General features: G+C 34.5%; 1 protein-coding gene and 1 pseudogene across 2 annotated transcripts; both read left to right on the forward strand.

Annotated features, from left to right (window-relative positions):
- The first annotated feature begins 103,554 nt into the window (after window positions 1-103,554).
- On the forward strand, window positions 103,555-463,822 carry Nell2 (neural EGFL like 2). Of its 2 annotated transcripts, none has more exons than XM_078014849.1 (21): window positions 103,555-103,777; window positions 104,484-104,569; window positions 105,001-105,129; window positions 166,765-166,915; window positions 213,920-214,093; window positions 214,182-214,278; window positions 216,843-216,915; window positions 217,091-217,173; window positions 218,058-218,186; window positions 219,730-219,832; window positions 267,514-267,605; window positions 271,989-272,091; window positions 280,375-280,503; window positions 314,841-314,966; window positions 365,632-365,754; window positions 367,729-367,824; window positions 441,665-441,805; window positions 449,997-450,190; window positions 451,235-451,411; window positions 452,966-453,190; window positions 463,110-463,822. In XM_078014849.1, exons 2-21 carry the CDS (start codon window positions 104,515-104,517, stop codon window positions 463,158-463,160), a joined length of 2,451 nt encoding a protein of 816 aa, XP_077870975.1. In that variant the 5' UTR covers window positions 103,555-103,777; window positions 104,484-104,514; the 3' UTR covers window positions 463,161-463,822. The 2 variants fall into 2 exon arrangements, with proteins under 2 accessions (XP_077870975.1, XP_077870976.1); XM_078014850.1 differs by lacking the exon at window positions 103,555-103,777 and adding an exon at window positions 103,964-104,090.
- Window positions 463,823-474,312: 10,490 nt separating this feature from the next.
- LOC101957614 (T-complex protein 1 subunit gamma pseudogene) lies at window positions 474,313-475,942 on the forward strand (annotated as a pseudogene).
- The last annotated feature ends 78,673 nt before the right edge of the window (window positions 475,943-554,615 follow it).

Here is a 554,615-nt window from a genome sequence, read left to right on the forward strand (position 1 = left end):
ATTGACTTGGGATATCCTATGGCTTATAGAGGAAGACTAAATTTAACAGTCAGAGAGTCAGTAGGGAGAGCATATCAGTGAAAGCAAATTCAAAAATAACTTTCCCAGGAGGGGAAGCAGGCTGCGCAGGGAAAAGGTCTGTGGGGCTACCTGCACAAGCTCTTCCTACTAGAGAAGGCCGCCACCCATTGTAATAGCCTTACCAGGGACAGTGACTGCTTTCCACAGTGGCTCTGAAGCACACAGTTGTGTAGCCCCCACTACCCCTCCACATTCTCACTGCCTACAAAAGCCCCCACTCCCTACCCCAGTGCTCCTGCAGCCTGGAGACCAGAGATTGGGAACACCTGCAGCTAACCAAAAACTTCCAGGCACATGAACCAGAGATTGAAATAGGGGCAAAGAAAAGTTTGCCTGGACCATTCAGGCTCTGGATCCTGAGAGAGAAGACTCCCACTGTTGCTGGTGATTCAGCAGAAATAAAGGAGCACCTACACTCCAGGGCAGATACCCTGTGTACCATATATTTTCTAGTGGTGATGGTGAAACCTATGGAGGCTTGGTCCCTATGTCCTAAAATTTTGCCAGAACCCCAGAGTTCCAGACATCTTGCAGAGACAGGTATCCTCCCTCCAAAAGGGAGTGTTGAGCAATTTCAAACACACACCCACGAGTTCAAAAGTTGAATCTAGACTAAACCACAATTGCTGGAATCTTCAATTTAGAACTCCGTAACACCCCTACTTACAGAACACACAGTTTGTGTTAATACCCAATTATGCTACCTCACTGTATACTGGGAGACTGGAAGATGAGATCTACTACAACCAGTGATGCCTCCTACTCACGTAGGCTGGAAGCTAAGAGAGGAACACAAAGGTGTACAAAGGTGTTGAGCTTAATATTTCCCAATTCTTTACCCTGGCTTACAAAGCCAAAAATAAATACCAAGAATGAACTCCATCTTTGCCAATAGTTTTGATCACCTCATCAGAAATAAGTCCTTTATTTTTAATTTCTTATTCTTTACTTTTTTCTTTCTCATTTCTTTTTCTGTTCTTTATACCTACATTTTTGGTCTATTTAAAATTTTATTCTTTTAAAAATTTTAGCTATTTTAAATTTTTTCAAATATCATTGCTTCATATTGTGTTACTTTTTACTTTTTTCCCAATATGTATACTTTTGTGTGTGGGAGGGGGAGTATGTGTGCCTGTGTATATACTCACCACATGGATGGATTTTTGAAAACATACTTACATTATTTTACTTTGACATTAATTGCTTTCTTCTGCACCTATTTATTATTTAACTTATTTTGCCTCAAGTGGGGTTCAATTATACGTGGATTTGACCTGTTTGGATCTTACAGTTGATGGTTTGTCCATATCTGCCCTGGTCCCTCTTGTCTTCCCTTTATCACTCTCTTCCCCCACTAAAAACCAAATTTTTCTGTTCCCACATTCTCTCTTTCTTTATTTTATTACTTCCTATAAATCTTGTATTTCTTCTTTTCACAGCCAACATCTGCCTCTCCTTTGATCACTTTTTTGTAAATATTGCAAATTTTTACATTTCCACCCTACTTTCTAAGTGCTTAAGAAATTGTAATCCCACTGAATAATAGAATTACAGAGTTTATATAATTCATACCCCATTCATATTATTGTGTTTATTAATACAGTGAATGAAATAGTAGACAGCTGATGTAGAATCCTGATCTAGTCCACAGTTTTATATTGCTGTTGCTAATTTTAAATGTTGACCACACCTTTTCTATATAGGTGATGCTTAGTATTATAGATGTCAAAATAGACACTGGAAATTTATGTCAAAACTATATATCTGTGGCTGATATTAGTGCAAGTCCTGGCTGCCCCTGGTTGGAAAGAGATTGGCATAGTTCAAGACGACAGAGTAGAGATCCTGCTGCCAAGAAATGCTCACAACTCAGCCAAATAACAGTGAATCTCACCCCACACAAGATCTAGACCCACATGAGTCCAAATAGTACTTCAACTCAGAACTGGGGAGAGAAATACCCAAGGAGGAACAGCCAGAGGGAAACTTCAGGTCCCACCCTGCTGAGGGCCATTGCCAAGTAGGAATGAAGCATCGGAATTTCCTTGCCAGCGTACCCCATGTTGCTTAGAGGAAGGACTCGTGAAAATGGACTTGCCTTGGACATTCGCTGTGACATTGCATGTATGTTTGAGAAAGGTGACCCTGCTCAAGGACCAGGGTGGATCCAGGTTTAGGGTGTATCCTGAAGGTTTTAGGAAGTATCCTGGTTTAGGACAATCTGGGTTTAGGGCGGTTCCAGGTTTAAGGTTATTCCTGCTAGGAATAGGGTGTATCCTGCTGCCTGAGTTCCTATTGAGTTCTCGTGGAATTCAGAAAGTATTTGGAATTAAAAGCCTGGTGGAGTACGTGAATTTTTCGGGCAGAACTTGGATTTCCCCAGAAGGTGTTTGTAGAGGGCCGGTGTGAGTTCGGGAATAAAGAATTGCTGTTTGAATCTACAAAGTGTGAGTGGCTCGTGATCTTGTGCCCAGTCAGACTGCAGCACCACCCTTCAACATCTACTCACATATCAAAACCAGAAATAAATCTTAGAATAAAAAAGAATGACCCATGTAAGGATGCACATATGAAAGAGGAAGTAGAATCCATCTCAAATGATGCTCTGAAAACATGAACAAACAGGGAAATACATCTTTCCCCACATTTCAAAATCCCCCAATAAAGGATTGTACAGATATGAAAAAGGATGAAATCCCAAATAAAAATCATAAAAAGCTGATGAATAAATGTTCAATGAACTAAAAGGAGATCTAAGGAATGCATTACAAGACCAAATACAGGAGATGAAAGACCATTTCCATGAAGAAATAGAAATATTAAAAAGAAACCAATGAGAACTCCAGAAAATGAAAGACAAAATAAATCAAATAAAAAATTCACTCAAAAATATCACTGACAGATTTGATTTTGTAGAAAATAAAACTTCAGTGCTTGAAGACTGAACTTCAGGCCTTGAAGACACATTCAATGAATTTGTGTACACAGAGTGCAATAAAGGAAAAAAAAATAGAACATGAGCAGAATATACAAAAACTTGGGGGAAACATCAAGAGACCAAACCTGAAAGTCATTCAGATAGAAAAGAACATGGAGATACAAGCTAAAGACATTAAGAACATTTTCAATTATATAGTCACAAAAAATTTCCCCGATATCAGAAAAGAGATAGACATTCACATACAGGATGGAAGTGGCACTCATTATAGACCTAAGCAGAAAAGAAGTTCTCCAAGACACATCATAATCAAACAAGGAAAGAATATTAAAAGCTGCTACAAAGAAATAATAGGTTACATTTAGAGGCAAACCAATAAGACTCATTTCTGATTTCTAAACTCAAACACTAAAAGCAAGTAGGGCCTGGAATGAGATATTCCAAGTTCTAAAACAAAACAATTGCCAAGCAAGATTGCTATACCCAGCAAAGCTTTTCTCCATATTTCATAAGGATATAAAATTTCCTGTGACAGAGATACACTAAAAGAATTTATGACAACCAATCTAGCAATACAACAGATTCTCAAAGATACACTGTACACAAAGGAACTAAAAAATAAACCCCAAATTTCTCAAATAGATGAAGTTCAACAGAAGACTAATCTTTTAAATGAGAATCAAGACAGAATTAAACATAACAAAAAATCAAAATCCAGTAAATCACATATTCATATCCATAATAACACCATTTAAAAGACATAGGTTAGCAGAATGGATCAAGAACAAAAGTTAACTACATGATATCTGCAAGAGACTATCACAGGCAAAGACATTCACAGGCCAAAGTGAAAGGATGGAAAAAAATACTCCTCACAGAGTTTGTAAGCAAGCCAAATAGCTATTCTCATATCTGACAAACTTGATTTCAAGCAAAAATTAATCAAAAGAGACAAAGAAGTCCATTACATCCTGGTAAAGGGAACAATCCAAGAAGCTATAATAATAGTAAATATAGATGCCCCTAATGCCAGTGCATCAGAGTCCAGTTTAAAAATTACTCCTTTACATTAAATCCCAGATAGATCCTAGTACAATAATACTGAGTAACTTCAATACACCTGTTTCATGAATAGACAAGGCATCAAAGCATAAAACCAATAAAGATATATCTAACCTAGATAATACTACAAATAAAATAGACCTAATAGATATCCACAAAATATTTCACCCCCAAACAGCTGAATTTACCTTCTCAGCAGCTCATGGAACATTTTCTAAAATAGACCGTATTCTAGGTCACAATGTAAGTCTTAGCAAATACAAATAGAGATGTAATTCCACACATCCTATCAGATCATAATGGAATGAAACTAGAAATAAATAGCAATAAAAATAATAGAAACCACACAAACACATGAAGATTAAACCACACACTTTTAAAGGAAGACTAGATCAAAAAAAATCAAGAAATTCTTAGAAAACAATGATACAACGTACCAAATCTTTGGGACAGTTTGAAAGCAATACTAACAGGAAAATTTATTGCATTGATTGCCTACATCAAAATAATTAAAAGATTCCAAATAAATAAGCTTATACTTCACCTGAAAATCTTAGAAAAAAGAACAAACTAATACTACAAATCAGTAGAAGACAGGAAATAATAAAAAAATTAGGGCTAAAATTAATTATTTTGAGAAAAAATACACAGGATCGATGCAACAGAGATAAATAATATTGACAAACCCCTAGTCAAACTATCCAAAAAAAAAAAAAGAAGAAGAAGAGAGAAGACCCAAATAAACAAAATTAGAGATGAAAAATGAAAAATCATCACAAACACTTCTGAAATGAGTAGGATCACTGGAAATTATTTTGAAAATTTATACTCCAATGAACTAAAAAATCTAAAAGACCTTGAAAAATTCCTACACACATATTGCCCAAATTGAATCAGAAAGGTATAGAAAACCTAAACAGACTAACATCAAGTAATAAAATTGAAACAGCAATTAAAAGCTTACCAAAAAGAGAATCCCAGGACAAGATGGATTCTCAGTTTTCTACCAGAAAGAAAAACTATCACCAGTCTTTCTCAAATTATTCCATGAAATTGAAAGGGAAGAAGCACTCCCAAATATATTCTACGAAGCCAGTATAATCTTATACCAAAACCAGACAAAAACATACCTAGAAAATAAAACTACAGACCAATTTCCCTGATGAACATAGATGCAAAAGTCCTTATTAAAATATTAGCAATTCATATTCAAAAATATTAAGAAGATAATACACCATGATCAGGTGGGCTTCATCCCAAGGATGCATGGTGCGGCATACAAAAATCAATAATCTGTATATTGTTTGCTACAAAAAATACATTTATTGTAATTCTACATAATTAGAATTATGTAATTCTACATAAATAGAATTAATAACAAAAGCCATAGAATCATCTCAATTGACACAGAAAAGGCCTCTGTTAAAATATAGCAAACATTCATAGTAAAAACTCTGGATAAGCTAAGATAGAAGGAACTTTCCTCAACATTATAAGGCTATATATAAGACCAAAGCCAATATCATACTGAATGGAGAAAAACGTTTTTTTCTTTAAAATCAGGACCATGACAAGGAAGTCTACTCTTACAACTTCTGTTCAATATCGTTCTTAAAACTCTAGACAGAAAAATCAGGAAAGAGAAGGAAATTAAAGGGATACAAACAGGAAAAGAAGAAGTCAAACATTAACTGTTTTCTGATAACATGATCCTACAACTAGAAGACCCAAAAAAGTCCACTCGAAGATTCCTAGAACAGATAAATAAATTTAGCAAAGTAGCAGGATGCAAGATAAACACTCATAAATCAATAGATTTTCTATATTGAGAAAGAAATAAGGAAAACCATCCCCTTCACAATATTAAAAACACACACACACAAAAAACAACAATAACAACAAAAACCCTGGCAATTAATCTAATGAAAGCAGTGAAAGATCTCTACAATTAAAACTATAGAATACTAAAGAAAGAAATTGAACAAGACCTCAGAAGATGGAAATATCTCCAATGTTCTTAGATAGGCAGAATTAATGTTGTCAAAATGGCCATGTTACAAAAAACAATATACAGATTCAATGGAATCCTCATCAAAATAACAATGGCATTCTTCATTGAACTAGAAAAAAAAAAGAATACTTACATTCATTTGAAAGAATAAGAGAACCAGAATAGCTAAAGAAATTCTGAATAAGAATTTTGATGCAGCAGGTATCATAATACCCAATCTCAAATTCTACTACAAAGTTATAGTAACAAAAACAGCATGGAACTGGCATCAAAATACACATGAAGTCCAATGGAATAGAATGGAAAAACTAGAGACAAAGCCACGTACTTAAAGTCATGTGATACTGGACAAAGGAGTCAAAAATATATGTTGGAGAAAAGACAGCCTTTTAAATAAATGATTCTGTGAAAACTGGATATCTATATGGAGAAGAATGAATTAGATCTCTATTTTTCACTCTGCACAAAAGTCACATCAAAATGGATCAAAGACATAGAATTAGATCAGAATTCTTCCACCTGCTAGAAGAAAACATAGAGTCAAAACTCCATTATATAGGTGCAGGAACTGACATCCTCAACAAGACCCTTAATGCTCGATAAATAAAAACAAGAATCAACAAATGGGTTGTCATCAATATAAAAACTTTTCTACAGCAAAGAAAATGATTCAGGGAGTGAAGAGGGAGCATATGGAATGGGAGAAAATCTTTGCCAGCTACTCCTCTGACTTGTGGTTATAACTAGAATATATAAAGAATTCAAAAAACTTCATTCCAAAAAATAAAAAATATATATAACCCAATCAAAAAAATTGGTCCAAAACTAAACAGAAGTTTATCAAAAGAAGAAACACAAATAGCTAACAAGTATATGAAAGAAATATTCAATATCTCTAGAAATCAGGGAAAGGCACATCAAAACTAAATTAAGATTTCATCTCATTCCAGTCAGGATGGCAATTATCAAGAATACAAATAATAATAAATGTAGGAAGGATGTGGAGAAAAATGTACACTCATACATTGTTGGTGGAACAGCAAATTAGTACAACCACTTTGGAAAGCAGTGTGGAGATACCTCAAAAGACTAGTAATGGAATCATATGAAGTCCAGCTGTTCTATTCCTCAATAATTATCCAAAAGAACTAAAATCAGCATACTATAGTAATACAGCCATTATAATATTTATAACAGCACAATTCACAATAGCCAAATTATGAAATCAAACCAGATGTCTGTCAATAGATGAATGGATCAAGAAAATGTGTTATATATACACAATGGAGTTTTACTCAGCCATAAAGAGGAATGGGATAATGACATTTGCTGGTAAATGGACAGAAGTGGAGAAAATCTTGCTAAGTGAAATAAGCCAGGATCAGAAAACCAAGGATTGAATGCTGTCTCTCATATGTGAAAGAGAGAAAGCAAAATAGGGGAAAGAAGGCAGTGGGAGGGGAATATCACAAAGATATAGGGAAGATCAGTGGAGTAAAGTAGGAGAACAAGAGGGAAGGAGGAAAAAAGGAAGAGAGTGAGAAAGAAATGTGGAATGAATCTAACAGAATCATGTGACATACATAAATAAATTTACCAAAGGGGATATCTTCTTTATGTATATGTAGAAAGTATAAATAAAAATAAATAAAGGAGAGAAAGTGAGAGGGAGAAGAAGGAGAAGGAGGATTGAAATAATATTCCCTGTATGTATAATCATGTCAAAAGGAACCCAAATACCATGCATAAATATAATGCTCTAATAAAAAAAATTAAAAACAGTTTCTTTATTTATGTCCCCTTTATCCCTTGGACTCATTTCTAACCAGTTGCTGTTCTGTTTTCCTTTAATTTTCATTTCTACTAGTTTTCTTTATTTTTTTAATTGAAATAAAATTGCATGTGTTTGTGGTGTACAACATGATGTTTTGAACAATGTATACATTGTGAATGGCTAAATCAAGCTAATTAACATGTATTACCTTACATGTTGTGTTTGTGTGTGTGTGTGTGTGTGTGTGTGTGTGTGTGTGTGTGTGTCTGGTGTGGTGAGAGCACTTAAACTCTCTCTTAAGTATGCAATATATTATATACTGTGGGAGACCATCCTTGCATGTGACTGAGTTTCCTCCCCAGATGGGTGTGAGGTGCTCAGTCACATTTAATGTGGCAGAGCTTTCCTCACCCTTCTTGGGTTCGAGAGCTTGTCCGTGTGGAGCCATGTCTCACCACTGCCCCAAAGATCCAATCATTGCACCTGACCTTGCCATACTGCCCCCCTTGACCTTCATTGGATGGGATTTTTCCCAGAATTTTTTGTTCCCCAATAAAAGCCCTCTTTCTAGCCCGTGTGACCCAACCGTCCACAACCTCTGCGCTGGCTGAGGACTAAACAAAATATATTCTCTTAATATACAATATATTATATTCTTAATATATATAGTATGTTGATGTATAATACATATACTATATTGTTCTAAAATCTACAATATATCGTTACTACTTATAATCACTATGATGTACAGTAGGTCTCTTGAATTTATTCCTTTTATCTAAACTGAAATTTTGTGTCCTTTGACAAACATTTCCCCAATTCACTAACTCTTTAGCCTCTGGTAACTATCATTCTACATTCAGCTTCTATGAATTCAACTTTTTAAAATTCCATATTAAAAAAGATCATGAGGTATTTTACTTTCTTTTGTGCTTGACTCATTTGAACATAGGTCTTCTGGGTTATTGTTGTTGCAAATGACAAATTTTATTTCTTTTTTAAGGCTGAGTAGTACTCCATTGTGTATATATACCACATTTTTTAATTCATCCATCTGTTGATGAGCACTTAGGTTGACGCAATATTTACTATTATGAGCAAGGCTGAAATGAACATGGAAATGCAAATATCTCTTACACAAACCAGTTTAATTTTCTTTGAATGTATACTAGTGGGGTGGCTTGATAATATGATAGTTTTTATTTAATTGCTTGAGGAACCTCCATAATGGCTGTTTTCCATAATGGCTATACTAACTACATTCCTTTTTGTTGCCTTTTCTCCACATCCTTGCCAGCACTTTTTATCTTACATATTTTTGCTAGGCATTCTAACAAGAGTGAAGTGATATGTTATTGTTTTAATTTGCATTTCCTTGATTATTACTAATGTTGTTAAAATTTTTATTAAGTTATTTATTTATTATAATTTTTTATATATGATTCCAGAATGCATTTCATATTACACATATAGAGTAAAATTTTTCAAGTCTCTGGTTGTACACAAAGTATTTTCACACCATTTGTGTCATCACACATGTACTTAGGGTAATGATATCTAACTCATTCTTCCCTCTTTCCTACCCCCAGCACCCCTCCCTTCCCTCCCTCCCTTTTACCCTATCCAAAGTTCCTCCATTCCTCCCATGCTCCCCTGCCCATTGCCATTATGAATCATCATCCTCCTATCAAAGAAAATATTAGGCCTTTGGAATTTTGGGATTGGCTAACTTCACTTAACATTATCTTCTCCATCACCATCCATTTACCTGCAAATATCATGATTTTATTCTCTTTTAATGCTGAGTAATATTCCATTGTGTATGTATACCAAAGTTTTTCTATCCATTCATGTACTGAAGGGCATCTATGTTGCTTCCATAGTTTTGCTATTGTGAATTGTGCAGATATAAACATTGATGTGACTGCATAAGTGCAATATGCTGTTTTTAAGTCCTTTGGGTATAAACCAAGGAGAGGAATAGCTGGGTCAAATTGTGGTTCCATTCCCAGTTTTCCAAGGAATCTCCATACTGCTTTCCAGATTGGCTGCACCAATTTGCAGTCCCACCAGCAATGTAGGAGTGTGCCTTTTCCCCCACATCCTCGCTAACACTTATTGTTGTTTGTATTCTTGATAGCTGCCATTCTGACTGGAGAGAGATGAAATCTTAGAGTAGTTTTAATTTACATTTCTCTAATTGCTTGAGATGTTGAATATTTTTTAATATATTTGTTGATTGATTATATATCCTCTTCTTAGAATTGTCTGTTCAGTTCCTTGGCCCACTTATTGATTGGGTTATTTGATTTTTTTGGTATTAAGGTTTTTGAGTTCTTTATAGATCCCAGAGATCAATGCTCTGTCTGATGTGCTTGTGGTAGATTTGCTCTCATTCTGTAGGCTCTCTATTCATCTCACTAATTGTTTCTTTTGCTGAGAAGAACATTTTTAGTTTGAATCCATCCCATTTATTGATTCTTGGTTTTAATTCTTGTGCTATAGGCGTCTTATTAAGGAAGTTGGGGCCTAATTCCATGTGATGGAGATTGGGGCCTACTCTTTCTTCCATTAGGCTCAAGGTCTCTGGTTTAATTCCTAGATCCTTGATCCATTTTGAGTTGAGTTTTGTGCATGGTGAGAGAGAGGTTTAATTTCATTTTGTTACATGTGGATTTCCAGTTTTCCCAGCACCATTTGTTGAAGAGGCTGTCTTCTCTCTTATATATGTTTTTGGCGGCTTTGTCTAATATGAGATAACTATAATTATGTGGGTTAGTCCCTGTGTCCTCTATTCTGTACCATTGGTCTACAAGTCTATTTTGGTAACAATACCATGCTGTTTTTTGCCGCAGTCTGGCTGGGCACAAAACAACCGAGCTGCCACGAGGCACCCGTAGGTTCAAACAGGAACTCCTTTATTGCCAGAACTCCCATGAACACCACCCACACGCGGCCCTTCCAGCAACACCACCCACCAACCGGAACTCCCTTCCCCAGAACTTTCTCCACCCTCCACTGGCTCCGTGAGAACTCAAGGGGAACTCAAAGGCTGCCCCGAGGCAGCAGGAGCCACCCCATTGCCAGACAGCAGGGGTCCATATACAACTGAATACACAGCCTGTTTCAATCCGGCATCATCCAGTCACAGCAATTATACACAGCTTAACTTAATTATCATCATCTTAATGGCTCTTATGGCGTCATCTCTCAACCACTTCTGGTAAAATGCCAGGTGCCATTCCGACTCATCTGTGGCTCTCAACAGTTTTTGTTACTGTCGCTCTGTAGTATAGTGATGCCACCTGCTTCACTCTTCTTGCTAAGGATTGCTTTAGCTATTCTGGTTCTCTTATTTTTCCAGATGAATTTCACCGTTGCCTTTTCTATTTCTATGAGGAATGTCATTTTGATTGTAATTGCATTAAATCTATATAGTGCTTTTGGTAGTATGGTCATTTTCATTAATTCTGCCTATCCAAGAGCAAGGTAGATCTTTCCATCTTCAAAGGTCTTCTTTAATTTCTTTCTTTAATGTTCTGGAATTTTCATTATAGAGATCTTTCACCATTTTCATTGATTCCCAAGTTTGTTTGTTTGTTTGTTTGAGGCTATTGTAAATGGGGTGGTTTTCCTAGTTTTTCTTTCAGAGGATTTGTCACTGATATGCAGAAATGCTTTTGACTTATGGGTGTTGATTTTATATACAACTACTTTGCTGAATTCATTTATTAGTTCTTGAAGTTTTCTCATGGAATTTTTGGGATTTTCTAGGTATAGAATCATGTCACTGGCAAATAGTGATAATTTGAGTTTTTTTCCTATTCAAATCCCTTTAATTTCTTTAGTCTGTCTAATTGCTCTGGATAGAATTTCAAGAACTGGGTTAAGTAGAAGTGCTTAAAATTGATCTGTTTAAATTCTGTATATCATCCTGATTAAGTCTGGGCAAATCATATGACTCTAGAAATTTTTTGATGCCTTCAATATTTCTATTTTATTGGAATACAAATTTTCAAAATAATTTCTAATTATCTTCTGTATTTCTGTAGTGTCTGTTGTGATATTTCCTTTTTCATCATATATATTAGTAATTTGAGTTTTCTCTCTCCTTCTATTTGTTAGTATGGCTAATAGTTTGTCAATGTTATTTATTTTTTCAAAGAACCAACTTTTTGTTTTGTCAATTTCTTCAATTGTTTCTTTTGTTTCAATTTCATTAATTTCAGATCTGATTTTAATTATTTCCTGTTTTTCACTGCTTTTGGTGTATATTTATTCTTTTTCTAGGGCTTTGAGATGTAGTTTTAAGTCATTTATTTGTTGACTTTTTCTCCTTTTAAGGGGTGAACTTCATGCAATGAACTTTCCTCTTAGCACTGCCTTCTTAGTGTCTCAGAGATTTCAATACCTCTTATCATTGTTCTCATTTACCTCTAAGAATTTTTAATCTCTTCCTTAATGTCTCTTGCAACCCATTGTTTATTTAGTAGCATATTATTTAGTCTATAAGTGTTGAAGTAGCTTTTATTTTTTTTTAAATTTTATCATTGATTTCTAATTTCATTTCATTATGATCTGAAATAATGCAGGGTAATATCTCTACTTTTTGGATTTGCTTAAAGTTCCTTTATGGCATAATATATGGTCTATTTTAGAGAAATATCCATGTGCTATTTAGAAAAAAGTATATTCACTCATTGAAGGATGGAATAATATATATATATGTCAGATAAGTCTGGGTTATTGATGTATTATTGAGTTCTGTAGTTTCCTTGTTCAGCTTTTGTTTGAAAGATCTATCCAGTGGTGAAAGAGGTGCTTTAAAGTCACCAAGAATTATTGTGTTGTGGTCTATTTGACTCTTGAACTTGAGAAGAATTTGTTTGATGAGCATAGATGTTCCATTGTCTAGGGCATATGTATTTATAATTGTTATGTCTTTTTGGTGCATGGTTCCCTTGAGCAGTACGAAATGTCCTTCTTTGTCCCTTTTGATTAACTTTAGCTTAAATTCTACTTTATTTGATATGAGGATAAAAACCCCTGCTTGTTTCCATAATTCATTAGTGGTATGTTTTCTTTCCCAACCTTTCACCTTCATTCTGTGCATGTTTTTTTTTCCTGAGATGAGTCTCTTGGAGGCAGCATATTGTTGGGTCTTTTTTTTTAAATCCAATCCGCCAGTCTATGTCTTTTGATTGGTGAGTTTAGGTTATTAACATTCAGGGTTATTATTGAGACATGATTTGAATTCTTGGTCATATTTGTTTATTTTTGGTATTTGACTTGACTTGGTTTCTCCTTTGATTTGTATTTCCTTTAGTTTAATACCTCCATTTGCTGATTTTCATTGTTGTTTTTCATTTCCTCCTCATGGAATATTTTGCCAAGGATGTTCTATAGTGCAGGCTTTCGAGTTGTATTCTTTTAACTTTTGTTTATCATTTAATTTGTTTTCAAATCTAAAGTTAAATTTTTCTGGATATAAGATTCTTGGTTGGCATCCATTTTCTTTCAGAGCTTGGTATATGTTTTTCCAGGATGGTCTAGCTTTCAGAGTCTGGGTTGAAAAATCTGCCATTATCCTAAATTTCCATACCCACCCATATGTAATGTGATTTCTTTCTCTTATGGCTTTTGAAATTTTCTCCTTATTCTGTATTCCTTATAATGTGACTGGGTATAGATCTATTGTGAATTTGTACATTTGGTATCCTGTAAGTCTCTTGTATTTGGTTTTTTAATTCATTCTTTATGTTTGGGAAGTTTTCTGATATTATTTCATTGAATAGATTGTTCATTTCTTTGGTTTGGAATTATACCCCTTCCTCTATCCCAATAACTCTTAAATTTGGTCTTTTTATGTTATCCCATAATTCTTGAATGTTCAGTTCATGGTTTCTTACCATCTTCCCTGGGTAGTCAACGTTCTTTTCAAGATTATATATTTTGTCTTCATTGTCTGAGGTCCTATCTTCCAAGTGATTGAATCTGTTGGCGGTGCTTTCTATTGAACTTTTAATTTGGTTTATTATTTATTTCATTTCAAGAATTTCTGTGTTTTTTCCCCCCAGAACCTCTATCTCTTTTTTGAAGTGACATTTTGCTTCCTGTATTTGCTTATATAACTTTTTATCAAAATGATCTTTTGCTATCTGTATTTGCTCTCTTATATCATCTTTTAATCCACAGAAAATTTTAATTATGTACATCTTGAACTCTTTCTCTGACATTTCTTCTGTTGTGCCAGCCATTATTCTAATAATGTAATATCTTGATTTGTTGGGGGCACTTTCTTCCCTTGTTTTTTTCATGTTGTTCATGTGTCTTCCTTTCTAACACTGCACATCCAAAGCATTTCAGTTTTTACCCTATAGCCTTATAGTGTCCCTGCAGGTTTCCAATACCTCTCCTTTAAGGGGGAGAACAATGTGAACAGATCCCAAAATGAACAATATACAACCTTAAGCCAAATAGCTATTATTAAGATGTCTACGGTTTTATTACTATATGCAGAAATGGTGAGTTCAACTATTATCTACAATATAAACAGTAGGTTTGCAAAAGAGTCTACTGTTTCTGATGGTGGACAAAGAATGTAGTGAGGTGTAGGATGAGATGTTGTGGGGGTAGGAGGTGAGGATGTAGAGTTATTAGATCTTAAAAAGCATAAAAGAGGAATCTAAAGAAGTTGGTTAGTAGCAAGAGAAGAGAGAGAAAGTGATTTGGGGGAGACAAGTAAGTGGGAAGACAGTAGAGTAAAATCAACAAAATAAATATTAAGAAAAATGAAAAAATAGGAGATAAAAGAATATACAACACCACTGTAATATACTATTCAGCCATCCCAGTCATCAGTAACCTAATTCATGAAAAGTACTTGGTTTCATAAATATTGGGGATGTGAGGGTGGGAGAAAAGAGAGAGAGAAGAAATAGAAAAAGAATCTTGAAGGAAGATACAGGATTGTTTTTGTTGGAGTTCAGTATATTTCTTGCTTCCCTTCTCATCTAAATGGTGGGGTTGTCTGTTGTTTGCTAATAATTCTCACCTTCAGGATGGTGAGGGTTATTAGGGTGGGAGTGTTGGTCTTGGGGTGTGGTTCCTGGAAGTGGAGTATAGTAAGTGCTTGTCAGCCCCTGCTGGAAGACTGAGCCCCAAGAATCTCCACTGGGGCCCACTTGTGTGCTGTGGCACCTGATCTTATCTCTTTATATTGCCTGTAGACCTTGCAATTCCTGGCCTCTAATTTGTCTCTAAACTGTATCTCGCTCACCTCCTTCCAGTCTACTTCCCAATCAGGAACCTTTCTGTCCAGAGGTCTTGTGGGCTGCACTCTGAGGGCTGAGCATCTGTCATGGAGAGCTGTTTTGTATTTGGCAGTTCAAGATCAGGTTTTGCAACCCAGTTTTGCAAGCTATGGACTGGCCACGTAGCTGCAAGCACTGTGCCTGGTTAGCAGCTGCTGGGGGTGGGGGATGTTGGGGACTTTTGGTACCTTGATATTGTTTCTAAGTCTCAGCCAGTGTTCCAAGCAAGGAGTTGCCCCAACTAAAGACGGTGACGAAGGTGACCCAAGATGGAAGCGGCTGCTTTCAGTGATGGGGTGTCAGGTTGGGGTGGGGCCGGACAGTAGCGTTGAGCAGCATGTTCAGAGACACAGGTCTGTGGCATGCAGTATTGTGGCTGGAAGGCTGTCACCAGACCCAGTGCCATGTCCTCAGGCTACCACATGTAGGGGACTGGTCAGTGGTTGCAGTGCCACAAGATGAAGGCATTGGGAGGAGCCCCACTTTTACATGGAAGTGGTGGCTGAAGTTCCTGTAAAGGCTGCAGCCAGGTGTCCTTGTTGGAGCTGTGACTGGGATTCCTGCCCAGGTAGGTGTCTAGTGGTCCTACTTGGGCACCAGAGGACCTGTGTGGATGAGTGGACGAGAGTCCGGTGCTGACACTAAGGCCTGGGGACCTGCAAAGCATGGCAGCTGTGATTCCTGCACATGAGTAGCTCTTGGGAATCCTCTAATCACTTGCAGAGAAACAGTATTCCCACTACTTAAATCCTGGGTCCAGAGCAACCCAGAAGGCAGCTTCCCTTTAGCCCATCATCTTGGACCCCACCCCCATGTTGTTAATTTTTAAAAGTATACCTGCCAGCTATTTGTATGTTTTATTTCGAGAAATGTGTATTGGGTCTGCTTCTCATTTTGAAATCATACTTTCTTTTTTTATTATTGTTGAATTGAAAAACATTGCTCTACTTTTCTTTAATATACATTTCCACGAATTTTCACTTCCAAGGATTTTGTACAAATGGAATAAAACATTATGAACTATTTAATCTGTGTTATTTTCCCAGCAATAAAATAAATAATAATTTATTTTGGGATTCATCAATATTGTAACAAATCAGTAGTTCATTTCCTTATATTTTAAGTAGTAGTCCATTGTAAGAATAGACCACAGTTTGTTCATTCATTCACCTGTTCATAAACATTTGCATTAGTTTTCAGTTGTGACAAATACAGTGCTATAAGCATTTATTTGTGTACAAATGTTCATATAGATAATTAATGGTGATGGCTAATTGTATACATCAGCTTGACTGGGTAAAAGGATGCCCAGATAGCTGGTAAAATATTTTTTCTGGGTATTTCTGGAAGAGATTAGCATTTGAATCAGTAAATTAAATACAGTAAATTAATCTTCCCTCCCCAGTGTGGGCAGGTATCATCTCATCCATTGGTGGAACTGCGTTTTCTCTGTCCTGGAGCTGCAATATATATATATATATATATATATATATATATTGATCATAAGGTAGGTGCATGCCTAACTTTTTAAAAAACTTCCAATGTGTTTTAACTATATCATGTTCTTACCAAAAGTATGTGGGAGTTCCAAGTTGCTTTATGTTCTTAATGACACTTGGTGTGGTCGGTAATTTAAATTTTAGGTATTCTAATAATTGTATAGTGGTATCTTTTTGGTTTTTTTTCTGTAATGACCCATGATGTTGAGCATCTTTTGAAAAGTTTATTTCTCATTTATGCATCTTCTTTGGTAAAAACATCTGTTTAAACCTTTGCCATTTAAAATAAATCCACCTATTTGGGTTTTGTTGATTAATTTTTAGCAATTATTTATATATTCTGGATACAAGTTTTTTTTATGAGATATGTGCTTTATTTCCTTATGAGATATGTACAATATTTCCTTCCAGTCTGTGATTTTCTTTTAATTCTTAAGCAGTATCCTGCAGAGAAGATTTTTGTTTTAGTGGTGTTCAATTTATCTACTTACTCTTTCATATATTATTATTTTAGTATCATATCAGAAAATTTTGGTTAACTCAAGATCAGAAAGATTTCATATTTTGTTTTTTATATTTTTAGTTAGATGTTTAGGTCTGTTAAATGTAGAAAAGTAAAACGTTGAATATGATGAGAGGTTTGGATGCCAGTTCATTTTAGAAAATATGAATATCCAATTCTTTCAGTGCTATTTTTTAAAAAGACTATGCTTTTTTCTTCCCCCACCCCTCTCCCTCTTTCTTTCTATGTTCTGGGGATGGCACTGGGGAACAAATCTGGTCCAGGGCCTTGCACAATGCTAGACAAATGTTCTAACATTAAGCTGCATTCCCAGCCTTTTACAAAATTTTATTTTGAGATAGGTCTTGACCGATTGCCCAGGCTGGCCTTGTACTTGGAAGCCTGATTCAGCCTCCTGAGTATCTGGGATTACAGGTGTGCACTGTGGTACCCTGTTGGAAAAGACTATTTTTTTCTATGCTGCATTGCTTTTGGAATTTCATAAAAAAATCAGTGATCTATATGTGTGTGAATATACTTCTAGACTATCCTTTCCTTTTTTAATCCTCTATTTGTCTATACCAATAGCATGCTGATTTTGTTATAGTAGCTTCATAATAATCCTTAAAAACCAAATAGTGTTATCTTTCAAACTTCTTTTTCTATTTCAGAACTAGTTTGGCCATTCTGGATCCTTGGCATTTCTATATAAACTTTAGAATCAGCTTGTTAATTTTGACACAAAATATCTACTGAAGTTGCTTATCTTCCTCATTATGTTCCTGTTTTCTGCTTTCATTGTTTGACTACTAATTTTTGTTTGAACTACTTAACATTGTGAATTTTACCTCATTGAATGATTTTTTGTTCCTGTAAATTATCTTGATCTTTATTTTGAGGAACAATTAAAAAACGGTGTGGTTAAAGGATATTTTAAATAAAAGATTATTTTAGCAGTTTTTTAATTGGTCATATTCAATCTTGCTAAATTTATATTTTAAATTTGAAGTGCTTATCCTTTTAATTCTTGTTTTTACAGGTTAAAGAAATTTAGGATACACTAAACCATTAAAAGCTTTCATCCTTTTTCATTACTATGTTGATAGAACTTCCTACTTATGGTAAGCACTTAATAGTTTTTTAAACCATGTTAAAAAGATAATTGGCAGCTGAAAATTAGAAATTATACTTAAAACTAGTGGTTTATGGTAATAGCCAGGTATGAGACCTTTGTGCAATAGGAGTGATCTATACAGATGGTAAAAAGCAAGCCAGTCAGAGAACCTCTTTGCAAGTGTTTTAATGAGAGGGACACGGGAATAAAAATGGTACAGTAATCCAGAAGCAAAATGATAGTCCAGGAGAAAGAAGAAAGAAGCAGCAGTGAAAAAGCAGAAGATGTGTAAGCAGAAACGAGTCACAAATAAGGAATAATATACTCAGCATTAAAGAACTTAAAGCACAGATAGAGGATGAGGCAGATGAATAGTCATGAACTTGACCAAAAGCTAGAGTTGCTATCTGTTCTTAAAGGCTGCATTTTGCATACCGGACATATTGAATAGGAAGGAATCATGTTTTATAAACCCTGGTTTGCGGCTGTGGCCAGCTCTTTTCAAATTTCCCGTGTTTTCTTAAAATTGCCTCATATTAGCGGAGATACTCTGACTGTATGTCTATTTCCTATGAGTATAAAACAACTTGATACAACTTGGAAATTGGTCGCAAAGTAGAATTAGCCAGAGTCAAATTGACATGAGGACAATAGATGAGCACATCCTCCATGGAGCCAGGTTTCTGAAACTTTAAGAAGATTAAGGAATATGAGTGGGAAATCACCTCCTCAAAACTTTAAGCATGCAGACAGAATATCAGTAAGGATTTAAAAGATCTTAAACAATCTTATCAGCCAGCTTAAATTATTTGACATTTATAGAACATTATCTACAGCAACACATTCTTTACAAATACCCATGGAACATTACCCAGATAGACCACACTCTATACTGTAAAACAGTTCTCAAAAACTGAAAAAGATTCAAGCCCTATAGAGTAGTTCTCTGACCATACTTGAATTAAATTAGGAAAAAAAAAAAACCCACAACAGCAAAGATCTCTGGAAAATCCACAACTATTTGAACTATTTAGAAATACATAATATATGTTTTAATAGCCCATTAGTGAAACAAAAATGCAAAGGAAAATTATATTTTAAATTGAATGAAATGAAAATGTAGCATATCTAAATTTATCACATGCTGTAAAATCAACACTGGAAAGGAAATCGATTCATCTATTGCCTATATTAAAAAAGAAAGGTCTCAAGTCAATGAACTCAGCTTCCACCTTAAAGAAACTAGAAAAAGATAAATAAAATAAACGCAATGTATATAGAACAGAACAAATGGTAAAAACTCAAACCAAAGTTTTAAAAATGAAATATAAAATAAAAACTAGAAAAAAATTAAAAACCTTTCTTAGGAAGATCAATACAATTGATATATTTCTAATCACATCAATCAAAATAAAAGAGAGAAGACACAAATGACCAATCTTAGGAATAAAAGTGGTGACACTAGTGCAGATTATATGGACAATAAAGAAATACGAGCAATATTATCCTAATAAATTTAAAAATTAGATTAAATAGATATATTTATCTAATGACACAAAGTATTCAGGTATACCCACAAACACACACACACACACACACACACACACACACAAAAAAAAAACCCTCTGGATAACCCTATATTTATTACGGCATTTGAATTGATAGCTTAAAAACTTTTCCACTAAGATAATTGGGGAGAATTACAAATAGATTCACTGCTGAATTCTATCAAATATTTAGAGAATTAATAACTTTCTACACAAACTTTAAACAATGGAAGGGTGAGTAATTTTTGCTACATTATTGCAGGAAGCAGTGACAAATACCTTACAAGAAAACAACAGACCAATATTTCTCATGAACAAAGATCAACGAATTAAAAAAATCATAACTAATTAAATTCATCAATATATAAAAAAGATGTATCATGACCAAATAGGATTTAATCCCTGTAATGTAAATTAGGTTTAATATTATTTGAAAATCAAATCAATTGATGTAACTCACAGTATTAAAAACTCAAAAAAAGATTATGTCAACAAATGCATAGACAGCATTGCCAGAAACAAATATCCATTGCTAATTCCAAGGTCTCAGCAAAATAAGAATAGAAAGAGATTGCCTCAAGCTAATGAAGAGCATCTATGAAAAAAATATAGCTAACATCACATTTAATGGAGCAAGACTAAATGCTTTCTTCATAAGATTAGGACCGAGCAAAAGATGTTCCCCCACAGCACTTCTATTCAACATTGATTGTACTTAAGATTTTACCTTGTGTAACATAGCAAGGAAAAAAAAAAAGCAGACACTGGAAAGGAAGAAGTAAAACTGCCTTTATGTGCAGAAGACATGATCATCTATGTGCACAATTTAGTGAATCTATAAAAACCTATTAGAACTAATTAGTTATATAATTTTTGGCATACAAAATCAATACACCAAAAATGGATCATACTTAAATATACTATCATCAGAAATTAAAGTTAAAATACTGTTTTTAATAATTTCCATAAATACTAAATATTTAGGAAAAATCTGGTAAGATACATACCTGTCTACTGAAGATTGTAAAACATTATTGAGATTAATGAAATAACTCCTCAATTAATGTAAAAATAAATCCCACTCATGGTCAAAAGCTGTAAATTCAAGCCAAATTGATTTTTAGATTCAATGCAATTTCAATTAAAATACCAGTATGTGTTTTAGAAATTGGCAAACTGACTCTATAACTCATCGAAAACCAAAGGACCTAGAATGGAAAAATAGTTCTGAAATATAAAGTTAAAAGACAAATTCTAAATATTTTCAAGACTTATAAAACTAGAGCAATCAAGAGAATGTGTAATGAATAGAAAAGTAGACAATGGAAAATAATGAAATTCAGAAATAGATACACATACATACACAATTTAATTTTTACAAGGCTGCAAAAACAATCAAATGGAGAAAGGATAGTATTTTCAATAAATTGTATTCAAAGAATTAGAAATCAATATACAAGAAAATAAAATAGAAGACAAATTAAATTCCATCAAAACAAAAATTTTTTGCTACTCAAAAGACATTGTTAAAAGAATGAAAAAACAAGGCAAAAATTGGGAGAAAATAATTGGAATGCACATATCTTGTGCTTATCCATGCATGTACCCTGAAGGTTTAGACTGGACTGTGAGTCTAAATCCCTTGATAGAAACAGTGTATTCCACTGCTTAGTTTTGTTCCTCATGTCTACAATTCCTCCAGTGACTTGATGGGCAGAGGTGGTTGATTAAGGGTAGTATTTATGTGTCTGGAACTAATTCTATGACCGTCAACTTCTCCCAAAGTAAAAATCTATTGATAACCTATTTTGATGCAACTTACAGTAGCAAGTCAGTTTATGGAAATCTCACATACCTAAATATTATTTAGAATATTACTTCTGTCAGAAGTGCTTTCCTCAACATTGGTATATACACCTGTCATCTATTAGCTTCCTTTGCAACACAAGGTAAGATATTCTAGATTAGAATAACTTCAAAATTTTTATGAAATGAGAACAAAAGGCCATTTGCCTCTCATGATTGAGGGGCTTAAGGTCTCCTCTCCTCATCTCATAAATTAGGTGTGTGGATAGTTAAAATTCAAGGGATATGCAAACAAAGATACATATATCTCCTGAAATCCAAATATGTATATGTATGTGCACCTTACATATGCTTGTACATACATATTTGCAAATAAGTTTCTATATAAACTTACTATATAAGCACACAGAACTATGATCATACTATATAATATTTTTGTAAAAATAAGAATCCTAAGTTTGAGATACAGTCATTAATAGTGTGGCTCTTTCTGGACTTTAGTTTCTTTTATATAATATTTGCATCGTGGATTACATGCTCTTGGAGATCAATTCCAATTCCAGGTCTAAAGTTTTGCAATTCTATGATACTATAGTAACTATAAAATCTTTGTAATTCTATATGTGGTTATCTCCACCTTCATTTGTGTTCAGACTTCTTGATTCCATTCCCTTGCAATGATATTCAAATAGACTCAGGAGTGTACAAAGTAAATGGGATATGGTCCTTTCCTAAAGATGTTTTCAATGAAATAAGGGAGCCAGCAAGGTATGAATAGCTTACATTTTCATCGTGTAAACTGATTCTTAATTTCTTCATAATATGATCAGTTGAAATTAAAGATTTTCAGTTCTACAGTTCTTTAAAACTGTCCTTCATTCTTTCAAATATCATTTCCTCCATAATTTTTTTTCATGTACCACATGATTGGACTAATGTTTTCATCAATACACTTTCAGGTTTTATGAGTATCTTTTTCACACATGTACAATATTTTCCCCCATGTTCCCTTTTTTATTGGTTCCTTTTAGTTACACATGACAGTAGAATCCATTTTGATATAATTATACAAGCATGCAATATGTCTTATTCTAATTAGGACCCCCCTGATCTTGTGGACTTACATGGTAAGATTCATTGTGGTATATTCACACACAGTAACATGAAAGCTATGTCAGATTCACTGCACTATCTTTCATTTTCCTATCCTTCTCCCTTCCCTCAATTCTCCCTTTTTATATCCACTGAAATTGTGTTCTTTCCCTCCCTGTTTATTGTAGACTGGAAGATAGGACATTAATTTTCAGGAACTCAAAAAACTTAACACCCAAAACCCAAATAATCCCCATGTTTCTCTTACACATGAAGTGGTAAGCTCTTTGAGGGTATAGACTATGTGCTATTTTTCTTTGTGTTATTCCCATCAGGTAGGATATTCTCTGGCACATATGAAGTCCTTAATATGTGCTTATTGATTTGAACAATAATTGAAATTTTATAAAATTATATTATTTTCATGAAAGAAATTCATAATCTTTATTTTATTTAACTTTCACAACAATTATAAAATCTATATCTATTATTATTTCTACTTTATGAACAGAGAAAGAGACTCATAGACTAAACAAGGACAGTGTCTAATCATAGGATAGTTCTTGGGTGCATATATATGTTATCAAGAGCACTTTGGAAACTGTAAAGGGCATGTAAACATACCATGTTCATGCCTTAAATTTTCTTTCTGCATCTATTTGCTTGGATATTTTGTCACCCTCTGTCTTGGCCATTGGTAGAATTAATTTTTGCACTTCAACAACTATTAAGAATTGGAGGACTCCTCTCTCTGGTGGGGGAGGACTCCCTACTAAGTGAGGGACAATGGATTTTCAAGTCAATGAAATAAAATTTCAATTATACATAGATGTTGATTAATTATCCTTTAAAGGAAGTTTCAGATAATAGCAGTGAACTGAATCCAATGTGACTGGCTGGCTTATCTCTATATAGGCCTTTTCTCAGGAAAACAGCTTTTTGACAAACAGTGGCTGCAACCAACTATCTATCTATCTATCTATCTATCTATCTATATATATATATATATATATATATATATATATATGCTTTTCTTTGTTGCATGTGATCTTAACCATTTGGTGATAAATCCAAGGATCAATGCCTGACCTATAGTCAAACAGCTAGGCTAATCATAGTACATAGAGCACTTATATATTAATTAATTGGTCAGTGGATGTCCAATCAGATCTTTATTCTTAGGGAAGTCAATGAAAGTATGCAACATTGTATCTCAGCCTATCACTTGTGTTCTGTCACTTCTATCTTGAAGTTTCTCCTTCTCCACTGGATGCAGAAACAAAGATTTAAGAAAAAGGTCATTGAATTTGAGACTAAAGTTTCCAAGACTTGCACAAAGAACCATTTTTTTCCTACATGGAAAGATTAGGTCTAGAAAGATGAAGAATGGAAGAGGAAGTGTAAGGTGATGACTGGGAGAAAAGAAGAATGCATGACACAGTGAATTTCTCCAATCAGAAGGCAAAGAAAGCTTGCTCCAGGAATGGACAGGAAAGTGGAGGAGACTCGAGTCATGCTGCCCTTAAATAAAGGCCACTCAATGTTTGAGAATCTTGCGCACTTGTTAGCCTTGCAGAACTTGGGGACCCATACTTCTTGCATATGCTGGGGCACTCTACAATGGAACTGAAAGAAGTAGTTGGGAACTTCCCTAAGATCTGGGGCAATGGTGGACCATTGTCATGTTACAGAATTCTTTTAAGGTGATGTTGAAGGGATGGTAGAGAGAGATGGAGCATAAATAAGTTTGTATAATTGTAGAGCATTCAAACATATTTCACTGGCCAAGGCATGTCATAAGATCACATGTAAGTCCAAACAGATCCAGAGGGCATCCTGTTAGGGTCTTTGGAGTTGAACCAGAGGTATTTTGTGGGCAGCATCAATGATGACTGCAGAATGAAATGGCTTGTATGCTTTTGATTCAAGGGGATACTTAGTCACAAACATGGACCATCTATGCTGTAGTTTGGAGATTTTTTTGTCAGTCATTATTTTTCTTGAACTAGTACTTGTATTAAGATGATATTTTTAAGAAAATCTATGACTAAACCTTATCAAATGACACATCATTCCAAGGGGATCAAGGAACCTTTGCAGAAAAACTGTGACCATGTGGTCAAGGTCTATTTTCCTAGTATAGAGACGTATATGATAGATTTTAAGTTAGTACTTGATGACCTTTAGGTTTTGAAACCTCAGCACAGTTAGCTCCAACCATGAGATGTGGTCAGAAAGAAACACAAATTCAATGGGGATATGGTTAAACTTTTCTTCCTAACCAATCTAACATTCACACAGCACATTATAAATTACATCTTTACAGATGGTTAGATCACTCTAGATTGAAGCAGATAATTAATAGAATTATCACATATTTAAACATTTTGGAAAAATGTTTCTATAAAGTGAGGATCTATAGAAATTATTATAAATTCATATATATATATATATATATATATATATATATATATATATATGAAGAAAACCACCTTTCAGGCTATTATGAAGTCACACACTAAACTAGGAGTTCAATGATGATTACAAGAATTACAGTGGGGATCAAAAATAAAGGGTTTTTTTTGTCCTTTCCATTGCTTGAAGCACTTAATGATAAAGATCTGAAATTACATGTCCCTATCTCTAAAAGAAATGCATCATTAAGAGAAATTATGATTTAAGTATCAAAGATTCACGCTTTTACATCTTACATCTTTAGCAGACCTTCTGTATTTTCAGTTCTCTTTACTGAGTGTGCCAGATTTTGTCTAGATGTGTAAGCCACACTGGCATCATAATGTTTTATAGTAAAAAATTCTTGGCACAACCTCAGTCCTTTCTTGAGCAGGAGAGCTGTAGGGAGAAAATAACAGAAGTAAATTTCTACAGTATATAATTCTTCAAGATTTTCTGCTTAATGATTTTTATACAAATTTTCCCCTCCCACCTCATTCTTACAAAGATTACTTTAAAAAAAGTCATTTTAAAAATAACTTTAATCCTTGTAACAGGCCACAAGAATATTATGGTTAAACATTTCAAAGCTCTTCCATTAGTGCAGGAAACTATTAGTGTTCTTTGAACATTTGCTGCTTAGTTTCCTAATTATTTCAGCTTGAAATTTTAACTGAGATTTACTTCTGCTTTGAAAGTTCACACAAATGTTAAAGAACATGAGTTGCCTCAAGATTTATAAAAGCCAGTGATGGTGCTGGATATTTTTATATGGTTTTCAAGAACTTTCCAAGTTGATGATAATTTAGCAAATAGATATTTCTGTTAATGTGTAAATCCACTTACACTCTGAAAGTTTTTCCATACAGGTTTGAAAGGACTCTTTACTTGTCTAAGATGATGATAATTTAACTTTTCATTTTTGCTAAGAGCCACAGCCAAGTAATATGATGCATGGCATTTTTGGTTGAAAGGTGACACCAGCTAGCCATTGAGATGATATGATTATGTTAAGATTTACATTCATATGGATATTGGACTCCTGCTGTTCACCTCGGCCTGCTATGGAGAGTTCCCATTGGTTGGGGAAGTGTGGTAGGAGAGATTTCCAGAGGAGGAACTTCCTCTGGGGTTCCGGGAGAACCTGCGTGTGTGGATCGGCAATCTTCCCGGGCGCATAGGAGGCATTGGCGGCGATTTCAAAAATAAAGTTTGTTCCTGCTTGAGTGGCTTGTGATTTTGTGCCCAGCCAGACTGCGGCACATTTTTAAAAATTTCAAAGTTGAGAATGAACACCTGTATAACATGACTTAGGTGCATTGCTAGTTATTTTACTGTCTCTAACATGCCAGATATATTTCATATACAATGCTGCCACTTTCCTGGACATTTCAGCATCTCTCAAGAACCAGGACATTGTCTTCATTGTTTTCAATGCCATATTATACCTACAGTATGTTGATAGTTAATATTATCTAATGTATAGTCAGTATCCTAATTCCCTCAATTATCTCAATATACTTACAGCATTTCTTTTTATAATCCAGGATCCAATCAAGGGTCACATATTTAGTTGTTTTATAAATGATAATTCTCCTTGTGAATCTTATCTAGTATAAAGTAGTTCTTAGGTCATTATCTTCCTTTTATAGTACTACACTAATGACTTCTTTGCCCCCAGTACTGGGAGCAAAAAATCAGACCCAGTGGCTCTTTACTACTGAATCACTCCCAGTCTTTAATTTTTGAGACAGGGCCTCACTGAATTGTTGAGACTGGCCTTAAACTTGCAGTGCTCCTGCTTCAGCTTCCTCAGCAGCTGGGATTATGGGTGTGCGCCACTGTTCCTGGCTAATATTGACATTTTAGAAGAATTAAGGTTAGTCATCTTGGAGAATGGTCCTCAATCTGACAGGGCAGTGATCTGATCAAACTAAACAATGCCAATTGTTTAGATATTTCTTCTGAAAATTTTAAGCCTTTACAAAGACATTAGGACCACTTGAACAATGCTGATGATATAGGTCATGCACAACAGAATTGGGTGAATTATTTTCTGGAGCATTTTGAGAACCTGGATTGATGCATGAAGGTAAATGTCACTGGGAAGGATTCTCAGTATGTCCTCTTTGACTCCTTCCAAAGCCAGTCAATCCAATAGGAAACTGTTGGACGGCTTTCTACAATCACACTTTTTGTCCACTTTTTCCTCTGCCTAAGAACATGGTGAGTATATGATAGTGGTTAAGTACTCTGGAGCCACACTGCTCTAGGGGTGAATCCCAACCCTGTCTGGTATTAACCACTGCAAATACTAACCTTGATAGGAACTTTGAGCACCTTTCTTAACCTCTTTAATCTTATTTTTTTAATCTGTAAACATCATAGGATTATTATGATACTTTAATGAAATGATGCATGTAAAGGGACATAGTAAACAATAAAACATTATAAATTATAAGATATTAATAAATGATAAATCACCATGCAGGCTTATTATCATCACTAGTCTGAAATGCCTACTCTTCAGCCTGATCTTTGGTGAGCTCCACATAGCTGCTTGGCCTCTGCCCACTGCATGACTCCCACTATTTCCATCTAAACTATCTTTTTTGTTTGTTTGTTTGTTTTGTTTTTTCTTCACTATACCTGACACATGGCAAGAACTCTGTAAACATTGAATTAGTGAGTGAATGCATTAATTCTCACCATAATTTCTTTGCTCTCGTTGCCCAAAATAGTCTTTTGTCTTTTTGTCATCTAAGAAATCATTAACAGATCCCAAGTGGTTAATAAATGTCTAGTAGCCATATACAGGACTATACTATATACTTAAGGGAATAACAAGCTTCATCAGATACAAATTCTTCCCTCTCTACTCCAAATGAGATCACAGTCTGATGATAGGTTATGTTCCCCAAATAATAATAATAATAATAATGCAACAGCAAAAGTGATGTCCTGTGAGACAGATACAGAGAAAGTTCTAAGAAAATGAAGGGGAAGAAAAGAGTATTTTGTGCTGTTAGTTGTCTTTGAGATATTATGCTTTGGAACTAGTTCAAACACTCCATATGCTATCCATAAGAACCATCAGGAAGAATAAAAGAACAGAGGGGGAGCACACGTGGCTTAATTCACCTGGAACAAAGTTTATGAATTGGGCCGATGAACAGGCAAATGAAAAGGCTGACTGGGGGCCTCTCCTGCTTGGCTCCACCTAGTGGCTTTAGCCTGAACTGTTGAGAAAGGGAAGAAGGGAGGAAAGGAGAATGAGGAGGGAGAAGAGAGGAAGCAAGGGAGGAACAAGGGCAGGAGAGAGGGAGGCAGGACTAATTAGTTGTTGAATTGGACTACGTGAGGAACTTTCCCTTTTATTTAAAAACAAATCTGTGTAGTTTACATTTGCTTCTGTTATCCCACTTACTATGCTGAACTAGCTCTTTAAAGCAATTTATGTGCTTAGTGTGAAAAAATGTAAACAAGAATCTCACAAACCAATGACTTAAATTATTTTCTGCTTGCATTCCTCATAAAATAGTTGGTTATAAACACAGATGTGCAGGCAATATACAATTGGGGAGGGGTGGCTGGGGGGTTCTTTTAGAAAATACAACTTGCCCCTCTGGTATCTGTTTTTATCAGAAGGTAGATAAAAGGGCCTGAAGGACAGAACACTAACTATTCATAAATTTAATAGTTACTGTTTTCAAAGAGTCCAACTCTGCTGTGGGAAATGATTCACTTAAAATACTATATGGATACAGTAGCCTTGAGGTATAACATATAAAATGTGTTGAAGGAATATGCAAAAAAAAAAATCACTATGGGTTAAGTAGAAAAAATTGCATACATAGGCTAATTCTTACCCAAATCAAGTAATGTCCAGTCTGTCACAGTAATACTGTGGCAATATTAGGTAGCTACTTTTTTTTTTTTTTTGAGATGGGAGTTTCACTGTGTTCCTAGGCATCTGTTGAAAGCATATATCCAAAATATGACACTGACGTTAAAGATCTTGCCTTAGTCTCCCTAGTAGTTGGGACTGTAAGTGTGCACAACACCCAGATGTATGTCTACTTTCTAGGTCAGCTTTTCATTTCTGTGACACATATCTGAGAAAAATGATTTAGAGGAAGAAATATTTATTTTGATTAATGGTTTCAGAGGTTTCAGTCCAGAGTCAGTTGGCTCCATTGCTCTGAGCCTGAGGTGAGGTGGAGCGTCACTGGTAGAAGGGTGTGACAGGGGAAAGCTGCTCTGTGTTAATGGGTGGGGATGATGGAGTGGGGGCAGGAAACAGCCGGGGACAAGAAATGTCCTTCGAGGGTCCTCCTCTAGTGACCTACATCCTCCAATCATGCCCCACTGCCTACAGTTTCCACCAACTCCCAGTAGTTCATTCAGTTATCAATGGATTAATCTACGGATTCAGAGTCTTCATGATCCAATCATTTCCCAAAAGCTTCACCTTTGAACATTGCTGTATTGGGGACCAAGCCTTCAAAACACGAGCCTTTGGGGGAGCATCCAGATCCAAACCAGAAAATGTTATCAATTACCAAGTGCCTATGTTGTGCTAGGAATTAAAAATCTGTTTTTATTTTTTACAATGACCCTTTCATATCTCCATTTTCCAGACAAGTAAACAGAAGTGGATAAGAATAACTTACCATGGTCATATGAGTAGAAAATAAATAAGCAAGGATTTCAAGTTGGCTCTGCCAAGTTTGCATTTATTCTGGCACCTTGCTCTATACTTTTGGGGATCTTTCATCCCCCTAGAGCTTCCCACCCTGAGGCATCTTGTATTCCAAGCTGGAAGTTTCCGAGTATTCTCAATTGCAAAGGTCTCAGCATAATACATGCCAGGCACATTCTGATTTCTGTTCTTTGTTCCTTTGCTAGAGTTGTCAATCTTAGTCCCAAATGGTTTTATTTCTGTTTTTATTTCCTTGTTTCAGAGGTTTTATGATCTGTTTGGTGACCTGCTGAGGTAATCCAAATAGCATTTTATTTGCATAGAGGCTGAGAAACTTTTTGGAACTGTCTGGATCAATGTGCCTACTTGCAAGGTTTGAAATACACAAGAGAGATAATGCCAATTCTCCTGTGAGAAAAGAATTCCCAAAGGGGAAGACAATAGTAATGTCTTACATCTCTGAAGAGAACAGATATTCAGAAAATAGCCCAGGGACTGTTCCTTGAATCACTGTTGGTATGAATCACGGGTTACTTTTATTGCTTATTGATATTACTTATTGACTCAGTCTCTGGACCTGTGTCTGGATCTCTGCACTCAGCCCTCTCACAGCCAATCTGCTTTTCTCCTTTGCCAAAATTGTGAACACTTGGAAGTATGGAAAATCAAGTTCAAGGAAACTCACTCTTAGTTTTTGTCTTATTGAATAATAAACTGCTATGAAACCAATAAACAAAGCATTATGAATAACTGTGTACTTAATGCCTTGTATTATTTTTATTTTAAAAAATTGGCATCATGTTTTATTACAGATGGGAATTTCATGCAAAGAATTCTTAGGAAATATTTTTTCAATATTTTAAAAAACAACCTACTTTTTTCCTTTCATTTTGTTTTCAAATAAAAACAGAATACATATTTGTGATGAAATCATTTGACATACATAAAAGCACAAGAGAGAAAATAAAAATGACATAACCTTATTAGACAAACATAACTAATTGCTTTAGTCAGCTTTTGTGTTGCTGTGACCAAAATACCCATAAGAACAACTTAGAGGAGGGAAAGTTTATTTGGGGTGCATGGTTTCAGAGCTCTCAGTCTGTTAGATGGTCAACTCCATTGCTGTGGATCCAAGATGAGGCAGCACATCATGGAGGAAAGCTGCCCAGCATATGGTGGGGTCAGGAAGTAGGGAGACAGTTGGGAGAGGAGGAAGAGCAACAGAGAAGATACCCTCCTTTCCCAGTGACCAACATCCTCCAGCCACCTGCCAACATTTATCACCCAGTCAGTCTATTCAAACTAGGATGAACTGATAAGTTTATAGCTCTCACAATCAAATTATTTCACCTCAGAACATTGCTACATTAATGGAAGCTTTTAGGAAACACCTTATATCCAAACTATAACACTGATGTTGATTTCTTGGTGTATTTTTATAATATAATCCTCTTTTTTTTTAAAGAGAGAGTGAGAGAGGAGAGAGAGAGAGAGAGAGAGAGAGAGAGAGAGAGAGAGAGAGAGAGATAGAGAGAGAGAGAATTTTTTTTAATATTTATTTTTAGTTCTCGGCGGACACAACATCTTTGTTGGTATGTGGTGCTGAGGATCGAACCCAGGCCACACGCATACCAGGCGAGTGTGCTACCGCTTGAGCCACATCCCCAGCCCCTATAATATAATCCTCTTCAGTACTTCTTTTATATGTATCATATGTATACATATAATATACTTGTACATTTCATATATATTTATGTATATGTCATTTCATATACATTTACATATATGTATATATGTATACTATATATATATGTGTATATATGTATATATATACATATATATGTAAATGTATATGAAAGACAGTTTTCATACAGTTTTGTACTTTTTTTTTTGGTACAAAGGATTTTACCCAGGGGCATTTTACCACTGAGCCACAACCCCAGCTCTTTCATTTTTACTTTGACATGAGGTCTTGTTAAGTTGCTAAGGGTCTCCCTAAGATGCTAAGGATGGTCTGGAACTTAGGATTCTCCTGCCTCAACCTACCAAGTTGTTGGAATTACAAGTTGCATCAACATTCTCAGCTTGTACACATATTTTTATAGTTGTTATAAGGATAAATAGAAATGAAAAATAAGAGGTGTAATCCTTCCTGTTGGAAACAATAGAAGAGACTTCTCCCCACTCCATTTTTTTAAAGAGAATTTTCTATATAAAAGTTGTAAGTACTTTCTCTTCTCTTTGAAAGGTATATAAACCCTTTTGAAAACTAGGTTTTGTCAATTTTGTGACCCACGATTGTCTCTCTCAAAGACCTTGGAGCCATCTCTTTGACTGCAGACACCCTGGGAGATCATACTCTACCCTCCCTTGTGGGAGGAGAAGAGCTTAACTTGAGTGGAAGTGTTGTTCTAAGTTGTAAAAGTTCTGACCTCTTGTCAGAAAGACATGAGAGATTTCTTTTTCCTCAGAACAAAGGCAATTAGCTAACACACATGGTCACCTCAATCACCAGGTAAATTCAAAGTGAATTGTGTGTGACAGACGATACTGTCAAATCCTCTATTGCTTTTCCTAAGAAAATGCATGTAATGGGATATGTCTGTTTGGATATGTAATATGGTAAGATTTTTGTTCTGTCTTTATAATATCTTAGCAGATTGCCTCTGATGCACATAACACTAGAGTTTAATGCTTATTCGGTAATAAAAGTGTTTTCTTTCTCTACTACATTGGTGGAGAAAAGTTCTGAGTTGGGAGAAGTTTCAAGTTTTAGTTATATTTCCCTAAGATTATACATGTATATATCCATGGTATATTTACATCAAACATAATAAATATAATACTCTTATTATATTATAAGAACAGGGGTTTGGCAAGATATATATCTTATAGTTCACATTAATCGCCACAGTCTGGCTGGGCACAGAATCACGAGCCACTCAAGCAGGAACAAACTTTATTTCCAAAACTCCTGCCAATGCCACTCCACACACGCTCCCCGGGAATTCTCCCGAGAACCACACACGTGTGTTCTCTTGGGACACACTACACCAACAGGAAATCCCTCCTCTGGAAATCCCTCCTACCGCACTTCCCCAACCAACGGGAACTCTCCCGGAGACCCATGAGAGCTCCAAAGTAGCAGGCCCAGAGCTCCAAAGTAGCAAGCGGACACCAGGGGTCTAAGATCCAATTGAATACAAATCTTAACATAATCATTATCATCTCAATGGCTTGCTGGCATCACCTTTCAACCAAAAATGCCATGCGTCATTCCTACTTGGCTGTGGCTCTCAGCAATTAATATTTTCTAATTAACAAATACTTAGATTATTCAGTTTTTAAGATACCTAACATAATTATTTGCATTCCTTGACATCAAAAATAAAATGTTATTTCACACATTTCCTATTTTGTAAAAGGACTATCTCTTAATTTACCTGACACTGTTTCTTAGAAGCAGAAGATAGTTCAAACCAGCTTAAATACCAATTCATTTTTCCATACAAAATGAAAAAAAAATAGATTTGTTTCATGAGATTAAAAAAGCTAGTTCTAACATTTTTGTGTATGTGCATGTGTATGCATGCACATTTGCATATTGTATTAATATAACAAGCACTTAAATTACTTTTGGCAAAAACAAATATTTAAAAGGTTGTTAGCCAGGTGGACACCTGTAATCCTTGTAACTTGAGAGACTGAGGCAGAAGCACTGCAAGTTCAAGTCCAGCCTGAGAAAATTAGCAAGACACTGTCTCAAAATAAAAAATAGAAAGAACTGAGAATGTGATTCAGTGGTAAAGCTCTGTGTCCAATCCTTGATACAAAAAAAAAAAAGTTGCCTATGAAATAACAATGTCACAAAAATGTCTAATTGAATGTAAATGTCATTTACATATAACATTTTTTACTTTTGCAAAATATTGCATTCAAGGTCATTGTCATGCTTGTTGATGTTTTAGATTCAATGTTATTTAATATAGCATTGTCACATTTTTCTGATTTTTTAACAAGCTTAGAAAAGGACCAATGTCAGTGACTTTTTTTTTTAAAAAACAGGGCTGATAATTTCCATTTTGCTAATAGCCCTTATAGGGTCTTTCTCTGGAAGTCATACTGTGGAGTTAACTGATACCTATCATAATTTCACTTAAGTTTGGTGAACTCTAATTCTTTGGAGCAGATGACTTCAAGTTACCTACATAGGTCACTATTATCTGATGGTCCAGGAAGTTGGTAATTGGGAAATTGTCTTGCTTCTTTCTTGAATCTGAAGCTAAATTTTCAATGTTGCCCTTTCATCTTATTTCTGCATTTTTATTATTATTTTGGTGAAGAAAGAGTATTTCACAGGCTGCTACTGCAGTCATCACTAAAAAGCCAGAAGTCTGGTACTTTTTCACTTAACCATAAAAATGCCAAATGCACATTTTAGCAAATTTGGACAATATTACAAAGAGAAAGTAGAACATAAAAAAAGAGTCATCTGTTATCTAGATAAACACTAATACTACATATGTTTTCTTTGAAGTTTTCCCCCCCACTTCCATAAGTAATGCTGAACTCTGCATTACTTAAGGCATTTAGAACAACTTAGTTTTAGATCCTCTGAAAGTTCATATTTGGAAATTTGAAATCATGTATTTTCTAAAGTAACTTATACAGGTATTGGTATTTCAGGCCCCACAACAAATAAAAGTAGATGCTGAATATTACCCTTGGAGTTTAGTTATTGTTACTTCATTGAACTGGCAATAATAATGTTGCCTGGATTTGAGAAAAAAGCTAAAAATTTGAGTTGAATAAAAAGATCAAGATAGACTACAATGTGGACTATTAGTTCCTAAACTTTTTTCTCCTTTTCAATCTCCTTCTTGTCTTTTTTTCTCTTCTTTTTTTCCCCCTATTTCCCTCTGTTTGTCTGTTGGTAGAGAAGATACTTGGTATCTAAAAACATCAGCTCCTACCAGTATAATGTCACACTCTATCTATCTTGCTCCAAGGAGGACGGTGCTGTCGTCATTGAGTCTTTAAAAGAAATTTTCTTTTTTTCCTGAGATGGAGAGTATTTTAGGAATAGCAGTCATGAAATCCAACACTTGGATTTCTTAAATAGACTTTTCTTAGTAGTTTGGAATCTTACTTATGCAGGTGGATAGATGGTGAGGTAAGCCTAAACTGATCTGGAGATAAACCCAGAGATTCAGCCTCTGCTGCATACAGCAATACCCCTGTACTGCACCCCTATGTAGACTACCCGTATCCTGGAGAAGACACATTGGCCTTGAACTCAGTATAACCTAAATTCTGCTTAATCTTTGATAGGTATTTAGACCATTCCATATTTTTAAAATGAGGGGAAGCACCCACACTTATTCAGGAGGCCTTTGCATGAAAGTGTTTTTCGATTGACGCTGCAGGTTACTCCTTCACTGCTCAGTCTGCCGCATACTCTCCATGGCACAGCTCCTAATGCCACACTCTCCAAAGCCTAAGAAATCCATCTTTATGTCCAATTACCCAGTGATTTACTTATTCTTTCATTGATCTGGTTGATATATGATAGGAGGCTAAAAGGTGATACCTGAGCTCTGGAATTCTCAATTCACAAAGAAGCACTATATTACCTAATTATGTCTCTTTCTATGTGATGTGGCATGATTAATGTCTGCCTGATCTTTCTAAGCAGCAGCCCAACCCAGGAGTTTGTCTTTGTCATGAGCATCATGATGTCTATATTTTATTGCCCTTTGTCTTATAGTTTGTCAATGGAAGAATACCAAGAATGAGGCACATGGATTTGATTCTCTATCCAAAAATATCAACTCCTACCAGGCAGTTGCTGACATGCAAAGGTCATCATTGAAATATTTTTATTAGGCATTGGAATCCTAGCAACACCATTTACTAGTTTGGGAAATTGGGCAAGCCATTGTAACTAAATTAGATTCAGTTTCCCTCTAAGCTCGGGGTGTGAAGAGTTAAATACATCCCCAGTTCTTCCTTTGTACATTCCCCATTCTACTAAGGGAAAATTCTCTGTTAAAATGCTAATACTCTTGATTTGCCAGTTCCAATATTCTAACTAGGCATTAAATTTTAGGGCCAATGAATTTATCAGAGCCATTTATTGGGAGGCAATGTTACATAGTGGTTAAGAGCATCAGGCTTTATCTCTTTAATTGTTACCTGTTTAATTATTTCTTTCCATTCCATGACCACTCTTGTGCTTACTACTGCCATAATCTCCAACATCTCTTTTCACCTTTTCCTGAGTCTTTCCAATATATATTCTTCATAGGAACCAGAAAAGTTTAAAAAGTTAAAAAAAAATTTTAAAAATTTAAAAAGACCTATCTGGTAATTTTAATGTCCATTTATTTTTCTGATAGTTCAATGTTTTTGACACCCCCAATTTCCCTCGAATATTTATTCTTTTATCTTCATTCTAATTCACGCAGATGATTGTTTATTATTCTCTGGCTCAGAGAAGGGAGGTAGCAGGAAGGAAAGAAAAATATTCTTACAAGTTTGATTTTTAAAAGTCCATTATTATAAAGAAAATTTTTCTAGTGCTTCAAACAACAAGAAAGAGAATAAAGAAGCATAAAGCAGAGAAGGGCTTTCTCTCTCTTTTAGAAACAATTATCTGGGGTAGGGAAGGAATAGACCAGGAAGACCTATTAAGATCAGAGATCCTATCTCTCATTTTACATGGCATAACCCAGGGAACTTATGAATAGAATGGTATAGTTAATGTGTTCCAAGTAAGGGTGTTCTTTTTGTTAATATAAAGGCTAATCCATGTGGTTAACCTGTAGAAATATTTCAAACATTCCAGCCAATTCTTGTCTCAGGGGGGTGATGGAAATAGGGAGGCACAGCAGACTTGAGTAAAGCTGTAGATTCAAGGGACAACCAATAGCCTTAACACTTTTCCAATACCTGTTTAACACAGATTTTGACCACTATCCTTGGCACTTTTATGCCAAAGATGGATTTTGATCAATGTCCCTACTTAGAAATCACATAAGCCCATAAACTATTACATCTAAGTGGTAACCTGTTATCAGGTCCCCTCTTGGCTACTGAGAGCTCTGCTTCTTTTTTTTAACATTTATTTTTTTAGTTGTAGATAGACACAATACTTTTATTTTATTTTTATTTGGTGCTGAGGATCAAGCCCAGTGCCTCACATGTGCTAGGTCAACGCTGTATCACTGAATCACAATCCCAGTCCCTCTACTTCTTTTCATCACGTAAAATAATCTTATTCTTTTCATGCTTGCCCTCTGTTGTTGTCTGTGGATTTGCGAGACAAGAACCCAGAGAGAAATTGGCAGTGAGCTGCTAGGGTCTGCCATTATGAGCTGCAATCTGCCACCCAACAGTAGTAGAGAAGAATTTGGCTTTGCTGGCTGCGACCCTTGGAGCTGATGCTAGCGGGCATCTCCTGCTGTGATTATCTGCTAACACTAAAAAGAGCTATCTCAGCTGGCTATCTCAGCTGATGATGCCTGCAGTTTATTTCCACTCTGCCCACCAGCAGAAGCAGAGAAACTAGTTTCATCTCAAACTCTGATTTCACTTACACCTCAAAGAAACAAGGTGTCCACCAATCTAGGTAGCTATTCTTGTGTCCTAGCCTAGTACATAAGTGGGCAAAAGTTGCTATTTCCTTATGAATGGCATAAAATTAGCAGTGTCTGTACACTGGTTGGTCCCATGTAGACAGGAATAAGGGAGAATGATGTGGCAGTAATTTCCCTAAAGGATAATCCTGGAAAAGGGAAAATGAAGAAGGTGATGACTGAACAGTCAAGATTCATTGAAATTAATTTCTCATATCCAAGGAAAAGAATTGAGTTTTTTTTCTTCTTTTTTTAAATAATGACTCCTCCATAATTTTTATTTGAATTAGAAACAAGAGTAATGAGAGTTACCATGTGTATGCATTGTAACAAGGACTTTAAGTACATTCTTTCATTTAATTCTCACAACAACCCTAAAAGGGAGCAATTACCATCATCTTCACCCTGTATACAAGAAGACTAATCGGGGGATCCAAGATGGTGGGCCAGAAGGAGGCAGCATTCTGTGTTGCTCCGTGACCCAGGTCTCAACTAGTGGGAATACTACATCTCTGAGACTGATAGAGGACCCATCCACAGCTGCTCCTGTGTAGGAATCATGGCTGCCGTGCTATGCAGGGCCTTGGGCTTCAGTGTTAGAAAAGGACTCCCGACTCCTGACCACTTACCCATGCAGGTCTCACAGGTATCTCAGTGGGACCACCTGCCTCAGCACTGGTGCAGAATTCCCAGATGCTGCTTCCACTCAGGACTCTCAGCCGCCACTCCCACACTTAGGAACTCTGGCCGCCACTCCCGTGTGGACCCCCATCTACCAATGCTGGGCTCCTCTGGTGGCTCCCATCTTAGGACTCATCAGCTACTGCTATATTCTCCTACACGTGGTAGCCTGCCTGCACCCCTGGGGATATCACATGGGCTCTGAAAACAGCTGACAGCTGAAATACTGCACGCCAGAGAGCCCATTTCTGAACACATCACCCAGCTTCCCCCACCTGATCTGACACCCTATCACTGAAAGCAGCCTCCTCCACCTTGGGTCATCTCCATAACCATCTTTAGTGGGGGCAACTACCAGTTTGGAACACTGGATAGCCAGGTACCATAGTTTCTAATTCCCCCAATCCCCAGTGGTCGCTAACTCTTGGCATAGTGACTGCCCAAAAGAAAACAACCTTCCATGGCAGGTGTGCAGCCATTGGAGTGCAACACCCAAGACTGCTGGAGAGAAAGGTTCCTGATTAGGAAGTATAAAGGGGGTGGTGGAGGGAGATACACTGTAGAGACTAAATTAGAGGCCATGACTGTTAGAGGCCATGACTGTGAGGTCTATAGACCAGATTAGGATATACGACCCAGAGCCCACATCACAGGCACAGGCCCCAACGGAGATCCTTGAGGTGCAGTCTCCCATCATGACAAGCATGTACCATATCCCACTTCCAGGTGCCCTGCACCCAAGACTGATCCTCACATCTTGGTAACCCCCATCATCCTGAGGGCTGAATTACCAGCTAAGAACAGAAAATCCCACCTATTGGATGAGAAGAGAGGAAGGAAAGATATTGATCTCCATCCAAAACAATCCTTGTTTTTTCCTTTGAGTTTTTTTTTTTGTTCCTCCTGCCTCCCTATTCTCCCACACCACTCACATCTCCAATATATGTGAAACCAAGTACTTTGCATGAATTAGTATACTGAGGAATGGTATATCTCAATAGTATATTATAGTTGTATTGTATATTCTTTTTTACTTTTTCTCCTACTTTTACTTATTTACATTTTTTTATTTTTCTTAATATTTATTTGTGTTTGTTTTACATACTCTACTGTCTCCCCACTTACTTGTCTACCCCAAATTACGTCCTCTCTCTTCTCCTGCTACTAACCATCTTCTTCAGATTTCTCTTTCATACTTTCTAAGATATAATAACTCTATATCCTCACATCCTACCTCCTCAGCATATCATCCTACACCTCACTCCTGGTTCTTTGTCCACCATCAGAAATGTGAGCCCATTTGCAAACCTACTGTTTATATTGTAGATAATAATTGAATTCACAATTTCTGTATATTGTGACCAAGCTGTAAACGTTTTAATAGCCATTATTAGATTTAAGGTTGTATACTGTATGTATCAGGATCTGTTAAAATTGTCCTTCCTCTCAAAGGAGAGGTATTGGAACCCTGCAGGGACACTATAAGTCTAAAGGGTAAAACAATAATGCCTCAGGTTCACAGTGCAAGAAGGGAAGACACATGATCAACATGAAAAGACAAGGGAAGAAAGTGCCCCAAACAAATTAAGATACTACATTATTTGAATCCATGGCCAGCACATCAGATGAAATTACACAGAAGGAGTTCAGGATGTACACAATTAAAATGTTCTGTGAATGAAAGGATGATATAAGAGAGCAAATACAGCAGCGAAAGATCATCTCGATAAAGAGCTACATAAGCAAATACAGGAAGCAAAAGATTACTTCAATAGGGAGATAGGGGTTCTAAAACAAACAAACAAACAAACAGAAATCCTTGAAGTGAAAGAAACAATAAACCAAATTAAAAGTTCAATTCAAAGCATCAAACAGGCTAGACCACTTGGAAGATAGGACCTCAGACAATGAAGACGAAATATACACTCTTGAAAAGAATATAGACCACACAGTGAAGATGGTAAGAAAAGATGAACAAAACATTCAAGAAATATGGGTAGCATAAAAAGACAAAATTTAAAATGCCTTCCTCTATTTAGATAGAGGAAGGCATACAGTTCAAACCAAAGGAATGAACAACCTATTCAATGAAATAATATCAGAACACTTCCCAAACATAAAGAATGAATTAGAAAACCAAATACAATAGGCTTACAGGATGTCAAATGTGCAAAATCATACAGATCCACACCAAGCCACATTATAATGAAAATGCCTAGCATACAGAATAAGGAGAGAATTTTAAAAGCCACGAGAGAAAGGAATCAGATTATATACAAGGGGAGACCAATTAGCTTATGTGTAGAGTTTTCAACCCAGACCCTGAAAGCTAGAATATCCTTGAACAACATATATCAAGCTCTAAAAGAAAATGGATGCCAACCAAGAATCTTATATTCAGCAAAATTAAGCTTTAGATTTGATGATGAAATACAAACCTTCCATGATAAACAAAAATTAAAAGAATTTACAACTAGAAAGCCTGCACTACAGAAGGTTCTCAGCAAAATATTCCATGAAGAGAAAATGAAAAACAACAATGAAAATCAGCAGAGGAAGGTATTACACTAAAGGAAAAACTAATCAAAGGAGAAACCAGGTTAAGTTGAATACCAAAAATAAACAAAAATGAAGGGAAAATTCAAATCATGTCTCAATAATAACCCTGAATGTTAATGGCCTAAACTCAAAACTCACCAATCAGAAGACATAGACTAGCAGATAGGATTAAAAAAAGATCCAACAATATGCTCCCGTCAAGAGACTCATCTAATAGGAAAAGACATCTACAGACTGAAGGTGAAAGTTTGGGGAAAATAATACCACTCACGTGGACTGCAGAAGCAAGTAGGGGTTTCCATCCTCATATCAAATGAAGTAGATTTCAAGCTAAAGTTAATCAAACGGGATAAAGAAGGTCATTTCATACTGCTCAAGGGGATCATACACCAAAAAGACATAACAATTACAAATATATATGCCCTAAACAATGGAACATCTATATTTATCAAACAAACTCTTCTCAAGTTCATGGGTCAAATAGACCACAACACAATAATTCTGGGTGATTTTAACAATCCTCTTTCACCCCTGGATAGATCTTCCAAACAAAAGCTGAACAAAGAAACTATAGAACTCAATAATACAATCTATAACTTAGACTTAATTGACATATATAGAATATTTTATCCTTCAATGAGTGAATATACTTTCTTCTCAGCAGTACCTGGATCCTTCTCTAAAATAGACCAAATATTATGCCACAAAGCAACTCTTCACAAATACAAAAAGTAGAGACACTACCCTACATTCTATCAGGTCATAATGGAATGAAATAAGAAATCAGTGATAAAATAAGAAATAAAAGCTACTCCAACACCTAGAGACTAAATAATATGCTACTGAATGAACAATGGGTTGCCAAAGACATCAAAGATGAGATTAAAAATTCTTATAAGTAAATGAGAACACTGATACAACATATCAAAATCTCTGGGACACTATGAAGGCAGTGCTAAGAGGAAAGTTCATTGCATGAAGTTCATTCTGTAAGAGAAGAAAAAATCAACAAATAAATAACCTAAAACTACATCTCAAAGCCCTAGAAAAAGAAGAACAAATCTACACCAAAAGCAGTGAAAGACAGGAAATAATTAAAATCAGAGATGAAATCAATGAAATTGAAACAAAAGAAACAATTGAATAAATTGACAAAACAAAAAGTTGGTTCTTTGAAAAAGTAAATAACATTGACAAACCCTTAGCCTTGCTAACAAAGAGAAGGAAAGAGAAAACTCAAAGTATCAATATCCATAACGGAAAAATGAAACATCACAATAGACACTACAGAAATACAGAAGATAATTAGAAATTACTTTGAAAACTTGTAATCCAATAAAATAGAAAATATTGAAGTCATTGACAAATTTCTAGAGTCATGTAATTTGCCCAAATTGAATCAGGATGACATACACAAGTTAAACAGATCAATTTCAAGCAATGAAATAGAAGATGCCATCAGAAGCCTACCAACCAAGAAAAGCCCAGGACTGGATGAATACACAGCTGTGTTCTACAAGACATTTAAAAAAGAACTAATACCAGGGCTGGGGATGTGGCTCAAGTGGTTGCGCGCTCGCCTGGCATGCATGTGGCCCGGGTTCGATCCTCAGCACCACATACCAACAAAGATGTTGTGTCTGCCAAGACCTAAAAAATAAATATTAAAAATTCTCTCTCTCTCCTCTCTCACTCTCTCTTAAAAAAAAAACTAATACCAATTTATTTCAGGAAATAAAAAAAGAGAGAGCACTTCCAAGCTCATTCTATGAGGCCAATATTACCCTGATTCCAAAACCAGGCAAAGACCCATCAAAGGAAAAAAAAAAACCTTCAGATAAATATCTCTAATGAGCATAGAGATAAAATTCTGGCAAATTAAATACAAAAACATATCAAAAAGATAGTGCACCACAATCAAGTGGGGCTTTTTCCCCAGGGAAGCAAGGTTGGTTCAACATACACAAATCAATAAATGTAATTCATCACATCAATAGACTTAAAGATAAGAATCATATGATCATATGAATAGATATAAAAAGAGCATTCAACAAAGTACAGTGCCTCTTCATGTTCAAAACAACACTAGAAAAACTGGTGATAACAAGAACATATCTCAACATTGTAAAAGCTATCTATGCTAAGCCCCTGGCCAACATCATTTTAAATGATGAAAAAGTGAAAGCATTCTCTCTAAAAACTAGGACAAGACAGGGATGCCCTCTTTCATCACTCCTATTTAACACAGTTCTTGAAACAATGGCCAGAGCAATTAGACAGGTGAAAGGGATATGGATAGGAAGAGAAGAACTCAAATTAGCACTATTTGCTGATGATATGATTCTACACCTTGAAGACCCAAAAAATTTCACCAGAAGACTTCTAGGATTAGTAAATGAATTCAGCAAAGTAGCAGGATATAAAATCAACATGCATAAATCAAAGGCATTTCTGTATATCAGTGACAAAGCCTCGGAAAGGGAAATGAGGAAAACTACCCCATTTACAATAGCCTCAAAAAAATAAATAAAATAAAATACTTGGGAATCAACTTAACAAAAGAGATGAAAAACCTCTACAATGAAAACTACAAAACACTAAAGAAAGAAATCAAAGAGACCTTAGAATATGGAAAGTTCTACCTTGCTCTTGGATAGGCAGAATTAAAATTGTCAAAATGACTATACTACCAAAAGCACTCTACAGATTTAATGCAATTCCAACCAAAATTGCAATGCCATTCATCATAGAAATGGGAAAAAGCAGTCATGAAAATCATCTGGAAAAATAAGAGACCCAGAATAGCTAAAGCAATACTTAGCAAGAAGAATGAAGCAGGTGCCATCACTATACCAGACCTTAAACTATACTACAAAGCAATAGTAACAAAAACAGAATGGTATTGGCACCAAAATAGACCTGTAGGAAAATGGTACAGAATAGAGAACACAGAGACAACTCCACATAATTATAATTATCTTATGTTAGACAAAGGTGCCAAAAACATACATTGGAGAAAAGATAGCTTCTTCAACAAGTGGTGCTGGAAAAACTGGAAGTCCACATGTAACAAAATGAAATTAAACCTCTCTCTCTCACCATGCACAAAACTCAACTCAAAGTAGATCAAGTACCTAGGAATTAAACCAGAGACCTTGAGCCTAATGGAAGAAAATGTAGGCCCAAATCTCCATCATTTCAGATTAGGCCCCGACTTCCTTAATAAGACTCCTATAGTGCAAGAATTAAAACCGAGAATCAATAAATGAGATGGATTCAAATTAAAAAGCTTCTTACTAGCCAAGAAATAACCTGTGAGGTGAATAGAGAGTCTATAGAATGGGAGCAAATCTTTACCACAAGCACATCAGCTAAAGCACTAATCTCTAGGATCTATAAAGAATTCAAAAATCTAAACTCCAAAAAAAACAAATAATCCAATCAATAAGTGGGCCAAGGAACTGAAAAGACACTTCTCAGAAGAAGATATACAATCAATCAACAAATGTATGAAAAAATGTTCAACATCTCTAGCAGTTAGAGATGCAAATCAAAACTACTCTAAGATTTTGTCTCACTCCAGTTAGAATGGCAGCTATCAAGAATACAAACAAGAATAAGTGTTGGCAAGGATGTGGGGGAAAAGGCACACTCCTACATTGCTGGTGGGACTGCAAGTTGTTGCAGCCAATATGGAGAGCAGTGTGGAGATTCCTTGGAAAACTTAGAATGAAACCATCTTTTGACCCAGCTATCCCTCTCCTTGGTCTATACCCAAACGACTTAAAAACAGCATACCACAGGGACACAGCTACATCAATGTTTATAGCAGCACAGTTCACAATAGCTAAACTGTGGAAGCAACCTAGATGAATGGATAAAGAAAATGCAGATACACACACACACACACACACACACACACACACACTCGCGCGCACACAATGGAATATTACTCAGCATTAAAAGAGAATGAAATCATGGCATTTTCAGGTAAATGGATGGTGTTGGAGAAGATAATGCTAAGTGAAGTTAGCCAATCCCCCCAAATAAAATGCCAAAGGTTTTCTCTGATATAAGGATCTTGATTCATGATAGGATTGGGGATGGGAGCACTGGAGCATTAGACGAACACTAGGTAGGTCAAAGGGGTGAGAGGGGAAGAGATGGGGGTTGGGAGTAGGAAAGACAGTGGAATGAGATGGACATCATTACCCTAAGTACATGTATGAAGGCATCAATGGTGTAACTCTACTTTGTATACAACCAAATATTTAAAAAATTTTGCTTTATATGTGTAACATCAATTGTAATGCATTCTGCTGTCATATATAACAAATTACAATAAATAAAATTTTTTTAAAAAGACTGATGTCTGGGAATTTTTGGACACTTTGGTCTTCTCATGAGATCATAAGATTTCCAGAGCAGGGATCAGAATAAAAGTTTCTATCCTTCCTTGTATATAAGAACATTCAATGAATTATGACAAGGAGATTTTTTTTTTTTTAAGAATCATGCAAACCCACTAAATTGTTGGTAGGAAAAGGCAGCAATGTTTAAAGATCATTGATCTTTTGATCCAGTTTCTGAGTCTGGGACAAAAGTAGGGATGGGGGTAAAAAGCTGTGTGTGTGGGCAGGGAACCCATATATGTTGAGCTGAAAAAAAATGGCTGAAGGAAGTTTGTTTAGGTCCAAGATCTTTATCCACAAAGCAGTGCTAGGCACTCCAGTGATCTCTGTGAGGTCATAGATGCCATCAGTCAGCAAAGAAAGCTGTGTGTGTTAAATCCAGGTCTGAATGATGACTGGCAGCCCCAGGAACTTGGTAAGTGTCTCTGGTAAGAAAGCTCAGGCTCAAAGAGACTAGACCTGTCACACTGCTGGGAGTGACAGACCAGCTCAGCATACCTGTTTTCTGAAACGTGCTTCCAGTCTCCTTCCCTCTTACTATGATCCCTTTCTTGGCTGACAGCTAAGGAGGGTGGCCTAAACAGGTGATGCCAGGTTCCTGAAGTGGCTCAGCTTACTCCATTCTCTCTTACTCAGTGGGGCTGCTCTATCCCAGTCAGGCAGAGTGCTAATCCTGAGCAGTCATAGTTCTCAGTTATTAATGGCAGTTTAAAAAATTTGGCATATCTTGAGTTTGGAGGAAACTTGAGCCTGTTCCCTCTATATGAACGTTGACATCTAGCTGTGAGAGGTTTTTTTGTTAAATTTTTTTCATCCCCAAACCCCCTTATTGTAGGTTAACTTCCACATATCAGAGAAAACATTCAAACTTTGGGTTTTTTGAGGAGTGGCTTATTACACTTTTCATGATATTCTCCAGATCCATCCATTTATCAGCAAATGTCATAAAGTCAGTCTTCTTAATGGCTGAGTAAAACTCCATTGTGTATGTATACTACATTTTCTTAATCCATTTTTCTATTGATGGGCATCTGGGTTGATTCCATAATTTGGCTATTGTAAATTGTGCTGCTATAAACATTGATGTGGCTCTGTCACTGTTATATGCTGATTTTAAATCCTTTGCATACATACTGAAGAATGGAATGGCTGGGTGAAATGGTGGATCCCTAGTTTTTGAGGAATCTCCATCTGCTTTCCAGAGTGTTTGCACCAATTTGTGGTTGCACCAACAATGTATGAGTGTACCCTTTTCCAACTGTTTCCTTGCCACCTGGAGACTGCATAATACATATCTGAGTAACGAATGTATAGGAGAAGAAATCAGGGGAGAAATAAAACAAAAATACTTAGAGGTAAATGAGAAAAGTGATACAACATATCAAAATCTCTGGGACACATAAAGGTGGTTCTAAGAGGAAAGTTCACAGCATTGAGGTCATATATTAAAAGAACAGAAAGATACCAAACAAATAATCTAACATTACATCTCAAGGCCCTAGAAAAAGAAGAACAAACCAACATCAAAACACAACAACAGAAGTTGTGTTTCTACTTTAGTAATACAAGCAAATCATAGAAGGAACAGGGTTAAAAGACTTATTATTTTAAAAAAGTTCTTTATTTTCTCTTTTCTTTTAATACCAATCCTCAATCCAGAGATGCCCACTAAAACCCTCTCTTTTAACTATTTTCTTCTTTATCTCCTCCTTTGTAAAATTTAAAAATAAATTTAAGAGTACAATTTGATGAGCATTGATAAATATATACACCAGGGGAACACCAGCATAATTATGACACAGTAATATCCTTTCCTCCCAGATAGTCCCTTATCCCCCTTCCCAATGAACTCCCACTTCTCACTCCCGACCTCAAGCAACCACTTGTCTGCTTTACATTTATGTAGAGTTTCATATAGCTTCATGCAGTATTTTGGATCTGATTTCCTTTGCGCAGCTGTATGAAATTTCAGGATTCACTCATATTGTTGAATATATTAGGAATTTCCTTTTATTGCTTTGCCACAATTTGTGTATCTGTTCCTCTGTTAGTGACACCCAGATAGTTTCTAGCTTGGGCTATTTAAGAATGAAGTTGCTATGAACATCTATGTACAAAATTTTGCCTAGACAAATGTTTCAATGCTTCTTTAATAAATTCCTTAGGTATGGGCTTATTGAGTCATATGAGAAGTATACATTTAAATTATTTTCCAAATGTACCATTTTACAGTCCCACGAGGAAGATATAAGAATCTTAGTTGCTCCATTTGCACCACTGGGACTTTGAACAAGTTTGAATCCTGTAAGTATTCATTTAGTCTTCTGTAAAATGGGGATAACCACAACAGCCCTATCAGGCATATATGCATTTGCATATATTAATATAAGTAATAATATGTTGAATTAAAAAGTTGAGACAATAGGATAAAACTGATTTTGCATACTGAAATGAGGGGCCACATCAAAATGCAGATTTTGAAACAAAAACCAGTGTTTCCTCTCTTTTATCCAGAGAAAGGGTTAACAATTGTTGCACCTTGCCTGGGATTGAGGGATTTGCTGGGATGTAAGAGTTTCGGTGCTAAAACTGGGACAGTCTGGGCAAACTGGGAAGGTTCATCACCCTATTACCAATAAAAAAAGTGAAAACAGAGAGTGTTTCTTAAAAGGATTCCTAGGAGGGAAATTCTATCTGGTTGTTATTTCACTACTTCCCTTTTAAAGAGGCTAGATAGGGGTTGTAGTACCTTTATCTCAAACCAATGGAGGGAGGCTTAGGAGGACTACTGCAAGTGCTTGAGCTGTCTTCTGGACTTTGGGAGTCCCAGGAACTGGATTGCCACCCAAGAGATCCTGAGTGCAGCAGAGACTACTGTGAGCTACTTTGTGGGAAAGTGAGCACTGGTTGCTATGCCTTGGAGGAATGTGCACTCCTCTCCAGCTGTGGATTAAGGTGTGTTGATGTTTCTGTAGGCTAGATATGGTCCACATAGTGGAGAACCATTGGAATGTCTAGAGTCATTTAAAGTCCTAGAACATTTCTGGAAAGAGACGGAGCATATCAAAGCCAGGGACTGCAAAGAAAGGGGTCAGGGGAAAGAGAGGCATTGCCCCCTTCACTGAAGCTATAACCTGAGGGGCACAGCTAAGGACACTCTGATTAACCTTCAATAGCATCCATAAGTAGCAGAGTCATTTATAAATATTTGTCTCATCCAGAAAAATGAAGCCATCTTGTGACAGTGTCTGTTCAAAAATCGAGATTTCTATCTTTTATTCCCTGTGGGTGGGAAAGTATAGGACTGAAGTGAGCTGGAGGCAGGTAGGCCTATGAAGGGACCAGCATGAGAGGAACCAGGACCATGATGGAGAGTATTGGGAGGTAGGAAAATAAAACCAGGACTCACACATGGGAGGAAGGTATTGCCAGGGAAGGCACAAAGATAGTCAAATAAACTTGGCCTACTCATTTTTTATCCTGTTAATTAATTAATTAATTATTCAATACTTATTGGACCTTCTCACAGTGACATGAACTATGTTATGTGCTGAGAACCTAGAGAGTTCACAATTCAATTTATTACATATAAAATTAGAATATAGTCTATTGCATTCACAGACCAGAAAGACTATTTCACTTACTTCATTTGTGTATGAGGGGAATCAAGGATTTATCTTTATAAGATGAACCAATCATCCCCCAAAACATGAATCTGGGATGGTTTTAGGGCTGAGGCTGAAATGGATTGTCCCATTCTGTGTCTCCAATAGTGAAAGTCCAATCTGATTTATCTCCTAGACCTAGATGGAGAAGCCATACAGTTATTTTAGTTTTGACATGAAATGTTTCCCAAAGGCTCAGATATTGAAGGCTTGATCCACAATGCAATAATTTCTAGGTTTGGGACTTTGGGGAAGTGATTGGATCATGAGTTTGCTAACCTTATTAATGGGTTAATCCATTGATGGATTCATAATTTGAATGGAATATTGGTAGGTGATAGAAACCATAGGAAGTGGTGTCTAGTTGGAGAAATGCCCCCCAAAGGTGTAAGGTATATCTTGTTATCTGCCCTTTCCTCCCACTCTCTCTCTGTTTCTTGGATGCCAAGAGCTGAGCATTTTTCTTCTCTTATACTCTTCTGTCACAATGTTCTACCTTGCCTCAGGCCCAAAGCAAAGAAGGCAGCCAACCATGGACTGAAACCTCTGATACTGTGAGCCAAAATAATTTTTTCCTTCTCTAAGTTGTTTTTCTCGGGTATTTTGTCACAGTGACTCAAAGCTGACTAACACAGAATTATTGATCTAGTCTATATATTTAAGGCTAAGGTAAGGTATTTGATAAATCAACCCCATTTCAATTCATAATGAGCTCCTATTTAAGGTCCTATATATTTATCTTTTTGGATAAAGTCTATTATAACATTTTTTTTCTGGACAGTTAATATCTATATATATGCCACCAAACAAGGAATAGATATAGATTTGATGCTTTGGTAACAACATAAAAGAAGTGATAATCTACTTTAAATGTGTGACAGGAAAGGTGGGTGGTTGAACCTGCAGCAAGAAAGCTGATTAAATAGATGGAAGGGAGAAGGACCCAGAAGGTGAAGCCAAGCTAAAGGTAGGGCAGAGAGCTTATTTCTCAAAAACTGTAGTTTTAAAATCATTCAAGAGGGGAGGCCTATTCGTTTCTCATTGCTGCAGTAACAATTTTCACAAACTTGGTGCCTTAAAACAAGAAAAAGACATTATCTTACAGTTCTGATAAGAGTCTCTCTGGGCTAAAAACCAGGTGTTAGTGTGCCTGAGCTCTTTTCTGGAGTCTGTTGTGGAGAAACCATTGCCTTGCCTATTCCAGCTTCCTGGGGTAATCTATATTCCTTGGCTTGTGGTTCTCTTCCTCTATCTTCAAAACTGGCAAAGACAGGCCAATTTTTTTACATTGCCATCTCATTGGTTTTCTGATAACAATTAGGGTCTCCTTTTTTTTTTTTTAAGACCCATGTGATTAGATTGGAGCTCCAGGATAACCCAGGATAATCTCCCCATTTCAAGGTCCTAAGCCTTAGTGATATCTGCAAATTCTCCTTTACTACGTAAAATAGCATAATCACAGTTTGTGGAGACTGGTGGAAACTAGAATCTGGTCATTGTTGGTGTCTAGTTGGAGAAATGCTCTTGCTGGATTCTAAATATTGATCTCACCTCCATAATTCAGATGTTAAAATCCCAAGGTGGGGCATCTGAGAGGTGCTTGTCATGAGAGCTCCACCTCATGAGGGAGATTGGTACCCTTTAGAAGTGACTTGTCTTTTCCTCATGTTGTATACATGGAGGTACCATCTAGGAGGTGCAGGCTCTTACAGACACAAAATTTGTTGGTGCATTGATCTTGGACTTCTCAGCCTTCAGAACTATGAGCAGTAAATGCATGCTGCTTATAAATTACCCATTTTCTAAGGTATTTGTTATAGCAGCCCCAATGGATGGAGACAGTCATCTTTGGGAGGTCATTGTTCTGTGTACTACAGGATGACAGCATTTGTGGTTCAAGGTGTTTGTTAAAATTAAATGAGAAGAACTTATGAAAGCTGTGACCTTAGATAGACTGTAAGAAAATTTGGCCAGAGTGGAAAATCCTGAGTTAAAAGGAAGGACAGACTACCCATCCTTTGGGAAAGTGATGACATCTCCACCTATCTTTCATATCTGAAATGTAATATTGCTAATATTAATAATAGCTAACAATTATTAAATGCTTGCTATGGGCTCAGCCTGCTCCAAGTGGATTGTCTGATTTAACATCCATAATGATTTTTAAAGTATGCACAATTGTTTCATTTCACACTTGATAAAACAGGCTTAGAGAGCTTAAGTAACTGGCTCGTGGTCACATAACTAGCAAAGGGTGAGCAGAGACTCCAACCCAAAGACTCAAAGATGTCTGCTTTAAATCCTGAATTCTTAACTTTGGGAAACTTTTCTTTTATATTTGGAACTGACATTAAAAACATAGCCTTTTTAAAAGGTGACTTTTTTTCAACGTCCTTTGAAATCAAGGACTATTGATTTAAGTCACTATTAATAGAACCTGTCCCTTGGGATCATCATTTGGCCATATTCTCAAACTAGCTATTGAAAAACAGGGTTTGTACACTAATTAGAATGTAATAAGTCCATTTCCTCCATCTAGAAACCTAAATGTTTAAAAGATGACTCTACTGTATTTTCAGGAAAAAAAATTGCCTACTGAGTGTGCACTGGATGTATGCCACCAATTCTTCAAGAAGTGGAAAGACAATAGGAAATGTGCAAAACAGTCTAACTTGTTACGGTATGACTATGCATAATTAAAGTAAAATTTTACTAATTCTTTCTGTGCTGAAATAAAAACCCAATACATTTATTTTTGCAAAAAGTTGTTAAAACGAAGAACATTAAGACAGAAAAACTGAGACATTAAGTTATTAGACACTTGACCTTTCATAAAAGGAAATATGCAAATACACAATTTAATTTTGTTATGAATAATTTCCAAGTCCCTCACTGGTTCACCCTTAATAAGTGCTCTTGGTATCTGACCTCTCTTCTCACCATCCTGTCAGTGTCACTCTGATCCAAACTGCCTTCATCTCTCCTTGCATTGCTAAAATAACTCCTGGCTTGTTTCCAACTTCTACCTCTATCCCACTCAGTCTGTTCTGCTCACAGCAACCAGGTCACCCATTTAAAATTAAGTCAGATCATGGCACTTCCCTTCTTAAAGCCCTGAAACGTTCTTCCTAAGCTCATGTCTCATCTTTCTCAAGTGTGAATTGTAGGCTGTCTCTCTGAGCTCATCATTTTTTCTCTTCCCTCCACACTCACGGAGTTCCAGCACCCATCCTTCCCCAGACCATGCCAAGCCCACTTTTAGAACAGAGCTGTTAGTGCATTTGATTTCCTGCTGTGCCTAGTGCCTATAACGGTGCCTGAAACATGGTAGGTGCTCAAAAAAAATTTGGTTTCATAATGTTATTTCTTCTGCAGAAAAAATTAATGTTTGATGTAAAGTATGAAAAAATACAGAAAGATACAAAGAACATGCATCCCCAAAGAGATAGCTACTATTAGCGTTTTAGATTCTTCCAGGTTATTCTAAGACTATATGTTTTCTTTTTGTGAAACCAATATTATTCTTTACATAAAGTTTATATGCAGTTTAAAAATGTAATACTATATTGGGAGCATTTCACATAATGCATGCCTTTTGGTTTGATGTTTTCCATGTTAATTTATAAAATTTGGGGGGTCAAAAGTTTAGCTCAGTGACAGAGTGCTTGCCTAGCATGCATTAGGCCTTGAGTTTTATCCCCAGTACCACAGAAGCAAACACCAAAAATACTTATAAAATCTTTGGTTCTGTTAAATTTTTTCCAGTCATCCGTATCTTAAGTTGATCATATGAAGAAGTGTTATCATTTCACATAACTTGGTAATAATTGTATATACTCATTTATGTCTAAAGAGTATGTATGATCAACATCATTTTAAGAAATTTAGCACTAAAATAGAAATTCCATTCATAGAGTGTTAAATACTAGAAGTATTAAAAAAAAAAGTCTGCGGTGGCTGACATAACTTCCTGAAGAAATAATTTTCAAAACTGAGCTTACTGTGCTGACATGTCAATATTTCAGGTGCTAGGACTATTGAGTTTGTTCTAGGACACTTGAAAATTACTGTATATTCAGTCCAGAGGTTATTGAAATAGCAACATGCTTTGGGTTACCTAGAAAAATGTATGTCATTAAAATATTCTTTATATTCAACCCTGGGAACAAATCCCATGCATAATGTATTCATAAAAAGTTCATTTTATTTACAGCTTGTCACATAATATGGCATAAGGAAGCGCAGTTCTGATACACTTCAATTGAATTATGCTTTTCTTTTTGACAGAGTGAGGAAATATATTTGTAAAAATGAATAAACACACCTTGAACTGCCTAATTTTTTGAGAAGGAGTCAGAGACAAACACATTAACATTATTCTGTTATTAAAACATCTATGGCAATAGACATTTTGGACATTTAATAGCTGTTTGTTTTCTAAATTGGGTTCCCTGAAATACTTTATCTCAAAACTTCATGACAGTGACTTTAGAAAGCAGCAAACTCCTAGAAAAAAATATTTTTAAGAGTTACAGTTTTGTAATGTGGGTATGGAAAAAAATTGTTGTTGCCTTTTCCAGCAGAGTCTTTTGATGTTTAATTCAAAGTAATATGGGAATTAATTTTCATAATTGACCAGTGTGGCACATTTTCTGTTATTGTAGATTGGAAAGAGACATTGCTTGTTTTGTGGGACAGAAGGTATCAGTACTAAATTTGTACATTTTTTTTTTCATAGGAATATTAGATAAAAATCTAGTCAAGTAAGTTACTTTTTCTTCTTAACTAATTTGATAATTCATAAATCAATAAGAATAGATAAGTTAGAATGCTGCAACTGGGGAGAAAATGAGAAGTACTCTATAATTCTTCAAGGTGAGTACAATATCTAGGCTGTCATGACACACTTTGGGTAAGGTCTAAATTCTAGTGTACTGCCTGAATGAACCATTTACTATTCTTTGCAATCTGGGCACCACAAATTTATTCCTGAATCACTCCCTCTCATGCTGCAATCTGAAAATCTGTGCCCTTGGTCATAACAGGTTTTGGAGGAGAAAACGAATGAATAAGTGGAAATCTATTATTGTTACAGAAGGGCAAATAGCAAAATTGAAACCAAACTGAGCAAAACAATCACAAAAACACCAAATCAAACGCACATCTTCAAGTACATGCTATGCCACAAAGAGACAAAAGGCATACTACTGGTTAAAAATTGCACATGAACTAATTTCTAAAAAAATGAGAAACTTTTTAATAGTCATTTTGTATGTTTTTACTGAGAACATTAATTATAAAAATAGCCAATGGAATTAATTGATTCTATTTCTATAGCCATTTCTCTATTAAGAATCTGAATGATCGTGCAATATCTCCAGACAATAATTCTAAATCTTATCCTTTTAATAAAAAAAAACAGCAAAAACTATCTGGTCTTTTGAGAGCTTTCAAGATTTGGAGGTGGGATATTTGTCAGCAAGGGTTGGGGAAAATTACCTCTAATGAGACCTAAAATTTAAAACCTAAGCTGAGGGTGTAACAGTTTTATTATGGATAAAAGTCAGTATTCACAGGACCAATGCAAAGACAGTGGGAAAGGAGAAACTTCTGGATGGCAGCGTCAAGTGGGATTAAAATCTTTACACAGCGGGCTGGATGTGACTGACAGGATGCTGAACAGGTGGAGCCTAAGGAGTGTTGACCAGGGAAAGGAACTGGAAAGGGGTTAGTTGGTGGGTTAGTCCTTGCAACAACCTCTGCTCCCTACTCTACTGATTCTGACAGCCTCAATCCAGGAAAAAGCTTTTGGCATCTTGGAGACACAAAGGAGCCAGATATGTAAATGAAGTTCCATTTAGAGTATTGGCTATACTTGGTAGGGGATTAGATAGGAAGATTACAGACTAATGTTCATCAGAACAATTAAAAATCTATGCCCACAATACCAAATAAAGCAGGTTTGGGAGCAGTAGACTTTTCTGGGGCATCTTGTGTTTTACTCCATCTAACTCTTGGTCTAGAGTGTGGGTTAATCATGACAGAGATCCCAGATTTTATTAAAGGTAGCTGGAGATAGAATGGAATGATACGCTTAAAGACTCAGTTATTGAAAATGTATTCCATTGGATAAAAATAACAAAACTAAGCATATAACTTCCTTTTATGAAATACATTCTAATTTTGAAGCACCTCCTGATCCTAAGTACTTTGTAGCTTCCAGATAAGAAAATTGAAGCTTAGAGGGATTAAATAGAGTTGGTTGTCTGTATCTGCAAGTTTCACATTCATGGATTCAACCAATCCCGGATTGAAAATATTTGAAAAAAAAAAAAAGTATCTATATTGAGTATATAGACATTCTTTCTTGTTGTTATTCCCTAACAGGATTATACGACAACTCTTAGATGGCATTTTACATAGTATTAGGTAATATAACTAACCTAGAGATGATTTAGAATATATAGGAAAATGTACATAGTATGCATATATTATTTATCAAGGATATAAACATTTGCCATAGGGGTCCTGGAACTAACCCCCAAAGGTAACATCATCTCATGATAATAAATGACAACGTTGGGATGTGAATATTAGTCTATTTGGTCTTAAGTCTGTATATTTTCCATTATTTTCTTGTTCTGACGTACAGCTTTTCACCATATTTCTTTGGCTATGTGTGAAATGCATGTAGAAAGTGGCCTACTATCAAGCACACTATGTGTTAGTGACCTAGATGGCCTCGCCATTTAGCTCCAAATACCTGAGATTCATTCCCTACGTTCAAAAGGTACCTCTTTTAGCATCAGTGCTAAAGGGCTTTCCGCAAGAACGTTTCATCACATCATCAGAGCCATTTCCTTCTACAGACCCCAGAGGGCAGCCTGCAGCGATTCCCTTGAGCCCTCTAGTGGTCGCTTGGGAGGCTCCACCCTTTGCTAGCGGATCTTTGTTCCCAGGAACATTCTCCAAGTCCCGCCATGTTGCCCCGGGAAGCAAGGCGGTGTGACACCACCTAGAGTCACCCTCATGGCTTCCCTTTAGATGCTTCTGGAGTATGTCCACTAGCACAGTCCCAACTCAAGATGACTTCTCCAGCCTTCCAAGTGTACACTTTTGGATGCTACGGGGTAGATTCTGTCACTAAATTTCAGCAAGAGTCAAATACAGGTATCTAGAGGATGTGGCAGCAAGTTCAAAATTTATTTTTGTTTGGTCCTCAGAATGCACAGGGTGGCTTATATAAATTGACTCCCAGAAGCAGCTTTGGATATCTTATATTTCCCCAAGGTAAATATTTAAAGAACTCTAGTCCCAGTCCTAGCTTACATGGGGTAGTATGTTTATGGTTTTCTGAGATGTAGTTGATTATATTTATAAGATATATTTAAATAGCACTGGAATACCTTAAATAGTCTAATACAGGAATACTATTAGATGATTTTAATATAATCACGATGACATTTTACAGTAATCATTTCCTTGTTATTAATTTAACAATTATATTCTTCTTATTATTTTTGTACCAGGAATTGAATCCAGGGGTGCTTAGCCACTGAGCCATATCCCCAGCTCTTTTCTAAATTTTGAGAAAGGGTTTTACCTAGTCTTACAGGGTCTCCTAAATTGTGGAGGCTGTCCTCTGACTTGTGATCCTCTTGCCTCAGCCTCACAATACCCACCTTATTCTTACTATTTTTTAAATATGAGCAAGTCTGTATTTAAATATGTATATATTTTAACATGTATATTTTGGTTATTAAGCATACATACCAAGTATGTATTTATTTCATTGCCTACTGGAGTTGCCTGATATTATTTATTATTGTACTTATTAGTATAGACCAATATATTTTGAAACATAGCTGTTGCTTTTAAATAATTGCAATGGAAAAGACTTTACCAGTATATCTTCATAGAAAATGATAGGTTTTAATAAAATAGTAAATAACATTTTCATTTGGCATATCTGTTAGAAGAAACTATTATCCATTTAATTATTATAAACAAATTGAAGCAAATTTGATTTGTTGAGAAAATATTTACCGGGTAATGCAGTACAGTGTTAAGTACTGTATAAGATGTAAATGGAACTATGATAAGATTCTTATTCTCGAAGTTTAGGAGAGAAGTAAAGGGAAAGATCTAAGTAAAATTTACAAAGGTCATAACAGTGAAATCCCATCATCTCAGCAAAGCAAAGGGAAACTAACATCTCAGTATAAAAGACAAAAAAGTCACAATTCAAATATCATTGACAACACTGTCCATCATTCCTTTCAATATTTGCCTGGAGTGAGCATGACAGGAAAGACATGAATCTGTCATTACCTGGGTTTGTCGCCCTTCTGGGGACCTCTCAAATGCAAGCATATCACTGTGCTGAGTGTGATTCTAATTTTAAAGATATGCATATATGCATTTTTCATATAAAATGGACCCTAAAAGCAAGCCAACTACTTCATCTGGTGCTCAACCAAAGAAACAGGAATCTGTTCCAATGCTGGAGGAAAAACTGGCTGTGCTGAACCACCTCATGGTCTCCAGTGGAGTGCCTGTCCAAGGACATTTCCAAGGTAATTTTGATTATTTGTGACTTTCTCATTTTTGATTTTAGAATCTAAGAAGTTTGATTCTGTTGCAATAAGTATCAACAGAGAAATACAATCATCCTGAAAGGATTTGGATGCCAGGTTAGGTAGTTTGACTTAATTTTGCTATCCAATAAGAAAAGGTTAAAGTTCCTGAATAAAGGATTCCATAAAACTGGACTTTGGAAGATTAATTTGGCAACAGTATTCTGAAAGGACTGAATGGTGGAAAAATTGGAGGCAACTAAGAAATCACTGATTGCAGAAATGAATAAAAGGCAATAATTTTCAAATATAGGGTTGAGGTAGAAAAAGTTAACCTTTCTCAATGACTAGATGGATTAAAAATAGAGTTTTAAGTTTGGATGACCATGAAATCCGTGATATCTTTAGCCAGAATTAGGGAAAGTAAGAGAACAACTGGTTTTGGGGGTAGGAACATGAATGTGATTTTTGACTGAATATAAAGTTAATGTAGGGCACAGGTAGAGATGTTCAGCAATGGGTTTTCAAGAAAGAATTCTATCAATATTTGGCTTTAGGGTACATTTTATTTAGGAATGCCCTTGGGGTCATTAGACTAAACAACATGGTTAATAGAGATCAACCTTGTAGAAAGAAGATGGAGGAGTTCCAGTGTAAATTCTTGAGGACTGACCTTTCGTACCTTAGTAACTTTTCTTCCTCCAGACTTCAAAGAAACATATGTTAGAAAGAGTCAGTAGAAAACTTTCTCAGGGAAAGTATGTAGCATCAGCAAAAGAACTATTTCCAGAATCAGGAAGACAATAAGTCATAAAGATACTTTAGAAGTATTTAAAGAATCATAGAAAACATCTTGTTGTAACTCTTGGATGAACTCTTTACTCAGATTATGCACTAAATGTATTTCTGTTATTTCCACTTTTCACATGGCACAAAAGCTAAATGTTAATTTCCATTTAAAAAAAAAACTGGACATATATAAAATTTTGGAGCATATTAAATGACTTTAAATTAAGCATACACAGAAGAATAAGGCACAAAAGATTATCTGTAAAATAATCTAGAAGTTTCTCAAAAATGACTATCCAAACAGTCATTCATCTTAAGAGTATGGGACACAATCTGATTGTAAGACAAAGAGTAGCCTGATGGTCTGGGCAACTTCTAGATTATTTTACAGATAATCTTTTGTGCCTTTTTCTTTGTGTATGTTAATTTAAAGTCATTTAATATGCTCAAAATTTTATATATGTCCAGTTTTTTTTTTAAATGGAAATTAACATTTAGCTTTTGCTGCCATGTGAAAGTGGAAATACACAGAAACTACATTTAGTGCATAATCTGAGTAAAGAGTTCATCCAAGAGTTCAACCAAGATGTTTTCTATGATTCTTTAAATACTTCTAAAGTATCTTTATGACTTCTCCTGTCTATGAAATACTATTCTCCAAACTCTAGGGCCTGAATTCTTGGAAATAATTGAATGGGAGATGAGATATTTCTGTGGAAGAGATCTTTCTCACTTTTGCATGATGCTACAATACTTTCCCTGAGAAAGGTTTTCTACTGGACTCTTTCAGACACAATGTTTCTTGAAAATAAAGAATTAGCAATAGCTTTTAGATCAAATTACCTATAAGATGATCATTACTTATAAGGAATCAAAGTAGCTCAAAATGAGAGGAAAACTATCTTAGAAATATTTGCCTCAAATTAATCAGCATTTTATTTTGAGATGAGAAATTACAAAAATAGTAATTATACATACCACATGATAAGTTTTAGAATTTAAACATCAAATACCCTTATCACACAGGACCTGGAAATGATCAGGCATCATCTTTTTGTAACCTCATCCAGAAAATATCTCATTTATCCTCCTTTCTCAAAAATCTCTTCCTTGGGCTGGGGATGTGGCTCAAGTGGTAGCGTGCTCGCCTGGCATGCATGCGGCCCGGGTTCGATCCTCATCACCACATACAAAGATGTTGTGTCCACCGAAAACTAAAAAATAAATATTAAAAAAATTATCTCTCTCTCTTAAAAAAGAAATCCCTTCCTTGTTCATGGAGGCCTCAGATGTGGCACACCAGGAAAGTTCTTGGTGAACTGGGCAGAGTTGGAACCCCTGTTTGGAGCATGGCCACCTGACTATACTCATTCTTCTATCCTGCAATAATTCATCCTTGCCAATTTTTTATTAGGCAAAGATTTTAACATCAGGCATATTTCTTTCTTTCTACAGCTGCCCCTGGTACAGGTGTATAATCAGCCTATGCCTTATTTTCAATTCCTTGGCCTTTTTAGATTCAGTCTTTTTTTTTTTTATACCCTGTCCTGACCTTAGCTGCCAATTCTCATAGTCAAACCAGACTTTGCTATTATGAAAAGGTATACCACTCTCAAAATATCAATTTCTGATATCCTGTCACCAGGATATCAACACTGTTCTTTTCAGCTGTCACCACCTTTTTCAACCACTCTGGGACTTTCCATCCATTGACTACCACCATTTTTAGTGCCCATTACTCTCAGTTTCTGTTTTCAGTTCCCTGCAGCTTAGATTCCATTGTCCAATTCTTTGCAAATAACTCTGGCTCACTAGCTTGACTATTATATTCAAATGGCTGAACACCAACATTGGTTAATCTCAATGACTTATAGAAATGTAATACAGGTTAGTGATTAAGGGTTTAGACTCTGGGCCCACAATCTTTAAACATAAAATGAGTCCAACATTTACTAGCTGAATGAAAAGACCTGGGTAAAGGTAGGTTTCTTAACAGCTCTGTGCTTCAGTTTTCATAAGTATGTATCTCATGGGGTTATTTTGGGCTCAAAAAATATTGATAAAAATGAAATCTTCAGAACAGTGCTTGACACATAATAATGTTTCCAAAGCTTTCAGCTGATGGTTGGAGAAAAACATCTAATTAAATTGACTGATCTCTCTCTCTTTTTTTTTTTAATATTTATGATTGTCTTTCTCAACTGGACCTTTAATGCCTCTCTGAAATTCAGCTGACTACAGTTCCCATTTTCTTATTGATTTATTTTTTTTCCCTTACAGAGATTTCTGTGTCACATCTTTTTCTGTCTTCTCAGATTTCCAACTCCTGCTCCCTGTTCCTCATTCTAAGTTGATGACTTTGCTTTATATCTTTGCTGAGAAAACAGGAGCAGTGCTGTTTGATGGGAGATAATGCCATTTTTCCCACCCACCAACTTCTCACAGTTCTATCCTTCTACAATGGGGGTGTCTGTGTCCCAAATTTAATTCCTTTACTTGTGCACTGGGTTCAACTTCTTTTTACTTTATCAATAACTTTGATGAGATAATTATCTTTTCCTATCTTGTACCATCATTACATCTTTCTTTTTCTCTCTGGTACAATGTACTAAATATTAATCTGGGCAGAAGAGAGAATTCCCTTGCTGCTATGCCTCCTATAGTATCACTTTATTTACCACCTTTTGTCACAAACCTCAGTTTCCACAGTCAACTCCCATTCTCAAGACAAATCCAGTCAGACTTTTATCTTGATTGGATTCTTCTCTGGACCTTTAAATAATATTTACTCGTGTGTGTGTGTGTGTGTGTGTGTGTGTGTGTGTGTGTGTGTTTGTGTGTGTGTGTGTGTGTGTGTTTGTGTGTGTGTGTGTGTGTGTGTTTTGCTGAAAACTGAACCCAGGTCTTTTACATGCTAGGTCAGTGCTCTATCACTGAGTCACATCGTCAGCCCTAAATATTGACTTTTAAATAATAAGATTCTCCAGAGCTCAGGCTTGGCATTCTTGGCTTGCTGAAGTGATTGAAGTGACTGAACCCAGAAGAAATTTATTTCATAAGTTTCAAAAGAGACAATTAGAACTGTGTTGCAAGGGGATTAAGCATAGTTTGTAGAAATGAGAAAAATAATTTATGATAATGTATACTGAATTTTACTTAATGTTTAATAATTTAGTGGAAACAATTTTACTTGTGATAAATTGAGTTCCATGAATGTTTTCTGTGCACTGGCTCTGAAAAGAGGAGGAGTAACCCAAAAATGAAGCCAATGACATCATGGTGACATGGTCTTGAAATTAGTCAAGTTATTATCTTAATTTAATTAGTGGAAGATCAAGAACAAAATCAGTTCTGGAAATAGAACCGAAATTCTTGGTGGTTCCAGGTTTCAAATTAAGTTATTTGTTCTCCAGATTGAAATACATTAAAGAAAAATGAAGGGAAGGGATGGGGGATAGGAATAGGAAAGATAGTGAAATGAATCTGACACAACTTTCCTACATATAAGGATACACCACCATGAATCTCCACATCGTGTACAAACTCAAGACTGGGATCCCAATTAGAGTAAGACATACTCCCTGTTTACATAAATATGTCAAAATATGCTCTATTAACATGTATATCTAAAAAGAACACATAAAAAGGTATTTAAGTACAAAGTTGCTGGAAAGAGTGATAAAATAACAACCACAAAAATACAGCTTTCCTTAATATTTTCACCTTAACTATGTTAATGCTGCTAAAGAATCTCTTCTTGCCTTTTCAACAAGATCTCAGATTTTTTCCACCCATCCATTACTAGAAATTTTATATTGGTAAAAATTTTTGGAAAGTGATTTATGATCAAGAATGGGCTAGAATATATTTGGGCAATTATGATTTATTATCAAAAACAAAACTGACAATTTCTGCAAACTCATGATTTAAAAATATCATCATAGCTAGGGCTGTAGATCAGTGGTAGGTGCTTGCCTAGCATGGGTGAGGGTGAGGCACTGGGTTTGGTCCTCAATGTCATATAAAAATTAATTAATTAATTAATTAAAGTTAAAAAACCATCATAATAAAACTGCTTACCTGTCCTAGCAGTTTTCTACCATGTAACACTAACAAGAACTAAACACAGTTTGTCTATTTAGATTTGAGTTTTGATTTGAGTATTGTAAAAGAAGACTAGATATGGAGTTTATATCAAATAATTCTAAAGTAAATAATAGTGCTAATAATGATAGCTACTTTTTATTAATAACTACTTATGATCAGTTAATTATAGCTTTTTTATATTTTATTTTTTATAATGACTTTTGAAATGGTGTTATTATCCTTCACAGGAAGAAACTGGGATTCAGAAAAGTTTGACAATGTTTTTTCACAGAAATTAAAAAAAAAAAGCTTAAATCCTCTTACTTTCAAAGGGAGAGGTGAAGGAAATAATGAAATACTGAATACTATGCCTGAAACCTTTTGTATGATCATATTGTTTAATCAAAAGCAAGAGTTAAGAAATAGAGTGCAATATAAACTTCATGCTTAGTACTTGGCATCACATGAGTATAAGTCTGAATGGCATTTTAAATTAGAGAGTTTTGCAATGTGTTGTAATGACTTCCTTATTTCAGCAGTGCATTTTATATGTGATGCTTAAATTCTTGACCTTACCTAGAGCTAAAATAATTATTTCACATCCAGCTTTTTCCTCTTATTTAATGACTGTTGAGGCATTTCTTCTTTGCAAATCAGTTTAAAAAACTGTTGCTCTTCAACTAAAAAAAAAAAATTAGAGTTACTGGGAATTAGGTCCTTAATCTGTACACATATGACAAAATCATATCGATAACCTCTTCCCTATTTCAAGCATTCAAATAAACAGCAACTGTGGGATATTTTGAATTTTTTGTTTAGCAGTGGTTCTTTAGAAATCTATGTGTCCATTTGTTGGTTAAGAGTTGGCGAATGATGTTTCTTTCTTTCTGCAGTCAAGCATATTTATGTAAATATATCAAGATGAGTGCCTGCGTGTGGCCTCAAAAATCCACCCAAAACAAAACACAAAAGGAAAAAATAGTCAAATAAAATGGAAATTGGATTTCAAATGATTTATAACAGGATTTCCTTCTGTGGATGTGAAATCTTTTGTAATCAGCTATTAGTATTTTAGATAAAAAGCTAACATCCAGCCAGAAGGGTGAGTGAGAACTAAGAGTTGTGAGAAGACAAAGGTAAAGAGGAGGGAGTTGAGAGCAAAGGTACTACCCTGGAAGATTTGGTAATTATTTCTTCTTTTTGTTTGTATTTTTTAGTTCTCTGTCATGTAAGCAAGCCGCTTCTGTTTTTAAAGAAAGAAATTTTTAGGAAAAAAAAATCACTCCAAATCCCCATCCCCAGATAAAAACATAGATATAAGATAGATACAACTTTTCTTTTATTCACTGCCCTTGTTTGGTCCGAAGATGGAGTTATATTGGTAGTTTCAGGACTAGAGGCATCAAAACCAGAGGTTGATAAATGACAGCTTTGGAAATAATTGGTAGCACTTGGGTTCCATGCTGGGCTGGGCACACTGAGGAAGGCCCTATGTCAGGAACTTATTACTTTCGCCAAACACAAATAATACTGTAAAGTGTAATTAATTCAATTCAACATATGTATTGAGTGCTGTATTTGCCTGTTATTAGTGCTGTAAACCTATGAAAGAATAAGATGGTCTCAATTTTCAGAGATCCTTTAGGAGAAGCAGGTATGTAAATAATTATTAATAATGATACATAGGGAAGTTAATTCCTTATAAGATTATGAACAAAATTCTATTGGAGCACAGTTGAAGAAGAGGATTTTTAATTTTACAAAATGGTCATTATACACTCCAATTTTTATTTCAAATTTTATGGGATACACATAGTAGTATGGAAAATACTTCAAAAAGTATCTTAGAGTGTAGGGTTCACACAAGATTTCACCATTTGATTCCATGCACAGATTTGGGAGAATGAGAGAAAAATATTCTTTCTATTCTCTTATTCCTCAAGGGTATATCCTGCAGATACCATGAACTTGCAGACTGATCTAGGGCATCCCGGAGAATTTCTTCCTATTCAGCATTTCTTTGTGTACTTCATGTTTTTTTAAGTGTCTTTGGGGTTATATAATCTATCTATCTATCTATCTATCTATCTATCTATCTATCTATCTATCTATCTATCTATCTATCTACCTACCTACCTACCTACCTATCTATCTATCTATCTATCTATCTAATCTTTTTATTATTAGGGCTACCAAGTACTTGGCACATTATAGCCTCTCAGTAAATTCCAGTTAGTTGAACTGAGAAGTTCCACACCTTCTAAATGTTCTGCTGATCCCACCTACTCAACCTTGTTTCTCCCCACACTTCCTTTACCTGTTTTCATCTTTCTGATTGTGGACATTAAAGGATGTGCTTCCTTAATAAGCTTTTCAGGAATACTGCTTTGGCCATGTGAAGGCTTTCCTAATTTTAAAAGAATTAGGAAGAGCCAAGACCTTCATCTTTATTACTCTCCTATCCCTCACCCTTGTATAGATTCTTTCTTTGGTTCTAAGACAATTTCAAATAAAGATACTATCCTTGTATTTTTCTTTATACATAACAGACATAAGTCACCTAACTTCTTGTATTATATACTGTATTATGTTACTTCTATAGGGTAATAGTTTCATTCACTGTTTTGATAGTTGTTGTTCCAGACTAAAATGCTGAAAAGTAATAGATCACTAAATGCAGCAAGAGTCGATGGCCAAGAAATCCAATCACATTTTCTTTTCTAATGCAATCAAAACATTTCACTAATTAGATCATTTATTCCACAAGATGGCGCTATAGTTCTTCTGATTATTTGGAATCTAGCAGCCCAGGGTTATATTTTACTTTTAAAAGTATCTCCTTATTTCCCTTTCTTTACATACAAAAGTGACATATAAGAAATAATGTAAGAACTGTCTCTTCAAGATAGGCCACATTTACTACATAATTTTAGAGAGATCCATAATAGGCATAGAATTGTCTATAACAAGAATTAGCACACAACAAAACGTAACCAGAAATGAGAGATCCTAGGGCTTATTTTTGCATTACTTTTTATTTGAATAATTGTTTATTAAGAAAAATAAACATTTCAAACATGGCCTAAGTTAAAGATGATTTAGGAATTACTTGTGAATACAGTTTTAATGCTCTTTAGTACTGTTCAAAATTAGCAAATCACTGATTGGTTTTAGAAGTCTAAAATAATATTATAATAATGATAATTGTAGTAGTTTCTATAGCTTTAACATAAGTCACAGTTCATTTTTTTTTCAAAATGGGTTCTCACTGGCTCCTCAGGATGGCCTTGAACTCAACACCTTCCTGCCTCAGTTTTCCAAGAACCTGAGACTACAAGTGTATGACCTGGTGCCAGCCTCTCAGTTCATTTCTTATGATGACCCAGCAAAGCCAGTGTTACTTACGTCCATCTGATCTCACAACAAAGTCTTCAGAATGTTTAATGGTAAAAAAGTAACAAGAATTCATTTATATGTAGAACAATATACTTGATGTAAGATTGACTTTTAAAACTAAATATTTAATGTTTCATTGTATCCTCACTTTGGTTTTAAATATTTTTAGTTTCATCTTTTGAAGTCAATACTTCCTGAAGTTTCCAAATAAATGTATGATTAAATCAGTTTTTAGTAATGATTTTGAACCTTTTTGTGTAAAAAGAAGTTTCAATTGGATCTATCCAAGACGATAACATTTCATTGTTACTTTCTTATGATCTACTAAATCTAAAAAATAATTTAAAAACACATTGCTTAAATATATCCAGAAGACTTGTTTTTCAAATTTAATAAGTGAAATATTATTTTTTCCATTTTTATTGATGCACAATAGTTGTACATATTGATGGATTTTGTTGTTATATATCCATACATGCATACAATAAAACAATATAATTTGAACAATATCACTCCTTAGCACTTACCCTTCCCTCCCTGTCTTCCATCCCTTGGACCTTGGAGTGGATTATTTTTGAGATTTACTTTGACTATAGTGGGTCCATTTAACAAAAATTATATATTGACCCAAAATATTAAAGATTTTATTTATTGTTCTAATATAGTTCCCCTTATTAGAGTTAGACATTTAGTAAATAAGGAAGTCCAAGCAACAAGAGAAAATGAATAAATTAGTGTGTGCAATTCTTAATTATATCTAATTACATTGAGTTTGTAATACATTTACATTTATAAAATCACTTAAGTTATCAATGTCTGAGACAACAGTTTGTGTTTATGAATTGCACATTTGTAAGGAGTGAATTAGTTAATGTGCTAATTAAAAAAACTCTTGCAAAGGAGCAGACAGGTTGTGGTTCACTTTTATTTCTTTCTATTTGTATCTTATGGTGGTGAGTGGGTGGAAAAGTCATGGTTTAGTTTAAAATATTTGAATGCACATTAGCAGATATGTTCGCACTTTTAGTTGGTGCTTGAAATGTTTAATCCATTTACACTCTTAGTACCACTACTATTAATTACATTTTGAAGGCCTACTGTGTGCCAGGTACATCAAACATTTATTTAATTCATACAATAATGTTATGAAGCTGTTACCATTATTCTGTTTACACAAATGACGACACTGAAGGGCTGGGGATATAGCTCAGTTGGTAGAGTGCCTGCTTTGCATGTGCAAGGACCTGGGTTCAATCCCCAGCACCACAAAAAACAAACAAATGAAGACATTGAAGCTTAAGGAAGTGAGATAATTTACTAAAGGTCAGGCAGCTGGTGAATGGAAGCTGGATCTGAAGGCCAATTCCTGTGACTCCAGAACCTTTTCTTTCAACCTTGAACTTATATTCTGTATATTACTGCCATGTTGGTAACTTTGAGTGGAGTCTATCGATTTATTATGGAATTGTGTGTTTTTAATGTGTTAGGAGTAGCTTAGGCTTTTGAATTGTGATGTCTATATAAGGCACAGTGAGGATGTTTGCAAAGGGGATTTGTCAAGTTATCATGATTTAGGCAGCAAACCAGAGCATTTCAAGGGTTTATCAGACTTTTCATGGGAACAAACAGGGAGTATAGTGGTTGAGAAGATCTAAGTTCTTGTTTTATTTCCTTCTTTTCCTTCTTCTCACCTTTTAATTTCCCTATTTTAGTTTTTCAGTGCAAAGCATATAAGCTAACTTAGTCTCTGCTGGGTGAACTCTTTTAAGTATTTTAAAAATACTTGAAATCCACCAAATTTAATACTTCCCAGCAGACTTAGCCAAAAAATGAAATGTTTATTCCAAAATGCTGTTAAATTCTTAAAATAAAAGAATGAGTGTTTTTTTTTTTTAATACTGAAGGGCTTTGTGTGTTCTTTATTAGGGAAGATTTCTGCATAGTCCTCATTTAAGCACCTAAAAATTATTAAAAGAATCACAAGTGTGAATGTCTCCCAAAAGTGGGTAGTTAATCCTGGTGAGGTAGGTTTGGGTCAAGTAAGCTTATCATAAAGTAATCAAATTCTTAAGGCTTATTCTAACCCCAAATGAACCCCAGTTCCAAGGGTTTTTTGACTTTCAGGAGTATGCCAGAAAGATACACTGGGCTGTGTTTAAAATTACACCAAGCATAGTTTGAGGTAGAAAACAGAACAGCAGCAGAACCTGGCAATAGAAGTTTTTGTGAATTGGATGAATTAACTGGTTCACTGTTTCCTTCAATCATTCATTCATCCATTTTTCCAACTGCCCTTTGATGGTTATTTGGTACTTGTAGCATTCTCGATTCAGTACCTTTTGATCCCTTTGTTACAGGCACTTTGTACTGCCAAATCTTAACTTATTCACAAAATTTCATTAAAATAAAAATATCTTTCTATGTTCATAAGTTAAAATAATCAATTCAAGTGTTTGCCTTCATATGTGATTATATATTTTCTGATACTGCTGTTTCAACCATTTTGGGATTCAGTCGCAGTTTTTTTTATTGTCAGCTTTTTTTGAGCAAGTGATAATCTGTCAATTGATAAAGAATTAGTGGAATTTAGGTTGAGTGACTGAGTTGATCTAATTGCTTGGTGATTAAAGGATTTGATGCAGGCTTAGACATAGTTACATATTTAGTAAATGAAGTGCTTTGGCACATCCACACAGTCATCTAGTAGAGTAGTCATAGTAATCATTCTAATAATTTTTATAATACTAATTCTAATAAAGTTAGTAAATTTTACTGATTGGTGGAAAGCAAATGTCCTGTTAGTGCTTTAAATATTCAACTGAGGTTCTAATTGAGTAACGCCATTTTAGAAATAAAAACGTGTTATCTAGGAAACTCACTATTATCTCTGTTCCTTAGTTCCCTTCTGTGTAAAACAAAGAAGCTGCAATTGAAGGCCTCTAAGTTCATGATTGACACCAGAGTTCTATAATTTTAGGATTGAGTTTCCCCCATCTTAGGAATTTGAAGAATTAATCATGTAGTAATTATTCATCAAGTATCAACTATGTGCTGGACACTAATCTGCATTCTTGTAGGCCTAGTTATAAATTGGATTAAGGTCCTTCATCATGTAGTGTTCAACCTAATGAGGAAAGATGGATACTACACTTGTAAAATCACTAGATTTTTAGATAGTAACAAGTGACCTACAGGATAGTAGGAAGGTATGTACAGTATGTACAGGGATACTCTGGGAAAAGCTAAAGCAAAGCTCTCGCTTTGGATATAAGTTGTCATTTTCAAGGGACACAGTGACAGTGAGTGAGGAAGTGGTCTGATATGAAGATGGAATTGGATGCTTTTGAGTTGGTGTTGGGTAAAACCTTAGTAAGGAGTGTGGATTTTATTCTGTTTGCGACAGAAATCTAAGAGGATCTTAAGTATGTTCCTAATTATCCTGTTATATAAATGTGTAACTGTGGATTGTGGATTCTGAGGCCTACTTAGCCAAAAAAGGGTGATATGCTATTACTTTATTCTTGAAACTCATTTCTAAATTACTTCATTAAAATAAAAATATCTTTCTATGTTCACAAGTTAAAAATTGCAATTTTTCCAAAGTTCCCTTTGAGAATTGAGACAAAAACTCTAAGAAGAGATGAAAAATGTATTTGTATTCTATTTAGAAAATTCTGCACTTACAAACCCTTTTTATTCAGTGAAATTTCTGGAAGAGTGGGAACCACATCTCTATTTTGTGATAAGGAGTTATGGGCTTATGATTTTCCCTTGCTATATTGATATCATGAGTTAAGCAAGAGCACAGACTCATCAGAGAAATGAAGATTTTATATTACTCTGGGGTAACGGAATATTCTAAATATGACCTCATATAGTGATAAAAGGAAGGAAAGCTTGGAACTGAAATGCACTGATATTCTTTTATAAGATCTTTACTATCTATTAAGGTATGCCAGTAACCTTTGAAAGATAATTGGGAAGTTGATTCGTTTCTATTAAAGTGAAGCTAATGTGTAGCAGGGTAAAATTTGTGTAAGGTGATAGACAATGTCTAGCTTCACAGAGCTTTCCCTCAAAAATATGAAAAGATTTTATTATATATAAATGTTGGCACATTGGTTTGAATTGAAGTAAGACTAAGTCATATAATTTATTTAATGTATTTGTCCTTCTGTTTCCTTGCCTATGAAAAGAAATTTGAATCAAGTGAATTCTGAAGACCCTTGTTTCAAATTTTCTCTAAATCTATGTGATTGATACTGATAAGTTGGTTTATAAATAATAAGAAAAACAGAGAAGAGAGAGTATGCTATAACTGATGATCAGTTGTTGAATTGGGGATAATGCTTCCATTATCAGAATAAATAAATTTTAAGAAGCAAGACTATTCAAAGATTGGTTGGTTAGAAATAAGCTTTTGTTGTGCCATAATAAAGAAGCATCTTAAAATTTGCATTCTTCCTCTGTATTAAGTGAGTATTGGATTCCATAAACATTCTCTAATATTGGCTATTTCAAAATCAGTTTCTGGAAAGAAAACTCTGTATGTGTTATTGCCTCCTGCACGTGTTTTTACACTCCTGTGATCTGAAGTCAGTCCTGTGAATTAGTCATGGCATTAAATCATTGCTGTTTCTTGCCTCTCTTTCAGTTTCAGTAATCCAAAAGCAAATCAGAAAATGAAAGGGAAATTCAAAATAAATAAGATAATGAGAATTCAATCTTGTGACAGTAACTTTTTTGGGTTTGTATGTAGATATTTACATAGTAACCTTGAATATTACACAGCAAATTGGTTTCTTATATGGGGATTATTTAAAACTTACTTGGAGTTGAAAAATGTACAGTGATTTAATTACTCTAAGTTTATCATTGATAGATACATCTAAAGCATTACTTTAAATTTTGTAATCCCCATTAAGTTAAATTCAAAAAATTCAGAAGATTCAGTGTTTTTCAGTGTGTGTTTAATTAGAAAACAACGACTAGGCAATGGATGGATTAAAGTCAGGAAAATAAAATTTTAAAAAACTGTTTAGATTACAGTGAAATAAGGCTATGCCCAAGTATTTTAGTTCCTCAAGACACTGTCCAAGACTTTTTTCTCTCCTCCCTAAATATTTTCCTCACTGTCAGGGGTTTCAGTTATTATCTGTGGGTCTATGGTTCTTCGAATCCGTGTTTCTAAACAGGAGTCTCTACCAAGACTCAGACTGTTTATTCAGCCCTGCAGGTGGTGTCTCACTGAAACCTTAACTAAACATGGTTAAAACTAAACTGTAACCCACCCCCCACTATCAGATCTCTTCCAATTTCTCATCTTTCAGAAAAAAGATCACCCAACGGCATGAAGCAGTAGCCTTGTCCTTATCTTCAGTCTTCCACTGTAATCCACCATAATCACAATCTTCTGTTCTTTTTCTTTTTTTAAAAAAAATTTATTTGTTTTAATTAGTTATACATGATAATAGAATACATTTATGCATTTTGATATATCATACATAGATGGAGTATGATTTCTCATTTTTCTGATTGTACATGTTTTATAATCACATTGGTCATGCAGTCATATATGTATATAAGGCAATAAAATCTGTTTCGTTCTATTGTCCTTCCCATACCCTTTCCCCTCTCTTCACTCCCCTCTATCTAAAGTAAGTCTATTCTTCCCTAGCCATCCCCCCTTATTGTGAATTAGTACCTGCATATCAGAGAAAACATTTGACCTTTGGTGGTTTGGGTTTGGCTTATTTTGCTTAGCATGATAGTGTCTAGCTCCATCCATTTATTAGCAAATGCCATAATTTCATTCTTTTTTAAGGCTGAGTTATATTCCATTGTGTTTGTATGTGTATGTGTGTGTGTGTGTGTGTGTGTGTGTGTGTGTGTGTGTAGCTCACATTTTTGAAATACATTTATCTGTTGAAGGGCACCTAGGTTGGTTCCATAATTTAGCTATTGTGAGTTGAGCTGCTATAAATGTTGATGTGGCTGCATCACTGTAATATGCTGATTTTAAGTCTTTTGCATATAAACTGAGGAGTGAGATGCTGGGTCAAAGATGATTTCCACTTCAAGTTTTCTGAGGAATCTTCATAATGCTTTCCATAATGGTTGTTCCAATTTGCATCTCCATCAGCAATGTATGAGTGTACCTTTTTCCTCACATCCTCACCAACATTTATTGTTGTTTGTATTCTTGATTATTGCTCTTCTAACTGGAGTGAGATAAAATCTTAAAGTAGGTTTGATTTGCATTTCTCTAATTGCTAGAGATGTTGAACATTTTTTTCATGTATGTGTTGATCAATTGTACTTCTTCTTCTGTGAAGTATCTGTTCAATTCCTTAGCCCATTTATTGGTTGAGTTATTTGGGTTTTTTAGTGTTAAGTTTTTTGAGTTCTTTATATGTCCTGAAGATTGATGTTCTATCTGAGGATTTTCTCCTACTCTGTAGGCTCTCTCTTCACATTATTGTTTGCTTTGCTGAGAAGAAGCTTTTTAGTTTGAATTCATCCCATTTATTGATTCTTGATTTTACTTCTTGTTAAGTCAGATCTTAAACCAACATGTTGAAGGCCTTGAGTCTGTCCATTTCTTCAGAGCTAGTTCCCTTCTCTGAGCTACCCTCACCTCTCATCTGGACTGCTGTCATAACCACTAATTTATTCCTCCATATTCACTCTTGCCTGTTTCCAATATTTAGTCAGGAGCCAGAAATAACTTAGTAAGAGGCAAATATGATCATTCCCTCTCCTTTTGAAAACTCTGCAAAGGTTTCTCATAATCTACTAGAATATGGTGGAAAAAATTAACTTGGTCCCAAGCTCAGTAGGATCTGGGGATTCTCTCCCAGAGTCACCCTGATGCAATCTCCCCATTCACTCGTTGGAAACTAGTCACTTGACCTATAGTTTTCTTAAATATGCCTTTCATTCCTATATAGGACCTTTATATTACTTTTTTCCCCTTAAAATATTCTTACATGTCTACTCTACTCTTTCTAGCCCCGAGTGATCTGTTAACTCCTATTCATTACTCTGCTGAAGCATCATTCTCCATTTTGCTCTTTTAGTAAAGGTCACATCTCCTTAATCAGTGCTGTCTCATCACCCTGTACCTTTTCTTTTTTCTTTCATTCATTGAACAGATACCATTTAGAAGTCTGCATGCCATGCATTCTTCTAAAAGCTGGGAATGGAATGAGAAGAGGTTAACCACATAATTGATTAGAACAAACAGAATAACTTCAGATGGTAATAAATATTATAAAAAATAAACTATTGTGTTAGAGAATGATCTGAGTTACTTGGGTTAGGATGTTTGTAATTACAAGTAAATGAATTTGGTTTCTTTGTAAAAATATAAACTCCTAAGAACAGGGACTTTGTTGTGCTTGCTCACAAATAACCCTGAAAGTTGTGTATCTAGCACATAACCAACTCACTATAAATGAATGTATGAGTTGGGCTAGCCACTGTATTAGTTTCCTAGAACTGTTGTAACAAAGTACAACCAGGTGCCTAACCTTATATACAAACAGAGATATGATAAATTGTGCTATAAAGGTGTATTAAGAATTGTAATGCAAAAAAATAAGAGAGCTCATGTATAATGGCATAAAAAACAATAGAAATTTATTCTATCTTGGTTTTGGAGGGTAGAAATCTGAACTAAAGGTGTCAGCAGTGCCATTCTTCCTATGAAGTCTCTGGGAAGACTCCTTTCTGGGCTTCTACTTTTTGGTGTTTGCGGTAATGCTTGACTTTCCTTGGTTTACAACCATGAGACTCCTTCCTTGTCACTTGGCCTTCTTCTCTGTGTGTTGATCTCCTCTCTGTGTGTCTAAATAGGCCTTTAAACGAAATAATAAGGATATCAGTCATGTGATCAGAGCCCACCCTAATCTAGTATGACCCCATCTTAATGTGGTTACATCTGCAAAGAACCTGTTTCCAAATAAGGTCGTGTTCACAGGTTTCAAGTAGGGGTGTGTGTTATGGTTTGGATCTTAAATGTCCCCCAAAAGCTCATGTGTTGAAAGCTTGGTCCCAAGCTGATGACGCTATTGGGAGGTTATAAAAACTAGGAGGTGGACCCTAGTTGGAGGAAGTAGGTCCCTGGGTATATGCCCTTGATGGCTGTATTTTGTCACCAGCCCTTGGATTTTTCTCTCTGCTTTCTGGCTGCTACAAAGTGAGCAGCTTTGCTGTGTCACTCCTGGCCATGATGTTCTGCCTCATGACGGGTCCAGGATAAACAGCCAAGTAACCAAAAATTGAAACTTCTGAAATCCTGAGCCAAAAAAAAAAAAAAAGTTCCTTCTTTAAGTTAATTTTCTCTGTTTTTTTTTTTTTTTTTTGTCACAGTGATGAAAATCTGACTAACACAGGATGTTTGGTTAGGACTTCATCAAATTTTTGGGAGACACATTTAAAAACTCAACCCACAACACATATTTTTCTCAATAAAAAGAAATCTAAAAAATTAATATTAAAAATATATGTGGTGGGGGAGGGAATGTATATAATATGCTTTTTAAAAGATTTATTTTTAGGTAAACTATATATAAAGTTGGGTACATATGATGCATTGTTTTGGACTATTTGGTTGATCTTTGTATGATCAATATCCATCCTATCCTAAAATATATAATATGAACCATATTTATCTCATATTTTTATTCTCCTAGAATATGAGAGCTTGCTTCTTCATATATTAAAAATAAATGAATGTGGAAGGATATTCATGACACTTGTATCATAAAAATTCACCCTGACATTTTTGCAAAGACTGTGTGTGGGATGTTGACATATTTTTGTTATAAAATGACAGTTTTAGTGCAAGTTGTTCTCATTTGTGACCAAGGAGAATGAGCAAACAAAAGGGGAAGAATAAGTTACAATACTATCCACATGTGAAGTGAACCTGTCAAACAACAGAATAGCAGAAGTACTCTCTGAAAAGGTAGAGAAGTCCTTTGTGTATGATAGATGAGTGGGGTGGGAGGTTACTAATATTTTATGCTTTGTGCTCTTTATCTGAGAAAAGTCATTCTTGATTTTTTCCATCAAATGCCATTTTGTATCCCTTGAACTCCATTAGCATTTTTTCTCATTTTCATAAATGATCCTTATGTTATATTCATTGCTTGTATGTTCCAAGTGCTTTGCATGTACTAACTCAGTCTTCATAATACCTGATTCCTATTGCATAGTCGAAGGGCTGAGTCACAGAGATGTTATATAACTTACAAGTTGGAGTCACAATTCAATCCCACTAGTCTAATTGTGAGTTCATGCACTTCCCATCATGCTGTGCTGCCAGAGTAAGTGAGTTTTAAACTTGTTTCCTACCTCTGCCAATCTGTAAGCTTTTGATAAATTGGCCAATGTGTCCTTATATTTGTATATCCCATAAAACCTAACTCATTATCATTGCATAGTAACTAACCAATAAATGTTTATAAATGAATGAACATTAGATCATGGTTTCACATTCCTGTTCAGTGTTTAGTTCTCTGACTTCTATGTCATGATTTGAATGAAAAGATATTTATGAGAAAAAAATAGAATCCTGAATAGACATAAATAACAGAGGGAAACTGACAAATGTCATTTGGTTACTTGCAGCCTCCCTCCCCAAATCCTCACCTGCTAGTTATAATTTGCCCTTAGGTTGGGATCTCAAAAATGTTGTCACTGAGAGTAACTTAATGTGTTAACCCCTTCAGCAACATTTGTCTTTTCACAGGAATTAATTTACCATTTCAGCTATTAGTCAATAACAAGGGAAATATTTATTTGAACGGCGAGCTATATCTGACCTGAAGAATTATATTCATTTTTATGTAAAATATGTCATTTGATAGGTCTGTTGGTAACTTTTCCACTTGTTTGCACTCTCTCTATGAGTAAATATAAGATTTATTAAAAGCAAATAACTTTAATCTTCAATTTAAAATCTGGCAATCCTGAAATAGAGTTGGCATGTTAGTATTCATTTGCTTGTAGGAAATTCTGCTACATAAGAATTTAAATTTAATTTTGCCTTTTTATTATGTGATATGTGCATCACAAGCCTGTGGGCAATAGAAGAGCTTTAATAAAGCTAAAAATAAATAAAATGGGAATGTTAATAAACCTTGTAGCTCATTAAACATTTGGATTCACTGAGTATATACCTATTAATTTTAGATGAGACTACGTTAGGAAACCTTTGTTACATGAAGGTTGTAATTAAGTGGAATAATATATTCAAATTCAATACAAAACATCTTCTACATCTTTTTACTGACAATTCTTTATTGAGAAATTTCAAGGAACTAAGAAGACCTAAAAAGTAATGATTAAATATGCAAATATAACAATTTACAGTACTTTCTAAAGAATTAAATTTGAAAAGATATGTCCAAATGGATTTTTTTCTCACATCTTATTATCTTCTTAATCTACTTTAACATTTGTGATTTTATCATTCTATTAAGATAGTGCACTTGTCTCTTAACCTTCTTCATTATTCTGCTTCATTTATATATTTGAAAATTCTGTTAGATTTTTTGTTTCCTTATTCCATTAAAATATATTGCATGACTTTGAAATTTTTATTTTTTCTTCATGTGTGAATTTTCCTCTTTCTTTTGAAATGCTCTCTAGTTTCTAATCTTAAAATTCATGTATAATGACATTATTTCTTTATTTTGATAATCAAGTTTCTTGTGCTGCCATTAAGTATCCATGAAAATAAATATCAGCTTATAAAAATGTATGACTATGGAAAAAGTGAGCACTCATTTTCTGAGTTTTCTAGGTCTACTATGGCAAGGGACCACACACTGGGTGTCTTAAAACACAGAATTTTTTCATCCCATAATTTGGAGTCTAAAAATCTGAGATCAAGGTGTTGGTAAAGTTGGTCTTTAAAGGGCTGTGAAGAAGAATCTGTTCCAGACCTTTCCCATGGCTTCTGGAAGTTTGCAGGCAATCTTTGGTGTTGGTCAGTAAATGCTTCGCCTGATTTCTGGCTTCATGTTCACATTGCATTCTCCCTGAGCTCATGTTTCTGAGTCCATGTTTCCCCCTTTTGAAAGGATGCATTCATATTAAGTTAGGTCTCACCCTAGTGACCATCTAGTTCATCTGAAGACTGGGTTTTCATATAAGGTTATGGTTACAGGTAATTGGGATTAGGACTTTAACATCTTTTGAGGGACACTGTTCAACCCATAGCAATGCAGGTGCATTCGACATATAGTTATTTGGTATCTATAAGTTTTTTATTGCATTAGTATTATTTTATGATAATATTAAAAATAATAGTTTATCATTATTGTATATTATTTGCTAGGCACTTTTACATTCATTATAACACTGAATTTCCACAACATTCTTGAGATACTATTATTTCTACCTTTTGTTGGCCACAGAAAGGAACGATGCTCTATCATTTGCAGCAAAATGAGTGGAACTGGTAGTACCATGTCAAGTGAAATAAGTCAGATGCAGAAAGACAAATACAATGTATTCTCTCTTGTATGTGGATGCTTAGCCAATCTGAATGTACAATAGTGATTGCTAGAGTCTTGGAAGGGCAGGGGGAGGAGAGATTTAGGGAGAATAGATAATGGGTACCTGTTTAGTCTTAATAGTCTTTACACATTGGAAATCAGGGACTACATGCAGGGCGAAAAGCAACAATGAATGACAGTATCTGTCTAAGGAGGGTATGGGTAATCTCTTCTACTACTACTTTACGAATGATAATAGAAAGGCTTCCTCTGGAAGTTAAATATAGAAAATGCATGTAGTCTGACAAAATCATTAGAGAGCAAGGGTGGAAGAGAGAGGCTTTATGATGTCTTTGGATTTGAATTGGTTAATGTACTTTGCCTATGCAAACATGGAAAGAGAAATACTAAAGTTCTAAGGTTTTTCAGATTGGTAAGAGAATCTATGCACATTCATGCATGAGCATATAAATATGCCAAGTTTATATAAGGCTAGCAAGGACATTTTTTGCAGCTCAAATTTTAATACAAACTATAATTGATTAATATATACTTCAGTAGAAATACTTATGATTTTGTGAAACTTTTCAAACTATATTTTGCAAGCTTTGAAGTTAATACAAGCTTCAGCTTGGATGGGCTACATTCTAGATGGATAAAGAGAACCTCATTAGCAAAACAATTTGATGATAATGGAGTCCTGTTCTCTCTTTTCTAAATGCCAAGGCTACACAATAAAAGGGACCTGTACCTTAGTATAAAAACTGGATATAGCAAAATTAATGGTAAATATCATGTTTTTCATTACATTTCTACCACTATCACCACCCCAGAGGTAGCATCCTTTGATGCTTTCTGCCTGAATACATTTATATATATATATATATATATATATATATATATATATATATGTTATATATATATAATTTTGCTTATTAGTTATACGTGATAGTAGAATGCATTTTGACATATGATACATATATGGAGTATAACTTCTCATTCTTTTACATGGTATAGAATTAAATTGGTCATGTAATCATATATACACATAGGATAGTAATATCCGATTAATTCTATTATCTTTCCTACTCCCATTCTTCCTCCCTTACCTTTATTCCCCTTTGTATAATCCAAAGAACACATTTTATTGTGATGATGGCATACACTATTGTAAGCCATACCTTGAAATAAATTTGGCATAATTGGAGGTGTTTTGTGACCAGGCAAGTACTTTCAAAATTGTTTGCATGAGGACTTAAAACATTCAAACAAAAAATAGGTGATGTTTAAGAGCATTAGTTTTAGTCTGTTTTGTTTTGTAGTACCAGAAGTGAAAGCAGGAGCTCTATCACTGAGCTACATTATTGCCCATGTCCTGAGTGGGTGATGGAGTCAGAGTCCCTCCGCATGAATTGGGCTGGCAACGGAAATACACACAAACACAGAAATACCATTTTTGGGGGTCAGGGATGGCTCTGAGACCTCAGGTGTTAGCTCACATGCTGGAGGGCAATGGGAGCAAGGGAGGCAAGAGGCAGGAAGCGAAAGAGCAAGGGCACCCTGAACCTCTGTTTTTATTTAGGGGAAAGACATTCTATAGAAAATTTCACCCAAATAAGGCAAGGGATTATGATACAGCTGATAGGGAGGTATAGCCCAGTCCCATTGGGTGATGCCCAATCCCAGAGTGCACTTCCTTGCTGATTGAAGGTGAGGCCCATTTGCCTCACACAGTGGGCGATGCCAGTTCCACACCCCCATTACTCAAGGCTAAGGGGGTATGCTCAGCTCTTGTTTAGGGTGGTCCTGGACACTTCATCTCCAGTGCCCCCTTTTCTTAAAAAAATTGAGACAGAGTCTCCCCAAGTTGCCCATAGTGGCCTCTAACTTGTCTTTCTATCTCAGACTCCTGAGTTGCTGGGATTACAGGTTTGTGCAGCAGCATTAGTTTTCCACTGCTGCAAACCAAATAACCTCAAATTTAGTGACTTAAAGTAATTTACATTATGTCTTTGTGGCTCAGGAGTCTGGATACAGCTTAACTGGGATATTATGCCCAGGGTCTCACAGGTTGTATTTGCAGTGCCATTTAAAGGTTTGCAGAAAGGATCTGCTTGCAAATCATTCAGGATATTGGCTCATTTTATTTCTTTTAGGCCATATGGCTGAGAGATTTTGTTTTTCCTGACTGTTGGCCAGAAGCTGCCTGCAGGTCCTTGAAGCCACCTGTAGTTCCCATAGGCTATCCATGGTCAATTGCCAGAGGACTTCTATACTATGACCCCATATTCCTTAAGCCCACTGGAGAGTCTCTCCTGCTGGGAGTCTTGGGCTTCCCTGAGGGCCCAGTTGGTCTTTTAAGATGTTCGCCTGATTAAGTCAGGACCCCTCAGGATAAAATTACTTATGCTTACTATTTTGAAATCAACTGAATTGGATCTTAATTGATTTTGCAAAGTCCCTTCATTTTTAATCATATTCTATTGGTTAGAAGCAAGTCACTGGCCCCACATAATGGAAGCTTCTTGTCTCAAGGGGAGGGGATTATATTGGATATGAACGTCAAGAGGTGGGAATCGTGGGGCCACTGCAGAGTGTGCCCAGCACATTTACCTTCTGAAGGCTTGGGAGGACATGATATCACTTGCTGGCCAGTTGGAATGTTGTTGCCTTTTACTTTCTATTGGTTATTTTTAACCTCTTTTTATAATTGTGGAAACTAAAACTCAGGACAGATTGATACCTTGGTTGAGGTTCCTCACTTAGGAAGTAGATGGACCAAGTCATTCTGAATTCAAATCTTGTACTCTTTCTGTATTATAAAGTTGCCTATTCCACTGTATAATTATCAAGGAGTCAAATGGAAATTAGTAGGTAAAAGTTGTTTAGGGAGATGGTTCTTCTGATATTTTCAAGCAGTGACTATACCATGGTTTGTATTGAACTCAGTGTCATGTTTCTTAATCCTGGTGCATATTAGAATCACAAGGGGAGCTTGAAACATACACTGCTTCTCACTGATGTACCAATCGGATAACAAAGTGGTCTCTGTGGGGTAGGCCTAATCATGCTGGTGTTCTTGTTTTCTTGTCAGTAACTATCTTGGGTGGATTGTTACATTTGAGTAGCAATAAGAATTGAATAAATAATGGGTTAGAGGGATGTTTGAAGCTGAAATGGGACATTTTGGAGAATGATGGATTCTCTCCAATCAACGTGTTTTAGTAAAAATAATCTAGCTGCTTGAAGGAATTGTTATAGAGGAACTTTGAGAATGAATACTTGACTGGACTAGAGGACTTTGGCATCTCTTCTGGCCATTAGTCTGTGATGCTATGATACTGATATTCAATAAATGTTAAATGTGACTTATAATGATTTGACTTCAAGTTTTACAAATTTTTTATTTTTTCAACTTTTATGTACTCTATCAATCTCTTCCAGGAAAAATCATTATGATAAGGTAAGGAAGGTGGAAATTGTGGTTACAATGCTGGGTTCAATGAGTACTGCAAGGGAGGTGTGACAGAGTAAAGAAGATTCTAGATATTTTAAAGGAGACTAAGAAAAATGCACACTGATGACCTACTTAATATTAGTTTCTACCATATACCAGAAATTCTCTTGTTTCCTCTACTACTACCTTAGTTGTGATAGTTTTCATTTTAAAAGTACAAGCACAATGTGAGTGATTAATACCAATTTATTTTTAGTTTGATCAGATCCTAACCCAGTTCATTTGCCTGACTTTCTACTTCTACTTACGCAGTATTTATACTGATTTTATGTTTTTCAACTTTCTTGCCTTTATACTTTTTCTATTTGATTTCCCTTGTCTGTTTCCTTTACAAAAATTTTAAATTCATTCTCAACTTCTTCATAACTTTAAACCTGCAGTTACTTGCAGTTTTCATACAGCCTTTGGCCTGTTGATTGCCTATCATCTGCTGAGTCAGCACTCTCTAATACATGTCACTTGTTAAATTATGTAGACTTCTCCAATATTTTAGTTTTGATTTAAACATGCAGATTTTTGGAAATTTAAATATAGTAGGTTGCAAAATATTACATTTTGGAAAGTGATGGCTGTGAATATGTATTAAAGGTGTTTGAAGAAGCTTTCAGATTACTCTGAAGCTGGGTATTGTCCAGCTCAGCTGTGTTTTGATCATGATGAAATAACTTGTAGAGATTGATTAGCAATGTCATTTGAGAAGTACAATGGGCCACAACTTGATACATACAATTAACACAATTACTAAGCAGTGGTGGTGGTTATTTTATAACACTTTCCCCATTTTTCACATCTGTTCCTACAAAATGCAGACAGCAGAGCCTTTGAAAGGACTGTTCTGCATCCTAATGGCTGATTCTTAGTAAAGTGTTGTCTGACCTTGGGCTCTGCATTTATTATTTTTTTTGAAGACGCTTCAGAATAAGTTTTAAATTATTGGAGAGAGAATTGTAATCTCCATTTACTTCCAAGCATATTACTTTCAATTCCCACAAGTCCTGCCAGTCACCAGTACAATGAAATGGTCACAGAAGATGAAGAATAGAGATGGGAACTCTTTAGGAAAAAACATTTTGCTTATGTTTCAGTTCCTTATTAGTGTTCCGTAGTGGTTGTTCAGATCAGATGGTGAACAGAAGGATGGGATGAGAAGGCTTTCATATCCTTCATTTACTGAGAAGAGAAAATAACCTTGAATGTGAAGCAAAGCAAAATGCAATTAGAAGTAAATAAAAAATTATTGATTCAGACTTCTGAAATTAGTTGCATATTCTGTTCTTTTAATACCTTCATTTTTGTAATTTTGCTAATTTAAAGTTTATTAAAAAGTGCATTATTTTTATCAATATGCTTTTTCATCAAAATGCTTTTTTTTTTGTACTGGGGGACTGAACTCAGGGGAACGTGACTGCTGAGCCACATCCTCAGCCCCATTTTGTATTTTATTTAAAGACAGGGTCTCACTGAATTGCTTAGTGCCTCATTTTTGCTGAGGCTGGTTTTGAACTTAATATCCTCCTGCCTCAGCCTCCTGAGCTGCTGGGATTACAGGTGTGCACCACTGTGCCTGGCAAAATGTGATTATTTTTATTGTTATGCTTTTCCAAAAAGTATTGTGAGACTAAGTTCTGAACATTTCAATTTTACTGAATCTGGTCCCTTTAATTTTAAGGCCATCTTCTTTGGTGACTGATAAAATTATATCTCCCACCCAGGACTCTTTCCAAACATTAGGAATGTATAACCAATAGTATACCCAATATTTTCATTTTTATTTAATATCCATGAAGTATTTATTGAGTAAATACTGTGTACTAAGCACTGTTATGGGCTCTGGGAATACATCCAGCAATAAAAGAGAAAAATTCTGTCTTCATGAAGATTTCATTCTACTGAGGAAGTAGGATGGGATAAATAAGAAACATATCTGGAATATTAGATAATGTTAAATGCTATGTAGAAAAAATTCTGAGAAGGATGGTAGAAAATATGTGAATGGGATAGTTTGAAATTTTGAAAGAGAGGTGTCAGGAGAAATATTGACATGGTAACATTTGAGCAAAGTACTGATGAATTAAGGGAGTGAGCCATGTGGACACCTGCAGAAACGACTGCTCTACCTAGAGCATTCTTGGAGAAAGAAGAGCAAGTGCAAAGACTTGAGTGCTTATTATAGAAACAGTAAGGAGGCCACAGAAACCCTAATGGAAGCAGGGAAGAAGAGTGAGATCAGAAGGGCAACACGGACCAGATCATGGGAGACTTGGCAAGGACTTCAGCTTTTACTTCAATTGAGATGGAGAATTGCTGAGGATTTAGAGCGGAGGAATGACAGGACCTGAATTACATTTTAAAGGGATCATTCATTTGGATGCTATTTTAAGCATAGACTGAAGGAAAGGAGGATGGTAGCAAATAGACCAATTAGGATGGTGGCTTGGCCTAATGTGGTTGTGGGTAGAGGTGTTAAGTGGCCAGATTCTAGATGCATATTGAGGAGTAGCAGACAGGACGTTCTCAGTGATTGAATGTGGGATGTGAGAGAAATGACTGCAAGCTTTTTGGCATAAGTAATCAGAAGGATCCATCTAGCATTTACTGAAATGAAGAATATGCTTTTATTCAATCTGGAAGAGGAAAAACCTTTTAGACTTCATTATTATAAACTGGCTATAAGAAAATTTCTCACTTTTAATCCTCAAAATATGAGTTCTTAAATTCTGTTTTACCATTCTAATTTTAAGATAACCCTGAACACCACTTAAAACAATTCTGTAACGAAGTTACAGTAACTTTAATTTTCAAACAGCTGTGATTTCAATGTGAATTATATTTTTTTGTTTAAACTATTAATCTTCATAAATTTGTAGTATATTAAGATGTTTGAAATTTCTTTGGCAAAGTCAACAATTTCTAATTTGAAACAATGCTGAGTACTATCTTGACCCCCAAATTATTTCTGATTATTATTTTTGGACTGGAAAGCAAAGTTAATGTACTGTGTTTACTTTTTTTTATAACCCTCATTTGAAATCTGCATTTTAAAGTAACATTCTTTTTCTTAAATACAAAGCTAAGACTTATATGCAATGGATTAAATGTTTGTTCCTTTCAAAACCTGTATTGAGATTTAATTGCCATTGTAATAGTATTAAGATGTAAGCCTTAAGGGGAGGTGTTTCAGATCCTGAGAGCTCTACTCTCTTGAATGGATTAATGAATGCAATTATCATGAGATTGGGTTAGTAACTACAGGAGAGATAAATTTCACTCTTCTGTATGTGCTCTCTGGCACAAGTGATGCCCTCTGCCATGTTATGCAGCAAGGAGGTCCTCACTAGATGTGGTCCCTCGATCTTGGACTTCTCAGCATTTACATTGTAAAATGAAATCTCTGTTCCATATAATTCACCTAGTCATTGGTATTCTGTTATAAAAGCAGAAAATTAACTAAGACCGAACATTGGTACCAAGAGTGGTATTGTTTCTGTAACAAAATTCTTGAAAATGTGGAAGTAACTTTGGAATAGGGAAATGGGTAGCAGCTGGAAGAATTTGGGAGAACAGCCTATGAAAGGCCTAGATTTCAATGAATGTAGTGTTAAGGGTGCTTCTGGAGAGAACTCAGAAGAAAATACTATGGAAAATCTGGAATATTTTAGAGATTACTTAAATGGTTATGATCAGAATTCTTTTAGAAATATAGATAAAAAAGATCATTCTAGTCAGATCTCAGATGAAAATGAAGAACAAGGTACTGGAAACTGGAGTAAAGGTCATCTTTATAATACAGTTACCAGTAATTTGACCATATTTTTTTTTTAAATAAAATGCTGAAGGTCTCAGTAAGTTGCCAAGTCTGGCCTTAAACTTGTGATTTTCCTGCCTCAGCCTCCTAACTTACTAGGACTATAGGCCGGTGCCACCATACCCAGCAAAAAAAATGTAATTTAATACTGACAAATTAGAATATCTGGTAGAAGAAATATCTGAGCAGCAAAGCATCCAGGCTGTGGTGTGGCTCCTTTTACTGCTTATAGTGAAATGAGAGAGCAAAGATATGACTTAAAGATGGAATTCATAATTAAAAGAGAAGCAGAGAAGAAAGATTTAGAAAACTCTTTGGCCATGTAAGGGGTCTAATAGCATATTTGGGAGAGAATACTAAGGGTGTGGCCAAATAACTGTTAGCTGAAGAGATTTGCATGGGTAGAAGGAAGCCAGGTTCTATTACTGAAGATAATGGCAGAAAGACCCCCAAAGGATTTCAGTAATATTTGAGGGCTGCCTCTCCTATCATAGATCCAGAGCTCTAGGAGGGCAGAATGGTTTCAGGGTACTGGCCTAGGGTACACTAGCTCATTTGCCATTCTATCATGTTATGACACAGCAAGGAGGCCCTCACCACATTCTGGTCTCTTGTCTTTGCAGCCTCCATAATTGTCAAAAATACATTTCCTTAAAAATTACCCAGTCTAATTTATTCTGTCTTAACAACAGAAAGTGGATAGAGATAGTACTCACTGTGGAAAATTTGAAAACTCAAAAAGTATAAAGCAGAAACTAGAAACCAACTTTATTTCTTCCTCCTGCTGTTATGTTTTCATATCCTAAAATTTTCAATCAAGTGTATGGAGAAAATAATGAGAGTTAGGAGACCGTGTCTCACTACCTAGGGTAAAGATGGATGTTGCAGTAAAGTACCCTACTTAAGGAAAGATCCCGATAATGCTATCTCATTTTCACCAATACTAATTTATTGCAAAACTTTCCTAGAGTGTATAATAAACTACTTTGGAAAAGAAAAGAAAAACATTATAGATATAATGATTAGTGAGTGATCCTGGACCTTTCCTTTAAATCATTCTCTGTAACTTTAAAGTGTACTGAAAATTTGATTATATTTATGGCATAATGTTTTGGTGAAGCCATTCAGGGAATCTAACCTCTTTCTATAATGTGGGTTTGTTGTGTTTTATTTTTTAATCTTCATGGGCCCCAGAGTATTTATTTAGATATTTTTGCATTTATTCTTTAATTTGCTATCCTTATAAATTAGTGATCCAAACAGAGTCCTAGACATTTGATAGACTTGTTTTGAGTGAGCCTGTCCATACAAATTCATTTGCCTAGATTTTGAAGATGCTGTTGGTAACAGAAAAAAATACTTTCTTTTCTACATCTCATTTTGTGTGAACTCTCATTAGTTTTCTGTGGTTTCTGAGAATGTTATGATCAGATTTTGTGCTGTGTTCAGTGATCTGGCAACTCTGACAGGTATTCTACCAACCCGGGATGGTTATTATTACTCTGGGTCATCTTGTTAAATCTGAGAGGCATCAGAGCTTTTTTTTTTTTTAACATTCTGACTTCATCAGCATTGTGTAGATGGGTCTTTTAAAGAAAACATGTCAATAATATAGTTTTTTTCTAAAAAAGAGTAAAGTTCATTTTAAAGTTCCTTTTTGATTGAGTCATTCCTCTGCTCAAAAACCTTCAATGGTTTCCTATTGTTTTCAAAATAAAGACCAGAATCTCTGTAACTTTCGAAGTATGGAGTCTCACTTGCCTGTCCATGCTTAATCACTATTTTCTTCTCCTTATGTATCTAAACTAGACTTTCATTTGTTTCACAGGGAGTAAACTTTTGCCTCTAGTGTGCCATCCATCTTAAATATTCCTCATTTGCCCTTTAAAAATTATTTATTTTAAAACCTCCTATTTTTATCCTCCAAAAACTCCTCTGGTCTTTACTAATCTATTTGTTGTCTGTGTTTTTCTATTACATTGAGAAATATTTCTCTTATAGAATCAATTGCATATTGCTTTGCTCAGTAGATATCTGAGGCATACATATATCACTCCTTGACTATCTTGTACTTTCTTAGAAGCATATGCCCTTAGAAATACAAACCATCCTAGCTTACATCACTCTTGGACATACCTTTACCATAGGATTGCTTTAAAAACTGTAGATTTTGACTGAAAATTTTAAATCATGTTCATTTCCATCAATTATTAACAAAAGATCACTTAACTAAGAGTTGGAAATGTTCAAAATTTCCTCTCAGTTTATTTAAGGAAACCTATAAAGCTAACCTCAGCTGGATATTTTGAACTAAAAAATGCATTTTCTTCTTTTTGAAAACTTTGTTGTATATTTCATATTAGCTTACACTAGCATATATATTTAGTAACCATTAAGAATTGCTTAGTTGGATGATTTTTGTGAAATGGTAAAACTTTTAGTCTTTAATAAATGACATCTCCTTGCTTTCTAATTTATTGAACCAAAGACCTGTACTGATAGCCCCTCTTTGTATCTCACTGAATGGTCACTATTTTAACTGGTTTGAATGGAAATCTCAAGTTTTTTCACATTTATTTTTTTCCTTCCTACGACACTAAATGCTTTATTTTTTCCTTGCCTAAATAATCAGGCTATGAAACTAAACATAGTGAAAACCTTTTTGAATTTATAATGCATATAATCATGGCTTATTAATTGTCAAATTGAGTGTTTATCAGTGTAGACATGCTAGGTAATAATTTAGCTGGTTTTTTGCTCTATAAATATTTTTGTTGATAATATAATACCACTAAAGAAAAATCAAAGGATTTATTTTAACTATGGATCTTAAGGTGGAAGAATGTGCCTGTGGTGGTGGTGGTATCAAATGAAATGGGGAGGCATGATATATGATTTCATAATTTAAATAACAGAAAATAAATATCAAGAAAGAAATCTTATTGCTTTATAGGTATACAAATCACAATCTCCTTAGGTATATGTTTATTAACAGAACAGAGTTCTGAAGTATGGTTTCAGGAAGTATGGTTACAATTGAGTTCCATGGGATAGTCACAATTTCATGACAGTGATTTGTGTTTATAATGCAGACTTAGATCAAAGTGATTTTTTTCATTTATCTGAAAAATTTATTTTATATTTAATCATCAGTATAAATTCTAGTCTATTATATAAATAGATGCAGAAAATAAGAAAAACTGATTTTAAGTAAGACTAAGATAAATATAATCTTAGTTGCAAATTTGGATTTTCTTTTGCATATCAACAGTTTCCCTTTGTTGCTTTTAACTGAACTAATGGGTCTTTATTAAATTGCTGTAATCTCATCATAGCACCCTTTGACCCCAGTTGTCATTCACTCACCCTGATAAATGCTCTTCCACTACCACAGCAAGAAATTAAGCAGTTTATGTTCTCTAAACTCATGGGAAATCTGCAGGAGGAGACTTGCTTTCTCCATAAGGTTGCTTTCTGCATTCTCTATTTCCTGTTTTTTCTCTACTGGTCAGCTCCAGCCAATCAAATAGAAGAACAAAATGTGAGCATAAATATCACCTTTTTCTATTACCTCCCTTGTGATTCAGACCTTTGATCCATATGTTCACTGCTCATTATATTTTTTAGTTTCCTTCTATTATTTAATCAGGATTTTGTATCTGCCTTCATAGCTTCTACCTAGCTAGAATTTCTTCCATAAAGAGATTCAAACTTCACTTCTTACTCCCTCTCTTCATAATGTCTTTGAGTTATAAAAACAACAAAGAGTAACAGTAACTTAAAATTCAGTAGGCAATATAGTCAGTTTCCGATTTTCTATCATGTTACAATACTATTTTAGAAAGTAGAATGTAATTGAGCACAAATTTTTTAAAAATCTAAGCTTTTTTTTTGTATAAAGATGAGCTTAAACATTTATTTTACCCCAAAGCACTAAATGGTTTTAAGTGAATAGGGTTTATAAATGATGAGATATTAATTTTTCATCACATTAGCAATTTTAAAGATTGCACACACAGTTGAGGACTTCACATGTCATATTTGAAGTTGTATAGAAATGGCAGTAATGCAAATATTGATGGTAATAAATCTGGTCAAAATAAATATATTCTCTTAGAATGGAACAGTAAATGTGCAGGGCCTGGTGGTTTAGATGCCCCTCTTTCCTGTTTCTATTCTGTATGTCTTTATTCTTGCTTTGATCGTGCTATATTCTACTTTCTTATTAGCTCATGTTATATAGTTAAGATAAATTGCCAGCAATGTGTAATTAACAAATTCAGAAATCAGTATCTTTTTTTATTACATTAGATGGGATAAAATTTATCTCTTTGCTGCAGAAAATTGGGGATAAAAATAGTCTATAAAATGTGAAAAATTATTTACCTATTTAGTGAGATTTAGAAGATGTCTTAAAGTAGAAAAATCCGATCTAGTTTTTTTTCTTGCAGTTATTTATACTGATTAAAGGCAGAACTCTAAATTTGAACACTGAGAAATATGAAAAGACATGCCAAGTCAGAGTGTTTTATCATCTCAAGGCACAGCATTTGGGAACTCGTATCAGGAAAAGAGTGACAAATTATGAGTCCACTCTTTGATTGCAGAGCCAAAAGAATGAATCAGTAAATATGCAGGGCCTGGTGATTTAGATGCCCCTCTTTCCTGCCTGTTTCTATTCTATATGTCTTTATTCTTGCTCTGATTGTACTATATCCTATTTTCTCATTAGCTTATTTCTCTATCATGCTCCCAGAACAAGGCACAACATTCTTCCTTAATGTAGCTTCTCACTAAGAGATTGTTGAAAAATACATGAATAAGAACAAAGATACTCAACTGGGAAGAATAACACCCCCCCCCCAAAAAAGAGATTTTAAGTGTTTTGTTAAAGAACTAAAAATAATTTTTTTTGTATCTCTTTTTTTCTTACCTATTTTTTCACCCATATCTCTGTCTTCTACTTCCTTCACCCTTAAAGAGTTTCTTTTTACTGCCATCTGGTCTAATTTCAAACCCTTACATCATACAGGATCCTTTCTTTTTGCTCTTTTCTACTCCTGGCAACTCTTCGCCCTTCTGACTCCTTGTGGCTGTGAAAATAGACATAAACCATGGCCAGCTAGTGTATTAGCAAGTGTGCATTGAAATTACACTTGAGGCTATTGTCTGAATGTGTCTCTCTCCAAGTTAATATTCTGAAATTAATCCTAACTATGATAATATTAAGAGGAGGAGTCTTTAGAAACTGATAGATCCGGATGGCAGAGCCCTTAGGAATGAGGTTAGTTCCCTTATGTAAGAAACTCAAGGAAGCTCTTTTATCATGAAAGAACCTAGATAGAAGTGCCATTTATAAACAGAGAGTGAACCCTTATTAGACATCATATCTTGAAGCCCATTGATTCTCCAGAACTGTGAACAATCTGATTCTGTTTATAAGTTACTCAGTCTTTTGTTGCTTTAGCAACCTGAACAGACTAAGATACTGAATTAAACACTAAGCCAGTTTCTCATTCCTCAAAGGTGAAAAAAAATCTCACTTAAGGAAGATACAGTCTAGGTAGAGAAAAGAGAGACAAATAAACAACTTTGTAACAATGGTCTGATGTGTGCTACAACATAGGTGGATACAGAATGCTGTAGATTTGAAAAATACAGTAGAGGGAGCATCCAGCTCATGCTCTGTGTATATATGTGCCCACATGTGTTTGTATGTTAATGTGTATAAGGGATGAAACAACCATGTGACTCTTTTTTTAAAATATTTTTTTAGTTGACAATGGACCTTTATCTTATTTATTTACATGTGGTGCTGAGACTAAAACCCAGTGCCTCACACATGCTAGGTAAGCGTTCTAGCAGTGAGTCACAATCCCAGCCCCACCATGTGAATCTTGAGGGTGAATGGCAGTTCATCAAGTGGGGACTGGGGTGAGAGTGGAAGGCTACTCTAGGTGGAATAAGTGGCACAATATAGAACATTTAGCTGCTTTTGTACTGCTGATCTGACTGGGCTTTCTTCTTCATTTGTTTCTACCCTCCTCCCATTCTATCTCACTCCACCTTTCCTGTATTCCTATTCTTTTTCTGTCTTTAAAACTCCTCGGATCTGAACAGTTTTTAAAAGGAGACCAGTATTATCAAAGAGAAGGGTTATTTTCAATTTTTCTACCCAATGAGTCTTAAATATTATTTTACATTTTTTCACTAAAAATGTGAGACTTTTTTGTGGCTGATACTGAAAGGGTCAGTTCAGTGAATACTGAACAACTTCCTGGCATTGGAATTTTGATGATAAACCAAAGTAGACAAGGGCTCTGTCATTATTATGGTTATATTCTAGAAGAGAATACAGATAACTAAGCAAACAGTTATAAGAAGGACAAGTTCTAATAGGAAAAGTATAGGGCACAACGAGGGAGGGAGCATGATGTATTTATATGTGACCAGAGTATAAGAGGAGGGAGGAAATAGCATGTGATGAGACTAGACAGCTGGGTAGGGGGTGGATTCCATAGAATCTTGCAGACCAAGGTTATTTACTCAAAGTGTGATTCCAGTTTACAAAATATGTATAATGAGTCCATATGAAAGAAATAAGAGCAAGTATTTAGAAATCCTTAGAACATTTTGATATTACCATAATTTTAAGCATGTGATCATTGTCAGCAACTGTGGTTTGCAGCTTGACTCTCATAGGAGTATCTGCTAATGGTGCAACTACAATTAGAGGAAACATTGTGGAATAATACTCAGAGAAAGAAGCTTGGGTCAGAGTGTTATTTAAATAAACTACTCCTTTCACTGAGAAAGTCCTGTTCTGAGAAAAATTGTCAGCTGAACTAATAGTATGCTTAGTGACAGTAAATATCATGAGTTATGTAAAGGCTAATGTGTTAATTTCTACAGTATTCTCTTATTATGTCATGGATAATATAAAAGCTGATCATAAGTAAGTTTATGCATACTGAATTTATGATGGTTATAGACAAAATGTTCTACTGACAGTGTTTGAACCACAAAACAAGCTATGTTCGTCTATATTTCATTGTTATAACAAAGTACCTGAGACTAGATAATACATAAAGAAGAAAGGTTTATTTAGCTCACAGTTTTGGGTGGCTAAAAGTCTAAGATTGGGTGGTTTCACTTGTAAATCTTTGAGAGGGCCTCATGGTGAATGGCATCATGGAGGGAGCACATGTGAGAGGGATCACATGGCAAGACAAAAAGTCAAAGAGAGTTTCAGGGTTTATGCTCACTCTTTCATAACAACTCACTCTCATGTGAACTAAATGGGTCCCAGGGGAACTATCTTAATTCTTCCAAGTGCAGTTCCCCCAGTGACCTAATTACTGTGCACTAAGCTACACCTCTTAAAGGCCCACTGCCTCTCAATACTGCCACCTTGAGGGTTTTGTTTCTAACATATGAACTCTTGGCGCTCAAACCATAATGAAAATTCTCAGTTTTTATACAAAAGATGAAATCAATTTTATATCATTTTAAAGCTGTTAATTGGATAAAATAGGTTTATTTATAAATTTGATATCTTTGATGCTTTCAGTGATCTTAATATTTTGATAGAAGGAAGGGATGCACAATATTTTTCAATAATAGGTAAAGCTTAAGGATAATATTGAGAGAAGATTGGATGAACAATTTCTGAAGAGTGTAATGATATGTCCCATAATTTAACAGAATTTATTGATGATATAATTGATGATCTTGACATTGCATATCTGTAAGGCATATCCAAAATATTTGGAATTTTACTTTCCATCCAAAAAGATGCATACATGAAAAATATAGTGGATCCAGCATCCCTTTCAATTCTTGAAAAATTATATATAGAATAAGTTATTGTAACTATTTACTGATAAAGGATTAAAGAAAGACTTTGAAAATACACTATCACATATCCCACTTTAAATAGAAATAAAAAACAAATCTGAGTTTACTGTTATTTTCCATTACTGTCAATTTACTTTTATGAGACTGATTTTTATATTATGAATGTTAATAAAACAGGACATGGATGTATTTTATTCCCTGAAAGTAGCATTGTCATCATTCCAACCTGGATAACTTCAAAAGCAGAAAACAAGCTCAATAGTTTATATACATGATGTTCATTCAAATTGTGTGTAAAGCAGTTTAATATTAGGAACTGCTATTTCCTTTATAACTTTCCATTTTTATGATAGTAAATGACAAAAGAAAGTTATGAGAATAATCAGCAGTTCTCCATTTTGTTCTCCTAAATGCACACCTTTGATAAATAATGTGTATTATTTGTGTAATTTTTCTACTGTTTGTTCTGATTAGATTTATTGAATGTAATTTTAGGTCTGTTGAATTTTTATGTCTTTTTTCATTGAAATTCATTTCCTTATACTTTACAAACATAAATTTAAAATTTTCTAATCTATTGATTTATAATGGATTAGAGATTAAGAAAGAATTAGTTTGTTACCACAGATAGTTTGAGAAGCACCTCTGTAGGCCAGGTTTCAGATTTTGGACAGCATCCAAAGGACAGGAAAAAGCCTTTCCAATGATATCTGTTACTATCATTTAGGATGCTGTGTGGTCATTCACAATTAGGAGGCTTCATGGACTCCAGCTGTCATGCTTGTTCCTGAGAGCAGTTAACCTCAAATCCTTTAGCCAGCCTATTTTAAGACCGTATGGTTGGCTGCTCTGCTGTTACCTCTGATGTGCAGTATGAAAACCATGAAATTTTTCTATATCATCTCTGAGCAGTGAAGAGGTATCAGTCAGATGCCCAAAGTACTTGATTTAACTGCAATAATGTTAATAATTGTTGTTTAAGTGAGAGCTGATCATTAATGCTTAATTTTTATCGGGACTATATGATTTTATATTATTATTAAATATGTGAAAGGTTAATTTGGCTATGTTTTACTTAGAGTAATAGAATTTTGGAGCTGAAAAGATTTGATATTTTTAACTTAATCTCTGATGGAGAAAATTGATGAGAAAATTGAGGTTCAGAGGGGTTTGATAGAAAAAAAAACTGATTTAGAGTTTTTGCCTTGGAGTCAGACATTGTAGTATGTTACCACAGACCAAGTTAACACCTGGGGTTACCAGAAGCAGAAAGAGTCAAGCAAGAATCTTCCTCTAGAAGCTTCAGAAGGAGCATGGCCATGCCAACACCTTGATTTCAGAGTTCTAACTTCTTGTACTATAAGAAAATAATTTCTGTATGGCAGCCCTAGAAAAATAATACATATAACATATTGTGAATAACAGTTTCTTTGGTGTGTGAATTTCCAGATGAGTTTAAATAACATCCTTTCTGGATGCTGATGCTTTAAAAGTAGTTTGGGTCTTGAATCAGATTGTTACAATACATGCAAAGATCAATTGGGCATCTTATTACTGTTGGTGTTGATTTTGGTTTCATCAGTAGTAGTTTGAAAATAATAGTACTTATCTTACAGGGCTATTTGTAATGATCAATTAAATGAAATAATCCATGAAGCCTCTTAAACATAGTCCTGAAAACTGATAGGTGCTTTTTATGTGTTAGATATTATTATGGTTGTAGTGATGGAGAAGATTCTTTGACCTGCCCAATTGGAGAATGGAATAATTATAAATAGAATAGATACTGTCAGTCTGATGATGTTTTTACCTCTATTCTAGTCATCCCAGTAAACTGTTACACATGTACCTTCATAGATTCATCTGCATACCATGATTTCTTTTTCAAATACTCAAATCTTTAAAAAGATGTAAGGAATTCTTCCTCCTGACCCTGCCTTTATTTTCTCAACTGTGGGGCAGCCTCACACCTTTTCTAGATGTCTCACCTAGTGATGAACAATTTCTGAGGAAACCCAGGCATTGTGAATATATTTAGAATAGGCTTGTTCCATTACTGAGTTGTATTTGAAAACAAATTTTCAGTCTTGAAATTATAGTGTACTTTATTGATGTATTTGATAAATGTATCTACCTAATTAGTAAAATATATTCTTCTGAGATCCTCTCAAGGCAGGATATGGAACCGCATTCTATGCATTGGAAAGAGAGAGTAAATTGCATTTCAGTGTGATTAAAGAAATATGTATCCATTAAGCTCTGACTGTCTGCATATCATTATGTTTGGCCTTAATCTTATGAATAGGAAAGACACAAGCCTTGTTGTTAGAGAATTTTCAGTCCAGTAGGAAAGGTGGGAAACAATCTTTGTCTATATAGAATCATAACCCAAAGGAAGGAAAAGACCAATCATAGAAATAAAAAGAAAACATTTAAAGAGAAGAACATGTGACCTCTTTAAAAATTAAGAGTGAACAAAAAAATCAACAATAAAACAAGAAGAACAAGAATAGTATGAATGACCTTGGCTCTTAAGGGATATAGTTCCCATGAACCTAAACTCCAGTAGAGGCAGTGACTCGGGCAAGAGCAAAACACCATTTGTGGTACTTCCTGCAGGAGAACTGCAAGCACAACGCCTTTCTGGAGAAGTGGAAGGCATATTGCATATGGATCTTCCAGGTATGAGGGCATGACGGTTTTAGCAAGACCTCCTTCCATGGATTCAGTTTCCATCTCTGTTCCAGTCCAAGCCTCTCTTCTTGGTGCCAGTCTATTTGACATTGTTATGTGGATATTTGGCAGGTCCATCAAATTCAGAAAACTGTGACCATAATGGCAGGGCATAGGAAATAAGTTTGGTGTCCTCTGTGTGAGGAACATCTCAGAAGAAGCAAATGACCAAAATATAAGGGAAAAGTTAGACACCCATAGCATATTCTAATTTGGAGAGTTAAAGATGGGAATGATGTCTTCTCCACTTCTGCCTTGATGAAATATATGCATGCTTGGATATGGGGTTGGGGGAGAAATCTGAACTTAGTTTAAACTGAAAGTCAGCTGGGAAAACAGAGAAGTGATTGAATAAGCCTGGAATTCACTAGATTAAAATTTCTAACAACTTTTTAAAAAAAACAGCTATAGTGGAGTGGTATTGAGAATCAACTCTGTAGTCACAACACTTGTGTTTGAATTCCAGCTGTATCCCTATCAGCTTAAGACCCTGGTGAATATATTTAACCTCTCTTACCTCACTCTCCTCATCTGTAATGAATGTGTATATGGTGAGATGATCATGAGAATTAAAGAGTTAATGCTCTTTGACAAATGTCTGACACATAGTAAATGCTCCATGAACCATAAAGAACAAAGTCATATTTTTACATACTGGAGTTTTGTCAATTAAAATAGCATATGCTCTACAGAGGGAAACTAGAAGATTGTAGTCAAATCAAAGGAAAAAAATAATTTGATGTGTGAAAAAAAGGAGTAGAAAAGCAAAAAGTTGAAAAATGCACCTGTAATATTGGCGAAATAGTCGTCAGTCACATTGATATAATTTGCTGTGGGAAACAGAGGAAATCAAAGGAAATGAAAAGAATGTGTTTTATCCTAAGTTGGAGGTATTTTGAGGCACATTTTTGTGTACAATCAATAAGAACCTGAAATACTGAGATAAATAACAAGTGAAAATAAGTTGTCAGTTTCTTTTCGTTGCTAAAAAAATATTACAAACTGCTGCAAATATTACACAGGAGGTTTTGCTCAGAAACTTAGATCTCCATCAAAAATCATTTGTTGAACCCATTTAGAATGTAGAGTAGTGATTTAGAGATGAAAGAAGCAAGCTTTTTCCATATCTTAGGAACTAGATAGAATGTTCTGTAGAAGTTAAAACAGAGATTTTGTGTGCTCTGGAGGATGTCCTCTTGATCAATAGCATATGTACTTTCACTGTAGTAAATTCTAAGTAATAATAACTACCACATTTGAATGCCTTTTGAATGCCGTACACTATCTAGGTGTATTTATATATGTTATTCTTATATTCAGCCAATGTGTATAATGTTGATGTATTATATATAAATTAGTGAAAAAAATCAGTGAAAATGGAGTTTATTTAATAGAATGGGGAGATATAGACTAAAATACAGATATTTTACTTATTTTTATATATACCTATATAAATATATTTATATATTATATATTCACATCAGATATAAGAATATATATTTAAATATATATGTATGTATGTATGTATGTATCTATCTATCTATCTATATATATATATATGTAAAATTAAGTGAGGAAAGCAGATGGGAAGTACAGAGTATGTATATAACTCTACTTGCAATTTTAATTGGAGTCATTTGAGAAGTCCTTACTGAAAAAGTAACATTTGAAAAAAGTGAAGGAACAAGCTATTTGACTGTGAGGGAGAACATCAGACAGAAAATCAAATGTGCAAAGTTCCTGAGGCAAAAGTATGATGTTCAAGGAACAACAGAGTGAGTAGGAGAGATAGTGAAATCTTTGGTCAGAAGAGGTGTTCATGGGGCCTAACTAATCCTTCAAGTAGATTGTCAGAGAAATCTGTCAGGGTGGTACATCATCATTTCTTTGGAACATCTAGAGACAGTAATTATGTTTTTGAATTAATCCATGACCCTTTAGAAGGGTTCTTTGATCTAAGTGTTGCCAGACCCTAGTTTGAGATTCTGTCATTTGAAACATGGAGTACCATACTCACCACATAATTGAACCTCCTCAAATATCTGTTGAATAAGTGAATAAATTAGGAGAACAGGTATGAATATCGAACTCTGAATTAATTAGTCATACTATGATTTTTGAACAGACTGCTTGAATTGTGGGAGACTTGTTTGCAAACTGAGAATTTTTTATGTTTCTATTATATGATTATAAAAAATGACCATTCTTTCCACAAATCTGTCCCTTCACATTGTGAATACCAAGAATCAGCTTGCATAGGAGAAGGATAAGGATGACCTGGACATCCCTGTGCTACTCCCTGACTTGTTTACCTGCTTATTCAGCAGCTCTGCCTACCTTTCACATTCTTAGTTTTAGGCTTTGGCCAAGACAGTTAAGCTGGAGATAGAGGTGGCTCTGGCATGGTGACAAACTCCTGGGGCACTTCTTCCTGTCAGAGGATTGGATGATATGTGTGAACAGACACTTTGGCAGAGATAATGCTGAATCTGGGTCTCTTCCAGCCTTTTAAGGTACTAACATAGACTTATCTTGTTCCCAAGCCATGCATTTGGAAACCTGGCTTGGGCTTTTCATCTAGCAACTGCATATTCATCAAAATGAAGATTCTAATGACAGCAGTTAAGCATTAGGAAGAAATATATGATGAGTCAGGAAGGATTTTGAATTTTTATATCTTTAAGTCTGAACTTAACATATTTTCTTTAAGGTGAGGGCTACATATAGCCTTAGAAAGGAAATTCTTTTGGGTGATAGCAGAGACAGAATCAAATAAAAATCTTTCTTTGAAAATTGAATTATTAATGACTTTTCTGGTTACCATTTCTGGAGCATTTTATAGAATGAAGGTAAAAATCCGACATAAGCAGAACTGATTTCTGGATATCACTAAGAATATTCTGGTATTTATCCCTTCAGAGGAGGGTTCCTTTTCTCCTAATGCTAGGCAAAGCCTTATCTTTTAATAGAAAACCTAAAACAAGGCCAGAATCCAGCAGACCAGCTGGGTCCATGTGGATGCTTCATTCTATTCAGATGAACATTAAGTACTGAAATGTACTGGCAAAAGCAGCCAGTGCTCACTATGTTTGACTGTTGGCAGTTAAAAATAAGGGCTGCATGGTGGGATAAGCTTTTGAACTGATGACTCATGGCTCTTGGTGACTGATATATTTGATAAGCCAGTTAATCCTGGGCTCACAATGCTATATATGTATTTTCAACCAGCAATGCATTAGCTAATTGTGCTGTTTAGTTAACCTTATTCACATTTCCAGTTCTCTTTTCTGTGCCTATACCTGTGGACCAACTTTACCATGATTTTGCATTGTGATAATGGAATCATTATCACAAAAGGGGAGTAATAGAAATAGGTTAGTACTGATGTGGCATAGTTGGATGTGACGACAGCAGAAAGAACAAGCGTTCATGTACTGCAGGGCAAAACAGACAACCCCCAGCAGTCCCTGAGTTCTTAACCAAGTTCCAAGATCTTTTTTTGGTCATGTTGTCTCTAGAGCTATTTGAAGAAATACTTCATATATATATTTTAGAGATGTTCAGTTGAATAGTTTGAAGTGTGTAGTGAATTCAGAGAATATTGGCTGAAACCTAACCTCCTCCCATATTCTCCAGCTAGGCATCCCTTTTACTTTCTATTGTCAACAAATGAGAATGTGCTTCGGGAGGAAATCCACCTTTGTTGCACAAATTATCTTCTCCTACTTACCATTTTTGGTCTGTTATACTTAATTATTCTGCTTCTGTTATCTTTTTTCTCTTATAGTTTTTCTTGTTGCTATTTTATTTCTTTAATCTCCTTTTATATATTTGTGCATTCTTAATGACTCAATGATATTTTCAAAAGCTGTAAGTTTAAGCCAGGTGTACTGCTACACTGCTTCAAATCACTCTAAGTAGACTATTCTCACACTGCACTGTATTGATAAGAGCTGTTTTGTAGTATGATCCTGAAGTCAGTGCAAATTCTCCATTTTTTTTCAAAAACACTTTTGGATTTTCTGTTTGCTTTTATTTTACATATAGATTTTATAACCAGCTTGTTAATTGCCTGCTAGAATTTTGATTGGGATTGTCTTGAATCCTTAGGACAATATGAAGATAATCAATGCCTTAATAATATTAAGTCTTATCTGTGAGCATTGTAGATCTTTTCATTGGTTTATGTCTTTAAATTCCAACTTAGCAATATTCTATAGTTTTCAGTGTGAAATCTTGCTATTTTATTAGATTTCCCCACTAAGTGTTTTATTTTATTTTTAAAGTACTGGAGATTTAACCTGGGGTCTTGCCCATACTAGGAAAGTGCTCTACCCATAACCCTTTTTATTTTATTTTGAGATAGTGACTCAATAAGTTGCCAAGGCTGTCCTTAAACTTGCAATCCTCCTGCCTCAGGCTCCCTAGTTCTTGAGATTACAGGCATTTGCCACAGCATTATTTTATGTTTTTAATGCTGTTGTGAATGATATTTAATTTTTTAAAAAATTTCAGTTATTCACTGCTTGTATATAAAAGATGATTGATTTCTTTAAATTGACATTGTATTCTGCAGCCTTTTAAATTCATCTACTAGGTCTGACAGCATTTTCATAGATTCTTTGGGAATTTTTTAAATGAGATAACCATATCATCTAGGGGAAATTTTATTTATTTCTTTCTAATGTGAATGAATTTTATTTCTTTTACTTGCCTCACTTTCTTGATTGGAATTTCCAATACAATGTTGCTTTGTTAAACTAGATGCAGGACCTTTTTAGTTGTGCTTATTAAATAGAAGAAGTTCTCTTCTATTTTTACTCTGTAACAAGCTATTTTTTATCATAACTACTTGTTGATTTTATTAAATGCTTTTCTTGCATCATTTGATACGATCACTGTTTTCCATAGGTTATAAACATGGTAAGTTGTGTTGATTAATTTTAAATTGTTTAATCAACTTTGGATTTCTGGAACGTACTCTACTTGGTTGTGGTTTATTATTCCTTTTACATATTGCCAGATATGATTTACCGATATTTTGATGAGGAATGTGTCTCTGTGTTCCCAGAAATATGTTTGTTGTTGTTGGTTTTATTTTGTATTGTTTTATGTCTAGTTTTGTATTGTTTTATGTCTAGTTGGTTTTATTTTGTATTGTTTTATGTCTTAAGAGTTTGGAAGTATTCTCTTTTATTTTCTGGAAGAATTGTATATAAATGATGTTATTTCTTCTTTGAATATTTGGTGGAATTTGGCCTAGAAACTACATGGAAGTAGAGATTTATATTGATTATGAGACAGAAATGGGAGTTTCAAAATATAATTGTGAATTTATCTTTTTATTAATTTAGTTTTCTTACTATTTCTCTAGGCAAATGTTTCATGTATTTTGATACTTTGCTCTTAGGTGCATTCATATTTAGGTTTGTTATGTCTTTGTGAATCTATTCTTTTATTGTTATATAATATACCCCTTTAGGCCTGATAATTTTCTTTGTTCTAAAGATTACTTTTTCTGATAACTATATAGCTACTCCAATTTTCTTTTGATTTATATTTGCCTCTACCTAGGGTAATGATGTAATCTCATTTCACCATCTTTCCTGCCTTCATGTCCCCTCCTTCCCACCCCTGTCCCCTGCCCCATCAAAGTTACTCCATTTTTTTCCATGCACTCCCCCATTATGAATCAGAATCCACTTATCAGAGAGAACATTCAGACTTTGTTTTTGGGGGATTGACTTACTTTGCTTACCATGATATTCTCCAACTCCATCCATTTACCTGCAAATGCCACAATTTCATTCTCTTTTAATACTGAGTAATATTCCATTGTTTATATATACTACAGTTTCTTTATCTGTTTATCTCTTGAAGGGCATCTAGGTTTGTTCCACAGTTTGGCTATTGTGAATTGTGCTGCTATGAACATTGATGTGGCTGTGTTCCTGTAGTATGTTGTTTTTAAGTCCTTTGGTATAGACTGAGGAGTGGGATAGCACTGTCAAATGATAGTCCCATTCTAAGTTTTCTGAGGAATCTCCATACTGCTTTCCAGATTGGTTGCATCAATTTGCAGTGCCACCAGCAACTTAGGAGTGTGCCTTTCCCCCCACATCTTCGTCAACATTTATTATTGCTTGTATTCTTGATAACTACCATTCTGACTGGAGTGAGATAAAATCTTAGAGTAGTTTTGATTTGCATTTCTCTAATTGCTTAGAGCTGTTGAACATTTTTCATATATTTGTTCATTGATTGTATATCTTCTTCTGAGAAGTGTCTGTAAAGTTCCTTAGCCCATTTATTGATTTGGTTATTTGTTTTTTTAGTGTTAAGTTTTTTGAGTTCTTTATATATCCTGGAGATTAGTGCTCTATCTGATGTGCATGTGGTAAAAAGCTGCTCCCATTCTGTAGGCTCTCTATTCACTTCATTGATTGTTTCTTTAAGCAAAAAATTTTAACATTGTCTAAAATGAATATTAGTGTATATTGTTATAATAAGAAGACAACCACAGCATAAAGAGATGAGGATACACTATATAGTGGTAATGTTTCTATGTTCCAGTTGAAGTGGTAACATATGGACTCTATGTAGAAGGTGAAAAGTTAAGTCAGCATATTGTATTCCCTAGGATACCAATTTTAAAAGCTGCAAAAGAAGATATAGTAAAAAGACATACAGATACTGGGCTGGGGTTGTAGTTCAACAACTTGTACTAGCATGGGTGAGGCTCTGGGTTTGAGTCTCAGCACCACATAAAAATAAATTAAATAAAGGTTAAATTTAAAGAAAAAAGACATCCAGAAAATACAGACATCATGAAAATTTTGGCATTTAGTGGGTAGAGATCAGGAATACTACCAATCATTCTAAAAGGCACAAAGCAGACCAAACCCAAAATGTTGGTAACTCTAAGGTTGAGAATCCCTGCCCTAAATAATACTTTTATTGTAGTTTTTCAAACTTTATCCTTTGGTTTTATTGAAACAACTTTCTGCCCCCATCTGTACTCCTATATTTATAATTTCCATGATTTCTAATTAGGTCAAATAGAAGTAAAGTAGCAGGTTCAGCTGGAATAATTTGGGGTACCAAATATAGTTCTTCTGGAGGGAGCACAAGTGTATGTGTGGTTCTGGATACAAGCCATCAGCTTTTAGCATGTCTTAAGTAAGAGTCAGAGAAACTGGAGAATATCCCTAATTTTATGATTTGGTTGAGTACAACTATGTTAGGGAAATTCTGCATGTAATTATGTGTATATACATATATTTATATTCTTTCATTTTCTCTTCCAATATCATTTTAAGTAATGACATTACCTAAAATCTATGTAACTCTTACAGGTATTTATTACACTCATATTTTGAATGTATTTCCATAGAAAGGTTTTTAATTCTTTGAGGAATATTCTTTGAATTAATTAATACAATGAAATTAACTTTATTTGGTGTAGTTTTAAATATTTAGGTAGTTTTATAAAAACAAATTTCATCACATATAAGTATTGGAATATTTCTCAAAGTTTACAAAATTACAATTAAGTGGATTTTTTCATAAACAGAGTATTAACAATTAAATTGGAAAAAACTTTCAAATTCGGATTTGTTTTCTCTAAAAACTTTCAAGATCAGAGCTTAAAATGCCCCTCTTCCACTATAATACTGTATTTATGTGTCTACATACATACATGTATATACACATATACATATAGAATGTATACTAAGCATATTATAAACATTCATCATTATATCCTGCCCTATAGGAACCTCAGATTACCCAGTTAGCATTTTAGTAGCAAGCTGTGTCAGATCCAGTTGGAGAACTCAAAATTTACTTGTTTGGATGGAAGGTTAAGAAACACAATTGGCCCTTGCTCTGATCAATATTCTAATCCTTCTGGAACCGTTAACTTTTCCGAAATGGAAATTGAATGCTTTTCCTAAAAATGTACCTCAAAGTTTGAGGGCTTTGTTGAAAAGCATTATGTGCCTTTGACCCTGAATGTACTTTTTGCCTGCTGAGAAATAGAGCACAATGACCTTACTTTTATGGTCCTGAATATGTATGGTGAAGATTGAGTAGCCTGTATGAGTGTAGTCAACCATGGGGTGTCTCTTCTTTCTCACTGGGACTCATTCTTTCTTCCTTCCCTCCTTCCTTCCCTTCCTCCCTCCCTCCTTCCCTTCTTTCTTTCCTTCCTTCCTTCCTTCCTTCCTACCGTCTTGACTTCTGCTACTGTGTGGCTGTAGTGGAGAACCCGAGCCTAGGTCCTCCACGTTGGCTTTGGCAGGGGGCGCGCGAGGTCCCGGAGCTGTCCAGCAGCTCCTAAGTTATTTACGCAGTCTGCAAGCCAGGGAAGCTCTCCAGCGCCCCGCCCCGGGCTGGGAAAATCTCCCATAGGGCTCCCAGGATGTCCCAGGCTCGCCACCCATCTACAGCAATTTCTCTTCTTCCTCCGAGTCCCGTGAGCTTTGGTGGCCTTCTCCTTGCGCCCGGTGCTGCTCCCGAGCCCTGTGCACGAGTGTACTTGGTCTTCACCCCTTTGCCTTAAGAGTGGCGTCTCGTTCTACCTTCCCCTCCAGCAGCTGGGTGGTCTTTTCTGTCTCTCGGTCTGTCTTTAGAGACACGCGCCCGAAACCGAGGGGTAAGAGCAAAGACCACCCATCAACTTAGCACCTTGAATTTAAATCTTTCAATCCGGAAAGGAGATTGGCATTGCCGGTCAGTAAGAGAAGGAGGGAGGAGGGCGGAGGCTGCAGTGGCTCGGGGGCTCGCCAGACCCAGCCAGGAACCCGGGAGCCCGTGCAGGAGAGGGACAGTGAGCGCCAGCCTCGCCCTGGCAGCCCCTCCTTCCAATTCCTCTCTCCGCCTCCGGGCCCGCCCCTCCCTCCAGGAGGAGCCGTCTCTCCTCCGCGCGTCTCCCGACGCTCTCTCCATTGTCTCTGCCTTTACAACAGGTTCGGGCGGCGGGGAAGAGGGCGGGTGCGGGGCTGCCCCAGCCCAGGCTTTCTGGGGGCCGCCTTCCTTCCTCAGGCTGTGCGCATCTTGGGCTGCATTTATTCGGCTCGGGAGCTAATTCCCCAGCATAGCAGGTCCCGGGCGAGCCCGACCCCTCCCTCCCAATCTCCTCTCATCCCGCTCCGCCGCCTGGGCTCTCCGTGTGGGAATGATGAGCGCATTGGAGGCTCTAAGTTCTTCACGCGTCTCCGGGGGCCTCCCTTTTCTTTCTTAGGCAACCAAATCGTGTTAATCCTACTAATCAGTAAACCCGAGGCAGCTGGAGGAGAGGCACACGCTATTTTCTCGCTCGATTCCAAGAACCTCTTCGATTTTTATTTTTATTTTTAAAGAGGGAGACGATGGACTGAGCAGATCCACACCATGGAGTCTCGGGTCTTACTGAGAACCTTCTGTTTGATCTTCGGTCTCGGGGCAGGTGAGTGGTCCTAAAGCCAGGGCGGGGGAAAAGGGATGGCTCCCGCCTGGGGGCTGGCGGGGAACGCCTCGCTTTTCCTGGACCCGAAGTAGGTCTGGAGTAGGGGGCGGGTTTGGATTTAGAAATTTTTTTTGTGTGTGTGCTTGCCTTGGAGACAGGCGGGTCACACCGCTGATCAGGTTTGAGGGCTGAGGGGGAACTTCCTACAGAGAGGGGCTTAAAGTAGGTCATGGAAATAGGACTGGGTGCCCCGCTATTTAAAGCTTGGCTGCTGATCTCAGGTAAGGCTCTCCGCGGTGGAGGAGGGAGTCGCCTCTCGTCATCACTTCTCAATATTGTCGCGAAGACGCGGTTCTTTGCTGCCTTGGAGTAAGAGGATTGCGTTTTAATGGAGCTTTTTCTTTCTTTTCTCCTCCTCCCCACTCCACCAGTGTGGGGACTTGGGATAGACCCCTCCCTGCAGATCGACGTCTTAACAGAGTTAGAACTTGGAGAGTCCACTGCCGGAGTGCGCCAGGTCCCGGGGCTGCATAATGGGACGAAAGCCTTTCTCTTTCAAGGTATGATCCAGTGCAGTAAGTCCTCAGTGCGGTTTTAGTTGCCATAGCCTTGGGAAGAGTTGGCCCGGCCTCTCCTCCTAACTTTGCCTTGCTTCATGGATGACAGAATCTGAGCTGAGGGTTGACTGTAAGACACGTTGTCGGATCTCTTTTTAAGTGTCTTGGTTTTTCCCCAGTCCCTCACCTTACTCCTCATTTTGTACTCTTGCCAGTCTAATGAAGAGTCCCTTAATTACCAGAAACCCCGATGGCAGATGGTTGATTTTGTAGTCTGGGGAACAATAAATTGTAACACAAACGCCTCATTTGGGTGAAATTGATTTAGGTAGGAAACAAGATAGCTTAATCTTAGTTAAGACATTGATCTCTGAAAGTTTCAGGTGCAGTGGTGCCTTACTGGGAGACCTTTCTTTGTGGGGGTAGTGTTTCTGGAAAAATGTATACCTTTTAGTATTTTTTAATCTACTGTATATCACAAGTACACTATATGTAAGGCAGAATTCATCACGGAAAGATCATCGTTCTTCCTTCTCCACCAAATGACAAGAGGAATATTTTGAATCTTTGAATATTTTAAAATATTTTGAAAATATTTTAAGTAAAAAATCTTAATGTCTTCTATATCCATTTATTATACTCTTATGGTTTTAAAACTTTTTTTGAGTCAGTGGACAGGGATATGCGCAAATGACTACTTTTCAAATTATATTTAAATGTGTTGTACAGTCACAAGAAATTTCAGTGCAATAAACTTTAATTTTGATTTAGTAAAGCTTTTGAAAATTACTTGGTTTGTGGAAAGATATTGTAATATGAGCTTCTGAAAGGTAGCTAAACACAGAAACACTAGATTTAGATATGGTGAAAGATAGATGAAGGGAAAAAAGAAATGGAGTATGGTTCAACATATCTGATGGAATAAGGTGTCTTTCCCCAAGTCAGCTAGATTTTTCTTTGGCTATATTGGGGCCATGTCTTCCTAAGAAGTGCAACTCATAATTAATAAAGGGTTGAATGTGCAAAATACATCCACTCCAGCAGATCTGCCACCAAGAAATTGGAATCACATAAACTTGAGTGTTTCTCTAGTGGTGTCATTGCCTGTTATAGCCAGTATGTGTCACCATGGACAGTAACACCAAAGCTCACAGTTGGGAAAGGAGGAAATTGACATGTGTTGCATTTATTTAAAACAAGTTTGCTTTTACCAGAAACTAAAATGAAATTTTCTTTTCTAAAAACTGTCCTTTTAATTTTATCGTTAATTTGGTGTTTTTATTTTGACAGATATTTAAGATAGTATCTTATTTACTTAAAGACCTTGTTTTGGAGGGTGGGGCTTAAATACTATATCTTTTAAAAACAATGTCCCAATATAATGAAGGAAATAAAGGCTCAGCTGTCAGCAAAATTCAGAGTTTAATAAGCATGTTATCGGGCTAAGCCTTTGCCTTTGTTTTTTTGTTGTGTATTACTTTATCTCTGATTTTCAGTTTCTGTGAAATGGAAAACAAGTTATTTCATTACTGCTAATTCAAGTAACTTGAAAACTTTAAAGAATCTAAAGCTTCTAATAAAAAATGGTATTGAAGTGCTCTTCATATTTCCAAAGATCCTTTAAATTCTATTGGTGTTCTTCCTGGCTTTATATGAAGAATGCCTGAACTGTCACAAATAGGAACCCTCAGGAATGTACATTTTATGTGAGACAATTGGAAAACTAGATATCAGACAGTTTCTTGAAAATAGTCTTAAGGAACCAATATTTTTTTCCTGGTTAATTTTTTTAAAAAAATGTTTAGCATTTATTTTTATTTAATTTTCAGCTTCTTTAAGATAGACATTATGTTCCAAATACTAAGACACATGAAATATGTTTTCTTTGAATCATTTTCAGTAACTAGATATTAAAGTACATTGATGATTTGGTTGTTTTGTTTCATGATTGATACCAAGCCCAATATTGAGACAGAGTAAATGCTTACATACTTTTGAAGATGTGATTTCATTTCCTGCCAAATTATGAACTTTATTTCATGTAGCCAATTATTCAGTAAGTATTTACTGCCTGCTGTGTTCTCAGTAGGCATGTATTACTGATGTATTGATTATGCTCTAGTGATTTCTCTTTTTATAACATTTGGATTCCAAAATTGAAAACAAGTGGACCTTTGACACTGAGTGGTAGTTCTGCATTACTTTGTAAAGGTATTTTCTCTGCTTTTAGGATATGGAAGGTTTTGTTAAGAAGTCAGTTCTGAGTCTTGCTGCTTCATTGTATCTCATGGGCTTAGAGAAACAAAAGCATTGGAACTCTGGAGATTTTATAGACCCATTTATAGTGAATCGAGGGTACTGCAGATATTTTATATGATGTGTAAAATGTCACAGCAGGAATAGTAACAAATTACAAAAATCTGCGAGATGCTCTCAGATTTCTTATGAACCTATCATATAGGTTTCTTTGTGCTATCAGATGTGTTCTAAATAGATAGAAGAGATTTTGAACTGTCAGATTTCTATTGCAATAACAAAACTCTTTTTTCTCTCTCTTAGCTTTAAAATAAAGAAACTTCTCTTTCTCTCTCTCTCTCTATGTATATATATATTTTACATATATATATATATCTGCCCAGATTTTTACTTATTTAATATTAATTCTTCCTTTTGCCTACTTCATTTTTCTCTTTAGTGATTTTTGAGATGCATACAATTCACTACTTTTTGAAACTATGAATAATCTTTGTAAATTAGTATGAAATATGAATATATTATTAATATATTATTATATGTTTATAGTCACAACAAATGGAAATATATTTCAAAGTCATATTTTTTATTGTAATAGCAACCATAGTATCACTAAAATGGTTTCATTGTTGCTAAAATTTATTTTATAGCTGCTTTAGAAATTTAAGTTTTAAGATGTTAAATTAGATCATCACTTAATAAATGTGGCTTTCAATCTGTCCCTATTACATTAGTTTTCTTAAGAAAAAAAGTGTCCAGGCAATATATATGGCCTTACATTAGGATATTCTAGTGTTTTCTAGCTGTATTCTTACTCATAGCTACAAATATACACTTATTATTATTTAAAGAAATGGAGGAGTGAATTTTGACAGTGAGAAAGACCTATAAATAGTAGCAAAGAGTCCTAAAATCTTAAGGACTAGTGCAGTTACTTTGTTTTAAAGTCTAGGAAATGTTTTCCAAGATAACAATCACAATAATGTTTTTTTCTCTGTGTATATAAAAGATCAGGAATGAGAGTGCACAGAAGCAAAGTTTTAGGACTTTCTTGCAAAGTAAGCATGAATTTTAGATCTTTGATTTTTTAACAATTTATCTGTCCAGGTTCCCAAAATATATAGTTTCATCTGTTGGCTTAAGAAAATTTCTTCTAAAGTGTTCATATATTTTATAATCTTACTAATCCCCACAGAAGTAGATAAAATAAAAGTGTATTTTTTCCCGAGTTGATAATTTAAAAATAAATTTAGTAATTATTTTTAAAGAACATTAAAATATAAAAAGAAAAAAATGTTCACAAATCTACTCTCATGCCAGTTTGAAAATGGAATGAAAGAAGGACATTGATTTAGTAGGCCAAGGTAACTGAATTAAGTAAAGCAAGGTGTCAATAAGTACTTGTATGATAGTTAATGAGCATATCTAAACTTAGGGATGATGGTCATTGATGCCCCAGTAGAGTAAAATAACACAGTGATTAAGAGTTGTACTTAGAAACCAAAGAAACTAGTTATGTTACTATGGTGAATGCCCTTTATTTCGGTAAGCATCAGTATCCTTGATTATAAAATGAATAATGTTATGAATATTAAGCAAGTTATATTCATTCATCCAAATGAATTATTCCTATGCGTTATTAGGTATATGATAAAGAAGTAGAACTTACCTATATCTTCATAGTGCCTTAAAAACAGCTATTAAGTAACTACACAGATAACTTAATCACCATTAAGATAAATTATATGAAAAACTGTGGGTGTAATGGGAACTGTATTCTAGTTTGGGGAATCAAAGGGTCAGGGAAATTGTCTGAGGAAGAGTCATTTATGCTGATAACTGAGGGATACATAAGGGGAGTCTGTAAAGAAAGACTGAGGGAATTCAGGGAGGAAGAATAACACAGGCAAGGGGAATGGTATGAGCAAAGATCCTGAGAATAGAATGAGCATGGTGCATTTGAGAAAATAGAAGAAGTCTAGAGGAATGGAGACACATATGAAATGAAGCTAATGAGTATAGCAGGGACCATGTTACATGGTAGATCACATTAATAGAGCAGAATTGAAAAGCTTTCATTATATAGATATGTATTGTGGTAGGTAGAATAATAGTCCCTCGAAGATGTTCTTGTTCTAGTTCTTGGAACCTGAGAATTTTATGTATATTATATGACAAGGTTGCTGATTTGCTGATCAGAAGATAAAGAAGCTGCAAAGGACTATCTGCATGGGCCCTCTGTAATCACAAGTCCTTTAAATATGTAAGAGACAGGTAGAAGGGTCAGTATCAGAGTTCTTTGATCAGAGTCAGTATTCGAGTTTTGTGATGTGAAAAAAACTAGACCAGCCATTGCTGGCTTTCAAGATGGAAGAGGGCCTAGAATCAAGGATTGTTAAGAAGTCTTTAGAAGCTGGAAAAGTCAAGAAAATATTTTTCCTTAGAGTCTTCAGAAAGAACACAGCACTGCTGACACCTAGATTTTTGTCCAGTTAGGCTAATTTTGGATTTCTGACCTCCAGAATTGTGATGCAATAAATTTATGTTGACTGATGTCATTAAGTTTGTTGTGATTGGTTTTAGAAGCCTTTGGAAACTAATATGTTTTGGTATATGGAAGTGGGGTACTTCTGTAAGAAATAACTAAAAGTTTGGAAGTGGTTTTGGAGTTGGTCAATAGGCAGATAGAATTTTGAAAACATCCTAAAAAAGTTCTTGATTTCCCTGAATAGGATTTTAATTGAAATATGGATGTTGGTGATTATATTAGGGAGGATTCAGAAGAAAGTGAAGAGCATGGTAGAGAATCTAAATCTCCTTAAACATTATCTAAGTCATCATGAACAGACTGTTGATAAAAATATAGATGTTAAAGACACTGTCAGAGAGGACTCAGATGGAAATGAAGAACTTGTTATTATGAACTAGAGGAAAGAATATCCTTGTTTGTGTAGTGGTAGGAAACTTAATTGAATTGTGTCCTTCCATCATGTAGAAAGCAGCACTCAGCACTTTAATTTTTTTTTTTTTTAGTTTTAGATGGACACAATATCTCTACTTATTTATTTTTATGTGGTGCTGAGGATAGAATCTAGTGCCTCATGCACGTGAAGCAAATGCTGTACAACTGAGCTATAATACCAGCCCTAAAGCAACACTTTAAAAAAATTATTTAAAAAGTTTTAAATTTGTTCTAATTAGTTGTACATGACAGTAGAATACATTTTGACATATTGTACACAAATGGAGCACGACTTCTCATTCTTCTGGATGTGCATGGTCCAGAGTCACACTAGTAGTATATTCAGGCATGTATTTAGGGAAATAATGGCTGAGTCATTCCATTGTTATTTCAATCCCAACACCCGCTCCCCTCCCCTCTGCACAATCCAAAGTTTCTTCATTCTTCCTTGTACCTTATACCCCCAATTATGGATCAGCATTCACTTATGAGAGAAAACATTTGGCCTTTAGTTTTTTGTGTGTGGCTTATTTTTCTTAGCATGATATTCTTCAGTTCCATCCATTCACTGCAAATGCCATAATTGCATTTTTCTTTAAGGCTGAATAATATTCCATTGTGTATATGTACCACATTTTCTTTATCCATTCATCTATTGAAGGACATCTAGGTTGGTTCCATAGTTTAGCTATTGTGATTTGAGCTGCTATAAATATTGATGTGACTGTGAAACTGTAGTATGCTGATTTTAACTCCTTTGGGTATAAACCGAGGAATGGGATATGTGGGTCAAAGGTAGTTCCATTCCAGGTTTTCTGAGGAATTTCTATACTGTGAAAAGCAGCACTTTTAAACAATTAACTTGTATAGTAAGCTGAAGTGATTTGTAAGATAAATGTTGAAGGTATACTTTGCCTTTTCTTGCACCTTATAGTAAAATATGAGATGAAAGAGAGAATTTGGTGAAGAATTGTTTAGCAAAAAGGATCCAGGACATGATATTTGAGAAATCCTCTGTCCATTTATATTACACACACACACAAAAAAATGTTAAATATGAGATTCACCATCCAGGAATGGCTGTTCTGGAGAGAAAACCAATAGTATGGCTGGAATATATTTTGCTAGTGTCTCAAAAGTACAGAAGGTCAGATTGCAGTTAGGGATCTTTGAAGGACATGTTATTCATGGATCCCCTCAATTATTTCAGCAGAGGTCACGAATTTTTTTTTTAAAAAACTTCATTTTTATTTTCCCTCTTGTTTTTTCAGTACTAGGATTGAACCCAGGAGTGCCCTACCACTGAGCTACATACCAAGTCTTTTTTTTAATTTTTTATTGTTTTTGAGATAGTGTCTTGCTAAATTGCCCAGATTGATCTCAAACTTGTGATACTCCTCCCTTGACCTCCTGAGTTGCTGGGATCACAGGTGTGAGCAGTGCACCTAGCTAGAGGCCAGGTATAGAGATAGAATTATTCAGGAAATATCTGTGGAGTTATCTTTTATCCGAGGAATATCTGTTTCCCCCAACTATGAGTGAATCTCCATGATACACAAACCTATAAGGTTCTGAAGAATACTATACCAGGAAAAATGCTACTGCTGGCTCTGCCTGAGTCAGAGGATAAAATGGGAAAATTTCTAAAAGCAAGAAAAAGACTTCTTTGTTGTAAACATGAGTCATCTTTCATAAAAAAGAAAAATTTTTATTTGTTTTAATTAGTTACACATGACAGTACAATGATCTTGATATATCATACATTTCAATCAGATGGGATATAATTTCTCAAAAAAAGAAATTTAATTAAAGGGAAGCAATGAGATGCTAGTAGGTAAAGTTAAGAATCATAGAGGATTATTCTCAAAACTTGACAACATGTGGTTTTCCTGTCTGGATTTCAAAATTGCTTATGTATGGTGACCAGCCTTTTTTTACTTCTATTATTGTGTCTAAGAATGAATTATGCCTGGAGCCTCACTTATACCTCATTTATATAAGACTTGAAACTTTTATTATTCTTAATATAGTTTTTAAATGACAAATGTAAGTTGTAACATTTTTCAGGTACAATATGTTTTTAACTGCATACATTGTGGAATATCCAAATAAAGCTGATCAGCAGGTTCATTTTAACACATATTTGCAAATTTTTTGATGAGGACACTTAAAATTTAGTGTCCTAGAGGTATTTGAAAGTACAATGCCTTGTTTTTAAAATATTTTTATTGGAGCATTATAATTGTATATAATGGTAATATTTGTTATTATACATACATACATACAATATAACAATATGATTTGGACAATATTGTTCAGTATTCTCTCTTTCCCTCCCCTTCTTCTTCTTCCTGGTCTCTTTCCTCTACTCTACTGATATCCTTTTGATTTTCATGAGCTCTACCCCTACCTTTTGTTTCCTTTTTTCCTCTCTAGAATCACAGTTACCATATGGGCTGGGATTGTGGCTCAGCAGTAGAGCGTTTGCCTATCATGGATCGGACTTGGGTTTGATCCTCAGCACACAAAAATAAAAATAAAATATATAACTAAATAATAAATAAAAAAATAAAAATAAAAAATAAACAATAAAATAAAAAATAAATAAAATAAAAAAATTAAAAAGCATAAAAATAAAGACATTGTGTTGTGTCTATCTACACCTAAAAAATAAATATTAAAAAAGAGTTTTTTAAAAAAAGAATTACAGTTACCATATAATACAGCAGAACTTCTGAACTTATTTCTCCATTTAACTGAAATTTTTATCCTTTTACCAACATCTCCCTGATGATTTTTCTCCTACACTCAGCTCCTGGTAACTACTGTTCTACTCTCTACTTGTAGGAGTTATTTTTCAGATTCCACATATAGGTGAGATCATGTGGTATTTGTCTTTCTGTGCCTGGATTATTTAACTTACTTTAATGGCTTCCAGGTCCATCTATGTCATCAACAGTGACAGAATTTTCTTCTTTAATGTGGAACAATATTCAATTGTGTATATATACACCACATTTTCTTTATTTATTCATCTGAGGATGGGCACTTGGGTTGATTCTCTATTTTGGCCATTGGGCATAATTCTGCAATGAAAGTAGGAGTCCATTTATCTCTTTGACATAATAAGTTAATTTCCTTTGAATTTACACCCAGAAGTGAGAATGCTGGATCATATGGTAGTTCTGTTTTAAACTTTTTGGTGGTACTTCCCACACTGATTTCCATAATTTAAAGGATGTGCCAATTTATATTCTCATCAGTGAGAATATAATATGCACAGGTTCCCTTTTCTGCACATCTATGGTAATGTTTGTTATTTTTACTTCTTTTTGGTAAAAATTATTCTATTCTAACATGTTTAGGTGCTATCTCATTGTGGTTTTATTAATTAGTGATGGTAAACATTTTTTCATACTTCTGCTAGCCCTTTGTGAATATTCTTTTGAGAAATGTGTATTCAGCTCTGTGTCTTAAAAATTGTTTTACTTGTTTAATTGCTATTAAGTTGTTCAGTTTCTTACATATATTGGATATTAACCCATTGTCAGATATGGTTTGCAAATATTTTCTTTCAGTCTGTAGGTTAGTTTTTCACTTGTTGCTTCCTTTACCGTGCAGAAGCATTTTAGTTTAAGGTAATCCTTATCTATTTTTACTTTTGTTGAATTTGGTATGATATTCAAACTATTATTGTCTAGACCAATGCCCTTGAGGGTTTCTCACTTTTTCTTTTAGTAGTTCTATGGTTTGGGGTCTTACGTTGAAGTCTATAATCCATTTTGAGATTTTTTTTTGTATGTGGTTTGAGGTAAGGCTCTAACCGCTCTGACTTGAACTTACAATTCTATTTCAATTAAGATTTAAACTGTAGCAATACCATGGTTGTTGGAAAAGATATTTGATTTTAGTCTTTTAAAATCTGTTGACTCATTTTTTTGGCCTAACAAATGATCTGTTCTGGAGAGAGTTCCATGAGTGCTTGAGAATTTGTATTTTTCTGTTATTGGATAGAAAGTTCTATGCATATCTATTAGGTCCATTTAATTTTAAGTATAGTTTAAGTCCAATGTTTCCTTATTGATTTTCTGTCTGGATGATATGTGCATTGCTGAAAGTGGGTTATTGAAGTCCCATATCATTATTGGTTTAATATATTTCTCCTTTCACATCTATTAATATTTGCTTTATGTATTTAGTTATTCTGGTTTGGGTCCATTTTTCTCTACAGTTAATTATTAGATACCCTTGATGAATTGACCCCAGAGCTTATATGACCTATGAACTTTTTTTATTTACAATTTTTGTATTGAAGTCTATTATTTTATCTTGAGTTAAGTATAGCTACCCCTACCTTTTTTGTTTTGTTTTGTTTTTCATTTGCATAGAAATCTTTTCCCATCCCTTCACTTTCATCCTCCAAGTGTCTTAAGGTGAAGTGACTCTCTTTTAGGCATCATATAGTTGATTCTTTTTTCTTTTTAGGAACCTCATTTAGGAACACTTGTCTTCTGATTGGAAAATTTAATATATTCAGAGTTAAAGTAATTATTGCTAAGTAAGGACTTACTGCTGTTATTTTGTTAATTGCTTTTTGGTTGTCTTGTATACTCTTTAGTTCCTTTTTCTTTTGAAGTTTTCCTTTGTTATTAAGTGATTTTGTCTGGTGATGATTTGCTTACTTTTTATCCTTTCTATATCAGTTAAAGATTTTTCCTTTGTGGTTACAATGAGACTTACACAAAACATCTTGTATAATAATGTGCAGTTTTAAACTGCCAACAAGTTAAATTTGATCATTCAAAAAATAAAATCCTTGCACTTTACCTTCCCCACAGACATTTTGTATTAACAGTGTCAATGTTTACATATTTTATATGTGTATTTGTTAACAAATAATTGTAACTTTTATCATTTAATATTTTGGTCTTTTATCTTTCACACTTAAGTTACGAATGATTTATACAACACTGTTACAGTCTGAATATTCCAAATTTGATTTTGTACTTACTTTTACCAGTGAGTTTTATACTTTTACATTTTCATGTTATTCCTCATTGTCCTTGTCATTTAGCTTGACAAAGTCCTTTTACCCTTTCTTATAAGACATGTCTAGAGTTGATTAACTTTCTCTGCTTTCATTTGCCTAGGAAGGGCTTTCTTATACTTCATTTTGTAGGACATCTTTGCCAATTACAGTGTTCTTGGTTGGTAGGGTTTTGCTCTAGCACTTTGAACATGTTACTCCACTTTTGGATGACCTTTAAGTTTCTTCTGAGAAATTTTTTGTTAGCCTTTTTGGAAATTCTTTACAAGTGATTTGGTTCTTTTTTTTTCTGCTTTTAGGATTCTCTTTTGTCTTTGAATTTTGATAGCTTGATGATATGTGTTATGCCAGTATTGTTAGCGTTGAATATGTTTGGAGAACTTTGACCTTTCTGTACCTGTATATTTATATATTTTTTCAACATTTGTAAAGTTTTCTGCTATTATTTCATCAAGATTTCAACCCTCTTTTCTTTTTTCCTTAAACTGTCATAACTCTATAATAAAGTTTTCTGTTTTGATGTCAGTTGTTCTATAAATCCCACAAAGTATCATTATTCCTTTTCATTTGTTTTTCCTTTTTCTCCTCTGCTTGTGTATTGTCACATAACTTATCTTCAAGTTCACCTAGTCTTTCTCTGCTTGATCAGTTCTACTGATGTTGCTCTTTATCATATTTTTCATATCTTTCACTGTATTTTTCAGCTCTCTAATTCCTATTTGATTTTAAAGAATAATTTCAATTACCCTATTAAATTTATCATATTGGTTTAGTTTTCCCCTGATTTTGTTGAATTATTTCCCAGTATCTTCTTAAACTTTGCTGACTTCTTCATGACATTATTTTTTAATTATTTGACATGCAATTCATTTATTTTCATTTCTTTAGGTCCAACTACTGGAAGATTATTGTGTTCTTTTGATAGTGTTATGACTCTGTTTTTTCATGTTTCCTGTTGCCTTATATTAATGACTCTGCATTTGAAAAAGTAGGAACCTTTCCTAGTCCTTGTAGGCTGGCTTTGATTGGGAAAGCCCTTCATTGGTCAGTGTGTCCAGAGATTCTCGGCAGGGCTATATGTTGTGTTCTGTCAGTGGGCTTGTTGCTGAAGTTCTTGGGCAGGCTGTGTTGGTGCTTTCTTAGCAGGTGATTAGGACTATTGCCTGGATGCAGTGGTGTGGACCTATTGATTGAATCTGTGCAGCAGTTCTGGAGCCTATATTCATGGGGGACTGATCTGCATCCTGAGTCCACAGGGACTGTCCTGGTGCTGGTGTAGGCCCGTAACCTCTATTTGCTGGGGTGAGCCTAATGAGTAAGATTGTGTGGGACAGCTGTTGAAGCCTGGAACTGCAGGGTTCAGCCTGGAACTGGGAATGGCGTAGAGCTTGGCTTGTCTGAGGGGTGGCCTGCAGCCTGAGTCAGTTAGGGTCAGCTTCATGTACGGACTACTCCGGTACTTAGGGTAGCTGGGGTTTTCCTGGAAGTGGGTGGTTTTAAAGACAGAGTCTTCCCAATAGGCCCAAGCTGCAGTCTGCATGATTCTTATCTGGCACTACAGTGGTCTTTAAGGCTCTGTCTGTGGGTATTGCTTTGGAACCTTGGGCCATGGCTGCCTGTCTAGTGCTGTATTTCACTGCAGAAAGTCTGATACAAAGAGGTCTGATATAAAGCTTGATGTTCACTTCCCTTTACTTCTCCCAAGTGGCGAGTATGTCTCCATAAGCTTTGCTCCCTGAGGTTTGGGAGGGATGACATGGATAATATAAAACTGTCTTTTATTCCCCTATTTAGTCTGTCTTTTCTTACTTCTGTACTACATCCAGGTTCTGTAATCTCACATCTGGTTTCCTTAGCTCTTGTGATGATATTTTTATGTGTGGATAGTTGTTCAAATTGGTGTATTTTCACAAAGGATGATCCCCTAAAAGTCCTCTTCTGCCAAGATATTGCTGATGTCTTGTTTCTAAGGCTTTTGATTTCGTTAAGATTTAGATGAGATTTTGTGGGTATTTTGGGTTGGCATGAATGTTTTTGTATGTCAGATAGATATGAAACTTTGGTGGTCACAGAACAGACTGTGGTAGGCTGAATAATAATCTTCCAAAAGTCTATATATGAATCCCCAGAACCTATGAATGTGTTATGTTACATGGCAAGGGGGAATTCATTAGAGATGTAATTAAGATTATTCAACTAATCAGCTATCTTTACAATAAGGAGATTACCTTCGATTATCTGTTGGGCCCCATGTAATCATAGGGTTTTTAAAATGTGGTACAGAAAGATAGTTGAGTCAGTGTCAGATTGATGCAGTGTGAGATTCAATTGGCCATTGCTGGCTTTCAGGCTAGAAGACAGACATGAGCCAAGGAATGTGGGAAATCTTTAGAAGCTATAAAAAGGAAAAAAAGTAAGTATACCTTTAGAGCCTGAAAAAGGAACACAACCCTGTTACACCTTGATTTTACTTTAGTGCAAGCCATTTTGAACTTCCATCCTCTAAATCTCTTAGATAACATGTGTTAATGTAGCAATTAAGTATGTGATGATTTGTTGTAACAGCAAGAGGAAACTAACATATCTCTTGAGCATTATTAGCATTCATTTATTTGTAACTCAATTAACTTTCTTTTAAGCCCTCACCCAACTCTCAACTATGCTTAAAAGTGTGTTGTGTTTATGAGGTGATTGGAAACTTGATCTTGACAGTTAAAAATATCTTAGTCATTTGGTGTTTAACCTAGTATTTTATAGTAAATGCTGTCTTGAAGAGATTCTCCCCATCATTTATGAGCTAATTCTCAGAACAAATAGAGTAAAATCTGGTGTCAGGTTTTCGTTTATATTCTGTTTTTTTTTTAAATATTTGTTTTTTCAGTTATAAGTGGACACAATACCTTTATTTTATTTTTATGTGGTACTGAGGATCAAACCCAGTTCCTCACACATGCTAGACAAGTGCTCTACCTCTGAGCCACAACCCCGGCCCTTCAGTTATATTCTTTAAAAAACAAAACAAACCATCCAGAGGTAGAGAGGGTAAAATTATAAAGCATGAATCTTTTGGCAATAGAATGGACTGAATGTAGTATGTTTTTTGACACTCACTGAATATGGTAGCTACAATTATTGACAAGGGCAAGCATAACCAGTCTCCTGTGAAAAAGTGCCGGGGATATCTGAGGGTTTTGAAGTTAAGTTTGATTTGGGAAGTACATTCATCTTGAAAGACTCTGGCTAGTAGATGACTTTGAATATCATGGTTGAGTGATACCACAAGAAACCAGAAGTAAGGACTGTTTTTCTTTGGCTTTTTCTGAATATTCTTTCCATGCTGGTTTCAGGACCCATTTTTTTACAGGCACCAAGTCATTCTCCCATTTAAGTAAAAAAGGATTAGAGATGGTGCTGTTGGGAAAGAAATGAGTGGAACACAGCTCCCATCTCTTTCATTTGGCCTTATGCCGGAAACTGAGCACTGGAACATGTATTTTCTGAGCTGTTCTTGATGGCACCTCCACTGACCACCTTCATTCAGGGGGAGGAATGAGGAACCAAGACAGGTATCTGTTCCTACAAAGGAAAGATGCAGATTGACAACAAATTGCTACTTCAGAAGGTCACATTCAACTGGTTTAGACAAAGGAAAGAAGTGATTGAGGTAATTATGTGTTCATACTGATGTGTATTAGTATTTGGGAGCATGGTCTCATGAGGTAGCTAGTTTGTGCTCTAGTCTTGGCTCCTTCATTAACTACTTACGTGGACTTGATCATGGCATTTATCTCTGCTTCTTAGGGTTGAGATGTAAGTTATAGGAATACAACTGTGTGTGACATTAAGCATTCAATAAATGTTAACTGTTATTTTTATTTTTGGATTTGACTCAGCAGCCAGTCTTACTTTGGTAGATTTTGGCGGGGGGCTCATAGGTGTAAGTGCTAGGTTTTGTGGAGGACTAAGGAAAGAAGACTTTTCATATGATAAAGGAGAGAGCAGATGAAGGTAATCTGGGATGGGGTAAAACTGGCCCTGAAGTTTTTTCTGTGTTCTTTTTGCTGGTTTTGGCCTTATTGGAGAAAAGAAAATATGTGGGTTTGGGTAGAGGGGGATGAGGTGAGTGTATTCTGCTGTTGAATCACTGGGAACACAGAGATAACCAACAGAAGAAGGTTCAGGGTGTAGTTCTTTTCTATAATTACTCAACATACAATACTTTTCAAGCATAATCCAAGTTTAGCTTAGGTTTTCTTTTATTTCCCTATTGAAAACATAAGTTCCATTGAGAAAGAATTATTCCCTGTATTTCAATTTGCCATTAACAACTCTGTGCCAAAATTCATCTTTGGATTATTCTTTCTAGTTTTGATTCCTGTTGAACTTTTAGGACTCAGGTAAATTGTCACTTTGGCTACAAATCATTCTTTTTGTTGATTTTTAATTCCTTTTTCTGTTCTCTTTTAACATCCTTTGTTAAAATAAGCACCACATTGTATCATAGCTCGTTTTTTTTTAAATGTAAAAAATATAACTACTTCCCTTTTACTTTCTTACATTCCTGTTCCAAGCTGCCCCTCTTTCTCATCTAGATTACTATGATAGCTACATAAGTGGTCTCCCTGCTTACATTTTTAGTCCCCTGCAGTCTATTCTCAACATAGTTGTTAGAGTGATCCTTTTAAAACATTAGAAATTTTCTGCCCTTATGGAGCTTACTTTCTAAACCAGAAAGACAGAAAGTACATATACGTAGTACCTATCTTTTCACTGCTTTGCCCCATACCCTTAATGCTTTCCCTTTTCATTCAGAATAAAAGACACAGTTTTTAGACTTACAGAGTTCTAAATGAACACTCTCAACTCCGTCTCATTGCTTTTCTGATTGGTTGCTTGTCTCTTCACTTGTTGCTTTGCTTCAGCTCCACAGGTCAGGTAATCTTCTGCCTTAGAACCTTTTCACTGGCTGTTCACTCTGCCTGGAATGTTCTTCCTCCAGATATCTGTATGATTTCCCCTGGCCTCCTTAATGTTTTTTTTTAACTACCAATTTTGCAGTGAGATTTTTCTGATTACTATTATGGTTTGGATTTGAGATATCCCTCTGTTATAGTTTGGATATGAAGTACCCCCCAGAAGATCATGTATTAAAGCAGGAATGTTCAGAGGAAAGATTGACTTGTGAAAGCTATAACCTAATCAGTCCATGCTAGATTGAATGGATTGACTGATAACTGAAGGCAGGTGGAGCATAGATAGAGAAATTGGGTTACTGTGAGGGTAGTCCCTGAAAAGATGCATCTTCCCTGCAGTCCCTTCTCCCCCTTCCGCCCACTTTCTGACCTCACCATGAGCTGTGCAGTTTTTCCTGTGCTGAGCCCTTCTCCCATGTTGTGCTGCCTCATCTTGGTTCCAGAGCAATGAAGTTCACTCTGTATGGACTGAGACTTCTGAAACTACGAGTCTCAAATAAACTTTCTTTTCTATAAGTGTTCTCATCAGGTGTTTTATTCACAGTGATAGAAAAGCTAACTAAAACAGAAATTGGTTCTAGGGCTGGGAGCATTGCTGTGACTAACCTGAGAATGTGGTTCAGAAGCTTTTGGAGCTGGTTTGCAGGAGGAATTTTGAAAAGTTTAGAGATACAAGCAGGAAAAGCTTTAGAATCTTGGAAGGGGAGCTTAATGGGCTATTCTGGTGGGAGCTCCGAAGACCATAAAGGCAATAAAAATGTGGACTGTGCTCATGAGGTTTCAGAGAGAAATGAGGACTCTACTGGGAACTGGACTAGATGATTTCTCTCATGTTCTATTCTGGCAAAGAACTTAGCAACGTTTTGCCCATGGCCTGAGATTTTGTATGAGGCTGAATTTAAAAGTGATGGACTAATTAATCTGTTGGAGGAAATGTCCAGGCATTACAGCATTCAGTCAGTGGCATGGATATTGCTGGCAGCTTTTAGCCAAGTTTACTGTAAGGAATGGGAGCAGAAAGTAAAAGCTTAAATGTTAGTTAATGCAGGAATGTTCTGAGGTGAAATGCTTAGATTCTGAGACTTGTAACCTAATCAATGGATTAATCCATGTGATAAATTAGTAATTTAATTTGAATGGATTACTGCTGGTAAACTGTAGGCAGATGGAGCATGCTTGGAGGAATTAGTTACTGGGTGTCTCCTTGGTGGGTTATGTTTGGCCCCTGCCTCCTGGCTGTTTTTCCTGCACTTACTGAATGCCATGAGCAGACAACTTCCCTCCACCTTGCCTTTCTTCCATGATGTTCTGCTTCACCTCAGGCCTGGAGCAATGGAATCAGTCAACCATGGACAGAACCTTTAAAACCCTGAGCCCAAAATAAATTTTTCTTCCTCTATGTTGGTCTTGTCAGTCACTTTGGTCCTAGTGAAGAAAAGCTAACTAACATAATCACCAATTGAAATTACAACTTGTTGTCTTCTCCACAAATATTCTTGATACCGTTTACTCTGATCTCTTTAGTTTTTCTAACATTTATCATCTAACATACTGTATAATCCTCTTATTTATCATTGGAATTGTTTATTGTCTCTCTCTCCTTCTAGAAAGCAAGGTCCAAAAGGGCACCGTGATTTATGAGTATTTTATTCAATGATATGTATCCCAGGTATCTTGTATTTACTATAAATTCCATACATATCTGTTAGATGAATATTCTGACTAAATTGTAATCTTCTTGTTCTTTGTTGTGGTGTCCTGCTCTACCATGTGGCACTCTTGATGTTATCAATAAGCTTCCAGTGAATAAATACTGGAGGCATCAACTTTACTCATGGGAAATCTTGTATCTTTCTTCTAGCAACATTATGTTTTATATATATGTAACTAAAGAAAAGGTTGATAAGACCTTCTTTTAAGTCAAAATACTATCTTTTCTAGTCACAGAAAAGGTAAGAGGGTTGAGAAACATGTAAAAAGCTACTTTTGCTTTTTATTACTGAATTACTGTAAGAATTACTCTTTTCTAGCCCATAATGATCTATACAGCATGTTGAAAAACCTAGATATGGTAGGTGAATTGTGCGGGAGACGGCAGAACGGGATTGCCCCTGGACCTGTGTGGAGGCGGTGTGAGAGCTGGAATAAAGAATTGCTGTTTGAACCTAAAAAAAAAAAAAAAGAAAAACCTAGATATACTGAATGCTTCTTAATAATGACAGTTTAAAACTTTAGTTTGAAAAAATTATTAATTCAAAGTTTAGACACTCATTCATATGAAAGGACTGAGAAACATTTCAAAGGCAGATAAGGATTAATTTGTATTATTTATGCTGTGGTACTTCTCCATTATTGCAAATAAGCCAAACATACTGGAGTACATCCAGAGAACAGCAACTGGGGAGCTGAAAGGTTTGGAAACCATGCCAAATGAGGAATGGCTAAAAGAGCTTGGAATTTTAGCCTGGAGAATAAAAGACAGTGATGTGGCATTTTTTTTTTTTTTTTAGTTTTTGGAAGGTCAGTCATATATAAGAGGACTGAGATTGATTTTGTGTTGTTTTAAGAGTAGTGATTCCCAAATGTCAGTTTGATGTGGTTTATTGACTGCCATATTAAAAAGACTCCCTTGCCTTCCTAAACTTACTGAATCTGAACTTTGGATGAATCCCAAGAATCTATATTTTGAAAATGTTTCCTGTGATTCTGTTTGGCCACATTGTGAACTACTGTCACAAACTGAGCTGGTCCTATGGTGGCCACTAACCATAGCATGTGGCTATTGAGTAGTTGAGACATGCCTAGAACAAATTGAGATGCAATGTAAGTGTAAAAGTACATAGTAGATTCTGAAGACTTTAGTATAAAAATGTAAAATATCATTAATATTTGTATGTTGATTATATGTTGAAATACTCTTTTTGATATAATGAGTCAAATAAACATGTTATTAAAATATAAATGTTTCTTTTTACTTTTTAGTGTAGCTTCTAGAAATTTAAAATAAGTATTTTAAATTTACATGACTTACTTATATGATTCACTTTTATGGTTCTCACTTTTAGCAACACTGGTGTAAAGGACAAAACTAGGATTTATAAAATCAGGAAGAGTCAGATTTTTAATCAGTTCCAGAAAAAAGCTTCTCACGATGTCCCCTGAAATCAGATGTCTTTTCTTAAGGAATACCTATTCATCCATCCATCCATCGTATTTCCAATATACTCAAGAAGAGGTTAAGTGAACAGGGGGAAATATTTCAATGTATAAATATGGATAGGAGTTAGAATAAGTGATTTCTATGGTCACTTGACTTTCAAACAAAAGACTATTTTCTCTTCTTTTTAAATTAACTGTTCTTTTTATTGTCTTCTCTGATGCCCAGAACATCCTTTTTTCCCCCCATCTATCTTACAGTCCTTAACACTGTCAAAGCATTACTTTCTAAAAAGCATCTTGGATTGTTTTAGCACTCTCAAGTTTGCTATTTAGAGTTATCCTGTCCTTTACAAGTGGGCTATGTACTGCATATCTGTTTTGTAAATATTCATTTGTAATGGTAGTGATCTACTTTATTTCTTCCATGCACTGATGTTTTAGTGTCTGATCTATTTTACTTATCTATTTAAATTGAGAATCCCCTAGGCAAGCACTGTGTCTAATTCTGTGTTCATACAGTCTAACACATTGTACGATGGACCATTAAATGTTCCAGAAAAAGTGCCAAATAGATTAAGTATTTCAGAGTGGAACATAACCTATATTTTTAGAACTTATTTAAATTTCCAGCAGTAATTGGTAGCTGAATATCCTCACTATGAATTGTGTTTGTTGACATATACTTATAACTGAGCAGAGTTCTTTCTGGAGAGTGACAGATTGTTAAAAAGAAAACTAAAAAGGCATATAAAAATATTTGCTCTAGGCTACCAAGGAGATGTAGCACTCATAGTAACTAAATGCTGAACCTGGATGTTTCCTGAGATCCTGTTGATTTTGTTTGAAGGAGGCCATTTGCTGATGTATTCTTCCTACATTTCATCAAATTGTTAATTGTATTATAAATATATATTTATTTAAAGTATATGAGTACTTCAGAGAGGCAACTTATTTTATGATACTATCATTCATATGTTCGTTCCCCCTTCTGAGACTGATTTTCAAGGTTTTCCAGTGTAGTGTATTAGCAATATTGCTGTTGTAAATACTTTCTATTCCCTAATGATCAGAGTGAAATTATGTAGATTACTTAATAGGTAATTTAATTTAGGCAACTTAGAAAAGCATTGTGACTCTAGGTTTTATGTTTTTGCCTTTTAAGTTAAAACGGATCTTTTACTCTGGGAAAAGAAACATTATCCAAATAAAGGGGAGAAATGTTTTAAAATGTTTCAAAGGGGGAGGATGACTGAGTCCAAATTTGAATCCAAACTTTGGACTTCGGTTTGTTGGGAGTTTAATACTCTTAATGTCTGACTATAATTTTGAAGAAATACATAGAAGTGACTTTACTAAATTCCTTGAATTTAAAATTAAAGGATTAGAAATTAGAACTAATTTTACCTGTACTTTTAAAATTCCTAAATCAAATTTGAGTTGTCCTCAAACAGTTCTTCCAAAAGTTCATTAGTTTTATGATAAATTTTAACCCTGAAGATATAGTACACTATTTTAGCACATATTTTATAAGAACTATTAATGTTATGGGTTAAAATTAAGAGTGATTTGAAGTTGAAATGAAGTGGATATAAGAATTTGATTTGGGATATGTAGTTGGAGCATGGAAATTCACAAGAAATGAGGACTTTAAAGGGAAAAAAGAGAATAGAAAAGATATGTTTTTATTACCACTCACCTTGAAGACACTAAGACTCTGACATGGACGTCAATTTTTGAAGAGTTGCTACAAAAATTTTATTATCCTCATCATAGATGTCTCTCAAAGCATCTCACAGAGCCTTTTCATCCCGTTTCTGCCATGGTTTCAATTTTTAATAATTAGGTTGCATTTCCCATGACAATAGTGTAATTTAAATTATTCTTTGATACCGTACTTTCAAATTACAACATATTTCAAAGACTAATGGGAAAAAATGAGTGTTCACTCTGTGAATCATTGACCAGGCAGAAAACTGTTGAATGGGGAGAACTCACCTATTTAATGGAAGATTACTTTTTTGTTATTTTGATCAGTAAATTAGTAAAGTCCGAGGGTGATATTGGACAAGGCCAGTTAGGCTGTAGAAACTTGCAAGGCTTACTCTTATTTCTGAAATGTTCTGGGGCTGATGTTTACCACACAGATGTTAGATAAGCAAAACAAGGGTTTTAAAAAATACTTAGTTGCCTTAAGAAGAAACTAGAAGGAATATTTAAACTATACCCATCTGCATGAAATGAAACTTTTCTCACATAGGAAAATGATGAATAGAGGTACAAATGCATGCCACTTCATTTTAGGTTCTCTGGAAATTATAGCTGCACACCAAATCATGTTACTGGAAAATACTTGAGGAAAGTGTTCGTTTTTTTTCTTACACTATCTTAATAGAAGAAGTAGGTAAGGAAAATATAATTTAAAGTTTTTTTTTTTAAAAAACAGTATATGCTCAAATATGTATCAATAGAAAGAAATCTTCTAATTATTAAGTTGAGATATAGAATTCTGGCAAAAGACTCTGTTCTTAAAAAAAGAATAAATAAAATGTTCCATTGATATTGACAATGAGTACATTTATATATTATTGGGTTAAATGACAGGATTCATTTAAAATAGATTTTGGGAATTATGACTAAGGGCCATGGGAAGTGTGAAGTAGTTTTTAAGTTCTTTCTATAGGCACACTTGTTTGTAACTAGAGAAGATAAAATGAAATGTGCTTATAAACAAAAGATCCAATGTTTTTGAATGATAAAAATCTGTTCTTGTGGCATTTTAGGTATTGAGGGAAGGACAAGTTATGGCATAAGATTTCATATAACAGATTCAGTTGTCAGTATGTGATGCATGAATAGAGTTGCACACTGCTGGCTCTGGAACCAAGTCTCTGTATTACAGATTGCTGCCAACCTTGGAAACCGAGATAGGCCATTTTGTGCATGGTGCATCATCCCTCTATAGGAGGAATGGGGTTAATAAATGTTAGTCTAGCCACTCTTCCCTTTTCAGATAGACCTGGTAAGCATTTTTTTTTTTTTTGCAGTTTGATTTGAAGCACTCTTATTGGGAGCTATAGTTTAATTCTATCTTTAGCTATAGCTGCATATAAACAAATTACTGGCAAGAAGTGAAAATAACAACATGGCCTTGTGCAGGATGTGTCTATATCATTCTGTTTCACATTGCCATGTACTAATTGCATTTGATTCCCTCTCTATATTTTTACAGTGTTTGGGATTAAACCCAGGGCCTCCTGTATGCTAGGCAAACATTCTACAACTGAATTATGTCCTCAGCCCTCTATAGTTTACCATGTACATATCTCATTATTAACATGGAATCATAAATAAAGAATCCAAATTTAGGTTTGTCTGAAGTTTTAGTACATTATTGTTCAATATTAACCTGAAAGAAAATGCATAGAAGTGATTTTGTCAAAATTTTTACAAAATTCTGGGACTGGGGTTGTGGCTCAGCAGTAGAGTGCTTGCCTAGTTCATGCAAGGCACTGGGTTCGATCCTCAGCACCACATAAAAATAAACAAAAATTAAGGTATTATGTCCAACTACAACAAAAAAACTCTAAAAAAAATTTACAAAATTCTTACTAAGCTTTAAACATATAAGTATTTATTTATTTATTAAATAAATATTTATTAATATTTATTTACCCCTCTTAATTTTTGTTAAAGGGATGTGATTGTTGGGTGAGTCTGGAAGACTAATGCAACCAGATATTGTCTCCTAATTCTAGAACAGTAATGTGCTCACCTGATGGATTCCATTATAAGCAACAACTGTTGGTTTACTCTTGTTGCGTTTTTGAACAAAAAAGGAATGTTGTATTACTTTATTTTCATAGTTATATAAATATATATAATATATCAATATTTTAATTATAGTGTATGTAAGATATTCTCAGACTCCCATATTCTCCTGATTAGCCTCAAGAGCCAAATCACGTTTGCCTGTTTCTTCTAATTCATTTATCTGGACCCAGTACTCTCCTCCTAAATTACTTTTTTTCTTTCCCGATCTCTTTGGATATCCTCGTTAACACTGACATATGTGTTTTTATCACTGTTGCCAAAGATTTCTGAGTCCTGTGGAAACAGGCTCCATTTAATGGTATCTACAGAGCTTTAATGGCATTGCCTATCATTTCAAATTATTTTTTTAATTTTATTATTATTTTCCTTGTATTTCTACTTGGTAAATTTTTCAGTGACTCTGAGAAAGTCCAGTTTCATGAATTTACTTTATTTAATGAGCCCCACTCAATTGATTTAGTATATGCTTCTGATATTAACATTTTATAGAATAAAAAATTACTATTAAATTTGTATTGATCCCCTCTTTGGTATATGAAATTTCAACTTTAATTGAATATACTTTTCACAAATTAAATTGTAACAAATAATCTTTAAGTAACAATTTGCTAACAAAACCATTTTAGAACAAATCAAAATATTTTCCATATGCCTCTCATGATGCCTTTTTAAAAATAATTACCAACATGTATATGGAATAGACATCCTTGACACTTCCATGTCTAACACTATCCCATTTATAGGAATTTCCTTTCACTTAATTAATTTTTATATGATTGGATTATTTGTATGTTTGTATTTTTTTTAAAAAAATTAATTGTAGATGTACATATATGATATCTTCAATTAATTTATTTTTATGTGGCATTGAGGATTGAACCCAGTGCCTCACACGTGCTAGGCAAGCACTCTACCACTGAGCAACCACCACAGCCCTTGCATTACTTTTTATCATTATTAAAAATAACAAAAATTTTTTTTTCAAGACTACTAAATTAGTAGTTCTCTTAAAATTATCATTATTCCTATAAACTGCCTTTCTGCTTTTTATTTTTATCTATTTTAATTGAAGCCTAATTAATATGTAATTAAATGAACAAATCTTGAGTACTTATTTGGGTGAGTTTTGGTAATTATATATAATTAGGTCACCATCCCTGAAGTAAGATCTAGAGCATTAACATTACTTCCAGATAATTCCCTGTGCCTCTTTGCAGTAAGTTTTTCACCTCATTCCTCACAACTACTTTCTGATCTCTCACAGGATAAAATAGTTTTGTCCATATTTCGATTTTATGTAAGTAAAATCAAAAGTATGTAGACTTAACATAATATGTTACATGTATCATTAATACTTTTCTTTTTATTACAAATTATTATTTTATTCTATGACTATACTATAACTTAATAGTTCATTTTTCTACAGATAAACATTTGGGTTATTTCTAGTGTTTGGCTATTGTAAGTCTGCCATAAATATTCTGGATATATGCTCTATTCTCCTTGTATAAATGCCCAGGGAGGAACTTCTTGGGAGGTATTTATTTAACTTTGCAAGAAACTATCAAACAGTTCTCCAAAGTGCTTTACCATTTTGTATTAATACAGAAATGTTTGAGAGTTCCAAGTGCTCTGCATCCTCATGAACATTTGTTTTTTGAAGTCTTTTTGATTTTATCCAATTTAGTGGTTGTGAAGGGCTATTTCATTTTGGATTTAATTCACATTTCTCTGATATTTTATGATATACTCACTGACTGTTATGCAGTTTCTTTTTGTGAAATGTCTGTGCAATTGTTCTGAAAATGTGTTTTCATATTTTTATGTTGATGCATACTTTTTTTTTTTTTTAACATAGTCAGGTACAGATCATTTGTTGGATACTTGTTTTTGTGAATAATTTTTCCCAGTTAGGGCTTGTCCAATCATTTCCTTCCTCCCTCCTTCCCTCCCTCCCTCCCTTCCTCCCTTCCTTCCTTCCTTCCTTCCTTCCTTCCTTCCTTCCTTCCTTCCTTCCTTCCTTCCTTCCTTTCTTTCTTTCCAACTTGGGATTGAGGCACATCGATCGCATCTCCAGCCCTTTTTTGTATTTTTTTTTTTTTTTTTTTTAGAGACAAGGTCTCACTGAGTTGCTTAGGGCCTTGCTAAATTGCTGAGGCTGGCTTTGAACTTGTAATCCTCCTGCCTGAGCCTCCGGAGCTGCTGGGATTACAGGCGTGTGCCACGTACCCAGCTCCAATCATTTTCTTAATGGAATCTTTTCATAAGCAGGGATATTTAATTTTGATGAAGTGTCCACTTTATCATTTTTTTTCCATTTATGGTTTGTATCTTTTATGTCCTGTCCAAGAAATTTTGTATCCTTTTTTTCACTCAATCTCAGAATTTGAAAGTTCTTGTTTTCTAAACATGTTAATACAACAGAAAGAAACAGACCTAAATAATCTTAAATTTTTGAAATGGTCTGTTGCCACATTATTGCTTACATACTTTAGGCAATTAAAAAATGGGTTCACTGAACCTGAATGAGTTATAAGGAATACTAGATCAATGGGTAAGTGCAAAGTTCAGGCTCTACTTAGAACCATTTGAATTAAAATGTACTTGTGTGGAGATAGATGACACTATTGGGGTTTACTGGCTTGTGACCTCTGCCTTAAGAAATTGTTAGGCTGTGTTCTTAGGAAATGATATATGTCCAGCAACCATGGCTTAATGCATGAATTCTTTGTAGATGGGAGGTAATGGCCTGTTTATTGATAAAACAGAACAAAAATCCAGTTTGTTGGATAATCCTTCCATTCTCTTGCTTTTTTCTAAAATAAAGATGGATCACGAGGAGAAGGATATGACTTTGGTGACCTTATAGCTAAATACAAGTTTGGAGACTTTTGAGAGGAGTGTCTTATGGCTCTTACGTGGGTTGGGGGAGGTGAGGGTCAGTGTCTCATGTCTGTCTCCCTGCTGCTCTATGGGGGTGATGTCCCTGTGTACCTGTTATTATCCTTGTGTACCTGTTGATACTTGAGGCCCAAGTGTATGACTTCTGCCACTTGTACATTGACCTTTTGCTAGCTTGGTCAGAACCCAGTTGTATCTTCTGGATGACTGCCTTATCCTGGCTCCTGTTGTTGCTCTGGAATCTTTTGTCATCTGGCCCTAATCCTGCTTTGAGTCTGGCCTGACTGGCTAGCTCCTCTGTACCACTCTTTATTATGCCATCTCATTGCTTCTCTGGTGCCCTTTCTGTCAAGGTCCCCATCCAGACCTTGGGAAGGATAAATCTCAAAACATTCCTTCTCTTTAACCTGCTACACTTCTGAGTTTACCTTGATGTAGCCATGCCATAAGTTGATACATTGCAGCCCCCAAAGCCATCATTCACTTGAGTTCAAACAAGGAGTGGGCATGAGTCTTTCTCCGCCCATTGTTGAAAAGCCCCAAGAGAGGAAGACCTTTCCTCCTTGCTTTGCTTTATTTTCTTCACAACTCATCCAAGGAGTGGGATTTTTAAAAACTATTATTATTTTATCTTCTCACTTCTGTCTTGTGTCCTCTCATTAGTGAAAGGGTATATTTAATACCCACTGAGGAAATCTTTGAGCCACATTCAACATGCCTGACCCTTGATATATGCAAGGAAGAAATTGTGAAATTTATAAAACCTCTCTAGAGATTGTGGCAGGCTTGCAAGGCTATAGTCTTTCTGCAAAATCCTATTTTTGAATTATAGAAGTTGAATATTACCTAAGCTTTTTTTTTTCTTTGCATTCCTCTGTACTGAGCCAAAATCTTCCTCCCAGGCAGAAGGATGCTTAAGCTAGCTGAGGTGAATGCATTTAGAAAGGCACATTCATTATTTATAAAATATTATCCCTGTTACACATAAGAAAATAGAAATAAATCCACTGTGTTAAATCTACTGTACTAGTCTCCATAGAGTTAAACAGTAAATTGTAATAGCACATGTGATCATAATACTTAAGGAACCTATGCCTTAGTTTAGAGGATAGGATTAATAGATGTAAAACACACACATAAGTAATATGCTACACTTAATTTATAAAGAATGATTATTTAAATATTTAGTTTTTAACCTTCATTGCATCCATACTGCACTGATGCTCTTGGCACAGAGCAAGTTATTGGCCTGCCAATGGTAATAATGCTGATGGTGGTAACCATACAATCTGAGTACCCAGCTCATTTTTGTGGTCCTTTTTCTGTCCTGATCTCTTAGCCCTAGAACTATCAGAAGCATTGAATGTTATATAATAATCTAAGTTTTGGTATCAGGCATTGTATAGTATGGGAGAAACCTTTGCCTGGCAATAAGCAGCTGCTCTAGCGCTATTACAATATATTCTTGCACTAATAAGCTACTCTCAAAAGACCTGTGGCTGATAACTGAGTTCAGAACATTATTGATGAAATGTCAGATGCCATGATGTATAGATGAATGGTTTTTAATTCTGGATGATGGTATAATTTTTAAAAATTCCAAGTAATATTTGTATGTATCATTTATATGGAGCTTAAATGGAAATTGAAAGACTATTGGAACAACATAAAAAATTGTGAAATATAAATATATACTTGCATAATGAAACACAGATGCTGCTGGCCTTGGATAAACTAGAAACATATTTTAGGATTTATTGTGCATTGATTGTTTTATGAGTTTCATTGTTTACAATCAGCTATCATAAAGCTTTGGCATATTGGCTAAAAAGGGAATATATGCAAGAAAAAATAGAAGTTTTTTCACCTGGAACCTAGCTAGTCCACTGTTGCAGCAACTTAAGAATGCAGTAGCAATAATATTGACATGACAAATGATAATGGTTCCAGAGGAGCTGTACTGATCAATATTGCTAGTGATCCATAAACTGAAGACTCTCTTAGCAGATTTTGATATGATTGGACCACAGTGGCACTAAAGAAGCTGTTCCCATCTGCAGTGTCAAGAGTCTTCATAAAAACAGAAGGTCCATGTTGATGCTGACACCACAAACTACCTGGCAGTGCTGGAATTTTTCCTTAAAGTAAATGTATCATTAACTATGATGGCTTCAAAAGAACTTTTGTGGTCTTTGGGGGTCAATAATCTCTAAACATATACTTGCATAATGAACCACAGATGCTATAAGAACACTTTTACAGACATCTGGCCTTTAAGTTGTTCCTTAAATGGCCTTAAATTGTGTACATGGTCAAGTCAAGTAACTTCAAGGGATCTACTCCAATCATTAGTCCATATGGTTATTAGTGTTCGTGGTGTCAATGTTTCAAGTCCATTTTAATTATATTAGCATTTTTATAAGTCCAGAATAAACTCTGCTATAATATTAAGCTCAAGTCATTTTCTAATCTACGATCTTGAGTTTTAAAAGCTTTTAGGATTAAACCCTTGATATAGAAACTAACCTAGACAGATAGAGAAGTACATGTTGGCTCAAAGACTTTTCCCCAGAATTGGAAGCAAATTGAGTTATCCAGCTTTAACTCTCCTATGACCTGAAAGTAGGCAAGATGTTAAAATGGGTGGATCTTTAGTTTTTGCCTTAAGACTGTGGGGGGAGGGAGGAGGGCGGGAGGGATGGAAGGGGGGGAGAGAGAGAGAGAGAGAGAGAGAGAGAGAGAGAGAGAGAGAGAGAGAGAGAGAGAGAGAGAGAAAGAAAGAAACATGAAAAGGAGGAAGAGTAGAGAGAGGGAGGGAAGAGAGAGAGAGAGAGAGAGAGAGAGAGAGAGAGAGAGAGAGAGAGAGAGAGAGAGAGAGAGAGAGAGAGAGAACACCAGTGAGCAAGTGAGCTAGTGAGTACATGACCACACATACAAGTATTTATGAAAAATCTCTGGCTCACAAAGTTCTAAATTTTAATCTTTAGCTTTGGGTCATTTCCTTCACTTTAGAATACTGAGTTTCCATTAAATTTAAAATGTAGGGTTTCCTTTAGGAATTCTTTCTGCCCTCAGCTCTTTGTGTAAATCAGAGCTGTCCCATAGAATGTGGTGATGGATGTCCAATACAACAAAGTAACCATTAGCCACACATGGCTGTTAAGCATTTGAAATATAGCTGGTGTAAATATGGAGCTCAATTTAAAATTTTTATTTAATTTTAATGATTTAGCCTTATGTGTCCAGTGTACTGATCTAGCCACTGAATACTGCACTATCACACCGAACTGTACTGAGCAGCACAACTTTAAATGCTGTCTGCCATTCCTGTTCCTCCTCCATGTGCTTGGTGGACTTTTAGTTAGATATCAAAATACTTGATAAAGAAGGGCCTCAGTTAAAGGTCCCTATCTTTTTATACATATGCTCATTTGTGATGGGGAAAGTTTTCATTTTTCTTGTACAAAAATAAATTAGTAATGCTGGCATTTTAGAATTTGGAGCTTGTATTATTTCATCACAGTTTTCCTGAAGCTATGAGCTTGTCAAAGACTGAATTTTTGCAAAGGAAGATAGCTTACTCCAGATGAAGAAAACTTTACTGGAACTTTGAGTCTTTCATTATTTCCATTTTTTGAGTGGAAAATATCAGGGATTAAGAAGGTAAATATTCAGTAAGTGACAAGTTGATATTATCTAAGAGGTTATGGCTTGTCAGAATTGAGGTAATAGAATAGCTACTAATTATAATTGTAAAAAGTAGATTCTTTTAATGTCATTTGTACACAATGATAAACTCTTCTAGGATGTTATTCTTTACTAACAGAAAGGAAAAAAAGAGGTTTGCTGTGCTTTGATCTTCAGAAATGAATACTGCCTAATAAATTAGTGACATTTAAGATTTTGAACTGGATTTTAAAATTGAGTGGATTTATATGTATGTTTACATTTAAAAATATTTATCACATTCTAATGCATTTACAGTGAAATGCACAAACACTAAGTCCACAGCTCAAACCTATGTATGTTGTGTCTTCTCATTCTAGCATCTCCAGCATTTCTTGTGTACAATTTTCAAGCATTTTTATGACTTCTCTAGGCAATCCTTGCTAATACTCCTTCCCTGATCTCTATCTTTGAAGAAATTCTGTAACAATAGCTTAGTTTTATCTATTATGATGCTTTGTATAAATGGAATCCTATAGTGTATCATTATTTTGTGTCTAGATTTTTTTGTTCTCCATAATTTTTTTTGTAGTTTATCCATGTTGAAGTATATTTGAAGTTTGTCCTTTTTTATTGCTGAGTAATATGCTGTTGTATATACTTACCATGGTTTGTTTTTCCCTTCTTTTGTTGCTACATAACGGAGTGTTTCCAATTTGGGGTTATTATGGTTAAAGCTGCTATGAACATTCCTCTATGAGTTTTTTGGGAGACACATGCTTTCATTTTTCTTGGTGAATATCTAAGCATATGATTACTGGATCCTAGACTAGTTGTAGATTTAGCTTATTAAGAAGCTACCAAACTGTTTTCACTACCAAATGGTGATTATACCATTTTATATTCCCACCTGCAATGTCTGAGAGATCTAGTTGTTCCATGTTTCCCCTTATGTTTGGTGTGGTAAGGCCCTTTTTTTTAGGCTTTCCAATGAATGTTTTGTTGTATCTTCTCTGGCTTTAACTTGTATGCGTCTAATGACAAATAATGTACTTTTTTGTTGTGCTTATTTTCCATTCCTTTGTGAAGTTACTGCTCAATTCTTTGACCCACTTCTAATTAGTTTTTTTTTTTTTGCTATTATTGAGTTTTAAGAGTTCTTTAAATATGGTCCTTTCAAATTCCTGAAAATTTTTTTCTCACATTTATTGCTGTCCTATATTTATTTTCTTAATGAAGTTTTTTCTTTCTTTTTAATAAACAGACATTTTAGTTTCCTAGAACATAAAGTAGAAAATTACATACACTTAGTAGTGTAAAATAGCAGAAATTTATTCTCTCACAGTTCTGAAGTCCAGAAGTCTGAAATCAAGGTGTTGGCCAGGCTCTCACTGAAGAATTCTTTCTTGCATCTGTCTAGCTTCTGGTGATTCTTGGCAATCTTTGACTATTCCTGGCTCTTAACTGTATCATTCTAATTTCTGTCTCCATTCTTGTTTGATGAACAGAAGCTTTTCATTTTGATTAAAACTAAGTTATCAATTTTTATCTTGTAGCTGATGCTTTCTATACTTTGTCTGATAAATATTTACTTATTCCAAGTTCTCAAAGATAGTCTTCCATGCCTTCTTCTAGATAGTTTATAGATTTTTCTTTTATATTGAGGCCTATAATGTATTTTAAATTTATTTCTGTTTGTATAGTGAGAGACAGAATTCAAGGGTGATTTTTTAACATAGATATCCAGTTTTCCACCATGATTTATTGATGTCATCATTTCTTTCTCATTGAATTTCTTTGGTGCTATCATCAAAATCTATTGCATGTATAAATATGCCTTTGTTCTGAGACTCTCTGATATTCTAATACCTCACTGTCCTGATTCCTGTGGACTTATATAATAAATGTTGAAACCAGGTAGTGTGGGTCCTCCAACTAACCAGACTCCCATCTTTCCTCCCTCCTTTTCTTCCTTTCTAAGCTGGTTTTGATTATTGTAGGCCTTTTGTATTCTATTGGATTTTGTTACCATCTTTTAGAGTGCTGAGCTTTTTTTCTAACAGGCAGTTACCAGTTATTTTTATTGGAAGTTTATCATTATTCTGTTCAGGCTTAGGTTTAGAATTTGCTAAGTTGTCTGGAAGAGCTAAAGTAGCTTCATTCTCAACACATGGGCTTTCTGGGATAGAATGCTCTGGGTATTCAGAGAGGTTGCTTCATTTTGGATGATTGTAGTTCAGTGTCTCCCAGTGCTTCATGATTTCTGGAATCCTTATTCAGCTTTCACCCACTAGGAGCTATTCACCACCAGTTGATTAGAGTCTTACACATGCACATAACTGTCATTGGCGGAATTTATGAAATTCATGGAATATTTGGGGACTCTTTGTGGATTTCCAGAACTCTTCCTTTCTTTGATCTTTGTCCAGCAAAGACTGCTGCTGTCTCTTTGAGCCAGGCATTTTCCTATACCTCAGTTTGCAAAGTTCCCCTAGGCAGAAGGCCAGAATTCTTTTAAGGATCACAGTGTGCTGTCTATTGACCGATGCCTAAAAATAGTTACTTTCTATATTTTGCATAGTGTTATTATTTTATATAGTGGAAAGTCATCCTGATAGCATTACAGAATTTTGACTGGGACAGGAAGGAAGTCTGGACTTTCCTTTGAGGAAAAAAATGTAAATAGGATTATAGTCAATTAGATTCTTGATGGTGTCTGATGTTTAAGGATTTGATCTATAGAAAGTTGAGACAAAGTATATGATATAAAATAAGGAATGTGCACCACAGGATGCACTTAAAGAAGTTCAATTACTTCTGTTAATCAGGATATTGCAGCAATTTTGAAATGTCATCCTATATAGCTTGCCAATTTCTGTTCTCTTTCATCCATTGTGCTGTCAGCTGATAGATTTCTGAGGCATTGCCCAGTGCATGAGTGTGCATTGGTCTATTGAGTTTTAAACTATTGAATTTTAATAAATTATTATGGCTTCCCCACAGTTGTTCATTATACTATCAAAGTTTGGGGCACTTCTTGCCATACTGTTCTGGAAACTCATTTTTATATCTCCTAAATTTAGACACATAAACAACTGCCATAGAAAAAAAACTTTAGCATTTTAGGTTTTTTTTTTTTTTTTTTTTTTTTTTTTTTTTTTTTTTTTTTTTTTGGTGCTGGAGATTGAACCCAGGGCCTTGTGCATGCAAGGCAAGCACTCTACCAAATGAGCTATAACTCCAGCCATCATCTTTGGCATTTTAGAAGCTCTTTCTTATCCATGTATTTGACCTATTTCTATCTTAGAAAAACAGGAAAGAAGATGAATTGCTACATATCCTATAGCACTTTTGACTGATTCAGAGCACACTTTGTTTTAAGGTAGAGATCTATTAATACATGGTTGAAATTTCTGTTGGTCAGGGAATGAGTTTGATTCATTACTTACTTAGGATTTATTAAGAACCGTAACAGTATGTATTATGACATTTCAACACAAGAAAAGCACCATGCTTGGGAAAATTTGAGCCAACTTCAAAGCAGGAAATGTGCATGTTGTACCTACTCTGGCCAGTTTGGATTTTGACTTTTTAGTTATAGAGCAACATTTACTACTTTAAAATGGGTCATTGTATGAAATATCTGGGGTGGCATAGTTAATATTTCTAAACCAAGTGTATTGTATAAACTTTATTTAGTGAGAAAAATTTAATGTTGATACTCATTATGTACCTGAATTATTTGTATTATATTGTTCCTTAAATTTATATCACCACAGTATAGATTCCTTAGGATAATCAATAATTTTAAAATAAAAGCAAATTTATAATTTTAAGCAGAAGCTCTCAAACATATTAATGATATTAGCTTAATACTTTGGATAATGTTTTGCTGAAACACAAATTGCCACTTATAGCATAAATGATACTACTATACTGGCTCTTTTATACCCAATTTATTATGGCATGTATTACAACATACATGTTGGATGGCTCAGATTTACCATTACTTTGCTCTGAATTACTACAAAACTTTTCTTCTTAAAATATTCAGTGACGTGACTTGCCCATCTTTTGGCCTAATACAATCATTTATGTGTACTATTTACATGTATCTTTTCACATTTTTCTGTTACCATTAAAATAGTACTTCTGGGGTCAATGAAATGATAAAAAAAGAACATGGAGGCAGGTGGTGAATTTTAGGACAATTCTCCATTAGAAGGTGGTTTACCAAATGTCTGAGAATATATTAATACTGATTTTTTTAAAAAATTACTATTTTCATAAGTCATAGAATGATATAATTCTTATAGCTAACCTTCAGATTCTTGAGAGTGTATTCATGAATGTAAAATTTAATAAACAGTCTTGTAGAATGGAATCAAAGAGGCAAAGATTGGAGGCAGGGAGACCAGGAGAGTATTGTAATTGGCCAGAAGTGGGGTTGAGGGTTTGAAGTAGAGTATTCAAGTGGTGGGAATGGAAAAGAGATTCAATAGGTGGTGACTGATCACTAGCCCCAACATTCCAGAAAGATTTTATTCATCATTCACTAGTTTTTTCATTTATAACTGGGAGATGACCTTCTAGTGGTGACTAAAAATCTAATTTTTGTCATGTATCATATCCTTATGGAATTATTGAAAGAGTTAAAAAATATTATCTTCATTCCTAGTGAGTTCTTAGTAACCAGAGACTACTATTCATTCACTCACATTTATTGATTTTAAATTATTCCACCAAATGGACTAAGTTGGAGTAGACAAGTGTTGTCCTGAATACTGTCCTCAAGGAGCTCACAGTAGAGTGAGACTGAAGTAAAATCAAGTTAATTGCCCTGCAATGCAGTGCCCTAATTTTGTAGTAGAAGCTGGTCCCAGTGGGCTGTCACTAAGGAATGATCTTCAACTTGACCTACTCTAATGGGGTCTTTAGGGCTTTCTTCTCAATGAAGCACAGTACTTTATTGAGTTGGAACTTGGAAAACATTTAAATGCTAGTTTGACAGGCCATTGAAGTAAAGAAGAACATTTAAGACAGAGGCATAGCATTTGCAGAAGTGGGTTGTTCAACACCTTTTTAGCACATTTAAAGGCTTGTAAAGTGGTGTGGTGTGGATAGAATGCAGCAGGCATGTGAGACAGTGGTCCAGGATAAAGTTGAAAGGATGCAAGAATTAGACAACATTGAATTCTGAGACTCAGAATGGAAACCTGACCTTAGGCATTTGCCTTGCAAGTGTGTGCCATTGGCCATGGCAAGAACTGAGAAATGTCTGGGTGTCTGGGTTAAGCAACATAACCAATACCAACTGACAAATTGAATTACAAATTCAAAGCTATGTTTCCAGATAGCAGGGAAATAGTGTTTGGGTGTGAAGAGCAAAATTTTATGGTCTTTTTCATTTATGTCATTGTGAAAACTTTTCACAGTGATTTTAGCCTTGAAAGAAAAATTGGGGGAATCGTAGTGTACAAGTGAAGACACTGGGTAAGTTGTGCTAGAAATTTGAAAAACATTCTAATAGAAGAAAGAAGTTAGATTATTATACATATGTATTTCACATAAAACTCAAAACATCATCATGTACATCCACAAGAATGGGGTCCTAACTAGAATAAGATATGTTCCATGCTTGTATAATTATATCAAATGGATTCTCTGTCATATATAAGTAAAAGAACTAAATACTACTACTACTGCTACTACCACTACTACTACTACTACTAATACTCAAGGACCCTTTTTGGAAAGCATTTTTGTAATACTATTCTTTGGCTCTAACACAATGTTTTCTTGGTTTTACATATTAATGTTTATTTTAATATTAATAAAGAGAAATATTATAACTGCTTAAAACATTGATCTGGGTCATTGTTTCAAGTACTTTTTTCCATGAGTTTCATCGCATATAATTTGTATAATATAGATCATTTTTGATTCTTCTAATGTAGTTTGTTTTTCTTTACTGTCATTGTTTTAATTAGTATGGAAACACAAATATAGACGAATTTTTTTCAATAATGACTGTGATGTCTTAATTTTCTTAAAATTTTTGTTTTGGGTTACCAAGGTTACCAAGGAGATGTGTCAATGTTCAGCAGAAGAATAATTAGTACAATGGTAGAGAATAGTCCTTCACAGATGGTATAAAGGAATGAGGAAAATTTTTACAAAGAACATAATGAGAACAGGAAATCGTATAAAATAAATTCACTCGTGTGGCACAGATTGAAGCATGTGTGAGGAGGTGTGGGAGATGCACAAAATTAAAACCCCCTCATCACACTCTGTAAATTGCCATCTTGCAGTCATCAGGTCCTCCTCCTTCTCAGATGTTGAAGTTGTGTTCCCAGACCGGCAAAAGAAAATTTCATAGTTGAACATATTCCCACTTAGTTGGTGAAATCATTTATAATTGTAGCTATTAAAAACTGATGATGTGCATGTTGAAATGACTGTTCATATGTATTAGAGAAGTATTCTACTCTTCCAGTCATTTTTCTGTCACATATAACATATAATAAATACATAAATATGGTAGTTTTGTTTGAACAATAGAAATATCTGTTACCTGACATCAGTACTTGCCTATTTATTTATATTCACATTGCAATAACATATGGTTCAAATTGGGTGTGTTGATGTTCATGCAAATCCCAGTGACTCAAGGAGAGGGGAGGCAGAGGCAGGAGGCCAGCCTAGGCAACTTAAGGAGACCCTGTCTGAAAATAAAAAAGGGATAGGGATGCAGCTCAGTGGGAGAACACCCCTGAGTTCAAGCCTCAATGCCCCAAACAAAACAAAAACGCTAAAAACCCCAAGCTATTTATATACAGATTATCAAAATGTGTGTATACTTGCATAAGTACATGTGTATGATATATTAATTGAATATTTGTTAATGCTTTAGGCACTGTCCTAAGTGTTTTATTTACATTAGTCTTGAAAACGATCCAATGTACCTTCCTTAGTCTCATTTTGCAGATAGGAACAAAGGCATACAAGTAGTAGAGAGGTTAAATAACTTGCTTCAGATACAAAATGATAGAAATGGTATAGAAATTAAATATACACTCACTCTGTTGTATAATACTTATTAAAAAGTGCTTATTAACAGTAGAGTAAATATGTAATATGATAATGTAAACTAGAAGAAAGGAATTTGAACATCTTTCCATAAAGAAATGATCATATTTTGAGAAGATATGTCTTTATCTTGATTTGAACATTATAACATGCATATATATATATTGAAACATCACTATGGCACCCCATAAATATGTAAGATTTTTATGTAGCAGTTAAAAATAAAGATAAACGTGATTATTTGAAATGTAGATACTTTTATTGCAGTAAGGATTGATGCTTACAATATGTATACTATCTAATTCATATTGATGTAATTTATAAAAACCATTTTCATTATTATTACACATGGGTAGTAATTACTGATTTTCTCAGTATAGTCAAAACATACATGCCCTTACCAACCTTTTAAGGTATTTTCTGCTGCCATAATTTCAGGCATAGTTTTTGTGCTTTGGGGAATGGCATGATATCAAATTCTGGTACCATATATTTTAGTAGGGTTAATTACCTTTACTAAAGAATATTTTCACATTGTATTGTCTAAATACTGAAAGAAAGATTTGAATGGAATCCCTTGGACTTCAGTTTCTAGAGAAATTTTAAAGATGAGAGAAGGATTATATGAGGATTATAGTTTACTCATGTGCTTATAAAGACTTCAGGCTTCTCAGCGTTTATAATCAAGCAGCCCCTCATACAAGTTTTTCAAAGGTCATTTTACTCTTAGAACTTGTGTCTTGAGGAAGTTGTATTCCAGTGATTTTTGCTTCTTCTTTAGGATGATTTTATAATATTGTAATGCAATTGGCACAGTCTGAATTCTTAATGCTGCATGAAAATCAGAATTGATTTAATGTGAACAATTTAATCCATTTTTCAGTTTTGTAAGGAGCATTATTGCATTACCAGAAATGGGACAGAGAAGTCAGGGCCTTAGCAATCAGGAAATCAAAATGTAGTTCTGAGAACTATAAAAATATTTTGAAAAATTTTTGTCACACATGAACCAACTTGTTAAGGAAAAAAATATTCTTCAGCATGGGTCATAGTTAAGCCATTGCTAAATCCTGTTTTGCATCTGGCAGCTGGAGTGTAGAGGTGAAGAACATAGTGTCTGGAGTAGATGTCAGGACTTAAATCCTGTCGTGCTTATCAGCTGGAAAGCTTATGCATTAGTTCCCAACGATTGGCAATTTTGTCAACCAGGGAACATTTGGCAATATCCAGAGATATTTTAAATGTCACCTTTAGGGCTGGGTTCCTACTGAAGGCCAGGATACTGTTAAATATCACACAGTAGGAAGAGCAGCCTTCCCCCCAAAGTATTATCCGGTTCAAAATGTGAATAGTTCTAAGGTTGAGGAATCCTTACCTAGAAGAAGCAATCTGATCTCTCTATAAAATAAAGATAGTAATAGCATCTATTTAGCTAACACTAAGAGAGTATGTCAAAAGTGCCTCACGTGGTAAGCACTTATTAAATGGAAGCCCTTGTTACTCATTCAACAACTACTTGTAGAACTCTTACTGAGTGCCAGGTACTACCTTAGACATTAGATATTCAGAAGAAACAAAATAGGCCTGGCCACTATTCTTAAGGAGCTTAGTTTTTATGTCTTCAGATTTTCATGCAAAGCTAACCTCTGCTCTGTAGGAATAGCAGCATCTTTCACTGTTAGGCACCCTCATTTCTATATACCTCCCTCCTCTCTAAGTACAATGAATCTTCTTTTTATTTTTTATTTTAACCTTCCTTCTAAACCCAGAAGAATCCATCTATATTTCAAAAGACCAATGTTAGTGCCGACTTTACTAACATATTCATCCATACTTCAGTGTCACAAACTCCTCACCCTCACACATGTGCTGATACAGCTGGTATCCTTGAGAATACTTTGACTTCTGGGAGGTCTCTTACATGCTAATCGCTCTCCAATTAGAGAGCCATCTTTATCCCAGAACTTCTTGTCTTCCCCCACTGGCTGTAGATATCCTAATTTTTCCTCATCACTGCTGGGTTCTTGGGTTTCTTCTATACTGTCCTCCACTTATTCCTTCAAAGCTGCCAGGAGCATCTCAGGCTGCTGCTCTTGCTCCTATATCCTAATGTGGTGTAGAGAGGGAGAGTCTCTATTTCTTTTGCTGGTTCTTTAAAGGGAAGACTTTCTTGGGGTTCTATGTGGGAAGCTTTGTTGTGGTTTCCCCTGGAGACCAAGCTATAAATTGTGGACTGTCTCTGCAATTTTAGACTTAGGTAAGCAAGGCCCTGAATGCCAGCCATTCCCAGTTCCCAAGCTAGTTCTGATCAGGACAGGGAACACATTGGGACCTAAACCCACTGGTGAGGGGATAGAACTAATTGTAATTCACTGTGCTAATGACTGGTGTCTGGTGTTCCTAAGAAAAGCCCTGTATTTCTGCATGCTGACTGAGTCATTGCTCTTCCTTATGCTCCATTCTGTTTGCCCAGTTCATATGACTAGGCTTTTGTTTTGATTTCCTCTTAGCTCTGCATTTCTATGAGTAACACAGTATCTCTGAAAAGGATGATCCCAGAACTATGATCTATTCCTAACAACCTGTTTATACTCCTTCCACTACCCCACTCCCTCTTTCTCACAATCCCTTATGTTCTAGCAATGTGAAATACTGGTAGCTCTATGGGTATGTCATACTTTCCTCTGCCTGTTTTTCCCAATTTGATGTTGAGCTGCTGGCTTCCTTATTCAGTATTTAGCCTATAGCCTATAGATTTTTTAGCTACTCGATCTTGGCTTCCAGATTTCTCCACTGCACACCAAGGGGCCCACTGTTGCTGAGTTCAGCCTACTAGATTCATCCAACAGAATCTGTTGGATTGAAATCAGTCACAGAATGCTATAATCGATCAAATCTTCTGAGGATCTAACCATTATGTGAAATATTGCTTCTATATAAAAATGTAGACCAGGTTCTTAGAAATTTATCCATAAATGATATTTTGGAATACAGTTATATTTGTAATTATAGACTGATCACAGTAAAAATGTGTGTGTACGCATGCAAATATATACAGATATACACACATATATGTGTATAAAGTAGTTATATCTTTATACTTTATGAAACAAGAGAAGAATGACATAAATGCTAAAAATAAGGAACAGAAAAATATTTAGTGTATGTGTCTACTCTAGTGAGTGAATGTGAAGTTGTATGAATAAAGAGGGAAGGCATGGAAATAAAGGGATATGTAAATGAATCATTGGATATTAGTGTTTAAATAGTAAATATAGTGTTGATGTTTGGGTGTTATTTCCTAAATTAGAAATGGAGATAATTTCTTTCATATATTTGTATGTATTTCAGACATATCTAAATGTGGTATTGAGGTCAGATACCCATTTTATGTTCCAAAAAAACTGGAAAGAAAATAATTCTGTACAAGTGAAATATATGAAGAGGAAAAATTGTGACTTAGAGTAGGATTCAGATAGGAAATGCTGGGAAGGGGAAAAGCAGCTTGTTTTAGACCCCATTAAGATATTATAGTTTCAAAAGAATTTTCATTTCTAACAACTTTCCCAGCCTGGACTAAAGAGAGAAACCTGGTAATTAGTATAGGTTATACCTCCCAGGACCCTCCATAAACCTTTGCGCAGGATAAACTGTGTTTGTGTATTTGATTATAGGCACTCCTTACAGCTGTGTAGTGAGCCAGGGTGGTTCACCTTGCTTCAGTGGAGTATTTAGAGGGGTCGGGGTGACTTACCCTTATATAGCCAAGGTGGGCATGCCATTTTACCTTCTGACGCTTTGGAATAAAAATTTCCAAATTCAGTTCTATTCAACTGGGCTTTGCTTACTGATAGTTATTATGGTAAAAGAGAAGTATAATATACAGTTCATGCCCTCAAGGAGATTAAAATTGGTCTTTTGGAGGATGTAAGACTGTCCTGTAAAACAATTAGACAAGAACAGAAAGATATAAGGAAGAACAAAATACTAGATTGAAAAATAATGAAAATTTACAAGAAATCATCAGAGCTGTGGACTGTCCTGAAAGGAGAGAACTATCAGGAAAATAAAATGGAGATGTTAAATCCTGACTGCAATATAATTTCAGGATTATTTTGATGCCCAGTTCTCTGTTTGAAAGAGTATAAATATGGCAAAGAAATTATCTATGGATTACTTTGAAGAACACCCAGCTTTTAGCCTGAATTGTTTTAAAAAATTGAATCTGAAGTAGCAAAGATGGAAAAATCAGAAACATTTATTTATCAAGTATTCTCTGATTATTTTGGGTAGGTCAACCCACAACTACTCTAGCACTGATAGTGGACCTGAGATAAGACATGTCCAGTGCTTATAGTGGGCTCTGGAAGCTATTTCTGACCATTTAATTAGAAATTATTTTCTTTGATATTCTGAAAATTTATAATGTTTCTAAGAAAATACTCAAACTACATTATAGTCATTTTAGAGAGAGGTTTGAATTTGTTATTATTTTAGGCCCTCTTTTGTTCTTCTTTCTAGAAACATGCTCATCTTAGGACTAAATTCTGTTCATTAATATAGGATCCCCATGCAAACTTGCCAGTTAATATCTTCAAGGAAAAAGGACATTGTCTTTTGGTCTTAATCTGTACAAATATAAACATTATTATAAAATGTTACTTTTATGTGTTTATTTTATTGGGTTTATCATCTACCCTGTGTTTTAAATAATATTAACATAGGTGGCAGTGCCAAGAAATTTTGAGAGCAAAATAAATATATAATCTTTGCTTGGTTATTTAGACAAACTGCAAAATACTCTGTTATGAAAAGGCATATATGTAGGTGGCAAAGTCAGCAATGAACAAGACAATAATGCACCCATTGTTTTCTGCATGCAGATCATTGTGCAAAAAAGGAGAATAACATTTGATCTTTGTGCTTGAAAACTTATCATATGATGAGAAAAGATAGGATGTATTCTCAAATGTGCATATCAACATTAATGACAGAAATAAGTTAACAGTGTTTATTTTCTTCCATTTCTGCTTCTACAACATCTAGTAATTTCTCTAACTGAACTTATTATAACATGTTTTGATCTTCCTTCCTCAATAGTAAGCATAATGAACTAAATATGAAAAATAATTTCTCTTTAGGGATAATTTTTGTCTATATTTATTGCATCCAGTGGGCTGTAAACTGTGGCACCATGGGCCAAATTTGGGGCCCACTTATTTCAAAAAGAAAGAAAAGAATATGTAGAAGAGATGTATATAGCCTGTAAGGCCTAAAATATTTACTATTTGAACTTATACAGAAAAAGATAGCTGATCCTTGTTTTGAAGAATGACACCCCAGGGGAACATTTTAGGGAGTCACAGGAAACGTGGGGAGATGCATTTCTTAGGGAAAGGCTAAGCTCCTATGACAGAGACCCAAAATGCAGTGCTCAAATGAAAAAAAAGTTTTGTTTCTCTCTCACATAATAATCTGGAGGTAGGCAGTTAGTCCAAGGCCAATGGGGAGCTCTGCAACCTGAGATTACTCTAAAACCCAGGTTTTTGTCTATCTTCTACTCCACAATACTGTTATACTTGTTGAAGAAGTTGGCTTATTCCCACCATATTCCTAAGGGAAAGGAAGAATGGAAGGCAATCAGTTTTCTTTCTGATCAAGAATGCTTGATTGTAGTACCTATTAGTTTTGCTTATATCCTATTGGTCAGGAATTAAGACACCAGCCACTCAAACTATAAAGGAATCTGGGCAAAGAATACTAGTGGGCTGCCATGTGCTCACATAAAAGTAGAGAGTTTAATTGCAAAAATAGAAAGTTATTACCATAGGAGGACAACCAGCAGTCTTGACAGTGAGATTACTGAATTTTCAGTATGATTGTGATCACAGTGTAGTATATATTTGTTCAATTAAAGTTAACAGAAAATTAGAGATAATCCTTAGACTTGGATAATCCTTTGGTTTTAGACTACGATGACACTTAGGGAGAAATCTCTGTTTGAAATGGGACAGACACAAGATGCTGGGCTCAGATATGAGGCTCCTGGGAATGGAAAAATCAGCACTGGAGATTATGTAACTTCTAGCAACATGAAGTTGAGAGATTAGAGAGTAAATCTTCTGTGTGTTGTGCAGGGGCAGGCATGTTTTTTTGATGCTCTTTTAAAAAATTTACTTATTTGTTCTAATTAGTTGAACATGACAGCAGAATGCTCTTCAATTCATTGTACATAAATGGAGCACACTTTTTGGCTTCTCTGGTTGTATTCAAAGTAGGGTCACACCATTCATGCAATCATACATGCACATAGGGTAGTGATGTCCTTCTCATCCCACCATCTTTCCTACCCCTGTGCTCTCTTGCCCCCTCCCATTTGCCCTATCCAAAGTTCTTCCACTCATCTCCCCTCCCCCCCATGAATTAGCATCCACTTATCAGAGAAAACATTCAGCCTTTTGTTTTATGGGATTGGTTATCTTCATTTAGCGTGATATTCTCTATCTCTATTCATTTATCTGAAAATACCATAAATTTACTCTCTTTTAACTCTGAGTAATATTCCATTGTGTATATATACCACAGTTTCTTTATCCAGTCATCTCTTGAAGGGCATCTAGGTTGCTTCCACAGTTTGACTATTGTGAATTGTGCTGCTGTGAACATTGATGTGGCTGCATTGCTGTAGTATGTTGTTTTTAAGTCCTTTTGGTATAGCTCAAGGAGTGGAATAGCTGGGTCAAATGGTGTTTCCATTCCAAGTTTTCTAAGGAATCTCTATACTGCTCTCCAGATTGGTTGCACCAATTTGCAGTCCCATCAGCAATGTATGAGTGTGTCTTTCCCCCCACATCCTTACCAACACTTTTTAAAAAAAAAGTTTTAATTAGTTATACATGACAGTAGAATGTACTTATATACTTTGATATACATAGATGGGATATAATTTCTCATTTTTCTGAGTATACATATTGTAGAATCACATTGGTCATACAGTCACATACATACATAATGTAATAATGTCTGTTTCATTCTACTATCTTTCTTATCCCCACTCCTTACCAATACTTATTGTTGTTTGTAATTTGATAACTGCCATTATGACTGGTGTGAGATGAAATCTTAGAGTAGTTTTCATTTGCATTTCTTTTCTGAGAAGTATCTGTTCAGCTCCTTACCCAATTTATTGACTTGGTTGTTTGCTTTTTGGGTGTTAAGTTTTTTGAGTTCAAAATATCCTGGATATTTTTGCTCTGTCTGACCTGTGTATGGCAAAAATTTGCTCCCAAAGTATAGGCTCTCTGTTCACTTCATTGATTGTTTCTATTACTGAGAAGAAGCTTTTTAGTTTGAATCTATCCCATTTATTGATTCTTGATTTTACTTCTTGTTAAGGAAGTTGGGGCCTAATCTGACATGATGAAGATTTGGGCCTACTTTTTTTCTATTAGGCATAGGGTCACTGATCTAATTCCTAGATCCTTGATTCACTTTGTATTGGTTTTTGTGCATGGTAAGAGATAGTGGTTTAGTTTCATTTTGCTGCAAATGAATTTTCAGTTTTCCCAGCACCATTTTTCGAAGAGGCTATCTTTTCTCCAATGTGTGGTTTTGGGGCCTTTGTCTAGAATGAGAGAACTGCATTTATGTGGGTGTGTCTCTGTATCTTCTATTCTGTACTATTGGTCTACATGTCTATTTTGGTGCCAATACAATGCCATTTTTGTTACTATATCTTTGTAGTATAGTTTAAGGTCTGATATTGTGATGCCTCCAGCTTCATTCATTCTTATTGCTAAGGATTGCTTTGGTTGTTTTGGTTCTCTAATTTTTCTAAATGAATTTCATAGAAAAAGCAATCATGTATTTTCTAAATATAGAAAAAAAATCATTTAGGAATGATATTGGAATTTTAGTTGGAATTACATTGAATCTGTATACCTTATTGGGTAGTATGACCATTTTGACAATATTAATTCTGTCTATCCAGGACCATGGGAGATTTTTCCATCTTCTAAAATCTTCTTCTATTTCTTTCTTTAGTGTTCCTTAGTTTTCATTGTAGAGGTCTTCCACCTCTCTGGTTAGATTGATACCCAAGTATCTTTTTTTTTGAGGCTATTGTGAATGGGGTAGTTTTTCTAATTACTCTTTCAGAGGATTCATCACTGGTGTATAGAAATGCATTTGATTTATGAGTATTGATTTTATATCCTGCTACTTTGCTGAGTTCATATATTAATTCTAGCAGTTTTCTGGTAGAATTTTTTTTTGACCTTATAAGTATAGAATCATGTTATCAGCAAATAGTGATTGTTTGAGTTCTTCTTTTCCTATTCATATCTCTTTAATTTCTTTCATCTGTCTAATTTCTCTGGCTAGATTTTCAAGAACTGTATTGAATAGAAATAGTGAAAGAGGGCATCCCTGTCTCATTCCAGTTTTTAGTGGGAATGCTTCCAATTTTTCTACATTTAGCATGATGTTGGCCTTGGGTTTAGCATAGATGGCTTTTACAATGTTGAGGTATATTGCTACTGTCCCTAGTTTTTCTAGTGTTTTGAACATGAAAGGTTGCTATATTTTGTCAAATGCTTTCTCTGCATCAATTGATATAATCATATGAGTCTTATCTTTAAGCATATTGATGTGATGCATTATGTTTATTGATTTCTGTATGTTGAACCAATCTTGCATCCCTGGGATGAAACTCACTTGATCATGGTGCACAATTTTTTAAAATATATTTTTGTATGCCATTTGCCAGAATTTTATTGAGAATTTTTACATCTATGTTCATCAGAGATTTTGGTCTGAAATTTTCTTTCCTTGATGTTTCTTTCTGGTTTTGGTATCCGAATGATATTAGCCTCATAGAATGAGTTTTGCAGGGTTCCCTCCTTTTGTATTTCATGAAATAATTTAAGGCGTATTGGTATTAATTCTTCTTTGTAGGGTGGAGAATGTGTCTGGTCCTGGGCTTTTCCTGGCTTTTAATGGCATCTTCTACTTCCTTGCTTGAAGTTAATCTGTTTAAATTGTGAATGTTCTCCAGTTTCAGTTTGGGTAGATCATATGCCTCTAGAAAGTTGTCGGTGTCTTCGATGTTTTCTATTTTACTGGAGTAGAAATTTTCAAAATAGTTTTTAATTGTCTTATGTATTTCAGTAGTGTCTGTTGTGATATTTCCTTTTTCATCACAAAGTTTAGTAATTTGAGTTTTCTCTCTCCTTCTTTTCATTAAGATGGCTAAGGATTTGTCAATTTTATTTTTTTTCAAAAAACCAGCTTTATGGTTTTTCAATTTTTAAAATTGTTTCTTTTGTTTCAATTTCATTGATTATAGCCCTGATTTTAATTATTTCCTGTCTTCTCCTGCTTTTGGTGTTGGCTTGTTCTTCTTTTCCTAGAGCTTTGAGATGTAATGTCAAGTTGTTTTTTTTTGTTGACTATTTCTTCTTTTAATGAATGACTTAATGCAATGAACTTTCCTCTTAGTACTGCCTTCATAGTATCCCAGAAATTTTGATATATTGTATCAGAGTTCTCATTTACCTCTAGGATTTTTTTTATCTCCTTCCTGGTGTCTTCTATTATCCATGCATCATTAAGTAGCGTATTATTTAGTCTCAACGTGTTGGAATAGCTTTTATTTTTTATTTTATCATTGATTTCTAATTTATTCCATTATGGTCATATAGAATACAGGGTAATATCTCTATTTTTTTTTAATTTTCTAAGACTTGCTTTGTGGCATAACACATGGACTATTTTGGAGAAGGATCCATGCACTGCTTATAAAAAAGAGTATTCACTTGTTTGATGGATGGAATATTCTATATATGTCTGTTAAGTCTAAATTATTGATTGTTTTATTGAGTTCTATAGTTTCTTTTTGGAAGATCTAGCCAGTGGTGAGAGATGTGTGTTATTATCATCCAATATTATTGTGTTGTTGTCTATTTGATTCTTGAAGTTGAGAAAGGTTTGTTTGACATACATAGATGCCCCATTGTTTCGGACATAGATATTTATGATTGTTATGCCTATTGATATATGATTCCCTTGAGTAGTGTGAAATGTCCTTCTTTATCTTTGGATTGAAGTCCACTTTTACTAATATGAGGATGGAAACTCATGCTTGTTTATGAGATCCTTGTGAATGATACTTTTTCCCATCCTTTCACCTTCAGTCTGTGGATGGCTTTTCCTGTGAGATGAGTCTCTTGAAAGCAGAATATTTTTGTGTGCTTTTTAAAAATATAATCTACATGCCTATATCTTTTAATTGATGAGTTTAGGCCATTGATATTCAGGTTTATTATTGAAATATGTTTTGTATTCCCAGTCATTTTGCTTTATTTTTCATCTTTAACTTGATGTGTTTTTTTTTTTTTTGATTGGCCTTTCCTTTAGTGTAGTTCCTCCCTTTGCAGATTTTCATTGTTGTTTTTCATTTCCTCCTCATAGAATATTTTGCCAAGAATGTTCTGTAGTGCAAACTTTCTTGCTGTAAATTCTTTAAACTTTTGTTTATCATCATCAAATCTGAAGCTAAATTTTTCTGGATATAAAATTCTTGGTTGACATCCATTTTCTTTCAGAGCTTGGTATATATTGTTCCAGTATCTCCTGGCCTTGCAGGTCTGGGTTGAAAAATCTGCTGAGAGCCAAATAGGTCTCCCACTATATGTGATCTGATTTTTCTCTCTTGCTGTCTTTAAGAGTCTATCCTTATTTTGTATGCTAGTCATTTTCATTAAAATGTGCCTTGGTGTAGATCTGTTGTAATTTTGTACATTTGGTGTCCTGTAAGCCTCTTATATTTGAGTTTCCAATTCATTTTTCACGTTTGGGAAGTTTTCTGATATTATTTCACTGAAGAGATTGTGCATTCCTTTGGTTTGAAACTCTTTCCCTTCCTGTGTCCCAGTAAATCTTAGATTTGGTCTTTTGATGTTATCCCATAATTATTGGATGTTCTCTTCATGGTTTCTTACCATCTTCACTGTGTGGCCAACTTTATTTTCAAGATTGTATATTTTATTTTCATTGTCGGAGGTTCTGTCTTCCATGTGATCTAGTCTGTTGGTGATGCTTTCTATTGAGTTTTAAAATTTGGTTTATTGTTTCCTTCATTTCAAGAATTTCTGTTTTGTTTTGTTTTATTTATTTATTTATTTTTCAGAATCTCTCTTTCTTGAAGTAATCTTTTGCTACCTGTATTTGCTCTTTTATCTCTTTGAATGTGTGATTAATGGTTGTCTGCATTTGCTCTCTTTTCTCTTTATTGGAGCGAGCAGTTTTGCCTGTATTTGCTTACTTAGGTCATTCTTTAATTCATAGTTTATTTTAATTGTATACGTTCTGGACTCCTTCTCTGACATTTCATCTACTGTGTCAATGGATTCTATTATTGTAGTAACTTAGTTTGTTTGGGGCATTTTCCTCCCTTGTTTTTTCATGTTGTCAATGTGTCTTCCTCTCTTGCAGTACACATCTGAAGTATTACAATTTCTACCTTATAATCTTGTAGTGTGTCCCTGCAGGTTAGGAATACCTCATAAATCAATTAGCTTCTATTTACACACTTACAGTTTGTAGCTATAAACAGAAATGATGAGTATGGTTATATTCTACCATATAGCCACTAGGTTTGCATAAGAGCTTACAGTTTGAGTGGTGGACTGAAAGAGAAGGTGAGTAGGATATGATGTTTATGAAGTAAAATGTGAAAATATTGAATATTAGATTATAGGCTGAGCGAGGGGAGAATCAACAGAAATTGGCTGTTGGCAGCAGGGAAAAAAGGAGATAGAGGTGACCCCATGCAAGGCTCCCTGTTGCCTCTGCAACAGGATGGTGACTGTTGGCACACCTAGTAGGGATACCTCTCGTACAACAGGGCCTACAGGGACCTTGGTGATGGTCTTCTAGGTCTTGGTTGTTGTCCCTAGATGGAAACGGCCTCATCCCTAGTTGGTGGAGCACTAGTGTCAAGCCTCTAGGTACCTTACTGTTGGGCTTCCAAGCCTTAGTTGGTGTCCCAAGATGGAATCTGCCTCAAATAAGGTGGTGGAGGTGGAAGTAGAGGTAACCCAAGATGGTGGTGGAGGTGTCCCAAGATGGAGACAAATGCTTTCGGAGATGGGGCTGGAAGTATGAGCTTTGGGATGGTGTTGAGCGGCCTGTTTGTCGATGGCACACTGTGGTGTGTAGTGATGCAATGGGTAGCTCCTGATCTTGTCTGTTGTCCCACAGTGGAGATTATCATGTGGGAAGGGCTATTGCAGTGGCTACTGAGTCCCAATATGAAGGTGGTTTGGGTGCAGTCACACGTTGTGGATAAGGAACTGCACCACATGGTTTTACCCAGTGCTGGGCTTGGTGGATCCTGGTTTTGTACCAGGTGGCCTGTGGTGGGTTCTGGTCTGGGCTCTGGGCTCTGGGTGAGGCAGCACACCAGGGATAGAGATTTAAATAGTAAATTTCATTTAGGAAAACTCAGAATGATGGGAACAACATCAAGAAATTGGTATGATGGGGCTAGTAGTTAGCATGTGGGATGAGTGGGAGTTGGAGGTGGTGTCCAGTCTTGTGAATGGGTCCAACCCAGCAGTCTCCACAGCGCAGTCTGGCAAGCATGGTTTGAAAGATTTAGTATTCTGACATTTTTAAACAAGATTCATCTATTCCTAAAGGACAGCAGAGAAAGAGATTTGGCAAGATCCTGACAGAACATCAAATCTTTAACCAAGCAGATGGATTTGCAGGGCAGAGTGTAGAGTTTCACGCTGGAAAATTGAAGCAGAAGCTCAACTTTGTAGACTGGGCCAACATGGTGAGGCTGGGACATGATTTATTTTAGTTTCACAGATCTTCTTTATTGAATCTCTGAGCAGCAAACATTAATTCTAAACCCCACCCCTGATTTTCTGGCACCATGATCATAACTGGCTAGGAAACCAAAGGGAGGCAGATATAGGCTCTGGGGAAACAAAGAAACAGATGAGTCTGAAACTCTGCATTGAGAAGTTGATTACAATGTGCTCCTAGTCCTTTGGAACTTTATAATGTTCACAGAAAAATAATCATAGTAGAAAAATGAAACTCAATTTTGATAGGGTGATTCATCATGATAACTGATATTTTGGCATTTTGTTATTCTGAAATAATTTGATTATTATAATTAAAGAAGAATAAAAGAAGAACACACTCTTAAAATTGATGTCTCAGGCCAAATTGGCCTATTAGGAGGAAGATGAAATTGTGCGTTTCAGCATTTCACCTCTGCATAATTGATGAAGCACTAGATACTACCTCTTGACTATTCAGCAAAGATTCTGTTAGAACCTGCTTGTGTGATCTGTGGTTGCACAAGTCAAAACCTTCACATTTTATGGTTGTAAAACTATACAGATCTCTATTCATTATTCCTATATATTATTAGGTACCAATGAAATGTTAAATGCATATAGTAGAAATTCTGCTTTGATACTGTTATATTTTTTTCTTTTTATATTAGTCATTCTATGAGAACCACATCAAAATGTGGATAAAAAGATAACTAGCTTTTTGAGAGGACTTTTTTTTCCTTCTTAGAGACTGTATGAATATTTGATCAGATCTCTAAAAAAATAAATTGTAATTAAATTTTTACTTAGATAAATTAGTTTAAGTGTACTTCTTTTGTATTTGTAATTAGCTCTTTTAATAGATGAACACTTTACAAACAGTAATCATATGATTATTTCAGATATATCTAGATACATTATATATGGCCCTTTAAAAAATGATCTAATTAATGAATATTTAAACTTTAATATTAAGGTGAATAATTTGTTAATTAAAACTTTACCATCACACCAATAACTGTTGTCAATATATGAAGGTGCAGTTGAGCCTTTTCATTGCACTCTTAAGGGTAATACCCATGAAAACACAAGTGGTTTTTGTTGTTGTTGTTGTTATTTTAAGGAATTTAAATATTTCAATTATTTGAGGTTTCAATGGCTTTAGTAAAGGCACAACAATATTCTGGAAATTATGATAGCCATGAATTTAATTTTTCTTATGTTTTTAAACAAAATATGATTCGTGATATAAACTGACAAATTGTGGGCCTTAAGTTTGGGTTTAATTTAATAAAACCTTTTAGATTGGTTTCATTAAAAATCTAGCAAATTACTGAATCTTAAATCTGCTACATATGTTCAAATGTTGTTGTTGAGATTGTTGTTTCCAGGTAGAGGAAGGATGGACAGGGAAATACAAACAATGAATTAAAGCTGTGGATAGCATCATCATCATCATTATCAATCATCATGATCTATTATTTGCTTAATGTATAGGTATATTTGATCTTATTTTTGAGGAGTATTGTAGTTGGAAGAAGAGATGATAGAAGTAGGCTGTTTTGGCTGATTTACTCTCAATTTTGCTTATCAAAACAACTGGTATATCACTGATGAGATTTTGAGGAACTGCTTCACACTAGCCAAAAGGAATAATCTGATTATAAACTCAAGTGCCAATTTAATTTTAATCCACAATGAGAATTCTAACAGTGAACTAAGCCAAAATACTCATGGTGGTTTATCAGTATTCCTCTTTCTGAAGGAATAACATGTTAAGCACATTTTTATGAAAAGCTTGTTTGTTGGTAAGGAATCTAAAGAAATAAAATGGAATAACCTTAATAACATCTGTTACATATAAAATTTTAATACTTTAATTCTAAGTTGAAAATTATAAAGCTGTTTTATTGTTTGTAGCTCCTTTATATCCTAATTACATTTTGTTCTATTTGATTAATTAAAATTTCAATATGGGAGTCAAATGGTTTGATTATAGTCAACCAGATAGTCGCTAGATATAGGAGTAGAAAATGAAAATTGTTTTTGTTTGATTGGTTGGTTAATGCCCGTGCTTCTTATTTCTGATTGTATATTATTCTGTTTGTTCTTATGTGGCTGGATATTCACAACATTAAACTACTGTACATTTTTGTAAATTACTCATGAAGATACATGTTTATTTTACATCAAAACAAATCATAGTTAGTTTTATATTTTAAAGAAACTTTTGAGGTTGCTTTGGGATTTAATAGGATTAAGAAAGTAGAATAGGAATTTCCAGGTCAGCCTTCTTAAGGGTATGATGCCTTATACTTTCTTAGGCTAGTCATGGAAAGAGCATATCAATTTCTAATGGGTGAGGTTGTGCTATCATTAGATGTGAGTTGGTGTCATAAAAAAGTTGTAAATTGCTCATACATTGTTCCCAATAACTTTTTAAGCAGAATTATTTGAAAATGGCTTTAAAAAAAGCTTTTTGTTTTAAATTTGTGCTTTATATCTCAATAGATTAGAGTGTGCAGCTGAAAGATTATATGATAGAAATGATCTTGTAGATTTGAAAGCCTAATTAATCAAAAAAATCAAGAGAAATTTACTTTCATTATATGCTTATATGAAAATTAGTTTAAAAATTAATTTAGAATGATATTTATCTACTCTGTGGAATATGGATCATTGTAGTGCTGTAGAACCTGAAGCCATTTGTTTGGGTTAGGGTCTTGTCTCTGCCCCTTGGATTTGGTGCATTTATTAATATATACAGCCAGAATTGCTTTCGGTATTTCCCAATATAGGAGATTCATAGAAATGAGCTGTGATTTGAACCACTTATGGTGATGACAGCCAATTGCCTTGGCTTCTCTGTGTATCTCCTTCTAGTCTACAATTTCTTTTAATAAAAGTTGCTGTAAGATTGAAATGAGATTGTTCATGTTTAAAGACTTTGCAAACTGCGTATATAATGTTGATAAAATTTTAATGACTTTGAAAATTGTTACTATTAATTTGCCTTGAAAGTTTGCACTATAAATGCATGGGCATATTGAAGGGAAAGTAAGAGCAATGGACAGAAACTGTAGTAATAGTTCTAATTTCTTGTATTTCTAATCAGAATTTTTGAAGGTAATAACATTTCATTAAAGATTAAAAAAATATAGAACCGTAATTTGGTGAGTTTTGGAACAATCTAAGTCAAACATTCTATATCTGAGATTAGATAGCTTTTAGAATTGAATTTACATATGGTATTTTCATTAGTTCACTTATGTGGGGAAGAATCAATTCAAGTTTCTACACAGTTCAGTGCATGAAGATTCATTTGATTCCTAATGGCAATTGTAGTGATACTTCTTAATTGCAAAAGAAGAAAATAATACTATTTTTTTTTTGGTTATTGGAAGTTGGACAAACCCCTTCTCTTTACTTTTACTATTGACACACAAGAAATACTTAAATACTTCTGTATGTAACAATGAACTATCTTAAAGATAAATTAAAATAATAATCTGATTTACAATAGCTCCAAAAATAGTTAGGTACTAACTTAACAAAGGAAGTGAAAGACCTATACCCTGAAAACTAAGACAACATTGATGAAAGAAATTGAAAAAGACAGAAATAAATGTGAAGCCATCCTTTGTTCATATATTAGAAGAATTAATGTTGTTAAAATGTTCATACTATCCAAAGTGATATACAGATTCAGTGAAATCCCTATCAAAATTCCAATGACCTTTTCCACAGAAATTTTATAAGTCCTAAAAATTCATAAGAAACACAAAGGACTTCATATGAACAAACCATCTTGAGTAAAAGAAACAAGGCAGAGGTATCACACTACTTGATCTCAAAACAAAGCTATAATAATCAAACAACATAATATTTGCATAAAACAGACACATAGATCAATGGAACAGAATAGAAAGCCAAGAAATAAATCCACCCACTTTTAGGCAACTGCTCTTTGACAAAGGTGTCAGAACACATATCAGGCAAAGGATAGTCTCTTCAATAAATGGTGTTGTGAGAACACATGCAGAATAATAAAATCGCATCCTTACCATATATAAAAAAATCAATTCAAAATGATCAAAAACTTAAATGTAAGACTTGAAAGTGTACAACTACTAAAAGCAAACATGGTTAAAATATTTTTGACATTGGTGTGGACAACAATTTTTTGGATTTGACTCTGAAGGGACAGAGAACAAATATGAAAATAGAAGACAAATGGGATTACATCAAACAAATTTCTGCACAGAAAAGGAAACAATCAACAAAGTGAAAATACAGTTTATAGAACGGAAGAAAATATTTGTAAGCCATACATTTGATAAGAGGTTAACATATAAAATATGTAAGAATTCATGCAACTCAATAGTTAGAAAGCAAATAACCCAATTAATAAATGGGCAAAGGCCTTGGCAAGATTTCTTAAAAGAAGTGGTACAGGGGCTGGGGATGTGGCTCAAGCGGTAGTGTGCTCGCCTGGCATGCATGCAGTCCAGGTTGGATCCTACAATGATGTGTCCACTGATAACTAAATATTAAAAATATTAAAAATTCTCTCTCTCTCTCTCTCTCTCTCTCTCTCTCTCTCTAAAAAAGAAGTGGTATGAATATTTAAAAGAAGTGGTATGAATAGTCAACAAGTAAATGAAAATATACTAGCATCACTAAAAATCAAGGAAATGCAACTTAAAACCACACACAGTGAGACTTTACTTCATATCTATTAGAATGACTGTTATCAAAGAGACAAATGATAACAAGTATTGGTGAAGATACAGAGAAAAAGGAGCCCTTTACACTGTTGCTGAGAATGTAAATTGGTACCATCCTTACGGAACACTATGAAACTTTCTCATAAAATTAAAAGTAGATTTACTATAATAGTCCAGCAATCTCACTTCTGGGTATAAATCCGAAGGAGATGAAATCAGTATCTTGTAGTGAAATCTGTATCCCCACGTTCACTGCAGCATTATCCACAGTAACCAAACTATGACAAGAACCTAAATGTTTGCCAATGGATGAAAAAAAGAAAAAAAAAGTAATAAAAAATTTGTGGTACATACCAACAATGGAATGCTATTTAACCTTAAACAAAAAAGAGAATATCTTATCATTTGCAACAACATGGACAAATATAACATCATGCTAAGTGTAATAAGCTAGGCATAGAGAAACAAATACTGTATTATATCACTTATATGTGGAATCTATATATAGTATATATGTCCAGATAGTTGAACCCATAGAAGCAGACAGTAGTTGTCTGGTAGTTGTCATCAGCTAGAGAATGTAGGAAATGGGGAAATTCCGGTTTAAGGAATCAAGTTTTATTTATACAGGATTAATGAGTTCTGTACATCTAATATACATAATGATGAGTATAGTTATTAGGACTATAGTGCATATTTGAAATTTGGTTAAGAACAAATCTTAAGTGTTCGTGCCATGAATAAAAACATGGCAACCATATTAGGTGATGGTTATGTTACCTTGATTGTGATAATTCTTTCATAATATATGTGTATGTCACAGCATCATATTGCATACCATATATGTGTGTGTATACATACACACATATAGAATTTATATTTGTCAGTTATACCTGATTAAGAAGAGGTATCTGCAATAAAAAAGCAAAATAAAACATTGAAACAGCATAATAGTGAAAGAAAGAATAAACAACAAAAAACTCTAATCTCACTCTATATTTCAGTAAACACCTGTATTTGTTGTTGTATAGATAACTGCATTAAATTATAGTTTATTTTAGAAATAAGTCAGTGTCTGTCTCTCTCTCTCTCTCTTTCCCAATTCCCATGTATGAAGGGAATAAAATACCTAGAAATTCAAATCCCTAGAAATTGTTACTACATCAATATATAAACTCATCATTCCATCCTCATAATACTGACTAAAAATGAATATTTTGTTACTATTGCTTCTGAGCTCCTTCATTATTTTCTAATAATTACTTTGAAATTCTACTAGTAATTTTTTAGTGAGATTTTTAGGCTCTGCACACAATAAAAATAAAAAAATTGAATAAATTTTGTATTTAAACTCAATCAGTTCTCTAGTTTAAAAGATCCAAAGTAGCATGGGAATGTTGACAGGTTGTTTTCAGAGCCTAGTAGTAGCTTTTCAACACTCCTTTTCTTAATCTCTTTTTTCCTCAGTAGTCAATTCATGTGAAATTTGTCTGCCATGCTTTGAAAAGAATTTCACTTTACATTGATCTTTATCCAAAAAAGAATGAACATTCAAAGTCTTGTAGAACTAGGGTGATGGGCACGATTGTGCATAAAGCCAAGGGCCCATCAACAGATGGATGGATAAAGAAAATGTGCTATATCTACACAGTGAGATTTACTCAGCTATAAAGAAGAGTGAAATTATGGCCTCTGCTGGTAGATGGATTGAACTGGATAACATCATGCTGAATGAAATAAGCCAGCCTCAGAAATTCAAGGGTTGAATGTTTTCTCTCATATGTGACTGCTAGGGGAAAACCAGGATAAAAAGTGGAGGAGATCCCATGAAAATAGAAAAGAGATCAGTGGAGTAGAATAAGGGGGTTATGGGAAAGAAGCGGGGACAGGAAAAGGGAGGAAGTGTGTAATGAAATTAACCACATTATGTTGTGTATATATATGAATACACCACAGTGAATTTTACCTTTGTATATGCCCATAATGCACCAATTAAAAAAAAACAAGTAGAAGGAGGACCAGTAGAGGAAGGGAAATAGTGGAAGGAAGGAATGAAGGGAAAGAGGAAGTACTAGGGACCAAAAATAAAACAAGACAAAACAAAAAGACATCTTCCGGATGTCTCTACTCTCTCTGTTAGATTAGAGCACCTGCCTAGCGTGCAGTAGGCTGTGGGTTCAAATTCAGCATTACAAAAAAGAAATAAACCTAGAAACATCCCAAATGTTCTTCAATAAGTAAATGAATAAATAAACTTTGTTCTCAAGGAAAATGAAATATTATTAAACAATAAAAGGAATGAATTCTTGGTACATACAGACAAAAGGATAATTTGAGTTCTAATTTTTTTTTTGTCAGTTCTGAAAACTGATTTTTTTTGGTCTGAGTTTGGGATACTTACAATGAAAGTAAATTCAGAAAATCACCAGAAAGATGTTATTTGACTCTTGGTAGTTTGACAGTTTCCTTGCTTGTAAGTTTAAGGTGATAAGTATAAAATGCTAATACCAAACTCATGGTGTTTACTACATGCTTAAAACAGCTAATAAGGTTGGTAATTTTTGGAAACTTGTTCTTCTGGCTTCTAAATTTGTTTTTGGAACTGCTGTATTTTTCTGAAATATAAGTTATATTTTAACTTATAGAACTACTCTTCTCTGTGTTGGTACTCTTATTTGAATCTGTGACAGTTAAGCATCAATAAAGATGTCATGTTCAGGAGGCCCTACAGTTCAGTGGGAAGAATATTGGTCTAGGCGGGCATAGTGGCCATGCACATCTATAATCCCAGTGGTGGGGGAGGCTAAGGAACAGGAGGCCTTGTTGGAAAAAAAAATGAAGACATTTCTGAATTAAATTTTTAATCTGAAACTTTAAGACAACAAAATAAAGTAAAAATAATTCTAATATGTTGGTTTCTATACTTTGATTTTCTAATCAGCACCAGAATTGCATTTTGTAGTAATGATCACAGGAACTCAGATGTCTCTCTTAACATTATATAATCCATGAGATAAGAATAGAAGATGGGAATTCTAATTTTACAAATTGGGCAACAGAAATGCAAATGCTTAAAGTGACCTTTCTTAAAAATCACTACTAAGTTTCTTAAGGAACCCAAAACATTAACTTATATAACTACCTTTTTTTGTGTTGGTACTCTTATTTGAACCTGTGACAGTTAAGCATCAATAAAGATGCCATATTTAGGAGGCACTACAGTTTAATGGAAAGAATATTGGTCCAGCCAGGCACAGTGGCACACATCTATAATCCCAGCGGTTTGGGAGATTGAGACAGGAGGATTGTGAGTTCAAAGCCAGCCTCAGCAAAAGTGAGGTGCTAAGCAACTCAGTGACACTGTGTCTCTAAATAAAACACAAAACAGGGCTGGAGATGGGGCTCAGTGGTCGAGTGCTCCTGAGTTCAATCTCCTGTACAAAAAAAAAAAAAAAGAATATTGGTCCAGAAATTGTCATTCTGTTATAATTTGCTGAGTGTCTTTGGATGGACATGGATTGTTTCATGACTTTCAATTTACTGAAAAAGGAAGCAGTGATTGTTGCTGTCATGTTTCAAGAGCTTTGTGAGAACAAAATGGAATGTGGGTTCAAAGATGAAAAATACATTATTATGCAGTTTGCAGGATAAAAGTTATATATTAGCACATGTGCAGCACTATATATGTGCGTATCATATATGTATTTGTATATATACATATGTGTATACATAAATGTCTCTGTATGTGTGTGTGTGTGTATGTGTGTGCATGTGTAGCATAGATGTGCTATCCCTGCTGTACCACTGATCTAGTGTTTTTATGTCTATCTTTTCATTCTCCTCTTGCTTCCATGATTCCTATGAATTACTCAGGCACTCTTCTGACTTTAGATACTACATTTTAATAACATCTAAATTTATATTTTCAATTTCAACTTTTGGTAAGATAAAATTCTGAAGTGCCAGCTTTCTACTGGACACTTTCAGGTGCATGTCCCATAGCACTTGTCAATTATCATTTCTGAAATGGAGTGGGTACCATTATGCTCTTATTGCATTTACTTTCATTCAGTTCCTCACCCTAGAAACTTTGTATTTAATTTGGATTCACTTGTCTCCCTTTGTCTTACCTTTTGCATGTGGTTTATTAGTGACCAAATTCTTTAGGTCCTGCTTTCCAAATAGCTCCTGAATCTTACATCTCTGGTCTATTCTAATGCCTCTCACAGAGTGCTGAGACCCCTATCAAATACTTCTTCTATTGAGACATAATGAATTCTTGAAAACATGTTTGAAAGGGGAAAATAGACTTCAATATTTTTAGGGTAATGCAAGGGTTGGTGGCAGATGGTGTTTTATGGATGGAGAACTGATTCTTATTGCAAAATCATGACTTCACTTCCTGTTAAGTACTTTCTTTGTCACATCCAGGAAACTTAAAAATCTTCACTTGTGTATCCTGGGCCCCCCAGGCGGGGGAGCCCAATGAGGAGAGCATACCGAGGCATGGTGTGTCAGGTCGATTTTTTCTCTCTCGATTGGCTTTTCATCCTGCCTATTACTCCAACACAGTTGGAAGCTCATGTAAGCCTTAGTTTTTAAACACCTGAGCAACAAACTTGGCCAATTGGGATGGAAAAAGCAAATATTATCTTTCTTATCACTATAGTATGAAAACATGGCTTCTGGTTCACGCAGAAGTGTTCCTCCTTCCTGCAAGTCACCCTATTTCATAAACAGCAGCAAAAGAGGAAGAAAATGGTTTGGGTAAAGAAGTTGGAGTGGTTAAGTGATTCTATCTTAAGTTGTGACCTTGTATGAATTAATTAGTTTCAAATATAAGCTGGTTGCATGCCTCATAGGTCCTCACTGCCATCCTGATGGGGCATGATGGGTCTGCTCTGCACATTCCTTCAGCATTTTCCAAAGCATCTCAGTGCAAAGCATCTATGCTGTCAGTGCTCACTTGGCTCTTCTTTCATCTATGAGCTTGACAAGAAATTCAAGTACCAGTGGCTCCATGTCACTGTTAACCATCAAAGTAGAAAATATCAATTTGATTGGGGAAAGGTAGTTTATGAATGCCAAAGTAATATCTAAGATATGTGAAATAAAACATAAACATCAGTGATCACCCAAACTAGATAATTTCTGAAACTCAGTGGGTTACACTATGCCCTTACTGCAATTACTTTTATTCAGTCCTTCAAGCTATAAAATGTAGATTCAGTTGGATTTATTTGTCTCCCCACTCCCACCCCCTGCTTTTTTAAGAAGCCTTCCTTAAGTGCCTTATCTGTTTCCATTCCTTTTCTTTCTTCAAACGACCTTTAATGTGGCCACCAGGGAAGTTTTTCCAAAATGTAGATTGATCAGTATTTTAGTTTCGTTCATCAAGTTTTCAATCTTAGTGACTTAGTGACTTCAGCCTTCACTTGTATGTCCTGGGCCCACAATTCTGGGTCCACATATTCTTCTCTAAGAATCTTTTTTTTCCTTTAAAAATAAAAGTCATGTAGCTACCACATTTCTAATTTTTTTTTTCTATTTCTCACAGCTCAAGTGCTCAAGATCTTTGCTCCAAGTCCTTGGTTCACTCCATGGGTCTGATTATCACTTATGTATGCAGTGTGGTCCTTTCTCTACTTGTCTTATTTGCATCCCCATCTGTCATCCTGCTTGGCAAGAGAAAGAATGCCTCTCAAACTCCACCTTCCTGAAAAGAGGAGAAGCATAATAAATATTTATAATTTAATTTTAAATTGCTTTTATCTTTCAAATTAAACTGAAGTAATGAAAGGTTGTGAATGATTCACTTCTATACAAATTTGAGTGGAATAAAAATTAACATTAGGTGAGCTCATTCTCTCAGAATTATATCTTGAATGCTTCCTTGAGGAAGTAAAAAGTTTAGGAGCTAGGAGGAACTGTATGGAATCCTTTCTACAACTTTTCTTAATCCTGATGGAGACTGTGGAGAAACTATTGTGTTGACCATGAAAGAAATTGTAAATTATTGTTATGCTTTTGAGTTGTGAATATTGAGTGTTATTTTGGAAGTTTAAAAGAAAAAATTCTTTTTCCTAAAAGTATGTGGGTACTTTTTTTTCCCCAGTAGTAATTGAACCTAGGGGTGCTCTACCACTGAGCTACATAGTCAGTCCTTTTTATTTTATTTTGAGCCAGGATTTTGGTAAGTTGTCCAGGTTGGTCTTGAACTTATGATCCTCTTCTCAGCCACTTGAGTACTTCAGAATATAGGTGTGCACCACTGTATCTGGCATTTCCTAAAACTGTGAACAAAATCCCTGAGTCTAGCTTTATTGCCTGGATTAGGTATCTATTACTGGGCCAGTTTACTGTGGAAATGGATAGATATTGCTTAGATAGGATATGACTGAATCTAGCATAGAGAAGTCATGGATTCAGGGAAGGAGGAATTTTGTCTTAATGGCAAATCAAAGTTTTTTGTTTTCTAAGAAGGAAATTTGTTAATGGTGGTAGGATTGACACAGGTATCTATTACATTATTCTACAAACTCCTGCCTCATCCAGTCCAGCTTTCCTTTCTAACTCCATCAGCAATGGCTGTTCTTCATCCATTTCAGCTATGCCATGACTGTTCATACTTCTGTGCTTTTTCATAAGGTATTCTAATGACTGGAATGCCTTTCCTTCCTTTTTCTACCTGGTAGTCTTATGATCAAATGCCATCTATTTATTAGCCTTCCTTTATATGCTGTTGGCTAATTTTCCATCTAATTCAGTGGCCCTTTGGATTTACCTATATGAGAACATTTTTTATTATATTGGATTATTTACATAATTCATATATATATATAAGAGATATATCCTCTATTTTATGGGTATCTCATGGGCTTCTTCAGGCTTATGTATTCCTGATGATGGACACAGACCAGGTGATTGAATTTTTATTTATAAATCTGTGGACTTAAAAAACTAAGGAACTGTGAATTTATCCTATTGTTTCTTTTTCAGCAAGATTTCTTATGCACCAGGTATAATATAGCACATAAGAAACCTCAACCAGGTTTCTTATGCACTATATTAAGGGAATGTTGGAAATGTGTGGAATACCTTGAGGGGTCGAAATGACCTAGGGTGGGGTGCCACAGGCATTCTTTGGGCAGGAATGTTGAATGTTCTGTAATACATAAAAGAGTCCTACATAAGTAAATGTGTAGGACTCCAAATGCTACTTCTCCTACTAAGAACTACTTATCTAGGCTGAAGCATGGAAGAGAATGATTTTTTAACAACATATATTGAATTTCTGATTCTCATTGATTCTTCACACACACTGTAAATAGTAGAGCATTGTACTTAAAGTTAGTGGGGTTTTTTTTTTTGAATAGTAGAGTTTTTCCATCCACCAAATTAATTTCTGTCCCTAACTATTTCATCCATATTCTCTGGGTCCTGAGGTTGGAGTGCAAGACTAAGCGATGTGAAAGTGCAGAGTAAAAGTTTGTCCTTTTCCAGGCAAACCTTCCTTGGCTAGAATTTCTCTAAGCCTGAGGGAAAAAAAGGGGGATAAAAATTAAGTTCTACGTATTTCTTTCAACAAATATGGTGAGATAATTCGATCTTAATGTTTCATTCACTGCACAGAAGGCTGAGAGTGACTAATTTCACTGATCTTTTAACAAATATATTTATAGCAAGCCTTCTGACTAAAGACACCGACATGGAGAATGGCACATAGACTTAAATCCAGTTTTCTGTCAGGAGGTGTCAGAAAAGCAAAATGGCTCTAGCATGGTTTTTTAGGTCCTATTCTAGGAAGTTTATGTTTTTGCTCTTTGTTGCTACTGATGTGGCTCTGGGATCTAAGGTAAAGCAAGAGTAGAAGGAGAGAACTTGGAAGAACACTTCTTCAAATAAGACTCTTTGATTCTTTGCTTCAAAGGTGACATTTTTGAAGAAAGATTCCTAAAAAAATAAGTTCAAAATACAAACGGTTCTTGTCATTGTACTCTGCTCTGTTATGTATAGCATAAAGTCTTGTTGAAAGAATTTGTAGAGACTTTAAAATTTGGAATTTATCAGTTATTACTTGATAAATTTTTTTGAAAGATGTTGCATGTATAAGGTATTTTATAAAATCAAATTCTAGTCTATTTCTACTATATGTTTATCTATTTATTTTTAGATACTCCCAGAAGTATAAAAGCGTCCACCGCTACAGCTGAGCAATTTTTTCAGAAGCTGAGAAATAAGCATGAATTTACTGTTTTGGTGACCCTGAAACAGACCCACTTAAATTCAGGAGTCATTCTCTCAATTCACCACTTGGATCATAGGTAAGTGTGGGTGCTGGAGTTACCCATGTTTTTGTTTATGGTTAAATGTACATGTTAAAGAGAACTAAATGAAAGCCAGCTGTAATATATACTTGATGGATTTAAAACAGAGTGATTTTACTACATTATGCAGTATCACACAGGATTGAAATCTGCCTAAAAGCTGAGGGAATCATTGCTTTTCAAGGTGCTGAGAACACACAAAAGTTACCTTTCCTAAAACAAATTTGTTAATTCCTAAATTCCTCAAGATACTCCTCAATGTTGAAGTCAAACATTGTTCTAAATTCATTAATCACTACCTATAAAAACACTGTATTCTCTTTGGGATATTTAGTTGGGTTTAGAATTTAGTAGTCTTATATAACTTATTATTTTTTTTCCTCAAAGATTACAGCAGTTACAGTGGTTTTCCTGGATGTGTGGTGAATAAAAATATTGTCTAGTATCTTCCACTGGCTCTCATATTTAGAAGCATCATTAGGTAGATATACGGGAGGAAGAGGAAGGAGGAAGAAGTACTTCATTCATGACACTTGGCATATATATAAACACACACACACATACACACACACACACTCACACATATAGTAATACAAAATAGCTTAAGAAAGCACTTCTTTTTGAATGAATGACCACAGTTATGACAATGAAAATTTCTCTGTGTTTTTATTTTGAATACCTTCTTTACCTCTTACTATTAGTGGACCTTGGGAAAGTCACCATATCTCAAATTTTCTCTTCTCTTTCTAAACTGTATAATAATAATACCTATTTCATAGGTTGTTGTAAAGAATAAAGATTCTATATATGTAAAACACTACATATACAACAGCTTTAATAATCTTATGCAGATATCAGCAGAAATATTTATATTTGATTCCCTATCAGAAATGAGGCAACCTGGGACTTTGAAAATCTTTGTTAAATACTAGAAGGAGAACATAACTGTATGAGAAGAATAAAATATAGCAAGTCTAACTGTGATAGGAGAGTTTTTAAGTACTATCTCTGTGGCTTACTCTCAGGGTTTGAGGGCCCCATCTTTGTCTGCAAAGGATAATTTCCCAGGCCTTTCACTTGGCTTTCTTTTCTCTCAGCTTCTATTCTGTGTTTGAGGGAAGTATGTCATCCTAACTCTAATCTGGTAACTCGCTTGGAACCTTCATGGATGAGGGAGAAATGGAGAAGTTTCATCTCCAAGGGATGAATAAGTCTTCCCCCTTAGTGTGTTCCTGGTCCTACACCTCATCTTCCAGTGCTTGATACCAGGGAGATCTGTGCTTATAGTACTGTGTCTCTGCCCATGTCAATAGGGCTTTTAGGTAACATGAGTTATATATAATAAATGAAGACTGTTTGCAGAGCAGCCTGACTTATGGCTGAGTATCTCTACTGATTAGGAAGATTATCTTTTTATTTGGATACTATATTTTTCTTCCTTGTAGTTTTCTGTCACTGCCTTGTTTGTAGAGACATGGAACTCAACCAGTAGTTTTCCAGATGACATTATTTACACATAAGATGGCCACTACCACTTCCCATCTGACCCTTCTGTCTCTATACAAACCAATTCTACATACTCCATCTGCTCCAGTGGGTCTGTTGCCCCTATCTGAATGAGTCCCATATGGTTAATGTTTTCATTGGTCCCCAGAGTTGAACACATTAACCATATACATGTCTGACTGGCACAGGCCTCTTCTAATATGCAAAGTTTTCATCTAAAGATATGGGCAAGGGAAATTCCTAACACTCATCAGAAGATTTGCTGTCAAGGAGATACTTTCTTACTCTTCCTATGAAGTAGATTTGTTAGAATTATATGTCTTTATATTGACTTATTTTAATTGAAAATAATAGTTTTCCAAATTATTATAGCAACATAATGCCATTATGGAAAATTTATAGGATAATAATGGAAAGAACTAGAGAAACAAATCCATATTGTATTACAAAAAAGAGACTAATAATGAAATTATGTATAATCCAGTCCTTTTGTCTTTTCGTGTAGACATGCCATATTTTGTTTAATATCTTACTCATGAGTATTTAATTCATTTTCTTTTTAACTTTAGCAAATAATATAATAATATATATATATAAAATTATATATAATTTTTTGTGATTAGATCTTATATTTTCTAAGTATATTTTTAAAATTTAATCTTCTACGCTTTTTTGACTTTTTATCTGATCTTTGTATCATCTATAAATTTGATTAAATTTAGCTAAATACATCATATTTGAGATATACTACATCTTTCCATTATATAAAAAATAACTTAGTATTATGAGGTACTTTTCGTTTACTTTAAATAAAATTTTGTTGATGAATTACACTTATATATAATAGTGGAATCATTATTAAATATTCTGTATGTGAACTTATATACTTTGGTCAATTTTATTTCCTAGTATATTCCCTGTCCTTTTCCATCTCTCTCCCCCTGATCTCTACTCTCTACTATACTGGTTTCCTGTTTTCATGATATTACTCCCCACTCCCCCACCACACTTTTTTTTTAATCTCTGTAGCTTTCACATATAAGACAAAAATTGTGATTGTTGACTTTCTGAGGCTGCCTTATCTCTATTAACATGGTGCTCTCCAGTTTCATTCAATTTCCTGAAAATGACATAATCTCATTTTTCTTTATGGCTGAATAAAACTGCATTGTGTATATACACCACATTTTCATTAGTCATTCATCTCTTGAAAGACATATAGGTTGATTTCTTAACTTGTCTATTATGAATTGCACTATTGTATACATGGGCATGGGTATATCACTATAGTATGCTGACTTTAGTTCTTTTGGATAAATACAGAGGAGTGGTATGGTTGGGATTCTTCTATAGTGGTTTTACTAATTCACAATCATAGAAACAGTGTACGAGTGTTCTTTTTATCCTAGCATCCTTGCCAGCATTTATCATTATGTGTATTCTTGATTGCTGTTTTTATTGGAGTATGATGAAATCTCAGTGTAGTTTGATTTGCATTTCCCTGATGGCTACAGATGATGAACATTCTTTCAAAACAACAAAATGTTGGCCATTTATATTTATTCCTTTGAGAAATGTCCATTTAGTTCCCGTCCAATTGTTGATTAAGTTATTTGTTTTTTTGGTGGTGTTTTTTGAGTTATTTATGTATTCTGGAGTTTGATTCTCTGTCAGAAGAGTAGCTAGCAAAGATTTTCTCCCATTCTGCAGGCTCTCTTTATGCTCTTGTTTCCTCTCCTGTGTAGATGCTTTTTAATTTGTAACCATCCATTTATTATTTCATGGTTATTAATAAATGGTGTTCTGAACTTCAGGAATTGCATAAAGGAAACCCTTGCTTATATGTAGGATGTTGACCCTGTGTTTTCTTCTAGCAGTTGCAGTCTTTCTGGTGGGATTTCTAGGCATTAGATCCATTTTAAATTGACTTTTGTTCAGGGTGATAGAAATCTGGTTTCTTCTACACATGGATATCCAGTTTCCCAGCACTGTTTGTTAAAAAGACTGTCTTTTGCCCAACATATGTTCTTGGTAACTTTGTCAAGGATTAGATGACTGTTTCTGTGTGGGTTTATCTCTGTGTCTACTATTCTATTACACTAGTCTACATGTCTATTTTTATACCAGTACCATCTGTATTTGCTACCATAGCTCTGAAGTTGTTTTTTTTTTAATTGGTTATTGTGATGTTTATAGACTTGAATTTTTTTCAAAAATGTTTTGGCTATTGTGGTTGTTTTGTTCTTTTGTATGAATTTTAGGACTTTTTTTCTAGTTCAAGAAAAATATAGTATTTTCATATGGATTGCATTGAAACTGTGTAACACTTTTGGTAATTTGGCAATTTTAACAATAATAACATTGCTTATCCAATAACATAGAAGGTCTTTCCATATTCTAATTTTTTCCTTCAATTTTTTTCTTTAATCTTCTACAATTTTCATTATGGGGGTCTTTTGCCTCTTTGATTATATTTACTCATAGGTGATGTTTTTGTTGTTGTTGTTTGTTTATTTTTGGGGCAATTGTGAATGCAATTATTCTCATTTTTTCAGTAGATTTATTATTCATGTATAGAAAAGTTATTTTGATTTTTGTATGCCAATTTTGTATCCTACTACTTTGCTGAATTTGTTTATTAACTGTAGTAATATTCTGGTAGAGCTTTTTGTATCTTGAAACTATAGGATTATATCATCTGTGAACAATGATAATTTGACATCTGTTCCTGTTTATATCCCTTTACTTTCTTCTCTTGCTTAATTGCTCTGCTTAAAACTTGAATTACTATATTGAATAGAAGTGTTGAGAATGGACACCCTTAATTTGTTCCTGATTTCAAAGGGAATGCTTTCAGTTTTTCCTATTCAGTATGATGTTGGTTTTAGGTTTGTAGTATTTAGCCTTTATAATGGAGAGGTAAGTTCTGACTATCCCTACATTCTGCATTAGTTTTATCATGAATGGGTGCTGACTTTTGTCAAAGACTTTTACTATACCTATTGAGATAACCATGTGATTTTTGTCCTTATTTCTATTTATGTGGTGAATTTCATTTATTGATTTGCATATGTTGAACCATTCTTGAATTCTGGAATATAACTAATTTGATCATATGGTACATTTTCTTAATGTATTTCTGAATATGGTTTTCTAAAGTTTTATTGAGGAATTTTTCATATAAGTTCATCAAGGATACTGGGCTATGGTTTTCTTTCTTTTATGTTTCCTTGTCAGGTTTTGGTAGTATGGTGATACTGGCTTCATAGAAAGAATTCAAAGACATCTGCCCTTCTTTCTATTTAATGGAATAGATTAAGAAGCATTCACATTCATTCTTCTTCAAAGATCTGGTATAATTCAGTTTAATATACATCTGTTCATGAACTTTTCTTTGTTTTAAGTTTTTGTTTTGTTACTGCTTCAGTCTCATTGCTTGTTGTTCTTGATCTGTTTTTGTTTTTCTGTATCATCTTGGTTCAATTCTGGTAGGTCATATATGGCTGGAATTTTATGTTTTAGCTAAACATTCCAAGTTATTGGAATGTAAGTCTTCCAAACAGTCCCTAAGGATCCTGGGATATCAGTGATATCTGCAGGGATATCTCCATTTACTTCTCTACTTTTATTAACTCACGTCTTCTGTCTCTCTCTTGTGGTTAGTTTGATTAAGGATGTGTCATTCTTGCTTTATCTTTTCAAAGAACCAACTCTTTGTTACATTGTATCTTTGTATTTTTTATTCTCTATTTCATTAATTTTGGCCCCAATCTTATTTCCTTACTTCTATTAGCTTTGGAATTATTTTTTTAAGACCTCAAGGTGCATCCTTAGATATTAATTTGGAGACATTTTTTTCCATATAGACACTCATATCTATGAACTTTCCTCTTAGAATCACTTTCATAGTGTCCCAGAGATTGTATGTTTTATCTTTATTCTGATTTGATTCTAAGAATTTTTAAATTTCTCCACTCATTTCTTTTATTACTTCTTCAAAAGTGTATTGTTTAATTTCTGTGCTTTTATGTAGTTTTGATAGTTTTTCATGTTTTTTTGATTTCTAATTTAATTCCATTACGGTCTGCTATTATGCTTGGAATTATATTAATTTATTTTTGTATTGGCTGAGGATAACTTTGAGACCTAAAGTATGGTCAACTTGAGAAAGATTTTCATGAGCAGCTGAGAAGAAAATGAATTAATCTCTTGTTGGATTCATATGAAATATTCTATAGATGATTTTTAGATTCACTCAATTTATAGTATTTTTTAGAATCTTGTCTAAGTGACCTACTTACTTATGAGAGGTATGTTGAAATCTTATTTATTGAAATCACCCAGTCTTATTGTATTTGGTACTGTTTGAGCCTTTATGTTAAGTAGTGCTTGTTTATATTATGTGCACTGACATTGAAGCTAAACATTTACTGTTCTATGTTCTTGATGGATTGTTTTCTTTCCAGTATAAAATGACCTTCTTTGTCTACTCTGATTAATTTTGACATTTTTTTTCAGAATTGAGAGTAGCAACTCCTGTTTTCTTTTGAGTTCTATTTTTTTGGAATATTATTTTCCATCCTTCACTTTGATACTATGGATGTCTTTACCTGAGAGGTGTATCTCTTGTTGACCACATAGAGTTGGATCATGTTTTTCTTTCAGGACTTGAAACATATTGTTCTAAGCTTGCCTGGATTTAATGATTCCTTTAAAAATTAGATATTAGTCTTATTGATTTACCTCTAAATGTGGCCCAATATTATTCTCTTGTGATTTTTGAAATTTTATATTTATTCTTTATATTTAGCATTTTAATTATCATGTATCGTTGAGTGATTCTTTTTAAAATGTTTTTATTAGTACAGTATAGTTACTCACAATAGTGGGCTTCCCCTTGATATATTCAAATATGCATGAAATATAATCTATTCCATTTCTATCCTCAGCACTTCAACTCTTCCTCCCATCTTCCTTTCCTCCTCCTGCTCCCCTTTCTCTATTTATCTTCCTTTTTAAAATTTATCTATCTATTTATTTATTTTTTTATTAGTGCTTCATGAATGTTCATGAAGGTGGAATTAGCTGTGGTATGTTCATACATATGCATTGCATAATTTGGTGAATTTCATTCTAAAGAGAGGTTCTATTTGGGGTTCTGAACTTCTACTGTATGTTTATTTCATTCTCCAGGTTTGGAATTTTTTCTGCTTTTATTTCTCTAGAAAGGTTATCAATACTATTAACAAGTATTTCTATTCCTTTGACAACTAATTCTTAAATTTGATCTCAGTGTTATTTCAGGGTTCTTGTATATTCTGATTATGGTTTCTTCTTATTTTCTTTCTTTTTGGTTATGTGCCCAAGTTCATATACCTTGTTTTTAAGGCCTGAAACTGTCTTCCATGTGGTGTAATCTATAGATTAGACTTTCAGTTGAATTTTTTATTTTACGTATTCAGTCTTTCATTTCCAGGATTTTTATTTAATTCTCTCTCAGATTCTCTCTTTACTGAAATGCTTTTTCATATCCTGTATTTTTTTAGTTCATTCCTTAAATTTTTCATTCATTGATTATTATAGCAGTCAGCTCTTTGATTTCTTTGTCTGGGATTTCATCCATATCAATATTTGCGGATTCAAATTTGGAGTGCGCTGACATTGGGTTTCTTTGTTTCTAAGGTCTTATATTTGTGCATCTGTTGAGATGGGTTCCTTTTCCTCTTTTATGTGGGAGTCTTTTTGTGAGTAGCTATATTTTTATAATAAATATTTGATTGTCACATTTGATCAGCATAAAAGGTCAACCACCAGTACCACTTTAAGGGGAGAGAGTAAATGCTAGTAGCAATAGTAATATAAGAGCAAACCACATATCAATATTCTGTGGGGGCAGGGGTGATGGTGAGAAAAATATAGGTTAGGCTGAAAAGATTAAGCTTTAATGATAGTATACTAAATTGTATTTGAAGAATGGATAAAAAACTAGGAAAATAAAATAAGGGGAAAAAGGGTTTGGGAGGGAAGGAGATGATAAAGTGAGAAATAAGGATAATGGAGAAGAGAAGAAATGTAGATGAGATAGAAGAAAAGAGGTATCAAGAGAAATTACAATTAATTGACAAATTATATAAAGTTTGATAAAACTCTGAAAAACCACAAAATGTGTGGAGACATTGGGAATAAGTTTATATTAAGTATCTAAAGCAATAATAGTTATAAAGAGATTGGGTTTTTTTTTTTTTGGATGAGGTTTTTAGAACCAAGATCTTCCAGGGTTTTAATTTTAGAATTTCTGAGCTCTAAGGAAGTTTGTATGACATAATTAGAGTGCTGTTTATTCTCAACCGTGACCCAAACCAGCCAAACTTGTTAGGGAGTCTGTATACCAAGCTCAGTGCACACCTTCCAGAGAAGCCTCTGTTGGGGGAGCATTTTGTGATTCCGAGCTGACTTCACCCTCACAGTAGTTTTGTTATTGTGACCAGGAGTGCAAGTGTTTCTCTGGCAGGGCTGGTGGCCAGCCCTCTCACCTGCACTGACTGGGGGAACTGGATTATCCCTTCTTTCTGAGAGCTTCAGTCTGTGTACTGAAGTTGGGGGAGGTATGAGGGACATATCAGTCTATTCTGAAGACCTTCTGTGAGTGAAGAAAATAATGTAGGCTCAGATGAAGGGTAGGTCCAGGGGAGAGTGGTTGCAGGGTCACCACTTTCCACCCAACCCTGGTCCATTCTAGTTCCACCATCTGTCAGCCATGTTTTTTATCCCACATATCAGACAAACAATTCCTTACCTTCCCTCTCTGTCCCCTTTCCCTCTGCCCTTTTCCTCTCCCTTCCCTCCTCCCCCACTACCAGTCCACTCCCCTTCCCCTCTCTTCTCCTCCCCTTCCCTTCTTTTCTTTCTATCTTTCTTTCTTATGGGGATTGAACCCAGGGGTGCTTAACCATTGAGCCACATCCCTGGCTATTTTTATTTTTTATTTTTTTGAGACAAGGTCTTGCTAACTTGCTTAGGGCCTTGCTAAGTTGCTGAGGCTGGCCTCAAACTTGTGATCCTCCTGCCTCAGCTTCTGGAGTCACTGGGATTATAGGTGTGTGCCACCATGCCTGGCTCCACATCTCCAACAAATGAAAGCACTGTTTTTCTCCACTCTGAAGACTGATAGGTAAATAGCCATGCCTCCTATGCCCAGACCGACTCACGGCATGGGGTATGGGCACCTGTTGATCCAGTGAAAAGTAAAAATTAGGTGGCTGTTTGGTCTTGCGTATTCTAAAAGCAAAAATCCAAAAGGAAAAAAAAATAGAAAGCAATATATGAAAAAGGCAAACTGCAGGGATTTCTAGTCTCCCTCCCAGTATGTCCAAACAAAGAGTCCTTTTAAGCTATTGTTGCTTCCCTGCTTTCATTATTTCCTCTGGATGGGGCCAGGACTTTCTCCATTGCTGGCTCAGCTTGCCATATCTGAGCTTAATTCCTGCTCACTTCACTAATTTTTTGGACTGTGGTGCCTGTTTATCTTAAACTCAGTGGGAGAATTTTGGGGGGATGCTTGGAAGCATTCATTTCTGCCCCCTTTATGGAGCCTCACTGAGCCACTTCACTCCTGGTATCTATTCCTGTGATTAATTTTCTTTCTATCCTTGAAACCTATATTTTTGGTTTTTATCTGGTCAGTAGCTCTCTGAGTTGTCTACCAGCATTTTCCCATAGCCTTCATACCTCAATATACTGCTGCAGAACTGTTGTCTTAATTCCATCTTGGGGAGCTGCTCCAGTGTTATGGGTTCCTCTGATCTGTCATCCCCACCCCCTTATTTACTTAGTAAGCTAAAAATTATTAAAGGCTTACTATGTGCCTGGCGCTGGACCTACATTAGTTCATTTCATTATCCATATTCTATAGTGGTGAAGAGTGCAGACCTGGAGACAGACCATGTGTATTTCAATCATAGCTGTACCACTTATTGGTTTTGTAACCTTATGCAAATTACTTCACTCTTCTGTACCTCAGCTTTGTCTTTTGTAAATCCAAATAAAGTGCTTGTCAGTACTAGTAAAAGAAATCCACAGAAGTTCCAAAATTGCACAAGGTGTGAATACTTGTTCTCATTTTATAGATGCAAAAACAAGCCTCAGTGATGTTAAGTTATTAAAGGTTCCATAAGAATAAGTGGTCATGAAATTTAAATTCAGTTTATATGATTATTGAGCCAGCCTGTCTCAACTCTATGCTATGCCATCTCTTAGTTTAGGGGGAAGATTATTAGTTCTTTTCTGCTCATTTCCCCCCTGACCCCACAATATTACCTAGCTAGTTAATGATAGAGTCAGGACTTAAATACACTTCATCTGCTTCTTGATTTGAATGTTTTTACCTGTACATTGTGACATCTACTGATCCCTTATCACTTAACAGATATAGTATTATGGTTTGTATTTTTTTCCTGTTATTATTGTTGAAGTTATCTTTTTTCCTTAGATATCTTTTTTATTCTCACTTATATCTTTAGTTTTATCCTTTAGTGAGAGTTTATTTTATTTTTTCTCACTTTCACAAAAAAGTTTATTGTGGTTTATAGAGATCTCTGTAGGATGATAAGATAAAATAAAAGGAAAAATGTAGATGAGGGCACAGAAAAACAAAAACAAAAACAGAAACCCAGTTAAATGATCAGGTGAATGCTGCTATTCTTGGTGTTACTGAAAGCTCAGTCCTTGTCCCTGATGCCAATTCATGCCAATTTAATAATGAGACACGGTTTTGAGGAAAAAACCAACAAACAAAAAAGATTTATTGCCTTGCTACCAAAGTGAAAGCACAGGGGACTTCTTTTTCAGAGGCTGTGGTTCTGTCCCTCAGGGAAAACAGAGGGCTTTTAAAGAATGTCTTCAAAGGCTACATTCCAGGTGTGCCCTGACAGAGGGTACTAGGTGCAGCCCAGGTGGTGTGTTAAAATTTACTTATTTATTTGGGAGATAGTCACTTCATAGATCTTCTGGTGAGATCTCCTTCCTGAGATCTCCTTCCTGTGGAGTAGGGACAATTCAAGGCAATCTTGTTCTCTACCCCCAGATTAGGGAGGGGAAGAGGGAAAGAAGAAAAGAAAAACATGTTTTTTTTTTTTTTTTTTTTTTTTTAAATAAGCAGCAGCAAGGACTATATTCAAAAGATGAAGTGGACCACTGTTACATTGGTACTGAGACCAGGGTCACATTTCTCCTATGGCCTTTTATCACAAAGGTAGTGAGTGTCCTTGGAAAAAAACACTCAGAAGGCTTCATTTCAGCTTGTAGCATCATGCCACAAAACACTTCAGAAAAAGCAAATAAATCTACATTGATACCAATATAATATGCATCTTGGTGTGAAGGTCTTTGAAGCAACAGTGCACCCCGTGGAGGCTCTTTCTTCTTACATTAATATGTGGGACGTCCTGTACAACCAAGTTTTCCTGCTCATTATGCCACTAGCCTCTTCTATATGAAACCTTGATATTTCACATAAATTGTTCTTCTCTATGTAAATCACTTCTAACTGGATGTGACTGGGGCGGGGGCAACTTTTTAATTCACACCAGTAAGAGCTTGTCTGTATGCCATGTCAAAGAATGCTAATTTTCCTAATATTTAGGGGCGTGGTGGAGAGGCAGTGGTGTCTGGTTACACTGCTTCTTCTAACCTCATGTTCTTACCTATTTGATAAACAGTTCAAGAGAAGAAACATGATTTTAGTCTCTGTAAGTTAGACCATAAAGTGTCTGCAAGAGAACAAACATTAAATAAACATTGATATTATTATTGGAAAGGTGAGAGGTTGTTTCTGTCCTCTTCTACCAGTTTCTAGTCTTATCCCTATTTGGGCTAACTACAGTGAGCCCTGCCTACTGTTCAGCCTGCTCTCAAGCCTAAGTAAGCAGGGAGGAGGTAAGAAGCCATAGAGACTATAGAAAAGTAAGCTCCAGCGCAGTGGCCAGCCTGTTCATCATCTGTGTCACCCTTTTCATTTTTCTCTGCTTGTCCAGATCCTGCTCATATTTAAAAACTCTGCTCATATCTCCATGAAGCTATTTCTGATCTTTCCAGTTTACATTAATTTCTTCTTTTGTTAGTTTTCAATACTTTTTGAAATTTGTGTTACTCCTTCTGGTATTCTAAAATCTAATATATTATTATTTGATGTTTCATGTTTATACAGACGTATTAATTGCATTTGAGAAATTAAAATATCATTTACTCCTTTTGATTACAATTGTAATAAATACTTATTGAGATGTATTAAGATTTGAATTGTATTTTTAAAACCATTCCATGGTTTAAAACTTAAAAACACAATAGGACATGGAGAAAAAAGTTATGTCCATCGCTATTGCCTGCCATACAGTATCTATCCATGAGGAAAATCATTATTATTATTGAAAAATTTTTAAAATAAGAAAATTATAAAAAGGAAAATAAAGCTCCTTAATCAGTGATGTGTTAGAACCACCACTGACTTACAAGAGTTGAAACTTTAAGAGCTGTTTGACATTAATTTGGAAGACTGAAAATAGGCCATGGTATAGAAATCAACAAAATATGAAAATCACAAATGCTACAAAGCAGAGCTTTTAAACATATGGTATATATTAATGAGCATTCATTTTTTTTCAAATTTCTCTTCTGTTATCTTTTCCTATACCAGTGAGTAAATGAACCAATGTTTTGGGATTATTTCTCTGGAGAACAGATAGCCAATTACTAAAATTTTACCAGCACACTACTGCCTATACTCCTGGAATCTAGAAATAACCACCATTAACACTCTGGGATATAGAATCCTATTCCTTTTCTTAGGTGAACTTGTTTGTGTAAAATTTTATATAATTGGCAACAGATTTTTGTTGGATTTTAAAGTTTTTTCTGTGATGGATTATGCATTAAACTTATAAATTTCATGGTATTTATCCTATTTGTATACCCAGTTAGATGCTAAGTAAATATATGATGGATGAAGACATGAGTGAAGGATGAGAGAAAGATAATGATTGTACCAGGAATCATAAAGGGCATCACGAAGTTTTCATCAGTGTAGACATTAGGATCTGGAGAGAGTTCAGTTTGCTATATTGATGCAGGATGCCTAATCTATCCTGAAATGTCATTAGCTCCAGCATGAGGAATTCACTAACTGGCAGCCACTGCCTTGAAACAGGTATAAGTCAAGTTCTTAGAGAATAACAACACCTGTAATGAGCTATACAGCAACATCTCAGGGACCGTGTTAAAGCTGGAAACCTAATCACACAATTTTGTTGGTTTGGACGTATGAGACTAATGGGCATACTCTGGATTCCAGGGTATCTGACATGAGCTAAGAGCAAGACAGAATCAGGGGCTGCAGACTATCACAGCATCTCAGAATTGGAAGAGGGCAGAAGTCAAACTTTGACACTGAAACAGAGCTTCCAAAAAAAAAAAAAGGCATAATTATAAAACTACTTAGAACCTCATCAGCATGCCTTGATGTGCTGTGAGCAAAGGCTCATTTGGCCTCCAGTTTGAGATGCTAGTTTCAAATGATGTTTTTCAAGTAGAGACTGGTATTAAAAATTAAATCACAAACTCCGAGGGAGAACAGTATAAGAAGGCGGTCGGTTCTTCAGTCCTTTTGATGTATGTTTAACCATCATCATCATCATCACCTAAAAACAACAAACAATAATATGTGGCCTTGTCTGAAAGATCTAGACACTCAAGCCAAAGTTCTTCTGCTGTTACACTTTTTGACTATTGTGTTTGAAAAGGAAAGAATAGAAAATATAGAAATAATTTTAAGGTACTCATTCATTTATCCATTTGCATAGGAAATATAAAAGAAGATAAATACATATTTTAAAACAATCAAAGAGTGTAAAAGCAAAAGTATATTTATTAGTAAAAATAAATGAAAAATTTCCCCCTAATTTCAGAGACCTCTTTCAATTAGTTCTCTCTGAGTTGTTATTAGAATTTCCCCAATATCCATGCAATATTTATGCATCTATTTGAATGCTTTACAAATTGCATTCATAGAAGTAATTGTGGCAATAGCTTTGCAGATAAATATAAACCTGCCTTATAATTTGCCATCATCTTCTTCTGTATTAATACACTTAAGTTAAAATAAATGAGATTTTTTCTTACTGCCTTAATTATTACACATTCTGGGTGAGTAAGAATATATTTGTGTATGAGGTTGATAAAATGTATCTTCATATTTGTAAGTGCTTGTCATGTAGTAAGCCATTTTTCTTTCCTGACATTATTAAGTAAAAATTAAACTGGCTGGCAATATTTACTTGGCTTAATGGTTCTGAACTAAAAGATGACTTTGTTTATTATGGATGAAATTAACAGACTGACATAAAAGCTACTATACTTTTTACTTTTGGTTGCACTTTATATAATAAATAACATTGAAGATAATAGGATTTATAAGTCAAAATTTCAAACTCTAAGTTTATAATTATAAAAACTTCACTTAGACTTTATCCTCTAAAGTGTATGTATATTATTGTTTTTCTGTAACAAAATTGCATCTCTAATGTGTATTTTAAAGCATCCCTTATTATTAGGAATGTTACAATATGTATTCTAATGTGATTAAGCATACATATATCCTTACTGAGCAGGCATGGTGAGGTGCTGCTCATCAAAGTGACTGAATTAAAGTTAAGACTCAGTTAACAAATGGGACTTGTTATATTTTTATATGTACCATATATAGCAGAATTGATATAAGAGAATTGATCTAAAGAAATCCATGGTTTGACATAGAGAGGTTATCTCCTGGACAGAAAAGTTATCTCTCTCTCACGTTGAAGCAGGAAAGCATTCTTTTTCCTTCCTGTCAGCCTTTTACTCTTTCTGAAGGGACAAAGGAATCAGGTGGCTGCTGCTAACAGACTAAACTACCCAGATCCACTTCATCACACATTTTGTGTACTTATCCCCCTATACAGGGTTGCAGAGAATCAGGGATGGTTCCACACCGCTGTCCTATTTTGACCATGTGCAGTTGTCAGATCCCAAATATCTTAGACCATAATATATTTCTGTCTGTCTGTCCTCTTCACCACAAGTAACAGAGGGCTAGTGTCCTAAAAGTTGTGGCAACTGTGTTAAGGAAGAAGCCTCCCATGTTTTAGGAAATGATCTTGCTGTTCCTACTTGAATATTTTGTGCTTCTCATTTCCATATTTCTATGCCATTTCTTATAAGTGATTGTAAATGTGAATTGTTCATTAGAAATAATTGGCTCATGTGGCTCTGAATGATCAGTCCATTACTTTTTTCTTTTTGACAGCTTTAACAGTTATTTTGAATGATCTAAGACATTTTATAAATACTTTTTCTTCACTTGGGAGTGGAAAGTTTGATGTTATTCTGTTTTAGTTCTTTTCTTTTACATTGTTAGGGTCTATACCTTTACTATTTCCCCCTTTCACCTTATTGATTTATTTAACCTCCTTTCAATGAAGACGTTAATTCATTGTCATCTATATTTTTAATTATCTATATTTTTAATTTAAAGTGTCTGTGATATTTTATGGCATATTAAATTTTTTAATTTGATGATTATAATTATACATAACAAGGGATTCATTGCTGAATATTTATAAATGCACACAATATAATAATGTGATTTGGTCATTTTCATTCCACAATACTTCCTGTTACCTTATAGGTTTTGCTACTTATGAGGTGAGACCTTTATTTGTATATTATATTTTCTAATTTGTAAAAGACCTTTGAGTTACCATGCTATTAGAGAAAAAGATCTATTTTATCAAAAGTAACATCTTCCATAATATTAATTTGTTTTCTCTTTTGAGTTTGTGATAAACTTGGAGTCTTTGGATGAAATCTCAGAGTGTAATAATAAAATTTTCAATGTATTGTCAAAGTTTTATTTTTTTCTAAATCTGCCATATATTGATATGCATTGACATTTCAATAATCTCTTCCAAGATGAATAATGAATAACTATTGTACTATAATTCTTTGGCATTAAAATACTTCTCCTTTTAGTCTTCTCCTATAAAATCTAACCTTCTCAAATATTCTTTAGGCCCTTGATTGGTGGCTTAAAATAATTTTAAAAGAGCTCATTAAAAAGTTACAGTGAGGGGCTGGGGTTGTGGCTCAGTGGTAGAGCACTCACCTACCATGTGCAAGGTGCTATATAAAATAATTTATATTAGCACCATATAAAAATAAAATCTTGTGTCCAACTACCACTAAAACAAAATATTTTAAAAAATGTTATAATAAACTTCCTATAGTGTATCATCAAGAAAATACAATTCAGCTTATGTTTAACTTGTTTTTATTTCCTTTAATTTGACGAAATGTGTACCTTTTAAAAAAGTACAGATGCCATATTATTTTGATGTCTTTATTTACAAAGGGGTTCATGTTATCTCCATTGCCTAACAAATCTTAATTCCCTTCTTATGTACATTTGTATGTTATCGATTTTGGAGAAGATCTTTTTTCTTGTGGTTGAAGCTGAATAAAAGCCATTCATATTTTGCTTGTCTTTTCAGTGACTTTATCCATTGAGCATTTTGAAGGAAGGTGATTGGCATGCTGTCATCTTCCTTTATACTTTGGCCTCTGGTTATTTAAAACTCTAGGTATTGTATAACTTATGTTTGATTTCGGGATGGAGCATTCTTGGAAATATTGAATGGCTTTTAAACTACACGAATGATTGAATATTTCACCTTCAACTCATTTAATTTAGCTACTAAAACACCCTGAACACACTGAAAGGGAAATAAGATGCACTTTGAGTTAACTACAAGAAATAATTTACTTTGCAGTTGACTTTAAAGTAAAAATTGAAAGTAATGTGCCTAGCTTTTTGGCATTTCCAAAATAGCTAGAATTTAAGGTCCTGTGCTTTTATTTCCTTTAGTTATCGATGTCCTCTACAATTTGAATTGGTAGCTCTTGAGGTAATATACTAAGAGTAAAAAGTCTCCTCAGTAGGTGGTCCATGTATCCTGAGACACCATGACCCCTGAAGTATGTCAGAGAACAGATGCTACAGTGTTGACAGCTTACTCTGTCCCTGGAGACTAATTCCTTTCTTTCAAATACAGTGTGCCTGGAACTTCTGGCTATCTTGCATTTGCCAGTGCTTTTCTTTTGTTTCTACCCCATAGTTTCAGAATATTACTTATAAAGCTTGCTGAAAATTCCTACACAAGACAAGCTTTATTAGCCTAAGGATTTCCATCGATTTTTAGGACATTAGGAAAGCAAATTGCTAACTTAAGAGGAAAGTTTGAAACCAGATAAAATGCTGCATAGAATCTAGGGCATTGAAGGTCTTGGTCACACCCAGGTGGATGTATCCCTAAAAGCATCGCAAATCATTTTTCAGGTGAAGGTGAAGATGAAAAGCTGCCGTTTTTGGAATATCATTTTCTAACTGAAAAATTATTTGTTCTGTGAAGTGAAATTGCATCTACACTTTAAATAGGCCTATAAAACCTCTTGGATATGTGAAAATTGAAGAGAATATTAGTATATTCTCTCAGGAACACACATACACACACAACTTCAATGCATCCCAAAGTACAAAAATATTGAATTCATTTGTAGACTGATCCTTAAGAGATCACTAAGTTTTTATCTTTAACTTTAGGGATAACTGATTTAAACTCCCCTAACAACTAAAACTACACTCAGAAAAGATGTTTATTTCGTTATTCATATATTTTTTCACAAAATTGAAAGTTGATTTTAGTAACCAAATTTAGAAATTAAAAAGTGACATATTAACTATATTTTAGAATAAAATTAAGTACATAGTATCTTATATCCTACATGGCTGTGTAACTAATTTAGTAATCTTAAATGAGCATGTTATTCTTTTGTTGGTTATAATTTTACCTATATATCTTTCTGTATTTTTCAATCCTTTTGCACCAAGGTGGATGGATGTATTAAATGCAGTATTTTTGAACCTTACTCAAGCACTAAAACTTATCACAGATCTAGGAATCACTTCGCTTCCTCTCTGTAGAGAAGTAGAATAACATTTGTATTTACCAAGAAAAAAAGTTATATTATGTGCTAGTCTTTTAAAATAACTCTTGAGTAAGAGTTCCATTTTTTAACATTAACACTTACACACACACACACACACACACACACACACACACTTATTATTATTTTATTTATTTATTGTTATTGTTATTTGATCCCAGGGATTGAACACAATGGTATTTAACCACTGAGCCGCATCTCCAGCCTTTTTTTGTTTTATAATTTTATTTTGATATGGGGTCTAATTAAGTTGCTTAGTGTCTAGCTAAAATGCTGAGGCTGGCCTCGAACTTAGAACCCTCCTATCTCAGCCTCCTGCGTCACTAAGATTATAAACATGCCTGCACATACCACCATGACCAGCTAATGTTTATATTTTAATAATCAAACTTTTGATTTTCTTCTTTACTATTTGGGTAGATGGTATAATTAAGGTTATATTTCTTTTTTCCTTTCACATATCATTAATATCTGAGTTAGAGCAGGGACTAGAAGCAGAATTGTTTTGGAGTTACCATCAGGATTGGGGTCCAATAAATCCAATCTCCAAACTGGTGCCGTAAATTCTCAGGAAGGGGAATCTTACTATATTTCACATAGGTTATACTCATATGTGATTAATAAATATGAGGTGAAAATCATTGTAAAGATCCTTTTTAGGGGTCTTATTATTCTTCTTTTGTTTTTCCTATGTGAGGGATATCCAATTGATTCTTAACATTTATTTTTTGAAAGAACCATTATTTTTCTCTGAGCATTGCAATGTCACCTTTATTATAATCAAGTTACCTTATTTGTGTGGACCTGCTTCTAAATTACCTTATACTGTTCCATTAGTCCATTTTTTGTTTTTTGGTACCAGAGATTGAACCCAGCTAAGGATACTTAACCAGTGAACCATATTCCCAGCCCTTTTTATTTATTTATTTTTATTTTGAGACAGGTTCTCACTAAGTTGCTTAGAGCCTTGTTAAATTGCTGAGGCAGTCTTTGAACTTGTGATCTCCTGCCTCAGCTGCCAGAGTTCTTGAAATTATAGGCATAATCCACCACACTTGACTCATTATTCTGTTTTTTAAAATTTATGGGTTAATACTGCATAGTTATAATTACTATGGTCATATAATTGGTAGTTCAATTTCTAAAAATTTTGTTATTCTTCAGGATTATCTTTGATATATTGTTGTACTTTCAGAATCAACTTGAATTTTGATTGGCATTTCATTAAATCTGTACATAAATTTGGAGGATGATTTATATATTTATTGAGCAATCTTAATTTTTTTTTCATTAGTGTTTCATAAGTTTTTTTGTAGAGTTATTGTACATTTTCTGTCAGAGTTACTCTTGGAAATGCGATGGTTTGATGTTATTTTAGTTGGCATGCTTTAAAGTTTCATTCTCTAATAGCAATTCAACTGAGTTTTTCACCTTGATTATTTAAAAATTTTTTTTAATTGTAGATGGACACAAAATCTTTTCTTTATACTTAGGGGATGCTGAGGATTGAACCCAGCACTCTCCACTTCGAGGTGAGCAGTCTACCACTGAGCAACAAGCCTAGTCCCACATTGATTCTTTATCCAGAAAATTTGTTAAACTTATTCATTAATTCTAATAGTTTATTTGTGTATCTTTTCCATGTATATATTCATATTAGCTACTAATAAGCATAGTGATATTTCTTTCTTTCTAATTCTTATACCTCCAATATATTTTTAAATTCTGTTGTACTAAGCCTTCTAATTCAAGATGGAATGGAAATTTGCTTGTTAACATTGATATTTTCACAATCTCAAAGGGAGAGGTTTTGATATTCCTCCATCAAGTATGATGATTATCATTTATCATTATTATTTTTGTTTATTTTTATGCGCATTTATAATACTTTGAAGAACATACTTCAAATTCATTTCTCAGGATTTACAAAATAATGATTGAATAGTTAATTCAAATGTATATTCTGCAATAGAGCTAAAGTGATCATTTAGTTTTACTTCTTTATTTTGTTCATTTGGTGAGTTATACTGAATGAATTTCAAATGAAAAACCTCATGAATACAATAAATCCTACTTGGTTGTATTTTTATGTATCACTAGATTTAATCTGCTAATGTTTGTTTAGACCTTTATATTTGTTTTTATTCAATGAATTTGCTTATAATTTTCCTTTTTTGTAATGTCCTTTTCAGATTTTGGCTTTATAAAAGGTGTCGGGGTATTTTCATTTTTTGTTTTTTGATAATTTTCAGAAGAAAATGTGAAATATTGTTGCTATTTGAATTTATTTGAGACACAGTGGTGTTTATGAGGATACTTTAATTACACATTCAAAGTTTAAAATACCTGCTTATTTTTTTTACTCATGCTCATTATTGTTTCAAGGAATTCTAAAGAATGTGAATTATTCAAGATTTTTCTATTCATTTATGTATAGTTCTCAAGAAATTGCCTATTTATAAAATGTTTCAAATTTGAGACTTTTTTCTTTTGTCCTTTTATAGCAATTTAATGACATAAACTAGGTAATAGTATAAAAAATCGGCACATAAAAATATAGCGAATATTACCTTTTTAAAAAATTTGTTCTGTTTAGATATATATGACAGTAGAGTATGTTTTGACATGTTATATATACATGGAGTATAACTTATTCTAGTTAGGATCCCATTCTTTTGATTGAACTTGATGTGAAGTTTCACTGCTCGTGTGTTCATATATGAATATAAGAAAGTTTTGTCCAGTTCATTCTACTGTCTCCTATTTCTATCCCACCTCCCTTCCTTTCATTTCCCTTTGTCTAATTCAATGAGCTTCTATTCTTCCCCTCCCCACATTCCCTTGTCGTGGGTTAGCATCCATATATCAGAGAGAACATTCGGCCTTTGGATTTTGGGGATTGGCTTATTTCATGTAGCATGATATTCTCCAGTTGCATCCATTTATCAGCAAATGACATAATTTCATTCTTCTTTATGGATGTGTAATATTCCATTATGTCTATACTCCACATTTTATTTATTCATTCTTCTGTTGAAGTATACCTAGCTTGGTTGGATAGTGTGGCTATTGTGAATTGAGCTGCTATAAACATTAATATGGTTGCATCACTGTAGTAGGCTGATTTTAAGTCTTTTGGGTACATACTGAGGTATGGGATAATTGAGTCAAAGGGTGCTTCCATTCCAAGTTTTCTAAGGACTCTCCATAATGCTTTCTAGAGTGGTTACACCAATTTGCAAGTTCCACCAGCAGCAGTATGAACCTTTTCTCCCACATCTTTGCCAACATATATTGTTACTTGTATTCGTTCTAATTGCCATTCTGACTGGAGTGAGATGGAATCTCAGTGTAGTTTTAATTTGCATTTCTCTAATTGCTAGAGATGTTGAGCATGTTTGCTTCTACTATTTTATTGACTATTTTTTTAAATACATAACAGTTGAATGCATTACAATTCATATTATAAATATAGAGCACAATTTTTCATATTTCTCTTTGTATGTTAAGTATGTTTACATAATTCATGTCTTCATACATGTTCTTTGAATAATGATGTCTATCACATTGCACCATCATTGCTATCCCCCTGCCCTCTCCCTTCCCCTTGCACCCCTCTAGAGTTCGTTCGTCTATTCCTCCCATGCTCCCCCGCCCCACCCCATTATAAGTCAGTCAGCTTATATCAGAGAAAACATTCAGCATTTGTTTTTTTTTGGAATTGGCTAACTCCACTTAACATTATTTTCTCCAACACTATCCATTTACCTGCAAATGCCATGATTATATTCTCTTTTATTGCTGAGTAAAATTCCATTGTGTATATATGCCACATTTTTTTATCCCATTCATCTACTGAAGAGCTCAATAAATGGGATGGAATCAAACTAAAAAGTTTCTTTTCTATTTAATGGAATAATTTGAGGAATATTGGTATAAATTCTTATTTGAAGATCTGGTACAACTTGGCTGAGAATCCATCTGGTCCTGGGTTTTTCTTTGTTAATAGGCTTTTGATGGCATCTTAATTTCATTGCTTGAAATTGATCTGTTTAATTTTGTTGTTGTTGTTCCCTTTATTTGTGTAGAGACATAAATATGAGATCACTAGTATTGTTCCAGGAAATAGAGTAGTGTATTGGAGGAGCTGGGGTTGTGGCTCAGTGGTAGCATGCTTGCCTAGCATGTGTGTATTGGAGGTTTTTTTGTTATATGTTTGTTTATTTATTTATTTATTTATATATAACAGCAGAATGCATTACAATTCTTATTACATATATAGAGCACAATTTTTCATATCTCTGGTTGTATACATAGTATATTCACACCCATTCATGTGTTCATACATGTACCTTGGATAATAATGATCATCACATTCAACCATCATTAATTATTCCATGCTCCTTCCCTTCCCCTCCCTCTCCTCTGCCCTATCTAGAGTTTGTGTATTCCTCCCATGCTCTGTCTCCCTATACCACTATGAATCAGCCTCCTTATATCAAAGAAAACATTTGGCATTTGTTTTTTTGGGATTGGCTAACTTGAAATTGATCTGTTTAAAATTTTTATGCCCTCTTGATTCAATTTGGATAGGTCCTATGTCTCTAGAAATTTGTCTAAGTCTTTATGATTTTCTATTTTATTGGAATATAGATTTTCAATGTAGTTTCTGATTAACAACTGAATGTCAGTAGTGTCAGTAGTGATGCTTCCTTTTTCATCATGTATTTTAGTAACTTGAGTCTTTTCTGTTTTCTTCATTAGCTTGGCTAAAGGTTTATCAATTTTATTTGTTTTTTCAATAAAACTGATTTTTTGTTTTGTCAGTTTTATTTTTATTTTTTGTTTAAATTGTATTAATTTTGGATCTGATTTTAATCATTTCCTGTCTTCGTCTTTTGGTGTTGATATGTTCTTTTTCAATGGGCTTAAGATGTTAAGTTAGGTTATTTATTTGGTAACTTTCTGTTCTTTTAGTAAATGAGTTCAATGCAATGAACTTTCCTCTTAGAAGTGACTTCATAGCATCCAGTAGACTTTAGTATGTTGTGTTGCTATTCTAATTTAGCACTAAGTATTTTTTATTTTATCCCTGTTGTCTTCAGAATTCCATTGGTTATTTAATAGCATATTATTTAGTGTCCAGGTATTAGAGAAGTTTCTATTTTTTATTTTATCATGATTTTCTAATGTCATTCCATTTATGATCTGACAAAATGGCAAGGTATCATCTCTATTCTTTTGTGTTTGTTAAGAGTTTCTTTGTGGCCTCAGATACGGTCTATTTTAGAGAAGGATCCATGTGCTGTTGAGAAGAAAGTATATAGTTAATAAGTCTAAATTATTATGGTTTTTATTTTTATAGCTTCTTTATTTAGTTTTGTTTGGAAGATCTATTGAGTGGTGAGAGAGACTTGTTAAAGTCACCCAATATTATTATGTTGTGATCTATTTGATTTTTGAAATTTGCAGGGTTTGTTTGATATATGTAGATGCTCCATTGTTTGGGTTATAAATATTTAAAATTGTTGTGTCTTGTTGATGTATATTTCTCTCAAGCAGTGTGAAATGGTCTTCTTTGTCCTTTCTGATTAATTTTTACTTGAAGTCCCCTTTATTTGATATAAGGATAGAAACCCCTGCTTGTTTACAAAATCCATGTGAATAATAAGTTCTTTATATCCTTTTACCTTCAGTCTATAGATGACTTTTTCTATGAGGTGACTCTCATGGAGATAGAGTATTGTTGAGTCTTGTTTTTTTTTTAATTCACTCTTTCAGTCTGTGTCTTTTTATTGATGATTTTAGGCCATTTATATTCAGTGTTATTATTGAGAAATTATTTTTATTCCCTTTCATTTTGATTTATTTCTTGTAAATTTGAATTAGTTTTTCCTTTGAGTATTCTACAGTAGTTTCTCCTTTTGCTGGATTTCAGTTTTCTTTTTTGTTTCTTCTTTATGAAATATTTTATTGAGTAATTTGGTTTATTGATTGTTTCATTTTAGGGATTTCTCCTTGTTTTTTCCGCTAGAATCTCCTTCTCTTTATTGAAGTAATCTTTTGCGTTCTCTATTTTCTCCCTTACATCATCCTTTACCTCATAGATCCATTTAACTATGAACTTTCTAAACTCCTTCTTTGTCTTTTGTTCCACTGTGGTGTTGATGGTTTCTGTTATTGAAGTACTTTGGTTTGTTTGGGATGTTTTATGTTGTTTGTGTGTCTACCAATGAAACAGTTGATTTTTTTTAGTAGAGTTTCTACCCTGTAGACTCATAGTGTCCCTGAAGGTTTCTAATAACTCACAGTTTAGGGGGAGACAGATAATAACAACAACCAATGCAAACAATTTACAACATTAAACCAAATAGTTCTTGCTATAAAATCTGAGATTAAAAAAATCAGAAATCATATGATCATTTATTGCCTATGGTAAAAACAGTTTATAACAGGGCTACAATTTCAGTGGTGAAAAGGGATAGAACAGAAGTGATGTAGGATGTGATGATTATGAGGGAGGAAGTGAGTAAATAGAAGTGAAAAATTAGACAAAAAGTGAAAGAGATAGAGAGAGAGATTAGCTGTTAGCACAAGAAAGGGGAGAGTCTAGGCAAACCAATAAGTGAGATAAAAAATGTATAAAGTAATAATTAAAAAATAAAAATAAAATATTATAAGAACAAAATTGATATGTACTAATCAAACATCTTAGTCCTCAAAATATTGATTTATGAAAAATAACTGTCTTCAAAAATGTTAGAAATGAATAAAAATGAACAGATATGAATATATATACTGTCCAGTTAAAGACAGAGTTCATTATGAGGAAAGATTTAGAGATGCAGGGGTAGAAAAGGGTTTATAGATTCAGGAGGTGAATAGGACAAATGCAGACGTGTTGTAGTGTATGTTTATGAAGGGAAAGGAAAAAATAGAAATAATAGAATTAATGGACGAGTGACAGTGAGAACAATAGAGTTTGTTAGCAAGAAAACACAGAGAAACAGAAACAAAGGGAAACAGTTGTGAGGACAATAGAAAATCAATCCAAAATATACTAATCAAAAACCCTACCCCTCAAAAATAGAGCATGGAAAAATAGCTACCTTAAAGAAATGCTAAAAATGAAAAATATGTATGTGTACAAATGTGTAAATGTCCATCATGTATCAATCAGTACACATTCAAAACCAAAACAAAAACAAAGAAAATAATAACAGAATAGTCAATGAGAGTATATGCATGCTGTCTGTTTCTCAGCTTCCCTTCTCAGGGGAATGGTGTGTGGTGCTGTGGAAAACTTTCGGCTTCTGATCCTGGATGTATTTGCTGCTGGGTTCTATGAGCTGAGTTTCTGCAAGTGAAGCTCCCAGGGGCAGGGATTTGGTCTGGTAATGACCCAGGTGTTTTTTTTGCATGGGAGTTTTTGGGTGTTGATGAATCAATGCACTTCTAGGACTGTATCCCACTACTCTCCCCAGGGTACCACTCATGGCAAGGGTGAGACTGTTTTGTTGTTCTGTTGTTCAGGGATACTGCTCTTTCAGCCCTCTCAAGGACTGTTTCTGAGCACGAAGCTCAGTCACTCTGCCTGTTCAGATTCTCCCTGCCACTGGTCCTGCTTGTTTCAAGGGAGTAGGGGAGGGCAGCTTTCTCTGACCTGTATTGCCATGAGGCAAAATGGTCTTCATGCCAGAAATTTTTCATGCTAGAAGTTGTCCAGTTTTGCTAGGCTCAGTTTAGATCTCCAAATTAGCATTGCTGGATTCATGTATTGGACTTAGTCCCAAAGTTTGCAGTCTAATTTTTCACCACTGTTGCATAGGAGGTATTAAATGTCTCCAGCATGGGCTCACCGTGGTGGCTAGGTAGACTGTGACTATCCAGTACCAGCTTAATGAGCTGAATAGCCTCTGGGTCAGCCCAGAATATGCTGCCCCTCCTATCCTGGGAATCCCCAAGCCAAGAGTTTTCTAGAGCTTTTCCATATTTTCTGACCTTGTGTTTGACTTTACCTATTTCTGGCAGGAGCTCTGCTCCAATTCTCTTCCATATCCCTGTCTAATATACCCCAAATTTCCCAGACTTCAAGGCTCTCTGTCAAATATTGAGTATCAGTGGAGTGTCCCTCATCACCCACATATCACCTCATAGAGAAGTAGTTTTCTCTCTGCTTGAGTCTCCAGTCATGGAGCTGTGAGAAAAGCCACTTCCCGCTATCTGCCATCATGTCTCTGCCTTGAGAAATTTTTTTTAATAATATTGTCCTTTTTCAATATCTATGGAATCTGGAGTGCTGTTCCCTTTCAAATTACTTTTTAAAGATTTTAAGTAAGAAATAGAAATACTGAAGACTATATGTCAACCATACCAGGGATCCTTTTAGAAGGTTTGATTTTCTGGTGAAAAGACAATATGCATAGATGAGATTAAAAATCCATACTTCAAATAATTGCAAGGGCTACAGCTAAAAAATAAGAATTTTAAAGAAGAAAATAAAATAAACTCAAATAAAGAGAAAATATGATTTGCAGTGCTAATATAAAAATAATTCCAGATAAAATTCGTTGAATTGGAACTATGATTACTGTGCTTTAATAACAATTTTGTTCTATAAAAATGGAAAAAGCAATATGGGACTAAAGTCTAAATTAAAAGTGGTTGAGAGAGACATAAGGAGAAATTGGGGAAGCTAGAATTGTGATTGGAGATTTAACAAACTATTAGAACTTAATAATTTTACTAGACAATTATGAATATAAATACAGAATTAGGATAAAACAATTGGATTATCTTGCTTAATTGCTATATATGTAAATTAGAAACTTAAAAATATAAAATTTATATTCTAAAAATTGTAAAATTTATAAGAACTGTTGATATACTAGTATGTACACACAAATCCTTCAAAAACTTTTGCAAAATACTTTTTAAAGAGTTTATATTCAACTTTAATAAAATATAATAAAACATTAGTGGGAAACAATTTACAAATAAAGTCAAATGATAAAGAAAAAAACTTACAATTAATTCTTATGACAATGATTATGAGAATATTATATGTAAAATTCAGCAATGTATGACTAAAATCATATTTACTCTTTAATTATAGATAATGAAAACATAAGATAAATATATTAACCTCTAAATTCAAGATTGGGAGTAGAAAAATAAAATGAGATGATTATTTTAAAAATAGTAAAAAGGAATAAATGAAAACAATGATTTAGATAAGAGAACTAAGAACTGTTTTCTTAGAAAAGCCAATTCAATAAAAAAATACTGATTAAAACAAGGAGAATCCAGATTTGCAAACATTAACTTTAGGAACACATGAAATATAAAAGAAAAAAGGTAATATAATACCTTTTAAAGAACATCTCTCTAGTAATAGATAAAAAGGTATCAAAGTAGATAAAATACCTGATATAGGAGTGAAAAAATGAATTTGAAAAAGCTTAATTAGAGTCAAGAAAATATGAATAGACAGTTAAATAAAATTAGGAAGACAATGCCAGATATGAAAGAGGTGTTTAGCAGAGAGAGATATTTTTGTAAAGAACTAATAAGAATTCTTGGAAAGGAAGAGTTTAAAAATCAGAGAGAAATTTTAATTGAAAGTCTCAACAAAGGACTTGATCAAATGGAAAAAGGAATATCAAGAGCTTGAAGACAGATCTTTAGAAATATCACATCTGATAGAAAAAAAAAGAAAAATAAAAAAGAGGATGAATGAAAAAGTGCATTCAAGAGTTTTTGGAAACCATTAAAAGATCGAACCATGGAATCAGGAAGCAGAGAAAGTGAGAAAATCTGCAACAGAGACAAAATATACACCCCAAAGACACTGTCTCCCACCCAAATAACCTACCTCCTTCAACCGTATTCCACCTGTCTACAGTTACCACCCAGTTACTCCTTATCAATGGATTAATGCACTGATTAGGTTAAGGCTCTCATAACCCAATCATTTCACCTCTAAACCCTTTTGCATTGTTTTACACATGAGCTTTTGCAGGACATTTCATATCTAAGCCATAATACCATGACATGATAGTCAAACTATCAAAAGTATAGAGCAAAGAAAGACTTTGAATATCTGCAAGAGAAAAATGCCAAGTCATATTTAAAGGTAGTGGTATTAGACTAACAGCAGATTTCTTAAACTATATAATCCAAGAGGACATGGAAAGGATGTATTTCAAGTCCTGAAAGAAAATAACTGTCAACCAAGATTACTATGCCCATAAAGGCTGTCTTTAAAAACAGATATATAGACCAAATGAATAGAATGGATGGTGATAAACTTACAGGCTGCAGTCATCTGAATTTTGTAAAAGGTGTTAAAAACCTATTTTAAAGATGGCCTTTTAAACAAATCATTCTGAGAAAACTAGAGATCCACATATAGAACAACAAAGGTATATCACTCTCACATCTTATACAAAAGTCAATTCAAAATGGATCAAAGATTTAAGTATAATATCAGAAACTTTACATCTCTTAAAATAAAACATGGGCAACATTTCAACATACAGGTTGTGGCAAAGACTTCCCAAATAGGACTCCTATAGCTCAGGAAATAAGAGCAAGAATTACTAAATGGGATGCCATCAAATTAAAAAGCAACTATCCAGCAAAGGAAACATAATGAAGAGACAATCTACAGGAATGGGAGATAATCTTTGCCAGCTACTCTTCTAACAGAGGATTAATATCCATAACATATATATAAATTAAAACAAAAACACAAAACCCAAATAACCCAGTCAACAAATGGGCAAATGAAGTGAACAGACACTCCTTGGAAGAAAATATAACAATGGCTAACAATTACGTGAAAGAATGTTCAATATCTTCAGTCATCAAGAAAATGGAAATCAAACTACATTGAAATTTCATCTCACTTATAATGGCAGTGAAGAACATACTAACAAGTGCTGGTGAGGATACAGGGTAAAAGAAACTCTTATATAGTTTTTGTAGGAATATTAATTGGTATAGTCAATATGGAAACCAGTACAGAGGTTCCTCAAAATGATAAAAATATAACTACCATATGTCCCAATTATACCACTTCTTAGTATTTATCCAAAAGAATTAAAGTCAGAATACTTTAGTGATATATGCTATAAATACTATAGAGATATATACTATAGTGATATATATGATGTTTACTGTTGAACGGATTGTAGACTTAAAAATAAAACTCCAAGCTATGAAACCATTAGAAGAAAATATGGAATAAAAGCTGCATTATATTGACCTGGTCGATGATATTTTGGATAGCAGTTTAAAAGCACATGAAACAGAATCAAGAATAGGCAAATGGTGTTAAATAAAACTAAAAAGCTTAGCAGAGTGAAGAAAACAATCATAAGAGTGATTCAAACTATACATCTGATAGATGGTTAATATAAAATATATAAGTATCCTAAACAACTCAATAGCAAGACAGTAAATAACTTGATTTAAAAATGGGCAAAAAGAGGGTTGGGGATATGGGTCAAGTGGTAGCGCGCTTGCCTTGCATGCACAGGGCACTGGGTTTGATTCTCAGCACCATATCAAAAAAAAAAAACAAATAAAAATAAAGATGTTGTGTCCACCGAAAACTAAAAAATAAACATTAAAAAATTCTCTCTCTCTCTCTCAAAATAAATAAATAAAAACAAAAAAATGGGCAAAAATACCTGAATGACATTTCATAAAAGAAGACATACAAATGTCCTAGAATTATATGAAAGTGCTTATTATCACTAAGCATCAGGAAAAGAAGTGTCAAAACAATAGGAACACTCATATACTGTTGGAATTGTAAATTAGTACAACCATTATAGAAATCAGTATAGAGATACCTCAGAATCCTAGGAATGGAATTAACATATAACCCTGCTATACCACTCCTTGATATATATACTAGAGAATTAAACTCAGCATACTGTAGCAATATATGCATACCTATGTTTATAGTAGTACAATTCACAATAACTAAGTTATGAAACCAGTCCAGGTATCTGTCAACAGATGAATGAATAAAGAAAATGTGGTATGTATGCACAATGGGGTTTTATTCAGCCATAAAGAAAAATAAAATTATATAATTTTGCAGGTAAATGGATAGAGCTTGAGAGCATTTTGTTAAGCAAAATTAGACTCTGAAAGTCAAGGGTTGTATGTTTTCTCTAATATGTGTAAGCTTGAGAGAAAAAAAGGAAAGGAGATGAATAGGGTTTCACGAAAATAGAAAGGAACTCAACAGAGTAATGACAGGAGACCAGGAAGAGAGAGGAGGGGAGAGAATGAGGAGGTACTGGGGAGTGAAATTGACCAAATTATATTGTTATATCGTATGTATGTACAAGTAGTAACATTGAATTCCACTATTATGTATAGTTATAATACACTAATAAAGTGATGTAAAGAAAAGAAAGTGAAGGGAGACTCTTAGAGTAAAGGAGGGATATCAGAAGGAGGGATGGGGTAGGGGAAATATTGGAAAGTGAAACTGATCAAATTACATTTTTATGTACATATGTTTATGCCACAATAAAACCCACCATTCTGTATAATAATTGGAATGTTGAAAAGAGAAAATAAATCAAAGGAGAAATAAAGACTTTCCAAGATAAGGAAAAACTAAGGGAATTCATGATTACCAAACAAGCTATATAAAAGTTGCTTAAGGTAATCCTATACCCAGAAATGGAAGAAAGGCTACAAATTCCATTACAAAAGTAGATACACAAATGAGAAATAGAACTGAATTAAACATTAACCATATGTTATCAATAAGTCATCAAAGCAAAAAGATGAATGAAAGATAAAGAAGCAAGCAAGGAATATTCAAAACAACTGGAAGAAAATCACCAAAATGACAGGCACAAGTTAAATACCTTTTAATAATAATTATGAATGTAAATGGTCTTAATTAAAGCTACAGATTGGCTGAATGAATTGAGAAGATCCAATAGTATGCTGTCTACAAGAAACTCACATCACTAGTAAAGACACAAAAAGACTGAAAGTGAATGGATGTAAAATGGCATTCCAAACAAATGGAATCTAAAAGCAAACAGGACATGCTTTACATTTTTCTGACAAAATAAAAGTTAGGACAAAAAAAGGAGGAGACAAATATGGTCACTATATAATGAACAGGATCAATTCATCAAGAAAACATAACACTTATAAATCTAAATGCATAGATTTGTAATGTCAGAGCACCCAATTTTTTAAAACAAATACTTGCAGATCAAGAGGGACGGAGAGGGAAGAAGGGAGGGATGAGAGGGAGAGAGGGGCACACACACACACATTTCAGACACTTCAATACAATAATAGTTGGGGATTTCAGGAAACTACTCTCACCAAAGGATAGATAATGCAGAAGAAACAATCAACAAGGAACCATCAGAGTTAAATGACACGATATTTCAAAATGACTTAGTAGACATTGAGAGCATTTCATCTGAGAGCTGAAGAATACATATTGTTTCTTCAGCACCTGGAATTTTCTCTAGTTTAGACCATATATTACACTATACAACAAATCTTAACATCTTAAAAAAATGAAATCATATTCTGTATGTTTTCTGATCACAATGGAAAGAAACTAGAAATCAACAGCTGGAGAAACTTTATAAATTATACAAATGGATGGAGGTTGAGCAAGAAAATTTTGAAAACAAATTGAGGTCATTGAGGAATTTGGGGGAGATATTTAAAATTTACTTGAAACAAATGAAAATGGAAATACAATGTACCAAAATATGTGGGATAAAACAAAAGCAGTACTAAGAGGGAAGTATATATAATATTGAGTGCCTATATAAGTAAATAGAGAAATTTAAAATAAGTAACATGATCATGTCTTTTGAGATCTTTAAAAAAAAACAAGAATAAACCAGACTCCAAATTAGTAGAGGAAAAAATAATAAAGATCAAAGCAGAAATAAAGGAAATAAACTCTAAAAGAATGATACACAGCATCAAAAAAAGACAGAATTGGTTCTTTGAAAATATAAAGAAAATTTACAAACTTTACACTAACAAAAAAGAGAGGTAGATAGAGATAGAAAAGATCCAAATAAATAAAATAAAATTAGTGATGAAAAAGGACACTTTATAATCAATACAATAGAAATTCAAAGGACCATTAGGAATTATTTTGAAAACTATATGCTTAACAAATTAGAAAATCTAGAAGAAATGGTTAAATTTATTGACACATGCAGCCTACCAACATTGAACCAAGAGGATATTAAAAAAAAAACATGAATAGACCAATTACAAGTAATATAATTGAATCAGTAATAAAAAGTCCCCAAGTAAAGAAAGGCCCAGGATCAGTAACTTCACTGCTAAATTCTGCCAAACTTTTAAAGAAAAATTAATACCAGTTATTCTCAAAACTATTATGTAGAATTGAGAGGGAAACTTTCCAAACTCATTCTGTGAAGCTAATGCTACTCTATTACCAAAACTTGACAAGTACACACACACACACACACACACACACACACACACTATCCCTGATGAACCCAGATGCAAAAATTCTCAATAATTATACTAACAAAACAATCAACAATACCTCAAAAGATCACACATCATGATCAAGTAGATATCATTCCAGAGATGCAAGGACTGTTCAACATACTCAAATCAATTAATGTTTTACATAATATAAATAATATAAAGGATAAAATGACATGATCTTAATAGGAAAAAATCATTTGATAAATTTCAACATCATTTTGTGATAAAATTCTTCAAGTAGGTATAAAAGGTTCATACCTCAATCTAATACAGGCATATGACAAACCCATAGTTAACATGTCAAAAGCAAGATCAAGGTGTCTAGTCTTACCATCTTACTCAATATGTTACTAGAAATTTTGGCCAGAGAAATCAGATAAGGGAAAGGAATAAAAGGCATACTGATAGGAAAGGAGGAAGTCAAATTATTCCTGTTTGCAAATGATATGATTCTATATATGGAAAACCCTAAGGATTTTACTAAAAGACTTTTAGAACTGGCAAATCAATTCAGTAAAGATACAAAATCAACATACAAAAATCATTACTTATTCTGTGTATTAATAATAAAAGCAGTCCCATTTGCAATAGACACACACATATATGCATGCACATAAGACATGGAGTAAACTTTAACTGATGAAGCAAAAGATCTCTACAGTGAAAATTTAAAAACACTAAAGAAATTAAAGAAGACACCTAAAGGTGAAAGGACCTCCATGTTTACAGATTTGAACAATTAATATGGTTACACATGCATATTACCTAAATCAATTATAGATTTGGTATAATCTACACCAAAATGCCAATTTCATTCTTCACAGAGGTAGAAAAAATAATCTTAAAATTAGTGTAGAAATACAAAAAACCCTCAAATAGAGAAAGCAAAAAGAGTAATGCTGGAGGAATGAGACTGGCTGATTTCAAAACATACCACAGAACATAGTAACCCAGACAGCACGGTATTGGCATAAAAAACAGATCTATAGACCAATGGAACTGAGTACAAAACCTAGAAATATATAGTATATAAAACTTTACAGCCAACTGAATTTCAGCAAAGATATCTAAAACATACATTAGAGAAAGGACAGGCCTTTAATAAATGATACTGGAATAACTAAATATCCACATGCAGAAGATTGCAACTTGAATCCTATCTTTTATTTTATACAAAAATCAACCCCCAAAGGATCAAGGACCTTAATGTAAAATTTGAAACACTAGAGGAAAACATAGGGAAACACTTAAAGATATTGGTACAGGCAGTGATTTTCTGCATAGAAAATTGTGTGTGTATATGTGTATGCACGGAAAAGCAGTGATACCCATTGTGGATTAAATGTGTGGGTACATGAGTCATCAGTTGTACTGTTGGTGTACAATGACTTTAGCAATCAGTTTGGCAGCATAATCTCCTACATTTGCATATAATCTATAATCTGGAGACTCTAGCACCTTTTCACTGTTCTTTACTCACCTACATGTACTCACTTTTGTCTTTTTTAGTTTAAATTGTAGTCTGTCTTCAGAATCTCTCACATCGAGATGGTCATCTTTTTTTAAATTCTAACTTTTTATATATGACAGTAGAATGCATTATAATTTATATTACACATATAGAGCACAATATTTAATATATCTGGTTGCATACAAAATATAGTCACACCATTCCTGTCTTCATATATGTGAGATGGTCATCTTTTTATTTCTCTTATTTCAGTCCTTGCTTTTCAAGACAAAAAAAAAAAAAAAACACCAAAAACCATTAACTGCATCTTCCTGCCTCAGTATAATCTTGCATCTGAACTTGACTGTAGAAAAACACAACTAACTAGGCTGGCTGATCTCATCTTAAAGGCATCATTATTGACTTCGAACATGCTCCAATGCTGGCATATTTCTTAGACCATTTAATTTCTCATCTTGCTAAATGACTGTTTTATTACACCTTTACATCTACATATCTAAAACCTGACCCTTATCCTCACTTAGCAGATGCCCTTGTGTTCTAAAAATCAGTCAGGAGAGAGGTTCCAAAGCTCCCCGTCTATTTCTCATACCACAACCTGCTGGTTGTTTGCTGATATATTTTTCTTCTTTTACTTTAGGTTTAGTTTCTATGACCCTCACAAAGGCCAGTCACACAGCTCTGTATTAAATTCCATTCCACTTGAAGGATATTGTTTTAGAAATTCACAACTTCTCTTGCCTTATTAGTTTTTCCTTCACTATTGGTTCTATTTAAGCAAATAGACTATAATATTCATAATCTCAAAGATACCAAAAATCCCTCTATTTACCTCTCTTTCCAATTTAGCTACCATATCTTCTTTGTGTTTCTTTAACTTTTTCAAAGTTCCTTCTTCTCACTATTTATTGAACCCACTCTAAAGAGGCTTTGCTCTGTTTCTCTAAAAATTATCTTGTCAAAGCCACCACTTATGTCCATGTTATTCAATCTGTTCTTCAATTGAGTATTCATCCATTGAAATTTGTGCACCATTCCACAAGGTTGATTATTTCCTCCTTCCAAAAATTTTCTTCATCTGGCTTTCACAACACACACTCTTCAGGTATCACTCCTCAGACAGCTGACTGGTTCCTCCTTGCACTCCTGATGTCTGAATGTAGGACTAAGGCTTGTTGCTCATACCTCTTCACTATATCCACTCCCTAGGTGGTCTCATCTTATCAATTTATAAATTACATCTCTTTGAAAAAGCTACTTCCTCATTTTTTCTCTAGTCTTGATCATTGCCCTTAGACTCCAGATGAATACATCGAGGGACCCACCTACATCTTCATTTGGATGTTTAATTGAACTGTGCACATCAGAAACTAAGCTCATCATCCTTTTTCTCAAATTTTCTCTGATTTTTTGAACTTGAGTCTTTTCCATCTCAGTAAATGGTAACTACTTTCGTCCAGTTGCTTAGGCTAAAAACCTTAAAGTTTCTCTTTGATTCATGTTTCTTTCACCTGCACACGAATCTCCCAACCCCTACATCTTTATTGTTCTCCCTTTGAAACATCTCCGTAGTTTGACTCTTCTCACTATCTTTCCTGGTCAAGCAACCCCTAGAAATAATTATATAACTCACCTTCTTGTAACTCTTCATGCTCCTAAAATGTACTTCTGACACTGAAGCCAAATTGATCATATGGAACTCAAAGAGCCCTCCAGTGCCCTTCTACATGCATCCATCAAAAGTTATCCTAATTAGACTGTACTCCCCTTCATGACCTGCTTCACTGCCTTCTGCTACCTTTCTGCCTTAGCTTCCTACTATTCTCCCCTTGCTCATTCCTTCATAGCCACATAAGCTTAATTGATACTTCTGTAAATTGTGAGGCAGGCTACTGCCCCAAGGTCATCATGCTCCTTCAGGTTACTCACTAGCTGTCAGTTTCTCAATAAGGCTTCCTCTGAATGTCTTTGTTAAATATCACCTTCCTGTATTCCTCATTCTGCTTCCATACTTTGGTTTTATAAACATTTTATCAATACATAATCTATTTATTTCATAAATTTTACTTATTTATTTTAAGATAACGAAATAAGATTTGATAATTTTATCTGTTTAGTTTACTTCTACATTCCCAGAACCTAGAATAGCCTTGAATAAAGTGCAATAAAAATTATTGAGTGAATAAATTAGTGAATGGTCATGGCAAATTTCATGAAATGTATTTACTATTTGAAATAGCAACTTCATTTCTAATAATTTAGAAAGAAAATTATACAGGTCCAAAGAGATGCATGTATTAAAACTTTTTTTAAATGAAGAATGAAAAACCAAGAACAGTAATAGGAAATTGGATATAAAATTATGATATAGCTATAGTGCAAAATACCATGCAGATCTTAAAAAGGATGTGACTGTACTTTTATTAATAAGAAAAGACAATGTATGGTAAAGTGAAAATGATGACATACAAAATACGTTAATATTGATCATCTTGTGCTAGCAAAACCATTTGTAATCATAATTTTCTTCTTCATGCTATTTTATACCTTTGAAAGATGTCTATTTATAGCCTATTATTAATATAGCAAAATTTTATGTATGTACATATGTGTGTATGTCTATATGCATGTGTATGTATATGTATGAATGTATATATGTATATGAACTCCTTTACAGTTTGTAAGTATGAATCCCTTTACAGTTTGTAAGTCAAATTTTCTACACACCTGCAAATGTAAGTTTTCAGAGCATCAAAACAGTCTGTATTTATATTCCCTAGTGGGTCTTCCCCAATCTTATAATCATATGATTTTGTGTTCATCCTTGATAATAAAGGGAATGCTTGTCTTCCTTGAACATGCCACTTCTTTGAACACTTTTTCTCCATGTCTTTCTCTGATTTCTACTTGCTTGGTCTCAGTCGTAAGTGAGTTGAGATAATGTGTGGGCCTGACATTAAGTAGCTGTTACTGTTTATCCAACAGCTATTTTAACTCCTTAATTTTCATAGATATCCCTGTGCTGTGGAGTACCTTACTTATTATTCGTGCCTTATTATATCTTTCTTTCTCAATTCTTCCATAAAACCATTCTCAAATTGATATTCTAAAAATACACACAATGCCACAAAATCCCCTTTCTTTCCAGGATCATAGCTAAAAGTGATGTTTCTTAGAATTTCTTTGTGTCTTCCTAGCCTCATCATTAATCATAATAAATTATCTTCATTTTATGAGTGAGCATTTTTTCCTATTATTTTAAGTTCAGTCATGTAGGGTAATATGATGGAAAGGTTGTTATTCAGGCCATTGTATTGAATGCCAGAGCTTCAATCATGAATTAATTCCACTTGCTACTGATCTTTTCCCTTGGTGAAATAATTTTGGTCCTTAGCCATATTATTCATGAAGGAACTTTGTTATCCTCACTGATCTGGCTATATTCTTTTTCTTGCAGCAAGACTTTTATAGTGATGTTCTTATTAGTGTTGAAATGGCTAAACTTAATAATGTGTTTATCATTGAGGATCTCTCAGATTCCATGTAGTTAGGTTTGTTCAATGCCATATTCTTAGTACCTATAGTAAAGTTGTGCTAGAAGAAATGAACTAATAAATCATTGTTTTAAAAACTCCTCTTCCTTTTTGCTTTAATAAGAAAGGTCTTTTTCTTCATGAAACTGGAATGTTTTGCCTCAGGAAGTTGTGAATTATTAGTCACTGGATATAGTCAGATGAACTGGGTGACTACTTTGCAAGGAATATCATAGATAAGAGTTAAGCATCATTATTTGGGGAGATTTTTTTACTAAAATACTTTCTGCTCCTGAGATGCATGCTTGTTTAAGGTAAAACCTACTATAAAATTTTGTTGATGTTTAAATCGAATACATAATTATGCCATAGGAAATTTAAATCATGATAATGACACATATGGAGTGCTTGTCCTTTCCTGGGAACTATACAAAAGTAAGGACTTATATCTTTTATTTAATCCTTAAAACAATCATTCAAGGTTACAACTCGTACCCACTCCATTTGATAGAGAAGGAAACTGAGGCTTAAGGAGAATTTTAATTTGCCCATTATCACAGTTAATAAACCATAGAGAGAGACAGTTAGGATTAAGAGACTGTTGCTTCTTATACTTCTCCATTCTGTTGTGTTGCTGATGACCAAATGGCATTGAAAAGAAACAAGCTAACACCAATAGGATGAATATAGTTTTAATAAGGAATGCCAAAAAGGGCACATTTTTCTTTATGTCCTCTCATCTTCTTTAATATCTGAAGAAATCACTGGAACAAGCAAGATTAAATAGTTTCCTATAACAAATGTAGAGAGCTTAATGATCCACAATAATTTTGGCCCTCTTCTGGATTTCACTTTATATCTTGATGGCTATGTTGTCAGTGGCCAGTGCTGTCAACTAGTTTCTGTGAGAGTGGATTAATCTCCTATTTTTTCCTCTAACTTCTGCATCCTGGCTTCTGTATTCTTCTATTTAAAAATGTATTCAAACTGCTTGTTATTACAGAATCAGCTTTAAGAAATGACTTTATAATGATGTCTTATTGGAATTATTAGCATAATAAGAATGTTGCCATTTATTGAGTGCTTTGTATGTTTTGGGTATTTTGCTTTATATATGGAGTATTACTTTGAATTCTCATTTTATATATAGGCAATTGAGGCAGTGAGAGGCCACATATTCTACCCGGTCATAGGCAGCAGTAACAGGCTAGGCAAGGTTTTCTTTCTAAATATAACTGTAATAATTTAATACAGCTGCTTTATCATTTTCATAAAATACACAGTGGTAATTCTTTTTTTGTCTTTTTTCTTTTGACAACGATTCAACCACTCTGAAAATGTACGTAACATGCAGATCAGCACATACAACAATTTCATCTTTATATAATCAGCAACAGAGACTGCTTAATGAGACATACTACACTTGCATTCCTCTAAATTTCCACCCTGGTTGACAGCTGAACAGAAATATTGTCATCCAGGCTCATTCCCCTCACTAGCAGAGTGAAGGCATAAGCCTTTTGCAACTAATACCTTAGCATTCAAATAGCATGAGGAGGTATTTGTTGCTGAATTTCTATCTTGAGCTAGTCTGTGAGCAGGGAATTCAATTCCAAGGACTGTACATGTTAACTACTTTGTAGTTGTGCCTTCTGTGAGCTACACTAATGATATATTTGGCACTAGAAGTACATGTGGGTTTTCTTGGGGTGACTAATTTATAACTGGGTGGTAGCTTAATGTACTGAGATGATCTGATCATTTTTCTATTTAGGTTTAATTTAAGGCAGCAGAAAAATTTTCATTTCATGTTGTGTGCAACCTTTTTGTCAGATGAGATGTGACCTTATTTTTATCCTTTAATCTTGAGTTATGAAGGAGGTTGTTAAAATGAGTGATGTCCTGCCACTGTTGCCTATTTCTCTGAAGCCTAATCTTAAATTAGTTTATATTTCTGCCAAATACAAAGGGTATTTGAATAACAAGGGCATAAATTATAATAAAGGGTGAACTTTATTTCTCATTCTATCTACCTCTCAAAATTATGAATAACAAATCAGGGAGACATGATATGTTCAAGTGTGACAAATTATCTCCTTGGGATTTAAAATGTGATTTTTAATTTAGGGTAGTTAATGCTCATTAAAGAGAAAAGAGAAAATAAAGGATAATAAAGAGAAGGTTGGAAATCACTCATGCCTCTATCACTCAAACAATCACTTTAAAAATGTTGGTACATTTTGTTCCAACTGTGTGTCTTTCCCACAGTCATAATTTAAATGTATCAGTTAGGTTTCTGAAAGGTTATAAGGTGATTTTTCAAAGGTGTCTGGTGGGTGGGCAATTTATAGAACAGGTGGTAGGCTATGGTAAAAGAACTTGGAACAAAAAATAACAAAAAGATGCCCTGATAGGTCATCAATCAGGAAGCAAGATGCATAGATAGGGACTTCACATAAATTCTTAGGATGCTGCTGCCATTAGCACAAAGAAGTATTCCTGTCCCTCCCTTCCTAACTCCACTCCATCAATATTCTGAGTCTCAGGAAGGAATGTGGATTATAGGGGTATATCATGGGCTTGCCCCTGGTTGTACCACCTGAAGGAAGATGGAAGATTTGATTTCTTTTCTTTTTGAAATGAATATGATAGCTAACGTTTGCTATCCTTACCAAATGTTTTGTCTCTGCAGAGTATTCTTAAATTAACTCATGGAAATTCTCACTAAACTCCTGAGAAAATTATTATCAGTATCTGTTTTTATAGTGTAGTTATAGCATCACCAATATCTAAGAAGGGTACCTGGATGGGAAACCAGCCATCTTGCTTTTGAGTTTTGGTATTTAATCTCTCTGTTATGCTAAGCCTTGGTATGGTGGCAGAAAGGTTGGAGAGCTAGTGCTATCTCCTGAGAATCCATATAATGAGGAAAAGTGTATTTTCTGACATTTTCCTTGATCAAAATATGCCCAATGTTCATTATATATATTTTTAAACTTCTACTAATGCAGTAATCATATTTCCATGTTGATTTGTATATTCATATGGTTTTGTATGTCTTTATAGTGACTGGTTTTGAAGACATTCTATTTCAAAAATTTCTTTACCAATTTTGAATTAACTCTTTTTGAATTGTCTTCCAGTTTATTAATGAAAGCTATTATTTATCAAGTACTAACCATATGGTAGGCACATTTCTCAATGTTTTACACCATCTCTGTAAATTTTTCTGTATCACATTTCTATTTCTTTAAAAACAGATTGTGTACTAATGAGAATAAAATACATGTTTGATAAAATACTTAACTTCTAAAAGGGGTTGTTCTTGTTAGTAGGGCATAGTGTCTTCTTCATTGTTATTAAGTTGCCATTATTATCAAATTTAAAAATTCAGTATAAATGTCATTTTTAATAGTATCTAGAGGGGGGATACCTGGTAGGAACAATAGAATTCTTGCCTCAATATGTTAAGAATCACAAGTGTATAGCAAGGGGTGGTGTGTTTGATGATGTAATTTTTTAAAAATAACAAATATTTCTCTATCATTATAGAACTCTCTAGCTGAATTGATAAAAATATATACACATTATTAAATAATAAGATAAAATGTACTCTTATAAAAATTATCTCAGAACTGTTAAATACCACTAATCATCATGTAAATGCAAATCACAACTTCAATAAGGTATCATCTCTCTTCAATTAGAATGGCTATTTAAAAAAAAAGACAATAATGAATGCTGGGGAAGTTGTGGAGAAAAGGGAACTCATACACCCTTGGTAAGAGTACAAGCGGGTTGTACTCTTATGGAAAACAGAATGGAAGTATCAAAAAACAAAGGTTAACCACCAGTGATATTACTACTGGCTAAATATCCAAAGGAAAGGAAATCAGTATGTCTGCATTCCTGTGTTTATTGAAGTACTATTCACAATAGTCAAGATATAGAATCAATCTAAAAGTGCATTGAAGAATGAATGGATATATATCTACAATGGAATAGTATTTATCCATAAAAAGAACAAAATCCTATCATTTGTACCAACATTGATGAATCTGGAGGATGTTACACTAAATGAAATAAAGCCAGGCATAGAAAGACAAGTATTGCTTGATCTCACTCAAATATGGAAACTAAAACATTGATATTACAGAAGTAAAAAGTAGAATAGTGGTTACCAGAGACTGGGAATGAGGAAGGGAGAATGGGGAGACATGGGTTCATAGGTAGAAAATTATGGTTAGATAGAAAGAATAAATTCTAACACTTGCAGGGTGATTATAGTTAACAACAATTCATTATATATTTTAAAACCTTTAGAAGAGAGGATTTTGAATATTCTCACCCAATGAAATGATAAATGTTTGAGATATGGATATGATAATTATTCAAAATTTTTATTATACATTGTATGGATTGAATTATCACATTGTATTTCATAAATATGTACAGTCATTTCAGTTGAAAATAAAATTTAAAAAGTATTCTTTGGTTGGTGGCTATTGAATAAAATCCAAACAATTTGGTGTTTATTTATTCTTCATAATTTCTGAATATGATTTACATTTTCGATTACTTATCTTTTTCTTTATATCTTAACATAGAATTTTTACTATATACTTGCAAATGAATATATACACATTAATATGTGTATATATATAAACTTTTAATGTGTATATATATACATATTGACATGGACATATACATATATGTATGTAATGCTTTCTTATATTATTTCCCTTTGTTTGAAATTCCCTAAAGTACTATTGTTAACATTTTGGCATTATCCATCTTGACCTTTTATTTCTACAAATAGATTGGTGTGCACAAAGTTTTGCCAAACCAAATGGGTTATATAGGGCTTTTTTTCTTTATTTACTAGTACACTGTATTGTTTTTACTTACTAGTAAACTGTATTGTTTCATTTCAAAATCTTGTTTTTTTGTAGAGCAACATAGTGTTCTAGAATACAGATGTATCATGGTTCCTTTATGAATGAATAATTGGAATTTCTGATTTTAAAAAATTTAAAAATATTTTTAAAGATTTTATTTTAACCAAAGCCTGAATGTTCTCTATGATATGTGGATGCTAACACAAAATAAAGCAGGGGCAGGGAGAATAGACCTTCATTGGATTAGACAAAGCAGAATGAAGGGAGAGAAGGAGGGATTGGAATAAGAAAGACAGTAGAATGAATCGGATATAACTTCCTATGCTCATATTTGAATACATGATCAGTGAAACCCCACCTTATATACAACTATAAGAATGGAATCCTAATAAGTTATGCTCCATGTATGTATGATATGTCAAAATGGACTCTATTATCATGTATATCTAAAAATAAAAAATAAAAAAAGATTTATTTAAAAATAGTTTTTAGTTATTTCCTCTGGATTTCAAAAATATCTGTGTTGATATCTCTGATTTTGTTGTTTTGAGTCTTCTCTCTATTTCTTTTGGTTAGTTTAGCTAAAGGTTTATCAATCCTATTTATCTTTTCAAAGAACTAAACCTTTGATACATGATGTTTGTAATTTTTGTTTATTCTCAATTTTTGGCTCTGATCTTACTATTTCCTGTCTTCTATTTCTCTTATTGATTTTGCATTTCGTTTCTTCTTGCTTTTCTAGGGTCTTGAGGTGTAACACTAGATTACTTATTTGGGATTTCTGTTTTTTTTTTTTTTAATCTTGAAACTGATTTCTAACTCCATTCTGTTATGATCTGATCATATGCAGGGAATTATCTTTATTTTCCTTCCTTTCTTTTTTCTTTTTTGTATTTACTAAGACTTGTTTGTGTCCTAAAATATAGTCTATTTTGGAGAAGGTTCCATGTGTAGCTAAGATAAAGCACATTTATTTGTTGATGAATGAAATATTCTTTGGAAATCTGCTAGGTCCATTGATTAATTTTTCATTAAGAAAACTTTATTTTTTTAGTTCTGAAGAGCCTTTACTTAGTTTATGTCTGGATGCCCTGTCTATTGGTGAGAAAGGTATATTGAAATCACCCAACATTATTATTTTGGGGTCTTAGTCTTTGTATCAAGTAGAGTTTAAGTAAGTAGATGACTGACTTTGGGGAATAAATACTTATAATCATTATATCTTGTTGGATGATTACCTTAACCAGTATTGAATTATCTTCTTTATCTCTTCTGATTAATTTTGGTTTAAAATCTATATTTTTTAGAGTTTTATTTAAGATTTTAAATAAATCTTCCATGAGCATCTTCTGAATACATCATTGCTTATTTGTGCTGTTATTTTAGTAGGGTAGATTTTTAGATTTGGAACTGCTAGTTTAAAAAGTATTCTTGTCATTTGGTATTTGTTTTTTAACGATTGACTAGCTTCACTTAGCATAATCTGCTCTAATGCCATCCATTTCCCTCCAAATTCTATGATTTTGTCGTTTCTTAATGCAGAGTAATACTCCATTGTGTATAAATGCCACGTTTTTTTTATCCATTCATCTATTGAAGGGCATCTAGGTTGGTTCCACAATCTTGCTATCGTGAATTGTGCTGCTATGAACATCGATGCAGCAGTGTCCCTGTAGCATGCTCTTTTTAAGTCTTTAGGGAATAGACCGAGAAGGGGAATAGCTGGGTCAAATGGTAGTTCCATTCCCAGCTTTCCAAGAAATCTCCATACTGCTTTCCAAATGATTTACAGTAGAGGGGTAGAGAGAGAAAAGGGGAGGGGAGGGGAGGGGGGATAGTAGAGAATAGGACTGACAGCAGAATACATCAGACACTAGAAAAGCAATATGTCAATCAATGGAAGGGTAACTGATGTGATACAGCAATCTGTATACGGGGTAAAGTTGGGAGTTCATAACCCACTTGAATCAAACCGTGAAAGATGATGTATTAAGAACTGTGTAATGTTTTGAACGACCAACAATAAAAAAAATAAAAAGTATTCTTGTTTAATATTGAATACTTTTCCAAATTACTTTTCAAGATGCTCCTGTAAGTTTATGAACAAATCTTGAATCAGAGTGTTGTTTCCCCACTTTCTTATTCATAATAGTCCTTATTATTCTTTTAACTTTTGATAATCTATTTGGTAAATCCACTGAGTTACTTTTTCTTACTGACATACAGCTCTTCTTCATGTATTGTGAACATCAACCTCTAATCTATTAAATATTTCATTTTGTCTTATAAAATGCCATTTGTTGTCTAATTTTATTTATACTATTTTTTTCCATTAAGAAAACTATATTTTTTTATATAGTTAAAATGTAATTAACTATGTTTTACTATGTGGCTTCTGTTTTATTCCAAATTCTTCTTTCTTTCAATTATGACTAATTTCCTTCTTCTGCAGGATTATCCCCAGCAGCATACACCTACATAGTGTTTCTCAACAACAGTAAAAATCTCCCTTTACTACATGTCTATGAGAATCTACTTTCCTATTGCTCCTAAAATATCTCTTCATTTTCTTTTATTTCTCTTTGCCCATTCTCTCTTGAACCTATTCAATCAGACTTTTCATTTAAAAGTTTCCCCAAATAACATTAGGGTTACTAGACATACATCGACAGATTAAGTCTTTATCTTATTTGATCTGTCAGTGGCATTTGACACACTCCTGCTTTCTTGAGGCATGCTCTTTATTACTAAACCTTTGCGATACCTCTCTCACTTTTCTCTCCTCTAATCTTGCTGACCAAATTTGCTGATTTCCTTTGCTGATTCCTCCTCAGAATGGCCAGGTTCCTTATTCTGTCTGTGTTAATTGCCTGTCAATCCCTGTGTCTTTATGGCTATTTATATGATCTATGTTCCTGTGACTCTCACATTGCTTTGTTCATTATAAACCTCTTTATTTCAGACTTACAAATTTATTTTCCCCTGCTCATGTATCCTCTTCAGTGTTCATTAACAACTCACAATATAAACATAATATCTTGAGTTTATTGTATTTTTAATTTTATTTTTAATTTAAATTAAATTTATTTTTAACATATAAAAACATGAAATTGTCCATATTAATGGGATTCCATGTGATATTTCAATACATGTACACATTGTGTGATATTTAATTCAGGCTACATATGTCTGTTGCTTCAAATACTTACCATTTCTTTTCGTTAAAAAGTTTTTTAAAATGTGTAGTACATTATTGTTATCCATAGTCACTCCACTGTGCAATGGCACCTCAGAAGTTCTTGCTTCTATCCAACTGCAATTTTAGTAACCATTGGCCAAAGTTTCTCTCTCTACTACTTTCCCCAGCCTCTGGTAACCATCATTCTATTCTGAACTTTATGAGTTCAGCTTTTCTATATTCCACTTATGAGAGAGATCATGCAGTACTTTCTTTTTGTGCTTGGCTTTTTAAACTTAACATAATAATCTCCATTTCCATCCATGTTGCTGCAAATGAAAGGATTTCATTCCTTTTTTTTTTAAATGGATGACTAGTATTCTGTTCTGGGTATTTACCACAATTTCTCTGTTTGTCAGTTGATGGACATGTTTTCATTTCTTGACTATTGTGAATAGTGGTATAATGTTACTATGAACATGGAAGGGGTCTTAGATATCTATTCCATATACTGATTTTATATTCTTTGGAGATATACACACATATATGTACACACACATATTAGTAGTGACATTTCTGGATTATGTGATAGTTCTATTTTTTATTTTTAAATCACCTCCATACTGTTTTCCATAATGCTGTACTAATTTTCATACCTTCCAGAAGTATGAATGGGTTCCTCTTTCTTTACATCTTGATTCAGTTTTCTTAAGCTTGCTCTTCCCATATCCTGCATATCAATAAACACATTTCTTATTTTTTGCTTATTCATGTTTAACTCATTGAAGTAAAAAACCCAGTCTCCACTAAATTGTTCTGTTTTGTCAACACTCTACATCAGCAAATTCTGACAGCTTAATTTTACACATATATGTAACATAGAAACAATTTCTTTTTAAAAATATTTTTTAGTTATAGATGAACACAATACCTTTATTTGTTTTTATATTTATGTGGTGCTGGGGATTGAACCCAGTGCCTCATATATCCTAGGCAAGTGTTCTACCACTGAGCCACAACCCCAGCCCAAGAAACAATTTCTGTCTTATCTACCGCAACTACCCTGATCTAAGACACCACTCCAGTAGATTATTGCAATAGCACCAAACTAACTTTCCTGCTTCGGTCCCCTTCCCAACCCTTATTTAGCCATTCTTTCTTATTGCTGAACAATATTCCTTGTACTATTATATAACAATTTGTTTAGTCAGTCACCCACAGAAGAACTTCTAGATTGTTTAAGTATCTAACCTTCATATAAACAATCTTTTATCCTTTGGATAGACAGAGAAGATTTTGATGGGGATTATTTTGGTCTGCATTCTTTGGTATTTCCAAAATGTGGGCTTCTTTAGCTCCAAGTCTGATATATAGTAGGCAAACAAAACAAAACAAAACAAAACAAAACAAAACAAAACAACAACAACAAGAAAAAAACGCCAAGGGAACTCACTACAATATTGGTTTTGGGTCCTGAAGTCCCTAACTGGTTTTCTCTCTTTTCTTTTTTAGTCTCTTCTTTTTTCCCCCACTCTGTATCAAATTTAAACTTATCTTTTAACTGATATATAAAACCATAAAAATTATATATATATAGGGTATCATGTGATGTTTCAATACATATGTACATTGCATAGTGCGTTAAACTCTTATATTTGTTTTATATATAGTATCTAATTGTGCTTAATGGGAGGAATGGGAACATCTATCTATTCTGGATAGATGTTACCTCAATAATTTCTGAACTTAATTTTAATGTGTCCCTTTTGGCTCTTCTCTCTGTAGGTATCTGGAACTAGAAAGCAGTGGCCATCGGAATGAAGTCAGACTGCATTACCGCTCAGGCAGTCACCGTCCTCACACAGAAGTGTTTCCTTATATTTTGGCTGATGACAAGTGGCACAAGCTCTCTTTAGCCATCAGTGCCTCCCATTTGATTTTACACATTGACTGCAATAAGTAAGTGAAATGTTCTCACTTCAGGAAATCGAAGATTCTAAGAAATGACTCTCTGTTCATGTTCCTTCTCTGATTTTTCTTTTTACAGAATTTATGAAAGAGTGGTGGAAAAGCCCTCTACAGACTTCCCTCTGGGCACAACATTTTGGTTGGGACAGAGAAATAATGCACATGGATACTTCAAGGTATCTTTTGGTTAGAATCTGAGCATAAACTGTAGATGTTTTCTAATGAGTTTGGATAAGCTTGTTTTACTTTTTATGGTGTGGATCAAAAATAATATAGGTGCACTTTTGAAATTTGTATCTATTTCTATTTTCCTTTTTTTCCCTTTTACACTGGTCTTTTATTTAACTGGCACAATGACTTCTCAGAGAGTTTGATCCTTAAACATTATAGAGATGGTCACAGGCTGCAGTTGGGACAGTTAACATGTCATTCTTAAAATTAAGCATTCAAAGCAATAAAAATATAAAATGTTAACATACAGACAGATACTCTATGACTGAAATATAACCTTTGGTGATACTTTTAAAGGATGTTAACTAGGAAATTTGAAGCTTTTTAACATTCATTATTCATGGTCTCCTCATACTCCAGAAAATAAGAAAAGAATACATTATGTCCGCAAATCTGTCCAAAAAGAGAGCAGTCATAATTTATATCTTTTTTTTAGTGTGTACTTAGAACCACTTCACAGAAATACATAATTGGAGAGGATCAAAAGATTTAATTTCAGCCAGGTGCTGTATCAGATGCCTATAATCCCAGTGGCTTGGGAGGCTGAGGCAAGAGGATCAGGATTGAGAGTTTCAAAGCTAACCTCAGCAAAAGTGAGGCATTAAGCAACTCAGTGAGACACTATCTCTAAATAAAATACAAAATATGGCTGGGGATGTAGATCAAGTGGTCAAGTGCCCATGAGTTCAATTCCTGGTCCCCCCTGCCAAAAAAAGAAAGATTTAATTTCAGTGTTTTAAGGATGAAGAAATAAAGTCCAGAGAGTTGCTTGGCTACAAGCCCATAGTGCAACCATTTTCTCCCAGTGACTATAACAGTGCCTGCTGCGCAGAAATGGCTTCATGAATGGTTGTTAAAGAATGATAGATGATATGTATAACTTTTGGATTTTATGATAGAGGTACAAATAAATTTAAAATTGTGTCTAAGCAAAGCATATAATTTTTAGAAAGGTAATTTGTTGTAAAACTTATTTAAACATTATTGCCTGGTGCTTTGGACATACTATTCCTACTTATCCCTACCCTTGTTAGTGTTAATACATTGTCCTTTCTTCCTGCATGAACCTATTCAGAGAGGTTAAGTGAGTTGCCCAAACCCAGGCAACTAATAAGTGACACATGTGGAAAATTGATTCCGTGCATACAATTTCTAAAAATCAATGTTCTTGTCCCATGTAAGGTATGGAAGATGCATGCTGTGAGATCCAAATTTCTCCTCAACTTAATTATGAAAGTCTTTCCAAGGGAGCCCAGATGTGACTTCACAGTCCTCACACATCAATTATATGTACAACTCTGTGGATAATCATTTGTATTATAGCCAGTGAATGGTCTCCTTTAGAATTTGTGAAGTACATAAACTGTATAAAAATATGTAAAGCCTTTTTTAACATTGCTGCTTTTAAGTGATAGAGGAGTTTGTGCAGGAGTTATCTTCTCTGTCCAAAACTCAAGCGAATAACAAATCCAGTAATTGCCACACAGTATACCAAAATGTTTATCATTCATAGTGATACCTGCTTATTAATCAGAGTACACATGTGAAAGATAAACAGACAAGTATTTAACTAGTAAATCTCTATGGGTACATTCAGAATTGCCTTCATAACATGTTGGAACTTTTACCCATGCTATTAGACATTTTGTTTAGGAATAAAGGAAATTTTTCATTTATTTTTTATTCATTTTTCAAAGGAATAAAGGAAATATCAATTAAAGGAAAAAAAAAGTTGATGAAGGAAGAGAGAGGTGATGAATGAAAGAGACAGCTGGATTGTGTCTGATGAGATAATTTCTGAGTTAGCACTGGCCTTTGCTTTAAGAGCTCAGCAAGCTGGAAGCTAATTATACCTTAATGACTAAGGATGCATGTAAATTTTGCCTATAAACATGGGATGAAGCCTTCAGTGTAAAACGGGTCATTTCCAGCTGGCATTTTATGTTAAACTTTCTGTACTCTTAAAGACTCATCACTCAATCTTGCTGCAGCTGTTTAATAAATCTATTGTTCTTTTTGAGTTGAGAAATTTGTTTTAAAATATCCCACTGAAAAATGAGAAATGCTGAAATGCGCATTGCCTTAAAGACTTACTTTTTCTATTCTGTTCTTTTTGATGATTAAACTTAATTCAAAATTTGTAATAATATCAGTGTTTCTGAAGCCAGAAGTGAATTTTAGGTTAATTTTTAAAGGTCATTTTCAAGCCCTACTTCTGTGGCTAACTAAAAATAACTTCTCCAAACAACCTATCACCACTTAATTATATCTTGACATTTAATCTTAAGGCTTTAAAAATATTATCAATAAGAGACTACATGGATAATAATCTGTTTTGCCTGATGAATTTCTTTCCCTTGGTATGAAGTAGAAGGAATATATTTAAAAGACTCATTACTCAGGGATTTTGGTGAATCCGTTCTTTAATGTTTTCTTCATGAACTTGACTATGGAACATAATTTTGGTAAATGAAAACAATATTTCTTTTTCTTTGTTTTTCACACACAGGGTATAATGCAAGATGTGCAATTACTAGTCATGCCCCAAGGATTTATTGCTCAGTGCCCAGATCTTAATCGCAGTAAGTCTATTTGTCCTTCCACTGTATTATGTGATGAAAAGTGTGTTTCTTGCTTAATTTGGTCCAGAATGTCAGTTTGAAATTGGAGTTCACATCTAATGGATGCCAGCATAGGCTTAATCAGATTGAGCCCCTTATAAATACAATTTGACCAATGTTGTGTTTGTATTTCCAGCTTGTCCAACTTGCAATGACTTCCATGGACTTGTGCAGAAAATCATGGAGCTGCAGGATATTTTAGCCAAAACATCCGCCAAGGTAAAAGCTACTCACAAGTATAGTGAAGAAACTAAGAAATCCTTGAGGTTTCAAACAGTTCTTTTTATAACCATTGATTTTCTCCTTTGAAGCATTCTTTATACCATACTATTGGTAGGATTGAATCTAAATCCTTGCTCAAGGAGAAGGCTTATAAATATTCAGACCCCAGCCATCTGTATACCAAATGATTCAGTAAATCAGGAATAAAGCAGATTACCTTTTATCCCTTGCTTATCACACAGCAAGATTTATTTTTAGTTTAAGTTTTTATTATTAGTTATTCCTACTTAGCTTTTTGTCATAAGCCAGAGGCAGCAAGACTGTGTAAAGAATATGGATACTATAATTTAGTCAAGGAAATGGTTTCACAAATGCTTTCTATCACTATATTACAATTATAGGTTGATTCACTAATGTCTTAAGCATATATCAGGTTTTCTGACAATTTCACTGGATTTTTTATTTTGCACAATAGTTATGAATTACTTGAAGGTTGTGTTGTATAGTGTATGACTTGTTATTTATATGATATAACTCCTACATTTCCTTTTTCACTTGAGTGAACATATTAATGAGGCAACATTTTTTAAAAAAACATGGAAAATGCTTTTCTGCATTGAAATATGATTTTGAATTAGACATTGATTTGTGTTTTATAAATTGTTCTTTTTGTTTTAAAGGCAAAAATTTTTCGCAAAAAGTAAAGAAGGAAAACCTCTTTCTTTTAAATTAAAGGTTTAAGTATGTTAATAATTAGGTGGATGATGGGTACAGATATCATTATTGCTAGATCCTTAAAAAACTTAGATGGCTGCCAGAATGTTTTGCATTTCTGTGTTGCTGGGATGGTGAACAATGTGAACCCTTCTTTTGTGCCACAGCTGTCTCGAGCTGAACAGCGAATGAATAGACTGGATCAGTGCTATTGTGAGAGGACTTGCACCATGAAGGGAACCACCTACCGAGAATTCGAGTCCTGGACAGATGGCTGTAAAAACTGCACATGCCTGGTATGGCTTCCATTTGTGTTCAGAGGAAGGGAACTCATATGTTCGCACTTCTTTAAAAATTTATTAAAACAATGTAATCATGAAAATTTCAAGACCCATTTCCTCAAGACACAACATTAAAGTGCCAGAAAACCTGGTCACATCTAAGAAACCCTGTGTTGCATTATTAAAAACACTTTCTAGTCTGTAAAGAAGATTATGGTTTAGGAATGCTATAAAGTTTATGTTTATTGATACACACATGAAGAGAGCAATTTAAATTAGCATATTAAGGTGATTCTCAAAGGATTCTCTTATAGTCCTCATTAGCATTTCCATGGATTTTGACCCTCTTCGTTTTATTAATACATTTTAGTGAAAGTAAATTGTAAATGGCATTAAATATCATGTTCAAATTGAGCAATGTAAACAAATAATGAAGTTTAAAAAATAAGATTATCTCTAATAGCTTACTAATACAGTGGAATACAAACCATAGAGTTTAAATGAACATGATTTTGGTATAATTGCTCACAAATAAGGTAGACTATTTTAATGCATTATTATTTTATTTTATAACAGTATATTTATATTTTATAACAGTATATTCAAAAGTTCAAAATGAGTTTGGTTTTGAACTTTTAAATTTCACATTGAACTCATCTGATAAAAAGTAGTCTTTCTAGAGAGAAATCAAAGATCTATGTGAATTAACCTTTAAAACAATTTTTCCATGTTCATCTCATTTTTTCAAAAGTAGAATATCATGTAAATAAGAAAGTAGTTCAGAAATAACTGAGTGTGTATAAGAGATGAAGAGAGAAAGAACGGATTTTTATTCAGTAAAATAGCATATTTCTGCCAAAATTATAACACTTTACAAATCCAGTAAAGCCTTCCCAGTCTTGTTAAATGGTCACCAAAAAAATCTAATTGAGTAAAATACAAGGTATGTTATAGCGAAGTCAATAAAATGAGTATGAAAGCCTAAGGAGACAACCACTTGAGATCTTCAGATGACCTTAAGGAATCAAATTCCTTGTGGGCCTGTCTGCAGTTTGGGGCATCCTTGTGGTAATCGTCAATACTAGCTTTCTTTGTAGGGGTAGCCTGTCCAATCTTACATATTCATTAAATATTCTTAAGACTGGGACTTCCATGATGGTAGCAGCTAGTCAAGAAATTTCCTGGTTTGTTGATGTTCATTTTGTGAGTAACCTGGGGATAATTGAGTGTTCCAAGCCTACTCTGAGCCTGCTATTCCCCCTGATGCGTGGTGCCCTTCCCATCACCTGTGTCCATATCCAATTGTCTACAGAAGATTAGGACTCTAGTTCATTTAGGATCAGATGCTTGACAAAAGATTGGGATCAGTCACCAAATATGTTATGATTCAACTTTTATTGCTGTGGGTCACTGTGTTTGGATGTTTAAATTTGTTTAAGAAGATAAAGGAAATAGGGTATTTATATGAAGAGTTTGACATTTTAAAAATGGACCAAAAAAACCTTGGAGACGATTTAATTCCTACTTAGAAATTCTTTAAATATTGTTTACTTTTCAGAATGGAACCATCCAGTGTGAAACTTTGATCTGTCCAGTTCCTGACTGCCCACTTAAATCAGCTCCTGCATATGTGGATGGCAAATGCTGTAAGGAATGCAAATGTGAGCATAAATTTTATGATGAATATTTTCTTTGGAAAAAATAAAACTTTATATTAATAAATGTTTAACCCACTGATTTAATATGGGCAAGCTAAGTAGCTTTTTGAAATAATGGAATAGTTAGAATTTCTCTGTTTTGCTTGATTTGTGCTTTTCCATTTTGAAATGTTGTTGTTCTTTTTTAGTAGGATAAAGTCTTTCTTGGAACAATCTATTCTGTATAGTGATGGTGGTAGGAAAGATGTGTAAGAATGTTACTGGAAGGCATTTCATCTATTGCATTGCTTAATATAAGTACCTCCAAAGTAGATCAAGAATAGCCCACACTTGGCTGCAATAACAAAGGAAATTCATGATACAAGTGACCTTCAACAGCAGATGGATATGCTGCTGCATTAGCCTAAATAACAGAAGTCCACATTATTTTAGAATCTTCCAGTGGTGATGGGCATGGCCTCAATTCAGAAAAAAATGTCTCACACACTAAGGAAGCTTTTCTACCTTTTAGCTCATATTGTATGAGCTCGATCCTGTAGCTATCCTCAAATGGGTGCTAGATCATTCATTAGTAAAAGAAATAAGTCCATCTATGTTGCTTATAATTTAAATGCCTTCTCCTTAATCCTTTTTAAAAGGAGTTCTTATTTTAATATTTTTTTGTAAAGGAGAAACATACTAACACTGAATTATTATAAAGTTTGCAGAGTATATAAAGCTGTGTAAGTTCAAGTGTATTCAAATGTATGCATTCAAGATAGAGGGAAGAAAGGAAGGAAGGGGGCAAAAAAAGAAATGTGGTGGACGAAGAGGGAGAGGGAATTACCAGTGGCTTTTAAGGTGGTTTAATGTGCACCTTACTCCTTTGTCATGCGTTGCTCTTACCTATACAGTGAGCCTGTACTGCTGTTGTTGAGATTGACATTATCAGAGAAAAATCAGGAAGTTACTTTGTAGTTCATTGATTTCATTCCCTCAGGAGCTCATTTATTTTTAATTTTATTAGGCTTTACATTAAAGTCAGTTTATTTCATGAAAGTGTAAGAACCTAGTCAAGTAAATTTGGAGAACCTATGAAGGATTGAATATAATTAATTGTTTTAACACATGTCATTAGCTAATTTCCTTAGTGAGAATTAATTTGAGTTTTCCTTGGACATCTCTTAATAACTAGAAGCTATGGTGATGTTCTATGATTTTCTTAGTAGGTATTTGGAGCTATGAAGAAAGCAGATTAAATATAGATCTTCCTAATTATAATACAACAATAGCTGGAATCATACTTTCTATTCAGCTTTCATCCTTTCCTCCCATAATTCTATGTTATTACCAGTGAACATGACAGATTTGCATTAAGTGATGTCAATTTTATTGGATATAGGCTGATTAAAATAATGGGCCATTGTGATGGATGCATTAGTCAGAAATGGTGACTTTGAGTTTTGATTCTACCATTTGTCTCTATAACCAAGAGTAAGCTGCCTATTAAATCATATTAATTCTTGAAATCTTCCCAGCAAACATGCAAGCACAATGAAATGGTAAAATATTGTGAGATTCATTAATACATAATGTTTCTGGCAGACTTTGGTATTGATGGAGAATTGACTATTTTCCTCATATCTAAAATATTGAAATCTGAAATTAATCATTGCACAGACCACAGCATTCTTGGGGGGGAAAAAGCCAAATCAATTAAGTTGACTCATTTTATGTGGGTGAAAACTCACAAGGATGATGTGACTTTGTCTTTCTGGTAATATCTGATGATATGTCAGATAAATTCCATGGGATATAGAGGGCTTATGACTATGTTTGTTATTTAAATGATTTGTACTTCTAATTTTAATGAATTCAGCATTTTGCTAGAGCTAGCAAGACAAAGCCATAAACAGGCATAGATCTTTTTCCTCCTCTAAGGGAAATAAGTGTTTAGTTCATATGGATATAGTTAGAGATTATTTAGGAAGGAGGTACAATTTTAAAACAAGTCACTAAGAATATTTTAGAAAATGTGCTTCTGAAAAGTTTCACATAAGACAGATACTTAACAAGTATCACTGACTTTTTAGAAAGTGCAGTTTTCTATATATATTCTTACAGTAGGAAAAACAAAATAGTTACATATTTCAGTAATTTTTTATGTATGCATGTATGTGTTATCTTTCCTGTAACATGAGGAGAAAGTCTCATTTTCCTATGTTAATGTTAATAGTAGTAGTACTTTATAACTTATGAGAACTTAATTTTATTGAAGTATACATTAATTTCCAAGGTGCTTACTCTTTTAAAAAAACACAAAAGCTCTCTTTTTAGACCTCTGTACTTACCCTATCTTTGAGACTTTTTTGATCAATTTCCTTTTTAAAAATTTGTTATAATCAGTTATACATGATAGTAGAATGCACTTTGACACATCATACATAAATGGATATAACTTCTCATTTTTCTGGTTATAAATGATATATGCCCAAAGTATAATAAAATGTTTGATTCATTCTACTATCCTTCTTCCCCCTGTATTCCCTCCCCTCCCTCCACTCCCTCTGCCTAATCCAAAGTACCTCTATTCTTCCCTACCACAACCTATCCCGCCTTGTTATGAATTAGCATCTGCATATTAGAGAAAATATTCATTCTTTGGTTCTTTGGGATTGGTTTATTTCACTTAGCATTATATTTTCCAGCTCCATCCATTTACCAGCAAATGCCATAATTTCATTCTTCTTTAAGGCTGAGTAATATTGTGTATGTATACCACATTGTATTTATCCATTTATCTATTGAAGGACAGTTAGGTTGGTTCCATAGTTTAGCTTTTGTGAGTTAAGCTGCTATAAACATTTTAAGTCCTTTGGGTATAAACCGAGGAGCAGGATTGATAGGTCAAATGGTGGTTCCATTCCAAATTTTCTGAGGAATCTCCATACTCCTTTCCATAGTGGTTGTACCAGTTTGCATTCCCACCAGGAATGTACCCACATCTTTGTCAACATTTATTCTTGCTTATATTCTTGATAATTGCCATTCTGACTGGCAATTATGAAGAATATAATAAGATGTAAGATGAAATCTTAGAATAATTTTGATTTGCATTTCTCTCATTTCTAGAGATGTTGAACATTTTTCATATATTTGTTGATTGATTATATTTCTTCTTTTTTTAATATTTATTTTTTAGTTTTTGGCGGACACAACATCTTTGTTTGTATGTGGTGCTGAGGATCGAACCCGGGCCGCACGCATGCCAGGGGAGCACGCTACCACTTGAGCCACATCCCCAGCCCTATATTTCTTCTTTTGTGAAGTGTCTGTTCAGTACCTCAGCACATTTATTGATTTGGTTATTTGTTTTTTGGTTTTAGGGTTTTTTTGAGTTATTTATATATCGTGGAGATTAATGCTTTACCTGAGGTGCATGTGGTAAAGATTTTCTCCCATTCCAATTGCCTTTTAAGTGACATAAAAACCAATAAACTATATTCTTCAGTGAAATTTGTTTAAGAAGATAAATCATGGGCTGGGGATGTGGCTCAGGCGGTAGCGCGCTTGCCTGGCATGCGTGCAGCCCGGGTTCGATCCTCAGCACCACATACCAACAAAGATGTTGTGTCCCCTGAGAACTAGAAAATAAATATTAAAAATTCTCTCTCTGTCTCTCTCTCTCTCCTCTCTCACTCTCTCTTAAAAAAAAAAAGAAGATAAATCATTTATTGTTTTCAAAGCTCTCGGAAAATAAAACACATAACCTAACTGCTCAAAGTTACTTTGCCAATATTGAAATGAATAAAACCATGTAATCGCCAGTCACTATTTGGTGTTCTTCAATTAATGCTTTCAGGCTTGTTTCATCGGAGTTGTTTGCACTATTCTAAGCAGTCCTGTTTGGTAGCCCCCATTTTTTTTTTTTACCACTCAGTAACTTAGCTCCATTCCTTTATCTGAATATAAACAGTGATGAATAGCAATAAAGTGATTGTTCTAGAATGAAGAGGGAGAAGCAAGCTTTTCTTTATTTGAATATACATGAGGAAAATTGTGGGAGGAATTGCTTAACTTTTCCTGGCTCTACCATTGAGCTATTGCTGTGGAGTTAAATAGGTTAATATTCAAAGTCAAGAATGCAAATGCCAAACCATTAAGGTAATGGTAAACTACAAATATAATGAAGTCATTATCACTTTTTCAGGTTAGAAGGCACATTCCTTGTCCCTCTTTTGATTTGTACAACTCAAATGAGCACCAAAGAATGTTGCTTCCACCTTCCTAACAAGAATATTTCATGACTTGTCCAGAATACACAGTTAGTGGTCCCAGAGAAATTCCACCAGACAGTGCCATGCTTTGTCAGTATGCTTCCGTTTTTAAATTTATCCATTAAAATTAATCCAAGTGATTCACTTATATCATTTGGAAGCTAAGCTCACTTCAGGTGTTCTTGAGTTCTAGTTGAGGCAAGGCAGAATTGTGAAGTAAACAGAGTTATCCTTTATCATTTATCTTCTCCCCTTTCAGCTACCATCTTCCTATCCTTTGTCTTAGTCTCAGGATTTTAACTAGTAAATAATGAGATTCAGTAACACAAATTCAAGATAGCCCTAGAAAACATAATGAATTAATATTTTGGGTGACATTAACTCTGAACTAGAAGGAGGTCAAGATCATGTAAAATTTGACTCAGTTTAAAAAACAGAGAATGTCAGAAATAATTGACTAAGTTCTAGGACATAGAAAGTTACTAAAAGTCACAGAAATTGGAAAACATAAAGTATCAGTGCTTTCATTTATTTTCTTCCAGTGGATTGTTGATTCAGGCTTTTTCATGGAACTCTGCTTCACAGAAAAGGTGATTCATGAAAATAGAGTATCTGAAATAATTCTGACTGATGCTAGAATGTCTTTTACTGAAGAGACTGTGTTTAAAAATAATAAAAAGGCAAATTTCCCCTTTTGTTACTTGAGAAATATAAAGTATGAAAATATGAATGTGATCATGAAAACTTGTTGGTGCTTGCTTAGTAGCAGTAGTACATGGTGTTTCCTCAAAGGCTTGATTTATATGAATAAATTAAAATTATTTTTCTTTTGATTGAACAAAATTAGAGTTTCAATACATAATATATACTATATTTTAATATGTTTTGTGCTGACTAGACAGCAGCTTGTTTTAATTAAAGAGTCATCTTGGTTTAGATAAAATAGACTTACTATAATGTGTTTGCATATTGAGTAGTAATATCTGTGGTTTACAAGTCCAATATTCTGAGTTTGAATTCTGGCTCTTCAGCTTATTTGCTGTGCATTTTGATCAAATCACTTAACCTCTCATAGTCTCTTAGAGTTTGTGTGAGGTTAAAGTGATTAAAACAATGTTAGCTATAATTATTTATATTAAAAGAATAATTCATATCTTATTGTTTAAAAATACAAAGTAGTGAAATGGTTTCATTGGATCATACATCTTAAAGCTACCTAGGACCTCAAAGTATTTCAGATATGTTTGAAAGAGCCATTTGCTTTTGGGAAGGTAAGATTTCATTATTTCTATTTTACAAAAGATTAGTGAAGCCAGATAAAGTGACTTTACTAGGCTCAAACAGTACATAATGTGAGGATTTTTTTTTCCTCTCAAATTGTGTTCTGATATATGGTACTACTTTCCCCAAACCTTTATCTTTCCCAAAATCTTTTATATGTAGGTATATCTAGATAAAGATTAATATTTAGAACTAATTTTTGTTCTATTTTCTGTGTGGTTTCTTTCACGCAGAATCATGTTTTTGAAATTCATTCATATTTATAGATGCAGATCATCTCTACCTATTACACTATTTTGGTCATTGATGCAGATAATTAATATTTATTACTGTATATGTATATATATTATTTGGGTTAAGTTTACACATTTCAGTCTCTTGTTAAAGGACAATTAGGTGGTTTCTAGATTTTGACCATATGAATAGTACTTCTAGAAACATCTTTTTATATGGTTTTTGGTCTAATATATGCATGTAATTCTAATGAGTATATACCTAACATTGGAATTTTTAGGTTATAGGTTAAAGTTGTTTTACTCTGTGGCAAAACCATATTGCCAAACAGTTACCAACAACATATGAATATTCCAAGTTGTTCCACATACTCACTCACACTTGACATTTTTCATTTTAGCCTTTCTGATAAATGATGATGTTGGTACATGATATTACATTAATTTTAAATTTGTATTTCCCCAGTGACCAATTAAGATGAACACCTTTTCATGTACAGCCATGTATCACTAAATGACTGGGACATGTTCTGAGGAATGCATCATGCGGTGCTTTTTTTGTTGTGTGAATGTCAGAGTGTGTACTTACACAAACCTAGATGGTGTAGACTACTTCACGTGTAGGCAATGTAGCATATAAATATGTTATAGCCTATTCCTACAGCCAAAATGAACACAGCAATGCAAGATTCAATCAAGTATATGATAAAATCATGCAGTCAAGAGATGGGATAGCCATCAGATGTATGAGGCTGCTGCTGATATAATACAACATTACTGTTCTATAGAAAACCTTTTTCATATGTGTGTGTGTATATATGGAGTACACTCTAAAATGGTAATAAAAGCATACTACAGTGAATACACAAACCAGTAACATAGTCATTATCAAGTATTAGGCACTTGTACATGATTATATGTATTGCAGTTTTGTTCCATGGGCAACACTGTACATTTGCTTACATCAGTATCACCACAAACACATGAGTAACATTACATTATTACATTATCAGAATTGTAATGTCACTAGGTAATGGAAACTTTTCAGCTCCATTATAATCTCAAGGATTACCATTGTATATCTGGTCCATCATTGACCTAAATATATGTAGCCCATGGCTATATTTATAGAGATTGTTTTCAATAACAGAAAATAAATGATTTTACTTTTGCAAAGAGAAATTTTCTTGCTTTTGAAGAGAGATTATAGTTTGGGAGGTTTAATTCTTTTATTTGTATATTTATATAAATGCTTCTGTCATATAAAATGAATAGTAATCTGGGGGTTATTAAAAGACTGTCTTTCAAGTATTTGTGAATACTTAACAAGGGCATTATAACCTTATAAAACTGATTTGGAGGCTTTTGAACATGTATTCATGATTTTTGAACAAAAATCAATGGTATTAATTCACCAAGAATCTCTTTATTCTTAAAAAAGGGGGAAATATAATTTATATAATTTATTTAGGTTATATTAAAAAAGGAAATTATTTTGGAGCAAAGTAACCAATAAACAGCTGTTTCCGCAGTAATGCGGGAAACATAGAAAGTATTCATGATGGGTTGAGGTTCTCATGCATAAATATAATTACAAATTATTGGCATTGTAAAGACACAAAGAACCTTACGACCAGAATGCCAATACTGTGAGAGGGGAATTACACAATAATGAAAAAGGAAGAAATAGGAATAAAAAAAAGAAGGTGTGATTTTCTAACATACTAGAGGCAGCATTTTTAGAATATTTCTTGAAAGCCCGTTGTTATTAAAGAATATTATGTTAAGAAACAAATATATATATGTTAAGAAACAACTGAGTGAACTGAAAGGTTCAGTTCACTATAGTGTATAGTGTACCACTATACACATGTATAGTGATCACTATAGTGTATAGTGTACCACTATACACATGGTAACTATGTGTATAGTGTTGTCTGAATTCAGTCTTGTCTCACTAAAAGCAGAATAATTTAGTATTTAAAAAATATGTAATTAATCATAGGATTAGGACATTTTTCTAATTCTATAGGTATGTGTGAAAAAAGTGAGCCGATTCATTTGTGTATTACTTTGTTAAGATAATGAATCTATGATAGGTAGTGCTTTACTAAAAACAATTAGCTAAGTTTTATGAAAGAGAGATTTCATCAAGATAATCCTGTGGTTTCCCAAATACTCATTAATTTTGTGCTTATATTTTTTCATAAACTCTTCAAAAAAGCATTTGGCACACTGCTACCTTGTATATATTATACAAACTGATAAATGCCAGATCAGTGGAAAAATACTGAACTGGCAATTTATTAATAAGCAAGAATAATTATAATGAGCAATATAATCTTCAGATCAATTACTATGAAGCACCACATGATGCATTTTAATGATCTTTAGAAAAATATAAATCTCATGTTAATTAGTAAGCTTAAAGCAGAGCTGGGATGCCAGGAAAAGTTAGTGCAGAATCACAGGATGATAATAATGTCACAGTGACTTAGCTGCCGTGTTTTTAATGTCAGATCTGAATAGTAGAAGCTATTTAACTCTATTGTTCTTTCTTACTAATACTGCTATAGTATTTTCACCATTTTAAGTAAAAAGAATCCTTGCACATAATAAATTTTACAAACCATGCAAACAGGTGTAAACAAGATGGAAAAGTCTTCTTTATTCTCCCTCCCTCAAACTTCTAGTCCTTGTGCATCTTTCTTGAGGAATTTTATTGCATCCTCTCTCGTAAAACTGTGCAGGGTTTTTACATGTTGTAAATGATATCATGCCTTTCTTGAATTTTCACCTTTATAAATAATATATACTTAAAATATATGTTGATATTTTTGTATCAATGAAAATCACTTTATATCATTCCTCTCTATAGTTTGTTCTGATTTTATTTCTTGTCTCTCAAGGGATATTTGGTTGCTTCCAATTTATTTTATTTTCCTCATGAGAAGCAATACTTCAGAATGTCTTCATACATAATCTTTATGTACTTTTATACAGCTTTATCTGTAGGGTAGATTGCTAAAAATGAAGTTGCTGGGTCAAAGCCTATGGCACTTTAAATATTGCCAGCTCTTTCCAAATTATTCCACAAAACTATGGTACCAGATTTTTTTTTTTTCTCTTTAGTGAAGGAGCACTAGGTGGCAGTGCTGAGGGAAACCTGAGAACAATACTTTTGTCTGTTTCACTGGGTCTTTTAGAAAGGGAATTAGAGGGAGTTTTTCTTTTTTTCCAAGCAACCTTGACAAGATAATGCCAATTCGTGGGAGATCCTGTAATAAAAGATAGTGTATGGAAGACTAAGCGTTCTTGTTTTACCACAAACATTGTTGTCTGGTATGCTTGAGGGAAATTATTGTTCAAATTAATTGCTCTTCTGCATCTTTGGTAAATTTCGTAAATGGCATAAGAATTTGTTGAATTCATGTTTTTTGAAAAGAAAGTAGTTTTCCAGAAGATGTAGCATCACATACTGCCCTGTGATTCTGAGGCATTGTGCTGTGCCTATTTAATCATGTTTTATTTTAATAGGAAGCACTCTGCTTCTAGTTCTTCACTCTGAATTATAATTTCTCTTCATTATTAAAATCCTTGAATAAATGTATTTTGGGGACTTTATTATTTTTCATGCCCCATTAAATTTTCTCAAAAGGACTTCTTTGCCTATATAATGACATTGCTTAAATGGCTTAAAACTCTTCAGAAGAAAGCCTTATGCAAATCTGTCTGTAATAATAATTAAGTCAAACTGTCTCACACAGTTCTAGGGGACTAAAATGGGATTCTTTAGGTGATCAGAGGGTTAGTTCTTTTTAGTAGTGTAAGGTTTTGAAACTAGTGTCAGGGATTTAGATTTGTACCAAACCAGAGTGATAATCTAGGCATCATTCATATGAGACTCAATTTAAGATGGAAGAAAAACACTTAGGCAGAGAATGCAGCTTCTTATCTTCAATGTTGTTAGGTAATTGTTTTAAAAATGAACTTATTTTCTTCTCAAAAGCAATTGCACAAAATGGCATTTTGAAATCAGAACAGGGAAGTAAGTTATATGCAATTTAAAGCATTTTAGAAGTTGATTTTGGCAATTATGTGGAAAGTAGTAACTTAGGAAGACTAACTACATAACAAAATTAAATGGACATGGCAGTACCAGGTGGAGAATAAAGTAAAAGCAGCCCCCATCCCCAACAAATAGTCCAGCTGCACTGAACTCGACACTGGACATCTTAAATTCTGTTTGTTGCTTCTGTCTTTCTGTGCATATTACAGATTTTATAAAATTACTATAGAATGCAGATTTTATAAAATTATATAAAATGAAGTGAGAGAAGCATAATTACCAATAGTTCAGCATAAGGAAAGAAGAGAAAAAAATTATCTTTTTTTCAGTTTAGAGATAGTTGGAATGGGGTACAATATGGGCACATTTCTCTATATGTGAAAGTTGATCCCAAACTCCAGAGTTTAACCATAAAAAATATACATGAAAGAACATGAAATTCCTTTGAAAAGTTGTTACTGGAGTTGGTTGTGTTAAGAATGGAGCTGCATCCAGCTCTTAAAAGTGTTAAGTTGGTAAAATATCTATTCATCAAAATGGCAGATGCAATCCCACTCCAAGTTCACATTATATATTCTACCCATATTGTATACATTTATATGTAGATTTTACTTCTAAATGACAGCAGTTTCTGTCTGCAATCCCTTTACCCCAATTGTTGCAATATCTCTATTAAGGACCTCGCTATGTCATCTCTGAAGTATGGGCAGATATAGGACCACATTAGGTTTTAGGATTTGAGGCTCAGACCTTGGAGATTTGGGTTGTTTTATACTTTAGTTGTATTACAGGTATAAAATAATTTTTGGTTTGCCTTCATAATGATCTTCATTTTATTTCTTTTGAGTGATTAAGAAATGTTTTACAAATATCACGCAACAAACTCAGCAACTCAGAAGGGAAATTTTCAGTCCATGCAACTCAATAGACAATATAAAGATATACTATCTATGATTTTACCTGTTCGCAAGTGACCTCAGTGATCCATGACACATACATTGGGAATTTTGATGAGACCTGAATTTTTTTTTATCAGAAAAGTTATAATGCCTATATGCAGAAACACATTACTTAGCTTAATGCTTCTCAAATTTTAATGGGAATGTGAATCACATAGGGATCTTGTTAAAATCAAAATTCTCATTCAGATTTCTGGGATGGGGTCTGAGAGTTTTAATTTCTAACCAGCTTACAGTTGATGCCAAAACTGCTTGTACGTGTAATGTACTTTGATTAGCTAAAACTTAGCTTAGTGAGTGTGTTTTCTGACCATCTGTAATCTCAAGGTAGTTTGTACTCCCTCTCTTTTTAGTTTCAAACATGCAGTAATGTCTTAGGATATATATCTTAGGATATATGCTTTGAGTTGACATTTTGTAAGTATTTTCTGAGTATGAGAACATAACATGAATCATCCCTCTTGCCTCTCATAATGGCTCCCAATTTATGTTTGAAGAAACTGAAGCTGACTTTCTTTGCCCAAGATAACCTAGCCAGTAAAATGGTAGCACCACAATTTAAACACATGAAATGTTTCCTGCATACTGCTTCATATGATGTATAACATATTTCATTAGTGAAAATAGAAAATCAGTTGGAATGGAAAAATGAAAGTTTGAGATGTTTTGAAAATAGCAAGGATCATGTGTTTGGAGGGTGCTATGGTCTAAACATGATTTGCCCCTCTGAAACTCATATAGCAGTTTAGTTCCTATTTTGAAATATTAAGAAATTAGAAACTGTATCTGACTATGATGTATAGAGGTGAGACCTTTGGGACGTGATTAGGATTACATAATATTACTAGCTTTATAAGAAGAGATTCTAGAAGACACATGTGTGCTCCCTGTCTCTTGTCATGTGATGTCCTCTGCCATCTTTGGACTTTGCCATCAAGAAGGCCATAACTAGTTGGGCATAGTGACACACACCTGTAATCACAGTGGCTTGGGAGCCTGAGGTAGGAGGATCACAAGTTCAAGGTCAGCCTCAGCAATTTAGTGAGGCCCTAAGCAACTTAGTGAGTCCTTGTCTCAAAATTTAAAAAAATGTAAAGGGTTGGGGGTGTGGTTCATTGCTTAAGCACCTCTGAGTTCAATCCACAGTAACAAAAATAAATAAACAAATAAATAAATAAATAAGAAGAAACCATAATCAGATATAGCCCTTTGAATTTGGACTTTCAGAACTGTAAACCCAAACCTCTTTTTGTTAAAATTTACTCAGTCTTTAGTATTATTAACAACAGAAAACAGACTAATACAAAGTATATGCAAGTACTTAAGAAATACAACTTTATAATGCTAATTTCTATATAACTTATAAAAGGATAGAAAAATCAAATATAAACCCTACAGTATTCATCATTAAAATGAAGTACTGATGTCTATTAGAAGAAGTATAGCTTTTCATTAATTTGTAGTTTTTCCTATATAGGAATAGAAACTAATTCTTTTAGTTTAGGAAAATAACTTTCAAAGGAAAATATCTTCTGGCTGGATTTTTGTTGGTTTTGGGTAACAAAAAGGACAAGGGAAACACATTGAATTAAAAATTAAAAGTGTCAAAAAGTCCAGCTCTACATTGATTATTCACTGGAATCTTTGAATATGAGTGATCATGAATTCTTTTTTGGTTCCCAAATCACTTAATTTTTTTCTTTGTATTTTTATTATGTGTCTGTTTCTAAATACTTGCAGAATAATTCACATTTGTCTGATTTTTCCAGACCTTTATTGACTTACTATTCTTTCATAGAATATATAATTTTAATTTGTTGGTTCTGTAAGATGGACTGTCTCTTTACTAAATTAAACTGTTATAATCTGCCTTGTAACTATTAGTGCCCCATATACACTCTGATTTTCTGTTTTTATTGTAGGCCTTGTAAGAATAAAATTAATAAAAACAAACCAGTATGACAAAACTTGATAACAATGAGTTTTACACAAGTTAAAGTTCCCTTATTTTTCACAAAAAATTCTTCCATTAGTTTATGCTCCTAGAATGGTGCTCTGCCCCTCATAGTCTTGGGGTCATTTTAGACATAGTTATCAAAAAGGAGTTAGGGGGCCTGCTCAAAGGCACCTTGTGATGGTAAAACAGTATGGGCAGATGGCCCTTCATAGTCTATTGATTTTTATTCAAAGTATTCAGGTCTTTTAAACTGGTTTCAGGCCTTCATAGTTTACTGTAGAATCATTGTAAGAAAAGTGAACCATGAGCCTTTTTTCCCCTGAGTCCTCATTGTTAGCTTTGGGAAGCTAATTCTTTATTATGCTTGAACAGAGGAAAAATGCAATGGGGCTGCACATTCTTTTCACACTGTTTCATGGGTATGCATCATGTTTTTAAACAAATAAAAAAACTGAACTTTCCTCATTACAATTAGGACATCTCAGAGCACTATTAAGAATTTCCCATTTATATTTATGCTTGCAGTTCACCTTCTGCGTTTCTCAGGCCCTGATTCTCAGTAAGGTCACTTTTATTTGTTGCTTGGGAAGAACAGAGGGGGTGGGCTAGCACAGAACAAGATGGACATTGTACTTGTTCACTGATTTATTTAATCTATTAATGTCCTTTTAGACCACAGATCTTAAAAGCTTAGGGACTTAGAGCTGGGGGAGACAATCCATAAAATGTGAAGTGGGATGTAAGAATTGGATTAACTGTCTTGGCTGAGGGTTCCATATGCCCAGGAATGAATTTAGGAGTTGAGTGAGAGCTTGGAATTATTCTAGAAATAATAGTATGGGATGATAAAGGTGATATCAAATATCTTACATTGCGTCTCTTGTCTATAATTTTCATTCATTTGAAAAATAGCTACTAAGCACTTCCTATGAATTGGGGTGTGTTAGATACTGAGGAAACAGTGGTAATGAAAATAAAATTTCTCTTTATCCTTAGAGTTCTAATAAGCAAGGGAGAAAGACATCAATTGTATAATGATCAAGTATGCAGTGCAAAAGTGCAATATTAGGATGTTGATAAAGATCCTGTAATAAGTGAAATTGGACCAATAGGGAGACCAGGGAAAGTATTTCTGAGAAAATGATGCTGGAATTGAGATATGATGAACAAATGGAATTAAACTAGTGAAAAGGTGAAAGAAGAAATGTAGGTTAAGAGAACTGAAACAGTAACGTTACTGTATAGGGAGGTGGCATGTTGTGAAAGGAGGCTAGGGTACCTGGTGTGCAGTCATACAGTGAGAAGCAGCTGGGGAAAAAGAAAATAGTCAGATTCAAGAGTTTATTTTTTATCCTAAGGGTTTCAGATGCACATTACATATTTTAAGTAAGACTTTTTTTTTGCAGGTATCCAGGAAAAACTAATAGTGGCTTCATTAGGTCGAAGAGGTGCAAAGTGGTCAGAGACTGGATGTATTTTGGAGGCTGAGCCAATAGGATTTTCTAAGTGTTGGGTATGGGCACAAGCAAAAGAAAAGTTGAAGATGATTCCAAGGTATTTGAATCAAGGAAGTAGAAGGACAGAATTGCTACCCCACGAGATGCAAATGTTGCTAAATGAGCTAGATTTGGGACTGTGGCTGAGAACAAGAGTTCTATTTAGATATGTATACGAGGAATTTTAGATATTAAGTGTAAATGTAGTGAAAATAGTTAAATACATGAGTCTGGGACAAAGTTTTTAATGGACATAAAATTCTGGACAGTTGAATTTTTTTATGTTTTTTGGCAATTTGTATTTGGTTTTTTGAATTAATTTTTCATGTGCATTATCTACTTTAAATTCAGTTATTTGTATTTTCACTTACTGATTTATAAGAGTTCTTTTTAAAAACAAATTCACCTAATATATTATAAAAACATAGGTTTATGTTGTTGGGTCATGTCTTTAGTTCAACAAGGTTTTTTAAAAACGATATAATTGAATCTTTCCATCTTTTCCTAGTAGTTTTACATTTAGTGGTATCATATTTTTAAAAGAAAATATTTACCTTTGAACTTTTATCATGCCCCCTTTATTATTTTAAATTTGAATAATGTGGGTTTTATTTTAGTGTGTATACATGAGATATTAAATGTAGTTAACATTTTTGTCAAATAAGTTAACCAATAATTCCTATACCATTTGTTAAACTATCCCTTTCTTTACCAATTAACATGACCTTTATTTACATACTTATATGTGTTTGAGTCTGTTTCTAGATTTGCATCTTAACGTATTTCTCTCATACTGATTTTATAGTACTTTAATCATTGTGTCTTACTAGTATGAGTTGTTCAGAAGAGTCAAACTGCCATCATTCTTCCTGGCAAAATTTTCTTTGCATTATTTTCCTATTTATGTGTCCAGATGATTTTTATATATCTTGAGAATTATCTGTCCCTGAATAATTTTAAAAGCTAAGTCACATGTATATATGATTCTGATATGTTTTTAAGCTACTTCTTTCATTGATACCACAAGAAATTTTTGTTTCATTAGTGAAAAAATTCTCATGATTTCAGATTTGAAATATTTCAGAAGTGTAGTAGTTTGGGGTATTGACAAGTTCTAGACTTTAGCAGTAGAAATGGAATGAATAAGTGGTAAGGAAATGAAATTAATAGTATATAAGGAGGTAAGAAGTCAAGCAAGTTTCCATTGTGGTATTGAACACATTTTCCAATGGGCAGTGTTTCCCAAGACAAATCCCAGCTTTGGTTGGAAACAGATTATTTTCAGTTCCAAATTCCCTAGTGACTCTGAGGAGGATGAGTAGTAGGTTGTCATCAACATCAAAGGAAGTTGTTTTCTTCTCTTAGGATGAAGGAGTGGTATTTCCTGTTTCATCCATACATGTGGTGAGGGAAATAAACAATCTAAGTAAGATGGTTTCAGAGAAAGGAACATTATCTTCACTGAAAATTTAACTTTCAGTTAGAGCAGGGAGGTTAAGGAGATATTTTGTGAGGTGTTAGATTATAGAAGATGCACATAGACAGTGATTAAGATGGAAGATTGGAAACTACATCAGCTGGCTTTGGATGTATAGCAAAACATGCCCAAATTAAATAGCCTGAAAGTAGTGTGGCATATTGGATATTTGAAATGAGTGCAGTGGGGATTTTGTTTGTTTTGGTTTGGGTTTTAGTCTTTTTTTTTAAATTTTGTTTTAATTAGTTACACATGACAGTACAATGACCTTGACATATCATACATTTGAATCAGATGGGATATAATTTCTCATTTTTCTGAGTGTACAGATTGCAGAATCACATTGGTCATGCAGTCACGATTGGTCTGGCTTTGATTTATCTAGTCTTGACTGAGTTTGTTTATGCATTTGTAGTTAGCTAGTGGGTCACTTTAGCTGGTTGGTTTATGATGGTTTCATTTTTGAGGCTGAAGTGTCTAGAACCTCTTTGCAAAGAGACTAGAGCCTCTTTGCTTGGCTTAATAATATGGAAGTTGAAAATCTGCTTGCAAAGCCCCTTGAGTAATAGGCTAGGAACTTGGACATTGATATGTCTAACATATTCTATCGGCCAAATCAATTCAGAAGTACTTGTAAAGTCACATTGATAGGAACACAGAACCAGGGAAGGAAAAACTTATAGTCATTTCTAGAATTTTCTATGACCTGGGAGGATGATTCATGGGGAGAAGAAAGTCAGAGTGGTATGAGAATGAAAGCAGGAATGATGTGTCTGGGAAACACTTTCAATTTGGCCAAGAGTGGCAAGAGATGAAGTATGGTGGGCTTCATTGATCTCAGTGTCTTGATTCTTACTCTGGGACTATTTCAGAACTAGTGTAGGCTGTGTTCTCACATACTATCAAGAGTCTGGTGGAAGTAATTGTCAATCACCATGCCTAAAGCCAACCACGGTTGAAGAAACAAATGGTAGATTAGAGATATGAAGGTCTACTTTTTGGACAGTGTTTCAGATAGAACAGAATAGAAATGTGGTATGGTACCTTTAAAGAACACTAGACCAAAAATGCAGGGATCAGAAGTGGTTAACTCCTAGGATTCAATCTCAAAGCAGAAATGGCAGTGATAGTGAATGGCAGATAAGGAGTGAGGTCTCTCAGAAAATTCTAACTCAACTTCATATTGAAAGCTAATTTGAGTTTATATTTGTTTATATTTAATAGATTAGGTTATTGTGTTTTATAGAAGGTAGTGGTTACATAAGTTTGTAGTCCCTCCAGCAAATGTATGAGTGTACCTTTTCCCCTACATCCTCGACAACTTTTATTGTTAATTGTATTCTTGATAATTGCCTCCTTATATCAAAGAAAATATTCAGCATTTGTTTATTTGGGATTGGCTAATTCCACTTAGCATTATTTTCTCTAACTCCATCCATTTACCTGCAAATGCCATGATTTTGTTCTCTTTTATTGCTGAGTAAAATTCCATTGTGTACATATGTCACAGTTTTTTATCCATTCATCTACTGAAGAACATTTAGGTTGGTTCCACAGTTTAGCTATTATGAATTGTGCTGCTATAAATATTGATGTGGCTGTGTCCCTGTAGTTTGCTGTTTTTAAGTCCTTTGGGTATAGATAGAGGAGAGGGTCAGCTGGGTCAAATGGTGGTTCCATTCCCAATTTTCCAAGAAATCTCCATACTGCTTTCCATATTGCCTGCACCTATTTGCAGTCTCACCAGCATGCAAAAGAAACAATCTGGGCTGGGAATGTGGCTCAGGCGGTAGCGCTCATCTGGCATGCGTGCGGTCCGGGTTCGATCCTCAGCACCACATACAAACAAAGATGTTGTGTCCGCCGAAAAAATTCTCTCTCTCTCTCTCTCTCTCCTCTCTCACTCTCCCTTAAAAAAAAAAAAAAAGAAAGAAAGAAACAATCTGTGAGGTGAATAGAGAGCCTACATCTTGGGAGCAAATCTTTACCCCTCACACATCAGTTAGAGCTCTAATCATGAGGGTATATAAAGAACTCAAAAAGCTAAACACCAAAAAAAACCAAATAACCCAATCAATAAATGGGCCAAGGACCTGAAGAGACACTTCTCAAAAGATGGTGTATAATCAATCAACAAATACATGAAAAAATGTTCATCATCGCTAGCAATTAGAGAAATGCAAATCAAAACCACTCAAAGATTTCATGGCAATCCAGTCAGAATGGCAGCTATTATGCATACAAACAACAATAAGTGTTGACAAGATGCGTGGGGGGGGGAGGAGAGGGGGGAGGTACACTCATACACTGTTTATTTGTTTTTATGTGGTGCTAAGGATGAAACCTAGAGCCTCAACTGCCCTAAGCAAGTGCTCTACCACTAAGCCACAACCCTAGTCTCTGGATCTTGTTTTTCTATCCATTAGACCAATCTATATCTTTGGAGAATTTAGACTATTTACTTTCAGTATTATTGTAGAGAGTTTTTTTAAAAAATTTCCTACCATTTTGGCTTACTTCTAATATTCAGTTCAGACATGATTCTCCTGTAGTTAACTATTCTTCTAGTGACATTCATTCATGTGGTGGCTCTGATATTTATTTTTTATTTCTTCTATGTGGAATATTTCATTTAGTATATTTTATAGTACTGACATAGTGGTTATGAATTCTTTTAGGTTCTGCCTATCATGGAAGGCAGAATAAAATTCTGCTTGAACACATTTTATCTTTCAGAGCTTGATATTTATTATTATAACTTCTCCTGGCTTCAATTCAGTATGAAAAGCGATATCTATAAGATTAAAACTGACATTAGAACTCTTCATGCTATTCAATGCCAAAGTGGGGAGATTTTTTGCTGAGTCATGCTGATTTAGATTTCATCAGAATTTGGGGTCTTTAGAAGATGCCCAGCACTATATGGCTTTTCCTCTAAGTTTCTGTGGGTGTGGAGGTAGTGATTGTACCAACTTACCTCTGATACAATTCTCGGAGGCCCCTCCAATCTTTGGTATGTACTCGTACCTACTAGATTTCTAGTGGGCCAGAGGAGGTGGTCCCTAATTGTTGGTGATTAGCAGCCAGGTTACTTCCTATTAGGGGGTACAGTTTTTTTGTGCCCTTCTGAAGAAAAGCTCCACGCATTTAGCATTGTCAAATCCAGTGTGGGCTCCCCTGAGTATATTTTGGAGGGTATGGGGTGTGGCAGTCTAGTTAGAGGTATTGTAGTTCGGTTGATGTGGCACTGTGTGGCCTGTGGGGGAGGTAGGAGTGTTATCCCCTTTGGAGTGCACATGTCAGTGGGCTAGTGTCTGGGCATGCTGGGTAGTGCTAGTATCTGTGGGATGTACCTCTGTAAGTACCTCTGCTGTTGTGTATACATGAGGTTTTCTGATGGCTGCTGGATCCTCATGAAATGCCTTCTGTGAGTCTGTGGATCTGAGTGAGAATTGAGTTAAGTGTCAACTCTGGGATTCAAAGATGTGGATCCTGATAGAGCTGCAAGGGCACAGGTGCTACTTCCCTGGTTGCTATGGTTTTCTCTCTAGCTGGTTTTTATTAGTCAGATCAGAGGGCCAAGTATGAGTGTTTGGAGGGTGTTGCTAGCTGCTTTTGTTGGGTTTAGGGTTTAGAGATGTCTGTGACTGCTATGGAATGCTGAGAGCTGGTTCCCCTCTTCTGGAGCTTTTTTGTAGTGGCTCTATCTAAGGGCTGTTGGCTCTTTGTAACTATGGAACCTATGAATGCAAGCTCTCTGGGCAGTCTTTAACACAGAAGCCTCCACCCTGTGTGTTGTAAATGTCCAGGATTTTACCCAACCCCATGACTGGGATAGGATGTCAGTTGGCTTGCCTTCTTCTGAGCTACTGCAGTTGGTGACTGTGAATCACTGAACACCTTCTTCCCTCCACTGGGACTTCTTTATAGTGGCCCTATATAAGTGCTTGGTGGCTACCTGCAAATGTGGGTGCAGATTCTATGTGGCAGGGAGAAACTGTATTAATTTCTTCTAGGGACCCTGCTAGCCATGGACTCTACAAAATGGCTGCCCTGCCCAGCACAGATTTTTGCCCACAACTTGGACTGTACCCTCAGATTTTTTTCACTATCTTGTTGTTTCTGTCTCATTTTAACTGGGTCTCCTTTTCTTTTCAACTATTGTTAAGGAAGAAACAATAAAAAATTGCTTATGGGATTTTTCTCTTTCTCTCTTTCTTACCCCTCCCTTGAGATAGGGTTCAAGGTCAAGGAATCTTTGCTTGTTTTCTGTTCTGATAACCAAATTTCAATTCCCTCCAAGTCTCAAGCTGACCAGTACTGAGTTTTAGAGTGTTTATTCTGTCACATACCTCTCTGCTTAGCTGTTCTTTCACTGCTTTGTCTGCAGGCTCTAGAGGAGTGTAGGACTATTGCCTAGATCCCCTCTGCCATTTTATGTGACTCCTGAACTAGTTTTTGTAACTTTAGATGAATAACACTTTGAAAGATGGAAATTTGTCCTAGAAATTTCATGCCAAAGGAATAGCATGAAACCAAAATTTATTCATTAGGACTTTTTATTCATTAGGAATAAATCTAAAAGAAATATTCATTAGGAATAAATTAGATACAGACACTCTACCAATGACATTTAAAGCCCTAGACCTGGGATGGAAAACTGGCAACAAGCAAGCCTTTGTAATACTAGGTAGCTTATATTTACTGAATACTTTGTGTGTACCAGCTCTTATATCAACCACTTTATATACACTTATCACATATATTACATATATTATATCATTGAATCCCTAGAACAGTCCTATAAGGTAAAAGTTATTACTGTTATCTGAGGAAACAGTGTGCACATTTTAAGTAGTGCATGCAAGGTCAACACAGGCAAGTTCCAGTTACTATTCAAGTGCATTTGCCAACCTATTCACTGTTCCCTAAAATACCTTATAATTTATCAACTCCATGTTTTGTTTTGGTGTACTTTGAACCACACTGAACATATCATAAATGATAAAAGCAGAAAAGGAAAAGAGAGTAGTGGAAAAACAGAACTCATCCAACCATTCAGCCTACAAATAACACTGTGCCTCCATGTTCCATGCAGCAGTCTAAGGGCATGGGACAAGGCAGGGCATAAAAGTGATAGAAATTTTCCAAGTCTCTGCCCTGTGTAGAGTTTTCTGTCTGTGGGGAGACAGCGATAAACACTAATTAAATTATAATCCTGTGATGTTGAAAGTATTAGGAGAAAAGGAAAGAATCAGGAGAAAAGATGTGGAAGTAACATTTGAAATGAGACCTGAACTAAGTGACAGACCCATCTATATGTCTATTTGGGAGATGGAACGGAAGAATTGTTTAAAAAATAAGGCAATAATGTTTTATAGTGTATATAATTTTAGAATTATAGACTCAAAAGGAGACACAGGACCAATATGAAATGCTCTCTTGGCTATATACACATATAGATACTTAATATAATTATCAGTTCATGCTTTTGTATTTTACAGATTTGCTTCCTGAGAATTAATTTGAAATGAAATATGTGCACAAATTGTGTAGCTAAATAGTTGATTTTAATAAGGAAGATAAAGTATGCTTCAAATTTCCAATATAATATATGTGAAATGTAGTTATCTAGATGCTCAGATGCTTTCAGCATGGGCCAGTATTCTCTTGAAGCCATCAGTATCTCTGTCTAAAACAGAATATAAAAAATAAAATATAATTGAGTGGGAAAAAATCTAAATTGGTCCATGGATGTCTTTAAAAATGACTTGTCTCAACTCCAAACAGTATTTATTAATATGTCTCTTATTTCTTCCTTTCCCCTTTCACTTACTCATTAATTATATTTTAGCTTCTATTAGCCTGTCTTTCATCCCTTAATGACCCCAATTTTCTGATTGGTTTTCTTTGACTTACACAGAAGCATGCTTAAGCATTCAGTGACTTCTTTATAAAATGTTGAAGTCATTTAATCTTCTTTGGGAGTCTCTTTTAGGAACTATGTTTGGCTTTCTAACATTTGGACTAAAGTCTGTTGCCAAATCCTGTTATTTTTCCTCTTGTCAATAGTTGTTTAGGGAGAACCTAAATATCTTCTTAAATACTATCTACTCTTTTATAATTATTATAATTATATTTTGATATTGACTCACTTTTAGGGATGCAGTATTTTAATTAAGTCAACTGATTTAACTGCATTTATAATCTTTATCTTCCTATTTTGAATATAAAATGTTTTAGTGGCTTGCTCTCAGGTCACTTATATCTAAATGTGTGTGGTGTATTCAAGACTGAATGTATAGAAACATCATAGACATAGGTTTGCTTGAAAGCTTTGATTAGCCCTGTAGTCTTTGGCTATATGGCACCTAGAATGATGGCATTCCAGAAAAGAATGATTTTTTACAGTGACCAATGATCACTTCAGTCTAATGAGTTTTTTGGTAGTGTCTGGTTATTCTATTTTCTATTAATGCAGTTTAGCCTTGATAATCTACATGTCTTCATAGAATAAACTGTTTTTAAAAGTTGCTTGATATTGCTTTGTTATGCAGTATGAAATATGAAAGCATACAGGTTTAAAAAGCCCCTAGAATTTCTTGTTTCCTATCAGTGAATCCTTCAGCATTAATGTAGTAGGATATAGCTAAAATAACTACCTTCTTATAAATGTCTTAAAATAATTTGTCCTAACATGTAATTCAAAAATTTCCTTTCTTATCTATAAACTCTATGAGGTAATTATGGGCTTCTCTGAACACCATCAACTTTAGAGACCATAAACATACCTCCCCTTTTAATTTGACCTTTAGCAGTGTGTAAGTTAACAGTATTTTATTTTTAAAAACTGTAAAAGGAAAAAAAACTCTGCTACGTGGCTTTCCCTTTAAAGAATGAACCAACCTCCTGTGTAGGAGAGGATTTTCCTGCATATTGCAGAGCTTGGTATATATGTTCTCTTGATATACCAATGTTCTGTATCTATCTGTGTATGTCTGGGTTATATACTCGCAGCAATTTCTCATTCTTTTCTTCCTTCCATTTTTCTGGTCTTTATGGTTTACATAGTTTCTTTACCACCTTTTGCAGTGCTAATATCTTTGCTTGAGAACACTTTTTACCATTTCTTGTTTTGAACACTCACCAACTGACAGGGTTGATGTAATAGACAAGGTAGTGTTCTTCTTGCATATTGGTCATGTCTTTTCTCCTCCTTCTCCTTCTCCTCCTTTTTTGGGGGGGCATTATTTATCCTTCTTCATAATTCAGTTTGGAATGATGGCAACACCTCTCCTCCTCTCAGCTCACAGTATGCTGTTGATTTAAGAATGCCCTCCTTAGACCCCTCGTCTTTCCTGCTTTGATGAGTGCTTGTCTCATAGTTTGTGTTAACTAAGCATAATGGCATCTTGAAAGTACATGTAATAGTCTCAATATGACAACAGATTTTTACTTTCTCTTCTGAGGAGGTGAAGCAATAGTTTCATCTATGGGAGATAGAAATGTTAAAAGAAATAGCCTGTGTGTGCAAAAAGAGATGTCATCCGACACTTACTTCAACACTGCATTACTTTTCCATGTGTGTTACATATGTCCAAGCTAAGAAAAGCCAGGAAGAAAGAAAAATGATAAAAACTATATTAAAATTGAATCAGAAAAAAATAATAGAGCAATTTACATTCTTTCTTCTGTGTATAAGTATACTTCAGAAAAATAGTAAGGAAATATAGTGGGAAATGATGATAACACTGAAGAATATTGAATGTGTGTAATAAATAATTTTTAAAGGAGCTGACACCACATTTTTTTATCTTCTCACCAGTACAGTAGCTCCTGCTGTGCAGAATTCCCCAGGGAAATTTTTTGCTGTTTTCTTTTAGCTAAATCTGTTGAGAGAAATTGAACTGAAGGTATAGGCAGCTTTAAGAGGGTCATTACCTGCCAATCGTTGATTCAAACCCTTATCTGTGGTAACAAAATATCATCCTTAGTCCTTTCAGACTCATCTTTTTGTTGAATGGAATGATTTTATCATGCAAGGGTAATGTAGCTTGAGTAATATTAATTTAATGTTGAGATCTCTGTTTGTATTTGAACTATTTTGTCTTTTATTATCTCCAAATTATTTATGAGTGTGGGCAAATTTACCATAATACAATTCCCCCAAAGAGGAGTAATATTAACTTTAATCATTGTTTTGGTTTCTTCCTCTATCTTGGCTAGACTTTAATAGTCCCACTTTGGCATTTGATTTTATAGCTGAATACTTAATTTGGAAAGTTGATCTTAAATTCTGATTGTTTTAATTTGGTAAATGGATAGGTCTTTTATAGTGTCCAAGTTTGAAGAATTTGGTTTGTGTAAGCCAAAGAAGCTGCCTGGTAGTTTCCAATCTTATTCAGTAAGCAAGTGTGCTCTATTTAATTATGGTGTCATGGAAACAAAGCATTTCTCAGCACTCAGTCTTTTACATTATTCCCTTTTAAGCAACATTATAGGTCTAGTAGTGATAAAAATGCCAACACTGATTCATTTTAGGTTTAGTTCTTCTATGTGTGTAATATTTATTGTTTTATTTTATTTTTATTGTTTTTTTTTTAGTTTATACATGACACTAGAATACATTTTGGCATAATTATAAAGTTATGGAACATTTCTTGTTCTAATTCAGTCTCCAATACCTCTTCTTCCCCTACCTTCCTCCATATTTAATGTTTTAGGTATTCAAGAAGTTATAATAAAGTTTGTTGAATACATTGAATGGGATCTTTAATTTTTACAATCTACTTGCAGAAGATTTCAAGTAGTAGATATTGTTTGTTAACTATAGTTGCTGCTATGCACTAAATCTCAAAAATTTATTCATTTTGTAACTGAAAGTTTGCAACTTTTGACCAACATTCTCCCATTTCTCTGCTTCCTCCTGACCAAAGCTCTTGACAACCATTGTTCTACTTTCTGAGTTTGATGTTTTTAGTACCACATACAAGTTATATTATGTAGTAATTTTCTTTCTGGCTTATCTCACTTAATATATTCAAATGGTAGAATTTCCATCGTTTTAAAAACTGGATAATATTTAATTGTGTGTGTGTGTGTGTGTGTGTGTGTGTGTCTGAATGTAATCGTATATTCTTTATCTATTTATCTGTTGCTAGACACTCAGGTTATTTTCATATCTTGGCTGTCATGTAACAAACATGGGAGTGTAGGTATTTCTGAGATGCTAGTTTCATTTTTTTCTAACACATATACCTAGAAATAGGATTACAAGTTCATATATTCTGATAGCACTTTTAAAAAATTGAACAAACAGGCTCAAGTTCCAAGCACTTGGTTAGATGCTGAGATATGAGCACAATAATACAGTCCTTCTTCTTAATAAGTTTATAGTTAGCGAAGGACAGTAGATTACAATACAATGTTCTGGGTGCTATGTTAGAGATATGTAAAAAAAATGCTATATATTCATAGAGCAGAGAAAAACTTTGTTCATTTGTGAGGCTCAGGGGGGCTTCTCAAAGGAGTCATATTACAATAAACTGGACCTTAATTTGTTCACTACATAATCTTAACTTGAGTAGTACTAACTAGTTCCTATGACTTCATTATTGAGCTAACAACTGGTCCATAATTTTATTTTATTAATTTGTAGTTAATCATGCATTTCTTTGTAGCCATTCTTCTGTCTTTTTGTTCTTATTTTAATCTGAATTTTAATCTGACCCTTGAGAGCCAGAAATCTCTCTCTGTTGGATACCTAGAGAAGCTATGCAGAAATACAGAAGAAGACTTAGTTTAATGATTAAATGATAATATAGAATTAATGAAGAGCAAAATTCATATATAATAGCCAGCAAAAGAGAGGAATCATGATTCTCTGTAGGCCCATACTCCTTTATTGGGAGGGGCAGAGTTGATCACAGTTGTCATGCAGCCAGGCAATAATGCTCTAAGTGCTGGACTTATGTGTTTATCATAAGGGATTATTGCAGAGCAATAGGAAGTATGTGCCAAAAAATAATCATAGGAAAAGATGTGATTAAAAATTAAAATAATAGTAACAATAATTTAGAGATATCTTGCATGAAAAATCAAAAAAGGATATGAAAGTAGTGGTCAAATATAGAATCTTCCTGTTAAAGAGGCTAATTTTATTAATAAAATAAAAAACAGGTGTTTGTTATTGTAATAAATTATTGATTGTCAACTAAATGTGTACTGGTTGACACTATTAATCCTACTAATTACAGTGGCCAGCACTGCTGTATTCTGAGCAGCGTACCAAGGAAATGAATATTTAGCAGCTACACGGGGAAAATAAAGGACTCAAAAATCAGACATTTTATGTTAAATTGAAAACTTTACCCTGAATATTTTTAAAAGTTGATATGAATATAGTATGAGGTATCTATTTAAATTTTTCATGTGTAAATTTTACAGAAAAGATAAAGTACTGTTGTAAATATTTTGATAAAAGTTATGCTGGGCAGGATGGTGCATTCTTGTAATCCTAGCAACTCAGGAAGCTGAGGTAGGATGATCCCAAGTTCAAGGCCAGCCTCAGCAAATTAGTGAGGTCCTAAACAATTTATGGAGATCCTGTCTCAAAATAAAAGAAATGAAAAAAAATGGCTGGGGATGTAGCTCAGTGGTTAAGCAACACGAAGACCCTGGTACCTCCCACCCCCCGCCAAAAATCTTGTTTTTGTTTTTGATACCAGAGATTGAACCCAGGTGAATGTAACCACTGAGCCATATATCCAGCCCTTTTCTATTTTTTATTTTGAGACAGAGTCTCACTAAGTTGCTTAGAGCATTGCTGTCATTTTTTTAATTTAAGAGGTCTGATCTTGGTATGTTTGATACTGATCACTATTTTGATATACTTATTTTCTGAGGGACAATTAGGATATTGTCCTTAATGTTATTGACTAAACTTAGGTCTTTTTTTTTCAGTTAAGGATACTGAGTTTAAAATAGCTTAACTACTGAAGGTAGGAGAAAATGGAATTAAAAAAAATAATCTCAGAGAATTAAAAGATAAAGAGATAAAGAGAAAGCACTAAAGAAGAAAGTAGATTTAAGAGTTAAATACACCACTTGTCACATTAATTATAAATGGGCTAAATGGTCCAGTTTAAAAATATAAATATTTTGAAACTGACTTAATAAAACCCAGCTGTGTTACAGATATTAATATAAGATATAATACAGGAAATTTAAACATGAAAGAACAATAAAATATTGACCATGCAAATTAGAATTAGTTTGGAATAACATCAAAGTAAACTTTAAGGCAAAATGTATCACTAGAGTTACTTATAATGATAAAATTTTAAATCATAGGGAAGATCCATCAATGTAAATTTTTATAATACCTAATTGCTGCATCATGCATGGGCATTAATTCAGGTACCAGACAGTGTGATGATGAGGAGGAAAAAAGACAAATAGACACATAAATAGAGAAAAAGCTGGGGCCCAGTGGATCTCCATCCCCTGATGAGGTATGGATGACCCAGAGCTGGCTTTGTACATTTATTATATTGGTTTTAACATCAAAGGAATTTTTCTGTGAGAAAGTTTCCTCAAAGCATACAGGATGAAGGATGAACTTTTGTGCAACCTAATTACAATTATCAGCTTGATGCCATAATTCTCTACCCCCCAGGAAGCTATCATCTGAACCTAGGTAATGTACTGATAATTTTGTGGCTGGCATGGAACAGGATATCCCCCCAGCAACTGGGAAATCTCACATTGTTGTCTTTGCACTAAGAGTTCCCAGGAGGGGACATTGTCTCTGTCACTGGACAGTTCAAGGACCATAATTCACTTGCCGGTCCAATACCTAATAATAGAGCCTCAAAATACATGAAACAAAATTGACAGAACTACAAGGAACAACTGGTGACTCTGTAGCCAGAAATGACAGAATATTAACATACAAAATAGAATTAGGGATACAGTGCATTTGAGTGCTATGAACAATTCAAACCTAATGGACATATATGTATTACTGTGCCCCCCAAATGAAGTTTACATATACCTTTAAGCACATATAAAATACCTACAAATATTAATGTAATTCTGCAACCTGTATACTCAGAGAAATGAGAAATTATATCCCCTCTGATTCAAGTGTATGATATGTCAAGATCATTGTACTGTCATGTGTAACTAATTAAAACAAATAAAAAAAGACACACACAAAAATATTAATTTTATACTGGGCCATAAATTTCCTCTCAATACATTTCAAATCCTAAAATTACAGATAATATAATAACTGAAAAAATTCAATAAACTAAAAATCAGTAGCATTATATATGTAAAACATTCCATGTTGGCAATCATTCAGTTTCTTTTTCTTCCTTTCTTTTTTTGTTAAAAAATATAAGATGAAATTTACTCTCTTCAAATTTTAAGTTATAGTATGTTGTTAATTGTATGCACATTTTATAGCAAGTATTAAAAATTTTCTTCTAATATGATTAAAACTCTGTATGTGGGGTGGGATTGTGGCTCACTGGTAGAACATTTGCTTAGCATGCTTGAGGTACTGGGTTCAATCCTCAGGACCACATTTAAAAAAAAAAACCTAAGTGAACAAAATAAAGGTATTGTGAATATCTACAACTAAAAATATTTTTAAAAACTCTGTGTGCAATGAATGAAAACTCTGTTTTCCTTCTTCTTTCAGCCACTAGCAATGAGTTTGACTACTTCATATTTATCATATTAATTGCAGTCATGCAGTATTTGTCTTGCTTTTCTTGACTTATTTTGCTTATATAATGTAGTCAAGATTCATTCATGTTGTAGCATAAACAAGACTTCTCAATTTAAAGCTGAATAATATTACATTTTCTTTGTTCTTGATAGATACTTGGGTTGTTTATATTTCTTAACTAATATGAATATTGCTGCAATGAATATGGGAGTGCAGATATCTCTTTGAGATCCTTAAAGAAAAACTACCCAAAAGTAGGATAGTTAGATCACATGGTGGTTCTATTTTCATATTTTTAAGGGTCCTGTTTTCCAATGAGGTTGCCCCATTTATATTCATATCAACATTATATAACAAGGGTTATAATTCTCCACATCTTTGCCAACACTTGTTTTATATTTATTTATTTGTTTTTCAAAATAAAATAAAAAGAGACAAATTTTATCAATAAAATAAAAAAGGTGTTTTGTTATTGTAATAAATTATTGATTGTCAACTAAATGTTTGCTGGATGACACTACTAATCCTACTAATTACACATGTAAATTAATATTGCATTATGATTTAGATTTACTTTTTCCTGATAATTGGTGATGTTGAGCACCTATTCATATACCTGTTGGCATTTGTGCCTTCTTTTGGGGTGGAGGGAGATACGCCTGCTCAAATTCGTTGCTCATTCTTTTCAATTGGGTTATTAATATTATTATTTGCTACTGAATTATAAGAATTCCTTATATGTTTTTAATATTAACTCCTTAATAGATATATGGTTTGCAAATGTTATTTTTTCCCATTCAGTAGGTTGCCTTTCACTCTGCTAATTGCTATTTTTTAAAAAAAATTTTATTGTTGGTTGTTCAAAACATTACATAGTTCTTGATATATCATATTTCACACTTTGATTGAAGTGGGTTATGAACTTCCATTTTTACCCCATATACAGATTGCAGAATCACATCGGTTACACATCCATTGATTTACATATTGCCATACTAGTGTCTGTTGTATTCGGCTGCCTTTCCTATCCTCTACTATCCCCCTCCCCTCCCATTCCCTCCCCTCCTCCCTCTCTACCCCCTCTACTGTAATTCATTTCTCCCCCTTGTATTTTTTTCCCTTTCCCCTCACTTCCTCTTGTATGTAATTTTGTATACCCCTGAGGGTCACCTTCCATTTCCATGCAACGTCCCTTCTCTCTCCCTTTCCCTCCCACCTCTCATCCCTGTTTAATGTTAATCTTCTTCTCATGCTCTTCGTCCCTACTCTGTTCTTAGTTATTCTCCTTATATCAAAGAAGACATTTGACATTTGTTTTTTAGGGATTGGCTAGCTTCACTTAGCATGATCTGCTCTAATGCCATCCATTTCACTGCAAATTCTATGATTTTGTCATTTTTTAATGCAGAGTAATACTCCATTGTGTATAAATGCCACATTTTTTTTTATCCATTTATCTATTGAAGGGCATCTAGGTTGGTTCCACAGTCTTGCTATTGTGAATTGTGCTGCTATGAACATCAATGTAGCAGTGTTCCTATAGTATGCTCTTTTTAGGTCTTTAGGGAATAGACCAAGAAGGGGAATAGCTGGGTCAAATGGTGGTTCCATTCCCAGCTTTCCAAGAAATCTCCATACTGCTTTCCAAATTGGCCACACCAATTTGCAGTCCCACCAGCAATGTACAAGTATACCCTTTTCCCCACAGCCTTGCCAGCACTTGTTGTTGTTTGACTTCCTAATGGCTGCCAATCTTACTGGAGTGAGATGGTATTTTAGTGTGGTTTTGATTTGCATTTCTCTGACTGCTAGAGATGTTGAGCATTTTTTCATGCATTTGTTGATTGATTGTATGTCTTCCTCTGAGAAGTGTCTGTTCAAGTCCTTGGCCCATTTGTTGATTGGGTTATTTGTTATCTTATTGTCTAATTTTTTGAGTTCTTTGTATACTCTGGATATTAGGGCTCTATCTGAAGTGTGAGGAGTAAGATTTGTTCCCAGGATGTAGGCTTCCTATTTACCTCTCTTATTGTTTCTTTTGCTGAGAAAAATCTTTTTAGTTTGAGTAAGTCCCATTTGTTGATTATAGTTACTAACTCTTGTGCTATGGGTGTCCTATTGAGGAATTTGGAGCCCGACCCCACAGCATGTAGGGCGTAGCCAACTTTCTCTTCTATCAGATGCCATGTCTCTGATTTGATATCAAGCTCCTTGATCCATTTTGAGTTAACTTTTGTGCATGGCGAGAGAAAGGGATTCAGTTTCATTTTGTTGCATATGGATTTCCAGTTTTCCCAGCACCATTTGTTGAAGATGCTATCCTTCCTCCATTGCATGCTTTTAGCCCCTTTATCAACTATAAGATAATTGTAGTTTTGTGGATTGGTTTCTGTGTCCTCTATTCTGTACCATTGATCCACCCGCCTGTTTTGGTACCAGTACCATGCTGTTTTTGTTACTATTGCTCTGTAGTATAATTTGAAGTCTGGTATCACTCTACCACCTGATTCACACTTCCTGCTTAGCATTGTTTTTGCTATTCTGGGTCTTTTATTTTTCCATATGAATTTCATGATTGCTTTCTCTATTTCTACAAGAAATGCCATTGGGATTTTTGATTGGCATTGCCTTAAACCCATAGAGAACTTTTGGTAATATCGCCATTTTGATGATGTTAGTTCTGCCTATCCATGAACAGGTTATATTTTTCCATCTTCTAAGATCTTCTTCTATTTCTCTCTTTAGGGTTCTGTAGTTTTCATTGTATAAGTCTTTCACCTCTTTTGTTAGGTTGATTCCCAAGTATTTTATTTTTTTTGAGGATATTGTGAATGGAGTGGTTGTCCTCATTTCCATTTCAGAGGATTTGTCGCTGATATACAGGAATGCTTTTGATTTATGCGTGTTGATTTTATATCCTGCCACTTTGCTGAATTCATTTATTAGCTCTAATAGTTTCTTTGTAGACCCTTTTGAGTCTGCTAGGTATAGAATCATGTCATCTGCAAATAGTGATAATTTGAGTTCTTCTTTTCCTATTCTTATGCCTTTAATTTCTTTCATCTGTCTAATTGCTCTGGCCAGTGTTTTGAGAACTATGTTGAACAGAAGTGGTGAGAGAGGGCATCCCTGTCTTGTTCCAGATTTTAGAGGGAATGCCTTCAATTTTTCTCCATTCAGAATGATGCTAGCCTGAGGCTTAGCATAGACTGCTTTTACAATGTTGAGGTATGTTCCTGTTATCCCTAGTTTTTCTAGAGTTTTGAACATAAAAGGATGCTGTACTTTGTCAAATGCTTTTTCTGCATCTATTGAGATGAACATATGGTTCTTATTTTTAAGTCTATTGATGTGGTGAATAACATTTATTGATTTCCATATATTGAACCAGCCTTGCATCCCAGGGATGAATTCTACTTGATCATGGTGCGCAATTTTTTTGATATGTTTTTGAATCCGATTCGCCAGAATTTTATTGAGGATTTTTGCATCTAAATTCATTAGAGATATTGGTCTGTAGTTTTCTTTCTTTGAAGTGTCTTTGTCTGGTTTAGGCATCAGGGTGATGTTGGCCTCGTAGAATGAATTTGGAAGTTCTCCCTCTTTTTCTATTTTCTGAAATAGCTTGAAAAGTATTGGTATTAGTTCCTCTTTAAAGGTTTTGTAAAACTCTGCTGTATACCCATCCGGTCCTGGGCTTTTCTTATTTGGTAGTCTTTTGATGGTTTCTTCTATTTCCTCAATTGAAATTGGTCTGTTTAGGTTATCTATATCCTCCTGACTCAATCTGGGCAGATCATATGACTTTAGAAATTTCTCTATGCCTTCACTATCTTCTATTTTATTGGAGTATAAGGATTCAAAATAATTTCTGATTATCTTCTGTATTTCTGAAGTGTCTGTTGTGATATTGCCTTTTTCATCCCGTATGCTAGTAATTTGAGTTCTCTCTCTTCTTCTCTTCGTTAGCATGGCTAAGGGTCTGTCGATTTTATTTATTTTTTCAAAGAACCAACTTTTAGTTTTGTCAATTTTTTCAATTGTTTCTTTTGTTTGGATTTCATTAATTTCAGCTCTGATTTTAATTATTTCTTGCCTTCTACTTCTTTTGCTGTTGTTTTGCTCTTCTTTTTCTAGGATATTGAGATGAAGTATGAGATCATTTATTTGTTGGTTTTTTCTTTTTTTAAGGAATGAACTCCAAGCAATGAATTTTCCTCTTAGAACTGCTTTCAATGTGTCCCATAGATTCCGATATGTTGTGTCTGTGTTTTCATTTATCTCTAAGAATTTTTTAATTTGCTCCTTGATGTCTTCTATAACCCATTGATCATTCAGTAACCTATTGTTCATTCTCCAAGTGATGCATGATTTTTTCTTCCTTCTTTTATCGTTGATTTTCAGTTTTATTCCATTATGATCAGATAAGATGCATGGTATTATCTCTACTCCTTTATATAGTCTAAGAGTTGCCCTGTGATATAATATATGATCTATTTTTGAGAAGGATCCATGTGCTGATGAGAAAAAAGTGTAACTGCTTGATGTTGGGTGGTATATTCTATATATGTCAATTAAGTCTAGGTTATTAATTGTGTTATTGAGTTGTATAGTTTCCTTATTCTACTTTTGTTTGGAAGATCTGTCCAGTGATGAGAGAGGTGTGTTGAAGTCTCCCATGATTATTGTATGGTGGTCTATTAGACTCTTGAACTTGAGAAGAGTTTGTTTGATGAACATAGCTGCACCATTATTTGGGGCATATATATTTACGATTGTTATGGCTTGTTGGTGTATGGTTCCCTTGAGCAGTATGTAGTGTCCCTCTTTATCCCTTTTGATTAACTTTGGCTTGAAATCTATTTTATTTGATATGAGTATGGACACTCCTCCTTGTTTCCGAAGTCCATATGAGTGATATGATTTTTCCAAACCTTTCACCTTCAGTCTATGTATGTCTTTTCCTATCAAATTCGTCTCCTGTAGGCAGCATATTGTTGGGTCTTGTTTTGTGATCCATTCTACTAGCCTGTGTCTCTTAATTGGTGAGTTTAAGCCATTAACATTTAGGGTTATTATTGAGATATGGGTTATTCTTCCAGCCATATTTGTTTATTTATGTTACTAAACATCGTTTGTTTTCCTCTTTGATTATTTCCCCCCCTTTATTGTACAACCTCCCGCTGTTGGTTTTCATTGTTATTTTCCATTTCCTTTTTCTGTAATATTTTGCCAAGGATGTTTTGGAGATATGGTTTTCTAGCTGCAAATTCTTTTAACTTTTGTTTATCGTGAAAGGTTTTAATTTCATCTTCCATCCTGAAGCTTAATTTCACTGGATACACAATTCTTGGTTGGAGCCCATTTTCTTTCAGTGTTTGAAATATGTTATTTCAGAATCTTCCAGCTTTCAGAGTCTGTGTTGAAAGATCAGCTTTTATCCTGATTGGTTTACCCCTAAATATAATCTGCTTCCTTTCTCTTGTAGCCTTTAAAATTCTCTCCTTATTCTGTATATTGGGCATCTTCATTATACTGTGTCTAGGTGTGGATCTCTTATGATTTTGCACATTTGGCGTCCTGTAGGCTTCTAGGATTTGGGATTCTGTCTCATTCTTCAAGTCTGGGAAATTTTCTCGTATTATTTCATTGAATAGATTGCTCATTCCTTTGGTTTGGACCTCTATACCTTCCTGTATCCCAATGACTCTTAAGTTTGGTCTCTTTATGTTATCCCATATTTCGTGGATGTTCTGCTCATGGTTTCTTAACAGTCTTGCTGAGCTGTCTATGTTCTTTTCAAGTTGAAATGCTTTGTCTTCATTGTCTGATGTTCTATCTTCTAAGTGTTCTACTCTGCTAGTAGTATTCTCAATTGAGTTTTTAAGTTGGTTTATTGCTTCCTGCAATTCTAGGATTTCTGTTTGTTTTTTATAACCTTTATCTCCCTGTGTAGTTGATCTTTTGCTTCTTGGATTTGTTTATGTAATTCATTGTCGAAGTAATCTTTCATTGTCTGATTTTGCTGTCTAATGTCTTCCTTGAGACTCCAGATCATCTGAAGCATGTATATCCTGAATTCTTTATCTGACATTCCATCTGCTGCAGCTAATACCTCTTCTAAAGTTGAGTTGACCTGCAATGCTTGTGGTCCTTTCTTTCCTTGTCTTTTCATACTGCTCGCGTTTTTTTCTGCTTGGTGAAACTGTTGTGTTATTGAATTTCCCCCCTATATATTTATATTGCTCTTGTATAGTTGAAAAGTCTCCCTTGCAGGGGCGGGCGGCGGCTGTGATCCTCCTCCAATTGGGGTGATCTGTCTACCACACTGAGGGGCATCTGGGCCTGTTCTGCCGGTCAGTCGCAGGTCTGCCTACCTTGCAGGTGCGGGCGGAGGCTCTGCTCTGGCCTTACTCCAATTGGGGTGGTGTGACTACCTCGCCGACAGGTCCCTGGGCCTGTTTTGGGCGCGGGCGGTGGCTCTGCTGTGCCCCTACTCCAACTGGGGTGACGTGACTACCAACTCTTTTCTTTGACCAGGTCTGAGAAGGCTCTCCCTCTGGCTCCTGCCTTCAGCCACCCAGTGGGGCAGCGAGGTTACACAAGGGACTATCAGGAGAGAGAGCTAATTGCTCTTTTTTACTATGCAGAAGATTTTTCATTCAATGTAATACTATTTGACCTATAGTGTTCTTTTCTGCTTTTGTTCTTATATTTTTGATTTCCTATCTAAAAGGTGTATTACCAAGACCAATATTGTGAAACCTTTCCTTTGTAATTTCATGTAGGAGTTACCTAGTTTCAGATCTTCAATCCATTTTGAGTTGCTTTTTATGTACTGTGTAATGGGTTTTATTTGTGTATGTTGATATCTAATTTTCCCAGCACCATTTACTGAAGAACCTCTGCCCTCCTTGTCATGTATTTTACATCATGGTGAAGATTATTTGACCATGTGCATGTGATTCTTATTTCTGAGCTCTCTAATCTGTTTTATGATTATGTGTCTTTTATGTATGCAAATATCATACTGTTTTATAAGATGTGGCTTTATATGTCATGAAGTGAGAGACCTCTAACTTTGTTCTTCTTCCTGAAGATTATTTTGCTAATTGAGATTTTTTTGGGGTTCCATGCCAATTTCATTTTTTCCTTACCCTTAAAGTGATGTTGGCATTTTGATAGGGATTGCATTGAATTTGTAGACTGCTTTGGATATTATGGACCTTAGAATAATGTTAAAATTTTCATTCTGTAAATATGGATGGATTTTTATAATTTTGTCTCCTTTAATTTCTTTAAGTGGTGTTTTATAGATATTGGTGTCTTTCACATCATTGGTTGGGTTTCTTTCTGAGTATTTTAGTCTTCAAATTACTGTAAATATTATGTTTCACAATGTACCTTGTGTATAAACAACTAATTTTTGTATCCTATAACTCAGCTATATTTGTGTATGAATTTTAATGGGTCTTTAGTGGAATCCTTAGAGTTTCTACGTATAAGGTGGTGACATCTACTAACAAAGATAATTTTATTTATTCCTTTTTTTAAATATATTTTTTAGATGTTGATGGATCTTTATTTTATTCATTTTTTTGTGTGCGTGATGCTGAGAATTGAACATAGTGCCTCACACTTGCTAGGCAAGTATTCTTCTATTGAACCACATCCCCATCCTCTATTTATTCCTTTTTTATGTGGATGCTTTGTATTTCTTTTTCTTACCTAATCTTTCCAATTAGGGCTTTTAGTACTGAGCTGAAAGAAATGGTGAGAGTGGGCAATGTTGCCTTTTTCTTGATCCTAGGGAAAAACCTGTACGTGAACTTTTTATCATATGGAAGAACTTTCTTTCTGTTCCTGTTTTTTTGTCATGAAATGATGTTAAATTTTGTTGGTGCTTTATCCACATATATTGAGATAATCACAATTTTTGTCCTTAGCTTAATAATATACTCTTTCAGTGATTTATTTTAATATGTTGAGCTATTCTTGCATTCCAGAGGAAATACTTTGTCATACATATAATCCTTTCAATATCTTGTTGAATTCAGGTTGCTAGTGTTTTGCTGAGGATTTTTGTACATGTATTTATTGGAGATATTGTTCTGTAATGTTATTTTCTTGTGATGTCTTTGTCCAGCTTTGATACCTGTGTTATTAATATTGGTCTAGTAAAATGAATTTGGAAGTGTTCCACATTGTTAAAAACATTTGTAGAAGAATTTGGGAAGGATTGGTATAAATTTTTCTTAAAATATTTGGTAGAATTCTGCAGTGAAATCATCTTGTCCTGGGATTTTCTTGGGAGATTTTTGATAAATGAATCAATATCCTTACCAGTTATAGATCCGCTGTGTGTGTGTGTGTGTGTGTGTGTGTGTGTGAGAGAGAGAGAGAGAGAGAGAGAGAGAGAGAGAGAGAGAGAGAGAGAGAGAGAGACAGACAGTGTGTGTTTATATGTGTGTTTAGGAGAAAGAGTGTGTTTGTTGGAATTAAACCCATCATTGAGGAGTAAACTCATGTCTTGTACATGCTAGGCAAGTGCTCTATACCACTGATACTTTCCCAGCCCATTTTGGGGAGGACTAACTAAATTTCACAAGCTAGTTTGGAACTTGTGTTTTCTTGCCTTGGCCTCCAGGAGAGCTGGGATTATATGTGTAGAGCACCATGACTGCCTTCCATTCATATTTTTAAGTTTTTAATGACTCATCTTGACAGGTTAGGCATTTCTAGAATCTATCCATTTCTTTCAGGTTATGCAATGTGTTTGCATATAATTATTCATAGTAGTCTCTTATGACCTATTTTATTTCTGTGACACTGGTTATAATATATCTACTTTAATTTCTCATTTTATATGAAATCTCTCTTTTTTTCAGTCTGGCTAAAGGTTCATCAATTTTCTTGAATTTTCTTTTAAAAAAATCAACTCTGAGTTTTATTGATTATTTTCTATTAAGGTTTTTAATTCATATTTTTCTGCTCTATTTTTTATTATTTTCTCCTTCTGCTAATTTTAATATAAATTTTTTTTCATTTTGAAAAATTGAAATGCTAAGTGGATTTTTTTAGATAATTCTTTTTTTATCTCTTCCCGTCCCTTCCCTCTTTCCTTCCTTGCTTCCTTTCTTTCTTTTTTGTGGTATTTACTGCTTTTAAACTTCTCATGAGCAATGGTTTTGCTGTGTCCTATAAATTTTATTATGCTATATTTTCTTTTTTATTAGCCTCAAGATATTTTTTCTTTTTTTCTCCTTCCCTTTTCTTTCCTTCCTTTCTTTTCTGGATTCAGCCCAAAGGGTCACATATGCTACACACATACTATGCACACAGTGACCTATATCCATTGCCCTGAAGATATTTTCTAATTTCCTCTTTTATTTATTCTTTAACTCAGTTTATTCAAGATTGTGATAATGTCCATTAATCTGAGACTTTTCCAGTTTTCCTACCGCTAATGAGTTCTAGTTGTGGTTGGAGAAGAAATTACAATCTTTTTAATTTGTTAAGATGTGTTTTGTGATCTAGCATGATTTATCCTGGAGTACTTGAGAAGTATATATATTCTGTAACTGTTGCATACAATGGTCTGTATTTGTCTGTTAGGTCCATTTGGCTTAGTGTGTTCTTCAAGTCCACTGTTTAGTTACTGATTTATTTTCGGTTGTTCTATACATTATTGAACGTGATATTCTAGAATTTCTTATTGTTGTTTTTCTACTATTTATTTTTACCTTCAGTTCTGTCAGCATTTGCTTTTTATGTGTAAGTGCCCATTGTTATATATATATAATCTCCCTCTTTGATTTTGATTACCATTTACATTGTATCTTTTACCTTCATTTATTTTCAACCTATTCGTTTCCTTAAATCTAAAACCAGTCTGTTGTAGAGAGCATATAGCTAGATAATTTTTGTTTGTTTTTTCAATCTATTCAGACACTCAGTATCTCTTGAATGGGGAGTTCAGTTCATTTACATTAAAGTAATTACTACAGCTGTCAAAATTTTTACTTAATCTTAAAGAGAAATGTCATTTGAAAAGAATGAGATGCATTTCAACAAATGTTTTGTTCCAAAGTACAAATACAGGTATATTTAATGAGATTTAAAGCCTAGTGCTACAATTTATACATGGATTTCTCTGTCTCTATCTCCTCTCTGTTTTTTGTCTCCCAACTTCTTTCTCATTCTCCTTTCATCTTTCCTTCTCCTTCTCCATCTCTCATTTTCTCTCCATTTCTATGCATTTCCATTACTTTTATTACTTTTTATTTGGAGTTATAAACATACATAAGTAAACTAGAAGTTGAGAATCCTTCGGAATGAGTTTGGTCAGGTTCTTAAAACACCATCTGGTGAATTACTGGGATTGACATTTATACTAAAAGATCTCTAAATTGACAGTTGGCTTAGTCTATCTCAGTGATCTGTAATATTGGTTGAACATTAGAACAACCTGGATGCTCTTAAGAACAGTTTATACCTGGGCATGTCCCTTAGAGATTCTAATATAACTGATCTGGTTTTCATATATTGGTGCCTTCAACTATTTCCTTATATGCAGGATTATGTAAAGTGGAGTTAATAATCACTGATATATTTCTTTTTTACCTAAGATCTGATCAGTGAAACATTCAACTGTATCAACTGTAGCTAGTAAAACATGCAGAATCTCATCTTTTGCTCCAGATCTACCGCATCAATATTTGCTTTTAAATGAGACTTCTAGATGATTTGAGGAAAACTCATCTACAATTTCCATTGGTAAAAAATAAAAATTTTTCATTGAACTTGAGGCTAACCTTGTATATTATGTTTCTAAGATATTATTTCATGCTAACCAGAGGTTTGTTTCTAATCCTGCTTATGTCAATTGTATTTATATTATAATTGTAATATTATTAACATCTTATAAATACATACATAATATACAATCCAATGAAATATGAATTTGAAAGAAAAATATATTGTTTTATAAAAATGCAGTTGAATTATTTGGAAAAAATCAATAAACTCACAATACTTAGAAAATGTGCTCTTATATTAAGTAACAAAACTATAAAATATTAAGAGATCAAACAGGATTAGAAATATCTCGCTTCAGATTTCTGGGCAAGTATCTATCTTGCTCCACTTAAAAAATCAAGACAAAACAAAAACTTACACTAAAAATTTTATGCTAGCTTTCACATATGCTAGGGAAATAAATGCTCTACCACTGACCTTTATCCATAGCCCTCAGGATATTTTCTAATTTCCTTTTTGATTTATTCTTTGACTCAGTTTACTCAAGAGTTTTATGTTTTCTTTGTACATTCAAGACCACAATGAAATACAATTAAATACTAAAGAAAAGTACTTCACATACAACCAAAATTGAGCCAACAGAATAGGAAACCAATATAAATCACAAGTTTTAATTAGTCATAAAAAAGTTTCCCAACAAAGAAACTTCCAGGATCAGATGACTTCATTGCTGAATTCTAGCAAACTTTTAAAATGTAGCTGAAACTATTTCTTCTCAAATTATTCCAAAAACTTAAAAAGTAGAAAACTCATTCCAAACTTGTTCTACAAGGCCACTTTTCTAAGACTCTGTTCTTCCTGAGTTGTCTATAGTTGTTAATGCGCCCATTGTTTCCCACACTAGGCTGAATGGTTCTTGAAAGCAGAGAAGATGACTCCTACTGCAGAGCCTGGGGACAGGAGGTTCTCAGTAAACATTTCTCATTTTCAAGTGTGGCCAGTCTTGCTGCATATCTTTATGAAATTTCTTTACTTCTATTGTTTCTCGTTTTGTTACTTTCTGATTTTCTTTGTCCTGTTCCATCTTAAGTCTACTTTTGAATTCTTCTGTCCCTGTCTGCTCACTCAGCTCTCTATTCCCTCTTCATGGTACTGGGCCTTCTGCTTGTCTTATTCTACACAGACCTTGCTCTCTTAATTAACCTTGAGCTTCTTCTCCTCCCTTGACTCATATTGGTTGCAGAATAGAAGAGCTTTTTAATATAACTCTCAGGAAACTTTTCTGCAAAAATGTCCTCCTCATAGATCTGTCCCCACAGTGTTTTCCCCCTTCTTGTTTTGCCTGCACACCACAGGCTATTCTGAAACAGCATAGTCACAGTTTCAGGGTATTTATGCATAATCTCTTAATTGAGTACTAATATGTGTTTATAGCAAAAAGCATAATGCTTTACAATTTACAAAGCATGTTACATTCAGCATTTTCACTTTAATATCAAAGCAACATGTGGCTAAAAGATACCAGTTTTAGAAAAAATATTTCACAAAGTTAAACCAAAAATTAGTTCTTCTTTTGACTGAATTCACTGAGTTTTTACTGGTAAGAAAAGTTACACAAAAGGACTATCAGATGGATTCTAGTCTTGGTTTTGAAACTGACAGTGTGTGAACATTTCTTTATTATGTTATACATTATATTTTCTTTGGAAAGTGATAATGAAACCTATCACCTCATGTGTGTTTATGTTCTATCACTTTAATAGTATTTGGGTACTGACAAAATACTGTATTTTCCTTCAAATCTTTACCTCCACTCATTAAATTTATTTTTCTTATCTTCAGGTAACTAAATGTGAATTGATTACATTTTAAAGACACCATTCTTTGGCATATGAGCCAGGATCAAGAGTAAGACTAGTGATGGAAAGGTAGTTAAATCAAAGGAATTTCAGAATATGTTTTAGGTTGCAATTTCAAGAGGTAAAATTAAGTAAGAGTCAACAGCGCAGAATCTCTCCTGCCAGCAGTAGCCTTAGTCTTTGTGTTGGTATCCTTTAAATATCCAAATTTTGTTTCCCCAGTATATAAGTCCTCTAACCCAAAGGCTGATCTGGACCGGATATTTGAATTTTTCCTCTTGTTCTATTCTGAAACTTATTTTTATCCTCCATTGCCTCCTAACCCCTCACTACTGCTATATTTGTGGCATTTCATGGCTTGTTCTTTTTTTGGAAGAATAGGCTACAGACCTGAATTAAGGCCCCCTAGAAGAAGTACTCTTTGGTTCTTTAGAAGCCCAAGGACAGGGGAGGGTTGTACAACTATTCCTGTGATCTCATTTCCTGAACTCTAATATTAGTTTTGCAAACAACTAAATTCCCAAACAATTAATGAGATTTAGTTAAAGGAAGTAATCATGTATAATTAATGAATTCGTGAATTATTTAAGCACTCTGAACTTCTGTTCATTTTAAATAGCATTCACTCACAAAAATTGGTGTTACTGAGAAGGAAAATGTTTTGTCATCAAATTGTCCAAGCAGACTTCCTTCGAGCATGTTAACTTGTATTGTTTATATTAATAAGCTATTACTATGACACTAACCAGCTATTTTCTTACTCTTAAGACAAACCTGCTCCTATTTCAGTTTTTTGATCATTTTATAGAAAGGCAGAATCTTTGTGTGAGACCCAGTAGAACCTTTATCATAAAATGCAAAATCCAAAGATGAGGCCAGATGTAAGGGAAAAGTGAGGTTTAAAAAGGAATTTTAGACTTATTTTAATTTTTCATTGAACAGGAATCTGGGTGAGAACTTACCAAAAATAATTGAATAATCCTTGAGGGTTTATTATGCAGGGCCAGTGCTAGGTGCTAAATTATCCTAAAGAAAAACAAAACACTGGCCCTGTCCTCAGATGGGGAAGTTAAAAATGCATACAACTAGCTAGAAAAAAGAAGATTGTTAAAAACTGACTCCAAATGAGTCCAGATTACAAAGAAAAAATTCTGGGATAGATAAATGCAGCATAGCTGATCAGAGTCCTATAAGAATATTGAAAAACTTTTGTTTGAATTTCAGTTTGCCTCATGCATCCATTTATTGCACATTATTTTTTAAAACTACAATAAAAGAAATGTACATAATTATAGTTAATGAGATATTTCCTGTCCACAGATTTCCATTTGTATATCACCTATAAATAGCTGTCATGTATGCTCAAAATAAAAACTGCTATTATACATGGAATTTGAAAGAACTCTCTTAAAGGCAATGCAGATTTCAAAAAAACATATAAAACTCTGACCTTAACAGACAACTTAATTAATCCAAAGATCACTGTTACTTGGTGTTTTCAAAAAGAATTTTAAAGAAACTGTAAGTCTTACTGAAGTGACTTTGCTGGCTTTCTTTTTGGTATTTATAATTTTTAATTACGTGTTGGATCACTTTTAAAGGTGTTGATACCAGTTGGGAAATTTAAAGTAGATGCATCCATTTTTTGATCTACTAATAAAAAGGAAAAGCTAAATGTGGATTGAAAGATGAAAATTTTAGAAGTGAAATATGATATGCTCTGTTGCTTATATATTCTAAAATATTTTGAGAGAAATTTGGAGAATTCTTTCTACACAGGATTATAGAAGTTGATTTAAATCTCATTAGAGGAAATTGTAGTTGTTAGCTCTGCACTAATGACCAGTAAATCAGGAGTTTAATGTATAGTTTAGAATTTCCAGTTTTGTTTCTTTCATTTGCTTTTATCATAAGATGCACAATCTAAAGATGGGACCAGAGGTAAAGGGAAAAATGAGGTTTAAAGAAGATTTCTTAACTTATTTTAATTTTCATCAAACAAGAATCTAGGTGAGAATTTAACCAAAATAATTGAACAAACCTTGAGAGTTTGAGATTTTTTGTTTGAATTTCAGTCTGCCTGAATCTGTGTTTCTTAATCTGTGTTATAAATTACTTTTCACCTTTTCACAACTGATGGCTTTCAAACTGTATCCATACCATCTCATGCCTTTCCATTGGCTCTTAATTGTATTATACTTTTAAATGGGGAAAAACAAAGTGAAAAGAATTCATATTAGTGGTTTCTGCTGACTCCAATATAATTATGGTATTAGTAACTATGCAATTTTCAGTGTTTAACTTAATTTTGGTAAAACATTTACACTAATTATTATATTATCCTATTAAATTTCTCCAAGTCCTTATGAATGTCCTCACTTAATGCTTGAATAAGCTGTGCATTGGAAAGCTCTGGGTGAAATAATTCACATAGACCGTGATGTAAATAGTTTCCCCTAGAGTTATGCAAACAACAGCATCTACCAGTCACAATAAATAAGCATTTGACATTGGTTAAAAGTAATAACTGAAGAGTTATGTAGTGGATTTGTCTGATTTTATAGGAGTCTACTTTATTAGTCTGCAAAGTAAAAAGCCTATTAGAATACATACATCTCCCTGAAACTTCATACCTTAAAATATATAAAGCTTCTCCATCTAATAAAATATAAGTAATTTATTCAATCAATCACTCTATATAAGTTTTTGAAAATATGGCCTAATTGATTAAATTCTGTTTTAAGCTGGTAAATAGTTTGAAGTAATAGGAATCTGGAGTATGTCACAGGAACTTAATGTTTTTCACAAACTTTTCACAACTGATGGCTTTCAAACTGTATCCATACCATCTCATGCCTTTCAATACATACATACATACACACACACACACACACACACACACACACACACATGTACACTTATGGACACACAACAAAATTGGGAAATTATAAACATATGAATGCAATTTTTTTTACAGAAGAATTCAATACAGTAAAAATAATTATTCCATTTCTATATTGTTAGGAAGTGACTTCTTTTACTTATACTCTATTAGAAAAGTAAGCAGGCAGGTTTTTTGTTTGTTTGTTTGTTTGGGGAATTCTAGAGGTAGTTCCATATTTATTGTGATAGCCACAGTGATTGTTCTTTTCTCTAAAACTTTGACTCTGATACCTACATGGGCAGACCTTAGTTGAAATCAGGATATAGAGCTGGTCTGCTTGCCTTCCTGTGTTTAGACACTTGATCTTCCAGGGCATAGTTCCCTAATTTTACCCTGTGACTGCCCGAGGGCCTAATTTTGATAAGATGCTCGGATTTTCCTTGAAGTACACTTATCTTTTGAAAATCTGTCTCTTTTTTTCTCAGCAAAACTTGTTTGTTCTGTGTTATACTCTCTTTTAGACCCTCTCAACAATGTATTCTTGTAAAGGAGACCTATTAACAACCTATAGTGAGTTATTCTTCCAGTGCACACCATGCTCTCAGTTTCATTCTCTCCTGTTTTGTACTCCAGGAACTTGACTTCTGCAGACTGTATCTCTCTAGTTTCCTTGATAGGCAGGAAGTTTTGTGTAGGTTTTGCCAATGGGAGGCACTGGCAGGAAATTGAAAGGCAGGAGAGAGGGGCTTTCATTTTTCTTCCCTGTTCTTTCTTTGCACAGTGTGAGTCTCTGCCAGTAGCTGTGCTGTCAAGATTACAGCTCTCCCTAGGCAGCCTCTCCTCCATAACTGTGGCTCACATTGGGCTCCAGTAAAACCATTTCTTCCTCCTGTTCCTTAGCCCTAGTGTGCCAACAACTTCCTGTTGTTACCAGAGTTAGGGTCCTTGATCAGCCTTTGTTTTCTTAACCTCAATCCAACTGTTCCCAGAAGTTCACCACACATTTTCCTATGCTCCTCTGGACCTTATGAATTCTTTAATAGAATTTCAGTTTGGCTTTTATTGAAATTAGTTGATGGTGAGTCTGTCTGCCCTATTAAATAGTGAGGGTGCAAATATGTCTTATTAATTTCAGAATACCAGTACATAGCAGAATATCTGCATGTAGGTGAAGTTCAGTCCATATTTGTTAAATGTATGAATAGAGTAATATGACTATTTGCTCTCTCATTTTTCTTTTTGAAAAGTCCCACAACCATTCTAATGGTGTTTTCATTATTTCTTGCAGTGTTTTCAGGACTCATTACAGCTTTTCTCATTCTCTTCACATAAAGCCTAGGGAAAACATACCCTACTGTTATTACTGAATATTCCACGTAAACCTTAGTATTACGGAGAATCACAGCAACTGATCAAAAAAATAAATGAGATGAAATGTACTCATTTTGGGTTTACCTAAGCCAGATTCACCATTTATGTACATTGCTTGAAAGGGAAAAAATAATAATAATCTCATTTATTTTTGTGCTTTCTCCCTCTCTGCCAATCTCCATTTGGTGCCCTATTGTCTCACAAGATGCATATTTTGAATTAAGAGTTTAGAACAGAAGATCCATCTGCTTTGAATGAATATTAAATTATCATAGGCTTTGTATAAGGAGAATTTTCCTTGTATTTTGTACTGATTCCCCCCCTTTGAGTAAGAAAGACTTAGAGCAATAATTTTTATCTTCTACATATCCTTGGACTTGAAAGGTTGCAGTTATCAAGTCATTTAATAGGCTTAGAAACCTTTGAGTGGCAGGTGCTGAATAGAAATAAGAAAGGTTTTATTTATTCTCATTATCTTATAAAATGCAGTACTTATTAAGTCTAATTAAACATGGAATGTCAGAACTTGATATTTTGAGTTTACTGGGTTTCATAAGAAAAGAGCATATTCTAAATTACACATTGAAGAGATATACTTTGCAATCAATTGAGTTCATTAAGTAAATGCACATGTTATTTTAATGCATAATATTATAGATAATATGCAACTGACATATCTGTAGTTTTCTTTTGAATATTCATGAGTGAGCAAATTTCAGTCAGCCTTTAAGTAATGTAATTTAGGCAAACAAGTTGTATTCTTTTCCAGCAAGCTCCAAAAAGTTTAAAATCAATTAGCTGGTAGGTATATATTATGTAGTCAAATTTGTTAATAAAATCTGAATAACAAAATCAGTTGAAGGCTGGATCTTTAAAATATATGCATGGTTTCCAATATTTTAATGTGTAGCTTTAAATAATCAGTTATTCTTTCAGTGAAGATGAAAGTTGGGTTCTACTGTAGGTATTAGCATTGTACAATAATATATTGAAAGTAATAAAAATGTGGCTAGTTTCTATGTTGGCAATTATTATTGGTAAGTTGATGCTTTTAAGGAAAATTGGGTAATATAAATTCCAAAGAGTGAAAGAATTACTTCTAATTTATGTAATAGAATTAAATGGAAATGCACATATTCACTTCGTAAAATCTATGACTGAAATAAAAAGTTGCCTTTAGTAAACATGGGGAAGAAAGGGTCAGAATCTGTTTGCATCAGATGATCACTTCCACTGAAGTAATTATCTTGGACTGATCAGATAATCACTTCCTTGAAGTAATTATCTTAGGGTAGATCTAGATGTTATTGAGAACTGAAACATCTACAATATTGTGCACCCTTCAAAGAAAATAATACAAAATTATAAAAGTGAAAGTCAGTTTTGAATCTTAGAAGGGGCCTAAGGCAGAGAAAGATCCTGAAGATTAGGCTTCATTAACCTCAAGGTAAACCTTTCCTTTGTTTAAGTGAAATGGGTAGTGTGAAATACTCCCTTCAAAATAAGCAAACAATTTTTGTTGGGTAAATAAATGTTTCCATGAATTGTAAATATTTTAAAAGTTTAAGAAAGAAATTATTTGATACTTTATGCACTTTTATTAAAACATGTTTTCCCACTGATGTTGTGTTTTAAATATCTATAACATTGGTTGTAAACAAGGCAGGCCCAGATTAAATCATCTCAGCATCCTCATGTTAACTCATATTTACACATGAATAGTAATAATAAATTGTAAAACATAAAGCTTGCATTTACTAAAATTAAAATAGCTTCTTTCTAATTTTCTGTTTTAAAAGTCTGAAATTATGTATAAAAATGAACCTTCTTCATATTGTGTTGCCAGTGATTTGTTGCCAAACTATGTGCTGCCTAATATGTTGTAAGTAGGGCATCATCTCTCAGGCAAATAATTGTCCGTAAGTCTGACTTTTGACATTTCTTTTTCAGAATCTTATTCTAACTTGCTATCACTTTTTTAAAAAAATATTTATTTTAAATTTTTTTAGCTTTAAGTGCACACGATATCTTTATATTACATTTATTTATGTGGTGCTGAGGATCAAACTCAGTGCCTCAAGCATGCTAGGCAAGCACTCTACCACTGAGCCACAATCCCAGCCTGCTATTGCTTTTTTTTTGTACCTTATTTTACTCTCTCAAACAGCAAGATGCTAATTTACATTTACATATACCTTATGGTAGGCTGGATTTAGGTTTATAGACATTCAAACATCTAGAAAGGTGTGAGAACACATGAAATACTATTGTGAAATGATTTGAGTACCTTGAAGCTATTTTTCCTAATAAAACATCAATATATGTATTTTTTTTTTATTCCAAAGCAATATGCCAATTTCAAGGAAGAACCTACTTTGAAGGAGAACGAAATACAGTCTATTCCTCTTCTGGGGTGTGTGTTCTCTATGAGTGTAAGGTAAGGAGATCCACTAGTCTTTCAGAATTGTTTCAATTATATAATATAGTGTTTCTTTAAAAGCTCACCCTTGTAATAACATGTGTTAGTCAGCTTCTCATTATTGTGACCAAAATATCTGACAAGAACAGCTTAGATGAGAAAAGTCTTTTTTTGGCTCATGGTTTCAGAGGATTCTAGTTGGTTAACTCCATTTCTTTGGGTCTGAGATGAGGCAGACCATCATGGCAGGATGGTATGGCAAGGGAAATCTGCTCAACTTATGACAGCCAGGAAGCAGAAAGAATGGACTGGTGATAAGACAACCCTTCCAGGGCATGTTCTCAGAGACCTACTTCTTCCACCTAGGTCTCACCTCCCAGTAGTCCACTTAGCTTTCAATGGGTTAATCTACTGATGAAGTTTAGACCCCTTATGATCTAATCATTACCTAAAAGCCCTAACTCTGAACCTTGCTTCATCAGGGATCAGACTTCAACATACGAGCTTTTGGGAGACATTCTACATCCAAACCATAGTATCCTATCTTCAAATTATAGTGTAAAAAGAAAATTCAAAATATCAATTATATTTATTTTTGGTACCAGAGATTGAACCCAGAGTTACTTTAACACTGAGCCACATCCCAAACTCTTTATATATATATATATATATGTTTATTTTGAGACAGGGGCTTGATAAGTTCTTTAGGACCTTGCTAAATTTTTGAGGCTGGCTTTGAACTTGTGATCCTCCTGCCTCAGCCTCCTGAGCCACTGGGATTATTGTTTTTTTCAAATAAAGTCATTCCCATTGTCTTTTTAAAATATATATTAATAGTAATAAATATTCTTCATAATAAATAAAAATACTATTCTGCTAAATTAAGGCTTTATGAAGTTGTCTTATATTTTACAAATGCAAATCAAGTCCTTATTTTTTGTTGTGAAGAAAATGTAGTTTTGTGTCTGTTGGGATTTTCACTCAGGTAAGAAATATCACTCAATTCAATTAAAAACAAAACATGAAGGTACCTAAAAAATTTAACTGTTATAAGGACATGAGATTGATATTGATGTTAATGTCCTGACAGGAGTAGTTAAAATTATGTAAAGGGGAATTTCCTACAATTTTTTTTCAATTTTGGTCTCTTGAAATATGTTTTTGAAGCCAATGTATTTCTCTTGAACTTTGTTCCTTGACCTACTATCTTAAAGCTAAATATAAAAAATGAACCTTTCTCATGTAGTGTAGACAGTGATTTGTTGTGACCCTAAGTGCAAACCATCATATATCGGGCATGTAATTGGCTGGGGGTCTGCTTTGTGCCATTCCTTTTTCAGAGTCTTATTTGGACTTAATATTGTTGACTTTTCATATATGCTTTTTATAAACTACAATGTTATATTTCTTGAACAAAATATTATATCTCAAGTCATTTTCAGTCAGAAGAAAACTACCTACAAATGAGGTATCTGCTTTAGGGTTACATTACATTCATCCTTTAATTTTCTTCTTGTACATGGATTTGGGGGATGATTTAGCATGTAGAGATTATGTAGGGAATAAAATAAATGATTTTCTTTTCTGGCACCTATGATACACTGTAATCACCTGTATGATTATTAAGAGTTGGAAGAAGGAAAATCCTAAAAATTTTGTCAGGATAAATCAAACCTGAATGAAGATCCACTTTATGCATCTTAATTTGAAAATCTTTTGAGATAGGAAAGGAAGAGATGTGAAGAAGCAGAACTGTGACAGATTTCATTTCTATAACATGAAAGCTGTGGTTTCTTCATGTCCATTATAAAGCACTAAAGCTGCCTCTTTTGGTTTTAAATCGGCTTTCCTATGATGTTGGTTACATCTTAAAGATAACAGAACTGAGGCATAGAAACATTAAAATGAATTACTAAGTCTGTATTTCAAGATGGAATTTTCTCTATCAGCATCTCTACACTAATGCTGTTTCAAGTGGAGTGAGTCCATCCCACTATAGATATAAGGATTGGAAAAGTTAGAGATCTAGTAACTCCAAAATGAGAAAGAGAATCAGAGAAGTAGTTACTTCAAGGAGGTAGAAAACTTTTGTCAGCTGCTTTTTAATGGTAATCTCTAACTTTTAAACATTAGTTCTAAATTTAAGAATCTTGAGAGCATTTGAAATTTTTCTTCTTCAATGTGTGTGTGTAAATCTTTTCATTTGACCAGAATTTATTGTATAATAGTGATAATTGTGGTATAGAAATTTCCTCGGATAGGTGCTTATTTGATTTTAAATGTGCTATAAATTTACTTGAATTTTAGTTGCCCATATATAGGCAACACAGCAGGTACTGTGTTAGCTTTGCATCAATGTGATCAAAAACACTGAGAACAACTTAGAGGAGAGAAAGTTTATTTTGACTCATAGTTTCAGGGCTTCAGTCTATGATTACTAATTCCATTGCACTGGGCCTGAGAATGAGGCAGAACACCATGGTAGAAGGGTATGACAGAGGAAAACAATCCAGAATGTGGCAACCAGGAAGAAAAGTGTAAGTAGGGAGGGGAAGAAGGAGAGGGGGAGACAGGAAGGAAGGGGGAAGGAATTAATGGGCTGAGGAAGAACAACTTCTCCAGGGCAGTTCCCAATGCCACCTCCTCTAGCATGCCCCACCCATCAGTCCATTCAAAGTAGGGTGATTCGATTAGATCATAACTATCATAATCTAATCATTTTACCTCTGAATATCCCTGTATTAACTGGAACTTTGGGGGCTTCTCATATCCAAAATGTAACAGGTGCTCAATAAATATTAAATGAATGTTATCTTCTATTTGTTCAAATAAAAGCACCATTTTCTACTCTCAGAACACTGTGCTATTCAATAGAAATATGATCCAAGTCACAAATACAATTTTTATTGACCTAAATTTTCTATATTTAACTCATATCTAAAACATTATAATTGCAACATGAGATCAATATAAAAATTATGAATGAAATATTTTATATTCCTTTGTCTTATTCCATCTTCAAAATCTTGTGTGTTTTTTACAGTTATAGTAGTCAAGACTCACATGTAGCTTATGGCTATTGATTGGACAGCACAACTTTATTAGATCATCATAAGCTTTTGACATTATTGACTAAATTCTTGACATTAAGAATTTCATTGTTTTGTGTTTTTTCCTCCCCTTCAGACCCTCTTAGCTCCTGTATTTACAATTTTAGATAATTGACAGATCTCTTATGCTTCCCCATTTTCTGGGCTGTCAACTTCAGTTCCTGTTTGTTCTTTTATTATCAGTTTGTGGCCTTGAAAATATGTAATAGGGATGATTTTAATAATAACACAGAACAACACTGTGGTTTACAATTACCAGAACCCTTATTACTGTCAAAGCGAATACTGACTAGCATTCGACTCCATAGTATGTACATGTCTTCTTCTACCTTTTTAATAACAGACTAGGATTTGGAGAAAGTCCTTTGCATAAATAATTCAGGAAAATGCAGATATTGAAGTGTGCACTTATTCCATGAAAATAGTACTTACAGAAATGGTACCTAAAACTTCAAGCTATTGAGCAATAATTAAAATGCAAGGCTGCAAGTTCTAAGAGTTAGTAATGCAATGGTAAGCATAATACAATTGTTAATGATCCTTGTTCTTAAGAGATTGGAGACTGACAGTATAGAAGCCAAATGTTTGCTTTTAGGACAGGACTATTACAGTTGGTCAGAAAAGTAGTTTCTATTTTGGCTTCTCCTTGAGAAGGATTTAATTTGTTTTGTTTTCTAGAACTCTAATTTTATGTCAATGTATTCTTTCATTCAAGAAAATGTTTTGAGTGCCAACAATGTGCCAGAAAATATACTGGAAATTCATTTATGAGAAACATTAATTCCTGTCTTCATATTCCTTATAGTTTTGTGAGAGAGCACTGACATTCCTTACTGGAATCATCTGTGACAATATCTGTGGGACAAAACTTTATAAGAAAACTTTGCGATGACAGTGTTGAAGAAGCTCAGTTTTATTTGCTTTTTTTTTTTTTTTTGTAGAGTAAACCATTGATATAACTCAAACTGTATCTTTGCCACAGTTGTTATTGGATTTGCACATGTGTTGTAAAACTAACAAAATGATTCAGGAATATCCCAGGCCTCTGGCAAATTAAAGTCATGGCTGCAGTGTGCTGTGCTATGATTCCTAGAGCTGCTTGTCCATTCTGAAGGCTTTCCAGTTGACATTTAATATTATTTCTGGAGTGGAGCCATGACCTATTTAGAGGTTCTCAGGATGAAAATTTCACCGGCATGTTAAAAGAGCCTTCTGAGGTGCTGAATCTGTGATCGTCTTAGTTAAGTATTAATTATGAAATTCAAGGTGTTTCTTTTCTGTTGTCTAATAGGACCAGACCATGAAACTTGTTGAGAGTTCAGGCTGTCCAACTTTGGATTGTCCAGAGTCACATCAGATTACCTTGTCTCACAGCTGCTGCAAAGTTTGTAAAGGTGGGACTTTTTTTTTTTTTTAAATAAAGTAAGACATGCAGAAGAATCAATGGAACAGGAAGATATTATGTTAACTGATATAAGTCAGGGACACAAAGACAAATGTCACATGTTTGCACTTACATGAAGAACCTGAAAAGTTGATCTCAAAGAATTAGAAAACACAATGGTGGTTATCAGAGCCTAGGAAGTGTGTGAGGGAGGGTGGAATGGAAAGAGGATGGTTAATGGGTATATGAGTGCTGTTGGATTAGAGGAACAAATTCTATTGTTTTATAGAACAATAGGATGACTATGGTTGACAACAATGGATTAAATATTTCAAAAGACAATTAAATATTTCAAAAGAGCTATAGATGATATATGTGTGAAGTGATAGATAAATGCCAATTTTTCTAATATGCTTGTTTTAGTCAATCTTTTAACCTCTGTGACTCACAGACCTGACAAAAACAATTTTAGAAGAGGAAAAGTTTATTTGCGGGTTCATAGTATCAGAGGTCTCAATCCATAAACAGTAGGCTCCATTCCTTGGGGCTCAAGGTGAGGCCGAATATTATGGCAGAAGAATATGGTAGGGAGAAGCAGCTCACATGATGATCAGAAAGCAGAGAGAGACTCACTCTCCAGATACTCTCCCAAAGGCACACCTCCAATGCCCCAGCTCCTCCAGCCACACCCTACCCACCTTTAGTTACAGTTAATTTGATCCTGTCATAGGATTAATTCACTGATTGGGTTAAGGCTATCATACCCAATCATTTCTCCTCTGAGCCTTCTTGCATTGTCTCACATATGAGCTTTTGGGGGATACCTCATATCTAGACTCTAGCAGTAATCATTACACATTGTATCCATCTGCTGAAACGTCACACTTCTCCTTTTAAATGTAGACAATTATTATGAATCTGTTAAAAATGTATTTAAAATGTATGTATAATCGTCATTATAGGAGTGTAGTACAATCAATATGAAATACAAATGTTTATAAACAAATTATTACCAAAAACTAATAGTATTTTCCTAAATTCTTTTTATATTTCATATACAGTAGGTAGTCATGGCATACTTGCTGAAGTGAATCAGAATCATGATTGTCCTAGGCATTTCTACTAAGTGTCTTTACCAGTCTGAAGCTCTGAATTTCTAAATGTGTGTGCTAGTCTGAATTAGCACAACCTTGCTTTTGAAAGTTATATAACAATGTTGAATTAATTATCTTGTTGACATTTACTATTGCCTGACAATTATTTTTTTTCATTTTTTTTTATTTGTGTTCAGTTTGTTTCTGTAATTGGCCTCATACTTTCCATATGACAGCTTCAATTCCATTCTTCACTCAGAGGCTTTTAAACTACTGAGAAGACAGAGACTATCATCAGATATGTATTGCTGGTTGTGCTGCTTCTGAGATGTCAGGCCTAGAATGTAAAAGTAGAAGGGACTTAGGGTTGTAGTCCAATATAAGACAACACCAAAATTCAAACTATTAAGAAACATAAAGGGTTGACTCAGGAGGCAGGGAGTTCCCTTCATTAAAGATTCTTAAATTTGGCATCTTATTATAGATTCAAGTAGTGAACTAAGCACTAATTACATGAAAACTCTTTAAAATCCATGCCAATCACAAAATCGTATGCATCATTCTGTATTATGTTGAAATTATGTATTTGTGAATCTGTCTCCCATAGCACACTATGTACTCTGGGGCAGCTGGATCATTATATGGATTTCTATAACTTAATACCTTGTATGACACCTGGGATGTAGTTGGTGCTCATGATAGATGTAGTTCAAACTGCAAACAGCCTGTTCCAAATAAACTAGTACAGCTTGTTTGAATAATTACTTTTATGCAGATACAAAGCATATAGGTTCACTAGAAAAAAGTAAAACCAAGAAATTTTATAGTACTTGTAATATTTTGTTTGTTTTAGTCTAATATATGAAGAGTAGATATAAAATCACCCACCCCCATTTTTAGCAATGTGATGCACTTTGTTTTTGTTTTATTTTTAAACCACTTTTCCATTTATTCAGTGAAAAATTTTAAGTTACTGTTCTGCATTAGGATCTTTGAGAATTACAAAGTGATTTAAGACTTGGTCTGCCCTTCAAGGAGTTTCTAGGGTAGCTCTTAGGATCTGAGGCACACTTCCAAAATGAGTAACTGTCAAGTAAAAATATAATGAGGGCTATTAGAGTTTTCATGCTTATAATGCCTGAACCAGTGCCTTGCACATTTAAAACAGAACAAACAAAGAATGGTCATTTCAGACATTTGATCTGGGACTCCCAATTTTCAACTTGACTAGAGTGTGTGGCAGCCAAAGGTAAGCTATAGCAGTGATTCTCAAATTTGCATATGCCTACTGATAACTTAGAAATCTTATTAAAATATAGATCCTGATTCACTAAGTCAGGCCTGATAATCTGCAGTTCTAATATTCTGCCTGGTGATGCAGATGCTAATGTTAAGCAGAATCTCTCTTTGAGTACTTACCTATTGCTGCATAACAAACTGCCCCTAAATTCAGTGACTTAAAACATCACTTATTTTATTAATAGATCTTAATATTGTATGTCAGGAATTCAAACGGGGGTTGGTTCTACTGCTCCATGTGATGTTAAAAGGGGTCACTCTGTGCTGTTTACTTGGTAACTGGGTAGACCTGGGAGGTTCAAGATAGTCTACTCTATGCTGAGCATCTTGGTAATATATGGGAAGCAGTATATAGCCAGAATTGCTTCCTTCTACACGTGATCTTAGTAATTTTCCCTGGGTTCTCGCTGGCAGGATTGTAGTTAGACTTCTTAAATGGTAGCTTGGGACTTCTAAGGATGAAGTCTAGAACTGGCACATATTCCATTGGTCAAAGCATTTATGGGCCAGCCCATATTCAAGAGAAGTTTAAATAGACTCCACCATAGATGGAAAGAGTGGTTAAAAAAAAATGAGGGGCTGGGGCTGTAGCTTAGTGGTAAAGCTCTTGCCTCACATGTGTGAGGCAGTGAGTTCTGTCCTCATAAAAAAATAAAAATAAAGATACTATGTGTTCATCTACAACTCAATAAAAACTAAAAAATAAAAACAAAACAAATGTAATCTAGGTTAAAAAAATGAGACCATAGTTACTTTTTAGAAGTGTCTCGGTGCTACACAGAGATTAGATACATGAATAGCATTAAAGTTAGCTAAGGTTGAGTAGGGTAAAGTTTTATTAAAAAACTAAGATTGGTGTCTTGAAAAATTGTGCTCTATATATTTAATATAAAATGAATTGCATTCTGCCATCATATATAACAAATCAGAATAAATAAAAATAAATTTTTTAAAAAAGAAAGGAAACAAAGAAAGTTAAGAAGATGAGCAGGTACAAAGATTGAAAAAAAAAGAAAGGAACCTAAGATAGGGCCTTTCAGGTGCCAAGAGAAGCTCTTTGCACATCCATTTCCTTTTTAAAGGAGCCCAATATATTACAAAAAGCAAACTAAGAATGGAAAAATTTGTTAAGTAAATTGTGATATATTCAAGTTGTTTGCAGTTTTAAAAATTAGTGTCTGCATAGTCCACTTAAAAATAGAATGACAAAACATACTGTGACATGTCCCTACTGCCAGAGATTCTAAAATAATTGATATGAGAAGGGATCTTGGTATCACATCCTTTAAAATTCCATGATAAATTATTTTTTTTCTGCATCCAGGATTGTGAACTCCTGCCTTAGATAATCCTCAAATGAAAATTGAACAAGTTGGTCCTTCCTGGTACATTTAATACCATTTATAATAAAGATTGCATCTGTTTCTGTCTTCAAATATGCAGAATACATAAACAAGTTCTTCTGGCATTTTATGACTTTCAAACTAAAAAAAGAGTCCAGTTCTTAAGTCTTAAATTTTGAGTCAACTCCTACACATAAGTTGTGACAAATTTATTCTTAATAAAATTGGTCTCCTGTTTCTATTCCTGTTTGCCTAATGCTAAAGATGCTGTGTTCATATCTAAAAGAGTAAATTGTTCAAAAATAGTTAGTGAATATTCCCTGAGGTCAGAGCATGAGATGAAAGTGTTGACCTTTCTACCAGAGGCTTGGTCAGTGGTCAGAAACCAAGCTGTGTACTGAAATAAGGCTCCAAATTGCTAGGCACTAGCTGAGTCCCTCCAAGACTGTTTTCTAGGTACCCTGCAGCTGGCTATCTTCTGCTGTAACAGGTCAGAAGAAATGAGGCAAGAAAGTTTTTTTCTCTTTTTTTATATTTGAGAGCCCTTTCAAGGAAGCTTATAACAAATTACAAAATAGAGATTCAGTGATACAGAGAGGACTCTTAGAATCAGAAATAATATATATAGCTTTATATCTGTATTCCTCCCTTTCACCTTCTTCTACCTTAGCACTCCCATTCTCTGGTTTTAGGACTAAGTCCTGTTCACTACATGTCTCACTTTAATTTATTATTTACTTCAATATACCTAGTAATTATAAGAGAGCATCTTCATGGAGAAGGCTGAGTTGGTATACATGGTTCTCCTTCCTTTCTGCACAATGCAGTTTCCCCATTATTTAATTATCACCTTTATTCTTGATATCTGTATATTACTAATAACATTATTTTTAGGTTGACTGCCAACTCATTTAAAAAATTTTAGTTTCATTATTAAGTAATGGTATCTATGAAATAATGCAGTTATTTGCCAGATTTATGCATTTTTATATGAATTAAAAGAAATCCATTACTAAGAATATTTCCTTTTCATGTTCATCTATGTACATGAGTTACACTTTGGAAAACACTAGGATAATACATTATCATGCAAACAACATGTAAATATGTTAGTATTCTTTTTTAATACTTTTATTTCATTTATTTATTTTTATGTGGTGCTGAGGATCGAACCCAGGGCCTCACTCGTGCTAGGGGTGCGCTCTACCCTTGAGCCACAACCCCAGCCCTGTTAGCCAGATAAATAAATAAATACAGAATAGTTGAACTCTAATAAGCAGAGGATAAATTGGCTTCAGGTGAAGGGATCTTGATTTAGATCACAAATCCTGCCCCTTTGTCTAGATGTATATCTGTTTGTCTCCTTTGAGTTGACTGATTTCAGGCTATATGTGTTCTCAGATAGATCCTTGACATTCTTGTGCTGATGTCATTATGGTACTCAGGTATATAGAAGAATAGTTGGATAAAAGTCCAAGAACTGAGTTTCATGGTTTTCATTAGCTTGAACTAAACAAATTATTCTATCTAAGCCAGTGGAATGCATTGATTGATTTAGCTTTATGACTGATGTAGCTTTAAATGGGTAGAGCCCATTTTCCTTTAAGCACCTGGGCTGACTTAGGTTTGAATGGTTCATCCAAAGTATAACTAGGTTTCTCCCCCTTCCCAACACAAAAATAAGGAATAGATGCCTATCGACAAAACCAACAATACTCACCGTGAAATTATTGTAATCTCCTTCTCCTGATAATATGTTACTGTTATGCATACCATCACCTTTTGTGTACAACCTTCACCTTTTCTCCAATTATATAGAGATATATATTAATATTTGTTAGAAAAGTCTATATTTAATAGAAGAAAACAGAACTTTATGGGCATTTGTAAATCTCACATAGGGAATAGAAAACTTGGTATCCTTGAGTTTAAAATCCCAAAGAAAAAATTTTTAAAGGCTAGATATGTTAGATAAGTGGTCCATGCCTTTGTCTATGGAAAATATTTGATTTTTTTCCTATGCCATGAATCTTGATGTATTTGGTTTTAGCTTATTAGTATTACTCTAATCGCTTTAGTTATTAACAAATACTAGATTATTATGCTTATATAGATGATCTCATTTGAACCTGACATTTTTACAAGGTAGATATCATCCCAATTTACAAGTGAGAAAAACTGAAGTCTTATAAAGGTTAATTAACTTGCACAGCTAGTAATTTATACAGCCAGTTTAAGAGGTGGATTGGATTTAAACTCAGGTTTGCAAACTCCAAAAGTAAAGCACATATGAATAAAGATGCAAACATGAAGATAATAGACTATATCTTTTCAAACTGTACTTTGAATTTTGGAAGATATTCCATGTAGAAACATTCTACCTCCTTTAATTGATTCTAAATTTCCATCCATTAATAGTAGCCTTTTGACCCTGGCATTTTTTATCCAAGTGGTAAAATACTCAATGCATTCAATCAATTTTAAGAATAAATCAAAAAAGCTATCTGACATTGTTTATAATAAATCAAAATTTGATTGAATGAAATTTTTAGTTTTTAAGTCTCTGAGTTAATGAAAAGCCATCTAACTTTTACCTAAAACAGTGAAAGTAAAATCACATTGTCACCTTACAGTTGGGAAATTTTTGGAGCAATTAAACACTGTATGATGTGTGTATGCATTTCGTTAGAAGCTGAAATAAGTTGTTTCAACATTACTGAGGCAGGAATGAAAATGAATTGTAATAGATGTGGATATCAGGTAGCATAGAAAATATTGGGTATATTTTTTTAAATAGAAGAGAGAAGTCAGCAAAATGAAAAGTTGAGAGATAGTTGTAAAAAGTATAAACTTAAGAAAGAAAAATAAAAATGTAACATAAATGATACACTCACAGGTCTTTAAATGTTATTTCAAATGTTATAGGTAGAATGGCACAGAATTTTAGCACTGTGTTAGAACTTGATACATCCTCTGTGTTTCTTAAAGTGTGGGACATTTTTAAAATTAACTTTATTTTAATTTAAAATAAATATCAAGTGATAATTTGAAGCTTTTAAATTTTAGTTTAGTAATGTGCTGAGCTATTGAGATAGATATTGAAGAGGGCTTTTTATCTGAAATTATTTTCCCTCAGGCATTGCATAAAGACAATATAATACATTTTAAGAAATATGGTCTCAATTTAGCTATTTTAAAAAGAAGGAAATAAAAAAACCCTAAGAGAAACTGTTTTTTACATTTATTTCCTCCTCTTAAGAATTTTACTCCTAAATATTCAACCTTAATCCTGAGAATTTAGATTATGAAGAATCTTGTCAAGATAAGTTAAGTTGCCAAATGATTTAAATGCTGTTATTTACCATATTTTTGTGGTCTTCATACAACTATGTCTTGTTTTTGTTGAAATCATTAAACTCTTTGGTTTTTACTATTTCTTTTTAATGGTATTATTATGTTTTTGGAATATGACCCTTCTTTGTTGTACCAGTAGTATTTTACTATATGCATTTCATGGGAGGGGTCATATTTTAATTCTGGGGTAATATTCAAAATAATATTGCCAGGCAATCAGAATGGACTTCATATTGATCACAATTTAGAACTCACATTTTCAGATTTTCTCAAGTAAAAGTTTTTGGGTTTTTTTTGGCCATGCATATATGAGTTTATTCTAAGCTACATGAAATACACTATTCTTGTCCTCTTTTATACATTTGCTGAAATAGTAATCTATTAGACAATGAAAACTAGGTAGATAACTTATGCATTAGGCAATTTAAAATTTTGTTGAATGACGTATAATCATGTAATTTCCATTAAATATGAATTCTAGTGTTCAAGCTTTTCATTTCAGACTCTTAGATGTTCCTTGAACATGGGGTTCAGACAGGAGAAAGAAATCCTGAGAAATTGCACATGATTGGTGTCACTGTTTATAAAAGTTCCATTTTTCTTTTCTCTTATAAAGACTCTGGGATCTTTGAAATCCCTGTAATTCATAAAAATTTTCTTCGTCTTTTGGGCGGCCATACTTTACCTTGCAGATCTCCAGAGAAAATTAGATTAAAGTGATGTAATTTGCATTTTTAACACATTTCAGAATTTTTTTAAAAGAAGCTAAGCTGTCTGTTTCGTTTCATAAATATACAATGGGCACATTTCATCTGGCTTGTTCAGTATTAACCACAGATACTGGTGATGCTCATATTATTTTCTCATTGCTCTATCATCTTTATTGTAATGTTTTCCATTTTGGACTGAAATACTATTTCTTTGTTTCAGGTATATGGAGAGCTATAATTAGATATTAGAGACTGGGTAGCACTTATATTGTCAAAAAACAAGAAAGATGTGGAATTAGCTGAAGTATGAAATAATTGGGTTAAACATAAATCAGAGTTTTTGATACTTATAGCGTGATGTCTAATAAACTTTGATAAAGATATTAATTTTTAAAAAGTAATTGAGGGAAAAATTTGAAAGAAAATATGAAGGAGATGAAAACTATTTGTTTTATCATAGTTTTATTTATTTTAATAGATTTTTTTCTTACAGGTTATGACTTTTGTTCTGAGAGGCATAACTGCATGGAGAATTCTGTCTGCAGAAATCTGAATGACAGGGCCGTGTGCAGCTGTCGAGATGGTTTTAGGGCTCTTCGGGAGGACAATGCCTACTGTGAAGGTAATCCTTATAATGATGTGTAGCTCAGCTGTATAAATTTCCTAGGATTACTGCATGCAAAATTTATTAATTTCCCAGGTTGTCAAGTTGATGGGCCCATTAAAAGCAGTGAATTTAATTTGAAGCATATTAATCAGCTAAAAATAATTATCTTTCAAATTAAAGTTTTTCAGCTATCTGCTATATGTCAGACTAATAAGTTAATATGGCTGGTTCTTGAATTAGAATAATATTTCCACTGTGAAATAGCCTTATTTTTTTCATAATTAGATATTCAGATAGTTCACATATTGACATGATTACTGTGGCTTGCAGTTAGAATTGTAGTCAGTTTTTTTCCAGACAATGTTGTGTAACAAAGGCAATCAATTAACAGGAAGATAGAATGTCTACTGTTATTTAGTTTGCTTCGATAAGTTACTTCAGAGGTTGTATTCATGCTCTGTGCTATTTAGTAAATAGCTCTGATGGAGTATATCATTTTCTGGTTACTTTAAAAAATTTAACTAGTATCCAAGATAGTTTATTCTCTCATGGAAACAGTACAGATATGGTCAATGAACTTGTGACTTTTACTGTTCCAGAAGACCCACAAAGTCATGTAGTAATTTATCCCTTCCTTGAGGCATACATTTAAATCATTCCTATTAATTGTGTGACAAGCCACTGGATCCTGCAAGTATGAATACTATTTGGTGGTATTTGGGGTGTTTTGAAAGGTTTGGATGTGTCTAGACTTACCTCTTCCAAAAACCAAGCATATACCATAGGTTCTTGGAGGTAGTGAACCTCCAGTAAACATGAAGCCTTTGTTTATCTACAGGAAGATTTGTTGGCCTTTGGGAGACCAGCTTGTATTGTTTCCTGACTGAAATAGATTTTCCTCTGTCTTATAAATTGCTATTCATTTTTAAAGTTGACCTGTAGATCAAAGTGTTTATTTTAGTGGGTTTGATTCTGTCCTAAAAGGACCATTCCATTTTCACTGAAAGGAGGACATAGACTTTCTCCTCCATTTATGATGCCAATTTATTTAGTATTCCTCATTTTAAAAGATTTTTGTATAAAAAAATGAACCTTACCTAATGATTTTTATTCTTACATAATTTAGAGGTGAACTTCTTACTAAAAATGTATTTTCATTATAATATTTGATATCTCATATATATAAGCTTCATTGATATTGTTAATGTGTTTATGAAACCACATTATACATATTCAAATAAGTGCTTTTGAATCTTACTTTTATGATAATTATTTTTATCTTAAATTACTTCTTTTTTTGTTACTGTTGAGTATGTTCACTTTTATAATACCTATTTATAATACCTACTATGTACCAAGTAGTTTTCTAGGCATAGATCAGTAACTGGTGAGCAAGACTAATAAGTTCCTGTCTATAGTCCTAGCAACTAATGAGGCTGAAGTAGGATGATTATAAGTTCAAGGTTAGCCTCAGCAAATTAGCAAGACTGTGTCTCATAATAAAAAATAAAAATGCTGGGGGTGGGGTAGCTCAGTTGTGAAGCACCCCTGACTCAATCCCCAGGACCAAATAATTATTATTAATATTATTATTCATCCCTGTGTACAGGAGGCTTGCATTCTAGGGGAGAAACAGATAAGAGAACCCATAGAAATAGAGAATAAAATTGGAAGTAGTGAAAAGTAATAGGAATAAAATTTAAAAAGGTAATATGCTAGGTATTTTTTTAGTACCTACTTTATGCACTGGGATTAATTTAGACTGTATGGTCAGCTTTTGGGGAGAGGGATCAAGTGAGGGTGGTGATTTATCTTAGACTTGATGATAAGGAGGTAGCCACAGAAGAATCTGGGACAAGCCATTCAAACCAGAAGGAATAGCAAGTGGAAAGGCCCTAAGTGGGAACAGCCTTGAAATATTCTAGAAACTGAAAGGGCAGTGTGATAAAGAAGTTAATTTATAAGATTCAGATGGAGAATTAGGCTGAGACCAGGCTTATAAGGGAGGCTTATAAGGATTTCAGTTTTGTTTCAAGCAGAGGAATGACTTGCTTTTAATTGTCTGAGAAAGGGTACCTCTGACTATGGAAGTGAACTGTAGGGCTGAGTTTTTGGGGGAGAACAAAAGTGTAAACAGGAAGGCCAGTCGGAAAGCTATAGGAGTTGTGCAGGCAAAGATGGTGCTACACAATTAGGAAAGTAAGAGAGAAGGAGAAGAGGAGGTACATATTTACTTACGGGTAGTTTATTGCAGTGGAAAATTAAATCCAAGGTTGGGAGTATGATCAATGTATTGCTAATTTTGCTATTTATTGAGACTGAAGGATTTTTAAGGAAAGAGGCTAGATTTAGATTATATTCTTTATCAGTGCAACCTGTTAAAATTGGTTTAATCATAAAGATTTAGTCACTCAGTTGTTATGTGCATGTTCAGGTATAGATAAATTGGCAGCTGTTTTCCAATTTTAATGTATCATACTAAAAAATATTTCCATCTGTATGCTTATTATTATTTGTCATTTAAGTATATAATCTTCACAAGTTAAGAAAATGGTGGAAAGACTCATTGGGTTATTATAGAACTTTTGAATTGCCATATATAAGGACTTCTAATATTATTGATTTGTTTTTTTCATACCACAATACACAGGTTTTGAAGTATTCTTATGAAATTTGGTTCTCTCTCTCTCTCTCTCTCTCTCTCTCTCTCTCTCTCTCTCTCTCTCTCTCTCTCTCTCTCTCTCTTGTGGGAGGTTATTGGAGACTGAACTCAGGGGCACTTGGTCACTGAGCCACATCTCCAGCCCCATTTTGTATTTTATTTAGAGACAGAGTCCTACTGAGTTGCTTAGAACCTCACCATTGCTGAGCCTGGCTTTGAACTACGTGATTCTCCTGGGATTACAGGCATGTGCCATCCTAATTGTTGCTAATCTTGAGAGTATTTTTGACTTCTTAGAAGTAATACCTTTTTTAAAGTACTTAGGCAATGTTATATGTTACTTATTAACCTTTTCCCATATAGAGCTCTGGTTCTGTAAAAAATTAGACTTGTTATCAGACATGAAAAAAAAGCAAGTGACAGTTTGTAAGTAATGTAAATTTTGTTTGCTAAATCTTTTGGGTTGCTTTAATGACACAGTATAATTGAGACTATTGATTTTTACTATGGTTTGGTTGATCAGGGTTGTATAGCATTGGTAAATGCTGAAGTTCATTTATTTGTTTGACAAATATTTATTGAGTACCTACTTTGTACAGAGCTGATGCTAGGGATAAAGTAGAAAATGGAAATGTACATGACTGATACTCCTCTCAAGTCAGAAAAATAGAAAATAAATTAATCATTACATTAAAGAATATTTAATTGTGAATGTGGCAAGTACCTGGAAAGGAAAATAGATTAACAGGGGATCTGATTTGGGTGGGGGGATTTTTGCTTCAAAAAAGAGCTTATTTCTGAAAATAAGATTTGGTCACTCAAATCTGCAGGATATAGGTGGGTAAAATGGGATGCAGGAATACTGAATGGAAGGTAAAAATCATCTAGCCTTAGAAAGAATGATAGGAAAGAAGGGAATCTCCTAGGTATAGAAATAATCATATCTAAAGACTTCTGGATAGAAAGAGTACATTCTGCGAACTGAAGGAATGCCAATAACTGAAGGCAGAGAGGAAGGGGAGGTGCCTCATGGGATCTAAGATGGGAAGCAAGGCCTTGAAGGTCACACTAAAGAGTGAAGTTTTCACAATGAAAATAAGGGAAACTATGCCTGTAATCCCAGTGGCTAGGGAAACTGAGGCAGGAGGAGTATAAGTTCAAAGCCAGCCTCAGCAATTTAGCGAGGACCTAAGTAACTCAGTGAGATCCTGTCTGTAAATAAAATACAAAAAAGGGCTGAGGATATTGCTCAGTGGTTAAGTGGCCCTGGATTCACTATTCAGTACGCCCCCCTACTCCACAAAAAAGAATAATGAAGCTAAAGAAAGGTTTTAAGTGGAGAAATGTCATGATCACATGTGTGTTTTAAATAGATCACTTTAGCTGCAGGATGTATGTGGGTAAAATGGGATGCAGGAAAACTAGTGCATGATAGACAGTGGTGACTTGCCTTAAAAATAGATGTGGAGTTGTGGATGCATTTGAGAGCATTTTTGAGATAAAACTAACTAACTCTAATGATTTAACTCCTGCTTTTAGAGAATGAGAGAGGTTTGGAGGTGGATTCCCTGGTTTCTAGCCTAAAGAAAACAGCAAATGTCAATGCTGTTCACGTAAGGAATAGATTGGGTAGAAAAAAAAATGATGTTGATGTGCAGAAGCTTTTTGATCTGAGGCTATCCCACTTATCGATTCTTGGTTTTATATCTTAAGCTTTAGGAATGGTATTGAGGAAGTCAGTGCCTGTGATCATATGTTGGAGTGTTGACCCTATGATTTCTGCTAGCAGTTACATTGTTTCTGGTCTAATTCCTAGATCTTTGATCCACTTTGAGTTGATTTTTGTGCAGGGTGGTAGAGAAGGATCTAGTTTCATTCTTCTACCTATGGATATCCAATTTTCCCAGCATCATTTGTTAGAAAGGCTGTATTTTTTCCAACATATGTTTTTGGCACCTTTTTCAAGGATCAGATGACTGTGTCTGTTTTATGGCTGTGTGTCTTCTATTTTATTCCATTGGTCTTCATGATTTTATGCAAGTACTGTGATAATCAGTTTTTCATTAATATGACCAGAATACCCCACAAGAACCATTTAGAGAAGGAAAAGTTTATTTTGACTCACCATTTCAGAGGTGCAGTCTATGGTCAGTCAATTCCACATCACTTGGGTTGAAGTGAGGCAGAACTTTATGACCAGAGGGTGCATCAGAATGAAACTGCTCAGATGAAAATGGCCAGAAAGAAGAGAGAGGAGAAATGACTGCAGGGAAAATGCAGTATTTCTTTGCTTATTCTGGGCCTTTTATTCCATATTTTACAGGATTATTTTGGCTATTTCTATGAAGAATGGCATTGGTATTTTGAAAGAAATCATATTGAATCTTTAGATTGCTTTTGGTATATATCCATTTCAACATTATCAGTTCTGCCTATCTAAGAATATTGGAGGTCTTTCTATCTTCGAAGGTTTTCATTGTTTTATGATTTTCATTGTAGACATCTTCCACTTCATTGATTAGACATACTCTCAATTATTTTATTTTTGAAACTATTGTGAATGGAACTATTTTCCTGATTTCTCAGCAGATTCATTATTGGAGTTTAAGAGCTATTGACTTTTATATGTTGATTTTGTTTTTTGTTACTTTGTTGAATTGGTTCCTCAGCAGTAGAAGTCTTCTAGTGGAGATTTTGGGGACTTCTAAATATAGGATCATATCATCAGCAAGCAGAAATAATTTGGCTTCTTCTTTTCCTATTTGTATCATTTTACTTTATTTATCTTGCCAGATTTCTCTATAATGAAAAGGAGTTGTCAGAGTGGACATCTTATCTTGTTCCTGATTTCAGAGGAAATGCTTTTGGTTTTTCTCCAGTATGATGTTGGCTTTAGGTTTTTTTTGTATATAATTTTTATAATTTTGAAATAGTTCATTATATCCCTACTTTCTATAGTGTTTTTAATATGAATGGATGCTGGATTTTGTCAAAAGTTTTTTATGCATCTTTGACATGATCATGTGATTTTGTTATTAGTTCTTCTTAGGTGAAGAATTGCATTTATTGATTTATGTATATTGAACCAACCTTGCATCCTTGGAATGAAACTGTCTTGGCCATGTAATCTTCTTAATATGTTTTTTAATGTGAATTGCTAACATTTTATTAATGATTCTTGTGTTTATGTTTATCAGAGTTATTAGTCTATAGTTTTCTTTTCTTGATGTGTCTTTTTCTGGGTTTGGTATCAGGATGATACTGGCTTCCTAGGTTAAATTTGGGAGTGTTCTCTCACTTTGAATTTCATAGGACAATTTAAGGAAGGCTAACATTAGTTCTTCTTTAAATATCTTGTAGAGTTCATCTGAGAATTCATCTGGTCCTGAGTTTTTCTTTGTTGGAAGGCATCATATTACTGCTTCATTCTTGTTGCTTGATATTAGACTATTTAGGTTTTTTATGTACTTTTGGTTCAATATGGGTAGGTCATATGTGTCTAGAAATTTGTCAATATCTTCTATATTTTCCAATTCATCAGAATACAAGTTTTCCCAATAGTTCCTAATGATCCTTTGGATTTCAAATATATTTGTGGGACTTTCTCCTTTTTTCATTTCTAATTTTGTTGGTTTTTATTGAGTGTGAAGAGATAACCTAGAAATAGGAGAAAATCTTTCTAGCTGTTCTTCCAACAGGGTATTAATATCCAGACTATGTAAAGAACTCAGTAAACACCAAAAGAAAAAAAAAATCATCCTATCAGCAAATAATCTAAGCAGATATTTTTTAAAATAATAAATACAAATGATCATCACATATACCCAGAAAAACCTTCACCATTCTTAGCAATGAATGAAATGTAAATCACAACTACACTGAGACTTCATCTCACTCCAATTTGAATGGCAATGAAAAATACAAAGAACAATAATTTCTGGCAAGGATGTAGGGGAAATGGTATACTTATACAATATTTATAGAAATGAAAATTATTAAAACCACAATGGAAAGTAACATGGAGATTCCTCAAAAGTCTAGGAATGGAACTATTATATGACCCAGCTATCCTAGCACTTATCCAGAAAACTAAAATTAGCCTGCTATACATGGTACACATACATACCAAGGTTTATAGCAGGACACTCCCAATAGCCAACTAATACAACCAGCTCAGGTGTCCATTAACAGATAAATAGATAAAGAAAACATGGGTATAGGAAAAAAAAAAGAATGAGGTAGGGATCTGCTTCCTCCAACCTGTGCAGGAGCCCAGGCCCAAAAGAGGCCAGGGTCCATTCTCTCACACAATCACAACTTGAGAGACAAGGCCTCACCCACATCCATCTTGAGTCACTAGAGTTGTCACCATAACCTTCCCCACAAAATAGCCTCTACCTTTTGACAACAGACAGGGCCTAGAAGCAGCTGCATCTAGGAGCAGGCATTCCAAAGCCAATGAAAGGCTCAACCTTTCAGCCCTATCTCTGTAAGATATTGCATCCATCTTTGGGCACTTCCACTCCTATCTCGAGTTATCTCCGCTATTGCCGCTACCACCTTTAGTTGCAGTAGCATCCACCATGGGACACCAGCAGCCTCTGGAAGCCCAACACCAAGGTGAGGCACAAATCTGCAAAGACATATTTGCATGGATACTACAAGATTTTAGGGTATAGACTCTAATACCTCAGATCCACACTGTAAGAAAGGAAGACACAACATGAAAAATCAAGGGAGGAAAGTGCCCTTCACAAACCAGTATATTACAATAACAGAAAACATAGACAGCCCAGTTGATGAAATGTCAGAGAAGGAGTTCAGAATGTTCATAATTAAAATGATATGTGAACTAAAGAATGACCAATATTAGCAAATACAGGCAAAAATTGATCATTCCAACAAAGAGATAAGACAGCAAATACAGGCAACCATTGATGACAGCAATAAAGAGATAAGGGGGTAATATAGGCATCCATTGATCACACAAACAAAAAAATAAGGGAGAAAATACAGGTAGCAAAAGATTACTTCAAGAAACAGATAAAGACTGAAAAAAATCAGAAATTTTTGAAATGAAGGAAACAATAAAACAAAAAACTCAAAAGAAAGCATCACCAATAGACTAGATCACTTGGAAGACAGAACATCAGATAATGAAGTCAAAGTATATAATCTGAGAAGTAAAGTTGACCACACAGTGAAGATGGTAACATCATGATCGGAACATCCAGGAATTATGGGACAGCATCAAAAGACCAAATCAAAAGACCAAATCTAAGACTTATTGGGATAGAGGAAGGCACAGAGTTTCAAACCAAAGGAATGCACAATCTCTTCAATGAGATAATGTCAGAAAATTTCCCAAACATGAAGAATGAATTGGAAAATCAAATACAAGAGGCTTACAGGACAACGAATGTATAAAATTACAACAGATCTACACCAAGGCACATGATAATGAAAATGCCTAATCAAAGGAGAAACAAAGTCCAGTTAAATACCAAAAATAAATAAAAATGGATGAGAATACAAATCATGTCTCAATAATAACCCTTAATGTTAATGTCCTAAACTCACCAATCAAAAGACATAGGCTGGCAGGTTCGAGGAAAAAAAAAAAACAACAACAATATGCTGCCTCCAAGAGACTCATCTCATAGGAAAAGACATCCACAGACTGAAGGTTAGGAAAAATCATTACATTCACATGGACTGCAGAAGCAAGTGGGGTTTCCATCCTCATATCAAATAAAGTAGATTTCAAGCTAAAGTTAATCAAAAGGGATAAAGAAAGACACTTCATTCTGCTCAAGGGAATAATACACTAACAAGACATAAAAATTATAAATACATATGCCCCAAACACTGGAGGATCTATGTTCATCAAAAAACTCTATTCAATTTAAAGAGTCAGACAAAAACACAATAATTCTGGGTGACTTTAACACCCCTCTTTCACCACTGGATATATCTCCCAAACAAAAGCTGAACAAAGAAACTATGGAACTCAGTAATGGAATCAATAACATAGACTTAACTGACATATGTAGAATATTTTATCTTTCAGTGAGCGACTACACTTTCTTCTCAGTAGCTCATGAATCTTTCTCTAAAATAGGCCATATATTATGCCATAAAGCAACTCTTAAGTAAATACAAAAAAATTGAGATACTACCCTACATTCTATTAGACCATACTGAAATGAAATTAGAAACAATGATAAAGTAAAACATAAAGCTACTTCAACATCTAGAGACTAAATAATACGCTACTGAATGAACAATGGGTTGTAAAAGATATCAAGAAGGAGACTACAAAATTCTTAGATTTAAGTAAGAACACTGAAACATCATATCAAAATCTCTGGGATACTATGAAGGCAGTATTAAGAGGAAAGTTCATTCTATGGAGTTTATTCCTTCAAAGAAAAAAGTCAACAAATAAAAGACCTAACATTACATTCCAAAGCCCTAGAAAAAGAAGAACAAATCAACACCAAAAGCAGCAGAAGACAGGAAATAATTAAAACCAGAGCTGAAATCAATAAAACTGAAACAAAAAAAAATTGAAAAATTGACAAATAAATAGTTGGTTCTTTGAAAAAATAAATAAAATTGACAAACCATTAGCCATGTTAATGAAGAGAATGAAAGAGAAAACTCAAATTACTCACATACATGCTGAAAAGGGAAATGTCACAACAGACACTACAGAAATACAAAAGATAATTAGAAATTATTTTGAAAACTTGTATTCCAATAAAATAGAAATACCTAAGGCATCAACAAATTTCTAGAGTCATATGATTTGACCAAATTGAATCAGGATGATATACACAATTTAAACAGATCAATATCAAGCAATGAAATAGAAGATGCCATCTGAAGCCTACCAACCAATAAAAGCCCAGGACTGGATGGATACACAGTTGAGTTCCCCAAGACCTTTAATGAAGAATGAATACCAATACTCTTCAGATTATTACATGAAATAGAAAAAGAGGGAGCACGTCCAAATTCATTCTGTGGGGCCAGTATCACCCTGATTCTAAAACCAGGCAAAGACACATTAAAGAAAGTAAACTTAAGACTAATATCTCTAATGAACATAGATGCAGAAATTCTCAATAAAATTTTGGCAAACCAAATACAAAAACATATCAAAAATATAGTGCACCACGATAAAGTGGGGTTCATCCCAGGAATGCAAGGTTGGTTCAACTACAGAAATCAATAAATGTAATTCATCACATCAATAGACTTAAAGATAAGAATCATAAGATCATCTGAATAGATGCAGAAAAAGCATTTGACAAAATAAGCATCCCTTCATGTTCAAAACACTAGAAATTACAACCCTGTGAGTGCATTATAATGAAGAATCTCCTATTCTTAAACTCTTAAAATCACTGGTGATTTTGCTCTCTTAGTCTTTGATTATTACACTAATAACAGGAAAAGCGTTTTAAATAAATAAATCATTTATATAATTGCATGTCACAAATAACTACAAAATTGGTAATTGATGCCTTATTAAAGAATTTTAAAGTAATTTTATGAGCCACTTCTTTTATTAACAAAAATATGAGAAAGAGTTTGGTATGGTTTGAAACCCCTACCCCCATAATTCCTCATTGATAGAACTATTTCTCTTAGATTCACTCAGTTTCTTTCATTCTGATTCTGCTGGATGTCATTTGTCACTTCATGTCACCTTGTCTTTAGTCACTCTATTTCTATTGTCTCTACCTACTTTTACTCAGCCAGGATCCATTCTCCATTAATATTCACAAAATATCTTTTTTTTTTCTGCTTGAAAGCCTGGGATATCTTGTTGCTCATCACCACATAAAAGTTACATTCCTTTGCATTGTTTCCAGGTTTTTATGTCATTTGTCCCTACATAGCTATCCATCCATTAGTCCTTGACAGGTCACCCCCAACTATTTGATAATTTCTTTTGTGCATCATGCATCATCTGTGTTGTGTGTTGAATTATGTCTCGCCAAAATTCAAATGTTTACTTAAGAATATGATTTTATTTGGAAATAGGAGTATTTCAGATATAACTTTTTTAAGGAAAGAGGAAGTCTTAGTGCTTCCTTTTGCACTTTGCTTGCTATTTTCATAAGAAGAGTAAATTTTGACACAGGCATACAGGGAGAGTGTCATGTGAACTTGCAGACAGAGGTAGGGGTGATATATCTGCAAGCCAAAGAACACCAGATATTAACAATAGTATAACATACAGCAGATTATTCTTCACAGTCCTCAGAAAAAATCAACTCTGCCAACCCTTTGATTTTAGACTCTTGATTTCCAAAACTATAAGATAATAAATTTCTATTGGTTAAGCTACGAATTTGTGGAACTTTATTATTGTGCCCCTAGCAAATTAACACAATTTGATTGAGATATCTTTGCTTTTTGGTCCAACAAGCTATGATCTAATCATCCTTCTAGGCTTCTTCTAGGCTTCTTATTTAATTCATCAGGAAAATCTTCTTGAAGATGAATTAAATTCACATAGATTTAAATTTCTCAAATCTTATTTTATTTTTACCTGACTGAACAATTAGCACCTTATTCTGTACTGGTTTATAGCCAATTGTCCAATTGTAGTATACTTTATTAAATGCTATGCTGTTTATTAAGGGATTTAGATATGTGTGTCTGTGTGTTTCTTCCAAGTATAATGTGTCTGTTCTAGTAATAGATTATTAATTTTATCTGAGTTCTCCTAAGCTTTTTAGAAGCAATATTGAGATCAAGAAATACTTGTTTATTGATGATCTGAAGTACTTAGATATGCTAAAATATTCACTTTAGGCTATCTTATCACTAAAAAGGATAATTCAAACGTATTGAGTTATATTTACATTGTACCCAAGGAAGTCTAATTGTAATATTGAGTTTTGTAGCCCAAAGAGGATTTCATTTATTTTATATTGCTATGCATGGGAATTTAGAAATTATCTAAGTAGTACAAGGAAATAAATTTATTTTTTCAAAATATTCTTTCTTAAAGTATATGTCTACTGATAAATGTCATACATATTAAAAAGACCCCAAGTCCTAGAAGTTTTCCCATCTTTACCATTGCTTTTAGTGAAAATTTTGTATCTTTACCCCAAATTTTAATTCTATTTACAATTTGTAAAACAACTCACATGGGCATGGAAGATCAAGCACATAGAAACTGCTTAGGAAATGCCAGTTAAATCTGGATTGGAATCTTAAACATTTGTTTAGCACCTGCTAGGGATCAGAGTTTAAACATAAACTCTGAATTATTATATTTACACATCCAATTTAAATACATATTTTCCTTTTTGTTTCCCCCTACTTAAAACAAAAACTAACAACAAAGACTAAAACATTGTCTCTTCCTCTCCTATTTCTGTCTTTTAATGCTATCCTTTGTCTAAATGATGCCCTTTTTTTCTCTTTCCTATTCTGCATTATAGGAGAATTCCAGCCTCTGTAAAAAGTAATATGAGCACAATTCAATGGAAAATAAGTAATTGCTGCCTTCTTTTCTGCAATAAGTTGTCAATAGGTTTATAATAAAAAGCAATACCAACTGCTAATGAGTATATGGTTCTTTGGAGACATTCACATGCCTTTTACATTTATTAATTTTATTTTATCTAACAGGCCTCTGATGCAGGCATTGTAATATTCTACCGTTTTATAGTTGAGAAAACTGAAGAGCTTGAAAATTAAATGATTTTTCCAAAATCATTTACCCAAATAACAAACAGTAAATTGATGGTACAAAGCCATCTTCAAGCTATGCTTATTTCATTTTACTACTTTTAATTTACTTACTATATACCTTACCTAATTTTTAAAATAAGCACAAGTAGTATGTATTTTTCTTTAGAATGACATTTTAACATAGCTGTATTAAAATTTAGATGTTTCTATAAAGGGAAGAAATTTGTGTTGTATCCAGAGAGCATCTCATTGGCATTAGAGATATATACTGTCATGAGGGAGTTCCTCCCTCCTCTTCTGTGCTTTCTTTCTCTGATTTCCTTTCTTCCATCCTCCATCCTTTCTTCTTGCCCCTTCCCTGTTCCCTTTCTATCTCAGCTATTTACCACCTCACAATTAATTTATTCATAAATTCCTGATATAACTAATATCTGCATATCATTAACTATGAAATGCAGAGGCAATCTGAGAGTGATAGTGTCATAAGGTTGCTCCAGATGATATGAAGAGAAAGTTGTAGAATGAGCTGAAATCATTCATTGCAAACCCAGCACGTGTGTCACCACTGGAGTTAATAGAAGGCCTGCTAACAGAACTGAGATAAATAATCTAGAAAACTGAGCCCTCTGGGATTAATTAGAGAATTCTGGCAGACAATATAGCTTTCAGAAATATAGCTACTGATGCATTCTTTGTGGTGTGTTTTAATAGGGTTTCTTAAATAAAAGAAAATTACAAGTATGTGATTAGTCAGGATTCTTCAGAAAAACAGAATCAATATGATTTCTTATTATAGGGAATTGGCTTACATGATTGTGAAGACTAAGAATTCCCATGATCTGCACTGGCAAGTTGAAAATTAGGGGACCCAATAGTGTGGTTTCACTCTCCATTTCAAAGACCTGAGAACCAGTGGTTCTGAGGGCTAGAAAGGTTTGGTGCAGTAAGTCAAGCAGTCAAATTTCCCTTTTACTGAATTAGTTCCATTCTGTTCAGTTGATTGGCTGAGGCCCATCTGCATTAGGGAGAGTGATTATGTCTACTCAGACTACAGATTGAAATGTTACTCTCATCCAAACACACTCTGACAGACATACCAGAATAATTTTGGACCAAATGTCTGGTCATTCAAGGCCCAGTCAAACTGTCACACAAAAATTAACCATCACAGTTACAATTTTAAACTTCTATAATTTTAAATTAAGAAAAAGATAGAAGAAAATGCATATCTGATGTTTCCAAATATATGAATTGGCCTTTTAACGGCATCATCTATCTCTCCAAAAATTGCCACAAAAAATAGTTTTCAGGATTTATATATTATATGGAAAATTGAAAAAATTGCCACAAAAATAGTTTTCAGGATTTATATATTATATGGAACTATTGAAGTACTTTTAGGCCTCAAGGAACATGTTTTCAATGCTAAAAATAGTGCATTTTTTAAATGAAATTTATTCCTTCTCCAATTAAGTTTTGTGCAGTAGTTCTGAAAATTTCTACCAATTGACAAATCTGAATTTGAACCTTAGCAATTCTTCTCAGCTTCTTTATCATTCACTCTAGTTAACTTCAGTTTTCTCTAACTCAAAAGCACATTCTATTCATTTGTAAATGCAAATACCAGTAAGATGCTCAAACAAAAGTTGTTGTTTTTTTTTTTTTTAATTCAAAGCAAGAGTATCCTCTGTATGAAAGGAAGACTTTTACATTTTAAAATCAAAGCCAATAAAGATGAAACTTCTGAGTTTCTTCTTAGGCATGGTTTCTCATGGAAAAAAAGTTGGAGAAATAATCAGTGCCACCCTTATACTATCCTTTTTAAACAACACACCATGGTTGTGTGACTTTCATGGTCAGCTGATATGCCCCTCACCCAAGAATGTCTCTTACTCTAAAATACTCTTATTCACATGTAATGGAGTTCATGATTACTTTGGATGCTGCATAGAGAACAAATAATAACTTCCATCATCATTTAGTCATTAATCTGAATGTTAAATAAACACATTGTTCTCTCTGTGGTTGATTTATAGGTGCTTAGAAATTCAATTTATCATTGACTTCTATCATTGGACATTGTTCGACATTCATTTATTCACAGTATTGGTTTTGGGGTTTTTGTTTGTTTTTTGAGCACACATTCTATGCCAGGCGTATATTTAATGGGTGCTAACCATATAGCCATGAGAAAACCCTACTAAGTCCATACTGCCATGGAGCTAACTCTTTAGTTGAGATTATGTAAAGTCTATGCCCATTTTGCTAGTGCAAATTGAAATGAAAATTGTGATTGATGGTTTATGCTTTATTAAAATAAACAGCTCTGTTTTTATACTTTTTTGGCAGTTTTTATTTTAATTTATGTTTTATCTTCTTTTCTTCCTTTTTTAACTTTCTCACTGTATGGTCCCAGGGCCAGCAATGTGATCCAATACCTGGCAACTTGTTAGAAATGCAGAATCCTATACCTTATCTCAGACCTACTGAATCAGGACCTGCATTCTCATGAATACAAATTTTGAAAAGTATTGATTTAAGGCATAGAGTTTATTAATATATCATTCTAATAATTTGAACACTAACACTTTTCATCAATATGCTCAAAAGAAGAGGATTTTTTGGTTCACATTCTCAGTTTATTTCCATTAGTATACAGTTTGGATTCCTAATATTGTTTTTTAGAGGGTAGTTCAAATGGCATTTCTTTGTAATACGATAGGGTGAAGGAAGACTTAGTTATGATCATATAAGGGCTGCCTGCTCCTTGAGTCTAATTTGAAAGTTATATAGTGGAGGAGACATAAAGTGATGATGAAACAGGATGAGAAGCTTGGGGAGGGGGCGGGGGGATAGTACAGGATAGGAAAGGCAACAGACACTAGTATGGGAGTATGTAAAACGTGGATGTGTATCCCATGTGATTCTGCAATCTGTATACGGGATAAAAATGGGAGTTCATAACCCACTTGAATCAAATGTATGAAATATGATATGTCAAGAGCTATGTAATGTTTTGAACAGCTAATAATAAAAAAATGCATATTCCTTGGCAGTCATCAAAATAATAATAAATGCTGGGGACGATATGGAGAAAAAGGGGACACTTTTACTTTAGTGGTGGGATTGTAAATCAGTGCAACTGCTATGGAAATCAGTATGGAAGTTCCTCAGAAGACTAGGTATGGAACTGCCACATGACCCCACTATACCACTCCTTGGTTTTTATCCTAAAGAATTAAAGTCATTGGGCTGGGGATGTGGCTCAAGTGGTAGCACGCTCGCCTGACATGCGCGGGGCTCTGGGTTTGATCCTCAGCACCACAAAAAAAATAAAATAAAGATGTTGTGTCCACCGAGAACTAAAAAATAAATATTAAAAATTTCTCTCTCTCTAAAAAAAAAGAATTAAAGTCATCATAGTGACATATGCATACTCATGTTTTATAGCAGCACAATTCACAATAGCCAAATTATGAAACCAGCCTAGGTGTCCATCAGTGGATGAATGGATAAAGTAAATGTTGTATGTATACCAAATGGAGTTTTATTCAGCCATAAAGAAAGATGGAGTTGTCATTCGCAGGAAAATGGATGGAACTAGAGATAGAGATCATTATGTTAAATGAAATAAGCTAAACTTAGAAAGCTAAAGGTTGTATGTTTTCTGTCATATGTGGAAGCTAGAGAAAAAAAGGAAAAGGAGTGGGGGGATCTCATGAAAATCAAAGAGAGATCAGTAGAGGAAAAAAAACAGGAAGTAGGAGGTGGAGGGGAGGGGGAAAGTGTGGTAGAGTGATGTTGGCCAATTATATTGTTATATTGTGTGTATGTATGAATATGTAACAACAAATCTCATCATTATGTACAACTACAATGCACCAAGACAAATGTGAAAAAATACATATTCCTGGACTCAACGTTAATTCTCCTTATTAAGTTAGTCAGGATTGGGTTTCAAAATTTTTACAGGCTTCCTAGTCGACTCTTATCCTCACTAAATTTCAAAAAAGACTATTCTGTGTTAGTTCTAGATTGATGTCCTTCTAAGGATGAATTTTAAAATATCATTATTTTTGGTTCTTCAGTTAATACAGTCTTGCCTAAAAAGCTGAATTATTCAGCCTGTGGCCATATATGCCTGTGGGTCAGAGTGGTTTTAGTTCCAATGAGGGTTTCTCACACTTGCATTATTGCCTTTTTGGAACAGGTAATTCTTTGTTGTAGGAGGCTGTTGTATGCATTGTAGGATATTTACATTACCTCTGTGTCAGTAACACGCCTGTGCTCACCTCTACTACCAGTTTTGATAACCAAGCATTGCCAAATTTCCCCCTAGAGGGAAAAGACTGCTCCTAGTTGATGATCACTAATTTAAATTATATAAGGAAAAGCATTATGGATTTATATATATTCCCTGCTCTTGCTCTTTATATTATTTGACTTTCTTGAGGGCTTTAGGTTTCATGTCAAGAAATATGAAGGAAGGCTTAGGTATAATGATGGAAGAGCTTCCTGGTCCTTAGGTCAAGTTTGAATATTCTATAATGGAGGAGACAAAATGGGTGATGAAGAGGGAAAACTTACATTTATTAGGAAATTAGGTTACTTTTGGACTTTTGGTTCAAAGAACAAAACAAAATTAGGTAGAAGATTTTTTTGAATGACTCTACACATGCCTGTGAAGGTTAAAGACTCTGCATGGTGTCTCCAGGGTTTTGTAGCTTTAGGGCGGACAGTTTCTGTCAAAGGGACAAAATAGGGATTCAGGAACATGTACTAGTTTTGGAAAAGACCGTGAGGACATGGAAATAGTTCAGAGGATGCTCAAGGATAAGGTAATTATACTGATTATATGTGTTGATTTATTCCTGAACTCATAGGAACACCTAAGGTTTAGTCAGAAGTAACTGGGAACATGTTGAAGGGAATCATCAGATGTATTAGCAACCAGGGAGATTTGAATACAGATCCTATAACATTATTAAATGTCTATTATGATTTTGAGTTTCGTCTGGTTAACTGTTCTTACCAGAGTGCTTATCTTTGCTTTTCTTTACAGTATTATAGAAGTATTTACCACCTATTTCTGTTAAACAGATATTTATAATAATCACCCTTTAGTGTATTATTGTATTATTACTAAAGATTAAATCAGATGAAATAACTTATTTTATACACATTTCTTGTACATAAAGAGTCATTCTAGTAGCAGCATAGGTACATTGAAGATTTATACATAGAACCATGTGTAATTATATTTTAAAAATATGTCAGAAGTAACTTTGTGATTTAATAGACAAGTGAGGAAAAGTATCCATACAAATCAAATAAAAATCTGTTTTTATTTTTGAAAAATGGACACAGTCCTGATATTATAAACAGAATATTGAGCAAGAAGACTTGGATTTTTAAATTTTTTTAATAAAGAAAAAGTTTGTTTCATCATGAGAAGAACACAGACTATATACAATACACACCAACAGAAGTAAAAAAAATGCATTATGCACATTCTACTGCAAATTCACAGCACAAAAGATACTCCCTTTTAAATACATAATATTAAAAAACAAGAAGACAATTAAAAAATCATTAATATAACACAACACATAGGAACCTACCATCAGATTCTGAAAAACCAAAGACTAACTCTTCCAATGGACTTCCTAATGAGGGTCCTATACCTACATTTTGTTGCAAAAGAGTTTAGGACACAAATAGGAAAAATAGGATGGTGGGTGGTAATAAAACATCTATTAAACAAAGGTACAACTGTGTGATGGGGATGGGTGAGATGCTGTGATTCAGAGGATTGTGGCCTGCACCACCTCCCAGCTGGCTAACAAACCAAACTGCATTCTTTCATGGGTTACTGTGGGATGAAGCAATGGCCCAGACTGGCCTGGCCTGCAGGAACTACCAGTGCTGTTTCTAGCAAGGCTACTTGAAATTGCTATAAACACACAATGTCAAGCTGAATAGCAGAAAAAACACAAGTATGGCCTATCACGAAGACTTTTATTTAATTCTTAACTCTGCTCTTTACTAACTGTGGTACTTGTGTAAATTACTTCACATCTCTAAGACATAGTCTTTTCATTTGTTGATGAGGGGAATTAGTCTCATGAGGTTGTTAGCCAAGCAAAATTAATAAGATTAAGTGTATAAAATGCCTTCCAGAAAAAATAAATCCTTGGTAAAAACTTGTTATTATACATATGTTTTCACATATATTTATTACTGCCAGTGTGTCTGTCAGCTTATGCAATATAATTTTATTTTTGGAACTAAAATATTATAATATTAGTGTTTTGAAATTTCAGGCAACAGTATTCTTAGATTTTGTGTGATGATGTTGTCTTATATATGAAGGTAATTTTAATAAGATCTTTAGTACTTCAGTATAAAGTCACCATGGATTATTTTCAGAACCAAACTACTTCTTGCCAAATTTCTTTCTGGTCTAAGTAATATTCTAACTAGTTTTTGACTACAGAGAATGTAGAATTTGTTCTCATGTTGACAATTATATGATATCTTTAAATGTAACCATGGGAATCCATGTTTCTTTGTTTAAATGAATAGCAGGTTCAAATACTTGATAATTACCTATGCATGTAGTTATTTATTAATATTAAAGCAAAGACATCTGAATAGAATTAAGCAATTCATTATAACCAGATCAGTTGCAGGTGTCTTACATGAGGCAGTCGCTTATTATCATTTTTCCATTAGAGAAACTTTTCCTGAAAAGGAATTCATTTGAAGTGAAATCTAAGACATCAATGATTAACATTTTTAAAAAATTCATTTGATAGGAAAATTCTTTTTGCAACTCCATTAAGTTTAAGTTCAGATATACAGAGAGATTAAATTATAAATAACAGCTTTATCTTTCCTCCAAGTCAAAGTTAATTAACAATTTGTTGCTGGAAATGAAACACAAGTATTAGTGTTGTTTTCACAATTCTTCCTTTCTTCACCTGTTCATTAGTTTTCAAAAAGAAAAACAAACTTTACTATGTAGAAAAATTGTCATATGCATTAAGTCATCTGAAAAAAAAGGTTTGAAAATAGGAGATGAAAATTGGTATGATTAATTAAAGGAAAATTGTGTAACTAGAAATATGTAAGAATTTCACAAATAAAACAAATATAACTTTGATTCAATGGTCCTGAGATAATATTTGAGTCCTTTTATGAAAACGTGATGCTGTGAAGAAAAAATAAATGACCTGGTCAATGCAATGAACATTGGAGTAAATGTTAGTTTCATTATTAATGTAATAAATATAAATAGGAACACATTTTTAAGAGAGAAGGATAACAGTGGTTTGTGGGGAGCAAGTATGAGTTAGAGAAATGTGACAAAGAAGAATGGGAGATTTGAGTTATGTACTAGATAAGAACCTTGCTCATGTGGGCAAATAACTTCTATAGCAAAAAACAGCCCTATGTGTTTTGACCCAAGGGCAGTGAGGAAATCCATGTTGCTTTTAATGAACACAAAGTGTTGTTGAAGAGGCAAGGACATTATGGTTTGAACTGTGTCTCTTATTTATTGAGTATGATATAAAAATAGATTTCTGGGATTTTAATAATACATAAGAAGATATTCATTTTTAGTTCACATTTAAAACCAGATTTCATTCCATTTTAAATATTCTCCAAGTAATTTTCCTTCAATATAAAGAAAATGCTCCCAAAATAGGTTTTTTTTTTAAGTTGATGCATACCTTAAATAGAAAGTGATAGTGAAAAAAATGGTTTTGGAATTGTAGAACATATATGTTTTTGTATAGCAAATTGTGAGGTCTTAAAAACTTCCTAATCAACATTAAACATTAATTAAGATTGTCAAATTTAGCAATGCAATTTCATCTGTGATTTATGTAGAAAGGAGCAATTGGGAATTGGAGTAGCTCCACATTTTTCATGAAAGCACTGATATAATGTTTAGATTAATCTAATAACTCTGAATGGGTAGCAATTTGAATACTGTTATGTCTGAAGTCTTTGTTTTCTGGCAAAATAAATTTTATTTCTGTTAAATTAGTTTTTAATATTTAAAAATAATAATCTGCCTTCTTGGAAAGAATGCTATTTAACTTGATGAATTTTCAAATTCAACATGACAAGGCAATCATTCAAATGAGTCTGTCTGTTCCTTAATTTTGAACAAGTTGGATTCAGCCAAGACAGCTACTATCCAGCCCTGAAGAAGCACAGACCAAAAGTGCAGAAGTAGAGACAGACGGGCTCCCTATGGATAAAGAGGATAGGGAAGCTACTGTGGAGGAATTGGCCTTCATCTTGGCCTTGAAATGTGAATCCAATTTAGATTGGCAGAAAGGAGTAAGCAGAGGAAAAAAAGGAAATATGTTTTGGAGTTTTGGGGGGATAGGAGGAAGATTTTGTCCAAGAGTGTTAATAGATTAAACTGAAAGACAGGGACCAGATTGTGGAGGAACAGTGGGTAATCAGGACTAATTCCACTCTAAATTTACCAGTCATTTACTTATAAATGACATTTGGGAAAACAAATTCTTCACCAGGATAACTTGACTGCCATAACTATCTGTTCTCCCCAGTTCATAGGGTTATTATGAGTGTTAAAATATAATGCATTTAACATGCACTATAGAAAGCAAAATGTTATAAACATGTCAGTGGTAGTCCACACAAGTGTATTACATAATGTCTTATCTTGTCAGGACCTTGTACTTAGCTTGGTCATTTTATTGTACATCTGAGCTCAGTTTCACCTCATTTCCTATGAAGGTTACTTCAAAACTTTATCATTCTCAGAGAACCTTTGACTCTACCTGTTCTCTTACATTCAGCAGATAACTTCTTTACCAGCAAAACAGAATTGATAATAACTTGCTCAGTCTCCTGCTATCATTTCATAAGTCCACATGATTTACCTGTACCTGTGGAGTAGAAACCCCCACTGCCACGAGTGATTGGCTCATCTGAGTACTGAACCTCATCTCTTCCAGAGGAAACTTGCTCTATCCATTATCCATTTAAAATTCAGTGTTCAACTTCTGTTTTCTCCTTCCCATAAGCATTTAAATATACTTCATTTCTCAAATTAGTCCACAACATTTCTTTTTCATATTGCTCCTTCTCCCCTTTTTAGCTAAAATTTGTAAAGTCATGATCTATTCTGTCTCAATTTCTTGTATCAGACACTCTACCTGATTCAGGGTATATTTTTCATCTCATATCTCTTTTGAAGTACTCTCAGCAGCTTCCTTGATAACATCCATATTGTTAGTCCAGATATCTTTCAGTCTGTACCTTTTTGACCTCTAAGCAGCAATTAATTGTATTGATTACTCCCTCCTTCAAATATTTACTTACCTTTTTTTGATGATACTATACTATATGGATCTGAGTTCTGAGTTGCAAAGGATCTAGTCCAGTCTGATAGTTTAAACATAATAGGAATATATTGCAGAAGGTTAGGCAGCTTACAAAGTAAGTAGAAGGAGAACTTTAGATGATATTCAGCAAGGACAACACCTATCTCATCTGCCTCTTTGTGTCAACACTGAAATTTCACGTAGGTATTTTCAGCGGCTCTCTGATGACATCAGGGATGGACTGCAGAATCTGCTACTACCTCTCTAAGCAGTGAATGTCTTCTCCATCATTCTTGCTAGAAGACATCACAGACTTGCTTAGTCATAAAGTTCTCTTCTCAATTAAATTGCTGCTAAATGCCCCTAGTTAGCAATCCTAAGTCATAGCCGTCCCATATGCCAGCCTCTAAACACACAAAAAATTTGACCTGAGACTTTTATCTAAGGGAGATAGGGATTTCCCCAAATATAGAAATTGTTTTCAAAAGGTGATGGTTGACCATTAGTTTGGAATTCATCTTTCTCTAGCACTCATAGTTTTGCTGTTATATCTCTAAGCAATATTTCTCAGTCTCGTTTCTTTATTTGCTCCTTAAAAGATCAGCTTCCTCAGGGCTTTATTTTAATTTTTTCCCCTCACTTTTTGCTCTCTCCATAAGTAATGCTATATAACACCATGGGTTTAATTACCTTCTCTTTGCTTATGACATCCAATTCTTGATCACCAGTGCAGTTCTGTCTCTTGAGTGATCTCTAGACCCATGTCTTACAGGCTCTTAAGTGTTTCCACTTGAATATGCCATAAACCCCTTAAAATTCACCTTATTGGAAACATACTTTTCTGTAATCCGATACATTCCTCCAGTTCCATCCAGCACAGAGCCCCTCAGTTTTCCAGGTGAAAAAGGAGAATATTATCCCTGAGAGATTCTCTCCCTAATCTCCAAGCATCCAGGCAGCTCCAGGGTGCAAGCATTTTATATTCCATGTATTGTTTTTAATCTGCCACACTGCCTCCATTTATACTGTGAAAGACACCAGGACTGAAACTAAGTGAACTTCTTCCTAGCTTCCACTTTACTCATCTCTAATCCATTCTTTACCCTGCAGGTAAAAAGCTTAGCAATTAATGTAATCTCATCCCCCTCCTGTGCTTTTTCAGAGGAAAAGTGTGCGCGCATACACACACACACACACACACACACACACACACACACACATCACTGTGCATATGCTTATAAAGACACATGCTGTATCTGATCTGGAAGATTGCACAAGAAATTGATAACAGTGTTTGTCTCAGGGATTGAAAGTGGGAGAACTAAGTGAAAATCAGATTTACTTTCATTGTACAGTCTATTAGATCTTTTAAATTTTATATCATGTTAAAATGATATTATATACAAAAAATCAATTAGTGAAACTTCAATGAATCATCAGTGGTTGAAGGATCATGTCAGATGCCCACATAGTTTGAAAGACCTCCACACAAAATAGCTCCTTCTTACTTCATTAGCTACATTTAATATTTTATTCTTTTTCAAATTTAGCAAATCCTCTCAATTTTCAGCATTAGCAAATAGTCCCCCTGTTTGAAATGTTCTCTTCTTTACTATCCTACCTAGATAACTCTTCTTCTTTTTAGTACTTTGTTATCCTTAATCAAATTCCCATTACCGTTTTTATTATTATTTGTCTCTTTTGTCAGAAAGACCAAGTAAGATACAGCAGGGTCACGTACTGAATTTGTCACATTCAAGACTATGCTGCTGATATCTAAGGTAGTACTTGGATATAATAGGAATTCAGAAAAATATTATAAGAATAAACAACGCACACATTTCTTCTTTTCAATTCTTCTATTTCAAGTTCTCTCATCTTTCTCCGTCAGTTTTATTTTATGATTAACTCCCTTTGACTCTGTCTCAAATTTTCCTACCGATTGTCTCGACCCTTTTTTTTCCCTTTTTGTAATTCGGGAGTCAGGAGTTCCAAATTTAAGATTAATATATTCAATATATTCTAGTAAGAGGAGTAAGAAACATATCATAATACTATAGCTTTCATTCTTCTGAATTAGTATGAAAAATTAATGAAGCAAGTTTGTGACCATTATTTTGAGATGGCAAAGGAATCCATGTTTCAGCTATACATTTCAATTATCCATTCAGGTGAATATAATTTTTAATACCTAAAAGTTAATCTGTAGTAAACAAACTCATTGATTTACTGACTTTAAAATATGATTGCTGGCAATTCCTTTCAATGTTAGCTTATTTGTAAATGGCATTTTAATTTATTCTTTACTGATTTTCACTGGGTAGCCTACTTATAATTGCAAATTTTATAATTTTAAAAATACTCTAATCTTTCCAAATGTTACTCTCAAATCTCTTTCTAGAATCCGTTTCTCAGAACTTAGTTTATTTCCCTGTTTGTGAATTAAGTTATTGATCTCGTTGCCAAATTTGCCCAGTCAGTATTTCACAGCTGGTGAGCCAAGACTTTTAGTAGTAACCCATACTGATCTGTATTATTCTTCAATATGTGTAGTCCTTGCCTTTGAGCTTCATGACTTCAAGTTTTTATTGGCTAAGCAAAAAGACATTAGTGTTCATTAGCGTGCTAATGTAATCCTTTTATAGGGTAAAATTGATATAAATACCGTATCCTAAGAAATATACTATGCTTTTTAAAAAATAGCATTAGTGACTTCCAAAATACAAGGTGAGGGTAGCTTATTGGTGTGGCAGAAGTACACAAAAGAGGGGGCATTGTGTCTTAGTAAACCATGCCTCCGGAGTTGAGTCTGTAGTTGAGTCCATAGGCCAAAAGGAACATTAATTTTGGACTTAGGGTCTGAAAATGTTGTTTCTTATTATAACTGCCGCTCATTAACTGCTTAAGCTTGTGCTAGAGGGCTCTTCCAAAAACACAGATGCAATGCAATTAATCTGCTCTTAAAAACCTCTCCCATTTCACATAGGATAAAGTCCAAATTCTTTAATGTGACTCACAAAAGCTGTGTGCTCTGATCCCTGCCACCTCTTTAATTTCTCTCTGGCTTTTCTGTGACTCTGTCTCTTCATTTGTAAATTATTTGGATAATTTTTAATGTTCCTCTCAGATCTAAAAATCTATAATTCAGAATAATTACAGAGTCAGCCTCAACTTTCAGGTAGGATAAAAGGGAATTTGTAAATTCCTATTTTTAAAATAGACCAATTTGAAGACCCTGGGGCAAGAGTTATTGTTCTAATATAAGAAACTCAGTTTATTTCTGCTTTTTTAGTTTGGTGGAATATGCTGTGTATTTCACAAAATTCTGAAGAATCATAAATCAGCAACTATTTAGATCATGTTCTCTTTGTTAGAATTAGGGAGTTTGAGGGCTGGAACTGACTTGAAAAGTGTCTTTTGATGATAAAATTAACATCCAGAGAGTTGAAATATCTGTTAGACTTATAGTAGAAACAGAACCAGAATCTTGGCTTCTTTATCCACTCCCCAGCCTCCACACTGCAGTGTTCCTCCACATAACAAGACTGTTTCACCCAGATAGCTTGTTTGCTGTTTGTATACAAAGTCCACATCTAGGTAACTGTCTAGGCAGTATATTAGGAAGACTGTGGGATCATGGCCAAGATGAGCTTCAGGCCAGAGAAGTATGAATGATTCTTTTTCCTTCATTCTTTCAGAGGAAAATCCATGAAAAGATTCATTGATTCATTTAACAAACATTTAGCCAGGGCCAGTTGTTTTTCTGGACAGGAACTATACCCTCCTGAATCTTATATTCCAAGGGAGTAAATAGCTGATATATTAACACATAATAAGATATTTTCAGATACTAATATGAAATATGGGAAAGTTACTTTAGGTTTAAAGTAAAAGTCTGAAAACTCAAACTTTTATTCATGAAATGGCTTCTCACCATGGTAGAACCTCTCTTAACCAACTCTCTAGTTGTTCCATGTTACCAATTTCTGTATGATGTATTTGTCAATACCATCCTCCCAAATGCTTTAATGTTTTCATATCATTGCAAAGAAAGTGCCTTCCTTAGAGTTGTTGAATATTTAAGTATATCCACATTATGTCTTCTATGCCATAACTGTATTTCCATTATTTTCCTACACAAGTTTTATAGATTGTACCTTGCTCCTCAACATTTCTTTTTTCTTTTTTTTTTTTTTTTTTTTTTTTGCTATGTCTGCTGCCTTTCCTAGACTTGAATATTTACAATATCTAGTTCTTTTTTGAACACCATAGACAGGAAGGAAATTCTTCTCTGGCAGTCCCTCTAATATTGTGCAAGTCTTTCACTTTAAGCCTACCTCTTCTTCAAAATCCACCTCAAGCCCAGTCCCACTGGTGAAATTTCCATGGTGGTATTCACTCATAGTCATCAGCCTTCCTCTGAATATCAATTCTTATAGGATTGATTGACTGACCAATCAATTTTTGATTTCTGACACTTAGCATAGGACCTCATGTTGTTATTCCTGTAAATATATTTACCAAATATAAATATAAATTATTTTAATATTTAATGCAAATATTTTATTTTTAAATTATTATAATATTTAACAAATGTAAATTATATTTATATAAATATATTATTTACCAAATATAAGTTCTTAAATATGTTCTACATTGATAAGGGATTTGGCATTGTAAATATCATATGTATGTATGAGAATATAGCAAATCCCACTATTATGTATAATCATCATGAACCAATAAAAATGTGTAAATAAAAATGAAAAAATCGGTGCTCAGAATAAATAAGTACTGCTTTTTAAAAAAGAGAGTCACTGTTCCCTAATCAATACGCCTTGGGCATATCTGTGTTAAATATTAAATAGTATGTACCACTCCATAACATTGTCATTTATGTATTATTCTCTTCAGCAAGAATTTGTCTTTGTTGCTTAAGGTAGTACTTGGAACACAGCACATGTTCATTATATACTAATAAATTAATTAATATTAAAAAAACACCTAGAAATCTGAAAGTTTGTGATTTGCTGATATACTTTGTGAATTTTTAGACAAGGCAAAGGGAGCACATAATAAGATAGAAGGAGAACCATAGTAAGATAGCTATCCTAAACTTATTTGACCTTGGAGTACTTTGTTTTCAGGAACCATGAACTTCTCCTACCTGTGTTACTCTCTAGAACACAGCTTGTGCAATGCTGGCTTAAAACAGACAGCACCTAACTGAATGAGATGATTATAATGTAAATGTGATCATTCATTTCTTGGACTATAAGCCTATCCAAGGCAGAGTCTATGCCTGAACTATTTATACTAAGTTTTGGAGGAGACATTAAAGAACATATGGTCTAGAAATGCACCCTTTTGCTTGAATCTCCATAATGCTTAGCTTATTTTTAAAAGCTTTCTTTTGGTAGCCCAATTTTGTGCGGCTTTTTCTGTTTTATAGAAATTTACTGCATTAGCTTTTCATCTCTGTGACCAAACTACCCAACAAGAACAACTCAGAGGGGGAAAAGTTCACTTTGGCTCATGGTTCATAGGGGTTTAGTCCATGGTGGGCCTACATCATTGTTCTGGGCCAGGGCAAGGCAGAACATCATGGCAGAGGACTTGATAGAGGACCATCTCTCACCTCATGGTATTCAAGAAATTGAGAGAACAAGGGGAAGGGCTTTTAGGAAAAATAAGCCCTTCCAGGGCATGGGCCCAGTGGCCCACCTCCTCCAGCCACACCTCACTTTCCTACAGTTACCACCAATCAATTCATTCAAATTGATATGGACCGATTACAGTTCTCATGATGTGATCATTTCACCTCTGAATATTCTGCATTAACTGGTACTACCCACTCAATGGTTGTTGTTCTACCTTATAGAACCATCAACATATGACTAAAAATTCAATGAAGTGATTTTTAACATAGAAAACATCCAATAAATATGGGATTGAATTGAATTGTGAAATTGTGAGAATTTGACTCATTTAAATTTTTAAATTATAACTTGGAACTGAAATAATTTCAAGACTAAATTTGAACATAATTTTCCACCAGATTACTTTTTAGTCATGACATTTTTGTGTGTATCTGTACATGTAAATGGAAATGACATTTATGTAACTGCAATTTTAGTACGTAGTTACAGATCATTGGGGAGTTCTTCCTTTGAAGATAGAAAGAAATCAAGCAAAGCAATTGGTTTACAGGGTTTGATGATTTTGTTGTTGTTGTTGTTTTTGGCTTTTGGGTATTTCATTTTCTTTTCCCTCATAACACCATTCCAAGTGATAGGCTGTCTCTTTATATCTGTTGATAATAAGTCCAATATGTCTATGAGATGTAAATCATTGAAGTTCGTTAAAGTTTTCATATTAAATGGGCTCCTCTTTGTGAAATTTATGACTCTACATTGAGATTTTTCTGACCACATGATTCTTAAAAGGGAAGCATCTACAAAAGCATATTGTACAGATTAGTGTCTTCCATTTCTATGGAATGTAGACCCAACAATGAACAATAGAAGAGATGATATTTAGAAGACCAGATTATCCAACGACTGTGACTATGAAGGGGTCACATTAAGAAAAGTAATACTAATTCATAGTATCTTTACCCCACTTCCTCCTGTAGGACTTTAGTACCACCAAAGTTCCCAACCCATAAATATTCTTGGAAAGGATATGGGGTGTTTCACATATAATTTTAAGTTTGATTTGCCAGGTTTGATAGTTATTCCTATGGGAATAGGCTTCTTCTCTAGAATATTGTTTTGTGTGTGAAAAAGGCTATACTTAATGCTTGCTTCAGCTTGGACTCACAATCCTGCTCTGACCTCTGAAGCTGCTTTGCTATTGCTCCCTGGAATTATGGACTGTCACCAAGAACTGCTATTTGTAGAGATGCTGTGGTGGGCTCAGAACATTTCCTCCCTCTGATAACCAAGATATTTTCACTGAGTATGTTTCTTATTCATAGCTCTTTCTTTCCCAAAGTTAAGTTCTTCTGTCTTTGTGCAGGTAGACTTCTTTGATGGCCTCCTTTCTAGCTCACACTCTTAAACACAGGGGACTTCTGCTATGGATTTTCAATAACTTTACCTCTCTGCAGAACCCTCTTCAGAGGGGCTGGGTTCAAGTCACCATTAATTGAGCTAAGTACATTAAAAATCCCTTGTGATTTCCATTATGATATTAAAACCCAGCAAATGAATCTTCATCATATTTTTTCCAGAGTGCTTGTCATTTGATTTTTAGGGTATCATTAAATGTGTTACTTTTCTCGCAGAGAAGTGTGAACATTTAGCAGTACTATGGCACCATGAGATGAGTATTATTTAAAAATGAGAAAATCTGAGACCCATTCTTAAGTCTTCATAAACTAGCCTTGAAGAATTTATTCACTCATTCTGTAGCCTCATAATGCCCTAGATACCCTACAAGTTATTATTGATACAGAAATGAGTGATGTATCCAATGCTTCTTAAATGCATTTGTGTATTAGATCAAGGGGCATCAAATTATGGCCTATGAGCCAAGTGTTGTTCACTACACATTTTGGTAAATAAAGTTTTATTGGAACACTTCCAAGCTTACACCCAAAGCCTAAAATATTTATTACCTGGCTCTTAACAGAAAAATGAATTAGACTTGTGAAGATTTAAAAACAAAGAAACAAAAAAACAAAACATTTCTTGTGTTCCATCACAGACAGTCAAATCAGAATTAGGAGTTGAGGGTTGGATTTTTGCCTCAAGAACCAGCTTTTTAAAATAATTAATTAACTTGCCTGGTTGTAGTGGTGCATTCCTATAATCTCAGAGACTTGGGTTCAAGGTCAGCCTCAGTTATTTAGCAAGACCCTAAGCAACTTAATGAGACCCTGCCTTTCGCATCAAAATTCAAAAAAAGGGGGGGGGCGCTAGGGATATGGCCCTTTGTTTAATTCCTGGTACCCAAATAAATAAATAATACATAAAAACATAAACATTACACATATTAATGGGTAACAAATAATGTTTTGATATATGCATGCTGTTTAAATCAGAATAGACATTTATCATATTTTAAGGTGAAAAGTTCCAAAATCTTTTCTTAAGGATTTCTTTTTCTTTCTTTCTTTTTTTTTTTTTTTTTTGGTACTAGTAATTTGACCCAGTGGTGCTTAACCAGTGAGCCACATTCCCAGCCCCTTAGGTACAGAATCTCACTGAGTTGCTTTAGGACCTTGCTAACTTGCAGAAGCTGGCTTTGAACTTGTGATCCTCCTACTTCAGCCTCCTGAGCTGCTGGGATTACAGGTGTGCGCTACTTCTGGCGTCTTATAGCTTTTTGAATTGTACTGAACATTTGTTATCTGAAGTAAATCTACTACTGTACAATAATACAGCAGAACTTACTGCTCCTATCTAACTGTAACAGTACTTGTTTCAGTTTGGATTTGAAATGTCCCCTAAAGGCTTATGTGTTATTCTCCAGCCGGTGGCTCTATTGGGAAGTGGTGGAAACCATAGCAAGTAGGATTTATTTGGAAGAAGTAGGGTAGGTTGCTGGTGGCATGCCTTTGATGGTATATTTTATACCCATTACTAGCTTGCTCTTTCTGTTTTCCAGCTGCCCTGACATGTTCTGTCACATGCTCCCTGCATTAATGTTTTGTCTCACCACAGGCCCATAGTGATGAGGCCATTCAACCATGAACTGTAACCTTTGAAACTATGAACCAAAATAAATCTTTCCTCCTTCAAATTGATTTTCTCAGGTATTTTGTCATAGTACCACAAAGTGGACTAACAATACCCATTGATGAACTTTTTCTTACTTCCCTGTGTCCACTCTTTCCAGTTTCTGATAACCACCATTTTACTCTCAACTTCTTTGACATCAGCTTTTTAAGATTCCACATATGAATGAGATCAGATAGTACTTGTCTACATGTGCTTGGCTTATTTCACTTAACATACTGATTGCCAGTTTCATTTACTTTGTTGCACATAATAGGGTTTTATTCTTTCTTTATGTGGCAGAATTGTATATATGTAATTTTGTATAAATACCATATTTTCCTTATTTATCAACTGATGGACATTAAATTGATTTTGGGGGCATTCTAAATAATGATTCAGTTAACAAGGGAGTTAATATGAGGATATCTCTTCAATATTACTGATTTGATTTTCTTGGTTCTGTTTTTAATTTTTTGAGAATCCTCCATATCATTTTCTATAATGGCTTTACTGCTAACATTTCCACCAACAGTGCCCAGGAGTTCCTTTTTCTCCATATCCTTCCAGCACTTGTTATCTTTAGTCTTTTTGATAATAGCTATTCTTACTGGGGTGAGGTAATATGTTATGGTAATGCTGAACATGTTTTTTTCATTTACCTGTTGACCATTTGCTGTCTTCTTTCAGGAATTGTTTATTTAGATCCATTGCATATTTTAAAATTGGGTTATTTGTTTTTTTTAATTTGTTTGTATATTTGTTTTTTGCTATTGAGCTTTTGTGGTTTCTTATATATTTTGGATATCAACCCCTTGTTGGTTGAATAGTTTGAAAATACGTTCCCTCTATGTAGATTGTTCCTGCACTCTGTTGATAGTTTTCTTTGCCATACAGAAGATTTCTGGTTTGTTATAATTTTACTTTTCTATTTTTGCTTCTGTCTCCTATGCTACTGTGGTCTTCATAGAAAAAAATTCTTGCTGATTTGAATGTTATGAAGCATTTCTCCCTTTTTCTCTTCTCATAGATTTAGGGTTTCAGGTCTTACCTTTAAGTATTTAATACATTTTAGGTTTCTTTTATAACTGGAAGGAGATATAGGTCTAATTTCCTTCTTCTACTTTTTATAACTGGTGAGAGATATGGGTCTAGTTTCATTCTTCTGTATGAGAAAAAATACCCAGTTTACTTGGTATAATTTATTAAAAAATATAAACAAATAAAAAAGAACCTATTCTTTTCCTGAAGTGTGTTGTTTGCAGTATTGTTGACAATTAAGTTGTTCTAGATGTGTAGCTTTGTTATATGTTTTGACCTCAGATCTTGTAATACTTCCTGCATTGTTCTTTTTGCTCAAGATGGTTTTGGCTATCCAGGGATTTTTATGATTACATATAAATTTTTAAAAAAATTTTCTACTTAAGAACCAATGTTTTAAAAAAGCATCTTCTGACACATGATTAATATCTAGAATATATAAAGAGCTCAAAAAATTTTACACCAAAAATCAAATAACCAAATTAATAAATGGGCAAATGAACTAAACAGACACTTCCTTAAAAAAAGAAATACAAATGGACAAAAAAATTAGGGAAATGTAAATCAAAACTACAACTGAGATTTCAAGTTACACCAGCCAGAATGGCTATCACCAAGAACACAAATAATAATAAATGCCAGAGAGGAAGAGGAGAAAATGTATGGTGGGACTGTAAATTAGTACATCTGCTATGTAAATCAGTACGGAGGCTCCTCAAAAGACTAGGAATGGAGCTACAATATGACTCACCTACACCACTTTTCAACATTTACCCTGGAGAATTAAAGTCATCTTACTACAGTGACACACATAAGCATGTTTATAGCAGCACGATTCACAGTAGCCAAACTGTGGAACCAGCCTAAATTAATGTTCATTAATGTTCGTTATTGGATGGATTGATAAAGAGAACATGGTATATATACACAATGCAGCTTTATTCAGCCATAAAAAAAGTGAAATTATGGCATTTGCAGGAAAATGGATGAAACTAGAAGTCATCACATTAATCATCATTAATCATCATATTAACAAAAAAGAACTCAGATTCTTAAGGGTTCTATGTTTTCTCTCATATGTAGAAGCTAGATAGGAAAAAAGAAAAGAAAGGTGAGGCTGAATCTCCTAAAAATCAAAGGGAGATTAGTAGAGAAAATGGACCAAGGACTGGGAGGCAGGGAAGGAGCAGGAAAATTCTGGGGAGTGATATTGTCCAAATTATTTTCTTATATTTTATGTATGTATGAATATGTAACAACAATCCCATCAATAAGTTGAACTATAAATATAAAGCACAAATTAAAAATGTAGGAAAAACAAGCTAATGTTTTTAAAAAGCATCCCAGATGAATGAACTAGATAACCAAAGTTAAGAAAAAAATACTTGTCAATAAATCCTACCCTTGAAGAATATGTGATTCACTGGGGGAAAAGAGTCCTTAAAAATTGATAAAATATAATTTATGCATCTAAAATAGAAATACAAAGCCCCAAAGAGGATCTGCAGAGGGAGCATTGTAATTCACTAGTGATGTTTTCACAGGAGGGATGTTGAAGTAGATAAAAAGGTGAATTCAGTGGTGGACAAGATCTCCTGGAGTGGTGTCAGGGTGGGAAGAGCACAGAGATTAGCATACGCAAAAGTATATATGAAAGGTATGAAATAGCGTAGTTAGAGAATGGTGAGACGCACAGTGTGGCCAAAACACCAAGAAAGAAGAAACAAAGGAATGGAAAAATTGAGTTTCTCTAGGCCTCAGTTTTTCCATTTATGAAATAAGTAGTTAGCTAAGATGACTCTAAAGACTGCTGTAGTCCAATATATAGGTTTCTGCCATTGTGTCAATTACTTCTTTTAGTGCTCTCAAGGCTAGGAATATAGTGGGGGTTATATGAATAATATGGCCCCTATAGTGGTAGTTTTCCCCATAGTTGTTCAGTTTTTTGATGTACAAATGAGGTTAATTCTATCTACAGGATTCATCACAAAGATTTGAGAAAGTAGCTTCCTAGAGGGGAAGTACATTGGTCAATTAATTAAAATCCTTAATAAATAATATTATATGATGAAAAAATATCAGCAACTGCTTTATGTTCCATGTAGCAAAGTGCTCTAAAATTAAGACAGTTTATTGTCAAAACTCACATTCTTTAATTAGTACTATACCTATTATAACTTAGAATCTATAAGTTTTTATACTCAAAACTTGATGTGTGAATTATTATTAATATGATATGCTATCTTATTTTATCTATTTTATAATTTCTCATCTATATCACATCTGTATATTATAATTTCATCTCTGTTCAGAAACTCAGTAATGTAGTTATAAATCTCTATCTCCGAATAAACTACATGTTATTGGCTTCATATCTTTAAGTGGATTTATTCAAGTTCTGGTATACAGTGTGAATGTTTTATTTGCCTCTTTCATGGTGTCCCCAAGTGTACAGAATAACCAGTGAATCAAAAATAATATATGGTAGGCTCAATGATTGAAAATTCCAAGGCACCCCAATCTATACTTTCTGATTCATTTTATCAAACACAAGTAGATAATTACACTGAAAATTTATAAAAGATATTTAGAATGATGCAAGTTGAAATAGACCGACCTATTTGAAACTGCGGCAGGAACTGTCAGAAAGAACTCATACAGTTTCTGTCATTTGAATATCCAATATTTTCATTAAAGAAGATATTTAGAATGCTTTTATAAAATGCTGCCCAATTATTAGCTATTTTTCTCTCCCCACCTTCTCTAAGAAAATCTTAAAAGAAATCCTAGAATATTAGCCACTGTTGACTCTGTCCTACTTTTTATTCACAGACATTGATGAGTGTGCTGAAGGGCGCCACTACTGTCGTGAGAATACCATGTGTGTCAACACCCCGGGTTCTTTCATGTGCATCTGCAAAACTGGATATATCAGAATTGATGATTATTCTTGTACAGGTAAATGGTAGCTACCTAGGAAATAGAATATTTCTGGGTCTTCAGTTTTTTTTTTTTTTAAGATTCTTTTGACTCTGAGTTTTTGGTAAGTATGCCATAAATACTAAGCAAAATCATATCTTCTTGATTTAGTAGTTAATTATTAATCTGTTTGAAAGATAGGAATACCTGCTTGCTCTAGATAAGTTTAATATTTCTTATTAGACAAACTAAAGAACCAAATCAATATTGTACTAAATTTATACATGAATAGTATTTATGTTCAAATTTTATGTGAATTACTAAGGCTAATCTGAGAAACAACACTTATGTGATACTTCCTTTGTATGACAGTGTTTTTTTAGTAGGGGGGTGTATTTGTTTTCTTTCTGTTTTGAGTTTTTCAACCCAGAGTGTTGTACATGAAAGGCAAGTGTTCTACCTCTGAACTCCTCTCCAGCCCTTAGATTTCTGAATAGAGGATTGTAATGTTTTTCAGAAATAGATGCTTAGATTTCTAGAAAATGAGGGTATAGAAGATATTCTTTACACTTTGGAGAAGTGCAGTTGCGTATTTCATTGAAGAAGTTTTCCTTATTTTTGTTTCATTGAAATGCCACTCCATTTAGTGCCATCCAGAGTGCTTAGGGATATCCTGAGTATTAATAACGTCTTAAAAATTTCCTGGGATAACACCTATTCTCTTCATATTTCATGGGTTCTTGTGGGTAGAATATGAAAAATAGAAAACTAGATTGATGACTATGGAATTTGAGGAAATGTGGGTATGAAATAGGTCATTCTTTTGGAATTTCTTTTTTTAAAATAGGAGAAATAACATGTAAAATACGTAGGATCATAAAACTGGAGAGAACTTTAAATTTTATTCTTACCATTTTTATTCTACTTCCAATTTTATAATTTTTTATCAGATAGATGTTATAAATAATTTCTAGAGGTTCCCAGAGAAACAGACTCTAAACAACTCCCTAGTAAAAATATGAATTTAAATTAAAGTGTCACTTTTTGTGTTTGTATTAGTTGTACATTTATGTATCTTCATTATAACATCTATAATGAGTACCAATTCATATTTTCCTTATCAGAGAAAGAGGAAGGATATACCTTCAAATTCAAATATAGTCTTTATATAAAAACAAAATGATAATGATAGAAATAAAAATAATGAGAACTGACTTACCAATCTATGAGGGAAATGCAAAGATATCTTATAGGTAGAAAAGATATTTAATATGGTGATGCAAATCAATTCATAAATTCCTACTTTTGAGCCAGTTCATCCTAGAGATTTTGAAATTATTCCAGCAATTTTGCATTATTTCTTTGGACCAAATTTAATCATAATGAGTGGCATACTGTCTTGAAAAAGGACTGGAGAGATGGTTTTCAACATAAAAGTAAATTTTAAAAACTGTCAGAATAATGGAGGATATAATGCACAGTCTACTGTAATATTGATAATATTGATAAGCCTGAATTCCAATTTAATGGTTAACAAGAAACTATGATAAAACTGTTGTGTATCTTAGAAAGTGGTATTTCAAAATGTACTTGTTAAAAATAATTATGTGCATTTCTAAGAAGTCTGCTGATTTTTTGGCATTAGAGACTTAAACAGCCTTGTATATATTTATACTTCCTAGTGATCCTTTTAGCTTTTCTTGTACTCTTAAGAGATTTTTCAAGATTTTAAGTAAGAAGATGTATCACATAATTTGGCCTTGTGTTAAATGGAGAGTGCTTCTCCAGGGCAGAATATTTTTAAGAGGTTCATTTCTATTCTGAATCTGTCTGTTGAATGTAAATCCAATTATAGCAAATTCAACAGTTTAGCTTTAGTACATGACAGAGAATCTTGAACTTTGGATTTTGCCTCTCTCATCACATCCCCCTTCCAAATAAAATTCCAAAAATTGCTATTTTTGACCTCTTAGGGTGAATTTCCCCATAGGATTCCAAGGTTTCTAATGATATAAATGAAGTATTCTTTGGTCGGAATGCAGAGGAAAGCTGAAATAATTTTAAGAAAAGTTATTCAAGCTGTAGTTTTTGTGCCTAAGGAGCCAGAGCCGAGAATTTCAAAATCTGGCCGATGATAGGGAATGTTTTTCCTTAATGAGGCACTAGCATTTCCAACTAGCACCATTATTTCTATGCTTCCCCTTAAAGAGGAGAGTTTCCTTGCTCTTAAATTTACATTTCTATACCCCAAAGTTAGGTTTCCTAGGGAATATGTGTGCATTTTGTTTTATTCCAGAGTCAGCTGAGCATTGTCAAAATTCTTCTTTATGTTAGGTGAGTCCCCCACTCCCATCCTCCCATTCATTGTTAAAGCCTGTCTGTACCAAAGACTTAAAGATGCGACTTCTCAGATGGGGGTTTGCCTTGTACCTGAAGGTACCTAGGGTATTCCTTTTAAGAGCATCTATAAGACCAAAGTTAGACTTAATTTCTATGATAAAAATTGAGATTGATTTTTTTCTAAATTTTAGTAACCACATCCATATATTACATACTTGGATCTGAAGACAGTCCAAAATAAATGTCAAGATACCACTGCACAGGCATTCCCTGTTGTTTGTGGCCGAATTCTGAATTTTTTTAAAATTTTCTTTTATTGCGGCTTGGAGTTCAAAATGCATTTTGTTTCTGTATTCCTTCCACTCTTTCTTGTTGAAGAGCCCTTCACCATAACACAACTGACACTGTCAATGCTGTACCCTGCAGACTCTCAAAATTGCTTACCCTAACTGAAAATTAATTGTATACAATCTAATTTAAATAAATGTACAAGACCAACACAATAATTTATAGTTAGGATATTTGATCAATAAAAGGCCTTTTTTGTTTTTATAATGTCATAGATCTGATGTACAAATTATGTATGCTATAGAGTAATTACCTTCTATAGTTGGTAAAATTGCACCTTTTTCTCTATTTCACATCATTTAGATTAGATTTTCTCAATGATCATAAGATTTGGGGGGATAGAAGAATTCTTAAAGATAATCTAGTCTAATCCCTAACTTTCATAAGGAAACTGAGCCTCAGAGAGATTTGTTGCATTACTCATATTTGTATAATTAGTGAGAGGTGAAGTAGGCCTGCAGATAAGCCTCCTTAGTCTAAGCTTTTACAGTTCTTAACATTTGTAATTGGCAATCATAAAGGTAAGTGAATGGGAAAGACTTATATTTTATATGTAGAAATACATTATTCAATTATAATGTTCAGTAATTAAGCTGACTGTCTTATAGATTATTGTAACTCCAAGAGGAATTTTTCCCCTGCAGATCTCAAAAATAATCCTAAATTAGAAGTTAGTAAAAGAAATATACAGCATCATTTTCTGGGACTCTGATCATTACAAATTTACAGCATTAACTCAGTTATACCATTTTCACAAAGGATATAGCAGTTTATACTTTTATAAACCCACTAACATAATTTCCTTCTAACAAGGTACTATTATTATTGACATTTCATGGATTCTCTCCTTCTCACATCCTTTCCTGTTCTTGAGAAGAAAGACTGAGTGTACCTACAAGAAAAGGGATGGGGGAAGTGGAAATGAGGGAAGAGAATGAGAAAAGGGAAGGAAGAGAAGGAAGTAAGGGAAAGAGGAGAGAAAAGATAAAGGAAAAGATGGAGGGGGGAAAGTTTTGGTTTATATAAGCCAAGGTATTTTAATCCCATTCTTTAGGATCTTGCAATAATAACTTAATTTTTATGCATAGGTAAGTTTCTTGATTACTTTATCTTATAATGGCTTTCTTGGTTCGCTTACATAAGCATTAATCAAATTGATTAAATCTTCTTGAGTCCTATTGGGTGTCTCTCCTTGGAACTGGTCTTATGTAATGGACAATGAATAAAACATCTCAGGAAACAAAGATGGAATCAAAACTGTTGGAAGTATCAAAGAATAAACATCTGAGCAAAGGAAGCAAAGGCATTTGTTTCAGATCTTCCTAATATATCTCCATATTCTGATTGTTATAATAAAAAAGAAGTTCTGATTCTTGTGTTGACTTGCTTGTCATCTCTCTACTGTTGTACAGTTCTTTGGAGTAGGGACAGGAGAATAGGAAGGATGTCTGAGTAAAAGAGATAAGAAATAATTTTACCTAGTTCAGGAACTAAATTAGACTTTTAGGGCAGTGATGGTCAAATAGGATGATTTTGCCTTCTCACTTGCCAGAATTTCTATGACAATGCCTGGAAATATTTTGGGTCATCACAATAGTTGTTGTGTGGGGGAGGTGTTAGTACTGACATCTGATAGCCAGAGGTCAGGGATGCTGCCAAATGTCCTATAATATTTATCTTAGCTTACCTGTCCTGTCTAGGAAATGATGTATTTCCCTGGGACCCTCCTTCCAAATGGGAAGTTTCCTCTGATTGCTTTTCAAATGAGTCATTAATCATTGTGCATAGGACATCTGGCACAGGAGAGCCTCCACAGCAAAGAATTATATCACCCAAAATGTCAACAGTACCAGGGTTCAGAAATCCTGCTTTAGAGTTATCCAATCAAAATTGTATGATGTACACATTATTTTTTAATATCTCTGGTCTCCTACAAATTACCTTTAGGACCTGTATAGGGAGTAATATCATCTCTCATTCCTTATGGTACCCAGTATTCTTTCATTGTCCTTCTGTCACAAATAAGTCTCTTATCCATAAACCCAACTTCCCAATAAATTCTCCCCTTCTCTTTCTCGTATCAGAAGCCCCATCTTGGCTTAATCTGGGAGAGTGGTTCTTCAGTGCTAAATTTTCAGGACTTAGCAAAGGCACAGAGGATTTCTTAGGATCCCTCAAATTACATTTCCCAGATGCTTCCTCAGTATGTTTTTGCTGAGTCTTGGTACTTTTGTTATCCCAGTGCTTTCTGATGCTTGCTTTGGTCCATGTGACACATCATAGGAAGTCCAAAAGCAAGGGATTGTACTAGAATCTTAATCTTTTGTTGTTGTTAAAAGAAGAACCTCCTCCGGTGTTCCCTAAGGAGTTTTATTTTTGAAAGTATGTAACATTTTATAGCTTTGAATACTCCTGGTGCTTACATTTTATGATGTTATTGTGGTCACTTCATTTTCTTGAATATGGTCAGTACAACTGATATTTTTAAAAGTTGTCATTAGTATCCTGTTTGTCAGACTTGTCTAATTTGCTGAGTATAGAGAAAGAATGATGAATTTTATGATGATATAAAGTTTCCTTCACTTTATTACTGTGGACATTCTAGCATCTGTAACAGTCTTGGATGTTATTCTCAGATACAGAAAGTTACAGAAATGATTTACTATTGGGAATCTGAAGCAAAGATTTTAAGCCAGTTGCAAGCGATGCATTTACTTTCTTCAAATAGTTGTGGTGTGTTTCTTTAAAGTCCTCTATCAAATTCTAGAGAATGCTTACAGAGTTTAAAGAAACACTATTTGGAAAGGCAATAAAGTACTTAAATGCTTAAAATATGTGAAGAAATAATATTTTGGAAAGGCAGAAATAACATTATTTTTATTCTGCTTTCTTCCAAAAATGATTTCTATTTATGTTAGCAATATTTTTATGAAGGGACAATAACTTTATTATCAACTTTTTAAAAATAACTCTTGATAGATCTAAGTCACAAGTAGGGAACAAGACAGATAGTTCATTATGCTGTACCCTGATAATTACTGATATACAATGGTACAGGAAGTGAGAATACTGGAGGCAAGGACACAGAGGACAGAGAGCCTCAAGAAGGAACACAGATGTAGAGAACAATGATAAAGAGCAGGAAGTGAAAATAATAGGATATCAGCTTTCACACTATGTCGAAAATAAACAAGGTTATTTTAGTTGTAAATGCCTTGGGCACTCTATCTCTTATAAAATTCCTAGCCAGAAGAAATGTTTAATAAATGCTTTCTGCCTTTATTATCACTGGTACTATTATGATTAGACAAGCTGTCCTCTGAAAGAAATGCCTTATTTTTCTGGGATCCTTCCAGCTGGGCACTTTCTCTGGTTACTTTTAAATTGAGTCATTAATTTTCATAAAATAGATAGCTTTGTTGGAGAAATGGTTTCAACTGTTGTTTATTCAACTGTACTTACTGTGTACCTGTGAATAGGGCTTAATAAAAGAAAGGGAGATATTGGTGTGACAGAATAGCACTTCTCTGGAAGTGAGAAAAATGCCTTCCTCAGCAGAATTTGTTTTACTTCTTGGAACAGAGAGTTTCCCATTGTTCTTGAGGATGAGCATTTAATTGTGAAATGCTGGGGCTAGATGCATGCATCCAGGCCCCTACTGCAGATTCTGTGATTCATCCAGGAAGCTACCGAGGATCCTAATCTGTCAAAGTGGAGAATAGGACCTCTCAAGAATCAGGGCCTCTAGTCAGTTCTCAAGTAGGGCAGTTTTTATGAGCCCAGATTCTTTTATGTAGATATTTTTTCCTAAGGATTCCTAATCAACAATCAGACAATCCTACCATCTGTCCACTAGTTGCCATGACTATTATAAAAGACTTATATTTTTGTGAACAACTATTTTATATTTTTTTCCTGGAATCAGCATTATAAACTGTAATAAAATGGTGGTATAGCTCAGCCTTTTTATAAAACATGAATATCAGACATTAGCTTTCATAATTCAAAGTATATCCCTTAAAGCTAAAAGATACCTCAGCCATCTCCTATATTTCATTATATATTATTAAATTGTGTAGCATTACTGAGTAATTGAAAATACAAACATGATCACAAAAGTAAATTAAATACCAAGCCTCAGGACTTAAAGAATTAATGATGAAAAGCTATTTCTAACAAACATAATACAGGATGAATTTCTAAAAGAGTGTGTGCTGTAGTTAACCAGGAAGAGTTAATGTTTAGGGAACTTAAGGCCACGTTTAGAAAACTTGCAGAGAACAGAAGTGAGATGTGTCTGCACAGCTAGTGAGAAGGCCAAGGCAATGTGCTTATCTTCTTTCTGAAACACATATGTGCATGCATACAATTAACAGTGAGCTCAAAAAGGAACAGGCTCAAAGGCTTAGGGAGGCGAATTGCCTTTGGAAAGATGAAAAGCTTGGAAAGGAGTCTGAGCTCTCTGAATCTGTCAGTGAGTGGGGGGAAGCACAGCAGCTCCAATGTAGCAGTTTCCAGGCTTATCAGAGTCTTTATGCAGCGTGGCAGTGCAGCTGTTGTGTCCAGGTTCAACTTCCAGCACCTCTGGTCATGGTTTGATCTTCAGAGCACCAAGCCTTATGTGGTCACAGTGCCCCAACTCTGTGCAAGCTCACCTGCATGCAGAGGGTGGGTGCTGCCTCATTAGCAAGCCTCACCTACTTGAGTTGGTTAGTCAGTAAACCCTAATTCACCTTTGTCCCAAATGGATGTATTATTTGAATTTTATTTTGAGATTTTTATATGAAAAGCATAGAACTGAAATCTCACATAGGGGAATAAAAAGATTATACAAGCCAGGAGTATAATAATAGCGGTGTCTTAGCAACAGACACCTGTGGAGGACAGGATTGCTGAAGTCGAAGCTCAACAGATGCCTTTCATTTCCTTTCTTGATTGTTGGCTTTGACATATCAGCTGGATGAAAGTTTGACCTACCTTCTGCTTTCTCACTGTTCTGTGCTTCATGGAATAGGGTGCATCTTCCTGTTCTGCTGCTGATACAGTCTTGCAGATGTGTATAACCTCCTGGTGACATTGCCTGTCTTGCTGCTCTCTTTTCCTCTTCAGTCCAGGTGCCTCTGCAATATCACATCCATGACAGATCATGGTTTTGGAATCTGAGGCTGAGTTTTTCTCCCAAGTCAGGAGCCTTGTCTCTCCTGTGTGCTTCTATTGGCAGAGCCTCACTGACAGCTTGCATAGTGCTTTTGCTGACTGACTCTTGCCACTTATTTCACTTTGATTGATACTTTCTTCATATAACTTATGATGCTATTTAAGAGGTTTCCTATTGCTTAAGTAAAGTTGGTTTATCAAACCATTATAATAGTTTTCTACTGCTGCATAACAAATACACCTAGCATAGCAACTTAAAATGACAAACATTTATTAGCTTTCAAAGTGTCCATGGGTAAGCATCTGGGCATGGCATAGCTGGAGTGTTCAGCTTCAGGGCTCTTCATGAGGCTGTAATCATGGTGTTGGTGAGGACTGGGGAAGGATTTATTTCCAAATTCACCTGTGTAACTGTTGGCTTATGTAGTTGTTTACTGGCATTTGACAGTAGATTGCTTTTATCACCTTGCCACGGGGCCTTTCTAATATGGCAGGTTGCTTCATCAAAAGGATGAAGAGAGACAGCATGCTAGCAGGGTAGAAATCACCATCTTTTGTAATCTAACCATAGAACTTGCATCCTATTACCTTTGCTGTCTGTTGATTAGAAGCAAACCTAATCAACATTAAAGAGTAGAGGATTACACAAAGTCATGAATATCAGGAGGTAGAGATCAATACAGGCCATCTTAGAGGCAGACTTCTGAAAACATTGACTATTATAGGAATATTATATGTAGATAATTATCCCAATAAAACCAAGTGTGGATAAACACACCCATTTGAAAAGTAAGAGGAGAGTAATAAAAATACATTGTGTAAGCACTGTATGAGAGTGACTATAGAAAAGTCATGAGGAATTTCTTTCACTTTTATTTATAAGAGAGCTTTGATTTGGGTGTATGGTAGAATTATTATCCTACTTAACAGATAGAAATAATATAAATGATTACAGTCCACTAGGGTGTAATCGTAGCAAAGACACATACAGAGAATTGTGGGGAGCCCAGAGGAGACAGTAAGCCAATTGGCTGAATCCTAAGTAGACATCACCAACTAAATGACATTGAAATTAAGGTTTTTAAGAACAAACAGATATTTCAGGAGAGGAAGCAGTGAGAGTACTGAAAGAAAACATTTTAAGAAATAGGAGGAGTAGGTACAAAAGTATTGGTTATATAATAACAAGTTTATTGTGAATAGAATTGTAAGAGATAAATCCAGAAATTCTTGTAGAAAATCCTAAGACATATTTTATGGTTTCTAAAACATTACAGTCTGCACATTCTAAAATTAAGATGTGCATGTAGAAGTGTTAATGCTTTATATTGTTTTTTTGGGGGGTTTTTGTCTCTTGTTCTTTTATTCTTTGTTGCTGAAAAGTTGTTTGTGAACTTGATGAGACTTCTAACAATCAATACAGGCCTAGAATCAAGGTGATAGGGTATTTCATTTCAAAGAAGACAGAACTCTTTGTTGTTATTCTTGGAGCTCTGTGAAAACAAATTTTCTGTGTGGCCTAATGAGAACTTATTTTAGAATTTTTCTAGAACAAAGTCATAATCATTAAATTACTACCTGAGGCATTTTAAGAAATAAATTTACATGTGCATGTGTATTAAATGTGGTAGAATACAATGACACCTAAAAACCAAGGCAGGTAATGGCTTAAAGGTCCGCCTCTCTTTAGTTCATCCAAATCAAATTATAACTTCCTTCCTCCCCTATTTTCTCCATGAGAATGTTGTGACATTTTAGCTCGTCGGTAACAATTCTTAGATTTGAGTCTTTTCTACTATAAGCAATCTACCTAACCTCTTAGCCTCAGATTTCTCATTTTTAGAATGGAGTACTGTATAGGTTATATGTTGTTTGTAGAATTAAATGAGATGAAGCATGTCAAGTAATTAGCAAGATAGTTGGGATATAATAAGCATTCAATAAGTAATAGTTGTTATTATTGTTGCTATTTATAGTAGGCAGAATAGTTCCTCCAAAAATGTTCAAATCCTAATCCCTTGTGATTCAGAACCTGTGAATCTGTGACTTTACATGGCAAAAGAGAGTTTTCAGATCTGACTGATATTAAGGGCTTTGAAAGGAGGGATTATCTGGGGTTATTCAGGTGGGCCCTGCATAATCACAGGAAAGAACATTTTCTGACTATTGTCAGAGGGAGATATGAATATGGGAGAGCCATCAGAGGAAGGCAGCCTTAGTGGCTTTGAAGATGGCAAGAGGGCCCAAAGCAGAAATGTAGACAGTCTCTAAGAGCTGAAAAAGGCAAGGAAGGGCTGGGGTTGTGGCTCAAGGGTAGAGCGCTCGCCTCGCATGTATGAGACCCAGGTTCAATCCTCAGCACCACATAAAAATAAATAATAAAACAAAATAAAGATTTTTTTAAAAAAAGGACAAGGAAGCAGAATCATTCCTGGAACCTCCAGAAAGGAAAACAGCCCTGTGGACACCATAGGCCTGTAGATTTCTGACCTCTGGCTAGATCTGTAAGATAAATGTATGTTGTTTCAATCTACTGAATTTAGAATAATTTTTATGACACCAGTAGACAACTTATATACTATCATTATAAGATAACACTGCTGACTTGCCCATTTAAAAATGATTTGCAGTTCTCATTTCTTTTCTAATTAGTAAGGAGAACCAGTAATTCTGGGATAATTTGGATATATTAGGGAGAGTTAAAGGATCAGTCTGTTAAAGAGAGGGGGACATAATTTATATTTATCCTCAAATTTTTCACTTTAATGATTAAGTTGCTTTTTTATTTTGGTTTTGCTGTCAAACTTAGGGTACTAATTTTTCAAAACACTTTTCTAGTCTGCTTCTAGTGAACAGAAGAACACAAATCACATAGAAATAGAGTACAAATCTATCCAAAACATAGAAAATTAAATTGTGATTAGTACATTTCTTATGTGCCCCATTTTAAATGAGATTGTGAGCTTAATAACATGCAGGATATTGACAGACTATTTGAACCTACTATAAAAATTTATGCAGTTATGTGGTTGTTGGGGACTCATTGCTGTCATAGATCTTCAGAATGTTGGTTTTTGAGAATTATCTTTTAATTCAGGAAGGCTACAAGTCAGCAAGGCTATATCTTAGCCACAAATTAGTGGTCCATGGAGATAGTTGGCTCTAGTGGGAATTTATTTGGTTTGGGGTTATTTTCATGATTCAACACTTAACGGTCAAAAGATTTCATTATAAAAATCTGGATTTCTATCTCGATTTTCAGATTGTTCTCTATTAGTTCTGGTTCTGCACTGCTGTACTTCAGGTGTTAAACAGAGCGGAAAGAGTAACAGCCCTCTCAATTCTTTCAATTTACCACAGTCCCCATTTCCAGCCTTTGATGCTAAGAAAGTCCAGAAAGAAATATAAGTTTCAAATGAATACCTGAATTATTTTTTTAATATTTTTAGTTGTAGAAGGACACAGTACCTTTATTATATTTATTTATATTTGGTGCTGAGGCTTGAATTCAGTGCCTTATAAGTGCTAGACAAGTGCTCCACCACTGAGCTACAACCCCAGGCCTAAATACCTGAATTTGTATAGCAGTTCTACTCTTCTAGTTTATCTATGTGATACATGAACTGGAGCATTTTTAGTTTATAATGTATGATTTATAGTATTAAGTGATTATGAATATTATCATCTTAAGCCATGGGAATTTTAATATAGAAACTTCAGAGGTCTGGCTTCTCTATAAGTCATGTCTTACCAAATCAACAAGTCATGTTGAAATAAACCCCAGAAGAATCAGTAGGCACTTTAATAAATTTTGAATTCATCCTTATTAGTTTTTCTTGCAAATACAAAAGTTACACACAGAATATATATGCCATTACATCATAGTATCAGTTGGTTGGCCAGTTTTTAAAACTCCTAGAAATTTAATTCATTGCCAAGTTTACAACATAGGCAAATTATTTAGACCAAGAGAAATATATAAAATTTGTTGATAAACTAGGAAAAGATCTGTGAAAGTGAAACTATTGAATACAGATGTTTTGTTTTTTGATGGTCAGTGTATTAGTCTGGGCTGCTATAACAAAATGCCAACAACAAATTTATTTTCATACTTCTCTGGACGCCAGAAGTCCAAGATCAGCATTTTGGCTGATTTGATTTTTATGAGGACTCTCTTCCTGCCTTGCAGATAACTGCCTTCTCCTGTGTTTTCTTATATCCTTTCTTTGGTGGTTAAACAAAAAGAGGAAGAGATGGAGATAGAGAAAGAGAACATTCTCTGATTTCTCTTTTATAAGGACACCATAAGGGCAGATCAGGATTCCACACTTATGACTTTATTTAACTTCAGTTACTTTCTCAAATGCTTCATATCCAAATACATTACCTTGGGAGGCAGAGCTTCAACATACAGCTTGCAGGTGGGGGGAGGCTCACAGACCTCCAGTCTAACACCCATTCTGTTTTTTGAGAGATGTATGATAAATGTAATATCTTTCAAAAGGAAGTAGCAGTCATGGCTTGTAGGGAGATATCAGGTTATTACAAGAAACTGAAAGTAATCATCCACAGAATGACATGATCTAGATTCAGTTTGCAAGATTTTACTGTAAGTTAATCAGTGAATGATGATATATTACTGTTTACAAGTCCTTTGCTAGTGGAGTTGGGCCTGGGGCTTTTGGCATTAGTTTGGCAATATTAATGATGCTTTTGGTTTCATTTAATTTCTCTTTCTACATATTACTTCTAGGGATTGTACCCCTCCTTTAGCAGCTACTCTTTCCACATTTTTATGCAGAATTTGATGCATCCAATCATAAGCAACTGATACCAAAGTGGGAGTAGCCCTGTACAGAGCCTTCCAACTGCCTTTGTGATTATAGGCAACTCTCAGCCTCTGTGAATCTGTTTTCTATTAGCAAACAGAGAGAAATATTATTTGTTTGTATGTCTATATGTAGTCAAAGCTTTTAGTTGCAAATAATAAGGAAACTCTGGCTGTCTTAAGCTTAAAGAGGTTTCCTGAAAAGGTGTAGGTAGCACAGAGAATACATATAAAGCTTTAGAAGCAGTCTGGAAGAGAACAAAGCATCTCTGCAGGCTTTGAAGCTCTAACAATCTTCTCAGGATGGGGCAATCAGAGTGTGTCAGTGCTGCCACTGGGGGCCACTAGAGGATGCTGTTTGGGGGCACACATACTGAAAGTGAATTTTACCTATCTCATTTGTCTCATAGTCATGCACTAGACATTCAAACGTCCTGGGCAGAATTTGTAATTGCCTTAATTTATGTTGTAAGGCCATGTATTTGCCAAGTGGAAGGAGAGAAACTAATCTGCCTCTTTTGGCCTCCATATCTCATCTCCTACCTAGACTCACACAATGGGTAATGTTTCCTAAACAGAGAGATGGTTGAGATTTATGAGATGGAAGGAAAAAGAAAGGGAAGGAGGTGTAGGAAATGGAAGAGAAATGAAGGAGGGTGGGAATGTTGGTGAGAGGTTCTGTGATAAAATTATACATAAAGAATGCCGAACACCTTTCAAAGCATTAGAAAATTATAAGATGGCATTATTATTATTATTCTAATTGCCACTATCTCAGTTAAAACCTTCATTGCTTTCTAGCTGGACATTTTAATTGTTCTACTATCAAGTGATCTATAATTTTTGCCTCTTCATTATGATCTCAACTGCATCACCAGATTGATCTTCTTATGCAGTACAGACATTTTCCTCTGTAGAAATTTAAGTGATTTTTCTTGGCCAACAGAACAAAACTCACACCTTAGAAAAGTTTGGATTTCCAGTTTCACATCTTTCTACAGCTTTTGTGTTCTTCTACAAGTCACAGCCTTCTCCTTTAGAAGACTGTTATATTAGAACTTAATAAGGTACAAATCATAATGCAAATGCTTATGAAACTGGGGTGAACTAATTGTCTTAGCTTTTGAAGGATTGAAGGAAGTAGGAAGTGACTGGCTCATGATCCTTTGAAGTTTCAGCAGTTAAATTCAAAGGGTCTTTGATTTGTAGGTATTCAAGAGAAGGCAGAACCTGAAGCCTTCTAGTAGGAGAAGGTTTTCAGTGCTCTAATGTGTCAACCAAATCTATCTCTAGAATTTCTAGATCTTGCTTCTGCCCACCTATTCTAAATAATGTGGTCAATTCCAAAGATGCAGTTGTCTCCCCTGATCCCTTTCAATTTCAGTGAAGAGAACTGAACAGTGATATTGCCTAAACTGCTCCCTTGGCTTTCCAACCACACAATGTGTCACACAGTAACTGGAGAGCCGGCTGAAAACTAGTGTTTCTTATTAACCTTAAGAGCATTGCTCTCTTTATTTTACTGACTTGAATTTTTAGACCTCAATTATCCCATTATGGCAGGTTTTACTATATTCTTCTTGAGAATGTCTTTGCTAATGTGGTTTTCGATAACCAGACAGCTTTCTTTACCTTTCTCCTCATTTACTGATATGCTTCTCATCTTTCATGGCTTAGTAAACATGTTCTCACCTGTATTTAAGTCTTCACATTAGAAAATTCAAGTTAATTCAGCAGCCAATGGCATGAAACAAGTGCAGGTAGTAGTCATCTTGATAGTCACAGTATGGCATTTTCAGTAGATTCCTTCATCTGCATTTATTCGGTTCTTAATTAAATCTTTGAATTGTTGTTTACACATCTGTCTTCCCTCATTAAATTATATTATTTGAATACTGGGCTTATGTATTTTTCATCATCATAAAGCAAATATCTCTGTTGAATAGATGAAAAAGCTGAGTCTCTGAGTAATTGAGAAACTTGTCTAAGTTCTCAGATTGTGTCAGTAGAGGAGCCCTTATTCAAATGAAGAAAGGAAAGAACATTTGACTACTCTCTCCTTCTATCATTTTAGGTGAAGCAAAACTATCTCTAGAATGTAGTCATAAACTTTGACTCTTGAGTCTCATCACCCTCAAGTTCATGTCCATTAGGTTACATAGCAGTGCTAGTCCTAGATGTAATTGTGTAAGTGCCCCTGCTGCCCACTCTGGCCTTTCCCTCTATTTTTCTTGGTTTCTGTCTGCCTTGGATTCCTCTTGGTGACTAGAGTAGCCATGTACTCTTGCACTTTGGTATGTCCTCTTCACAGAACTCTTGAAGCCAGGTACTCTTTAAAATTACATTCTTGTATGTTTGAATATAAGGCAATGTACTAATAAAAGAGCTAAGAGTTGTTCATATTTGTCTTGGATATAATGTAAGAATTTTATTTGTACTTTCTCATTTAATCTTATTAACCATCTTTCAGATCAGTACTATTATTATTCCAAATTAACATATTAAGGAACTGAAGCTTAAAAAGTTTATGTAACATCACAGATTTGTAAATTTTCACCTATTCTTTGTGTGTGTGTGTGTGTGTGTGTGTGTGTGTGTGTGTGTGTGTGTTGCTGGGGATTGAACCCAAGCCCTTGTGAATGTGAGGCAAGCACTCTACCAAACTGAGCTGTATCCCCAGGTCCAATTTTCACCTATTTTGAATTCTGCTTATGCAACTTATTAGCTTTATGACCACAAGTTGCTTAACTCTTAGTGCCTCCAATTCTTCTTCTATAAAATGGGAATGGAAATAATAATAATTACCTTATACTCTGCATAAGGATGAGATGAGAATGTATGTGTGTGTATATATATATACACACACATATACACAAAATTTACAGCAGTGTCTACAATTAGTGCTTTTAAAAAAATTTGTAAAATGGTATTTAGAAGACGTATGTTTGAAGCAAGAGATGATACAAATATAAATAAGAGCTATACCTGTGGGGATTTTATCATTCATTGAGAAGTATATTAAGTTACCATTCAACTAAAATTAATGGAAGACAAAATGAACTGATTAACAAACAGAATTATAAGCAATGTGCTGTGGTCATTTTCCTTTGAAAATATAAAGGATGAATGTAAAATCAGGACAAAAAAGAATAGTAGGAAATGCTGAACATACATTGGCCAGGAGTTGGAAGTGAAGGGTATGTAAATAGACATAGCACTTGCTAGCTGGGAGGCGTGTTCAGTCACTAAACTGCTCTAAGACTCTCCGTTGGTAAAAGGGAGAAATTATACCTACCTTTACACTTGTTTGCAAGGATTATAAGTATTAGGTGTTTGAAGTGCGTACAACAATAGCTGTAAAATAGCTTAAGGTTAGCCAGGTATCCATGAAACTCTATTATTGAACTATAAAAAGGATTATTGTACCCAAGGAGCAAATTGGAATTCACAATAAGAAAACATTTCCCTCTAATCTTATTCATTTTTGCCTTTTTCCACCATCCATTTGCTAATGCCAGGCATTGACGTCACCTTTTATTATTCACCCACTCCTCACACTCAGTGCATCTAGGTATGCTTTGTTTTAGTTCTCAAAATAAACAACTCAAATCCAAACCCTGATCTCAGTCTCCTTCTTGTTATGCAGCACTAAATCACCATATTTTTGTCACATTTGCTATTGCTATTTCCAATCTGTTCTGTACTCAGCAACCAGAGCCATAATTTAAAGACAGACATTGGTCCATGTTATGCCCCTTGTGATTACCATTTAGTGACTTCCCTTTACAAACCTGTGATGTGTTTCCTTCATATCTCTCCTTACCTTGCCTTATTCTACTGTTTTGCTTCTCAGATTTGGTCTTCATAGCTACGTATTTCTGGAAGAAATCCCAAATCTCTTCTTTCTCAGGAATTTCCTATATTCTGTGTCCTTGACTTGAAAAGGATAGTCCCTTCTCCTTTTGTGTAGTTAGCTATTTTCCATTCTTTATGTTTTTACTTAAAGTTTACCTTTCCTGCTCTTTCTGTCTACATACTTCTTCATCATACACTGTGGTCCTCAATCATTTGGCCTACTATGTTTCCTTCAAAAGCACGAACTCTTCCTTTTGTTTTTGTTGTGTTTGGTTGGTTTTTCTCATTGCCCCAACTCCTGTATACTCAACAAGAGCCAGGATGATGTCTATTGTTTCTGCTTTATGCATAACTATGGATATGGATATCTAGAATGGTTCCTGAGGTTGTTCAGTGAATGAGTATCAGCAGGCATTTAGAAGGGTTAATTCATTCAACAAATATCAGCAACTGAGAGCAGGAAAGCACATCACTTCAGAGTTTTAGAGAATAAAAAATGTGTTGAGGAGTATGTAGTGGTATGTGTGTACACAGTTTTTCTGATGTAGGATTAGTATATTTGTTTCTTCAGAAAATTAACATATAGTTCTGCACCAGAAAGCTGGAACTTCATTAAATGAAAACGTTCCCTGCTTTGTCATGTCCTGTTGGAATACTTGCCATTCTGCCTTTGCAAGACTAGGAGGTGGTTGCCACAGCTCTTCTTCATTTTTTACTTGGCTTAGAATTTACCTAATATATGTTATACAAAATTAAACTCAGTTGTGGGTTGCCAAAGGCCAATGTCTCGGCTTGGCACCAGAATCACGAGGCACTCACAGCTTTGTAGGTTCAAACAGCAATTCTTTATTCCAGCTCTCACACCACCTCCACACAGGTCCAGGGGCAAACGCGTTCTGCCGTCTCCCGCACAATCCACCTACTCCACGAGGCTATCTCTAAATCCCATTTTAATCTCACGAGAACTCAACGGGAACAAGCAGCAGGAACACCCTAATCCCAGCAATAATCTTCAACTTCCAACTTCCCTAAAACCCATTATCTTAAACTGGCAACGCCTTAAACTCAAGGAGCTGGTTACTTCCTCAAACCTGATCAGCTCTAAACCCGAATCCGCCTTGGTCCTTGAGCAAGGTCACCTTATTAAAGCATGCATGCAATGTTCCATCAAATGTCCTCTAAGTAGCATGGGGTACGCTTGGCAAGGAAATTTCGATGTGTCATTCCTACTTGGTAATGGCCCTCAGCAGTGGGTCACACAACGAGCTGCCAAATTCTTACTCATGTTTATTACTCTGTAAAAAAAACAAGCCAATTTTATCTTTTTCTTTTCTTTTACTTAAACATAATGACTCAAATGTGTTATTCTGAGATTGTCTCAGCAGAAGATTAGAATGAGATTATTAATCTCCTTATACTGGCTTCTGTGTTCACAGTCTACCAGCTGAATCTTCTTTTGTAATAGTAAGTGAATGTATGTTTAAGGCCTTTCCAACTCATATATTTTTCCAGTTTTATTTCTTTCTAGTTTGTCTTGTCCTATCAAACAAACTTATCCCTGCTTAGATTAGGTTTTCTCTGATGAATTAATTGATATTACTACACACAGAAACTCTTATTAATGTTTCTAATTCTTTTTAGGATCTTTAAAAGGTGCTTTAAATCATCTTTAATGTTTTAAAAGTACAAACTTTCTTTTCTTCAAAATCCATGCATTGTTTATATAATAGAACCATTACGGCAGAATTAATTTGAATAATATTTACCAATAGAGATCCTACTAAAATTTAGGGGAAAACAGGTAGTCTAACAGTCAATTTAACCACAGCACATTTGCATGAAACTCTAAATTTGGTCTTTTGTATTACTGTGGTTTTGTTGTTGTTGTTTTGGGGTGAGGTTTTGTTTGTTTAGTGAGGAGGGTACTAGGGATTGAACCTAGGGGTGCCTAACCACTGAGCAACATCACCAGCCCTTTTTATTTTTTATTTTGAAACATTGTCTTACTTAGTTGCTTAGGTCCTTGCTAAGTTGCTGAGGCTGGCTTTAAACTTGCAATCTTCCTTCCTCAGCCTTCTAAGTTGCTGGGATATCAGGTGTGTGACATCAAGCTCAGGTCTTCATGTTTTCTTTAAATGTATATTATTTTTTTTTTCTGATACAGATTTATTCCCTATAACAAATACAGGAAAGCTCAAAGGAGGAAATTAAAATCCTCATATTAACTAATCTTTTTGAGTTCCTGCTGTTGATATGTTAGAAATGACTCTTTTTTTAATTTTATCTATGTTTGCAATGCTTGTGTCCCTTTTGAATTAAAATGAAATCACATGATCATACTTTTTTATTCTTATTGAAATGATCAATTTAATATTAATATTATATTGATAAAATTTCACATCATAACTTGACAGAGTATGGCAACATTCTATAATATAGATAATCTGGAATTTTTGAGTCAGCCACATATAATTGGAATGCTAAGCCTTTTCTGAAATTTTACTTATTCAAAATATGTGATGCAGGAATTTTTGCAATCCTCTGATACTTACTTCCCTTAGGATACATCTCTACAGGAATAATCCCTGGGCTTCAGTTCTACACACAATTTAATATTTCAAATTCATGTTATCAAATTGTCCTCTGAAAGTTTTTGCCAATTTCAGTTCTATGAGACGTGTATGAGATGGCTGATTCTCAAATTCTTATATACATTGGAGCTGTTTTCCTTTTATCTGTCAATTTTATAGGTTTAGATGGACCAGTTGATTGCTATTGGTGCTTTCCATGTCTTTTTTGTAAACTGTGGTAAGAGCATTTAGCAGGAGACCTAATCTCTTGAGTATTTAAATGCATGAAATAACATGTATTGTTCTCTGGAGACACCTTCTTAAACAGTGGATCACTAGAACTTATTCTTCCTTCTTTTTAAATTTTTTTTTTAGTTATAGATGGACACAATATCTTTATATATTCATTTTTATGTTGTGCTGAGGATCAAACTCAGTGCCCTCATGCATGCGAGGCAAGTGCTCTACCACTGAAATACAACCCCAGCCTTTATTCTTTCTTCTTAACTGACTTTATACTCAGTGAGCCGCAACTCTCATTTCCTCAACCCCCAACCCATGGAAACCACCATTTTAATATTTGCTTCCATAAGTTTGACTACGTTATGCATAATTGAAGTGCAACCTATGAACATTGTTTTATAGCATGTTTATTGACCTTTAATCTCCCTTTGTGAATTGCTTTTTCATGTTCTTTGACCCTTTTGTCTATTTTGGCTGTTCATGTTTTTCTAATGCATTGTATGTATTTCCAATGTCTTTATCAGATTGGATAGTTATCAGGTTAAGAATCATGTTAGAACCTTTACCTATTTAATAGACTAACAGACTATTCTATCCGAACACATACATCCTTGAAGACTCATAAAGTGTATTGAAATTTCAATAGACCCTATTGATAAGTCTTCTGTAGTTTTCTACAAATTTGTGAAGTAGGCAAGAAAGGTAATGTTATATCTGTTGCATATCAGAGCAAATTGTAACTCCAGAAATTAAGAAACTAGTTCAAAAACCTCACAATTTTTAAATATCATGGCCATGACTAGATTTTCAGATGCCAGATCTTGTCTTTAAACTCCGACATCTTACTCTTAATTTTCTTTTCTTCATTTTAATTAATTTTTCTTTAGTACCTTTTTAAAGTAACAACCAGCACTAAGAGGGACATTTTAATCAGCCTGGTTTAGGTTGTCTCTGCCATTCTCAGGGAAGATTGACTTTATGTCAGACACGGCACAGTCCTGGATGCCTTGCAAAGAGTGAATCATCACATTGTTTCTCTAAATCCATTTTTTGTCATGAATCCAATGTGATTAAATTGAATGGTTAATTTTATTACTTAATGCTAAAAATACCACATTTTGGTAAATAAGCTGAGGGAAAATAAATATGATTTAACAGACAAAGCACCAAGATCATCTTTGCATCATTTCTGGTTCACTCATGCTTCTGAATATTATTATATATTTACATATTTCCCCTTAACAGGATGCCACTGATTTATTTTTTCATATAATATGATAATATTAGGGACTGCAGTTGTAGCTCAGTGGTAGACCCTTTGCCTAATAGGTGTGAGACACTGGGTTTGGTCTTCAGCAACACATAAAAATAAAGAAAAAAATAAAGGGATTAAAAAATACAATAACATAGGGCTGGGGATGTGGCTCAAGCGGTAGCACACTCACCTAGCATGCATGGGGCGCTGGGTTTAATCCTCAGCACCACATAAAAATAAAATAACGATGTTGTGTCCACTAAAAACTAAAAAAAAATATTAAAAACTCTCTCTCTCAAAAAAAATAGAATAAAATAAAAAAGGGTGATAGTATTAAAGTCACTCTTTTATTTTGATATGTGCTATTTTTTAAAAAACTAATAATAATGGCTTTGTATGGAGCTAGCCATATGTTTCTTGTCTGTTATGTCTGGTTCCAAGAAAATGTAGCTGTGAGAATTCTGAATAGGATTTGGTATCTGTGAAATAGTTTTTTCCTCTTCATAAAGAAAACATAGGTCTCTCCCTCCTACTGTTCTTAACTGATTTACCTCCAACGTTTAACATCCTCAGTTCCATGTTGTCATCTCCAACCATGTTTAATTAGAAATACATATGATTACTATAAGAACTATTCAGAAATGTCAATGTTCCTGAACAGAAAAGTATCCATCTGTTACCTGTTATTGTGCAGTTCCTGCATTATAGTAATTTTTAATAAATTTGCCCACCTTGTTCCTCAACTTTTTCTATATGAGTATTATGTTATCTATATTATAAAAAAACTAAATATGATCTGGGTAATCATTCTGCCTAATAATGCTTGTTGCTATGCAACTATATTCCCAGAATAGTAACTGAAGCAATGCAATGTCAGCATAAGATTTCTAAACAATATGGAATATGAAAAGTGATCACCCATATACTGATTTTACAATTTTTGAGTCATTAACATAGGTGTTTATCAAAGCTAGAGAAAAATTAAGTACTTAATCCAAAGATTTTGGAGATTCAAGGAGACAAAATACTTAATTATTTGTTGAGACAAACACATCAGATTTTAAATCCCAGCTCTATTATTTAATTGCTGAGTGACAAAGGGCAAAATAGGGCAAAATGTGTATCCCAAAGTTTTAGTTTTATCATCATTATTACAGCTGAGGTACTGTCATCTACCTCCTGGGATTGCTGTAAAGACTAAATAAGGGACTCAATGAAAAGTGTTTTACATAATTCTTGGTGCATAGTGTGTTATAAGTTTAAGTTGTGATGATCATGATGTTGATGATAGTTTGAAATATGTTGAGAACCCTTATTAACCCTTCAAGGCAATGATTCTGATTAGTAGAGCAATAGAGGTAGTGTGGGTGAGTCATGATAACATATACGTGCCATAAAAAACATTCGACCAGTGTCCTTGGGTGAATCTGGAGGTCAGTTTACTCAAAGGACAGCTAGTCATCTTTTGCAGAGCATTATAGGGGGTATCTGCAAAACATCCTATAGCTCTGCCAACTCTTTTCTATTTTGTTCCGTGATCTCCTTAAGAGATTTAAATTTTTCCCCTTAAGGTTTGTGTGATAGATTTTACCTGTGCATTTTCCCTGATCAGTTCTTCCCACTTCAAATTATATGTTGTGACATCAGGCAAATAGTGCTTCAGTGCTAATCAGCAAAGAAATGCTAATATATTAAAAACTTAATAAAACCTGTGTTAGTCTTTAAATCCTGAAAAGATAATTTAGCCTTCCGTGGTACCTATGATATGATGACATTTGTTAGTCAAGTGGGTGATTATTGTGCATGTAAAAATGTCAGAGGAGTTTGTGCATCTGGTAGATAATATAGAATAAGTCTAAAATTCACCTATGTTTCATTGGTTAAGGAAGACTATGTGATGGAGAGGTGATTTTAGAAATTGTTAAATGAAATTAAACAATTTTTAAATTGTTAAATGAGTTTGTAAATTGAGGGTATGCATGGGAAAAGATGTTTCCATGTTATTGTGGAGCAAGAAAAGTCTCTAGAGTGAGAATGAGAGAAATACAGGAAAGAAGAAAAGGAATGAAGTGAGTAAAAAAGATGAGGTAACCTTCCAAAGGTTTTAGGGATAAGTCTTTGAAATTGCTAGTCCATATTATAACATAAAGAATGCAGTACAAGAGGTTAGAGCAGTGGGTAGAGAAAAACACTGTCCTAGTAATTTTAAAAATTAGCTAGACAAGACTAGTAGCATAATGATGAGTTTCATAAGGATCTGTTTGAAGTCTATACATAAATTTTTCTCTTGGAAATGCATTTTGATTTTATGTATACCTTTTTCTGAAATGTTAAGGCTTTTTTGATATCTAGTTTTGTCCAAACTAAGGTTTGTGCATTTGGTTCCCCTGCATAATTTCACTTGAGACACTTAGCTTTCTTCACTTCTTGGACACATGAGGGTCTTTCTTGCATTCAGATTTTTATATGCCCTGATGCCCTTGTTTCAACAATTCTTTCTATAATTTTAGCTGGACTATTTGCAATCATCTTTTAGATCATAAGATTATCTAGGACCACCCAATTTAATATTGGTATCTCTACTATTCTCTCAAAAAATCCACAACTTTTTCTTTCATACTACTTATTGTGTCATATACCCAGTTGTTTAATTTCTGTTTTTCTTATTATTGAGGATCTATGAATGTGCAGAAAACATGCTTGTGTTTCCATTTCTTTGTAACTAAAGTCTGTCATAATGTCTGGTATAAATAGTTAACAAGTAGTTGGTGAGTGAAAAGAAAGTTCAAAAATTGAATGCAAGGATGTAAATATTTCTTCCATCTAATAATAAAGTCTTGCCTTTTATTTTTTATTATTATGTTTTCCAGTGTATTTCATATCCATTTTTTTTAACATCACCTATTATTTTGAATAAAGTAGGTTTGTTGCTCAACTTTTCATATGCATGAAAATGTTAATTCTTAAAATAAGGCAGGATTAAGACCATTGCAAAAGATTGACTGCCTCTAGAACTCTAATTTGTGGAGAAATTAAGATAATTTGTGCATTTTATAATATATATATATATATATATATATATATATATATATATATATATATGTCATTTTGAAAAAACCAAACTTCACGGACTTCTCTACAGTTTTTTAACTTAAAGTAGTTCACTGTTTTATATAATAGAAGGAATTGGATCAGTGTCAGTTATGTATAAGAAATATGGTCAATTAAAAGTTTATTTTAAGATAGAACTTTTTAGCTGGCAACCTTTTATTAATGTTGGAATATATTCTCCCATAGGGCAGACAATTTTATAGAAATAGATGAATGTAGGAAAAGGTAGCAAATTTCCCCATATTGGAGAAGCTCTTTATTCAACCACAGCTTGACCTACTCAACAGATAAATGATATCGTCCAAAAAGTGTTATTTTATTAAAGGAAAATATGAATTGGAGTTGGGCACAGTGGTGCACACCTATAACCCTTGGCTCAAGAGGCTGAGGCAGAGTATCATGAGTTCGAAGCCAGCCTCAACAATTTAGCAAGGCCCTAAGCAACTTAACAAGATCCAAAGCAACTTAGCAAGATCCTGTCTCAAAATAAAATATAAAAAGTGCTGGGGATGTGGGTCAGTGGTTAAACCCCTCTGAGCTTAATTCCCAGTAACTAAATAAATAAAAATTAGTTGATTATACTTCATATGAAAAACTTGATTCAGTCAAGTCACTAAAAAATGTGTTATCAAATTAGATGTGGGTAAGAAAACAGTCAAATATTGGGAAAAATACTATTCTTCATTCAGATTATTCTGCAAGTGTTTTTAATTTCTTTTTCCCTTGAAATGAATTAAAGTCAGAATTTCTATAGAATGTGTACTGAGTGATTTATAAAAGCATGCCTGTTAATTCAGAGCAAAAAAACTTAGCCCTCCATTAGTGACCAATAAGAAAATATTCATTTATATATTTTAAATTAGAGTATTTAAGATTTGTGCATATTACTTTCTATGATTTTGTTCTGTATCATACTTCTCTTAGTCATACTAGGGTTAAGAGTTTCTGTGGATTGGACCTTTTGTAGAATAGAAAGGACCTCATTGTAGCTACCATCCTAATTACCACAAAAACATGAAGAGCTTGGATAGATATGCCATGCTTCTCCACAACCTCTCTACCAGGTATTTACCTCTTTTAAACTGATTTCTTTCTATTTTCTAAATTTACTCATGTAAATAATCAATGACCTCCTATATACCTACTTAAATTCTTTCTTTTGTGTGTCTCTGGACCCTATTTTCATAGAATTTAGTCTGTTTGAGAAATTTGATAATAAATAAAAACAATCAAAAGAGGCCAATATAATAGGCATTAGTGTTCTAATGATGAGAAAAGCAATTGAAAGTAATGAAATGTGAATGAGTTGTTCTGGAAAGATACACTTTGGGGGAAATGGATGAAGAAAGGGGATATTAAGCAAGGAAGATGACATGGATTAAATACTGTGTTCTTTATTCACTGAGTAGGCCTTATTTTGCCTCCAGGAGCACTGGAAAATAAGTCTAATTTTTGTTCCAGTTAACAGAACTAAAAATAATGTTTAAAAAATTACCATATCTCTATATTTTTAGTTGTTATTGTTATTTCATGCTTTCCCAATTTATTATTGTTAATGAGTCATTATAATTGATATTGATGTGTGCTAATCGATTTTCCTCTTAGAGTGGGCCCCTTATTTAAAGAGGATGTATGGCCCTTGATTTATTAAAGGATGTTTCCCAGAGCAAGACCCATGAGAAGGACCAACTAAAATCTTGCATGTGGAATATTGCCTTCTGGTAACTTCTGGTGTTAGTCATGAGCCTGGAGTTGATCTATAGAATGTTTTATAGAAAACATTTACTTTTCATACAATACAAGATTTTATATTTGAATTGCTCTTTAAGAATATCAATTAGATCAATTAGATCTTTTAAAACTTTAGCATTTAAGAGTTCAGATTTTGAATTCAGAAGATCTGACATTGAATCCTGCCTAGCTCCTCTACTTAAAATTCTCTGAAGAGGTTTATTAATTTCTTTATGTCTCATTTCTCTCACCTATAAAATGGGAATAATAATCCCTATTTCACAAGGTTTCTGTGAATATCAGATTAAAGAACAGAGTAAATTATATGTTGTAATACTTGTCATATTGTAAGTGCTCAAAAAATAGTAGCTAAAAATTAGCTTGAATATAAATGTCAGCTCAATGATGAGGCATTCTCCTGTTCATATTAACTCTACCTAATTATACAAGTACAAATTATATATCTCCAAAGTGTAGAATGTTAAATATGCAAAATATGCATATAGGTATTACTTCTGTTTCAATAATGAAACACCTCAACATGATTAATGGTGCTATTAGTAACTTAGGACAAAGTAATAGTGCTTTACTACTTATTATCCATATGTAATCAGCAGGTCTGTTCCTTTGAAAGATACCCTTTCTTAGTAGAATTAGAGCTGTTTGTAGGATTCTTTTCAGAAGAACAAAGGCAAATCAGAAAAGAAATTTCTAAAGAAAAATGATATTCTAAAACCTTCCAAGTACAGTTCTAGATCAGAAAGTAATGGTGGTATAGCTGGAAATTATGACAGTGTCTGCAAATATGTGTCACAGTGCAAACCAGCCTCTGGAATTGGTGGTGATTTCTGTGCAAAGTGATTTGATAATAAATATTTTCATTCTTCATTTTGGGTCAATTACCATATTATTCACTAAAATGAATGATTTGGGAAAAATGTTTTAACCCAGTTATACCAGAGAAAATTATCAAAACATTCTTTCATTATATGGGCTAAAACCATCTCCTAAATATGGAGTTAACCTATGAAGATGGGCAGCCTAGACATTTTTTAAGTTATTTATTTATTCTAACTTGATATATTTGATGGCAAATTGCAATTCAGTTCATATTACACATAGAGAGTACAATTTTTCAAGTCACTGGTTGTACAGAAAGTATTTTCACACTATTCAGGTCTTCATAAATGTCCTAGTTAGGATAATGATGTCATTCCACCCTTTTTCCTACCCCCATGCGTTCTCCCTTTCTCTCTCTCCCCTTTGCCCTATCTAAAGTTCCTCCATTCCACCCATGCTCCACTCCCCCTTTGCTATTATGAGTCAGCATCCTCTTATCAAAGTAAACATAAGGCCTTTGTTTTTATGGGATTGGCTTACTTCACTTAGCATTATATTCTCCAACTCCATCCATTTACCTGCAAATGCCATGATTTCATTCTCTTTTATTGCTGAGTAATGTTCCATTGTGTATATATACCACAGTTTCTGTATCCATTCTTCTACTGAAGGGCATCTGGATTGATTCCACATTGTGTTGCTATAAACATTGATGTTGCTGTGTCCCTGTAGTGTGCTATATTTAAGTCCTTTGTGTATACACCCAGGAGTGGGATAGCTGGTTCAAATGTTGATTCCATTCCCAGTTTTCCAAAGATTCTCCATACTGCTTTCCATATTAGCTGCAGCAATTTGCAGTCCCACCAGCAATGTATGAATGTGTCTTTTTTGCCACATCCTGGTCAACATTTATTGTTTGTATACTTCATAGCTGCCATTCTTGATGAAGTGAGATGAAATCTTAGAGTAGTTTTGATTTACATTTCTCTAATTGCAAGAGATGTTGAACAATTTTTCATATATTTCTTGATTGATTGTAAATCTTCTTCTGAGAGGTGTCTGTTCAGCTCCTTGGCCCATTTATTGATCAGGTTATTTGTTTTTTTGGTTTTTGAGTGCTTTATATATCTTAGAGATCAATGCTCTGTCTGATGTGTTTATGGTACATGTGCTCCCATTCTGTAGGTTCTCTATTCACCTCACAGATTGTTTCTTTTGCTGAAGCTTTGTAGTTTGAATCCATCCCATTTATTGATTCTTGGTTTTAATTCTTGTGCTATAGGAGTCTTATTAAGAAAGTCAGGGCCTAATCTGAAATGATGGGCGATTTGAGCCTACTTTTTCTTCCATTAGGTGCAAGGTTCTTTGGTTTAATTCCTAGGTCATTGATCCACTTTGAGTTGAGTTTTGTGCATGGTGAGAGAGAGAGCTTTAATTTCATTTTGTTACATGTGGATTTCCAGTTTTCCCAGCACCATTTGTTGAAGAGGCTATCTTTTCTCCCATATAAGTTTTTGGCACCTTTGTCTAATATGAGACAACTGTAAAAATGTGAATTTATCTCTGTGTCCTCTATTCTGAACCATTGATTACAGATCTGTTTTGGTGCCAATACCATGATGTATTGGTTACTATTGCTCTATAGTAGAGTTTAAGGTCTGGTATAGTGATGCCACCTGCTTCACTCTTCCTGCTAAGGATTGCTTTAGCTATTCTGGGTCTCTTATTTTTCCAAATGAATTTCATGATTGCTTTTTCTATGTCTATGAGGAATGTCATTGGGATTTTAATTGAGATTGCATTGAATCTATATAGTGCTTTTGGTAGTATGGTCATTTTGATAATATTAATTCTGCTTATCCAAGAACAAGGTAGATCTGTCCATCTTCTAAAGTCTTCTTTAATTTCTTCTCCTTTTGTTAAGTTCTACCCAAGTATTTTATTTTATTTTTTTGAAGCTATTATAAATGGGGTAGCTTTCCTAGTTTTCCTGTCAGAGGATTTGTCACTGATGTACAGAAAAGCTTTGGTTTATGGGTGTTGATTTTATATCCTGCTACTTTGTTAAATTCATTTATTAGTTCTAGATGATTTCTGGTGGAATTTTTGGGGTCTTCTAGGTATAGAATCATATTGTCGGCAAATAGTGATAATTTGAGTTCTTCTTTTCTGATCTGTATTCCTTTAATTTTTTTCATATGTCTAATTACTCTGGCTAGAATTTCAAGAATTATGTTAAATAGAAGTGGTGAAAGAGGGAATCTCTATATTTTTCCAATTTTTAGAGGGAATGTTTTTAATTTTTCTCCATTAAGATTGATGTTGGACTGGGGCTTAGCATAGATAATTTTTATGATGTTGACATATGTTCCTGTTGTCCCTAGTTTTTCTAGTGTTTTGAACATGAAGGGGTGCTGTATATTGTCAAATACTTTTTTGTGTGTCTATTCAGATGATCATAGGATTTTTATCTTTAAGTCTATTGATGTGATGAATTACATTTATTGATTTCTGTATGTTGAATCAATCATGCATCCCTGGGATGAACCCCACTTGATCGTGGCGCACTATCTTTTTGATATGTATTTGTATTTGATTTGCCAGAATTTTATTGAGAATTTTTACATCTCTGTTCATTAGAGATATTGGTCTGAAGTTTACTTTCTTTAATGTGTCCTTGCCTGGTTTTAGAATCAGGGTGATACTGGCCTCATAGAATGAGTTTGGAAGTGCTCCCTCTTTTTCTATTTCACGAAATAATTTGAAGAGTATTGGTATTCGTTCTTTGTTAAAGGTCTTATAGAGCTCAACTGTGTATCCATCCAGTCCTGGGATTTTCTTGGTTGGTAGCCTTCTGATGGTGTCTTCTATTTCATAGCTTGAAATTGATCTGATTAAATTGTGTATAGCATCCTGATTCAATTTGGTCAAATCATATGACTCTAGAAATTTGTTGATGCCTTTGGTATTTCTATTTTATTGGAATACAAGTTTTCAAAATAATTTCTAATTATCTTTTGTATTTCTGTAGTGTCTGTTGTGATATTTCCCTTTTCAGCATGTATGTAATTTGAATTTTCTCTCTCATTCTCTTCATTAGCATGGCTAATGGTTTGTCAATTCTATTTATTTTTTCAAAGAACCAACTTTTTATTTTTTCAATTTTTTAATTGTTTCTTTTGTTTCTATTTCATTGATTTCAGCTCTGGTTTTAATTATTTCCTGTCTTCTGCTGCTTTTGGTGTTGATTTGTTCTTCTTTTTCTAGGGCTTTGAGGTGTAATGTTAGTTCATTTATTTGTTGACTTTCTTCTTTGAAAGAATGAATTCCATGGAATGAACTTTCCTCTTAGTACTGCCTTCATAGTGTCCCAGAGATTTTGATACGTTGTATCAGTGTTCTTATTTATTTTTAGAATTTTTTAATCTTTTCCTTGATATCTTTTGCAACCCATTGTTTGTTCAGTAGCATATTATTTAGTCTCTAGGTATTGGAGTAGCTTTTATGTTTTTATTTTATCATTGATTTCTAATTTCCTTCCATTGTGGTCTGATAGAATTCAGGGTAGTATCTCTACTTTTTTGTATTTATTAAGAGTTGCTTTGTGGTATAATATATGGCCTATTTTAAAGAATGATCCATGTGCAGCCTAGACATTTCTAACTAGCCTGCTGCTAACATTTTTGTGATGCCCTTGGTACTGATTTATTACTGTAGAGACAATACAACTCTGTGTCTTGCTCCTTACCCAAAATAATCTTATCAGTAGGGAAAACATTCTCAAAAAGCTTTAATTTTTTTAATTCTCCAGATATGATTTCCACATGATTGTTTTGAAAAAAAAAATTAGATTCCCCTAACCTAATATTCTTCCTTTCTCGTGGACTCTGTTATAATGCTGAAAATGAAATTATACCCTTTCATGCTTCAGTTTTAAAGTGACTACTTAGTCCATTTATATTGAAATAGTTCTCACTCAGTTAAAATTAATACAGTAGAATGAAATTATATTATTGGGTTTCTTTGTACCCAAATTTAGATACACTTTATATAATATCATGTCTCTTGAAATGTAATTGCCTTTAAATAAAAGCCTAATATTATACAGTTATTCTACACTGAACAGAGAAGCTATTATTCCTACCCCTCAGCTATATATTCCCTAATCTTCAGACCCTCAGAATTTCAAATTTAGAGTTATGAAGTGTAGAAAAATGCATACAGATTGTGAAAAGCCCTTTAGACTGAAGAATGCATTTGTCTAATTCATACTTACCAAGGGCCTGGGTACAGTGCTGCTACACCCTTCATGCTCTCAGGGACTTTATCATATGTGAGGAGGGAGCAGGCAGGAAGAAGATTGGAATATTATCAAGTGCTAAGTAGATGTTGTGAAGAAAAGCCATTGAGACCAGCCCTGGGGACTTTCTTAGGTTATGTGTTTAGAGGAGGGCTTATATGGAGTTCTGAGGCAGGAAGAACTTGGGGTCAAACATTACAGGGTAAAGAAATGAGCAAGTCCAAAAAAATCCCCTGGGGGCGGGAGGAATGGCAGATCTCAAGGCTGGAAAAGTTCTGTGGAACCTAGTACATTTGAAGACTAGATGAACAGACTTACTAACCTCAATAAATTGGAGCTTCTATGGGAACACATTTTTGCTTGAGTTGTGTTGTCAAAAAGTAGCTAAGTGTTCACAGTGGGGGTGAGCATGCTGTAATATTTTTTGACAACTATAGGATAATTATCAAGTCTAAGAAATCTAAAGAGGATTTTCTGATTTGCTATTGCTACAATCCCCATTGTATTATGAACTCACACTACATTATATTTTAAAATGTAAAATTTTCTTCTTTCAGCACAAAAATTTATAAGGTGTATGTGATAATTTGTACCTCTATCTTTACTCTCTTTGATAATCATATAACACTTCCATCTTGATATTTGGATTACACTGATTTGCTGTAATTTTATTACCAAAAATTATTAATTAATTAAAAGTTAAGATGATTCAATTTTTTGTATCACTATAATATAAGGATCTGTGTGTCAAGTTATTTGGTTTGTATCTGAAATGTCCCCCCAAAACCTGTATATTAAAGGTTTGCTCCCCAAGACAGCAGTTCTTAGAGGTAGAGCTTTGTGGGAAGTGATTGGATTATGAGGGCTCTGACCTCATCAGAGGATTAATCCATTAATAGTTGAATGGACTATTGGAAGGTGGTGGAAATGGTAAGAGGTAGGACATTGTTGAAGGAGTGGGTCCCTGGGGGAATTCCCTTGGGTATTAGCTCTTATCTTCAGCTCCTTCCCAGTTCTCCTGGCTGTTATCAGGTAAACAGCTTTCCTCCACCATTGCCTTCTACCAGGATATTCTGCCTCATCTCAGGCCCAAAGCAATGGAGCTAGCCAACCATGGACTGAAAGTTCTGGAACAATGAGCCAAAGTTAATCTTTCCTCTTTTAAGTTGTTTTTGTCAGATATTTTGTTCACAGCAATGAAAAGCTAACTTATACACAAGTCGCAGTGTAGTTGAATTCCACATCAGCCCAGTTTTCTCATCTTTGCATTTCATTGCTATGCACATTCAGTACTGATTTTGAAACACATGTCCTTTACTTTTGACCTCCTCACCCATTTATTCATTGGTTTTTGCTGATGATGTCAAACAATGTTAGAACATGTGAACTGAATAAGGAAATGATTAGTTCAATTTAATGATAATCAGCCTTCTGCTGTGGTTTCCAGGAATGCATTGCATCATTAAAGCAGGAACCAGTTACTTGCAAAATCAAAATCAAATTGTTGCTAATATACTTCTAGTAACATATTGGTGGCATCCACAGGGGGGAAAGTGTTTTCCTTGAATACACTTGCAAAAGCGTTGTACAACTTTCTCAAAAGTGGGCTGCTTTTAATACCATGTTTAAACTATTTAATCTGCTAATCCCAGTCTTTGAATAAGAATTTAGTAATTATACTTTTTTAAAATAATGGGGAAACAAGTTATACCTTCAGGCAAATATGTCCCTGTGTTGTCCCTTTTTGTTTCTTGCTCTGACAGCCTACCTATAACTTTTGAAAAATTTGGCTGTCAGCCAAACTCATAGCAGTCAGCTATTACAGTTGTTTGTATCTGTGTTTATTCTCAAGTGTCTTTATAGTTGAAATAAAACAAGTAACAAGTTTGGTGTACAACAGACCACAGTAGACAAGAGATTTTGGCAGATGCTTTATTTATTCAGTCCTGCTGATTTTTTTCTTTTTGGTACATCTGCTTTTTCTATGAAATAGTGCATGCATCTTTATAACTAGTGAGAACCGAATCTTGATTCAAAGCAAAATTTTGTTAAAAAATATTTCCATTTCAATTCACAAAATTACATTTAAACAGAAAACATACAAAATACTTAGATGATGCCAAGTAATAAGGGTCCACTTGGATTTGTGGTCTAATTTTTAAATGTTTATCTAGCAATCTACTGCCCAAAATATGTGGGCAGAGGTTTTGATTGGATTGACAAGAAAAGCAGTTCTGAATTTCATAAAACTTTCACCAGAGAGACTGTATTGTCAGTAGCAGTAATTACAGTAGGTAATTGTGTCATTTACCCTGCTACAGACCACTGAATGTGAGGAGAGTGGGACATACCAGCTGTCATGCCCTGTTAGCTATCACATTCTAGGATTTGCAAATTTAACACTAGGGCTCACTCTGGGTTAGTGAAAAGAATAAAAATAAACCAAGATTAAAAACTATTACAGTTTTTATGGAGAGACTTTTCTAGAAAATAAAAAGTTACATTTTTGCAAGGTTGAAATTCAGTGTGGCTATCCTTTGCTTTCTGTTTGTTTCTTTATAATCAAAAGCTGTTGCCTGGAATTAAAGACAAATAAGATCTAATTTTGCCACTTTATTTAATTGATACCTTAGCTAACTCATTTAATCTACCTGAGCCTCCATTTCTTCATGTGGTAGTAAGAAGTATGGTGACAGATGTAACCTCATAGGGTCCAATTTCTTTTTTAAAATTCTCTATATTTTTTGCTGTGAATAAAATTTCTTAGGTGTTATATAAATCTCAGAAAACAAATTAAGGTCACTGCCCTTGTTGAGCTTTATTCTAATGAAGAAGAAAAACCATAAATATAAACAAATATTTTGTATAGTATAATATTAGATATGAACAAGTGCCGAGAGAAAGAAAGGGGTTTCAGAGGCAGAGCTTCTCTGTGGATATGCTTTCTGAGTCCTAGTGGATTTAAGCATCTAAAGAAGAAAGGACAGGGAAATGCCTATAATTTCAAGGAACACCAGCCAGACAGACTGGGAGGAGAGGTAGAGGATGGTTTCCCTGGGTGGGCATATTGTAGCCAAGGAAAACCCTTTGAATTTTATCCAAAATGTGAAGAGAAGTCTCAAAAGAGTAGAGAATAGAAGGATATCATGATCAGCTTCATGTTTTGAAATATTCACTCTGCATACTATATGAACTAAGGAGGTAAATAGATATGTTTGCATATTATCAGAATAAATTCAAATATATTGGTATATGTATAATGCTTTTTAAAAATCATGTAATTTTAAATTTAAATGGAGAAAATTTATAGAGATGTTAGAGAACACTATTTATTAAAATTGAGTTTCAAATAATATATCTTTTTTAAATTACCTTTTGAATTTCTTTTTTTAAATTTTTTAAATGATTTTATATTTCAACTACATGACATCAGAATGCATTACAATTCTTATTATACATATAGAGCACAATTTTCCATATCTCTGTTTGTATATAAAGTATGTTCACACCAATTCATGTCTTCATTCCTGTACTTTGGATAAATGATATCCATCACTTTCCACCATCATTGCTATTTCTCTGCCCCTTCTCTTCCCCTCCCACCCCTCTGCTCTATCTAGAGTTCATCTATTCCTCCCGTGGTCCCCCTTCCTACCCCACTATGAGTCAGCCTCCTTGTATCAGAGAAAACATTTGGCATTTTTGGGTGGCGAGGATCAGCTAACTTCACTTAGCATTATCTTCTCCAACTCCATCTATTTGCCTGCAAATGCCATGATTTTATTCTCTTTTATTGCTGAGTAATATTCCATTATGTATATATGCCACATTTTTTTAATACATTCATCCACTAAAGGGCATCTAGGTTGGCTCCACAGTTTAGTTATTGTGAATTGTGCTGCTATAAACATTAATGTGGCTGTGTCCCCCGTAGTATGCTGTTTTTAAGTCCTTTGGGTATAGACCGAAGAGAGGGATAGCTGGATCAAATGGTGGTTCCATTCCCAATTTTCCAGGGAATCTTCATACTGCTTTTCATGTTGGCTACACCAATGTGCAGTCCCACCAGCAATGTATGAGTGTGTCTTTTTCCCCATATCCTCACCCACACTTCATAATAGCTGTCATTCTGACTGGAATGAGATAGGGTCTTAGAGTAGTTTTGATTTGCATTTCTCTGATTGCTAGAGATGATGAGCATTTTTTCATACATTTGTTGATTCATTGTATATTCTCTTCTGAGAAGTGTCTGTTCAGGTCCTTAGCCCATTTGTTGATTAGATTATTTGTCTTTTTGGTGTTTAGCTTTTTGAGTTCTTTATATACCTTAAAGATTGATGCTATGTCTGATGTGTGAGGGGTAAAAATTTGCTCCCAGGATGAGGCTCTCTGTTGACCTCACAGATTGTTTCTTTTGCTGAGAAGAAACTTTTTAGTTTGATTCCATCTCATTTATTGATTCTTGGTTTTAATTCTTGTGCTATAGGAGTCTTATTAAGGAAGTTGGGGCCCAATTCCACATGATGAATATTTGGGCCTACTTTTCCAGAAAAGTTATTAGGTGCATAGAAAACACTGATTATTTTGATTACTCAAATCTTTTTCCCCACATCCTCGCCCACACTTCATAATAGCTGCCATATAAAACCAGAATCTCTGATTTAATTCCTAGGTCCTTGATCCAGTTTGGGTTGTGTTAATTAGCACTATTTGCTGACGATATGATTCTATACCTAGAAGACCCAAAAAGCTCCACCGGAAAACTTCTAGAACTAGTAAATGAATTCAGCAAAGTAACAGGATAAATCAACATCCATAAATCAAACACATTTCTGTACATCAGTGACAAATTCTCTGAGAGAGAAATGAGGAAAGCTACCCCTTTTATAATAGCCTCAAAGAAAATAAAATACTTAGGAATCAACTTAACAAAAGAGGTGAAAGATCTATACGATGAAAACTACAGAACCCTAAAGAAAGAAATCAAAGAAGACCTTAGAAGATGGAAAGATCTACCTTGATCTTAGATAGACAGAATTAATATTATTACAAAATGACCATACTACCAAAGTCACTATACAAATTTAATGCAATTCTGGTCAAAATCCCAATGGTATTCCTCATAGAAATAGAAAAAGAAGTCATGAAATTCATCTGGAAAAAATAAGAGACCCAGAATAACTAAAGCAATCCTTAGCAGGAAGAATTAAATAGGTAGCATCACTATACCAGACTTTAAGCTGTACTACAGAGTAATAGTAACAAAGACCGCATGGTATAGGCACCAAAACAGACTGGTAGACCAGTGGTACAGAATAGAGGACACAGAGACTAACCCACAAATTTACAATTATCTTACATTAAACAAAGTCACCAAAAAACATGCATTGGAGAAAAGGTAGCCTCTTCAACAAATGGTGCTGGGAAAACTGGAAATCCATGTGCAACAAAATGAAATTAAACCCCTATCTCTCATCATACCTTTTGAATTTCATTTTACCTTAGATTATATAGAATTATAAGGAATAATCATAGAGGAAATAAAAGTATTAACTTCATTTTTGTTGGCAAGCTTGAGTGTTTCAACACAATTCTGAGATTTTGATATATGATAATGTGTTTTCAGATGTGAGTAACCAAAATAATCAATGTTTTCTAGGTTCTCCACCCACATCTAGAATAGTTAAATGAAGACACACAGAATCCAGGAGTGTAAGTGCAGTTAGATCTGAAGAAGTCTTCTGCTTCAAGTGTTCAGCATTCAGGCCAGGAGCTTCTTAAAACAACCAAGATGGGGTTTTTTGTTTGTTTGTTTGTTTTTTCTTATTGATGTACCATGCCAGATTGGTTCCTTTTGAAAATCAGGCAACAAACATAGATGAATCACTAAATTTCAGTCAGACCCTCTGCCAAATACTCAGTATATGGCAGAAAGTAGGGCAACTGTGCTGTGCTTGAGCCTACTGTCTCTTCTTGAAGCTGCATTTACACATCAAATATGTATACTGTTTTTACTTAGATGTAGAGAGGTATATGTAGAGTTGGCTGATTGATGCTCATTCTGGCAGGGATAACTGTCTTTAACCACTCTTTGTAATGTTAATTGGGGCATGAAAACAAATCACATCTGCCTTGTAATCAGGGAGTTCATAATCTAGAAACAAAGACTGGTAGGTGATACCTCAATCTAGGGTGTTCTATGTTGTGATAGAGAAAAGCATAGCAGGCCAAGAAAACAGTTTAGGCAAAGGCTGTTATGAAAGCTAAGAGAACAGGCATTTCAAGAAAGAGGACCTTCCTATTCCCAAAATAAATCTATGACCTCAATAGTGTACCTTCCCTAACTTTCAGTTATTCTGAAATACAATGCAGCTGAATGATTTAAATCTTCTCTTTCAAATAATTGTATTCCTCAAAGTCTCAAATGGTAATCCCAACATTGTTTTCCCCAGAATTTTAAAAATATTCATGTCTCACTTTCAAAGTAATCATTTTGATTTATTCTGTTATCTCACCTTGGGGTACAATGGGTTGGGAAGGGAGGATGAAAAATATAGAGGCCAGGTTGGAAGACAGAAAATAAAGAATATAAGACAGTCATGGTGAACATGATCTGCCACAGAGACCCAGGAAGCTACTGGAACAAGCTATTCTTTGATAACGGCAAATCAAGTTTGCCTTCTTGCCTGTTTTTTTTATCATCCCACTTTACATTTGAAAGACACTCTGAATGAGTGAATAGATTTTATCATTTGTGGGAAGAAAGATAGAACATGTTTAAAACAACACCAAAAGAGAGAGCCTTTAAATACACCTACTTGTCTGTGACACTAGATCTGTGTCCCCAGAAACAAGAGGTGGAGGAAAGAAGGCAGTGATGAGGAAGATGCCAGGTGTGATTAGAAAAAGGTGGAATAAGAGTGGTGAATACAAAGAGCAAGTGATTTTCCCAGAGCAGAACATTGCTGGTTGTAATTAAAATGTTCACTTGCAGTTAGGGAGGAAACTACAATTTCTTTACAATTTTTAAAAAGTTTTAATTGACACTGTGAAAGAATTAATAAAAAAGTAGAATGAGTAAATCAGAGAGGGATGTAAGGGAGGCCTGCAATTGGGAAACCAAGTAAAGAAGCAGAGTTGTAAGAAGGCATGTAGTGAAATGAGAGGGGAGAATAAAGAACGTCAGAATCAGAGCTCATCTGATTGTTTTTTTACTGCTTCTTAGGCCACTGACTTCTGATCTTAAGGTCAAATATCTGTTCACATCTGAAGGATAATCTGATTGGAATCCCTGATGCCAATTGCTTAAGGAAAAATGGACATAAAGAAAAAGGATGAGTTAGCTTGTTGAGGCAGGATGTGTGCTATTCAGGGACACTGAATAAGTTGGCATGTTAAAACTTTTCTCAAGTTCCTCTGAAAACTTTCATTGATTCCTGGGGGCAAGAGCTCCCGGTGGTGAAGACAGTGAGAAAATAAGGAACCTCATCAAGTAAAAGTGAGCTGTTCAGAATGAGGTTTACAATAAAAGCCATTTCAAAATCTTGGGAAAAAAAACAAATCATAAAACGAAGAGGCTCTCTAACGGTATTATCAAAAAAGAAAATCCTTTTTGGGTTTTAAAAAGGTGACTTTCAAAGCAAGATAAGAAAGATTTCACTATATACCTGAATTGATTCTTGCCACTCAACAACAGAACAAAATACAGGTATAAATTAGGTACCAACTTGCTACTTAACATATATCTATTTATTGCTAGTAAAGGTAAATTATATACACACACACATATGCACACACACATATATATTATGCATTCATATATACACACACATAAAGAGACAGTACATGCATAAATGTTTTGAAGACAGGGATTGTACCTTATTTATCTTGTCACAACTGCAACTCTTATTTAAGCACAAAAGACCTTAACACATATTTGTAATATCAACATCATTGCAGATAATATTGAAAATATTAAAGAATATTAGAATATATTAGATATCAAAGTCAGAGATGATTAGATGCTGCAAAACATAGTATACAAAGAAACATGAAATAAAAGTGTGCAAAAGATATTTCATGTGTATCTTTATGATTTATCAAGTATACTAAGAACATATATGTAATCCCTTGGAATAGAAACTAGTATTATGTTATAAATTTTGCTGTGGTAGAGACTCAAATAACATGCTTTAGTAAAAATGAACTTTATGATGAAGATCATTTGAAAATTAAGTCTATGAGTGAAAATATTGATAGATATTTTTGCCCCATAGTTTCATCCCTTTAAAATCTGAGGAATTATTCTGTGTTCTACAATTGGATGACTGAAGGTCAGAATTTGGTATCTGATCCAAGTGTGCAAATATTCTAAGATTTATGGAAGGACTGTCTGGGTCAGTGTACTGTGGTTGTTTACTGTAGATAATTTTATATTTTAAAAGTTCCCTTTTATATTGAATTTTGTGTTGAGAAACATTTTTCTGCTATGGTTTGTTGAATGTGCCCTCTAATCTTATTTATTTGTAGATACTAAAGCAGAGCAAACCTTAGAATTTTCAATAAAAGAATAGATCATGTGAGGTTAGGCAAGGGTGATATTTTTTTCTCAAGCAGTAATTTTTCAATAGCTTAGTGAAAGCCTTTCCTTTCTTTCAAATGCCAATAAATGGAAAAACATGCATTTAAATCTAGAAGCAGCAATAGCATGGAAACAAAGGAGCAATAAGCTTGAACTTCAGTCTTGGCAAAGTTCAGTATCATGATCTCTTAACCAGTGTATAGATGCTGTTGTCTTAAACATGTTATGCGGATTTGAGTGAGTATACCAAACTCCAGAAGTTTGATGTACATGGAGAATTTGAGGAATGTTGATTTTGTGTATATTAGACCCTGACTATCATTTACTCATCCACATTAATCAAGTGCTTAAGATGTGTCAGATGTTACAGCAAGAACTGAGAATTCAAAGATCTATGATAAAGAATGTGCTGAAATGATGGGGCAAGTAAGGAAATCCATAATCCCTTACTAGTTTAACATACCTCATGAGCTACTAGTTGTGCCAAGATCATTCTCAGTGCTTTCCATACATCAATCACCTCATTTGATCCTCAACCCTATGAAGAACATACTTAGCCAGATCTCTTATTCATAATTCTGAACTTCTCTCAATTTTTATTTTTAAAATTCTCTTAGCATCAAAGTTTGATGATGTGAGGACATTTCTTATCTTTATTGATCCTATTTGGTATAAATAGTCATATTTTTACTACAGAAATATTTGGTTGATTACTGGTTACTGATGTACATCCTGCTGGGGATTTTACAGAGTAGAAAACTGTCCACAAGAGAGATTAAGTAATTTGCCTAAGACCTCACCCCTAAAAAAAGACAGAGCCAGGATTTGAACCAAGCAGGTTGACTCCAGCATTCTTTTTCAACCCTTACAGACTCTGGCTTTCAAATATTTCAAGAAAGTTTTCTCAAGGAGTCATTCTTATCTGATTCAGAGGTGACTAGAGATACAGAGAGTGGAAAGGGATTTCTTGAAAGAGGATGGATTGTGTGAAAGCAGGAAATGTTACGTAAAATACACAGTTCTCCGCTTTTAGTATCCTTGGCCTTTAGCAGATTCTCAATAAATAATTTGTTAATAAAATGATGCAGTGGATTAGTCATTGGCATACTTTGGTTAAAGCAAAGGATCATGATGAAAGTCTTCATTTGTATGCAGTGCCTTGATGGCTGATAAAAACAATGTTTCACTAAAAAGAGAGGGGAAGAAAGAATTGGGATAGGGGAGAGAGGAGATGAGATTTCATGAAAAGTCATTCTGATAGTGGTCTGGAGATGAATCAAAGTGGAGGCAGTATTGGCATCATGAAGCCATTGGCCTAATCCAAACAAGAGATATTTAGTGTCCAAAATTTGGCAGCTGCTGACATTGGTCATAAAAATAGGGGAATGGAAATGAGAACTGCCAGGGAAGTAGAATCCAAGTGACTTGGCCCCTAGGATGTGGAGGGTGAGAAGAAATGAGAGAGAAGTCCATGGTGAGTCCCAGATTCCTGGTTTGGGAGGTAGAAAGGCTTATGGATAGATTTAGCTGAGGATTTCTGTGGGTAGGAAATCTGAAGATTTTTCTTCTCATGACCTGAACATTTTCCTGTGATGTTCTTATAGGTGCCATGTATTAGGAATAAGGACAGAGAGATCGGGCAAGAATTTGAAGAGAAAATAGAAATAAACAGGATTGCCACTCTCAAATCCCTTGACCAGACTACATTAGCAGGTCTCTAACTGCTGTGTATGTTAAAGTGAGACACATTTCATTGTGATTGATGCGCTCCTTAACAGATATTCATTGGAGACCAGTTTTGTGTTGGATGTTGCGGTGATTAATAAATTAGACCCAAAGGTTTACCACCTAAGTGTTTGTCTAACAGACAGATTTTGGATAGAATGTTTACTCGTTCTTTTAGCATCACCATTAGAATAAATTCAGTGTTCTAATACAGTACTTACTTTTATACTTTAATTTCTTACTTCCATTTTCTTCTATACCCTACAAACAAAACAAAACAAAACAAAAAACAAGAACAAGGATAGCAAAATCCTTAAAAGTAAGAAGCTGTCTTATTTCTATTTATTTTTACACCATCTTCTCAGGTGCCCTGATTCACAGCCTGAGTTACCTAATGTTTTTTTTTTTTTTCTCTAGGCACAGATATTGATTCACTTTGGAACCTCTTGAATTCTATGTCTAAATCTGCCCCTTTCTTCATCACTTTGTCCATTTAACTTCAGATCCTATATTTAGCACAGTTTAGTTCCACAGGAGCACAGAGACTGGAATGTCTGTAGTAAGATATGACTACTGTATGCAGTTGAAATGTTGCATGTATGTGTTGCTCAGCCCAGTCCTTGGCAGGTAATAAGCACCCAGTTTCTTTTCATTGTTCCCTTTGTTATTGCTGTCTTCCTCTTCCTCTTAGTGTTGCACAGACTCCTGATTCAGCTCTCAGGAATAATCTGACTCAAGAGGATTAAATAAAAAGAAAAAAGGATCAAAAAGAGAAAGAGGAATGCTGTATTTCTAACATGGGAAACTCAATTTGTCAATGAAGTTAATCCCTCCTTATTTACACATTGCTATTAGATTAATTTTCTTAAAAATCATCTCTAATTTTGGCATGTAGCCTTTTCTTTCTTAGTTGTCACTATTGCTTTATTGCCTACCAGATAAAAATCATATTATGTTCTGCATCCTACCAACACTTATTCCTTACTATATCTTTCAATCATCAGCATCTTCCAGCTCAATTACTTGATTGCTCATTCATGTCCCATGTTCTTATCTCCTGCACCCATATTCTCTTCCTGTAAAACCCTCTTTCCCATTTTTACCCTTTGGTGCTAACCCCCCACTCATCTTCCAAGTCCCATCTGTTTGCCTGTTTCCTTATGCTTTCCCAGACCCTTCAGTTAGTCTTCACTCTGAGCTCCTTAAGTCTCATGAACTCTTTGTTTGTAGGTTGGAGTTTGTAAAGTGATGAAGGTGATTCCTGACTTTGTCACTTTCTGGCAAAATGCTGTTGGACAAGGAACATAATTGATGTAAGAAAGTTCTATAGTCCCATTTGAAATGAAGAATAATAATACTTACATGCAAAGGCTTTTGTGAAGACTAAAGAGTATAATGGATATAAAAACAAACTTTACATGATGCTTTATAGCATGTAATAATGACTAAAGAATTAGCTACTGTCCTCAATTACTATTATTATTTTCTCTTACAGCACTAAACAACTTCTACTACATCTCATAGTTAGTTACCTGTTCATATCATCAGTCTTCTAATTGTTTAAAGGTTCCTCAAGATCAAAAATCTCAAATCATGCATCTGTGTATCTTTCAGAACACTGGAACTACACAGAAGAAACTTCAATAATGTGTTGAGAGAATAAATGTAGATTATCTGGCTGATAGTTACAAGATTTTGTTGCCCTACAGTGTGTTCAGATGAAGCTTGTTCCACGAACCCCAAATGAGGCAAAACAAGTTTTTGCTGTAAAACCAGAATTTGGATTTTGTTGTAAAATTACTAAAGGGAAGGGAGGAAATTTGAGAGTACTTTGGTTGTTAAGATTCTTAATCAAATAAGGATTAGGAAAGGAGGCTGAGCATACAAGTGAAAAGACTGGAAGAAAATAAACCAAGCATGGCAGAGGGAGGACAACTGAAAAAAAATTTCTAGTTGCCAAGCAAAACTGAAGAATAACAAGATGTCAGTATTGAGTTGGTATGGTCAGTGAACAAGAAACTTGAATAGTGAACAAAAAACGTTTGGATGTTAAAAATGAGTTTGAGAGAGTTTGCTGCCAGTGTGAGCATCAAACATGTTTAAGGTATGATTTCTTGAAGTTATTTTAATGGTAATAAAAGCAGATTTATGTTAAAATAATATTGTAGGAAATATTTTTTCTGTAATATAAAGTGAATAAATAAGGTAATCATAAGAATCAAAATGAATGCCTTTCATCAGTATGACAGCAGGCATTTCCCTGTGATGTCACCTTTGAAAGTGGCATTTTAGAATAAAAAATCCAAAATATACTTTATTTCAGAAATAATTATAAAAAGAACAAACTCTGTGGAACATTTAGGTCTTCTCTATAGAATTAAAATGGAAAAGATAGGATATTCTCTAATGAAGGCAAAAGAAATTTCCCACTGAAGTAAATAGCTAACATTTACTGTGTGTTTGTTATTTGCTAGGGTCTTTATATTAATCATTGAAATTTATTCTTTACAATATCTCTCTAATAAACATCTTGACTTTCTTATTTTAAACTTAAAAAGATTGGCTTTTTCAGGACTACAAAACTACAGTAAAATGACATCTAAATTCAAACCTGTCTGGAAATCAGAGGTGCCCTGTATCACATTTTCTCCCTGCTGTTGCTGTTAAAATAGTACATGGTTTTCTCATTTTTCTTCTTTATCCTACATATTAAGTTGTGGTATTAGTATTACATAGTTGATTGAGGACATTTTAAATCATCTACAATTCGTAACAGTGTCCCTCAAAAATCAGTAATCATTGGGGCATGTTTTGGTTACAGGGATTTGTATTAATAGAGGTGGCAAACTCAACGTCTCCATATGCTAGACCACAAAGTATCTGTGAAAAGGAAGGAAGGAAGGAAGAAAGAAAGAAAGGAAGGAAAGAAGGAAAGAAGGAAGGAAGGGAGGGAGGGAGGGAGGGAGGAAGGGGGGAGGGAGAGAGGAACGAGTTCCAATTCTTTCTTATAGACCCAAAGCTCTTGGAAATTATTGAGTTGAAATAGATAGAACATTCTTTAAACATAGTCTGAAGTCATTTTGAAAAAGATATGCAGTAAAATAATTATCTTGTTACAGTAGTAGTAAGTAGCTGTAGGCAAGTTCAAATGTTTAGTTCCATGGAATAGACATGATGTCTTTTATCTGAGTACTCACAGTTGTTGCCCATCTTTTTAGGGTAAAATGAAGTCTCAGTATTACTGATCTGCGGGCTGTGCTGTTCTGATGCACTTCACAGGCCAGTGCAGATAACTACGTAATTATTTTGACAGGGACACATGAGTAACACTTATGGACGAGCGTCTGCAAAATTCATTGATATCTTAAAGCAAGCAATCTGATCTACAGAAGAGGAAAATGACTATGCAGCTATACATTTCTGAGATAAACCATCTCTCTGAATGCGTAGTTGATGCTGCTATTTATTATAAGCATCTCATGAGTAATGCACACTACTCTGTGCTTCCTTGCTCCAGACTTACTTAGTCTTAAACCTAAGGAACTTGTTCTCCGGCTTATAATAATAAGATAATAGTTAAAACCAGAGGTAGGTTGTCACTGTTTAGGGTAGTATCTTACCACAATCTAAGAGACAGTTTACTAATGTGAAGTTGATATTCCAGGAAACACTTGAGTCATGGAAAGTGAAGAAGCTTTTATATTTTTTTAACCTGTTGTTTCCCCAACATTTCTAGATTTGGAAAGAAGAGTACAATATACAGCATACACAATATATTTTTATGGCTAAAGGAATCCACCAGAAGAGAAAATAATTTCTCTAAGGGTAGTAGACCAGCTGTGAAACTATATTGTGTTCTGTTGCCAGAAGGATAGAATTTAGAGTATAAAGATGTTTAGCCAGAGGTTCAAGGATTCTGCTGAGTATGTGAAGTGGAATTTCTGGGAGCAATGGATAGTGTCACTAGGACCATGAATGTCACTGGGTCAGAGGAAAGGGCTCTCAGACATTAAAGCTATCTGTTTGCTTAACTGTTCTAATGTTGAGCTTCAAGAGATTTTTCAAGTTGGGGGAATTAATGCTGCTGTATTCAACTCTTTGACTGGTCACTTTGTTTTGCAGGGGTTCTTACTTTACCATATTTGGTGTCTTCCTTTTTAAAAGCTTGTCTTAACCTTGTGAAAATGAAGATTTTAGTATGAAGAGAAAGTTACCTCAGTTCTTTGCCCTATAAGTTCTATTATTCTAAGGATTTTTATTGTACACATTTAAATTATGGGAGAAAATGCAATAATGAAATGATAATTTTCTAATTATGAAGCAACAGAAGACTACATACAACAAAAAGACATTAACACGGGGAAACATTAAAGACCTATGGGTAAATTTACAAATAATGTTAGAATAAGAAATAGACTGGGGGAAATATAGCATTAAATACATTGGGCAACTATTGCTAAGTGATTAGTAATATGTCAATTATTGTGATTCACAATTCTCACTAATTGGTTCAGTGATCTTCAGCAAATTAACCTTATAAACCAAATTTAGGTTTCTATAAAATAATGTTTTCTAATTATCATGAAGACTAAATGAGATAATGTTTGTTGCAAACTATGTGTTATATAGTAAGCAATAAAACACGGTTACAATTATGATAAATCATTCAGGTTCATTCAAACTTATAAGGGCTTTACTATTCTAAAACCAAAAGAAGCAAAGCACATGAATAGTCATTCATTTTGAAATTTGTGCCTCCTCTCACAACATAGTAAAAAATATCAGGGTCAAAAATTCTACTCTACAAGAAGTTATTCCTGGATTCCCACCTGACCCAACCAGAAATGACTTCTTTATCCCTTGATCTCTTGCAGCCCTCTGTAAACAGAGTTTACACATTTACATGATTCACATAATGAAGGCCATGTATTAAAGGCATTTGTTTCTGTACTAACTACCAAGCTAAACTGTAAGATTTTTGAAGGTGGCTCTCTTTATAATCATCTTTTCATCCTAAGAAGACTCTAATATACAATAGACTTTGGGGGGGAAAGTGTATTTAATAAATTTAAATGTAGATCTATTTCAACAAGAGTTTTTCACACCTATTTTAGCAGTATTTTCATTTTATATCATGCTGAAATTCTCAAGTAGAACATGTGCTATTGTACTATATATCTGTTGAAATCATGAGCAAGAAAACTATGTAAATTTTAGAGTGTCTGTTTTGCCTAAAGATAAGCAGCTCAATGTGAATACTAAATGTAAACCTCAGCTTAAGTCCAGCTATGAATAATTACATGACTGGTGACATTTTGGGGAATGGAGTTTTAAAATATATAGGGTACATTGACATCCCCAAGTTAGGAGTAAATCAATGAAAACAAACTATTAGTATTATATGTACCATCTGCATTTGGAGAAATTCATATAACATATATTATTACTACTTTTTGAATTTTGTGTGTGTGTGTCTGCATGTGTGTGGTGATGGGGATAAAACCTAGGCCTTGCATATGCTAAGCAAGTGTTCTACTATTGAACTACACTGCCTTTTGGGCTGAATATTTTTATTTTTCCTATGGAGGAATTTTACTATATTGAACCTTGTCACTGGTGTGAAATCAGTTTTATGTTTTATGTAGAGATTGAGAGAAAAAATTGTGGTATACAGAACAAATCATTTCCAGGTACTTCTATAAGATTACTTCTATAATATTATATATACTATACTATATTGACTGACACCCAAATTTCCTCTGCTTGAGATTGTTGACTGATGATATTTTCTTTCCATATGTTTATTTTTTCTCATTTTATTTAAATGTCCAATTCATAAAAAATGACAAAATCATGGAATTTGCAGGGAAATGGATGGCGCTAGAGCAGATTATGCTTAGTGAAGCTAGCCAATCCCTAAAAAACAAATACCAAATGTCTTCTTTGATATAATGAGAGCAACTATGAACAGAGTAGGGAGGAAGAGCAGGAAAAAAAAAAGATTAACTTTAAACAGAGACATGAGATAGGAGGGAAAGGGAAAGAAAAGGGAAATTGCATGGAAATGAAGAGAGACCCTCATTGCCATACAAAATTTACATATAAGAGGTTGTGAGGGGAATGGGAAAATAAACAAGGAGAGAAATGAATTACAGTAGATGAGGTAGAGAGAGAAGATGGGAGGGGAGGGGAGGGGGGATAGTAGGGGATAGGAAAGGTAGCAGAATACAACAGTTACTAATAGGGCATTATGTAAAAATGTGGATGTGTAACCGATGTGATTCTGCAATCTGCATTTGGGGTAAAAATTGGGAGTTCATAACCCACTTCAATCTAATGTATGAAATATGATATGTCAAGAGCTTTGTAATGTTGTGAACAACCAATAAAAAATGAAAAAAAATAAATGTCCAATTCATAGATTCAGTGAATAATTAAATTTTTATTAAAATAACCATGTGCTATTATTTGTAATGCAGAAGAGTTAGAGATGTATTTCATTGCAATTTCAGCTGTCATTTGGATTACCTCTTCACATGAACAATGAAATCTTTACTGATAATGTGGAAATAGCATTGAAGCATATGGATTGGATATTCCAACCATCATAGCTGCATATCTGCTTTTCAGTATATATGAAATAAAAAATGGAATCCGCTCCCTATTACATCCTGACTTGCTTTTTTTGAACACTGGAAAATAATACTGATTATAATTTTATATTAAAATTTTCTTCCTTAATTTTGTTTATTATATTTTGAATCTATTAGAGGAAGTTTCAAAACCAAGAGGTGGACTGGTAGGTTGATAATGTGATCTTCAGGGAGTCATAAATTAACATTTGACCAAAACAATATGGAGTAGCAATTATTAACTATTTTTAATGATGACTCTATAGAATAGTTGCTTATTGTTTCACTTGCATTCTGTTTGGGAAAGGACTGTCAAAGTTTATTTTTCTGTGAGAGTATAGAAATTTTTAGACTTTTCCTAGGGTCTCAGTTTATTTCATTGATGATTATGAGTATAACTATTGCCAACTTAATAGTATGAAAATTAAGTGATGATACAAAGAAATTAATATTTTCTGTTTTTAATATATGTTCTTGTTACCTGAAATATCCCAAATCAAATAAAAACCAACATAGTAAATGAGTGTAAAAATGGATCAGATTTTTAAAAATAGCTCCCATTTGTTACCTAGCCTACAATTGAACAAATTTGTATTGACTTGGATGATGGTAGAAGTAGCTCCTATCTTACTGAACTTATTTTTTTATTTTTTATTTATTTATTTTTACACTTATTCATTCACCATTTAATTGCAAGATGGGTTTGCTGTTATACTTGTAATCCCAGCAACTCATGAGGCTAAGTCAGGAGATTGCAAGTTTAAGGCCAACTTTGGAAACATAGTAAGACCCTGTTTTAAAATAAAAAGTAAAAAGGGCTGGGATAAAGAGCTAGGTTAAATCATCAGTTCTGTAGAAACAAATAAAATATATTCAATCATTTATTCAAGATTTATTCTTTGAATACTGAAATGGAACACAAAATAATCAAAATTCTTATCAAAAATTCACAGTTCCAGGGCAGGCATTGCAGGAGGGGTCGAAATGGAAGAACAGTGAGAAGTAGATAATTAAAATACATTAGCATGACCTGGAATATTCTACTAGGGAAAACATAGTAGCTCCTAATTTGCAGGAGGAGGAGGTATTTCCATAAATGACATGAAATTTTTGTGTAATCAGTGAAGATGGTCAGAGTTCTCCAGAAGAACCTGAGGAAGAGAACATTTCAGACAAAAGGAGCAATATGTGTAAAGGCATAGGTGTATGTCAGAACCTGAAAACTGTCTCTACCTTGAACTGCCTGGGAGCCCTGCCAAGACATTAAAACACAACAGAGGAAACCAGGACTTAGGTTGTGTAGTTATTTAACATTTATTGAACATTATCATCCTGGGTACTAAACCAAATCTTTTTAGCCCCTTCCTGTGCCCAGTGAGTATGGCCTGATTAAGAACACAGCTAAGACAGGGATGAAAGCAGCGTCTGATCGTTCAACAGTTATTCTTACAGGGATTTGGTTGTTCATATAGAGATTTATAGATTAGCTATGGCACTTTGAATTCCACTGGGAAGAAAATTGGCACCAGGTGCAAACTTCAGAATGTAAATTTATTTTACATCAGGCCACAGAATCCAAAGGAAGGTGGGCTGACCATTCTGGTTCCTCTGCAATGTCATGGCCATTCAAGTATAATACCAATGAAGAAGCCCATGTGTGATCTATGTATTTTACCCCTAAACTACCAATAGTAAACATGAACTTATTAAAAACCAGGAAGTTTTCTTATACTATTAGGGGTGTAATTTTGTACAATTTTGAGTAATTGAGTGAGGAATTTGGAAAATAAGGTATTCATTCATGCAATTCTATAATCTCAGTGTTTGAACTCTCCTGATGGATTCTTGGGAATGGTCTCTAAGAATTTTATTACAGTGCTGTAATTAAAGGTATCATAACTGTGAGCTCTTATAGCAGGAGACAAAGTATCATAATGAAATGTTAATCTTTATTTTTAAAAAATAAAACACAAGATATTCTGTTTTATTAGTTGTAGTGAATAATTCTAGTCTAATCTCAGTTGGTTGTGCCAAAGGCAGTTTTTTCAAAGTTACAGGTACATTATCATTATAATGGCACAAGTAATAGAGTTATAGAATGAAAATCAAGCATTATTTTTTGCTCTCATAATTTATATCATATGGCTCAATCAATGTAAATTAATAAAATACATTTTTAATTTTAGGTCTAAATAATATTTCTGTGAAAGACTAATAAGTAGTGTTGTGCAGGGATGTTATCTGGATAATGTGTGTATTTACTTAACATACTTCATTTTCTGTTCATCTTGACTCTGATGTTAGGTCTGTTTTCCTTTCCATATTCACTATAATTGTTTTTAACATTTAAATTTTTGATGAATGCTAGAATTCTGAAGTTACCTAACATTCCTGTGAACTTGGGCAGGATACATCAACACTTTGAACTACCACTGACTCCTCTTTAAAATGATGATAGATACTGGTTCGGCCTCTCTTAATGGGGTGTTGGAAAGATCAAATGATTCATGCTTTTGAAAGTATCAAATTATAAGCAATGAAAGGAGACACCATATTGGTTGTTTCTTTTAAAGTTTGCATTTATACATATTATAAAATCCAGTTTGACTTATGTAATAGATATATAATACTTTGTTTGCGAAGAGGGAAGGAATTTAATAAGGAGGTCAAATATTCCCCCAACAGTTTGCATAAGTATCTTTATGCCCCCAAGTGTGGATGGAGGTGTTAACCACAGGCACCTAACTCCCAGAAGTACAATTCCATTGTACTACAGTCATGACTCATGGAGTAATACAATTTCATATTCTTCCCTATCTCAGGGAGTAGTTAGGTGGCAGAGTTATTTTACTATAATTACTCCCCAAATATTAACCAACAAAGAGTATACATAGCTGACTTTGGAATATACTTCTGAGAATTAATCCCCATCCTTGTCCCAGTCTCCTTCTGTTCTACTATTGGTGGGCCTGTTCTCCAAATCCTTTTGTATTTAATGTTTGTGGAAATGTAAATGATGTGTATACTCAGAGTACTACTTCAAAATCTGAGGTCTTTTTTAGTTTGCAATTTGTATATGTCTGTGGTTAAATGAATTCTCATTATATAAACAAGATATAGGTACAGTTTAAAATATAGTATCTTTCAAAATATATCTTTAGGTAACAACATTTTATTCCTCATTTCAGAACATGATGAGTGTGTCACAAATCAGCACAACTGTGATGAAAATGCTTTGTGCTTCAACACTGTAGGAGGACACAACTGTGTTTGCAAGCCTGGATATACAGGGAATGGCACCACATGCAAAGGTAAAAGGGTTGAATGCCAGGTTCTTTTCCATTATGTGTAATACAGCATCTTTCCCTTCCACTCTTCCTTACCGTCAATGTTCTGGATGCCTTACACAATAACGAAGGGCCTTGTGTATGGTTCATAGTCTTCCTCTCTGGAGGTAGGAAAGACCAAGGAATAATATTAATTCGATGGCTCATAAGCATGGGTCTTAAGGCCTTGTGTGCAATACATTGGAGCCAGATTTCGGTGCTCCAAAATATTACCCTGGGTTTATAAAACTCTGTGGAAATCTTTAGTGTCGATCATTCAAAGAAGGTCTACCCCCTTTGGGTCCAAATACCACTAGGATTTGCTTAGAAAAACTATACAGAGTATAATTTATCCCAGAGGGCTTGCTTCAAAATTTGGATCTTCTGAGAATTTGTTGAGGATTAAGATTTCATCTGTGAGCCCCAAATCTTCTTTCTCTTACTTCCTACTGATTCTGATTTCTTTTTGATATGAAGAGTGAAGTTTATAACATAAAGAACTCTTGAAATTATAAGCAGATGCAGATATAATTCCTATATTTGAAGGAAGGAGAACTTTAGACAATATCAATATTCTCCTAAAAATTGCTTGAATAAAGACTCCTAAGTTCCTGTATCTCTGTTGGAAATGGAGAAAAGCTGAGATATAAGTAGTTTAGATGTAGAATCTGAATCATTGAGTTCTGTGCTTCATCAATAGGCTGCAACCTTGCAAATTACTTCAAAGAAAATGTGCACATGGTCTGGCAGATGTATTATTTTTTATTTATGAGGTTTATATTTGAAATCCATTTGTGAATCCTTGATGAGCCAGGTATTTTCCCCCCCAGAATGGAGACAGATTTAGGATTGAGGACCAACAGAGGCACATGGCTTCTTTGTGTTTATTCCTTTAATTTAGCACCAGAATTTACGATTTCTACATTCCATTACCCTAAGAAAGCATATCCTAGCTAACTAGAAGAAGCACATGCTAAGAAACTAGACAAAACTTTAGCCTCAGTGCCTGAAACAATCTTATCTAGTTCATTTATAAGATACTGTCAATCTGAGAAAGTAGCTTCTGAGTCTTAAAGAGCCAAAAGTATAAAATTAAGTGGAAACAGAAGCTTTGAGGGAAGCTCAGTCTCTCCCATCTTGGTTTTTAATCACTTTTTTTGTTGTTGTTGTTTTTCCTACCTGCCTTGTTTTCCTTTTTTTTTCTCTCTCTCTTTTATTTTTCCCTGAACTTCTTTGAAGGCAACACATCCCAAAAGATGACCCATACAGGGATTCAGATCTTAGCTCCTTTTCCTACTTCCAGAAAAAGTTTCCCTTTATTCTCAAACTTATTTTAATACATCAGTCTTTACAATGTCTTTGCCCTTAATCCTATATTCTGACCTATCCTTACCTGAGAAATGTCAGTCTCTCCCCAAAGATCACTATAATGAATTCTTCTTACTATTGAGAAATTCTAAGCCAACAGGACTGGCTTAGAACTTTTCAAAGGATCGGGTATCTGCCTAATTCTGGTACTTTGGTTGATGTTTAGAATGGTCACAGCCCTATGAGATCCAAATCCCCTCCTATTTCCTTGTCTCAGTGTCTAGGAGAGCTACCATTTTTTAGGTTTATTTTCAAATTGTTACAATGAGATTGAATCTGAATTTTAATGTGCTTCTTATTGTATAACTTACTGTTTTGTTAAAAGAAGTTTCACTATTTTGTTTTACTGGTAAATATCTTTCACATTGGAAACAGTAGTTTTACAAATTGTGTTGAAATTTCTTACATGGACGGAAAATATTAGTATTATAATATTAGAAAATATTAGAAATTATAATAGCTTATGTAATTTGACATCCAAACCTCTAAGAAATGAAAGAAGTTGGACTTCGAGATTATTGAAATACTTCTAACATGCTAAAATCATGTACCTGACTTACATTCTTTATTCACGTATCTAAATTATTTTAGCATTTTGCAAAGATGGCTGTAGAAATGGAGGAGCCTGTATTGCTGCTAATGTGTGTGCCTGCCCACAAGGCTTCACTGGGTCCAGCTGTGAAACAGGTAAGAATATCATTTCATCTTCTAGAAAATGAATTTTTACACTAAAGCATAAAGTAATCCATGAGGAAAATGATGTTTCAGGTTTCAAGTGGGCTCTCAAAGCATGGAGCTATTAATAAGGAAGTGCTAGGAGGAAAGAGGTGGGAAGTTTCAATGATGCATATTCACTGGGCAATTCCCCAAAGTCACGCTAAGGAGATTTTGCAACTATTTTAACTATACGCATATTGAACTTTTTCAGAAGGATGTGTGGGATTGCTCGAGATTTCATGGCTTCATAATTCTTATTACTCACTGTGAGCTCATTTTTACTGAATCTATGGGTTTTTTTTTAAAGCATAGAGTTCAAGCTTATGGTCAAATCTGTTTCTAGGGCACTCTGCCTTCTACATCTACATTTGAACATTTTTAATAAATTTTTTATCTGGCCCATTCAGTATTCTTTAATTTTTGTTCATTTAGGAAATATTTAGAGTTTTCTTTTCCCTAATTATTCCTCATTCAAGGAAGGTATTCTGAACTCACTTTTTCTTATAGAAACCAATATTAGAAACTTTAAAAATTATTTTAAAAATAATATATAGTCTATCATTAGCTTATGAGAACAAAGTAACATGCTTCATCAGATTTTAAAATGTGAGATTTTAAAAATGTGAGTATTAGCTCCTACTTAAAATTGTGCCAGTTATCTTTTGGTTGCCATTGGTTAAGCAGTTCAAGTAGCAGATGTATTCAGAGAGTCTTATTATTCTCCCTAAAAGAAGTCTGCCACCACTGGTGATTGACAGTTATCATGTCATATTGCTTTTCATAAATCTTAAAGCAATAGATGTAGCACATGCTCTGCCTCTATTCTACCTGCAGTCATCTGATTTAATAAAAACACAAACTGACTGAAATATGAGACAGAAAACGTTCCGTTCTACTTGGGAAGTGAAAATTCTATGGAAGAGATACTGCCCCTATGCACAAAAATAAATCACAAAAGGTCTTATATCACTAGATCATCACTCTCTCCAAGTACCTCTAAGTGACATTTTCAAACTTCAGTGATTAATTTCTCATCTCCAATATGAAAATGCCTAGTGACTACCTTTAATGTGTAGTACCCTTTTTAAAGGTATCATGTCCTAAATCAAGAGTTCCCCAAACTTATTATGCATGTGAATCACTATATAGTTTGCTAACATGTTAAAATTCAGATTTTTATAATTAATTATAGACTTTACCATAAAACAAAATTAGATACCTCTAATGCAATCGCCTTCCAATATTTCTATCCCAGAATTTCTACCAATATACTATACCCACACATATCAAGGTACACTTTGAACTTCTGTATATTTACACTTAGCAAACCAAGTTTTCTGAGTACATTCTCAAAATTGTACCACTCTAATATAGAGTCTGGATAATGACCTACTGGCTTTGTTAGAACCTTTTAATGGTGTGAGGAAAATGGTGTGGAATTTTGAATAAAGGCTGTCTTGAAAATCTTGGATGAGTAATAGCCATGCCCAATCCTACAGTATAATTTTCCCACTAGAAAATAAATCATATGATGAAATTGTAAAAATCTGGAATGATGTAAAATTAATTTTAGCAATGTAATATTTAAGATGGGTGTAAAAATAACCCACCAGAATATTCAGTTCTCTCTGTTTAATTATAATTGAACTTTATGTGAACACAATCCCCAGATTGACTCTAAGTAGCTATCTGTAGCAGCCCAGGGCTTTGAGAAGAACAGATGTGGGCTCAAAATCTAATTCTACTGTTTACTTGTTTTGTGACCTTGGGTAAATTACTTAACTTCTCAGTGTTTGTGCCCTCTATATTTCACCTTACTCTTCGCCACTCTCTTCCAACGTAGCTATGATTTCCATTTATATATAAAAATATTGGGTTCACAGTAATTTAAAAATTTTTTTCACTACTACAGCAGTTCAGGGATCTCAGATTTATCTCTCTCCTTCCAATTCCCACAGAATATCAGAACAAAAATTTGATCATATTACCCCATGTGGAAGGAAAAAAAAAACTCTTTTGATGTTCACCATTGCATTTTTACACATGATGGATAATGCCCTTCATACTACATATTCACCCAGCTTCACTATTGTATCTCTCTGGCTCCTCACCTTATTTCCATTTCTAGGCATTGAATTTGAGAGTGTACAAGGTGCTCACTGTTCACTTTTGTATCCTTGAGGCACAGTGTAAGGCTCATACCTTAGCAGTGTTCAGTAAATACTTGTGAATAAATAAAGGTGCAAATGAATGAATAACTAAGTGATGAGGATTAAAAAATGGTGCAGTAGCTTCCATATTTGCTGGACTTCCTTGAAGGTTAGTTTAAAGAATCTTCAGGGTCATATGGTTCTGTTCTTATATAGCAGATGAGGAAATATGGCACAGAAAGGTAAGGTAACTTACATAAGATGTTGCATTATGGATCCTATATCTCTAATCTGGAACTCGTTCCTAGTCCAGTGTCTTCCTCCTCTCTTTCTTCATCTTCCATTTTATCCTATGCCATGCTGTTCATCCATAAATTCGTCATCCTATCATCCTCTATCAGGTCTGTGATTTTTATTATGCCCAAATTTTCAACTACATGATAATCCTGTTGTCTTTAACAGTGAAAACTGTGGCAATTTTTCCTCACAAAGTAATAAAAGCTTTAAGATTGTCAAAATTTGCAAGTATAGGAAGGGCCTACTTTGGTCTGCAGGAATGCTGTCTGATAACCTATAAAGGAGATTAATTTGTAATCTCAGTGGCCAACCATTTGCACCTTTGTAATAGAATCACTGGGGATGAAATAACAGGATTTCCCTGTTTTTTTTTCTTTAACTATCTTAATGTTTATTTACCAATTCTTGTTATTTTAGTAAAAAAGGTCTCCTCTGCATTCTCTCCCCTTATTTATTTAGTTTATTTTGGCCATATATATAATAGCAGAAATAGTTGAATTAACTTACTAACTTCACAAGAGATAAGTGTGTGCTTTATGGTGAATGGAATTAATATTTCATGGACTTCTTTCTTAACCACTGTACAAAATCACCCACATAACTTTATATTTAATTAAACATCTTAATATTCCATCAGGTATTTAACTTGGATTTAGTAGGGTGATTATTTCCTGGATTACTCAGTAAAATGCATTAGAAATCTATGTGCTGAAATTTAACAACTCTATCACTGCCATTCCATATTTATTACACAGTTGCTAAATCTCAGCAAACATGTTTCTGATGAACTTATTAATATGCAAAGTTGTTTTATGCTAAAAGTGAATCTTTCAGAAATAATTTAAGGCATAATACTAAAAGAGTTGACAGTTCCCTATAAACAACCACTCACTTAAATAAAAATAAAATGATTATAACTGGGAAGAAATTGGTATCAAAGGGTAAAGCCCCCCCCAAAAAAAATTCTGAAATATCAAAGAAGAGATCACACATTTTGGTGACAAATGGCTTCTTTTTCCCTTGTATATAAAATTATGAGTTTCTTATCCACAGATAAAATAATTTTAATAATTTTTATTGAATTATTAACATAAATTTAAGTTGTTTCCTAAATGCTTTGGTATCTTAATAAATGTAGTTGCAAAATAGCAAAATGAAGGATGAGGCATATAAGAGTGTTGCTTTGCTTCAAAAATAACTCCAAATGGATTGACACAGGTTGATTTAAAAATATTGTGCGTGTGTATGTGTGTGTGTGTGTGTTTATGTATATGTGTGTGTGTATATATTACAAGTTGTGTGTGTATGTGTGTGTGTGTATATATATATATAATATATATATTTTACAAGTAGTTAAAATCTCTTTTTACTTAAAATATGGATTTTTGCTAGTGACATATATAGTTAATATTCATTAATAGCAAACTATTATGGTTCCTGATGTAGTTGGACTGCACATTTTTCATCATGGAATGTACATATTGATTTAATTCCATCATATATAGCTTTCTTTAAGACATGTATTTATTTTTTTAATAGTATGCTTACTTAACTCATTAGGATAAATACTGAGGAGTAGTATAGCTGGGTCATATAGTGGTTCCATTCCTAGTAATACATATTTTTCAAAACTTTCATTAATTTACATAGGAGATTTTACATGGGAAAACAAAAACAAATTCAGAAGTAAGACAAAATTCTCAAAACATTTCTGATACAGAATACCTTTTATTGTCACTAAAATGACTCAGTTAAATTCTGTTCCTTTTTCATGGGAGAACAGTAGAATTTGAGTAAAGTATTTGAGATAACATGATAAATATAATTTTAAAATGAAACAAAAACTTCAGTAACCCTGCTTAACCAACAGGAAAATCTTTTTAAAGTATTATTTTAAATTTATTTCTGTTCTTGCTTAACCAACACAAACTTCATATATATTTAAAAAAACATTAAACAAAGAAAATTCAGGATGGAGAAACCTCTGATTCACTGTCTATTAAGTCACTTGTCTGGATCTAAATTTCTCACAGAAAGAGATAGAACACAACAGACACTAGTATGGCAGTATGTAAAAAAGTGGATGTGTAACCGATGTGATTCTGCAACCTGTATACAGGGTAAAAATGGGGAGTTCATAACCCACTTGAATCAAATGTATGAAATATGATATGTCAAGAACTATGTAATGTTTTGAACAGCTAATAATAAAAATTTTTAAAAAAAGAAAAAAGAAAGAGAGCAGTTTATTTGGTAGCTTTTGATGGGGGTATCTGTTAATCTGCCTAGGAAGAAACCTGTATTCATACTTTCTGAGACCAACCCAATTTTAAAATTGGACTCTAATGATAAAATGATTAAATGACATTTGATGGATGTATGTGTATGAATCAATTTTGTATGAATTAAGTCACTTTGGGACACCTGAGTGTCCCAAAGACACTCTTAATATTAGGGATGGAAAAAAATTAAAGGAAACAAAAACACTCTAACTAAAGGCTTTTTTATTTTTATTTTTTAAAGTTTCTTCCAGTCTTTTATTTGCCTTTTTACCTTGTAGCTGTCTTTTGAATTTTTCAAAAATTTATTTTTTTAATAAAACTAATTCATTGATCTAATTTTTTTGTTTTTAAGAATTGTGGTCAATATAATAATACAGAATTTACCATTTAAACCATTTTAAAGCATATGATTTAGCAGTATTAACTATATTCACATTATTGTGTTACCATCACCACCTTTCATCTCTAGAACTTTTCTGCATTCTCCAGTTTAATCTCTGTACCCATTAAACACTTAATTCCTTACTTCATACATCTATCAACTCTGGCAACCACCCTTATACTTTATATATACTTCTGGCTATAGGAAGTATTATATATTATTTGACCTTTTGTGACTGGCTTATTTTACTTAGTACAATGTCTTTGATGTTCTCCAAGTTGTACTACACATTAAGATTTACTTTCTTTTTAATGCTGAATGATATTCATATATATATCACACTTTGTTTATCTATTCATACCCTGATGGGCACTTGGGTTTTATATTTAGATATTATGAACAATGCCACTGTGAACATGGAAGTACAAATGTCTGTGTCCCTGATTTTACTTTTTGTCAGTTATATACTCATAAGTGCAATTTCTGGGTCATATATAATTCTGTGTTTGATATTTTAAGGGACTGCTATGCTTCTTTTCATACCATTTTATATTTCCATCAGCATTGCACAAGGGTTCCACTTCCTTGCTTTGTCAGGGGCTAGGGATATAGCTCAGTTGATAGAGTGTTTGCCTAACATGCCCAAGGCCCTGGTTCAATCCCTAGCACTGCACACACACACACACAAAAATGTTGGCAAGTGTCAGTTTGGATCAAGAATTTCTCCCAAAGGCCTTTATATGGAAGACTTGGTCCCCAGTCCATGGCATGATTTACTGGGAGGTAGTGAAACCTTTGAGATGTGGGCCTGGTAGAAAGATGTTTAGGCATTAGAGGTGAGCCCTACAAATAGATGTTGGGTCCCTGGGCCCTTCTTTTTCATTTTTGAACCATCATGGTGAGCAATTTTACTCTACCATGTACCCACTGCCATGATATGCTGCTTCATCAAAGGCCCCAAAGCAATAGAATCAATTGAACATGGACTGGAACCTCTGAAAGCATAAGCTACAACAAACTTTCACTCTCTGTTTTAAAATTTTTTGGTTATAGATGAACCCAATACCTTTATTTTTTTTAATTTATTTTTATGTGGTGCTGAGGATGGAACCCAGTGCCTCATACATGCCAGGCAAGTACTCTACCACTGGGCCACAACCCCAGCCCAGCTTCTACTCTTTTCAAGTTGATTATCTCAGACATTATTTTTGACACTAAAGGCTTTTTTAAAAAGTGCTTTTTCGTACTGGTTCTTTTTAGTTATACATAACATAAAGATTCACTTGACTTAAGTATAAAGGCATGGAATATAATTTACTCTAATTCAATTCCTAGTACTTCCCCTTGTCCTCCCTTCTTCCCTCCCCCTGTTCCCTTCCCTCTAAACTACTGATCTTCCTGTTATTTACTTACATTTGTTTTTTTTAAATTGATGCCTTGTAGATATACATAATGGTGACAATCAGTGTTTTATATTCATATATTACATAGGAAAGTTAGGTCAGATTCATTCCACTGTTCTTTGATTGTTCTGTCCCTCCTCCCCCTCAAATCCCTTCTTCTATTTTGATGGAATTCTGCACCCCTATCGTGCTTTTCTTTTCTTTTTCCCCTTATTTTGGACTAACTTAAGCATATCAGAGAAAACATTTCACCTTTGACTTTTTGGGTTTGGCTTATTTCACTTAATAATATAGTCTTCAATTCCCTCCATTTACTGGCAAATGCCATAATTTCATTCTCCCTGATGGCTGAGTAATACTGGTCAGGAACATAAAAGTTGAAGTCAGAGACAGCAACCTGATTTTTAGCTTATTGCTCAATACCTGTTTCATCTTTTCATGTTACTCATTTCTTTCATCTTAATTTTCACATGTATAAAGGTGAAGAGGATATTAATATCAACCACATAGGAGTGTTTTGGAGATTAAATGAAGTAAGCGAGGCAGACAGTGTGATGTGTGGGGCTTTGTAAGTCCTTGATAAATGATATTGAATATAACTATATCATAAATTTTTAGTTAAATTTTAAATATAGAACTTTTTGAGGATTTGGGCTATCCTTGAGTTATAAAAGTTAGAATTGTTATTCTTACAAATGATTGTAGTGTTCTTGATTTATTTATAACGAGCTTTAAGTACAATTTTAGTACACTTTAAGGTTTAAAATACTTAATTCAGAAATGTACATCCTTCACATTGACTTAAAAATTGCTGTTTTACTAACGATTGCTTGGCCTATGCTGGTCTTTTTTTCCATATTAATTTATAAACACTTTTCTAGATCTGTGAAGAATATCATTGGTATTTTGATGGGGATTGCACTGAGTTTGTATATTATTTTTTGTAATGTGTTTATTTTAACAATTTTGATCTCCCCATCCATGAACAAAGGAGATCTTTCCTTTGATTTTATTTCAGTGTTCTGTAATTTTCATTGTAGAGATCTTTCACATATTTGATTAGGTATATTTTTTTTAGGTTTTGGAAATGGAATTATTTTCCTGACTTATTTTGTCAAAAGTTTCATTATTTCATTATTGGTGAATAGAAAAGCTACTAGTTTTGAGATATTGATTTTGTGTCAAGCTAACTTTTCTAGAAGTCTTCCTATGGAGGTTTTGGAATATTCTAAGAATAGAACCATGTTATCTACAAACATTAATAATTGGACTTCTTCCTCTGTTTGTATTCCGTGTAATTCCTTCTTTTGCCTATTTGCTCTGGCTGAAATTTCAAGTACTATATTGAATAAGAGAGGTAAGAGTGGACATCCTTGTCTTGTTCCTGATTTTAGACTGAATGCTTTGATTTTTCCCCATTCAGTATGATCTTGACTTTGGGTTTATCATATATATAACCTTTATGAAGTTGAGGTAAGTTTCTTTCATCACTATTTTTTCCAGTATTTTTATCATGAATGGGTGTGAAATTTTTTCCAAGATATTTTCTGCATGTATTGAAAATTATCATGTGATTTTTGTTCTTGTTCTATTTTTGTGATACATAGCATTTATTGATTTGCATATATTGAACTATACTTGCTTCCATGAAATGAAACCAACTTGATCATGGTGTATTATTTTTGCAATGTGTTTTTGAATTTGATTTGCTAATATTTTGTTAAAAAGTTTTACATTTATGTTTATCAATGACATCAGTAGTTTTCCTACCTTTCTGTGTCCTAATCTGCTGGGAATATCAATGAGTAGACCCACTTTGGAAATCAGTATGGAGATTACTCAAAAGATTAGGAATGGAACCACCATATGACCTAGCTATGCTCTCCCCAGTGTCTATCCTAAAGAATTAAAGTCAACGTACTATAGGGATACATAGCTTATCCATGTTTGTGGCAACACAGTAGTCAAATAATAAAACCAGCTGAGGTGTCTGTCAACAAATGAGTGGATAGAGAACATGCAGATATAGCTACAATGGAATTTCTTTCAGCCATAAAGAAGAATGAAATTATGTCATTTGTAGGAAAGCAGATGGAACTGGAAAGAAATCATGTTAAGTGAGATAAGGCAGACTCAGAAAATCAAGGGTCATATGTTTTCTTTTATGTATGAAAGCTGCAGAGAAAAAATGGGGAAAAGTATCTTACAAAAATAGAAAGGAGAACACTAGGGTAAAGGATGGAGATGAGGGGGGTTGGGGGACCACCAAGGGTAGGACAAAGGGAAATACTGGGAAAAGAAATTCATTAAATTATGCTATCTTCATGCGTGAATATGTTGAATACCATTATTATGTATAATTATTATGCACCAATAAAACAGTAAAAAAAGAAATCAGAAATATCCACCACAAAATGTGTTGTGACATTTTAGTTCCAATGCAAATCTTTTAAAAATTAATGTTTTATAGAAGTTTTTAAAAAGTAGTTAGAAGTTATCAAGGTTAAATCTCAAAGTCATTCTTCCAGGTTCTTCAGGTTAATTAGAAAAAAATCTTACTCACCCTTTCTATGTATCAGTCATGTATAATGGATAACAACTATGATGGGGAAAATTTTCAGACTCTTTATTATAAGGTTTATCTAATTAACACTGAAAATGAGGACACATCATGGAGCTGTGTAAGGAAAAAAACATTTTTCAAACTGTTAAAGAAGGTCTCCAAGGAAAGAGGAGACGTGGAAACATTTGAAAATTTGGCAAAAAAATTACTTTTTCTTTAAAAATATTGATAATTTTCTCACGATATCACCTTTTTATAATTGTATTAGGTCTTTGAATTCCTAGAATTCATATCTTCTTGTTATTTTTTATTCTAGACAAACTGAATAAAATCACTTTATACATTTTAAATTTTTTCTAAAATAACTGAAGACATCATTAATATTTTGAATAAACAGTATATGTGCACATTATAAAATTTAAAATGAAGAGTATAATGAAAAGTAAATCTCCTTTATATCCTTCCCCAGTAATTGATTTTTTTCGATATCATAGAAATCAGGCCGTATCCTCCTTAGAATGGTTCAAATAGAAAAGCCTATGTCATAGAGACCTACTGCCATTCATCTTGTAAGATTTTAATTTGTAAAAGTATGCTGTTACCAGAGGGAGTATACATCTAAGGGACAGACATAATCTTTCTCTTCCTTTGGGTATCCCATACATTGGGTTGAATGTTCCTCAATTTTTCTTTCATAAATTATAAATTTGTCCTTTTTTACATAGATGGACTAATGAACTTCTATTTGTTGAAACTATAATGGAGGAAGGTAAAAATGATATCTTAAAGAGACATTAGAAATAAGGATGTGAACAACTATTTGGGACTTAGGATTCTCTAATTCAAAATATATCCACAATGCAACATTTTTATCTATACTCAAGTTAGTTTTGCTTCTTGCATTTTATTCCTTTCTTATATGTTTGTTTCTTTTCTTCTCGAAGGGCATACCTCATACTTGGCTTAGAACAAGAATATCAGTAGCAAACTCAATCTTGGTCTGAGAAGGGTTTTGACATTATTGCTTTTAGGTGAGTTGGGTATAGAATTGTAAGTTTTCTTTAAGCACCGTAAAGGAAGTTTTCTATTACTTTGAGGGCCTCTAAGGTTGCTTTTAAGAAGTCTGATTGCAATCAGTTGCAATCCATCGGAAAATACTGCTTTTTTCCCACTCTAATTTCTTATAAGATCCCCTTTCCCTTTAAGATCCATTTTTTCTTGTGGTACATGGTTTCAAAATACTGTGTCTGAGTATAAATATGATTTCATTTATTCAACTTTGCTTTTTAACTATTCTCTTCTTTTCTTCTATACTTTCTGCTTGATATATATTGGTCTTTATCTTTCCTGTTTCTTCACTTTTTTTTGTATCTCCATCTCTTCATCTATCACTGTTGTGCCTTTTGCACCTTTTCATATTTATCCTTTAGTTTATCAGTTATCTCCTCAGCTTTGCCTACTCCTTTACCTTACCCACTGACTTTTTAAGAAATTTCAATTATTTTCATTTTAGTTTCTGGAATTTTTCTTTTTCAGGTCTTTTGGTTCATTTTTTTCCTTAGTTATTATTCTTTTCTTATACTTTTAAATGCTTTTTATGTCTTTGAGAATTTTAAACATACTTATAATATAATCTTTATTATATTTCTCTATTATCTGAATTTCCAGAGGATTTAAGTCTGCCTTTGATTGTGCTGCTGTATTCTTGCCTCTGATGTAGTGTTTCTTCATGTGTTTTGTACGTTTTGTTTCTCACCCAATTATTTTCATTAAAGCTTTGCCTGTGAAGTTTGAAGTTTTTTCAACGAAGAGAAATTTTCCATTTTTTATGCAGGAATACCAGGAGTATTGCAATCCATATTTGCATTAATTTCTTTGCCAAGTGGTATACTCCATAAGTGGTATAAATTTTAACTTCAAAACTCTTAAAGGGCAATCATTATTTTCTTATCAAAGCTTGTATAAAGAGTTTCTCTTCCTATGCTAGTGGATGTTGAATGTGTGTGCGCGCGTGCGCGCTCGCTTCTAACCTATACCCAAACTGAGGAATAGAACTATAAGGATCCTGCTTTGTTGGAGTCTTGGACATTCTATAGGATGAAGTACTCTCTGCTCTCAACCATATTGGCCTTAGAATCCAAATGTGAAGTTCAACTTTTCTCATGCTACATAGGAATTTTCATATTTTAATGAGGCCAGTTAGGACTTTACTATTTTATTTTTAAGTCATATGTTTGGAGAAAACATTTTCAGGTTGTGCAGTTCTCAATATTGCTAGAACTTACAGGGGAAAATCACCTATTTTAGATGTAGAAATTATTTTGCTGATGCTCAGTGACTTCTAAGAGTGATGAACTCTGGTCGTTAATTAAATCTGCAGACTCTAAGATGAAACTCATATTGGTACAATAAAATGGGTGGAATGTAGGAAAAAACAATAGTGATATTAATTTGCTAGAAATTGAGCTAGAGATTTGACTACTTTATTCTTGTTACCAAATTTTTAATTCTCCTGAACACAGTCTGAACTTCTAGAGAGTTCTTGTGTGTGATTAGTTTCTATTTTTTATTTATTTATTCTGTCATGTAAATTTCTGGAAGAAGCCACTGGATCCTAAGTGTAAAAAAAAAAAAAAAAACCCATAGCAGTCAGCTTTGCCCATTGCCCACCCTTATTACTCACCATTTTTTGGATAATAAATTATATTCTAGGTAAACTTTTTTAGATTTAGACTAAAATGTGGTGCACCAGGATCCAGTTAAATAGCAAACATGGGCCTTGGGTCAGTTCAAAGAAGATCATTCAAATTTGTGAACGACATAGATTGGGGATGGTAGCTAACATGAGAAAAATACAGACTAAGAATTCAGAATAATTTAAATTATAGGGGAATGGGATCTAATAACATGATGACTTTGACAGACAGTTAACAGAGCCTCCTGCTGATCTGCTAACAGCTCTTAAATAATCCACAGTGGTTTTCATTTTTTTTTTTTATTGGTTGCTCAAAACATTACAATGACTCTTGACATATCATATTTCATACATTGGGTTCAAGTGGGTTATCCACTATGTTTTTCTTAATTCTGATCTCCTCCACCTTTGGCCCACACTCTGTGTCCTTTGCCCCCTGCCCCCACTCCCCATCCCCTGCTTTCTTTAGTTGTCCTTCTCACTTGCCTTTTCCAGTTTCCTCCCAATGGAGTATGGTTCATTGGAAAAGTAGAGCCTACAATTTTGTGTTTTTCACGGGGCTTTTCCATCATGCTTTGCATGTACAAAGAAGTTAATAAAAATTAATAAAATGTCAATTCTCTCTTGTATTTAGATTAGAAAAACCAGTTACACAGAATAGGGGAAACCAAATTTAACAGTTTTTATCCTTTACTTGATGACTGGCTCTAAGTTAAATATGAGTCAGAAAAGCATACTGTGCTAGCACTCTAAGAAAAATGTAAACTTAGCTTAGGTTAACATAAACAGCTTGTGAAACAATACATGTAATAGTCTCCCCAAATTCTGCATCACTTATTCTATAGTTAAGTTGAATAGTTGTATTCATTTTGATTCAATAGTTTTAAGAGATTATTGGCAAATGGGAGTGTGAACAAGGAAAAATTTTCCCAGAGACGAAAGCCTGACAGAAATGAGATGGTAGTTGAATAAATCCTTGATGTTTAATCAGGAAATGAAAAAAATCGAAATGTGATGTGTGAAAGCTATTCTTAAATACATGAAAAGCTAAAATAGTATATGGATTTTGGATTTGATTATTCTATGCAGTTCCATGGAGTAAAACTAGTAAGTTTACCAGAAGGCAAGTTTCAGCTCCAAATAAGAAATGTGCTAATCACATGAACCATATGAACAAGGGATGACCAGCAGGCATGTTTAAGCAGAATCTCAATGATCAAGTGTTAGGGACACTGGGACTAGATGTCTGGGACTCTTATCATTATAGTTTTCATAATAGTAACTAATTCAAACTGCCTTCTGATGACACATACTTTAAAAGAAAGGAAGCAGTGTACCTTGATGGTTAAGAATCATGAGCAGGTTTGGTGGATGGATAGATCTGGGGTCCAGATTCAAACCCTGCAATAACTACCTATATAAGTGGAGAAAATTACTTAATTTTTCTGTGTCTTTGACTATGTCTTGATTTCCTTGTTTTAAAATGGTATGATAGTAATAATGCCTACTTTATTGTTGAGAAGATTACATAATGTTTGTAAACTATACAGCAATGGCTCAGTAAATGTTTAATTATTATTATGACCTTATGCTTAATCTCTACAATAACCCTCTATAAGTACTTATTATTGCCAGATGAGGAAGCTGAGTTTCAAAAGATTAAGCACTTTGCTCTAACCTGTAAAGTCAGTTAAGAGGGGAAATGAGGACTTGTGCCCAGGGCTGTTGGACTAAAATAATACGTGCTCTTTCTGCTCTGACATTTAGCTTCCTGCTACACCATAAGATGATGAAATGCCTTTGAAATGGCAGCAAGCTTTGTGGAATATAGGTGCCAAATTGTCTACATAAAACATTTATTAAGCTCCTGTGCATGCACAGCACAACGTGATGTGTGAAGATGCAAAAAGTAGCATGCACTTCTTTTCTCATGGGACTTTACACCTCTAACTGTGTTAAGTACAGGGGAGCATTGAAGCTAAATGACAGAGAGAGAACAAGTGGGTACAAAAATAATACTAATGCCTTTTAAACGACTGTTAACTACAAATCGTGTCTGGTTTGGTAAACCCAGAAGAAATTGCTCTCAAGGAGAATGAATTCTGAGCTGTAATACCAGCAGTGATAATTTAGTAGGGAAGGCTTCAGGATAAACTGCTGGTGGGACCTGGGAAGCAAGCAAATAGCTGATTAAATGTGTGAAAAGTACACTCTGAAGTGTTAGAGTTTCCACTGCCAATCTTCTCAATATTCGTGTCTGAAGATAATTATGAGTAAGAATGAACTTGGACTTCTAGTTTAATCAAAAGCCTTAACAAGTTAAAAGAACTCTATGATTTTCTTGTTTTTTTTTTTTTAAGATATGGAACTCTTTCTTATTCTCCTTATATAAGGTATGTTTTCATTTGTCTTGAATAGACTTTAAAATACAAATTACTCTTTCACTCAAGGATGCTTTTTCCCTTCAGATACTAAAAGGTTCAACTCCAGTCTTAAAATTAACCTTGCCTTGTCCTTTCTATGTAAAGTCCATATGTTTTTACTACTTGTTTTCATTCTCTTAAAAAATGTTTATTTCAAGGAAAATAAATAGCTGACTGAAACTGTTTATGTTTATTTGTGCTTGAAAATCAGTCTAATGGACTTAGTAAAAATTATAATTTATTATTTATTATGATCCTCCTGGTTTTGATCATTTATAACACAAATAGATAAGTTACAGCACAGATGCTTATAAGCAGTTGCAAGTGGGAAACACAAGTATGTTGCATATTATATGGTGCCAGAGCTGTTACTCAGTGAGTGATGTGAAAAGGACTCTTTCCATAAATTATAAAACCTAATTACAAACCAGAGAGTACTGAATCTGTTATGCAGATAATTTTGTATCCTACACCAAGTAAGAATCAATATTTAGTGTCTAAAATAAGGTAAATTAGAATAAATCAGCCAATATTAGCTTATGTAGGAGCAGAAAGAGGAAAATTCTTAGATTTTTGGATTAATATGCATATTATTTTATCTGGAATCAAATCTTTATCAAGGACTTTGCATTCTTGAAAGACAAGTAGGATGTACTTGCACTTGCTGTAATCCTTTACTTCAGACCCCACCCTTCCCCTGGAATGATTATTTTGGAAATCAAATGTAAATTCTCAATCACTAGTTCCAAAATATTCAAGTTTTTTCACCATTCTGCAGCATTTGATATATTAACCAAATTCTAACAACCTCATTTTCTTTGTTTCCTTGACATGCCATTTTTTCCAGACTAGTATTGTGACCACCTTATATGGTTGGTGTTTTCATTCACAGTTTTGGAGGAAAAAAAAAAGGAACTAAGTGAATTGACCAAGGTTACAAAATTGTCTTGTTGAAGAGCTAGAATTAAGCCCAGGACTGTATCAGTCCAAAGCTCATATGTAGAACATGTGCCCATCATGAAAGTATCTACATGTGTACTCTTCTTTAAAACTTTATATTTTAATAACTACATGTATTTATAGGGTACAGTGTGATAATTTAATACATATATACCATGTGTAATAATCATATCAGAGTAATTAGCATATCACTGACCTTATGCATTTATCATTTCTATGCATTGAAAATCCCTGGACTCTTCTAGTTATCTTGAAATACATAATAAATGGGTAGATTGCAATTACCCTACTGTGCTACACAACATTAGAACTAATTTTTCCATCTACCTGTGCTTTGGCACCCATCATCTGATCTCTCTCTCCCTTACATGCTCTCTCCCTTTCCTGTCCCCTAGTGGCCACTATTCTACTCTCTATCTCTATGAAATTAACTTTAGGAATTTCTTTATATGAGTAAGAATGTATGGTATTTGTCTTCTGTATGTGGCTCATTTCTACAAGTGAGTTCTTACTGCTTACTCCCCTATCTGTCTGATTGCCCTGGTTTTTTTTTTCATTTTTTTCTTCTTATCACATACTGAATGTGGAAATTTTTCAAAATTACACAATTGTCGCCTCTGTTTTTCTTAACACTGTCTCCTTTGAGGAGTACAACCACTGTCAAGTCTTCAAAAGAGTCATCCTAACTAGGTACTTCTTCAAAGCTTCATTTCCACACCTGAGGGATGTGTCTGTTTCCACTTGGACATTTTGTACTACACTGTGGCCCTTTGTTACTTGCATCTGAATGTGTTCCTGTCTTCACAACAGTTCTAAGCCAGGTAGACTACCTTCACCCTTCATTTCCTTCATTCCCCTCAAAGCAACCAGTACAGATAGTACATGGCAAAATTTAACCAATGTCTTGAGGATAATGAAGGAGGGCTAATCAGGAGCAAAGCAAAGACAAAGAACAAAAAAGAAATAGAAATCTCAAGATTCTAAAAGTGCTTTGGCTGTTCTTTGCTGTGGAGTGAGAGGTGGGTTTTCCATTAAGCTAATGAAGCTTGTTTCTGCTCTCTTCACTTGCCTGGGCTTCTTTCTAGACCTTGAGAGGAGCCCTAGCAATGTGTTCACCTGGTCATAAATTTTTATAAAATTTACAGTAGTAATATATTTTTGGATTCACTTTTTCTTGAGAGTCCCTCAAAATATATTGGCTTCTGGTCCCAAGCACTGCACAGAGTTAATTCTTACAGGGTGGGATATCTCTCATCCTGAAACACTTCTTTTTCTTTAGACTTTCTTTTATTGCTGAGACCTTTATGCTTTCTTTGTGACTATCAAGCCTTAAATTCTAACACTCCCCCTTCTGTTTTGTTGTTGTTGTTGTTGTCTTTCTAGAGGAAGCATCACCTTTCATGTCCAAGGAAAGCATCCAGATATTTCTTAAACCAAGATATTTTCCTATGTCATGACATGTTCCATTCTCCTAGATTATCCCCTTATTATTTTGAAGTACCCTTTGAAATTCCCTACCACTGTATGCCCAATGTGGTGCTTTTTGCTTAACACTCATTTAACCATTTTAATCATAACAACAGTATTCTTAAAGAACACTTCCATGAACATTTTAAAAACCAATGCTCTGTAAGGTTAAATCATGTGCTAAGGTCACATAGCAAACATATGGTAGAATCTTGAATGTGGCCTTCAATATGCTCATTACCCTTTCCACTTCATTATCCAGATACTAGAAATTCCTCTGTGAACCTCTCCTTGATTTTTCCAGTCAGAAGAGCTCTTCCTTTCCTCTCAATTCTCTTTTTCTTCCCTCAAATTATCTTGTGTTGTTTTTAATCTTAAGGCATAAGAATATTATCTTAAACCCTATGAAATTTGACACTGGTAATTTATTGAATAGTTTTGTGAGTTATATCTAGATAAAGGAAATAACATGAAATTCATAGAGGTTATTTTTAAAAACTCTGTTGAATAGTATAAGCATTTATTGTCTTTAACAGGATTTAATCCATTTATTCTAGCTCTCCGAAGTGAAGAACCTGAATAGCATTAGGGAAAATGTATACATGTGCACTCACAAGAACTTGAAGTACAATGTTTTGTCTTTTTCTAATGGGTAATGTTGACTGTAACAACCAGGAAGATGCTGTTGGAGGAAATCAGGTTTTCTTTAGCTGTCACGGAATCAGGTATTCTTTAGCTGTCAGGGAATCATAACTCTCATCTAAATCTGAGCAATATTTCTACTGGCATATACACACACCAAAAAAAAAATCAGACCTTATGCATTATATTGTAGTTGAGTATATGATAAACAATGATTTGGGAATTGGTGGGCATTAACTTGACTTACTAAAGGAAATGTAAAGAAGAGGGGAGGCAAATAGCTTTTCCTGGATGGTATGAGCCAAAGCCAGACTAAAACTGGCCACCAGTCATTCAAGACAAGAGATAAACATTTGCAAGGCATGGTATCCAGTGGGTTGGAAGAAGTAGGTGATTTCTAACATAAGAAGGGATCTATGCAGAGTTTCTGTCAGGACAATTTAAAAAGACACCCTAGAAAAGTTTTTGTTTTCCTTTGTTATTAAAAACAAAATTGAGAATATTGCTTAATAGCAACCTTAAAGGATATGATTTTAGCAAGCATTGCTCAAGAGTAGTTCCTTTTTTTGCTAAGAAGATTGCCTGGAGCAAACTTTTCATTCTTCTGTTTGAATTTAGATGCTATAAAAGGAATGTTTTGGTGCCCAGGAATTCTTTTGTTCAGGAGACTCACTGAGAGAAATGAGTATAAACTTTAATGTGAGTTAGAACTCAGAGTTTCCAAATGGTAAGCAAACCAGCATTATGGTCAAAAAGTGGTGAGCTTTGGAGTCAGAATACTAGAATTCACTTTCTGAGCTTTATCATATAAAGGCTATGTAGTGCTGAGCAAGTGACTCCATCTTTCCTCATTTGTTTCTTTCTCTGTGAAAGCAATTAATAATATTACTCTTATGATAGATACATAAGTATTAGATGAGCTAATTCTTATAAAACACTTAGCACAGAACCTGATACATAATAGGTGCTAAATAAAATTTAAATACTATTATTAAAATTAGCTAAAAGAAATATAGATAGAAAATTGATCAGACATTACCAGGGATAGGGGCTGGATGGGGAATTGTTGCATAATGAGTACAGTTTCTGTTCAAGGTAATAAAATATTTTGGAAAGGATTAGGATGACAATTGTACAATATTGTCAATGTAGTTAATTACAGTGATTTGTATAATTATATAAAGTTTAAATGGCATTTTATATTATTTTACCACAACACAAAGAAGGAGAACATATAAATGGTAGCTATCCCTCAATTTCAGAGCTGTCTCATATTCTCTTTCATTTGGTTTTCCTTAATGCTAGGAAAATATAAATACTTTCAGATCTAGCACACCAACTATTTTCAATTTCCTGTGGCATAAAATGGAATATCCCTGAGGAAGAGTACTGCCACTGTGTCCCTTATAACAAGTAGAACATATTAGGTAGTCTAAGGGCACAGAGGGTACAGAATCAGGAGAGAGCCATCATCCACTTCAACAGATCCTCACAGTCTTAGCAGTTAAGCATAGTTTGGGAGCTGTCCCCAGTTCCCCAGGATGCCTCAGAGAGGAGGCACAGGCTTGGGTGTTGAGAGACTAACTCAGTAATGGTACTTACCAGTCACTACCATATGTGCCCCTGTGTGTCACTTTCTATTCCATATAAGTCAAGCAGTCTAACACAGAGATTCAAGTTTAAGCCAACCCTTACAGCATCATGTGAATTACTTCTCATTTTCAGTCAAAAGGCTTCACTAAATTAATAGTAGACTGGTAACCACCAGAGTGGGTCACAAAAGCCAAGGAAAGCGAGACCAGGCAGGACTTTTGTACCCCAAAATTCCTTCCAAATATTTGGTGAATTTAAGAAAATCTAGGATTCTTAAATCAACACAGCTCTTTTCTACACTGGAATTATTTAAGGATAAAATCTTCTGTCTATTCCTACCCTAGGAATTAGGCTATATGACTCTAGAAGTTCTTTCTGGCTCTGTGAGTCTGTGACTCATACCCACCCAACTTTATTAGACATGAAAAGAAATAGCACATCAAGTTAAAGAATTACCTTTATTAAATTATAAAAGTACATTAAAAATATTACACATGTTAACAGTTTTGTAATATGTTATACATTTAATAGATTTAAATGATTATGAAACTTGGTAGTTATTTTGAAGCTGTTATTATTCATCAGTAATAATCATGATGATTATTTTTAGTCTCATTTCATTCTGATTATGGATAACCCCCACCCCCCACACACACACATGGTAATATCTCCCCCAACAACTGGTGTCAGATGAGAGATGATTGTTAATTTGTATTTCATGTGAAGTTGTCAGGCTTTTAGTTGGAGAACCAGCTTTGTGGAGGGCACAGATCTAGGCACCAGAAACAAAGCAGAGAAAGGAATTGAACAGCATCTTTGCTCTTGCCTCCCCAAATATAATTGTTACATCTTAATAATTTAAATTCTAACACACTATAGATCCAAATAAGGAAAGTTAACAATTTCAATATGTTGGTTACTGTACTTAGCATGGTAACCCTGTTAAAGTTTTTTATTATCCCTATTATATAAGAGATGAAATTGCCTTTAAACACTTTCAAAACAGGTTAATACCATAGAGTTTCTAATCATAGTAGTCATTTAGTAAGTTCTATATAATTATTTTAAATGTCTTAACATAAATGTTGGAGAAACTTGAAAATTACATAGGTAGATAGATATTACAAGAGTGAACAGAGCCCATGAGAATAGCAATTCATTTTATAAAAAATTAACAGCAGTAAGAGAAATACTTGTTTTAAGAAAGCCTGTGCATATGTGACATATGAGTGTGTATATATATATATATAATATATATAGACATGTGTGTATATGTATATATATAAATATATATGTATGTATGTGTATAAATACATCTATCTATATATCTATATCTATCTATCTATATATATGTATATATAAAACAACTGCATATAAAGCCATTCTTCAGAGTCCATTCCTTCTACTCACATCTCACAAGAACAGTGACATTTAGCTGGAGGCAAGTTTGCTCTCTCAGCACATATGCAATGTGTAGAGACATTTTTGGTTAATAATGGACTGCAAGTGGTATAGAATGGTTGGATATGAGGAATTCTGCTAATTATGCTCTAATGTCCAGACCCAGCAAAGAAACACTGGGTCTCAGTTTAATGAAACTAGAACACTGCATTAGTAGTAACCACTATTAACTATTGGATATGTAAACTTACAGATCTTTTTTGACATACATAAGCACCCATGCAACATGCATACCCACAAGTTGTGCCAGTGGGACAATATTGTGCATATTGTCCTATGATTTGCTATTCCTACTTTACTGCAAGTAAAAGATCTTCAGTCAGTACAATTAGTTTTATCTCATTCTTGAGAACTGCATAGCATTTTCTATTTGGATGTATCATAATCTAATTCTTCTCATACTAATGTACATTTAGGTTATTTTCAATTTTTATATCAAATTGCAATGAACATCATTGTATGTACATCTTTGTGAAAATATGAAGGTATTCCTGTAAGACTATTTCCTAGAAGTAAAATTACAATGTCAAACTATATAAATAAATAAATAAAACAAAACAAAACTCTGTGAACATCAGATACTGCCAAGATCTCAGAGAGTATATATCCAAATTTTATGTCCACCAACTGGCTATGAAGATGACAGGAATGCTTTAAACTTTGAAACTGTGATTTAATAAATAAAAAAGAATTTAACACAGGTAAATAAAATTCTACTTGATTTTGGAAATGTTTAGACAAAGTCACAAAAGTCTACCAAGTTATATCAAAGAACATAATAATATTCATTAGAAAACGAAATGTGATGATCATGGAAATCATTCTGCTCTAAGAGCAATAACACAGAGGGTTAACCCCTATGTAGGTATATCCATTGCAGACATTGTGTGGGAAATTTACCAGAGGGTTTATTTATTCTGGGTGCCTTGTTAATGTGATCCACACATCTAACTGCCTGGAAAACTGAACAGCAGTTGTCCACAAGATTCATAGGATCTTAGCCTTTCACAAAAGCAGAGGAAAAATAAATCGAAAAATAAGATACTTGGGAATCAACTTAATGAAAAAGGTGAAAGATCTATACAATGAAAACTACAGAACCCTAAAGAGAGAAATCAAAGAAGACCTTAAAGATGGAAATATCTACCTTACTCTTGGATAGGCAGAATTAATATTATCAAAATGACCATACTACCAAAAGCACTATACAGATTTAATTGGGATCAAAATCCCATTGGTATTCCTCATAGAAATAGAAAAAGCAGTCATGAAATTCATCTGGAAAATAAGAGACCCAAAATAGCTAAAGTAATCCTTAGCAGGAAGAATGAAGCAGGTAGCATTGCTATACCAGACCTTAATGTGTACTACAAAAACAGCAGGTATTGGCACCAAAACAGACTGGTAGGCCAATGGTACAGAATAGAGGACACAGAGACTAACCCACAAAATTATAATTATCTTATATTAGACAAAGGTGCCAAAAATGTGCACTGGAGAAAAGATAGCATCTTCAACAAATGGTTCTGGGAAAACTGGAAATCTACATGTAACAAAATGAAATTAAACCCCTATCTCTCACCATTCACAAAACTTAACTCAAAATGGATAAAGGACCCAGGAATTAAACCAAAGACTCTATGTCTAATAGAAGAAAAAGTAGGCCCTAATCTTCATCATATGGGATTAGGCCCCAACTTCCTTAGTAAGACTCCTATAGCACAAGAATTAAAACCAAGAACCAGTAAATGGGATGGAATCAAACTAAAAAGTTTCTTCTCAGCAAAAAAAACAATCTGTGAGGTCAACAGAGAGCCTAGCCCCTGGGAGCAAATATTTACCCCTCACACATCAGATAGAGTACTAATCTCTAGGGTATATAAAGAACTCAAAAATCTAACCACCAAAAAAAACCAAATAACCCAATCAACAAATGGGCTAAGGACCTGAACAGATACTTCTCAGAGGAGGATATACAATCAATCAACAAATATATGAAAAATGCTCTTTATCTCTAGCAATCAGAGAAATGCAAATCAAAACTACTCTAAGATATAATCTCACTCCAGTCAGAATTGCAGCTATTATGAAGATAAACAACAGTAAGTGTTGGAGAGGATGTGGGGAAAAAGGTATACTCATATATTGCTGGTGGGACTGCAAATTGGTGCAGCCAATATGGAAAGCAGTATGGAGATTCCTTGGAAATCTGGGAATGGAACCACCATTTGACCCAGCTATCCCTCTCCTTGGACTATACCCAAAGGACTTAAAAACAGCATACTACAGGGACATAGCCACATCAATGTTTATAGTAGGACAATTCACAATAGCTAAACTGTGGAGCGGTTCCCTTCAGTGGATGAATGGATAAAAAAAATGTAGTATATACCCAATGGAATTTTATTCAGCAATAAAAGAGAATAAAATCATGGCATTTGCAGGTAAATGGATGGCATTGGAGAAGATAATGCTAAGTGAAGTTAGCCAATCCCCCCCCAAAAATGCTGGATATTTTCTCTGATACAAGAATGCTGACTCATAGAGGGGTAGGGAGGGGGGAGCATGAGAGGAATAGATGAATTCTAGATAGGGAAGAGGGGTGGGAGGGAAATGGAGGGCGCAGGGGATTAACAATGATGGTGGAATGTGATGAACATCATTACCCAAAGTACATGTATGAAGACATGAATTGGGTGTCAACATACTTTATATACAAAGAGAGATATGAAAAATTGTGTTACATATGTGTAATAAGAAATATAATGCAAAAAAACCCAAAATATGTGGTCATTCTGGTCACTGAAGTGGTCAATTAGTCACTTGGCTACCTCAGTTGCTGTGGGTAGAGATGGCGGAGTCAACACACAGACACCAAGAGCTGGCGAGAAAACTGGCTGGTGGCGACCTAGCAGACATCCAGTATCTCCTTTATTTTTGGAATGCATATAACTGTTATAGGGTTCGGGTGGGGCGTACCCATCAATCATACATAAGCAAGATAATATCCATATGCCAATCATCTTATGCCTAATGTTACTACACTATGATGAAGCTCTAAATAATGCTATCATCTGGAAGGGTCTTTGTCCCTAGGGGTGGGGACCTTCTGAGTCAGGAGTTTCATGCCCTGAAGCTCCTGACTATTGGCCTGGTAGTTTGGCAATGCTAACCACAAGTGTTAAGGATGTGGTTTCACTAATGGCTCACTAGAGCAGAGCATCCCATCCTGCAGGTGTTCCTGTCAGGCCTGAAGGAACGTGGATTCTTCAAGCACTCTGAGCTGTTCATATCCGCTAGCTACAACTGAAAGTTATTCCAACAAAAGTACATGTAGACATGAATTGGCGTGAACATACTTTATATACAAAGATACGAAAAATTGTGCTCTATATGTGTAAAATATAAAAAAAAATGTGCTCTACCTGCCACTGCCATGTATTTTAAAAAATAAAATCAATTAAGTAAAAAAATGTTATCCCCTGAGATCATTGGAAAAGGAACTATGAATAGATTAATTCTAAGAATTAGATGTATTTGGTAAGAAATTGAATTGGTAAAGCATGAATTAGTATTTCCATTCTCCTAATTTTTTCCCAGAGAAAGCAACTATATAAATAAGACCCAGATATATAATACAGGAACACTACTTAACCTGTAGCATTTTCAAGTGAAACTGAAAGAACTGGTAATTAATCATGATGTAGCTGTTGATGGGAAAAGTGTCGTGTAATGAGAGATCCCAAATTGCTTGATTGTTTTGTCAACAAATCATAAGGAAATCACTATTATTTACATGGAATTTCTTGAACACTGATCTGTCTTTGAGTGTCTGGCTCTCAGGCTAGTCTGACTAGTCATCTGTGAATAAGTGAATACGTAACTATGTTTATAGTGTTAGAAAAGGTAGACGCTTTCTGTCCTCATGCAGCTTCCATTTTAGGAAGGAAAACACACTTCAAAGTCAGCAAAAATTATATAACTTCCTTTGTGATAAGAATTAAAGATGTTCCAAGAGATATAACAGATACCTTACTTCTCTGTGGAGTTCTGGGAAAGATATCCTCCAAGAGCCAAAATGGGGTAACTGTATTACTGCACTTCTGAACACTTTTACAGCATTTTGAATCACATTTAGAAAATAAAATAGACATTTCTAATATTCTACTAGCATTAGTAGTTAGTTGCAGAAATATTTTTAATAGAAAAGGTTTAAGTTTTGAATCTTATCAGATTCTGCCCTCTAATCTTCCTCATTCACTTCCTTTAATTCATTGCAGATTTCTATATTTGATTGACTATATTCTTCCACCATACCTTCCTTGACCTTTCAGTAGGCACATGGATAACCCAGTCAGGACATTGACATTTAATTTCTTAGAATTCACATCCTTCATTCTACCTCAGTCACAGACTCTTAGTTATAATCTTAACATTTTCATTGCCCATAACTACATCACTCCCCAAATCCATCTTGCATATGCTAGTATCTTTACTCCCTCATTGCTTAATTTTATTGAAAATATTAATCCTTTTATCCAAACATTATTCTAATATCTAATATCTAATATGTGCCCAGCACAACCCAGCCCTTGTCAAATAGAGTCCCTGGCCTCCTCCATTCTACTCCTGAATAGCTGACTGTGGCTGGAGAAGGACATAAAATTGCTCTGACTGGCCACTCTTTAAATTCATGAACCCAAAAGGGAACACAGAGTTGTGGTTCCTTAGAATGCCCATTTCTCACTCTTCAGAATAACTGCTTCTGGCCCCTTTCTGTCTCATCAAGCTCTGTCAGGTTTCTCTGTCAACCTACCCACTCCCAGCATTCATCTTCCACCTCTTTTAGGACATAAATGAAAAATAAGAATTACTTGATAAATTTGAAGAAGGATACAACCCTTTGCTATTTTTTTCCCACATTCCTGCTTAAAACTCCTTCTACACCATAGGATTAATTTATCATGAGCTTGAAATTCTTCTTGAATTAATTTTTTAAAATTCAAGCCATCATTAGTTATATTTTCTTTTCAATATTTACATATTTTAGGTCCTATTTTGATTTTGTTTCTTCTTTTGCCTAATTCAAACTTCTAATATATTTCTAAGATCTCTATATTTGAGTTAATATTATATTTTCAAACATACTTTTCAATATACTTTCAATGCCTTTTTGTAATTTTTCAAGGAAAACAAAGATTTTAAGATATTCAAATCTTAAGTTTTACTTCCAAAATAACTTTTAATTATTAAAGCATATATCTTATTCTTTAAATTGCTTTATACAACAAAGACAAGTAGTTAAATTGACTTCCAAAATAACTTTTAATTATTAAAGCATACATATCTTATTCTTTTAATCTGTTTATACAACAAAGACAAATAGTTAAATTGAGCCATTTAAAATGGATTTTACACATAATATTTTCAAGTGTTAAAATATTTTCAAAGTATCTTATAGCTAAGACTCATTTTTCTTTCAACCAATGTGCTGATTGTCCATAAAGGAAAATGTTTCAGATATTTAGAACAGTGCTGTGCAATAAAATCCTTGACAAACAGATCACTTCTCAGTTATGACTCAAGTGATAAACCTTCATTAGTTTATTCTGTTTTCCATTTATCAAGTAGGCAATGTAGATTGTAAAACAGAATAGGTTTTTTTGCTTTTAAATTAAATTTCTGTAGAATGAAGAGTCCTAACTACTTTTTCTGTAATCACATACACTTGAATAGTTGTGCATTAGTAACACATTGGTAAGTAAAAACTGATGGCTTTAAGTATGGGCTTGACTCCAGAACTATGAAAAACTTACATTAATTTACTTATAAACCTGAGGTTATATGTATATGAAATCACCTAAAGTGGAAATGAAATCACTGATATAATTGATTAGAGCATTAGGAAGCTGTAGTATAAATTGCTCCATGAAAATATTTATGCTGTTTTTAAAAAGTGTTTTTCTCAAAATGATGTTACCATGTAAATATTTTACTTCATTAACCATTTTGCAATCATATTCTTTTCCGCTAACTTATAAATATTACAACAATTTAAAGTTTTAGCTCAATCTCTTTTTATTTCTAAAGGCATTTGAGAAATTCCTATTAGTTATATAAAATGAGCAGAAATATGCAGCTCACAAACAGTGAAACACACTGAGCCTTTCTTAGAGTTACGTTAAGAATATGAAGTTCATTTCTAGAAATTCACCAAACCCATGCCTTCTGCTTTTTGTTTCCCATAGTAGTGTATTTATATGTCTTATAAGAATTATATTTTATAAATGGATTGTGATTTCAAATAATGAAGAAGGTTTAAGGAAGTAAATCGCTAAGATTTAAAAGTTAATTGTTTTTTTCATATTATCTATAGGGAATTAAAATATATCAGAGGAGTTAAGCATGTTGGCTCAATCCTGTAATCCCAGTAACTCAGGAGGCTGAGAGAGGAGGATCACAAGTTCATGGCCAGTCTTAGGAATTTAGTGAAGCTCTGAGAAACTTAGTGAGACTCTCTTTCAAGATAAAAATCAATAAAGGGCTTGGAGATGTAGTTCAATGATAAAGTGCCCCTGGGTTCAATTCCCAGTACAAAACAAAAGAAAACAATGTAAAAAAAAAATATATCAGTTTAGGAGAGGCTTCCTCTCCCCACATAGACCATTGTAGCACATTTTCAAAATCAGTTTTTCCATCCCAAGAAGCTTTCCAAGAACTTATTTTTTGTTTCCAAAAAGCCTTCAGAATAGCTTAACTATATAAATAACCCCATAAAAATAAAATTACTATAAGTATATAAATATGACTTAACAATCTCATAGAGTTACAGCATACATTAAAACATTTGACCTTGTCAGGAAGCCTTGAGATATGTCCCGATTTAGAGGTGAAGTACTTGAAACTTAAAGGTGTTAACAGAGTTTATTTTCTGGTCTCATACAACCAGAAAGTTTCAGAACTAGGAATTAAAGTCTTACCTTCTGTTGCCAAATGTGCCTTGAAAAACACCTGACCTTGTTGATTTAATACAGCGAGAAAAAAAACAGTTTAATGGTGTTAAACTAAATGATGTTAAAACTAAACTTGTATTTAACAGGCTTCAACTTTAAGGGAGCAATACTAAATGATTCTGTAGTATGTGGTAAGGAATCTGAAAAGTTAGGATATAAATTAACATCCTTTGGACCCATCCTAATATGGTTTCATTCAAAAATGCATTTTATTTACCTGTTTTGAAGCTTCTTGATGGACTGATGTAAGGCCAAGATAGAAAGTGTTCCACTTGTTTCAGCACACAATTATTAAGTTTATTCCTCTTAGCCAAGCAAACCGGGGTCTAAGGTAAATACTTGTCCATACACTTGGACAGATTGAAATCTGATTTTTGAGAGAAACATCTAATCTTTTCTGTAAGTAACCCCATGATACGCCTACAAGAATAGGTAAGCTATAAACCAATTCAAACTTCTGATTTTTTTACTGAAACTTGTCAACATGACCGCCCATGTTTTTTAATCTAAAGTGATATATTTTCTCCTTAATCAATAAAACAAAATAAAAATTCAAGGACTAATCATAAAATCAAAATTGGAAAAAACTTTGTTCTACTACTTTGCCAAAATTTCTGATGTTTTAAAAAATGAAAATCAAAAGGACATATCAAAATCTATTCCCCTAGAGTTCTCTGTGCTCCAAACCTGTGTTGAAGAAAGTAATAACAAACAAACAAAAGAATGCCTCTGAGAAATGCCTCAAAGAAAAGAATTAAGTTATGATTGAACCTAGGAAAGACAGAAAAGTAAGTTTTGAAGACTTTTTATGTTTCTTGCAAAACAATAATAAAATATTGACCATCACCTTAAGAAATTTCTCATATAATGTACTCTTAGAATTAAAACCAGGGAAGTTTGTTTTTCTTTAGGAAAACCTGTATGCCATTTTGTTGGATGTTAAAAAAAAACCTCTCCATATTTTCCTTTTTGACTTTGTTGCTAGGAGGCTTTCTTTCCTAGCTCCTGGTGTACCTTTCACTCTCCCAGAGGTTTTGGTACCTAAAATATATATATATATATATTCCCATTGGGAAATATGCAAGATAGAAATCTTGTTTAAATAGATACACATTTAAGTCTTAACTCTATATTCATATCCTTAAGCCTTTTTCCATCTTAATCAATTTCTTTACTCCAAATTTCTTTTCAGAATTAATTTTTTTCTGTTACCTATGTATGAAATACACTGTGATGGGATGTGGTGTTTATTTGTTTCTATATATTTAAAATCAGATGTGGCATATTTATAAGATATATATTATTTATAAAACAAAATATATGTGAATATATATGTGTGTGTGTGTGTGTATACACACACATACATATATAATTCGTAAAAGAAAATGTGTAGCTCCTTGAAGAAATTCAGTAAAAAAAAAAAAAAATACTGGTTAAAGTAGAAGCCTAGAGGATAGAGCATCAGAGCAGTTCACAACAGAATCAGAGAAACTATGGGTTCAAGCAACAATTCAATGAACATCTATATTTAAGGGATAATATTTGATAACTTCAGAATATTTAAAGTTAAGTCCAGTTTAGCTCTTATGTCTAATGATTTAAATTTCAGTGGAAGGAATTGAAATTAGACAAATTACTAGAGCACATAGGGACTTCACAGGCTCAAAGAATAGGAATTGTCTCCAGTTGCTGAGATCTGCACAGGATTCGAAAAATGCATGTTATATTTGATTTGTTCAGATCATATATTAATGGTTCAGGGATTTGGAGTTACTATTATATAAATGCCATAAGCAAAGGCATGCTAGTTCAGTTGGAGCTGGTTTTAAGCAAGAAGCTCTAGAGGTAAATCCTAAGAAGGTATCTGCTTGGGAATGAGATGGTACCAGTGATGACAACAATGGAAATAGTGATGACTGGATGCATTCAATTATCAACACAAGTCTGATATGAGACTACCACTGGAAAGGCACTGGGATTAGTCAAGACAAAGGTTCACCATCTCCCCTCAAGGATTTCATGGTTTAGTGAGGAAGGAGTCCTACCCAAACACTCCCACTGATAATTTGCAGGGGTGATTCTGCTAAGTCCTGAAGAGAAGTCAGAGCCCCTGAATAGCACAGCTACAAAAAACTGCCATCGGGGTTGTCCTTGGATGGGGAGTAGGATTTGACCTCCCAAGAATATGAAAAAATGCTTCACTGAGGTTATGTTTGAACTGGGATCTAAAGGGAGAGTAGGAGTTCAGTAAGTGAAGGAGAGGGGAAGAGTTCTGTGCAAAGGAAACATCGTGTGCAAAGAGCCTGTGATGGGGACAGGATGGCACATTTGAGGAATGGAAAAGAGGCCATACTGCCTGGCACAGAGGCCATGGGAACCTGAATTGTACAAAGACTTTAGAAGCAGGTAGGGGACAAACTATAAAGTCTTGTATTTCAATGACATTTGGTCTTTATCCTACAACCAAAAAGAAATTATTCAATGTTTTAAGTATGGCAGGATTTGAGTTACCTAGAGAACATTTGACATGAGTATGGAGAGAGATTGGAAGGCCATTAAAGGAAGAGTAAGACGAAGAGTTGGAGGTCCACTCCAGGGGAGAGTTCATGGGAACTCATGATAATAGAGAGAATTTAAATGTATGGAGCTCTAGCTGTATAACAGGAGCTGTGCTCAGAGTCTCTTTACTGCGTTATTGAGAACATGCTTAGAAATTGTGATGTCTTGTCAAAATAAGTTTACATTTACACTTTCCCTCGAGTCCCACTGCATTCAACAAGCAAAATGCAGTTCTACCAAGATGTTACATGCCAAGATATAAGAGCCAACTGCGTGTCCAAAAGCCATTGACCATAGAACAAGATTTTATTTTGCCACATTTTCTTTTAAATTACACTTGTATTTATATCTTTTTTGATACCAGATATAGGCAAATGCCATTACTTTGTGGAAAAAAGAGAGCAAATCAAGAAGTTCAGATTTGTCTAAGCCTCTAACAACTAAAGCTTCAAGGAGTTTGTAGAATTACCTGCCTGCAAATACCTGACTTAAATGAATCCTCAAAGTTCATTTATTGTAAAATTTCTGTTTACTTTAAACTCTAATGTTTTAAGTAAGCTGAAAAGGATTAAGAATAGTGGCTAAAATAACACTCAATTGTGCATACTCATTTCTTTTTCTTGAATCATTGTTCATTAAACAAATATTTGCTTTGCTGACTATTATGTACCAGGCACTATGCTAGACTCTGAGGATACGATAAAATGAATAAAATAGCTAAGAATTCCTGTATATGTGATATGTGGAACTTATATTTTCAGTAATTATGTTTCAGTAATAAGTAATTACTAATTGACTTCTCAGCAAACATTCTTAAATTTAACCATTTACCATTCCTACTCAGTCATTGCTCATCTGAGACCATGAACAAGATACCTAAGAAAAATGTTCAGTATGTCAGATAAGACATATATACCAAACAGAAAACAGCTTATACTTTTTACCAAACTTATACCACAATATAGTTTGGATAATATAGGAAGGCTTTTGAGATGCTAGTATGCATAGATCTCTGTGAAACATCTCTATGTTGAGCATTTTGTATCTGTATGAGAAAATTAATCAGAAAAGAGGTAATATCAAGTATAAATGCATTTGAGGGTTGCAATTTTAGATGTCTGTAAATAGCCTCTCTGAGTCAGTAATGTTATCATGTCTAAAGGATATAAGCACAAGCCATGTAAATATTTGGGATAAGAATAATCTTGGCAGAAGGAAAATAAGTGAAAAAACTGTACAGCACTAGCATCTCTTCATTCAAATGGTACTTTCTTCATACTGATTTAAAATCAAATTTGAAATGATATTTAACATAAATATCATTTTACATTGTTGCAAAAGAAGATTAGGTGAGGTTTTTGCTTTCTATCTCCAAACTCCACTTAAAATATGATAAAGGACTTTAGTGGTTTTTGTCAAAATATATGTTTTAAAAGTTTCCTTTAAGCTTATAAAAAAGAAAAAAATTTATGAAAATATCAACATTGTATTTTTCAATTTAAGACAATATTGATAAGGTCCCTTATTTCAAAGATGAATATTTTCCCTGCTTTCATATTTTTGTTCATTTATTTATATATATTCAAAGTTTAAGAAATTTAAATTCTTTGTAACCATAATTTGCATAGATTTTTCAGATGGTGCAATGTCAAATGAAGACAAAACAATATATAAAACCTTGATGATGTGAAAGCAAATGTCTGGGAGGAGGGAGGCCTCTTGGATTCTATGGCCCAGAAAGAACTCTAAGTAAAACCTGTCTGCCTAAGAAGCCAGCCATGCATATCTCTCAGTGGAGAATATTCCATGTTTACCATTCCGTGTCAAAGATCCTGGAAGATGGTCTGATCTTCCTGTGCACAATTAAAATAATTTCTGTATTATGGACAATTCTCATTGAATATTTTTAAACATATTTCCTTTTTTATTATTAAGGTCTGTTTTAGAGACCCCAGTTACCCATAGATGGATTATGTTTGCTGATCTTCTCCTTATACTACTTCATCTTAATTGTTATATATTCTTTTTCTTCCCAACTGTATATTCTGTTTTCAGGAGTCTTTCTTTTAAGTTAGGAATTTTATTTTAAGAACATATTATGTTCTTTGCTGTTGCAACTTGGTTTTAATAAAAATGTTTTGGCCTTCAATTTAATTTTCTTTAGGCCTTCTGTTTTCTTTATCTCATTGTTTTACTATCTCCTTCAAATATTCTGTTGATTAATCAGTATATTTCCACTTAGTGCTTGTGGGTATCTCTTTCTCTTTGGGTGTTGTACTTTTTTCCAGACTTTATATTTTTTGTCAATATGTGCTGTTTTTGATAATTGTTTGTGGTTTGTGTGCATTGAGTCCATTCCCGTTCTTTATGTTTTACTCACACTTGGCCAGTTTAGTTCAGATTTTCAATTTGACTTCTTATTGCTGCAACTGAGAACTTTTTATTATACCAGTTGAATACTGGACATTTTTTCAAATTCATAATTTTCTCTTGCTTGGGGACCTGATGGGCTGAGGGGAGAGCTTAACTGAGAGAGTGTTTTATAATATAGGGGCTGTGCTCTCACTTCATCAAGTGTTTGGTGTTTGAGCTTGGTACAGTTGGTTGGAGGATGGTCCCAGTACTACAGATGCATCCTCTGAATCTCCTGATCAGCTCTCTAACTGTGCACTTTCATTCCTCTTTTGATATCAGCCCTTGTGTGCATATCTTCTATTTTATGTGTTTCTCTGTTGTTAACATTTCAACCATTCCCTGATCAAAACATAAGACATAGTTTGTTTTCTCTTGGTGTATCTGGGAATATTATTGAGAAATATCAGAGTCTGTTCTATTCTCCAGCATGGCTTATTTTAATGGGGTAGAAAGAGGAATTTGGCCATGTCACATACCTACAGTTAGCGGCAGAAACTAAACTTTTTCTTTAAGCCATTGTATCATGTTCAATTAATTTGGTGATGATTTTTGATGAATTTGCTAGAATCTCTGCTGTTGTTTACTCTACTATGGCAACTATAGATTTCATGTTACCCTTGTTATTCTAGCTTTTTCATTTACATTTATACAAACAGACTTGAAAACAAACAACATTAAAACACTGTTATCCAGAAAAATCTTAAAATGCGTGAGGAGCTAAAATCAATGCCTGGTATGTTTATTCATTGGCCATTCTTTGTGTTTATCATATTTCTTGAGAAAATAAAAATCAAATTTTTTTTTCAAAAATAATAAGCACATGAGTGATTTAAGATTAAATTATTATATACAAATAAAACATACTGATGGATGCAGAAGAAAAGAATTTATTTGGAAAGAGGAGGAAAATAAGAAGTGACCTTTACAATCCATTCAGAGTTATTTCTTTCTGAGCTGTGTGCTGCTCTACCAATAATGTGAAGAGTCATGTCATTTTGTTATCGTCTCACTGTCCTCTTCATATTCTTTTTTGTTTATTATGTATGTAGGTAGCCATAAACTATGTACCTGGAGTATGGAATATTTGTGGCTAATATTAAGTCATAAGTTCCTACTAAAATAAAGTCAAAAACTTGGAAACTGTTTAAGACCTGAGTCAAGAGAAATGGTATTCTACCAACTCTGTGTACAGTTTATCTTCTGTCATGGGATCCCAAGAGTTAAGAGTCATGGGACTTCTAAGGTTAAGAGTAAGAACATCTCATTCTGCATGTATGATGTTGCAATGCTTCAAATCTCATTTTGTCATTTAAGTAAAGATATTTACTAAATATGGAAGTATCCGCACTGTGCATAAAATTACTCATTCATTCATCTGAGAAATATTTACTAAATGCCTACCATGTGGTAGAAGCTCTCCTAAAGATGTTCTGACAAACTAGGTAAAATCATTTTCATTACAGAACATTTGGTTAAATTTAAGGAGATGAATAATAAGCCTGTGGGGAAAAAATAAGTAATTATCTAATTGAATTCTCAGCAAACCTTCTTAAATTTAACCACTTACCATTCCTACTTAGTCATTGCTTATCTGAGTTCTGAGACTATATGTTAGTATAGGCTAATTGCTGACTTGTGCCTGAATTGTGTGCTCTGAGTGACAGACCCATTCACACTCTGCTAAGTCCAAATGGTACCACTATGCATAAAAATGCATAAAGAAGACAAAATGAATAGGGGAAGCACCAGATTGCCCCATTTGCTACTACACTATCTAAAGAGAGGAATAGCAAGGACAATTTAAAGGCTTACCTACATAGTAGATTTTTCTTTTGCTTCTAAAGTAGCTTTTGTTCACACAGCTGTTTTCAGAACACTTCTTTATATTCTACCTTGCTTTTTTCCTCTTAATATAGGAGTGTGTTCTATGCTTTGAGCCTATTAATAAAACACAATAGGGTTGCTCTGACCTTGATTCCTTATAGAAGAACCCTGATAGGATTGTCAGTGCAGTTTCAATAGCTAGCTTGAAATATTAGCTGTCTCTACAAGGCAAGAAAATGGTAGCATATGTTTTGCTAAATTTTGTTTGAACATAATGCATTTCTTTTTTTATTTTGATATAATGTATTTCTGTCCAATTCTTCAGACCATATAGACTGGCATTCACTAATTGATAAGCATATGTGCAATAACAATTTTTTTCAGGCCTGAGATGTGGAAAATGAAACAATTTAAGTTTCAAGGACAAATTGTCAGAGAGATGAATAGATCAGTATCTTTTAAAAGAGATCTTTATAAAATGCAGAAAATCAGGATATAACACTTTAAGCCAATACTCAAAATTATAATTATTTTAACAATTATTATAAATTTTTAGTTTAATTTTCATGGGCATTGATATATTTTGTGGCAATGATACCAACAGGAAAATACATTGCATACAAGTCTGAAAAAAAATAAAGATTGAAGCGTAATTCAATTCATCATGCCTAATTAAGTGTACTAAATTATCAGCTTCCATTGTTATAAGTGTCATCTCTTTTGATGATATTGGTCACATAATAAGAGACTGTCACAATCCCAGTCGTCTGTAGGTCTGTGATTGATCAATTTTTGACAACAAAGAAATGTTAACAGGGCTTCTTAGTGAAGCAGTCACTGGAAAAATCCCTTTCACGATGTTTTACCTAATTGTGGAGCACTACCATCACCACACATGATATAGCAATGCGATTAAATTTCCTTTTGCTCACATTTAGTGGGACCTATGAGGGTGTGCAGAAATCAATGGGGGATCAGGAGTCTGGAAAATTACATACTTGAAGAATTAATGAACTATAATTCCGTATTACATTCTCAATCACATTGTGCTTCCTTTTCATTAATAGAACTAAATTGGTTTTCCATAGACAGGGTACTTTAAAAAATGCAATCATGCTCTTGCTCAGATAAAAAAGAAAATGTTACCTGCTTTTCAGATGGGGTCTTGTTCTATCATGAAACATGTCAGTAGGAAATTTATAGAGAAGAACTTATCTACTATGTTAACTCAACCTGTTGAAGTGGCTTGAAATCAGCCTTTAAATCCCTGGCTAGAAATTGTAACTAATTTCCCAGTCCTTGTTCTTTTTAAGAAGAAGAATGTTTTTGAGTTAGATAATGTTCTCTAGTAGAGTGATAATCAAAATGTTCTCTGAGTAGAATGGATATCTTCAAAAAGAAATTTCACTTATCAGAATTTAGTTAATATTAAGAATGCTTTTAATATCCTAATAAGTATTTCATTTACTTTATATTATTTCCAGGATCTAATGTCTAAACATCCTTGGACATAGTGTGCATCCTTTGAAAAATAAAAGTCTAAACTTTAAAAATATTTAAAGAAATTTAAAACAGAACCATTTATAAACTTAAATTAAAATTTTAATTTATTTGGCAAGGATTAGTGTAGCTAAAAAAGTAATTCATCATTCTAGGCATTTCGCAGATATTCGTTTTATAATTAATGGGTTATATTATAGTATGTTGTGTGTGTTATACATATGTGATACATATATAATGTATATCTATGCACATATATACTCTATCTCAAAAGCATAAAGAGCATATGGAAGTATAGCTTTGTATACTATTTATACTTTATAAAACTGAATTCTACCAGAATTCATATGTCAGAAACAATTTCGTTAATTTTTGGTAATGTTATTATATATACATCTCTCATTTTAGTCTTTTAGAATCAGGTCATATTACTTTCTCTTTTAAGTCTTATAGTGATAAGATGATAATCTGTGAAAGTGCAGAATATAATACCTTCTTGTAGGTTAATCAAATCCAAAGACTTTTATGCTTCTATGCTCTGGCTATTGTGTTTTATTTCAATGAGAGTAAATCTAGAATAAAAATTCAGTCTGAATACAACTATTACATCTGAAACAACAGAATTACATAAAGGCCAATACACAGTTTTGATATTAAGTAAGCCATAATTTTGAAATAAATTATTTAAGATTGGTTTCTCTGAATGTGATCTTTTACTTTCTTTCATGAAATTATAATAATTTGTTTGGTTTAAGCATCTCCCTTATATAAACTGAACTCTTATTTCCTGCCACCAAACCACTTTTAATTTTATTTATTTTAAAATTTTATATCAAGTTCTTTTCTTTGTTCAAACTTCCTTTCATCACCAAAGATTTTAGTAACAGATCAACTGCATCCAATACATTTTCCATTTCTTTTCTTTTCTTTTTCTTTCTTTTTTCTTTTTTTGTTTGGGGCATGGAGGTACGAGGGATTGAACTCAGGGGCACTCAATCACTGAGCCACATTTTCAGCCCTGTACTATATGTTTTATAGAGACAGGGTCTTATTGAGTTGCTTAGCACCTCATCATTGCTGAGACTGGCTTTGAACTTGCTGTCCTCCTGTCCTCAGTCTCTTAAGCTGCTGGAACCATTTTATTGTAGTTTTATTTTATTATAGCTATTTATTATTGAAATTTTGAATTATTTTTCAATTATTGTGATTCTTGTGAATTGCATTTATGAGTGTAATTTTTGTTTACCTTCGTGCAGTTTTCAACTTTGAAAATTCTCGAATGTAAATACATTTTGCTGGGATTCCCAGCTTTCCTTATCAAATTGCTTTGGGTTATAGAAAAGTCCTCATCTGTGAGGAGAAGTGATTGTAGCCAAGTGCTATTGTAAGATAACCATCTGAATCAGGGAAAATGTATATAGATTTTTCAGGCCAATTTAGACACAGAAACTTAGAAATGATATTTTTATACCCATAGTAATGATGTAGTGTAAAGGTCAGATACACACACACACACACACACACCAGAATCTGGCGCTGGCACCAAAGTAGGTAAAGTATTTGCATCTCTCATTTGCTCATATATTTTTTAAATAATTCTATTAGCATTGCATCTAATTGGCAGAAGTATCTATAAGCCCAGCATAAAGATACCAAAATTTCTCATGAAGGCAAACAGTATTGATAAATGAAGGTCAGATTAAATTTTAAAGCTAAAAATAATTTAAGGACTTTTTTTTCTGGTCTCATGGGAAAATACAGTTTTCATGTCTCATTGAAGGTGTGAAACTCCATATCAAACAAACATGCATGTAATATAGTAAGCACAGCAATTCATAATATATTCACAGAAATAAATATTATTTTCCATATTTTTACAGATGATGAAAGAACCCTAGGTCAAAGTGATCAAAATAGCCAGTGATGAGATTCAAATTCAAATTTTCTGATTCCAGCAACAACACAACCGTTTGCTATTGATAAGATATATGTCAAATTATTGTAGTACCTATTGCCACTGCTTGTGTGTGTGGAGGGAATAATCTACTTGAGTATATTCCATAAAAGACACACTAACTTTGTGATTAACATCTTGCTTTCTTTTCCTAATTAACATCATCTGTGTCTGATAATATTAACCCACTGTCTATGCCATTTCTTCTTGATGGTCTGTGAATACTTAATTATATGTTGTTTCTAAGGTTTTCTATTTAGTTTTCAATTTTCTTAAGGGCAAAGTCTACTATGAACCTCCAAATATGCATCTTCTCTCTAATTCAATAGACTAAAAATCTTAAGAAATATCCTTAGCTTCTCCTAACAATTCACTCACAACATCAGATCAGACATCAATTTATATAATTTTCCTCCTAAATAGCTATTGAATCTATCCAGGAAGCTTTTCCTGATCTCTACTCTGACTGCCATTGCTTTACTCATCTCTCAGCTAAACTATTGCCAGAGCTTCCTTAGTGCTCTCTCCTGCTCTGTGGTCTATGCCTTCAAATCCATTGTCCAAATAGATACTAGAAAATTGGTCTAAAATGCAAATTAGACCAATCACTAGCCTGCTTTTATTGAGGTCCTATCAATTAAAATCAATTCTAAGCTTCTTAGGGATGTGCAATCATCTAAATTCTATCACCACTTGCCACTCCAGCTATATGCTCTTCCACTTCCTGTTCCCTCTCCACTAGACTACTCCCTTTAGCAATCATAATAATAATCTCTAATTGAGAATTTTGTTTGCTAATGTGCTCAACATTTTTATTTGTATTCTAAGACTTAAGGCTTACAAACCTTTGAAGAAAATTTAAAATTCTGCTTTATAATTAAGAAAACAGACACACACATTAAAAAAATAGGTTGGCCCAATGCCATTCAGTTGACAAGTGTCAAGGCAGGTATTGGAACTCAAGGCATCTGATTTTAGAACTCTTCTTCGACCAGGCTCTGGGTTTCTTGTTTCTTTGCTCCTGCTCTTCCCTCTGTTCCAAAAGAGAGAGCATCCAAGAAAACTTGTTTCATTTCTCAAAATGTTTTTTTTTTTTAATTTTGTCAACCCTTTCACAAAAGAGTTAAATCTCAGGGAGAATATCTATAGGCCATCTTTCATTAGTTCTAAGATGCACATATTTCATATTTTAGCTTTCCAAAACCAGGATGTGTCTTACGATCAATCCACGATATGTCAGTGTTTGTTTATCTGCACTTTTATTTTTAGTGATACATAAAATTATTATTATTTATAACTTAGAATTAAAGAGTTAGTAAGATTGGATAGAGTTGACATCAATTTTGACTAAGTCCCTTGAAAAGGCTAAAATGAAACATAGCATATATTTCACAGACCTGAGGAAGAATATTCTAAAAGGAACACATCTGAGGGGAGAACATTCATGACTCCTAGGGATTTCTAACTTCAAGACACATAGAGATTACCTAAGGAGGATGGGAAAATGTAGATAATGAGATCTCATTACCTGTGGTTCTGATTTCATAGGTCTAGTGCAGAGATAAAAAAAATTATTTTATTGAGCATCCGCAGGATTCTGATTCAGGTGGTCCACACTTGGAGACTTTGCTGCCTTCAGGAATACAAAGCCATTTTTAGTGTTTAGTTCTCAAATGGAGGTTAAAAATGAATATGGATTGACCCAAGGGGTAATACCAATAATACCCTCATTCTATGGCAAATGCAAAAGAGTGTGATATTCACAGGCTCTTTGTGTAGCATTTGATGAAAGAAAAAGTGAAGGCATAATCTGAAAATCTATCTCAATGCAGGTTTAAGAAAATAGAATAATACAGCCTTAACATACCATTTGTGTCTAAAATAATAGACACAAGAATAGATTACTAACAAGCTGTGTATCATTCAGGCAGCCTTTTCAGACAGTTTTTACATATGCATGTATTTAATGTGTATTTGAGTCTAGTAGTGCATAGACACTGTCTTCATACCCTCAGGGTCTAACCCAGTGCCTGGCATACTGTAAATGCCCACACAGTCATTCACATAGAGTTTCATTATCGATGCTGTACTTCCTTGAGTACACTGTTTAAACACTCAGGGCTGGAGTAATCAGCCCTGAGGACTGTTAAAATATTTACATAATTTAGCTTTAACTTTGATAATGCCATGTGTAAGTCATATTCAATATTTCTGTGTTATTTTCCTCAATAATGATTCTCTTCAATATAGCTGGTACTTTCCTATTATAAAAATAAGCATTTTGCTTTCTAGTGCTTTCTTTTGTGGGGGCAACTTACTCAGATCTATTAATAGCATTTCTCTTACTTGAATTTATTTTTTAACTCACTAACAACTTTAAGTACGAATTTTAGTTGACTTGTTAAGTCAATTCCATCATTTTTTCATCATTAAAGCAATATAACTGGATACATATGGAAAGGGAAATGTTTTATCATATGTTATCACAAATTTGTTCATTAAATCATGGAAACTTGCTTTTCAGTTATGTACTTACTCTTGTGTTTTCAGTTATGTACTTTCCCTTCTAAACTACCTACAAACCATGTAAAGTCCTGTCTTTACCTTTGATTAACAAGCACCTTTCCAGAGGCTAGGGCCACACAAAGAGCACTAGTGCTTTTTGTTTATTTAGTCATATTGTTTTGGGCAATTAGTAGGAGTAGTGTTCCCTTGATGAATTACCAGACCAGTTTGGTAAATGATCAGTAATCCAAAAAGGATTAGGCAAAATTGTGGAGTCAAGGGATAAATTCCACAATTAGAGGATGGGTTCAATACTGGGACTAAGACATTTTCCAAGATTAAGCAAACATTGGTGGAAGCTCATTTTCTGCTTTTTTTAGCTATTAGCATACTGAAAAAGCTTAAAGAGGCAATTCATGAATAGACACTAAATACCAAAAGCTTTTTGTTTTTACATTGCTTTTAGGATAATTTCTAAAACTCCTGGTCCAACAGCAAGTCCCATCACCATCTGGCCCCAATTTATATATCATCCTTGTTTCTTGCCATTTTCCTTCACATAAGTATGCATCTATGTGTTAGTTACCTTTCCATCACTGTGACAAAATACTTGAGATTAAAAAGGAAAATACTTATTTTTGGCGCAGGGTTTTAGTTCATGGTCTTTGGCCCTGTTATTATGGGCCTGTGGCAGTACAGTACATGATGGTGAGAGCACATGTCAGAGGAGGACTGTTTACTTCATGGAAGCTAGGAAGCTAAGAGAAAAAAGAGAAAGATATTGTAATATTTCCTTCAAGGGCACAACCCCAGTGATCCAACTTCCTACCATTAGGCTCCCCCTCCCAAAAGCTCTACCACCACTTGAGGGCTCAGCATGCTGGAATTCAAGGCTTTCTTATGGGCCTTTGGGACATGTTCCATATCCAAACTACAGCAACCTACCATCACTCATTTTCTATCATTGTCATTCTCCCTTATTGTGTTAGTAGCTTTTGTTGACATGACCAAAATACCTTACAATAATAGCTTAGAAAAGAAAAAAAACAAACAACTTTATTTGGGGCTCATGGTTTTAGAGGTTTCAATCCATGGTCAGCCAACTCCATCACTCTGGGCCCAAAGTGAGGCAGAACTTCACGGTAGAAGTGTGTGGTGAGGAAAGCTACCAAGTTCATGGCAGACAAAAAGCAGAAAGAGGTTATCACCAAGGATGTAACAAGTGATCTACTTTCTCCTACAGTTACCACCCAGTAATCCATTAAAATTTTTAATCCATCAAATGGACTAATCCATTGATGAGGTTATAGCTCTCATAATCTAATCACTTTGAATGTTCTTGTGTTGCCTAACACAAACTTTTGGAGGGATACCTCATATCCAGACAATAATACATGTTGTGCACAGGCTGATTCCTCTGTTTGGAATTCCTTCACCAGCTTTTCTGTCAAATTAAGTTAAAAATCACATGTCCTGTCTGGTATAGACATCCTTCTTCTATGTAAATTTATTTCTAGTGATTTATTAACATATTTATACCACCTGAATTAGCATCTGAAGAGCTGCATTAGAGCCTTTAATGAAACTCATATTCTTGGAAGAGACCTCAGGTTGTTATAGCAGTACTGGAGTCTATTTCCTTAAATAGAAGGATTCCTCCAGATTGATTATCACTTCTCAGTTTCAATTCTTATATCTGGTTCTTCATCCTATTCCTACCCCTTTGGCTCTTGATCTACTAAAGCTGTCTGCCAGATGCAACGTTTTGTGTTTGTTTCATCCTTACATGCTGTTCATAAATCTTCATCTCATATATTCCCCTCCCCCTCAGGACAAACTCTGACCGTCTTTCTGTCCAAGTTGGGATTTCAGGTCAGTCTCTGTATGTAAGCATAAGCTTTACTGGAATGAGGAGTCTACAGTACCCAACTCTGTTGCTGAGGACATAGTGCCCAACATAGTGTTTGAAACATACTTCAATAATATTTGTCTGGTCAAATTAGATAGAAAATCCCTGAAGTAAACTGCAGAGACCTTATTCCCTCTTGTTTCATGATAACTATGCTGGAGTAGTAGCATCAGATAAGAGGCTGTACACTCCTCTTTCTTATGTATTATGGAGATAAAAGAAGCTCAAGAGCTTATTTTGGTAACTTATCAATAGTGCAGATTGGTGCTTTCTAACTGCTGTGCTTCACAGAGTGGACCTGAAGGCAGCATGCACTTTGGGATATGTGTGTACCTGAAGCCTGAGAGCCTTAACAGCTTAACCCCCCAGATCCCCAGTGACTGTTGCCTAGATATCTCCTCTTTAATCAGTTCCCCACTGGTAAAATAAGGGAAGCAGGCATTGAAAGATAAATATTATGTTATCCGTCCCCAGGCAGAGTTGCTGCTGGATTTATCTCCTGCTTAGATAGGCTGCTCAAAATCTCAGTCATGTCTAATCATATAGCAGGCAAGCCCAAGGAGTTTTCTGGTTGGGGTAGGAGATGACATTTCTTGGCTTCCTGTTACATGGTTCTCTGCAACTTTTCAAAAGTGAACCTGAGCTTTATCACAGATTTAAATGTTATTGTGATTCAATTCTGATATTCTAATGTCCACTTTTCACTTAAGTGGATATGGCAGCTGATTCCTTTTGGAACAGAGAGGCTTTGAAATAGATGATGATATCAGCTGCTGAACTGGGCTAGTGAGGTTTAAGAAAACTCACTGTGTTAGAAAAAAAAACTTTTTTGTTGCTGTGGCACATAGCTGACAAAAACAACTTAGGAGGAAAGATTTATTTTGGAACATACAACTTCAGAGGTTTCAGTCTGTGGTTGACTGAATCCATTGCTTTGGGCCTGATGTGAGGCAGAACCTCATGGTGGAAGGGTATGGTAGAGGAAAGCTGTACAGCTCATGGTCTCTATGAAGGAAAGAGAGAGGGGAGAGAGGGAGGGAGGGAGGGGAAGAGAGAGGAAGGGAGGGAGGGAAAGAGAGAGGAAGGAAGGGAAAGAGTATGGGAAGTTAGTTGGAACCTAGTACAAGAAAAACCCTTCCAGAACATACCCCCAGTGATCTACTACCTCCAACTAACCCCCACCTTCTCAAGTGTCCATCATCTCACCGTAATGCAGATTATTAATCCATTGTAAATTAATACACTTTGAGACCTCACGATTCAATCACCTCCCCAAATCCTCAAATCAGAACCTTTCTGTTGGGGAATAGCCTTTAACAGATGAGCCTTTGGGAGACTTCCACATCTAAACCATAATGCTCATTAACACTAATTTTATTTATTTTTTGCTCAAATTTGTTATCAGTAAAATGAGAATTCAAAAATTCTTAAGAAATGTTCCCTACTCTAGGAACATGAACTGAAAATGAGAGTTGCAGTTACTAAGACGCACCCTAAAATAACTCTAAAACAAGTCAGTTATGTTAGGAGACATGTGATGAGCCAATAAGTGTGATAAGCATTCTGAGGGAAAATGGATTCTATCTCAAACTAGGTCTGATCTTCCAGTCCTCACAGAGTCTACTGCCTGCAACTGAATTCATTGATTTACAAATAGGTTGAGCAGCCTGCTACTCATGGACCTCTTGTCTGAACCCAACCAGTTCTGGCTTGGCGGTCAAAAATGTCATGTGGTTATCTGTGCCTTCAGTGTCAAATGTTTAAGAACTACCCTAAGACTGACCTGCTGAGTTCAGTTATTCAGAGTTGTAGTATTCCTTCCTCGATGAAATGGTTTCCTATTTTGAAAGGGATTACACATATCCTATATTCCTGAAGCTGTGTTGTTTTCAAAATTGTTTTTCTTAATGTGTGGCTATAACATTGTTCCCCCTTTCTAACACTACAGTTCCCAAACTCACAATCTCATTTCACACCAATACCCCCTCCTTTATTCTCCTTAGTTTCTTATAACTGAAGACTGAATTGGGGTCTTTTTTTAAAATATATATTTTTTTAGTTTTAGATGGACACAATGCCTTTATTTTATTTCATTTATTTTTTTATTTATATATGACAGTGGAATGCATTACAATTCTTATTACACATATACAGCACAATTTTTCATCTCTCTGGTTGTATACAAAGTATATTCCCGCCAACTTGTGTCTTTATACCTGTACTTTGGATAATAATGATCATCACATTCTACCATAATTTCTAACCCCATGCCCCTTCCCTTCCTGTCCCACCCCTCTGTCCCATCTAGAGTTCGTCTATTCCTCCCATGCTCCCCTTTCTTTTCCCACTATGAATCAGCCTCCCTATATCAAAGAAAATATTTGGCATTTGGTTTTTTGGAATTGGCTAACTTCACTTAGCATTATCTTCTCTAATTCCATCCTTCTTTTATTGCTGAGTAATATTCCATTGTGTATATATGCCACATTTTTTTGTCCATTCATCTACTGAAGGGCATCTAGGTTGGTTCCACAGTTTAGCTATTGTGAACCATGCTGCTATAAACACTGATGATAGAACCCAGTGCCTCACATGCACGAGGCAAGTTGCTCTGCCACTGAGCCACTATCCCAGCCCCTTGGGGCTCCTTTTTGAAGCACTATTTATTAACTTGGGTATTTGGAAATTTTTTAGTTGTTGACAGTCATTCACTAGTAAATAATTAGAAACCAATTTTAGACCAATGAATTAAATATGTGCATCAAGCCAATAACACATATTACTTTTTTTAAGTTTTAATAGCTTTATTGAGTTAAAATGGACCTACAATAAAGTGCACATATTTAAAATATAAAATTGATAACTTTTATATATAATTATATAAATACCTGTGGAATAATCATCACAATTCAAATTTTTGTGCCTCTTTATAAGCTTTCTCTTCCGTTTCCTTTCTACAAGAAGCCACTGATTGCTTTCTGTCACTATGTTAAAAAGCTCCTTTAGTCAGCTTTTTCACCACTTTGACAAAAAAGACCTAAAAGGAACAATATCAGAGGAGAAAATGTATATTTGGGGCTCACAGTCTCAGAGGTCTCAGTCTGTAGATGGCTAACTCCATTGCTCTTTGCCTAAGATGAGAGAGAACATCATGGCAAAAGATTGTGACAAAGGAAAGTAGCTCAGACATGGCTACTAGGAGACAGAAAAAAGAGCTTTTCTCACTAAGAACAAAATATATACCCCAAAGACATACCCCCCAATGACACACCTCCTCTAGCCACACCCTACCAGCCTACAGGTACCACCCAGTTAATTCCTATCAGGGAATTAATGCACTAATTAAGTTAAAACTCTCAAAACTAATCATTTCACCTACAAACTTTCTCACATTGACTCATACATGAGCTTTTGGGAGATACTTAATATCTAACTATAACGTATGCATTCCCTAGAATTTTCCATTAATAGAATCATACAGTATGTAATATATTGTTTCCTATTTATATTTGATTTACTCCCATTATGATCTTTATTATTAATTGTCATGCATCTGGGTTGATTGGGAGACACATGCAGGTAGATATCTTAACATACTACGGCTCCATTCATGGGTCTTCCACCTGTGAACAAGATGGTAGCCATTCAAAATCTTGCAATTCTTTCATTAAAATTTCTCTAATCTGAATGTGACATTATTTTATAGCTTAAGTTTGGAGTCCATCCTGAAGATTACCTGTAAGAAGATAGTAACCTGTCTTTAGCATCCACCAACATGACAGTTTTCTGTGCTTATTTCAGGATATCTATAATCTGAAGTCTGTTCTCTTTTGTTAGCACCTGTATTATATCAGAGTCTAATTAAACCACAACATGTTTTACACCTGATTACATCATATTTGAGTGGAACTAGCATGTGTAAACTATCTAAGATGTTCAGGTATTAGATTCCACAAGAAAACAGTGTGTGTGTGTGTGTGTGTGTGTGTGTGTGTGTGTGTGTGTTTAGAATAGTGTATATATGGAAATTAACACTCTTCTAGGTTGGAACCCTTAAACTTTTTATTCTCACAATTTCCACTTTATTGTCCTCCATAGTCTTTATAATTTTCTTTCTAAAACAGGTTACTTTTAGATAAGCCTTCTCAGTGTGCCATGCACTATGTATTTACTTCTTATATCCATTACATTATGCTTATATAAATTGAGGCTTTAGTGCTTCTTTTTTAACTGTTTTACTTTGAAGATAAGGAAGAATATTTTATATATTTACTGAGGTAGAAATTTGGGGGTGTATTTAATAGGGTTTCTCAGCTATACTTGTGAAATCAAACAGCAGTCTAAAATCAGCAGTTATTCTTTAAGAAATCTACCATCTTAGGGTCAAGGGTTATATTAGGTCATGAATCAGCCTGGGAGATAGAGGTGAAGAGACTCATTTATAGGAAGTGTTCACCTTTAACCAATCCTCTATGGCCCAATTGAAATGGAGAGATAAATAGAGTAGATAATAGAAGGTGATCAAATAAATTCTCAGAGATGAGAATCCCAAATTATAGGTCATATTTTATGGCACAGTTGGGATTCTTGGCCTATGGCAAAATAAAATTTGAAAGTCATAGCAATAACTTTAAGACAGAGAGAAAAATAGAGCAAGCAAGTGAGAGGGTGAGCATACTGTTATTAATGTGGGGATTTGGGGATATGTCCTCAAAATATAAACATAAATAACTAAATAACTGGTTCCTCTTGACCCTTTTGTTGTTGTTGTTGTTGGTGGTGGTGGTGTAGGCAGTTGAGCTTGTTTATTTATATATGGTTTTATTTCTCTGTTTATCCCGTTTTTACATTTCCATATAGTCTTGACATTGCATACTAAAAATCATTTGGTGACTTCTTTGTGGAGAATTTTATATGATATGAAGAGAACACGTAATAGTAGAGAGTAATAGTAATAATAATAATAAATAATAACAATAAAAACTACTGATATCAGTCTTTTCCCACTTAAAGCCAAGAAAAAAAACAATTACATTTAAAATTTGGGAATAATTATCTTCATTGCAAGGGACCCATAATTGAAGTTTTCTATGAAATTCAAGAGATACAATGAATCTGAGTAGATAAAATGCTTGGGCCACTCAAAAAAATATGTATTTTTAAAAAGAATATGTGGAGGCTTCAGCACTTTTAAGGAACTTTCTAAGAAAGGATTATAGCACTTCAATTTTAATATCATCTTTAAAAATCATGGGCCATAAGGGGCATTATTTATCTACTTCATCATATTAAAAAATGAAGAAACATGGAAAAGCAACCCAAAGTTACCAATTAACCATTTGGTAAATTGATATTTTGGAAATTTTCATATTTTTTTCTAACTGAAAATGTTATCAAATTACATGCAATGCAAAACCTTCCTAAATATTCTAATTAATTGGTTTAAAGGTAATTTTTAAAATTTGCATAACTTTACATCCTAGACATCACAAACATGATAATAGCAATAATATCCCAAATCTCTTCACTCTGACCTGCTCATTCTAAGCAACCAAACCAGTTGATTTCTAGGACCAGTCTCCCAAATTTTACCTAAGTATAATTATATGTGCAACTTATATCTCCTTGAGCCCCTTCAGTTTGTGTGCCCAGAATAATTACATTTTCTCTGAGGAGATTGTGGTAGGTCACATTACAGGAGGGTTCTTTATCTTATGAATAATCAAAGGCTTGCTTTCATTTATTTTGTAACTATTACCTGGTGATTAAAAACCAGTCACTATGCACTCCTTATCCAAGTTGGGCAGTACTTCTTATCTCTACCACCTTCAGACAGTCTTCTGGTTGCTTCTCCAGAGTTAGCATCATCTCCTTGTTAAACTACTCCCTGATTTTTCCAGATACAATTGACAGTGTATTCATTTAGGATTATTTCCTTGAGTTTTCCAGTCTTTGCCATTGCTTCCTAATGGGTGACTCAGTTTTCTCTGTGTGAGATGGGGACAGGTATTGAAGGACAGTGAGAAGTCTCTTGGGAAAGAAGAAGGATATGGATAGAAGAGAGAGAAAGAAAAATTAAAAGGAGAACACATATTAACACTACAGGTTATATTTTTTCTTCACAGATCAGTCTCTATTAGTTTCTCATTCAAGATTTATATTCTCTTCAGTCATGTATTTCCCCAAGATCTAATAAGTAGCAAATTCTTCTATTTGTTCAGTGTATGAATGAACAAACATAAATGTGAACACAGATGATATAGTATATTGCATATGCTTCTAGAAAAATTATAGCCTTGTTAAAGGGGAAAGAAGTTGGAGAACAAGGTGTGCAACAAATAATGATACTTGGATTTCCCATGTTTTCTATAGATGGAAAAACAGGTTTCAGATAGTTTATATGGGGCATAATATTAAATTGCTTAGGGAATCTTTCTAAATCTCATCATTGAAGTAAGCTTGATACATTAAAAAAAAGCTGTTCATGCTTAATGTATACATCTGGATGAGTTCATGGATATGTATACATCAATGAACCATCACCACTATAGAGACTAAAGTTTCTTCTTGTCCCTTTATTACTTTTTAAAATTTTTTTAGTTGTAGATGGACACAATACCTTTATTTTATTTATTTACTCTTACGTGGTGCTGAGGATCAAACCCAATGCCTCACATGTGCTAGGCAAGCTTTCTACCACTGACCTATAACCCCAGTCCCCTTTATTATTTTGATTTTTTTGTTTTGAGGTTTTGGTAAGAATATTTAACATAAATCTATCCTGTTAGCCATTTGAAATGTACAATATAGTCAAATATAAATACTATTTTGTATAATATCTCCAGATTTTGTATAATATCTCCTTATTTATCTTACATAACTGCAAATTTGTATTCTTGTCATCATCTTCCAATTTTCTCCTGTCCCCAGCCCCTGGCACTATTTTGCTGTGAATTTGACTATGTTTGATTTCATAAGTGAAATCATACAGTACTTGTCTTTGTGTCTGGCTTATTTCACTTAATCTAATGTCCTCCCAAGCCATCTGTGTTGTCACCAAAAATCTTCATTTTAAAGGCTGGATAGTATTTCATTGTTCATATGCCCCACAGTCTGTCTATTCATCTATTGGTGGACATCTAAGTTCTTTTCTTAGCTTGTTTGTGAATAGTGCTTCAGTGAACGTGGGAATGCAGATATCTCCTTGGCATATTTTGATTTTAAGTCCTTTGGCTATGTGTCCAGACATTGGATTACTGGATCATATGGTAGTTATAAATTTTTAATTTTTTGAAGAGCTTCCATACTGTTTTCCATGATGGCTCTACTAATTTGTATTCCCACCAACAATGTAAAAGACTTCAATTTTTCCACATCCTTACTAACACTTATTATCTTTTGCTTTTTTAAATAATTAGCATTCTAATAGGTGTGAGGTTATATCTCATTGTTTTGATTTTTATTTTCATAATAATTAGTGATGTTAAGCACCTGTTTTCCTAACTAACTTTGGGATAAAAAACATTAATCAATTCACAGAATCAGGGCCTTCCTGACCTAATCACCTCATAAGGCCCCGATTTTCATCACTGTTTTGTTGAGGATTATGTTTCCAACACATGACCTTAGAAGGGGGTAACATTTAAACCATAGCAGGAATGTTAGTAGCAATAACATATAGAATCAAAATGCATTCTGACTTAAATATAATAAACGTTCATTTTTCATTAACTGTTCAAACTAAGTATTTCTAATTGGCAGAAAATTGGAGGACTTAAACCCTTAACTTTTGCTTACCCCTTCCTTTCCTCTATTTCCTGTAACCATGTTAACTGTATCCAGGCACAGACTGGGGAAAAGGAGTAGAAGAGTGGTACACCTGATTCCTAAAGGCCGTGGCCACTCACATTCCACTGACAAAATTCGTTGAGTTTAGCTGTGTCCCAGTGAGGAAGAAAATTATTTCTGTGAACTATTAGCAAGCAATATCTGACACAATCAGTGTACTATACCTGTTTTTATTCTTTACAGAAATGTAGTACCTTATTATCCGGTGATATTACTCTCTTTTCCTCAAAATAACAAAAAATTAAATATGTGAGTAAAAAAAATGTATAGCCAATGAGGTAAAATTTATCATTAATTTTTTTTTCCTTCCCTACCTAGTGGATTTCACTTTTCCAGCTAGTTAATTTCTTTTTTTCTCCCCTAAGCACAGGAGACTAGCGTGGAAAGACTTACAGAGGCCATCTCTGTGGTTTAGGAGACATGAAGGTGAAGGTGATTGAAAAAAGAGTTTTCCATGTTTTAATTATCTTCTCTAGGAAGTTAAAAGTAAAGAATGATTACTTTTGTAGTTGTGCATTACAGCTATTTCGTGTATATGTATTTGAAAGTGTCAATAAAATGAAACTTATTTTTAAATTCCCAGATTTAAATTTCAAAGCAGTTATTGTTAGTATAATTCTGAAAGAAAGTATTGGTTAGGTAAAAATAATGTGACATGTATCAATGTATATCATTTTCTCCAAACCTCTACCACCAGACAAAAAGGGAATGGTAGCTTAGTCTTTCCAGAGGCCTGCCTCTCTGTTGTTTTCTCTTTGATTTTAAATCCAAAGATCCTTGTTGTTTTATGCTGGCTATTGTGGGCAAATGTTTAAAAGACCAACACTTACATTTTAAAATTCGCTACAGAATCATTTTCTTTGAAGAAATACAATTGCTTACATAAGTTCTTTTAATTAATGCTTTTTCAGATGCATTGAGAACTTGATATATGATTCCAAATGCATCCCACTCACAATTTTCCCATTTATTGAGGACGAACTCATCTGAGTTCAAAAAATATTTATTGAATTCTGTGCATCAGGTTGTATCCCAGAAACCAAGGGACAGGAAGACGAATAATGCAAGAGCCAGACCCTCTAAAGCCTCACATTTTGCTTTGATAAAATGAATAGCACTCAGCACACTGGAGGTTCAAGAGTAAGACAACCAGAACCCAGAGAATCTGGATAAATAAGACCTGTAAAAATCCTTGAAAATATGATTTTGATTATTCCAAGTCCAGGAATGTATATTCCATAAAGAGGGACCCTTGCAGGCAAAGGCACAGAGGAAAATCCTTTCCTAGTCAGGGAATGGGAGGGCCAGTACAGCTTTCAGAGCACAGGATATGTGGAAACCGTACAGTGGACAAGAGGACATTCACCATCTTCTTGAGAGATAAATTATGTAAGGGGTACATATGATATACTCTTTGAATTTCCATTCTGATTTTATTAATGAAATCCTAATATCTTTTGTGTAATCTTTTAAATTATTAATGTACTATAAATTTAATTTTAGAAAATATATAAAATAAAGAAAAATATGCAAAATAAGATAAAACTCATTTGTAATATTAACAATTGGAGATATTATTCACGAATAAGACACATATTTTTAATATTGGAATGACATTTTAGTCATAATTTTGATCCTAGTTTTTTACATATTTTTCATAAGCATTTTTCCATGTCATTAGGAATTTTTAAAAGCAATATTTTAAGAGAGTATATAGCATTCCATTTTATATATGTGCATACTTTATTTCATCACTTCCTCATCATTGTATGGTTAGAACATTCCCTGTGCCTTTGCAGCTTAATACTGGAGCAGTATGGATAAAACTAGACTCTAAATACTTCACATTGTTGACCTGTGTTGTGAAGCTACTAAAATACTAGAAGGCAAACTTCTTAGAAGCTTCTTTGCAATGTTAGAGCCTGCCTCTGAGCAGAAGAAGGATAAATTCCTGTTAAACACATATTACTGCCACCGAAAACTACAAGTAACTTATGGCAGCTCTGTTCATATAGGGGTGATTTCCCCTTTTGGTCCCTTCAGATCATATCTCCTATCACTATACAAACGTAATAAAGAAAAAAAAGTGTGTGTATGTGTGTGTGTGTCTAAATAATACAATAGTTACTAATATGGCATTATGTAAAAATGTGGATGTGTAATTGATGTGATTCTGCAATCTGTATTTGGGGTAAAAATGGGAGTTCATAACCCACTTGAATCGAATGTATGAAATATGATATGTCAAGAGTTTTGTAATGTTTTGAATAACCAATAAAAGTAAATAAATAAATAATAAAATGAAATTAGACACAAAACATAGATAAAATTCCTAGCTGTTAGTAGCCAAACAACTGTCAGTTGCCCTCCCTCTGCAATTCCTTTTACTTTATTGGATAACACAAAAATGTGAATGAAAGGATTTTTTTTCCTTTCAAGGATACAGTACCTAAAGTACTGAATTAGGCTGAATCTGAAAGATCAAACATTCAGAATTGGAAACCCTTTGATCTAGCATTTGGAGTTGCCTTCACGGTAAAATTGGATTGTACAACTGATCTGATTGATCATGAAGAAATAGGCTGTTAAAGTGAACACAAAATATAATTAGTCTGGAAAGTGTTAGATTAAGTGACCTCATATTGACAGGACCAGACAGTTGCTATCAGTCTGTGTGGTTAAGAGGTTTTAAAGCACCATTAAAGAGCAAACCTGTCTTTAAGAAACCTATAGACTGTTTCACTTAATTGTAATTGGAAGGAGTTATTGGTTTGCTCAATTGCTCTATTTTTGCTATTTTTTCCCTTCAATTATCTATGTGGGAGAGATGGGATGTTTTGTTACTTGCTGAAAAACCCGTATCAAGTTAATGGATGTCTCAGCAGAGATGGAAGTGGTTGTTATAATAAAATGGTCTGAATGTAGACAGTCTGTCAGGCGTATGACATTGCTCAAAGCCAATAGAAGCCATTCATCAGTACATTTCATGGTTAGAACCACTCAAAAGCTCTATCCAACAACTTCTTATTCAGATATATGGAAACTGTAGTATTGCATTTCTTTGTTTATTGGCATCCATGATCCCATTTCACTCAAAACAGTATTTCTTGTGATACAGATCTGTCAGTTAGTTTGCAAATAAATACAGAACAGCTATTTTGGCTGTCATCTTAGTGTTCCTGACATGCCATTCAAAGCTCATTTTCCTGAATAACCAGTAAGTGAACACATCAAATGCATAGAACTTTTTGCAGCACTATATTAATAATTAGAAAGCTTGTAGTATGTTATTTCACAAAACCCTCCAGCCCTCTTATTCCTGCTAGATAATTTAATAGTTTGAGAAAATCAGCTTCTTTCTTTTCCTAGAAATAATCTTGAAGTAGATCAAGTAGACAATCTACTACTTGCTATTAGAAAGTGGCTCTGGGAAACATAGGAATTAGGGCTTTTCTGTTTGAATCTTGATTGAGAGGAGTCTATTTATTATTGTAGGGCTAGTGGTAGATGCCTCATATTCATATTCTCTTAAGGTAGCAAATATCATGTCATCTAATATTTTTAAAAGTGGATACTTGATTATAATATAATAAATAAATAAGTGTTTTAAGTAATTTGCCAGCATTGTAGGAATCAAACTGGGAGTTTCTATTCAGCCATATTTTACTTCAGCAGTCAAACTTTCATTGAACTGGTCAGAGTTTCAAAGTGAGATAATCTCTCTTTCCTCAATTCACATATTTCTTCATCTTTAGACCTTCAATATCTCCTTCTATCTGAGTTGATTATGTTCTTCACTTTTTAATAAAACTGTGAACTATGGAACACATTTTCATAGTGTTTATTACATGTTCTTATATGAGAGGCATTTAATAAATGAATAGGTAAAACTATTCTAAGTGTATACATTAGCTACATTGTTAAAAGTATAAAAGCTGTAGAAGCCATTTTCCACCCCTATGTCCTCCCCTTGTTCCCATCCATCTACTCCACTGATCTTTCTTCTATTTTGATGGTGTTCCCCTTTTTTTCCTCTCTATCTTGCTCTAGCTTCCCCATATGAGAGAAAACATTCAACCTTTGATTTTCTGAGCCTGACTTATTTTACTTACCATGATATTCTTATGTTCTATTCATTTGCCAGTGAATGCAATTGCTTCCTTCTCCTTCCTTCTCCACATTTTTTACCCATGCATCTGTTGATGGACACCTCGACTGGTTCCATAATGTGACATTTGTGAATTGCACTGCCATAAACATTGATGTGACTATATTACTATAGTATGGATGATTTGAGTTCTTTAGGATAAATATCAAGGAGTGTGATAGCTAGGTTCTAGGGTAGTTCCATTCCTATCCTTTTGAGGAAACTCCTTACTGCATTCCAAAGTGGAAAACATATCTTCACCAGCATTTAACACTCCAACATACTGGTACAGGCACTAGCTTCCTTAACAAGATCCTTAAAGCTTAAGAAATAAATTTAAGAATTGTTAAGTATGATGGTATCAAAGTAAAAAGCTTCTGCACAGCAAAGGAAACAATTGGGAGTATGAAGACAGAGCCTACAGAAGATCTGTGTCAGCTGCTCCTCCAATATGGGATTAATATCTAGAATATATAAAGAACTCAGAAAAACTTAACATTAAAATATCAAATAACCCAATCAATAAAAGGGTAAAGGAAACAAGCAGCTACTTCTCAAGGAAGAAATACAAATGGTCAATAAATACATGAAAAAATGTTCAACAACTCTAGCAGTCAAAGAAATGCAAAATTTGAAATTTCATCTCAATCCAGAATTCCTCTTTATTAAATGTTTTGTTCAAATTGTTGCTCATATATCAGAGGGAGTTTCATTTCTGTGTTAAACCAGGAATATATGTTTTGAAATATACATTGAGGTGATTAAAAATGCCCCCTTGGCATTGTTGACAGCCCTCTCTTTTTTGACACTCTCCTCTCCTGTGGTCTCTGTGGTTAAACTTGTGATATTCCCATCACTCTACTAACAATCACTGTTCTAATTCCTCTTCCTCTTCCACCTTCCACAGTTTCCCCCTGGAGCATCTGAGTTTGTTTTTCCTCTCTGTTTAATCGATAGTTTCATTTAGTTTTGTCCAATTTTAGTAGTATCTTACAATATCAGTTCTGATTAGGTTTCCTTTAAGATACTTACAGGACTGGTATCTTTCTCCAGAGTTTGTGTCTCTCATTTTTTCCTTACCATCTAGACATCATAATTAAATAAATCACTATCTTGTCATACATAACATGTCTATAATGACATTTATTAGTGTTTTTAAAAAAGAGATCTTAAAGAAAAGAGATATATGGTTAAAATATATCAAATAACATGGAAGAACTTGGAATGTAAAGCAATAGTCCCCTGACTCACTGGCTGCTCACTTCCTGGCAGACTTTCTTAAAAGGAGTTCCTCTATAAAACCAAAATGGGAAAATGGCCCAAGGCATTATTTTCTCAGATTCGAAAGATGGCATATGACTAGCACCATACCAAACATACAGGAGAGAAATTAATTCATGACTTACACAGATGCCTTAGGACATTAAGGCTTAATTTTCTCTTGGAGCTCCAGGAGGCATGCTGCTAGGAGAAACTACTTTTAATTTTAAGGTACATATACTATGCTTTATTTAATTAGTTAATTTTAAACATTATCAGTAAGCTGCTGGCAATGGAAGATGGAGATTTTTACCCTTATACTATCACCCTTCCATACTCTCTTTATTCTAATAAAGCTTTGCCACTAGTTTCAATTCCTCTATTGATTACCCTTTAAGTCCTCCACAATGTGTGTGACATATATATTATTTATATATACATATAAACATATATAAAGTTTTTTATATATATACATATATATTCATTTATGCGTATTTGTAGATTGATTGATTGATTGATTGGCCACTTCATTTCTCATTTTATCAACTGTAGAGTTTTGTATTCCTTACTATGTAAAATAGATGTATTGGTTGTACTCCTTGCCTCCATCTCCTAACTTCTGTCTGCCTTCTCCCAGTTTTTCTCATATTCATCTTCCAACTTCTGTCTTCTATCCTTTCACACTACCAAGATTGATACTTTAATTATATTCAGTAACTACAATTGAATATTTCATGCTCTCACTAGGGATTGCATTTAAAATTTAAGCATCCATAGTGTTTATACCTTTATGATCAGGTAAATGGAATCTACTAGAGAGACAGATAATATATACATAGCAGTTCATATCTTTAAAACCTGTTGTTAACTATAAAGTTTCTAATTGACAATCATTTTTCTTGTACTTTTCCATACATTCATTATTTAAATGAATAACACTTTGCGTACATTCATTATTTAAAATCAGCTCTCCATTTTCTAGTCTTTAGACTCTTCAGTATCAGTCTATAATCCGTCAGGGAGATGCAGCCACTCCATCATAGGAATAAGGTGATTTATCTAGAAACTACACCTTGTAGACAGATATGGGAGGAGCTGGGAGAATGAAGGTCTTTACAGCCCAGAAGATTTGTGAAGCATGCACTAATCAGTTCAGACTCATACAGTTGAACTGGTGGATAAGGTGGAGCTTATAGGAATGCCTGGCTCTGAGTCCCATGACTTCTCAAAAATGATGATTTCTGCATAACTTATCTCAGGTGAATCTCAATATTTTCTCATTGTTCATCTCAACACAGAACTACATACAGTGAAAGGATTTCTAGGAAATATAGTCCCCAGACTTAGAAATAAAAGAGTTGTTATTAATAATATGCATCCTCTACAGTTTTTTCCCAATATACTTCTCTCCTAAAATTCTCTATAAGCAGATATATGACATAATCTGTCATATATTTTACAAGGATCATCTGGCTGCTGTGGATTCTGAATGCACTGTAGGGGGAAAAGGAACCCAAGAAGATTAATTAAGTTGTTATATTAACTCAGATGAGAGATAATAGTGACATGGACTGGAATAGTAAAACAAGAAGGTGATTGCAAGTAATTATTAGATTCTAGATTATTTGGAAGATGTTGCTGATAGGATTTGCTGAAAGATTTGATAAGTTATGTGAAAGACAGAAATTAAGAATTAATCCAAAGTTTTTATGCCATATTAACTGGATGATTTTTGCCATTTTCTAAATTGGGGAAGACTTCAGAAGGATAAATTTTGTATCCAAGTGGAAATGTTGAGTGAGAAATTGAATATACAGTCTAGACCAGAAAAGAATTACGGGGTGGAAATGTAAATGAGAGGGTTTTATTTTCCTGAGGTTGCCATAGTAAAATACCACAAATTACCTGAAAAATAAAAAGAATTTGTTGTCTCAAAGTTCTGAATTTAAAGTGTCAGTAGAGCTATGCTCCCTCTGAAGGCTCTAGAAAAGAATTCTTCCTTGCTTCTTTCAGTTTCTTCTGAACCCGCATTCTCTGGCTTAAAGACACATACTTCAATCTCTGCCTCTTTTTCCACATGGCTTTCTCAGTGTATGTCTCTGTGTTCTCTTTTATTTTTCACACTCAATTTTGTTATTATTATTTTAAATTAACAGATAAAACTGCATGTATTTATTGTACACAATATGATATTACAAAAAACATGTTCATTTTAGAATTATTGAGTGTAGTGAATTAACATATACATTGCCTCATATCATTGTCATTTTTGTGATGAGAACATTTAATATCTACTCTTGTCTATTTTTCAAGGAAAAAAAAAACATTGTCATTAGCCATAGTCACTGTGCTATACAATAGATCTCCTGAAATAATTTTTCCTCTTTAACTATAATTTTGTATCTTTAAGCAACATTTCCCTAACTCTTTGAATCTCTATCTACAATCTACAGGCTATTTCTATGAGATCAAACTTCTTATATTTTTGTACATATGAGTGAAATCATGTAGAAGAGGTTACACTTGTCTATTCAGAAAAATCTGGATTCCAAATCTGAACCTTTTTGAGTGCTACCACAATGCCACAAGTGGAAAATTCTATACCTGAACTCATGTGGTGGGTCATAATCAAAAGTAATAGGATTGTTAGATCATATTGTGATTCTAGTTTGAGTATTTTGAGGAACCCCCAAACTTTTTTAGATAACAGCAGTAGTAATTTACATTCACTTCAATAGTGTATGTTAACTGTTTTCTACATCTTTGACACTTATCTTTTGGTCTTTTTGATCATGACCATTCTAACAAGACTGAGATGGTAGCTCATTGTGGTAGATTGTTGGCATTTTTAAATTTAAAATAAAATTTTTATTGGTACATTATGATTACACATAACAATGGGATTCATTGTCATATATTCATACATGCATATAATGTAATTTGGTAAATTTCATTCTCCCTTTTTTCCCCTTCTCTATCCCTGTGAACCCTTTCCTCAGCTCTACTTGTCTCCCTTCTATTTTCGAGACCACCCAACCTCTTTTTTCTCTACCCTTCACATGTGAGAGAAAACATATGATTTGGTTGAGTCTGACTTATATCACGTAACATAATACTCTCAAGTTCCATCCATTTTCCTGCAAATGACCAATTTGTTCTCTTTTTATGGCTGGATAAAATTCCTTTGTGTATACATAGCCCCTTTTCTTTATCCATTCATCTTCTGACAGACAAAAGAAGCTGGTTCCATAACTTGGCTATTGTGAATTACACTTCTATAAACATGGATATGCCTATGTTACTACAGTGTGCTGACTTTAATTCTTCAGGATAAATACCTAGCATAGTATAGCTGGGTCATATGATGGTTCCATTACTAATATCTTGAAGAACCTTCATATTGATTTCCATACATGTACTAATTTATACTCCCACCAATAGTATATAAGTGTTCCTGTGGGTTTTTTAATATATATTTTTTAGTTGTAGTTGGATACACACCTTTGTTTTATTTATTTATTCTTATGTGGCGCTCAGGATCGAACCCAGGGCCTCGTACGCACTAGACGAGTGCTCTGCCACTAAGCCACAAACCCAGCCTATTCCTGTGGTTTTGATAAGTGTTTCCCTAATACTCTGTGATGAAAAGCCATCTTATATGTATTTCTGAGTCATTTGTATGTATTTTTTTGAGAAAGCCCATTTTTAAATTGAATTGTTTTCTTGCTATTAAGTTGTTTGAGTTCCTTTATATATTTTGGATATTTTTATTTTATTATTTTTATGATAGCAGAATGCATTTTGATTCATTGTACACAAATGAAGCACAACTTTTCATTTCTCTGGTTGTACGTGATGTAGAGACACACCACATGTGCAGTCATACATGTACATAGGGTAATTATTTTTGTCTCATTCCACACCTTTCTTGCATCCAAGCCCCTTCCCCTTCCCTCCTCTTCCCTCTGTCCAATCAAAGTTCTTCTGTAAAGTAACACCTATGGAGGAGGCGCACAAAGGACAGACACAGACATACAGGGAAGATGCAGACAGACAAAAGGATGGCAGACAAAAGGATGCCTACCCCTCTCTGATATCATTTTCATTAACCCAAAAAAGGTTACATATTAACTGCTACCAATGACTACACTCTAACCAGTATTCCTTTAACCTTGAGTGCTGGATAACTGAGATAAGGTCCAGGTTAATGCAAACACAGAACCTCTCACACCCAAGGACGTTACTATGGAAACCAGGTAGTGCACCAGCATAGGTATCTTAATAGCCTCAGAGGGAAGAGGCTGGCCCTTCCAATCCTGGAAATCAGGACACCAGTTTCATGCTCAGTATTTGCTCACAAGGGAATGGTTGCCTGTCTGTTTTCACGGTAAGAACACCTACCTTCCTCCATTAGCCTCCCCTAGCCCCCATTATGGATCAGCATCCACTTATCAGAGAGAACATTCAGCCTTTGGTGTTTTGGGACTGGTTTACTTCTCCATATAATACTCTCCAACTCCATTCATTTACCTGCAAATGCCATAATTTTATTCTGTTTTAATTCTGAGTAATATTCCATTGTGCATATGTACCACAGTTTCTCTGTCCATTCATCTGTTGAAGGGCATCTAGTTTGGTTCAACAGTTTAACAATTGTGGATTGTGCTGTTATAAACATTGATATGGCTGTGTTCCATCAGACTGCTATTTTTAAGTCTTTAGGGTATAGACTGAGGAGTAGGATAGCTGGGTCAAATGGTGGTTCCATTCCAAGTTTTCTAAGTAATCTCCATACTGCTTTCCAGATTGGTTGCACCAATTTGCAGTCCAACCAGCAATGTATGAGTGTGCCGTTTCCCCCGCCACACACATACTCATCAACACTTATTGTAGCTTCTTTCTTGGTAACTGCCATTCTGACTGAAGTGAGATGAAACCTTACAGTAGTTTTGATTTGCATTTCTCTAATTACTAGAGAAGTAGAAAATTTTTTCATATATTTGTTGATTGATTGTATATCTTCTGAGAAGTGTATATTCAGTTCATTAGCCCATTTATTGATTGGGTTGTTTGTTTTGGGTGGTAAGTTTTTTGTATTCTTTATAAATCCTGGAGATTAGTGCTCTATCTAAAATTTGCTCCCAACATGTAGGTTCTCTCTTCACCTCATGGAGTATTTCTTTTGCCAAGAAGAAACATTTTAGTTTGAATATATCCCATTTATTGATTCTTGATTTTATTGCTTGCTCTTTAGGAGTCTTGTTAAGGAAGTTGGGGCCTAATCTGACATGATGATGATTTGGGCCTACTTTTTCTTCTATTAGGCATAGGGTCTCTGGTCTAATTCCTAGGTCCTTGATCCACTTTGAGTTGAGTTTTGTGCATGGTGAGAGATAGAGGTTTAGTTTCATTTTGTAGCATATGGATTTTTGGTTTTCCCAGCACTATTTCTTGAAGAGGCTATCTTTTCTCTAATGTGTGTTTTGGGGGCCTTTGTCTAGTATGAGATAATGTATTTATGTGGATTTGTCTCTGTGTCTTCTATTCTGTACCATTGGTCTATATGTCTGTTTTGGTGCAAATACCATGTCATTTTTGTTACTATACCTTTGTAGTATAGTTCAAGGTCTGGTATTATGATGCCTCCTGCTTAACTCTCCTGGCTAAGGATTGCTTTGGCTATTCTAGGTCTCTTATTTTTCCAAATGAATATCATGACTGCTTTTTCTATTTCTATAATGAATGACATTGGGATTTTAATTGAAATCACATTGAATCTGTATAGTACTTTGGGTAGTGTGGTCATTTTGACAACATTGATTCTGCCTGTCCAAGAGCATGGGAGTTCTTCCATCTTCTAAGGTCTTATTCAGTTTCTTTCTTTAGTGTTCTGTAGTTTTCATTTTAGAGGACTTCCACCTCTCTTGTTAGATTGATTCCCAAGTATCTTTGTTTTGAGGCTATTGTGAATAGGGTAGTTTTCTTAATTTCTAATTCAGAGGATTCATCACTGATCTATGGAAATGCATTTGATTTATGGGTATTGATTTTATATCCTTCTATTTGCTGAATTCATTTAATATTTCTAGCAGTTTTCTGATAGAAATTTTTGTATTTTTTAAGTACAGAATCATGTCGTTGGCAAATAATTATAGTTTGAGTTCTTTTCCTATTAGTATCCCTTTAATTTCTTTCATCTTTCTAATTGCACTGGCTACAGTTTCATGGACTGTGTTGAATAGAAAGGCATCCCTGTCTCGTTCCAGTTTTTAGTAGGAATGCTCCCAATTTTTCTAAGTTTAGTGATGTTGGCCTTGGGATTAGCACAGATTGCTTTTACACTGTTGAAGTATGTTCCTACTATCCCTAGTTTTTTTAGTGTTTTGAATGTGAAAGGGTGCTATATTTTGTCAAATGTTTTCTGTGCATCAATTGATATAATCATATGATTCTTATCTTTCAGTCTATTGATGTGATGGATTACATTTATTGATTTCTGTATGTTGAACCAACCTTGCATCCATGGAATGAACCCCATTTTATCATGATGCACTATTTTTTAATATGTTTTTTTATTGGTTGTTCAAAACATTACAAAGCTCTTGACATATCATGTTTCATACATTAGATTCAAGTTGGTTATGAACTCCCATTTTTACCCCAAATACAGATTGCAGAATCACATCTGTTACACATCCACATTTTTACATAATGCCCTATTAGTAACAGTTGTATTCTGCTACCTTTCCTATCCTCTACTATACCCCCTCCCCTCCCCTCCCATCTTCTCTCTCTACCCCATCTACTGTATTTCATTTCTCTCCTTGTTTAATATGTTTTTGTATGTGATTTGCCAAAATTATATTGAGAATTTTTGCATCTATGTTCTTCAGGGATATTGGTCTGAAATTTTCTTTCTTTAATGTATTTCTGACTGGTTTTGGTATCAGGGTGATACAAGCCTCACAGAATGAGTTTGGAAGGGTTCCCTCCTTTTCTATTTCATGGAATAATTTGAGAAGTATTGGTATTAATTCTTCTTTATAGGTCTTGTAGAACTCAGCTGAGAATTCATCTGAACCTGGGCTTTTCTTGGTTGGTATGTTTTTGATGGCATCTTCTATTTCCTTGCTTGAAATTGATCTGTTTAAATTGTCTATGTCCTCTTGTTCAGTTTGGGTAGGTTGTATGTCTCTAGAAATATGTTGGTGTCTTCAAGGTTCTCTAATTTATTGGAGTACAAATTTCCCAAATAGTTTCTAATTAGCTTCTGTATTTCAATAGTGTCTGTCATAATATTTCCGTTTTCATCACAAATTTTAGTGATTTGATTACCCTTTTCATTAGGGTAGCTAAGAGTTTGTCAATTTTATTTATTTTTTTCAAAGAACCACCTTTTTGTTTTGTCATTGATTTCTAATTTCATTCCATTATGGGTCATATAGAATTCAGGGTAGTATCTCTATTTTTTTTTTTTTTATATTTGCTAAGACTTGCTTTGTGGCAGAACCTATGATCTATTTTGGAGATGGATCCATGTACTGCTGAGAAAAAAGTGTATTTGCTTGTTGATGGATGGAATATTCTATATATGTCTATTAAGTCTAAGTTATCGATTGTTTTATTGATTTATTTTATTGGCCTTTCCTTTAGTGTAGTTCCTCCCTTTGCAGATTTTTATTGTTGCTTTTCATTTCTTCCTCATGGAATATTTTGCCACTATTTCTTCTCTGACATTTCATCTACTGCACTGTCAATGGATTCTATTATTGTAATATCTTGGTTTGTTTGGGGCACTTTCCTCCCTTGTTTTTTTCATGTTGTCTGTGTCTTCCCAATATTGTTGTGTTATAGCCTATTAGATTCTTAAAGTTGAGAAGGGTTTGTCTGATATATACATAGATGCCCATCATTTGAGGCATAGATATTTATGATTTTTATGTCTTGTTGATGTATGACTCCCTTAAGTATTGTGAAATAACCCTCTTTATCGCATTTCACCAACTTTGTTTTGAAGTCCATTTTTCAAATATGAGGATGGAAACTCTGCTTATTTTCACAGTCCATGTGAGTGATACATTTTTTTCCCCAGCCTTTCACTTTCAGTTTGTGGGTGTCTTTTCCTGTGAAATGAGTCTCTTGAAGGCAGCATATTATTGGGTCTTTATTTTTTTAAAGACCCAATCTGCCAGTCTATGTCTTTTAATTAATGATTTTAGACCATTGACATTCAGGGTTATTACTGAGACATGATTATATTCCCAGTCATTTTAGTTTATTTTTGGTTTTTACTTTGACTTGGTTTCTCCTTTTATTGACCTTTCCTTTAGTGTAGTTCCTTCCTTTGCAGATGTTCATTGTTGCTTTTCATTTCCTCCTCATGGAATAAATATTTTGCCAAGAATGTTCTATAGTGCAGACTTTCTTGCTGTAAATTCTTTGAATTTTTGTCTATCATGGAAGGTTTTTATTTCATCATCAAATCTGAAGCTAAATTTTGCTGGATATAAGATTTTTGGTTGGCATCCATTTTCTTTCAGAGCTTGGTATATGTTGTTCCAGGGTCTCCTATAGATCTGTTGTAATTTATTATATTTGATGTCCTGTAAGCCTCTTATATTTGATTTTCCAATTTATTCCTCATGTTTGGGAAGTTTTTTGATATTATTTTATTGAAGAGATTGTGCATTCCTTTGGTTTGAAACTCTGTGCCTTCCTCTATCCTGATAAATCTTAGATTTGGTCTTTTGATGTTATCCCATAATTCATGGGTGTTCTGTTTATGTTTCTTACCATCTTCACTGTGTAGTCAACTTTATTTTCAAGATTCTATATTTTGTCTTTATTGTCTGAGGTTTTGTTTTCCATGTGATCTAATGTGTTTGTGATGTTTTCTATTGAAGTTTTTTTTGGTTTATATTTTCCTTTGTTTCAAGGATTTCTATTCACTTTTTATTTTCAGAATCTCTCTTTCTTGAAATAATCTTTTGCCACCTATATTTGCTCTCTTATCTCTTTGGTGATGTGATCAATGTTTGCCAGTATTAGCTCTCTTATCTCTTTAACAGAGTGAAAAATTTTTGCCTGTATTTGCTCACTTAAGTCATTCTTTAATTCACTAATCATTTTAATTATGTACATTCTGGACTCCTTCTCTGACATTTCATCTACTGCACTGTCATTGGTTTCTGTTATTGTAGTATCTTGTTTGGGGCACTTTCCTCTCTTGTTTTTTCTTGTTGTCTATATGTCTTCCTTTCTTGCAGTGCAGATCTGAGGTATTGCAGCTTCTATCCTATAGTCTTGTAATGTCCTTATAGGTTACCAATTCCTCAGCTTTAAGGGGGATATCAATGTTTATAGCACCCAGTGCAACCAATATGCAACCATAACTTAATTAGCTTCTCTTTTGACATTTACAGTTTTGTTGCTGTAAACAGAAATTATGAGTTTGGTTACCTTCTACCATATAGCCAGTAGGTAGACTATGGAGTTAGACTTGGAGTTCTGCTCTGTCCTGTGGCCTCAGGCAATGGATTTGCTGTCACCACATCCTTTTCTATGAAATAGGAATAAGAATACTTAACATGGTTGTTGTGAGGGCTAAAAATTGTGATCAAGAAATTCATTTATGCATTTTTGACACCAGTCATTAATTTCCTAATTATGATCTATAAAGTAATGAAAATATTTTTTCTCTAAATATGCAGTATTATCACCCAGGTAATATAGAAGATTTTATAGTTTCTCAAGTCTATTTACATATGTTGTCATATTTTATTTTTGAAAATAACTTAGGAGAAAATTAGTCTTCTTATATGAAATATTAGACAATATTTTATGCCCAAATCTAGCATAGCTCTTAAAGTAATGATTCTCAGAGGCAATTCTACTACTTGAGTACTCACACCTCCTAAATGTTATAAGCACATCCCCAGAAGCTCAACAAAAGACAGAAGGAAATGACCTTGTAATTAAAAAAAAAAAGTGCTACAGATAATCTGGAGAGCAAATAGCCCACATGTGAGTAATCAAGAGTTGATTAATTGTTTTGAGGCCTTTTAATTGCCTGCTGCTTATCAATATAATTTAACTACCAGTGCCTAGTATAGTGATATAAATAAAATAAGCACTGTTTATGAGAAATTATGTCATTTTAATAATAAATAGTAAAAAGACTGTACTCACATTATCTGATTTTGCCACCAAAAATAGTGTGCTTATCTTAATAAAGAGTTATATTTCCTTTTTTGTGTGTATACAATTTAAGAGGAAGAATTTATCAGTTTTCTCTTAGTTTAAAAAGGAGATGGTGAAAATATTGATTAAAACCCATTTTAGGTATAGATGACTGAATACTTGAAGATTTTTTATTGTAATCATATTAGAAATAACTGTTACTATACATAAAACAAAACTATTTATCACTCATGTGTACCATTCTATAACCTCATTTAATTTTACAAGGAAACAAGGTGTCATTTTCTATAATGACCCTTTAAATGCTGATGGCAAAAGCCATTTTTAGTTGGTTACCTCTTTAGCCACTGGTCTGTGTTAAGTCTTGTGCTGCAAAACTACAGGGAGAAAAAGAAAACAACACACTGATATGAATAAGCTTTTTAAAAATATAAACATTTTTTTCTTGTGTTTTTTTTTTACTTTTTTAAAATTACTAGATCAAAACATGATTGCTTTCTAGAAAAATCTTTCTTCAGCAATGCCTTCCACTTTTATTATCTAAGTTGATTTTATGGTTAAACATCTTTTGGGATGTAGATTATCTGTGCTTTGGCACAGCATTATAAAACCATAGCTAGCTAACTTCTCTAAATACTGAAAGAGTTCTAATTGTTCTAAGGAATTAAGGAACTAGTTCCTTTCTAAGACAGAATATGTAATGAAATAATAGTTTTTCACAATCTTTATTTTAAAGTTTTCTATATACTACTTCAACAGAATCCAAAATTTAAGGTCTTTGTAAGACCTTAAAAGGACTTGTTTGCCCAGATGGATTTTGGTCTTGCTTTGGTCCCAACTCTTTTTTCTATGCCCCTAATTTTGTGAATGGAATTATTTACTGTGTACCTTTATTTATTGGATACTTGTAAATTGCTTTTAATTTCACAGGAACTCACATTGTGAGATTGCCTGGAGCCTCAGAGAAGACTTTGAACTTCTACTTTGAGCAATCTCAGAACTGTTGAGACTAGGGGGACTTTTGGAAATGGACAAAATGTATTTCACATTATGAGACAGTTGTGAGCTTTTGGGAGCCAGAGGTGGAATCTTGTGCTTTGGATGTGAAGTGTCCCCCAAAAGCTTACATGTGAGACAATGCAAGAAGGTTCAGAGGAGAAATGATTGAGTTGTGTAGTGTTCCCGGCAACTTAAGCATTCAGACCTTTTGTCCCCAAGTTGGACACCAATTGTGGGGTTTCATTCGCAACTAAAACACTCAGGGGTCACTCCAGGGGAACTGGGCTAACTGGACTGCACAAAATAACCACACAAGAGACACAAATACCTTTTTCTTTGGGGTCACTGTGACAGCTCCTCAGACCTTAAGGGTCCGAAAAAAGAGAGAGAGCATGCACTGACCCCTTTTATTGAGGAGAAGCTATTCAAATGAGGCAAGGGGTCAGGTTTCAGGGGGCTGGGTCTATCTTCATGATGTCCACTGTCAGCAGGTTGACTGACATCTAGGTAGGCCACACCCAAGGGCAAGTAAGAGAAGGGAACACACACAAGACACTTCCATGGAAGATTCTATCCTAAACAGGGCAAGGGGTAATATTACAAAGGAACAGGTGAGTGTAGTTCTACCTATGGGGCAAGACACACCCATGCAGGAGACACCATCCCTCAAACCCAAGAAGGGTGGGGAAAGTCTAGCAGAAAGATGCCTGACGCCTCAGCACCCAGCTGGGGAGTGTGACTCAGTCACGTGCAACGTTGGTCTCCCAAAGGGTTGTAAGAATCTTAACCCAATCAGTGAATAGAGATTAACTGAGTGGTAACTGAAGCAGCAAGGTGTAGCTGAAGGAGGTGGGAATCAGGGCATGGCTTGGAGTATATATTTGTATTTGGTGAAGGGAGACCTATCTCTGTGCTTCCTGAACACTATGTGAGCTGCTAATTCCCTTTGTTACACTCTTCCACCATGATGTCTTGCCTTACCTCAAGCCCCAAAGAATGGAGCCAACTACATATGGATGAGATCTCTGAAACTGTGAGCCCCTAAATAAACTTTGCCTCCTCTATATTCTCTACAATTTTGCTGATCAGGTCTTTTAGTCGCAGCAGGAAAACAGCTGACCTAAACAGTCTCCCATCAAAGAAAGTCTCAGGACTTGATGACTTACTGATGAATTCCAGCAAATATTTAAAGAAGACCCAATACCAATTCTTCTCAAACTCTTCCAAAAAATAGAAGAGGAAGAAAGACTTCCAAACATTTTTACCAATACACCAAAAACTAGAAAAAGATACAATAAAAAAGGGGGAAACTACAAGTCAGTATTCTTGATGAACATAGATGTAAAAATTCTCAAAAATATAGCAGTAAACTGGAAAACAGTGTTTTAAAACAATAATTTTCTATAATCAATTGTGATTTATCCAAGGGATGTGAGTGTGATTCAACATAAGCAGATCAATAAACATGATACTTCACATTAACAGAATGAAGGACAAAACTCTTATCATCATTTCTATACATATAGAAAGAACATTTGATATAATTTAACCTCCCTTTGTGATAAAAACTGAACAAATTAGATATTGAAGAAATGAACCTCAACACAATAAGCCACATAAGACAAACCCAAAATTAATATTGTACTAAATGGGGAAAATTGGAGTACTTTACCTGTAAAATCTAGACAAGGACATCTGCTGTGGCCACTTCTATTCAACATAGTAATCACTAGAAATCTTTTGCCAGAGCATTTCGGCAATAGAAAGAAATAAACCATATCCAAATCAGAAAGGAACTTAAACTGTCTCTATTTTGTAAGCATGTGTCTTGTATATAGAACATCCTTAAGAGTCCCCCCAAAATTGTTATAACTAATGAAAGAATTTAATTAAGTTGCAAGATACAAAATCAATTTAGGAATATAAATAGCATTATTTTATAATAACTGTGAACTAACTGAGAGATAAATAAAGCAATACCATTTCCAATAGCTATAAAAATAAAATACTTAGCAAAAATTTAACCAAGGAGCTAAGGTCCTATATACTTAGAGATCTATAAAACTTTCATGAAAGAAATTGAACCCAAATAAATGGAAGATATCCTGTATTCATAGGTCAGAAGAATATTATTAATATGTTGATACTACCCAAAGGGATCTCCAAATACAATGCAATACCTGTCAAATTACCAATGATATTGTTCACAGAACTAAAAAAATAATAATTCTAAAATGCAACCACAAAAACCCTTTTCTTTAAGAAAAGGAGCCAAGATAGAGGCATCACACTACTTGTCTTCAAAAGGTAATTTGGTTACAAAGCTGTAGTAACCAAATCAACATAGTATTGGCATAAAAACTGACATACAGGTCAAGGGAACAGAACAAAGAACCCAGAAATAAACCCATATATTTACAGCTAACTGAATTTTAATAAAGGTGCCAAAAATACACAATGGGAAAAGTCAATCTTTTCAATGAATGGTGTGGGTAAATTGGATATCTCTATACAGAAAATGAAATTAGACCCTCATCTCATATTTCATACAAAAATAAACTCAAAATGGGTCACAGAGTTATAGGTAAGACCCCCAAAATATGAAATCACTAGAAGAAAAGTTCCATGATATCAGTCGGGTGATGGTATCTTTGACTATCTCCTCAAAAATGCAGGGAAACAGAAGCAAAACTAGATCAATGGGGTTAAATCAAACTAAAAAGCTTTGGTAAAGCAAAGAAAACAATAGAGTGAAGAGTCAACCTAGCGAATGGTAGGAGATATTTTCCAACTGTACATCTGATAAGAGGTTAATATATAAGGAAATATGATATGTAAGGAACTCAAAATTTAATTCAAAAGCAAAAATCTACCTGGTTTAAAAAATGAGCAAAAGACCTGGGTAGACATTTCGCCAAAGACAACATACAAATCAGTTTAGCAGTATGTATCAAAATTCTCATCATCACTAATCATCTAAGAATGCATACCAAAACCATAAGATACCATCTCACTCCTGTCAGAATGACTGTAATAAAAAATGCAGAAGGTAACAAGTATTGGCAAGGATGTGGAAGAAAGAAGCCCTTTCTTCCTAATATGTTGAAGAGATATATGCACTCCCATGTTTATTGTGCTACTATTCACAGTATCCATGATAGGGAATCAACCTAAAGATCCATTAAAGGATGGATACATAAAAGAAATATGATATATATGCCCAATGGAGGACTATTCAGCCACAAAGAAGGGCAAACTCCTGTTTTTTATGGCATTATGGATAAACATGGAGGATATACTGTTAGGTGAAAAAGCTAGGTTCAGAAAGACATATTCTTGCCTGTCTCAAGAAGTTGAGAGTAGAATAGTTACAGAATCTGATGGAGAGGGAGTTGGGAAAATGTTCGTCCACAACTACATATACATATTTAATTAAGTAGAAGGAATAAGTTCAAGAGATCTGTTATACATCAAGTTAATTGTAGTTAATGGTAATCTTTGATATTCTTAAAAATGTTAGTAGTGAATATTAAGTGTTCTTATAGCAAAATTAATAACTAATAACTATGTGAGGTAATGCATTTATTAGTTGGCTAGATTTAACTATTCCCCAATGTATACATACTTTAAAACATCATATTTTACACAATAAATGCATAAAAGTTTATTTGAAAAATAAATGAATTTGTAAAAAAAAATCATAGTCAAATGCTACTAACAACCCAGATATCCTTCAATGCATGAGTGGTTAAACAAACTGATTCATCTATGCTATAGAATAATGGTTAGCAATAATATAGTAAAAACTATTGGTTGCCCTAAATACCTGTATGAATCCCCAGAGAATTATGATGAGTGTGGAAAAAGGCAATCCCAAAAGGTTACACATTGCTTGATTCCATTAATATCCCAATCTTGGGCACTTAAATTTTATAAATGGAGAACATATTAGTGATTGGCAGGTTTGAAGGAGTGTTAAGGGCAGTAGAGAAGTGGGTATTACTATGAAAAAGCAGCCTGAGAAATCCTTGTGGTGAGGAGACAGTTCAGATTCTTGACTATGTCAATGGCAATATCCTGGCAATAATTTTGTGCTATAGTTTTTCAAGATATTACCACTGGGGGGAACTGAGTAAATGTAAATGGGATTTTTTTGTATTATTCTTAAAATCAAATGTGAATATAGAGGTATCCTGAAATAAAAAGCTGAAATAAAACAGTAAAACAACCCCCAAAACCCAAACAAAAACAAATAAAAAAAAGTTAGCAGGACAATAAAAGTATAAGATGTAGTTACATATGTAGTTAGTTCTTCTTCCCTGCCCTAAATAATAGCAAGTATAGGAGCCATCACATTCATGATTTTAATAAATTGAAGCTCATTTTAGATGAATTAAACCATTTTACTACATAAGAAATTGTTCAACAAATTCCTTTGAAATGTGAATAATTGCCTGAAACTGCATATTGATATTTTCAAAATTTCATAATTGTATAATTTTTGTCATATTCTTATACCATATATACCAGTATTTATTTTATATTGGTTCAATAGTTTCTTTGGCTTTCTTTTTTCACTTTTTTGTTTGTTTGTTTGTTTTGGCTTTTGGTTTTGGTTTTTTTTGGGGGGTACTGGGGATTGAACCCAGGGGAGCTTTACCACTGAGCCATATCCCTGTACTTTTTATTTTTTATTTTTTGAGACAGAGTCTCACTAAATTGCTTAGGACTTCATCAAGTTGCTGTGACTGGCCTCAAACTTACAATCTTCCTGCCTCAATATCCCTAGTTGCTGGGATACAGTTATATACCACCATGTGCCTGGCTCACTTTTAAATATAAATTTAATCTCATTATTTTACTATAAGATATCATTGCTATAAAAGGAAATAATTCAGAAAAATTAAATATGTAGCCATGAAAATAAAATATTTGCCCACCATCGCCTACGTACCATACCACTAATGGCAGATATATCATATATTAGGAAATACTGTCCTAAATGATTGTAAGTTCAGATTTCATAAATTTTCTCTTCTTAATTTAAAATTTAAATGTTTGATAAACTTGAAACTGTTTCTGTTTACAACATTTTTTTCTCCAATGCATAACAAGCATTCAATAAATATTGAATGCTAAATTACTGAATGAAGCATTTGTATATTCATTCCTAAAGTACTACCTATTGATAATAATTAAAAGTGAAATAATGCTCAAACTGTATAAGAAAATACATTATGACCAGCATATGATTTTAACCCCAGTCCTTAACCCTGTTAAACTTTAAAGAGTATGTTTGTTGATCAAGGAAGGGTGTCATAATGTAAATAAAGTGAGGTGGACTTAAAACAATATAGGAAAGGACCTGGTGATTGGAAAAGGAATAATGAGAGAGAAAAGAAGTAGAGAAGTAACACTTTACCTATATATGAACTGAGATGATTTTTAACTATGTTAAAGAAGAAAGAAGGGTCTAAATTGAAGGCTAAATATAGAAAAGAAAGTTGCTTCAGTGGAGAAAACTCTGTTCTATTAATAGTTATTTCCAAGTGGCCAAGAGGGAACTAATTTTTTTTCCAAAATGACTATCAACGTTACCCACATGGCCTTCTTCTAGTGAAACTCAATTCTAAAGCTTAAATCAACCTGTTTTCTTTTGTCCATGCACTTAAGAAATGACATAATCAATTTTCTGCATCATTTGGGTTAGAAGAAAAGACTATATAAAGCTGAAATAAGCATAGCACTCTGGACCTATTTATAATCAAAAGTTCATCAGTTAGCAAGGACCCTGAAGTACAAATAAGCTATTTCATAAAAAAATGATGAGGTCTCAGTACATGGAGGAAATCCCCAGTAACTGCGTGTCAGGAAGTCAATGGTTAGCTGATTTGGCCACTAACAATTATTTTGTCAGTAGGAAACATTGGCAGTAGTAACTGACTCTTGGGAAAGGAATCTAAACACATTCATAGTGTAGAAATAATACTAAAATGTTATAGTGATATAATAGGTTTTTTTGCCTATTATGCAATATTATAATCTAAGAGACTGTTTTATATGCCGTTTTATTGGAGGAACTACTAAGAAGTGAGTATTGGCTTATTTCCCTGATTGTTTTGGCTTATTTCCCTGTATATTCATTAACTTATTTCTTTCAAAATAGAGTGTCAGAAAAGAAGAAATTTTAAAAGAAAAGCAAAAGAAATATGTGCTTCAATGAATATGGTGTTAGAAGAAATGCAAAGGAGTAGATTCTACCAAATAGAAGGGACTATCTGAGGGAAAAGGACTCTAAAGGACTCTACAGCTGGCCTTACCTTTTATATGGGGCACATCATCTTGCCTGGTTACTGCAGTGGGGAAAGTGGTGCAGGAAGGAGCATATAAGAAAGGCCATAAAAAAGAAAAGAAAGAAAGGCCATTCTGTCTTGGCAGATGAAACCTTCTGTCATAGCATGGAACTGTCAAATGGGAGTGGTACATGTGGATATTTTTGGCATCCACAGTCATTCAGAGTCTCAAGTCAAGCCAGTGAACTCAAAATTACATAATTTTCTTTCGCTTCATTTTTTTATATGTTCGATATGCTGTCTCCATGGCAAGATTTTCTTGAGTGTTAATTGGCATAATATGTGTAACACACAGTAAAAAGTGATGGAAATGATATGTATTCTTCAAAATACATTGATTTATGAGTGCTGTCGCTATATATCTTGAAGGAACCTTCTGTATTAAGTTGGGATAGATTATTCTGATAATAATGAAAGACCCTAAAAACTCAGTGACTTAAAGCAACAGAAGTTGATTATTTTTTTGCTCATACTATAGTCAGTTCCAGGTAGCTATGGAATGTGACCCATGTAATCCTCCCTCAGGTTGGTATTTATACCTTCTGCAAATCAATAATCATTCCATCTGATGAGGAAGGATTCATGTGAATCATATACAGAATTTTAAAGTCTCTGCCTAGAAGTCACACATATCCTCCCCTAATTGGCTTAAGGAAGTCACATGTCCATACCTAACCTGAAAAAACTGCAAACTGCAATTCTGGAGTATGCCCAGAATATTGGAAATATTTGGTGAGAAGCTCTGATAACCATCACAAATGGTTTTCAATTTTTATAGTTGATGACTTTTGCAAATCAGAGTAACCTTCTAGATGTTTCGCCTATTACTAATGCCACTACATTGTTTCTGCACAGCTTTTAACAACTTATTGATTTTTATATTGTCTATTTCAAGGATTTACTTGCATTAAAAATTATAGTAGCCTTGTAGCAGAATATTCTAGTTTCTCTAATAGAAAAGAAACAATTGCATGAAATCCCACTTTTGTTTTCTTTTGTCAAACAGATATTGATGAATGCTCTGATGGCTTTGTTCAGTGTGACAGTCGTGCTAACTGCATTAACCTGCCTGGATGGTACCACTGTGAGTGCAGAGATGGCTATCATGACAATGGAATGTTTTCACCCAGTGGGGAATCGTGTGAAGGTCAGTACAAGGATCCTTGTTTCCAAGAAGTTTTCAATCTAGTTAGAGTCAAAATTCAATCAGATTATATTCAATTATTTATAATTAATTTTGAATTATTTTCAGTGAATGGACAAACAACTCTGCTCTTTCCTGTCCTTTATTAAGGGGCATCATATTTAGAAACCAAGCAAAACAAGCAGAGCAAAACAAGCAGAGTCCAGTGAATAATTACCAGGGAAACAGCTAGTACCATAATAAGAGTTTACCTTCAGAATTCTTGGCAGAGGAATGGGAAACAAAACAAAACTCACTGTTTTCTCCATTTGTATCTACACCTTCATAGAGCAGCAGCCTGAGAGAATAATGGGTTTAAGATGACACAGTCAATGAAAGCCTTTGAGAATCTAATTTAAAGGTACTTAGTACCTAAATGTTAAGAAGTCTTTAATCCTTGAGCCTGAAAGGGTTTTCACACAAAGGAAGTAAAACAGACTGGGATGATGGATGCCAAGGCTTCCAATATGCTTTGCCAATTGCAGCAGAAGGAGCTCTAGACCCTGAACAGAGGGTTCATCAGGATTTTCACAAACAATGGGAATGTTGTTGCCATACCTGAAGCTAAAACCTGGCATTTTCAAATCATCACTTAGCTGTGGCTTGAGGGCTTTATCTTGCACTTGTGAATGTCCCAGGGTGAGTATTTCCAGCTCTGTAGACAATATCAAGAACCACAGATTGCAGTTCAGAAACAGATCAGTCATTTTTGGTCTTCCCTAATAAGTGCTTTGCATATACTCTATAGAGTTGTATTAAGATTGACTTATTAAAAGTCATGCATAGAAAGAATGAATATAACTTGGTATAAATAATGTAAATCATACAGAAGTATATAGATTAAAGCTGAAAATGCATCCTTATTTTATTTCAGTGCCCCCACTCATCCTTTTCACTTATCCTCTAGGGATAACCTGGGTTTAATTTTCTTTTCTGTGCATCTGGATGTGAATATATATATATATATATATATAAATCTACCTCTTTTGACTTCTATGCTTTAAATTTGTAGTAACACTCACTATCTTTTAAATATATGACCACAATCTGAAGTGGGCTGTATTAGTTATCTATTGATGCATAACAAATTACCCTAAAAGCTCAGAAGCTGAAAACAAAAAAATAGTACCTTATCTTTTCTGTAGTGAGAGAAGTTTGTACAGTTTAGCTAGGTGTCTTTGGTAAAAGGTCTCTTATGAGATTGCAGTCAAGGTCAGGACTGGTCTTATTTTGAGGCTTATCTGAAGGGGCAATGGGGAGATCTATTTCCAAAATCACTCATGTGACTATGGGTAGGCCTTAGTACTTTAACATATGAGTGTCTCTGAAGGGCTGCCTTAAGACATGGGAGCTAGTCTTAGTTCCTATAGTAAGCAATGCAAGAGAGAGCAAATGACCAAGATAGAAGGTACAGTCTTTTTTTAACCAATATTATACTTGAGGCCACTTCTTTCATATTTGATTTGTTAGAAGCAAATCAGTACATCCAGCACACATTCAAGGGAAGGGATTTCCCTTGAATGCATGAATTCTAAGTGATAAGGATCATGGGGGGGCGGCTGTCTTAGAAGCTGTCTACCATAAGGGCTGACAGCAGTGTCCAGCATTCCTACTTCATTTCCTAGTAACTTTTCCCTCTAACTATGATCCAACCACTTCATACCTTCTTCCATTTCCTCAGACTTTGGACACTGCTTCCTTTCTCTTCATTCTCTATCACTGCCCTTTTTGACAGGGAAATCAAAAGTAGTCAAAGGGAACTTACTTCTCTTTTCCATGATCCATATTAGTTTGCTCTCCTTTGTCTGCAACTGCTGCTGCCCCTCCCTTCTGTTTGATTGGATGAAGTAGGATTCTCCTGTCAGAAATCAAACCCATCATTGTACCTTGCATCTCATCCTTCCTCACCTACTTGGGCATTCTGCCGTTCATATATTTATTTCCTCCTCCATTTTAATTATATCATCCTTTCCCATGGCATTATATTCTCATTAGCATACAAACAAAGCAAAAAAAGAGTAACTTCCCTGGACATCACCTAACTCTCCAAACATAACCCCCATTTTGTGCTCTCTTTAGAGTAGAACTCTTTGAAACAGAGTTTTCAAGCTTGTTATCTCTTTCTTCTTGCCAGTGAGGCTTTAGTTCCACTGCTATAGTTATTGCTTTCCTTTCAAGATTACAAACAATTTCTTACCAAATTCACTGGTCAGATACTGTCTCTTTCCTTAATTGAAGGGGCAATGGGGAAATCTATTCCCAAAATCAATCATGTGGCTATGGTATTGACCCAATTGATCATTCCTTTCTCTTAAAACATAACTTTCTTCCATTGGGTTGGGGAACAACATTCTCTTCCGGCTTTTTCTCACCCCACAGGAATCTTCTTTTATCCTGTAAAGGACAGCATTTTCAAGTGCCCCAGGGCTCGGGACTTGTCCATTTTCTCTACACATTATCAGTCTCTGCATCAATCAGTCATAGCTTAAGAGGTCATCAACATATGCTTATTCAAATCTCTTCCCTAGCTGCTGATTTGTATATCTAGTGGTCTATGAGGTATCTCAACTTGAATTTCTAATGGGCAACTCAGACTAATAGAACTAAAATATAACTCTTGATTCACTGTGTAAATTTTACAGGTCCATAAATATAGTTGCTCAGATTGCTCAGATCAATATCTGAGCGATATTATTTTCCTCATATCTCACATCTAATAAATAAACTAACTTCACTATTTCATCTTTCACAATGTATTCCCAATCTGACCACTGCTTATCACCTCTACCCTTACAACCTTATGAAAGGCACCATTCTCTTTTGTCTGGACCACTATTCCTACTAGTATCCCTACTTCCACTTCAGTGTTCTTAAAAACTTTTTTCAGAATGATCCTTCTAAAATTGAGGTCAGAGCATGTTACTCCTTTCTTCACCTTCCTGAAACTTTCCATCTCTTAGAGGAAACCCCAAACCTTGACCATGATTTTAAGAGCCTACATGATATATATACTTGACCTTCTGACCATTTCTTCAACATACCACACAGATTCCTTTTCATGGGCTGTTCTTTTTGTATGGAATATCCTTTGCCCCAATTTTGCATGATACTTCTTTCATTTAATTTACATCTTCTCTCAAATAAGCTTCTCTTAGACTTCCAGTTTGAAATGGCCTCTGACTTCTGACACTATTCTGTTACCTTCCTTCACTTTTCTTTGTGAAGGTGATGATAAATGATAAATTCTTCTACAATTATAGTATATATTTGTTTGCTTGTGTATTATCCACTTTAGATTGTGAGCTTCAGGGGTCATTGATCTTTTTTGCTTGTCAGTTACCATATTTCCAATTCTTAGAACAGTGCCTAGCACATGGTAGATGATAAGTTTATTTATGTAATGATAACAGTGGAGGTAGAAGTTAGATAATCTTTTAATTGGGAGTATGTTAGGCATATAACCTATGTTAGAATTATATATGAGTATGAAATATACTGGATATACCTATACTATATTTAAAGTGGATAAATAGTAATATTCAGGATAAAACATAATTAGTGTACTCCAAGTATTCAGTCCAAAAAGTAACAAAGACAAACTAAACATTAAAACACATGATAAATGTAAGACAGTAAAGGATTCTGTAAAATACCTATACAGAAATGTCTTTTCAAGGAAATTACACAAACAGAAATTTTTATTTTTTTAAAACTGCTATTCTGGAAGATGATTCTTTATTATATACTAATAGAGTTTATTAAAATTATCAGAAATCTACTACTTTGTCAGAAGACAACATGCTATGAAAGAGTCTTTTCAAAGAAACTACCTACATTATATTAAAATAAAAGACTAAAAGACGTTTACTATAATTTTAATGATTTGTATATTTGTAATATTAGTATTTAGAAGGATTAAGCTTTAAGAATATGATTATATCTAGGAAGGTGCCATTTTTCTGTTCCTTTAAAACAAAGCATTTCAAAGTGGACAAAGCTACAGCAGTGGACTTATAATTACTCTGAAGCATAGCATTTGTACTTGAAGATATAAGTAAATAGTTGTACTGTTTCAGTACATTTTTGGCTACAGTTGTGTGTTTTGCCACATACGTGTTTATAAGCTGCATACATACAAATTGTATGCAATTTTGCTCATCCACTTATCTTAGAGATTTAGGTGCTTAATCCTCAAGATGACAGGATGCTGTTTTTCTAATCTATATCATCATTTATACTTTGCATGAATTTTTTTGCTTGTCAGTTACCATATCTCCAGCTTCACTATGGGACACAACTCTGTATTTTTTCCCCTACAAATATGTTTTATTTTATTTTCACATCCACATTTTCCTTTCTTTCTTTAACTTCTGGATGATCTTTGATAAAGTTCTTCAAATTTGTGATGCCAAAAAATGTTTACAGGATACTTTCTCTTTTAAATATTTTGAGACAAATAATGCAATTTTTTTAACCCAACCAAGAAAAAGGAACACAAATGAAATGAGTCCAATTTAACGAAACAAGTAGTTACTGAATATATGTGTACAGACACATTGAGGTACTTTTCCAGTCATCTGCTATATACAAATATTAAATAGAAATGGTCACTGTTTGGGGCTTGTAGAAAAGATAAAATAAGTATAATAATAACTGTCATGCAAGATAGAATATTTTGAGTTTCTTAATAAATGAGAAAATTATTTGATTTTGAGAAAAAAAATATTGGAAACAGAGCAATTGTTTCCTCTTTGGCATCAAGGAAACTTTCTCAGGGTACCTAGCATTGGTTTTAGGAGTTTATTGAGCATGATGATATTATTGACAATTTGAGTTGCAGAAAAAGGAGACAAGCAGAAGACTTAAGTCTAAGTGCCTTATATGAAGTTTGAGCTTGACTCTGAAGAACTATTATTGAGAGAAGAATGATGAAAACGTATCTGACCAAAATTATATTTTGATCTGGTCCTATTTTTTTGAGCTCCAGACCTATATAGTCAACTACTTATTGGACAATTCCACTTGGAGGCCTAAAGGAAAATGCATTTCAAGGTGTTCAAGGTGTCCTAAACTGGGAACATGACTGCTTGCCCTGCCCCCTCCACCTTCCCCAGCAAGGTCTCCCTCTTCTATGTATATGATCGATCAAAATTTCCAAGGTGGAAATCTACATATCATCCCGATCCTTCTGTCATTTTAATATTCCAATTCAACAAGTCACTTAATGACACTGATTCTTTCTGCATAGTCTCTTTCTATGCATTGCCACAGTTGACACTCAGTACAGCAGTTTGTTTAAGAATACAAACTTGGCTCCTATCTTACTGACTGTGCTATTGGGAAAGTTATGCAATATTTCTATGATTCATTTTCCTAATTTACAAAATTAGGAATCCTTTGTACCTTCAAGTGTTGTTGTGACAATTAAATGAGTCATTATATGAAAAATACCCAGAATCCAGTAGGCAGCAACCACTATGTGAATCTGCTTTTGTTGTATGATCATCTCTTGCCTGGACTACTGAAACAGCCTACTCACTGATCTTCTAGCTTCAAATTCTAATCCTTTTCCAAAAAGAAGTCTAAGGACTCATTCTAAAATGAAAATCTATTTTTTCGTTTCTCTAAATTAACATTTTACTGCCTTTATAATAAAGTTAAAATTTCTTAATATGACCTTTATCAGGGCCTGAGTGCCACTTCACCTATGTGGCTGCCTGCTGCCTACTCTGCTCTCTCAGTAGACATTTATTTCACCAGTATTTCTGTTTCTCAAACTCATCTTGATAGCTCAAAACTTTAGGCCTTCAAACAGACTCAAAACACACTAAATCACTCTTTATCTTCTCTTTTCAATGGATAAATCTTATTTATAGTATAATTGCCAAACTTAGGGAATATATAGATAGGAGAAAGATCCAGAAGAAGCTATCAATGTATTAAGAAACAAATAAGAAAAAATTATCAAGGAGAGGAAGTAAGCTGTGCCAAATGCTGCTGCTAAATCAAGCTAGAGAAAAACTGAGACTTAACCAATGGATTTAGCAACATTATTTCTTCAGTAGTCACTCACTAAATAGATTATCAATATTTATAAAATTGTAATTTTCACATATCATTATAGGTTTTCAAAAGTAAAAGCCATTTAGATGTGAAAACTCCAATACTCAATATCACTTATCAATTTAGGAAATTTTCTGCCTTGTGAAACCCAGTTTAGATAACAAGTGTAAAAAAAAAAAAAAAGTGAGTGTAAACTAATACAAATCCTGTTGGAGAGCAGGAGGTCAGAAAATAGCTCATTATGGTACTTCTGCCTATACATTTTTCCAGATATGAAAACACAGGCCAACCCTTCTGAGCAACATTTTACTCTATTTTTTATTATAAATGTGCTTAAGAACACACATTCTTTGTGTGCCTGGACATCTCTTCTTTGTCTTTTGCAGAAAACTCAAGGTCTCTTAGTGCCTTTTCAGAGGAAAAAAAACTGCATTACTTTGTCTCACAGCTTGTATTTTAAACATCAAGAAAATGAAATGATTGCAAAAATTCAGCCATTACCATTAGTGGGATAACATTTTTACAGTAGATATTTAAAAGGTTATGCATTAACATGTATCTGTAGAGCTTGTGGTCAAAGAGGTCGAATTATTATGGTTAATGTTTTTTTCTGCTTACTATAACTTCTAACTCTATGAGTATCAAATGGAGACAAAGATCAAGTCATCAAATATACCACATCATTCTGAGTAGACCAAATACAGAGCTAATTTATAAAATTTCATTTTCATTACAAAGAGATATTTCCTTGGATCTGAAAAATATATATATTATAATTAATTTTTTAAAAGTATGTCTAAATGCTGGCTAACAGTTCTCTTTTTGTTTGTTGTCACAAACAGCACTATTCTCACTGTATTAATAGCAACAGTTTCAGCCTTTGTTCTAATTTGTTGGTCTTGTTGAAATGAGAACTAATATAAATCAAGGTAAATACAGAGAAAATATATCCCATGGCTTATTTTCAGGAACAAATTTATAACAGAACTCTAATATTTAAGAATTTAAATGTGGTCAAGATATAATTTTGACTGATCTAATTCTTCAATTAATGTTGAAATCAAATCATTTAAGAAAAATATTTACTAAATTCCATCTTTAAAATCTCCATGGAAAATCAGTGTTTGGTTCCCCTAGTTAAATCTATACATTTCATCTTCTAACCTGCTTTCCCTACCATGATTTAATTCTTTCTCTCTTGACCTTTACTTAGAGGAAACTGATGAAATGGGAAATCACTGCTTACTGCCACTCATAAAATCTCTCTGAAATATATTTTGGCTTGTGACCTTTAAATTGTGGGGTAAATAATATGAATCACATCTTCTCTTATAGTCCTGATCTGTGGGTCGAGATATGTTTGCTTTTCATCTGTATGAAAATGCTCTAGCCTGTGATTGCCATGAAGCAGGTGAGGTTAGGTGAAGAATGGGCAGTTAGTCAGGGGATAAAGTGGTAATATGAGATGGAAAGTTAAGACAGAGTGGATTCTTTTGAAGGAGATTGTAATCACTGATGGTCATTTGCCTTTCATGGGTGAGTAGAGGATCTAAAGACAGTGTCAGAATAGCTGGTCTATAAAGAAAGAACACTTGGGCAAAACACTGGAAGGAGCTTACATTAGGGTGGTATAGCTGTGAGAATAGAATTTGAAATTGAATAAAATGCCTCAGGGGTCCTATGACATTTCTCTACAACTAAGAAGGGATGTCTATGAGTACCAGCTTAACATTGGGGATGATATCCCTTTTAGAATTTCTGCTACCATGCTGTTTTGTATGATAAATTGAGTTATATTCTTACTTTCAAAAATATTAATGTTTCATAAAGCCTAATGGTATTTACAGAGATAAAAATTTGAAGTTTTAGCCAATGTTATCTGGTTTTTAAAATCAAATGTTGATAATATTTTCCTGGGAAATCCCCAGGTCATTCACAATGCTTTAGACAGCCTTTAATAGGAGATGCATACCAGTAAGGTGAAAATTAATTTACAGTTAAATGCTTTATGTCAGGAGGCAACTTGCCTGATTGAAATGATTTGAAACAGCATATTCTAAGCATACTGCATGCTGCTTCTTCTTGGCTATAGATATAGATGAATGTGGGACTGGAAGGCACAGCTGTGCCAATGATACCATTTGCTTCAACTTGGATGGTGGATATGATTGTCGGTGTCCTCATGGAAAGAATTGCACTGGGGACTGCATCCATGATGGAAAAGTCAAACACAATGGTCAGATTTGGGTGTTGGAAAATGACCGTTGCTCTGTGTGTTCATGTCAGGTTAGTATAAATAAATCTGCATTTATTTTAATTGTACAGTTCAATTAGTCTTAATAAATGAATACATCCATTTAACCACCATCACAATTAATATTATTGAACATTCTAGTAACCCAGATGTTGCCTGTATCCCTTCCTGGTTAATCCTGTACACACAAAGGCAAACTCACCTTCTATTTCTTATAGATAAAATTAATACTTTCTAGAGCCTCCTATAAATGGAATCACAAGATACATTCTCTTTCTGTCTGACTTCTTTATTTCAACATTGCGTTCTTTGAGATTGGTTCAGTTGTTACATATATCTCTTCTATTATATTGCTGAACAAAAGTCCATTGTGTCATACTACTGCAATGTGTTTATCTTCACATAGTTATAAGATTTTATTACTATGTTCATTTTTCCATAGTCAAAATATCATGTTTGAGTGAGTACATAAATGAAACCAGAATAGACAAGCTATGACCCAAGGGTGAAAAATATCGATTTGGACTATATTTCAATTTTAGAAAGGTATTTTGTTATATGTACCAGTTTATAATAGAGACTTAAATTATAGTTAAATGAATAATACTATGTACTAGAGACTCGATAAGCATGAAGGAAATTGATAATAGTGTATACAAAAACATAAGGTTTAAAATATTGCAGATATTTAGCAATATGTGAAACCTAGTTATCAAATACTTGCCTTCTCACAAAACAAAATTTAGATAGTATTCAAATTACTATACTAATACACAAGTATGTGAATATTTATACACCTGTACACTCATTTATATGTATATAAGGACCATACAGGGGTTATCATTCCAATTACTTCTGGAAAATTTCTTTCTGGTCAAGTCATTTGAGGAGGAGTATGTAGAAAGGAAATTGGAAGTCCTCCAGCTTGGGTAATTTCTACATGTTAGCTACAAGATGGAATTTTAAAGAAACTATATTGTGTTTAGTAAACTGTGTGAATTATTTCATCCTCCATGTGATGTTAGTACACTGAGAAATGGAGGGTTTCGTATGCTTATTTTTCCCTTCCCATACAGAACGGGTTCGTTATGTGTCGACGGATGGTTTGTGATTGTGAGAATCCCACAGTTGATCTTTTTTGCTGCCCTGAATGTGATCCAAGGCTTAGCAGTCAGTGCCTCCATCAAAATGGGGAAACCTTATACAACAGTGGTGATACCTGGGTCCAGAATTGCCAACAGTGCCGCTGCCTGGTAAGTTTAGGTACATGAAATGGAGAGAAAGCTTACGCCTGGAAGCTAAGCGAAAAGCAGTCCTGTCCTTGCTGTCTACCATTAGCCAGTACCTGGCTGTAGTATTGGCAGTTTCAAAAAATGAGCTTGGTCAGGATGATAAAATGGTGGACCAGAGAAGAACATTCTTTGTTAGAAGTGGCACATTACATTGTGCATTCTTTTTTCTGAGAGTGGTGTCTTTCAGATGTATTTCCAAGTCTCAAAGAAAGAAAAGAGTCCTGCTTCCCTCATCCCACCTAGTTTATGCTTACTTAAAGACAATTGTGGGTAGCACAATAGCAAATGTGAAAAAATAAAACATTCTTTTTCCACACAGAGATTTTGTTAATCCATTTCTTCATTTCTCACAGTTAAAAAGGCAAAAACAAAAATCAACATTCTTTTCCTTATGAAGTTTGTTGCTGTCAGTGCTATTCTGTAGGCACCTTCTTTTGTACATACTATGAATATGAAATAAATACATAAAGAATTGAATTTTAAAATAAGGTTTGTGAAATTTTCCTGGAAACAAAAAGTAAAGACTTGATAAAGAAAACACTGACTTTTTTCAGTTGAGCAAATGTTTTGTTTCTAATTATGTAAAAGAAAAGGAAAATTGCTCTACATGTCTTTGTAGTAGACAGTTTCACAGAAGAGGCTACTTTTAAACTTATAGCTAATTTCCTATTTGTGTGAGGATATTTTTGAGGCAATGATTTTTTTTTGTTACTTCCTTTTTATTATCTCAACCCAAAAATCAATTGAAAGAGCAAGGTCAGTTTCTGCGCCTGAAGGCTGCTTTCATCTCGAATGTCATGAGATTTGGAATCATGAAGAAAATAGGAAACAGGTGGGAATCATGTTTTTAAAAAGATACAATTTACACAATTTTCCCATGTGGAATAAAAAAGACTGAAGAAGTCAGTTCCTAGGTTTTGGGGATTTTCATGTTGTTTGTTTTGGTTTGGGTTTTTTTTGTTGTTGTTTGTTTTGCAGGATTTGAGGAGTGGCTCAAAGTCCTTACACTGAGAAACACATAAATGAACATGAAAATTGTCAAATTCCTTTCATTTTTTTGTTCATTTTAGTAAATAGACAAAGCTTTCTCTATGAGAAAGGAATACATGAGACGTTAGAAGAAAAAAGATCAAAAAAATAAAAATGTCACCTCATGATCAGAAAGTTAAATGGAAGCATTCTTCCACAGTAAACAGTTTTTCTTTGTCAGGGAAAAGAAAGGGGCATGAAATTTTTATTTTTTTAAGAGAAATGGTTGTTGATTTTGCTTTATTATTGTTATTTTTTAATCCTTGAAAAGTGCTTATAAACCTAGCTTCAGGATAGATCTCATCACTCTGAGAGGGCTTTTGTAGATTCCTTGTAAGATTCACTGGCTTTAAAGGTCTAAATGTAAAATTCAATCAAATAAATTGAGTATTCAATAAACACTGTGTTCCCCTCCTTCTTCTCTGCCTCCTTCCAATTTTCTTCCTTCCTCTCCATATGGTCCTTACTCATCTGTTTTTCTTTTAGCAAGGGGAAGTTGACTGTTGGCCCCTGCCTTGCCCAGATGTGGAGTGTGAATTCAGTGTCCTTCCAGAGAATGAATGCTGCCCACGCTGTGTCACCGACCCTTGCCAGGCAGACACCATCCGCAATGACATCACCAAAACTTGCCTGGATGAGATGAATGTGGTTCGCTTCACTGGGTCCTCTTGGATCAAACATGGCACTGAGTGTACTCTCTGCCAGTGCAAGGTAAATCCCATTAAATTCAGGTACTGAAAGTACTTTGCCAGCAGCACCCAAGGCTCAGAGGTACTAGTGTGCTTAACCTGAACAATGGGAAGTATTTTTTTCCCTATTTGTTATTCAAACAGAGGTGGGAGGAGTGCAGCTCAGGTTTATTAGAACCAAGGCTGACTTTCTCACGCATCCTCCAATGTATATTCAGGGAGAAGGAGAGTGAATGGACTGAACCCAGAATGATCAGTAGAAACACCCTACTTACACTGTCCTAATGTATCAAACTGTACACATCTTTAAAACAACGACAAAGCACACTACATGTTTCTTCTGTCATGTTAGAAAACAATATTATATTGATTTGTATATAGTTTTTTACAAGGTCTGTAAAATATATTGACAAAGTAGATACATTGCATTTTCTAAAGTAGAAATCAATATGGCAAAAATGGGCATGTTTCTTGGTTTGTTATGGTCAATTACATTGAATTGAAGAGTTTAAGATCTGTGTTTACCATATTCCTTCCGTTGGTGAGAAATCAGTATATAGATTTTTCTCTTCTCATAGGAAAATAGAGCATTATACCTTTTACTTGAGTGAAAGCAAAAAGTGGATAACAGGCAAAGTAGAAGGAATTTATGGATAGTGACCAAGTTGAAAGCATTCTGATTGTTATTCCTATAAAATTGAATGGCTTTGTACTTCATATTTATAATTTTGGGAACAACACTGAAACTAAATAATATAAAGGCTTATCAATAACAAAAAGCAAAAACACCAGATTTTTGCAACATTTCATATCTATATCTGCTCTGGTTTGTGAGAATTTTCATCTTGTGAAGTTTTCAATACAGCAATTTAATTCAAATTTACTTGATATAAATTCTTATTAAGGTAGCTTGATGTAATGGAACCAAGAAATATAAAATTATTTAGGACTGAAGATATTTTTTTCCTCTTTCATACCCAAATCTCTTGCTCTTTTAATCATATAATATATCAGTCAAGATTTTTGATTGATCATTTACTGCTGTTTTCTGAAAGCACACCAGCAAACTTGAAGGAATCCGGTACAATAATTTACTAATAATGTATCTGCAGTGTTTCTTTTTAAATATATGTTTAGCATGAGTACACTTAATAGTACATATCTCAAAACTTCAGTGCTAGTGTCCAAACAGGGAATTCTTTCTGACATTTAATTACTGAATAGAATTGGGTCCTTCCTCACCCTTATCTAACTGTACAGAGTAGTGACAACAAAAATATATGCCACATGATAGAAGGAGATGTATATATAGTTCAGATGGGTACTTTTAGTAAGTAAAATGCATTCAAGTAACAGGCAGTAAACATTAGTATGTTTTCTTAGGTAAAGAGCATGAATAAGCCTGCTATTCACGACTTTATAAACAACTGCTAGAAACTTTTGACTGTTAGTAGAAATGTGTTCCAGAAAATGTATTTTGATAGTAAAATTATTTCTTCTTGTCACATGGTGCTGATCTTAGATGTAATATTTGAGGTCATTTGCCTTATTAAATGAGTTATAACAGAAAGTTCAATTTTACCAAATTTAGCCCAAATATTCATTTTATTACATCTATTTTGTGTTATTTTAAAAATGAAGTGTATGCAAAACAAGTGTTAGGTATGGCTTGGAGGTAAGCATTCTTCACAATTCAGTGTTTCCAGAGCACATTACCTCCCCATTCCACCCTACTTTGAGTTATTCATTTTTAGTCAGTAAATAAATGTCAAAGCTGAAAACATTCTAATTGGATTATTGTTGCTGTAAAATTTAATTTAGTGGCTTTAGTATTTCATTGTTTTAATTTTGGAATCAACTCTAAAACTAAATAAATAATCTCAAAGCCTAACAACAGTGTGGGCATTATGCTGGTACCTGAGATGTAATGATCAGCATTCCTGGAAATAATTGTCTAGAGTGATCCTATGCAGGTTATTTGAATTTAAATTAGTGAAAATTAAACAAATTTAAAATATAGTTTCTCAGTCACACTGGCCATGTTCAGTTGCTCAATAGCCACATGTGGCTACTAGCTATAATATTAGACAGTACGTGTAGAGAACATTTCTGTCATCACAGGGGTCCTGTTTGACAAGAGTAGGTCTAGAGGTCAAGAACATGGTTTGAAAATCAGGATATCTGGAGTCAAAGCATAGTCAGCAATTTTAATTATATGATTTCAGGAGACCTGCTTCAATTTCTCTGTGGTTTAGCTTGCTTACCTGAAAAATGTGAATAATAGTAGTACCCGGAAGTAATAGTATCTACTTGAGATGGTTGCTATAAGAATTAAGTGAAATATCCACACGGGAAATTTCATAGCCAACACATTGAAAGTATTCAATAAATGTGGGTTTCTACATGAACTAAATGTATATTTATAAAGTCATGACACAGATGAAGACAACATTACAACTGTGATAGAAGGTCTGTAGGAAAGATTTACTGTACTTAGAGGCTATACAGTTACAAGGAATAAATACCTCTTAAAGTAAGGCAACATCAGGAGTTACCTGTGGAAAACAGGGTAAGATTTTTCCCTTTCACCTTTTTGAAGGTATCTTCAAATTTAATTTTCTAAGGTTAAAAAATGCATCTTTCACTCAAAAGTTGAACTCCTGAGTCAAAAATAATTAATAAGGTTACCTTTCTCTAAATCTCATAAGAGAAGCATCCTTTTAATTGGTCATAGAGTTTTGAGCTTCAGACAACAAAGAGGATTATCCAGGTGAGAAATAAGAAGAGGGAGATATTACAAGTCCTGTTCCTTTAATAAATCATCACTCAGCAGGAAACTTTTCAAATTGGAAACCAGGGGATGTCTTTGACTCCTAAGGAGACTGTGATATAATACTGAAACAAGTGAGTTATGGTAGAAAATGCAGTGTAATAAGAATAAAGTTCCTGACTTCCTAAATGTTACCTTAATGTATCAAAAACTGCAAAATTGAAGTTGTGAAAGTGGATCTCTGCACTAATATTAGAATAAATAACTAGACCTAAGAACCAAATTCATAAACAGGAAAAATTATAATAAAGTTTCAATATATGATCAGGACTGCTTTGAAAAGATTATTCCATAAATATTTGAATGACTGGATAACAACTTATGGGAAATAATTTGATATAATGTGTTATATTAAAACAAAATCCATGAATAAGGTGTTAAGCATTAAAAATAAATCAAAACAAATAAAATAATTTTATATCAATCAAATTTCTAAAAGACAGATGCCTTTTCTAACTTCAATATGATAAAATATACCTCAAAGAAAGCTTAGATCTTCTATAGCAATCAATATTTAGCAAAGAAAAAGAATCTAGAGACTGGAAAAATATTTTCATCAGATTTAATTAGTTTCTTTTTAGACTAAAAACAAAAAAAAACATTTATTTCCCTATAAATAAAATAGCAAAGGATGAATAAACATTTCACTAAAAAAAATAGCTATTAACATAAAAGGAACTCATTTAACCTTTAAGTAATTTAAACTTAAATGTAGACTAGCTGAATAAATCATTATATTAATATACTATAGTAAAAAAGAAAAGGGCCACAATAATCTCTAGTGCTGACAGAGCTGTACTTTGAATTGTTATATTATACGCTATTCTTGTCATTGAAAAATACATGTCAACAGCCATACCCCCATCCATTGCAATTTCAGTTTTGAGGGCCTAGCCTAACAAAAAAATCTGAAATCTAAACTATAGAATTATATATGCATAGCAATATTGATCTCAATATTATTTGGCATGCAAAACAATGCCAGAATTTTCAAAATAAACATGATTAGATCAATCATAGTAATTCTATATGATGCAATTTTGATATTACATATTATAATACATATGTATCAAATGTATTGATTATATAATTATATATCCTAAATTATATTTACATGATACTGTGATATTATATGATACTTTGATATTATTTGATACTATTATATAATACTATGATATTATGATACTATGATATTATATACTATAAGATATATAAGATATTATTTAATCACCAAAGTAACATGGTGCTTATAATTACCCATTAAGATAAATATGATATATAATCACATATGTACTTTGACTATAATAAGGTTGAAAATAAAGGGGTATGAAATTGGATTCTACTAAATTATTGATAGTAGTATATATTTTATACAGATACCAGGGGATATGGAGATAGATAGATAGATAGATAGATATACTTAAAATTAAAAGCTGTCTCCTAAATTTGATTTGTAGAGTTTAGTATGAAAAGAGCAAAAACAACTTTAGCAATAAATATATACAGAAATGGCAGGGTCATAAGGAAGCTTATTTTACTGTGTCACAATGTAAAAATAATTGCTATTTAAAATTAGCATTGATAATGAGTGATAATATTCCTTGTAGTCAGGCTGTTTTGTGAGTCACTATTCCAGTTTTTATAAAGATATTATTTATTACAGTGAAATTCACAGTTACATATATAATTTAATGATTTTGATAAATCAAAGTATGTAATGTATTCAACACTCTAGAGAGTGCCTTTTTGCCCTGTTTCAGGTAATACTTTCAACAGAAAACCTCAATTTTATTTCATAATGATAGATTCATTTTGCCTGTTTTAAAATTCCAAATAAAAGAATCACATGGTATGTACCCTTTTATGTTTTTTGTCTAAATTATCTTAGCTAATCCTCCTTCTGGACTTGAAATCAATTTTTTTTTTTGGTATTTCACTTAGTGATGTAGTATATTGTTTTAGACCTGCTAATTTTTAAAATTTTAGAGTATGTGTGTATGTGTGATGCTTGAGATTGAACCTATAGTCTAGGACATGGTAGGCAAACACTCTACCATTTAGCCACTCTACCCCTGTCCCTGGTTTTACAGTTGAAGTACATTTTTAATCGATAATGTACACTTAGTCCTTAGCTTTTTATCCAGTGTGCAACAGGTCTTTTAACTGAGGTGTTCAGGCTACATAGGTTTAATGTAATTTTTGACTCTGAGCATTCGAGGGCAATTATTTTGCCATTAGTCTCTACTTGTTCAGTGTATTCTCCATGCTCTTATTTGTTCATTCTTGCCTTTCTTTTTTAAAAACTTTAAAAATTTTTGTCAATTTTAATTTTTTTTAATTTTAAATTACAACAACTAATTATTTTGTTTTTCTAGAAATTACTATATATCATTAACATCACATTAAAACCATATTTAATATTATACTATTAATAGAAAATATAAGAACTTTTCAATATTATAGCACAAAGGCTGATTCTATAATAACATGTACTTTACAACTCTGTACATTGTAATACTTACAATCCTATATTACTTTTGCTTTAATCAGTCATACATCTTTCAAGGAAATTAAGGGAAGAAAATTGTTGTACTTTATACCTATCCACATATTTACCACTTCTGATGTTCTTCATTTCTTCTTAAATATTATATAGAGTCCATCTGCTCATTTCTCTTCAGCTTGAATAAAATCCTTTAGTATCTTCTATATTGCAAGCTAGCAGTAACAAATTCTTTTAACTTTAATTTGTCTGAAAATTTCTTTATTTTTGAAAGATTTTTTTTTACTGGATATAGAAATCAGGATTTATAGATTTGTTTCCAGCCATTTAGGTGATAACTCTAGTTTTCCAGTATCCATTGTTTTGATTCAGCCATCATTTGTATCTTTGTTCCCTTGTATAGAAAATGTCTTTTTTCCCTTCTGTCTCTTTTCAAATTCTCTTTGGTTTTTAATAGTTTGATTATTACATGATGGTTTAATTTTCCTAAAAGACACAAAAAACTATTTTATTTCTGTTTTTTCTCTTTGTCTTATAGATTTGTCTTATAGATTTAGTATGTCTATGGCCTTGTCCTCAATTTTACTTTCTTCTGCCATCTCTAATCTGTTGTTAAGAGTGTCTAATTAATTTTTTTATCTCAGACATTCCACTTTTCAGTTCCAGAGTTTCCACTTAATTTCTTTTATAGTTTAATTTACTTGCTGAGATTTATCATCTGTTCATTTATTGTAACCATTTTTTTAACATCTTTGAACATATTTATGATAGATAATTCCTAGTCTTCATCTACTGGTTACATCTGAGTCATCTTTGGATAAGTTACAATTCATTATTTTTCTATCAATTAGGAGCCGCATTCTCCTGGTTTTCTTCACATGTCTATTAATTTTAATAGTATATGGATATTGTGGAGGATATGTTCCTCTGAAGACTGTTTTAGTTCTAGCAGGTTTTAAATCACTGGTTAATCACCTTGTACTACAAGAACTTGGCTTTATATTAGTTAGGTATGACTACTCCAAATTTACCTTTAGTTTTAGGGTGAATATATTACTCTTGAGATACATTACTTCTTCTTATGGCCTGTTAGGGTTTTCAGCAAAAAAATGACTTTTCTATCAATCTTTTCTAACTTGGTAGGACATACATTTCAAGCACTGCTACCTATAATGTGAGCAGAATCTAAAATCTCTGCTTGATTTTTTTCAAATTCTCAGCTAGGGGTCTCTTATTGTCTCTTTAAAGTCTCCTCAGTAAGTCAGCCAAGAATTTGAGGAAATTATATATTGACTTGTCCCTTACTATATATATTTCTCTCTCAATTTTGAGCCACTCTGCTCGTCCAGAAGCTTTCCTCTGATGTCTCTGGCCTATAAGATTGTGGCTTTCTGTTTGAGTTATAGTTCTCAATCTGTACAGACTAGGGAGTACCCTAAGGGAAGGTGCCAAGTAAAATGATTTTCACACAGTACATTTCCTTTCTTTCAAGGTTGAAATCTATTTACTGTTTGCTTGCCACTTTCCATTGGTTTCAACTGTGTTTTTATATTTTGTCCACTCTTCATATTTGTTATGTATAGGAGGATTAGCCTTACGTTAGAAATTATGCCCTTACTAAAATTGAACTGCAGTGGGCTCTTTTGTTAGTGTTTCATGATGATCTCTGATTCTCTAATTAAGACAGTGCCAATGATCTGGATTGTAGAGCATCTGTCCTATAAGTAGCAGCACATATTGATAAGGAATAAGAAAAACATTCCTGGAAGATTTTGGAAAATAAACAGTTTCTTCCAAAAAGCAGGTTTATGGGAGCAAGACTTTTCCTCAGAGTTCTAATACTAGATTTGCATACCCAGTGGCAGAAGTCATCACATATTTCCTAACTCAATTTCTGCTCAAAAGTCACACAGTTTGAAAAACTGATACTCTTAGGAACCCAGTACATTCATCACTTCATGGGGCTAGCAGATTAAGAAAGATCATAAAACTAGGTTTTGTTAGAAAATCTGTGCCTCTGAGCAAAATGGTAAAGCTTTATAATGTTGCTTGTGGTTCTTGAGATGGCTGAGTCTTTCTTTCTCATGTGCAGTCAGAATAAGAATTCTGCTTAATAGTAATTAGAAAGGATAAGGATTCGGTTAAACTGATGATATTCTTTTTGGATAATAGACTGGCTTTTCCCCTCACTTGCTGTGATTCAACAAAAGCTCAGGTTTTAAAATATCATTTTAAAAGTTTTATGTTACAAAAGACACTTTTGATTTTATCATATTAAAGTATAATATATCTAACACCAATTATCTGAGAAAAATAAGAATAGAGGATGAATTTTTAGAGACAGACTAACCTGATATTTAATTCCAGCTCTATCATTTATTAAATGTGTGGTTTTGGACATAATATTAAGCTTTCTGATCTTCAGTTTCTGAACTAAAAAGTGTGACTGTTAATAATGATCCCACTGGGAATGCTGTGAGATTGAAATTAGATAATGTATTTAAAATGCCTGGCAAAGTGTCTGACACAGAGTACATACTTAGGAAGTATAAGAATATTATTATCATAGTGATCGTAATAACAGTATTTACATTATTACTAGTTAACTAGTTGAGAATAAAGTGACAAATCAGAGAAGAATGTATAGTTTTTTTATTCTTCATAGTTTTTTTACATTATTTTGATACTTTATTATGAAAGCAAATTGTGCATATCTGATCCTTCTCTTTCTATTTCTCCCATTTCATTTGTAAACTGCTTTTTCACCAACCTAAAATTCTCACCTAGTTCTTTTTTCAGTTTCTTTTTTTAATAACTTTATTTTTATTTATTTATTTTTCTATATGGTGCTAAAAATTAAACCTAGTGCCTCACACATGCTGGGCAAGCACTCTACCACTGAGCCACAATCAGTCCTCAGTTTCTTAACTGTAATAAAACTCTTGTCACTTCATTGTTTCTCCTTCTACTGTTCTCTGTGGTCTTGGTCTACCATCATATGGAGCTGTCTTCAGATCTTGGCTCAAATATCATCTCTACAAAGAAGTCTATCCTAGCCACCAATTTAAGTAGGCAGTCTTTTGTTCATCTCATAATACTGCCTAATTTATATCCTTTTGTCTTAGTTTGGAATACTATAACAGAGTATTTTAGACTGGGTGGCTTGAACAACATAAATTCATTTTGTTATTTATTTATTTATTGTATACATGATAGTAGAATCTATTTTGATATATTTATACACCTTTCATGGTTCTAGAGGCTCAGAAACTAATTTCTCATGGTCCAAGATCAAGGTATTGGCCAAATCTGGTTTCTGATAAGGCACATCTTTCTTAGAGATAGCCATCTTCTCATATCTTCATACAGAGGACAGAAGAGAGAGAAGAAGCCAACTTTCTCATATCCTTTTTCTTAATCTGTGCATTATAGGCATACATAATAACTGTGTTCATTATGCCATGTTTGTATATGCACATAGCTTTTTGATCAGTCTCATTACCCTACACTTGTTTGCCTCCTGGCCTCCCTCCCACTGATCTGCTTGCTCTACTCTACCAATCTCTCTTCTCTTACTTATTATTACTACTACTAGGAGTACTTTATTGCGTTATAATTATATATGTACACAATATACATATATTGTGTATATCCATTCATATGTACTCACTGTATATTCATACATGGACATAGAATAATCTGATAGATTTATTTCCCAACATTTCCCCCCATGCTTTTCCTCCTTTCCCCCTTTTGATCCCCTCTCTCTATTCTACTCCTTCCCCCCTCCTCCGCTCTCGCTCATATTCTCTCTCTCTCTCTCTCTCTCTCTCTCTCTCTCTCTGTCTCTCTCTCTCGTTTGACTTTCTGAGTCTGACTTAATTTCAGTTAACATAATGTCCTCAAGTTCCATTTGTTTACCAGCAAAAGACATAATTTCATTTCTCTTTATGACTGAGTAAAACTCCATTATTTATATAGACCAAATTTTCTTTATCCATTCTTCTGTTGACAGGCATCTAGGCTGGGTCCCTAACTTGACTATTGTAAATTGTGTGCATCTCATGTCTTTTATAAGGACACTACTGCCATTCACAGTGTTCCACTCTTGTTCCCTAATTAACTCCCAAAGGCCTTGCCTCCTCTTATTATTACATTGAGGATTAGAATTTCAACATATGAATTTTGAGGGGACTCAAAACATTCAGACCATAACATTTTTCTAGCACATTTAAGTTTTAGGTTGTAAGTTTGCTTGATAGTTAATAGTTTTCTCTCCCAATACACTATATGCCCTGCCATATGAAGTTAATAACCAGGTCTGCTTTATTTATCATTATAACTAGTACATATTATACTCAACACAAATTTTGTGAATAAATAAATACAAGACAAAATGATACAAGTGGATACAATTGGGTAAGTAAAGTCAGTTTATCCCTTGCCACATATAATGAGACATAATTCCTTCTTTACTGATTGAGTTATGAAAAGTGCTTATTCAATTCTCAGGAGTATACAATTGTGTTTTTAAGTACTAATCAATGAATGAAATTTACTAATGGCTTAAAATTAATACTCCACAATTATTTCTACTTCTTTCTCTAGAATGGCCACATCTGTTGCTCAGTGGATCCACAGTGCCTTCAGGAGCTGTGAAGTTGACTGTCTTATGGGAGATTTCTGCTTAAAGAATGTTCTTTCATTAAAAAGACCAAAAAAATGTTTTAAAAAATTGAATGATTTGTGGGCAGCTAAATGCAGCTTTGTTAGTAGCTGAGTAAACTTTCAATTATGATGTTTGTGAAGCTTGAGAAAATCACAAAAGGAAAATTCTTGAAAAAAAAAACTAGACCACAATTCTGCCTCTTCTGTACCTGACATCACCTTGTAGAAAATGTGTGTGAAATGCACACCATAATGTCCGTCCTGACCCCTGTACGGGAAGCCTGAGCCCATTGGATCTGTTAAAGTCTTGGGCTTCATTGGTGCAGAAAATTTTCTTCTAGATCAGAATCTTCATGAATCAGTTAGGTTCCTCACTGCAGAAAATGAAATGTAAAGCAGTGAATGAATTATATTTTCAGAAGCAAAGCAAAGAACCTATAATGTGTTATGTACAGTACACACTCTGAAAAGAAATCTGAAACAAGTTATTGTAATGATAAAAAATAATGCACAGGCATGGTTACTTAATATTTTCTAACAGGAAAAATCATCCCCATTTCCTTGTTTTACTGCACTTATATTATTTGGTTGAATTTGTTCAGTATAAGCTCGTTCTTGTGCAAAATTAAATAAATATTTCTCTTACCTTAGAATGTGTGAGTCTCTCTTGCTTAATGTGTTCTGCTTTTCTCCAGATGTTTCAAAATACATTTTTTTCTAGTTATGATATAAAGTTTCACTATGTTATTTCCAAATTGAGGAGTAATTTTTCACTAAATTATATGCCTAACTAGAGGGTGAGATATATACCCTCCTTCTGTCTCTCCAGGTCCTTAATTTTACCTTTTCTACCCTGCTCTTGTATCCTGGGGAATCTGACCTATATAGAAAGTATTAATAGGTTCTCTTCCCGCTGGAATCTGGTTTCGTTTCGATTATACTGTAGTAGATATTGGTAGCATATCAGAAAGAAGTAAAATTTGGATATTTATGCTGCTGGCTCCCTCCTGCCAGGTCACCACCATGATTGGCTGTGTCACCTTATTGAAGAACTGAAGAATACATTTCCTGGCAAGTGGCTTTCTCTCTTCAACCTCACCCTTTAGGTTGTGATGACTTCTTCTTGCTTCTTCTGGCTTAGAGTAACATCCCAGGCTACTCTGTCCTTGGGGGTAAGGGGATCCCTGCTCTATTTCTTGTTGTTTTCTCTATTTCCAGTCACATCTTTATATATGGTCCCTTTGTTAAACTCCTTAATTAGACGTCTTAAGTGTGCCATCTGTTCGCTGCCAGAATTCTGGCAGATATACATAAGGAAGGGAGTGTTTGAAGGTTGGAAATGTCTTCAGGAACTGGTCCTTCACACTGCTATGTAAATCCTTCTCAAGGTTAGGAGGAATTATATTATATTCACATTAAATCTTTCTATGCACCAAATCGCAGATGAAAAACAGGTTATTCCCAATAAGGGAACTTATTCCAATAGAGCTCAATTTTTATACTTTGTACTAAAGTGAAAAGGAAATACAAGTATTGTCAAATTAATTTTTACTTGCATGGAGGCATTTTTCTTTAAAGAAAAATTGAAATGGAGAGGAGATGACCACTACAAGCTACAGAAATGGTAAAGTAGCTTTTAGCTACCCCCTCACCATTGCTATGGAAACAACCTAACATAAGGTGAGCTGAGGAAAATTTATAAATGTTTTAATTCTTTGGCATGTGCGATATGTATTGCATGTGTAAATTCAAGTATCTCTCTACATTCAATATAAATGATTTTTCTGCTGCCTTTTTATATTTAATTTAAAATTTCAGCAGAATATAAGGCTTATTTTTATCAGCTATATTACTATGGTAAATAGCAATTTTGTTTCCAAGAGGGCTAATTTAACATTTATTCCACGTGATTTTTTATATAGGTTTGAGATTTCATATTAAATTCTCCTTTACTTGTTTTTATGAGGAGAGTAACTGTGTATGTGTGCATACTTACACATCTACCTCTGAACACATACATGTTTTTTATTTAGATACGTTATGTCTTTCTGGAAAGAAGAGATAGGCTGGGATTTTATATCCCACATCTTTTTTTTTTAAGTCCTTGTAGTGTTTTGAGCATATTGGTAGCTTGTAGACTCATGTTTTCATATACAAATGAAATAAAGAAAAGCCTTTAAATGCTGAGACGAAAGAGGGGGGAAAATAAAACCATGCCCTTCCTGGACATTATATCAGTGAATCTGCTCACATTGAACCCCACTCCAACCCCACACTCAAGGTTTATACCATAAATACTAGAACCCCAGGAAAATTATTTGATCTATAGACCCCCCCATAAAAGTAATCAGAGATTATTAAAAACAATGTCCCTTAAAAAAGAGGTGTTTAATGCTCTCTGGTGATACCAGGCAAAAATGACCACCTTCTGGGAAAGTGAGAACTAAGAAGCATGACTTTAATTTGAAAGTGCTTGGTTCCTTTAAATACAAGCCTTGGTAGAAATAGTCCTTACTTCATTTTCTTTATACCCCTTTTCTGAAAAAACAAAAAGCACAAGAACATTTAAATATGATTCTTTGGTAAGTAATACATGGTAACCTGTATCATTTATCTCCCTTTTAAAAGACTGCTGTATTGCTTTTTTGTTCTGCTTTATATGCCGGTAAAGAGAGTCATGGGTTTGTTCAATTACACTGTAATATCACAGAACCCCTTTTATCTTCCCAATAACTTGGCTATCTATAGCCAAAGTTGAGATGCCCTGTAATTGCCTTTACAAAATGAACGGTATATCAAAGCTCTAAAACAGCAGTCAATACTCTCGAGTGTTGGAATACAGAAGTTATTCAGCTGAACAAAGCTGAAGCTACATGTACTGAATAAAAGATGAGCTTCAGTTCACTAAGCATTATCTCATCTATCAAAATTCCACATTGCTGACTAGTTAGGAGTTCTTCTGAAGGTCAGCAGATCCCACAGACATCTGTGTGGTCCCAGTCCCCATGGATCTCTGGTGAAGCTTAAGCACTGATAACACCAATTGCTTTTAGAACAAAACTTTTTGTTTTATAGTTTTTCAATGTAATGTGTTCTTGGTGCAAGAGCAAATTGATCTCAGAGTTTCATGCTGAAAGGATCCTTGAAGGCAGTAAGTGAATGCTTAAGCTCTGTGTACGTGCCAGTCACTATGGCACCTGGATGCTCCCCCTCTGCAGGGGCTGTTGCAGGAAAGTTGGTTCCTGTGTTCTCACTGACCTTTCATTATTGATGTACTGTTTTCTACCTTAGAATTCAATATCCTCCATAGAGGAATTGTCACCTCTTTGCAGAGTAATTGCCCTTAGTTAATAGACCTGCAGGTAGAAAGGCAAGAATGCCTTGGGCTATAGAGGCTCTAGATCTGTGGTGACATAAATTGGTAAAGAACAGAGCCATTGGGGGAGTCTGGTCAGTGTAAACTGAGTAACAGTTTTATATTCCTTCTATTTTCCAAGAGGCAAGGACAACTCCTCCAAACCTTTAGTGTCAGTCCTGAGATTAAATTATTTTCCACAGACTGTTTGCATAAAAGATTCTGAAATTCTTCTTTATTCTGAATGACAGATGACACAACATATTACTGTCACCACCAAAATATTGCATTTAAAACATGTTCTCCTATTTATCTCTAGTACTAGGTGCTTTTTAAAAAAAATGTCTGAAATAAGAGAGTGACTACATGCAAGTGTATATATTATATTGAGTTTATTTTTTTAATAAGTTTCTCTTTCAGAAACTGCAGCCATAAATAAGGAAAAACAGAAAATTTTCTGAAAAATATAAGGAATCTAGGAATACCTCTATCAAAAGAAATGCATAAACATATGGGGAAAATATAAACCCATAATTAACAAATCTGTTTTGAGGATATATTGTATACCAGACACTGTGCTTGGCACTGTGTACAACTTATCCCCTGTAGCAAATTCACTGCAACACAGCCACTGCAAAGAGAAGTGTCCAGGCATGACAATGACAAAATTTGACACACCATAAGCACTTATTTATTGTTTTCTCATGCAGTACACATTCCAGTGGGTAGAAGAGAAAATTATCAAATAAGTAGATGTGATTTTAGGTGGTGATTAAATGCTGTGAAGAAAATTAAGGTGGGTTAGGTAGTGATGAAGACAGGCACGATAGTTTAGATACAGTGATCAGAAAGACGACATTTTCTAACATCAAGAGTCATTGGAGCAAATGTTGGAAGTGAGAGAAAGAGCCATCTGCATACCCGGAGGGGAGAATTATAAGCAGAGTGAACTGAGTTACAGATCTGAGGTGGGAACATACTTATATTTGTCTGAGTGGCATGGGCAAGCTGAGGCCTGCTTGTGGAGGATGTAGTCAGAGCAGTGGCCAGAGACTAAGTGAGGTTTTCCAAGACCATGAGTAGGGCATTGGAATTTATTCTAAGTGACATGGGAGTCATTAGGCAGTTTTGAGCAGTGCTGCACCATCCTATGACCATTGAAAGATTTACTCTATTGATTGTGTGAAAAATAGGAGCAGAACACAGGATGTGGGAGGTGGTAAGTAGAAAGCAGGAGGTACGTTTTAACCACAGAATTTCAGACCTGATGTGAATGGTTTGGACTAGAATGATAACTGACTGGGAACCAAAAGGACCAATAAAAAGAAGATCCAGTAATGAAGAAATACGTAAGAAGGCTAAGAATAGCACCAAAAAAATGCCAACTTGCCCCAGTAGTTCTAGCAAGGGAAAAAAAAAAAAGAGTTCCTAAAGGTCACTGTAAGTTATTAGAAAAACAAATGACTGAGACTATTTTAACTATCTTGAAGAATTACATTTAGGGACAAAGGAAATTTCTTCCATATATCAGGAAGATATAAAGTTGTAGGAATTAAGAGTGGCTGTGGCAATAAAAAAGATAAATCACAGATCAATTTAATAGATATATAAAGTAGCAATAAGACTTAAGAAACCAACTAACCCATGCATAGTTAGATCCTTGATATGTAATGGATGTTACACTAAACAAGGGAGCTGTGAAGATTAGTTATGGGAAAACCAAATCATAGAGGTTTATCCTTATTTCATACAAATCAGTTCCACATGGGTGAATGACCTTGATATGGAAAGTAAAATAAATTTACAAAAATATTTAGGAGAACTTTGTTGTCCTCAAAGTATTTTAAAACAGACTAAAAAAATCATATACTAAAAGCATAATTAGATTCTGCTATTTAAAATGGATGAAAAGATCAATGACTTGAAAAGATAATGCTATTACATGTAATCACAAAAAGTTGAAAACTGGAACCTATCTATATCTATAGATTTTTTTCTTTTTTTAAATTTATATATAATAGCAGCATGCATTACAATTCTTATTACATATATAGAGCACAACTTTTCGTATCTCTGGTTGTATACATAGTATATTCATACCAACTCATGTCTTCATAATGTACTTTGGATAATAATGATCATCACATTCCACTATCATTGATAACCTTATGCCCCCTCCCTTCCCCTTCAACCCCTCTGCCCTATCTAGAGATTTTCTATTCCTCTCATGCTCCCTCTCCCTACCCCACTATGAATCAGCCTCCTTATTATTATTATTCGGCATTTGGTTTTTTGGGATTGGCTATCTTCACGTAGCATTATCTTCTCTAACTTCATCCATTTACTTACAAATGCATGATTTTATTCTCTTTTATTGCTGAGTAATATTCCATTGTGTATATATGCCACATTCTAAGAGAAAGTATTCCAGAGACAAATGGACAAAAACATGTGTATAATAGGTATTTAAAAAGAAAGGAAACCCTAAATGTCTAATGAATATGTGAAAATTGCTTGGTCTCACTAGTAATCAAGTAAATAAGTGTATCTTAAAACCATAATGACAAAACTTGGAAAAAGTGACAACAGAGGAACTCATTCACACAGAATACACGTCTACAGCCACTTTAGAAGATAGTTTCACAGGGTCTAAAACTGAGCCTTTGAACCACTCATGACCAGGATGTACATCTGAGCATCGGAGTTCATGATCTAGATCTGCACTGTCAATAACCACTGGCCATCTGATACTATTACATTTAAATTAAATTCAAGCAAATAAAAATTCAATTCCATGGTCGCATGATCCACATTTCAAGAGCTCAGTAGCCACTCTGTGACTAGCATCTACTGATTACTATTTTAGACAACAATCTACATTTCTATTCATCGTAGAAAGTTCTATTGAATAGCATTGATGTAGAAAATGTCTTATGCATGTGTACAAGAGGACACATAAATATATTCATATAGTATTAATTATAGTGACAAAATATCAGAAACCATGCAAATATCATTTAATAGGCTCACTGATAAACAAAACATCATACACTTGGAAAACTCTACAACAAAGAAAATGAATAAGAATGGCATATAGCAAAATGGATGAGTCTCAGAAACAATGTTTAGAAAAATATCAAGATATATGAATGCACCACAGTGAAACTCCACATCATAAACCACCACAAGAATGGAATCCTAATTAGAATAAGTTATACTCCATCCATATATGTATATGTCAAAATTTACTCTACTGTAATGTATATCTAAAAGGAACAAATAAAAAAAGAAAATATCAAGAGGCAGAATATAGATAACATAATAAGGCATTTATATAAATTTTTTATGTCTGAAAACTAATTTGTGTTAGGAATTTATGTATAAATGTGTAAATATTTAAAATGCATGGGAATGATAAACATCAAATTAAGATAGTGATTATCTTTAAAAGGCAGAAGAAGGATGCCAGGTATATAGGATGTATAACTGTGTTGTTAACATTGTCTTATTATTTCACATATACCAACTATTTCCAAATAATGCTATTTCTAATATTCAGGAACATGAATTTATAAATTGATTAAATGTGTTATTTATTTTTTCATTATAGAAATATGTGTATACTTGCATTCAAATATAGTTAATATAATACATAATTTTATTTTAAATATATACTTATAATTATACTCTCCAGACTAAGCTGGTTAGTTTTTTACATGCATAGGAAATGTTATGTTTATTGAAGCAAATCATTAAAAGAAGTATATGCAGTAATGCCTAAAAATTTTTCATTCCTGAATATTTACTTAAATACAGTATGACTTTAAAGACAAATTATAAAACAAGAAATACTATAATAATCTTGCCACCTTTGTCATTACTTTTACTTTTTGCTTATTTATGTATCTAAATATCTTAGATAGTTACTCATGTATTATTTTTATTTCTATATTTGCTAGCATTTTATTGTAAATAATTATTACAATAAAATTATTTTTTGCACGAAATTTTGATGACAGGTAAATATTTCTTTGATTTGTTGAAAGTACAGTTTATTTACTTCTTTTTCCCCCCACTATTTTAGATGCCTCTGTAACTCGTGTAAGTTATTTCCTAAGACAATATCAAGAGTAGATTTAATGAAGCCAGCTCTGAACAGCTCTTTATAGTATGATTTGACTTGTGTTATTGCTTTTCCAAAGGCTATATCAATGTATAATACCACCAGTGATGTGTGGAATTAGTTTTAAAACAATTTTGTCCTGTTGGATAGTATCAATTTAATTTTAGTCCTCTATTGTGTTTCTTTTATATACAATGATACACTTCTGTTTTACTTTGAAATTCTTTAAATAACTGTAAGTTTAAAGATTTCCAGTGTTTATTCCATCATGTGTGAGCTATCCATGTGTGAAGATACTGTGTCTACATATGTCCTGGGTTCATATATCTACTGTCTGTTGTTTTATAAATCGAAATGAAATACTCATGTATGATTGTTAGAAATTCTCTGACACATTTTTACCTATTTCCTCAAAATATTAAGAAATTGTATAGTTTTTTAATTTTTATTTTTATTATAAATAATTTTAATATATGCCATTGATGATTTCTATTGTAACCTCTTATATTTCTTAAAAATTAAGAATTATTATCCTTCTAAATAACTACTTATGCATATTCCAGGAATAGGAAACTTACCACCTCCAGAAACTATCCATTTCATTTTTGGAATCCTCTATTTGAGTTCTTATGAACCTTCACCTGAAATCTATTTTCCTTAAATTTCAGCCTAATTTATAGAGTGTGGGTCCTAATTTTACTCATTGGGTCATACTGACAAACTCCTTTTCCAATGTCCTTCCAGACCCTCTTCGATATTAAATTTCCTCTGTCCTCACAAAAGATCTTCATTGTTCTTTTCCTCATGATCTCTAATTGCTCACTTACCTGTGCCTGCATCATGCCAAAGCCAAGTACCACACTCCAGGAAAATTTTAGCAAAAGACTGATTTGATTTAGAATCTGAGACTAAATTGGGACTTCTTTACTGGACGTCTCTATCTACCAAGAAGAAAAATATTTTTTTTTCCAATACACCAACTGATCTCTTCTGATGTATTTGAAATTCATAAAAATTGTAAAATGCTAAATAAGAATACATTTGTATTCAAAGTATGTCCTCCCAAGTGTGTTTATGTAATCATCTTTCTAAAAGCATATTCAACACTGTGTAAAATCACCTTCTATTTAGTGGTATATAAGTATTCCATAAAGAATCCAATACCATGTATTTTCAACTTGAAATTGAATTTTTCTAGTAATTTGAGTTTTTCATCTATAGTAAATACATTTCTCAGCACAGGTCTTTGAACATTATTTCATCATTTCTAACAGATATTCCAAGAGAAGATATCTTTGCCTTGCTATAAATAAAATAGGTTGATTTTATTTTAGCAATTTGAAACATTTTAACTCCAAAACAAAGTCAATAGAAATGAAATTATATCACTTTGGTTAAATTCTCACCACATAGAAGGGACACTAGTAAAATACTTTACCAGGTGATTAACAATAAGGACAGAAGTGTTACATTGATAAATTTAACCCATGTTTTCTATGCTAGTTTTAATTATTCAGTATATGACCCATGTTAGCAATTCCAGAGTTTTGGTTTTTATCCAAATCTTAAAGACTGCTTCTTTTTTGAGTTTAATCAAACTTCAACTATTTTTGAGCACCACTTCATACATTTAAAAAATTACTGCTTCTATAATTTATTTCTATTCTATCATTCTTACTGTCTGAGAACAATCACTTTGTCCTTATTCCAAGGGACAAGATTAGAGAAACACATTGAATACTGTTTGTTCTGATGCAAGGACAAAAATGACACTGGTGTGCTTAAATAGGAGAGCAGTGAAGACCCAAAGCCTCTTAGCTGGGCTCTAACTCACCCTTTCCTAAAAGGATGAAGAATGTTCTAGATCACATGGGGTCCAGGTTTGAAGCTTAAGCCACCATTGCAACTCCTCAACTCTCCATTGTGGGACTAAAGCAGTTGTATGTGATATGTAAATGAACAAGAGTGACTGTGTCCAACAAAAGTTTGTTTACAGAAACAGATGACAGATCATTTTGACAGTCTGTAAACCTCTACTCTAAGCTACAGATACCCTGGGAAACCTGCTACAGCAATGTATATAGCCTATTCGCTATTCAAGAATAAATTTATTTTTCCATTTTTTTATATGTGAACATAGAAGAAATTCAAAAGCAGTTTAGGAAATCCAAAGTGAAGGAGATGACATTTTCAGAACTCAAATCCAAATATAGCCATCCTGCCCAGCCCAATAAATCTTGCCCCCGCACTTACAGCACTCAAATTCCTTGCTGTTCATCCTGAACCAATTAAAACTGAGGTTCTATGACCACAGAAAGGCCTCTATCTGTCCAAAAACCTACCAAGGTCTTAAAACTGTAAATGTTTTAAGTTTTAAACTTAAAACTCAAATCTCCAGAAACTTATTTTTAGGATTTTCCAGGCCTATGGGTCAGAACTAGGCAAACCCAGCATTTAGGATTTTCTCTCCTTATATTGAGTGTAGAAGCAAGTAAGTGTACTTTCCCTAATCCATAGGCAGGATAGAGCTGCCACTTTTGAACCCAGGGAGGCTGACTCAAATATTTTCTCTAGGGTTTGGAGCTTGAGTGTACTCACCTATAAAATACAATTAATAAAATGGGCTACCTCATAGGGCTTTTGTGAATATTTAATAAGAATATCCAGAATTCTCTTAAATATCCTAAAAGATCTGAAAGTTGTTAGAAACAAAGAATGTGTTGAACTTGTGTCTACATTCCTGCTCTGTCACTTGTTAACTTAGACTCGTTGATCCTTATTCTCTAGCAAATGGATATATAACCTAACACAGAGTATGTTTTAATTAACAATATTAGATATAACTAACATATAAGGTTGTCAAGAACATTATAGTTTTATATTTCTTTAATTTTATTTTACTACTATCCAAGGTTAATCATAGAACAAAATAGGCAGCAAAGTCTGATATAAATAATCTTGTGAATTCTAAAATGAAATGAAGGAAATTGAAAAGTTATTCCTGATCAATGAAAAAAAAATACAATGAAATTACAATGATGATCAATGTAAGGAAAGAGTGTAAGAGTAGGAGCTTCCGCTGGAACCTGCTCATCTCACATACAAAGCTAGGAGCCCTTCGGAAGGGAAGTGTAACAGCTGCCTAGTATCCTTTGTCTGCCATCCGCTGGGTCCCATAGCTGAGGCTAATATGTTCCTCTCTCCTAAAGGGGCTTTCTGGATCAATACTAGCCATTGGAGAGTCCCAGGATATACTTTTAAGAGCTCAGTTCTCTGGGAATCAATCAGCTTCAGTGAGTCCTGTTCTTCATATGGATCTAACACTTGGTGTAATTTTACCAAGTTTTAATGTTTCTCTACTTTCTCAATTCCTATTTATTCCCTGCAGTGCATTTTCAGAAGCTTTACATTTGGAACCTTTAATTGCTCTTTTAATTTTCTTCCCCCAAACTAGATCACTGTACACAAAGCTTCTCTGTGAAAATCAAATTGGACTACCGCATAGATGACAAATAAAACTCAATTGTGTTAAACTACTAAGATTTTAAGTTTGTTTGCTACAGCACTTAGCCTAATTTCTCATCCAAAAATTAGGTAATCTGCTCTCTCTAGAAGGTTCTGCTGGTTCTTTCAGCTTTGGGTACCCAGTTCTGCATTGTGTTGTCATGATGGACCACTGTCCTGTGCTCATGCTCAGCCAGAATACAAACTGTGAATCTGGAAGAAAAGTTCAATCTGCAGACATCAGTGCTGCTAAGACTATTGCAGATATCATCCAAACATGTATGGGACCCAAGTCCATGAAGATGCTTTGGGACCCAACAGGAGGCATCATGGTGACCAATTATGGCAATGCCATTCTTCAAGAGATTCAAGCCCAACATCCAGCAGCCATGTCCATGATTGATATTAGCGGGACCCAGGATGAAGATGCTGGAAATGGAAACACATCAGTAATTATTCTTTCTGTAGAAATGTAATCTGTTGCTGATCACTTCCTAAAGCAGTAGCTGCACCCAACAGTGGCAATCAATGTTTACTACAAGGCACTGGGTGATATGAACAGCACTCTAATCAGTATTTCCATTGACATTGATAACTAGGATGCTGAACATCATAAATAGTTCCATTACCACCAAAGTAATTTGTTGATGGTCCTCTTTAGCTTATCATCAATTAGCAATATCATCCTGGATGCTGTCAAAACTGTACAGTTTGAGGAAAAGGATCAGAAGGAGATTGACATCAAGAAATATGCAAGAGTGGAAAAAGATACTTGGGAGCATCATTGAAGACTCATGTGTATTACATGGAGTCATGATTAACAAAGATGTGACCTATCTGAAAATATGGCATTATATGAAGAACCCTCATATTGGGCTATTGGATTCTTCTCTGGAATACAGAAAGGAGAAAGCCAGACTGACATTGAGATTACCCAAGAGGAAGACTTCACCTGAATTCTCCAAATGGAAAAAAAAGAGTATATCCAGCATCTCTGTGAGGACATTATTCAACTGAAGTCTGATATGGTCATCACAGAAAAAAGGCATCTCAGACTTAGCTCAGCACTACCTCATGCGGGCCAATATCTCAGCCATCTGCAGAGTCCAGAGGACAGACAATAATTGCATTGCTAGAGCATGCAGGGCCCAGATAGTCAGCTGACCAGAAGAACTGAGAGAAGATGATGTTGGAACAGGGGCAAACCTGTTGGAAATCAAGAAAATTGGAGATGAGTACTTTAGGTTCATCAGTGAGCGCAGAGACCCCAAGGCCTACACCATTCTTCTCAGGGAGGCCAACAAAGAAATTCTCTCAGATGAAGATCGCAACCTTCAGGATGCCATGTAAGTGTGCTGAAATGTTCTCCTGGACGCTTAGCTGGTGCCAGGGGATGGGGCTTCTGAGGTGGCTGTAGCTCACCCCTTAACAGAAAAATCCATGGCCATGATTGGTGTGGAACAATGGTGATACAGGGCTATTTCCCAGACTTTAGAAGTCATCCCTCATACCTTGATCCAGAATTGTGGGGCCAGCATTATAAATCTACTCACTTCCCTTTGGGCCAAGCACACCCAGGAGACCTGGGAAGTAAGTGGTGAGATGGGAACTTTAGTGGACATGAAAGAACTAGGCATATGGAAGCCATTGGCTGTGAAGCTGCAAACATATAAGGCAGCAGTGGAGATGGCAATTCTCCTACTGTGGATAGATGACATCATATCAGACCACAAAAAGAAGGGTGATGACCAGAGCCGGAAAGGAGGGGCTCCTGATGCTGGCCAGGAATGAATAGCAGGCAAGGAAACTTCAACACACAGAACCAGTGGTCTCCCCCTTTCCTGAGCCAGGGTGCCAGGAACACTGTGGACATCTTTGTTTGGAAGGGATTAAATTGAGGAGCAGCCTCTAGTCCCTTTCTATCCCAGCCCAGTTTGCAAAAGGCACTGACATGTAATTCTTTTCTATTGTAAGCTCTCCATTTAGTTTGCTTCTGATTATTAAATCTAAGTCATATGAAAAAATAAAGAAAAAAAATAAAGAAATTAGGGAACTGGCATATTTGTAGGAAGTTGAAGACCGGGAAAGTATTATGTTATGAAGAAAATATTTGCAATACTGTGTTGCTGGTAGTAATTTGGTAGATCGACCATGTGCTCATTACACAGATCTAGAGGAACAGGTTGAAAAACAATGTTAGTAGTGCAGATCAGCTAGTACTTGGCAGGGTACGTGAGAAAGAGATTAGTTGAGGAAAGAGTTGGCCACTTTGCAAGTAGAAATGAGAGAAAATGAAAATGTCTAAAAATTGAGCTCTTCAGTAGTTGGAATTATCTATTACTGTGGCATTTAGATCCCAAACGCTAGGTCATATAATTGAGAAAGACTTTGAACCATCAAAAATTTCTATGGATCAAAGTAAATAGTCTAAAAAAAAAAGATCACATTAATATACATTTTAAGCCACCTTAAAATGGCTTAATGATTTTGGCCATCTTAAATTAAAAGACAAGTTGGTGAATCTGGAAATCAAATCAAACTGATTTGGGACCAATGTTTGGAAGCAACTTTGAGTCTTAGTTCATTTTGTGTTGTTAGAACAAAATGCTCAAATTTGGGTAGATTGTAAAGAAAAAAGATCTGCTTAACTCACAGTTCTACCTGTCCAAGAGCATGCTGTCAGCATCTATGGGAAGGGCTTCATGGTAGATAGCATTACATGGCAGGAATATGCAGAAGACATCACAAAGTAAGTAAGAAGCAAGAATCTGGGGAGATTCTTGCTTTCTATAACAAACATATTCTTTTGGGGACTAACCTGATCATTTGAAAACTACAATAATCTATTCCGAAAGTTGTGCCTCATGACCTAATCACATTCCATTAGGACTCACCTCTTAAAGATGTTAACATCATTACATATGCAACTCAAGCTTCCTGTACATGGACCTCTGGGGAATTAAGCCTCAACATGATTTTTGGCAAGGACAGATTACATTCAAACCCTACCAGGTGTGGCTACAGGTACATGGCACTAATTGCAACCAAACATCTGAAGCTTTTTAAAAAAATAAAGAAAGAAATTGAATGCCAGATAAAATCACAGGGGTGGTCTAAAAGAGTTGTAATTAGAGAATACTGGCTAAGCTATGCAGTTCTAAGGAAGTAGTAGACAACTTCAGATGTACCAAGGAAGATAAGAAAGAACCTTCCAGAGGGTAGAGTTGTGGGGAGGGGCGTAGAATAATGTGTGGAGAAGTGCCTTTCAGAGAGCAGATCCAGGAAAGACTCGAGGTCTGATTGTCTCCTGTGCTTTCAGGATTAGAAGCCTTCAGTGTGTGCCCAGCTGGATCATCCTTGGTCAGTTAGGCTGTGTCTCCCTTCTTGCCTCTTTCTAAGTGAGACTATTTGTTGCGGTGTATATCAGGGACATATGTCATAGAATAGTTAGATACTATAGCTGGATGATATGGAGGACATGCATTACACTGAGGTCCAAGACTATGAGCTAGGCTTTGGAAGTGAGTGTAAACTTTATGCAGAAAAGGGTGAGGGACAGAATGCAAATTTGTTCACTAGAAAGAGTGGGCTATGATAGAAATGCTAATGTTCACAAACCTTGTTCTCATTGTTTAAACACACAAAGAAACTATGATTTTCCAGCCCCAGCCTCCCTTGCAGTTTTGTATGGTCAGTTGATTGAGTTCTAGCTGATGGAATCTGAGAAAAAATGAAATATTGTAATTCTAGGCACAGATCAAAAAACATCTCAGTTCAGTGAACAACTCTGAAACCCTACAAAGAGAGTCAGAAAATGCAGCTCACATCTGACTCATTACCTATCTTTATACATTCTACAAAACTAAAAAGACTTCACATTCTAAAATTTTTACATTTTAAAAATATGAGTAATATTTCATAACAAAAATTATTAAAAATTTTCAATTTTAATATTACAAAGTTTTATTGGAATACCATCCTGGTTCCATGTTCATTTGTATATTAACTATTCACACTACAATGGAAGAGTCAAGTGGTTGCCGCAGAGAATATAGACAATGTTCTTATTGTGATATTCTGCTGATTATGTACTATTGCAGGGATATAGCTGTAACTTGCCATTATTGGATCCATGGATATTGGTTTTTTCATGACATTTTCTTCTCTCTCTCTCTCTCTCTCCATACCTATCAGTCCAAAAAAAGAAAAAAAAAATACATGAAAAAAGAAAACGTTTAAATGGTGTCCTATTAGGGCATAGTGAAGTTTGGATTACTTTGTTATCATAATGGTTTCAATGTAATTACAAGGGTCCTTAGAAGGAGGAAGTAGGAGAGTCAGAGTCATAATAGGAAATGGGATGATGGGAAGCAAAAGTTAGAGTCATGTGATTGCTGGCTGGAAAGAGCAGATTATGATAGAAATGGTAATGTTCACCAAATCATGTTCTTCACTTTTGAACACGCAGATAATCTATGATTTCTCTGGGAGATATGGGGCAAGGAATTCAGGAATCCTTCTAGAATCTTGGAAAGACCAACAGATTTTTTTTTTCTGTACATCCTTCAGAAGAGATACAGCTTATTCAACTCATTGATTTTAACCTGGTACTATTCTCTTTAGATTTCTAGACTCCAGAGCTATAAGGCAAATCAGTGGTGTTTTAAATTACTAAGTTTGTGGTAATTTGTTAGAACAGCAAAAGAAAACTAACATAATACACACTGATACTTCCAACTAAGCACTCATCACAATATTCCCAACTCACAGGAAAACAATGTCCCCCAAAATTAGAAAATTTAAGATAAAGTATCTTACATTTTAGAATTTCTTCATAAAAATAGAAAAGAAAATAAGACTGGAACCTAAGTAAGTTTCCATGTGTCTCATTTGTTAGCCAAGCAAATAAAGTAGTTAACTGATGGTGAATTAATAGAACTGTTTGATTGCAGTAGCCAAAGAAATGTGTTCAGAGAAAATGGATATTAAACTATTAGCCTTTTGATGAAAATAAGCCATTCAAAGATGAATAAAACTTGTATTATACAACAATTATAAACAAGTATTATAAAACTTGATAATTATTTTTTCTTTTCTGTTATATAGATACATAGATGATATATTTGATTTTTATCATTTGACTGATAAGTCTAAAATATTTACTGTCTGGCTTTCTATTTAAAAAATTTTACTATAGATCAGCTTTAACTTATGAGCTTTCTCAATCAAGAGTTAAGGATATTGGGAGTGATATACAGTCAACAAAACATATGGCAAAAGTTTTGAGTGACTTGTCTTGTTCTTAATAAATAGATGTTGTATACATACACATACACACCTATATATCCACATACACATTTTATGCTCTTACTTATTCAACACTGAGTTTGAAGTTTTTTAATCATTTGTGTGGAACAAGTAGAGGTGAGTATATTTCAAAGAAGTTGAGAGACTATTAATTCAGTACAACCTGAAGAAGAATCTGTTAAATGTGTTACAATAGATGGTGGTAAAATCATGTAGAGCAGAAAAAAAAAGGTTTAGTTGAACAAATTCACAGAAGTAGTTGGGGGGGAAAAGCATTTAAAGTATATGGTTGTCAGTAATTACTTTGCAGAAAATATTTGAATTAACGGGGGATTTGAACTCAGGGGCACTCAACCACTGAGCCACATCCCATCCCTATTTAGTATTTTATTTAGAGATAGGATCTCACTGAGTTGCTTCCCACCTTGCTTTTGCTGAGGCTGGCTTTGAACTTGTGATCCTCATGCCTCAGCCTCCGGAGCTGCTGGGATTACAGGTATGCAGCACCACACCTAGCGATCATGTATTATTGAATCAGAAGAATCAACAGTGATTTTCATTTGCTCTCATTAGCTCCATTACTTTTTAATTGATTTCATAAACAGAAATTGTATATATTCACTTTTCCTACTATATAGCAGATCAATGGTTATAGCTTAGTGCTTTTAATTATTTCTTTTTTTTCTTTTGAGAGTCAAAACTATAAATTTTCTGAACAAGAGAAACCACATAGCCACTATTAATAAACAATAATTAAAAAACAATAAATGGCTTTGGGAATCAGCTTTTCTCAAAAAATTGATAGCATTTAGTGATTGCTACCTAAAATTTTGTGATAAAATGTAAAGCTTTATGAAGTAATTTCCATAGAAACTAATGCTGTTTATGCTGTTTGAGTAACAAACTACATCAAACTGTTTTTTATATAGTTTCAAAAACCAAATCTCTATTCTCACACAAATTGGTTATTTATTTATTTACTCTGGTTCAAACCATAATTCCAGTAGAAGTGTTGTTACCACAGTGAAAGTTCAAAAGAATTTTCCATATTTCAAAATCCATATTTCCATAACTCAACATTTCTTTTTCAGAGAAAGAGAGAGAGAGAGAGAATTTTTTAATATTTATTTTTTAGTTCTTGGCAGACACAACATCTTTGTTTGTATGTGGTACTGAGGATTGAACCTGGGCCACATGCATGCCAGGCGAGCACGCTACCACTTGAGCTACATCCCCAGCCCAAACATTTTTAAATTTAGAAATTTCCTCTTAATCTCCCATTGATGGTGATTTGTCTGCAATGTAATGACATATTACAAGAAAATAACAAAATAGAATTCCACAAATGCCTTTAAAGAAATGAATATTGTCAATTAAAATTATGTTTACAGACCAACATTTAGCCAAATTTACCTCCATGAAAAGATATTTTCGAAAGATTAAATGTAAAAAGATAAAATATATAAAGTTTTACTATAGATCAGCTTTAACTTATGAGCTTTCTCAATCATTTTGATTATAATGAAATTAATTTGAACACAATTAGGCAAAAGTGTATCCTCCCCAACAAAACAATTCCAATTCTTTCTCATTATTATGGTTGTATTACAAAAAATTGTACCCTTATTGTATTTTAAATTTTATCAAAATAAAACTTGATAATTATTTTTTCTTTCCTGTTATATAGATACATAGATGATATATTTGATTTTTATCATTTGACTGATAAGTCTAAAATATTTACTGTCTGGCTTTCTATTTAAAAAAAATGTTTTCTGGGCTGGGGCTATAACTCAGTAGTAAAGCACTTGCCTTGTACATGTGAGGCACTGGGTTTGATCCTCAGTATCACATAAAAATAAATAAAGATATGCTGTCCATCTATAACTAAAAAGAAAGAAAGAAAGAAAGTTTCCTTACCCTTGCTCTAGAAAATGGTGGAGTTACTTAATGCAAAGTATTCCTAAGCCTTATGTGAAAGGTAGATTAATGAACATTCAGTTGAATAGTGTGGCATGAATAAGAAATTAACCTTCATCATGGTAAGCCATTAAGATTTATGGATTGTTTGTTACAGCAGCCAGTGTTACTTACCATGACTAAAAAAAACCTCTTAATTCCATGATTAAAATTCACATTTAAAAAAATCATGGAATCTACACCTATCTCCAGGAAATACAAAGTGACTTCAGGAAATGGCTACCAATGCATTATCTAATGCAAAGTCAATCAGCATAGTGAATGCATTCTTCATTAATTCAGTCAACATTTGTTCAAGGCTATGATAAAGGTAGTATGAAAAGTTAATCTGATTTTTTTAAATTTAAATTTACCTTATTTGTGAATTAGACAATTTAATATATTTAAATCAATATAAGTCATCAGAAGCTCCATGCTATCATTTTTTCCATGGAAGTCTGCTCAAAGACAGAACAACATTTTTTCCTTTCCAAAATGAAAAATTTCTCTTCCTCTTAGAATGATGCTAAACTGTTCCCCGCTTGAAAACTAAAAGAGAATAAATTTCAAGGTCTGTATGGGACATTACTTTGAAATATCCCAAGAGAGAGCACTAGGAAAACTCCTGTAATAAAATGCAGTCATCAAATTGCCAATATTTGTCCCAATTGTGTGGGGAAATAGAGAGCAAAACACAAAGGAGAGAAATTTTTCTCCATTTGGCAATGTGGAAAACAATTACCTGAGGTGAAAAACATTTCACTTTCTGATTCAGAGGAGAATCAGGTCCATAAAATTAAATGACATAAGTCTGGCTCAGCGTTAATATTTTTAAATCATACCTTTTAAAACATATTTTTGGACATGTATACTATGACTGAGTATCTCAGATCTCATCCTAACCATCTGAAGCAATATTTCTGAAATATTCCTCAGCATAAAAATTACTGAGTGAGGAGGTGTCTGATAACACACTGGTTCTTGTTTCAAGAACCAGTGTGTTATCACTGATTCAATAGGTGTGGTGAATGGCCAAGATCAATATCTGATTCAATAGGTGTGGTGAATGGCCAAGATCATGCACTTGCAAATTCACTTCATAAAGTGACCAATTTGGCCTCTCTACTGCCTTTTAGACTCCCTTGAAGCTAGGGCTCTGGCTGCTAATTAATTCCACTATCAGATGCACTTGCAGAAAATTCAGAAGACAAAGCCATGTAGAAGCCATCTTTTTGCCTGGTTTTTGCTATTTCTGCTATTGAGCATGGTTACAGTCATGGATCTGCACAGGTAACATTTCATTGTCTATCATTTGGAATTCCATGTGTTGAACAGTGGCAGTTTTAGCGGGAGCAGTGGTGTCCGTTTTTTCCTGGAGCAGTTTCAATGATGACCTATTGTTCTAGAACTGACTCTGAAGGTCCAGACAGGAAATTACCTTAAATGACTTTTACCTATTTTGTGAGCATCGAATTCCCTACATTAAGCCAGTTCCCATTGAAATACTCATATTGGTTTTGTTTCTTGAACTAAAATGTGAATAACAAAGAATAAGACATCAGTGTTGACATTGAGGAGCAGTGGCTATAGAGCAGCATTAGCATTTGTAGCTCCTAGAAATATCGTCTCTTCTCATCATATAGGAAAGCATTTGTGAGAAGAATTCATTAATGGCATCAACATAGCATTGAATGTCTTTGATTGATACTTGAACAAATAATATTCTTGTACACTGCTACCCTATACCCCACATACCTGCCAAAGGACCAAAGATCACAGTGTTGAACCACTGATGGAGACTGCGCTGAGGCTGGACGGCAGGCCTTTCAGGGAAGGTTGGAAAATACGTGGTAGATGAAGGATACGCACCAGAATATAAACTTCATGAGGTTAGATGTGTTTGCTTTTTTTTTTTTCTCTTATTTTACCTTCAATGCTATAATTGCACCTCATAGGAGAGGGCCTAGTGTTTGATTATAATTATATAATGTATCAAGTATAGAGAAATTACTGTTTCTTATTGAGGTAACACTTCTAGAACCATTTATTTCCTTGGGGCTAGAATGGGATAATAGGGCTTTAAAAATGAGTTACCAGGGTTTGGAAATAAGCAGAGGATCTAAGTATCCTGAATTTTGTCTTCTAACACTAACTTTCCAAATAGTATTATTCTCACCTTTATGATTTGCCAACAGGACAGGGGACTCTCTGAATTCATGTTTTGTTCTCAGATGTTGTTCTGAGCTAGTATTTCTCTATGATCAGTCCTCAAGTCTTATGCACCTCGGGTTCTCTGCATAAGAACCAACTCTGACACATTCCACCAGAAGTCCAAGTCTAACCTTGCACTCTCTTGGATTTGTAATCCCCTTGAAACTAGCTGTGTGCTGAGTAGAAGCTGTGTTTTAGTAATAAGAGCAAAGTCTACGATATCAAAATCAGCACCCACATCTATAATCAAGCAACCATCAGGAAACTTAAAATTGAACCCCACAGCATTGGGCTCATGCTGTTTCTATTCCTCTTGCCTATCTCAAGATAGGTCATGGAAATTTTGGGAGAGCTATTGAGTACAGGTTGATACCAAGATGTAGAGTTACATATGTTGAAATGAGTTGTCATGAGGAAAATTTCATTTTATTTGTATTACTTACTGATCATCAGAGATGAAATTCCCAAGATTTGAACTGATAAAAACTCTGGAAAAAGAACCTCTGGGCAATGTTTCTGTAATTTCATGAGTTACATCTTCCTTCCAGGGCTTCCCAATCCCATTATCCCCATCATTATTCACTCATTAAAATTATGATGCAAAAATGGGGGGGGAAAGTCTACTAAAACTATTAACCTTCAGCACAACTGAGATATATAGGCATTTAAAAATTACTATTGCCTTTGCAGTAGATGAAATTAAATGAGAACGAAACATGGACATCATGAAAACGATTTTTTTTCTTTTTTTTAAAGTGAGAGAGAGAAGAGAGAGAGAGAATTTTTTAATATTTATTTTTTAGTTTTCGTGAACACAACATCTTTATTTTATTTTTAGGTGCGAGAGCGTTACCGCTTGAGCCACATCCCCAGCCCTGAAAACGATTTCTTTTCCTAAGAATAAACATAACTGTGTAGAAATTTCCTCCATAAAGGCCTGTTACATTTCCCCTCTCTCTAGCCTGTCCTTCTGCTCTTTTTGATTCTCACCTATTTCCATGAAACAAATTCCATCATATTTCTGTCTCAGATTTTCAGATGAATTTGCCAATCTTCTTTCTTAGACAAAGATACCTTAAATTCCAGCATTTATTGACATTGTTCCCCCACAACTTACTTACTAGTGTTCCTAAATCACTAAATCTACATCACTCAGACCACATCAGAGAAAAAGAATAGACTTTATTTTGATGATATACTTTCCAATAACTGAACTTGGTACAGAACCAGGGAGTTAGTGCAGTGAACATGTATTGAAACCCTCTCATGTGTCAAGTTCTGTGCAAGGTTCTAGGCATCCAGAAATGAGAAACCACAGCATTTCCCTTCAAAAATTGCCTGCAGCACTGTTATGGTTTAGATATTAGGTGTCCTTGAAAAGCTCATACGGGAAACAATGCAAGAAAATTTAGAGATGAAATAATTAGATTACGAGAATTTTAACCTAATCAGTGCATTGATCCACTGATAGGGATTAACTCAGTGGTGACTGTAGGTTGTGGGCTGTGGCTGAAGGACATGGGTCCCTGGGTTTTTATATACCATTCAGGTATATATTCCATCCTTGTTGAACAGATCTCTCTGTCTCTGTCTCTCTTTGTCTCTCTGTCTCTCTCTCTCTCTCTCTGTTTCTCTCTCTCTCTCTCTCTCTCTCTCTCTCTCTCTCTCTCTCTCTCTCTCTCTGTGTGTGTGTGTGTGTGTGTCTATCTGTCTGTCTGTCTCTCTCTCTCTGTGTCTCTCCCCCCATTCTTGGTGGCCATGTCCTGAGCTGCCTTCCTCCACCACAGTCTTCCACCATGATGTTCTCCTTTACCTTGAGTCCCAACGGTTGGAGTCAGCTTTCTATGGACTGAGACCTTTGAAACTATGAAACCCAGATGAATTTTACTTCTCTAAAATTATACTTGAAATATCCTCTGGTCACAACAGTGAAAAAGTTGACTAAAACAAGTAACAGATAGGTCCACAAAAACCCAATAGCAGGCAAGGTATGATAAGATTTGAACTAAATTATCAAGGTAACTACCAAATTTGGCAGGCATTGAGAGAAATGAAGGTTGTAATTTATTGGATTCAGCAAATACCCGCTGGAGACATTTAAGAGAGTAATTTTGGTGAGTTTGAGCTATACTATCTTTAAGACATAACATTTCTAAATAATATTACATCAATTTTGAAAATACTTCCTTAGTTTATATTGAGTGATATTTTTATATTTAAAATGAATAACCTGTGGTCAAAGCAATCTTCAATGATGTATGTTTTTTTTAAACCTCTTTTATTTCAAAAGAGAAATCTACAAAAACCTAACCGTAAGTTAAAATAAAGGATTAGAAAGTTAAATATTAATAACACAGAGGCTCTACTGATTGATCATATTCTTTCTAAATCTCAAGAAATCAGGAATTGAAAGGAAAATTTCATTTTATTTGTATTACTTACTGATCCTCCTAATCAGAAATAAAATTCCTAAGCCAATCTTATTACTACTCATTAAATATTCTCATATACTATTTAAACCTTTTTCTTCTTTTATACAATAGGCATAATTTCATTTTAAAACAACAACAACTTATTTTAAAAATGTTTTTAGTTGTCAGTGGCCCTTTATTTTATTTATTTATATGTGATGCTGAGAATCAAACCCAGTGCCTCATGTGTGTTAGGCAGGTGCTCTACCACTGAGACATCACCCCAGCCCCAACAACAACTTATTTTAGAATAATTCTCACAAAATTTCCTAACTTGGGGACTATTTGTTGCCTTGGAATGTCTCTCACTGCTAAACATCTTCACTTTTACTTAATAGGACAGAGAAGAGTCAAGGGTCTTAATTACAAGAAACTGTGGACCCACACAATTGTTCCAATGTGCCAGAAACTTTCACATGTGATATCAGCACTTGCATAGTGTCACTTGAAAGAAAAGTCCTGAGAATGATTGAATCTGGTTCCCTCTGTTTATTGATGAAACTCAGAGAATAGAACCAATGTGTTTGGGGCCATGTATTTTTCTTAGTTTATGACAAAAAATGGAAATAAAAACCACAGTTCTATGTTCCCATTTTAGGACCCTTTTATTATAACACAGGTGCCTCTTTAATTAACTATAAAATGGTAAAAGGTCACTTTTGATGTAAAAGTTATAAGTAAAAGATTCTTTATTATGCTCCAGACACTTGAATATACTGTGATAAATACTGGTATAAAATCCCAGCTTTGTAATTGAGAACATCTAAGAAAATTTCACAATAAGTCAGTGTTTGACTTAAGAGATAAGCAAAGTATAATTTTGAGTCAACATAATACTCTAATTGGTATTATTGTAAATCCTTTCAATCCATAAACATTTTTTGGAACATTCCTATCTGCAAAGCACTCCCGTCCCAGTTCCAAGGTAAGGTGTTTGAGGAGGTTGGAAAGGATTAAAGAGAAGGAAAGGACATGGGTTTCATATTTCAGTGAGAAGTGGGGAAAACCCATGAACAAATAAAACAACTCTCTTATTGATTTTTGTAGGTCTTCTGAATTTTTTATTTGCTAAGATATAGGGAGAGAGGGAATCATTTCTAACCTCCTTCTCTCTTACATCCAAATCCTGTTCCAAGTGTAAATATTATACCTGTGTCTTAAAAATAGTTCCAGAATCTGATCATCTCTTACATCTCTGCTGTTATATAGTAAAGAGTCTGGCTCAATTTTTTTGATATTTGATTGTTTACAGTTTTTAAGCTTCCTTCTTTCTCTTCTGCCCCAGAGCAGAGAAGACGGATGAGAGAGCCCAGGACCCTCTTTTTTGCACTAGTGAAAGTTCAAACCATCAGGGAACTCTCAAGCCAGGCCCATTGCCTAACTATCATGAAACCCCAAGCCAGTCATCTTTCCCTGCTGTCTTCCAGGGCAGATTTGGTCTTTGTGGACCACCTCAGGAGGCCTGGCTCATTCTCCCCAAGTCCCATTGTGAGAGTAATAAACCTTTTCACGCCCTCTGAGATTGTGCATGGGTCATCATCAGTCTCCATGTCAGAATGACATTTTGGTGGACAGGAAGGATATCTCCCTTTTGTGGAGTGGCCATGACATGTTACCACATTGGTTTAAGCTGTCGCCATGTGCCTGGCTTATCATAACTTTCTATATTTTCACCCTGCAGATTTTGCTCTTATCCATTTTTGTCTGTTTTCCACAGCACAACAAAGGTGATCATTTGACAGTATGTTTGATGTGTCTCTCCTTCATTCAGATATCCCCATGAAGTCCTTCAGAGGAAGAGCCTGAGTCGTCACCATGCACCATGCATGAGATCGTCCGTGATCTTCTTTGATCTTCTGTCTCCTACTCCTTCCATGATTTCTTGCCTCTTATCATTCTCCTCCTCTATCTTTTCTTCTGCCCACCCCAGTAGCCTTCTTGTTCTTCATACATGCTAAGCCTGCTTCCTCTCATTTTCATTAGCTGTGCTCTCTGCTGGATTTATGCTCCTTTGCTGTTTCTCCAGATTCCTTTTACTTGGTTTCCCCATTTACTTCATATTTCTGCTCAAATTCTGCTTTATCTTCTGGCATCTTCTCTGACACTCCCAATCTCATTTTCCCTAATTTATTTTTTATAGCATTTATTACCCCTATATATATTATACATTATCACTACATCTCCTTATTTTGTTTCCAATCAGAAGATAAGCTTCCCAGGGTTAGGGACTTTATTTTGTTCATTACTATAACTCTACTATTTATCAAGTCCTAGCTCAGAGGATGCCTTCATTTAATATTTGTTAAAGCACACACACACACACACACACACACACACACACACACACACACCACATCCATAGTTTAAATAATACCCTACTTAGTTCGCTAACTAATTAATCCCCCTTTTTCTGTATAAACACACAGGTACATAATGAACAACATTGACAATCTTTTCTGATTTCTATCTCAAATCTATATTCCCCCTGGGCAAGCAGAAAAGGAGCACTATGCAGAATTGAAGAATAACAATAAAAACCATATAGTTTTGCTTCCTGATATTATTCTGGACATAGTTTTTGCTATAAGAAATTTCAAATGGCCTAGTGTTTCTGTGGGGAATATAAACTTACATCTTCCACCAGGAGCTGTGTCCTTGGTTTATATTCAGGGAGATGGAAAAGAGTGAAGCTAGGGTCAGTTGGGCGTGACCATTGATCACGTTAGGCTAGTTTGACATCAGACATGGTAGTAATTAGACAAAGTATTTCACAAGCCATTTTCTGAACTCTTCTCCTTTTTCTTAGATTTCTGCCCAGCCAAGTTTAGGTGGAGGGGCTTGCAGGATGCTATTCAAGAAGCTGCATCATCTTAACTTTTTGTGCTATTGAGATGAATAGGCATGACTGTTTTTTAAAGACATTGAGAGTTGTGCATTTGCGTTTCCTCCAAAGACAGGCACACTTGCTAAAGGCTCAATAGAGACTGTAAATATCAGATCCATGCCAAGCAAGCCAATTCCTACAGAAAGCTTCATGAAGCAAGGGTCTCCTGGGAACCTCCACATCTTTCACATTTTGATTTTCTACATCCTTTGTTTTTGTTATTTAAAAGTAGGTCTAAACTATACTTAGATGTAAGAATTGAGGGTATGTGACACCCTGACAAACAGAAGCCAGGGAGATCTGGTGTTATTGCATTTTAGCCTCGTGGTCACTTGGAAGTCTTTTTTTAATACTTCAACTTTGCCTTTATTTTTAGCTCTCTTTAGGACACATAACATCTTATGCCTTGTAAACTTTTGTTTCTACTATTCTTCTTTTTATTTTAGTTGGTCTCTCTATTAAAGTTGGAAAATTATTGTTCACTGACTATTCAAATATTGTTTCTGTTCTATTCTCTTACTCCTTTCTACTGAAACTCTCTCCATAATATAATGTTCTTCTTTAAACTCTTAAATGCATTTAACCTGAAATTCCATATATATATATATATATATATATATATATATATATATATATATGTATATGTATGTGTGTGTGTGTGTATATATATATATATATATATATGTTGGTCTTTCCCAGAGTAAAAGTTGCTTGAGGGCATGGAAGGTATTTTTGTGTAAGCTTCATAACTTTGAGCCATATCCACCAGAAATCAGGGCGTTCAGTTTCAGTATAAAATCTTGCTACCTGCTGAAAGGCCCTGTATGGGGTTCCTTAGCCTTGGACCCCAGGTTTCTGTCTAGTAAGAAATAATCTGTAAAATAAAAATAAGACAACAGCCATTTTGAGCCACTGCTCAGATTTCAAAGGCAACTCATTAAAGGAGCAGGGAGGATCAGGGACCACCCAGGGTAAGATTGCCACACCCCATATGTGACTCTGATTCCAACAGCCATTCCTCCTTCTGGGGCTTTCCAGTGGTGTTGTGTATCAGGAGAGACAGTTGCCTGTTTCCTCTAGATTATTAAATTCATACAAATTTAGAATTGTTACATATTCTTAGTGGTTAACACTTATCCTAATGGAATGTCTTTTGGAGTCTCAAATAATACTCCTTTTCTTACAGTCTTACATCATTTTTTTAAAAAGTGATTGTATTATAGATCTTTTTCCTACCTTTTGTTTTCAGTCTTCTTCTTAATGCATGTCTCTGTAGGCAGCCTATCTTTACTTTTTCACCAATAACTAGGCTTTTTACAGTATAATAAAAATAATTACTTTTCCTATATCCTTAGTGATATTAGGACCTTGTAACTTTTAAGTTCCATTTTCTTTTCCCTCCTGTTTTTTGTGCTATCGTCTTTTTTGAAAGATATCATTCCATTGTTCCCTGGCTATTGTCATTTCTCTACTGCATTAAAACAGCCACATTCCTCCTAGCTACCTTACTGCTTTTATCTCTTTTTTGTTTTGTTTTTAGACAGTTTTACTATGGTGTCTATATATGATTTACTATTATTTGACTAGGGTTTATAGAAATTCTTGAATAAGTGGTCTGATTTCCTTCATCAATTTTGGAAAATTATTGTTCACTGACTATTCAAATATTGTTTCTGCTCTATTCTCTTACTCCTTTCTACTGAAACTCTCTCCCTAATATAATGTTCTTCTTTAAACTCTTAAATGCATTTAACCTGAAATTCCATTTTGAATGATTTTAATATTGCTCTGCCTGATTTTTTTATGTTTGCATTTGCTCAGTGTTGCAATACCCATCAGTCTCCTTTTTTCACAAAAGGATTTCATTATTACTTTATTTGTGCAGGTTACTTAGAAGCAACATGAAGATTCTTTTGTTTTGTTTTAAACACAATCTGAAAGTTTCTGTCCTCAAATTTTCACTTACATTGAGTGTAAAAACCAGTATATGTGATTTTATATGTTCCTTTTAATTATTCTGGTAAATTTATATCACATCAGTTGCTTGGCTCTGGAGAACTAAGTACCTAAAATATGTTCAGGAGAAGAAGGAGGCTGCATTTGGGTACTTAAGCTGCCAGAATCCTCCCATACATGCCTCTTATATGCCATCTCATTTAATCCTTCTATATAACCTTTTCAAAGAATTTAGGATCATTCTTTGTTAGGATAACCTATGTGATATTACATAGTGGCACTCATCTCTCTCTGGAGCTCAGATGAAGCACAGATTTCTCCCTGAGTACAATGTGAAGTCTATTCATTCCCTCTGGAAATGTGTCCACTCTATCAAATACTATGAGTAGTGGAAAGTTTTCCATGTAACCTCTCCATACAACCCAGGTCTACAAACTCAAAGGCATCCCATGGTTCCTCGAGAATAATACAGTAACAACAGCAACTACAATGATGTGTGTGTGTGTGTGTGTGTGTGTGGTGCTGGGTGGGGATTGAACCCACAGCCTTGTGCCTGTGAGGCAAGCACTCTACCAATAGAGTTGTATCCTCAGCTCTACAATGATGTTTGTTACCAATTAATGATAGTTCACTTTGTACCACAAAGCAATGAAAAGAAAATATTGTCAACCTTCAAAACTTTACAGGCCAGTGTAATTATTCTCTTCCAGTAGATGAAGAAACTTAGACTTCAGAAAGATTAATAAACTTGTTCAAATTCACTCAACTCCTCAGTGAGTGAGCCATGGCAGGCCACCTTGGTCTTCCTATTCTTCTTTTCTACTGCATGACGGGTGATCATCCTGGACTCAAAGAAGCTTCATGGCTTCCTTGGAGCCACCTGTGGTAGGAAGGATTGAAGTGGTATAGTTCCTGCTTCATCATGCTTCTACCTGAGAATTGCAGCTCAGGTGAGGTAACTGTAGTTGAGCATGGACTCTCTATTTGGATTAAATTCTGTTCTTCCAACAATTTCTGAATCATATGTTCTGCCAGATGGCATACTGAAGCTCTTCCTGATTAATATCCCCATTTTCCACCTCTGTTTCCTAATTCCTATTGTGAGGCTTGAGCCTTATTTTTTTTTTCTTTTTTTGTACCAGGGATTGAACCCAGTGGTGCTTAAACACTGAGCCTCATCCCCAGCCCTTTTTTATGTTTTTTTTTTTTTAATTTAGAAACAGGGTGTTGCTGAATTAGTTAAAGCCTCACTAAGTTGCTGAGGCTGGCTTTGAACCTGTGACCCTCCTGCCTCAGCATCCGGAGCTGCTGGGATTACAGGCATGTGCCACTGTGCCTGGCTGGGAGCCTTATTTTTAACTTTGCCTGATTCCTGTAAACTTTTAAATGATCACTAGTAAAACTAAAATTGCAAGGAGACTTTAGAGATAAGATTGACACACCCTCTTTCCAATAGAAGATGAGGCAGTAACTGAGGCTTCAGGAGATTTTCTGGCCTGCTGGAGGTGAGGCCCCCGACTCGTAACTTATTCCCTGCTATATGTGCCTCTGTAAGACTAATGGTGTGGCTCATATGTTTTAAGGCATGATCTCTCTCAAAGATTCTCCAGGAAAATTCTTGAAAAAGTAATACCTTACAAACATTGGTTTCCCTCACCCTACTTCCTCTAAAATGTACTAACTTTGGTCTTGAGAAAATAAAATTTATATTCTGACATTATTTCATTACATACAACAGAATTGACAGGGTAAAGATTGAGGCTATGAAAATTAAATGTGATGTCTTCATGCCTGCTAATGACTGTCACTGGCTATCAATTTATGTAATTGTGCTTTCATCTTAACTATTTACTTATGCTTTATAACTTAAATTTATATTAAGTATTAAGTAAAATGTTCCCTGAAGTCCTTTTCTGGTGTGTGAGTGTGTATTTTAAACAAGGTTATGTTTATGCCCTGAACTTGTCAGAGCTGATACAAAAATAAAATCACTGCTCTGGACTCAAGGCCTAAAATTATCCTGGTAGATTCTAACATTTACTATCCCTTGTCTCCATTTTCCTTTCTTTCTCCTCTTTCTTCATACAGTTATGAGAAACATCTTCTGCAAACCAGCAAATATTTTCTGCAGGTAGGCAAGTGTTTCTTCTCTAGGTTGGCTTTTTTCCTGAGGCAAGAGGAAAGGAAATCTCTGCAGCTTCAGATGAAAGCAGAGGCACTGTAAACATAGAACCTCAGTTTTATATACCCAGTCAGCAGACTAAACATCAATGCTTCAGTTAAGATTTTTGATTGCAAGCAACAGAAATCAACTTTAGCTAACTTAAGCCAATAAAATATTGGAAAGGTTTTGGGAACTCATAAAATCTTGAAAAGTATGAAGAGCCAGCTTAGAAAATGGGCCTGAATCAACAAGTCTTAGCAGCAAAAAACACACCTGGTCCTAGAATAGCTAGGTCTAGTGAGAGCAACTAAGTGGCCACCACTACTGAAGGACAGTCCATAGCCAGTCATCATTAGACTCACAGTCCTGCTTCTGATAATAGGGTGTTGTAGTACATTCAGGTTGCTATAACAAAAAAATACCACCTATAGGCTGAAGACAACAGAAGTTTATTTATCATAGTTCTGGCAGTTGGGAAGTTCAAGATCAAAGTGCCAGTCGATTCAATATCTGGTGAGGGTTTTTCTCTGTTTCAGAAATAGAAACTTGCTGCTGTGTCCTCTCATGGTAGAAGGATAAATAAGCTCCTTCAATCCTCCTTTATAAGGACACTAATCTCCTCCATGAGGGCAGGACCACTAAGACTTAATCTAAAGGCCCCACTTCTCAATACTATCACACTGGGGATTAGGTTCCAGCATGAATTTTGGGTGAACATCTATATATGGTAACAATTTCTCTGCCTTTTTTCCCAGTTCTCTCAGGATTTAAAGTTCAAGTTTGACTGTGCTAGCCCGAGTCACATGCCTGCCGCTGTCGGGATGAGAAGAGAGAGGGTCTCTGGTTACATCTAGTGAGAGATGCTGCATTCCTACATGATCAGAAGAGTGTTCAAATATTAGTTAAAAATTCACTATTAAATAAACAATTTCCCAGTTCATCAGAGAGTTATCTTGCCCTAATTTCACATTATCCTGATGCAGCTAATCAGAGTCTTTACACTTCTACATTAACTGGGTGAATGATGATGGTCTGATTTGTCTGAATCCTGACCAGAGTATAGGAAGACTCCTTTCTGTGAGAAATACAGATGGTAGGAAATAGTCTCAAAACCTAGGGTACTTTATCTTCAAAATAATTCCAGGCTGAAATGGCCTTCCAATCTAGGGGAAAAGTAATCTTTATAACCCCAGCATTTGATGTTATGCCTGCTACATAGTAATGCTCAATACATGGTTTTTGAATGAATAATACTAAGAGACTACTTTTTACGAGGCATGTAGCTATATAGGAGGCATTTTGAAAAGCAGTTTATATGCATATCTAATTTGATAGTCACTAATATTATCCTTTTTTTTTATAAATGAGGCAACACATGTGATAAGGTTAAGCAACACATTCAGTTTCATAGTGGTAACAAGTGGCAGCATGACCAGAATCCTGGTCTGTCTAGAGGGAAACAGGAAATGGGGTACTTCCTCAAACATATGCTCTACTATGCTCCCAAGAAAGGGCTGCTGTCACTTTTATTTTGGCCATCATTCTTGAGCTAAGTTTTATCATCAATGTAAGTGTATCATAGAATATAAACAGAACAGAAACTAGAAACGGTGTTTTCCCCCTCCATTTGTAACTATTTACTTAGGCAGTTTATCCTGACCTTTACTTATTCTCTTGGTGGGTTAGGGAGGACTTGGTAGGGAACAAATACTCTTACCTTCAAGAGGGACAGGGTTTGGAGCCACAGTCAGAGGCTATGATTTTAGGGGGCAGAAAGAAACAGGAAGAACTTCCCTCTTATATTCCATTTCAGAGGTAGGATCCCCACATATGTAAGTCAATTCCTAGACAGAAATTTAACAGAGAAAAGAAGACATGCATCCTTGAGAGCTTCAAAAAAAAAAAAAGTTGACAGCTGCTAATTGGTTAATTAGTGTATAAGTAAAGTGTCTCCAAATTGATCACTCCCAGATGAACAGTAGGAAAAATAAGCAGGAAGCAAACTCGCTGCCCTGATAAGGGTGCGCGTGGCTGTTAGATGGCAGCTGGCTGTTTTTCTACCCACTCTTCTTGAGGTGGTCCAGCATTTTCCTGAAGCAACTTGAGAAAACACATGGAACAAAGGGGATAGTCGACAAACAGTAGTTCAGTTTCCTCCTCCATCCCACCTCACACCTTGCGTGCAAAGCAGAGCTCTGAGGTTACTCCAGTTATTATCAGAAGGAATGCACACATGCCTTCCACAGCTTTTCCTGTGTATCTGCTACATGTCATGTGTCAGGCACCAAGCTAGGCATTAAGGCAAACAGACATGATTCCCGTTGCTAGCAATTAATCAAAACAGACATGGTTCCTGTTCTTGCTTAATTTATCTCTCATTGGAATTCACTTGAAAGAAATGATTAACTGATCTTCATTATATATGGTATGATGATAAAAGGGACAATGATGAAGAATCTAATAAATGCAAAGGAAGAAAGTCTAGGTCCAGAAATAGTCTCCCTTTTCTTTCTTCTTCCTTCCCCAGTTGGAGATGACACACCTGACAGAATTGAGCAAGATTTGAAGAACAGGAGGTGATGGTGTCGGCTTTGGCCTCAGTTAGGTTGCACCTTGACTCCAGCTCAGAGGCAGACCAAAGCCTCTAGAGAAGTGTATGTGGAGTTGGAGCCAGTGCTCCTACTGAGCATGTATGTGTTCAGCCACTTTGAGATTCCCTCTTTACTCAGGAAAGCTCCTGGCAACATGTTCTTAGCTAGAATCTCAGGTATCTTTAAGAGTCCAGCAAAAGGATGTCTGAGATGGCAGATGCTCTTGCTTCAATGTCATATAAGGATGATAAGGTTGGTTGCATAGTCACCTTCTCTGTGCCCTTAAACCTCCATCTGGCATCATAGCTAAACCACTCTTCTTATTGAGGCAATAAATTTTGGAAGGTTTTTATATCATAAAAGTACAGGCATACAGAAGCTGCCTAATGTTTGTGAAAGCTGAAATCTTTTTCTTAATAATAATTGTTAACATTTTTGAAGTACTTATATATCAAATATATTTCATACATTATATCTTGGTATAGTGGTATTGTTAGCTGTGACTGATTAGACATTAGATGTCCCCCAAAAGCTCATGTGTGGGACAATGCAAGAAGGTTTAGAGGTGAAATGATAGGATTATGAGAGCCTCAACTAAATCAGCGAATTAATCCCCTGAGAGGGATTATCTGAGTGGTAACTGAAGGCAGGTAGGGTGCTGCTGGAGGAAGTGAATCATTAGGGGTGTGGCTTTGGAGTTTATATTTTGTCTGTGGTGAGGAAAATCTTTCTCTCTCCCTCTCTGCTTCCTAGAGCCATCTCCCCAGGTGCTTTCCTCTGTCACACACTTCTGATGATGTTCTGCCTCACTTCAGGCCCCAAGGAATGTCGTCAGCTGTATAAGGTCTGAGACTTCTGAAACCATGAGTCCTCAGGTGAATTTTTCCTCCTTTAATTGTTCTTGGGAGGTCTTTCGGTCACAGTAGTGAAAGAAGCTGACTCAAACATTACCCAATTTCACGGAGCCTGTGAGGCTACAGCAAGCTGGAACTGGGGTTTTTGAAATTTACTTCATTCCCTAAGAGTTTAAGCATTTCATATCGAACAGAAGACTTCAAATCAGGATCTCAAGCTCTACTTAATTTCAGGGCAATGCTTTTTACCAAATCACTTAACGCAAGTTATTTAGATCCTTGGGCATCTGCTCTTAAAGTGAACAGGTTAAACTAGGATCAACTCTAAGTCCCTTTCCAGCTGTATGATCTTTCTAATTCAAACCCATGAATCTTGCCCTTTTCATAAAAGAGAGTGTTGGTCATAGGAAGTTTAAAATCACCTGTTTTCACTATTCAAGGGAATGTGCTCAAAAGGAATTAGAAAATCTTATGTGAATGTCACCTAATAGAAACAGTATTTAGTGCCTGTTTACAAAATTGTTTTCAATTTCCCCATGGGTATTCTTTATACTTGGTTAGATAGAAATTTTAGAAGTGAAATTGAATCTTTTCCAATGAATCTAAAATGAAATCCTAATGAGGATATGCTGTATTTATGTAAGGGTAAAGGTAAGAGGTGCTGCTTTTCCCTACTACATTTTCAGCAAGATTTTGAAAAATGGCAATTTGGATAAGATTTTTCAGTCATCCCATAATGTCTAGAATTCAAACCTCCAGAAAGTTGAAAATGAGATTGTCCTTTCAACCAGAGCATAGGACCAAGTTCTATTTTCTGCCTTATCCCTGAATTTTTTTGTGCAGATATTTAAAAAAAAAAACTTTAAAGCGACTCTTGCAAATTTTTCTGCCTTCAAGTAGAGAAAAATAAAATATTTCATGCTTCACCAGTGAGAACTCATTTCTATTTGTAAATGTTAATCAAATGATAGGCATGGATACCTGAAAAAATACTGTTTCCTTCTAATTTAAAATTGGCCAGGTTACTGACTGAGGTCTGAGTAATTATTATAGCTTGAGTTTGGTGTATAATTTGGTGACATTCTTCCCTTTGCATTAATTTGGAGCTGGATGGGAGCTTTAGGGCTTTTCATGGAGACAGTGCCCATAATGATTTATTTAAATTCTGACCATGCTTTCTAATTATGTAAATATTCAATCATCTATCTTGCTGACTTGACTCTTAAGATGTTGAGAATATTTTCTATACATAATACTTGGCAAAGTTTCTTGGTTCCCATGCATTAAAGGCTATGAGAAAATATCTGTTGCAAAGAAAGAAGAATGAAGCAGCACGTTTTTCAATAATTCATCACTCTTCCAAGGTGAAAAATTCAGCACTTACATTTACAGGCAATATCCATACACCTAGCAATGCTAAAATTGCTTTTCTACACTGGAAGAGCTGAGTGTCACCAGATTCTTGAGTCTTTGGGGTGTGCAAAACACCTGACGAGTAGCATTTGGCTATTTCAGGAGTGCTAGTATATACTTGATTCTTGACTGAATTTATAGTGAACAGCTTTGGGTGGTCAAACCTATTCATGTGGACTCCCAGAGAAAAGAACCAAGTATTAGCAATTCTAATTATGTCTCACCATTGTATCCTGTTATCTCCCACCTTCTTCCAAATGTTCTGACTTCCATCTGCCAAAACTCTCCCTTCTGCAAGGCAGTGAGTAGAGTGGCTTTCTTATTGTTTCCTCCAACTCCATGAGGCAAAAACCACCCACCTGCATCCCCATCACTGGATCCAGAACTACTAATCCTCCAAAGACTGCGAGGCCTCCTCTGCCCTTACTGCTGATCTCAAATGCTGTTTACTAGAAATAATTTCCCTCACTATCCTCAATGCACTCCTCCCTGCCTGCTTCTCCTTTGGCCAATTATGTATCTTCTCAACCTTCTTGGTTTATTTTCTTTATTGGACACCATTACTTGGCATATATTTATTTGTTTACCCATCTTCCCCAATTATTATCTTCATTTTTTTCTAAACAATTTCTCTCAATATGCCATTTACATAGTGGCTTTATATTTTTATTGTCCCTCTCCTACCTGATGCTCATGCCTTGAATAATGCAGTTCTCATACAATGAATACCTGTTGGTTCAATGAATGATGAATCACGATCAACCAGATTTTCTAGAACTTAACTTGGTATGAAATGTCCCATTATCTTAAAAAATACCTCAGGTTTTTAGCATAGCATTCAAGGTCTCTTACAGTCAGAAACTGATTTTCTTAGGATGTGAGCAGGGCTCTTTCTGAAGGCTATCAGGAAAAGACTGTTCTATGCCTCCTTCTCTAACATCTGGAGCTTTGCTTGCGATCATTGGCCTCTGGTGCCTCTCCTTGGCCTCTACCTTCATCTTCACATGGTGTTGTGCCTGTGTGTGTGTGCTGTGTTTGAATGTTCCCTTTTCCTCAAGACTCCAGTTGTATGGATTAGGGACTCATCCTTCTTGGGTTACAATCTCTTCTTAACTAGTCATATCTACAACAAGTTTATTTCTAAATAATGTCACATTCTGGGGTACTAGGCATTGTACTTCTACATATAGATTTACTGGTGGCTGAGGGTAGTGGGGTGGGGTGTAGGTGCACAGTTCAATTTGTGAAACCTTCTTCAAAATCTAGAATAAATATCACCTTTGCCAAAATGTTTTCCTCGAATTTTTATTTGAATACTCTTTATTCTGTGTTCGCCTGTTGCTGGGTTTATATCTGGATTCTTCCTTTTATCATACTCATTTCATTAACTCATTCATTATCCATTCAATACTTAATAAGTGAGCTGGAAACAATAATGATTTTTTTTTCTTCAACAACAAGTTTCTACTTGGAACAGACCTCTACAGTGAAAGACAGATTAACAGAAGAAAAACAGAAGTTTATTAGCACAGGGAATTAGTAGTTCTTCAAGAGGTGGCTTTGAATTCCAGCTTACACGGAATATTTAATAAAAAAAAATATATATATATTTTTAGGGAAGTGACGAGACAATGGAAAAGGACAAGTCTCTAGGGGCAGCAACTTGTGGGAAGGTAAATAAATGACAGGTAAGCTGGTCTGCAGCAGTCTTCAGTAGTTAGCCTTTGTTGTTCCTGGTGGAAAGGAATGCCTTTTGTCTTCATGCATCTATGGCTTGTGTTTAGGAAAAGAGAGGGAGGACAGAGGACAGAGTGTTCTCCTGTATCTTTTTTTTTTTTTTTTTTTGTGGTGCTGAGGATTGAACTGTATCTTCTTCATCTCAACAATCCTTCATGTATTGAGGAGGCATGATCCATTTTCCCACAGGTGTTAACTTTGTGTCTGGAAATAAGAAGTGAATGAGACATACCCTCACCTATGAAGCTCTAAGCTAATCAGAATAAGACTATATGCTACAGAAGGACAGAAATTTCATCTCTTGGTAAATATTCCATGAATTTTGGTTGAATTCAATAATGCATCTTCAACATAATAGCTTTTAAGGATAGGTAAATAAAGAAGCAATGGGTAATGAAGGAAGGATCATCCCTAGGACAAGATGCTTGCTTATACAGGAAAAATGGATGAGCATTTGACAAACCAAGTAGGGAACAGCAGAGATTTCAAGCATAGGTGGCAAGAGTTTGGGAGAGGTATGAAAGAACCTGTCATGAGTGGGATGCTCCAAGGAGAGAGAACACCTGGAATGTAGGAGCATCAGGCAAAGTCTGAGAAGTAACCAGGAGTCACAGCTTGAAAGTCTTTTGAGCCATAATTAAGAAATCAAATGTGACTGCACATTGAATTATTCTATTCAATTTTGTTTAAAGACTCAAAGTTAAGGACAATTGCCTTTAAGAAGTACTGCGGACACCTCATTAGTTCTTATCAAGAACAGCGCAGAGTCCTTTTTCTCCTTTTCTCCACACTTCTCCTTCTAGCTTATATAAGAACTCAAGGTGTGGAAGAGTAGGTTCACAGCAGCAGTGACTCAGGTTTAACAGGAAAGGACTTTTCATTTCCTCTTCCCTTCTCTTCCTCTCCTAAGACAAAAATGACACAGAGTAGGTGAGGTGAGTATCTCAGCCCTGAGCTGGTGCCCATTCAACTGTGGAACTCTGGAGGCCCTTTCCAGGGAAACCCACAGTGTAAAAGGCAGTGAGCAGAAATACACAGTGAGCTGTGTGTATTTCCTGACTGAGGGTCCTGAACGTGACCAGCTGAGTGGAAGTCTCCACGTGGTAGCAAGCCTAGGAGCAAGGGCACAGTTAGGCACTTTGCACGCTCAGCCTTGTTGTGGCCCAGCCTGCCTTATCAATGGCCACCCAACAAGGAGCTGGGTCCTGGGTGGCCTCAACCATCAGGCACAGCGCCTAGTGTTCCTGGGCAGGAGCTGTCTGGCCAGGGCAGGAAATGTCCTAAAATAGACTCACCAGAGAAGGCTTCACCCAGTGCATGACTTTTGTGATGTAAGGATCCCTCTAAAGGGTCCGCGGATGCATTTCACAAGGGGTGAAGAGAGAGAGAGCATTTAGTTGCTAATCCTGGGAAGGCACTAGTGGTGCCTCTCTTTTAGAGAGTTACATGGAGTCCCATCTGACAGAATGACTGTACCACCAATTTTTCTTAACCTATTTTCACTACCCCAAAGGGGGGGGGGAAGGTCTTTCTTTATCCTTTCCTGATCATAGGACCCTGAGCTTTGAATTGAATACTGCATTCGGGTTTTAATTTAGACTGGGCTTGATTTATTTCTACATCTAGCTGCAAATTGTTTGTACCTTCTCACTCAATCCATTTAATAAGCCCATTACACACAACTTATCTTGTAAGGGGAGCAGAGCGGCTAAAGCTCTTTGGTTAAGGAGTCACATCATTTGGGAAGATAACAACAGTGAAATCTGCACTTCACTCACAGCTCACTCTTTACTTTCTCGTTTGAGCCTCTCCCTCCTTCACATTGGTTAGTTCTCCCAATATCTAATATTTATGCTGATAGTAGTATTTGCATTTTTTTGCAGAGAACTGCAGGCTGATTTTTCACTTCTTGTGGATATTCTTTGCTCAATGCTTCTCTGCCATACTTATCTGGATACTTAATAGGGATAAAAATTGCCTTTCTTTTTTTGCTGTTATATTCATGAAAACACTAGATAAATAAAGGAAGAAAATTTCATGTGTGTGTATATCTATATGTTCTTTTTCTATGACTACACTGTTAATTCTGTGAGAGTAGAGACCATGCATGACTTGTGCAGATTTGGATTCATAAATTTACCTCGAATAATAATAAATAACTCTTTGTTAAAATAAACTTGATTTTAAATTCTTTTTAGTGACTCTGAGATCTAATAACACCCATGAGACACTGGAACCTCTGGGTGTTCCCTCGTATTCTTTCTTTTCTGCTCATTTTCATTTATGTTGTCTTTTCTCCTCATGGGCTCTGTTTTATCATTGACTGTGTGCAGGACTTTGGTTTGGAAAAACATTCCTAGAAATAATTTGAATAATAGAGTAATATTATATTCCTCTAGGAGAATTTTTTATTTGCTTCTGCAAGTCCCTGGGAACATTAGGAACCAGGGATTATTTTAATCCAATTTCCAAGTGAAAATTTTCTAGGCAATCTGATGGTGAGGAACCAGGCCTCAGTAAGGGAGAAGGCTGGTTTACTTCTGGGTCATGTTTCCTCATAAAATATAGTGATCCAAAATGCTGGTGGTTTACCAAGCTTGCTGTGTAGCTCCTCCCCTTTTAAGAGTGTGAAAATTCTGTTGAATCCTCAGCAGTCTCATCCAGCTCACAAATTCTCCTAGGGAAAAACCAGTCCAAACTCATGGGCTAAACTTCCAGGATTTGCACTCCTTTTTCTTTCTGATCTTGGGCTTATATTTCTCATTATTTTGTCTTCTCTTTGATGCTTTCAAGTAGATGATTTTGACCTCTGGTGCATCTTTTCTAGCCGTCCTCAGTGACTGAGTTGGTTCAAATTACCTAGTTCACTATTACTAGATGCTAAAGATTTGAAAACCATAATGTTGAGCTGACTTAATAGTTATTTTCTAACTTTAAAGGAAGGACCACTGGCTCTGGTGGATTCTAAATTAAGCATAGCAGGATTCCTGGATTGTTGCCTGAGCACTGGTAACATTTTGAAAGCACTAGGAAATGTTAATGAGATATCAGATTCAATGCCTTCACAGTTCAGCCAAGTGCCTCCTCAGTTTCAGACTGACAGCAAATACATTTAAACTTTCAGGCAAGTCAGTTTCAATTCCCTGTGAATCTGCTTTCATCTTGGTTACAATAAAGTGTAAGAATTAACACTGTGGTAACTTAAATTGTTTTCATAGAGAGTCCACTTATCAAAACAACAGGACTGGTGAAAACACAGAAAGAGACAATTAAACAAAGAAGGCAGGCAAATCAGACCCCAAGTACAAGATTTCCTTCTACAGTGACCAGCCTTATTGATTTATTACTGTTTATCCAAACATTTATTAGAACACTGTGGTAAGCCAGGAATGGTGGTGGATGCTGGAAAGGAGGAGAAAAATTGAAAAAGGAAGCCACAGTTCTAGTCCTTCCAATGTAAGGTTCACCCCCAGCCACTGCTGAATGCACTGCTGCTCTTAAAACTTTCCAAACACAGTCCAAGTGTTTTATTTGTTCCACTGCCCAAACACATTTGGAGTAAGTCCAATAATTGGAGCTTCATGGCAACAAAAAGAGACCATCTGCTGAGAGAAGAGAGTGAGGAAGAGCTGGCATGAGAAGGGCATTTCTGACAGTGCTAGTTGGGATGAGGTGGCAGGGAAACTGATTTTCCTGGTCTCCTGAATTCCAGCTTCCCCTTCTGCTTCTTTGCTGTGTGTGGACAGCCCATTCTTGCAAGAGAATCCCTTTCTTACACCTCATGTCTTCCAACTCTGACCACAGAAATACTGTCGTGAGAGTTCTGATCAGATATATTGGCAGCTCTCTGGAATGGGTTCACAGGTAGAATAGTATGGCTCTCTCCATTTTTATAGATAAAAAGATTTGTTTTAAAGGTTGAGTAAGAGAACTGAACATTTTCAAAATCAGTAAACTTATTCCCTAGACCCTTTCTAGGAATTCCTAACACTCCTGAAGAAAGCAATTGCTGGCTTAGCACATTTTCTAATAATGGAAGAGAATTCAACAATTAAATAGACTAACAAAATGCTGTGGAAATTAATCAAGCTTCTCATATTAATTTTTCTTGTGTCTTAAAACCAGGGATAACTTCAGGAAGTCAGAATGCCTGCCTTTCTTTCTTTTCTCTCTCCATTGTAAATCATTCAACCAAAGCGACCCATCTCGGTGAGGTTCAAATATTTATGAATCAGCTGGCTGAACAAACCTGCCTTGCAGCTTGGATGTGGAAACAAAAGCAGACATGTCAACATTATGATATGGCACAGTTAAGGAAAAGGCAGTCTAAGGGTTACAAATATGAAATATTTGAGAATTAAAGGACCAATATAGGCCAGTAAATCCAACTGCATTACCACCACAATAATTCACATTTCCTGGGGAAGCTAATTTGATTTTGGCTGTCTTACTTGTAAAATTGCACTGTTTTTACTGTTGGGTTTCTATTATATTAGTTACTTAATTAAGTAATTGAAACTGAGCTTGTTTGTTCAACTACCTTTTAATTAATACAATAATTGGAACAAGTCAGAGAAAGCATTGCTTACCAGCAGCCCTTTGAGCCCTGTTTAATGAACAGATCAAAATGATTTATAATTAGGTGTCAATTATTTATATGTAAATGATATTGCTAAAGAGCCTGAGGGCATCTTGAAAAGTTTATCCTCAAGAGGTTTAAACTTTCTTCCTATGTATAACCTTCCATTTATATATATTAATATATATTATGTATATTTATATATAATTATATTTTTATATATTTAATTTTCTTAACTTAATAATAGATTTCACATAGACTAAAACAAGACTATAAAGCAGAATAAATTTGTTTCTACAAATTCTAAATATAGGGCAAGTGAATTCATAGTGTTTTCTAATATTTTGTTTGGTTTAGTTATTCTGATAAAAGTTCATCAATAGACAGTATTGTGTCTATCAAGAATCAGATTGAATACATTCAGCTTAAATTACATTCTCTTATTTCTGTTTTTTTAGAGAAAGCCTGTCATAAACTATACTAGCTGACGTAGATATTTAGAAGCAACTATTTTTTTTCCATTTTACAGATTGGGAACTGGGGCTCAGAAAAGCAAAGTATTAGACTTATGATCGACAATTACTAATGAAATTATTATAATACTTACTGCTTTAAATCAGTTTTACATGCCATAAAATCATAGGGTAAAATGCCTGTGTAAGATTGTAAGACCCTGATCTGCCTACAAATATTTTCTTTGCCTCTCTATTCATTGCTTTTCCCCACTCTTCTGATGCTAAGAGAAGACTAGCTTCTCTCATTTCTGCTCTCCTAAAAGAGTTCTAAAACATGAAAAATGCAGAATATTTTAAATAGTCTTTTTATTCTTTAATTTTGCCTGCAAATGTGCATTTTTGGCCCTAGGTCAAAACTACTTTTTATATTGCTTACAAGATGAGACCTGGGTCCTTATGTAATACTTTTCCTATGAAACTAGACAAAAGGGTCAAACAATTTAAATGGAACTTTGACTTGTGATTTCGGTTAATGTACCTATGTTGAACCAGTGTCACCTTACCCATTACAATTTTATATTTGTACTTGTATAAATGCCCAAAATCAAGCATTTTTTATTTTTTAAAATGTCTAAAGCAATTTTCTTTAACAAGCACAAGATCTCTACATCTCTCCCTGTAACCTTTCTGAAAATGTTAAAATTTCCTAACTAGATAGATTTATGAATTTACAAAAATTATCAGTAGGACAACATGTCCCCATTGACCTAGGACAAAAATGGCTCATCCATTAGAACCCTGCCTCAAACAACAACAACATTTCATGAAAATATTTCTAAAGAGTCAAATACAGTCACTATTGAAGAGATGATACTAAAAATAGGGACTTCGAGCCAAAAATACTCATGAAACATATATACGCATGTACATAAAAGTAAAAATATATCTAAACATGTGCACATACGCTAATATATATGCATGTACTGTTTTTTATGCAATGATATTTCATATCTTTATTAGCGTATTATAATTATGCATAATATTGGAATTCATTGTGACAAATTCATACATGCACATAGCACAATTTGCTCCATTTAAATCTGTATATATTTTATACAGAAACATTGTGTATATACATAATGCCAGAAGATTACCCCACTTCTCCTTAGGTGAGCAATAAAAACATGGTTGTGTAGACAGATTTACGTCATTATATTACAGCAAAAGATGTAGTGTTTCAATTGAGACTCTGACTTATGGCTTTACTATTATGTACATTTTGCTCTCATTTCTACAAGTGACTAAAGGTGAACAATGCAGAAGTTGGGGGCAAGTGGGTTTATACCCACTAAGAAATCTATTTCCAATATATTATTTAGTTTTATCATAAAAATAAATTATGAAATTATAAACAATAAAATAAAAAAATATTTAAATAATAACCTCATTTCTACCCACAAGCAAGAAGTGACTTATAAACTCAAATTAAATTTTATACTGCTTTAGCTTCTGTCAATTGAGTGTGTAGAATTACAGAGGGTGGAATGGGATGAGGGAGGACCTCTAAATAGGCAACACATTTCCATGAGCTATTGTAGTAAGGTTTTTTAACTATAGTGTAATTGGCATAATAGTAATGTACGCAGCTGTTTACATCTACTAATTGTTCATACAATTCCAACGTTCTGCCACATCTTCCAGTTCCTATTTCTTCTACTAGGGCTTGAAAAACCAAAGGGTGTCTCATGTGTTCTCATGAACAATTATGCCTACTTAGGACTTTGCTGCTGCTCCATTAGCTTCCAAATGTACCTTTGGGCACCATAATCTTATAGTAGGCTCTGCCATTGCTCCCCCAGGCTTCATTGCCAATGCATGCAAATCCCACAGTAGATAAATGGGAAGGGGTAGAATGCCTCTCTTCCCCTTGTTTTATAATTTGCCTGAGGAGTCCCCAAGCAGCCCTACCTATACACCAACATAGTCAGTGTTTTTGTGTGAAATCACTCTTTCAGTTTTACAGTATGCTTTTTCCTTCTTCTAGACATGTATCCAGGCTGGAGATGTATTTGAATGACAATCACTATGTTGTACTCAAATTTCTTATTCTCCTTCAATGACAAAGTCTTTGTTATAATTGTGTCATGCCTGATTCCTCCTTCACCATAGATGAATTGTTTTCCAGGAAGCTTCTCAGACCTCATGAAAATAAACTTGAGTCAGGGCCATACCAAAGTTTTCTAGACATATCAGAATGTCAGCGTATGACAGGGATGAAATCTTTGCTGCAGAAATATAAATAGTAGAAAGGAAAGGTCAGTTAATACTCTGATGTTTCATTCAAATATAAATTAATGACAATTTTGGAGGACAACAACTTAATTCTTAATAGTCATATTATTTTTTTCTGGAAAGATGAGCCTAAGTGAAAACTGTATAATTAAGAGATCCAAAACTGACCACAATTTTTGAAGAAAATAATTCTGGAGGCGGACGCCTGTTTTCACCAATTATTTCTCATTAAATCTCTCATAAAATCTCTCATTTGTAAAATGGTAGGTCCTAATAGAATATGGAGAAAATTATGAACTGAAGTGCTTTAATCCTCCTTTGAATATAAAACAGTGCAATAATTTTTTGTTCCTTCCTTTCAATTAGTAATTTCTTAAATTTTCTTTTTTAAAGTGATAATATTTTTATCTTTTGTAAAATGATCTTTGTAATGCACAGAAATCAAGGGTAGCCTATTTTGATATTTCACAATTATATAACTTCTACGAATCAGGATAAGACAGCCTGGATAGAGGCTCCTTTTCACATGAGTCCCCTTAACCTGGTAAGTGATCTCTGGGCTGGTTCTTCAAAATGGCCTGTTTAAGTTGCTCAAAGGCTGAGCTGAAACAGAGGAGGGAGGTAGAAGTCCCATTGACTTTACTGGTTATTTCTCTCCTTTTTCTCAGGGTCCCTGGAGGATACTATAGTGGGGAGGGGATGCTAAGACTGAAGGCATTTGCACATGCTGAGCACTCTGAGCAGCTTTACCTTTAAGCACTAAATTTCTCAGTCTGATTAAGATCTAGAGATTAAAGTGGAAGTTCTTGATTCTTCCTTCAGAGATCACTAAGCTGTTTCCTTGGACTCCATTTCTTCTCTCACTATTGAGCTGCTGAAATGATTTGGTATACTATAAAGTACCATATGAATATTATTTGAGTAATTGTCATGTGTGGTAGAATATCAGCTGATTCATTAAGTAGGATTTACTGATCCTCCTGAGGACAAGAGTCGCAGTGAAGAGTGAAGTTATATACTATGAATGTGATGCTATGACCTAGCACACCAGCCAAGAAACAGAAATAAAAGTTCCAACAACAGAATCCATTCTCCATTCTTCACAGGCCACCTTAATTAAGGTCTTTCATTCTGGGAGTCTTTGGGGAAATTTCTCTAGGTGCTCTATCCTGTACTCCATTGAGATCATAATTGCTATTATAGAGGCCAAACTTGAACAGTCACCAAGACAGGACATCTTCCCCCTCCTCTGTTCTGTGACTATTCTAGATGTTAATTGTTCTGGCTTAGTATTGGGGTGGCTGGGTCCACCTTATGCTTCAACTGGAGATATGAATGGGGAACCACCTTTTCTGCTCTATGGTGTAGCCTCCCAGGCTACAGAGAAGAGCTCCCTTGAACCCCACCATCTCTACAAATCTTGGCAAAGTAGCTCTTTCAGGGAGATGAATGAGAAACTCTATGTTTTACCCAAAATTGTTCTTCCCTTTTGTCATTAACTTTTATTTTCTATAATGACCCATTGCCCTTTGCCTTTGGACCTCAGTCTTCAATTTCTTTAGATAAACTTTTTCTCACAGGACTGTCTTTTCCATTAATAAAGCAAGTAAATTGATGGGATGCCCATTATCATTAGTCTTCCAGAATTATTTAGTCAAGTCTAAACTGAAGGCCAGATTGGGTGTCTCTGCTATAAAAATAATATCGTAACCACGGAGTACCAGGAGTCACTTGTATATTCTATACTGCAGAACATTTTTTAAAGAAGAGTATGCAACTAGTTGCCTCAGAAGGTATACTTTTTTTTAATGTGAGGGAGAAAAATCTGTGATTCAATTGGTGGACTTTAAACTAAATTTCTACCAAAATTTCAGCATTTCATCCTTAGGTAAGATTCCTTAAAGGAAAAATAGCACTTCTGGAAAAAATCTTATGTTTACAATATTGCTCATTGGTTTAAAAAATTGCTAGTTATCTACTGTGTGTCTGTATCTACTGTGTTCTTGAATCTTTGGGGAAATTTCTCTAGGTGTCCTATCCTGTTCTCCATTGAGATCATAATTGTACCACTTACAAGTATCCCACGCCCTGGGTTATAGCAGTGAACAGGGTAACAGTGTCCTAGTCCTAGGGAGTTAAACAAATAAACAAGATAAATCCAGGTGGTGATATACAGTTTAGGAAATTGTGTTATCGTAGGTTGCCTTTTTAAAAATGTCATGAACTATGTGTTTAACAACAGAAATTTATTTGTCACAGTTCTAGAAGCTGAAACATCCAAGATCAAGTTTCTGGCAGAGTTCAGTTTCTGGTGAGGGTTTTCCTCAGAGTTTGCAGGTTCACAGTTCTCTCTGTGTCCTCAGATTGTAGAGAGAGGTGGAGAGAACAGTCTTTCTGGTCTCTCCTTACAAGGAGAGACCATCACAGGGATCTAAAGCTAATCACCTTGCAAAGGTCCCGTCTCCAAACACCATTATACTGGAGGTTAAGGCTTCAAACTATGCATTTTGGGGGGACACAATTCGGACAACAGCAGAAATAAATACAGTGATGTGGTACAAAGTACAGGGATAAAAGACATACTTTTGGATGAAAAGGAAGAACTCTCTGGGAAAATGATATGGAGTTAAGAATGGAGAAGTTAACCACCTTTTGAGAAGCGTAAGTGACAATCATTCTAGACTCAGGAACAGCAAATACAAAGTCCCAAATCTAAGAGTATAGAAGGCCAATGTAGCTGGAATAAAGGAGATGATATCACAATAAGGATGGTGACTCTCTAGTTACAGGGGAATGGATGAATCAAAACACAGGACTTATGAATTTGATGTGAAAGATGAGGAGGAGGAATCAAGGTGATTCTTGGGCAGCTGGATTTGCTGTCCACTCAGAAGAGCTCATGACCTTATGATCCAGGAGATCCAAAGTGTCTCTTTGCTTTTCTATGGGGTAAACTGTCACACGAATGACCTCACAAAGACACATAGCTATAGGTTGATCATTCTGAAATATAATAATGCTATAGTCAGAACAAGTTCTTACCCCAAATAAGTTTATGAGACTTTAAGACTGTTAAAATGAAAACCAAAAATAAATTGGAAATGATAAAAATCAAGTCATGGGTCATGAATTAATCTATTACATTTGGATTTTCCTTTCCCTTAATTCTTTCACTTTTGTTATTATCTTATTTTTAATAAACAAATTATATTCTATACTAAAATAAACTATGAATAATTATAATAACCAACATTTATATAACACCTACTTTGTTCTACTAAGGATTTCATGTGTATTAATCAAGTTAATTAAATAGTTAACTAATTTCTTTCTTACAACGGTGCTATCATTAGGCTCACTTTATACAAGGTGAAACTGAGGCACAGTTAGCTGAAATGAAGAATCATAACTAGTGAGCGGGTAAAGCCAGGGCTTAACCCCAGCAATGTGAACAGAGCTCATATTGTTACCCCTTACTATGATGTCCCCATTCAAGATTAAGAAGACATAAGAGGCAATGTTAACTTAATGGATTAAATACACTTGCTTGTAGGACTAATGATTTTGGAAAAGGCATTGGTAAAGAATTTTATTACTAGATAGATAAAAAAAAAGCACAACTTCCAAGTGTGTTAAGATCTTTATGACACAGTGAGGACCGGTGCAGGTCAATTAAATGAGCTAACTGTGAGAGAAAACTCGCCTGTGTTATGATTTCTCCCTGGAATTAGAATACTGTTCCTTATTGCCCTCTGTAAGCTGTTTGGTCCATTTTACTATGAACTATTAAATTCATGCCAGTTAATCACATTTACTTGTTTATCCAAGCTGCCAACAGATGTATTGGTATAAGTATTATGATCTGACAATTCAATAGCAAATATGTGTGTGTATGTATATATATATATATATATATATATATATATATATAATTTTTTTCCTTCTTCCAGTGTAGATATATTTGTTTATTTCCCATGTGCCAGACACTGTCCTAAGAATTGGACCTGTCACAGTTTTGATTCCTTCTTATGAACATGAAGTTTAGCTTCTTGATTTGAATACATAAAAAGACAATGACTGAATTTTTAAGGTGACATTTTTAGATCCAAAAGTCACTTTCTATTCATTTTATCTTTTTTTCTTCATCTTTATACTGTGTTCTTCTAGTGAGTAATATGTGAGTGCCTCTGAAATGATCTGTCTTCAGTGATTTTTCTGGAATAATATGTTTTTTTTAAAAAATGTCATTTATTTGCAGAGGAGGAGGCATTATTAATAGTTAACATGCTAGCCCAGCATTGTACTTAATGACAGAATAACCTGAGATGAGATTTGGGACATAAACTTTTAAGTGTTTCATATAATGGTAACTTGCTTTGTGTTCTGAGTAGTGCTTTCTAATTAGTTCTACATGTTGTCAAAACTTTTCCAACATTTCATTTTTATAGCATAATAACCTTGGCCTACTTCTTACCAGGAATGTACTTCTGCTAGTTTTCCTCTACAGATTGTATGGTGTGAGGAAAATCAATAGTTCATTTTTAACATCAGTGAGATGGATAAGCCCAGAAGAATTTCAGCCAAGCTTTGCATCCTCCTGACAGGGAAATACATGTATTTCCTATTTCAAGCTGCACAGTTTACAAGCAGCAATTGACAGTTTTTCAGAACTTCCTGAGGTTAGATCTATCACAGTGGCTCTTTAAAGTCTCACTGAGTGTGCTTTGAGTGTATCTATAACCACCCTTTCCTGCCAAGTTCAATTCCCTAAGAGTTTTCTACCCTTGATTGTACTCAATAAAAGTTAAGGCTATCGAAGTAACAGGAAGAGCACTATTAATCACCTGCAAAACCAGATGGTAGTGATTGAATAGTAAGAAACCCAAATGCATCCTATATACCAAAAGGTACAAGGTTAGTGTGGATTGTGTTTTTCACTTTAAATACCTGTCAAAGGTAGTATGAACTGTAATCTACTTCATTTTTCTCCTGGTTAAATCAAAGAATGGTGAGAAGTTGATTTAATCAGATCTGAAAGCCGTTTTTGTGCCCTTGAACATAATTAATTCATTCATATATCCTGGAGTGCATATAGCTATTACTTCTTTTTAGAATATACGAATGGGAAACTACTTGGGAACAAAAATCCGTTTTTGTATTGCTTATAATGTTAGAATGCATCTTTATTAAAAATTATAACTCCTAGAGAGAAACAAAAGTAGGCATGATCTGGAATGTCATTGAAATAAATACTGCTAGGGCTCAGCGAATATGAGAATAGTCTCAATATTTCTGCACAGCTCTAAGCCACTTGCATCAATTGCCTGTTAACAATACTCATGTAGGGGCTCCACATCAGGATGATTGAGAGAAAATCTCTTTTAAGAGATTTAAATAATATTACATGGAACTCCAATGCATTCTCAATCTGCAAATACCTAGGTTCTCTTATGATATCTTTGAGAAAATCATGATTTGTTTCATTGAATATGGGACTTTGAGGGTAAAAAAATGTTATTTGTTTTACTGTACATTAGAATTTTGAATGATTTTTATCTGTTTGTTTGTTTAATGTACTTCCTCATAAGGACAAACCCTGCTGTTGCTTGGAACAAGTATCCATTTTCCTGCCTCTTTCCCTCAGTACCTCTGTAGATGTAGATTGAGACAATGACAGGAAGAGAAATTTTCCCAAAGTCACACAGTAATTCCAGTTTTGAAAGCATTTTTTTTCCCGTATAGTTACAGGTTAACACTACTAGAAATCATTTCAGCAAATCAGCTTTTCTAAGTGAACCTGCATTAGATGGTGAAAATACTTCTTGTGTTTCAGTAATGCTCCTTTCTGTGGTTTGGTTTGTGCCAATGCAGACATTGCAAATGGAGTGTAGATCTTTTTCACTAGGTGTAATGAGCAAATCTTGACAGAAAATACAATACTGCTCTTTGAGCTAGTTTCCACTCCAAGTTCCAATTGATTGTGTTATTTGTTTGGATCTCCAAAGGTCTAATTAAAAAAAAAAACAACAGGTGATAAATTCAAAGCCCTTGTGATGGTTGCAACTGTTAACATTGAATGATGTCTCTACTAACATGAAAACATGATCTTTGACTAATGGTACCTTCTGATGTTGGTGTCATTTTTTAGAACTTTTCTATTTAAGGAATTGAGATTTAAGTAAAGTTGATGTTCACCTAAGATGTTATCTCCTGTTTTCTGCAGTAGAAACTCAGGTGCAGTGGCATAGCATCTTTTATCCTTGGCTTGAAAATAGCAAGCCAAGGATAAAAGAGCAAAAATAGCATGGAAGTTCCTTATTGAAGAGAGTAGTAACTCATTCTTTTATCACTTTTCCTTTCCCCATCTCCCAAGATTATGTCCCATTCCTGCAGAGTTTAGTCTTTGTCTCAATCTGGGGCAACTCTGAAGGACCCCTTCAGCTTTAGACTCCCTGTGGGGTTGTATAAGAGTCTTGTTAGAACTCCACTGAAGGCCCATGTCTCCTTCTCCTAATTCTACTTCTCTTTCCCCTTACAAATATAGATATGAATCAAAGTCTCCAACACACCTACTGTATACAAATCTCAGACCCTCAGAATCTGTGCTAGAGAGGCAGTCCCACAACTGAGCCTTTAAAAGACAATGAATAATCATGCCCTTCAATTTTAATAAGGGGTGCTGAAAACACGCTGAGCAAACTTAAAGGGAGAACTAGTCTGAGATTATGATGCTTTAGCAAACATTTGAAGCAAGAATTGAAGATGAGCTATACACTTGAAGAAAAATTGAATTTCTCATTCATTCCCTATGGACTACCTTTGGTCATCAATTCATATCAATAAAGGGGGCCCTAGAACAGGTTTCAATTGAGTTTGGGGGTGTCCACAAAGATAGACATTTTATTTGCCAGCTGGAATTTACCAGAATTGTGGATCCTGAGGCTTTTTATGGCCCTGCAGAGAGTTCTTGGAAGAGCTAGACAAATATCATCTAAAGTTGGGGTGATGTTAATATGCTGCTTGTTTTATTTTTGGAGATGCCTAAAGGTAGACAGGAGGCTTGAATAATTTTAGTAGCATGGAGAAAGGAGAGAGTAGTACAGAAATCGGTAGCAAGGGGCACGAATGTCCATATTCCAGGTGGATGTTGTATAAAGTGACTGTCCTAACTAAAGTTGTCTTGATATGACCCAAGTAGTAAAGGGCCAACTGAGGTATGTCCAGGGACAAAATCTGAAGGAAAGGCACAGGATGTCAGCTGGAGAGGGCACAATCCATGCCAGTTTCTGGGTTTGGCTTCCAGATTTCCTGAGGGAATCTCATTGACTGTTGCTTCTCTCTGGACTCTATATTCCCAGGGTTTGTGTATCCCTTCCTCTCTCTCAGTCTCCTTTCCTTCACCTCTACTCCACGAATGACTGATTTCCTTCTAATCCCTCCAAATTCTCCTTAAGCAATTAAGACAGTTCATCTATCTTGCTTTTTATCTATTCTGAATAAGTTATTTGGCTAACTCAGCGGTTCTCAAATTTTCTAAATTTAGAACACCTTAATATATGTCAAAAGTATAAAAGTTACAGTTTATTTTTATTACAGTTTATTTATATTATCAATTTACTTTATTATTCAAAATTATTTGTTGATATTTTCAAGGAAGAACATGTTAGAAAGAGAAGGCAATTCCTTAAATTTATGAAAAGGAATTCATTCTTATCAGTTACCAAGATGATTGGATTACTACAATTAGGTCTTAAATTTGACTGAATTAAAGTTCCTGGCAGTGGAGTAAAGAGAGAGGATGTGAGAATTATGACATATTGACTTTCTAGAAGAAGAAAGCATTCAAATTTGCCAGTGAATAAATTTTTTCATAAATTAATTACAAGCATGAATTTATTGCTTGAGTAATTAAGGGTTATTATGATTTGCAAAAGACACATAAATGCTATAGAGTGTACAGCTCTTGAGTGGACTCTATAAACCTGAAGGTGTAATGTTACATTGTTTCAGGGCAATTCTGTGCAACAGTGGCAAATACACCAGAACTAGAATCAAAAGATCTGGTTTGAATCCTGGATTTACAATTTAAGTGACTTTGAAAAACTTACTGAGTTCCTGGGGCAAAATTTTTCTTATCTCTAGATGTCTACTTGTAGATCTTTTCCTCTTCTTCTTCTTCTTCTTTGGAAATAAAATAATATACATGAAAGTGCATTCATTTTCTTGACTCAAGCTAAAAGATCATTATTTCTTAAATTTTAATATGAGAAGTAGAAGATATGGGAATAAATTCATGTATCAACTACAAATATTTTCCCATAGCATTTGCTTTTATTTTTACATTTTGGATACATAATGTTCTTTCTCTCGGGATTCTTATTCCTTTTTTTGTGAAAAAATGAAGATTTGGGATCCTGGATTGGGCTTGGTCAGCAGAGATCCCTAGACTCTCAAAAGTCAAAACAAAATCAAACAACACATCAGAGTAGTACCTTCTTGCTCAGCTGTTCTTTTGGGGATCTGCTGGCATTCTTAGCTTCTGAGTCATTTCAGGGCAGGTCTGTAGTGGCTGGGCATTCTACTCCTGACCTGGGGAAATGCATAGGCTTCATAGTTGGTAGGTGATAAAGCAGAGCATTTTCTGGAACCCAAGTAGGAAAATGATGAGTCTCCAAATTAGCCCACAGGAAAAGAAACTGCTACATTCTTTGAGCACATCAAGGAATGCTGAGGCCCTAGGAGCACTGGAAGCTCAGGCTAATACCAGTGAGAATATCTCCTTATGTGGCCAGCAAAACAGTCACTCCTCTAGGGATCAAGGTACCTACATATTAAATTATAACTCTTCAAATAACTGATTTTTTAACTTAAAACATTTAATAAATGAATTAAAGAATTGTCACTAGTGAGACTCAAAATTGAAACCCAAAAGATTAAGTAAGTGGAAGAAATGTTTTGGAATATAGGTAAAAGAAACACAGATGAAAACCATAATGGAATGTATAAAAGACTTGGAAAGCTGATATAATAGACTTAAATAGTGAGGATTCCAAAAGAAAAAACCAAAATGTATGGAAGGAAGGTTATATTTTAAAAATCAAGGAAGAAAATTTACCTAAATTAAAGGAAGACTTGAATCTGAATATATGAATTAGAATGCCTTGCTGAGGTCTGTCAAGATATGAAGATATATTTTAAAAGACACACATGTAGGAATATCCAGATAAAAATTTTTAATTTCAGGGGAACTCTTAAAAATTTCCAATGAAAATCCTATACAAAAGAAAACAGTTTTGTATCAGAATTTAAATCCCATATAAAACATAAACAGTTTTGGATCAGAGTTTTCAGTAGCAGCAATAAAAAATGCCAGAGAATGAGGAAGAAAACCTTATAAGTTCATGAGAAAAAAGGACTGCAGCCTAGTAATCCCACATCTGGGGGTGATATTATATACCAATTAGGGTGAAAAATATTTGGCAAAATGCAAAAATTCAAATAATTTCTATACTACTACCCTTCTGAGAAAAAATAACATTCAGTGATATATAAACACAATAAATTAGAAAATAATCTTTTATTTCTAAGAAGAGAAGCATATGCAAATACGTCTGCATCTTGCTAAATTGAAATGGATAATATAATGATAGAGTGATAGGAAATATACAAACAACATGCTAAATTGTGGTAATTAAAAAGAAGAGACACACAGCCAGCAGGAGGATTCATAAGAGACAGGTAGCTCAGAATGCCTTAGACAGTGTGTAGTAGGGAGAATAATGTTCTGCCCAATGTATGTCTGCATCAGAATTCCAATAATATGTGATAATATATCATTTAACACGGCAAAAGGACTTTGCAATGTGAGTAAATTATAAAAATTCAGATGGAGATATTATTCTAGATTATTGGGTTGACTCAATCTTAGGACATGAATCCTTCAAGGCTTGGAAGCTCCCTGAGTATGATTGGTGGGAAGTCTGACTACAGAAAAATGATCAGAAAGATGCAGCATTGCTAGATTTGAAGGAGAAGGAAGAGGGCTTGACTCAACAAGTGCAGGAGGACTCTGGGAGCCGACCTAAGAAAGAAAGCAAATTATTCCCAGAGCCTCCTACAAGGAACACAAACCCTGTGAATGCCATGGGAGACTTCTCACCAGTAGGACTATACAGTAATAAATATGTGTTATTTTAAGTCACTGAGTTGGTGGTAATTTGTATTAATATACTACGTCATCCACTCAAGTTGTTCTTGAAGGAAGAGCACACGGTTACAGGTAACACTACCTACGATGGGGATGGTCAGTTGGTTAAAAAATTTACCTAAGTATATTAACGTATATTAATAAGTATAATAAAGTATATTAAAATGATAAAATATTGAAAATATATGAATACAAAGAAAGTTATGCTGATAAAATCAATGTCAGGTAAGAAAGAATTTAAAAGCCCTAAACAATCAAGGTATTCATGAAGAAAACAAATAGTATGACATATGCAACTAATAGTATTGCAGCCAAATAAATCCTTATTAGAAATGCAAGAAAAATCATTTAAAATATAGTTACACTGGGGGACTTAAAAATATTTTCTTCAGAATATACAAATAACATAAACCAAACATAAGCAAGAATGCTGTTTGGATTAATTCAATCAACAAAAAGATTGTGTTTTTGAAGGAGAGAGTATACTTACATTTTGTTACATGCCTGAAATACTTAAAAAATTGGTCACATGCTCATCCTCACATACATAAAAAAGTCTTAAAATTCTCAAAATTCTCAAAATATTTGTATATTATATAAAAGTCCCACTGTTACTTAGAATTAAGTAATATAATATGAAAAAACATATTTTCTGTTTTGTATTAAGAAAGATCCACCCAGTGGTGGGGGTTGTGACTCAGTGGAAGAGTGCTTCCCTAGCATGTGTGAGGCACTGGGTTCAATCCTTAGCACCACATAAAAAAAATTAATAAAATAAAGTTGTTGAAAAAGAGTTGAAATGTTAAATTAAAAAAAAATAAAAGAAACATTCTTCTTCCTAAATAACCATTGAAGAAAATAAAGGCTATTTACATGTTTACTATCCTGAAAACAAGCACTAGAACACACAATACTGAAACTCATGGGTACTAACATCTTCAGAGAATGTATGATCCTGAGTGTTATTGAAAAAAACTACACATAATTGAACACAGGGCCTCACATGTGCCAGGCAAGCACTCTGCTGAGCCATACCCCCGACCCCTATAAATGTTATTCTTAACACAATAGCACACCTATACCAATAGGTAATTAAAGTGTCAGTTACACAAATTCTTCTTTTTATTTTAATTTGTTACTAGGGATTGAACCCAGGGTGCTCTACCATGGAACTATATCCTTTTCCTTTTTACTCTGTATTTTGAGACTGGTCTTGAAAAATTGCCCAAGCTGGCCTCAGACTTGCTGTTATCCTGACTCAGCCTTCTGCACTACTACTGGGATGACAAGTGTGTAATATGACACCTGGCAGTTACACAAATTCAATGCAAATTTACTGGCACACTCATGGACACAAATAGCTCATAAACTACTATCTGCTTCGTTCTTCTTACTGACTTAAGACCCAGACTTGGTTTAAGGCAGGAGTGTCAGAGAAGGTCCATGTGAGACTCTGATTCCCCAGCCTCATTAGGAGGTAAGGTTGGTGTGTTATGATGAAGGGGGACATGAAAACAGATTTTGTCCTCTGGGAAGGTATGGACACCTCTTCGTAGAGGGGATAATAAAATTAGAAAGCTTTATTCCTTTCTTAGTGCATTGAAAATAATGCAATTGATAAAATTGGAGTAGATATTTTACTACCATAAGACAGTAAGTTCTAGAAGACAAGAGTGTGAGGCCCTATGTTCAAGTATGATGTTCTTGAAAAATACTTCTTTCTTGAAAAATATATTTTTAGGGATTTTTTGTTTGCTTTTTACTCATTGCTTAGAAGTAAGCATCAATTGCCATCTTCCTAATAATCCTATCGATCTATCTTGAAATGTAAATGACATATGACTGTGTACAGATCTGCCAGAGAATAGGTGGATGGAATGGCTCAGCAAATGTTTATTTTTGAGTTTGATTTTATTTTGCCTATCTGTGTTTAAGCAACAAGCTCTCATTATTCACCAGCATTTAGGGTTAAAATAAACCTAGTGACCTTCCTTTGCATCTTACACTGGCCTCTTTGGACCATTCTATCTATGGCAGTGTTTTTAAGCAAACAATTTGCCACCAGAAAACAGAGGTATAATATTGTAGTTACTCTTGTAAAAATAATATATATGGTAAAATATTATTTAGTTCATTTTTTTGCCCTTTGTCTTGTAACTACTGTTAAGGTCTGTAAACAAGTCAAAATAACACCTGGTATTTTGCCAGGGGAATGTTAGAGTTTGTAAACAAATCTGGATGGTGTCTGGCAAGATGCCAGAGGGAGTGGTTTGAGAAGTAACAAAAGCAAGCCATTAAGTGTGGAGATTCCTTATTGGTTGACTGATGTATCTAGTTTATGCTAATTAAGATAAGCTATGCAAAATGTATAAATACCTCTGTTGTCCTACAATAAATGGCTCCTACTCCTGCTGTATCAACGTACACAAGTTATTGTCACCACTCCCCCCCCCCCCCCCCCCCCCGGTATTTTGCTGCAGCCGGGCTGCGGCAAACTACCTTCAAAACCTTTTAAAAAATTTAATTTCCTGGGCTAGGGATGTGGCTCAAGTGGTAGTACGCTCGCCTGGCATGTGTGCGGCCTGGCCTGGGTTCGATCCTCAGCACCACATACAAACAAATGTTGTGTCCACCGAAAACTAAAAAATAAATATTAAAATTCTCTCTCTCTCTCTCTCGAAAAAAAAATTAATTTCCTGGTACTGAAATCATCAAGTCTGTGGATGAATTTCTAAAAGTTCATAAAATCAGGTTATATTTACTTTCCCATTTCCAGTCATGTAGATGTGATACATAACAGCTCAGCATTGGTTGGTTAAGCATCAGTAAGGTCTCATAGGTTTAGGAAGTTAAGGGGCTATGATGGTTAATCTGAATTGTCATCTTGGTTGGATTAAGAGATGCCTAAAATTGAGAGATTTGGGGGAATGTCAATCAGAGTATTTCTAAGAATGACTGGCATATGGAGCAGCTAATTGAGTGGGAGATCCACTTTAAATGTGGGCAGCACATATTAGGTTGGTGGCCTGGATGGGACAAGAACTTGGAAGAACAAGGAAACAGCAGCAAACACAAGCTTGATTCTTCAAGAGCAGGTGTTTTGATTGCTGTTGGGATTGCCTGAGGGCATCAGACTTCAGACCCTTCTCTTTTACAAAGTGGACAGGGACTAGAGACTCTCCAGGGAGTTTCCAGGCCTTTGGTCCTGAACTGTGGCTACATCATTGGTCTCTCTTATTCTGAGACTCCTGCTTCTTGGACTGAGCAGCTCTCCAGCAATCAGCCATACATTGTGGAACAACTATCCAGCTACAGGTCATGGAAGCCAAGCCAATAAATTCTCCTTTTAATAGTCACACACACACACACACACACACACACAACACACACACACACAAGTACGTAAAAGAACCTTAAATTTATCTTAAGAAATAGAAGGAAAAGATAAGCTGAAAAAAGAAAAGGTGGAAAGAGGAAACACACAGAAGGTGATGAATATTTAAAGGAAACAATTAAACTTGTTGAAATAGAAAAGTTAGAAAGAAAAAGGGTTTAAGCAGGATTTTTAAAAGATCAATAAATGGAAAACAATCCCTTGTAAACTTGGTTAAGGAAAAAAGGGAAAGAGCGAAAATGCACATATTTAGTCCTTAGGAAGAGGATATCACAAAATCTTAAGAAATTGTGAGGAAGATAAAACAAAAGATAAGAAAGTTTAAAATAATTATGAGAGCCTACTAAGTAAATTTAGAAATAACAATTACAGTAAAGTATAAAGTACCAAAATTAATGCCCTTAAATATTTTAAAAGGTTGATTTCTAGGAAGAACTTTGGAAAATAAAGAAATACCATTTTAAGAAATTTCCTAAGGTGGAGTCATTCTTGCATGGCTAGGTAATCATAAATCACTATTTATTCATATTAAATCATTTTAGAGGGATACTGATAGATTCTGTTTGGCAATATTTTATTTAGACAATTTTTACCTATAGACATAATGATATGTTTAATGGTTTGAACCATTTTAAATCAGATTTATTAATAAAAGGAATTAGCTTCCCACACTTTCCCTAAAGATTACAATAGTTCTGAGAAAAGCATACTTTCTTTAAAGTTAAGAAAGAATTCAGCTTCAAAATAATCTTTTGTACTTGGTCATTTCTCAATGATATCTCTTTATTTTCTAAACTCCTCTATATTATTTGAACATTTACATTTGCCTTTTACTTGGAACATTGTCTGCCATTGTGATCTCTGAATTTTATTTAGTTATTTCCTCATATGTTAAAAAAATCTCTCCCTACTTCTTCTTCTTCTTCTTCTTTTTTTTCCCTTTTTTTTTTTGGTTCTCCATGGTTGGGCTTTACTTATATTTCCAGCCCCAACTTGAGTTATTCCTGTTTCTTGCTCGTAGCCAAGCATCAGCATATCCCACACCCCTTCCATGTTCATCCTCTTTGAATGTCCTCTTGGCCTTCATGCTCCAGGTGAACTTAGTTTTCTCCTTAAGTCATCACTTCCCATGAAGCCTTTTCCAACTAGAGAAAGGTTACCTGTGTTTTTGCTTTTACTGTTCTTTCCAGGTGACCTCCACCATCCTCTTCTGCACCTTGGTGAAAACTCCAGGTGACATCTAGCCTCATTCTTTTTCAGTAGTCCTGTGTATTCTATTCTTTCTTTCTCTCTCTCTCCCTCCCCCCAAGATTTTAGGACCTGGATCACTGTGTTAACTTCAATAGTACTTTATGTTAAATATGATGATTAACCTGAGGGACAGTCCCAGCAAAAGCACTGCTATTTGTCTGGAACTCAGTTTTCTGGGCCACAAGGCTTTCAGTGCTGAAACCAGGATGTTCCCAACCAAATATAGAATAGTTTCTTCCACCAAGTTCTAACTCTGGTGAGATTAGTGTCTTCTGATGATTCCTCCAATGTCTTGGCCTCTCAGTTCTTCCACATCTTCTATCTGAAATTCATCAGTGCTTAAAAGTACCTCCTGAAAACTTTCCAAAATCCATGGATGAACACTATTAACATCTGTAATTTCTGATCTAAGTCAATGCATTACCATCTTACCATAATGCTTACTCATTATTTCCCAAAAATGAGCCAAAACATATTTATCACATTTTTTTTTCTCAAAATCTCAAAACATTTTGTATATCAAGAGTTGTAAAGAATTGTGAAACTACAATAGCTAAACTGTGAAATCAACCTAGATGCTCTTCAGTAGATGAATGGATTAAAAATGTGGCATATATACACAATGGGATATTACTCAGCAATAAAAGAGAATAAAATCATGGCATTTGCAGGTAAATGGATGGTGATGGAGAAGATAACGCTACGTGAAGTTAGCCAATCCTCCCAAAAAGCAAATGCCGAATGTTTTCTCTGATATAAGGAGGTTGATTCATAGTGGAGTTAGGGGGGAGCATGGGAGGAATAGATGAACTCTAGATAGAGCAGAGGGGTGGGAGGGATAGGGAGGGGGGATGGGGTTAGCAATGACGATGTGATGGACATCATTATCCAAAGTACATATATGAATATGCAAATTGGTGTCAACATACTTTATATACAACCAGAGATATGAAAAATTGTGCTCTATATGTGTATTAAGGATTGTAATGCATCCCACTGTCATTTATTTAAAAAATCAATAAAAAAGAATTGTGACACCCATCTTTGGAATCAACGTGAACAAAAATCATTGTATTATTAAATAATTATTTATTTAATTGTTTTCTTCATTTTCTGGAACATGAATAAAACTATTCATAAAAAAAGCACCTCCTGTCATAGAAACCCTAGGACATGACACTGTGAGTAGCTTCTGAACTTCCATGATATGGATTTCAATCCTCCTTCTCTCTGATTAAAACCTATTTATGTTTGCTCTTATTATTCAAATTTCAAGTTTTCTGACTTGGTCTCAGAGATTCATGCTCCAATTATCTATCACCTTGACTCTATCTCTCACTGTGTGTGTCCTCTCAATTCTGTCTGTTAGATTCTGATCCCATCAATTTCACTATGGTTCCCTTATATTCTATTCCTGTGTACCTTTGTCTCCCTGCATTGTATTTGTCAGGCAAAACCCTGTTTAACTCTGACCCTTCACCTACATTCGACAGAGTTTGTATCTTGTGTGGAAAATCAAACAATAGCCATGTTCATGTTGAAGTTCTCTGCCTCCGACCTCCTGTGCTGCCAGTCAGGTAACATTTCCCTGGTTCAGCCTTTCTTCCAGTCTCTTGTCCTACTGTAAGAATCTATCCCCACTTTCCACATCCCTAGCATCTTTTCTCCTTCCTGAGCTAATGGTCTTGCTTTCTCCTTCATTGAAAAATTGAACCAACGAGAAATTCCACAAGTTCGTACTATATCTACTTCTCCTGATCCAACTTCATACACTCTACCTTCCCACCTGTTGTTGAGGCTCTGAGGCCACACTCTCATTTATTCTCTCACCTTTTCAAGGACATCACCCAGCATTTATACCTTTTCTTTGTCTATGATGCCTAACAACATGCAGCATTGAGCACTAGTTTCTATCACAGATGGTTCTTACCATGAGTACTTTTCCTTCATCTACATCTCATTTTTTCCCATCCTCCCTTATACCAAAGCTGCACTAAAAGAGAGTTGTATAAACTCATTGTTTCTACTTCTTCCTCTTTAATTCTCTCTAAAAGCCATTCTAATCGAGTTTTCACACCCACCATTTCAGCAAAGAAACACTTTCCAAAGTCATGTATGCTTCCTACATTCCCAAATCCAACCACTATTCGAAGGTGACTCCTTCCTTGAAAATTGTTCATGATTTGGTTTCTGCATCACCACCATTCACCCGATTTCCACGTTTTCCTGGATACTAATCCCAGCCTCATTTACTGGATCCATCTAAACTTCCTAAATTTTAGAATTCACCCAGGATGAATGCATATTTTTTTGTACTGAATTGGTGATCTCATCTCAGGACATAAAGTATGATTTATACCCACACTACTCTTAAATTTATATCCCAACCTTGGACCTCACCCCTGAACTATAGACATAATATTTTACTTGCCAGAACAAATCCTTGAATCATGCTTGACCTCTCTCTTACTCTCACATGGAGAATTTCATTATATTTACATATACTTGCATACCTTTGATATATTCTGAACATAATTCCTTTGTCAGAAATTGCAAATATTTTCCCATTGTTGCTTACCTTTTCTTTTTCTTAATGTTATATTTTTAAAGGCATAGGTTGAATACATTTTTTCTCTATTTCATTCTTTTTATGAACTGAAAAAATCTTTGCTTCCTGCAATGTAACAATTTAAACCAAGATTTCTCTCTGGTTTAAGGAACTGCACACAGGTATCTGTAGAAATGTTTATGTGATTGTTGAACTTATGGTTATTAGACCTAGATAAGCATGGATTCAGATCAGCTAATTGTCATCCCAGCTGTTTAGTTTAAATATATAGGTGATTAGCTCAAGCCATATGTGACCCCATCAAAATGGGATTTCATATGTTGCAATGTCCTCACTAACTGGTTTGAGCAACTGTTTTTTTTTTCTACAGGCACCAAATAAGCACAAATTCATTATCAGTCACAGAGTTACAAGCAATGGAAATGAGACCTATTTTAAGCAATAAATGGATTCATAGGAAGGGGTTGGTTAGCTCACAAGATTTGAGAGAATGTGAAAAAGGAGTCTTGACAAATGAACAGGAATCAAGTAGACTCTGGAGACTGAAATGCAGAAAGATTCTGTGATGCTGCTTCCTCTCGCAGTGCTCAGTCCATCGGCTGACTGCATCTTTGTTGAATATGTCCACTGAGCATCTCAACCACTGCTGTCTACCAGTTAGAATGAACTTGAACTCTCCCTTAATTTTTCATTATTTGCTCACAAAGTGTTTTGGAAAGAAATATCAAATATATTCAACATATCTTTGTTGATCACCATTTGGTGGGTCAGGCAGTGTTCTAGATTCTGGGGTTTACTGATGAATAAGTAGAAACAAATGTGTGGCTTTGGGAAGCTTATGCTATTGGGGAAAAGACAGAAAATAACAGTATAAACAAGAATCAGTGAAATGTGCAACATGATAATATACCTGGTCCAGGTTTCCCTGAAGTAACAGGTATATCTCCTCGTTTGGGTTTTTCTAATAATCACAATGGACACTTTTCCACTTATGTGCGATGGAGAGTTCCTCCAATGTGTGGAAGGAATTGGAAGCTGAAGACACAAAAAGAAGGAAAGAAAAATATAACATGGATATTGTCTAATTTAAAGCATAGATGAAAGATCTTATTTCATATTTACTTTCTGATATTTTGTTCTAGGCACTGTACAAGTCAATTCCACGTATATTATTTCCTTTTATCTCTATGATATCTGTGTAAGTTTAAAGTTGGTATTTACCCTTTTTTAAGATATGGCAACTAGAAGATCAGAGTGATTATTGAACTTGGGTAAGAACAGGTTTCATACTCCAGTGCTGTCATTCTATACACTTGTATTTCTTTCTTAATAGAAAGATGTAGTTATTGGGATTTCCAAATAAAGGGAAGTTTATTGTGTGCTTGTCTACCATTACATGTCCCCACCTCCATACAAGATAAATTTCACAAATGTCCCTAATCTTAGAATCAACTTTGATGATTTTACCTATGGCCTTTGCCAATATTTCAAAATAATGACCAATCCCTACTGCAGTCCAGGGTTGATTATTTCTACGACTGAGAATAAGAAATTGGAGGAAGAGAAGCAATGATTGCATCTGGCTCTGACTGATGAAGTGTTGCTCATCCATATCAAGTCAGATCATAAAATACATAAAATTGCATAAGAATTATCAGCAAATAGAAAAGTATTTCCACTCACCTCAAAAGTAATCAGAGTCACTGATCTGGGGGTTACAAGAAGGTCCATTATTGTTGCTTGTTTTCTTCCATTAAGTGTTTACACTTGGCATTCTATTTGGCAATAAGCTCAAGGTTATGCTGTCAGTGCAAGATCATTAGCTTTACAATTTTTCAAAAAGCGTTTGCCTTAGCAAATGTGCGTCCCAGCCACAGTGAGCATGTTTATGTCCAGGTGTAAATCCTGTTTCTGGAAGAACTGCTTGCTAATTACAGTGGCTGCTGTTCTTTATTTCTCTGTGCATGAATTGGGCAGCAGAAATTCATCAGAAATCTTCTCTTCCTGAACGGCATTAGCTGAAGTTTTTAGCATAAGCTTGAGTAGTTGTGCCTTGGTAAGCAATTTTCTCCTTTCATTAATCCAAGACAAGTTCTAAAGAGCTATGCCCCCGTCAGCCCAACATCATCAAGGAAACCAAAAAAAGTGACAAATGTCTAGTTATTTTTGGTTAAATGATGTCAGTTTAGTGTCAGAAAATGTTCTGCCTCCTGGACATATCTCCACTCCTCCTTTTCTCTGAAAGTTCCTTGGAAAGGAAGGTTATTGTGTTTGGTAGGGTATAGGGGGACTTGAAGGTGACATGAAAGCTTACAGAGCAATTGAAGTATGGTTGAAACTTTTCTTGGGTTTAATCATCAAGATTAAGAATAGCATTGTTGTACTTTCAAAAAAGTAAAAAGCAAAACCCTCAGTCTAGGGGAAAGAGAGACATATAAAGAAATAATTGCTATCTTGTATGGTAATTCAAATAAGTGAATTACCTTTCTCCACAGAGGAAAGAACACAGAGGTAAAGGAGATGGGTTTTTTTTTTTTTTTAATTGAAACAGGTTGATAAGGCTTTAAAAAGTTGCTGATATTTTTTGTTGATCTTATAGGTCAGAAAAATTTTGAAATATTTGATTTGTTGTTGTTTGTTACTGGGGATGGAACCCAGGGGTACTTAACCACTGAACCACATCCCCAGCCCTGTTTTGTATTTTATTTAGAGACAGGGTCATGCTGAGTTGCTTAAGGACTTCCTAAATTGCTGAGGCCTTTGAACTCTGATCTTGCCTCAGCCTCCTGAGCCACTGGGATTACAGGCGTGCACCACCGCACCCAGCTTTGACATTTGACATTTAATTTTAAAATCTGTTTTGCATTTTACATTTTCAATGTTTAATTTGAAGTCTACAGTCAACATACATTATTTCTTTTTCTCACTTGTGCCTTCAATGACTCTAGAAATGTATTTTGTATAACATCAAATTATATATATTCACATTCTTAACTGATTTCTGCCAGCCGTGATTAGGAAGTAGTAGTGTCCTCTTGTAGTCTGCGGGCAAACATTGACATACTTCAAACAAACAAACAAAAAAAATTAAAATAAAACTCTCAGTCTAGTGGAAAGAAGGGCTTCCCTGTAGTTTGAGGGCAAATAGAAAAATGGAGGCAAGACAGAGGTCGCACTGGAGGGGCTGGCTTGAATGACTTCAGAGTCTGATTTACTAGGAAATCTTTGAGCTGAAGAGTATACAGCCTTTATAAGGGTAGCCCATGAATCTCACTACCATGTGGGATGTTATACTGAAAGCAAGTGTTAAATTCTACCAAATGTTTAAGTGTGGTAAGCAAGAAATACACTGGGTCAGAACACTTGGGTTCCAACTTGGCTTTGACTGTATCAAAGAGGCATGACTTTATAAGAGACCAACTGACCTACCTGTACTCCAAGGTTGTGGTAAGGATCATGTTAAATAATTAGGTATTGATTGCAGTTTCATGGAGAATCAGAACCAATAGGAGGGGTGTGTGTGTGTGTGTGTGTGTGTGTGTGTGTGTGTGTGTACACATGTATTTAGAGTTTGTTCAAGGAATTGGCTCATGTGATGAGTCAATGAAAGCAGAAAAACCCCAAGATGGGCACTAAGCAAGCTGGAGAAGCAGGAGAGCTGAGGGTGCAGATCTAGTCTGAAGGGCAGCAGGCTTGAGATGCAGGAAGAGCCAGTGTTCAGTGTGAGTTCAATGGCAGGAAAAAAAATCCTATATCCCAGCTCAATGACAGTCAGGCAGGAGTCTTTTACTTATGGGGGTCAGCCTTTTAATTCTATTTGGACCTTGCACTGATTGGATGAGACCCACCCACATTAAAGAAGGTGGTCTACCTGACCCAGTCTACTACCTTAAATATTATCTCATCCAAAGACACCCTCACAGAAACAACTAGAATAAAATTTGACCAAATGTCTGGATGCCCCATAGCTTAATAAAGTGAACTATATGAAATGAACCATCACAGTAGGCAGAAGTGAGAAGAAAATTAAAATGGTAAATGACTGTAAGATGTTCACATGAGGAGCTCACAGAATTCTCACTCATCTATTGCATGCTAAGAAATGTGGGTACTCATTCCTTTATTCAGTCATTCCTTATTCATTGGTATTTAAACCCTGTCACATACTAGCCAATGTGTTTAGCCCCAGGATAAAATAGTGAGCAAAACAATTCTCATCCTCATTGACATTATCACATGCTGGAGTAACACACATTAATCAAGTACTCACAAATGTAAACGTTGATGAATTGTGCTTAAGTAGAAAAAGTACAAGAAGACTATGGTCTTGGACTGAGAGTTGAGTGGGATTGTCAGAGAAGGTCTCTGCGTTGGTCAGCTTTCTGTCACTGTGACAAAATACCTGAGATAAATCAACCTGCAGGAAGGAGGGTATTTTTATTTCAGCTTGTGGTTTCAGAGATTTCAGTCCATGATTTCTTGGCATGGTGTAGCAAGGCAGGAGTGTATGTCATACATAGGAGGCCTGTTCAATTCATGGCAGCCAGAAAACAAGGAGAGAGCCTGAAGAGGGTGTGGGTCCCCAGATCCCCTTCAAGGGCATACTCCCAGACACCTAAGCTCCTTCCACTAGGCCACAGCTCCTAAAAGTTCCACCACCTCCCAAAAGTACCACAAGCTGGGACTAGGCCTTTAACACGTGGGCCTTTCAGGAAGACCCAAGCTCCGGCATTTTCCTTGGCAACATGGATCATAAAATGAGAGCAGAGGATGAGAAGGGACCAATATACATGAAGAAATCGGAAAGAAAAGCACTTTCACAATGCCTTTGGGGGCAAGGCACTATTCTATACAGTTGGATTGAATCTGCAAAGAAAATCAGATAAAAATCCAGTCTGCTAATTTGACAGATCAGAAGATGCCAGATTATTTAGAAAATGTCACAGCCTCCAATGGAGCAGAAGTGGGCACAGTCTATGCTTCCTGTGCCAAGGAACCTTGTTCCCGATGGGATGGGATATTACCCTGAAAGCAAGTCTTCAGCCATATTCTACCAAATTCACCAACAGAACAGGCAAGAAAGCATGAAAATGGGGTCACACTCTGCACCAGGTACTTTGTAGACAAGTCTCACAGGAAGGGACTTCAGGGCTTTCTGAGTAGAGGGGCAGCCAACCTTCTAGTCAGGTTAGATTATTGTGCCTTCTGGGGGAAGGGATGCCAAATCCTTGGGGCCTCAGCCTTAGGCTCTGCACCTGAGTCTGAAGGGCTTGCTGGGTTCCTATTCCATGACTGTGCAAGGGCAATAGAAACTAGAAGATTTCTAGCCAGTCACATATTCACATTCATTTCTTTAATAATTTTTTAACATTCTAATAGTCTTAAAAGGTAATCATAAAACTCTAGGGTCTTAGATTTTGATAGTGATAATTCAACTATTTAGAGCCATCCTGGAAGTATTGACTTCTGATAGGGTACTTCAACACATACCTAAATCCCCTTTCTTCCCCTAGGGCATAGATTAGAATTAAGTTGTACAAAACAAACAAACAAACAAACAAAAACCCCCAACTGTTTAAAAATTAAACATGCCCAACAATCTCTATAAGTAAATATTTTAAATTAAATTACTAATATCATAGGAAGGTCCATCAGAAAGTTCTAAACACACTAAAAATGTCCATCAGAGTCCTAGTGTGTATGCTTTGCACATGTTTTCATCTTTAGATCTATGTTTCAAGACTGGGGTTTTGGAAAAATACAATTAGCTATCATCAAAACAAGGGCATAGATCAAAAAGAAGGATACAGTCATAATTTTGTTTGCATAACTGCTTTGGGTAGCTTGCCAAGTTTCTTTTCCTAGGATAATAGTCATACTGGCCACACTAATTCCATGTATTTACTCATTTATTTATCACAGTAAACATGTGAGGTAGATGTTATAATTATTATTCTACTTACATAAAAGAGGAAATCAAGGCTCAAGTAGGTAAAGTGACTCACTATCTGCGATCACAGAAAAGCAACACAGTGCCTGTACCCTTCATCTGTCAAAGGGAAATAAAGTCCTGATAGAAAGTGGTTTTATCAGATGAGAGAAATACAGGAATTGGTTTTTTCCCCCTGTTTATGCTTAGAATAGAAAATTGGGTTATTCTCTTAAAATAAAATTATGAAAATATTCTGTTTCTTCTTATGAGGCCCAACTCTATCTTAGAATTTAATGAAGCTTCTCAATGAACAATGCGGTAATTTGCAAAATAGTGTATTTTTTGGAAGTGTTTGTATTATGGATAAGATCTTTATTGATAATTTGGTAGAAGGTAAACACCATGAAGAAATGTCATTTAAAAGATTCAAGGTTGAGGGTTGGGGATGAGGCTCAAGTGGTAGCACTCTCGCCTGGCATGCGCGGGGTGCTGGGTTTGATCCTCAGCACCACATACAAAGATGTTGTGTCCGCCGAAAACTAAAAAAAAAAAAAAAATTCAAAGTTGAGAAGCTGAGGTTATGGGTCAGTGGTTGAGTGTTTGCCTCTCATGTGTGAGATGCTGGATTTGATCCTCAGCACCACATAAAAATAAATAAACAAAATAAAGGCATCTATTCATCTACAAATAAATAAAAAAAAAAATCCAGGGTTGAGAATTACATGGGTTTTTTTTTTCAAATTTATTTTTATTTTTTAACTGACATATAAAACTGTATGTATTTATTATATCTGTGAAGCAGCGTTTCTCAGTGACAGGTTAAAGGAGAAGGCAATCTGTGACAGTACCCAGAGGAAGAACCTCAGGGAATAGTGATGCTTAGTTCTCGCCCCAGCTTGGAAGGAACTAGATGTTTGTCAGGACCGGGAAGAACAATATTTGCATAATTCTCCCCATGGGCTGCTGGAGGAAGGTTCTTACTGACTGCCCCAGAAAGCAGTGCCTCTTCCCTGGGCCACTGGGGTCCTAAACTAAATTCAAGGTTCTCCTGGGGCTACCAGGACTGCTCACACCAGCAGCAGCACTGGGTAAGAGTCGTGAATTATTTGTGAGGCCACTGAGAACAAATGCACAAGGTGTTTTTCCTGGAATCAGACATAGGCCGTGGGCAGTGTGGTATGCCTCCTCATTAAGGTGGTTCCAGGGAAAGGAAGCCATTTTACACTTACAATGCACAGAGACTCAATTTTAGACATTTCCATGTTCTCTGCAGATGATTTTTATTTGCCTAGATGGAGGCAGACACTGTAGAATTAATGCTGATACACACAGACCACCCAAGTCTGGGTCTCAGGTCTGCCCTTACTGGTTGTGATACCTTGGGCACATCATACTTTAATTTCCTCACCTGTGAAACTAGAATTATGGTAATATCTGTCTCTTAGCTATTGAGAAGATGTTAACAGCCCCCAGTAGAACACAGTATGCGTTTAGTACATGCTAGTTGCTATAATAAGAACTATTATGATTTTTCAATTCAATCAGCAAAACTGAGAAGACTGGATGTCATATTCATCAAATAACTTTATATTTACGACTCACCGCTTATAAAACAAAAACATTTTATAACCCAGTATTATCTTTAATAAATCAGACAATTATATTGCACTATGCTTTATGTATGCTTATTTTCCTATTGAAAATAATTGTTGAAGAAATATAGGAAAATATTTAGATCATAGAATTTTTCTGTAGCCCTGTTTTGGTCATTACTTGAAAAAAATTTTTTTCCACTAGCCTCAGGAAATGGAAGTGATTGGAGTCACTTATCATTCCAAAAGGCTTTACATTCAGCATGACAATTGTCATCAGAGTGGTCCCCATTCTACACTGTGCACAGAGTGAGCTGAGCATACTTATTTTTTCCCTTTTTTCTTAATAGATAATTTTGTTCAAACAGTTTTACATTTACAGAAAAAAAATGGGGCAGAAAGGACAGAGTTCCCATATGCTCTATGGTATAGTTGTTAAAATTGATGAACGAATGTTGCTACATTACTATTAACTAAAGTTTGTAGTTTATTCAAATTTCCTTAGGTTTTTTTTAGCCAAGTGTCCCTTTTCTGTTCCAGAATCCATCCAGGATACCACCTAGCATTAGTTACCCTGTCTCCTGAGGCTGCTCTTGGCTGTGATGTTTTCTCAGACTCTTCCTTGTTGTGAATGACCTTGACAGTTTTGGAGTACTGATTAGATAGAATGCTTCTCTGTTGTGGTTTGCATTGCTTTGTATTGTAATTTTGAGTGATTAGATGGAGATCATAGGTTCTGAGGTGAAGATCACCAACGTAAAGCAGCATTTTCATCACACATGCTCAACATGATTTTTGTCTGATGTGTGTTAACCTTGATCACCTTGATGTAACTCTTTTTCCTCCCTTCCATACTGTATTCTTTGGGAAAAAAAAAGCCACTCTATATTCCACAAAGAATTGGAGAATTATGCTCTTTCCTCTTTTAGGTTGGAATATCTGCAAAAATGTAATTCTTTTCCATAGGGGATTTGACCCTCCCCTCCATTTACTAAGTTATTCAGTCATTTATTTATGTGAGCAAGAGTACATGGGTACATTTTATAATTCACTATGACTCCATTATTTTGTGGCTCAAACTGTTAACAGCTTTGGCCATTAGAAACCCTTTAAATAGGTTCCTATGTCCCTTTGACAAACCCCATCAATGTTTTTGCTTTTTCATTCCCATATTTTCTGGCACTACAACAGGCTCCAGGTTCTTAGCGTGCATTTCTTGGCCTAGTCCTGGAACTGGCCATTTCTTCAAGAAGCCTTGAGTAGAGAATGATATTTAAAACCAAGAGCTGAGTCCTGTGTATGCTCATTGCTGCTGGAATACCATTTCATTTAGTCCTCTGAGTTGACTGCCAAGAAACGCATGTGTGTAAACTAACTCATGTATTTACGTGTGTTCATGAATATTTCCTTCTGCAACTGTCTGTGAGGATGAACTGTCTTCATACTGTTCTCTCCAACTTTAATCCTTTACTACATAGGTCATTCCAGATTAATCCCCTCGTTCACTTGTAAATTCCCACTCCAACAGTGAGAAACCTCACTCGCCCTGTGCTCTGTTTATGTAATTGACTCCAGAACACACACACAGTCTATCAGTTATGAACCTGACATTGTGGATGTAGTGCTTATAAGCAGTCCCTTTTGCTTTGGTCTTTTAGTCTCCACTCATTACCAAATATACTGAGGTCAGTGTCTTTTCCCACCATCCCTTCAGTAAGGTGGTTTTATATATTTTTAATATAGATTCTCTTGTCATAGTCTGACTTTTTAACTGAGATGCTCCAATTTCTAAGATATTTCTTAAAAAATTTGTATACATTAAGGTTCATATTTTGTGCTATGAAGTTAATTGGCTTTTAACATGTGATGCCATGTTCCCATTATAAGATACATGATTGTTTTGTGACCCTAAAACTCTGCTGTCACTCCCCTGTCACTTACTTATTCATTCTTCCTGGTAATTTCTGGAAACCATTGATTTCTGTTTTTTAACTGTCTCTTTAGCTTTACCTTTTTCTACAATACCAAATATTCAAAACAATTCAAATGATAGACTTTGTAATTTTCCAAATGGCTTCTTTCACTTATCTATATACATCACATTTCTTTCATATATTTTTGTGGTGTGATCTCATTTATTTTTATTAATGAATAATATATTCCATTGCATAGGTGTACCATAATTATTCTTTGATCTATTGAAGGGCATCTTGGCTTCTTCCAGTTGTTGATGATTATGAATAAAAGTACTATCAACATTCATGTCCAGTTTTGTTCAAACCTAAGTAAATTGAGTAAGTAGTTATGTGATTTCTGGAACATGAGGAAGACTGTACTTAGTGTTGTAAGAAACTGCTAGGTTGTCTTCACAGTGTCTATATAATTATACATTATCTTCAGCAATGAAAGAGAGCTCCTGTTGCTTCTTTTCTTCACCAGCCCTTGGTATTTACAGATTTTTTGTTTTAGTTTAACTATTTTAATGGATGTGTGTCATTATCTCATTGTTGTTTTAATTTGAATTCCCTCATGATAAGTGATATGGAGCATCTTCTCTCATGCTTATTTTTTTGTTTTGTTTATCTTTTAATTAGGTTGTTTGCTTTCTTATTGTTCAATAAGAATGTTCTTTGTGTATTTTGATAGCAATCCCCTATCAGACTTGTGTTTTAGGAACATTTTCTTCCAGTATGTGACTTATCGTTTTTAGTTTCTCAGTGGTATCCCTATTGAACAGATGTTCTTAATTTTAATAAAGTCCCACTTGATTTTTTATTTCATGAATCAAAGTTTTGGAATTGTGTTGAAAAACATTCAAAATCTACATTTTCTCTTATGTTGTCTTCAACAAATTTTGTTGTTTTACATTCTTAAATAGGATCCCTTTATTTCTGTGGGGACTATGTGGCCTGTGTATCATTTCTTATTTCTTTTGGTTTTTTTTTTTTTTTTTGCATGCAGATATTAAAATTTTCCAGCATCACTTGTTGAAAAGACTCTCTTTTCTCCATTGCCCCTTTGTCAATAATTTGGCCATTTTTGTCAGTGTAGTTCTGAGCTCTCTAATTTGTTACACTGCTCTATGTGTCTGTTTTTCTTTCAATGATATGCTGTCTTGATTATATACTGTAATGTGTATTGTAATGTAATTCTATACTGTAATGTGAGCCCCTCCCCCACTTTGTTCTTCATCTTCAATATTGTGTTGGGTATTCGGATCTTTTGCTTTTCCACATTAACTTTAGAATCAGAATCAGTTTGCCAGTATCCACAATATAGCTTGCTGTGATTTTGATTGCAATTGAGTTAAACCTGTAGATCAAGCTGGGAAGCATGGAAGTCTTAAAATATTGAGTCGTCCAACACATGAATGTGGACTATCTCTCCATTTGTTTATAATATCTGTTCTATCTTTTCATCATATTTTGAAAATCCTCATGTAGCTCCTGTGTTCATTGGGTCTATACCCATTTGGGTCATTTCTTTGATGTAAATAAATGACTGTGTACGTAATTTCAATTACAATTGTTCATTACTGTTGTATAGGAAAGCAATTGACTTTTGTGTATCAGCCCTTTATCAGTTTGATTTCTTCCTTTCCGAAATGCATAATTTTATTTGTCTTTTATTGACTTATTGCACTAGTGAGGGCTTCTGGCATGACATGATTTTAGGGGGACAGCATTTAGTTTCTCAACATGATGCATGATATAATTGCAGGGTTTTGTAGATGCTTGCTATCAGGTTGGGGAGGTCCTCCTTTTGTGCTAGTTTGCCAAGAGTTTTAAAAGTATAAGTAGATTTTGTCCAATGTTTTTTCTATTCTGTGGTGGATTACATTTATCGATTTTCTAATGTTACACTAGCATCACATACCTGAACTAAATCCCACCTGTCCATGGTGTACAGCTGCTCTATGCAGTCGACATTTACCTACTCATATTTCTTTGCCTCTAGATTCTTTTTTTTTTCAGTTTTCAGTGGACACACATCTTTATTTTTATGTGGTGCTGAGAAACAAACCCAGCGGCCCACGCATGCCAGGCGAGCGCGTTACCTCTTGAGCCATATCCCCAGTCCCATTGCCTCTAGATTCTTGAGAGGGGTTGGTCTACAGTGTTCCTTTCTTGTAATGTCTTTATCTGGCTTTAGTGTAAGGTATGCTGGCTTCATAGAATGAATTATTAAGCATTGTATCTGTTTCTATTTTCTGAATCAGATAATAGAACACTGGTCTCATGCTTTCTTTCAATGTTTGGTATAAGTCATAATTAAAACTTGCTGGGCCTGCTACTTTATGCTTCAAAAGCTAATTAATTATTGATAACAGATATGGGCCCAGTCAAATGGGACCAATATCTTTCTTTTCTTGTATAAGTTGAGTAGCTTGTTTCTTTACAGGATTGGTCCCCTGAGTTATCAAATTTGTTGACAGAGAATTGTTCATAATATTCTTGAATACCTTTTTTTGTTGCCTATGGGGTCAGTAGTGATGATTTCCCTTCCATTTATAATACTAGAAACTTGTGTCTTCTCCCTTTATTTCTTTATTAGCCTGGTGCCACGGTTTGAATATTTGTTGCATCCAAAGCTCATGTTGAAATGGAATAGCCATTGTTACAGTATTAAGAAGTGGGAGTATGAAAAGGTAATTAGCCATGAGAATTCTGCCCTCATAAATGAATGGATAATGCTATTATTAGGGAAGTGGGTTACCCATAAAAGGAGTATATTCTCTCTTTCTCTCTGGGGCTCTTTCTGTCTCTCTCTCTCTCTCTCTCTCTCTCTCTCTCTCTCTCTCTCTCTCTCTCTCTCTCTCTCTCTGTGTGTGTGTGTGTAACTTTCTATCTCTCTCCTGTCCACATTTTACTATGGGGAGACAAAGCAAGAAGGCCTTCATCATATGCTGACCCCTCAATTTTGGACTTTTAAGCCTCTAGAATTGTGAGAAATAAATCTTTGGTTAGGTAGAAGACAGAGCTCAGGAGGGATGAGAGGGGGGTGAAGGGAGACACTGAGGAGTGACATTGATCAAATTATGTTATGTTCATGTACAAAAATGTCACAATGAAGTGACCTATTCTGTATAATTATTATGTACCAGTAAACAAATTTTAAAATTATGTTCATTATAAGTTACCTAGCCTCAGGCATTTTATTATAGCAGCAAGAAATTGACTAAGTTGTCCAACTAATGGTTTATCAGTTTATTGATTTTTTTTCTTTAAACTAGCATTTGGTTTTATTGAGTTTTTTCCTATTAATTTCCTGATTTCCATTCCATCAATTTACATTCTGATCTTTATTACTTCATTTTTCTGCTTGCTGTAGATTTAAATTGACCCTCTTTCTATAATTTACTTACATTGTTGATTTTAAATATTTCTGCTGTTCTAACACAGGCATCTAATGCTATAAATTTCTCTTATGCATTAATTTTGCTTACTCTACAAACTCAAATGAATTCTGTTTTAATTTTCACGTAGTTCAAAATATTTTTAAGTGTCCTAGAATTCTTTTTTTTGACCTTTTATTTTTTAAAAATGTGTTGGTTTATTTGGGTTTTTCCAGTCTTTCTGCTATTGATATTTAGTTTAATTCCATTGTGACCTGAGATCATATTTTGCTTGATTTCTATTCTTTTAATTGTTGATTTGTGTTCTATTGATTGCCCATACATGGTCTATCTCAGTGAATGTTCCTTGTGAGCTTGAGAAGAATATGTGTTCTGCTGTTGTTGGATGAAGTATTCTCTGTCAACTAGTTCAAGTTGATCAATGATTCTGTGTAGTTCTATCATAACCTTTTTGCTTGCTGAATCTTCAATTGCTGAAAAGGCAGAATGAAATTATCGAATGGTCAGAGAGGAGTTATCAATTTCTCTTTGAAATTCTGTCAGTTTTTGGTGTATAGATTTTGATGATCTGTTGTTAGGAGCATACATACTAAGGACTGTTATATCTTCTTTGAGAATTGATCCATTTTTCATTATATAATGCCTCTCTTTATCCTTCATTATTTTCCTAATTCTGAAGCTTGGCTCATCTGAAATTAATACAGGTCATTCAGATTTCACTTGATTAATATTAGCATGGTATTATATTTCTATTCTTTTACTTTTAATATTCATGTGTCTTTATATTTAAAGTGAGTTTCTTATTAACAACATATAGTTGGGTCTCTTTTTTTAATCCAGTCAGATAATCCCTATCTTTGAATTGGCAAATTTAGACCATTTTCATTTAAAATGGCTGTTATTGTCTGAATGTTTATGTCCTCCTCAAATTCATATTTTGAATCTATAATCCCCACTGTGACTGAATTTGGAGTTGCGCCTCTAAGGAGGTAATAAGGTTAAATATGTTCATGGGTAAGGCTCTGATCTAATAAAATTAGTGTCCTTATGAGAAGGGCTGGTTGTTGTTGATAGTTCATTTTGATGGATAAAATATTCTGTGTTTGTATTTTATTAAAGATCTTACTCTATTATTTTACTTATTTATTTATTTATTTATTTATTTATTTATGGCTTGCCTTGTTTAGGTCACAAAGTCCACTGTAGTTTTTATCCTTTCCCCTCTGTAGATAAGTGTTGTTGTTGTTTATATCTGGCTTCTTCTAAAATTCTGGTTTGCTCTATTTTTTTAATCAGTTTGAATATGATATGATTAAGTGCAGAATAATTAATATTTATCCTTCTTGGTGATGTCTGAGCTTACCATATTTGTGGTCAGGTGTATGTCAGTAATCTGAAAATCTGAAGATAATATTACTTTTAATATTTATTCTCTGCCCTGTCCTTTTTCTCATTCTCATAGTCCCAATGCATGAATGTTACCATTTTGAAATTACCTAACTGTTCTTGGATGTTCTATCCTTTTTTAAAAACTTTATTTTTTCTTTATTTCTCTCTGTATTTCAGTTTAAAAGTTTTATTACCACATTTTCAAGGCCACTGATTATCCATGTCCAGTCTACCTACAGAGCCCATCAAAGGAATTCTTCATTTCTGTTACATCCTTCACTTTTTGTTTTTAGTTTCTAGAAAATGTTCTTTATTGTTTATTAGAATTTCTGTCTCTTTGCTCACAAATGACATCTTTTCTTTCATGTGGCCTACTTTTTCCACTAGAGACCATAATGTGTTAATTATATTGTCTAGATCCACTAATAAATCCAAAATCAATGAGTCTGGTTATTACACTTGCTTTGCCTCTTTAGTCTGTGGGATTGCTTTTTTTTCCCCCTTGCCTTTTAGCATGCCTTGCAATATTTTGTTGAAATCTGAATATGTATTGGATAACGAAAACTTAGATAAACAGACCTTTCCTGTGCAGTTTCATGCTAACCTGACTGAGAATTGGGCTGTACTTACTGTTTATTGTAGTTATTGAAACCAGAGGCCTCAAGTTTCATTGAATGTCCTTGTTTCTGTCTCCAATTTTGTCTTTGTCTTTTCCAGAGAACTGATCTTTAAATAGAGTCTTTCTTGCAGTTATTTCACTATCACCCACTCTTATATACTGGAGCTCTGCTGATATGGCAAGGTGTGAGGGAGGAGAAGTGTTCTCTAATTGTATAATGAAATCTCAGTCTTATAATGGGCCTGTTTCCCTGGACGATAACTTTCATCATCTCCTAACTTATTTTTCCCCACTTGAGTCAGACAGGAAGGCAAGAGGCAGAATGGATTTGGATCATTCTTTTTCTCCTGGGTGGAATATGGATCTGATGAAGTTATTCTTCTGGAGATCAGGCTCTTGTTGTAAAGAATGTTTCACCAAAATAATTTTTTCCCCTTATCCCTCCACAAATAGGAAGGGTTTTGATTGTTTGTTTTTTGCTGTTTACTATCAGAACTTGGGAAGTATGGGAGTAGAACCCAGGAAAGTGTGGAAGTCCTCTAAGACTGGGTCCCCAGGGTGTCTCACTCTCAAGCTCATTCACACTAGCTTCCAGCAGTTCATCAAAATGATCATTTAGGTATTCCTACCAGTTTATGGTTCTTGCAGCTCCTTCTCCAGATAAACTGCTCTTAGTTCTGATTCTATTTTTCTGTAACCATCTATCCTTCCAATTTTCAGAATGTTAGTTTGCCTTGACCTCAGTTTTTTATTTTATTTTTTTATTTGTTTTAATTAGTTGCACACGACAGTACAACCATCTTGACAATTCATACTTTGAATCAGATGGGATATAATTTCTCATTTTTCTGAGTGTACAGGTTGCAGAATTACATTAGTCCTACAGTCACGTATATACCCACAGCAATAATAATGTCTATTTTATTCTGCTGCCCTTCCTTTCCCCCTTCCCCTCCCCTCCCTTCCCCTCCCCTCCCCTCCCATCACTTCTCTGTACCCAATCTAATATGACCCATTTCTTCTTTTCCCCCCCCTCACATCTTCATACCTGTATTCTGTATAACGAAGGGAGTCTCCTTCCCTCTTCCATGCAATTCCCCTTCTCCCTCCCTTTCCCTCCCACCTCTCTTCCCTATCTAGAGGTAGTCTTCTTCTCATGCTCTTCTTCCCTACCCCATTTTGAGTCACCTCCATTATACCAGAGAAGCCTACGTCCTGGGAACAAATTTTTACCCCTCCCAAATCAGATAGAGCCCTAATCTCTAGGATATACAAAGAACTCAAAAAGTTAAACAACAGAAAAACAAATAACCCACTCAACAAATGGGCCAAGGACCTGAACAGACACTTCTCAGAAGAGGATATACAATCAATCAACAAATACACGAAAAATGCTCACCATCTCTAGCAATCAGAGAAATGCAAATTAAAACTACTCTAAGATACCATCTCACTCCAGTAAGATCGACCTCAAGTTTTTAAGGAGTCCAAGAAAAGTTGTGGATTTTCAGTATGTTCAGCTTTTTTCTTATTTCAAGGTGGGGAGTGATTACTTCCAAGGTCTAAACATGTTGTGGTTGAAACCAGAAGTGTTTTGCTCATCCATTCAGTTGATCAACTGCTCCTTTGTTTATTGCAGTATGATTACATTTAAACACTTGAATTAGTAATAGCAGGACTATCACAGCCTGGTTGCGAATTGTTTCAAGAAACAAGATTCTATTAAGTTTTCTACTGCTCCTCATCATTTCCCACTTCCCAAACCACTTATTACATTCTGTTAGACAACTTCCAGCATCTTGTGCTCAAAATAAAGAAACAATCAACATTGATGGATTTCTGCAGGTGCTCTTTCAGAACAGTTCAACAGAACAAATGCTGTAAATCAGTTTGCATATCAGTGAAATACCGGGTCACGAATTTCAGTGGGTTGGCTTGATTTAGAGACACAGAACCCCAGAGAAAAGATAGCCATGCTGCTCTGCTACTATTTATCCAGACTTCCTTTTCCAGTGTCATGTGAGTCCTCCCTCCTTGGCTTACACCAGTATTTCCTTGTTCAGGCTCTGTTACCAACACATAGATAGGATATGGTTCCAGAATCATCTCCTTCATAATTACCTGACCTGGGGGCTGGGGATGTGGCTCAAGTGGTAGCGCGCTCTCCTGGCATGCGTGCGGCCCGGGTTCGATCCTCAGCACCACGTACCAACAAAGATGTTGTGTCTGCCGAGAACTAAAAAATAAATATTAAAAAAAATTCTCTCTCTCTCTCTCTCTCTCTCTCTCTCTCTCTCTCTCTCTCTCTCTCTCTCCCCCCTCTCCTCTCTCTCACTCTCTCTTTAAAAAAAATAAATAATTACCTGACCTGTGTGTTTCAAAGTTCATGTCCTAGATACTGAGTCAAGACCTTAAGTGTGTGAGAATTCCTTCTTGTTCCTGCTCGAAAATCACCATGGTTCTTCTATCCACTTAAATTTGACTCTTAGAGGAGACATCCAAGAAACCACTGTTAAACTGAGTATGAATGTTGTGAACAATTCAGAGGTATTGACTGAATTTATATACCTTCTTTGTGCTAAAAAGGAACATAAACAATAAAAAAATGTGATCTATGCCTCCTCAACACTTACAGCTTACTAGATGAGATAGTCTAAAACACCTTATTATGAGATGCATCAAACTTAGATACATGTAGTAATAGAAGCAGGAAGGATCACTTTGGTAAGGAGCATTTGTTTCTGACATTAATTTTACTATGTAGCCATATTAGATAAGTGATCAATGACTTGAACACTGTAGAAAGTCCTTGGGCATGTAGCCTTTCTGATGTAATGTCAGTTTGAATATGCCTTAAACAAATAGACACACATTTACATCACTGTGCCTGTGCTGAAGTATTTCAAAATAAAATCATATATAGTAACACTAAGATCTGGAATAAGAAAGGAGAAATGTTTTGAGGAGAGAATAATTTGCCTATGTAAATCCTGACATTTTACAAAAATGTTCACTATACATAATGGGAGGAGGATGTTTGACCATTCTAAAGAATCTCTTTGAAAACCGACTTGATCTTTTATTGTCTTTGGCACCATGTAAAATACTCTGCCACTAGAAACAAATAACAAAAACTAAAAGCAGTTCTCTATCAGTAATTTTTTTTCCTGGGATCTGCATTTGAGGAAGTTGGTTTTCCAAAGGGTAGAAAAGCAAGAGTGTAGGCTGACCCAAGAAATGATATTTTTCCAACATGTATGGATTTTAAGTATTAATCCTCTCAGAATGCTACAGAAAGTGGAAGCACATAATATGTTTGTAATAAAATATGACTTGGTGAGAATGAGATTCCTCCACTTTCAATTCTATGAAGTGCTGAAGAGGGGTATGAAAAAATAAGTTCTATTTTTATAGCCTAGGAAAGGACCCCAATAGCAAAAAGAATACTCCAAACCTGTACCATGACCCTGTCTCTGCGCTCTCCCTTTCCACACCTCCTGCAGTCTGCCCATTGTGTTGCACACGTGAAAGATAGATAATAGCCCAGAGCAGTAAGTACCACAAGTTAGATGCTTTCCATTTGAATCTGGCTTTGTTGCCCAAGTTACTGAACCTCTCCTGGCCTCAGTTTCCCAACATGTAAAAAGGAGGTAAGGATTATGTCAGTCACAAAAATTGTGGGTATTAAATGTGCCAATACATGTGAAGTGCTTAACAAAGAGCTGGAACACCATGAAGGCTTCAATATATGTCAAATGCGATATATTATCACTGCAATGCAACATTGGATGAGCCAGAACTCAATTTTTTTTTTTTGCAAGAGAAATAGCTTCTGCATTTTTTTTTCTGTTGGGTAAATTCACCATTTTATTTGCACCAGGAGTTCTGCATTTGGGTAAGTCAGTTGGAAAGTACTTGTTAGTTATGTAAAGGTGAGGATGGTTTCCCTTGAGGAAGAAGGAACAGGGCATTTGATAGCCTATTGGGGGAGTCTCTCTCAACACCCTTTGGTGTGCAGAGGAAATTAAGTTGGCACAATGGCCAAGGAGCTTCCTAGGAGGAAAAGAGACCTCTGTCTTCTCTTTTGATGTTCAATATTATCATAAACTCTATGATGGACCTCCATGATTCAAGATTATTCATTTGGCAGGAAGGAATAAGCATCCCAAATGGTCATGCATCATATGGAAAGGAAAGTCTAGATTCAAAATTTAAGAATGCTTTAAGGGCAGGTATAGTTTTAGTTCATAATGGGAACAAGATCAGAGGACACTCAGGACCCAGTTCCTAGTCCATTCCTGATGCTTTGTGTTTTGTATGAAGAACTCCCTGCATGTGAGGATAAACTAAAAGAATTTCACTTTGGGAACTTGAATGTGAGACAATTTCTTTGGGGTGATATTTTTACAGGGTTATAAACTGACATTCCTCTTGAAAGTTTTAAGTTTGTAAGGGATTATTTAGGCAGTGTCAACCAACCCATGTGATTAAAAAGGACCAATTTCCAACTATGTATAGCAATGACGGGATGAATAATGATAATGCACTAAGCAGACAACCATGTCTCTTAAAAGAAAGTGAGGCTCAGGAGTCCCCAGGACTAACAGTTGAAAACACCTTGGGGAGATGATACCAGATTTTGCATAATTTGGGCAAGCAGGTTTAAGAGATTAGTTAGGAAAATAAAAGTAATAAAGATGAGGAAAATAAAAGTAATATGTTATGCAAAGCTGTCACATCTCCTATTATATTAATTATATTAATCCATCTATCAATTCACGTATTCACTCCTTTATTTCTTGATTTTTTGCAATATGCATTTACTAAAGGTGCTGTTATGGTTTGGATATAAGGGGTCCTCCCAAAGCTCCTGTTAATGTAGGAATATTTGGAGGCAAAATGATTAGATTATGAGAGACATAACATAATCAATGCATCCTAGCTGGACTGACTAGGTGGTAACTGTTAGCAGGTGGGTGTGGCTGGAAGTGGGCCACTGGGAATATGCTTGGAAGGATGCATGTTTCCTGCAGCTCCTTTCTCTCTCTCTCCCTCTCTCTTCTTCTCTTTCTTTCTCCTTCTTCCTTTCATAAGCTAAGCAGCTTTCCTTGGCTGAGCTCTTCCCTATGATGTGCTGCATCTTGGGCCCAGAGCAACCGAGTTGGCCTTCTCTGGACTAAGGCCTCTGAAGCAGTGAACCTCAAATAAACCTTCTGTTTTCTAAGTTGTTTTGTTGGGTATTTTGGTCAGAGTGTTGCAAAAGCTGGCTGATACAGGTGCTGTTTAGAAAGCCTTATGAAATAGGGGTTTGGTTGCCAAATGTGCTGAAATGTTTTACTCTTGTGTGTGTGCAAGCATTTGTGTTTAAAGATTCTTGGAACGACAAAGTACATATGCCAGTCATTGCTTTGCTTTAGTGTGGTGACTGCTGTTTGGTGTGGATTTTTTTGTTTTGTTTTGTTTTGTTTTTCAACATACAATTAAAAAATCTGAACCACACCACTTGAAAAAGAAAACCCCAGGAAGCATGCCCTGAGGAGTTCTCCGTCACAAACCAATGGAGAAAGTTCAGTATCAGACTCCATCCCATGGAAACACCGATGGCCTTTTCTTCTGATTACAAAGATAGACTGACCACACCAGAAGAGGTATTGACAGACAGATTTCCTTATCACTCAGTAATAAATACCCTCTTACCCTTACAGCCCTTATGTTTCTAGAAAAAATGAATTCCCACCTGTCATGGATTATCAGTTATTTCTGCATCTGTTCAACTAGAGCAATATTATTAATAGTACAGGAAAGCTAGGACTGGCTGTGTCTGCGGACCACTATCTTTGTTCCTTTGCTAAATCTTTTGTATTTTGCTTTCTGATCCTAGGATGCTGGGAATAAACATATTCTTGGGATGCAAGAAGACATCTGATCGGATATTCCTTAATTAACTCAATCTTTTACAAAACATTCCAGTATTCTTAGAAGGTCTTTGAACACCTATGCAGAATGAGGAGAGAGCTCACTACACTTATTTGAAAATTCCTATTCATAACAGCATCTCGCTGAAGTATTCTAATCAGCTGTCAGGCAGCCAGATCTCCCCATAGCTTATGGACAGCCCCAAGGCCCACAGAAAGACAGTGAGAGGGTCAGATTGACAGATTGTTTTTGCTGTCTTAACGAGCACAAATTAACTGACTTTGCTGAAAAATCTCTCCGGATTATGACAGACAAAACATCTTTCACAACGTGACATGTTTTCTTTGGACCACTCTGGTTTCTTTGTGGAGAGGCTGACAGTTCAGCTTACCTATTCTGTTTTGTTCATAGTTATCACTATTTTTTTATTTGCTTCAATGATTTAGCCTCATCATTTTCATGAAAATACAAAACCTTATAAAACAAAGGCAATCTCTGATAAGTCTTTTTCACCTAGGGTGCCTATGACAGAAGCTGACATCCATAGCTGAGTCATTTTGTCTCTTGGTTATTTAATTTCTCTCTCATGGGTGTGTATGTATGTGTGTGTGTGTGTGTGAGAGAGAGAGAGACAGAGAGAGAGAGAGAGAGAGATGTATAATACAAAGATCTTCACATTTTGTGATCACCACGCACTTATGTTCTTATATGACCCCAACTAGTTTGCCAGGCCACTTGCCCTGACCCATAAGTTTATATATATTTTCTAAACTTCGGTAACTTTTCTTTCCATACAAAGTATGTGAATAGGTTATCCAACCAAGGAACTGATCATTAAGAAGACTATTTCTCTCAAGGTCATTCAAGGCCACCCCTGAATGAGCCATGGTAGAATTGCTGTCCATTTTCAGGGAGGATCCATATACTAAACCAAGCCATTCATAAACCAAAGTTGGATGTTTTTCCTTTCTATTAGCTGGGAATTTAAGATACAGCATATATATCTCCTTAAGTATGAGTAGAGAGAGGAGGGCTATTGTCATACAGGAGGATGCCATCGGTCCTCTGACCTACCTGCTCACGCAGCTTACTTGTTCTCTGAGGTCTTGCTTGTGTTTGTACTAGTATACCACGTCCATCTTATCGCAACTCCTGCCCAACCTGGTGTCTGGGTCAGAAAGGACCCAGCCCATGATGGGCTGTTGAATCATATGATCCTATGGTGTACAGTGGTAAGGTTCCTTGTGTCTACCAAGCACCAGAACTACGTAGGAGGTGATTTTTTAAAAATTCTTAGCTACAGAGGTATGTCCTTGTTCCAGAAACTCAAAGGTCAGTATTTTGGCCTCTCTTGTGCAAAATACCTATCCTATTTAGCTTCTTTTCTCACCACTGATATTTACAACACTTTGGGTCTAGTGATCTTATGGGCCAAGCTGCTGTAAAATTTGTTTCTGTACCAGGCTTAAACCCACTTTGTAAACCTGAAAGGCTTTCCCAATGTCTGGAATACTAACTGAAACAGTGTTTCTATAAGTGAAATGTAGTCTGTTAGGCATTGTACTGTGTGTGTGTGTGTGTGTGTGTGTGTGTGTGTGTATGTGTGCGCGCGCACTAGAAGTGCAAGATGAACACATTTGGAGATTTTAGCATGTTCCTGACCGGTGGACCAGCTCTAAAAATTTTGTGACTATGTCAGATCCCTAAATTCTCTCAGGGCCCTTTTCCTACCCTATGGGATTCATATCTATTACTGAGACTTTTTGTATGATATCTGCCTCATGCTGATCTCTCCATAGCTATAATATCATTGGTGAAAGGGATCGATGTCAATTTCTGTAGGATGCCCAGATGGTCCAGATTTTTTTTGGACTATGTTATGACTGAAGCAGTAGAGTTATTCTTGGATAACACTATAAATATATTTTTGTTGGCTTCTTGTAAATGTCAAGCGTTTCTGATATCTTTTCTGATTAAGGTAGAAAAGCATGCATTTGATAAATCAGTGGCTGTATACCACTTACCTGAGGACCTTAATCTGTTCTAGCAAAGATTCTAAATTTGGCATAGCCACTGAGATGGGAACTGCATTTCAGTTGAATTTGTGGGAGTCTACTTCCTCCAGCATTCATAGAATTTTTGCAGAGGTCAGAGAAATGAATTAAACAGAGATCTGAGAAGAATGACCATTCCTACATTTAGAGAGCTTCAAGAATGACACTAATTTCTTCTCCCACCCTCAATGTAGCATATGTATTTTCCTTACTTTTTTTTTTTTAACTGGGCATAGATGGTCAGTTTCAGAGACTTCTACTTGCCCTTCCCCTTCATGATAGCTCTTAACTCTGATAACCGAGGACATCATCTGGAGGTTCCTTCACCTGCCATGTAGGTCCATCCCAGCTACACATTCTGGGATGAGAGAAATGACCATGGGGGCAGGTCAGGATCCAGTGGGCTTACTGAAAGCCAGACCTTGGCCAGGATTCATTTATAACCTAGACCCTGAAAGAGACTATTACAACACTTTGAGTGTCCACAAATTACTGTCAATTCAGACTCCATGTTCAATAGTCCTCTTAATACTTCAGTATTTGCCTTTCTTCATGGACACCATTTCTTGATATATGGCCATAGGTCCATCTGGGAGCAGGCCAGTAGTAGAATCATTACCATGATGTATACTGTGGTGTTTTAGGATAATTCTTCATGGAAACCTGGTTCTCTCTTTAGTCAGAGGGCTCTGGGTGTTAAGTTGGCTCAAGATCTAGAAACTGTTCAAGGGTGATCAGTTGTGAGAATGACTACCATCGGCTTCTGGGTCCTCTGAACTTGGTTTCTTTTGCTAGAACAAGCTTACCAGGATTCTACTCAAATCCCCATTTATTTTGCTATAGACACATCTCCTTTATTTCCCATAGATAAAACCATTGGGAGCCACTGATATTGTCAGGAATTACAATAATTGTGGCTTCCTGGATTCTGTTCCATATCTGTATTTTGGGGGGGGGGTGTCTTATTGTTCCAACTGCTATAAATCAAATCTATCAACAGCCTTTCTGATCATCAGTTTTGGCCTTCAGAAGAGAACTATCACTGTCCTAGCAAATATATCACATCTGGCATAGCAGATGTGATTAGAACTACCACTGGGTTGAGTGTGGTTGTCTATTTCTAAGTAATACTGTTGCTCCTCTTATCAGTGTATTCCTTGGTCCTTGGAAAATGGTTTGTCTGAGGCTTCCTTTGAAGCTTGATTATCCAGTGGCTCTTCTAACTGTGTCAGAGCTTTATTATAGACTGTGTGTTGCTCCAGGAGGGGTGTTCCCCTGTACAAGGTGGCTGTCAGCAACTGAGGCAGACAGCAGGAAGCTGTCCACGACTACTTCCCCTGCAGCTGGGCAGCAAGTTTTGGTAGGGGATCTCCACATCTACTACAGTCATTAGGATGCCTTTAATTGGAATTGCTGCTGTTTCATGAAAATTACTTGCAGAACTGAGGTTGTTTTTTAAGGAGAACAGACCATGGTTAGAGCTGAGACACCCCAATGACTTTCCTACTTTTGCATGTCATCTGCACATAGAAATTTTGACACATCGATCTCTTTATGTCCCCAGGTCTTGCTTACGTTAACCTGTGTTAACCATTGTTCCTATAAAAAGTCTGAACAACAGTACATATTTCACTTCATTATACAAATTGAAATATTTGAAGGTAATCCTTTAGTTCTTACAAAGACCTGAGTTACAAGAGTCTCTTTTGGTGTCTTTTTACTGAGTGGCTCAACCCTCTGTCACCATTTCCCGGCTGTCTGCGGTGAGCTCCCTAAATCAGAATCCCTTGTTAAGAGGGAGCCAGTTTGGTGTGATATATTCACACAAGCAGGTGGTGAGTAATTTCATTCAATTGTACAGAAAAGACTTAAAATACTGCATTCTAAATTGAAGACTAAATTGATTTAATTGGTTTTTTAAAAATATTGATTGGGTTTCAACATCCATTCTTCGTCAGAGTAATTTTTAAAACGTGCTCTATCTGATGATACCATTTCCTACTTAAAATTCCTCAAGGATTTCCCATTATCCTTAGAAGAAAATGCAAATTTCTCAACAAGGTCAAACATAATCTGGCACCTGCACACCTCCCCACTTCAGCATATTTGAGAGAGACACCAGAGATACAGCAGTGAGCCTTACAAATACTAGACAGAACTATGCAGATAATCCCTTAATAGTAGTGATAAGAAATATTGCCTGCTCTAATTTGGACATGTGTTAAAGACTTGGTCCCCAGATTGGTGCTTTGGGGAGGGGGTAAAACTTTAAAGAGGTGAGGTCTAGTGGGAGGTCTTAGGTCATTGAGAATATGCCGTCCAAGGGGACTGTGGAACCCCAGCCTATTTTTCTCTTTGCTCCCTGGCCCCGAGGTCAGTGAGCATTCTGCTCCACTGAATGCTCATGGCTATTGTCATTGTTCCTATAAAAAGTCCAAAGCAACAGGTCTCTTGATCTTGGTTTGGAAACTTCAAAATCTTGAGACAAAATAAATCTTTATAAAATTTGTTCTTTTTAGTTATATATGACTGTAGAAAAATGTTTTGATATATTTATACAAGCATGGAATATATCTTATTCTAATTAGGATCTCAGTCTTTTGGGTGTACTGTGATGATTCCATTCACCGTGGTGTATTCATATATGTACATAGGAAAGTTGCATCAAATTCATTCTACTGTCATAATTATTCCTATCCCCTCATTCTCACTGAACTTCTGCTCTTCTCCTCCCCACCCCTTGTTAGCATCCACATATCAGAGAAAACATTTGACCTTTGGCTTTGGGGAATTTGCTATTTCACTTAGCATGTTAGTCTCCAGATCCAACAATTTATTGATGATGGTCATAAAGTCATTCTTCTTTATGGCTGAGTAGTATTCCATTTTGTGTATATACCACAGTTTCTGTACACATTCTTCTGTTGATAGGCATATTGGTTGGATCTATGACTTAGCTATTGTGAATTTGCTGTTATAAACATTGATGTGGCTATATAACTGTAGTCTGCTTACTTTAACTCCTTTGGATATATACTGAGGAGTGGGATAACTGGGTCAAATGGTGATTCTTTGCCACCCACACATCAGATAAGGTGTTATTTCCAGGTTATAAAAAGGGTTCAAAAAGCTTAACACCAAACAAACAAACAAACAAAACAAAACAAAACACCAAAAAAAAAACCAAATAAACAAAATGAAATTAAAGCTCTATCTCTCACCGTGCACAAAACTCAACTCAAAGTGGATGAAAGGCCTAGGAATTAAACCAGAGACACTACGCCTATTAGAAGAAAAAGTAGGCCCAAATCTCCATTATGTCAGATTAGGCCTCAATTTCCTTAATAAGACTCCTATAGCACAAGAATTAAAATCAAGAATCAATTAATGGGGCAAGTTCAAACTAAAAAGCTTCTTTTCAGCAAAAGAAACAATCTGTGAGGTGAATAGAGAGCCTACATCTTGGGAGCAAATTTTTACCACTCACACATCAGATAGAGCACTAATCTCTACAGTATCTGAAGAACTCAAAAAGCTAAATACAAAAAAAAAGCCCCCAAAAACAAAAAAACAAAAAAAAAATAGCCCAATCAATAAATGGGCCAAGGAAATGAACATAAAATTCTCCAAAGATTATATACAATCAATCAACAACTATATGAAAAAATGTTCAACATCTCTAGCAATTAGAGAAATGCAAATCAAAACTACTCTAAGATTTTATCTTACTCCAGTCAGGATGGCAGTTATTAAGAACAAAAACAACAATAAGTGTTGGCAAGGATGTGGGGGAAAAGATACACTTTTACATTGCTAGTGGGACTGCAAATTGGTGCAGCCAATATGGAAAGCAGTTTGGAGATTCCTTGGAAAGGTGGGAATGGAACCACCATTTGACCCAGCTATCCTACTCCTCAGTCTATACCCAAAGGACTTAAAAACAGCATACTACAGGGACACAGCCACATCAATGATTATAGCAGCACAATTCACAACAGCTAAACTGTGGAATCAATCTAGATGCCCTTCCGTGAATGAATGGATAAATAAAATGTGGCATATATACACAATGGAATAGGTCATTTTCAGGTAAATGGATGAAGCTGGAGAAGATAATGCTAAGTGAAGTTAGTCAACCCCCAAAAAACCACATGACAAATATTTTCTCTGAAATAAGGAGGCTGATTCATAATGGTGTTGGGCGGAGGGGCAGCATGAGAGTGTTAGACAAACTCTAGATAGGGCAAAGGGGTAGGAGGGAAAGGGAGGAGGTATGAGGGTAAAAAAAGATGGTGGAATGAGATGGATATCATTACCCTAAGTACATGTAGGAAGAAACAAATGGTGTGAATATACTTATATACAACCAGAGATATGAAAAATAGTGCTCTGTATGTGTAACATGAATTGTAATGCATTCTGCTCTCATATCTAACAAATTGGAATAAAAAATAAAAACAGGGGACTGGGGATACAGCTCATTTGGTAGAGTGCTTGCCTCACATGCATAAGGTTCAATCCCCAGCACCACAGAATACATACATACAAACAAACAAAGGATACAAGGAATATATATATTGAAAGCTGAGGCTTGACCAGTAGAAAAGACCTGGTGGGTCTGATCCTAACAAAGGGAAAAAGCCCACAGATACTTAATTTATAGTGAAACACACCAAAGGAATTTATTGTGGGGAAGGGTTCTTCATGGTAAACAAGAGGTGAGAGGCCGTGGGGAAGTTGGCCTGACTAGGGACTTGTCACTTGCACAGTAATTCTTCCTCCTCCAGGCAGCTGGCCCCTCAAAGGTAGCTGCAGCACTGATATCTCATTCCACCTCTGGGGAGTTGCATTTGAACCTAGGGCTGTCTGAACCAATAAATTCTGCGGTATTACAGAATTCTCTTTGAGCAGGTCATTGCCAAGGGAACAGAGCAGTCTCAGATGGGTCATACCACACCGAGAGTTTTCCAAGAGGCACACCTCTGCTTAGAGATGGCTTAGACAAACCCACAATTCATCTGCCTCTCCCAACAGTGGGGAAAAGGCTTACTCATACGTTGTTGTTGGTGGGGCTGCAAATTAGTGCAGCCACTCTGGAAAAAAGTTTGGAGATTCCTCAAAAAAAAAATTAGGAATGGAAACTTTGTTTTATATGACATTTATCTCAGGTATTTTGTTAGGGGGACAGAACGTTGATAGATGAATTGCTCATTCCTGGTATCTTCCTTTGTTTTTTTATGTCGTCTATTGTAAAAGTAAATATGATCCTTTCTGCCTTGGTAATTCTGGTGTTATTTCAGTTCTTGTGTGAGTGAGTGTGTGTGTGTGTGTGTGTGTGTTTCTGTGCTTGTGGACAAGAATGTCCTGACATTTGTGGATTCAATTGCGTTCAGCACCAACTCTTACTGAAGTCCAGCAGTGTCCCAGGATCCTGATCCTCATCAATGAGGTCTATTCTTACAAACCAGTTATTCTTGTTTGGGGGCACTCAGGTGCCCCCATATGGTGTGACTCTCGGGGAGGACTAGTCCCATCTGGCCCCTTGTCTATTGTCCTGTTCTACCTGTACACTGCCTTGAACCCAATACCCTCTGATCGGCCACCGGTAATTGGTCTATCACCAAGTACAAAGTGGCCCATCTTCCAGTTGTGGGTTGTCCCTGTGCCCCTCCTTTGGCCTCCTTCAGGGTTGCTTTCTGTTTAAAACGATTTCTCTGGAACCATGATAGCACCTTGGCAGTGCTGAAGGTGACAAGGTGACACAGCTTCAGTAGTGTCTGTCACCACACCTCCTCCCTTATTGGGTCCCTCGGATATAACGCTTACTCTGCCCTCTTGACATCTACTCCCTGACCTTCTCAAATAGACGCACTCTGCAGGAAAATTGGGCCCTTGGCCCTGGTTGCTGTTTTCCCCGATGTCAGATTTATTTTCCTGTTTTCAGGTTTGAGCTATGACACATATTTAAGCACTTAGGTTTAAAAAATAAAAATAGATCATCTCAACTCTGTCTGTTCTCCTGAAGGGACAACAATAAGTGGGGTTGGGGGAGGGGCACAAGAGGAGCATATCTTCACACTCACTACCTTGAGTTAAGAGGGGACTGATGATAAAATGCCAAAGGGCAGAAAGAGAGGACATGAGACCGGCCTTGCCTGGCCTGTCGCCCTCCCACAGTCAGCACTCTGCAGGATCCAGGCTGGCAGGGCTGGCTGCCTGCTCACACTTGGACCCCGCACTATTGATTCACTTTGGGCTGAGTGCCAGCTTTTTCTTCCAGCCCCTACAAATCTAATCAAATTAATGGATGCTGCTGCTGGTTCTCATCAAATACCATTAAAATATAACTCTTTCATGAATAATTCTAAACATTGACTCAAAGCAATTGATTACAAGAACCACATATTTCAAATGGGAGGAATAATTGATGTCTTCAACATGTAAATAGGCTTGTAAGGAATTTTGAGATACAAGTTATAAGAGTACAGCTATAATCAGTTCATTTGGGTTTTAGAACTTCTGACTGGTATTTATTTTTTACTTTTGGCTTTCAGAGAACAACATGTAAAAGCTGAAAAACTCCTATCTCATCACAGCTTCTCTCTGTCCAGCCTTCCCTGTAGTGTCACTAAGAACGATGGAATTGTACCCATAGAAGGTGTCTCAGGACACACAGTCAGCCATCATGTAACTGCCTAACCGATCGATCACAGTCAACTCACACATCAGTAGAAATAGGTGAAAGTAGATGAAGATATAGCACTCCTGCCTCAGAAACGAGGCCAGCGGACTCCCAGCTGCCCTCTCTGGTTAGCAGCTCTTTATAAAACCATATATCATGCTTTTTCCCTGATTGGGCTCTTAGTACCTACCTTGAGCCTGCCTTACTTTGTATGCATGTTTTCTGGATTCACTGTGATACTCTCTTTGAATTGAATTTTTAAAAATATTCTTATCCTTACCTCCTTCCCCATAACAAATGTAAGAAAGGACCCTGCCTCCCAACCAAACCTAAAGGATTTGATTGGCAGAGTCTGCTTGCACCCTTACAAGAATTCTCAGAGAGAGGATCAGAGAATTTGAGAATATTATCTACATAAATAAGTCACTTCTAAGTTTATTACTTCCTTCAATACATAGTTATCCATTCAAATTTTATTGAGTCAAAACCTGTGATAAAAAATCGTGTGTAACCGTTGCCCCATCCTAGGTAGTCATTATAGACAGGATCAAATGGTGTATAATCTAAAAGGAGGTATAGACTGTGAACATATAGTAGAAGAAAGTGCTCAAGATACCACAATAGATCAAA

This window comes from Ictidomys tridecemlineatus, chromosome 6 (genome assembly GCF_052094955.1).
Source record: "Ictidomys tridecemlineatus isolate mIctTri1 chromosome 6, mIctTri1.hap1, whole genome shotgun sequence".
Classification (NCBI taxonomy): Eukaryota; Metazoa; Chordata; class Mammalia; order Rodentia; family Sciuridae; genus Ictidomys; species Ictidomys tridecemlineatus.

Excerpts from the sequence above, each read along its gene's own strand:
- Nell2 (XM_078014849.1), top strand. The coding sequence starts at position 104,515 with ATGGAGTCTCGGGTCTTACTGAGAACCTTCTGTTTGATCTTCGGTCTC. Across the intron at positions 280,504-314,840 it reads GGACAATGCCTACTGTGAAG|ACATTGATGAGTGTGCTGAA; the intron begins GTAATCCTTATA and ends TTTTATTCACAG. Across the intron at positions 367,825-441,664 it reads TGGGTCCAGCTGTGAAACAG|ATATTGATGAATGCTCTGAT; the intron begins GTAAGAATATCA and ends TTTGTCAAACAG.